General features: G+C 45.7%; 4 protein-coding genes across 5 annotated transcripts in view; 3 read left to right on the forward strand and 1 right to left on the reverse strand.

Annotated features, from left to right (window-relative positions):
- Positions 1-8,961: 8,961 nt before the first annotated feature.
- AKAP17A (A-kinase anchoring protein 17A) lies at positions 8,962-32,854 on the reverse strand. The gene is made up of 5 exons (XM_040423728.1): positions 32,788-32,854; positions 29,239-30,013; positions 20,791-20,939; positions 20,467-20,707; positions 8,962-11,759 (listed from the first exon to the last, which is right to left on the reverse strand). Exons 2-5 carry the CDS (start codon positions 29,998-30,000, stop codon positions 10,917-10,919), a joined length of 1,995 nt encoding a protein of 664 aa, XP_040279662.1. The 5' UTR covers positions 30,001-30,013; positions 32,788-32,854; the 3' UTR covers positions 8,962-10,916.
- Positions 32,855-34,929: 2,075 nt separating this feature from the next.
- On the forward strand, positions 34,930-107,758 carry LOC120993281 (acetylserotonin O-methyltransferase-like). The gene is made up of 8 exons (XM_040421826.1): positions 34,930-35,001; positions 37,037-37,211; positions 52,980-53,109; positions 82,068-82,136; positions 95,747-95,865; positions 96,479-96,619; positions 102,524-102,646; positions 107,547-107,758. Exons 1-8 carry the CDS (start codon positions 34,930-34,932, stop codon positions 107,756-107,758), a joined length of 1,041 nt encoding a protein of 346 aa, XP_040277760.1.
- An 86,416-nt stretch (positions 107,759-194,174) lies between these two features.
- Positions 194,175-443,134, forward strand: LOC120994863 (acetylserotonin O-methyltransferase-like). 2 transcript variants are annotated; one of them, XM_040423729.1, is made up of 8 exons: positions 194,175-194,359; positions 248,320-248,494; positions 266,739-266,868; positions 286,835-286,903; positions 299,780-299,898; positions 341,121-341,261; positions 343,035-343,157; positions 442,670-443,134. In XM_040423729.1, exons 1-8 carry the CDS (start codon positions 194,288-194,290, stop codon positions 442,879-442,881), a joined length of 1,041 nt encoding a protein of 346 aa, XP_040279663.1. In that variant the 5' UTR covers positions 194,175-194,287; the 3' UTR covers positions 442,882-443,134. The 2 variants fall into 2 exon arrangements, with proteins under 2 accessions (XP_040279663.1, XP_040279664.1); XM_040423730.1 differs by having other exon boundaries at positions 194,208-194,359; positions 248,306-248,494.
- A 78,649-nt stretch (positions 443,135-521,783) lies between these two features.
- The window catches only part of LOC120994867 (acetylserotonin O-methyltransferase-like), a 393,295-nt gene continuing 338,362 nt past the window's right edge, over positions 521,784-576,716 (forward strand). Inside the window, exon 1 of the mRNA XM_040423734.1 lies at positions 521,784-522,040. Within this exon, the coding sequence (XP_040279668.1) occupies positions 521,969-522,040 (72 nt within the window). The 5' untranslated portion in view covers positions 521,784-521,968. The remainder of the gene's footprint in view (positions 522,041-576,716) is intronic.

The following is a 576,716-nucleotide window of genomic DNA, read 5'->3' on the forward strand; positions in this document are numbered from 1 at the left end:
CTGCGCTACAGCGAAACTTCGGCCTTCCCGCTCACCGCCTAATATGCGACGTACCCACCAGGTGGAACTCCACCTTGCATATGCTGGACAGACTGTGCGAGCAGCAGCAGGCCATAGTGGAGTTTCAGCTGCAGCACGCACGGGTCAGTCGTACTGCGGATCAGACACACTTCACCACCAATGACTGGGCCTCCATGCGAGACCTGTGTGCCCTGTTGCGTTGTTTCGAGTACTCCACCAACATGGCCAGTGGCGATGATGCCGTTATCAGCGTTACAATACAACTTCTATGTCTCCTTGAGAAAACACTTCGGGCGATGATGGAAGAGGAGGTGGCCCAGGAGGAAGAGGGGTCATTTTTAGCACTTTCAGGCCAGTCTCTTCGAAGTGACTCAGAGGGAGGTTTTTTGCAACAGCAGAGGCCAGGTACAAATGTGGCCAAACAGGGCCCACTACTGGAGGATGAGGAGGAGGTGGAGGAGGATGAGGATGAAGCATGTTCACAGCGGGGTGGCACCCAAAGCAGCTCGGGCCCATCACTGGTGCGTGGCTGGGGGGAAACACAGGACGATGACGATACGCCTCCCACAGAGGACAGCTTGTCCTTACCTCTGGGCAGCCTGGCACACATGAGCGACTACATGCTGCAGTGCCTGCGCAACGACAGCAGAGTTGCCCACATTTTAACGTGTGCAGACTACTGGGTTGCCACCCTGCTGGATCCCCGGTACAAAGACAATGTGCCCACCTTACTTCCTACACTGGAGCGTGATAGGAAGATGCGCGAGTACAAGCGCACTTTGGTAGACGCGCTACTGAGAGCATTCCCAAATGTAACAGGGGAACCAGTGGAAGCCCAAGGCGAAGGCAGAGGAGGAGCAAGAGGTCGCCAACGCAGCTGTGTCACGGCCAGCTCCTCTGAGGGCAGGGTTAGCATGGCAGAGATGTGGAAAAGTTTTGTCAACACCCCACAGCTAACTGCACCACCACCTGATATGGAACGTGTTAGCAGGAGGCAACATTTCACTAACATGGTGGAACAGTACCTGTGCACACCCCTCCACGTACTGACTGATGGTTCGGCCCCATTCAACTTCTGGGTCTCCAAATTGTCCACGTGGCCAGAGATAGCCTATTATGCCTTGGAGGTGCTGGCCTGCCCGGCGGCCAGCGTTTTGTCTGAACGTGTATTCAGCACGGCAGGGGGCGTCATTACAGACAAACGCAGCCCCCTGTCTACAGCCAATGTGGACAAGCTAACGTTCATAAAAAAGAACCAGGCATGGATCCCACAGGACCTGTCCATCCCTTGTGCAGATTAGATATTAACTACCTCCCCTTAACAATATATTATTCTACTCCAGGGCACTTCCTCATTCAATCCTTTTTTTATTTTCATTTTACCATTATATTGCGGGGCAACCCAAAGTTGAATGAACCTCTCCTCTGTCTGGGTGCCGGGGCCTAAATGTGTGACAGTGGCCTGTTCCAGTGGTGGGTGACGTGAAGCCTGATTCTCTGCTATGACATGAAGACAGATTCTGTGCTGACATAAGGCCAGATTCTCTGTTACGGGACCTCTCTCCTCTGCCTGGGTGCCTGGGCCTAAATGTGTGACAGTGGCCTGTTCCAGTGGTGGTTGACGTGAAGCCTGATTCTCTGCTATGACATGAAGACAGATTCTGTGCTGACATAAGGCCAGATTCTCTGTTACGGGACCTCTCTCCTCTGCCTGGGTGCCTGGGCCTAAATGTTTGACAGTGGCCTGTTCCAGTGGTGGGTGACGTGAAGCCTGATTCTCTGCTATGACATGAAGACAGATTCTGCGCTGACATAAGGCCAGATTCTCTGTTACGGGACCTCTCTCCTCTGCCTGGGTGCCTGGGCCTAAATGTGTGACAGTGGCCTGTTCCAGTGGTGGGTGACGTGAAGCCTGATTCTCTGCTATGACATGAAGACAGATTCTGTGCTGACATAAGGCCAGATTCTCTGTTACGGGACCTCTCTCCTCTGCCTGGGTGCCTGGGCCTAAATGTGTGACAGTGGCCTGTTCCAGTGGTGGGTGACGTGAAGCCTGATTCTCTGCTATGACATTAAGACTGATTCTGCGCTGACATAAGGCCAGATTCTCTGTTACGGGACCTCTCTCCTCTGCCTGGGTGCCTGGGCCTAAATGTGTGACAGTGGCCTGTTCCAGTGGTGGGTGACGTGAAGCCTGATTCTCTGCTATGACATGAAGACAGATTCTGCGCTGACATAAGGCCAGATTCTCTGTAACGGGACCTCTCTCCTCTGCCTGGGTGCCTGGGCCTAAATGTGTGACAGTGGCCTGTTCCAGTGGTGGGTGACATGAAGACTGATTCTGCGCTGACATAAGGCCAGATTCTCTGTTACGGGACCTCTCTCCTCTGCCTGGGCCTAAATGTGTGACAGTGGCCTGTTCCAGTGGTGGGTGACGTGAAGCCTGATTCTCTGCTATGACATGAAGACAGATTCTGTGCTGACATAAGGCCAGATTCTCTGTTACGGGACCTCTCTCCTCTGCCTGGGTGCCTGGGCCTAAATGTGTGACAGTGGCCTGTTCCAGTGGTGGGTGACGTGAAGCCTGATTCTCTGCTATGACATGAAGACAGATTCTGCGCTGACATAAGGCCAGATTCTCTGTTACGGGACCTCTCTCCTCTGCCTGGGTGCCTGTTCCAGTGGTGGGTGACGTGAAGCCTGATTCTCTGCTATGACATGAAGACAGATTCTGTGCTGACATAAGGCCAGATTCTCTGTTACGGGACCTCTCTCCTCTGCCTGGGTGCCTGGGCCTAAATGTGTGACAGTGGCCTGTTCCAGTGGTGGGTGACGTGAAGCCTGATTCTCTGCTATGACATGAAGACAGATTCTGTGCTGACATAAGGCCAGATTCTCTGTTACGGGACCTCTCTCCTCTGTCTGGGTGCCGGGGCCTAAATATGTGACAGTGGCCTGTTCCAGTGGTGGGTGACATGAAGCCAGATTCTCTGCTATGGCATGAAGAGACTGATTCTCTGCTGACATGAAGCCAGATTCTTTGCTATGGCATGAAGAGACTGATTCTCTGCTGACGTGAAGCCAGATTTTCTGCTATGGGACCTCTGTCCAATTGATATTGGGTCATTTTTTATTTTAATTCATTTCCCTATCCACATTTGTTTGCAGGGGATTTACCTACATGTTGCTGCCTTTTGCAGCCCTCTAGCTCTTTCCTGGGCTGTTTTACAGCCTTTTTAGTGCCCAAAAGTTCGGGTCCCCATTGACTTCAATGGGGTTCGGGTTCGGGACGAAGTTCGGCCGAACTTCTCGAACCCGAACATCCAGGTGTTCGCTCAACTCTAATTGTGAGTAAATGTTTTCCACTGTGGAAGGAAGGTTTCCAGTCTTCCTCCCACTGGAAGAACGTCATTGTTTTTGTTGAGTAGTATTGGGATTAAGGAGGAACCCTCTACCCTTACCTCCCTTTTGGGTAATTCCACCTTCCTGATTTACCCTTGCTTCTGTAGGACTGAGATGTATATCGGGGTCCTGGCTTCCGAAAGGACTTGGACTTTTTATTTTTATCCTCTGGAAACCCGTTCTTTTTGTCTACCCTTTCTATATGTCTATAAGTACCAAAATGGGATAGTACAAAGCTTATTTCTTGACGTGATGTCCCCAGACCAAGTTTTAAGCCACAACGCACGTCTGGAGGCATTTGAAAGGGAACTGCCTCTAGCAGCGAATCTAATAGATTCCACCAGAGCATCAGAGACAAACGTAGTTGCCATTTTTAAGAGTGGAATGGACTCCAGAATTTCTTCTCAGGAGTTTTTCATCTTTAGATGGTTCTCTAGTTGGGAGAGGCATAAAAATAGCGATCGAGACACTAGCGGCAATATTTGTAGTGATCAATACAGAAGATACTTACCAGGATTTTTTTTAAAGACCATCTATTTTTCTATCCATAGCGTCCTTAAGTTGCGAGGAATCCTCCAAGGGCAAGAAGTTTTTTTTAAATTACTTTTGCAATGGGTATATCAATTTTCGGGGTATCCCCCCATATTTTGCATTAAAGGCTAGACGATTCTAAAGCTTACGAGATATGTAAAGCCTCTTTTCTTTTTTGCTTTTAGTCCGCCAAACATCTTGTCCTGTATAGAACGAGGTTGGGCTACTTCCTCTACGTCCATTGTCTAATGGACAGCAGAAATGAGAACGTCTAAATCCTTTTTTCCCTCTTCCGCAGGACAAGAAGCAATTTAATCTTCCTCAATATCATCTATTTCTCCCTCTGATCTAATGTTACTAGGGGATTCATCCTCTGAATCTGAGTCCATATCAACTCAAGGTCTTTAAACATGAGGCTGCGGAACAGATTTTGGCATTAATTTGACCACTGAGAAGTGTACTTCCTCCTTTATAATCTTCGTAATGTTAGCTAATAAAGATAGCTGTTCTTTTATCAACGCAGGAGCTGCAAAGTTGTTTAGAGTAAGACTCTGCCAGCTACTTAGCACAAGTAGCTATTCTTTTCACTTTCTTTTTAGGCTCAGAAGGATTTTTATGCAAATCATCTTTATCATATTGAAATTACAAAACAAACTGCTAGCTATGCAGAAATCCAAAGTATTATTACAGGGCCAATACAGCACTCCTGACTTACATGACCCTGGGCAGGAGGTTCTGAACCCGGCACAGACTGACCAGTCACCATGCTAGGCCATCCACACCACGCCAGGCATTCCAGCGTGACCTCTCGCGAGAGGATGTCACCCGGCTTGCAGAAGCGCTCCAAAGCAGCCGAAGTGACACTCCTGGGACCGCCTCCAACATGGCTGCGCCCTGCATGTGGAACGGCGACGGAGAAGGAGAGATGCAGTACGGAGCCGAGAGCTTCTCCAGAGAGGAAGCGGACACCACAACCAGACCCTGCGGCCTCAAAGGGTACTGGTAAGGCCAGGGGACTCCGCCATAAGGGGTGCTAGCCGAGCCCTCCGGTTGAGGGATGGAAGGAGAGGCATAAACCCCCCGATCCTATCCTGGGCTCCTATGCCAAAGCATAAACTTTTTCCCATAAGGCCTCATGCACACGACCATATGTATTTTGCGGTCAGCAAAAAATATGGATGACGTTCGTGTGCATTCCGTATTTTGCGGAACGGAACAGCTGGCCTCTAATAGAACAGTACAATCCTTGTCCGTAATGCGGACAATAATAGGACATGCTCTATTTTATTGCGGAACGGAAATACGAACATACAAGAATTAAAGGTTCCGTATACGGTCCGCAAAAAAAGCCGAGTGGACACGGAAGGAAAATATGTTAGTGTGCATGAGGCCTAACAGGGATCCTCTGTGTTGGCTGCTGACCTGTAAGGGACAGGAAGAACACTGGTGTTGGAGGGGCTTTTAACCTCTCTGTGCTTCCTGTCCCTTTAGAAGTATTTAAGGACATCCTCCATGTGTGCTGTCATGGAGGACGTCCTGGAAATCGGTTTTAGTTGCAAAGGAGTAACCAACTCGATATTAATTCCTGTGGATGTAGAATGGGATGTCATAAAAGCTCATACATCGTAGCTGTAATGTGTAGGGTTCCCAATACTTTTGTCCATATAGTGTATTTAGCATTGGAATGTTGTAAGTGGAGTCCACAACACAAGTGTGAACAAAGCCAAAGGTCACAGAAGAAAGGGAGCTGTATAGCTTAATATGTAATGTAGAGAGAAGGTTTATATTTAAAAGGGTTATCTAACATTATATCAGACATCAAAGAGGGGACAAAACACGGAGGTGACCCTACTTACCTGGTCCTCGCTGCTGGATTCAGGCTGGTGTCCTGATATTAACATCCTGTTGTCGGGGCTGACACACATGCCCTATGCAGCCAAAACGGTTACGTGACACAAGGAAAGCAGGTCACTGTTACGGCTAAAGATTGAATGCAGAGGGCACGTGCATCCCCCCTGTCTGCAGAATCAGAACATCAGGGAGAGCCGGCCAGAGACCAGTATGATCGCTGAGGGACAACTTGGTGAAGTCTGATATATTGGATAACCCTTTTAATGCATTTCTACAAAATATTATGAATCCAGTTGAAAAAGCGGCAGCACACTCTAGTGGCAGACTACAGGTACTGCAATAAATAAGTCAATCCCAACATTTAAGAGTATGGTTCTCTAGAAAGTGCCTATGATAAAGTATAAAACTACAGCAGAAAAAGGGTCATTAGGATGAGGCTTGTAGGGCCAACTGTTGAAGGTCAACTGAGAATTTAGCATGCCAATAAATTCAGTATCTCACAAAATAGTTAGAACATGTCCTATTCTTGTTAGTTTTGCGGACAAGAATAGGCATTGTTGTAATGGATTCACAAAGAAAAGGATACAACACAGACATCATCCGTATTTTTTGCAGATCATTGTTTTCTGGACTGCAAAATACATGCAGTTGTGTGAAGGCACCTAAAGAGATATAGTAGGTCTTTCTGAGAGCTGGTACCAAACAAAGCACACACAGGGCATGGGATTCAACAGACACTTAAAAGAGAATGCTTGTCGCTTAGACCAGTGTTTCCCAACCAGCGTGCCTCCAGCTGTTGCACAACTACAACTCCCAGCATGCCTGGACAGCCAAAGGCTGTCCGGGCATGCCGGGAGTTGTAGTTTTGCAACAGCTGGAGGCACGCTGGTTGGGAAACACTGGCTTAGACCTTGCATCAGGCTAAAGGGAGGTTATATACAGTCAGGCCCATAAATATTGGGATATCGACACAATTCTAACATTTGTGGCTCTATACACCACCACAATGGATTTGAAATGAAACAAACAAGATGTGCTTTAACTACAGACTGTCAGCTGTAATTTGAGGGTATTTACATCCAAATCTGGTGAACGGTGTAGGAATTACAACAGTTTGCATATGTGCCTCCCACTTGTTAAGGGACCTAAAGTAATGGGACAATTAGCTCCTCAGCTGTTCCATGGCCAGGTGTGTGTTATTCCCTCATTAACCCAATTACAATGAGCAGATAAAAGGTCCAGAGTTCATTCCAAGTGTGCTATTTGCATTTGGAATCTGTTGCTGTCAACTCTCAAGATGAGATCCAAAGAGCTGTCACTATCAGTGAAGCAAGCCATCATTAGGCTGAAAAAACCAAACAAACCCATCAGAGAGATAGCAAAAACATTAGGTGTGGCCAAAACAACTGTTTGGAACATTCTTAAAAAGAAGGAACGCACCGGTGAGCTCAGCAACACCAAAAGACCCGGAAGACCACGGAAAACAACTGTGGTGGATGACCGAAGAATTCTTTCCCTGGTGAAAAAAACACCTTCACAACAGTTGGCCAGATCAAGAACACTCTCCAGGAGGTAGGTGTATGTGTGTCAAAGTCATCAATCAAGAGAAGACTTCACCAGAGTGAATACAAAAGGGTTCACCACAAGATGTAAACCATTGGTGAGCCTCAAAAACAGGAAGGCCAGATTAGAGTTTGGCAAACGACATCTAAAACAGCCTTCACAGTTCTGGAACAACATCCTATGAACAGATGAGACCAAGATCCACTTGTAACAGAGTGATGGGAAGGGAAGAGTATGGAGAAGGAAAGGAACTGCTCATGATCCTAAGCATACCACCTCATCAGTGAAGCGTGGTGGTGGTAGTGTCATGGCGTGGGCATGTATGGCTGCCAATGGAACTGGTTCTCTTGTATTTATTGATGATGTGACTGCTGACAAAAGCAGCAGGATGAATTCTGAAGTGTTTCAGGCAATATTATCTGCTCATATTCAGCCAAATGTTTCAGAACTCATTGGATGGCGCTTCACAGTGCAGATGGACAATGACCCAAAGCATACTGCAAAAGCAACCAAAGAGATTTTTAAGGGAAAGAAGTGGAATGTTATGCAATGGCAGAGCATCACCAGAGATGAAACCCAGCGTCTGGTGAGGTCTATGCGTTCCAGACTTCAGGCTGTAATTGACTGCAAAGGATTTGCAACCAAGTATTAAAAAGTGTAAGTTTGATTTATGATTATTATTCTGTCCCATTACCAAGTTGGAGGCACATATGCAAACTGTTGTAATTCCTACACCATTCACCCGATTTGGATGTAAATACCCTCAAATTAAAGGTAACAGTCTGCAGTTAAAGCACATCTTGTTCGTTTCATTTCAAATCCATTGTGGTGATGTATAGAGCCAAAAATGTTAGAATTGTGTTGATGTCCCAATATTTATGGACATGACTGTATATACACGTGCTGGCAGCGCTTTAATCCCAGCGCTAATATTAAAGCTCCAGCAATCTAGCAGGAGCTGTTCAGGTCCCGGCTGACAGGCAGAGCGGGGACCCTGAGGAGAAGACAGGAGCGGTTTATTACTGCTTCTGTCTTCTCCTGTGCCGGCAGGAGGATACCGCTGTTAGTCCCGGTGGTCACGTGACCGCCAGGCGTGTCTAGAGCAGGGGCAAAGCTGTAGGGTCTAAGGAGACCCTGATCAGCTCTGCCTGTGTGTCATTCCCCCTCAGGGGGCTGTTTTCCCCTGTAACTAGGGCTCCTGTGGATGCCCCAGTTACAGTGGAAACAGTGAAAAAAAAAAAGTGAAAAAAAATAAGTTGGTGTCCTCCAGAGGTCTTTTAATGATTATGTGCAAAAAATAATTTTTATTAAAATTGTAAAAAAAAAATATTAAAAATGCCACCGTTAGCAGGAACCGTCACCATAGTTGCCTTGTTTTCTCAAACCTATACATGTTATATATGAAAATGATGGACACAAAATAGGTAACCCATTGCAATAATGAATTTGTGTCAGTTTTAATATTTAAGAAATAAAAAGCTATAAAAATAAAAAAACACTTTAATAATTAGCAGTTTCCCTCCTAAATTAAAATTAAGTCCTAGGTGTCAAGTAAAAAAAAAAAAAAAAAAAAACATACAACCCCTTTAACAGCAACTTTCCTGAGGACAGACTACCAAAAGGGCAAGCTATAGATAAGAAGTATTGCCTGAGTAATCTGAAGCTGGGGGTGTTTCCTCTGAAAACATATCAAAGAGCTCCAGATGATCTACAGTACTGCACAGAGAAATGAGTGTAGAATTATAAAATGTGTAATTATTAATACAAATAAAATAGACCAAGTCCAAGAGGTTTAACATAAAAGGTAAAATAAATATTTTATTATCCAGAACCAAAACCTTCTGTAATCCTATATGGTCCTTAAAAAGTTAAAAAAAATTGTGTCAGTCATTCATAGAAAAAAAATGTGCATGACATGTATTTATATTAACCTGAAAATGGACCTTTTAAAAAAAAAAGTTAAAACAAAACAAAAAAAAAAACTATGTACAGTTCTTGAGACCAGTCACAGCTACTTCAAGTTTCAAGACGTTCTCTAGATTGCAGAAAAATCTGACCAGTAGACGGAGAGCAGAGATTAATAATTGGGTTGACCTGGTTGCTAGAGATATCAGGAGATGTAACTAGAAAAGGCCGATAGCCACATTCCGAATGCTGCCCCCTAGGAGAATGAACATTTACTAGCTCCATGTGAAAAGTTGTAGCGGTTTTCTAGGGCTTTACTACCGATGGCCTATCTTTAGGATAGGTCATCAATACAGGATGGATGGTGGTTTAACTCCTGGCACCCCCACTGTTCAGCTGTTTGCAGGAGCTGCTGTGCACCAGAAGCAGTCACAGCGCCATATAAGGTGTAGTGGTCATGCCTGGTTACTGCAGCGCTGCTCCCATTCATTCTAAAGATAGGTCATCAATATAAAAGTCACAGAAAACCCCTTTAAAGTTAGTGGCACACCTGCCCGAAAAGTTGCACAAAACGAAATACAAGTAAACCATCAAGTGTGTCCTCACCCTTAGGCCTCTTTCACGTGTCTGCGTCCATGATGACACCTGTGACAAGATAGGAAGATGTCCAAGGAATTATCCGCGTGCCATTCTATTCTATGTACACTGCTAGGCTGAAAGTTTACTTCCAGAGCATATCCTAGCTACAATCTGTAAAAAACACATACCAAACACGGATGGCCTGTGTTGTGCCCATGGTTTTCGCAGACTCAGACTATAATGTGCATGAGGAATCGGTAATCACAGACAAAAACAGGGCCTGTCATGTCACCATGGCCCCACGTTCCGTGGACACCCCAGACAGCCCACATCTGCTACTAACTGATGTGTGATCGAGGACTTATATGCTGAGGAATAACATAAGCGGCAAAATACCAACATCACTCAGGAGCTTAAATGAATCATACCCCAGGCAACACCTCAGACCCTTTGAGATTGCGGGACCCACAGCAGCCGCCATGGTAGATACAGCAGTTTGTACATTCTGCTTTTATATGGGATTTCTCACTAGTCTTTTCCAGCTTTCCATATTTATGACCTATCCTTACAGGATCAGTGGTGGTTTGACCCCTCACTAGGCAGCCGCTAGTAAGAGTCACGGCCACCGGGGAAAACACAGTGTACGGAGCCAGAGGCTCTGCGTAGTATGTAGTGGCCATGCCAGGTTAGTGCAGCTCAACTCCCATTTTTGTCAGTGGAAGCTGAGCTCAGTGTTAAAACCCCTTTAAAAAGGAGCTGTGCACACTTACCTGCTTCCCAACGCTGGATCCCGCCTCCTGAGCTCTCCTTCCAGGTTGGACGCTGCTGCAGCCAATCGCTGTGACCTGTCAAATGGTTACATGATGCAAGAGGTGCTGGTCACCGATTGGCTGCAGCGGCGTCCAACTGGAAGTTTACATTCAGCGACCTGAGTGGAGCCCGAAGAGGGAAGGAGGTAAGTATGCCTCCCTTTGCAGGTCTGCCCCTCCCCAACTAAGCACAACCCCTTTAAGTGAGGACGCTTCCTGACCATGTGTGGAGAGCATGTTGAAGACCTAGCACATTCAACTACTCCAGGATCTCCTTTCTTTGCTGTAAGATCTTCGGTGATGCTTCTTCTCTTTATGATTATGCCTAGTCTTTTCCCTCCCTTTGTTTTTGCTACGTTCGGAGCTGACACTTCTTCTCCGCGGGCTATGATCCCTAGAGGAATGCTTTTTGTGCGACTTCTTCAACTTTCTGTGATCATCCTCCTCCTCTCCACTCAAGTCCCGTTTGTGTTTTGCCTTACACATGTGCACTGTATCCTGAGTGTGGCTATGCTTACTAGCTTTAGACTGTCTGTGAGTGTTGTCCATTTTACTAGGACGCGTTTCACTTTCCTTCAACAGTACATCTAGATCTTTATTTCCTGAATTTTCATGATGCATCTTATTGCCTAGAATGCTGGTGAGTGAATACAGAGGGCGGCCTGGATTCAGGATATTCATCGGTTTGTATTCCTGGAGTCGGGCGTCTTCTACACAGGCTCCATTTACTGCATGAAGAGTTGGAGTTGCATAGTGGCTATAAGGCCGGAGTGGCTCGTAGTCTGGTAGGGTTTGTGTTGAGGTAGATGTGACATAGTTCATAGAGTCAGGAGGGAGGTTTTCACTGGGGTTGAGAGGGTAAATCTGCTGGGGTTTAGGGTCTTCTTTCATTTGGGAAGCAGAGTACAAGTTCCTGTTGAGTAGACTGTTTAACAATTTTTCTCTCAACTCTCTTTCCTTCCGATGTAAGCTTAGGGTCCGCTGCTTCTCCTCCTCAACTCGCCTGAGTTCTGTCTCCTGTTGCCTTCTCCGTTCTTCCAGCTGCAAGAGACGAAGTCTCTCTGCTTCTTTCTCCTCCTGCTCACAAATCTTTGCAGCCTACGAAACAAGCCAAGATAAAGTCTATTCAATTCATCTGAATGGCTTTCCAGAGTACACAATGTAACTGAAGTGGGGATTATTTCACAGTAAAGGGGGTTGTCTCCCTTCAGCAAGTAGCATTTATTATGTAGGTACAGTTAATACAAGGCACTTACTAATGTATTGTGATTGTCCATATTGCTTCCTTGGCTGCCTGGATTCATTTTTTCCATTACATTATACACTGCTCGTTTCTATGGTCACTACCACCGTGCAATCCGTCAGCGGTGGCTGTGCTTGCACACTGTAGCAAAAAGGGACAGCCACTCTGGTGGCCGGGACTGGGTGAGCTCATATAGGCTGGTTCTTTTTTCTATAGTGTGCAAGCAAGACTACTGCTGCTGGATTGCAGGCTGGTCGTAACCATGGAAACAATAACTGTATAATGTGATGGAAAAACAACAAAGGAAGCAATATGGATAATCACAATACATTAGTAAGTGCCTTGTATTAACTTTCTCTACATAATAAATGCTATTCGCTGAAGTGAAACAGCCCCTTTACTGGACGATTCTTGCTAAATTAACTAGAAAACATGTTCAAATCTAATATATAAAGCTAAGTGTATGTGTGCGCGAGCATGTATGTCCCCTAAAGGAATCAGCACCGTCGCATTTACAATCACGGAATTTGGCACACAGGTACATCAGGTGTCCGGGAAAGTTCTAGACTGGGTCTCAGCTCTGTAGAAAGGTACCATTCCTGAGATATTCCCAAAAAATGCATTGGCCAATAGAAGCCTGGTCACAGGACCCTTATCAGCCAACTAGACATTAAGCCAGTTAAAATAACGGGCGCAAGAACAGTAGTGCATAAACATTAGTAGGAACAGTCTATACTAAATGGCAAGGGAACTTGACCACACTGACTGGTGGCTGTGGCTGGTTGCCGAGACTGGCAGCTGTGGCTGAGACTGCTGGCACTGACTGATGGCTGTGGCTATATGACTGGTACTGACTGCTGGTAGCGAATGGTGGGTCAGACTGCTGACAGGGGCTCCTCTCTATATGGCTGATAGTGCTGGGACTGACAAACAGAAATGGCGGCTGGGACTGAAACAGAAATGGCGGCTGGGATTGAAAAAAAATCATGTTTTTGTGTTCCCATTTTCTGAAAGCCATATTTTTTTTAATTTTTGGGCTACTGTCTTAGGTAGTGTCTCATTATTTGCTGGAAGAGATGATGGTTTGAATTGGTACCATTTTGGGGCACGTATAAATATTCGCTCGCTTGGTATTACACTTTTTGTGATTTAAGGTGATAAAAAAATGGCTTTTTTGCCACATTTCTTTTTTTTTTTACGGCGTTCACCAGACGGGTTGGATCACATACTATTTTTATAGAGCAGGTTGTTACGGACACAGCGATGCCTAATATGTGCATTTTTTTTAATTATAGTTTACACAATAAAAGCATTTTTGAAAAGAAAAATCATGTTTTTGCGTTTCCATTTTCTGAAAGCCATATTTTTTTATTTTTTGGGCGATTGTCTTAGGTAGGCTCATTTTTTGCGTGATGAGATGACGGTTTGATTGGTAACATTATGGGGCACATATGACTTTTTGATTGCTTGGTATTACACTTCTTGCGATGTAAGGTGATAAAAGAAATGGCTTTTTTGCCACATTTATTTATTTTTTTTTTTTTTACGGCGTTCACCAGACGGGTTGGATCACATACTATTTTTATAGAGCAGGTCGTTACGGACATGACAATACCTAATATGTGCATTTGTTTAACTTTATTTTATTCAATAAAAGCATGTTTGAAAAATATATATATCGTTTTTGTGTCTCCATTTTCCGAAAGCCATATTTTTTTATATTTTTGGACGATTGGCTTATGTAGGGGCTCATTTTTTGTGGAATGAGGTCACGGTTTAATTGGTGCTAATTTTGGATACATATGACTTTTTTTTATCACTTTTTATACCATCTCTTTTTTTTTTATGGTGTTCACCATGCGGTAAAAGTAACATGATCCTTTTATAGATCAGGTCCTTACAGACACGGTGATACCATGTTTAGTGATTTTTATTTTTTACATTTTTAACCAATTATGTGTGGATATAGTAATCAATGCGCGCTCTGCAACTTGAAAGGGGGGTGGGGGGTGTTGTGTGCAGGAGGCATTAACCCTTCAAGCATCGGGCCAATGGTTAGCCCCTTCCAGACCCGTGGCATGGAAGGGGTTAAACGTCTGTTTCATGCAGTGTGTTAGCTGGACATTACAGCTAACACTCTGCCCGCTGCCATCCTGAAAGGGGTGGGGGTAGGGGGTGCTGCGCGCTCTGCATCTTTTGAGCTGAGAGAGGAGTGGACGGCGGCGGGGGAACTGTGGCAGGAGCAGACGGCGGCGGTGGAGCTGTGGCCTCAGAGGTATCTATGGGCAGTCAGGCTGCAGGGAAACTTGTGTGTAGCGCTGTGTCCATGTGGAGCGCTGTGTCCTGATCGGACGCCGCGCATGCCCAGTGCAAAACAGGTGACACACACACAGACTATTATTATAGATAGAAGCTCGTAGGCCCTTAGTCTCCACATACACATCATTTTACACCAGGTTTCAATAACAACCCAGCCATTCCTCACTGCTGTAGGTCAGCTTTAAAGGAGTGCCTAATAGCACTTACAGTTGCAAGAAAAAGTATGTGAACCCTTTGGAATGATATGGATTTCTGCACAAATTGGTCATAAAATGTGATCTGATCTTCATCTAAGTCACAACAATAGACAATCACAGTCTGCTTATACTAATAACACAAAGAATTAAATGTTACCATGTTTTTATTGAACACACCATGTAAACATTCACAGTGCAGGTGGAAAAAGTATGTGAACCCCTAGACTAATGACATCTCCAAGAGCTAATTGGAGGGAGGTGTCAGCCAACTGGAGTCCAATCATTGAGATGAGATTGGAGGTGTTGGTTACAGCTGCCCTGCCCTATAAAAAACACACACCAGTTCTGGGTTTGCTTTTCGCAAGAAGCATTGCCTGATGTGAATGATGCCTCGCACAAAAGAGCTCTCAGAAGAACTACGATTTAGAATTGTTGACTTGCATAAAGCGGGAAAGGGTTATAAAAGTATCTCCAAAAGCCTTTCTGTTCATCAGTCCACATTATAGCGTTGTTGCGATACCAAATTTTTGATTCGGTTTCGATACCATGCGAAAAAATAAACCAAAAAAGCCACGTGCATTCCGCATTTTAAAAAATGCTGAATCGTGCAGTTTTTCGTTTTTTTTTCTGTTCCAGCGTTCACCGCATAGATTTTTTAAATATTTTAATAGTTTGGACTTTTCTGACGTGGCGATGTGTGATATGTTTATTTATTGTCTATACATTTTATATGTGAAATTGGGAAAAGGGGTGATTCATACTTAATATTTTGGTGTTTTTTTTTTACACTTTTTATTTAAACTATTTCCCCCCTTAGGGGCTAGAACCTGGGATTTTTTTTTCATCTTTTGTCCTATTCACCCTGATAGAGCTCTATCAGGGTTAATAGGACTTCACACTGTCCCTGCTGCTCTGTGCACACAGCATCAGGGAGGTTACCATGGCAGCCAGGGCTTCAGTAGCGTCCTGGCTGCCATGGTAACCGATCGGGGCCCCAGGCTTACACTGCTGGGGCTCAGATCAGAAGCTGCCACTGCACCACCAATGAGGGGGAGAGGACCCTGTGGCCACTGCCACCAATGATTTTAATACTGGGGGGGCACTGTGCCACCAATGATTTTAATGGGGTGGGGGCGCACTGCGCCACCAATGATAATTACCCCTTAATACAGGAGGCGGGTACTGGCAGATCAGTGGCAGTTAATCCCTCAGGTGCCGCACCTGAGGGGTTAACTGCCGCTGATCGCTGCTCCCTGTCAGGGGCAGGGTGCCGGCAATGCGATTCTGCTGGCGGCACCCGCCTCCTGTATTATGTGTTAAAGTCTGGACCCATAAAGAAGTGTTTAAGTATTAGGCTACACAGAGCGGCGCCCAGAGATGTCCCAGCACTTACTATTATTCCTGGGCGCCGCTCCGTTCGCCTGCTGTGCCCCATTACTGTCTCCTCTCCTGTTCCATATGCTAATTACTATCGGAGCAATGGGGAGGAGACATCAGCTTCTCTAGTGGGCGTTCCTTCTCCCTGGCTGTAGCGCAGGGAGAAGGAACGCCCACTAGAGAAGCTGATGTCTCCTCCCCATTGCTCCAATAGTAATTGGCATATGGAGCAGGAGAGGAGACAGTAATGCGGGTACAGCGGGCGAACGGAGCGGCGCCCAGGAATAATAGTAAGTGCTGGGACATCGCTGGGCGCCGCTATGTGTAGGAAAAGTCCTATCATTGGTGGCGCAGTGCGCCCGCCCCTCTCTCCGTTCATTGGTGGCAGCAGCAGCACAGGGGGAGGGAGACACTGCTTCCTTCTTCCCTGTGCTGCTGAGGGAACATGAGCGCGCTCACAGCAGCGCGCTCATGTTCAGAGATACTAGACTGCGCAGCAGCGCAGCCCAGTATCGAAAAAATGGAAATCCCGGTAAAGTATCGATTGGGTATCGAAATTTCGATACCCGCAACAACCCTACCACAGTAAGACAAATTGTCTATAAATGGAGAACGTTCAGCACTGCTGCTACTCTCCCTAGAGTGGCCGTCCTGTAAAGATGACTGCAAGAGCACAGCGCAGACTGCTCAATGAGGTGAAGAAGAATCCTAGAGTGTCAGCTAAAGACTTACAAAAGTCTCTGGCATATGCTAACATCCCTGTTAGCGAATCTACGATACGTAAAACACTAAACAAGAATGGATTTCATGGGAGGATACCACAGAGGAAGCCACTGCTGTCCAAAAAAAACATTGCTGCACGTTTACAGTTTGCACAAGAGCATCTGGATGTTCCACAGCAGTACTGGCAAAATATTCTGTGGTCAGATGAAACCAAAGTTGAGTTGTTTGGTAGAAACACACAATACTATGTGTGGAGAAAAAGAGGCACAGCACACCAACACCTCATCCCAACTGTGAAGTATGGTGGTGGGGGAATCATGGTTTGGGGCTGCTTTGCTGCGTCAGGGCCTGGACGGATTGCCATCATCAAAGGAAAAATGAATTCCCAAGTTTATCAAGACATTTTGCAGGAGAACTTGAGGGACATCTGTCCACCAGCTGAACCTCAACAGAAGATGGGTGTTGCAACAGGACAAAGCATAGAAGTAAATCAACAACAGAATGGCTTAAACGGAAGAAAATACGCCTTCTGGAGTGGCCCAGTCATAGTCCTGACCTCAACCCGATTGAGATGCTGTGGCATGACCTCAAGAAAGCGATTCACACCAGACATCCCAAGAATATTGCTGAACTGAAACAGTTCTGAAAAGAGGAATGGTCAAGAATTACTCCTGACCGTTGTGCACGTCTGATCTGAAACTACAGGAAACGTTTGGTTGAAGTTATTGCTGCCAAAGGAGATTCAACCAGTTATTAAGTCCAAGGGTTCACAAACTTTTTCCACCTGTACTGTGAATGTTTACATGGTGTGTTCAATAAAAACATGGTAACATTTAATTCTTTGTGTGTTATTAGTTTAAGCAGACTGTGATTGTCTATTGTTGTGACTTAGATGAAGATCAGATCACATTTTATGACCAATTTGTGCAGAAATCCATATCATTCCAAAGGGTTCACATACTTTTTCTTGCAACTGTAGTACCTTATTTCCAGATGTGCCTTTGTTCCAGCAATAGGTGTTTTTATCCCATGAAAATCCAGTTTATTGGGTATGCAAAGAGCCAGTAAGGTGCCCAGAGGGGCGTTACTCTTGCAGGAAGGAGCCCAGACACGCCTCCTACACATTGAAGCCATAACTCTGCCCCCCTTTTCCTGGGCTCCTTTCTGCAAGAGTGACGCCCCTCTGGGCACCTTACCGGCTCATTTGCATACCCAATAAACTGGATTTTCAGAAGATAGAAAACATCTATTGCTGGAACAAAGGCACATTTAGAAATAAAATACTAACTGCTATAAGGCTATGGCTTTACTTCAATAGCGATTATCCTGGTGACAGATTTCCTTTAAAGGGGCAGGGCGCTGTGGATGACACTGTTAAGGGAGCGGAGTGCTGTGGAGATCACAGTTCAGGGGGCAGGTAGGGTGGCCATTGAGGCCACCCCCAAAAGACAGACTTAAAAACCCCGCCCCAGGTCCCGCTAAGACAAGCCCTCTTCCCGGTTAGGGCCACACACACACACTCCGCAGCCGACAGGGATTGAAAAAATGAAGGTAAAAAATCAACTTCTGACAGCTGCAGGGGTGGGAGGGAGGGTGACTTTCTCCCTGCAGCTCACACAGCACAGTGCTGCTGTCTGAGAGTGAGCTGTTTAAAAGGACATCCCTGTGTTCGTCCAGGCCCTGCTCCAGACTGTCCTGCCTAAAACCGGACTTCTGGCCACCCTAGGGGCAGGCTGCTGTGGAGGTCCCTGTTAAGGGAGCGGGGCACTGTGGAGGTCCCTGTTAAGGGAGCGGGGCACTGTGGAGGTCCCTGTTAAGGGAGCGGGGCACTGTGGAGGTCCCTGTTAAGGGAGCGGGGCACTGTGGAGGTCCCTGTTAAGGGAGCGGGGCACTGTGGAGGTCCCTGTTAAGGGAGCGGGGCACTGTGGAGGTCCCTGTTAAGGGAGCGGGGCACTGTGGAGGTCCCTGTTAAGGGAGCGGGGCACTGTGGAGGTCCCTGTTAAGGGAGCGGGGCACTGTGGAGGTCCCTGTTAAGGGAGCGGGGCACTGTGGAGGTCCCTGTTAAGGGAGCGGGGCACTGTGGAGGTCCCTGTTAAGGGAGCGGGGCACTGTGGAGGTCCCTGTTAAGGGAGCGGGGCACTGTGGAGGTCCCTGTTAAGGGAGCGGGGCACTGTGGAGGTCCCTGTTAAGGGAGCGGGGCACTGTGGAGGTCCCTGTTAAGGGAGCGGGGCACTGTGGAGGTCCCTGTTAAGGGAGCGGGGCACTGTGGAGGTCCCTGTTAAGGGAGCGGTGCACTGTGGAGGTCCCTGTTAAGGGAGCGGAGCACTGTGGAGGTCCATGTTAAGGGAGCGGAGCACTGTGGAGGTCACTGTTAAGGGAGCGGGGCACTGTGGAGGTCCCTGTTAAGGGAGCGGGGCACTGTGGAGGTCCCTGTTAAGGGAGCGGGGCACTGTGGAGGTCCCTGTTAAGGGAGCGGGGCACTGTGGAGGTCCCTGTTAAGGGAGCGGGGCACTGTGGAGGTCCCTGTTAAGGGAGCGGGGCACTGTGGAGGTCCCTGTTAAGGGAGCGGGGCAATGTGGAGGTCCCTGTTACGGGAGCGGGGCAATGTGGAGGTCCCTGTTAAGGGAGCGGGGCAATGTGGAGGTCCCTGTTAAGGGAGCGGGGCACTGTGGAGGTCCCTGTTAAGGGAGTGGGGCACTGTGGAGGTCCCTGTTAAGGGAGCGGGGCAATGTGGAGGTCCCTGTTAAGGGAGCGGGGCACTGTGGAGGTCTATGTTAAGGGAGCGGAGCACTGTGGAGGTCTATGTTAAGGGAGCGGAGCACTGTGGAGGTCTATGTTAAGGGAGCGGAGCACTGTGGAGGTCTATGTTAAGGGGGCCGGGAATAATGGAGGTCACAGTTAAGGGAACTGTAATCTATGGTCAGTGTTAAGGGAGGTGGGACCTGCACCTATCAGTCATTAATCGCATATCCTAGCGACATGTCCCCATTGTCTGAGATGGCAAAACCCCTTTCAATTCAACTATAAAATGGTGGAATTAGAAAGGGCAACTTGTCCCACAAAACACAAGCCCCCATACAGCTATGTGAACTGAAAAATAAAAAAGTTATAGCCCCGGAAAGGCAGGGAGTGAAAAATGAATGCGCAAAAACAAAACCTCTGAGGCTGAAAATGATTAAAGTGACACAGTCATCTATAGATGGCTATTGGTTAAGACAACACCAGTTTATGTGCCTTATGAACCACAATGGAGAGCATCTGTAAAAAGGGGCTTCCATTCTCGTACACTGGAGCTGTACAATCAAGTGAATGGCCACCTTAAAGGAGCCGTTTGCCTTTGGAGGAGGGGGGGGGGGGGGTCCTTTCTACCAGACTAGACTTGTGAACGGAAGCATACTCACCTGCTCCCCGCTGCTGGGTTCGGACTCCTTCAGTTCCCTGACACTCCTGGCTCACTCTGGTCTCCGTGTGACAACATCTGGTTTGACACAAGCCACCTGGCCGCAGTGGTGACATGTATGCGACACTGGGTCACTCTCTAATGAGACCATCCTCCGTCGCTGACATTCCCTGCTGCTCCCCACTTCCTGTCCCGACTTGGCAGGTGGTAAATGCCAGGAGAGACCCTGCTCAGCCAATTACTGGCTGAGGTAGGTCTTCACTAAGGCCAGCAGTTGGCCGAGTGAGCCTTTCCTGGCATGTCAAGCCAAGACAACTGGAGATCAGTGAGCAACAAAGCAGCTAGAACATCAGCACTGGAGGACTGCTGAGGGCAAGTATGGGTTCTTTTATGTTTTTAAGTCCCTTTGAGCCCAATGCAACCCATTTGTGACGGTATAAACCCTGTAATGCTGTCTATATCTCATGTTGGTTTCTGCAGGAGAGATGAGTTTCTTATGGAAAAGTTGGTCACTAGAGAAAGCCCATTACATAAAGAGGTGCTCACCTTCACTCTGCTTAGAAGCTCCACAATTAACCTGATGGACTGCAAATTCCTCTGAGCCAGTAAAAGCTTTCTCTCCTCAAATCGGATTTTCTCCTGCAATCTCTTTTGTTCCTCTGCCTGCATTTTTTGTAGTTTTTTCTTAGTCTTGCGAGCTTCCCGCTCTCTCTGCTTCTCCTCCTTCTTTTTTATCTTATCCTTCCGTTTTCTCTCTTTCTCCAGCTCCTCCAGTTCTTTTTGCTTGCTTTAAGACAAACAGTGCATGTTAGCAAGACAATCTGTCCATTTACGGTGTAAATTCACACGAGTGATCCGAGGTGGTCTTACCGTTCCTCCTCCTTTTGTCTCTCTTCAGCTTCCTTCTCTTTTCTCTTCTGCTCCTCTCGCTTCTGCTCTAGCTCCTGTAATTTTTGTCGCTCAATTTGGCGCTTTTTTATAGATGCCTCACTCAGATGCTTGGTTGAGTCGAATGAAACCTTTCAAAGATAATAAATGCCATGACTTAGAAGAATTTTATCGGTTGTGATTTTTACCCTCTATGACAGGGGTCAGCTACCTCCAGCCGACGTGAAACTACAGCTCCCAGCATATTCCATTCACTTCTAATGGAGTTTCAAGAGCAGCCTAGTGAGTGGTCATCATGCTTGGAGGAGTAGTTTCACCTTAGGGCTCTTTCACACTTGCGTTGTTCTTTTCCGGCATAGAGTTCCATCGTAGGGGCTCTATGCCGGAAAAATCCTGATCAGGATTATCCCAATGCATTCTGAATGGAGAGAAATACGTTCAGGATGCATCAGGATGTCTTCAATTCCGGAACGGAACGTTTTTTGGCCGGAGAAAATACCGCAGCATGCTGCGCTTTTCGCTCCGGCCAAAAATCCTGAACACTTGCCGCAAGGCCGGATCCGGAATTAATGCCCATTGAAAGGCATGAACCCGGATCCGGCCTTAAGCTAAACGTCGTTTCTGACGTTTAGCTTTTTCTGAATGGTTACCATGGCTGCCAGGACGCTAAAGTCCTGGCAGCCATGGTAAAGTGTAGTGGGGAGCGGGGGAGCAGCATACTTACCGTCCGTGCAGCTCCCCGGGCGCTCCAGAGTGACGTCAGAGCGCCCCACGCGCATGGATGACGTGTCGCATTGATCACGTCATCCATGCGCATGGGGCGCTCTGACGTCATTCTGGAGCGTCCCGGGAGCCGCACGGACGGTAAGTATACTGCTCCCCCGCTCCCCACTACTACTATGGCAACCAGGACTTTAATAGCGTCCTGGCTGCCATAGTAACACTGAACGCATTTTGAAGACGGATCCGTCTTCAAATGCTTTCAGTTCACTTGCGGAGTTACGGATCCGGCGGGCTCTTCCGGCAAATGGTGTACACGACGGATCCGGACAACGCAAGTGTGAAAGAGGCCTTAGGTGTAACGCCAAAGGTTGCTGATCCTTGCTCTATAAGAATGCTGGAGAGTAGAAGGAAAATCAAGAAAAAGGGAGAAAATTGGGATTAAACTCGATAATTGCCCATAAAGGGGTTGTCCACTACTTTGCAAGTGGATAGGGAGTACTTCCCTCCCTTGCACAGTGAAAGAAGCTGGCTACTGCTCCCACAGACTTGAATGAGAGTGGACAACCCCTTTAAAGGGGATGTGTCATTACAAGAAATTATCCCCCATCCATAACATAGGCGATAAGAGTCAGATTGGAGTGGGTAGGGCGTGCCAACATGAAGAAAAATTCCTTCCTGGTGGCACGTGCAGCTGCTCCTCCCCTACAGACACAGAAACCAACATCTGGAGTGCAGTCATTGGGGTTGGTAGGTCACACTTTGTATCAGTCATACAATGGATCCCTCACACCATGATGTGGACACACCTTTAAAACACTTAAAAGGAGATTTTTGTGAAACTCACCTGTAAAATCTTTTTCTCGTCTTTTCCATTGGGGGACACAGACCATGGGTATAGCTTAGAGATATTACTAGGAGGGACACTATGCAAAAAAAGAAGCTCCTCCTCCTCGGGCTATACCCCCAGGCACCTCCAGGAGAACTTCAGTCGTTGCAAAAGCAGTAGGAGAAGGAGAACGGAAATAAAACACAATGGAAACCATCACACCGCACACCATAAGGCGAAAACCATAAAAAAAGGGGCGGGAGCTGTGTCCCCCAATGGAAAAGACGAGAAAAAGATTTTACAGGTGAGTTTCACAAAAATCTCCTTTTCTCGTTCATTCCATTGGGGGACACAGACCATGGGACGTCCCAAAGCAGTCCATGGGGTGGGAACAAGAAACAAACCCAACACCGCCTGGAATAAGTGTACCGCAGTTAAACAGGAACCACAGCCTGCAATACCCTGCGCCCAAAAACAGCATCAGCCGAGGCTAGAGAGTGTAGCTGATAAAACTTTGTGAAAGTATGTAAGGACGACCAAGTGGCCGCCTTACACAACTGGGAAACGGATGCGCGATTGCGTCTAGCCCAGGAAGCTCCCACTGCCCTTGTGGAGTGAGCAGTAATCCGTGACGGCGGAACCTGGCCACGAGCGCGATAGGCCGCAGCAATAGCGGAACGGATCCACCGCGCCACGGTGACCTTGGAAGCCGCCAGGCCCTTACGAGACCCTTCAGGAATCACAAAGAGAGAGTCTGAACGCCGGAAGGAGGCAGTAGCCCCCAGGTACACCTTCAGAGCCCTGACGACGTCCAGAGAGTGGAGAGCGCATTCCTTGGGGTTCGCCGGAGAAGGACAAAAAGAGGGCAGGACAAGATCTTCGTTAAGGTGGAAGGGAGAAACCACCTTGGGCAAAAAAGAAGGCACCGGTCTGAGCACCACCTTATCCTGGTGAAAGACCAGAAAAGGTTCTCGGCAGGAAAGTGCGGCCAGCTCCGAAACTCGCCTGATGGAGGTTATGGCCACCAGAAAAACCACCTTCCAGGTAAGTAAAACCAGAGAGATCTCCCTCAGAGGCTCAAAAGGCGCCGACTGAAGGGCGCGCAGAACCAAGTTGAGATCCCAGGGGGGCAAGGGAGGCACATACGGGGGAACAGAATGCGCCACCCCCTGCAGGAAGGTTTTCACAGGTCTCAAAAAGGCAATGGACTTCTGAAAAAAGATAGCCAAAGCAGAAACCTGACCCTTCAAAGAACTGAGCGACAGACCCATGTCAAGGCCGGATTGGAGAAAGGACAGCACCACTGGGACAGAAAAACGTAGGGGCGGGTAGCCCGACTTCTCACAAAAAACCAGGAAGGCCTTCCAGGTGCGATAATAGATCCGTGAAGAAGCCGGCTTCCGAGCCCTGATCATGGTTCTCACCACCGCCTCAGAGAAGCCTCTCTTCCTTAGGATGGAGGTCTCAACAGCCACGCCGTTAAACGCAGCTGCCGTGAATTCTGGTGGAAGAGTGGCCCCTGAGACAGGAGATCCTCTCTGTCGGGTAGCGGCCAAGGAACGTCGACCAACATACGAGCGACGCTGGAGAACCAGGCGCGACGAGGCCAATCCGGGGCGACGAGAATGGTTGGTATCCCCTCCGCCTCTATCTTGCGCAGCACCTTCGGCAACAGAGGAATCGGAGGGAAGACGTAAAGGAGGCCGAACCGCTGCCATGGAGCTACCAGCGCGTCTACCCCGTCCGCCCGCGGGTCTCGAGCGCGGGCTAGATACACCGGCACCTTGTGGTTGAGCCGGGAAGCCATCAAATCTACGTCCGGACGGCCCCATCGGTTGCAGATGTCCTCGAAAACCTCCGGATGGAGAGACCATTCTCCCGGATCCACCCTGGTGCGACTCAGAAAATCCGCCGTCCAATTGTCGACTCCCGGGATATACACCGCCGACAATACTGGGACATGCGACTCCGCCCATAAGAGGATCCTCGCTACTTCCTGCATTACTGCCCGACTGCGGGTCCCGCCCTGATGGTTGACATAAGCCACAGCCGTGGCATTGTCCGACTGAACACGCACCGGGCGAGTTGCAAGGAGAGGAGTCCAGTGGGAGAGGGAGTGGAAAATCGCCCTTAGTTCCAAGACGTTTATCGGGAGACGGGACTCCTCCGTCGACCAGACACCCTGAACTGTGAGGTTCCGGAGAACACCTCCCCAACCGATGAGGCTGGCGTCGGTGGTGACTACCGTCCAGGAGAACGGAAGGAAGGACCTTCCTGACGATAGGTTGAGGGAAGACTGCCACCAAGGGAGAGAAGCTCGAACTTGCCGGGACAGAAGAACAGGAGTGTCTAGACCCCGAGGGCTCTTGTTCCAGAGGGCAAGGATCATTTGCTGTAGCGGACGAGTGTGAAATTGGGCGTACGGAATTGCCTCGAAAGAGGAGACCATAAGGCCCAGCACCCGCATGCACTCCCGAATGGTGGGACGTGGAGAGCGTAGAAGAAACACCACTGCCAGTCGAATCTGGGAAACCTTGGAATCCGGAAGAAACACCCGAGAAATCGAGGTGTCCAAGATCATCCCCAGGAACGAGAGTCTCTGGGAGGGGTGAAGAGAGGACTTGGGAAGATTGATCAGCCACCCGAACCGTTCCAGGGATTGAACGGTGATTCGGACGCTGTCCTCGGCCTGTGGAAGAGACGGAGCTTTTATCAAGATGTCGTCTAGGTATGGTAACAAAGAGATGCCCCTGGTGCGAAGAAGCGCCATGAGAGGCGCCAGAATCTTCGTAAAAACCCGAGGGGCGGTCGCCAACCCAAAAGGTAGGGCGACGAACTGGTAATGACGCCCCCCTATGGCAAAGCGCAGAGAACGATGGTGGGACTCTGCAATAGGGACGTGCAAGTAGGCGTCTTGAATGTCCACAGACGCGAGGAATTCTCCTGGACTCAGAGAAGCAATAACGGAGCGAAGGGACTCCATGTGAAACTTCCGCACCCGTAGAAACTTGTTGAGAAGTTTTAGATCCAAGATCGGACGCACTGACCCCTCCTTCTTTGGAACAACGAACAGGTTTGAGTAAAAACCTGTCCCTTGCTCTTCTGGGGGAACGGGGGAAATGACACCACGGTCCAGAAGAGAGGAGACCGCAAAAAAGAGATCCGAGGCCTTGGCCGGATCCCCCGGAACGCGAGAAGGGAAAAAACGTTCTGGCGGACTGGACGCGAACTCCAACTTGTAACCGGACGTCACCACTTCCAGAGCCCAGGCGTCCAGAACGTGAGCCCTCCAAACTTGTTGAAAGGAGAGCAGACGTCCCCCCACCACGAGGGGTGGGGGCACCCCTTCATGCGGAGGGTTGCTTGGGAGCAGGAGGACGGGCTGACTGCGCCCGAGGCCGCCAAGAAGGCTGGGGCTTGAAGAAAGGCTTCTTGCGGGAGTCCTGGGACCCCCCTGCCGATGAGGACGACGGCGTCCTGGCAGTGGAGAAGCGACGAAAGGACTGGCCCCGGAAACCTGAAGGCCGAGACCGAAAGGGACGCTTGGTCCTGGGCTGAGGTAGATGAGTGCTCTTGCCCCCAGTTGCGGCCGAAATAAATTCATCTAGTTGAGCTCCAAAGAGCCTGGACCCTTCAAAGGGAAGATTAGCGAGTGAACGCTTAGATGAGACATCAGCATCCCACACCTTCAGCCAGACCTCCCTGCGCTGAATGACAGAGAGGGCCGAAATACGGGCAAAGAGGGAGCCGATGTCCATTGAAGCCTCACAGAGATATTTGGAAGCTTGAGACATCTGAATGATAAAATCCAGAGTATCTGCAGAGGCGTCCTGTTCTGACAGATCCTGGTGGTGGCGCTGCAACCACATTGTAAGGGCTCTGGCGACCCAAGCTGACGCGAAGGCCGGTCGCAGGGAAGCGCCCGCCAGGGAGAAGATAGACTTGGAAAGTGAGTCCAAACGTCTGTCCACCGCGTCCTGCAGAGAGGAACCGTCTAGGACGGGAAGGGCCGTGTTCTTGGCTAACCTGGCCACCGGAGGATCTACCTTAGGGGAAGAAGTCCACTTTTCCACTGTGTCAGCTGGAAAAGGATACAGTGTATCCATACGCTTGGTGGCTGAAAACTTTTGATTAGGACGATCCCAAGCTTTTGATAAGACCGCAGTGAATTCCTCATGAATAGGGAACACAGCGGACTCCTGCTTCTTAGGTGGAAAAAGGGAGAACTCCCGACTAGTGGAGGGAGGCGAATCCCCTTGTATATTAAAAGTGTCACGGACGGCTGCCACCAACTCTGTTACCATGGTGGAAAGCTTAGGCAGGGGTTCCCGCTCCGTGACTTCGTCCGATCCGGACAATTCCCCTTCGGATTTGCGCTCCCTGCGGGGGGGAGAGTCAACCGGGCATGCCTCAAGGCGAGGGGGAGAAGCGGAGTCATCCGAGGAGGAATGCTGCCGCTCACGCTGCCTTTTAGAAGTCAGACGCCCTCTGTGAGAGTCACTGAGAGGAGATGGAGTGGTGGCTGCCACAGGGGTAGTAGCCGCCATGCGCTCCATGAAGGACATGGCTGCCTTGGCAACTAAGGCCAGATCAGCTGCCGCATTAGACATGGCGGAGGCCCAGGCGGGTACCGCTGGTTCCGCAGGGGCAGAGGGAGGACCGGGCTGAGCAAGAGAAGGAGGCTGATCCTGTATAGGAGCAGGGCATGAGTCACAAGAACCAGTGACAGAAAAAGGCCTAAGGCATATTTTACATGACTCCAATGGAGCCTGAGAGGGAGCCTTGGAAGGCTTAGGGGCCCCAGGTTTAGGCATGATGGATTCCAATGTAAAAAGATTTCCTACCAGGTTGCCGCAATTCCTACCACCCAGGCAAACAGCAGAAGTCTCCGGTCACTGAGGAACTGCACGGCCACAAACCAGCAGAGTCTCCGGCGTAAGGAGATAACAGGCCGGACGCCGAAGCTCCGCCCCCTTGAGCGCTTCATTGCGGCGCGAAAAAAGCGCGCGCGATTCAAACTACACCCCATAGCCGTACGGCGCAGCAGGGGTTAATGAATGACGGAGCGGTCCGGCGGGGAGCTGCAGAGAGCGCAGCGGCCGCAGTCTAAAGGAACGGAAATAATCATATGCAGAGGCGTCCTGTCTCTGCCGATCTTAAGCTGCCGTTTGAGCTGTAGGCAGGTAGGAAAAATGAAGATAGGGAATCCTCAGCCCTACCCGGAAGGCCCCCTCCTCTAGGAAAAAATGCCCCCAGCAGGTCCTTTTCCAGCTCACCCAGGCGGCCTCAGAGTGCCAGACAAACGACATGAAGATAGGGGGGAGGGAAGAGAGAGAAGGGAGATTGAAGCAGGCAATACTTATCTGCTCAGCATGCTCCCTCGATGTCCAAACCAGCAGGGATTCACCTCTTCAGACATCTGACTCCAAAGGAGGGCAGTGCTCTGGGGAGGGTAGGCAGCAGGTGTCCCAGCAGCTGGTGGGATGCCAGAGCTTACATGTCGAGCCTGGATCCACTTTTCTTCTGTGGGGGAATGGGAGGTAGCCAGGAACCTTCAGAAGACCGTGGCAGACACTCCACAGGGGCCAGGAAAGCGCAATGCTGACCTGCGTCCCCATCTGAAAACAGAAAATAACAAACAGGAGAAGAGTAAGAGTCAACCTCCTTGGACGGACACTAAGCAAAGACTGAAGTTCTCCTGGAGGTGCCTGGGGGTATAGCCCGAGGAGGAGGAGCTTCTTTTTTTGCATAGTGTCCCTCCTAGTAATATCTCTAAGCTATACCCATGGTCTGTGTCCCCCAATGGAATGAACGAGAAAGGGGAATTCCCATTTCGGACACTGGGGGCATATTGCTAGAATGGAGCCCGCAAAGTGCCAGAGGGCGCACTGCGCATGAGAGCCGCCCTCCATTCATTCCTATGGGAGCAAGGAAAATAGCCGAGAAGTGAACGGAGCGGTGGCTGCGCGTGCGCGGTGAGCTTCCTATTCATTTCAATGGGACTTGTGAAAATAGCAGAGCGTGCTGCTCAGCTATTTTACACGCTGCCATAGGCATAAATGGAGGGCGGCCGTGCACGCATGGTGCGTCCTCCAACAGTTTGCGGGCTCCATTCTAATATAGTCAATAACACAATGAGTAATACTCAATTCCTTTTAAAATATTTTAAATTTTATTGAACATTTTTTTAATACTGATTACTTAATAATACTAACAGTAGGGAACCTACTCAATAGGGACAAATTGCAATCACCATTTACAGCTGTATAGTGAAAAAAGGTGCCAGAAATGATAGATAATCCACACCTATTTCATATACAAAGGATGGTATAATATACTAGGTACGTTTATAGATTTATCGGGCCATTACCCAGAATAGTAACAGATTTTACCTCGCTAGGGAATAAATTCTAAGTATAGGTGCAGGCGCCACCTCCTACCGAAATGCCCCCAATGTCCGAGATGGTAATACCCCTTTAATCAGCCTTGCTGATGCTTGTCTGGCTTATGTTAGGATTATGCTGCAGTGATTTATCATCCAAACTGCAGCAATAGGAACCTGAGACTTGACAGTGCCAGACTCTGTAAGGACGCCCCCTACTGACAAGGGGAGTGCTAACGCCTAGTTTTATTCATGTGCTTTCTGGAAAACCAGCTGGATAATGGCACGTAATGCAGAAATCGAAAAGAATCTTCAGATGAAATACAGTGTATTAAGAAGTGCATGTTCTGTCACTCCCTTGAGGAACAGTACGATAATTTTCAGATAACGAGTCAGCTTTGGTAATTGGCCCACTAGAGACCTTTGTGTATGAAACCTGTGCCAACGTCTGGGGAGATAGGAAGCATAACACTACAGATGGGACACCCAGGCCACCTACCTTTATATTACAAGCCACAGCCTTTCCATCTTCACCTTTATGCATAAGCTTCATACCACGCAAAGCATTCATTGACTTCACAAAGCCAACATACTCCTTGTATTGTATATAAGCTTCAAAGTTCAAGTGGCCACCAAAACTAAACGTATGGAAGTTCCTGCCAGTCATTTCTTCTCTATAGGGGTCAAGCATGGGGATATCCACGTTCCTAACCTCACCAAACACACTGAAAACCTTTACAAGGGCTCCTTCTGTAGGTTTCTCAGTGCCAGAATCTTTAGAAGAAAACCACTTGCAAGGAAGGCCTTCTAAATGAATGGTGTCTGGCCTTTCTCCGGGTAAATTTTCATTCATGTCTTCAGCGTCTCGGAAGAAAGAGTCCCAGTCGTGCCTTGTGGGGAAATCTATTTTATATTCGGCAGCTCTGACTTTTAGGATATCAGTGAAGCCACTTAGTTTTATACTTTTACCATCCAGAGCTGCTATGAAAGCTTTGACTAAGCTCTTGTTCTCCACTTCTCCCTCAAACCGTAGGAAGTCAATGGTGCTTTTGGAAATGCGCAATGTGGAGAACTGATGGCTATTCACCATGCCTTTAAGACGCTCCATTACTTCCCAGTTTGAGATGGATTTGCCAGGTTGCTTCAGTTGAGGGAGCGCCACGCTGATGATCAATTTTGAGATGGGCTTTAGATAAAGACCATGCAGTTGACATAGCTCCACAGCTTCGGATGTATCTCGCACTATGGTTGCGGCAGCCATAGTATAGACAGTCCTGTAGAAAATAAGAAACACATCAAGAACCGAGTAAAGGGGGGGGGGAAGCCGTGCTTTCAGATCCTTTGCGGCTGCTCCTTATTTAGTAGGATCAAATCAAGTGTTTATGAAAACACTAGAAAAATAATTCAGTCGTGAAATCCATTGCTAGAGCGTGTGAGGAATGCTGAAGCTGGTGATGTTGTCGGCCTCTGTAGGAGAGGTCACCACAGATCTGGAGGTTGTCTCAGATTCCCGCATGTCCAAAGAAGGCAAGTGGTAGTCTACAGTAATGGAGCCATCTGTCACATGAATAACGCTATGATTGTGCTTTTCAAAGAAATACAGCACCAACCAGATAAGAAACAAAAACCTTGCCCTAAAATCCAACCTTTATTCATAACCCCAAGAAACTAATCTGCCCCGTCCTTTTCCTACCTAAAGCGACATAGCCGCCTATAAAGTCCATTATAAAAGCCACATACCATGAGTACATGTCATGAAGAAGGACCAAAATTGTTACATGGTCTGAAACGCGTTGACGAAACTGTCCTGTATTTGAAGATTTGAACCGCATGAATAAAGTTTTTCCTGCAATGACGTGGAGCTGGATTGGTCTTCCATTAATTGTCTCAACCGCAACCAGGTGCGGTATCCTTGCTCGTCTAGTATTACTGTGAATACCACGAGTACCGTACCGCAGGATCTGTCCACACATTTCATGATTAAAGGGTCATGATTAAAAACGGTCAAGTTTGATATGTGTGGACCGATCCTGCGGTACGGTACTCATGGTATGTGGCTTTTATAATGGACTTTATAGGCGGCTATGTCGCTTTAGGTAGGAAAAGGAAGTGGTCCTGAGGGGATGAATAAAGGTTGGATTTTAGGGAAGGGTTTTTGTTGTTTCTTATCAGGTTGGTGCTGTATTTCATTGAAAACCTGTGGTCGGAGGATCCTGCTAAGGTCATTAATGTGCACCGTATATATTATATGAGACTAATAAGGACATTAATGTGCACTGTATATTATATGAGACTAATAATATAAGATAAAAAACTCCTGAGTTTTTTTTCCAAGATTACTGATCTTTACTTTACACATCCGGCTGTGGTTTGTGACGTTTCGGCCTGTATGGGCTCTTTCCAACTGCTGCGGTTGGTGACTGTGGGTATCATAAAGGGAACCTGTCACCGGGATTTTGTGTATAGAGCTGAGGACATGGGTTGCTAGATGGCCGCTAGCACATCCGCAATACCCAGTCCCCATAGCTCTGTGTGCTTTTATTGTGTAAAAAAAAACAGCATTTTATAGATATGTAAATTAAAGAGAACCTTTCACTGATCCTGACATTGTGAACTAAGTATCATGACATATACAGCGGCGCCCAGGGATCTCACTGCACTTACTATTATCCCTGGGAGCCGCTCCGTTCTCCTGTTATGTCCTCCGGTATGTTGGGGGACTTGGTTATAGTAGGCGGAGTCTGCCCTTGTCCTGTGGGCGTCTCCTTCTCCTAGGCTGCAGCGCTGGCCAATCGCAGCGCTCACAGCCTGGGAGAAAAAAAACTCCCAGGCTGTGAGCTGTGCGCTGCGATTGGCCAGCGCTGCAGCCTAGGAGAAGGAGACGCCCAGCAGAACAAGGGCAGACTCCGCCTACTATAACCAAGTCCCCCAACATACCGGAGGACATAACAGGAGAACGGAGCGGCTCCCAGGGATAATAGTAAGTGCAGTGAGATCCCTGGGCGCCGCTGTATATGTCATGATACTTAGTTCACAATGTCAGGATCGGTAAAAGGTCCTCTTTACCCTTAGAGGAGTCCAGCGTTCTCTGACTCTGAGCCCAGCCACGTTCACTGTGAAGGAGCCCAGCACCGCCCCGCATCCTCCAAATCTCCTCCTTGTTCCCCGACGTCAGAAAGCTAGAGCGCCGTAATCTCGCCATGCGTGAGCTAGCGCATGCGCAGTTCGTACCCCGAGGCTGATGCCAGCACAGGGAAGGAACACTATGCAGACACTGCGCATGCGCTAGCTCGTGCATCGCGAGTTTACGGCGCTCTAGCTTTGCAACGTCGGGGAGCAAGGAGGAGATTCGGAGGATGCGGGGCGGTGCTGGGCTCCTTCACAGTGGGCGTGGCTGGGCTGCGGAAACATTAGTAGCCTCATTTACATATATATAAAAACTTTTTTTTACACAATAAAAGCACACAGAGCTATAGGGATCGGGTATTGCGCATGCGCTAGCTCATGCAATGCGAGATTACGGCGCTCTGGCTTTCGGACGTTGGGGAGCAAGGAAGAGATTCTGAGGATGCAGGGCGGTGCTGGGCTCCTTCTTGCTGGACTCAACTCAGGGTAATTTGCATATGTATCAAATCTGTTTTTTTACACAGTAAAAGCACACAGAGCTATGGGGACTGGGTATTGCGGATCTGCTAGCGGCCATCTAGCAGCCCATTTCCTCAGCTCTATACATCAAATCCCGTGACAGGTTCCCTTTAAGAGTGCAGGTGGTGGAGATGCTCAGACCAATGGCCGCACATCGCTATCCTCTGAGCATCTCCACTCTGATACCCACAGTCACCAACCGCAGCCCATACAGCCGCGTTTGTAAAGATCAGTCATCTTGAAAAAAAAACTCTGGAGTTTTCTATCTTATATTCTCTGGGGCGGTAACCGGACTCCAAGAGATCAGGAGCGGAGTGCGACTAGGATGTGAGCCTAGTAATAACGTCCTGAACACACACATACAGCCCCGCACAGAGGTGACCGCTCCGGGCCCCGCACCTACCTCTGCAGCAGCCACCGCCCGCCGTTACCCGCACATTCAGCCAGGAAGTTCACCGAACCGCTAGGCAATCTGGGATGTGGGCGGAGTTAGGGCGCCGGGAACAGCTTCCGGTTCAGATGCTTGGGTTTCGCAGTGGTTACCATGGAGACACGTAAAGTAGACTGCTTTACCAGAAGTAGATAAGTCGCCATATTGTGTGAGGGCAAAGTTACTTTTCTCACTACCGTTTTTAATCGTTTTTCATTTCATAATCATTTTATCTCTCACCACAAACAATCCATTGTTAATATTATTATTAAAAAAAAAAAAAGTGTTCTGCAGAAAAGTTCCTTTCCGTGCCCTTTTAGCTACACTTCTGCCAAAAGAGCGTCTCCTTCAGTGGTAAACTTGGCAACTTTTGATTATGGCAGGGTGCCACCATTTTTCACAAAAAATGCCATGCAGGCTTTGGCTGTGATCACATCACATTAAAGAATCATTTTCCCTGTGCAAATTTGCATGTGGATTTTTCTGTGTTTGTGCAATGAATCCGTGGCAAAAATCCATATGTTATCCTCCATGTTACAGATTTTGTTGTAGATTTGCACCAAATTTCATCCTTTTCATTGCAAAGAGCGGCGAGAATAGCATAGTACCGTGTTAGCCAGAAAAAAAACGATGTAATGTTGAACACTTTTATGTTAATAAATACAAAAGTATCATGGGAGTGATAATACCTTTATTGGCTAGCCAGAAAAACCCTATTGCAAGCGTTCAGAACACAGGACTCCTTCTTCAGGCACATTACAAATGGACATTTACAGGACGTACAGTACAGGGGAGAGAAGGAGCCCTGTGCTCTGAAAGCTTGCAACATGACAGATTTCCCAACTGTCCCTCTTTTGGAGAGACAGTCCCTCTTTTTGACCCAAGTCCCCCTGTCCCTCTTTGGTCCTTAAAGGGTTTCTGTCACCAGATTTAACCCTATTAAGCTAGCTGACATCAGCGATGTGCTAATGTCAGCTGAACCTAACTAGCCTATTCCTACTTTTAACAAGTGGGAGGCACATATGCAAACTATTGTAATTCCTACACCGTTAACCTGATTTGGATGTAAATACCCTCAAAGTAAAGCAGACAGTCTGCAGGTAAAGCACATCTTGTTCGTTTCATTTCAAATCCATTGTGGTGGTGTATAGAGCCAAAAATGTTAGAATTGTGTCAATGTCCCAATATTTATGGACCTGACTGTATAGGTCATCAGTATCTGATCGGTGGGGGTCTGACACCTGGGACCCCCACCAATCAGCTTTTTGAGAAGACACCAGCACTCGCAGTAGCGCTGCGGCCTTCTTGCAGCTTAGTCTAGGTCGAGTGACCTTACATTCATTGGTCACATGGCCTATTCTCATCTCAGCCACACTGAAGTGAATGGGGATGAGCTGCAATACCAAGCAAAGCCGCTACAAAATGTATGGCACTGTGCTTGGTGAGCACGGAGAAGGCACCAACACTACTGCGAGTGCATTCTCAAACAGCTGATCGGGGGGTGGGGGTGTCCCGGGTGTCGGACCCCCACTGATCAGATACTAATGACCTATCAAGAGGATAAGTCATCAGTAAAAAAAAGTCTTGCAAAACCCCTTTAACTCCTTAATACATCTGAAAAAGACTAATGGTATGGCCGCAGATTCAGATTTCTTGTTGCACTTTTGGAAGCCAAGATCAGGAGTGGATCATAAAATAAAAGAAAGTATAAAGAACTGATTTTTTCCCGTTTTTTGCATTTATCCTGGTTTTGGCTCCCAAAAGTGTATTACGAAACCTGAACATGTGGTTGTACCTTTTTGAGGTAAACATGTTCTAAAGCAGAAATCGCAAAAATCACCTTAAAACTGACACGTGTAACAACACCTGAACGTGGTCAGTAATGCTTGACGTGTACAGTAGTTCTAATATGATGGAAATGAACTAATTTAAAAGTAATCAAGTAATTTATATATTCTATGTGGTAAAGGTTCTTATGGCTTTAAGTGCCTCATAAGTAGGTCAGACAAGAAAGTCATTGTCTAAGCCCTGCTAAGTCCTCTGTAGTAATACACCTTGAGTTGGAAAGCAGCTTATAAAGCCTGACTGAACTGCAGTCATTCTTATCTTGCCAACATGTGCTCCTCCGAAGAGCTTGAATTTCCCCAAAAGCTTCTTGACTATCAATATGGATTTTTAGTCTCAAAGGTAAGAACCCATTAGCTTTTTTTTGCAGATGTAAATTCTTGCAATTTCATGGAACATCGATGGTTTTGAAGGTCTGTCTGTGGAAGCTTAAATCTCTGGGAGTTTTTCAGTTTTGACTGTATGAAGACTCAGTTTGAACGTAACATAATGTGATTGCAAGAACCAGCCGGACAGTCCTTATGAACGCTTTAAGAAGTTCAGACTTGACAGTAATGGTTCACATCTAATGAGTTTTATTATGATGCCAAGTAATAGAAATATGATAAAAGTTGAAAAAATAGCATTTTTAAATGTAATTTTGAAAAACTCTAATTATAAATCTTCACTAGTCTTCCCATTTGTCAATGGTTTGTGTCCGGGGTAACTTTTTTTTTTTTAAACTTACCTTAAATTTGAATTTGTTGACAGAAAACAATTCAGACAGATCCCATAACCCCTTCCTGCTCTGCGTTGTACACCACAGTGAGAAGGTACTTGGTGCTCTTATGGAAGGGCTTCATAGAAACTTATTAAATGTCCCATAGGCTGCAATGGTAAAGGCACAAGAGATCTAACAATCGTGTTTTTAAGTCCCCTATGGGAACTTACTATGTGTGTAAAAAAAGCCCAAAATATTTTTAAAAATATAAATTAATAAATCAATATATAAAAGTTCAAATCAACTCCCTTTTCACCGTAATAAAAATAACCAATAAAAACAAACGATTATTTGCACTGCTGCATCTAAAAAAAAAAAAACACTGTTACTATTGAAATAGAAATGTATTTATCCCGTATGGTGAACAGAATATTTTTTTTTTAAAAGGCAAAAAAATCATAGACTCTCCAAAATGGTATCAATAGGCTACTTTCACACTTGCGTTGTTCTTTTCCGGCATAGAGTTCCGTCACAGGGGCTCTATACCGGAAAAGAACTGATCAGGTATGTCCCCATGCATTCTGAATGGAGAGTAATCCGTTCAGTTTGCATCAGGATGTCTTCAGTTCAGTCGTTTTGACTGATCAGGCAAAAGAGAAAACCGTAGCATGCTACGGTTTTATCTCCGGCTAAAAAAACTGAAGACTTGCCTGAATGCCGGATCAGGCATTTTTTCCCATAGGAATGTATTACTGCCGGATCCGGCATTCAAAATACCGGAATGCCGGATCCGTCCTTCCGGTATGCGCATGCGCAGACTGAAAAAAAGGTGAAAAAATAAATGCCGGATCCGTTTTTGCCGGATGACACCGGAAAGACGGATCCGGCATTTCAATGCATTTTTCTGACTGATCAGGCATTTTTAAGACTGATCAGGATCCTGATCAGTCTTACTAATGCCATCAGTTAGCATACATTTTGCCTGATCCGGCAGGCAGTTCCGGCGACGGAACTGCTTGCCGGATCTCTCTGCCGCAAGTGTGAAAGTAGCCTAAGACTACAGATTGCCCTGCAAAAGCTGAGCCCTCACAGGGGGTCAGAATAAATGGGGTATCTCTGTAATCATACTGATCTATAGAATGAAGGCGATAAGGTCACTTTTACTGCATAGGTAAAGCCTTAAAAATGAAACACATAAAACCAATTGGCCATGTCACCTCTGAAGCCTGTCATTGGCTGGAGCGGTGAATATGACCATGGTCATGGCCAGTCAGATGTAAACAGAGTGGAGACCGGAAGATGGAGGCAGCGGAGGATCGGAGCAGCATGGAGAAGGTAAGCATGAATCTTCTTTTTCAGAAGGCACGCAGGGGGTATTACATAAAACATAATTATTACCAGAAAAACCCCTTTAAGGGGGTAATAAAAGGTCTACATAGTACCACTAAGACCAGTTTGTGATGGCTGTAATACAGCTGCATTTTAACATCAGCTTTTGGACCCCCTTACTGTTCTTCTGAAACACACTGCTATGGTAGAGTGGGAGAGTCCGAGTGTTGTGGCTACAATGCAGCCAGGAAATTGTTTGCGCAATTTTTCCCCCTTATTTTTACATGAGAATAGTAGTACTGACGGGTAGTAAAGATTCTAAAGTAGCTGTCTGCTTTTACCTTGTAGACCATGTTTACAGCATGTGAACTGGGAGTTTTTGATCTCTTGCATGAAGTACAGGAACCCATTCCAGCAGCAACCATTGCTTCTCGCTTGAGCACCAGTGAAGATGGAATGGAGCGCTTGCTTGATGCCTGTGTTGGGCTGAAGCTTTTGAAAGTTGACTTGAGAAATAACAAAGGTAACGTAATGTTAAGAATGAAAAGTTTAACATTTCTACATGTATTTGAATTTGATATCATCACATGTAAAGTTGTTCTCATGGGTGATTTAATAATTACTCATGGTTACGGTAAAGCCAAACAGGCCGGCACTGACACATCTACAATGCAGGACCGCAGTGACACATGGCCGCTAAATGGATTTTTCCATTTGTTGGGAAACTGCCGGTTCATCCACAAAACTTCACTCGGCCCGTACAATGCCCCAGTGGTAGATGAGAGGCTTACATATACAATACTTATGCGGATAACCCTTAAGAAGCAGTAAATACAGCACCCCTTTTAATGAAGTTTTTCTTTAAACGTCCCAAATGTCCTAATAAACGGTTTTCTAATGTATTTTATTTATATATTTTGCATTTTTACTAGAGATACTCCTCCCTAAAGCGTAGATTTCCCTGTGTGCTTTAAATTCACTATTCTCCACATCAGCGGTGTACGCAGTACGGACTGTGCATTTTATGAATGGGGCGGCAGCGCAGGGAGCATGGGCAGGAGCACTCATTGCTGCTCCTACTCGTGCCCCCCGAGGTTTACTAAATGCTGGCATAGCACATGGGTACTTTGTAACCCCTATGCTATGCCAGGATTAGCTGAGCGCAGCGGGCTCCTGCTTCTGCCTGCTTCACTAAGCATGTCAGCTTTTAGCTTAGTGAAGGAGGCACAGGCAGGGGCTCGCTCCGCTCAGCTAATCCTGGCATAGCACAGGGTTACTATGCCCGTACCTCATGCGCTGCGGCCCCAGTCCGTACTTTGTACACTGCTAAAGTGGAGAATAGTAAATTTTAAGCGTACAGGTAAATCTGCGCTTTAGGGGGACTATCTCTACTAAAATACAAAATCCATTAATAAAATACATTAGAGAAATTATTATTACAGTATTTGGGACGTTTAAATAAAAATTTCATTAAAAGTGTAGTTACTCTTTAAAGGAGTATTACCTGCTTCTTAATGGTTATCCACATAAATATTGTTTTGCTATATACACTCACCTAAAGAATTATTAGGAACACCTGTTCTATTTCTCATTAATGCAATTATCTAGTCAACCAATCACATGGCAGTTGCTTCAATGCATTTAGGGTTGTGGTCCTGGTCAAGACAATCTCCTGAACTCCAAACTGAATGTCAGAATGGGAAAGAAAGGTGATTTAAGCAATTTTGAGCGTGGCATGGTTGTTGGTGCCAGACGGGCCGGTCTGAGTATTTCACAATCTGCTCAGTTACTGGGATTTTCACGCACAACCATTTATAGGGTTTATAAAGAATGGTGTGAAAAGGGAAAAACATCCAGTATGCGGCAGTCCTGTGGGCAAAAATGCCTTGTGGATGCTAGAGATAAGAGGAGAATGGGCCGACTGATTCAAGCTGATAGAAGAGCAACGTTGACTGAAATAACCACTCGTTACAACCAAGGTATGCAGCAAAGCATTTGTGAAGCCACAACACGCACAACCTTGAGGCGGATGGGCTACAACAGCAGAAGACCCCACCGGGTACCACTCATCTCCACTACAAATAGGAAAAAGAGGCTACAATTTGCACGAGCTCACCAAAATTGGACTGTTAAAGACTGGAAAAATGTTGCCTGGTCTGATGAGTCTCGATTTCTGGTTAGACATTCAAATGGTAGAGTCCGAATTTGGCGTAAACAGAATGAGAACATGTATCCATCCTCTGATGGCTACTTCCAGCAGGATAATGCACCATGTCACAAAGCTCGAATCATTTCAAATTGGTTTCTTGAACATGACAATGAGTTCACTGTACTAAAATGGCCCCCACAGTCACCAGATCTCAACCCAATAGAGCATCTTTGGGATGTGGTGGAACGGGAGCTTCGTGTCCTGGATGTGCATCCCTCAAATCTCCATCAACTGCAAGATGCTATCCTATCAATATGGGCCAACATTTCTAAAGAATGCTATCAGCACCTTGTTGAATCAATGCCACGTAGAATTAAGGCAGTTCTGAAGGCAAAAGGGGGTCCAACACCGTATTAGCATGGTGTTCCGAATAATTATTTAGGTGAGTGTATATAAGCCTCTCATCTACCACTGGGGCATTGTACTAAAAGTTTAGTTACTCTTTAACTACTCTATCTACCACCTCATCAAATTTCATTTTTATCAATAATCATTAAAATGAACCTTAGGAAGGTCAATGTTTAAAAACTAGTGCACTTTGTCTGGCAATTTAGTCCATTTACATTACAGTGTTCCCACTGTTCCCTCCACAGTTATAATTGTATCAGTTTTCTGTGGATTGATGTACAGATGTAGCACAGCTTAACCACCTCCGGACCGCCTAACGCAGGATCGCGTTCCGGAGGTGGCAGCGCTGCGCACAGTCACGCATATACGCGTCATCTCGCGAGACGCGAGATTTCCTGTGAACGCGCGCACACAGGCGCGCGCGCTCACAGGAACGGAAGGTAAGAGAGTTGATCTCCAGCCTGCCAGCGGCGATCGTTCGCTGGCAGGCTGGAGATGTGTTTTTTTTAACCCCTAACAGGTATATTAGACGCTGTTTTGATAACAGCGTCTAATATACCTGCTACCTGGTCCTCTGGTGGTCCCCTTTGTTTGGATCGACCACCAGAGGACACAGGTAGCTCAGTAAAGTAGCACCAAGCACCACTACACTACACTACACCCCCCCCCCATCACTTATTAACCCCTTATTAGCCCCTGATCACCCCTAATCACCCCTGATCACCCCATATAGACTCCCTGATCACCCCCCTGTCATTGATTACCCCCCTGTCATTGATCAACCCCCTGTAAAGCTCCATTCAGACGTCCGCATGATTTTTACGGATCCACTGATAGATGGATCGGATCCGCAAAACGCATCCGGACGTCTGAATGAAGCCTTACAGGGGCATGATCAATGACTGTGGTGATCACCCCATATAGACTCCCTGATCACCCCCCTGTCATTGATTACCCCCCTGTCATTGATTACCCCCCTGTAAAGCTCCATTCAGATGTCCGCATGATTTTTACGGATGCACTGATACATGGATCGGATCCGCAAAACGCATCCGGTCGTCTGAATGAAGCCTTACAGGGGCATGATCAATGACTGTGGTGATCACCCCCCTGTCATTGATTACCCCCCTGTAAAGCTCCATTCAGATGTCCGCATGATTTTTACGGATGCACTGATAGATGGATCGGATCCGCAAAACGCATCCGGACGTCTGAATGAAGCCTTACAGGGGCATGATCAATGACTGTGGTGATCACCCCATATAGACTCCCTGATCACCCCCCTGTCATTGATTACCCCCCTGTCATTGATTACCCCCCTGTAAAGCTCCATTCAGATGTCCGCATGATTTTTACGGATGCACTGATAGATGGATCGGATCCGCAAAACGCATCCGGACGTCTGAATGAAGCCTTACAGGGGCATGATCAATGACTGTGGTGATCACCCCATATAGACTCCCTGATCACCCCCCTGTAAAGCTCCATTCAGATGTCCGCATGATTTTTACGGATGCACTGATACATGGATCGGATCCGCAAAACGCATCCGGTCGTCTGAATGAAGCCTTACAGGGGCATGATCAATGACTGTGGTGATCACCCCCCTGTCATTGATTACCCCCCTGTAAAGCTCCATTCAGATGTCCGCATGATTTTTACGGATGCACTGATAGATGGATCCGATCCGCAAAACGCATCCGGACGTCTGAATGAAGCCTTACAGGGGCATGATCAATGACTGTGGTGATCACCCCATATAGACTCCCTGATCACCCCCCTGTCATTGATCACCCCCCTGTCATTGATTACCCCCCTGTAAAGCTCCATTCAGATGTCCGCATGATTTTTACGGATGCACTGATAGATGGATCCGATCCGCAAAACGCATCCGGACGTCTGAATGAAGCCTTACAGGGGCATGATCAATGACTGTGGTGATCACCCCATATAGACTCCCTGATCACCCCCCTGTCATTGATCACCCCCCTGTCATTGATTACCCCCCTGTAAAGCTCCATTCAGATGTCCGCATGATTTTTACGGATGCACTGATAGATGGATCGGATCCGCAAAACGCATCCGGACGTCTGAATGAAGCCTTACACGGGCGTGATCAATGACTGTGGTTATCACCCCATATAGACTCCCTGATCACCCCCCTGTCATTGATCACCCCCCTGTCATTGATCACCCCCCTGTCATTGATCACCCCCCTGTCATTGATCACCCCCCTGTCATTTAGCACCCCTCTGTAAGGCTCCATTCAGATATTTTTTTGGCCCAAGTTAGCAGAATTTTTTTTTTTTTTCTTACAAAGTCTCATATTCCACTAACTTGTGTCAAAAAATAAAATCTCACATGAACTCACCATACCCCTCACGGAATCCAAATGCGTAAAATTTTTTAGACATTTATATTCCAGACTTCTTCTCACGCTTTAGGGCCCCTAGAATGCCAGGGCAGTATAAATACCCCACATGTGACCCCATTTCGGAAAGAAGACACCCCCAGGTATTCCGTGAGGGGCATATTGAGTCCATGAAAGATTGAAATTTTTGTCCCAAGTTAGCGGAACGGGAGACTTTGTGAGAAAAAAATTAAAAATATCAATTTCCGCTAACTTGTGCCAAAAAAAAAAAATTTCTATGAACTCGCCATGCCCCTCATTGAATACCTTGGGGTGTCTTCTTTCCAAAATGGGGTCACATGTGGGGTATTTATACTGCCCTGGCATTCTAGGGGCCCCAAAGCGTGAGAAGAAGTCTGGTATCCAAATGTCTAAAAATGCCCTCCTAAAAGGAATTTGGGCACCTTTGCGCATCTAGGCTGCAAAAAAGTGTCACACATCTGGTATCGCCGTACTCAGGAGAAGTTGGGGAATGTGTTTTGGGGTGTCATTTTACATATACCCATGCTGGGTGAGAGAAATATCTTGGTCAAATGCCAACTTTGTATAAAAAAATGGGAAAAGTTGTCTTTTGCCAAGATATTTCTCTCACCCAGCATGGGTATATGTAAAATGACACCCCAAAACACATTCCCCAACTTCTCCTGAATACGGCGATACCACATGTGTGACACTTTTTTGCAGCCTAGGTGGGCAAAGGGGCCCATATTCCAAAGAGCACCTTTAGGATTTCACAGGTCATTTACCTACTTACCACACATTAGGGCCCCTGGAAAATGCCAGGGCAGTATAACTACCCCACAAGTGACCCCATTTTGGAAAGAAGACACCCCAAGGTATTCTGTGAGGGGCATGGCGAGTTCCTAGAATTTTTTATTTTTTGTCACAAGTTAGTGGAAAATGCTTATTTTTTTTTTTTATTTTTTTTTCATACAAAGTCTCATATTCCACTAACTTGTGACAAAAAATAAAAACTTCCATGAACTCACATTGCCCATCAGCGAATACCTTGGGGTCTCTTCTTTCCAAAATGGGGTCACTTGTGGGGTAGTTATACTGCCCTGGCATTCTAGGGGCCCAAATGTGTGGTAAGGAGTTTGAAATCAAATTCTGTAAAAAATGACCTGTGAAATCCGAAAGGTGCTCTTTTGAATATGGGCCCCTTTGCCCACCTCGGCTGCAAAAAAGTGTCACACATCTGGTATCTCCGTAATCGGGAGAAGTTGGGGAATGTGTTTTGGGGTGTCATTTTACATATACCCATGCTGGGTGAGAGAAATATCTTGGCAAAAGACAACTTTTCCCATTTTTTTATACAAAGTTGGCATTTGACCAAGATATTTATCTCACCCAGCATGGGTATATGTAAAAAGACACCCCAAAACACATTCCTCAACTTCTCCTGAATACAGAGATACCAGATGTGTGACACTTTTTTGCAGCCTAGGTGGGCAAAGGGGCCCACATTCCAAAGAGCACCTTTCGGATTTCACAGGTCATTTACCTACTTACCACACATTTGGGCCCCTAGAATGCCAGGGCAGTATAACTACCACACAAGTGACCCCATTTTGGAAAGAAGAGACCCCAAGGTATTCGCTGATGGGCATAGTGAGTTCATGGAAGTTTTTATTTTTTGTCACAAGTTTGTGGAATATGAGACTTTGTATGAAAAAAAAAAAAAAAAAAAAAAAATCATCATTTTCCACTAACTTGTGACAAAAAATAAAAAATTCTAGGAACTCGCCATGCCCCTCACGGAATACCTTGGGGTGTCTTCTTTCCAAAATGGGGTCACTTGTGGGGTAGTTATACTGCCCTGGTATTCTAGGGGCCCAAATGTGTGGTAAGGAGTTTGAAATCAAATTCAGGAAAAAATGAGGAGTGAAATCCGAAAGGTGCTCTTTGGAATATGGGCCCCTTTGCCCACCTAGGCTGCAAAAAAGTGTCACACATCTGGTATCCCCGTACTCAGGAGAAGTTGAGGAATGTGTTTTGGGGTGTCTTTTTACATATACCCATGCTGGGTGAGATAAATATCTTGGTCAAATGACAACTTTGTATAAAAAAATGGGAAAAGTTGTCTTTTGCCAAGATATTTCTCTCACCCAGCATGGGTATATATAAAATGACACCCCAAAACACATTCCCCACCTTCTCCTGAGTACGGAGATACCAGATGTGTGACACTTTTTTGCAGCCTAGGTGGGCAAAGGGGCCCATATTCCAAAGAGCACCTTTCGGATTTCACAGGTCATTTTTTACAGAATTTGATTTCAAACTCCTTACCACACATTTGGGCCCCTAGAATGCCAGGGCAGTATAACTACCCCACAAGTGACCCCATTTTGGAAAGAAGAGACCCCAAGGTATTCGCTGATGGGCATAGTGAGTTCATAGAAGTTTTTATTTTTTTTCACAAGTTAGTGGAATATGAGACTTTGTAAGGAAAAAAAAAAAAAAAAAAAAAAATCATCATTTTCCGCTAACTTGTGACAAAAAATAAAAAGTTCTATGAACTCACTATGCCCATCAGCGAATACCTTAGGGTGTGTACTTTCAGAAATGGGGTCATTTGTGGGGTGTTTGTACTGTCTGGGCATTGTAGAACCTCAGGAAACATGACAGGTGCTCAGAAAGTCAGAGCTGCTTCAAAAAGCGGAAATTCACATTTTTGTACCATAGTTTGTAAACGCTATAACTTTTACCCAAACCATTTTTTTTTTACCCAAACATTTTTTTTTTATCAAAGACATGTAGAACTATAAATTTAGAGCAAAATTTCTATATGGATGTCGTTTTTTTTGCAAAATTTTACAACTGAAAGTGAAAAATGTCATTTTTTTGCAAAAAAAATCGTTAAATTTCGATTAATAACAAAAAAAGTAAAAATGTCAGCAGCAATGAAATACCACCAAATGAAAGCTCTATTAGTGAGAAGAAAAGGAGGTAAAATTCATTTGGGTGGTAAGTTGCATGACCGAGCAATAAACGGTGAAAGTAGTGTAGGTCAGAAGTGTAAAAAGTGGCCTGGTCTTTCAGGGTGTTTAAGCACTGGGGGCTGAGGTGGTTAAAGGAATGGTTTACGCCACTTTCTGGCTTCTTGTGAACAATGTGTGCGTAAGAAGACATCATGGTTCTTACTAATATAACCTTTGTTGTTATTATGTGCCGTTTGCTATATTTCATAAGCCACGTGCTGTCGGCATAGAGGTCCTGTCTACAAAATGGCTGCCGATGGAGGGTCATGTGACCAGACACATCACTCAGCCTCTTCCACTCAAACACACTGCACCTGCACTAAGCTCTCAACAGTTCAAGAGAAAATGGCTTGTGCAGTGTATTTGAATGGAAGAGACTGAGTGATTTGCCTGGTCACATGACCCTCCATCAGGAGCCATTTTATGGACAAGACAGTGTGGACAGCACAAAAGACTAGGCAAACAAGGGGGCATAACTTAGGAAATATTGAAAACAGTGCAGAATATCAACAAAGACTATATTATACGTGCCATAATCTTCTTACAAACACATTGTCACGGATGTTCCCTCGACAGGTGGCAGGAGATCGGTGAGACTGGCAACGCGTGGTTTGATCTGACATGTTTTCCATTTGGATCAAATTACGTCTGTATTGTTTCTGGTGCTTGCCGCACCTTCTTTCCCCAGGGGTGGCTATTAGGGTCATTTAACCTTCTCTATTTATAGTTGCTTATCCCACAATGCTGTGCGGTTTATAGCTTCTGTTTTGACCTTTGGATAGATTGTGGTTGGATCTCGGCTGAGTTCCTGGTGCTTCCATTGCTCCTTTGAAGTTAAGTCTTTCCTTTTCCTTTTGTATTTTGTTTGGGCTCTGCGTGTTGCATTTCCCTATTGTTTGTATTAGGAGACTCCTGTTCATCCTTCCTTTTGGAGGAACAGGTAGTCTCGTCCCTGCCATTAGTACCAGGGTCCTATAGGGCTTGATAGGACTCTAGGTATTCCTGCATATGAAATCACCTATCTTTTGGGTCTCTTCATACTGGTAGTCATTTTTTTTTTTGAGTTTTCACTAGGAGGTGTCCATTTTCCTTCCCTAGTTCTCAGGTCTGATTTCCTGTTGCCCCCTTCCCTCCTATGCTCGGTGTGGTGTTTCCCTCCCACACCGAAGCGTGACACACATTGATCAACAGTAGTCAGAAAGTGGCCAACCCCTTTATTAAACAATGGCAAGAAAATGTTAACGGACTTTTTGCCTTTCATCAGGAGACAACACTGTTACTGTATCTTCACTCGGCAGCTTCTTCACTCGGTAGCTTGGTTGGCTGATCTGGTGGCCGGGTTTCACAGGAATAAGCATCCACATACTCTTGCACATGTGCAGTCTTTCCCGGCCACCTCGTCAGTGCCCAGCTCCTGCCCCAGCAAGCAGGAAATCGAGGCCCTGAGAGTCGCGATTGAGCTTGAAAATAGCCAGATGAGACAACCCCTTTAACCCCTTCAGGACCCTGCCATTTTTCACCTTAAGGACCAGGCCATTTTTTGCTAATCTGACATGTGTCACTTTATGTGGTGATAACTTTTAAATGCTTATACTTATCCAAGCCATTCTGAGATTGTTTTCTCATCACATATTGTACTTCATGACAGTGGTAAATTTGAGTCAAAATATTTCATTTTTATTTATAAAAAAAATACCAAATTTACCAAAAATTTAGAAAAATTATCAATTTTCAAAATTTCAACAGATAGGGATACCTCCTAAAATAGTTTTTACTTTACATTTCCCGTATGTCGGAAGTCACTTTGTGAGGCTTACATAATAGAAACCACCCATAAATGGCCCCATTTTAGAAATGACACCCCTCAAGGTATTCAAAACTGATTTTACTAACTTTGTTAACCCTTTAGGTGTTCCATAAGAATTAACCACCTCAGCTCCCCTAGCTTAAACACTCTTAATGACCAGACCACTTTTTACAATTCTGCACTACACTACTTTCATGGTTTATTGCTCGGTCATACAACTTACCACCCAAATGAATTTTACCTCCTTTTCTTCTCACTAATAGAGCTTTCATTTGGTGGTATTTCATTGCTGCTGACATTTTTACTTTTTTTGTTATTTATCGAAATTTACCTATATTTTTGCAAAAAAATGACATTTTTCACTTTCAGTTGTAATTTTTTTTAAAAAAATATTAATTTTTCTCTAAATTTATTGTTCTACATGTCTTTGATAAAAAAAAAAAATGCAATAAGTATATTTATTGGTTTGGGTAAAAGTTATAGCGTTTACAAACTATGGTACAAAAATGTCAATTTCCGCATTTTGAAGCAGCTCTGACTTTCTGAACACCTGTCATGTTTCCTGAGGTTCTACAATGCCCAGACAGTAAAAAAAAAACACAAATGACCCCATTTCGGAAAGTAGACACCCTAAAGGTATTCGCTGATGGGCATAGTGAGTTCATAGAACTTTTAATTTTTTGTCACAAGTTAGTGGAAAATGATGATTTTTTTATTTTTATTTTATTTTCTTACAAAGTCTCATATTCCACTAACTTGTGACAAAAAATAAAAACTTCCATGAACTCACTATGCCCATCACGAAATAACTTGGGGTGTCTTCTTTCCAAAATGGGGTCACTTGTTGGGTAGTTATACTGCCCTGGCATTTTAGGGGCCCTAATGCGTGAGAAGTAGTTTGAAATTCAAATGTGTAAAAAATGTCCTGTGAAATCCTAAAGGTGCTCTTTAGAATTTGGGCCCCTTTGCCCACCTAGACTGCAAGTGTCACACATGTGGTATTGCCGTACTCAGGAGAAGTTGGGCAATGTCTTTTGGGGTGTCTTTTTACATATACCCATGCTGGGTGAGAGAAATATCTCTCTAAAAGACAACTTTTCCCATTTTTTTTACAAAGTTGTCATTTGACAGAGATATTTATCTCACCCAGCATGGGTATATGTAAAAAGACACCCCAAAACATATAGCCCTACTTCTCCTGAGTACGGCGATACTACATGTGTGACACTTTTTTGCAGCCTAGGTGGGCAAAGGGGCCCAAATTCTAAAGAGCACCTTTAGGATTTCACAGGGCATTTTTAACACATTTGGATTTCAAACTACTTCTCACGCATTAGGGCCCCTAAAATGCCAGGGCAGTATAAATACCCCACAAGTGACCCCATTTTGGAAATAAGACACCCCAAGGTATTCCGTAAGGGGCATGGCGAGTTCCTAAAAAAAAAAAAAAATTTTGGCACAAGTTAGTGGAAAATTATGATTTTTTTTTTTTTTTTCTTACAAAGTCTCATATTCCACTAACTTGTGACAAAAAATAAAAACTTCCATGAACTCACTATGCCCATCACGAAATACCTTGGGGTGTCTTCTTTCCAAAATGGGGTCACTTGTGGGGTAGTTATACTGCCCTGGCATTTTAGGGGCCCTAATGCGTGAGAAGTAGTTTGAAATTCAAATGCCTAAAAAATGCCCTGTGAAATCCTAAAGGTGCTCTTTAGAATGTGGGCTCCTTTGCCCACCTAGGCTACAAAAAAGTGTCACACATGTGGTATCGCCGTACTCAGGAGAAGTAGGGCAATGTATTTTGGGGTGTATTTTTACATATACCCATGCTGGGTGAGAGAAATATCTCTGTAAAAGTAAACTTTTCCCATTTTTTTATACAAAGTTGTCATTTTAGAGAGATATTTCTCTCACCCAGCATGGGTATATGTAAAAAGACACCCCAAAACGCATTGCCCTACTTCTCCTGAGTACGGCGATACCACATGTGTGACACTTTTTTGCAGCCTAGGTGCGCAAAGGGGCCCAAATTCCTTTTAGGAGGGCATTTTTAGACATTTGGATTCCAGACTTATTCTCACGCTTTAGGGCCCCTAAAATGCCAGGGCAGTATAAATACCCCACATGTGACCCCATTTTAGAAAGAAGACACCCCAAGGTATTCCGTAAGGGGCATGGCGAGTTCCTAAAAAAAAAATTTTTGGGCACAAGTTAGTGGAAAATTATGATTTTTATTTTTTTTTTCTTACAAAGTCTCATATTCCAATAACTTGTGACAAAAAATAAAAACTTCCATGAACTCACTATGCCCATCACGAAATACCTTGGGGTGTCTTCTTTCCAAAATGGGGTCACTTGTGGGGTAGTTATACTGCCCTGGCATTTTAGGGGCCCTAATGCGTGAGAAGTAGTTTGAAATTCAAATGCCTAAAAAATGCCCTGTGAAATCCTAAAGGTGCTCTTTAGAATGTGGGCTCCTTTGCCCACCTAGGCTGCAAAAAAGTGTCACACATGTGGTATCGCCGTACTCAGGAGAAGTAGGGCAATGTATTTTGGGGTGTATTTTTACATATACCCATGCTGGGTGAGAGAAATATCTCTGTAAAAGTAAACTTTTCCCATTTTTTTTATACAAAGTTGTCATTTTAGAGAGATATTTCTCTCACCCAGCATGGGTATATGTAAAAAGACACCCCAAAACGCATTGCCCTACTTCTCCTGAGTACGGCGATACCACATGTGTGACACTTTTTTGCAGCCTAGGTGCGCAAAGGGGCCCAAATTCCTTTTAGGAGGGCATTTTTAGACCTTTGGATTCCAGACTTATTCTCACGCTTTAGGGCCCCTAAAATGCCAGGGCAGTATAAATACCCCACATGTGACCCCATTTTGGAAAGAAGACACCCCAAGGTATTCCATGAGGGGCATGGCGAGTTCATAGAAGTTTTTTTTTTTGGCACAAGTTAGCGGAAATTGATTTTTTTTTTTTTTTCTCACAAAGTCTCCCTTTCCGCTAACTTGTGACAAAAAGTTCAATCTTTCATGGGCTCAATATGCCCCTCAGCGAATACCTTGGGGTGTCTTCTTTCCGAAATGGGGTCATTTGTGGGGTGTGTTTACTGTTCTAAATTGTGAGCAACCCTGTAAAGCCTAAAGGTACTCGTTGGGCTTTTGGCCCCTTTACGCACCTAGGCTGCAAAAAAAGTGTCACACATGTGGTATCGCCATACTCAGGAGAAGTAGGGCAATGTGTTTTGGGGTGTATTTTTACATATACCCATGCTGGGTGAGAGAAATATCTCTGTAAATGACAACTTTTTTTTTTATTTTTATACAAAGTTGTCAATTTACAGAGATATTCCTCTCACCCAGCATGAGTATATGTAAAAAGACACCCCAAAACACATTGCCCTACTTCTCCTGAGTACGGCGATACCACATGTGTGACACTTTTTTTCAGCCTAGGTGCGCAAAGGGGCCCAAATTCCAATGAGAATCTTTATGATTTCACAGGGCATTTTTTACGCATTTGGATTCTAAACTACTTCTCACGCTTTAGGTCCCCTAAAGTGCCAGGGCAGTATAAATACTCCATAAATGACCCCATTTTGGAAAGAAGACACCCCAATGTATTCCGTGAGGGGCATGGCGAGTTCCTAGAATATTTTTTTTTTGGCACAAGTTAGCGGAAAATGTTATTTTTTTTTCTTTCTCTTTTTCTCTTACAAAGTCTCATATTCCACTGACTTGTGACAAAAAATAAAATTTTACATGAACTCGCCATGCCCCTCACGAAATACCTTGGGGTGTCTTCTTTCCGAAATGGGGTCACTTGTGGGGTATTTATACTGCCCTGGCATTTTAGGGGCCCTAAAGCGTGAGAAGAAGTCTGGAACATAAATGTCTAAAAATTTTTTACGCATTTGGAATCCGTGAGGGGTGTGGTGAGTTCATGTGAGATTTTATTTTTTGTCACAAGTTAGTGGAATATGAGACTTTGTAAGAAAAAACAAAAAAACAAAAAAATCTGTTTCCGCTAACTTGTGACAAAAAAAAATCTTCTATGAACTCGCCATGCCTCTCAAAAGTGATCTTTTTATAGCACCGCAGCGAACACTGCGTTTTTTGTAGAGCCTATAGAACATGTCCTATTCTTGTCCGCAATTGCGGACAAGAAAAGGCATTTTCTATATAGTTCTGGCAATGTGCGGATCCGCAAAATGCGGAAAGCACATTGCCGGTGTCCGTGTTTTGCGGATCCGCGGTATCCGTGTTTTGCAGATCCGCGGATCCGCAAAACACATACGGACGTCTGAATGGAGCCTTACAGGGGGGTGATCAGGGAGTCTATATGTGGTGATCACCTCCCTGTAAGGCTCCATTCAGATGTCCGTATGCGTTTTGCGGATCCGTGGGTCCGCGGATCCGCAAAACACATACTGACGTCTGAATGGAGCCTTACAGGGGGGTGATCAATGATAGGGGGGTGATCAGGGAGTCTATATGGGGTGATCACCCCCCTGTAAGGCTCCATTCAGACGTCCGTATGTGTTTTGTGGGTCCGCGGATCCGCAAAACACATACTGATGTCTGAATGGAGTCTTACAGGGGGGTGATCAATGACAGGGGGGTGATCAGGGAGTCTATATGGGGTGATCACCCCCCTGTAAGGCTCCATTCAGATGTCCGTATGTGTTTTGAGGATCCGCGGTGTTCATCTGAGGGGTTAAGTCATGTAATATTTTTATACAGAAGGTTCTTACGGACTCGGCGATACCTAATATGTATACTTTTTTTCATTTTTTTAAGTTTTACACAATAACAGAATTTTTGAAACCAAAAAAAAATCATGTTTTAGTGTCTCAATATTCTTAGAGCCATATTTTTTTTTTTTATGCAATTGTCTTAGGTAGGATCTCATTTTTTGTGGGATGAGATGACCGTTTGATTGGTATGATTTTGGGGTGCGTATGACTTTTTGATCGCTTGGTATTACACTTTCCAGGGGGCTGGATCTCACAGGCTCTCCCGGAAGGCAGCCACGTTGCCTAAGGAAGGCATTGGACTGCCTTCCCTGCCATCGAGTCCCCGTCACAGCAACGCGGGGACCCGATTGCCACCCCATACCCGGCAGGATCCCGCACGCGCTGACCGTGGCAGCGCAAGGGTTAATGCGCCGTCATAGGTGTTTATCAATGACTGCCGGACCCCTGCAGCTGATCAGGCGGGCGCAGCTCCTGCCCCTGCCCGATCAGCATGATGTTCATGTACGTCACTGGTCCTTAAGTCACGGCCAGATATGGCGTACATGTACGTCATGGGTCCTTATGGGGTTAATAACCAGACACTTTTCTGTTGTTGTAATTTAGTGTATATTTAATGGTTGTTACCTTTTATTTGGGGAAAAATGCAACAAAATGTTTTAAAATCTATAACCAAAATAAAGAATTAAAATGAGTTCCCTATTTTGTATCAGTCATTTTGATATATAATATAGTTTTCACATGAATGGGAAGATAATGACGATGGTTTTGATTGGAATGGGTATTTTTATTTTTTTGTATGGGACAGTGACACTTTCTTTTACATTTTTTATTTTTTTTTGCACTTTCCACTGTAGCTGGGGCATCCTAAGGAGCTCCCTGCGGGGCATTGCATACAGGCTCAGTAATTCAGGGTCTGCCGAGACCCAGCAGCTCCGCTGTCATTGAGACACTTGGGTATTAGGTGGTCACCTGGTCCAATCTATGCTTCCTCTATTCACTGCATACTGCCTATTGACCGTCATGCACCAAGGAGAGGTGAATGCATAAGCAGCAATAAACCACAATCAGTGACAGCTAGAATCCAAGTGCAGGAGCTTTCATCTTGCACTGTATAGCGCTAAAGTCACACAGCTGATCTCACAGGCAAACGATCAGCGGTGTTTCTGTCCAGCAGGCAAACCGTGGCAACCATGCTTCCACCCCCATGAAGCCTTGCCCCCTTTCTGGTAAACTATGCCCTTTGATGGGCTCTCTCTAAATCTAGATTTACCAAATTGTGCCATATTTTTTCAACATGTTTCCAAAATCTAGGTTCAATCACATTAGTAAGTGCATTGTTAAGGGCGAGTTCAGTTTGCACTAAAAGTAACAGATCTGTCTTTTCTTGAGCATCAGTAATGATCAATTTGCATCAGTTTGTTACAGATCAGTTATTGTTTACGGGAGAAAACATACTTTTTCTCCCATCAAAAATAGCTGATCTTTGATAGAAGTGACACAAACTGATGCAAACTGATCATAACTGATGCTCAAAAAAGACAGATCCATTTTTTTCCTTTATTTCTTTGTTCTTCCGATGGATAAGAAGAATGGAAAGCTAAACGGTGACGTGAACCCGGCCTTATCAGGTTCAGCATGTGAAGACGTCTTTATTTCATATAATATGATCACAGCTCCAGTATTAATTGATACAATTCATATATACATGGCACATACAATATTTATATGCAGTTGTGTGATAGGGATAATTGATATTTTCTTTTTAAGGTTATTATTCCAATACCGATGTTTCCACCACGTACTTGGTCAAATCCAGTCCCAGGACCATTTATCATATGATGATGTATTACTCTCAAACCATATATATGTGCTGGCACTTCTTACCGCAGGCTGTAAGGTAGGTCTGTTAGAATTTTGTAGAGATGACAATATTGTACATCAAGTCATAATGGTCCTCAGGATAAGCCATTGATATCAGATTGGCAGGAATCCAACACCTTGCACCCCCACTGATGAGATGTTCAATGTCAGGACTACACAGCTTGATCCTTTATGTAGTTGACGGAGCTGCTTACTTTGGCACTGGTCCCATTGAAGTGAATTGGAAAAACTGTCAAACCAGAGAATCATCTGCAGACAGCACTGTTTTGAGGTTCTTGTTCTTCTTCAGTTCTTGTCCCTCTTTGCAAAAACTATCTTCACTGAAAGAATTACTATAATGTTTGGATATGAGAAAGAGAAACGTTTGGATGTACTGTAATAGTGTACCACAAAAACCACATATCAATCAAAAAGCCTATAATCACTGCCACGGTACAAGGTTAAAACAATTAATTTGCTGCAGGACAAAGCCAGACAACAAACAACGTGTGTATTTTGTGGTCTGTAAAACGCATATCCGCAAAATATGGATGACGTCCGTGTGACATTTTTTGCAGACCTTTTGAATTCAGTGGGTCTGTGGCCCACGTTTGCAGCCAAGAATAGGACATGTTCTATCTTTTGCAGAACAGACATACGGATATATTGAAAGCACACAGAACATATCCATGTGCTTTCCACATCCATTGAAGTTGATGGGTCCACAAAATTTTTTGGACAGCACACAGATGGTGTCCGTATTTTGAGGATCCTCATTTTGCAGACCAAAAAATATACATGCGGTTGTGTGAATGTACCCTTACATGTAGTGGACCATGCTTGCCTACAGCCTATTATTCACATCCATGCTATTGGATTTATCAGGTTGTACACTATCTCTAAGTACACTCCACGAGTCTAATCAAAAGCAATTCACTGAGGAGGATATCATAATTACCATATATGACAGAAAAAGGCCATACTCGTTAGTACAAGGTTAGAACATTTTTTCTGCCTCTTCTTTTGTGGTACCTCATTTTGAAATATATTCAATAATCATATTGTAGACCTAAATGCCCCAGAAACTGTGCAATTGTAACTGAATATTTTGAGATACTGGGAATGAAAGTGTGATTGCATTTTGGGATAAAGTCAGGACAGGGTTTGTCAAAGTTGAATAAAAACTCAGGCAGCCCCTGTAACTGTTCTTTAAAACTCACCCGTTCATGCCATTGTAGCACATGAGAACACTGAGGCCAGTAATTGGCCGCAGTGCTCACAGAACCAGGGCACATCTGGTCCAGCAGAGACTGGAAGGAGACAGAAATGGGGCAGCAACGCGGGAACAGCGAGACCACAGACAGGTGAGTTGTTTTTTCTTTATTTACCACAGGTTATGACTAGAGAGGAGCTAATGTTACAAACAGGTAGACATAAGTGTGACCCTAACTCCACCCACACCTCTATCCCTACCTACTTGCACGGTCCGTCCTAACCGACAGGGCACAACTGGGTATCAGTCCCTAGCTTATGTACGTGCAGGGGCCTAAGGAAGGGGAGACACAACACAGGGAGGAAACTATACACAAAGACAGACAACACGGAAGCGAGAGCTTCCCAGGCCAGCCCTAAAATGGCAATAGAATCAATGGAGCAGAGATCAAGAGCCAGGAGATAATGCAGGCACAAAAGGGGTAATAGAAGATTAAAGTCAAAACAAGCCAAAGTCAGGACCCAAGATATTGCGTCAGTACAAGGGGTAACACAAGGTCGAAGTCAAATACAAGCCGAGGTCAAACAAACCGAAGTCACACATGCAGGATACACTAGTGAGGTGATAAGACCAATCACAGGCAACCTGTGGCCAGCAGTTTACCTGTTTAAATAGGTCCTCTTGATGGGTCACGTGACGTGGCCAGCGTCACATGACCCATGTCCAGCATCTCTGTACACCTGAGCGCCGACTCATTAGCACCGGCGCTCAGTTCCCCACCTGCTCGTTGTCTAGGAGATGGAGGACGCCAGCCACTCTGAGGAAGCGTGCGCACCTGGGTCCTCCCCACCCCCTTGTCATCTTGGAGATGAGGATGCCGGCCACGTCCTCGCTCCTCCTCACAAGTGGGATGCCGGCGGCGCTGCAGAGAGAGAGCGCATCGCCGGCTCCCCGTTACAGCTAAGTTTTGAAAAATTAGATTTGGCAGCTTTACAGAAGTTTGACAAAAATGTGATTTGTTACGAATTCATTCGTTGCAAATCGCTGTGTTAAAACCCCATTCAGCCTATTAATCAATGGGACTATTTTCAACAGCCACTTAGACAGCAGTGTACCCATCTAACAGTAATACGCTAGTGCAATATGGCCTTTTGGGTTTAAAAAAAAATAAAAATCACTCACCTCATCCACTTGCTCACGCAGAGGCAGTCTGCTCCTATCTTGATTGAAAAAGACCTGCCAAAGGACTTGCGCTGGCGCAGCGTGATAATGTGTTGATGTCACCACGTGTTCACTCTGGGAGCGCACAGTGACATCATCACGAACAGCGCAGGTCCTTAAGCAGGTCTTTTTCAATCAAGAGAGGAGAGAACTGCTTCTCCGTGAGCAAATGGATGAGGATTGTGATTTGTTTTTTTCTGTTCTTTCTAAGACAACTCCAGCGCGAGGAAATGCTGCTTAGTTTAGAATCAAAATTTCCTAAAATTCTGACCAAATTCCACTTTGGATGCTTCGCTTCGCTCAACTCTACTTGTGACTATTGCATTTGTCAGGTCCCGTAAGTTTGTGTGCAAGGATTTTTGTTAAAAAATAGTTGTCACGGGGTTTCGAAGGTGCACTCGGTCCCCCATTGCCCGCAGAACTGTTGCTTAGCTTTTGGAATGAGGTTCTGTGTTTGACCTCATTCCCAGGGCGGCTTTACTAGCTGGGTGGCTCCTTGCTCCTAAGTCTGCCTTGAGCGCCGAGCTGATCACTCGGTGCTCGACTGGTTGGTCTGTCGGTCATGTGACGCTGGCCACGTCACATGACCCTCACTCCCCACTATAAATACAGACAGCCTGCTGGCTACAGGTTGCCTGTTAATTTCTAGGTTCCTGGTATTTGTTGGACTGCTGAATAATTACCTGATCCTGTTCCTTGACCATCCTTTTGCCTGATCCTCCTGTACTGCGCATCCGTCCTGGTATTGTGACCTCGGCTCCCACCTGACTACTCTCTTAGGACTCCTCTTGTACTTCTCTGCTCTCCTGGTATTTATGACCCCGGCTTCTCCTGACAATTCTCTGCTTGCTCCATTTGTACTTTGCAGCTTTCCTGGTATTGACTCGGTCCGTTCACGTCCGGTTGTTTGTCTGTCTGTCATCCCTGCACTTACTCCAAGTTAGGGATTGCCGTCCAGTTGTCCCCTGTCATTAGGACTCGCGAGGCAAGTAGGCAGGGCCAGGGGTAGGGTGGAGCGCAGTGGTCACTTCCCTCCCCCCTGTGTGTGTGTGTACGCGACCGTTACAGATTAACAGGCCCAATAACCACTGTATTATGAATCCTCTGGTGACCCTGACTGACTATGTCTCTAATCTGACGCAGATGGTGCAGGAGTTAGGGGAAAAACTCAGCTCTTTTGAGTTAGGGCAAGGCTCTTCCACTCCTCAGGCCTCCAGTCCGCATTTTGAGCCCCAGATTAAGCTCCCAGAAACCTTTTCTGGAGACCGGAAGAAGTTTCTCTCTTTTAAGGAGAGTTGCAAACTTTACTTCCGTTTGCGCCCCGTGTCCTCTGGCCCCGAGAGTCAACGCGTGGGTATTATCATTTCCCGATTACAGGGTGATACCCTGGACTGGGCGTTCTCTTTACCTGCTGGCGCCAGTTGTTTATATTCTGTGGAGGGGTTCTTTCAGGCCCTAGGTACCCTCTATTATGAACCAGACAGGGCTCTAGTAGCCGAGACGGCTCTAAAGGCACTGGTTCAGGGCAATTTACCAGCGGAGGATTATTGCACCCAATTCAGAAGGTGGTGTGTCCCCTCAGGATGGAACGAACCAGCCCTGAAGAGTCAGTTCAGGTCAGGTCTGTCTGATAAATTAAAGGATCTTCTGGTCAGTTATCAACTTCCAGAGACCTTAGAGGAGATGATGAACCTTGTTGTCCGACTTGACCGACGGGTTAGAGAGAGACGACAGGAACAACAGTTCTCTTCCCAGATGGTGGTCCAGCCAGAGGCCTATCCCAGAGACAATGCTGAGGTCTCCACCGAGGAACCCATGCAGGTTGGCATGACCCGAGGGAATCTTCGCCGCAGACGTGGAGAATGCTTTTACTGTGGAGATTCTGACCATTGGATCAACCAGTGTCCTAAGAAGGTCCTCTCTGTCAAGTCTCCTAAGGCAAGGCAACCTAAAGACCAGGTACACCCTGAATTTTCTAAATGTAAGCTTTCGGTACCCATTACGATTTCTCTGGGAGTAAATAAATGGGCGGGTAAGGCCTTTATTGATTCTGGCTCAGCGGCTAGCTTTATTGACTCTGAGTATGCTGTTAGATTGGGTATTCCTATGTTTGCCTTACCAACTCCTATCCATGTTATGGCTATTGATGCTACTCCTCTTATTGGTGGTACGGTGAGCTTATGTACCTCGGAGATTTCTCTAACCGTGGGTGTGTGCCACTCAGAGAGATGTTCGCTTCTAGTCCTGGAGAACCTACCTGCTGAGGTGGTACTAGGGTTGCCCTGGCTCCGACTACATAACCCCACTATAGATTGGTCCAATGGGGAGTTGGTGAGATGGGGGCCTAAGTGTGACTCGTGCCTGTCCGTGGTACAGGCTGGGGTCTCAGTAAAGTCTGATACTTTACCCTCTGTTGTTAGAGAATATTCTGATGTATTCTCATCACCAACCCCAGAGGTTCTACCCCCCCATAGACCTTATGATTGTACCATAGAGCTAGTAGAGGGGGCCAAGTTTCCTAAAGGACGAATTTATAATCTTTCTATGCCCGAACGCAAGGCCATGGAAGATTATATTAAGGAGAGCCTTGGTAAAGGGCATATTAGACCTTCTGTCTCTCCTATGGGGGCGGGGTTTTTCTTCGTTAAGAAAAAAGATGGTGGTCTTAGGCCATGTATCGATTACCGGAGATTAAATAAAATCACTGTCCAGAATAGATACTCCCTCCCATTGATTCCGGATTTATTTAACCAGGTCCTGGGGGCAACCTGGTTTTCCAAAATTGACCTGAAAGGGGCATACAATCTAATCCGAATCAAGGAGGGAGACGAATGGAAGATGGCGTTCAATACTCCGGTAGGACACTTTGAATATCAGGTGATGCCTTTTGGACTCAGCAATGCCCCAGCTGTGTTCCAAAACTTCATGAATGACATTCTTAGGGAATTCTTAGGTAAATTTGTTATTGTCTATCTTGACGACATTTTGATATTCTCTCCTGACTTCGAATCCCATGTGTCTCATGTTAGACAAGTATTAGAGGTGTTGAGGGAGAATCAGCTATCCGCTAAACAAGAGAAATGTGTCTTTGGTGTGCAGGAGATTCTGTTTCTAGGGCATGTTCTGACTCCTCACGCCTTCAAGATGGATCCTGGTAAGGTACTAGCAATTAAGGAATGGGTAAGACCTTCATCCTTAAAGGCCTTACAACGGTTCTTAGGTTTCGCCAATTACTATCGTAAATTTATTATGAATTTTTCCGTAATTGCTAAACCGTTGACCGACCTTACTAAGAAAGGGGCGGATTTGGAGAATTGGTCTACTGAGGCCATTTCTTCATTTGAAAAATTAAAAAAGGCATTCAGTAGCGCTCCCATTCTGATCCAGCCTGATCAGGAGAAACCTTTTATTGTGGAGGTGGATGCGTCCGAGGACGGCGCAGGAGCAGTCCTTTCACAAGGTCCTGCCAGCCTCACTAATCTGAGACCATGTGCCTTCTTCTCCAGGAAATTCTCTCCCACGGAGAGAAACTACGACATAGGGAATAGGGAGCTGCTGGCCATTAAATGGGCATTTGAGGAGTGGAGGCATTTTCTGGAGGGGGCAAGGCATTGTGTAACTGTTGTCACTGACCATAAAAACCTTATGTTTCTCGAGTCTGCTAAGAGGTTGAATCCCCGTCAAGCCAGATGGGCTCTGTTTTTTACTCGTTTTGATTTTTCCATCACGTTCAGGCCGGGAAGTAAAGATTTGAAGGCGGACGCATTATCTCGGAGCTTCCAGGCTTTTCAACCTACTGAGGTACCACCTGAATCCATCCTACCAGCAAAAATCTTCTTAGCAGCTCTTACCCAGAATATCTCGGCTCGCATTAGGTCGGAACAACATCTGGCACCGGTATCCACCCCAACAGATAAGTTGTTTGTTCCCGTACAATTTCGTCTCCAGCTGTTGGGTGAGTGTCACGATTCTGCCTTTTGTGGACATCCGGGTGTTGAGGGCACTAAGGATCTGGTTTCTAGATCTTATTGGTGGCCCACTCTAACTAGGGATGTCAAGTCCTATGTGTCAGCCTGTGAGGTTTGTGCCAGGTCCAAGACACCTAGGACTCGCCCTGCTGGTAACCTACGACCCCTACCCATTCCCAGTAGACCCTGGTCCCATATCTCGATGGACTTTATAACTGACCTACCGCTGGCGGAGGGTAAGACTGTAGTGTGGGTAGTGGTGGATAGGTTTAGCAAGATGGTCCATTTCATTCCCCTGTCTAAACTCCCGAATGCCAAAACCCTGGCGTCTAATTTTGTGAAAGAAATTGTTCGATTGCATGGTATCCCGGAAAATATTGTTTCGGACAGGGGTGTGCAGTTTGTGTCCAAATTCTGGAGGGCCTTCTGTCAAAGATGTAAAATTTCGTTGTCTTTTTCTTCCGCCTACCATCCTGAGAGTAATGGGCAGACTGAACGCCTTAATCAGTCTGTGGAACAATTCCTGAGGTTGTATGTTGCTGATGACCAGCAATTATGGTTCAAATTCCTTCCGTTGGCTGAATTTGCTCTGAATAACCGTGTCAATTCTTCTGCTGGGGTCTCCCCTTTCTTTTGTAACCATGGTTTTCATCCCCGTTTTCATTCTGGGTCGTCCGTTTCCTCCTCTAACCCTGAAGCTGATAAACTCTCCTCCGAACTGTGCACAGTTTGGGCCCGGGTTCAATCGAACCTAGAAAAGGCTCAATGTTCTCAAAAACTCAAGGCCGATAGGAGACGTTCAAGGGGGGGTAAACTTTCAGGTTGGGGATAAAGTATGGTTGTCCTCCAAGAATCTATCTCTCAAGGTAACTTCTAAAAAATTTGCTCCTCGTTTTATTGGACCATATAAGATCACGGAAGTGAATAACCCGGTATCTTTTAGGTTGGAGCTGCCTGAGTCATTCCACATTCATAATGTGTTCCATAAATCTCTGCTTAAAAAATATTTTGAACCGGTAGTACCATCAAAAGCCTCGCCTCCGCCGGTTCTTGTTAATGATGCTGTCGAGTATGTGGTGTCTAAAATAGTGGATGTCAGGAAGGTGCGTAATTCCTTGCAGTACCTGATTCACTGGAAGGGGTATGGACCTGAAGAGAGATCTTGGGTACCTGCCAGGGAGGTTCATGCTCCTAGACTTGTTCGTAAATTTCATTTAGAACACCCTGAAAAGCCATCGCCTGAAGTCTTGGGTCCGGTGGCCCCTCGTAAAAGGGGGGGTACTGTCATGGGGTTCCGAACGTGCACTCGGTCCCCCATTGCCCGCAGAACTGTTGCTTAGCTTTTGGAATGAGGTTCTGTGTTTGACCTCATTCCCAGGGCGGCTTTACTAGCTGGTGGCTCCTTGCTCCTAAGTCTGCCTTGAGCGCCGATCTGATCACTCGGTGCTCGACTGGTTGGTCTGTCGGTCATGTGACGCTGGCCACGTCACATGACCCTCACTCCCCACTATAAATACAGGCAGCCTGCTGGCTACAGGTTGCTTGTTAATTTCTAGGTTCCTGGTATTTGTTGGACTGCTGAATACTTACCTGATCCTGTTCCTTGACCATCCTTTTGCCTGATCCTCCTGTACTGCGCATCCGTCCTGGTATTGTGACCTCGGCTCCCACCTGACTACTCTCTTTGGACTCCTCTTGTACTTCTCTGCTCTCCTGGTATTTATGACCCCGGCTTCTCCTGACAATTCTCTGCTTGCTCCATTTGTACTTTGCAGCTTTCCTGGTATTGACTCGGTCCGTTCACGTCCGGTTGTTTGTCTGTCTGTCATCCCTGCACTTACTCCAAGTTAGGGATTGCCGTCCAGTTGTCCCCTGTCATTAGGACTCGCGAGGCAAGTAGGCAGGGCCAGGGGTAGGGTGGAGCGCAGTGGTCACTTCCCTCCCCCCTGTGTGTGTGTGTACGCGACCGTTACAATAGTAATTGATATTGAGAATTGATATATGTCAATAAGAATCAAATTTGTCAGGGTGTTTGTTCAGTTTTAAGTTAGGTACCTTAATTTATTTCAGAAGAATAGAATTTGACTGCGTTAAATTGGTTTTAGACTTTGATGTGGTTTCTCAAGTAGAAGTTCAGAATGAAGAGACACATTGCAGGAGATGTAATACAGCATATATAGTGCTCTAGGCCACTCTGTATTCATTGGATGTCTTAAGAATTTGTGACTATGGGACAATATCTCCATAGTAGGGTGGGATATTGAGGCACTATACAGAGGTGCCTAAGGCTCTGTGCGTTCATACAGGCTGCGACTTTGGGTACACTACTGTACATACGGTAAGTGTTTTTCCCTTTTAAAACCCATTAGGATTTTGGCATTTCAATTAAAGGGGGTGTCCAGCCATTTATATTGATGGATAGGACATCAATATCTGATTGGCAGGGGTCCGAGACCCGGGAACCCCACTGATCAGCTGAAGAGGAGGTGGTACTCCATGTGAGAGCCGCTTCTTCCTTATTACACTGCACTTTGTCTCAGAAGTGAATGTAATGATAAGTACTCGCTCCATTCACTTATATTCAGACTACAGACTCCATAGGAGACGACGCGTAGTGTAAAGACCAGGAAGCTTCGCTCGCATGGAGAGCCACCTCCTCATCAAACATATGATCATTAGTGATGAGCGAGCATGTTCGGCCAAATACTTGTTCGGCTCGAGCATCGCTATGCTCGGCACATTGCGGTACTCGGCTGACTACCACATGTGCTCGAGCGGCATGCTCGATTCTCCTCTCCGCACGTTTCGCGGCTGCTAAGCAGCCAATAAACGTGCAGGTAAGTACTGCCATCATTGTAATGCCAGTAGCCATATATAGCACCCGATGACGCGGGTTCGGCTCATGGCGAGTCAGGGAGAGCTGCGCTTAGGAAGGGACAGATAGTGTAGAGAGTTTGTGATCGTATTTTATTCAAGTGAATGTTTCAAAGACCCAAAAGCCCTTTTAAGGACTATTGTGTGTGGTGGCAGCAATTTAATTTAGCAAAGTAGTACTCAATTTTTTTTTTACATACTTTGCAAAATAGCGATTCTTTTTCTATATAGAAGGGTGTCTGCAGTGACTTGTGACATCTGTGCAATACCTTCTGTGTGTCAAGGGCAGAGATAGGAAGAATAATAGTGAAAGCAAAAAGTTTTTTTCCCCTAATCTATCCACATTTTTGCTGTAAACTGTGTCATCCGTGAGTTGTCAGATCTGCGCTGCAATACCTTGTGTGGTTGTCAGGGCCAGATATAGGGAAAAAATTAGAATACAGAAAACACTATTTTTTCCACCCTAATATATCCACATTTTTGCTGTAAACAGTGTCATCCGTGAGTTGTCAGATCTGCGCTGCAATACCTTGTGTGCTTGTCAGGGCCAGATATAGGAAAAAAAAATTAGAATACAGAAAACACTATTTATTTTACCATAATCTATCCACATTGTTGCTGTCAACGATGCAATCAGTGATCTGCGCTTCAATACATTTTGTGGTTGTCAGGGACAGATATAGGGAAAAAATTTGAATACAGAATACACTATTTTTTTCCCCATAATCTATCCACATTTTTGCTGTCAACTGTGTCAATAAATTTTGTGGTTGTCAGGGCCAGATATAGTGAAAAATATAAATATAAACAACATCAGAAAAAAGTGTCTGTACCGCACATTCCAATAATCTGGCCCTAAAATAGTGTCCATATTCTGTGTGTTTCTGTGACATATACTGTCTTGCATCAGAAAACAGTGTCTTTAGAGCAAAATCCTAATATCTGGGCCTAATCTAGTGTCCATATTCTGTGTGTTACTGTGATATATACTGTCCTGCATCAGAAAACAGTGTCTTTAGAGCAAAATCCTAATATCTGTGCATAATCTAGTGTCCATATTCTGTGTCTTTCTGTGACATATACTGTCCTGCATCAGAAAACAGTGTCATTAGAGCAAAATCCTAATATCTGGGCCTAATATAGTGTCCATATTCTGTGTGTTTCTGTGAAATATACTGTCCTGCATCAGAAAACAGTGTCTTTAGGGCAAAATCCAAATATCTGGCCCTAATCTAGTGTCCATATTCTGTGTGTTTCTGTGACATATACTGTCCTATAAATCACTGAAGAAAATGCACCAAAAGGATATGTCACTGACTATACTAGCTGGTCATACAAGCAGATATTAAAAGCTGAGACTTTCGCCAATATGTTCCTGTCAGGAAGATATCGGAGCCCATCATTGCACCACGTCACGGTCACTCAGCATGGCAAAGGGTCCTACCACTACGCTAACTGTGGTGTGAACACGGTCTGAAGGTGATGTGATCCAGCTCACAGCCCAGCCTGCACACAAATGCCTAGCAGGACAGCCAGTGCAATGTGAACAAAGCAAGACTGTGAGCCCCACCCATATCAGACCATGTGATGGAGGATTCCAGGTGCAAAGGAATGTTCAATTGCCAGATGAAGGCACATTCAAGACGCGCTGGCGTCCTCCTTTGTACGCATTAATTGCTCGGGATGGTCGTTTGCTGCGGTCCACATGCGGTGGGACTGCTCCCCCAATGAGAAACACGCTACAGTGTTTGGGGTTCGAGCAGCTCCTCCATATCTGCCACGATATTTCTGTGGTTCACATGCGATGGGACTGCTCGCCCAATGAGAAACACGCTACAGTGTTTGGGGTCTGAGCAGTTCCGCCATATTGGCCACTGCAATTCTACAGTGATTTTGTTTTATATGTCTTGAATGTGCCTTCATCTGGCAATTGAACATTCCTTTGCACCTGGAATCCTCCATCACATGGTCTGATATGGGTGGGGCTCACAGTCTTGCTTTGTTCACATTGCACTGGCTGTCCTGCTAGGCATTTGTGTGCAGGCTGGGCTGTGAGCTGGATCACATCACCTTCAGACCGTGTTCACACCACAGTTAGCGTAGTGGTAGGACCCTTTGCCATGCTGAGTGACCGTGACGTGGTGCAATGATGGGCTCCGATATCTTCCTGACAGGAACATATTGGCGAAAGTCTCAGCTTTTAATATCTGCTTGTATGACCAGCTAGTATAGTCAGTGACATATCCTTTTGGTGCATTTTCTTCAGTGATTTATATAATTGTACTTTCATCCGCACAATGCTCTGGCCTGTGCAGGATGCTTTTGTGGTGCATGTGGACCGCGCTGGCGTCCTCCTTTGTACGCATTAATTGCTCGGGATGGTCGTTTGCTGCGGTCCACATGCGGTGGGACTGCTCCCCCAATGAGAAACACGCTACAGTGTTTGGGGTTCGAGCAGCTCCTCCATATCTGCCACGATATTTCTGTGGTTCACATGCGATGGGACTGCTCGTCCAATGAGAAACACGCTACAGTGTTTGGGGTCTGAGCAGTTCCGCCATATTGGCCACTGCAATTCTACAGTGATTTTGTTTTATATGTCTTGAATGTGCCTTCATCTGGCAATTGAACATTCCTTTGCACCTGGAATCCTTCATCACATGGTCTGATATGGGTGGGGCTCACAGTCTTGCTTTGTTCACATTGCACTGGCTGTCCTGCTAGGCATTTGTGTGCAGGCTGGGCTGTGAGCTGGATCACATCACCTTCAGACCGTGTTCACACCACAGTTAGCGTAGTGATAGGACCCTTTGCCATGCTGAGTGACCGTGACGTGGTGCAATGATGGGCTCCGATATCTTCCTGACAGGAACATATTGGCGAAAGTCTCAGCTTTTAATATCTGCTTGAATGACCAGCTAGTATAGTCAGTGACATATCCTTTTAGTGCATTTTCTTCAGTGATTTATATAATTGTACTTTCATCCGCACAATGCTCTGGCCTGTGCAGGATGCTTTTGTGGTGCATGTGGACCGCGCTGGCGTCCTCCTTTGTACGCATTAATTGCTCGGGATGGTCGTTTGCTGCGGTCCACATGCGGTGGGACTGCTCCCCCAATGAGAAACACGCTACAGTGTTTGGGGTTCGAGCAGCTCCTCCATATCTGCCACGATATTTCTGTGGTTCACATGCGATGGGACTGCTCGCCCAATGAGAAACACGCTACAGTGTTTGGGGTCTGAGCAGTTCCGCCATATTGGCCACTGCAATTCTACAGTGATTTTGACATATACTGTCCTGCATCAGAAAACAGTGTCATTAGAGCAAAATCCTAATATCTGGGCCTAATCTAGTGTCCATATTCTGTGTGTTTCTGTGACATATACTGTCTTGCATCAGAAAACTGTTTCTTTAGAGCAAAATCAAATACCTGTGCATAATCTAGTGTCCATATTCTGTGTGTTTCTGTGACATATACTGTCCTGCATCAGAAAACAGTGTCTTTAGCGCAAAATCCTAATATCGGGGCCTAATCAAGTGTCCATATTCTGTGTGTTTCTGTGACATATACTGTCCTGCATCAGAAAACAGTGTCTTTTGCGCAAAATCCTAATATCGGGGCCTAATCAAGTGTCAATATTCTGTGTGTTTCTGTGACATATACTAGAGGGACGGCCATACTGGACTTAGTATTAACCAATAGGCCTGACAGAACAACAGACGTGGAGGTTGGTAGACACCTGGGAAATAGTGACCATAAAGTAATAACCTTCCAATTATCATTCAAAAGAGTGTTTCTACAGGGAGGAACAAAAATACCAAACTTAAAAAAAGCTAAATTTAGCGAACTAAGAGAGGCCATAGCGAAGAAAGAGAAATGGAGCTCAAAGTACCGAAGAATAAATATTTTATTGAGTTAGATCAAAAACATTATTAAAAGTACATGCAAATATAGCCATGGACAAGGTAGATGGGAGCAGGGAAAGGGAGAGAAAGGCGCCACCCTGGGAGAACACACAGGTCACAATATCAGAAATACATATTGTATTGCATATTAAATAAAGATCATGGGAAAAAACTTGGTACAATGACCAGCCTATACACCAAATGTACTAAAAAATGTAAAATGAGAGAGAAGGGTCAGCTAGAGACCAACCACGGCAATGATACATAGTATGCTGAAGCAAAAGGCTGGGGGGTAAAGAATGGTGAATAAACAGCAACTAGAAGTAAGGACCGGGTGTGGAGTTCCAGCACCGGAAACAAGAAGCTGTGGAGGTAATGGCTGCGACCTATGCTCACCTGAAATGGACCATGTGTGGAAAATAACCCAGGATGGCGCTACCCCAATGGGGTAGCGCCATCCTGGTCCTGCTCCTGATGAAGGGGACCTATCTAGAGGCTCCGAAACACGTTGAGCTGTCCACTCCCCCCACCCTGGCTTCGGAATAAAAGGAAAGAAAAAGGATAAGACTCCTGAGTGTGTTTCTGTCTGATTCTGACGGTGTTAATGATAGAAAACAGAGGGTGGTTATTAACGGTACACACTCAGATTGGGTCACTGTCACTAGTGGGGTACCTCAGGGGTCAGTATTGGGCCCTATTCTCTTCAATATATTTATTAATGATCTTGTAGAAGGCGGAAAATAACCCAGAAAATAACCCAGGATGTGGAAAATAACCCAGGATGGCGCTACCCCAATGGGGTAGCGCCATCCTGGTCCTGCTCCTGATGAAGGGGACCTATCTAGAGGCTCCGAAACACGTTGAGCTGTCCACTCCCCCCACCCTGGCTTCGGAATAAAAGGAAAGAAAAAGGATAAGACTCCTGAGTGTGTTTCTGTCTGATTCTGACGGTGTTAATGATAGAAAACAGAGGGTGGTTATTAACGGTACACACTCAGATTGGGTCACTGTCACTAGTGGGGTACCTCAGGGGTCAGTATTGGGCCCTATTCTCTTCAATATATTTATTAATGATCTTGTAGAAGGCTTGCATAGTAAAGTATCAATTTTCGCAGATGACACTAAACTGTGTAAAGTAATTTACACTGAAGAGGACAGTATACTACTACAGAGGGATCTGGATAGATTGGATGCTTGGGCAGATAAGTGGCAGATGAGGTTTAACACTGACAAATGTAAAGTTATGCACATGGGAAGGAATAATGCAAGTCACCCGTACATACTAAATGATAAAACACTCGGTAACACTGACATGGAAAAGGATCTAGGAATTTTAATAAACATCAAACTAAGCTGCAAAAAACAGTATCAGGCAGCTGCTGCCAATGCCAATATGATAATGGGTTGCATCAGAAGGGGCATAGATGCCCGTGATAAGAACATAGTCCTACCACTTTACAAATTGCTAGTCAGACCACACATGGAGTACTGTGTACAGTTCTGGGCTCCTGTGAACAAGGCAGACATAGCAGAGCTGGAGAAGGTCCAGAGGAGGGCAACTCAAGTAATAACTGGAATGGGGCAACTACAGTACCCTGAAAGATTATCAAAATTAGGGTTATTCACTTTAGAAAAAAGACGACTGAGGGGAGATCTAATTAATATGTATAAATCTATCAGGGGTCAGTACAGAGATCTATCCCATCATCTATTTATCCCTAGGACTGTGACTGTGACGAGGGGACATCCTCTGCGTCTGGAGGAAAGAAGGTTTGTACACAAACATAGAAAAGGATTCTTTACGGTAAGAGCAGTGAGACTATGGAACTCTCTGCCTGAGGAGGTGGTGATGGTGAGTACAATAAAGGAATTCAAGAGGGGCCTGGATGTATTTCTGGAGTGTAATAATATTACAGGCTATAGCTACTAGAGAGGGGTCGTTGATCCAGGGAGTTATTCTGATTGCCTAATTGGAGTCGGGAAGGAATTTTTTATTCCCCTAAAGTGGGGAAAATTGGCTTCTACCTCACAGTTTTGTTTGTTTTTTGCCTTCCTCTGGATCAACTTGCAGGATAACAGGCTGAACTGGATGGACAAATGTCTTTCTTCGGCCTTATGTACTATGTTACTATGTTACTATGTTACTATATTACTGTCCTGCATCCCAAAACAGTTTCTTTAGAGCAAAATCCTAATATCTGGGCCCAATCAAGTGTCCATATTCTGTGTGTTTCTGTGACATATACTGTCCTGAATCAGAAAACAGTGTCTTTAGAGCAAAATCCTAATATCTGGGCCTAATCTAGTGTCCATATTCTGTGTGTTTCTGTGACATATACTGTCCTGCATCAGAAAACAGTGTCTTTAGGGCAAAATCCTAATATCTGGGCCTAATAATCTAGTGTCCATATTCTGTCTGTTTCTGTGACATATACTGTTCTGCATCAGAAAACAGTGTCTTTAGAGCAAAGTCCTAATATCTGGGCCTAATCTAGTGTCCATATTCTGTGTGTTTCTGCGACATATACTGTCCTGCATCTTAAAACTGTTTCTTTATGACAAAGTCCTAATATCTGGGCCTAATCTAGTGTCCATATTCTGTGTGTTTCTGTGACATGTATTTTCCTGCATCACAAAACTGTGTCTTTATGGCAAAATCCTAATATCTGGGCCTAATCTAGTATCCATATTCTGTGTGTTTCTGTGATATATAATGTCCTGCATCTTAAAACTGTTTCTTTAGCCGGCTGTAAAACAATCTGCGCCCCATCTAGTGACAAAACAATTAAAATGAAGAAGGCGAGCACTAAGGGACGGGGAAGTGGGCGTGATGCCGATGGTACACGCAGAGGCCGTTGCCCTGGGCTTAATGAAACTGTTCCTGCTGCCAGAGCACCAGAAATGCACTCTACCCAGCTTCATGTCCAACTTAGCTGGGCGGTGCAAGACAACACTGTCCAAGTCGGACCAGTGCGAACAGTTGGTCGGTTGGATTGCTGAAGATAATGCTTCCAGTCAGTTAAGCACCAGCCTCTCTTCCACCAAGTCCAGTCTCTGTAGCCAAGAGTCTGGTCAACTGAATACTCTCTCTGATCATCCTTCCTCACACCATGGAGAGGCTTGCCAAACGAGTGATCCCACACTCGAATATTCCGAGAAGCTCTATCCAGCGCCACTATTACATTTGGCCCTTGCGCCCAGCACGCTTGAAGAGGGAGCTGAGATATTGTGCCCTGTTTCCCAACCTCTTGAGCCTTCACAGTCTCAAGAAGATGACGGTGGTGAACGGCAATCATTCGTTCACAAGGTAGATGATGAGACACAGTTACCAATGACTGAGGTTGTGGTTAGATCAAGTCAGAAGGATGAGCAGAGTCAGGAAGTGGAAGAGGAGGTGGTTGACGATGAGGTCCCTGACCCAACATGGGAAGGTGAAAAGCAGAGAGAGGACAGCAGTACAGAGGGGGAAGGATCCGCAACAGGCTGGAAGAGGCAGTGGGGTTGCAAAAGGGAGATGTCGGCTCACACCAAACAGGCCCGCAACCGCTACACCGAGCACCCCCATGCGTAAATCTACCTTGCCAAGGGGTAGGTGTTCCGCAGTATGGCGCTTTTTTGAGGAAAGTGCAGACGACAAAAGAGTGGTAGTTTGCAACCTGTGCGGTACCAAATTAGCCGGGGCGGGAACACTAGCAACCTCCAAGCACCCTAACAAGTGGACCGAACACCTTGGTCAATCTGGGTCTGCGGGTCACACCACTGCCTCCTCTTCCCCTGTGTTACACACTGCTGGCCAATCCCCTGCCGAAGGTGCAAGCCTCGCACTTTACCTGGACCTTCGCATGAACCATGAGCAACAATATCCACCTCCGCAGAGCTGTGGCAGGTATAAGGGACCAAACCGAGCCGTGGCTCTCGCCACTCAACCTACAACCATGGTTGTGTCTGACAATGGCCGTAACTTGGCGGTGGCTTTAGGCAACCTGACACACATCCCATGCCTAGCCCACGTCTTAAACTTAGTGGTTCAGCAGTTCATAAAAACCTACCCCAATTTGCCAGAGCTACTAGCCGCGTGTGTGCCCATTTCCGCAAGTCGTCCATACCTTCAACCTGTCTGTCAACGCTGCAGCAGTGCTTGCTGCTTCCAGCTCACCGATTGTTGTACGACGTGAGCACCCGCTGGAACTCTACGTTCAACATGTTGGCCAGGCTTTGTGAGCAGCAGAGGGCAGTTGTGGAATACCAGCTGCAACATGGTCATCGCCTTTCGAGTCAACTGCCACTTTTCACAATCGAGGAGTGGGCATTGATGTCAGACCTCTGTGAGGTTTTAAAAAACTTTGATGAATCCACACAGAGGGGTAGTGGTGATAACGCTATTATCAGCGTAACCATCCCACTGCTGTGTTTACTCAAACGAACGCTGCTCAGAATTAAGGACGATGCTCTGAATGTGGCAGATGAGGAAATGGGGGAGGACATTACACAGGGTGATAGCCAGCCCACCCTCAGTTCTTCTTCTCAGTGCAAATTGGACCATGAAGAGGAGAAGGAGGAGCTGGTGTCACGGATGGTGTACAGGAAACAAGACAATACCATATAAACAATGTCTCTCTGGATCCACAACTAAGGAACAAAGGGAGACCCCTGCAATAGACCTGCCGCTCTCCTTCACTGCTCAGCCTATGCGAACACCCCAAAGGTGGATGGCCGCATATCCACGTTCCTCGGCTATCTATTACCTGAAGACCCTACAATAGTGAAGGGACACGACCACCGGCTCCCTACACTGACACGGAGGGAGTCAGGGTCACCTGGATCCAGAAAAGACAAAATCATAAATACATAAACAGCACTTATCTTGCAGACGACTGAGGACTGGGAACTGGGAACTGGGAACAGCATGCACACACACTCCAGGAAGTTGTATCAGCCGCACACTACTGCATTATGGGGAGGAACTTAAAGGGTAGCAATCAGTCCAACTGCATGACAGCTGAGATAGACTAACGAGATGAGAAACTAAACCAAAACAAAGAAATTCAAGGAGGAGGATCTGAGAAGCTCCTGTGAGCGCTTCTCAGCTGTCTGGCTGTGACAGTACCCCTCCCTCTAGGAGTGGACTCCGGACACTCAGAGCCCACCTTCTCAGGATGGGACCTATGGAAAGCCCTGATGAGACGAGAGGCCTTAATGTCCGTCACTGGGACCCACATCCTCTCCTCAGGACCATAACCCTCCCAATGAACGAGGTACTGGAGGGAACCGCGGACAAGACGAGAATCCACAATCCTAGAGACCTGAAATTCAAGATTTCCATCAACCATAATCGGAGGAGGAGGCAAAGGCGAGGGTACAATAGGTTGAACATAAGGTTTCAATAAGGACTTATGAAAAACATTATGGATCTTCCAAGTCTGAGGAAGATCAAGACGGTAGGCAACAGGATTGATGACAGACAGGATCTTGTAAGGCCCAATAAACCTAGGACCCAACTTCCAGGAGGGAACCTTCAATTTGATATTCTTGGTAGACAACCACACCAGATCACCAACATTCAGGTCCGGACCAGGCACACGTCTCTTATCCGCCACACGCTTATATCTCTCACTCATGCTCTTTAGATTATCCTGAATCTTTTGCCAAATAGATGACAAAGACGAGGAGAATCTGTCCTCATCAGGCAAACCAGAAGAGCCCTCTCCCGAGAAAGTCCCAAACTGCGGATGGAACCCATATGCACCAAAAAATGGTGACTTATCAGAGGACTCCTGACGACGGTTATTTAAAGCAAACTCAGCAAGGGACAAAAAAGAACACCAATCCTCCTGATTCTCCGCCACAAAACAGCGCAGATATGTCTCCAGATTCTGATTGACGCGCTCTGTCTGGCCATTCGACTGCGGATGGAAAGCAGAAGAGAATGACAACCGAACCCCCAAGCGAGAACAGAAAGCCTTCCAGAATCTGGAAACAAACTGCGTGCCCCTATCAGAGACTATGTCTGAAGGAATCCCATGCAATTTGACAATGTGGTCAATAAATGCCTGCGCCAGCGTCTTAGCATTGGGCAAACCAGGAAAAGGGATAAAATGCACCATTTTGCTAAAACGGTCCACCACCACCAGAATCACAGACTTCCCCGAGGAACGAGGCAAGTCCGTTATGAAGTCCATGGACAGATGTGTCCAAGGACGGGAAGGAATGGGCAAAGGAAGCCACAAAACCCTCAACCGACTTACGAAGCGCAGGCCACCAGAATCTCCGAGCGATGAGATCCAGTGTGGCTCTTGCCCCCGGGTGCCCAGCAAGGACCGTGTCGTGGTGTTCTTTAAAAATCTTGTGTCTCAAAGCGAGAGGCACAAACAACCTCCCAGGAGGACAAAGATCAGGAGCTTCTGACTGGGCTGCCTGCACCTCTGCCTCCAATTCAGGAAAAAGAGCAGAGACCACCACACCTTCAGCCAAAATGGGACCCGGGTCTTCAAAATTCCCTCCTCCCGGAAAACAACGTGACAGGGCATCTGCCTTCACATTCTTAACCCCAGGGCGGAACGTAACAACAAAATTAAACCTTGAAAAGAACAAAGACCATCTGGCCTGTCTCGGGTTCAGACGCTTGGCTGACTCCAAGTAGGCCAGATTTTTATGGTCAGTAAACACGGTAATAGGGTGTCTGGCTCCCTCTAGCCAATGGCGCCATTCCTCAAAAGCCAACTTGATGGCCAACTATTCCCTATCTCCCACATCATAATTTCTCTCTGCGGAGGAGAGTTTCTTTGAGAAAAAGGCACACGGTTGCCATTTGGCAGGAGAGGAACCCTGAGACAAGACCGCACCCAACCCTACCTCAGAAGCATCAACCTCAACTATGAAGGGTAACGAAATATCAGGTTGTACTAGGATGGGAGCGGTAGCAAAACTCTCCTTGATATTAGAAAAGGCCTTACGCGCCTCTACCGACCAGGAAGAAAAATCTACCCCCTTTCTGGTCATATCAGTGAGTGGTTTAACAACAGAGGAATAATTCAAAATAAATTTCCTGTAATAATTGGCAAAGCCCAAAAAACGCATCAGCGCCTTCTGATTCTCAGGAAGCTCCCACTCAAGCACAGCGCGGACCTTCTCGGGGTCCATGCGAAAACCAGAAGCGGAGACAAGAAACCCCAGAAATTGGATTTCTGGAACCGCAAACACACATTTTTCCAGTTTCGCGTATAATTTATTCTCCCGCAGGATGAGCAAGACCTGACGAAAGTGTTCCTTATGAGTCTTGAAATCAGGAGAAAAAAATCAAAATGTCATCCAAATACACTAATACAAATTTTCCCATTAAATGATAAAAAATGCTGTTGACGAAATGCTGAAAAACGGCTGGGGCATTCATCAAACCAAAAGGCATAACCAAATTCTCAAAATGGCCCTCAGGGGTATTGAAAGCCGTCTTCCATTCGTCTCCTTCTCTGACCCTAACCAGGTTGTATGCCCCTCTTAGGTCTAATTTGGAAAAGACTTTAGCCCCAACAACCTGGTTAAACAGGTCCGGGATCAGAGGAAGCGGATAAGGATCACGAATAGTGATACTGTTCAGCTCCCTGAAATCCAGACAAGGTCTTAAAGAACCATCTTTTTTCTTAACAAAGAAAAAACCAGCGGCAACAGGTGACTTCGGGGGTCGTATGTGTCCTTTTCTCAGACTCTCAGAGATATAAGCCCGCATAGCGACCCTCTCAGGTTGGGAGAGATTGTATAAACGAGATTTAGGCAGCTTGGCGCCTGGGATGAGATTAATAGGGCAATCATACTCCCTGTGCGGAGGTAAACCCTGAACTCCACTCTCAGAGAAGACATCCAAAAATTCAGAGAGGAAAGGTGGTACAGTCTTAGTAGAAACCTCAGAAACAGATGTTATGAGGCAATTCTCTCTGCAAAAGTTACTCCAACCATTTATTTGCCTCGCTTGCCAATCAATGGTGGGGTTATGTTTAGTGAGCCAGGGTAGCCCCAACACTAGAGGAGTAGGCAAACCGCTAAGGACGAAACATGACACATCCTCAACATGAGCATCACTCACAATTAAACGGATATTGTGAACTATGCCCTTTAATGATTTCTGAGAAAGTGGAGCTGAATCAATAGCAAAAACAGGAATATCCTTTCCCAAAGTGCATACCTGGAAACCATGAGTTATTGCAAATTGATTATCAATGAGGTTGACAGCTGCTCCACTATCCACAAAAATCTCACAAAAAATGCTCTTGCTCTCTAGCGCCACCCTAGCAGGCAGGACAAAACGGGAACTACAAGCAAACGGAAAACCTTCAATTTCCGCCTCAACCCTGCCAATAGTAACAGACGGAACATTTTTTAAAGATTTTTTCCTTTTTGTCTCTTTATTACTCCCAGAAAACTGCCTGAATCTCCTAGAGGGACAAACATTTGCCAAATGATTTATACCTCCACAACAAAAACAAACCCTCCCATGCGGGCTGAATCTTCTATTGTCAGAGGCAATCAACCCCAGCTGCATGGGCTCCTGCTCAGAAGGGGCTGACAGCGACTGAGACTCCTGCGCACAGAATGAGACCGCTGCACTGTTCCGGGACTGAGTAGGACAGGAAGGAGAGATCTCTCGTCTCTCTCTAAGACGCCTGTCAATACGAACGGCCTGAGACATAGCAGAGTCCAAGGAGATAGGCCTCTCATGAAAGGAAAATGCATCTTTCAATCCCTCTGAAAGACCATGGCAAAATTGACTTCGGAGTGCAGCATCATTCCAACCAGTATCAGCTGCCCATCTCCGAAATTCTGAGCAGTATATCTCTGCGGATTGTTTACCCTGGCATAACAGACGTAGTCTAGACTCAGCCAGAGCAATACGATCCGGATCATCATATACAGTGGGATGCGAAAGTTTGGGCAACCTTGTTAATCGTCATGATTTTCCTGTATAAATCGTTGGTTGTTACGATAAAAAATGTCAGCTAAATATATCATATAGGAGACACACTCAGTGATATTTGAGAAGTGAAATGAAGTTTATTGGATTTACAGAAAGTGTGCTATAATTGTTTAAACAAAATTAGGCAGGTGCATAAATTTGGGCACCACAAAAAAGAAATGCAATCAATATTTAGTAGATCCTCCTTTTGCAGAAATTACAGCCTCTAAACGCTTCCTGTAGGTTACAATGAGAGTCTGGATTCTGGTTGAAGGTATTTTGGACCATTCCTCTTTACAAAACATCTTTAGTTCATTCAGGTTTGATGGCTTCCCAGTATGGACAGCTCTCTTTATGTCACACCACAGATTTTCAATTATATTGAGGTCTGGGGACTGAGATGGCCATTCCAGAACGTTGTACTTGTTCCTCTGCATAAATGCCTTAGTGGATTTTGAGCAGTGTTTAGGGTCGTTGTCTTGTTGAAAGATCCAGCCCCGGCGCAGCTTCAGCTTTGTCACTGATTCCTGGACATTGGTCTCCAGAATCTGCTGATACTGAGTGGAATCCATGCGTCCCTCAACTTTGACAAGATTCCCAGTCCCTGCACTGGCCACACAGCCCCACAGCATGATGGAACCACCACCATATTTTACTGTAGGTAGCAGGTGTTTTTCTGGGAATGCTGTATTCTTTTTCCTCCATGCATAACGCCCCTTGTTATGGCCAAATAACTCAATTTTAGTTTCATCAGTCCACAGTACCTTATTCCAAAATGAAGCTGGCTTGTCCAAATGTGCTTTAGCCCACCTCAAGCGGCACTTTTCGTGCTGTGGGCGGAGAAAAGGCTTCCTCTGCATCACTCTCGCATACAGCATCTCCTTGTGTAAAGTGCGCCGAATGGTTGAACGATGCACAGTGACTCCATCTGCAGCAAGATGATGTTGTAGGTCTTTGGTGCTGGTCTGTGGGTTGACTCTGACTGTTCTCACCATTCGTCGCTTCTGTCTAGCCGAGATTTTTCTTGGTCTGCCACTTCGAGCTTTAATTTCAACTGAGCCTGTGGTCTTCCATTTCCTCAATATGTTCCTAACTGTGGAAACAGACAGCTGAAATCTCTGAGACAGCTTTCTGTATCCTTCCCCTAAACCATGATGGCGAACAATCTTTGTCTTCAGGTCATTTGAGAGTTGTTTTGAGACCCCCATGTTGCTACTCTTCAGAGAAAATTTAAAGAGCAGGGAAACTTACAATTGACCCCCTTAAATACTCTTTCTCATAATTGGATTCACCTATGTATGTAGGTCAGGGGTCACTGAGCTTACCAAGCCAATTTGAGTTCCAATAATTAGTTCTAAAGGTTTTGGAATTAATAAAATGACAACAGTGCCCAAATTTATGCACCTGCCTAATTTTGTTTAAACAATTATAGCACACTTTCTGTAAATCCAATAAACTTCATTTCACTTCTTAAATATCACTGTGTGTGTCTCCTCTATGATATATTTAACTGACATTTTTTATCGTAACAACAAACGATTTATACAGGAAAATCATGACGATTAACAAGGTTGCCCAAACTTTCGCATCCCACTGTATCTGACCCAGGGCTAAAAAGAATTCATCCACTGAGCGGAGGGGCCGTGCCCCCTCCGGTAGCGAAAAGGCCCAAGACTGAGCGTTACCCCTAAACAGCGATACAATGATCCCCACCCTCCGTTCTTCATCACCAGAAGAATGGGGAAGAAGGCAAAAATGGAGTTTGCAAGCCTCTTTAAAACGCACAAAATTCTCACTACCCCCAGAGAACGTATCCGGGAGCGAGATCTTGGGCTCAGCACAAACTCCATGAACGCAAGCTGAACCGGTCACTTGAAACTGAGAAAAAATCCTACGGAGATCAGCTACCTCCAATGAAAGACCCTGGAGGCGTTCAGCCAAAAGTGAAACCGGATCCATGCTTGAGACGGTTTTGGCGGCTGATAATGTCACGGATGGTGTACAGGAAACAAGACAATACCATATAAACAATGTCTCTCTGGATCCACAACTAAGGAACAAAGGGAGACCCCTGCAATAGACCTGCCGCTCTCCCTCACTGCTCAGCCTATGCGAACACCCCAAAGGTGGATGGCCGCATATCCACGTTCCTCGGCTATCTATTACCTGAAGACCCTACAATAGTGAAGGGACACGACCACCGGCTCCCTACACTGACACGGAGGGAGTCAGGGTCACCTGGATCCAGAAAAGACAAAATCATAAATACATAAACAGCACTTATCTTGCAGACGACTGAGGACTGGGAACTGGGAACTGGGAACAGCATGCACACACACTCCAGGAAGTTGTATCAGCCGCACACTACTGCATTATGGGGAGGAACTTAAAGGGTAGCAATCAGTCCAACTGCATGACAGCTGAGATAGACTAACGAGATGAGAAACTAAACCAAAACAAAGAAATTCAAGGAGGAGGATCTGAGAAGCTCCTGTGAGCGCTTCTCAGCTGTCTGGCTGTGACAGCTGGAGACAGTTGCCTCTGCTACAGAGGGTAGGACCCATGAAACTTTAATTCCATCTGTTTAGCGGGGATGGGCAGAAGAGGAGGAGGAGGAGATGGAGAGTCATCCTGATGTCGACATCGACGTCTTGCCTGTTTGTACTCTGGCACACATGGCTGACTTCATGTTAGGCTGCCTTTCCAGCGACCCTCGCGTTATACGCATTTTAGATAATACGGATTACTGGGTGTTCACCTTTCTTGACCCCCTCTACAAAGAGAACTTCTCATCTCTCATTCCTCTGATGGAGAGGACGAACAAAATGGTGCAATACCAGAAGATCCTTGTTGGAAAATTGCTCCAAAATTTTCCATCTGACAACGCTGGCAGCAGAGTCCTTACTTCCTTAGGCAACCGAGGAAGGGAGACAAGGGGAATACACAGCAGTTCCAACAAAGGAAGGGCAACACTCTCCAAGGCATGGGACACTTTCATGACCCCACCAGCAATCTCATCCTGAAGCACGGCCTAGTGGTACAAGAAGGGAAAAGTTTTGGAAGATGGTGAAGGAATACATAGCAGACCGTGTCAGCATCCTAAATGATCCCTCAGTGCCTTACAACTACTGGGTGTCCAAGCTGGAGACGTGGCACGAACTTGGGCTTTACGCTTTGGAGGTGCTGGCCTGCCCTGCCGCCAGCGTTTTGTCTGAGCGTGTATTTAGTGCTGCTGGTGGCATTATAACAGATAAGCGTATCTACTTGTCTACTAGCAATGAGGACAGGTTGACTCAGTCAAGAATTAACTAAGCCTGGATTGCCCCTGACTTCTCAACTCCTCCAGAGGAGAGCTGAGATGATGATGAACATAAAGGCAATTTCAATCTATCATTTATAATGTACTCAATCTACTCCCATGCACCAATGTATTCCCATAGCTTGTCTACTAGCAATGAGGACAGGTTGACTCAGTCAAGAATTAACTAAGCCTGGATTGCCCCTGACTTCTCAACTCCTCCAGAGGAGAGCTGAGATGATGATGAACATAAAGGCAATTTCAATCTATCATTTATAATGTACTCAATCTACTCCCATGCACCAATGTATTCCCATGCACCTTTTCCACCACTAAAAAAGAGTATATGGTTGAATCTTGTTTTCTCGTCCTCCTCCTCATCCAGATTGTCTGTCTATATTCCCTCCACTCTCTAATTTTTTTAATAGGGTCAGCTTAGCTGCAGGATCTCGCCCCTAATGTTTTGGAGGGTCAGCTCAGCAGCAGGCCCTCGCCCCTAATGTTTTAGAGGGTCAGCTCAGCAGCAGACCCTCACCCATAATGTTTTAGAGGGTCAGCTCAGCAGCAGGTCATTGCATATAATGTTTTAGAGCGTCAGCTTAGCAGCAAGCCCTCGCCCATAATGTTTTAGAGGTTCAGTTCAGCAGCAGGCCCTCGCCCATAATGTTTTAGAGGGTCAGTTCAGCAGCAGGCCCTCGCCCATAATGTTTTAGAGGTTCAGTTCAGCAGCAGGCCCTCGCCCATAATGTTTTAGAGGATCAGTTCAGCAGCAGGCCCTCGCCCATAATGTTTTAGAGGGTCAGCTCAGCAGCAGGCCCTCGCCCCTAATGTTTTAGAGGGTCAGCTCAGCAGCAGGCCCTCGCCCCTAATGTTTTAGAGGGTCAGCTCAGCAGCAGGCCCTCGCCTCTAATGTTTTAGAGGGCCAGTTCAGCAGCAGTCCCTCGCCCATAATGTTTTAAAGGGTCAGCTCAGCAGCAGGCCCACACCTAAAATCTTTTACTTGGTCAGCTCACCTGCAGGCCCGCAACTTAATGTAACTGAGGCCCTCCTTTATGTGATATGCAGGTTGTATGGGAATGCCTCTTCATTGTCATTTTTGGCAGGACTTGCACTTTATATCCAAGTAAATATACAGGAAAGAATGTTTTCAATCAATTTTTCTTATAAAATCGATTTTTTACTTTGGTTTTGTGCTTAAAACCTTAATTTAATTGTGGGCCTGGTGATCAGTTTAAGCCCTTTTAAGCAGCAGCAGCATGGTGATAAAAATGAGTGGCAAGGTTACATGGTGTGGAGATGGCAGCTTAAGGAGGCCACATAGTGGCACAATGACTGGGTCTGGATAAAAGACTAAGGCCACAGATTGCTTAGAAAGATGCAGATGGAAACAATCTGTGGAGCTGTATCACCGTCACATGCAGATTAATGCAGCCATCAAATTCAAGTTGGGTTTGTCGGTTCCACCTCAGCTCACCAGCAGGCCCGCACCTAAAATCTTTTACTGGTTCAGTTCACATGCAGGCCCGCAACTCATGCTGCCTTGCTTTGAAATAGTAGCTGTAGCAGTTTATCAGACTCCCTCTCCGAAATCGAATTATGATTCCCCGCTATCGATGATCACCATGGTAGGCGCATAAAAGAACATCGAAAGTTGATAGGGAAGATATCCAAATGGATCGTGGATGTCACGGGGACGTGTGATCAGGCAGAAGTTATCTAGAGTCAACAAAGCGGCAGCAGGGCCTCTCCTGTATAACGTTTCCTCATCCAAAATACCGCAGTGACATTCCCTGTAATTTTTTATTACTCATTCCAATAACAGGGCATCTTAAGAGTCCTGTATTGTTATTTATCATCACTCCTCCCCGAGTTGGGAGTGGGTAATTGCCGCGCGCCTGCTACCTTCCTTCGATGTTTCTTCTTTATTAACTTGACCCATCCTCTCCACCCAATCAGATTTCAGCCATTGACCTCCTTTGGATGTGGTATCCCTTTCTCAAGCTCCCTCTCCGGCATGGAACCCTGATTCCCCGTTACCCGTGATCACCATGGTAGGCCCAGAAAGGAACAACGAAAGTTGATAGGGCAGACATCCAAATGGATCTTCGCCATCACGGGGACGTGCAATCACCCAGAGGTTATCTAGAGTCACCAATGCGGCAGCAGGCCCTCGCCCCTAAGATTTTAGATGGTCAGATCAGCAGGCCCTTGCTCCAAATGTTTTTGAGAGTCACCCGCAGGCCATCAATCATAATTTTTCAAGGGTGTGCATGATGCCCTCCTTTATGTGTAACAAAGGGTGTATTGGAGTTCCGGTTCCTTGTAATTTTTGGCAGCCCTTTCACTAAGTGCATAGGCTTTATGAGTGTAGGAGTCCCACTACCTGAACAATTGTACCACAATGTGAATGAGGCCTTCCATTATGTGATATACAGGCTGTTTCGGCGTGTCTCTTGCTTGTAATTTTATTGCAGCACTTGCACTTTATATACAATTAAATATACAGGAAAGAATGTTTCCTAACAATTTTTCCTGTAAAATTGTTTTTTTTTTTGGGGGGGGGGTTTTGTGCGTATTTTTGTCAGTCTGTAAAAGTGGCGTACAACTCGGACAACATGTTTTCCAGCAGCGACCTGGGAGTCAAAGATGCATCCAAACATCGTCCCCATGGTGTTCCCGATCAAGTTCAGTGCTGTTTCTGTCACTTTCTGACCTTTTCCAATGGACCAGGCACCCTCCCCTCTTCAGAGCAGGGGGTGCCTGGTTTTCTCCCATTCACTTCCATTATATTCGGGTGCATAATGATCATCAATAGAAATGTCAGGACAACTCCTTTAAGGCTACTTTCACACTAGCGTTAATATTGTCAATGGGGACAAAACGTAACCGAACAGAACTGAATGCTCCAGCATGCATTCCGTTACGTTCTCATACCGGAGAGCAAACCGCAGCATGCTGCAGTTTGCTGTCTGTCCTGGAATGCGGAGCAAAACAGATCCGTCATGACCCACAATATAAGTCAATGGGGACGGATCCAGATTTTCTCTGACACAATCTGACACAATAGAAAACGGATCCGTCCCCCATTGACTTTCAGTGGAGTTCATGACGGATCCGTCTTGGCAATGTTAAATATAATACAACTGGATCCGTTCATAACGGATGCAGATGGTTGTATTATCAGTAACGGAAGCGTTTTTGCTGATCCCTGCCGGATCCAGCAAAAACGCTAGTGTGAAAGAAGCCTTAGTTGAATATGTTTACAACATTAATAACCCATGAACCCCAAAACTAAAATAGAGTACCCTAGGGACAAAATGGGTACAGACATTATCGTATTTGCCTGTAAGTGCCCTGAGATGTTAAAATATTAAAGCAAAAATGTTGATTTGCTAAAATCTCTTTTTAAGGTAAACTGATATAAATTTAGCATTTTCTTTTATGCCATGTCACAATGGTGTTTGTACCTGAATGGAGATACTAGATAATTGGTCCTAAAATGTGAGTCATTAAATGTTTTGTCTATTATATAATGTATCTAACCAAATAATGTTCTTTATTCAATTTCAGAGAAGGAAAAAGTCAGTATGAAAAAGCTTTTGGAATACCTTCAAAAGAATTATTTGAAGCCATTTACAGGTAGCTTGCCAATTCAACAATCACTGATTATAAATAATAGAGTCTTTCAAATAGATTGAAGTTTAAAGCCCATTTTATATGCCTCACATATTTTGTGGTGTGTAAACATTAAGTAAACATGATTCCATTATGTGAGCATTCTGCTATAACATATTAAAATATAACTGTGTATAGAATCATTTTAGGGAAGTTTTTCAAAACTTTCAAATAATCATTTTATCATAATTTTTAAAGGAATTGCTCACTTCCCCAGACCTCTCCATTATTATAATAGTAAAAATAAATAATAATAACTCATTATAGGAGTTTATTATGGTTCTTAATAGACATGCTTATGTAGTTGCGTACCTCATGCACATCTTCCTCATGTATTTTTATTTCAATGTGGCCTCTGGTTTGTTTACATCCTGTAGGTAGCACTTCCGGTTGATGTACCCAACTAAACCCATGATGCACTTCTCCTTTCTCTGCCACAGTTTTATCACCACCCCTAACAATGCCCAGCTAGTTTATAGCTCTTCCCACCCACATAGTTACATAGACACTCCCCTAACAATGCCCAGCTAGTGTATAGCTTCTCTCACCCAGTTAGTTACATAGACATCCTCTTATCATTTCTACTTCTGCTGTTTTGACATGCCCGTGGACATAACATCACAGGAAATAAAGAGCTGCTTGGACATGGTCATTTGACCACAGCCCAGAATGGAAAACAAAAAAATATATTACAAAATTACAGTGATTGTTTTGAAGGATGTTGATGCAAATCAGAAAAACGGAAAATGGAAAGGGTTCTTTTGGACTTTAACATGAACAACCTATCCTTAACCACCTCCCGACCGCCTAACGCAGGAATGCGTCCTGCGGGCGGGTTATTCCTCCTGGACGCATCGGCGCGTCCTCTCGCGAGACGCAAGATTTCCTGTGAACGCGTGCACACAGGAGCGTGCGTTCACAAGATCGGAAGGTAAACGAGTTCATCTACAGCCTGCCAGCGGCGATCATTCGCTGGCAGGCTGTAGATGCGATTTTTTTTTTAACCCCTGAAAGGTATATCAGACGCTGTTTTGTTAACAGCATCTGATATACCGACCACCAGAGGACACAGGCAGCTCTGTAAAGTAGCACCAATCACCACACTACACTACACCCCCCCCGTCACTTATTAACCCCTTATTAACCCCTGATCACCCCATATAGACTCTCTGATCCCCCCCCTGTCATTAATCACCCCCCTGTAAGGCTCCATTCAGACGTCCGTATGTGTCCGCAGAACATGGACACCGCGGATCCGCAAAACACAGACACCAGCAATGTGCTTTCCGCATTTTGCGGATCTGCACATTGCCAGAACTATATAGAAAATGCCTCGTTGGTATTCGTTGGACTTTCGGCCCCTTTGCGCACCTAGGCTGCAAAAAAGTGTCACACATGTGGTATCGCCGTACTCAGGAGAAGTAGGGCAATGTGTTTTGGGGTGTATTTTTTACATATACCCATGCTGGGTGAGAGAAATATCTCTGTAAAATGACAACTTTGTATAAAAAAAATGGGAAAAGTTGTCTTTTACAGAGATATTTATCACACACAGTATGGGTATATGTAAAAATACACCCTAAAACACATTGCCCTACTTCTCCTGAGTACGGCGATACCACATGTGTGACACTTATTTGCAGCCTAGGTGTGCAAAGGGGCCCAAATTCCAATGAGAATCTTTACGATTTCACAGGGCATTTTTTACGCATTTGGATTCCAAACTACTTCTCACGCTTTAGGTCCCCTATAGGGCAGTATAAATACCCCACAAGTGACCCCATTTTAGAAAGAAGACACCCCAAGGTATTTCATGAGGGGCATTACCGCATGGTGAACCCCATAAAAAATAAAAACCACTAACAGAATTGCAATTTTTACCTACCTCACCTTCCAAAAAATGTAATATAAAGACATCAGAATGTAGCAAGGTAACACACAAACTCTTAACTCAAATTTCTTAACTCATCTCGTTATCTTGAAACAAAAGCTATTGAAAAGCAATTGAAGGTGTTTGCTTAACGCATTTAGTTTAAATGAGCCCTCACACAGTTATAACAATGTTAAAAATTAACGTTTATTAAATACCCATAAAACATATAGCTAGAACTCACACATTAAAATTATCAGTGGTGCCTGCCCTAATGCACTAGTCTCTTGTATAATTATACTTATAGGCCACTGGGGGGCACTGGAGCTCTTTTCCTTAGTGATTTCTACTGTCTGAATTTAACAGTTGTCACAGTTATTTATATTGCGCACTGTTAGTCCCACAGTGCGCTCCTTTTAAATACGAGCGTCCTCCCTGTGCACTAAGTACTGACATCCATGTCATACACAATTGCACAGCATAGCACTCACTGCCTAAAATCACATATAGCACACTCTGCCCCCCGACATGTTTCGCCAAGCTCCACTGCCCATTCCCCTGAAGACGCCGAGGGAGCTTGGCGAAACATGTCGGGGGGCAGAGTGTGCTATATGTGATTTTAGGCAGTGAGTGCTATGCCGTGCAATTGTGTATGACATGGATGTCAGTACTTAGTGCACAGGGAGGACGCTCGTATTTAAAAGGAGCGCACTGTGGGACTAACAGTGCGCAATATAAATAACTGTGACAACTGTTAAATTCAGACAGTAGAAATCACTAAGGAAAAGAGCTCCAGTGCCCCCCAGTGGCCTATAAGTATAATTATACAAGAGACTAGTGCATTAGGGCAGGCACCACTGATAATTTTAATGTGTGAGTTCTAGCTATATGTTTTATGGGTATTTAATAAACGTTAATTTTTAACATTGTTAATCCAGTAGCACGTGTCAGCCTAGAGACAACCAGTGGTCAATGACCAATTGAAAAATTTAGCGCTTTGAGTCTCAACACGTGCGAGCGGGTCTAATGTAATCTTAGTACTCACACAGTTATGGCTCTTAAAAACCATTTCAGGAAATTCAGAAACCACTCCTTCGCTTCTGAGTGCTGCTTTTTCCCCAAACAGCAGTTTATGATCACATGATTTTTATACTCAGAATAAATGGCGTAACAGATTATTTGGTGCTTTTTCTCCTTTTAAGACTTCCAAAAATAAAAAAAACGAGCTAAAGCAAAGTACTATAGGAAAAAAAAAATGTTTTTTTTATATTCACGGGTCAATATTAAAGAAAAAATAGGAAAAACCTGGAAAAAAACCGATCACTACATGCCTAGCTGAATTCCTAGTAGGAGTAGTTTTAAAAATGGGTTAATTTATTGAGGTTTCCACTGTACTGGTACTTCAGGAATGTTGCAAGTTTGATAAGGCTCCCAAACCTATTCCAGTAAAATCTGTGTTTCAAAAGCAAAATAGTTCATTTTTTGAAAAACCTGAGGGCTCAAAATGTTCACTTCACCCCCCCCAGTATAATAATTCCTTTTCAAAATGGGGCCTTTGGTGAGTATTTCTTATTTTTTAGCACCTTAAAGGGGTATTCCCATTAAAATGAACACTGTTAAATCTCTTAATGATTTGACAGTGATCATTTTTGGAAATACATTTTATTACCCAATTCCCACCCTTTTTGAGAAAATAAGTCCCCTCTTACCTGATTGTTGTCTTTCGTGTCCCCTGGTTACGGCCACCTCTCACCTGTCGAATCCCGTGGCCGCGCTTGCGCAGAAAGACTGAAGAGTTTCTCCCGGCCAGGCCACGCAATTTCCTGAACGCGCACACTGCCGCTCATGCGCCATGATGACTTCTTCCTGGACAGTATAGTACAGAGCCGCGAACGCTGGCTCTGTACTATACAGGCCACGAATAAGTCACCATGGCACATGCGCGGTGGCGTGCGCATTGAAGACAGCGCGCGGCCCGGCCGGGAGAAGACGTCAATCAAGCTGACTGAGCCCGATACCAGCTGAATCCAGGAAGTGAATGTCGTGCTCGCCGCAGGTAAATATGAAATCGGTTGATGGGAATACCCCTTTAAGGCCTCTGCAACCTAAAATGGTGTCTGAAAAACTTCCTAACAAAATGGAAACCCAAAATTCACAAGGTGCTTCTCTAATTATGAGCTCAGTGTTTTAGTTAAGTAGCGGCCAAATATGGGATATTTAAAAATAAAATTACAAAATCAGGTTAAGGCCGAATGCACACGGCCGTGGAACACGGACGTGAGCGGTCCGTGGTATCCCGGCCTGGCATCCTGCTGACAGCAGGAGCGCACGGCCTCATTGATTGCTATGACGCCGTGCGCTTCATGCTACCGCTGCACTACAGTAATACACTTGTATGATCTATACGAGTGTATTACTGTAGTGCAGCGGCGGCATGAAGCGCACGGAGTCAGCAACCAATGACGCCGTGCGCTCCTGCTGTCAGCAGGATGCCAGGCCGGGATACCACGGACCGTTCACGTCCGTGTTCCTCGGCCGTGTGCATTCGGCCTAATACGTGTGGAACTTTAGTTCTATTTTATCACCTGCTGTGTTCTAAAAAATTTATTACATTTTTAAAATCTGAAAAAATAAAATACTTTTTTTAAATTTCACCTCCATTTTGCATTCATTCCTATGAAACACCTAAAGGGTTAACAAGCTTCCTAACTACCTTTTTGAATACTTTGAGGGTGCACTTTTTAAAATGTTAAAAATATATCCAGAAAGCCTGCAAACTCTCACAGGTGATTATCATAAAATGTAACTTTTATTGTGTCCTATTAAAAAATGTACAACTTGTGTCATATCAATTACTTTCGTAAAATACATACAATTAGTGATTGCAACCTCAGTAGTGCTCATATATAGAAAATGCAGCGGACTGGACTCAGCAGGATGAGATATCTGTGCCTGAACCTGCTAAGAGATGCCAGCACCTATGAAACTCTGGGAGGGGATCCAAATGAGAAGTATCTTGGGGAACTGTCAAAGATACTGGGACAAGCCAAGAAAGATTGCATAGTGGGAGAGGAGGAATACGACTTTTTATTTAATAAAAAGCCGACGTTAGACACTTTCTATAACCTACCAAAAGTCCACAAAGGACTAAGGCCTCATGCACACGACCGTTGTGTGTTTTGCGGTCCGCAAATTGCGGATCTGCAAAACACGGATGGCGTCCGCGTGCGTTCCGCAATTTGCGGAACGGCACGGACAGACATTGATATAACTGCCTATTCTTGTCCGCAAAACGGACAAGAATAGGACAGGTTATATTTTTTTTGCAGACTACGGAACGGGGCAACGGATGCGGACATCTTTTGCGGCCCCACTGATGAGAATGGGTCCGCATCCAAGCCGCAAAAACTGTGGCTCGGATGCGGACCAAGACAACGGTCGTGTGCATGAGGCCTTTGTCCAATAAAAGGCAGGCATGGTCTCAGGCCTTAATAACCCGAGTCAGAACCCAGGTATCTATATCGACAGGATCTTAGCTCCCATTGTAGCCAGCTTACCCTCGTACACAAGAAATACCAGAGACCTTCTAAATTGGAATGGGTGGCTCTGGGGGATAAATCATAGCTGGTATCCATTGACGTTGAGGCGCTACATTCTTCTATTCCACATGAGTGTAGCCCGAGATCAGCAGAGTTCCACAGAGTGTAGCCCATGGCAAGTTCGTCCTTGATCTTTTGGAGTATGTGTTATCTCACAATTACTTCATATTTAATGGTTGTTTCTTCCACCAGCTCAGGGGGACTGTAATGGGGAGCCCATGTGCCTTGTCGTATAAAAATCTCTTCCTGGGCTGGTGGGAGGAATGTTAGGTCTTTGTCAAGATACCAAAGGTGCGGACTACTGAAAGTGCCCTATGGGCAAAATATATTGACAATATTTTCATGATATGGGATTGTGACCATAATGATTTTGTTAACCAGCGCCTCAATGTCAATGATTTGGGTTTCAGATTCACCTACAAGATCGACAGGGATTAATAAGCATTCTTGGATGTGAGCATCAAAAGGGGCCCGAATGGGAAATTAATAACAGACACATCGACCAAACTCCCTGGTGACATGTGAGAGTCATAATTCTCTACCCATCAGAAGGGGAATCCCTGTTGGGCAATACATCCATCTCAGGAGGAATTGTTCAGATAGTCAAGAATTCATACAGGAGGCAAATGATCTGAGAACTACTGGCTACCTGGATGGGGTACTTAGAAAGGCCTTCCAGAGAGCTCTAAAGAGTGATCACACATAACTACTCAATCCTCAGAGAGACAACATCAGTTGGAAATCAAATCGGACTGATTGGCACCTTTGATGGAGCTGCACAAGAGGTGAGGAAAGTGATTTCCAAACACTGGGCGATCCTACAACTAGATCCAGACCTTAGAGATGCCATAGATTCCTTCCCTCAAATTACCTTTAGGAAGGGACACCGCCTCAGGGACAGACTAGTGTCCAGTCACTATGAGGAACCCTCCCAAATAAACGCCTGGAGGCAACAGCAGATACAGGGATGTTAGCGCTGCAGCAGATATGTAGCATGTAAATACGTACTACAGGGACGGGAGTTTGCCAGTAATGTTACAGGAAAGACCTATAAAATGAATGGTTTTATAAACTGCTGCTCCAAGGGAATCATGTATAAGGCCACTTGTATATGTGGTGTTCAGTACATAGGGAAGACCATGCGGTGCATGTGAACAATGTACACGGGGGCAATGTTGGATGCATGGGCTTTATGGGAATTGAATTGTAATACGTTTTGTATAATCTTTCCCTTTTTTCTTCTCTGGTATCAGCACTCCTCCCCATTCGGTCCAGGTGATTTTAATTAGCAGGAGTCTGCATAAGGGTTTATAAATCCCTACTACCTCTCAGTTGGAGTTCCTGAGAGCATGTGATAAGGTGAGCTTTGACAACTGTTCACATGGTGTGGTGCTGCGCGGCGGCCATTGTTGCTTTGGTGCTGTGCTGATGGGGCCCAGTGCCAGGGTGGCTTAGCAGGGCAGTGGGGGCGCTGTTTGGCTGCTGGGTCCCACTGCTTGCTGGTGCGGTGCTGCGGCGTTAGTGGTCGCCACGCAGAGCTGCGCCAAATGTAGAGTAGGTTCCCACTCGAGGAGGCAACCTTGTCGTGATGAGTGGGCCTATGCTATTTGATAAAAATTTATACTATGCCTCATGTACAGCATTTTACATAGGGGGCGGTATACTATTAATTGTGCTGAGAAATGATGTTAATTATGCTGAGAAGCAGTTATTAGATCAAATCATAGGATGAGGATGTGCGATCCAGATTCACTCTTAGATTTTGAATATGTTACAGGAAAGACCTATAAAATAAATGGTTTTATAAACTGCTGCTGCAAGGGAATCATGTATAAGGCCACCTGTATATGTGGTGTTCAGTACATAGGGAAGACCATATGCAAATTCCAGAGAAGGATAGGTGAACATATAAATTATATAAAGAACAAGAGAGACACTCCGCATGCGGTGCATGTGAACAATGCACACGGGGGCAATGTTGGATGCATGGGCTTTATTGGAATTGAATTGGTCCCATTATTAATCAGATGAGACAACTGGGACAAAAAAGAAATTCAAGGGAAAACTTGGTCAATTTTCCATCGTAAGACCACCCAACCGTGGGGTCTGAATGAACAATTGAACTATGCATGCTACATTTAAAACTCCGAACCACGTATGTACCTTCCCTCTCCTCTTGCCCTTCAACTATCTAAGAAACATGCTCATTAACAGCTTGTAGCATTGCAGATGCATACACCTCATTGGCATATGCAATCACTAAGTCAAAAAGACATCATTGTGTACCCTCTATTTTTGCTTTATTTTATTTATATAACCTGCACAAAAAATTCAAATCTGCTTTCAGGTTTACAATTTGCCTTGACAGCTTAAATGTGGAGTGAGCTGGGTGTGGATTGCTTGCCCACATGCCTCATGATGTCCTAGACCTTAGATTATGTGAGATGCATCTCGCAACGTCATCGTGAGGCGGGATTGTCCCTTCCTTCATATACCTCAACATAGATACATAATGCGAGACGCGAGATTAACTGCGTGTCATAACCCCGGGTGGAGGAGCCTTCTTGACATGCTGCCTGCATGCCCCCAATATAGAGTGACATTGGTACTAAGACATGTCGTCACCAGGAAGGGGCGTGGCTAGCATGCCATGCTGGGCCATTTAAACCGGCCAGCATGGGGAGACATCCAGGTTTGACATACACAACTTTAATTGTTTTCACTGCCATACACGGTTTTTAGCAACACCTAAAAGAAGTCCCCCGAGGAAACTGGGGGCTGAGGCCTTTGAAACATGTAGGGGCGTTGGCTTTGTGTACTCTGGGAACCTGACTATTTTCTTGACAGAAGGACTGGTACCACCTTTGTCAGGGTCGAACATAGGGCTCCCAGAACAATGAGGGATTGTCCAAAGGGGCTTAGCTGGACTAAATAGTTCAGGCTAAGCCAAGTAGGGTGAATGGAGGGACATCTGTTTATAATCATTGGTATTCATTACCACAATGTTCCCTCCTTTATCAGAGGGTTTAATTATGGTGGAGGGGTCCTTTTTTCTGCTCAGTTTTGGACAGATTGTCCCTGTGTCTTTTAAAGTTCAAACCTTTCAGATCTTTCGTTGTCTTTATCGCAAAGACATTGATGCAAGATATGTCCCTTAGGCCTCATGCACACGACCGTGGTGTGTTTTGCGGTCCGCAATTTGCGGATCCGCAAAACACAGATGGCGTCCGAGTGCGTTCCGCAGTTTGCGGAACAGCACGGACAGCCTTCAATATGAATGCCTATTCTTGTCCGCAAAGCGCGGACAAGAATAGGACATGGTATATTTTTTTAGCGGGGCCACGGAACGGAGCAATGGATGCGGACAGCACACGGAGTGTTGTCCGCATCTTTTGCGGCCCCACTGAAGTGAATGGGTTCGCATCCGAGCCACCAAAACGGCGGCTCGGATGCTGCCCAAAACAACGGCCGTGTGCATGAGGCCTTAATGGTGTAATTTTAGTGCTTTTGTTTTTCAGATTAGTGAAAGGCCCTAGCTGTTTAGTAAATTACTCAAACCATATAACAGGTTAAAGAGGAAGTTTCATGTTTTTTTATTAGTTGAGATAAATATCTTTACTTGCGGTACCCCCCGCTGATGCTGCCACCCTGCCTGATTTTTTAAAATATCGCTCCTACGCCCCGCTGTGCCCCCCTGTAGTTTTCCCACTCAGTATGCTAATACTGAGCATTGGTACAGGGAGGAGGAGACGGGCGGGTTTCTCAATGGGCGTCTCCTTCTCCCCTGGCTGTGCCGCGGTCCAATCACAGCGGAGAGCATCTCACAGCCAGGGAGAAGATGAGATTTTTTTTCTCCCTGGCTGTGACGCTCTCCGCTGTGATGGGATCACGGCACAGCCAGGGAGAAGGAGCTACACATTGAGAAACCCTGGCGTCTCCTCCTCCCTGTACCGATGCTCAGTATTAGCGATATTTAAAAAAATCAGGTAGGGTGGCTGCATCAGCGGGGGGTACCCTGCAAGTAAAGGTATTTATCTCAATTAATAAAATACCATGAAAGGTGCTCTTTAACATCCTTGAGAATGTCGACTGGTACACTGAATTCACTGCTCTCTCTCCTGTTTATAGTAACATAGTAAAATAGTTTAAGGCTGAAAAAGGACATCTGACCATCCTGTTTAGCCTGTTATCCTGCATGTTGATCCAGAGGAAGGCAAAACCGCTTGTGAGGTAGAAGCCAATTTTTCCCACTTTGCAGTCAGGAAGGAATTTTTTTCCCCTAATCAGGCAATCAGAATAACTTCCCTGGATCAACGACCCATCTCTAGTAGCTATAGCCTGTAATATTATTACACTCCAGAAATACATCCAGGCCCCTCTTGAACTCTTTTAGTGAACTCACCATTACGAACTCCTCAGGCAGAGAGTTCCATAGTCTCACTGCTCTTACAGTAAAGAATCCTCTTCTATGTTTGTGTACAAACCTTCTTTCCTCCAGACGCAGAGGATGTCCCCTCGTCACAGTAACAGTCCTGGGGATAAATAGATGATGGGATAGATCTCTATACTGACCCCTGATATATTTATACATAGTTATTAGATCTCCCCTCAGTCGTCTTTTTTCTAAAGTGAATAACCCTAATTTGGATAATCTTTCAGGGTACTGTAGTCCACCCATTCCAGTTATTACTTTAGTTACCCTCCTCTGAACCCTCTCCAGCTCTGCTATGTCTACCTTGTTCACAGGAGCCAAGAACTGTACACAGTACTCCATGTGTGGTCTGACTAGTGATTTGTAAAGTGTCAGGACTATGTTCTCATGACGGGCATCTGTGCCCCTTTTGATGCAACCCATTATCTTATTGGCCTTGGCAGCAGCTGCCTGACACTGGTTTTTGCAGCTTAGTTTGCTGTTCACTAACATTTTTAAGTCCTTTTCCATGTCAGTGTTACCCAGTGTTTTACCATTTAGTATGTACTGGTGACTTGCATTATTCCTTCCCATGTGCATAACCTTAAATTTGTCAGTGTTAAACCTCATCTGCCACTTATCTGCCCAAGCCTCCAATCTATCCAGATCCATATTTAGCAGTGCACTGTCCTCTTAGCCTTCTACAAGATCATTAATAAATATATTGAAGAAAATAGGGCCCAGTACTGACCCCTGTGGTACCCCACTAGTGACAGTGACCCAATCTGAGTGTGTACCATTAATAACCACCCTCTGTGAGCCAGTTACTTACCCACATATAGAAATTTTCCCCCAGTCCAAGCATTCTCATTTTATATATTAGCCTTTTATGTGGTACAGTGTCAAATGCTTTGGAGAAGTCCAGATATACGACATCCATTGATTCACCGCAGTCAAGTCTAGAACTTACCTCTTCATGGAAACTGACTAAATTAGTTTGACATGACCGATCCCTCATGAAGCCATGCTGATATGGCGTTATTTGCTTATTTTCATTGAGGTACTCCAAGATAGCATCTCTTAGAAAATAGTTTACCCACGACAGATGTTAAACTTACTGGCCTATAGTTTCTGGGCTTTTTTTTTTTTGGACCCTTTTTGGATAGTGCCACTACATTTGCTATGCGCCAATCCTGTGGATTACTCCCTATCAGTACAGAGTCCTTAAATATCAGAAATAAGGGTCTGGCTATGACATTACTTAATTCTCCTAGGATACGGGGGTGTATGCCATCTGGTCCTGGCAATTTGCCTATTTTAATCTTTTTAAGACGCCGCTGAACTTCTTTCTGTGTCAGACATGGCACTTTTAATGGGGAATTTACTTTTACTGAAATATCTGACAGTTTATTTTCCTCAGTGAATACAGTGGAGAAAAAAGTATTTAATAGCTTTGCTTTCTCCTCATCGCTCTCTGTAACTCCCCCCTCATTACTCTGTAAAGGGCCGACACCTTCAGATTTATACTTTTTGTCATATATATAACTGAAGAACATTTTAGGGTTAGTTTTGCTTACTTTGGCAATTAATCTCTCGATCTCTAGTTTGGCTGCTTTTATTTGTTTTTTACATATTCTATTTTTTCCCTTATAGTTTTTCAATGCTTCCTCGCTACCCTCCTGTTTTAGTGATATAAATGCTTTCTATTTGTCATTTATTGCTTTCTGTACATTTCTATTTATCCACATTTTTTTTTCTTGTTCCTTAACCTTTTATTCCTATAAGGTATGCACCTCTCACAATTAGATTTTAGGATGCTTTAAAAAATATCCCATTTTGTGGCTGTATTTTTATTTTTGAGGACTTTGTCCTAGTTAGTTAGGCCTATGGCCTCTCTTAGTTGTCTAAATTTCGCTTTTTTGAAGTTTGGTATTTTTGTTCCTCCTTGAAGAAACACTTTTGAATGACAATTTGAATGGTAATCTGGAAATATTTGTGCCAGTGTAATTTGCTGGCAAATAGTTGTATATATTGATGCAGTTGAAGAGAGATAATGTAGGACTGAATTAGAATTAAAAATTTTTTATTTTGCAAAATTGCTCCTAAACTTAGAAGCCCTTTAACATCTCTGAAAAGTAAAGACCGAACAATGATGCCAACATAAAATGGACATATGGTAAATATTAATTAAGTATTTTGTGAGCTATAACTGACTTAAAAGAGGAGAAATTCAATTTGGAAAATTGCTAATTTTTTGTTAAAATTTTCATTAAATTAAACAAAATATATCAACCAACAGTTATCACTAACATAAAGTACAATGTGTCACAAGAAAACAATCTCAGAATCACTTGGATACACTGATGGATGAGAAAAAGGGTAACAATGTTTTGAACTTTTGACTTTCAGGCTCCATATCTCACCATCTACTACATCTTTGAATGTGAGACTACCATCGTTTTATAGACAATCATCTCCGCTGTCTCATACATAAATTGGACTTGCAACAAATTACAACCTGTTCTCCCTAATAGCTCAGTGTGTTATTAGGTTGATTCCCAAGCGAATGGTCACTGGTTTGAATCTTGGAGCAGCCAAGATTTCCCAAGTAAAGAGAAACAGCATCATTCAGCTCATCGCTAGCGGTTTCTTGGAAAAGAAAATCACCAAACTGCATCATGTGAGTGCCATGACAGTTGGAAGAATATGGAATGAAGTTTATCCATCCATTCCAAAGCCAAGAGGTGGATGTCCAGGCAAAATATCGGAGTCAACAAGTCAGCTAATCACAAGGTGTATCAATTCTGGCGCGACAAACATGGCAGTGGAGGGGGCTTGTATGTTTTGTAATAGTTAACTCACAGACGTCCGTGCAAGCACCGTTTGACGCGCATTACACAAGTCTGGAATGGTGGCCCGAAAAACGGTGAAAAAGCCTCAACTTTAATATTGCCATAAGAAGTGTCAGCTCGAGTTTGCAAAAAAGTACAAACAGTGGACAGTAGAAGATTGGAAGCGGGTAATTTGAAGCGATTAGACAAAAGTCAATAGACTGGGCTCTGATGGGTGCAAATGGGTCTGGACAAAACAAGGGAAAAGGGGGCTAACGGATCAAGAAATTGAAGGAATTGCAGCAGCACTTGGATGCAGTCTTGATTACCACAGCCCCACATTACTAGAGTCTGTCCTGTCCGTCTTCTCTCTACTTCATGTCTCCTCATGAATTCCATTCCTACAGAGATTCGCTGAAGATCATATTAAACTGTATTCAGGATCATAATCCCTGACCGGCAGACCAGGGAGGAGGAGGAGGAGGAGGAGGAGGAGGAGGAAGTTATTTAGCTCATTGTTTTAAACTAACTCCTCCTGCTGTGTGATTAGGACAAGTTTTGTGTGTACTAATGATTGCTCCCTAGACAAAACAAGCCATTATAACTAATGAAAGGTATTTGGGAATATTGTTATAATAAAGTAACATTTAAGTATTTTTATTTTCTTAATTCTCAGAGAACCCCTTTAAGGAGTTACACTGGCCACACTGAATGCTGAATATTCGAATAATTTCTAGTGAGCTGATAGAATACTACAGCAGCTTGTAGGGCTGCACAGTTCATGGCCGCCCTATCTGAGGTATCCTAAAAGACTGTTCCTGTTTTTTTATGTAACTACTATATTTGTGATTGTGTCACATTAGATCAGAAGAGGAGATGATAAATTTTATGCATCATATGGACTCAACATGGAATCTTTGTGGAAAAGATGTTGTACAAGCTTTTGACTTTTCTGAGTTCCACACAGTCTATGATCTTGGAGGTAATAATTGTTACAATATTTTATTATAAGACAGGTACTTGACATGTCTGTAAATTATAATCTATAACCAACATTCCCAGAACTTGATGAGCCCAGAATCTGGTTTGAACCTTGTCTAAGGGAAACAAGTGATTGATCAGTGACATAGAACCTCTGTCCCCTAACTTACACAGAAGAGTCTCAGTTTATGCTATGTGAGGTACCTTCAGTCTGTCTCCCTTGTCTCCTGCTTCTGATAGGTTTCTTCCTGGTGCCTATTACAAGCAGAATGTAGGGAGAGCAGTGTGAAGCTGCATCTTCGAGTATCTCATGAAGAATCGGTAAACAGATAGCAAGGGGCAGGCAGTGGGAGTTGGGGGGGGGGGGGGGGGGGGGGTTATAGCTTTGCAGCTAATCATTGGACCTACCAGGACTTCTAGATTACGTAGGTCACATCTTTAAGAAATAGTATATTAAGCAATTTAACCTGTATGATAACAAATACATATATATATTGCATAACAAATACATATAAAAATACAAATACATATACATACATATATTAGATTTAACTGATTGCATACTTGATTTTGCCTGCAATTTTTAAAGAAAAACATATAATTTTCTCCCATAGGATGTTCAGGAGGTCTTGCAAAACAGTTTGTGTCCACCTACAATGAGTCAACAGTCACTATTATGGACCTGCCAAAGGTTGTCCAAACAGCAAAGAAATATTTTGTAACAGAGCAGGAGCAACAGATACATTTCATTGAAGGTGAATTTGTGTATTGTTTTCCTAACTGTACATTTCCTAACTGTACATCAAAGTGTCTAAGACATAGTATAAATCTCCACTTCCATAACTACATACTTTACTGCTGACTTTTGAATGTGTAAGGCTACTTTCACATTAGCGTTTTCAATTCCGCTATTGAGATCCATCATAGGATCTCAATAGCGGAAGAAGACGCTTCAGTTTTGTCCTCATTCATTGTCAATGGGGACAAAACTGAACTGAACGAAACAAAATGCACCAAAATGCATTCCATACCGTTTGATTGTGTCCCCACCGAGGATAGAAAAAACGCTGCAAGCAGCGTTTTTCTGTCCGCGATGTGGTGCGGAGCAAGTCAATGTTAGTCAATGGGGACGGATCCGTTTTCTCTGCCACAATCTTACACAATAGAAAACGGATCCGTCCCCCATTGACTTTCAATGGTACTCAAGACGGCTCTGTCATGGCTATAGAAGACATAATACAACCGGATCCGTTCATGATGGATACAGGCAGTTGTATTATTGTAACGTAAGCGTTTTTGCAGATCCATGACGGATCCGCAAAAAGCGCTAATGTGAAAGTAGTAGAGATGGCCTTGCGGTTCGACCGGCGGTCGTTTCGCGGCGAACTTTGCTCGTTTGCGGTTCGCCGAACAGGCGAACATATGGCGATGTCCGCCGGCGCCATATTCTTTTGCATTGTGCTGAACTTTGACCCATGACACATTCATCAGATGAGACAGGACAGCCAATTGAGACGTTTCAGCACATGGACACACCCCCTACCCTATAAATAAATGCGATCTGGCTGCCATTTTACATTCAGTTTTTTGCCAGTGTAGGGAGAGGTTGCTGTGTGGAGCAGGGACAGACTGTTAGAGACACCAAACGCTAGCTAATAGGGCTACAAAAGTCCTTTTAAAGACTGGTATAAGTGTGCTATCGATTGGTGTGACATACTGAGGGGTGTGATATACGTATAATATACTTTCTAAAATAGAAAGTATATTATAGTGCATTTGTATTGTGCAGCAGTTGTGTGCGGTTCTGTTGAGATACCGCAGCTATACAGAGGGACAAACACTACTGGAACAACTAATTTCAACTGGTGTGATATACCAGTTGCCCCCCCAAAAAAACTGATTGAGACAGGGGTGTGATATACCTAGAATATAATTTATATATAGTGCATTTGTATTGTGCAGCATATGTGTGTGTGGTTCTGCTGAGATACCGCAGCTATTCAGAGGGACAAACACTATTGGAACAACTAATTGCAACTGCTGTAATATACCAGTTGCCCCCCCAAAAAACTGATTGAGGCAGGGGTGGGATATACCTATAATATAATTTATATATAGTGCATTTGTATTGTGCAGCATTTGTGTGCGGTTCTGCTGAGATTCCGCAGCTATACAGAGGGACAAACGCTATTGGAACAACTAATTGCAACTGGTGTGATATACCTATTGTTGCCACCAAATAAACTGATTAAGGGGTTTGATATACCTTCTTCCAGCAAATACTCATTAAGGGGTTCTATATACCTGCTTCCACAAATACTGATCTTCTATAGGGACTTTGTCACAGGGTCCTTTTGAAAATGACAGGCAGAGGAAGAGGCAGGCCATTTTGCAGGCGTGGTAGGGGTCGGGCTGGTGCACCAGGCCGGAGCCTAAGTGGGAAGTTGGAGAAAGTGGGTGCGATTATGGCAAAGGAGGCACCAGAGTTGGTTGAGTGGCTCACTCAACCTTCCGCTTCTGCACCCTCCTCATCCTCTGTATCAGCACCCTCCCCACTCTCTGCTGTGTGTACCCTCAAAGACACCACCACCACCATAGCCCCTCCACTTCCCATTATTTCCCAGACCTTACCAATGCACAGCCATTCTTGGCATCGGATGAGTAAGAGGAGGTAGCAACGGCCACCACCCAGCGGTCGGACGACAGTGCCCAGATCAGCCCAAGGAGGGTGGTCCCCGCTGTTGCTGCCTACTCCGAGATTTCTAATGTCAGTGGTGGTGAAGGTGTCGATGGACGTCACATGGGTGCCCACAAGAGAGGAAGAGTAGTGGAGTTCAGAGGGAGAGACTGAGCAGCAGATAGGGAGGAGAAGCAGGCAGAACTTGCAATGCACAGGAGGCAAAAAGCAGACTGAAAATGTATCTGGAGCGAGCCATCCACCATGCATGGTCACATCTGGCGCTCCCAGGACGCCGGCACATGGCTCCGCAGTGTGGGCTTTTTTAATGTTTCAGCTGCTGACAATAGTGTTGCCATCTGCAGCCTGTGCTGTCAACGCATAAGTCGCGGTAAGCCCAACACTAACCTAGGGACAACCTCCTTAAGAAGGCACCAGGCCTCCCATCACCGAGCCCAGAGGGAGCAACGCCGTCAGAACCCACAAAGCCACACTCCCGGTGCTCCACGTCCTGCCTCTTCTCCTTCTCCTCTCTCCTCCCATTTGTCCTCCACTCCACCCTCCACCGTGCCGTCGTCACGTTCATCTGGCAAAAGGCAGGCTTCCGTGGCCCAAATGTTCGAATGTAAAAAGATGATGACGCCGGATAACCCTCTTGCCCAACGGCTGACCGCCGGCTTGTCGGAACTGCTAGCCCGCCAACTACTGCCATATAAACTGGTGCACTCGGAGACCTTTAGCAAATTTGTGACCATTGGCACTTTGCAATGGAATGTCCCCGGAAAAAAATATTTCTCCCAGGATGCCCAGAGCTATATGGCCATGTTCAGCGGCAAGTGAATGTATCTCTGGCACACAGTGTCGGTGCCAAGATACATCTGACCACAGACACGTGGTCTAGCAAACACGGGCAGGGAAGGTACATAACTTTTACTGCCCACTGGGTGAACTTTCTGACGGCTGTCAAGCATGCAACCCGTGGCACCCATGTGGATTTGGTGTTCCTGCCACGGATTGCATGCAGGCCTGCCTCTTCTCCTCCTACTCCATCCTCCTACTCCTCCTTTTCCACTGCTACTGCCTCTTCTGCTGCACCCCCCAGCTCCCCAGAATCTATTTGACGTGCCAGGTGAGGCGTTGCCATGCTGTTCTGCGGCTGTTGTGCCTGGAAGCCAAGAGCCACACCAGTCCTGCACTGCTTTCAGCTTTGCGGTAACAGGCCGATCAGTGGCTAACCCCACTAATTTTGACAGTTGGTAAACTGGTGTGCGACAACAGTGCCAATCTGCTGAGTGTAATGAAACAGAGCAAAATGACAAACATGCCGTGCATGGCACACGTCCTGAACTTAGTCGTGCAGCCATTCGTTGCAAAATAGCCTGGGGTCTCGGACGTCTTGCGGCAGGCCAGGAAAATCTCTGGTCATTTTAGAGGATCTTACACGGCCATGGCTCGCCTTGCTGAGACGTCTGATTTGTGACTGCCCGACGTGCTGGAACTCCACCTTGTATATGCTTGATAGGCTGCTCCAGCAAAAACGTGCCGTTTATGACTACCTTTATGAACTCTGCGGCAGGACAGGTTCTGGGAAGCTTGTTTTTTTTTTTCACCGCGCCAGTGGCTGCTCATGCACGATGCTTGCAGACTTCTGCAGCCATTTGATGAGATCACCAAACTGGTCAGTTACAGCCAGGGCGCCATCAGTGACATCTTACCTTACGCCTTCTTTCTGATTGTCCATTGCGTCATGTCATTGATCAAGCCGGAGCAGGAGCAGGAAGATGAGGAAGTCGCAATGCTGAATAAATTCCCATGGGGGGCTACTCCATCTGAGACAAGTCAGCAGGAGTTTTAAGAGGAGTCAGAGGAGGATGGTGCCTGGAGGGAGGAGGAGGAGCAAGAAGAGCAGGCTTTAAACTTTTCTGGGATCCCTGGTGTTGTCCGTGGATGAGGTAAAGAGACCGAGGATGACATTCTCCTGGGCGATGAGCAGGAGCCAGACCGCTCCACCGCTTCCAATTTAGTGCAAATGGGGGCCTTCATGCTCCAGTGTTTGAAGAGGGACTCCCGTATAAAAAGCATAAAGGGCAAGGACCAGTACTGGGTGGCAACGTACTTAGACCCCCGGTACAAACACAAAATGGCGGACATGTTACCAGCATCACAGAGGGCTGTCAGAATGCAGCATTTCCAGGCCTTGCTTCAAGAGATGCTGCATTCTGCTGTTGCGGGCGCTGGCAGAGGAATTTCCACCCACAGGGAAACATTTGCGAGTACCAATCCTACAGCGCATGCAAGAAGAGGATGGTTTAAAGATGTGTTGGTTACTTGGGATATGAGATCATTCTTGCAGCCAAAACATCAACAGCCTCAGGGAACGCCTAGACCGTCAGGTGTCGGACTACATTGGGTTAACGGCCGATATCGACGCTCTGAGAACCGAGGAACCCCTTGACTACTGGGTGTACAGGCTTGACCTGTGGCCAGATATGGCACAATTTGCCATGGAACTCTTGGATTGCCCCTCGTCGAGTGTCCTGTCCGAAAGGACGTTCAGCGCAGCAGGGGAGATCGTGACCTATAAGCGCACTCACCTAGCTCACGACAGTGTGGACTACCTCACATTTCTAGAAATGAATGAGGCATGGATCTCGGAGGAATTCAACACCTGTGACGACCACGTTTAATTGAATTTCCTCATGCCAGCCCACACATATCCGCCAGCACACAGAACAAATAATGGTCCCTGTCTTATGTAAATACAGCGGCATAAAAGGCCTTTTATGTCCGGTGAATTCCTAATGTTTGGGACCTTGGAGGAATTCAACACCTGTGACAACCACGTGTTATCGAATTTCAACTATTATCATTTGTTTGTTTTTTCAAGAGGGTGGATTTCGTTAGCCATGTTTTTAATCCAATTATTTTTTTTTGTTCTTTTAAACATATGTATTTGACATGTATTTGTACTGGCCTGCAGTAAAATTGATATCCAATGACCGTCTAATATACCTCCAGCCACATAATCACTTGATCTTTTATGTACAGTGAATGGCTAATGTTTAGGGCCTGTACTCCTGTGGCCTAAAATAACATATTTTTCTAGGCTCCAGCAGGCCACATTTTTGACACTTTCCCTTTAAGATGCATAAAAAAGGCCCCTGATTAAAATACATATTTTTTGTGGGAATTTTTGCCATTGATCCCCTTCTTGTATGTCACTGTCCATGTTGTGGGATGATTTGTGCACTTCTTGTAAGTATTTGGTGGCTCTAATAATGACCTGAAGGTTTTTCAGGTTCGCCTGCCATTAAAGTGAATGGGGCCCGCCTCGAACTTGCGGTTCGCGATCATTTGATCGCGTTCACGCTATCGCGTTTGTGAATCTTCTCGGGCCGATGTTCGTGCATCACTAGAAAGTAGCCTAATCTGCAAAGAAAGTTAGATACGCTGTGCATAAGACAGCTTTTCAGGTCATCCATCATGTAACAATAGTATAAACATGTAATAATTTTTATATACACTTTTAATACTGAGGCGGAACTACTGCCATAGCAGCCATAATCATTACTGTGTGTGTGTGTGTACTTGCAGGTGAGGCCTGGGCCATAATGGATGAGAGACACAGCAGTTGGACTCGGGCACTCTCTCCTCAATGTAGTGATCAGCAAATGTCTTACCACTCAGATCCCCACCAATCAAAATTTTTACTGTCACTGAAACAGTTATTACGTTTTTACGTAGTTCAGTGCCCCTATATAAAGACACTATAACCCTTTTTGGTGCAATGTTTTTATTATATTTGGGACCTGATAGGTCTAAGTTTATGTACAAAACTTATAAAATGTAGTGAAAACTAAACCATTAACTGTTTACTTGTAATTAATATGTTCATTTCAGACATTATTTCATGCTCACATTTATCATAATTTTTTGTCTATTTTATATGCATTTTGACAATTTATTTACTTCTCTACTAAAGGAGACTTATTTAATGACCCTATACCTGAAGCAGACCTATTTATTATGGCCAGGATCATTCATGACTGGACAGAAGAAAAATGCCTTGTACTGCTGAGGAAGATTTATCAGTCTTGTAGACCTGGTGAGCTCAAAGTCTTCAGGAAAATGATACAAAATAGTCACCCATAAGTAAGGAGAGGGTGTTCTCATCAAACTCAAAGTGACAGGTGGCCATGCCCCTTTTTCTGCCCTGGTCGCCTGTCACTTTTCCAGCCAGTCCTATTCAGGCTGCGACTTAAGTTTTAAAAATAGCTTGACTTTCTGCGACCTTAACAGACATGACCGGACACGTACCTATCTATCTTCTAATATCTATCTACGCCCTTATTTTTGCCCGCGGGGTCCATTTTGTGAACGGTCGCAGCATGTTGCATGTGTAGCCTATTTAATAAAATAATATCTATTTTATCTATTATCCATCTATCTATCTATTTATCTATCATCTACCTATCTATCAAAAATATAAAATATACATATAGAAATATATATAAATCAAAATATAAATTTCATAGCCGAACCTTTCACAGAAATTCAACATATCTATATGAACAGTTGTTCACAGACATGTCAGACATATCAGGACATGTTATAATATATTGATATAACTATCTATCTGTATATGAATAAATATATCAGGGAGCACCGCTGTAAATCAAGCAAATGCTGGAGTGCCAGCGGCTGAAGGGCGATCCCTCAAGCCCAAAAATACAAAAAATAAAGAAACTCTGTGGCACTCTTGAATGTGCGTTACAACTGCTTGAGAATAGTCCCAGTGAGAGGACTGAAACGTTGCATGATACCGGGTGAATAAACGCACATTTACAGGTGCTGCAGAGTTTCTTTATTTTTTATCTATCTGTATATCTATCTATCTTTCTATCTACCTATCAATGTATCTATCAGTTATCTATCTATTCTATTTATGTATCTATTAATTATCTAGCAATCTATCTATCAATTATCTATCTTTCTAGCTACCAATCTATCTATCTGGCGACCTATCTACATATGTTTCTATCTATCTTTCTATCTATCTACCAATTATCTATGTATCTATCTTTCTATTTACCTATTAATTTATCTATCTATTTATCTATTTTTCTATGTATCTATTTATATATCTATATAGCTATCTTTCTATGTATTTATTTATATCTCTATCATAGCTTTCTATCTATCAATTATCTATGTATCTATATTTCTATTTACCTATCAATTTATCTATCTATCTATCTATCTATCTATGAATTTATCTATCTATTCTATTTATCTATTTATTTATCTATCTATCTATCTATTTATCTTTCAATCTTTCTATCTATCAATTTATCTATCCATTATCTATGTTTCTATCTATCAATTTATCTATCTATTCTATTTATCTTTCAATCTATTTATCTATCTTTCTATCTATCTATCAATTTTTCTATGTATCTATCTATCAATTATCTATCTATCTATCAATTATCTATGTATCTATCTATCTTTCTATCTTTCTACCTATTATATATCTTTATATCTATTCTAGTAATATTTCTATCTATCTAGCTGTCTTTTTATCTTTCTATTCTATCTATTTATTCTATCTTATCTATCTTTGTGCCTCCTTTATGTGGCAATAAAAACAAGAATCACATCTACTTTTGTGAGTGCCGGTCTCTTTCCTTTGTATATTGACGGGACGCCAACCCTGGACACATGCACCGCGCAGCGGGAGTGAACAAAGTGCCGACTGTTACTCTGTGGACATGGATATTTATGTCAGCTGTTTGCCCCTACAATTACATATTTATAAATAACTAGACAGTATGCCAATTACAATAACGGGCGCTAGAATTGGTCGGCACGCAGAGCAATCATCACACCAAGCTACGGCCAATTAACGCCGCCCCACACGCCGCCCACGCCGTTCATGGAACGTGGTGTGCTGATTGCTCTGCACGCTGGCCAATTCTAGCGTCCCGTTATTGTAACGGGCATAATGTCTAGTTATTTATAAATATGCAATTGTAGGGACAAACAGCGGACATAAATATCCATGTGTCAGTTATTCATTTATATCTTAATTTCTAGGAAGAAATAACAGAGGAACAATATAGAGTTCTAAGAAAACATAAGGAATACAAGTATTCAGTAAAAAAGGCACTTCATGAGAGATAACAAGATCTCTTTAACACAAATTAGCATTTGCAGTCATTTTAGCAACGTTTTTAAGTACCTGCTATCACCGGTATGTCCTAGTGGTTTATGCAATTTTAACTAACCAAGATAGTGTATTTATTGTCAAAATAAAAAACAGCCTACATTTTTATATGTTTTACATATCGTTATTACAGAAAGTTTGGTTACCGTTGTAACTTTTACTTTGAATGTATGTAAAAATGTATTTGTATGTAAACAGTTAGATAGAAACATATATATATATATATATATATATATATAGAGAGAGATAGATAGCTAGATTGATAGAAAGATAGATAGAAAGATAAATATACTTTAAGAAGATGAGGATGCAGCACACTGTAGAATGCGGGTGCAAGTCAGGCCAGTGTGAACCGGCACCTGGGTTCAAATCGATAAAAATGAAAGAAGGCCAGCAGCACACCAAGGATTTCAACGAAAAACGTGTAGTTTAATCACCCAGTGTCAGCAGCGACGTTTCAACAGCTTGTTGCTGTCTTTCTCAAGCTATGTATGTTTTTTAGAAAGATAAATAGATAGATAAATTGATAGATGGATAGATAGAAAGTGTAAAGATAGACATTTAGATAAGATAGATAGATATATAATAGATAGATATGTGCTGGATAAATAGATAAATTGTTAGTTAGATTAATAGATAGAAAGATAGTGGAAAGATAGACAGTTAGATGTAAACATATATAGATAGCTCGATAGATAGAGAGATAGCTAAATAGCTAAATTGTTAGATAGATAGATAGAAAGATAGTGGAAATATAGACAGCTAGATAGAAAGATAAATAGATGTGTGATAGATAGAAAGATAGAAAGGTAAATAGATAGATAGAACACCCTCTCCTTACTACTCCCATACAATCAGCCAAGCCGAAAGAGTCCACATTTTCTGTTGTAGATTTTGTTTCAGTATTTCTTTGCTCAGCATTTTTGGGGTGAAAATGACAAATATATTTACCAGTCATAAAAAACAAAACAAAAACACTGGCAAACCCTGACAAAATGCCACATGTTAAAATACTCACATTTTAGTAGTTTGATTTTCTAAAAGACCTTATAACAACATTTGGTCACCTGTAAAAATTGTCCTATTATCATCTTCCTCTTCCAACTATCTGACTTTAGAAAACTAGATTATTGACCCCTGACGAAACTTGCAAGCTGCCACAGTGTCTGCTGTGTGGACAGGAGGTCATGAAATGGAGCTATGTAGTTCCGATGCCTATTTCCAGCACCAAAGCTACTACAGAACAGCTGATAGATATGTGGGGGTGCTAAATGTCAGGCCCACGTCAAACAGGTATTGATTACCTATCCTATAGATAGGCCATCAGTATTAAAATCCCACAAAAAACCTTTAATCTTGACAATAGAACTCTAAATTAAACCAGACCCCTACATTTATCAGACTACAGTCGAGACCCTTACATTAGTGCAGACTCAAGGCTAAACTCTTAAAGTAACTCTAGTCCAGACCTCCTAAATTAAAATTCACACTGCAGACCAGACCCTTAAATTAATCAGAACTTAGATCAGACAGACAAAATTAATTCAGGGTGGACAGCACAGTGGCTGAGTGGTTAGCGGTGGTGCCTATCAGTGCAGGGGTCTTAGGCTCAAATCTGAGCAAGGACCACATCTGCAAGGAGTTTGTATGTTCTCACTGTTGTCCTCTCGGTATCCCCTCCCACACTCCAAAGAAATACTGATAGGAAATTTAGATTGTGAGCTCCACTAGGGAAAGCAAGTGATGATAATGTCTGTAAAACGCTGCGGAAAATGGCTCTATACAAGTGAGTAAAATAAATAATAAATAAATCTGCGCTCCAAAGTTAATCAGACCCCAGAATAGACGCCTAAATTCAGACTTCTGGTCAGACAGAAAATAGACTGTCATGGTTTGGAAGCAGATTCCAACATCACATGTAACTCAGTGAGATGAGCTGCTAACTGGGACACATACAGGCGAACACAAGAAACTTTGTAACATATCTTATCAGAGAAAGCTGCTTGATTCTCCTCTTATCAGGCTCCTTTCCTGCCCCCACACCTCGTCTCTAAATGTAAATTAACTGCCTAGATACATCCTCAGTAAAGACCATTGAAGACAGGCTGCCTGCTCACTGAAGGATCAAATTATATAGACATCTATGAAGAGGAAAGGGAGAATGGAGGGGCTTCTGCACACAAGCACAAGCAGAAAGACTGAGTAGAGACTTATACATAATTTACTGTCTTATTTCACAACTAAACTGCTTAGTTCTGCTGTTTAATGTCCTCCATTACTTCTGCTTCTGAGCTTGTGTAAGAGTACAGCCACACGATTCTGGATGTAATTTTGGAAACCAAAATCAGGAGTGGATCAAAACTTCTCCTCTATTTTGTATTCGCTCCTTTTTTTTTTTGTTTCCAAAACTGCATCCGGAAACCTGATCATGTGGCCATACCCTTTAAACAGTTAGTGAGCAGGTTTTCCTATTCATCCATGTTCTTTGTTGTGGCAGATATGATGAACAGCTAGTCCTTAACCAACAGCTCTGAAAAAGTTAAGAATTACAGAATGCAGAAGGAAAAATGTCAGCAACATGTCATATAATGGCCAGAAATAGTGTCATTTCTCATATACATACAGTACACAAGGAATCTTATTCTGCGAAATTACCTGAAAGGACAGTTACACTTTAAAATAGGCTTATTCTCAGACGCACAGAAAATGAGAGCATGAACTGGCTCTTGCTTATAAATGTGACAAATAATTGCTATCTATTTTCTCTGTAAATATTAAGGAGGAGGAGTGCTGCTAGTGGAAGTCCTTCTAAATGAAGACAGAAGCGGCCCACTGATGTCCCAGCTGTTCTCACTAAACATGTTGGTCCAGACAGAAGGAAAAGAACGGACACCATCTGAATATACCAAGCTCCTTACAGACTCTGGCTTCAGGGACATTCAAGTCAAAGTAACTGGAAAGATGTATGATGCAATACTGGGAAGAAAGTAGATGAAAGTGTTATTTTTTATGGATCCAAGTCATCCAACTATAATTGATTCAAACAAGTCATTTATTGTTCTAATTTTGGATGTATATTACAAGTAATATTATATTCTTCTATGTGACTGAAACATATTTTAAACATTTTAATGTATTTTTATGATAATAAAATTAATTGACAGATATGTTTGAATCTAGATTTCTTCAGACGTCTCAAAGAAAATAACCAGTATATGTTAAGTGTTTCAAATTTTAGATTATAAGTAGCAGTTTTTTTATGATTAGTTAAATGTTCAGCGAGCTGCAGGGTAAATCAGAGGGGTGTGGTAGTAGCAATAATGGGAGTAGTAGTTACTTACGGTGGTAGCAGTCCTCTTGCTATGTTGCCTCCCTGGGGCTGTGCTGGGAAGGATGCACCTTTTCTTCCCTTTGGGACACACCCTGGTCTTGGGGTTCTCCTGTCTGTTGTTGGTTGGGGTAAACTTGGAGGTGACAAATTGTAAGGCAGTGTTTCCCAACCAGTGTAGGTTTAACAGTAGAATAGTTTTTACTGGCAGATAAGGTTCCATTAGGGTATTGTACTGCCAGATCTTTCGTAGTTTAGCAATTACAGGTTTCAATGGTGCAGAGGTAGTCAATAGGCTAAGATGTTTCTCTGAAGCAAAATGTCCTTTGCTCACTAACTTTAGCATCCAGAAATAGGTATGCAATATATCACTTCCTTTATGCAATATTTCACTTTATCTATGCAATGCAACCATGGGGAAGCCCCTCTACATGAGAGACTAGGTTCTGTTCAAAAATAGTCCCTTATCGGGGCAGATGGTGTTTTGGGAGAACGGTGTTATAGGGAAAAAAAACTGTGGCTTTTTGGGGAGCCAAGCATCCAAAATTTATACCTTAACGGGGGAAGAATGATTTCCCGTATTTATATACATACAAGAAATAATTGTCAGAAAAAAAGAGCGGCTCGTTCTGAATGAACCTAGAAAAGATCTCCCATTTAATTGCGAGCAGCAGTACATTGTGCATGTGGAAAGGCTAGGGTAATTGTGACATGTGGCCACAACTGTAGTGGCAGCAGTAGTAATACAGCATGGAACAGACAAGACAATATATAAGCTGTTTAGGGGCAAAACTCAGAATTAGGCCCCCTCACATCATTGGTAGTATATGTGTGTGTGTATATATATATATATATATATATATATATATATACACACTGTATATAACTAACTACCACAAACTGCAGTAATTTTTTCACACAAAAAAATGTGAAAAAACAAAACAAAAAAATTAGCACACTACTGATCGGTGCACAAATCGCATCCGTAAAAAAGGGATGGGGGTGACAGGGGTGGGAAGGGACAGAGATGGAGGGATCTGCAGGGAACAGCTGCAAATGAAAAAAAAATAAATCTGTGCAGCTATTCCAGATGTTCTTTTTCTTTCTTCTTACTTCTTTTCAGCAGCAAAAGGGTTAAATTCGCAGTGGTGGTACACCACAAGTCCCAGCAAGCCACAGCAGCCCAGAAAAGGCACAGAACCTCTCTGCATGCAGTCACAAGCTAGAATGGCTACATGCAGAAAAGTTCAGCCTCTTCCTGAGCTGCTATAGCGCTGCCATTGGCTGGAGCGTTGTTCCAGCCAATTGCAGCGCTGGCAGGGGACCCAAAACACTGGTGTCCCCTGCCTCACCTCGGATGTGACCGGTGCTGACCAATTCAGCACCGACCACCGTCTTCTGACCTCCTCCCGCCCCGCAGCTTCTGACAACTTCCTGTGATGCGATGTGCTGGTTTCATTGATCGGCCAATCGCAAAGCTTGAAGCTGCAGGGGGGGAGATCAGCACCATGCTGCCCTTAACTGGCATGGCTGCCTGCCAGTAAGAGCAGCCATGGTGCCGCGATTCCACCCGGATCTTCCCCCAGAGCCCCGCAGACCTCATGAAGTACATGTACGTCATTGATCTTTAAGTCCCGTCCAGATATGACGTACATATAGGTCATGGGTCCTTAAGGAGTTAAACAGTTCTGCAGCTCAATAAAAGAATTTAAAGTTTGCACTATATTAAAGCACATTGACAGTCTCTCAGGCAAACACGTGGGGCTTATTCTCATAAGGAAATGGCACAAAGGATTTTGTATCCTGTTCTTTATATACCGTATTTTTCTCCCTATAGGATGCACCGGCCCATAAGACGCACCTAGGTTTTAGAAGCGAACAATAAGAAAAAAATATTTTCCATTACACCTAAGGTCAGACCAGCAATCAGACCCCCAAAGTTAATCAGACCTCAGCTTACAGCCCCAATCAGACCCTCAATGTCAATCAGAACTCAGATCAGACCTCCAATGTCAATCAGACCTTAGATCAGACCCCCAATGCCTCAAATCAACCCCCCCAACCTTCAGCCATCTATCAGCCCCCATATGTCAGCCATCTATCAGCCCCCATATGTCAGCCATCAGCCCCCATATATCAGCCAGCAACCCCCATATGTCAACCAGCAGCCCCCATATGTCAACCAGCAGCCCCCATATGTCAGCCAGAAGCCCCTATATGTCAGCCAGAAGCCCCTATATGTCAGCCAGAAGCCCCACATATTCAGCCAGAAGCCCCATATATTCAGCAATCAGCCCCATATATTCAGCCATTATTATTATTATTATTTATTATTAAAGCGCCATTCATTCCATAGCGCTGTACATATGAAAAGGGGTATACATACATAATACAGACAATTCCACTAAGCATAAACAAGATGAGTTACAAACTGGTACAGAAGGAGAGAGGGCCCTGCCAGTGAGGGCTTACAATCTACATGGTATGAGAGAAGGACACAGTAGGTGAGGGTGAACTTGGTCATGGCGATATAGAGGCAGCAGGGTCACTGGTTGTAGGCTTGTCTGAAGATTGCAGTGGGTTTTGAAGGATTTCACTGTAGGTGAGAGTCTGATATGTTGGGGTAGTGAGTTCCAGAGTGTGGGGGATGCACGGGAGAAATCTTGGAGGCGATTGTGGGAAGTGGTGATAAGAGGAGAGGAGAGAAGGAGGTCTTGTGAGAATCGGAGATTGCGTGTGGGGATGTATAGGGAAAATAGCTCAGAAATGTAGGGAGGGGACAGGTTGTGGACGGCCTTGTATGTATTTGTTAGTATTTTGAACTGAATTCGCTGGGCAATGGGGAGCCAGTGAAGGCATTGGCAGAGGGGAGAGGCAGAGGAGTAACAGGGTGAGAGGTGTATTAGACGGGCAGCAGAGTTGAGGATAGATTGGAGGGGTGTGAGAGTGCTACATGGAAGGCCACAGAGGAGAGTGTTGCAGTAGTCTAGGCGGGAGATGATGAGGGCATGCACAAGCATTTTCGCAGATTCAAAGTTAAGGAAAGCGCGGATGTGGGAGATGTTTTTGAGTTGGAGGCGGCAGGTGGAGGAAAGGGCTTGGATGTGTGGTTGGAAGGAGAGGGCAGATTCCAAGGTCACTCTGAGGCAGCGGACTTGATTGACCGGGGAGAGTATGCAGCTATTGATCGTGATAGATAGGTCTGTTGGGGGGGGGGTTGAGCAAGATGGGGTAAAGATGATGAATTCTGTTTTATCCATGTTAAGTTTTAGAAAGCAAGAGGAGAAGAAGGATGATATAGTAGATAGACATTGAGGGATTCTGGATAAGGTGGTGATGTCTGGACCAGAGAGGTAGATTTTTGTGTCGTCAGCATAAGGCTCCATTCACACATTGGCAAATGGGTCCGCATCCGTTCTGCAATTTTGCGGAACGGGTGCAGACCCATTTATTCTCTATGGGGATGGAATGGATGCATTTGCGGAGCGCGGCCCCGATCTTCCGGTCCGCAGCTCCGCAAAAGATAAAACATGTTCTATTCTTGTCTGCAGCTGCGGACAAGAATAGGCATTTCTATAGGGGGTGCCGGCTGGGTGTGTTGCTGATCCGCAATTTGCGGGTCCGCAACACACGACGGATGTGTGAATGAACCCTAAGAGTGATACTGAAAGCCATGGGACTTTAAGAGATGTCTCAGGCCAAAAGTGTAAACAGAGAAGAGCAGGGGTCCTAGGACAGAACCTTGCGGGACACCAACAGAGAGGGAATGAGACGAGGTGATGTGAGAGCGGGAGATGCTAAACGTCCGGTTTGTGAGGTATTATGTGATCCAGGAGAGGGCCAGGTCAGTGATGCCAAGAGACGAGAGAGTTTGCAACAGAAGGGAGTGGTCGACAGTGTCAAAGGCAGATGTCAGGTCAAGGAGAAGGAGGACAGAGTAATGTTTTTTGGTTTTCGCTGTTAGTAGGTCATTGGTGACTTTGGTAAGGGCAGTCTCAGTCGAGTGGTGGGGTCGGAAGCCAGATTGTAGCTAGTCAAAGAGGGAGCAGGAGGAGAGGTGAGAGGACCGTTCCGAATGGACATGTTGTTCAAGTAGCTTTGAGGCATACGAAAGAAGTGATATGGGAGCAGGGGTCCTAGGACAGAACCTTGCGGGACACCAACAGAGAGGGAATGAGACGAGGTGATGTGAGAGCGGGAGATGCTAAACGTCCGGTTTGTGAGGTATTATGTGATCCAGGAGAGGGCCAGGTCAGTGATGCCAAGAGACGAGAGAGTTTGCAACAGAAGGGAGTGGTCGACAGTGTCAAAGGCAGATGACAGGTCAAGGAGAAGGAGGACAGAGTAATGTTTTTTGGTTTTCGCTGTTAGTAGGTCATTGGTGACTTTGGTAAGGGCAGTCTCAGTCGAGTGGTGGGGTCGGAAGCCAGATTGTAGCTAGTCAAAGAGGGAGCAGGAGGAGAGGTGAGAGGACAGTTCCGAATGGACATGTTGTTCAAGTAGCTTTGAGGCATACGGAAGAAGTGATATGGGGCGATAACTGGACAAATAGGATGGCTTTTTGGGGATGGGTGTAATGGTAGTATGTTTAAAAGCAGAGGGGAAGACACCAGAGGTTAGTGATAGGATGAAGAGATGAGTTAGGGCTGGGATAAACACTGTGGTGAGGTTAGGGATGAGGTGGGATGAGTTTGGGTCAATTGCACAGGTGAGATGGGATCTAGAGAGTAGAGTTGAGAGTTTTTCTTCTGTAATGGTGGAGAAGTGGGTTTTGGGAGAAGAGGACAGAGCAGTTGTGTAGAGGGTCAGTGGGGACTGTGTACTGAAGCTTCCTCTGATGTTGACTATCTTTTGTTTGAAGTATGTGGCAAAGTCCTCTGCTGAGATGAGAGAAGAGGGTGGGGGCGCTGGGGGACAGAAAAGGGAGTTAAAAGTGTTAAAAAAATGTTTAAGGCTGTGGGCCAGGGAAGATATGAGAGATGAGAAGTAGGCCTGTTTTGCATCAGTGAGTAAGGATTTGAATATGAGGAGGGATTGATTGTATGCGGTGTATTGATCTTTAGAATGGGATTTCTTCCATCGCTGCTCAGCAGCCCTGGAAACTTGTCTGAGTTTTTTGGTCAGGTTGGTGTGCCAGGGTTGTCTGTTGATTTTTTGGCTTTTATTGTGTTCGAGAGGGGCAACAGTGTCCAGAGCTGTACTTATTGTGGTGTTATATAGGGTGGTGGCAGCATCTGGGTCTTGGAGAGAACAGATGGCAGAGAGTGGGAGAAGAGAGTCAAAAAGCAAGCCAAAGTCCTGATTTTTAGGTTCCTGTGGGGGTGTGCTAGTGTGTGGACCGGGGGAGCAGCAGAAGAGACCAATTAAAAGAAGGTGAGTAGGTTGTGGTCGGATAGGGGGAGAGGTGAATTAGAAAGGTTAGATAGGGAGCAGAGGCGGGTAAAGATAAGATCCAGAGTGTGACCAAATCTGTGGGTAGGAGCTGAAGACCACTGTGAGGCCAAAGGAGGAAGAGAGTGATAGGAGTTTAGAGGAGGCTGAGTGGCAGGTGTCAATAGGGATGTTGAAGTCACCCATGATGATAGTGGGGATGTCGGCAGAAAGTGTAGTAGCCAGGTGTTAAAGTGGTCAAGAAAGATGGTGGCTGGGTCTGGGGGGCGTTAAATGACAGCTGCTTGAAAGTTGGAGGGAGAGTAGATGCGAACAGAGTGTACTTCAAATAATGTGAGCGTAATGGAGGGTGGCAGTGGAGTTGGGCTGTAGGAGCAGGTGTCTGATAGGAGTAGACAAACTCGTCCACCATGTTTGCAGCCGGGGCGGGGGATGTGAGTGAAATGAAGTCCACTATATGAGAGTGCAGCAGGGGAGGAGGTGTCAGAGGGTGTCAGCCATGTTTCTGTGAGACCCAGAAAGGAAAGTTTTTGAGAGATGAAAAGATCATGAATATAGGACAGTTTGTTACAGAGCGTGCATTCCATAATGCTCCTGCAAGGGAACCAAAGGAGCAGGGGTCAGAGGAATGGTTATTAGGTTTAAGGGAATGCAGAAATTTGTTGGACGTGTATGAGAGACTTTCTCGCGTGCACAAGTAGAACAAGTAGACACAAAATCCATTACATCCTGACGCAACCTTGGCCACCAAAAACGACGAGACAATAGCTCCAAGGTTGCTTTACTACCCGGGTGCCCAGCAAGTGCCGAATTATGATGTTCCTTCAATAATTCAAGTGGTTATCCGGTTTAGTTCGTGGAAATCTAGGCAAGGAGGTTTCTCTGAGACAGAGGAGCAGAATCAATAGCGAATATGGGAATAGGTCTCTGTAGCGTACAGAGAGACAAACCCATAGTGCGGGCAAAATGGGCATCTATCAAATTTACCCCTGCTCCACTGTCTAGAAAGAAAGAAATAGTCTCCGTCTTAACACCAAAAACAACAACCGCTGGCAACACAAATTGAGATGTTCGTATGGAGGAAACGTATACCCCCCGGCTGACATCCTCCACACAGCCTGGGGTTAGTAGTTCCGACGGTCTTTTGTTTTTGAGAAAGGAAGGACAGACATTAATGAAATGACCCCTCCCCCCACAGAAAAAACAAACCCCACGCCTATGGCGAGCCTCAGGAGCGCAGACCTGACGAGTAGTTCCTCCTAGCTGCATAGGCTCTTCTAGGTCCGTACAAACGAACTGCTGCTTCGGAGGGGTTACCAATTGCTCAGGATTTTTCAATCTGTCCCTAAGACGTCTATCTATTCTGATAGAAAGGGACATAACAGCATCAAGGGAAAGGGGGGTCTCATACAGCGCAAGCGCATCCTTAACCCTTTCGGATAACCCAGAGCAGAACCGACTCCTGAGAGCCGGGTCGTTCCACTGAGTATCCGTAGCCCACCTACGGAACTCTGAGCAATACTCCTCTGCTGGCCGATCTCCCTGTAGGAGTCTCCGTAACTTCGACTCAGCCAGGGCGACTCGGTCAGGGTCATCATATATGAGACCCAAGGCCCCAAAAAATTCATCCACTGACCGGAGAGCCTGGGAATCAGTCCCCCTGAAGCCTGGGAATCAGTCCCCCTGGATTGCGAGTCCCCCTGAAGCAGGGAAGTAACAATCCCCACCCGCTGTTCTTCATTACCAGAGGAGTAAGGGCGCAGCTTAAAATATAACTTACAGGCCTCATGTCCCTTCCCACAGAAAATCTGTCAGGAAGAACAACCTTGGGTTCCGCAGCAACCTGGTTACCCATAGCAACCGCTGGGCTTGCGGTCTGCTGCAATTGCTGCTGTTGCTGGAGGACCGACGCCTTCAATCCTGCCACCTCCAAAGACAGGCCTTGAAGTTGCTTTGTCAAAGCAGCAATAGGATCCATACTGGATTCTAAATAGGCAGAAAGAAAAAGTATTTATTTTTTTTTTTTTTCTTTCTACCTACACAAAATAAGGGCCAGATATAATATCACGACCGGCGTGCCGATCACATACGTGACGCAAAGGGAGGGAAAAGGGAAGGCCCTGTCCAAGGGAGAGGGAAAGGTGGTGACCCCTAACTCACCTTGAGGCTGGCACCTGACTGCCCTGACGTCCCTAGACGGGTTTCTCACCCGTACGCCGATCACGTGCCTAAAACCCTGGTTTTCCCTAAGATGAGCCCTAGGTAGTGAATAGGGCGGTGGGAACACTAGTCCGCACCACTAACACTAAAGGAAAACACCAAGGAGAGGACAGACAATACAGACAAAACATATAATCTCAGGTGGGCGACAACAGTGGACAACAAAAGCCCAACAGGGATCCGGAGGGTAACGCTCTGGAACAACAACCGGGAATCACAGCTACACAGCTCCAGTGGGTCAGTATAGAAGTCCAGGCAGGAAGCTCTATATCTGGCAACCAGAGAAGTGGGAGAGGGGAATATAAGGAGGTTGGGAGTGACAGACAAGAAACAGCTGAGGAGAAGAAGCTATGGATCCCTGAGTGAGACAAAAAGGATTGCAAAGCAAACACAGAAAGCTATCATTAAGAAGCAGCGTGATCTTTAGACATAGAGCGCGCAGCCACCCGCTGCGACTTCCTGACCCCGGGTATAACGGAGTCAGACGTGGCTCTTGACACCCTCTTGACACATTGATTGCATTAACTATTTCTGTAATTACCTGTTGTCCCCTTCTGGTCCAATTCTGGTATCATTTGGTATGTGCACTTAAAAAGATGCACTGAAAGATGTTGCATTTGGAAATACCAAGGTCTGAAAGACCTAAGGACTTAGATTTATACCACTCAGTGTTCAGTCAGGTGTGACCAAGAGGGGAGGGGGCTACATATGGGCTTATCAAGGGAGGACCAGATACAGGGTGAAATAGTCAATGTAAACAAATACTCAATAAATCCTTACTGCCGGTCTGCTTCATTAGTATTCGGCCCATAAGACGCAGGGGCAAAGTGCGTCTTATGGGGCGAAAAATACGGAAGTTCACATAAGGCGCAGAGGATTTTATATCCTGTTCGGGACGCCAATTCTTTTTGTAGCATACTAAATCACAGGGGAAACACGTGAGGCTTACCGTGGACCGATGGGTGCAATAGTTCATGTACTCACGGTTAGCAGATGCCTCCCTGGGCTGGCGTACAGTGGATGGGAAGACAGCACGAAATCCTCTAGGGCACTCTCGGTTACAGGGAACACCAGCCAGATGTTGGTTGAGGTGCCCTTGATGGTAATTGCTGTTAGGTGCTTTTGCGGCTGGGCCCCTGGTTCGTGACGCCAGAACCATAAGGTGCAAATGTTAAGAGTAGCAATAGTAAGAATGAGGAGTCGGTTGTTGTAAACCAGTTGAACATTTACTGCAAATCGATAGTCTCTGGACAGTTGGTACAGTTTGTCAACGGAAAGCTTTTTGTATAGCACAAATAATAAGTTCGCATGTAATCCTATTATCAGGTAGTGGCAGTTGTTAATGAAGGAGTTGTCCCTTTTAAAGTAGACACTTTACAGGCAAGGATCCTGGTGGTAATCCTAAATTCACTCTTTACAGCACTCTGGCACTAAAGATGCTATTAACTATTTATTTAGGAGTTATCCTTTAACCCCTTAAGGACGCATGACGTACCGGTACGGCATGTTTCCCGAGTCCTTAAGGACCCATGACGTACCGGTACGTCATGGCTTTAAATCGCGATTCCGGCGCCGCGGGGGTTAATCGGAACAGGATGCCGGCTGAAATCATTCAGCCGGCATCCTGTAACAATGCAGGGGGGGGTCATTTGACCCCCCCGTATCGGCGATCGCAGAAAACCGCAGGTCAATTCAGACCTGCGGTTTTCTGCGTTTCCGGTCCATTCGGGTCTCCGGTGACCCGATGAACCGGAAAAAGACTGCGATCGGTGGCGTGATTACACACCACCAATCACAGTCCGTGCATTTAGAGAGGCGGTGCTGGCCCTGGTGCTGAACGCTGCTGTCCAGGGTGCTGATTGGTGCAGGGGAGAGAGGCGCGAGATTCAAACTTCCTGCGCTCCTCTCTCCCCTCCTCTTCCTGTTCTGCACGAGCACCCGGCAGCATCGTCCAGCACCAGCTCCTGAGTCCCCCCTAATCGCCATCCATCACCCTCCTGCACCCATCGCCACCCAGGTAGGTTAGGGTCAGTGAGGGAGAGGCACCTTTAGGCAGGGATAGCAGGGAAAAGTTAGGAAAAAAACAAAAAACTTTTATTCTAAACTTTCTTTGTTCCATCTTTCAGACCCCAGACCCCCCCCGACACTTGCCCCTCACCACCAGCCCCGGTTTGAGGCCATCCGGAAATGTCTGCATTATTCCGATAATGCAGCATGTCCCCCCCCGAGGTGATCCTGCCTATGACCGGCTGTATAAGATACGGCCGGTCATCAATCACTTTGGGGCCACATTTCAGCAGGCCTACGTACCTGGAAGGGAGGTCGCGGTTGATGAGTCTCTCGTTGCGTTCAAGGGGAGATTCAGTTTCCGCCAATACATTCCCACAAAGCGGGCGAGGTATGGCATGAAGCTATACAAAATTTGTGAGAGTACCTCAGGGTACACTTACAAATTTCGTGTGTACGAGGGGCGAGATTCCCGTATTCAACCCCCAGAATGTCCCCCCACTCTGGGTGTTAGCGGGAAACTCGTGTGGGACCTTATGTACCCACTGCTGGATAAGGGTTACCACTTGTACGTGGATAACTTTTATACCAGCATTCCCTTGTTCAGGTCCCTTGCCGCCAGATCCACGTTCGCTTGTGGGACCGTGCGGAAAAATCAATGCGGCCTCCCTGCCCACCCCCTCCAGGTACCTATCCCCAGGGGTGAGACCCGTGCCTTTACCACTGGAAACCTGTTGCTAGTCAGGTATAAGGACAAGAGGGATGTCCTTATGCTGTCCACAATTCATGGTAACGGCATCACCCCTGTCCCTGTGCGAGGTACCACGGCAACGGTCCTCAAGCCCGATTGTATCGTCGACTACAATCGGTATATGGGAGGAGTTGATCTCTCTGATCAAGTCCTCACGCCATATAATGCCATGCGCAAAACCCGGGCATGGTACAAAAAAGTTGCGGTCTACTTGGTACAGGTTGCCATGTACAACTCTTTTGTACTATCCCGAAGCGCTGGCAGCACAGGGACATTCCTCCAGTTCTATGAGGCAGTCCTCAAGGACCTGATCTTTTCGGACCGGGAAAGAGCAGGCCGGAGTACCTCGGGAACTGGAGGCGCCCGGATCGTCCCTGGCCAACACTTTCCAGGTGTGGTCCCCCATACTGGAAAGAAGGGACGAACCCAAAAAAGATGCAGAGTGTGTCACAAGAGGAGGATACGGAAGGACACCACCACTCAATGTGACACTTGCCCCGATCATCCCGGCCTCTGCATTATCGATTGCTTCAGGGAGTATCACACTTCCATGGAGTACTAAATTTTTATAATCCCCAACAGTCCACTAGAGAACATAAAAAACTATGGCTCTCAGACTTTGGAGACACGGAAACAATTTTTTTCCCCCCAAAAAATATTAGTTTTAGTGCAGGCATCCTCAAACTGCGGCCCTCCAGATGTTGTAAAACTATAACTCCCAGCATGCCCAGACAACCTACAGCCATCTGCAGGGCATGGTGGGAATTGTAGTTTTGCAACATCTGGAGGGCCGCAGTTTTAGGATGCCTGCTTAGTGTCTCCAAAGTATGAGAACCATACATATTGGGCATCGTCGCGTGCGTAAAAGTCGTCGCTATAAAAATAACTTTTGACCAAACGCCTCGGATGAACGGTGTTAAAAATATTAAATAAAAACGGTGCCAAAACACCCATTTTTGGGCAAAATTTCCATTTGAATCCTTTTTGCCGGTAATAAAGCAAGGGTTAACAGCCAAACAAAACTAATTATTTATTTCCCCGATTCTGTAGTTTGCAGAAACACCCCATATGTGGTCGTAAATGGCTATATAGCCGCACGGCAGGGCATAGAACGAAGGGAACTCCATACGGTTTCTGGAAGGCAGATTTTGATGGACAGTTTTTTTTTGACACCATGTCCCATTAGAAGCCCCCCCTGATGTAGCCTAGACTAGAAACTCCAAAAAAGTGACCCCATCTAAGAAACTACACCCCTCAAGGTATTCAAAAGTTACTTTACAAACTATGTTAACCCTTTAGGTGTTCCACAAAACTAAATAGCGAATGTAGAAACAATTTTAGAATTAATTTTTTTTGTTACATTGCCTAAAAAAAGAGTAATATAGAGCAACCAAAAATCATATTTACCCCTAAAATAGTCCCAAAACAACAACCACCTTATCCCGTAGTTTCCTAGATGGGGTCACTTTTATGGAGTTTCTACTCTAGGGGTGCATCAGGGGGCTTGAAAGGGTACATGGTGTAAATAAACGAGTCCAGCAAAATCTGCCTTCCAAAAACCATATGACGTTCCCCTTCTTCTATGTCCTGCCGTTTAGCCAAATAGTAGTTTACGACCACATATGGGGTGTTTCTGCAAACTACAGAATCAGGGCAACCCATTTTGAGTTTTGTTTGGCAGTTAACCCTTGTTTTACTCCTGGAAAAAATTGATTATGTTGGAAAATTTTCCAAAAAATAGAAATTTCGAAATTGTTTCTCCATCTGCCATTAACTCTTGTGGAACACCTAAAGGGTTAACAAAGTTTGTAAACCCAGTTTTGAATACCTTGAGGGGTGTAATTTCTTAGATGGAGTCACTTTTTTGAAATTTCTATTCTAGGGGTGCAACAGGGGGCTTCAAATGGGACATGGTATAAACAAAACCAGTCCTGCAAAATCTGCCTTCCAAAACCCATATGGTGTTCCCCTCCTTCTATGTGCTCCCGTTCGGCCAAACAGTAGTTTACGACCACATATGGGGTGTTTCTGCAAACTACAGAATCAGGGCAACCCATTTTGAGTTTTGTTTGGCAGTTAACCCTTGTTTTACTCCTGGAAAAAATAGATTATATTGGAAAATTTTCCAAAAAATAGAAATTTTGAAATTGTTTCTCCATCTGCCATTAACTCTTGTGGAACACCTAAAGGGTTAACAAAGTTTGTAAACCCAGTTTTGAATACCTTGAGGGGTGTACTTTCTTAGATGGAGTCACTTTTTTGAAATGTCTATTCTAGGGGTGCAACAGGGGGCTTCAAATGGGACATGGTATAAACAAAACCAGTCCTGCAAAATCTGCCTTCCAAAACCCATATGGTGTTCCCCTCCTTCTATGTGCTCCCGTTCGGCCAAACAGTAGTTTACGACCACATATGGGGTGTTTCTGCAAACTACAGAATCAGGGCAACCCATTTTGAGTTTTGTTTGGCAGTTAACCCTTGTTTTACTCCTGGAAAAAATTGATTATATTGGAAAATTTTCCAAAAAATTGAAATTTCGAAATTGTTTCTCAATCTGCCATTAACTCTTGTGGAAGACCTAAAGGGTTAATAAAGTTTGAAAAAACAGTTTTGAATACCTTGAGGGGTGTAGTTTCTAGAATGGGGTCATTTTTGGGAGGTTTCTATTATCTAAGCCTCACAATATGACTTCAAACCTGAACTGGTCTATAAAAAGTGGGATTTTGAAGATTTCTGAAAATTTCTAAATTTGCTTCTAAACTTCTAAGCCTTGTAACATTCCCAAAAAATAAAATATCATTCCCAAAATGCTACAAACATGAAGTAGACATATGGGGAATGTAAAGTCATCACAATTTTTGGGGGTATTACTATGTATTACAGAAGTAGAGAAACTGAAACTTAGAAATTTGCTAATTTTAAAAAATTTTTGATAAAAATTGTATTTTTTTATGCAAAAAAATTAACTTTTTTGACCCAATTTTAGCAGTGTCATGAAGTACAATATGTGACGAAAAGACAATCTCAGAATGGCCTGGGTAAGTCAAAGCACACTGGTCAGATTTGCAAAAAATGGCCAAGTCCTTAAGGTGAAATAGGGCTGAGTCCTTAAGGGGTTAAAGGTCTTCTGTCACCCCACTAAACATTTTTTTTTTGTGTACTTATAATAATCCCTATACTGCGATTTATCCATACATAATGTGATTAATCATTTTAGTTCAGTAGATTCTGCTAAAAACGTACTTTTATAATATGTAAATTACCTGTCTACCTCTCAGACTCCCATGGAAGTGGCTGCACCAGTCGATAGACCTACCCCTTGTTCGGTGGGGTCATCTTCTGAGGAGGAAGAATTAACTTCTTGTTTTTTTCCTCCAGAGAAAACGCAGAAGTTGCTAAAGTCCATCAGGTCGGGGGACCAGGATGTTGACATGGGGGAGTCCTCCGATCCCGCCGGACGGACACAGCGTGTCTTTAGAGCGGATGAGACCCTTCTCTCTGTGATGCGCACAGAGTGGAGAAAGCCTGAGAAAGGTCCAGTTCTCACCAGGAAGTTCAAGCTGATGTACCCAATGGCTAAACCCTTGGTGGAATCGTGGGGTTCCGTTCCCAAGGTGGACATGGCAATAGCCAAGTTGTCCAGGCGCACTCTGGTCCCTGCAGACGATGGGTCTAGCCTGCAGGACCCTCTAGACCGGAGGGCAGAGTGCACCCTCAGAAGGGGTTACGCGGCGGCCGCTGCCTCCGCATCAACATCAATTGCGGCCACTGAAGTAGCCTCCTTTCTACGCTCCAAACTCAATCAGATCCAGACGGACGTGGACCAGAGCGTTTCCAGAGACGACATCTTGACAGCTTTTAAGTCAGTCAATCTGGCTATGGATTTCTTGTGTGATTCCACTCAGATGCAGTTGAAACTGGCCGCCAAAACTATGGCTCTAGTTTCAGCTGCCCGCAGACCCTATGGCTGAAGCCGTGGATCGCGGACAATGCGTCCAAATTTAATCTATGTGGGCTCCCCTTCGAGCCGGATAGGCTGTTCGGGTCCGAGTTGGACAAAATCATGGAGGGACTCTCCGACAAGAAAGGGAAGAGTCTCCCCCAGCAGCCCTTTCGGGGACGCCCCTGACAGGATAAAAAAGGCGGAGGCCGTTCAGGGCAGCAGGCTAGGCGCAGAGATGGGGGGGGGGGCCGTCTCGTAGATTCTTGAGACGCCCCCGCAAACCCACCAGGGAGGCGAAACCCTCCTGACTATGGGCCTCCCCGAGGCTCTTGGATAAGCCCTGTTGCCCCTGCAGTATCTCCTCTAGATTTTCCCGTACCCCTCCCCCAGATTCCCATGGGGGGCCGTCTCTCCCACTTCAAAAACTTTTGGGCCCAGCAGATTGCAGACCCCTGGGTTCAGGATATAATTTCTGCCGGTTACCGGGGAGATCTCATCTCCCCCCCCCCCCAGAGAGATTCATCGCCACGCGAAACTTCGGGTCTGCCAAACAAAAGAACCTAGAGTCTTATATTCAGGACTATATCTCCAAGAGAGCCCTGGAGGAGGTGCCGGCAGGGGAGAGAGGCCTAGGGATTTATTCTCCAGTGTTCCTGGTTCCCAAGAAGACGGGAGATCTCCGGATGATCATCGACTTGAGATTCCTCAATCGATTTATAAGGAAAACCAGGTTTCGAATGGAAACCACAAGGTCAGTCAGCCATATCCTCAACCCTGGGGACGTCATGGCTACTCTGGACCTCAAGGATGCGTACCTTCACATCCCGATCCATTCCGCTTCCTGGAAGTTCCTCAGGATCGCGGTCCAGATTTTAGGGGTTCGCAGGCACTTTCAGTTCGCTGCGCTTCCCTTCGGAATCTCTTCTGCCCCTCTTATCTTCACCAAGGTGGTGGTGTCGGTGGTGGCAGCTTTGAGACTTCAAGGACTGACTATTATTCCTTATCTGGACGATTGGCTTTTCATAGCCTCTTCAGTTCCGATCCTTACCCACCATCTTCAGATCGCAATCTTCTTTCTCCTCCGCCTGGGCTGGATTATCAACTGGCAGAAGTCGAATGTGAGCCCATCGACTTCAATCCATTATTTAGGATTCGTGGTCGACTCTGTGGAGATGTCCCTCCGGTTGACTTTAGAAAGGAGAGCGCGGATTCAGGACCTGGCATGGGTCCTTTATGTCCCTCGTTGAGTCTCCATTCGGACTCTCATGAAGATGCTGGGGCTCATTTCAGCAGCTGCGGACGCAGTCCCTTGGGCGCTATGGCACCTCCGTCCTCTTCAGTCGGAGGTCTTACACTTATGGAACGGCAGCCCTGCGGGGCTAGATTCCCTGTGCTCCCTGTCCGGTCAAACCCGGAATTCCCTCAGATGGTGGTTCCAGCTACCAGCAGGGAAGTCTATGACCCAACCAGTTTGGCTCATATTGACTACAGACACGTCCCTTGTAGGCTGGGGCGCTCACCTGGACGGATCCCCAATACAGGGATCTTGGTCTCCTCTGGAGCGGCGTCTCTCTTCCAATCTTCGCGAGATGCGAGCTATCCGGCTAGCCCTCCTTCACTTCGCCCCTCAGATCCGGGGCAAAGCAGTGAAAGTCCAGTCAGACAATATGACTGCAGTTCTCTACATAAACAAGCAGGGAGGCACAAGATCATTGCCCCTTCTTTCAGAGATCGGGGTAATTCTTCGGTGGGCAGAGACAAACCTTTCCCATCTATCTGCCACTCATATTCGAGTCTCCCTCAATATGATAGCGGACCGCTTAAGTCGAGGATTACCGACCATGGAGTGGTCTCTGCATCCGGAGATCTTCAGGCAGTTAGTTCACAGATGGGGTATGCCAGAGGTGGATCTCATGGCGACCAGGTTCAATGCCAAGGTGCTGAGGTTCTGTTCCCTGTACAGGGAAGACAACCCCCTGGCGATAGATGCTCTGTCGATACCGTGGAGGTTCAGGCTGGCTTACATCTTCCCTCCGTTTTCCATGATACCGAGGGTATTGACGAAAATCCGTCAGGATCAGGCCTCGGTAATAGCCATCATACCATTCTGGCCCAGGAGATCCTGGTTTACCCAGCTCATTCAGATGAGTCAGGGACAATACTGGAGACTCCCCCCGGAGCAGACCCTGGTGTCGTGGGACACTCACCTCTGCCCAGATCTGCACAGGTTCATCCTGACAGCCTGGAGGTTGATCAGTCCCTTCCCAACATAGAAGGGCTTTCCGAGTCGGTCCTGAGAACTTTGTCGCATTCCAGAGCAGAGTCTACGAAGAAGGCCTACTCCAGGATCATGAGAATCTTCATGTCATGGTGTGATTCCAAACAGGTGGCGTCTGCAGATCCGCCCCTTCCTGCGATATTACAATTCCTTCAAGATGGATTAGATAAAGGTCTTTCTCCAGCTACCTTGAAGGTACAGATTTGTGCCATCTCGGCCTGTCTTAACAGGCCACATTCTCGGGACCCACTCATCAAACGCTTCCTTAAGGGAGCTGAAAGACTAAAGCCTACTATACTGAAACCTATTCCCCAGTGGGATCTTTCAGTAGTGCTCAGGGGGCTAGCATCTCCCCCCTTTGAGCCATTGGAGGAGGTGGGATTCAGATTTTTGACTTTAAAGATGGTTTTTCTTCTGGCTGTAGCTTCAGCCAAAAGGATCTCTGAATTGCAGGCTTTTTCTGCAATTCACCCTTACATCATTATCCTGCAGGACAGAGTACTCCTGAAGTTTTTACCCTACTTCAGGCCTAAGGTTCCAACCTTCCAAAATATTAACCAGGTAATCAGTTTCGTTTTCAGCCTCCTCCTCTGATACTCCAGCTAGAGACCCGCTGGATATTTTTAGATGCCTCCAGGTCTATGTGGATAGATCCAGAGAGTTCAGGATAGATTAGAATCTCCTCATCCTGTTTACCGGTAAGTCTAAAGGCCGTAAAGCGTCTAAAGCTACCATTAGTCGCTGGATCAAGGAAGCCATTAGGGAGGCTTTCGTCTCCCAATCCATAGATCCTCCGGAGTTTGTGAGAGCCCATTCTACTAGGGCTGTCTCCACCTCTGTTGCGGAGAGAAGACTTCTCCCCTTAGAGTTGATCTGTAAGGCGGCTTCCTGGAGTTCTGAGTCAACCTTCATCTCCCATTATAGGATAGATGCTAGGATGGCAGAGTTTTCGGCCTTTGGGCAGACAGTTCTTAGTTCTGCCAGGCATGAGGACCCTCCCTAGGGGATTCTTCTTGCTATCTCCCCATCTGTGCTGCTGGTAGGATGTAAGGGAATCGTTAATTTCTAACGATAATTTGTTTTCCCTTAGTCCTAACAGCAGCACACAAATATCCCACCCTAAGTACATTATGCTTGTTAAAAACACGGTGGGCTGGGGGGCGATCTCCTCCCTTTCAGGGAGCTGAAGATCGTTTATTGGTTCTTGGGCTCATTAAAAATTCCGCCGGTCCTACCAGTCCACAGGGGCAGTTAACCCCCATCTGTGCTGCTGTTAGGACTAAGGGAAAACAAATTATCGTTAGAAATTAACGATTCGTACCCAAATCAATTCTACCAGAACCAAACTCATTCCAATTGCTCTCGAAATTGGTATATAACTCCATGGGCGAACTGGAAACTTAAAGTGGCCCTGGAAAAAATACTAAAAGTGGCCCTGTTTTGTAGTTGGCTCCAAATTCATGGAAGGCAGGGCCAGCAATTCCATATTGTGGCACATTATACCACCCCAACAGAGTCAAATACCAAAGTGCACCACTAAATACTGCCAGCAGTGAGGAGGTTCCAGGTGGCCCCCTGGGCATCAGCTCACTGGGAAATTTCCCTGTAAGGTCTATGGCCAATATGTCCCTGTATAACTCCTTCTAGTCTCCTATGGTTATGATTTTTAGGAAAAGATGCTATCTCTTTTAAATTTTTTATGACTTTTTGCATATTTTTTCCTTCTTCTTCCTTTTAGCTTTTGAACTCAAATACAGCAATGGCAATTAATGTCAGAGTTATACTGACATACATAGCTATTGTTAAACGCATGCTCACAGTGTTTAAAAATACACTGCACCATTGCATGTGTTATGCTTCGAAGTTTTACATGTGTTAAAGCTTCCAAAAATTGCCCTTATCTTGGGTAGATAGTATTTAAGCATACACGTGTTATAAGAAAAAGCTGTGGTTTGTTAGGGGAACAAATGTCCAAAAATGATGCCATAATGGGGCCAGAATGCCTGCCCACATGACATGCACATATGTTGTCAGAAAAAACTGTGACTTGTTGAGACCAAGCCTCCAAATATTATACGTTATTGGGGGTAGAATGGTTGCCTGTATTTATACATGCAAAAATGTCAGAAGAAACTGTGGTTTCTATACTATAAAACACGCTGCAATCCTGTAATGTAATCAACTCCCCCTTCCGCCAATAACACAATGCAGGAAAGGTCGGTAATATTTCTGTCTACTGTGTAATTTATGTTTAACAGCTCTGGGCCAAAAAATTTATTTCTATACTATAAAACACACATTGCAAACTTGTTATGCGATTATTCCTCACCTACCACCAACATAACAATGCAAGAAAGGTCAGTTATATTTCTGTCTACTGTATTATTGCATTTCATAATGCTGGGCAGAAAAAGATTTTTTGTTATAGTATAAAACAAACTTTACAAACTTGTAATGCAATTATTCCCTCTTTACCACCAATATAACGATGCAGGAAAGGTTGGTAATGTTTTTGTCTACTGTGTAATTTTGATTTCACAACGTTGGGTCGAAAAAGAGATTTCTATACTATAAAACATATGTTATAAATAGTTACAAGAATAGGTGCACTACTGTGGTGGATGCAAACAGTAATCGTATAAAACATATGTTGCAAACTTTGGTAAGGCACCATCCTACCACCAATATGATGATGCAGTAAAGATGTCAATATTTCTGTGCTTTCTTATAATGCAACGAGTTTAATAACACAGATTTAATGCACTGAAAAAAAATTGCTTAGGGTTTGCAGCAGAATTCAATTGGGGTGTTGTGCTTTCAATAAACCTATGTAGAAACTTGAGGTTTTGGAGAAAAAAAAAGTCTGTTTAAATAAAAAAAAAAAAAATAAATAAAAATATTTATAGACACAGAGAGAATAAAGAATATAAATAAATAATATAAAGAATTATACCCATCGATCATGTCCCAGAGAATACATACCACAGGTTTGAGGTCCTACAAAGAAGAGAGAAGTTTTTTGAATGTACAAATTGCGTATGATTAGCCCCTGTGGCCTTAATGAGATTGTGGAGACTATTGTGTGAAAAAGTAATGAAAGAAAAATGAGTACTCCAAGAGATCTTCAATAGAACGTACTGTATCTGAACACATTTTCATTTACTTTCCTTTTAGGGGAAACACTGCCCCCTCGTGGCTATTTCTAACAGCAGGTTTGTACCTTCCATCCTAGGGGCTCAAATCTGGAAAAGAACTGATCAGTTTTATCCCCATGCATTCTGAATGGAGAGTCCGTCCTTCAGGATGCATCAGGATTGCTCCGCTTTAGTCTTTTCGACGTTTCCGTCTAAATGAAAAACCGTAGCATGCATAATCTTCTTCTCCGTCTCAAAAGCCGTATCATTTGCCGTAACGCCGGATCCGTCCTTAATTCCCATTGAATTGTATTAAGGACGGATCCGACTTAAAATGTTCCGGGGAACGACGCAACGACTGATCCGGATATCCTGTCTGCGCCTGCGTCAGATAGAGGGGGAGCAAGTTTCGTGCCATCCTGTCTGGATCCTGCCTGCGAGGGAGTCGGGTGCAAGCCAGAGAAGGTGAGTATATGTGTTTTTTTTCTTATTTTCTGAGAGAAAAAACTGATATAAACAGCTCCTATGTACTTCTACATAGGAGCTATAAGTACATAGGAGCTGTCAGTACCCAGTGCATGTTAGGAGTAGTAGTCCTGTCTGCTGCTACTCCTAACATCCACTATGTACTTATATTAACTGCATACCCCTATGTACTGTAGCATAGGGGTTGCAGGTAATATAACTACACAGTGCATGTTAGGAGTAGTAGTCCTGTCTGCTGCTACTCGTAGCATCCACTATGTACTTATATTAACTGCATACCCCTGTGTACTGTAGCATAGGGGTTGCAGGGATTATAACTACACAGTGCATGTTAGGAGTAGTAGTCCTGTCTGCTGCTACTCCTAGCATCCACTATGTACTTATATTAACTGCATACCCCTATGTACTGTAGCATAGGGGTTGCAGGGATTATAACTACACAGTGCATGTTAGGAGTAGTAGTCCTGTCTGCTGCTACTCCTAGCATCCACTATGTACTTATATTAACTGCATACCCCTATGTACTGTAGCATAGGGGTTGCAGGTAATATAACTACACAGTGCATGTTAGGAGTAGTAGTCCTGTCTGCTGCTACTCGTAGCATCCACTATGTACTTATATTAACTGCATACCCCTATGTACTGTAGCATAGGGGTTGCAGGGATTATAACTACACAGTGCATGTTAGGAGTAGTAGTCCTGTCTGCTGCTACTCCTAGCTTCCACTATGTACTTATATTAACTGCATACCCCTGTGTACTGTAGCATAGGGGTTGCAGGGATTATAACTACACAGTGCATGTTAGGAGTAGTAGTCCTGTCTGCTGCTACTCCTAGCATCCACTATGTACTTATATTAACTGCATACCCCTATGTACTGTAGCATAGGGGTTGCAGGGATTATAACTACACAGTGCATGTTAGGAGTAGTAGTCCTGTCTGCTGCTACTCCTAGCATCCACTTTGTACTTATATTAACTGCATACCCCTATGTACTGTAGCATAGGGGTTGCAGGGATTATAACTACACAGTGCATGTTAGGAGTAGTAGTCCTGTCTGCTGCTACTCCTAGCTTCCACTATGTACTTATATTAACTGCATACCCCTATGTACTGTAGCATAGGGGTTGCAGGTAATATAACTACACAGTGCATGTTAGGAGTAGTATGTTTTCGTTCAACAATATGACCACCTGTCCAAATTTTTTTTTTTAGACTGATCAAAAATCAGCCAGCCAGCCAGCCAAAAAGCCAGCCAGCCAGCCAGCTAGCCAACAAGCCAGCCAGCTAGCCAACAAGCCAGCCAACAAGCAAGCCAGCCAGCCAGCAAAAAACGCAGCCAGGCAGCAAATTATTATGACCAGTACGTTTTTTTTTCGTCGGTATGTCTGTTATTTTATTCAAATATTCAAGTTTTTTTTTTTTTATAGGCACATCTTTATCTTCGAGCGAGGCCGGGAGCTCTCCTCCCCGATCACGACACCTCCAGGATGTGGTATGTAAAGTTCCTTAGCATTCCAAACTGTATATTGTGTTATTATTCTAATAATTAATTTTTTTTTTTGTTTATCAGTCAGACTCTATGGAGGAGAGTTCTCCCGGTCAACCCAGAGCCAGAGGAACAGGGGAGGAGGATGTTGGGGGTGGAGGAGAAACGGTTGGTTAATATTTTAAAGAAATTTATCGAATATTAAACCTCATTTTTATTCTATATTCTTTTCTTCTTTTAGGGCTCCCAAACCTCCACCAGAAGGCATGAGGAGGACGTTGAACGATTTTATATCGACAATGACCTCCTCATCCATAAGGTGGAGGAGCGTACACCGTTGTGGGACCACACCGACCGCCGCCATGCAGACAATCATCTAACACGGCTCCTCTGGAACGAGATATGTGCGGCCATTCTGCCCAACTGGGATGACCTCCGAGAAAGGCAACAGGGTCAATGCCGTAAGTATAAATTATTTGTAGAGAGCAGACATGTAAAAAAAATATTAATCAAAAGTGGTTTTACAGTCTAATTTTATTATAACCGCCACTTAAGTTTTTTAAAAAAAATATTTTTTTCTTATTGTGGCTGTTTCAAGTAAATTGTAAACCAACTTTGATTAAACCACTGATTTTAAATATACATCCTAATTTGATTTCTTTCTTTCTAGGAGATACGATCATGGTTCGGTGGCGCTCAATCAGGGACCGCTACAAGAAGGCCTTTAATGAGGAACTTCGGCGCCCGAGTGGGTCGGGAGGAACCTCAAGGCGTGAATACCGCTATTCTGCCACCTTGGGGTTCCTACGAAGGACCCTTGAGATGCGAAGGTAAGATATAAGGTGTCTCTAAAAAAAAAAATTTCAAACTAGGTGTATGGCACAGACAGTCATTTGGCACTTTGTCTTGGACATCCACATTGTATTTAGTGGAGTAGAGAGGAGCAATGTATGCTTCCGATTTTTCATTGGAAGTTTCTTTCCAAAAAAAAGGCTATACTGTACATAGAAACTTCCTTGAAAATTAATTTAATTCATGGCCTCTATCTATGTACAGTATGTTTCTCTATTTTTTGGAATGTAACCTCCTATGTAGCTTCTGAAGTCTCTTTGCTCACCTCTATCCCACTGTTTCTCCCATCCATAAAAAATGCGAAATATTTTTTTTTTCTTTGCTTCACAGAACATCAAGCAGCACTCTTGCGCCCGAAGTTCCTCAGGAGGCAGTCCCTGAAGAGCAAGCCACCGCGGGTCCCTCTCGTCCTGCTCCTACTGCTTTCCCAACCTGTCCCAACCTGTTCCCCTACTTGTGCCCTCTGGCGACGCAACAATGTCAACGATGGCTCCACTTTTTGAGGCCCTCATGCATCGCCAGAGGTCAGGTAGGAGCCGCCAGGCTGACTACGAAGACCTCACAAGGCTCATGTATGAGTCCTTGGTGGGGATCACAAATAAGGTTGCATCTGTGGAGGATCATTTGTGTCGTCTTCAGGAGGGGGCGGTGTTGACGACACAAATGAGCCCGATGCATTACTATATTGTGTCGTTGTTACCTGCGCTGGAACGCTTATCACCCGACCAGCAGTATGAGGCCAGAAGACAGATGGACAGCGTTTTGTGGCAACTGGCACACCACCCCACAACCATTCCCCCACCCCTGCCCTATCCCCCATCCTACACCTATCCCCCATCCTTCACCTATCCCCCATCTCACACCTATCCAAGTTTACAGCCACAACAGGCTCAGCATTCCCACCCTCCCCCTTCCCACAACCCACCCCCATCCCAAACCCCCGAGCTCTTTTCTCAACACTTTTCTTCTCCGTCTTACTATGCTCCTACCTCTTTCACCACTCCCTCTACTGTTGCTCGGGAAACTCCTTCTCCTGCCCAATCCACTCTTCATACTCCCTCTGTGCCACTTGCACCAACACGCACTTTATTGTCCACAGTGGCAGAAGAACAACAGGACAGAGTGGACCCAAACCAATCACTTCCCTCCACCCCCCACCATACCTTCCTTAATTTGTAATTATTTATTTTATTGTTATTTATAATAAATCTTATTTTTTTTGTTTAAAAATCCAAGGACTGTTTAATATTTTTTTAATAAAGATAGATATTTTTAATTTTAATAAAATTAAAATCTCCCAGCACTGGCGTAGCGACACAACTAATTGTCGCTCCTCCAGCGTTGGTAGATTGTGAGAAAGCTAGGTGTCTAATAGGCCAGACATAATCTCCCAGCACTGGTGGAGCGACACAACTAATTGTCGCTCCTCCAGCATGGGCAGATTTAACCTCAGTCTCCATAACAGGCCTGATTAAATCTACCAGCGCCAGTGGAGCGACACAAGTATGTGTCGCCATGGGTGTAGGAACCCCCAAAAATCGGGGACAGCATTTTTGCTCGCCGGGTATAAACTTACAGTTCTGAAGACTCAGGGGTGCTGGCTTGGCCGGGCAGAAGGAGTGTGGGAGACTGTGAGGCCTTTTTCTCCAAGCTGCTCCGGATCAGTGCTCTGGGCTCCGGGCTGGAAGTGGGCACAATAAGAAAAAAATATTTTACATTACACCTCAGGTCACACCACCAATCAGACCCCCAATGTTAATCAGACCTCAGCTAACAGCCCCAATAAGATTCCCAATGTTAATAAGACCTCAGATCACACCTCAGCTCAGACCCCAATATGAATGACCCCCAATCAGACCTCAGATAAGAGCCCCATGCCTCATAGCAGCCCCCAGTGCCTCTCCAGCAGCCCCCAGTGCCTCTCATCAGCCCCCCAGCGCCTCTCATCAGCCCCCCAGCGCCTCTCATCAGCCAGTAATAAAAGCCCCCCCTCAATCATGTGCCATTAATAACAGGGCCCCCCCAATCATGTGCCAGTAATAACAGCCCCCCCCCAATCATGTGCCAGTAATAACAGGGCCCCCCCCAATCATGTGCCAGTAATAACAGGGCCCCCCCAATCATGTGCCAGTAATAACAGGGCCCCCCAATCATGTGCCAGTAATAACAGGGCCCCCCCAATCATGTTCCAGTAATAACAGGCCCCCCCCAATCATGTGACAGTAATAACAGGCCCACCCCCAATCATGTGCCAGTAATAACAGGGCCCCCCAATCATGTGCCAGTAATAACAGGGCCCCCCCAATCATGTGCCAGTAATAACAGGCCCCCCCCCAATCATGTGCCAGTAATAACAGGCCCCCCCCAATCTTGTGCCAGCAATAACAGGGCCCCCCCATTATGTGCCAGTAATAACCAGGCCCCCCATTATGTGCCAGTAATTACCAGGCACCCCCATTATGTGCCAGTAATAACCAGGCCCCCCCATTATGTGCCAGTAATAACCAGGCCCCCCCATTATGTGCCAGCAATAACCAGGCCCCCCCATTATGTGCCAGTAATAGCCAGGCCCCCCCATTATGTGCCAGTAATAACAGGCCGCCCCCCCAATCATGTGCCAGTAATAGGGCCCCCCCATTATGTGGCAGTAAAAAAATTATTAACACTTATACTTACCTCTTTGGAGCGATGCGATGCAGGACTCTTCCGGCCTGTGTCCCGACTCCAGCGCTGTACGGCTCAGGCGGCGCGATGACGTCAGTGCGCCGCCTGCGCCGACCTCTGATAGGCTGCCGGCCTAGTAGTGCCGGCAGCCTATCAGAGGAACAGGAAAGGGACACACCTCCCTGCCCTGCTCCTCCACAGCCTTCTGTTTGTATCGCTGTCCAGTGGTTGAGGGAGAGGAAAATCGAATTGTCCGTTAGATAGACTACGGCCCATATTTGAATTTTTAAATACCATGGAATCGTTGGCGCCTCCATAGGCCCCTACGTCCACTGCAACAAAACGATATTGAGCATCTGCGATCAGGGGCGTACATAGAAATCACTGGGCCCCATAGCAAGCATCTGAATTGGGCCCCATAACCCCGCCCACTACCCACCCCTGGCCCATCCCACCTCCTGTCCTGACTCCTCCCATGCCACACCCCCATTAAAGAATCCCTAATGCCCCCCAAAATGCCCGGGGCGGAGGAGTAGGAGAGCACACTGTCCACTATGAGCCCCCCAAACCCTTAATGCCCACCAAAATGCTCAGGACAGTGTGCTTTCCTTCTACTCCTCTCCCCCTGGGCATTTTGGCGTAATGGGGGCATTAGAGGTTGGGAGGCAGGAGGCTCATAGAGGACTCAGGGGGGGGCGGAGAGACTCAGAACAGTGTGCTTGTCTCCTACTCCTCCTTCCCCCTGGGCATTTTGGGGTAATTGGGGGGCTCATAGAGGATTCAGGGGGGGGTGGGCTCATACAGGACAGAGTAGGAGGGAAGCAGACTGTCCTCTATGAGCCCCCCAAAATGCTCAGGACAGTGTGCTTTCCTTCTACTCCTCTCCCCCTGGCATTTTGGGAGGCATTAGGGGTTGGGGGCTCATAGAGGACTCGGGGGGGGGGGGGGGGGGGCTCATAGAGGACAGTGTGCTTTCCTCCTACTTCTCCCCCCCTGGACATTTTGGGGTAATGGGGGCATTAAGGGGGCTCATAGAGGATTCAGGGGGGGGGGAGGCTCATACAGGACAGAGTAGAAGGAAAGCAGACTGTTCTCTATGGGCCCCCCCTCCCTATGAGTTATCTTGCTGCTGCCTGGCAATGCTGCAGCCTGCATTAACCTATCTATCCATCCCATTCCTGGCTGGGGACCCTTCCCAATATAACAAACCACCGGCAGTCCGGCACCAACCGTGTCCAGTCAGGAGCGGGCAGGCAGTCCTTCAGTCTGGGGCTGGGATCGATGCAGGGTACAGCCAGGCAGCTGCCTACTTCACTCTTCGCTCAGGTCAGAGAGAGAATGAATGTGTACAGACAGTGTATGTCCGGCGCCCGTCTCTGCTACCCACAAACACTGGCCAATCAGCAGCTGCCTCTGTGTGCTGCTGACTTGCGCTGATTGGCCAGTGTGAAAATTAGAACACACCTGCAGGCTGGCCGGGCGGGAGAATCAAGTGAGGCAGCATGATGAGCAGGTTAATAGGGGAGGGAGGAGGGAGGAGGGGGCCCGCCGATCAAAGGCAAGTGCCGCGGTCCCTGCGCCGCCCAGTGTGTTCTTCATAATTGTACTAGTACTGCTTACTACTTAGCTAAAATAAACGGAGGGGGCGGGGCCTTCCGAGCGCTCCGGGCCCCCCGGTGCCGCGGGCCCCATAGCAGTGGCGTACCCTGCCTCTATTGGCGGTACTCCACTGTCTGCGATGGCCATTAGTATTATTGAAAAATATTTCTTGTAATTAAAAAACTCTGATCCGGTTCTGTGGGGCTTGATAATACGAATATGTTTCCCGTCTACTGCACCTATGCAGTTGGGAAACTGACAAACATCCCAAAATCTTTCAGATATTTCTGTCCAATGCTGTCGAGTTGGATGTGGGATGAATTCATCATGCAGTTGTTCCCACAAAACACGGCATGTCTCCTTGACAATTATTGAGACAGTTGATATCAAAAGGCGAAATTGAAAATGGAGTGAGCTGAAACTTTCTCCACTTTCCAAAAACCAAAATTTTAAAAGAAAAAAAAGGGTATTAAATTTTTTTCCAAACAACATAATATACAAGGTATATCAATCTGACGCAATTGTATTGCACCCCTACATATATTAGTTTGGTCAAGATTTTTTCTGTGGCCAATATAATTTTTTATAAAATTCAATGATAAATGTTTGTTCTCCATGGCGAACAATATTCATCACAGTTCATTCTACATCTTTAATGACGAGTATATTGATTCAAACTTTTCCAAACAAGATGTACAATTAAAAATAAGAATGATGAGCATCAATTGGGGCCAAAATTAGACACTTTGTACAGTGATCCCAGAAAAAGTAAGCAAATTTTGCTTAAAAAATGTAGGGCTTCACACTACCAAACAGCAGCTTTTAAAAATTTTGACCAAGTATTGGTACAATATGTAATAAAGTATGTACTTTACCTTATGGTCAACAATAGGCGTTCTGCTGGGGAAACACAGCGACGGAAAGTGGTGTCTTGTCTTTGAATGTGATGTGACACACGTTGTAAAAGATCATCAAAACTTTCTACCGTCATCCGTAAGTAGTTAAAGAATTTTTCAGGATAATCCCTCAATTCAGGAAACAGAGTTTCAAAAACTCCCCTTCTTACTCATGCAGAGGTTATTGGATGAACCCAATAGCGACGCTTTCGAAGCTGTCTGGCTCGAAGACGTCTTCTCCAGCGTGAAACCAGAATTAGAGCCTGAAATCCAAAATGAATATGGTCCGGCATCTTCTTTGCAATCTGCTGAAGGAACTTCTGAGTGGTAAGTGACCTTCGGTTTTCTTTTATAGCCAGTTGTAGTATTTGCTTTAACAGATTGCATCTTTTTGTGACCTTCTGTTATCTTTTATAGCCAGTTGTAGTATTTGCTTGAGGCCTCATGCACACGACCGTTGTGTGCATCCGTGGCCGTTGTGCCGTTTTCTGTTTTTTTTCGCGGACCCATTGACTTTCAATGGGTCAGTGGAAAAATCGGAAAATGCACCGTTTTGCAGCCGAGACCGTGATCCGTGTATCCTGTCCGTCAAAAAAATATGACCTGTCCTATTTTTTTGACGGACAACGGTTCACGGACCCATTCAAGTCAATGGGTCCGTGAAAGAACACGGATGCACACAAGATTGGCATCCGTGTCCGTGATCCGTGGCCGTAGTTTACTTTAATACAGACGGATCCGAAGATCCGTCTGCATAAAAGCTTTTTCAGAGCTGAGTTTTCATTTCGTGAAAACTCAGATCCGACAGTATATTCTAACACAGAGGCGTTCCCATGGTGATGGGGACGCTTCAGGTTAGACTATACTAAAAGAACTGTGTACATGACTGCCCCCAAGTTAACTCGTTGGTGGCCAGTGGGCCCCCCCCCTCCCTCCCCTGTAGTTAACTCGTTGGTGGCCAGTGCGGTTGGCCCCCTCCCTCCCCTGTAGTTAACTCGTTGGTGGCCAGTGCGGTTGGCCCCCTCCCTCCCCTGTAGTTAACTCGTTGGTGGCCAGTGGGCCCCCCCTCCCTCCCCTGTAGTTAACTCGTTGGTGGCCAGTGGGCCCTCTCCCCTCCCTCCCCCTCCTAATTAAAATCTCCCCCCCCTATCATTGGTGGCAGCGGAGAGTACCGATCGGAGTCCCAGTTTAATCGCTGGGGCTCCGATCGGTAACCATGGCAACCAGGACGCTACTGCAGTCCCGGTTGCCATGGTTACTTAGCAATTTGTAGAAGCATTATACTTACCTACTGGTAAGTGACAGGTCATTAAGCAATGCGCCGCACAGACCTGTCACTTACCAGTAGGAGGAGCTCCTGGCCGGACGCAGACATCGCAGCTCGCAGGTAAGTATAATGCTTCTACAAATTGCTAAGTAACCATGGCAACCGGGACTGCAGTAGCGTCCTGGTTGCCATGGTTACCGATCGGAGCCCCAGCGATTAAACTGGGACTCCGATCGGTACTCTCCGCTGCCACCAATGATAGGGGGGATATTTTAATTAGGAGGGGGAGGGAGGGGAGAGGGCCCACTGGCTACCAATGAGTTAACTACAGGGGAGGGAAGGGGGCCCACTGGCCACCTACGAGTTAACTACAGGGGAGGGAGGGGGGCCCACTGGCCACCAACGAGTTAACTACAGGGGAGGGAGGGGGGCCGGCCGCACTGGCCACCAACGAGTTAACTACAGGGGAGGGAGGGGGGGGCCCACTGGCCACCAATGAGTTAACTACAGGGGAGGGAGGGGGGCCCACTGGCCACCAATGAGTTAACTACAGGGGAGGGAGGGTGGGGCGGCCGCACTGGCCACCAATGTGTTAACTACAGGGGGGGGCTGCCCCCTGCTGCCTGGCAGCACCTGCCAGGCAGCAGGGTGCAGTCATGTACACAGTTCTTTTAGTATATTCTAACCTGAAGCGTCCCCATCACCATGGGAACGCCTCTGTGTTAGAATATACTGTCGGATTTGAGTTTCACGATCTAACTCATATCCGACAGTATATTCTAACATAGATGCGTTCCCATGGTGATGGGGACGCTTCAAGTTAAAATATACCATCGGATTGGAGAAAACTCTGATCCTATGGTATATTAACTCCTGACTTTACATTGAAAGTCAATGGTGGACGGATCCGTTTGAAATTGCACCATATTGTGTCAACGTCAAACGGATCCGTCCCCATTGACTTGCATTGTAATTCAGGACGGATTCGTTTGGCTCCGCACGGCCAGGCGGACACCAAAACGACTTTTTTTTCATGTCCGTGGATCCTCCAAAAATCAAGGAAGACCCACGGACGAAAAAACGGTCACGGATCACGCAAAAAAATACGGTCGTGTGCATGAGGCCTAACAGATAGCATCTTTTTATCTCTAAATTTGAACGCCGGATCCGTCTTTCTGTCTAAAAACGGAAGAAAACGGAATAGACGGATCCGCTTTTACGACGGATCCGGCGGGCGGATCTGGCAAAAATTGACAATGGAATGAAACTGAACGACGGATCCGGCTTTTATGGTCCTCGACGGAACGACAGATCAGTTACGTTAAAAATGTGCGGCGGTGTGCGTTTTGTCGGATCCGGCGGGCAATTGCGGCGGCGGAACTGCTTGCCGGATCAGTCTGCCACAAGTGTGAAAGTAGCCTTAAAAAAACAATGAATATTCGTCATTACAAATATATAGCACTATATTCTAAATATTCACGAATTCTCGAAGTGCCGATATTTGCAGAAAAAATGTGCTTTTTAAATGTTCGCGCTCAACACTATATGTTGCATGTATTAGTTCATTAGTAACCACTATATTATGAGAATCGTGTTAATTAATGTTAGTCATTTTTACAGATGAGGGAATAAAAAAAATTTGAATCGCCAAATTTTTGGGGAAAAATTTGGTTTGATCTGAATATATTCGCGGCGAATTACGTTTAAAAACGGCTATTTCCTGGCTGCAGACAGCCTTTATAGTGGTGTAGAACACTGTGCCTTGCAGTAACATGTATAGGAAGTCTCCTTTGAGTCAGTATGACATGCAGATGACAGGCGTCGCTCTTAGAATCACTGCACACTTCACTTATTTGGGCAGTCACGGGGCCAAAACTGACCATATAACTCAAGTATGAACTCCTTGGTGAGGTGGAATCAGCATCAGGAGGCCACAGAGTGGCACACTGACAGAGTCTGGAGTTGGCAGCATTAGGAGGTCACAGAGTGGCACAATGACCGAGTCTGGAGGTGGCGACAGAAACAGCATCAGGAGGATACCACAAGGTGACATAGTGTGGAGGTGGCAGCAGCATGAGAAGACCACAGAGTGGCAAGGTGACATAGTGTGGAGATGGCTGTAGCAGCAGCAGCATCAGGAGACCATAGGGTGTCAAGGTGACATAGTTTGGAGATGGCAGTAGCAGCAGCAGCAGCATCAGGAGACCACATAGTGGCAAGATGACATAATGTGTAGATGGCAGTAGCAGTAGCAGCAGCATCAGGAGGATACCACAGAGTGGAAAGGTGATATAGTGTGGAGTTGGCAGCATCAGGAAGATACCACAGAGTGGCAAGGTGACATAGTGTGGAGATGGCAGTAGCAGCAGCAGCATCAGGAGACCACATAGTAGCAAGATGACATAATGTGTAGATGGCAGTAGCAGCAGCACCATCATGTAATGTCTCTGACCGTAGTTACAGCTCCACACGTCGGTGCTGCCATGCACTTTGGCAAACACCAACAGGCTCAATGACTGGCCCTCTTTCTGTTCTACATATTTGTGCAGCGCTGGTACTGGCTTTTTTGCAAAGAAATTACGGCTTGGGACTCTCCACCTCGGCTCGCCACAAGCCATCAATTCTCTGAAAGGTGCAGAGTCCATCACTTGGAAACGGAGGTACTGCAGCACCAGCAACTTGGACTGAAATAGGCCACTATACGCTTTGACCAGAAAAAAATCAAAGAGTGAAGTGCGTATATATTTTTCTTGTAGTTCAGAAATACGCCCCTATACTGCTTGGGCCGAATAAATCGGGATGCTCAGGTGCTCTACTGAGCACCTCAGCAAAATGGAAGTCAATGGGAGAACCTGAGCATTAAACCAGGCACCCCTTGCTCTGAAGAGGGGAGGGTGCTTGGTTCGTAGGAAAAGGTCAGAAATTTATGGAAACACCACCGAAATAGTTCGGGAACAGCATGGGGAGGATGTCTGGATGCATCTTGGACTCTGAGGTCGCTGCTGGGAACGATCTTTTCCGAGTAGTATGCCACTTTAGAGACTGACAATAATACGCACAATAAAATAGATGATTAGAGGAAAAATTGTTAGGAAACATTCTTTCCTGTATACTTGTGGCAGGCGCAGCACTATGAAGTGCCATTTGCGCTGTAGCACTAGAAGAATTTTGGTATCTCTGACTTTTAGTCTAACCAGATTGTCTATTACTCTGTAATTCCTCTAGCGCCGTTCTATGGAAACAGTAGATTTAAAGAGCACACCAAAATGCTTCAAATAACTTCTTTATTAACTTCAACTTTTCTTCATATATAACACTGCCGCCTCCACAGCAGATAGTCCATGTACAAAACATGTGTTGTATAAAGAATCACAAATGGCGGTATGCATAAGATGGTGGTTCAACTGTCCAATCTTGTCATTCAACATAAAATGGTGGCTATATTTCTGTCTTGAGTATCTGTACTCTCACTTTAAGTTATTTAAGCACTTTATGATCTCTCTGAGAGGTATATCTGAGGTCTAACTAATAGTTCACTTGCAGTATGCAGTTAGCAGTGACTATTTGCAGATTGGTTGAGTATGATCTAGTATGGTTGTATGCAATTTGGATTGCAATATGGAATTTGAATTTGTATGCTTGCAATTTGTATTTGCAATTTGTATTTGCAATTGAATTTGCAATTGAATTTGATTGGGTGGAACTGTAAGTAAACACATATATATCTAGTTCAGTATACAGTTCTAAACACAATACTAACAATATGAACATTATATAACTGTTCTAAATACCAATTTTGGGCATTTTGTTCCCATAAAACTCAGATCTCAGTGGAGTGAATGTCTCTTCAGCTCCTGTCTCTGATGAATAATGATTCTAGCAGCAGAAGCTGGGGGAATTCCCAGACAGGCTGTCTGTGAGGCTGGCTGTGATTGGTGAAAACTCTTGCTGTGTGAGAACCTGGCTGTGATTGGTGTAGACTTCTGCCCAGCAACAACAAATTAACACTATGCTTTCTGTTGTTTCTGCTGTGTCACCTAGCTTACCTTACATTACAAAATGAATCTTAAAGGCATATTATCTTTTTCTGCTTCTGTGAACACAAAATAGAACAGTTATATGACATCCAAAACATGATGTCACAGTAATTAACTCTGCTTTTGTCTTTAACACATAAACATAGGAACTGTATTAAGGCTATTGGCAGGTCTATCTGTATATATAAGCTATACTAGCAACCTAGGACAGGTTCTAGCTGGCCAGCTACAATACTTACTTGCATATGAAGTGCAAGTGCTGCCACAAGGAAGAGGCACACCGATACAACCTGTATATTCACATTGTGGTACAATTGTTCAGGTAGTGGGACTCCTACACTCATAAAGCCTATGCACTAAGTGAAAGGGCTGCCAAAAATTACAAGGAATCTGCACTACAATACACCCTTTGTTGCACATAAAGGAGGGCATTATACACAGCCTTGAAAAATTATGATTGATGGCCTGCTGGTGACTCTCAAAAACATTTGGAGCAAGGGCCTGCTGATCTGACCATCTAAAACATTATGGGCCTGCTGCCGCTATGGTGACTCTAGATAACCTGGGCTCGATCGCACGTCCCCGTGATGGCGACGATCCATTTGGATGTCTGCCCTATCAACTTTTGATGTTATTTTCAGCCCGAACCACAGTGACCATGGGTAACGGGGAATCAGGGTTTGAGAGGGAGCCTGAGAAATAGCTACGCCTACCACTTCCAAGCAAGGCAGCATGCGTGCAAATTACCCATTAGGTATACTTAGGTGAAAGCCTGCAGGTGAGCTGACCCTGTAAAAGATTGTAGGTGAGGGCCTGCAGGTGATCTGACCCTCAAAAAAATTATATGCGAGGGCCTGCTGCTGAGCTGACCCTCTAAAACATTATGGTTGAGGACCCACTGCTGAGCTGACCATTTAAAATATTATGGGAGAGTTACTGCTGCTTAGCTGACCGTTTTTTTTTATTTTTACAGTGTTCAAATCAGGCTGGATCGCCTGAATACTTCAGCTAGGAACAATGGAATAGGACCGGTTCTATTTTGTTGGTTTTCGGAACTGGGGCCATGATTAAGAGGGATGGCTGGGGGCATCTGTTATGCGCCGCTAGAGGTGAAATTCTTGGACTGGCGCAAGACGAATGAAAGCGAAAGCATTTGCCAAGAATGTTTTCATTAATCAAAAACGAAAGACGGAGGTTTGAAGAGGATCATATACCGTCGTAGTTCCGACCATAAACGATGACGACCGGCGATCCGGCTGTGTTATTCCCATGACCCGCCGAGCAGCTTCCGGGTAACCAAAGTCTTTGTGTTCCAGGGGGAGTATGGTTGCAAAGCTGAAACTTAAAGGAATTGACAGAAGGGCACAACCAGGAGTGGAGCCTGTGGCTTAATTTGACTCAACACGGGAAACCTCACCCGTCCCAGACACAGAAAGGATTGACAGATTGATAGCTCTTTCTCGATTCTGTGGGTGGTGGTGCATGGACGTTCTTAGTTGGTGGAGCGATTTGTCTGGTTAATTCCGATAACGAACGAGACTCCTCCATGATAATTAGTTACATGACCCCCGGCAGTGAGGATTGTGTTGACCAGACTCTTGGATAGTGAGACTGGAATTGTAGGTGAGGGCCTGCTGGTGAGCTGACCCTCTAAAAAATTATATGCGAGGGCCTTCAGGTGAGCTGATCCTGTAAAACATTATATGCGTGGGCCTTCTGGTGAGTTGACCGTGTAAAAGATTGTAGGTGAAGGCCTGCTGGAGAGCTGACCCTGTAAAAAATTATATGCGTGGGCCTGTTGGTGATCTGACCCTATAAAACATTCTATGCGAAGGGCATATATGCGAGGGCATTATATGCGACAAATAAGCATGTTGATATGATGGAAGAGGAGAAGGAGAATGAGAAGAGGAAGATTCAACCCTATAGCCTTGTTTGTGGTGAAAGGGGTGCATGGGAATACAGTGTATTCAGTATATTATAAATAACACATTTAAAGTGCCTTTATGTTCATCAGCTTTCCTCTGGTGGAGTCGAGAAGTCATGGTCAATGCAGGCCTTGTTCATTTTTATAAGAGTCAACCTGTCAGCATTTTCAGTTGACACGCGGTTACACTTCTGTTATAATGCCACCGGCAGCACTAAATACCCGCAAATACGTTTGCGGCAGGGCAGGCCAGCACCTCCAAGGCGTAGAGCGCCAGCTCATGCCACGTGTTCAGCTTGGACACCCAGTAGTTGTAAGGCACTGAGGGATCATTGAGGAAGCTGATACGGTCTGCTATGTACTTCTTCACCATCTTCCAAAATTTTTCCCTTCTTGTGACAGTAGGCCGTGCATCAGGGTGAGGGTGCTGGTGGGGTTTAATGAAACTGTCCTAGGCTTTGGAGAGTGTTGCCCTGCCTCTATTGGACTGCTGTGGGTTCCCCTTGTCTCCCCTCCTCCATTGGCCAAGGAACTACGGACTCTGCCACCAGCGTTGTCAGGTGGAAATATTTGCTTGTACTCTCTACCAGAGGTATGAAGGAATGAGAAATGAGAAGTTATCTTTGTAGCAGGGGTCGAGAAGGGTGAACAACCAGTAATCCGTGTTGTCTAAAATGCGTATAACGCGCAGGTCGTGGGAAAGTCAGCCTAACATAAAGTCAGCTATGTGTGCCAGAGTACCAACAGGCAAGACTTCGCTGTCGTCATCAGGAGGATCACTCTCAATCTCTTCAACCTCTTCCTCCTCTTCTGCTCACCCATGCTGAACAGATGGAATTAAACTTCCACTACCCTCTGTAGCGGACGCAACAGTCTCCTCCTCCTCTTACTCCTCCTCCTCTTCAATTCGCGCTGAGAAGATGAACTGAGGGTGGTCTGGCTATCACCCTGTGTAATGTCTTCCACCATTTCCACCTCTTCCACATGCAAAGCGTCGTCCTTCATTGTGAGTAGTGAGCATTTGAGTAGACACAGAAGTGGGATGGTTACGCTGATAATAGCGTTATTGCCGCTCACCATCTGTGTTCATTCCTCCAAGTTTCTTAAAACCTCACAAAGGTCAGACATCCATGCTCACTCCTCGCTTGTGAATAGCGGAAGCTGACTGGAAAGGCGACGACCATATTGCAGCTGGTATTTCACTACTGCCCTCTGATTCTCACAAAGCATGGCCAACATGTGGAACTTTGATTTCCAGCGCGGGCTCACGTTGCACAACAGCCGGTGAGTTGGCAATTTCAAGCGCTGCTGCAGCGTTGACAGACCGGCTGAAGCTGTCGATGACTTGCCGAAATGTGCACGGGCGCGGCGCACCTTCACCAGTAGCTCAGGAAAATTAGGGTAGGTTTTGAGAAACCGCTGAACCACTGAGTTTAAGACATGGGCTAGGCATGGGATGTGTGTGAGCTTGCCGAGCTCCAAAGCCACCACCAAGTGATGGGCATTATCAGACACACCATGCGTGGTTCTAGGTTGAGTGGCGAGAGCCACAGCTCATTCTGGTCTCTTATCCCCTGCCACAGCTCTGTGGCGGTGTGCTGTTTGTCCCCTAAGCATATCAGCTTCAGCACAACCTGTTGTCGCTTCCCCATTGCAGTGGTACTCTGCTTCCAAGCAACCGACTGATGACTGACTGGTGCTGCACGTGGATAATTCGGAGGTGGAAGTGGAGGAGGAGGCGGAGGAGGAGAAGGAGAAGTGGGGGTTGGTGCCACTAATGTAGGTGCTGGCGGAAACCCGGATCGACGTAGGGCCCGCAATCCTTGGCGTCGGTAGTACCTGTGCCATCCCAGGGTACGACTCGCTCCTGGCCTCCACAACATTCACCCAGTGTGCCGTCAGGGAAATGTAGCGTCCCTGGCTGAATGCACTTGTTCATGTGTCCGTGGTTAAGTGGACCTTCCCAATAACTGCGTTGGTCTGGGCACATGTGATGTTACGGGACACATGTTGGTGTAAGGCGGGCACAGCACACCTTGAAAAATAGTGGCTGATGGTTACAGCGTAACGCGGGCCTGCCGCTGACATCAGGCTGCAGAAGGCCTCAGTGTCCACAAGCCTAAATGGCAACATTTCCAGGGACAGTAATTTGTAAAGCTGCACATTTAGTGCTATGGCCTGTGGGTGGGAGACTGGGAATTAGCGCTTGCGTTCATATGCCTGGGGCAAGGACATTTGTATGCTGCGCTGGGACACGGAAGTGGATTTGGTCACTGATGGTGCTTGCAAAGATCCAGGAGCAGGGAGGGAGACATCCGGGCCTACGCCTTCGACAGGTGATTGGCAGGTACGTAACACAGGGAAAGAGGAGGCAGTGGTGTGACACGCAGACACAGATTGTGCACCCAGGCGTTCGGCCCACCTATTACGGTGCTTTGATGCTATGTGGCGGATCATGCTGGTGGTAGTGACGCTGCTAGTGTTCATGCCCCTGCTCATTTTTGTATGGCACAGGTTGCAAATTACAATTCTTTTGTCATCCGCACTTTCATCAAAAAAGCGTAAGACTGCAGAACACCTACCCCTTGGCAAGGGGGATTGCCGCAAGGGGGTGCTCCGGGGAACAGTTGCGGGCCTGTTTGGTGTGGCCGCCTTCTCCCTTTTGCCACCCTACTGACTCTTCCAGCCTGTTGCGGTGCAGCAGATCCCTCCACCTCTGCTCTGCTGTCCTCGCTCGGCTTTACACCTTCCCAGGTTGGGTCAGTGACTTCATCGTCCACCACCTCCTCTTCCACTTCCTCACTCTGCTCATCCTTCTGACTTGTTGACCTAACCACTACCTCAGTGATTGACAACTGTGTCTCATTCTCTTTATCATCCTCTTGAGACAGTAATTGCCGTTGAGTTATTGGCAACTGTGTCTCATCATAATCCACCTCATTAAACAGTAATTGCCGTTCTCCACCGTCATCTTCTTGTGATTGTGGATGCTCAAGAGTTTGGGAATCAGGGCACAAGATCTGTCCCTCTTCAAGCATGGTTGGCGAGACGGCCAAATCAAGGAATGGTGCTGAAAAGAGCTTCTCGGAATATCCGAGTGTGGGATAACTTGTTTGCACAGACTCTCCATGGTGGGAGGAAGGAGGATCAGGGTGAGGATTGGGTTGACCAGACTCTTGGCTACTGAGACTGGACTTTGTGGAAGACAGGGTGGTGCTTACCGACTGGAAGCATTATCTGCTGCAATCCAACCGACCACCTGGTCGCACTGGTCTAACTTCAAGAGTGGTGTCCAGCGCCGCCCTGCAAACTGGGACATGTAGCTAGGTATCGTGGGTGATTGTTTTTCTTGTGCTCTGGCAGCAGGCACAGTTTCACTGTGCCCAGAGCCACGGCCTCTGCGTGCACCATCAGCATCACGGCCACTGCCCCATCACTTACTGCTCTCCTTCTTCATATAAAATGTTATATATGATTTTTTTGATGTGCACACTTTACACTGGAGATGTGGCGCAGCTAATGTCGCTGTCTGCAGCGGCCTAACTATTGTACTCTTTTTGAAGCAGGATGCGCTAAAAATAGATATTGCTGCTACACACAATAGTCCTTAGAAGGACTTTTGGGTCTGTAAAGTTTCAGCAATTTAGCGCAGGTTGCGCTAAAAATATAGATTTCTGCTGCCACACACAATAGTCCATAAAAGGACTTTTGGGTCTCTGAAAAGTTTTGATGGTAAAAAAATATTCTTAAATCACTCCCTACACTGTCTGTCTGTCCCTTCCTCAGCACAGCTCTCCCTGACTAAGAATGAGCCGAAAAGGCGTCATCGGGTTCTATCGCGTTCCGGCCAGCCAATCACTGTAATGCCAGCAGGTTGATGGGAATTTAGTTCAGTTTAGGAGTCCCTCTGATTCCATATACAGGTGAAACTCCAAAAATTTGAATATCGTGCAAAGTTCATTTATTTCAGTAATGCAACTTAAAAGAAACTAACATATGAGATAGACTCATTACATGCAAAGCAAGATATTTCAAGCCTTTATTTGTCATAATTTGGATGATTATGGCTTATAGCTTATGAAACCCCAAAGTCACCATTTTGAGGTACCCTTTGCTCAGGGGATATGGATTAATTAGCTGACTACTGTAGAGTGTGACACTTTGAGCCTAGAATATTGAACCTTTTCCCAAAATTCTAATTTTAAGCTGCAATTCCTTTTCATTTGCATTACTGAAATAAATGGACTTTTGGACTTTTGCACAATATTCAAATTTTCCGAGTTTCACCTGTATAGCTATGTACATATACACTCACCTAAAGAATTATTAGGAACACCTGTTCTATTTCTCATTAATGCAATTATCTAGTCAACCAATCACATGGCAGTTGCTTCAATGCATTTAGGGGTGTGGTCCTGGTCAAGACAATCTCCTGAACTCCAAACTGAATGTCAGAATGGGAAAGAAAGGTGATTTAAGCAATTTTGAGCGTGGCATGGTTGTTGGTGCCAGACGGGCCGGTCTGAGTATTTCACAATCTGCTCAGTTACTGGGATTTTCACGCACAACCATTTCTAGGGTTTACAAAGAATGGTGTGAAAAGGGAAAAACATCCAGTATGCGGCAGTCCTGTGGGCAAAAATGCCTTGTGGATGCTAGAGGTCAGAGGAGAATGGGCCGACTGATTCAAGCTGATAGAAGAGCAATGTTGTCTGAAATAACCACTCGTTACAACCGAGGTATGCAGCAAAGCATTTGTGAAGCCACAACACGCACAACCTTGAGGCGGAGGGGCTACAACAGCAGAAGACCCCACCGGGTACCACTCATCTCCACTACAAATAGGAAAAAGAGGCTACAATTTGCACGAGCTCACCAAAATTGGACTGTTGAAGACTGGAAAAATGTTGTCTGGTCTGATGAGTCTCGATTTCTGTTGAGACATTCAAATGGTAGAGTCCGAATTTGGCGTAAACAGAATGAGAACATGTATCCATCCTCTGATGGCTACTTTCAGCAGGATAATGCACCATATCACAAAGCTCGAATCATTTAAAATTGGTTTCTTGAACATGACAATGAGTTCACTGTACTAAAATGGCTCCCACAGTCACCAGATCTCAACCCAATAGAGCATCTTTGGGATGTGGTGGAACAGGAGCTTCGTGCCCTGGATGTGCATCCCTCAAATCTCCATCAACTGCAAGATGCTATCCTATCAATATGGGCCAACATTTCTAAAGAATGCTATCAGCACCTTGTTGAATCAATGCCACGTAGAATTAAGGCAGTTCTGAAGGCAGAACTTAGAATTTTTTCTACAATATAATGCAGACTTGGGATCCGTTCAGAACGGATCCGTCTGCATTATATTGTAGAAAAAATTCTAAGTGTGAAAGTACAGTCATGGCCAAAAGTTTTGAGAATGACACAAATATTAGTTTTCACAAAGTTTTCTGCTAAACTGCTTTTAGATCTTTGTTTCAGTTGTTTCTGTGATGTAGTGAAATATAATTACACGCACTTCATACGTTTCAAAGGCTTTTATCGACAATTACATGACATTTATGCAAAGAGTCAGTATTTGCAGTGTTGGCCCTTCTTTTTCAGGACCTCTGCAATTCGACTGGGCATGCTCTCAATCAACTTCTGGGCCAATTCCTGACTGATAGCAACACATTCTTTCATAATCACTTCTTGGAGTTTGTCAGAATTAGTGGGTTTTTGTTTGTCCACCCGCCTCTTGAGGATTGACCACAAGTTCTCAATGGGATTAAGATCTGGGGAGTTTCCAGGCCATGGACCCAAAATGTCAACGTTTTGGTCCCCGAGCCACTTAGTTATCACTTTTGCCTTATGGCACGGTGCTCCATCGTGCTGGAAAATGCATTGTTCTTCACCAAACTGTTGTTGGATTGTTGGAAGAAGTTGCTGTTGGAGGGTGTTTTGGTACCATTCTTTATTCATGGCTGTGTTTTTGGGCAAAATTGTGAGTGAGCCCACTCCCTTGGATGAGAAGCAACCCCACACATGAATGGTCTCAGGATGCTTTACTGTTGGCATGACACAGGACTGATGGTAGCGCTCACCTTTTCTTCTCCGGACAAGCCTTTTTCCAGATGCCCCAAACAATCGGAAAGAGGCTTCATCAGAGAATATGACTTTGCCCCAGTCCTCAGCAGTCCATTCACCATACTTTCTGCAGAAGATCAATCTGTCCCTGATGTTTTTTTTGGAGAGAAGTGGCTTCTTTGCTGGCCTTCTTGACACCAGGCCATCTTCCAAAAGTCTTCGCCTCACTGTGTGTGCAGATGCGCTCACACCTGCCTGCTGCCATTCCTGACCAAGCTCTGCACTGGTGGCACTCCGATCCCGCAGCTGAATCCTCTTTAGGAGACGATCCTAGTGCTTGCTGGACTTTCTGGGACGCCCTGAAGCCTTCTTAACAAGAATTGAACCTCTTTCCTTGAAGTTCATGATGATCCTATAAATTGTTGATTGAGGTGCAATCTTAGTAGCCACAATATCCTTGCCTGTGAAGCCATTTTTATGCAACTCAATGATGGCTGCACGCGTTTCTTTGCAGGTCACCATGGTTAACAATGGAAGAACAATGATTTGAAGCATCACCCTCCTTTTAACATGTCAAGTCTGCCATTTTAACCCAATCAGCCTGACATAATGATCTCCAGCCTTGTGCTCGTCAACATTCTCACCTGAGTTAACAAGACGATTACTGAAATGATCTCAGCAGGTCCTTTAATGACAGCAATGAAATGCAGTGGAAAGTTTTTTTGGGGATTAAGTAAATTTTCATGGCAAAGAAGGACTATGCAATTCATCTGATCACTCTTCATAACATTCTGGAGTATATGCAAATTTGCTATTATAAAAACTTAAGCAGCAACTTTTCCAATTTCCAATATTTATCTAATTCTCAAAACTTTTGGCCACGACTGTAGCTTCAGACGGATCCGTCCAGACTTTACATTGAAAGTCAATGGGGGACGGATCCGTTTGAAAATTGAGCCATATAGTGTCAAATTCAAATGGATCCGTCCCCATTGACTTACATTGTAAGTCTGGACGGATCCGTTTGCCTCCGCACGGCCAGGCGGACACCCGAACGCTGCAAGCAGAGTTCAGGTGTCCGCTTGCTGAGCGGAGCGGAGGCTGAACGCTGCCAGACTGATGCATTCTGAGCGGATCCGCGTCCACTCAGAATGCATTGGTAGCTGGACGGATGCGTTCGGGGCCGCTTGTGAGACTCTTCAAACGGAGCTCACAAGCGGAACCCTGACGCTAGTGTAAAAGTAGCCTAAGTTGTGCCCGCCAGTAGGCAAACTGTGCGATTCTGTCTGGTAGCCATTGCAGGGCACCGTGCTGTGCAACATGATGGTTTCAACCTGCAGGCTGAGTGTATGTAAATCCATTTTATGTTACCAGAGGTTGAGGTTTGCGTTCTGTGTCATATTGCAGTAAAAAGTCTGTTTTGCAAAAGCTGGTGTCAGAGTTGCTTTTCTGGTTCGTGACTCCACTGCATCCTGGGGAGCCTACCCCGGTACACACAGTGGCGTAGCTATCAGGGAAGCAGATGCTTCGAGGCCCGAGCTCAGACTGTACTTCTCACCCCGGGCCCCTGTCAGAGCAGCTGACTTCTCCTGCACTGGGTCCAGAGTCCTGCACTTGCACCTCTATCACTGACCTGACATCAGTGACATTGCTCCGCCTTTCCCCCTCATCAGTTCTGATGATGGACAGTGACCAGCATCAGGGCGGCCCAATGTGGGCGGGGCTATACTCTTACCCACGATTCCTGCAGCCTGAACCTTCCATGCTCAGCATGCTGAACATCAGTTGGATTGTCACAACTGCACAGTGATGTGAGTGGCAGGGGAACTGCAGTTATATTCAGCTTTCCCAGACTTTTCACATGTGACCTGCAGTACAGTAGGAAAGCTGGGTGAATTATATTATGAGATGTCATCCAGTTTCCCTGCTATCCTGCATGGTACAAGTGCAGAGGCTTTAGAGTATGGGGGAGAGGCACAGCAGGAAATCTGGGTGTCTATGTACAGTTGCAAGAACAAGTATGTGAACCCTTTGGAATGATATGGATTTCTGCACAAATTGGTCATAAAATGTGATCTGATCTTCATCTAAGTCACAACAATAGACAATCACAGATTGCTTCAAATAATAACACACAAAGAATTAAATGTTACCATGTTTTTATTGAACACACCATGTAAACATTCACAGTGCAGGTGGAAAAAGTATGTGAACCCCTAGACTAATGACATCTCCAAGAGCTAATTGGAGTGAGGTGTCAGTCAACTAGAGTCCAATCAATGAGATAAGATTGGAGGTGTTGGTTACAGTTGCCCTGCCTTATAAAAAACACAGACCAGTTCTGGGTTTGCTTTTTTACAAGAAGCATTGCCTGATGTGAATGATGCCTGGCACAAAAGAGCTCTCAGAAGACCTACGATTAAGAATTGTTGACTTGCATAAAGCTGGAAAGGGTTATAAAAGTATCTCAAAAAGCCTTGCTGTTCATCAGTCCACGGTAAGACAAATTGTCTATAAATGGAGAAAGTTCAGTACTGCTGCTACTCTCCCTAGGAGTGGCTGTCCTGTAAATATGACTGCAAGAGCACAGCGCAGACTTCTCAATGAGGTGAAGAAGAATCCTAGAGTGGTAGATAAAGACTTACAAAAGTCTCTGGCATATGCTAACATCCCTGTTAGCGAATCTACGATACGTAAAACACTAAACATGAATGGATTTCATGGGAGGATACCACAGAGGAAGCCACTGCTGTCCAAAAAAAACATTGCTGCACGTTTATAGTTTGCACAAGAGCACCTGGATGTTTCACAGCAGTACTGGCAAAATATTCTGAGGACAGATGAAACCAAAGTTGAGTTGTTTGGAAGAAACACACATCACTATGTGTGGAGAAAAAGAGGCACAGCACACCAACATCAAAACCTCATCCCAACTGTGAAGTATGGTGGTGTGGGCATCATGGTTTGGGGCTGCTTTGCTGCATCAGGGCCTGGACAGATTGCTATCATCAAAGGAAAAATGAATTCCCAAGTTTATCAAAACATTTTGCAGGAGAAATTAAGGCCATCTGTCCACCAGCTGAAGCTCAACAGAAGATGGGTGTTGCAACAGGACAACGACCCAAACCATAGAAGTAAATCAGAATGGCTTAAACAGAAGAAAATACGCCTTCTGGAGTGGCCCAGTCAGAGTCCTGACCTCAACCCGATTAAGATGCTGTGGCATGACCTCAAGAAAGTGATTCACACCAGACATCCCAAGAATATTGCTGAACTGAAACAGTTCTGTAAAGAGGAATGGTCAAGAATTACTCCTGACCGTTGTGCACATCTGATCTGCAACTACAGGAAATGTTTGGTTGAAGTTGCTGCTGCCAAAAGAGATTCAACTAGTTATTAAATCCAAGGGTTCACATACTTTTTCCACCTGCACTGTGAATGTTTACATATTGTGTTCAATAAAAACATGGTAACATTTAATTCTTTGTGTGTTATTAGTTTAAGCAGACTGTGATTGTCTATTGTTGTGACTTAGCTGAAGATCAGATCACATTTTATGACCAATTTGTGCAGAAATCCATATCATTCCAAAGAGTTCACATACTTTTTTTTGCAACTTTATGTGTATTGTATATATGTGTGTCCATGTATGTGGTGACTGTGTGTATGAGTGCGCCCATGTATGTGGTGAGTGTGTATATGAGTGCATTGATGTATATGGTGAGCACAAGTATGAGTGTGTCCATGTATGTGGAGAGTGCGTGTATGAGTGCATCTATATATATGTTGAGTGTGTGTATGAGTGTGTCCATGTTTGTGGAGAGTGTGTGTATGAGTGCGTCCATGTATGTGGAGAGTGCGTGTATGACTGCGTCCATGTATGTGGAGTGTGCGTCCATGTGTGTGGAGAGTGCGTGTATGACTGCGTCCATGTATGTGGACAGTGTGTGTATGACTGCGTCCATGTATGTGGAGAGTGCGCCCATGTATGTGGACAGTGTGTGTATTACTGCGTCCATGTATGTGGAGAGTGCGTGTATGACTGTGCTATGTATGTGGAGAGTGCGTCCATGTATGTGGAGAGTGCGTGTATGACTGCGTCCATGTATGTGGAGAGTGCGTGTATGACTGCGTCCATGTATGTGGAGTATGCGTCCATGTGTGTGGAGAGTGCGTGTATGACTGCGTCCATGTATGTGGACAGTGTGTGCATGACTGCGTCCATGTATGTGGAGAGTGCGTCCATGTATGTGGACAGTGTGTGTATTACTGCGTCCATGTATGTGGAGAGTGCGTGTATGACTGCGTCTATATATATGTAGAGAGTGCGTCCATGTATGTGGAGAGTGCGTGTATGACTGCGTCCATGTATGTGGAGTGTGCGTCCATGTGTGTGGAGAGTGCGTGTATGACTGCGTCCATGTATGTGGACAGTGTGTGTATGACTGCGTCCATGTATGTGGAGAGTGCGTCCATGTATGTGGACAGTGTGTGTATTACTGCGTCCATGTATGTGGAGAGTGTGTGTATGACTGCGTCTATGTATGTGGAGAGTGCGTCCATGTATGTGGAGAGTGAGTGTATGACTGCGTCCATGTATGTGGAGTGTGCGTCCATGTGTGTGGAGAGTGTGTGTATGACTGCGTCCATGTATGTGGAGAGTCCGTCCATGTATGTGGACAGTGTGTGTATTACTGCGTCCATGTATGTGGAGAGTGCGTCCATGTATGTGGAGAGTGCGTGTATGACTGCGTCTATGTATGTGGAGAGTGCGTCCATGTATGTGGAGAGTGCGTGTATGACTGCGTCCATGTATGTGGAGAGTGCATCCATGTATGTGGAGAGTGCGTGTATGACTGCGTCCATGTATGTGGAGAGTGCGTCCATGTATGTGGAGAGTGCGTGTATGACTGCGTCCATGTATGTGGAAAGTGCGTCCTTGTATGTGGAGAGTGCATGTATGACTGCGTCCATGTATGTGGAGAGTGCGTCCATGTATGTGGACAGTGTGTGTATTACTGCGTCCATGTATGTGGAGAGTGCGTGTAGGAATGCGTCCATGTATGTGGAGAGTGCGTGTATGAGTGCGTCTATGTATGTAGAGAGTGCGTCCATGTATGTAGAGAGTGCGTGTATGACTGCGTCCATGTACGTGGAGAGTGCATCCATGTATGTGGAGAGTGCGTGTATGAGTGCGTCCATGTATGTGAAGAGTGCGTCCATGTATGTAGAGAGTGCGTGTATGAGTGCGTCCATGTATGTGGAGAGTGCATCCATGTATGTGGAGAGTGCGTGTATGACTGCGTCTATGTATGTGAAGAGTGCGTCCTTGTATGACTATGTATGTGGAGAGTGCGTGTATGAGTGCGTCCATGTATGTGGAGAGTGTGTGTATGACTGTGTCCATGTATGTGAAGAGTGCGTCCTTGTATGTGGAGAGTGCGTGTATGAGTGCGTCCATGTATGTGGAGAGTGCATCCATGTATGTGGAGAGTGCGTGTATGAGTGCGTCCATGTATGTGGAGAGTGTGTGTATGACTGCGTCCATGGCTGCAGTATGAAAGATACAGAGGCTAAAATACTTGTGGATATGTAGAGGTAAATCAGACATGTCTATTACAATTGCAGGGCAGGTTTTAAAGGGGTTGAGTTGAATATAAACTCCATCAGCAACTGTAAATGCTAAAAAACAACAAAGTTGTGCTAAAAATGACAGGCAAACAAATACGGTAAATAAAAAGTCACAAAATAGCCATATGAGAGAGGTTTGCACAGGAGGAGGGGGTTTGTGAAGAAGTGTGTACGTGTGTGTGGGGGGCCCCGTACAAAAATTTGCTGTGGAGCCCAATCAGTTCTAGCTACGCCTCTGGGTACACGGCTTACATATCAAATCCTAAAATGTGTGATACTGTCTGCTAAATTTCCGTTTTTAATCCTGTAACTGTACTGGCTCACTGTAAATCGATACCAGGACAATGTGGGTGCTCTAGCTATCAACTGGCTATTCATCAAGTCAGTAAATAATGGATAGAAATACAAGAAAGATACAAAAAAACACTCACTACACTCACACTATTTAATTGTGTGTTTTAGTGTTAAGTAAATATGGGTTTGTGTAACAGACAGAGAAAGAACAGAAAAAAACATGTTAAAGGTGATATTTGCCCAGTTCACGTGATTGTGGTGTCATTTTTTTTACTGTTGAGCTCATGCACACGACCATTGGGTGTTTTTGCGAAAAATTGCGGATCCTCAAAATACGGATACCGACCATGTCCTTTCCGCATTTTGCGGAACGGAAGGGTCGCCCTCTAATCGAACAGTCCTATCCTTTTCTGTAATGTGGAAAATAATAGGAAGTTCTATTTTTTTTTGGGGGGGGGGGGGGGAACCGCCGGAATGCACACAGAGTCATTTCTGCTTTTTGTGGCCCCATTAAAGTGAATGGTTCCGCATATGAAATGGACAAGGAGAAAAATACATTTGTGTGCATGAGCTCTAACGGAGCGAGAAAGCTGAAACTCTTGTTCGATTAGTTTAGACTATTACAACATCTATACAAATATTAAAACAAGAATAAATATATGCATGCAATACAAACATCAATAACCTCTTATGATCCTAACCCGGGGGCCCTTGTCGTGTAATGTATGAGGACTTTATCAGGTGGTATCCTTTTGATTACAAATACAGTGATCCTGGTTATCCACATTGAGATTATGATAATTGAGATAATAATAAAGATTGCGTAAAAAAGCATGTATGATGGCAGCTGCATAGTCTATATATTGGATAAGAGCAATGAGTCCTGATGATGGCAGTGATCGGGACTTGACAGGTGACCCGTGCAGTGTATACCTTTAATCACCAGAGAATCACCATAGTGAAACATACATGCAGGCAACAGACCGTGAGCTTAAACTTTCCTGGGGCAGGAAGTATTCACAGTATAGTTTTCGGGTATGCGAACCAAACATCATTTTGCCCCACTAAAGTCAGTCAGTTATCTCATAAGCAGCTAGGTCCCTAGTTGTTATTGTAAGGGACTACATGTCAGAGAGAGAGAGAGAGAGACTCCCCTCACAGAAGTGTACGGCTGACGACAGGGTTAATCTCAGATCATTGGAAACCCTGAGAGACTATCTATGAGAGAGAGAGGGAGACTCCCCTCATACAGACATGTGGCTGAAGACAGAGTAAAACATAGATTGTTTGCTGAATTTTGCTTTCTGCTGTTCTAAGTTTTATTCACTGTTTACTGCCGGCTTCGCAGTAGAGTCTTCTCCCAAAGGCAGAAGCCGCCCATATTCTTCTGCACGCATCCTGCACTTTACATGACCACACATTACTATTGCATGTATAGACACAAGAATGTGCATATCTATAGAATGGAGAACACATTTTTGGTTCCAGATCCGTAATATACATATGGTATCGTACATATCTCACCTTTGGAGCCATTGTCCATTTGTAGGAAACCCACACATTTATTGCCCTGACTTATGTCAATTATGCATCTGCTACATCTAATACGACCCTACAATATGTGAATGATGAAATTGGCTTTTTACTCAGAATTTTTACCAAGAAATATAAATATGCAGATTAGCTACGTCTAAGTGACTGACTCGCCAAACTGGAGTATGAAGGGACCACAGTGTGCAAAGTTTTTCCTGCATTGTGGTACTCCCAGCAGAACAGAAATACCCCACTGAGCAGAAAGTAGCTTGCTAGCTTGCTGCTTTTTCCAAGTGCTGATTTTTATAAGTGCATTGGAGATATTCAGGAGACTAACTTAGACTAACTCAGAGCTTTTCCACTGTAGAAGAACTTCAGCTGTGTTTCTGGTGGATACTCAGACACTGTGTTCCACAACAGCAGAACTTCAGCGGTGTTTCAGGTGGATACTCAGACACTGTGTTTCAAAACAGCAGAACTTCAGCGGTGTTTCTGGTGGATACTCAGACACTGTGTTTCAAAACAGGTTATCACTATTGTCTGATTGCAAATGAACATAGGTGATTAAGTTGTTAAATTTGTTGTTGGGGGAGGAGCTTTTGTGGTAGTGTGTGTATATATAGCCACATAGTATTAGCTTGCCTAATTATAGCTTGCTGCTTTTTATAAGTGCATTGGAGATACTCAGGAGGTAATCTGGAGGTGGATACAATCTAAACAAGTAAGATTTGTTTGTTTATAATCTTTCCCCTCTTTAAAATGGCAGACCTGGTTCTGTGCAGGAATTGTGCTTTTTTTTCAGGTTCCACTCTTCAGAGGTTTGGATGCTGTCTGATCTGTAGACAGCTCTCCATAATGCAGCAGGAAAAATCATTTTTGAAATCTGAGATTTGTAAATTTACCGTTAAACAAACTCAGGCTGAGAACGTTGCAATGCCACTGCCACTGCCACAGAGGCCCCCTAGAAATGGAAGATGGGTTACTGCAGGTTCTGGTAGACTGAGAGTTGTTGATAGAAGACATGTCCCACAGTCTGTGTCTCTCCATAATTCATTTGCAGCACTTTCAGAGTGCAAGAGCAACATGGAGGATGGCTCAAGCACAGTGGGTGAGAAACAATCATCTCCCATGCCTAAAGTATGCAAGACTGCAGCCAAAGACAAAAAGGAGAAGGTGAGGACTGATAGTAAGCAGCTGTTGGTGGGCGATTCCATCATAAGAGATGTGAAGTTTGAGGAAAATGGTGTTGTGAGATGTCTCTCTGGTGCTACTGCTAGCAGGGATAGACGACGGATCCTTAATATTGTTAGGCAAGCAAAGCAGGAAAGGGAGGTGGATGTTATTGTCCATCTTGGGACAAATGATCTGGCTTGCAATGAGATTTCAAAGGTGAAGGAAGTTTTTCACACACTTGGAAATGATATACGGGAGGTTGCATCAACTGTTTCATTCTCTGCAGTTTTGCCTGTGCATAACCTTCAGCATGACAGGAAGATGTGCATTAAGGAATTCAATGTATGGCTTGGTGAATGGTGTCTGAACCAAGGGTTTCGCTTTGTGTCTCATGTTAGCTCTCGTTGGAATGGAAATGAACTGTACAAGAAAGATGGTTTGCATCTTTCTCTCAAGGGAACGAATGTCCTCAGTGAACAGTTCCAAGTATTTGCTAAGGAGCATTTAAACTAGGAAAGGGGGGCAAAAGAGTGATAATCCAGCAGTCCGACTGCCCCCACGGAACAATGCCTGAAGATGCCAGTAGCACAAAAGTTAGGAAATGACAAGCTCAGATTCTTGTCTACAAATGCTCGCAGTTTAGGGAATAAGATCAATGAACTTGAGGCTATAATGGCACCTGAGAATATAGATTTAGTGGCTGTTACTGAGACGTGGTTCAATGGGAGAAATGACTGGGATATAACAATACCAGGGTTCTCTCTATACAGGAAAGACAGAGAAGGCAAGAAGGGGGGAGGGGTTTGATACAAGTTAGCGAGACCAATTTAGAGTCAGTTTGGGTTACCCTGCAGCTTGATAATCATAAGGTAACTCGTGTAGGTGTGATATATAGACCACCTAGCCAAGTCAAAGAATTAGATGATCTACTAGTTGAGGAAATAGCTAAAATGACAATGAAGGGGGAAGTTATCATTATGGGAGACTTTAATCTTCCTGATGTAAACTGGAAAACCAAAATAGCTAGTTCTGCCAGGAGTACAGATTTTCTAAATTCCCTTCTGGGATTATCTCTACAGCAAGTAGTTGAGGAGCCAACCCGGAAGGAGGCCATTTTAGATTTAGTATTCTCAAATGGGAATTTGGTATCTGATATTACTGATATCTGATATTACTGTAGGGGAAAGCTTGGGATCTAGTGATCACCAGTCAGTGTGGTTTACTATAAGTACATAGAAGGAAAAAGAAAGAGAGGAGGCAGCGCCTCGTGTGTGGAACCTTACAGCACAGTATATAGGCACAAAAAAGCTACTGATTATGCTTACCAGAAGGGGTTGTGAAAGGTCACAACGCCTCCGAAATGCTTGTCTGGATTTATCCGTCCAGTTTACGGAGAAGAGAAGACTGCGTCTGCTGCCCCTGGTCTGTATCCCTTGCCGTGGTTGCGGTTGTCAGGATAAATTGTATGCAGAGAAGTGAAGAAAAAATCGGACCATTCTCGGTGGCGCTGGTGCAGTAAGGACTCGGTGCTCAGAAGGTACCAATAAAGGTAATCTTTTTATTAATAATAAAGTAAGTCTACGCGTTTCGGGGGCAAAACATCCCCCTTCCTCAGGACAATAAAACTTATTACCTTAGGTAATAAGTTTTATTGTCCTGAGGAAGGGGGATGTTTTGCCCCCGAAACGCGTAGACTTACTTTATTATTAATAAAAAGATTACCTTTATTGGTACCTTCTGAGCACCGAGTCCTTACTGCACCAGCGCCACCGAGAATGGTCCGATTTTTTCTTCACTTCTCTGCTTACTATAAGTACAGTGAGTCACACCACACAAAAACAAAAGTTTTAGATTTTAGAAAAACAGACTTTTCTAAAATTAGATTAGTGGTATACGAGTCCCTATCAGATTGGAACAGTTTCAATGGAGTCCAGGAGAAATGGGACTACTTAAAAGTGGCACTATTGAAGGTAACAGAAAATTGCATTAGGCTTGTCAGTAAAAGCAAAAAAAGGAAGAGACCACTGTGCTACTCAGCAGAAGTGGCCAAAATCATTAAAAACAAAAAGATAGCATTTAGTAATTCTAAAAAAAAAAAAACGAGGATGACAGGCAAATTTATAAGATTAAGCACAGAGAGGCCAAACAAGTTATAAAAGCTTCTAAAGCACAGGCATAAGAGAAATTAGCTCAGTCAGTAAAAAAAGGTGATAAGACATTCTTCAGATACATAAATGAAAAAAGGAAACTAAAACAAGGAATTACCAAATTAAAAACAAAAGAAGGAAGGTATATGGAAGAAGATAAAGAACTAGCTGACTGCCTCAATGAATACTTCTGTTCAGTTTTTACAAAGGAAAATGAAGGAAAAGGACCTCAGTTAGGAAAGAAGACTAATGAATCTTTTGATGCATGTGTCTTTACAGAGGAAGAGGTTGTAAGTCAGCTGTCTAAAATTAATACAAATAAGTCACAGGGGCCTGATGGGATACACCCAAAGCTATTAAAAGAGCTCAGCGGCGAACTAGCAATACCATTAACAGATGTATTTAACCAATCACTGGCAACAGGAGTCGTCCCAGAAGATTGGAACATGGTAAATAAATGCTGTGCCCATTCACAAGAAAGGTAGTAGGGAGGAATCGGGCAAATATAGGCCAGTAAGCCTGACATCAATAGTGGGGAAATGAATGGAAACCATACTTAAGGAGAGGATTGTGGAACATCTAAAATCCCATGGATTGAAAGATGAAAACCAGCATGGGTTTACTTCAGGGAGATCATGTCAAACTAATCTTATTGATTTTTTTGATTGGGTGACTAAAATAATAGATGGCGGAGGTGCAGTAGACATCGCTTATCTGGACTTTAGTAAGGCTTTTGATACTGTCCCACATAAAAGGCTTATCAATAAATTGCAGTCTTTGTGCGTGGACTCCCATATTGTTGAATGGAATAGGCAGTGGCTGAGGGATAGACAACAGAGGGTTGTAGTCAATGGAGTATATTCAGACCATGGTCTTGTTACCAGTGGGGTTCCTCAGGGATCTGTTTTGGGACCAATATTGTTTAATATCTTTATCAGCGAAATTGCAGAAGACCTCGATGGTAAGGTGTGTCTTTTTGCTGATGACACAAAGATTTGTAACAGGGTTGATGTTCCTGGAGGGATACACCAAATGGAAAAGGATTTAGGAAAACTAGAGGAATGGTCAAAAATCTGCCAACTAAAATTTAATGTTGATAAGTGCAAGATAATGCACCTGGGGCGTAAAAACCCAAGAGCAGAATATAAAATCAGTGATACAGTCCTAACCTCAGTATCTGAGGAAAGGGATTTAGGGGTCATTATTATTTCAGAAGACTTAAAGGTAGGCAGACAATGTCATAGAGCAGCAGGAAATACTAGCAGAATGCTTGGGTGTATAGGGAGAGGCATTACCAGTAGAAAGAGGGAAGTGCTCATGCCGCTCTACAGAGCACTAGTGAGACCTCATTTGGAGTATTGTGCGCAGTACTGGAGACCATATCTCCAGAAGGATATTAATACTTTGGAGAGATTTCAGAGAAGAGCTACTAAACTGGTACATGGATTGCTGGATAAAACTTACCAGGAAACATTAAAGGACCTTAACATGTATAGCTTGGAAGAAAGACGAGACAGAGGGGATATGATAGAAACTTTTAAATACATAAAGGGAATCAACAAGGTAAAAGAGGAGAGAATATTTAAAAGAAGAAAAACTGCTACAAGAGGACATAGTTTTAAATTAGAGGGGCAAAGGTTTAAAAGTGATATCAGGAAGTATTACTTTACTGAGAGAGTAGTGGATGCATGGAATAGCCTTCCTGCAGTAGTGGTATCTGCAAATACAGTGAAGGAGTTTAAGCATGCATGGGATAGGCATAAGGCCATCCTTCATATAAGATAGGACCAGGGGCTATCCATAGTATTCAGTATATTGGGCAGACTAGATGGGCCAAATGGTTCTTATCTGCCGACACATTCTATGTTTCTATGTTTCTAAGTAAAAACCATCAAGTAACATGCCTCCCAAGTGTCCCTCTTTTGGAGGGACTGTCCCTCTTTTTGACCCAAGTCTCTGTGTCACTGTTTGATCCTTAAATGTCCCTCATTTTGACCTGGAGAATTAATGCACAAATTTACTAAATTGCTCCTTTTTAAACTATCTGTCTGGTTTCTACCTGTATATTAGACCATAACTTCATTATTTTGTGCAATTTAGACCTTAAATATGTATAATCTCATGATGTATGTGCTAATTTTTAAATGGATATTGAAGTGCAAGAAAAAAAAGGAATTTCTAATCACCAAACCGACTCCCAGGTGCTACAGCTACAGTCAGTAATTATGCTTTGGTGGAGTTAGAGATGTGGCCAGGCATAAAAAAAACCTGCTTTGATGCTCTCCGCACATACTGTCCCTCTTTGCAACTTTCAAAAGTTGTCAGGTATGAAGTAACTCCAACCCAGGTTCATACAAGGTCATATTAAGGGAGTGTGTCAGTAGGTTTCAACCTGTGAGAACTAGATAGGAGCCCAGGAGGCCTGTTTAAATATATCAACATGGGCATCATTACTTTGTAAGATACATTTTAATATGAGGTGTGCCGCTCTCGACTCCCAGAAAGCTTGCAAAATGAAGCTATGTGTTTCCTGAGGCGATCTGAGGTAATCCAACAAAACTTTATTCAGACACAAACAATATAACAAAGGTTATAAACTGTCATATCTATATAGCCTACAGGTGGCAGTAAACATGTTAACATGTATAACTTCTAACACTATGTTCTGTATGAAGATTATCAATTTCTCAAAAAAAAATTGCTTCTTTCTTCCATAAACAATACTATAACAGCTTTGCTCCATTGAAGGTAATGAATGTGAACTGCCATACCAAACAACTTGAGGACAGATCTGTCTGTTTCTGGAAGAAACCCTCTGCTGCCAAACCTGTCTCAAATAGTTAACCCACCTAATGCCAAGCCTCTGACAGTTAAACCCTTCAATTGACAAACCTTAACTCCAAGCAATTTAACAACTATCTTGCTAGACCACTAGGAGGTCTAATTACCCCTCTACCTGCTGTATGTGATCTGTCAGAAGACTGCGTCCATGTATGTGGAGAGTGTGTCCATGTATGTGAAGAATACGTGTATGACTGCGTCCATGTATGTGGAGAGTGTGTCCATGTATGTGTGTAGTGTCCCACTAGGTAAAGGTGGGCGCTACACAAGGGTTAACATGTCTTTTGCATTAGTGTGATGTTTAATATGCATTTCCCTGTGTTATCTGGGTGTCAGGCCTGTTAGGGTGTAGTTTAGCCTCCTAGACGTTAGAGGGAGCTAGAGAGCCCTAAGTATATATAGGTAGGCCCAGACAGGGGAGAGTAGTTCATTCCAGGTGGCTAGAAGAGTAACCTAGTCAGCCTGAAGCTCCTGAGGCTAAACTTAGCTCAATAGAGTCACCCCAGTAGTAGGAAGGAACCTCCTGGGAGAAACCTGCAGCTTCCCTCACAACAGGAACAATACAACCAGCTCAGATAAGTAACCTGATGGTCAGAAGTACTATAAAGATAAAAGCAAGGGTCAATACGGGAGGAAGAATTTCTACCAAGGATTAAAGCCAGCATTTAGTCATCCGGGCCTTGGGATCCAGCCAGCTAGAATAGCTGAAGGGGATAGTGCAGCATAGTTCTGCTAAGCATTAACTGTTTACCCTCCAAGTTTCTTGCATGATTAATACCTGCCATTATTGAAAGTAAACCTGCTGTTGACAACTGTGCTATAAGGGACTGCATAATTATCATCTCTGTACAAAGTTGGACTGTTCAAAGTAGAACAACGTTTGGTTCACTATACCACCTGTGTACCTCACTTATTGCTCCTACAAACCGGTGTGCCACCGTTACAGGCACTGGCGTCACGATCCTTAAAGGGACCTTGCCTCAGGCACTTAAAATACCTGCAACATCCAGGGCACCTCATCCACCATCAGGTCTGGTTCCTACATCCAGAGTGTGCCCCAGAGGAACTTGTGTCTACCTCTCCTTCACTGCCGCATGCCTGCCCAGGGTTCTCCTCTAAAAAGTGAGTAAGGCTACTTTCACACCTGCGTTTAGGTGCGGATCCGTCTGGTATCTGCACAGACGGATTCGCACCTATATGCAAACGCTTAGATCCGTTCAGAACGGATCCGTTTGCATCACCATGAACAAAAAACAAAAACAAAAAAATTTTTTTGTTTTTTTTTTTGTTCATGATAATGCAAACGGATCCGTTTTGACTTTACATTGAAAGTCAATGGGGGACGGATCCGTTTGAAAATTGAGCCATATTGTGTCAACTTCAAACGGATCCGTCTCCATTGACTTACATTGTAAGTCTGGACGGATCCGTTTGCCTCCGCACGGCCAGGCGGACACCCGAATGCTGCAAGCTGCGTTCGGGTGTCCGCCTGCTGAGCGGAGCGGAAGACAAACGGTGCCAAACTGATGCATTCTGAGCGGATCCGCATCCACTCAGAATGCATTAGGGCTGGACGGATCCGTTCAGGGCCGCTTGTGAGAGCCTTCAAACGGAACTCACAAGCGGAGCCCCGAACACTAGTGTGAAAGTAGCCTAACCCTCGATTGCCCATAACCGTGACCTCACTATCGCAATACTCTGCAGGTCTGGCATGCTGCATGTGGACAGTGTGTGTATGACTGCGTCCATGTATGTGGAGAGTGCATGTATGACTGCGCCTATGTATGCGGAGAGTGTGTGTATGGCTGCGCCCATGTATGTGGATAGTGCATCCATGTATGTGGAGAGTGCGTGTATGACTGCGTCCATGTATGTGGAGAGTGCGTGTATGACTGCGTCCATGTATGTGGAGAGTCCGTCTATGTATGTGGAGAGTGCGTGTATGACTGTGTCCATGTATGTGGAGAGTGTGTGTATGAGTGCGTCCATGTATGTGGAGAGTGTGTGTATGACTGTGTCCATGTATGTGGAGAGTGCGTGTATGACTGTGTCCATGTATGTGGAGAGTGCGTGTATGACTGTGTCCATGTATGTGGAGAGTGCGTGTATGACTGTGTCCATGTATGTGGAGAGTGCGTGTATGACTGTGTCCATGTATGTGGAGAGTGCGTGTATGACTGTGTCCATGTATGTGGAGAGTGCGTGTATGACTGTGTCCATGTATGTGGAGAGTGCGTCCATGTATGTGGAGAGTGCGTGTATGACTGCGTCCATGTATGTGGAGAGTCCGTCTATGTATGTGGAGAGTGCGTGTATGACTGCGTCCATGGCTGCAGTATGAAAGGTACAGAGGTTAAAATACTTGTGGATATGTAGAGGTAAGGGTACTTTCACACTAGCGTTTTTCTTTTCCGGCGCTGAGTTCCGTCCTAGGGGCTCAATACCGGAAAAGAACTGATCAGTTTTATCCCAATGCATTCTGAATGGACAGTAATCCGTTCAGGATGCATCAGGATGTCTTCAGTTCAGTCATTTTGACTGATCAGGCAAAAGATAAAACCGTAGCATGCTACGGTTTTATCTCCGGCGAAAAAACTGAAGACTTGCCGGAATGCCGGATTCAGCATTTTTTCCCATAGGAATGTATTAGTGCATTCAAAATACCGGAATGCCGGATCAGTCCTTCTGTGAAAAAAGATACAAGACGGATCTGTCTGCCCGCATGACAAGCGGAGAGACGGATCCGTTCTTGCAATGCATTTCTAAGACTGATCCGCATCCGGATGCGTCTCACAAATGCTTTCAGTCACATGCAGATCGGCGGATCCGTTGTTGGAACTGCCCGCCGGATTACACTGCCGCAAGTGTGAAAGTAGCCTAAATCAGACATGTCTATTACAATTGCAGAGCAGGTTTTAAAGGGGTTGAGTTGAATATAAACTCCATCAGCAACTGTAAATGTTAAAAAACAATAAAGTTGTGCTAAAAATGACAGGCAAATAAATACGGTAAATAAAAAGTCACAAAATAGCCATATGAGAGAGGTTTGCACAGGAGGAGGGGGTTTGTGAAGAAGTGTGTACATGTGTGTGTGGAGCCGAGTCAGTTCTAGCTACGCCTCTGGATACACGGCTTACATATCAAATCCTAAAATGTGTAACAGTAGTGGCTCACTGTAAATCGATACCAGGACAACGTGGGTGCTCTAGCTATCAACTGGCTATTCATCAAGACAGTAAATAATGGATAGAAATACAAGGAAGATACAAAAAAACACTCACTACACTCACTCAGCTGAAACTCTTGTTCGAGTAGTTTAGTCTGTTACATCTATACAAATATTAAAACAAGAATAAATATATGCATGCAATACATGAATAACCTCTTATTAAGTTTGATCTTTTGCGTTTGTGGTCCCTTTTCTCGGCCCTGATAACGGTGTGGTCAGATATTGTGCTGAGGAAGTCATGGCGGGAGGCGAGATCGATGGAGCGAGTGAATAAGGCTAGGATTAAGTTGAATAGGGCGATAGGGCAGTTCTGTGCAAGAAACGGTGCAGTGGCGGTGCGACATCCCGAATTGGAGGCTGGCAGCGGTGGTTTCTGGCGGATGGATGGGGTACACCTTAACGCAGTTGGTATATATTTATGGTCACTAGGTTTACAGGGAGGTATTGAGAGGGCGTTGAGGATGTGGAGGAACTCACAAGCTTGAGGATTGTAAAGTCAAGCTGCACGTTGTTGGCGGTGGGAGGTCCTAGAAGCTGGTGGTACAGGATGGTATAGGTGAATGGGAGGGCCTCAATGGGGGCTGGACTCTCATAGGTTGAGCACCTGGTTAGTTCGTAGAGGCGTCCATCAGTTGGTGTCTCCGAGCTGGTGTTACACGGCTGGAGGCAAGATGGAATCGCCATGGTGGTTGTTTATGGAGGCTTAATTTTTGGGGCTACTACGACCTCCCTTGTCAGGTTTATTGTTAATACTAATGTTATTTATGTTAGATATTTTATTTATTAATAAAACGGCTGCTGTGGCCCATTTAATCTGAACAGTGGCTGTGTGTTTCTTTTGGGGGAAAAAGGGGAGCTGAGAGAATACACAGTAGGGGTGGGGGGCCCGTAGAATAACCAATAACCTATTTAAATGAGGACTGACGGGCCGAAGTTGCAGGGAGGACGACATGAGAGGTGTTGGTAAGTAGGGCCCGGGTAGGTAAGGGTTAAGGCTGATAGAGCAGGGGATGGGGGGAGTGGTCAGTGGGGGGTTGGACGGAGGAGTTAAATAGGAAAGTGTGTGGGGAGCGGGTGCCATTTTGAGGGAGTAGAGCAGGTGAAACTCCCTCCCTCCCTAGGTATTTGCAGAGGTTTTGGGTTGAATGTATTTAATAAAAAATAAAATGTAATTCAATCACGAGATGGTTTGGTGGGCTGGGTGTGTGAGGTTTTTTGTGGCAATTATTGTCGCGGCAGTTGTGGTGGTGGGAGGTCCTAGAAGCTGGTGGTACAGGATGATATAGGTGAATGGGAGGGCCTCAATGGGGGCTGGACTCTCATAGGTTGAGCACCTGGTTGGTTCGGAGAGGCGTCCATCAGTTGGTGTCTCCGAGCTGGTGTTACACGGCTGGAGGCAAGATGGAATCGCCATGGTGGTTGTTTATGGAGGCTTCATTTTTGGGGCTTCTACGACCTCCCTCGTCAGGTTTATTGTTAATACTAATGTTATTTATGTTATATATTTTATTTATTAATAAAACGGCTGCTGTGGCCCATTTAATCCGAACAGTGGCTGTGTGTTTCTTTTGGGGGAAAAAGGGGAGCTGAGGGAATACACAGTAGGGGTGGGGGGCCCATAGAATAACCAATAACCTATTTAAATGAGGACGGACGGGACAAAGTTGTAGGGAGGACGACATGAGAGGTGTTGGTAAGTAGGGCCCGGGTAGGTAAGGGTTAAGGCTGATAGTGCAGGGGATGGGGGGAGTGGTCAGTGGGGGGTTGGACGGAGGAGTTAAATAGGAAAGTGTGTGGGGAGCGGGCGCCATTTTGATGGAGTAGAGCAGGTGAAACTCCCTCCCTCCCTAGGTATTTGCAGAGGTTTTGGGCTGAATGTATTTAATAAAAAATTAAAAATAAAATGTAGTTCAATCACGAGATGGTTTGGTGGGCTGGGTGTGTGAGGTTTTTTGTGGCAATTATTGTCGCGGCAGTTGTGGTGGTGGGAGGTCCTAGAAGCTGGTGGTACAGGATGGTATAGGTGAATGGGAGGGCCTCAATGGGGGCTGGACTCTCATAGGTTGAGCACCTGGTTGGTTCGGAGAGGCGTCCATCAGTTGGCGTCTCCGAGCTGGTGTTACACGGCTGGAGGCAAGATGGAATCGCCATGGTGGTTGCTTATGGAGGTTTAATTTTTGGGGCTTCTACGACCTCCCTCGTCAGGTTTATTGTTAATACTAATGTTATTTATGTTAGATATTTTATTTATTAATAAAACGGCTGCTGTGGCCGATTTAATCCGAACAGTGGCTGTGTGTTTCTTTCGGGGGGAAAGGAGAGCTGAGGGAATACACAGTAGGGGTGGGGGGCCCATAGAATAACCAATAACCTACTCATGCACTTTACATGACCACACATTACTATTGCATGTACAGGCACAAGGATGTGCATTTCTATAGAATGGAGAACACATTTTTGGTATCAGATCCTTAATATACATACCGTACATATCTATCATCATTGGAGCCATTATCCATTTGTAGGAAAGCCACACTTTTATTGCCCTGTCTTATCTCAATTATGCATCTGCTACATCTAATACGACCCTACAATATGTGATACTGTCTGCTGAACTGTGTATCTAACCTAATCATATGTGATACTGCCCTGTTTAGTTCCTGTATCTAATCAAATCACTTCTCCACGGCTTGAAGTGGCTGATTACAGGGGGCAATAGATTGTATTCACCTGTCCTACAGCCATCCTGCCCCTGACCTAAAATTGCTGATAACAGAGAGCAATAGATTGTATTTCCATGTCCTACAGACTGTCTCTTCCTGGATTGAAATGGCTGATAACAGGGAATATTAGTTTTTATTCACCTGTCCTTCAGACTGTTTTCCCTGGCTTGAAATGACTGATAACAGGAGCAATAGATTATATTCAACAGTCCTAAAATGGCTGATAACAGAGAATAATAGTTTTCCCTGGTCTATAGCCAGTGTTTCTAAGGACAGTCAGTGAGAGAAAATGCATATAAAAAAAAAACTATCACTGTGAAGACCCCCACCTGTTCTCCAAACAAACATACAGCCGGATGAATAACAGCTAAATGTGGTTCTCTCGACAGCCTGTGGTCTGAGTTGCAGCCTCTCCAGAGGTTAGATGACATCTTGTGATATTGTACTGCAGGGCTTTCATGACAAATTGCATTCCTTGGAAATGGGTCACCTTTCACAGTAGTAATGTCCACATGTCCCCCTTTCACAGTAGTAATGCCCACACTGTGCCTCTTTCACAGTAGTAATGTACACATGTGCCCCTTTCATAGTAATGCCCATATGTGCCCATCATAGTTGCTATGCCCAGATATGCCCCCTCACAGCAGTTATAACCAGATGTGCCACCCTCACAGTAGATATGCCTAGATATATCCCCTCAAAGTAGTTATGTCAAGATATGTGCCCCCTTCATACTAGTTATGCCCAGATTGCAGAGTTGTGCCCCCTTCACAGTAGATATATCACTATGTGCCCCCTCAGAGTAGTTATGCCACATGTGCCTCCTTCACAGGAAGTAGAAGAAGCAAACAGTAAATACTTACCTGGTTCCTCCAATGATTACAGCTCAGCTGCCGGGCTCCCCAACAGCAGGATGCTGTCATACATCTCACTTGCTCTGTAGAAGGAGCCGAGGCGGATTCCTCCATTCCTCCTACAAGGCCAGCAGCACGATGTGTGACCATAGCATTCTGCTGCTGTGGGGTGCCAGCAGCTCAGAGGAATGGTAAAGTAGGGATCGGACGGCTCCCTGTTTCACCATTGCAATCAGCTGAGAGCGAGACATACCTCAGTCATTCCGGGACCGCGGGACAGCCACCAAAGTCTGGGACTATCCTTCTATGGATCCAGAAGAGTTGGAAGGTATGCATGAGCTGTGAAATATTGTTCAATATACAGCAGCTCAATTTTACCAAATTGGCTTTTTACTCGGAATTTTTCTTACCAAGAAATATAAATATGCAGATTAGCTACGTCTAAGTGACTCGCCAAACTGGAGTATGAAGGGGCCACAGTGTGCAAAGTTTTTCCTGCATTGTGGGACTTCCAGCTAAACAGAAATACCCCACTAAGCAGAAAGTAAAAACCATCAAGTAACATGCCTCCCAAGTGTCCCTCTTTTGGGGGGACAGTCCCTCTTTTTGACCCAAGTCCCTGTGTCCCTGTTTGATCCTTAAATGTCCCTCTTTTTGAACTGGAGAATTAATGCATAAATTTACTAGGTTGCTCCTTACTAAACTATCTGTCTGGTTTCTACCTGTATATTAGACCATAACTTCATTATTTTGTGCAATTTAGACCTTAAATATGTATAATCTCATGATTTATGTGCTAATTTTTAAATGGATATTGAAGTGCAAGAAAAAAAAAGGAATTTATAATCACCAAACTGACTCCCAGGTGCTACAGCTACAGTCAGTAATTATGCTTTGGCGGAGTTAGAGATGTGGCCAGGTTTTAAAAAAAAACTGCTTTAATGCTCTCCGGAGGAAGAATAAGGATGCAAACATCCTGTGAGAGGAAGTTGGAGGGGCTTGTCCTGATTGGCTCACAGGCTGACAGACAGCCTGAATGAGCCAATCAGTGCTGCACCAGGCAGAGAGATGCCCTTCCAGAACAAGCCGAATATCATTCTGTGTTGGGCTATGAATGAGGGTGTATAGCAGTCTGCCAAAAAAAACTTTGGGATCTTAGGGACAGTGTACAGTTCTATTCTCAGGGACATTGAAGGGAAAGGCTAGAAAGAAGAATAATTGTCGACAATAGGGAAAGGCAGGGAAGATTGTCAGCCAGGGATTGAGAAGTGAGGAGCTGAGGCTGGGTGTGCCTGGCAGTGCCTTTTGGCTGCAATCACTGTCTTATAACACAGCAGCAGCAGCTGCTTTAGGACATCAAAAGCAGATACCTGCAAGGGCATTTTTTTTTGTCATAATTTTAACAGAATTTTTATTTTAATTTTATTTTTTTTGGGGGGGCGGGGGAATAAGCTCAAAACTGTACAACACGCATTTTACAATCCAGAGATGGACAGATAGATAGATAGATCATTTGGAATCTCAGTGAAAACACCTGAAATACTAGTCTAAACTCCAAACTCCACACATCTCCACAGTTTATTTATTTATTTTTGGTTGAAGTTTTGTGAAAATAGAATATTAGTGTCCTACAATACGCAGGGTAGCGGATGATCATATCTCTGAGTGATATTGGGAAATACTAGGCAGAAATCTGTGTCTGTGCATCTCCACACAGTCCCAATTTTTATTTTTTTGGTAGAAGTTTTGGAAAATAGCACATACGTGCCTTACAATATGCAGGGTAGTGGACGATTATATCTCTGAGTAATAATTTGAAATACTAGGGGTCACAGCATTCCTCCTGCTCCTCCTCCTTGCAACCCCAAAGAAGGCTTTTAGTGGATTCCATTGTCTTCACTGCCCTTTCATAGTGGGGTGCCTTCTTTTTACTAAGAAGTGTCAAGAAAACCCTGTCACGCCCTACGGCAGACAGTCAAGAGTGTCTCCCTGTTGACGACTTGTGTAAGAGCAGTCACCATTTGGACTGCCCTAAGGATGAGGTTCAGGAGGAGGCTGGGGATCCCATGCATAGCTGTGCTGAAAGTGGTGGTAATAGTGGCACCCAAAGCCACAATATTGGCTGTGCGATAGTGGCAGTCGGGGCAAATGCAGAGCAGGGTCTGCAGTCTGATAAAGGTAACAGGAAGGTTAAGGAGCCCGAAGATGATTGTGTTGGAACAGGATTTGGGAGCCGGATCAGGGTGCTGAGGAGAAGGAGGCAACATCAGAGGAGGAATGTGGTGGTGGCAGCATCAGCAGCAATAAAGAGCAGTGGTGACACATCTCCCAAAAAACAGCCAGGACCATGTCTGCTTCAGTATCTGGTAATGCTGCTGACACTGTGGGTGGGTTAGGCCCAAAACATGCCAGAGTTAAGCGAAGCTCAGCTGCCTCTAGCAATATGCAAGCAACTCTTGTGTAACACCCCAGAGTTGTGTTACTACATGCCTCTACCCCGCTACTATCTTCTAAGAGCCTGTATATTGTCATCTGATGTAATTCATATTATGTCTTCACAATGTGCATCTAAAACCATGTTAAATACTATTGTTCTGTAATTTTCCAGGTTCACCAGCAGATGGCTGCAACTCTATTGGCAAGGTACTAGTTTCAGTTTAGTGTATCTAGGCTGGAATAGATTATTCCAGCTTAGCTCCCCCTCTGTGGAGGTGTGGACTGTTCCCACATCCTCCAGCATGGGTGGAGAAGGAAGTTAGGGTCAGTGTAGCCCAACCCATGCTAGGGGTAGGATGTGTGTGTGAGGAGATCCCCTGCATAGGGAAGACAGCAAGGATCTTGTCTCTGCTGAGCCCTGATCACCAGTGATGGCCAGTTCGCAGTGTTCGCCAGCAACACATGAGGGCTGCCATCTTAACTCACAAGTCCGGCGATGCACAGGTAAGCCCTTAGGTCTGAAACAAATGCGGTCAACGGGAGCAGGCAGTTCTGAGAACAGCCCGATGAAGGCCCCCGGCTGCTGTTCTCGGAACTGCCTGCTCCCGGTGACCGCTTTTATTTCAGACTGGCTCGCGGCACAGGTAAGGGCTTACCTGTGCATCGCCGGACTTGTGAGTTAAGATGGCAGCCCGCATGTGTTCGCTGGCGAACACTGCGAACTGGCCATCACTGCTCATCACATCCCCAGTCTGAGCATGATCAGCCTCAGCTGAATGAAGAAGCAGAAAACTACAACCTCCAGAGTTCCAGGAAGAAAGCATCCCCTGAGAAACCATCTGAGAGATAAGTCTAGAGACCTAGGAAAAGCCATTCCCTCCTCAGCTAGTCTGTCCCCACAAAGCAGAAGGTGCAGAAAAGTGCAGAAGATTAATTCCTGCCACAATTACAGAGCTACCAAGCAGACGTCCTATCCTGCAAGCTCCCCACAAATCAGGCAGAAGCATTTATTCCTGCCAATGATTGCCAAAACCTGCTGGGACCAGAGACCAAAGCTGTATTCTGCTTGGATGAAAGTTATCTTCAGTAAAGAAACGTTTGAACTGCATCTAAAGGTCTGGACATCATTTCTGCTGCAAAATTCCTCTATTACTCCTACTATCACTACACTGAAATTTTTTTGCAAGTGAGCCAGCCGTACCCAGGTAGGAGACACAATTGACACAACTACTGTATCACCACCCTATAGAGACATTATAGGTTATTACTAGAGTTGAGCGAACACCTGGATGTTCGGGTTCGAGAAGTTCGGCCGAACTTCCCGGAAATGTTCGGGTTCGGGATCCGAACTCGACCCGAACTTCGCCCCGAACCCGAACCCCATTGAAGTCAATAGGGACCCGAACTTTTCCGCACTAAAAAGGCTGTAAAATAGCCCAGGAAAGGGCTAGAGGGCTGCAAAAGGCAGCAAAATGTAGGTAAATCCCCTGCAAACAAACGTGGATAGGGAAATAAATAAAAATAAAATGAATTAAAATTAACCAATATCAATTGAAGAGAGGTCTCATGGCAGAGAATCAGGCTTCATGTCATAGCAGAGAATCAGTGTTGAGTTTTGGAGTACCGCACTCCGTTTTGGTTCACTGGTGCCTGCAAGGACTTGTTCAGTCACACTCCAATAGTAGAAAGATTGCAGCACACAGTTTTTTTGTTGCTTATTAAATTTTAATAATTTTTTATCATCACATAATCAAAGTTCCAGTGCAAGTTTCACAGCTTTAATGTAGAAGAAAATGACCAGATGTTTCTGCCTGTCACGGCCTTCTTCAGTGGTCTTAAATCTTAGGTGCTGTGTTTCAGGGGTATTGCGCTGGATGCAGATTTAAGACCACTGAAGAAGGCCGTGACAGGCCGAAACGTCTGGTCATTTTCTTCTACATTAAAGCTGTGAAACTTGCACTGGAACTTTGATCATGTGATGATAAAAAATTATTAAAATTTAATAAGCAACAAAAAAACTGTGTGCTGCAATCTTTCTACTATAGCAGAGAATCAGGCTTCACGTCACCCACCACTGGAACAGGCCATTGTCAGATATTTAGGCCCCATCACCCAGTCAGAGGAGAGAGGTCCCATAGCAGAGAATCAGGCTTCATGTCATAGCAGAGAATCAGGCTTCAAGTCATAGCAGAGAATCAGGCTTCAAGTCATAGCAGAGAATCAGGCTTCATGTCATAGCAGAGAATCAGGCTTCACGTCACCCACCACTGGAACAGGTCATTGTCAGATATTTTTAGGCCCCGACACCCAGAGAGAGGAGAGAGGTCCCATAGCAGAGAATAAGGCTTCATGTCATAGCAGAGAATCAGGCTTCAAGTCATAGCAGAGAATCAGGCTTAATGTCATAGCAGAGAATCAGGCTTCACGTCACCCACCACTGGAACAGGCCATTGTCAGATATTTAGGCCCCGGCACCCAGACAGAGGAGAGAGGTCCCATAGCAGAGAATCAGGCTTCATGGCATAGCAGAGAATCAGGCTTCACGTCACCCATCACTGGAACAGGCTATTGTCAGATATTTAGGCCCCGGCACCCAGACAGAGGAGAGAGGTCCCATAGCAGAGAATCAGGCTTCATGTCATAGCAGAGAATCAGGCTTCATGTCACCCACCACTGGATCAGGCCATTGTCAGATATTTTTAGGCCCCGGCACCCAGACAGAGGAGAGAGGTCCCATAGCAGAGAATCAGGCTTCATGTCATAGCAGAGAATCAGGCTTCATGTCACCCAACACTGGAACAGGCCATTGTCAGATATTTTTAGGCCCCGGAACCCAGACAGAGGAGAGAGGTCTCATAGCAGAGATTCAGGCTTCATGTCATAGCAGAGAATCAGGCTTCATGTCACCCAACACTGGAACAGGCCACTGTCAGATATTTTTAGGCCCCGACACCCAGACAGAGGAGAGGTTCATTCAACTTTGGGTTGCCCCGCAAAATAATGGTAAAATGAAAATAAAAAAAGGATTGAATGAGGAAGTGCCCTTGAGTACAATAATATATGGTTAAGGGGAGGTAGTTATAAATGTCTAATCTGCACAAGGGATGGACAGGTCCTGTGGGATCCATGCCTGGTTAATTTTTATGAACGTCAGCTTGTCCACATTGGCTGTAGACAGGCGGCTGCGTTTGTCTGTAATGACGCCCCCTGCCGTGCTGAATACACGTTCAGACAAAACGCTGGCCGCCGGGCAGGCGAGCACCTCCAAGGCTTAAAAGGCTAGCTCTGGCCACGTGGACAATTTGGAGACCCAGAAGTTGAATGGGGCCGAACCATCAGTCAGTACGTAGAGGGCTGTGCACACGTACTGTTCCACCATGTTAGTGAAATGTTGCCTCCTGCTAACACGTTCCGTATCAGGTGGTGGTGCAGTTAGCTGTGGCGTGGTGACAAAACTTTTCCACATCTCTGCCATGCTAACCCTGCCCTCAGAGGAGCTGGCCGTGACACAGCTGCATTGGCGACCTCTTGCTCCTCCTCTGCCTTCGCCTTGGGCTTCCACTTGTTCCCCTGTGACATTTGGGAATGCTCTCAGTAGCGCGTCTACCAACGTGCGCTTGTACTCGCGCATCTTCCTATCACGCTCCAGTGCAGGAAATAAGGTGGGCACATTGTCTTTGTACCGGGGATCCAGCAGGGTGGCAACCCAGTAGTCCGCACACGTTAAAATGTGGGCAACTCTGCTGTCGTTGCGCAGGCACTGCAGCATGTAGTCGCTCATGTGTGCCAGGCTGCCCAGAGGTAAGGACAAGCTGTCCTCTGTGGGAGGCGTATCGTCATCGTCCTGCGTTTCCCCACAGCCACGCACCAGTGATGGGCCCGAGCTGCGTTGGGTGCCACCCCGCTGTGAACATGCTTCATCCTCAGCCTCCTCCACCTCCTCCTCATCCTCGTCCTCCTCGTCCTCCAGTAGAGGGCCCTGTTTGGCCACATTTGTACCTGGCCTCTGCTGTTGCAAAAAACCTCCCTCTGAGTCACTTCTAAGAGACTGGCCTGAAAGTGCTAAAAATGACCCCTCTTTCTCCTCCTCCTGGGCCACATCCTCTTCCATCATCATCCTAAGTGTTTTCTCAAGGAGACATAGAAGTGGTATTGTAACGCTGATAACGGTGTCATCGCCACTGGCCATGTTGGTGGAGTACTCGAAACAGCGCAACAGGGCACACAGGTCTCGCATGGAGGCCCAGTCATTGGTGGTGAAGTGGTGCTGTTCCGCAGTGCGACTGACCCGTGCATGCTGCAGCTGAAACTCCACTATGGCCTGCTGCTGCTCGCACAGTCTGTCCAGCATGTGCAAGGTGGAGTTCCACCTGGTGGGCACGTCGCATATGAGGTGGTGAGCGGGAAGGCCGAAGTTACGCTGTAGCGCAGACAGGCGAGCAGCGGCAGGATGTGAACGCCGGAAGCGCGCACAGACGGCCCACACTTTATGCAGCAGCTCTGACATGTCGGGGTAGTTGTGAATGAACTTCTGCACCACCAAATTCAGCACATGCGCCAGGCAAGGGATGTGCGTCAAACCGGCTAGTCCCAGAGCTGCAACGAGATTTCGCCCATTATCGCACATTACCTGGCCGGGCTTGAGGCTCACCGGCAGCAACCACTCGTCGGTCTGTTGTTCTATACCCCGCCACAACTCCTGTGCGGTGTGGGGCCTGTCCCCCAAACATATGAGTTTCAGAATGGCCTGCTGACGTTTACCCCGGGCTGTGCTGAAGTTGGTGGTGAAGGTGTGTGGCTGACTGGATGAGCAGGTGGAAGAAGAGGAGGAGGAAACCGAGTAGGAGGAGGAGGCAACAGGAGGCAAAGAATGTTGCCCTGCGATCCTTGGTGGCGGAAGGACGTGCGCCAAACAGCTCTTCGCCTGGGGCCCAGCCGCCACTACATTTACCCAGTGTGCAGTTAGGGAGATATAGCGTCCCTGGCCGTGCTTACTGGTCCACGCATCTGTGGTTAGGTGGACCTTGCCACAGATGGCGTTGCGCAGTGCACACTTAATTTTATCGGATACTTGGTTGTGCAGGGAGGGCACGGCTCTCTTGGAGAAGTAGTGGCGGCTGGGAACAACATACTGTGGGACAGCAAGCGACATGAGCTGTTTGAAGCTGTCTGTGTCCACCAGCCTGAATGACAGCATTTCATAGGCCAGTAGTTTAGAAATGCTGGCATTCAGGGCCAGGGATCGAGGGTGGCTAGGTGGGAATTTACGCTTTCTCTCAAATGTTTGTGAGATGGAGAGCTGAACGCTGACATGGTTGAGATGCTTGTTGACGGAGGTGGTGGTGTTGGTGGTACATCCTCTGTTTGCTGGGCGGCAGGTGCCAACGTTCCTCCAGAGGCGGAGGAAGAGGCCGAGGCGGCGGCAGCAGCAGAAGAGGTAGCAGGGGGAGCCTGAGTGAGTTCCTTGTTTTTAAGGTGTTTACTCCACTGCAGTTCATGCTTTGCATGCAGGTGCCTGGTCATGCAGGTTGTGCTAAGGTTCAGAACGTTAATGCCTCGCTTCAGGCTCTGATGGCACAGCGTGCAAACACTCGGGTCTTGTCGTCAGCACATTGTTTGAAGAACTGCCACGCCAGGGAACTCCTTGAAGCTGCCTTTGGGGTGCTCGGTCCCAGATGGCGGTGGCCAGTAGCAGACAGACTCCCTTGGCGGCGGGTGTTCTGCTTTTGCCCACTGCTCCCTCTTTTGCTACGCTGCCTCTTCCTCCGAATTCTGAAAGTCAGTGGCACGACCTTCATTCCATGTGGGGTCTAGGACCTCATCGTCCCCTGCATCGTCTTCCACCCAGTCTTCCTCCCTGACCTCCTGTTCAGTCTGCACACTGCAGAAAGACGCAGCAGTTGGCACCTGTGTTTCGTCATCATCAGAGACGTGCTGAGGTGGTATTCCCATGTCCTCATCAGGAAACATAAGTGGTTGTGCGTTAGTGCATTCTATCTCTTCCACCCCTAGGGAAGGGCTAGGTGGATGCCCTTGGGAAACCCTGCCAGCAGAGTCTTCAAACAGCATAAGAGACTGCTGCATAACTTGAGGCTCAGACAGTTTCCCTGATATGCATGGGGGTGATGTGACAGACTGATGGGCTTGGTTTTCAGGCGCCATCTGTGCGCTTTCTGCAGAAGACTGGGTGGGAGATAATGTGAACATGCTGGATCCACTGTCGGACACCCAATTGACTAATGCCTGTCATACCTGCTCAGGCCTTACCATCCTTAGAACGGCATTGGGCCCCACCAAATATCGCTGTAAATTCTGGCGGCTACTGGGACCTGAGGTAGTTGGTTCACTAGGACGTGTGGCTGTGGCAGAACGGCCACGTCCTCTCCCAGCACCAGAGGGTCCACTAACACCACCACGACCATGTCCGCGTCCCTTACTAGATGTTTTCCTCATTGTTACCGTTCACCACAATAAGAAAAAAATTATTTGGCCCAATGTATTGAATTCAAATTCAGGCCTTTTTTTACAGGCACCTAACACTATCTGGCTATCTATTTATGTACCGTATTACACTAATACAGGCACAGCAGTAACCACAGATTTAGGGGAATATCAATTGTAGGCCTAGTATTTAGGCCCTGGATGAAAGGTATCCTTTTACGGACAGAATTACACTTGGAGATTTACAGAAGCGTGTGAAAAAATATATAGGATTATGCTTTGAGCACTTGTATTTTAACACTTAGTGTAATATACCCTTTAACGGAAAGAAATACACTTGGAGATGTACGGTAGCGTGTGAAGTTATTGAGGATGACCCTATCAGCACTTGTATTTACACCTTGAGTGTAATATACCCTTTGACGGACAGAAATACACTATGAGATGCACAATAGTGCGTGCAAATTTAAAGGATTATGCTTTCAGCAATTGTAATTTAACACTTTGTGTAATATACCCTTTTACGGAAAGAAATACACTTGGAGATGCACGCTGAGTGTAATATACCCTTTTATGGACAGATTTACACTTGGCCTGCAACAGCAGAAACCACTGATTTAGGGTATTGCTATTTTGGCAATTGAATTTCAACCCAGAACAAAAGCTATGCTTTGACGGACACTATAAAACTTGTCCTGCCACAGCTGGAACACCAGATTTAGGGTATTGCTATTTTGGCAATTGAATTTCACCCCAGAAAAAAATATATCCTTTGCCAGACAGCAGACAGTATTACCCTAGCTAGCCACAGCTGGAACACCAGATTTAGGGGATTGCAATTTTTGCAAGTGAATTTCACCCCTTAATAAAATATTGAAAATTCTATCCTGAGTTTCTAGGGGTGACAATAAGCACAGCCAAGCCCCTGATGTAGGATATTGCAAAAAAAAAAAAAAAAAAAAATACTATTGATGGTTAAATGGACTTGGTGGCAGCTTGTGCTGGCGCCACAAAACACAAAATGGCCGCCGATCACCCCAGAAAAAAGTGACAGAAAAACGCTCTGGGCAGCCTAAAAACAGTGAGCAATTAACTAGCAGAAGTTGAATGATTCACAGCTGTAGATCGATCACTTCATTAAGTGTTTTTGCTGAGTTAATCCCTGCCTAATCTCGCCCTAACAGCAGCTACATCCTCTCCCTACACTAATCAGAGCAGAGTGACATGCGGCGCTACGTGACTCCAGCTTAAATAGAGGCTGGGTCACATGCTGCACTGGCGAATCACAGCCATGCCAATAGTAGGCATGGCTGTGATAGCCTCTTATAGTAGTCTTATAATAGTATGACGCTTGTTGATTGGCTGCTTTGCAGGCTTTCAAAATGTGCCATAGAAATCGCCAAACAACGAACCCAAACCCAAATTTTTACGTAAATGTTTGGGTTCGGGTCCGTGTCACGAACACCCCAAAATTCGGTACGAACCCGAACTATACAGTTTGGGTTCGATCATCCCTAACTCTGATATATGGGTGGCACTTCTGAAAGCGAAGGAAGTCACACTTGAGATTGTGGTACCACCTAAGGACCTAGCATAGTCTCTCATAAAAAGCTCATTCATTCTACTTCTTGCTTTAACTTCATCATAGTTTTCTGCAGATGATTGTTCTCTCATGAGCTTTACCAAATCTTTAGTGACCGCAGTACGTGTTCATGTTCCTTACAATATCCTGGGAAGGTGTTGTAAATGACCGCAGGTTGACATATGCTGCCATAAGCTCTCATTCAGATTCTTCTACCATCTCTACCATATCACTCAAGTTCCCTTTTATACTTCCTTGCTTTAGCTTTTTACGAATGTCTTTAATGTATAATTTCCATTTATCATACATTCTGGCAAACTTTTTTCCTTTCAGTGCTGCTTCTGCAGCACGCCAGACCTGCAGGGTATAGCGAAGCGAGGTCACGGTTATGGGCAATCGAGGGTTGCTCACTGTATTGGAGAACCCTGGGCAGGCATGCGGCAGTGAATGAGAGGTAGACACAGTTCCTCTGGGGCACACTCGGTATGTAGGGACCAGGCCTGATGGTGGATGAAGTGCCCTGGATGTTACAGGTATTTTGAGTGCCTGGGGCAAGGTCCCTGTTGGATTCATGACGCCAGTGCCTGTAACGGTGGCACACCGATTTATAGTTGGAATAATTGAGGTACACAGGTGGTATAATGAACCAAACGTTGCTTTACTGAACAGTCCAACTTTGTACATACAGATTTTAACACAGTCCTTTAGATCACAGCTTTACAAGCAGGCTTTATTCCACACGATGGCAGGTAGTAATTATGCAAGATACTCAGAGGGTAATTCCACAATGCACTCAGAATCAGGTTGTACCTTTCCTCAGAAATGGCGTACACTGTCCTTTCTAGAACTCCTGTCTGGCTTCAATCCCAAGGCCCGGATGCCTAAATGGTGGCTTATATCCTTGGTAAATATATATATCTTCCTCTCGTATTAAATCCTTGCTTTTCTTTCTAAAGCATCTGCCCATCAATGTTACCTATCTTTGCTTGGATGATGAAGGACTGTGGGTTTCTCCCAGGAGGTGCTGTCCTGCAACTGGGGTGTCTCTACTGAGCTAATCCTAGCCTCAGGAGCTTCAGGTGGACGAAGTAACTCCTCTAGTCCCCTGGAATGAACTAACTCTCCCCTGTCTGGGCCTTCCTATATATAACTAGGGCTCTCTAGCTCCCTCTAACGTCTGGGAGGCTAAACTACACCCTGACAGGCCTGACACCCAGCTAACACAGGGAAATGCATACACATAACATTACAGGTAATTAAAACACATTAACCCCTTCTGTGCAGTGCCCACCTTTACCTAGTGGGACACTACATACCACCACGCTATAATGTTGCCCGTCCTCGGCGCAACATGGAGGGGCCCTGCCCGGCTGGATACTGCAGCCTGAAAGACAAAATGAGAACCGGCATACATGGCAAATATCACAGCAACAATACAAACATTAACAAACATTGTAACTGCAGGAATGGTGAAAAGGGGCGTCGTTCTCTTCTCTCAGGATAATGGAAGGGAACAGGGGCGCTGACCTGGTGCAGCGTATTAATAAACCAGGATAGTTCATGAAAACATAAATAAACATAAGTCCTTGGAGGCTCAAAGGAACACATGAGTCCGTACCCAGGCTTGTAACAAGGGTTAAACAGGGGTTTCCCGTGAGGGGCTACCTGGGCCCATGATGTAGTCCTCAAACCTCACAGGTGGGTGTCCCCTGGTAGAACGTGTAGACCTCCTTGGTGGCAGAGATTCTTCCTGCCTGGACTCAGGAAGGTCAAGGGAGCTCACCGCCTCTGGAGCTTCTTCAGGAACTCTCTGAGGTAAGGTCTCCTGAGACGGGAGACCAACAGGAACAGGAGCAGGAACCAACAAATTCAGCCAAGGCGTGAGGGCCCAGTGGAGTGGCTCTTTATCGTGGATCAAGTTCTCCACAGCCTGCATAGGGTCCATAGGTGGAGCCGGCAATTCTTCCTCAGAAGGCTCAGGCTCCATCTCCTCCGCCGCTGGTTCTCCTTCTATAAAGGGCTTGAGGCGGTTCCTGTGAACGACTTGGGGACCTTTTCCTTCTCTGGAGACCTGGTAAATGTGGGCTGCAGCATTGGGTATGGCAGTAATAAGGTAGGGAATCCTTTCCCATTTGCTGTCCAACTTGCTGGTCCGGTGGTTGTTTTTCAACCATACCTTGTCTCCCAGAGCCAGGGGTCCCGCTGGGCAGTCTGGTCATAGTCCTTCTGCTGCCTCTCACGAACAATCTCCATCCGTTCCTGGACAATCTCCTTAGCATTGAGGAGACGCCTTTGATGCTCCACTACCCAATCGGTCCTGGGCAGTGGGTTGATTACATTCGGTACTTGGACACCCAGGGAGTGGTCCGCAGGCAATCTCCCTTGTCGGCCAAACATCAAATAGAATGGGGTGTAACCGGTGGAACAATGGATGGTGTTGTTGTAAGTGTACATGAGCTGCGGCAACAGAGTAGGCCAATCACCCCTCGTCTCAGGGGGTACTGCTCTCAATATTTCAATGAGAGTCTTATTCATTTTTTCGCAGAGTCTGTTACCTTGCGGATGATAAGCGGTGGTCCGGACTTCCTGGCAGTTGTGCAGCAGACACATCTCCTGGAACAGCTGTGACTCAAACGCAGACCCTTGGTCCGTGAGGATCCTCTCTGGGCAGCCGTAGGGCAACAGGAAATGCTTCCAGAACGCCTCCGCTGTGGTCTTGGCTGTCAGGTCTTTCACAGGCACTGCTACGACAAACTTGGTGAAGTGATCAATTATAGTCATGGCATAAGTATACCCAGAGCGACTCGGCTCCAACTTCACATGATCAATCGCGACAAGTTCTAGAGGAGCTGTACCTACAATAGGATGGAGAGGCGCCCTCTGGTCATGGCGTTCAGTCCGCCCCACAGCACAGGCAGTGCATTCTCGACACCATTTCTCGATATCCTCTCTCATCCCAATCCAATAGAATCTCCTCCGTATGGTAGCCTCAGTCTTTTGCACACCCAAGTGTCCGGACTGGTTGTGGTACATGTCCAGTACCAGGCTGGCATCCCGACGTGGCAGGAGAATTTGGTAAACTCTATCACAGGACACTGGATCCAGACTCCTTCTGAGCAACAGACCTCTTTGAAGGAATAATTGGTGGCGATGTCTCCACAGTCTCACTAGTTCTGGGTCTGCACTCTTCCTGCGGATTCTCTCAGGGATTTTCCCACTGGTAAGGAAGTCGAGCAGTTCACCGAGGACTCTACTTTCGGACTGGAGCTTAATCCATCTTTCTTGATCGCCTCTGGACTCAGGATCATCTGATGAGGGAGGATCAGCAGCAGGGAGATTTTCAGTACGGATATTATCCTGCTGGGCGAATTTATTGTAGAACGCAGGCATTTCCACTTCTTCCCAGGCATCTTTTAGCTCATCTGGGGCCTCTGTAGTGGGAAGCCGCGACAGGGCATCAGCATTATCATTGGAGCGGCCTGCCCGGTACTTCACAGTAAAGTCATAGTTGGCAAGGCGGGAGGCCCATCTTTGCTCCAGTGCCCCTAACTTGGCCGTGTTCAGATGCGCCAGGGGATTATTGTCCGTGAAGGCAACAAACGGTGTGGCAGCGAGATAGTCTTTGAACTTTTCAGTCACAGCCCACACTAAGGCAAGAAACTCCAGCTTGAAAGAACTGTAATTCTGGTCATTCTTTTCAGCTCCCTTCAGGGATCTGCTGGCGTAGGCAATTACCCTTTCTTTGTTGTCTTGCACTTGAGCCAACACGGCCCCCAGGCCTCTTTTACTGACATCCGTGTAGAGGAGGAACGGCTTCTGATAATCTTCTTCTTTAGGAGTTGAAAGGCAATTTCTCATTCTTCGTTCCATTCAACAGGAATAGGGGTTTTCGGGCTCTTCTTTGGATGCCCCCTCAACAGTTCCTGGATGGGATCCGCAATTTGTGCGAAATGCGGGATGAAACGCCTGTAGTACCCTGCAAAACTGAGAAAGCTTCTCACCTCTTTCACGGTCGTTGGAGTAGGCCAGTTGCGGACAGCAGCAAGTTTATCAGGATCAGGCTGTATTCCTTCGGCACTGACCACGTGCCCAAGGTATTTGACCGCTGGTTTCAGTAGGTGGCACTTGGATGGCTTGATTTTGAGGCCATATTTAGCAAGAATTTGAAACACCTCACCCAGGTGCTTTAAATGGTCCTCATACGTCTTGGAGTATACAATGACGTCATCCAGATATAAGAGTACAGTCTCAAAATTCCTATGGCCTAAACAACGTTCCATCAGCCTCTGGAACGTTCCTGGAGCGTTACACAGTCCAAACGGCATATAATTGAATTCAAACAGGCCCATAGGTGTAGTGAAAGCAGTCTTTTCTCGATCTTCTGGGGCCATAGGTACTTGCCAGTACCCACTGGTTAAGTCCAAGGTAGAGAAATAGGCTGATGACCCCAGGGCAGTCAAGGACTCTTCAATGCGTGGCAGTGGATTTGCATCTTTGTGGGTGATTTGATTAATTTTTCTGTAATCCACGCAGAACCTTATGCTGCCATCTTTTTTTCGGACAAGAACTAGAGGCGCAGCCCAGGGACTATGGCTGTCCCGGATTATATTAGAGTCTTTCATCTCTTTTATCATCTCTTTCACAGACTGAGAGGTAGTAGGTGGTATGGGTCTGTGCCTCTCCTTAATAGGAGGATGAGAGCCAGTGGGTATGGTGTGTTTGATTACACTGACCTCTCCGTAGTCCGTGGAGTGCTTGCTAAAAGCCTGGTGGTGCTCCTTCACCAGCTTCAGGACTCCCTCTACCTGCTCCTTTGGGGTGGATTTGTCCCCCACATGTAGTTCTTCCCACCAGGATGTTAAAAGGGCGCTGCTGCTCTGTGTGGTCTGGAACGCCTCCGTGGCAGGCAGACGAATCACATCCTGGAAAGACACTTGAAAAAGCTGAGCAACGGGGCAGTGTTTAAGGAGAGTAACGGGATGATCACCAAAGTTAATTAAGCGGACAGGCACTTTACCTTGAGACACAGTCACCATGCTCTTGGCTGTCCGTACGAAGGGATGATTTTCAAAGGGAATAGGTTCCACTAGGGCTTGATAGTCCTGGCCCTGGATCCCTAACACCGCACGGCACCACAGGATGATCTGGGAATTTGGAGGCAGAATTACCGGTCGGTTATCCCGGATCCGGACAGTGCAAATTTCTCCTTTCTTGTTGGCAAACTTTTGTTGAGCACACAGCACACTAATAGTCTTTTGGATAACTCTTCTGGAAGCAGGTGAGGCTGAAGATATAGTTTGATTCAATGCTTCAAGCACTTCGGAGTAGCAATTTTTTAGAACGTTAGTCCCTAAGATCACAGGGTGTCCTCCTTTATCTCCTGCTTGCACCACAATCACGCCTTGCTGTGGTAAGGTGGCTTCTCCCACCTGACGGGTAGGTTCCCAATACCCATGCACTTTCACTGGCTTACCGTTGCTGGCAATGATATCTAGCCAGGACTCTGGTGGCTGGGTGAGGAGACTTGGATCCCAGAATTTGTCAAAGGCAGGCCGTTGAATGGTGGTGACCTGTGACCCAGTGTCCAACAGGGCTTCAAAGGGTATCCCGTTGATACATATATTAATTTTTGGACGGGATCCTACATACTTAGGCATCCAGCTTGGATCCTTTGGACCTACTGTTCTACCTCCCGAGGGGCAGTCCTCTGCCTCAGGGGTTGCCCGGTTTAACTGCCAGCACATGGATTCAGTATGTCCATATTTCTTACAATGATGGCAGACAGGCTGCTTTCTACTTCTGGACCGGTAACTCGGTCGCCCATCAGGTTCTTTTGGATATACATCCCTATAGGCAGGTGGGAGCCTTGGAGGAAAAGGGCCTTCATCCTCCAGTAACAATGGTCTCTCCCACTCCTCTATCTTCTTACACACCTTCTCTAAGCTTAGAGTAAGATGGTTCACTTGCTCCATTAATGCTGCCACTACATCTGTGACTGGAGCTTGGGTGGCCTGACTGACTCCTGCAGGTCCCACATTAACAGTCTTTGGCTGGCAAGCCTGAGGTTCTGGGAAGGCTGCTGGCCCTGGAGCAGGGTTCTGGCCTAGTATGCTGATGGCCAATTCCTTAAAATCCAAAAATGTACAGTGGGGGTGTTGAGCTGACAACATCCGTAGCTGGCCCTTTAAGTGCTCAGTACCTATACCCGCAATGAATTGCTCCCTAAGAGTCCGGTCCTGGTCCTCAGCTTCTTTAGGATCCACTTGGACTACAGCTCTCAGTGTCTCTTGTAAGGACAGGGCAAAATCGCGGAGCGACTCTCCAGGCTGCTGCTTTCTGCTGAAGAAGCGCATTTTAACTTCTGATACCGTTCTTGCCTCAAACGTGGTGCCCAAGCGATCAAAAATCTGTTCCAGGCTACTTTTCTCAGAGCGGGGCCACGACATGACTTCCCTGCGGGCGGCCCCTTCCAACTGAGCTAGGAGGATCTCCATTTGCTGTTCGGCATTTATGGGATAAAGCCGGAACAAGGCCAGTATCTGCTCCATAAAGTCCTTTAACTTGTGGGCTTCCCCGGAATAACGTGGGAACCAGGGGGCCCCAAAATAATACGGCATAGTTAGCGGCATCAGGCTTGGCGGTGCCGCGGCGGCAGGGGCTCTAGGGTCGGCTGGGGCTACTCCAGAAGGCACGACTGGGGCCACCTGTCCGATTTCCTCAGGTGTAGACATGGCGTTGCTAGGTGGGTATGGCCCTTTAAATATAGCAGAGCGGACCGGAGCGGCAATGATAATAATTTTTTTTTTTTCAGAAAAGTCTTTGGCTACTAACGGGAGTCCCTCCGGTACCCTGGCAGGGGTCGGGAAGATTCCGGTAAGGTGATCGGGGGAGCCAGCAAAAGTTTTAAGTCGGTACTCACTCCGGTGGTGCTCGCTCCAAGTCTCGCGAGATGCGTGGCTACGGGCGTCGGACGTCCTGCGTACAGCGTCAGCAGGTGGGCGCGGCCTCTCGTAGCTCCGGGACTCAGGTAGGCGGCACCTTTTCCTCCTCACAGGGCGGCGTTCTTCCTCCTCGCCGGCTGGGTGATGACTCCGCCTGGTTCTTTTCGCGCCAAAGTCCTCTTTTTCGCGCCAAACAGTTCACCGGGCGCACTTGCAATCCACCTCAGGTTTAAGTGGCAAAATGGCTGTCTATTCACTGACAGCAAGCGGTGGCTCAAATAAGCAGCAAACAGTCCAGAAAATATTATCTTCACACCGCTAATTAACACTTTTTAATAAAACAATAGGGCTTAGTCACTTTAAGGCAATTTTCAGCACACAGTTTTATATCCGCAATGGCGCAGGAATGTTCCGTAAATCCTGTTTGTGACGCCAATTTATGCAGCACGCCAGACCTGCAGGGTATAGCGAAGCGAGGTCACGGTTATGGGCAATCGAGGGTTGCTCACTGTATTGGAGAACCCTGGGCAGGCATGCGGCAGTGAATGAGAGGTAGACACAGTTCCTCTGGGGCACACTCGGTATGTAGGGACCATGCATGATGGTGGATGAGGTGCCCTGGATGTTACAGGTATTTTGAGTGCCTGGGGCAAGGTCCCTGTTGGATTCGTGACGCCAGTGCCTGTAACGGTGGCACACCGATTTATAGTTGGAATAATTGAGGTACACAGGTGGTATAATGAACCAAACGTTGCTTTACTGAACAGTCCAACTTTGTACATACAGATGTTAACACAGTCCTTTAGATCACAGCTTTACAAGCAGGCTTTATTCCACACGATGGCAGGTAGTAATTATGCAAGATACTCAGAGGGTAATTCCACAATGCACTCAGAATCAGGTTGTACCTTTCTTCAGAAATGGCGTACACTGTCCTTTCTAGAACTCCTGTCTGGCTTCAATCCCAAGGCCCGGATGCCTAAATGGTGGCTTATATCCTTGGTAAATATATATATCTTCCTCTCGTATTAAATCCTTGCTTTTCTTTCTAAAGCATCTGCCCATCAATGTTACCTATCTTTGCTTGGATGATGAAGGACTGTGGGTTTCTCCCAGGAGGTGCTGTCCTGCAACTGGGGTGTCTCTACTGAGCTAATCCTAGCCTCAGGAGCTTCAGGTGGACGAAGTAACTCCTCTAGTCCCCTGGAATGAACTAACTCTCCCCTGTCTGGGCCTTCCTATATATAACTAGGGCTCTCTAGCTCCCTCTAACGTCTGGGAGGCTAAACTACACCCTGACAGGCCTGACACCCAGCTAACACAGGGAAATGAATACACATAACATTACAGGTAATAAAAACACATTAACCCCTTCTGTGCAGTGCCCACCTTTACCTAGTGGGACACTACACTTCTTGCTCCTCTCGCTCTCCCTCCCCCTCCTCCCGCTGGAAGATCTCGCGCGTGCGCACAGGGCTCTGCCTGATGCGCCCGTGCGGACTTCTCGATTTGGCTTCTTAAAGCAAAGTGCGCATGCGCCGGCACTTCGCTCAACCCAGGTATGACCTGAACTCTGGCGCCAGCCTCTCAGAGCCCTGTGCGCACGCGCAAAATCTTACAGCAGGAGGAGGGGGGAGGGAGGGAGAGCGAGAGGCGGCACAGAGGATTAGGAGGCAGTGCAGAAGTCTGGAAAGGCGGCGCTGGGCACGAACTGCGGTGGGTGCGGCCGGCACCTTGCATCCCTTGACATCCCCTTGGGCACCTTATTTCTTTGAGTGACAGGTTAGTAAAACCTGTTTTTTAGCAAAATAAGGCTACGGATCACATTTAGAAGCCCACATTAGGAATCCTGATGAGGCCCTGAACATCAGCATATGTTTAGCTGACAGGGGTGAAACCTGGTGACAGAATCCCTTTAAAGTCTCTTATTTCTGAACACAAAAAAAATTCTTTTTATGCCAAAGCCTATATGCAATGATAAGTAATAAAACGAAAGCTCTGACCTTATTCTGAAGAGCAGGAACAAATGTCAATCTTAAGGGAGACTCGTCTTTTCTTGCTATGATGCGATGCTTGCGCTGACTTGCGATGCTCTGTGCAGACTTGCAATGCTCTGTGATGACTTGCGATACTCTGTGCAGACTTGCGATGCTTTGTGCAGACTTGCGATGCGCTGGCTTGGATACGCTGTTGCAGGCTTTGGGCCTAGTGGCGGGAAACTAGCTGGCTGCAGTAGGTGGTCTGGACTTTGGCCTCCCACCATGCGTCTCTTTCTCTCTCTAGGAATCACAGGAGGGTTGGCACTTTTTCTCTGACTATCCTGCCTTTACCGTTCTGCCACTTTAAGAGTCAGCTGCAGTTTGACTAATGCACACGTTCTATGGCCTTTATGCTAGCTCCACTGGAGTGTTTTTTCTTGCTCACTCAGGGAACAGTTGCTGCGCGGCAGTATATGCTGGCGCTCCGCAGCTCTAATGCGCTCTTTACTGTGCAATTTGAGCAGCGCTATCACTTCACCCTCTGAGGGTAATAGTTCCACTGTGGCAGACGCAGCACTATGAAGTGCCTTTTGCACTGTGGCACTAGAAGAATTTTGTATCTCTGACTTTTAGTCTAACAAGACTGTCTATTAATGATAAGATATATATATCGTGGCTCACCCGTATCTGTTAATATGGTTAAGGTGATCTGTTTTTTGGATGATTCACCTGTTCATCCTATGTAACAAATATAATCAAGTAATTAAATAAAAACAGGCACTCACCAGCTGGTATGTCTATAGTTGATATCTTTATATGATGGTAAAATCACACATAAAATATACATAAAATACAATAGATTGTAATATAAAAAATCAATATGCACTGAGATCTCTAGTATTGGTACATATAGGCCGATTCCCATTCACTATAGATATAGCTATCAGGATGGATATAGTGCTCTTTACAATATATGATTATATAAATGAGTATCCTATCCGGAAAGAAATACGTGTTATAATGTGCATACAAATAACTTGTGATAAAATGAAGTCCAATATCCTATAAATGAAATCAAGTAAAACAATACAGATAACAAAATAAGTGTCCTGTGAGAAAAATAAAATAAATATCCTGTGCAAAAGTGTCCTGTAAAAGGAATCTTGTAGAAACCTTATAACAACTTCTTGTATAAGAATATTGAAACTGTGTCCGTCCAATGTAGCACTATTATAGCAATATAGAGTGCTTCCTGGACGGTGACACGCAAAGAGGAAACCACGTGGAACGCCGAGACCAGGGAGCAGCAAGCAGGAAAAATTAAAGTATCGGATCCCGTGTGCTACTTCGGGAGATACGAAGGACCCAGCAATCACTGGAGCAGTAACCTTATAAAGGACAGTCACCTTAAAGGGCAAGGTAAGAGGGTTTGTAAATAGGGGGACGCCCCAATTACAAAACCCGACCACCTTTTACATCTTACCTTATATATCTTACCTAACCCTGATTGCGGACTCTGTGTGGTATTGAAACACAGAATATCAACTGAGGAATTGCTTTGATCTATATTGCTATAATAGTGCTACATTGGATGGACACAGTTTCAATATTCTTATACAAGAAGTTGTAATAAGGTTTCTACAAGATTCCTTTTACAGGACACTTTTGCACAGGATATTTATTTTATTTTTCTCACAGGACACTTATTTTGTTATCTGTATTGTTTTACTTGATTTCATTTATAGGATATTGGACTTCATTTTATCACAAGTTATTTGTATGCACATTATAACACGTATTTCTTTCCGGATAGGATATTCATTTATATAATTATATATTGTAAAGAGCACTATATCCATCCTGATAGCTATATCTATAGTGAATGGGAATCGGCCTATATGTACCAATACTAGAGATCTCAGTGCATATTGATTTTTTATATTACAATCTATTGTATTTTATGTATATTTTATGTGTGATTTTACCATCATATAAAGATATCAACTATAGACATACCAGCTGGTGAGTGCCTGTTTTTATTTAATTACAAGACTGTCTATTACTCTGTAATTCCTCTAGTGCCGTTATATGGAAACAGTAGGTTTAAAGAGCACACCAAATGCTTGAAATAACTTCTTTATTAACTTCAACTTTTCTTCATATAACACTGCCACCTCCGCAGCAGATAGTCCATGTACATAACACGTGTGGAAAAGATATCACAAAATGGGGGTGTGATAAAGATAGTGGTTCAACTGTTCAATCTTGTCATTCAACATAAAATGGTGGATATATTTCTCTTGAGTATCTGTACTCTCACTTTAAGTTATTTAAGCACTTTGTGATCTATCTGAGACGTATATCTAAGGTCAAACTAATAGTCCACTTGCAGTATGCAGTTAGCAGTGACTATTTGCAGATGGTATGGTTGTATGCAATTTGGATTGCAATATGGAATCTGAATGCTTGCAATTTGTATTTGCAATTGTATGGTTGCAATTGGTGGAACTGTAAGTAAACACATATATATCTAGTTCAGTATACAGTTCTAAACTCAATACTAACAATATGAACATTATTGTTTTAACTACCTATTTTGGCCTATTGTTCCCATAAAACTCAACTCTCAGTGGAGTGAATGTCTCTTCAGCTCCTGTCTCTGTAGAATAATGATTCTAGCAGCAGGAGCTGGGGAATTCCCAGACAGGCTGTGTGTGAGGCTGGCTGTGATTGGTGAAAACTCTTGCTGTGTGAGAAGCTGGCTGTGATTGGTCTAGACTTGTGCCCAGCAGCAACAGATTAACACTATGCTTTCTGTTGTTTCTGCTGTGTCACTGAGCTTACCTTACATTACAAAATGAATCTTAAAGGCATATTATCTTTTTCTGCTTCTGTGAACACAAAATATAACAGTTATATGACATACAAAACATTATGTCACAATAAATTACTCTGATTTTGTTTTTAACGCATAAACATAGGAACTATATTAAGGCTATAAGCAGGTTTAGGCCTCATGCACACGACCGTTGTGTGCATCCGCATCCGTTCCGTCATTTTTCACAGTTTAGCGGAGGTCCCATTAATTTCTATGGAGCTGTGAAAAAAAACTGATAGTCTTTCATTTTTTCTCCGCGTCCGTGATCCGTGATTCTAGTCCGTCAAAAAAATATAACCTGTCCTATTCTTGTCAGTGGAAAACGGAAGACGGACCCATTTAAGTCAATGAGTCCGTCAAAAAAAACGGATGCACAACTGGTATGTCATCCGTGTCCATGTCTGTTTTTTTCTACAAGACCTTGGTGCAATAAAATTACACTTTTCATTAACCTTCCTTTTTTTCCCCCTGTCAGACAAAAAAAAAAGGAAGACACAAGGAAACACAACTGAAGCAAAATTGGACACGGACCACTGAAGCCAAATCACTGACGGTGAAAAAACACTGACGTGTGCATGAGGCCTTAGCTGTATACAAATATAAGGCTATACTAGCAACCTAGGACAGGTTCTAGCTGGCCAGCTACACCAATCAAGGCCACTTCTCTGGTAAAATAACTGTTTTAGTTGCTGGTTAGCAGCTATTCCTGACTGTTATATGTAAGGACTTGTTTTATCTGTCCTAGGGTACTTTCACACTTGCGGCAGGACGGATCCGACAGGCTGTTCACCCTGTCGGATCCGTCCTTCCGCTATTTCGCCGGACCGCCGCTCCGTCCCCATTGACTATAATGGGGACGGGGCGGAGCTCCGGCGCAGCACGGCAGTGCGCGGCGAAAGGCCGCCGGACTAAAAGTCCTGCATGTCCGACTTTTTAGTCCGGCGGCCTCTGACCGCGAACTGCCATACTGCGCCGGAGCTCCGCCCCGTCCCCATTATAGTCAATGGGGACGGAGCGGCGGTCCGGCGGCATGGCGAAATAGCGGAAGGACGGAGCGGAAAGGGTGAACAGCCTGTCAGATCCGTCCTGCCGCAAGTGTGAAAGTACCCTTAGTTATCTGCTTATTTTTTTAAATCTTCATTTTCTCTTATCTTGGATGACATTTTAGGACTTTGGAACCGATTACTCAACTTACAATGGTTTCAACATAAAATGGTCACCCTGGGACCGATTAATATTGTATCTTGAGGGACTACTGTAATGTTATAGATGTCACCTGCAGTCCTATGTAACACCCCAGATAAAAGTGATAACTTTCTGTGGGCAGATAATGTAGTAGATGGTACCTGCAGTCCTATGTAACACTACATAATGTAAAAGGGGTTCTCTGAGATTTACATATTGATGGCTTATCCTCAGGGTAGGTCATCAATATGAGATTGGCTGGGGTCCAAATTTAGGCATATTTCTGTTTAATAAATGACCCCCTAAGTCTCTTTTTTTTTAATGATACTTCTATCCTTTATTTGTATATTAAATATGTATATTGATTCCAATATGTTATTGTCTGGAGCACCAAGTTCTATTATCTATAATAATACTTATTTCTCTATTATTTCTATTTATTTAGCTCATGGATGCACCCTGCTGCTAACCGAATACCATGGAAGACATGAGGGTAGATTTATCAAAACTGGTGTAAAGTAGAACTGACTTAGTTGCCCACAGCAACCAGTCAGATTCTACCTTAAATTTTTCAGAGCTCGTTTGGAAAATGAATGGTGGAATCTGATTGGTTACTATGGACAACTAAGCCAGTTTTGCTTTACACCGATTTTAATAAATCTCCCCCATGATGTTTGTGTGTAGGGGGAGGGGGCTACTCCTATTCAGTTAGCCCATGGAATACTATATCTCTTTATGGAGATCATCTAAGTGGCTGCTTGATTCAAAAGGTTGAACACTGACTTATAGGATAGCTGCCTTACATCTGGTGGCATCGCTTGTTATCAGTTCATTTGCATTCCCTCTGCACATGGATGTCGTACACAGGTCTTATACTGAACATGGGTCAGCAACCTCCGGCACTCCAGCCGTTGTGAAACCACAACTCCCAACATGCATACTTGCTCTGCTTTCCTCAGAATTGTACATTCAGGGATTTGTAGTTTCACAACAGCTGGGTGCCAAAGACTTCTGACCCCTGGGCTATACCATTGTGCTGTGCAGACAGGGGCCACTGCACAACAGTATGGGAAATATATTATCATATATTACAGTTCTTTTCTATAAACAACTAAATTCTAAAAATATAAAGCAGAAATCCTCTTTAATTCATGTAAAAGTAATCAAGTTCTTTCTATATTCCATATGTTATATGTTCTTATGGCTTTGAGCTCTTCATACTGAGCCTCGTTAAGATCTCTGAAGGGACACGCCCCTTGTTAGACTAGAGTCTATAAATGCTGACTCAGCTACACCGTGTATTACATCAACATGTCTTCTGCTGAAGAACTTGAATTCCCTCAAAAACTTTTTGAGTATCAATGTGGATTTGCAGCCTCAAAGGTAAGAAATGAATTTCATTCTGCAGATAGAACTTCTCCAGTTACAGTAGATGGAACATTGCTGGTCTTAGAGATGGTGATGGAGCTACACCGCGACTTGGATGGAATTTTTGTGACTGTCGCAGTGTGTTGCATTGTGACACCATTGAAATACAGTACATGACATGTCACTGTGTAGCCCAAGCTTAACCGGTAGAGGTTTTTTCCGATTTAGTCTTGACTATAAGTAGAGTCGTGCTTATTTTTATAACATAAAGTATTAGTATGACTCTGCTTAGCCGTCATTATGAAACTGTTAACCCCTTCCCGACTGCCCACTGGGTATATACACGTCCTATCTGCACATGCCCCGTGCAGATAGCACGTATATACATGTGCAGGCAGCGCTTTAATCCCAGCGGATTAAGGCTAGGCCGACAGTCGCAGAAAAGTCCAATTCGGATGGTTTTTTTGTGACTGTCGTGTCACTGTCGCAGCATGTCGCAGTACAACACCATAGACTATCACTATAAAAATTGTCGCGCAACAAATGTCGTCGTGTAGTCCTAGCTAATAGCTCCTGCAATCTAGCAGGAGCAGGTCGGGTCCCGGCTGACAGACACAGCGGGGACCCTGAGGAGAAGACAGGAGCGCTTTATTACCACTTCTGCCTTCTCCTGTGCCAGCAGAAGATCCATGTAGGAGTGCAGTGCCAGTGCAAGGATTTTTGCCGCCCTAGGCAAAGATCCATTTTGCCACCCCCTCATGTCACTCACTCACTGACAGGCACACGCACACACACACTGACAGACAGACACACACACACACTCAGACACTCACTGACAGACAGACATGCACTCAGACACTCACTGAATGACGTACACAGAAACTCACTGACAGACACACATACACTCACTGACAGACATACACTCACTAACAGATAGAGACACACTCAGACACTTACTGAATGACGTACACAGAAACTCACTAAAACATACTCACTGACAGACACACATACACACACACTCACTCACTGACAGACATACTCACTGACACACACACATACACTCACTCACTGGCAGACACTCACTGACACACACACACACACACACACTGACAGACACTCACTCACTGGCAGACAAACACACATATACTCACTGACAAACACACAGATACTTACTGACATACACTCATTCACTGACATACACACACACACACACACAGACACACACAGACACACACAGACACTCAATGACAGACACACATACATTTACTGACAGAAAGACAGACATACATACACACACTCACTCACTCACTGACATAAATACACAGGCAGACACTCACTCAGTCAAACACTTAAACACTCACCTCCCTGGGGTCCAGTGTGGTGCAGCTCCTCAGTCCTCCAGCGCGCCGTTTAGTATGCCGGCGCCGGAATGACGTCATATTCCGGCATCACAGAGGGCGCATGAGAGAGGAGTGGGGAGCTGCTAGAACAGCCTCCCTTGCCGTCCACCTCCTCTCCTTCGGTAATTTACTGGCAGAGCAGGCACCTGCCATCAGGGTAAGCAGATGCCTGCTCTGCCATATTTAAGAAGGTCCTCCACCTCCTGGCCCCCCTGTAATGGCGCTGGGGGGGCTCATGAGCCTCTCGCCCAGGGCTGCAGCCCCAGTCAGGGAGAGCCCACCAGGGCGCCCCCAGCAGGCTGGCGCCCTAGGCGAACGCCTAGTTAGCCTATATGGTTGCGCCGGCCCTGCAGAAGTGAAGGGGTAGAGGGGGAAGCGGGTGAGCCGCTTCCTCTGTTAGTCCTGATGGTCACATTACTGCCGGGGGTGTCAGGAGCAGAGTTGAAGGGTCTAAGGAGACCCTGAGCAGCTCTGCCTGTGTGTAATGCCCCCACAGGAAGCTGTTTTCCCTTGTTACTGTTTCTCCTGCGGATGCCCCAGTTTCAGTGGAAACCTCCTGCAGAGGTCTTTTATTGACCTCCTGGGGGACATATTATGTGCCAAAAATAAATAAAAATTTAAGTAAAAAAAAAAAATACAAATAAAAAAAATATAAAAAATGCAGTCGCCAAAGGAAAGCGGCACCACGTAGAATCAAGTCCATACATGTTATATATTAAAATGATCATCACAAAGTAGGGAACCCATTAATTTTTGTGTCAGTTTTAAGAAATAAAAAGCAATAATTAAAAATAATTACTAGCATTAGCAGTTTTCCTCCAAACTAAACCTAAAAAAAAGAAAAAAAATCTCTAAAAAAACCCATTCTAATAAAACTCCTAAGTGTCAAGTAAAAAAAAATTGCAAAAATCATTTTGTTAGTCAAACAAATAAAAAAGTTAGGGTCTCTAAACCACCACGTGCACAAATTCACAAAAAGTTGCCTGGGCATTCGGGCTTTTTTTTTGGCCCGGTTAAAGGGTTGTCTCACTTCAGGCTCATGCACACGAACATATTTTTTGTCTGTGCCCGTTCTGGGTTTTTTGTAGCCCGTATGCGGAACCATTCACTTAAATGGGATCGCAAAAGAAAATAAATTACTCCATGTCCATATGTCCGTATGTTCTGCAAAAAATACATAGACAAGAATAGGACTGTTCTATTATAGACTGCCTGTTCGATTCTGTGGAATGCACTCGCCCTGTATCTGTGTTTTGTGGATCCGCAATTTGCCGGCCGCAAAACAACAATGTTCGTGTGCATGAACCCTTCAGCAAATGGCATTTATCATGTAGACAAAGTAAAAGGCTCTTACTAATGTATTGTGAATGTCCATATTGCTTCCTTTGCTGGCTTGATTAAATTTTTCATTACATTATACACTGCTTGTATCCAGGGGTTATAACCACCCTGTAATACCACAGTGCTGGTTGTGCTTGCACACTACAGGAAAAAGCATCAGCCTCTCTGTTGGTCAGGACTAGTGTAATACCCCAGAGTGGTATAAACCACCTTTTTGTGCACCCAAACTATCTTTTATGGTTGATCCTGTGTCATCTTTATTGCTATGTCCTACACAATGTACATTTATTTCCATTTCGTCCACCATGACGGCTCTACTATGAGATTGACCCTTGACCTCTGTAGGGGCAGGAACACACAGAGTTTAAAAGGCCACCACCCACACTCACCCGCAGTGTTTCCTGTCCCTACGGGGTCAACCACACAGAGAGCCCTCCTGGTGGAGGTGAAGAAAAAGTTTATTATTTTATAAAATACCTGAGGATTCCGTCCTCGTCCCCTGCCCTCCTACGGTCTGGTCCAAAGCTGGGCAGGGAATTCATATGGAGCCGATCTCGCTTCTGTACCAGGAGCCTGTGTCCCTCCCCACAGTGCGGTCCCCCTTCCCTATGTTGAGGAAGCTGACCGCAGGGAAGCAGCATGCTGAACGCCGACAGGAAGCCTCAGCATTACTCTCTGCTCCCGGCGGCTGGAGGCGAAAGGGGCGGAGCTTAGGCCGGAAGGGGCGGTGCTTAGATCGGCCGCACGGCGGTGACGTCAGACGCCGGACTGACTACTCGTGGCGGCAGATTCAAACAGGCAGTGGCACCGATCTTCCTCCTGGCGCATACAGCACTAATGTCTGCTCCTGAAGCCCCGGACGCCTCTACAGCCCAGATGGACTCTGAAACTCCCTCGGCTACTCCAACAGTGAGTTCCCCTGTGGGGAAAGACAAAATGATGTATCTTTTTTTGACTTACTTGCTGTTTTGTCTATTGATACCTGGCTGCTCCTCTCTTTCATAGGGAGTTAAAGAGCCCAGAACAAGGTCTAAAGTTCAAAGATGTGCAACTTGTAATAAGAAGCTTCCCGAGAATTATAAAAAGAAGCTCTGCCAGAGCTGCATAAAAGACCTTATAAAAGAGGAGCAGCCGTCAATTTTGTCCGAGGTCAAAACGCTTATTCAGAACGAAATTAAGTCCTCTTTGGCCTCCCTCAGATCAGCCCCGTCTACACCTCCTGCTGCAAAAAAACCTAGATTATCCGCCCCATCCTCCTCTGTTTCGGAGATTATGGACGAGGGGGCCTCCACCTCTGGACAGAATGTGGACTTTGACGTTCTATCAGAGGGGGAGATAATGGAAGATAATAAAAAATATTTCTTTTCTTCCGAGGATATGGAGGAGCTATTGGGAGCTGTCAGAGCAACCATGGGGATTGAGGAGGTGAAAAAACCAAGGTCCGTCTTAGATGAGATGTTCGGGGGACTCAGAGCAAAAAAGTTAAAAGTTTTCCCAATGAATGAAAATTTAAAGGACATGATCTTAGACGAGTGGACTGACCCCGAGAGGAGACTAGGGGTATCTCGGGAATTCAGAAACCGGTTGTTGTTTGATCCAGCGGACGTCAAATTATTTAACGAGACCCCCAAAATTGACATCCAAGTGGCGAAAGTAGTTAAGAAGACTTCCCTCCCATTTGAGGACTCTTCACAACTACAGGACCCAATGGAAAGGAAAGCTGACTCTCTCCTAAAGAAATCCTGGGAGACAGCTATGTTTGGGGTCAAAACCAACATAGCCGCAACATCGGTCGCAAGATCTATGTGTTTTTGGCTTAATGAACTAGAAGAACATATCAAAAACAAGACTTCTAGGGAGGAAATATTGAGCTCTATCCCACTCCTCAAATCTGCCACGGCCTTCTTGGCAGATGCCTCGGCGGAATCGGTGAGGTTCGCCGCTAAGGATGCGGCCCTCACCAATTCCGCAAGGAGAGCTTTGTGGATGAAAGCCTGGGGAGGGGATAGAGCATCAAAAGCAAAACTATGCTCCATAGCGTTTTCTGGGGAATACGTTTTTGGACCCGTATTAGACTCTATCCTGGAAAAGGCTGCAGACAAAAAAAAGGGGTTCCCGGAAGAGACCAAAAAGAAGCCCTTTCGTTCCTCCAACTCCCAAACTAGACCCTATAGGGGCAAAGGAAAGGGGGGTAAGTGGAGTTACCAGAAGGGGGGAAAAGGCAGAGGTTTCCTTCTTAACCCCCAAAATAAAGATAAACAATGACGCCAGAGTAGGGGGAAGACTGCAGAATTTTCTGTCCCAGTGGGAGTCCATTACAAAAAATCCATGGGCCCTAAATATAATTCGGGATGGCTACCAGATAGAATTTTCCTCAGTCCCTCCAAAGAGGTTCAAAATAACCTCTCACAGCCCAAAAATAATAGAAAAAATCTGGCAGGGTATCCTGCAACTTATAGACTCAGGCGTTGTGACAGAAGTCCCAAGTTCAGAAAGAGGAAGGGGTTATTATTCCAGTCTATTTCTGGTACAAAAACCAGATGGTACCTTCCGCACTATTATAAATCTAAAAGGATTAAACAAAGTGGTTGCATACAGGAAATTCAGGATGGAATCTGTAACATCCATCATTCCCCTGATCAGAACAGGAGACTTCATGACATCCATAGATTTAAAAGACGCGTACTATCACGTCCCCATAAACAGATCATCGAAAAAATTCCTCAGGTTTGCCCTAGTGGACAGCTCAGGAGTTGTAAGACACTTCCAGTTCACTGTGTTACCCTTTGGAATCTCATCTGCTCCAAGGGTATTCACAAAACTAGTAGTAGAAATGATATCCCCTCTGAGAGCAGAAGGGATAAAAATTTTCCCATACTTGGATGACTTTCTGGTCCTGGGACCCTCGGAGCAGGAGACAACCAGCATTACCAGAGACCTGATGCACAGGTTTTCAGACCTGGGGTGGGTAATAAACCTGAAAAAATCAAGTTTAATCCCCTCAACCAAAATGAAATTTCTGGGAGTAATACTGGACTCGGTCTCCCAGGTGACATCCCTCCCTCGGGAAAAGTTACGTCGTTTATAGAAAAAACACAAAAATTCCGAAGTCAATCCCAGTGCTCCATTCGCAATGCCATGAGCCTCCTATGCACAATGACCTCCTGCATAACAGCGGTGTCTTGGTCTCAGGCCCACACCAGGATTCTCCAATCTTGGATCCTGAGAATTTGGGACAAGAGACAGTGCTCTCTAGAGAAAAAATTCCACATCCCGAGTCAGGTAAAATCAGATTTGGTGGATGAAAGAGGAAAACCTGCAAAAGGGTGTACCCTGGGTAAAAGATCCGGAGATTCAAATAAACACGGATGCAAGTGGTACAGGATGGGGAGCAAAAATAGGCTCGATAAATTACCAGGGCACTTGGTCGGACGCCATGAGAAAATGTTCCTCAAATCACAGAGAATTGAGGGCAATCTGGGAGGTGCTGAAGGTGTCACAGGACAGGGTCTCCGGAAAACACCTAAAAATCCTCTCGGACAACGTAACAGCCGTAGCATACCTGAAACATCAGGGGGGCACACGATCATCAGGCTTAAAGGAATTGGCAGAAAAAATATTCTCCTGGGCGGAAAAGAACGTTCTATCCATCACTGCTATCCATCTAAAGGGTACAGAAAACATACAGGCGGATTTTCTCAGCAGAGTAACCATAGATCCGGGGGAATGGGCCCTAAACTCAATCGTATTCGAGCAGATTACCAGGAGGTGGGGGACCCCCAAGATAGACCTGTTTGCTTCAAAAAAGAACGCAAAGGTCCATCCCTTTTGTTCCCTAAACCCAAGAGACAACCCTTGGGCGACAGACGCATTTTCAGTCAGGTGGTCTTGGGATCTAGCCTATGCCTTCCCCCCTTGGCCATTAATACCCAGGGTGCTGCAGAAAATAAGATCGGACCCAGTAACAGTAATACTGGTTGTCCCGTACTGGACAAAAAGGAATTGGTTCCCAGTGTTAAAAGAACTAGCTCTGGAAGAACCCTGGATAATCCCCCCCATGGGAGGACATTATCTCTCAGGGTCCAATTCTTCACCAGAATCCAGGTCTTTTCAGACTATCGGTCTGGATCCTGAACGCGAAATCCTAAAAAGCAGAGGGATATCAGAGAAAGTCATAAACACCCTTAAGTCCAGCAGGAAAGAAGTTACTTCTGCAATATATCTTAAGATATGGAAAAAATATTGTAGTTGGCTTGGCCAGACTCCTCCCGTAAACTCTTCTCCCAATATTAAAAAAGTGCTAGACTTCCTCCAACGAGGGTTAGATCTGGGCCTTAGACCAAGTACTCTCAAAGTACAGATCTCTGCTTTGGGGGCTTGTTATGATACGGACCTGGCCAGTCACAGGTTGATAAGGAGATTCATAAAAGCTGCCTCAAGATTGAGACCTTCCCTAACCCTTAGGACGCCTCAATGGGATCTAAACTTGGTCCTAAAAAACCTTACAAATTCGCCTTTTTCTCCTACGCAGGATATATCTCTCAAACACCTATCTTTAAAAGCAGCCTTCCTAGTGGCAATCACTTCAGCCAGACGTCTGGGTGAAATCCAAGCGCTGTCCTGCAGGGAACCATACCTCACGATCTTCCCGGACAGAATAGTTTTACGTTTAGATCCAGGTTTTCTCCCAAAAGTGGTGTCGGACTTTCACAGAGACCAAGAGATCATCCTTCCATCTTTTCCCAAAGACGACCCATCACAGGATCAGTTCCAGCTCCTGGACGTCCGGGATACCATCATACAATACCTGGACTTAACAAAAGAATTTAGGAAAGATGATAACCTTTTCGTTCAGTATGGGGGTCCAAACAGGGGGAAAAAGGCATCCAAAGCCACGATCGGAAGATGGATCAGATCAACTATTATTTGCTGCTACCAGAAGTCTGGTCTAGATAGCCCCACGAATATAAAAGCTCACTCTACAAGAGCTATGGCGTCTTCATGGGCAGAAAGAGGAGGTGTCTCCCTTGACAGGATTTGTAAAGCAGCCACCTGGTCGAATATAAGTACTTTTATCAAACATTACCGGATTAATGTGTCAGCTTCTGCGGATTTAACCTTCGGTCAGAAGGTTCTACAAGCAGTTACCCACCCTGTTTAATAATCTGGTAGTTCTCATAGTAGAGCCGTCATGGTGGACGAAATGGAAAGACCGTAATTAGACTTACCGGTAATTCTGTTTCCTTGAGTCCACCATGACGGCCCAGATTTCCCCCCCTGAGATTTAAGGAGGGGTTGAGTATGAATTAATACTCAAAAAAAAATAAAAAATGTATATATTCATATACTTGCCTAGGTTAAGGCTACACCCACTTGGTAATTTGGAAAGCACTGAGGGTGAGTGTGGGTGGTGGCCTTTTAAACTCTGTGTGTTCCTGCCCCTACAGAGATCAAGGGTCAATCTCATAGTAGAGCCGTCATGGTGGACTCAAGGAAACAGAATTACCGGTAAGTTTAATTACGGTCTTTTCCTTGCAAATGACTGTTTAAGTGTAATGTGCCTGGTTCACCAGCAGATGGCCGCAACATTGGCAGAACTAGTTTTCCTAAAATGGAACCTGCTTTTCATTCTAGCCCACTCTAGAGAGGGAGGAGTTTAGTTAGTGTGAGGCAGTCTAACCTACCCCATCTTGGGGAGAGGTTGAGTCTAGCTTATCCCCTGTAAGGGGAGGCTGTGTGTTGACCAGCAGAGCACTGCTCTACTGGGCCTAAGGGCTCATGCTACAAGTTTCAGAGCCATGAGGAAAGATTCCCTGGATAAGATAAAGACAAGCAGAAAGATACAGATGAGGGTACTTTCACACTTGCGGCAAAATGATCCGGCAAGCAGTTCCATCGCATGCAAACGGACAGCATTTGTAGATGGATCCGGATGCGGATCCCTCTCACAAATGCATTGCAAGAATGGATCCGTCTGTCCGTTTGTCATATTCATGGGAGCCAAACGTCTGTCCGTTTGTCATACTCATCGGAGCCAATTCATTCTAATCATGTACGGAGCTCCTGCTCCATACAGTATTAGAACAAAGTTTTATGCAAATCGACTTCAGATGTTTGATCCAAAGTCAATTCGCTCATCCCTAGTCAGGACTAGAGATGTCACGAACATAAAATTTTCCGTTCGCGAACGTGAATTTCCGCAAATGTTCGCGAACGGGCGGACCGGGCGAACCACCATAGACTTCAATAGGCAGGAGAATTTTAAAACCCACAGGGACTCTTTCTGGCCACAATAGTGATGGAAAAGTTGTTTCAAGGGGACTAACACCTGGACTGTGGCATGCCGGAGGGGGATCCATGGCAAAACTCCCATTGAAAATTGCGTAGTTGACGCAGAGTCGGGTTTTAATCCATAAAGGGCATAAATCACCTAACATTCCTAAATTGTTTGGAATAACGTGCTTTAAAACATCCAGTGTGTATATACGATCAGGTATGATGTTGTATCGATCAGGTAGTGTAAGGGTTACGCACGCTTCACAGTGACAGACCAAACTCCCCGTTTAACGCACCGCAAACAACCGCAAACAGTCCATTTGCACAACCGCAAACTCCCCATTTGCACAAGGTTGGATACCAAGCTAGCCATGTCCCGTTCCTTGTCCTCACTGACGTCATTGAAGGTCTCTTCCTCCACCCAGCCACGTACAACACCAAGGGTCCCTGAAAGGTGACAAGCCCCCTGGGACACCTGCTGTGGTTGGTCTTCCACCTCCTCAAAGCCACCTTCCTCCTCTGACTCCTCTTCTTCAGACTCCTCTCTCTGCGTTGCCGCAGGTCCAGCAATTGACGACGACAAGGCTGCTTCTGGTAATGATGGTGACTACAACTCTTCCCCCTTCCTCTTCATGCTCATCTACGGCCTGATCCAGCACTCTTCGCAGGGCACGCTCCAGGAAGAAAACAAATGGGATGATGTCGCTGATGGTGCCTTCGGTGCGACTGACTAGGTTTGTCACCTCCTCAAAAGGACGCATGAGCGTCCAGTAACGTGGCAAAAAAATACCCAGCTCTGCAGAGGGTGTCCTAGCACCCCGGTCATACAAATACTCGTTGACGGCTTTTTCTTGTTGGAGCAGGCGGTCGAACATTAGGAGTGTTGAATTCCAACGTGTCGGGCTGTCGCAAATCAAGCGCCTCACTGGCATGTTGTTTCGCCGCTGGATATCTGAGAAGTGCGCCATGGCCGTGTAGGAATGCCTGAAATGGCCACAAACTATCCTGGCCTGCTTGAGGACGTCCTGTAAGCCTGGGAACTTATGCATAAAGCGTTGTACGATCAGATTCAACACATGTGCCTTTCACGGCACATGTGTCAACTTGCCCAAATTCAATGCCGCCAACAAATTGCTTCCGTTGTCACACACCACTTTGCCGATCTCCAGTTGGTGCGGGGTCAGCCACTGATCCACCTGTACGTTCAGGGCAGACAGGAGTGCTGGTCCGGTGTGACTCTCTGCTTTCAGGCAAGTCAACCCCAAGACGGCGTGACACTGTCGTATCCGGGATGTGGAATAGCCCCTGGGGAGCTGGGGGGGGGGGGGTGCAGTTGATGTGGAGCAAGACGCAGCAGCAGAAGAGGACTCAGCCGAGGAGGTTAGCGAAGAGGATGGAGTAGGAGGAGTAGAGGAGGTGGCAGCAGGCCTGCCTGCAAGTCGTGGCAGAATTTTTTTCCCGGCCGGGTACCTTCCACTGCGGTGTCCGAATAGCTAAAAATTTTTTGAAGGCCTCAGACTCCACCAGCTTGTATGGTAAAAGCTGGCGGGCTAAGAGTTCCGTCAAGCCAGCTGTCAGACGCCGGGCAAGGGGGTGACTCTGTGACATTGGCTTCTTACGCTCAAACATTTCCTTGACAGACACCTGTCTGTGGGCAGATGAGCACGAACTGCTAAAGGTGAGAGGCGGAGTGGCGGGTGGTTGAGAGGGGGCAAGGAGGACAGCAGTGGTTGACGTGGCTGAAGATGCTGGACCAGGAGGAGGATGGTGGCTTTGAGTTTCTGTGCTGCTTGTACTCATTATGTGTTGATCCCATAGGAGTTTGTGATGTGAGATCATGTGCCTTCGCAAAGCAGTTGAACCTAGGTGGGTGTTGGACTTCCCACGGCTCAGTTTCTTTTGGCACAGGTTGCAAATGGCATTGTTGTTATCAGAGGCAGACACACAAAAAAAAATGCCACACTGCTGAGCTTTGCAATGATGGCATTCTGGTGGTGGCAACAGCATGTGTTGATTGGCGTGCTGTCTGGCTGACCCTGGGTGCCGATACATGCTGTCTGACTTTGCCACTAGCTCCTTGCGACGACCCCCCCCTGCTTCCAACATGTCTCCTCCTCCTCTCTGTCTCCCCATTTGAACTTTCCCCCTGTTCTTCTTCTCTTTGAGCGGGCACCCACGTGACATCCACAGACACATTGTCATCATCAACTGCTTCACTTGTATCTGACAACTCAGCAAAGGAAGCAGCTGTTTGCTGGTGCAGATGATGCAGAGAATAATCAGACATATATGGATGCCTGTAGTTTACTAGGATTCATTTGTATTGAAGAGACATACAGCAGAGAGCATGGTGCTCATGTTAGCACAGGAGATATAGAAGAACAACAACCATAGATACCAGGAAAATGCAATAACAGATAGTCAACACATCGGACATTATGATAGAGTATTTGTGTATAGTGACATCTAGTGGTCAGACTCAATACTTCAAATACATAGGCATACAGGGAAGTAAACCAAGCAATGTATAACATAGCATGAAACAATGTTCAGTCTCCAACACCCCTTTTTATTGTGAAGTGCTTAATTAGACAAACCGATTCTTGTTAGATCCATATGTCTCTTTACAGGCAAAGGCTTAGTAAGGATGTCTGCTAACATTTCCTCAGTGGGACAGTATCGTAGATCCATCTGTCCTTGCTCTTGCAAGTCTCTTAAGAAGTGATATCTCACGTCTATGTGTTTAGTTCTCGGGTTTATCCGCTCTGTCTGTGCGAGTGCTATACATCCTTGATTGTCCTCATAGATTGGCGTGGACTCTGTCTGGTTCTGATCTAGATCTTCCAGCAATTGTCTCAACCAGATTACCTCTTGCCCTGCTTGTAATGCGGCCACATATTCTGCTTCGGTGGAGGACAGTGTCACTGTGGACTGTTTTCTGGTGGTCCAGCTCATCAGACCGTCTTTGAATAGAAACAGGTGTCCACTGGTGGATTTCCGATCACTGGGGTCACCTGCCCAGTCTGCATCCACATATCCAGTCAGACCACTTTTCCCTGTTGATGAAAGTTTTAGTTTAAAGTCTATTGTTCCCTTCAAATAGCGTATGATCCTTTTTGCTGTGTTCCAGTCCATCTGGGTTGGCTGGGATACCCACTGCTGTGGCTATGTCAGGCCTTGCCACTGTAGCAATGTATAGTAACTTCCCCATTGCCCTTCTGAATTGTGAGTCATTTTGCAAGGGGTTAATTGAGTTGTTTAATTCTTTAAGATAATTTGTCTCCATAGGCGAGTTGACTGGTTTGGCATCATTGCGCCCAAAAGTTTCAATTACTTCCTGTATTTTGGGACTCTGGTTAATAAGAAAACTGCCATCTTCTTCTCTTTCTATCTGCATGCCTAGGAAGTGTTTGACATCAACTAGATCTTTTGTTTCAAAGTCCATGTTTAAGACCTCCAGCAGTCTGGAACAATCCCCTTCTTGCTCATAACATACTAACAGATCATCTACATAAATGAGTACAAAGATCCACCTACCATTTAGTTTCTTGGTGTATAGGCAGGGATCGGCCTTGCTCCTCTGAAAGGATTCTCTCAAAAGCGCTTCATTAATCTTCATGTTCCATGCTCTGGCTGCTTGTTTGAGCCCGTAGATCCCCTTCTTAAGTTTACACACCTGTTCTGGCTTTTGTGGGTCTACAAAGCCCTCTGGTTGCTCCATGTAGATGTCTTCTGTTAAGTCACTGTGTAGGAAAGCTGTTTTTACACCAAAGTGCTTTACTAGCATTTGTTTTGTAGTTGCAACTGTGAGTAGAGCTCTGATTGTGGTATGTTTGACGACTGGGGCAAATGTCTCATCGTAGTCTTCTCCATATTTTTGGGAGTATCCTTTGGCTACGAGTCTCTCTTTATATCTCTCAACTGTACTATCAGTGTTGTACTTGACCTTGAAAGTCCATTTACAGCCAATTGCCCTCTTTTTGGCTGGCAGTTGCGTTAGCACCCAAGCCTGTGTGTCCTGTAGTGAGATGATTTCTTCCTCAGCTGCCTTTATCCATCTCTTGGCTTCCCTCTCCGGGAGTTGTGTTATGTCTTTCCAACAAGTAGGTTCTCTTACACAGGATGTTTCTACTTTGTACGAGAGTCTGTTGGGGGGTTTACCTTTGTTTTCCCTCAATGAGCGTCTTGGTTCAGCGTCATTAGCTGGTTCAGTTTGTTCCAGTCTCTTCTGTGACACAGTATCACTCTCGGGGGTTTGTTCCATAGGAAAAAAAACCTGCTCAGCGTTGTTATTTGGTTCTTCTGCTCTTGGCATGGCTGGCTCCGTTACTTCATTTCTCGGGTCCTCGATAAATGTTACGCTGCTGCTGATTGTCACTTTATCGGTCGATGGGTCTAGGATTCTGTATCCTTTGGTGTTGTCGGCATAACCAACAAAGACACCTTCAATTGCTCGATTTTGGAGCTTGCTGCGCTTTTCTCCCGGAATGTAAGCAAAAGCTTTGCTTCCAAATATCTTGAGGTGTCCTATGGTTGGTTTTCGACTGTGCCATAGCTCGTTTGGAGTTTTGGTTGTTGACTTGGAGTGTAATCTGTTTTGTAAGTAAGTGGCCGTTTGTGCTGCTTCTCCCCAATATTTTTCAGGGAGTCCAGAATCAGTCAACATGCATCTGATCATTTCAGTCAGAGATCTGTTTTTCCTCTCTGCTACCCCGTTCTGCTCTGGAGTATATGGGACAGTCTTTTGATGTTCTATTCCTAGTTCCCTGAGTGTATTCTCTACTTGAAACCCGGTGTACTCGCCACCATTATCACTTCTGAGTACTAATGGTTTTCTGTGAAATTTATTGCTTACTTTGGTAACCTAGTCCTTCAGCTTGTCGAATACTTCTGACTTATTCTTCATTAGGTATGTCACTGTAAACCTTGAGTAGTCGTCTATAAAAGTTAATATGTATTTATTTCCTCCTGGGGTGGTTGTTCTCATAGGCCCGCATACATCTCTGTGTATTAGGTCGATCGTCTTGTTGCTCTGCTTTCACTTGCCTTTGGTGGGGTTACTCTGGTGGCTTTGGCCTTGATGCAGCATTCACACCTTAGCGTGTTTGGGCAGCCTGTTAACTTGAAGCCTTTCGTTAAATCCCGTCTGGCCAGCTCCTGTATGCTGTCAGGGTTCCTGTGGCCCAGATGTCTGTGCCATAAATGAATACAGTTCCTGTGCTTATGTGTGCAGAGCTTTGTTTCTTGCTCAACAACATCAAGTTCATAAAGGTGCTTACCCGCTTTAGCTGTTGCTATCACTCTTTCCCCATCTTGGATAGTGCATTGGTCACCTTTAAACGTTGTGGTTAGTCCTTTGCTTGCCAGTCGCCTGACTGATATAAGGCCGCCATTGAGTCCGGGAACATGCAATACATCCGTCATTGGTATTTTTAACACTTGTCCATCCTCATTTTTACAAGTGACTATTCCATATCCTGTTCCTTCAGCAGTTGTGCAACTCCCGTCTGCAAGATATATGGTTTCTTTCTTGTCTGGATTGAGCTCTACGAAGAATTCTCTATCATTAGTCATGTGACTTGTTGCTCCAGAATCTATATCCCATTTATGGTTGGTGACAGCATCTGTCACTTTAAAAGTTCCGTGCCGCGCTGCTTGGTCGTTGTTTGAGTTATGAGTGCCTGATTGGGATCTTTTTCCCTCTGCTCATTCCTCCACAATGGACAGTCTCGCTTGAAATGCCCAGCCCTGTTACACCGGAAACCTAGTTTGGCCTTCCAGTTTGGCATCTTAGTGTCTGTTGCTTTAAGTGCTGCTCCTGTATCGCTCTCTTGCCTGTGAGAAGTTTGCTCCTTTCTGCGCTTGTATTCATCTGAAAGTCGAGATTTCACCAACTGTAATGTGAGTTCTGCTTCAGATCTTGTCTCTAATGCATTAATCAGAGGGTTGTATGACTCTGGCAGGCTGCATAAAAGTATTGCTGTCACATGGTTATCTTTGATCTCCTCTCCGAGGTCCCTGAGTTGTTCAACAATCTCCAGCACGCTTCTTATATGTTCTTACATATCCCCTTCTGGAGTCAGTTTTGACTGATACAGCTTCCTTAGTAAATATAACTTGTTGTTTAAGCTAGAGCTCTCATGTAATCTACGGAGTGCATTCCACATACCTTTGGCAGTATCTTCCCCTTTTATGTGGATAAGCTGTTCATCTTCTACCAGTAGGGCTATTGTGGCTCTTGTCTGTCTTTTTTTCTTATCCCACTCCTGGTTGTCTACATCCGGCCTGTCTGTGGTGAGGACATCCCATGTGTCATCTTTGCTCAGCAACATCTCCATCTTGAACTTCCACATCTGGTAGTTGTCACTATTTAGCTTAGTGATCCCCAGTTTAAGATCCCTGCTGCTAGCCATGATTAATGTACCTTACTCGTATTCTAAGCACCTGGATACCTCAGAGCAGATTTCCTCCGCAGCTTGATCAAAGATGGTGTGCAGATGAAGACTAGGCCTCTGTTCTGACTGTCTGATGATTCACGTTGTCTGGGCCCATAACCTTTGTTGGCTGGTGCAGATGATGCAGAGAATAATCAGACATATATGGATGGCTGTAGTTTACTAGGATTCATTTGTATTGAATAGACATACAGCAGAGAGCATGGTGCTCATGTTAGCACAGGAGATATAGAACAACAACCATAGATACCAGAAAAATGCAATAACAGATAGTCAACACATAGAACATTATGATAGAGTATTTGTGTATAGTGACATCTAGTGGTCAGACTCAATACTTCAAATACATAGGCATACAGGGAAATAAACCAAGCAATGTATAACATAGCATGAAACAATGTTCAGTCTCCAACAGCAGCAGCGGGTACAACATCATCACACCGTACGTCCATGTGTGTAATGCTGCCTGACTGAGACATATCCCTGTTATCTATATCCTCTGGCAATAATGGTTGCACATCACTCATTTCTTCCAACTGCTGTGTAAATAACTCCTCTGACAGATCAAGTGAAGCGGCTGTGGTGCTAGTGGTGGTGGTGGCGGCGGGCAGGCGAGTGGTAACTTGAGAGGTGCCCGAAGCTGAGCTGGGGGAGGATGGTGCGTCAAGGTTCCGAGCGGAAGCTGTAGAAGATTGGGTGTCCTGTGTAAGCCAGTCAACTATGTCCTCAGAACTTTTTGAGTTCAGGGTACGTGGCCTCTGAACACAGGGCATTATTCTAGGGCCAAAGGAAATCACAGCACCACGACCACGACGGCCCCTGCGGGGTGGCCTGCCTCTGCCTGTCATTTGTTGTTAGATTAGTGGTACTATGCGTGCAAAGTACTGTGCCACCCGATATGAGTAGTGGGCACAGTACAGTCTGTGGGCCTGACACTTACTGGCAGGCAACTGCAATTATATTACAGAGAAAAAATTAAATGACTTTTTTATCTGCAAGGTACTGTGCCACCCGATATGAGTGGTGGGCAGTGGGCACAGTACAGTCTGTGGGCCTGACACTCACTGGCAGGCAACTGCAATTATATTACAGAGAAAAAATTAAATTACTTTTTTATCTGCAAGGTACTGTGCTACCCGATATGAGTGGTGGGCAGTGGGCACTTTATTTACAGATGAAAAATGCAAATGTGATCGCACTCTGCATCCAACATTCTGCCCTGCCTCCATGCTGGATGAGACATTAGTGTACATTTTGGCCAAAGCGTAATAAGCCACTCACCACGTCAAGGTCGCCTCATTTGAATGGTCCCTAACACTAGTTCCTACCTGTTTATGGGCCATGACAGCCACACAAAGTCCAGGGAATGCAGGTCAGCATGCAAGCCAAGCACACTCTGCTTTTAACCCCGTCCGGTGCCATTACAGCTTTCATCGGATCCAGGGATGCAAGTACCAACATGCACGCTGAGCCCACCATATACTTCTCCTGGAGCCAAATGGCTACTGGTAGGTTCTATATAAGCAGACTCAGTTTTATACTGACTTTAAAACCAGCCTCCAGGACAGATTGACTGGTCAGGTGTACATGACTCAAAGGAGATCGCCACGCCTCCAATATATACTACAAAGAAAAAATGTGGGGGATTGGGTCAGCACAACCTGTATGTAGGTGCACATCACTATGGCGAAATACATATACAAACGAAAAATGCAAATGTGATCGCACTCTGCATCCAACATTCTGCCCTGCCTCCATGCTGGATGAGACATTGGTGTACATTTTGGCCAAAGCGTAATAAGCCATTCACCACGTCAAGGTCGCCTCATTTGAGTGGTCCCTAACACTAGTTCCTACCTGTTTATGGGCCATGACAGCCACACAAAGTCCAGGGAATGCAGGCCAGCATGCAAGCCAAGCACACTCTGCTTTTAACCCCGTCCGGTGCCATTACAGCTTTCATCGGATCCAGGGATGCAAGTACCATCATGCACGCTGAGCCCACCATATACTTCTCCTGGAGCCAAATGGCTACTGGTAGGTTCTATATAAGCAGATTCAGTTTTATACTGACTTTAAAACTTTATTTACAGATGCCTATGCAGGCGTTGAACCTGTCTTGCCCCAGGTGAAAATTTTAATACTTCACTTTTATTTTAATTGGGTTAAAATATGTGCTTTAAACCTTTTATTATATTTAATTTTAATTAACGAACCAAAAGAAAGACTAAGGTTAAAAATACAGTGACCACTCCTCTGTACAGTCAAATATTGCTCATTGATCAAGAGGGAGAGCACGTGCACTCACGCTCACCCCTGTCACTTACAGGCAGTTTGCTGCCTTCATACCGCTAGCAGTTACACCTACAGTTAGGCTAAATTGGGGGAACTGAAATCCTTCATCTCACTATATGTGTAGTGTACGGGGACTGTAATACCCGTCACTACCAAAGGTCACTTGGTGTGCTGTCGTCCCTCCTTAGTTATGGGGAGGTTGGTATGTGTCATCTTTATAGAGTGTCATGTAATGTAATGCTATGTATTTCCCTGTTACTGTGACACTTGCATGTACAGGCCTGCTAGGGGTGTCATTCCAGCTTCTAGTCACTAGAGGGAGCTAGGGAGCCCTAGTTTATATAAGGCCCAGACAGGGAAAGGAAAGTCAGTCTAAGGAAGTAGTCTAGTCTAACCAGTTGGAGATTAGACCATGTCAGAGACCAGTCCAGGCCTGAAACCTGCGGACCAGGAGAGGGTGTTTCAGTCCCTGTAACCGGGTTCCAACTCCAAGGAGAAGGTTCCCCTCCTGAAGATATATATGCAGAAGCAGGAAGACCACAGTGCAGAAGTTTCTAGAACCTGAGGAAGCTGGGAGAGAGACAGAGGCAAAGCTCAGGAAAGCAAGAGGTACTCAAGATAACAGAGGAGGTACTTTATAAAGAGAAAACCAAGGATATACGCCAGAGTTAAGGTATTGGGCCTTGGAGAAGATTTTCTATGTCCCAGGATCAGTCAGAGATAGAGTGCAAGCTCCTGTACTGCAAGTCCTGTGTGTTTCACACTCTGAATTAACCTTGCTCAATCTGTATTGCCTGCATCGACCGCATTGAAAAATCAACTGTATGCAAAGGAACTGCGCTTCCGTGAATGTCTCTGCATGATAACTACTAAAGTTGGAGTTCTGCTTTAACCTCACGTGTTCCTCATTTATTCCTGCTATCCGCAAACGGCGCGCCACCGTTTAATTGGCACTGGCGTCACGAACTTTCTATCATCACCTGCCCTTGCAGAGAGCCAGCCGTACCAGGTTAGTGTCTATTGCACTACATCACCCAGAAACACTTCTTAACACAACTTGAGTACGCTGCACCGCTCTCTTTTGGCGTCACGAACAGGTTTCGCACGCTTTCTAGTGCAAGAAGCGTGAACTTTGTGCCTTATACCGTTGCCCTGTGACCAAAGTGACAAATTTCCTGTTTATTTAAAGTGGACTTTGTGGACTGAAAATCATACCCAAAGTGTACCAAAAACCCCTAAAAAGCGCTGTGCAGTGTTGCGCTATACAGAGGAAGAAAATCGCCGCATTGGAGTGTGGTTTTGTGGACTTTTCATCATCCTGCTTGCTGTCAGTGAATAGACAGCGGATTTGGCTAAAGATGGCCACCGGCCGCCTGGAGTGAAAGTTTCCCGCGCTGCTGAGGACCTTCGTGGGCGGATCCCTGCAAAGACACAGAGAATCCCGCCCCTCGTCATCATCGCACCGCCGCGGCCCTGCTTCTCCTACGTCACCGCGTTCTCAGGACGTCCGGGATCTCGCGAGACTTGGCCTGCGCAAGCCCGGCGATACCGGTAAGCACCTGTAACCGGAGGGAAGGGGAGTGTTCCGGCCCCTTTAGTCGCCAGCGGCCACCTCTCAATAGACTACCATGTCAGAGCCGGGAGTGCCTGAGCAGCCGGCCCCGGGAGAGCTTGCGGCTCCTAATCATCCTACAGCCCCCAGCATGATGCCCTTTACCATGCCGTACTATTTCGGGGCCCCATGGTTCCCCCGCTACAGGGGAGAGACCCATACCCTAAGGGACTTTAAAGAAAAGTTGCTGGCACTATTCCGACTGTACCCTATAAATGCCGACCAGCAAATGGAAATCCTGCTGGCGCAACTGGAGGGAGCTGCCCGCAGGGAAGTGTTATCCTGGCCTGCTACTGAGCGGAGTACTCTAGAACAGATCTTCACCCGCCTCAGAGCCACTTTTGAAACTAGGACTGCCTCAGAGATAAAGATGCACTTCTTTGGCAAGAAACAGAAGTCCGGTGAGTCCCTCCGTGATTATGCCCTATCACTTCAGGAGGCTTTAGGGGCTGTAATTCAGATAGATCCCAAAGAGGCTGATAACCGGGACCAGACCCTAAGGGAACAGTTTATAACCGGGGCGTCTAGTGAGCAAATAAGGACCCAGTTAAAGATGCTGTCCGCCCAGCACCCTAACAGTGCCTTTCTAGACTTTAAAGAACTGGCTATAAAAATTCTGGGGTCAGCAGTATCTACGGAGTTAAGCACCCCACCTGAGTCATCAGCCTGCAAGCCAAAACCGCTGATCACTAACCAAGCTCAGGCCGGTCAAGCTGTTCAAGCTTCAGCTACCGATACTATTGCCATGCTGACAGAGCAAGTAAATCACCTCACTAAAAGTTTAGAGAAAGTGTGCAGAAAAATAGAGGAATGGGAAAAACCCATAATGACAGAAGAAGAATTCCTGTCACCTCCTAGGCCGTTCCCACCTCCTTACCAAGAGACTCACCCCAGGGATCCTGGGAGGCGTAATAGAGATCGTAAGCGGCCCGTGTGCACATACTGCAAAAAGCTGGGACACACAGAATCCACGTGCTGGCAGTTAAACGGGCAACCCCTGAGGCTGAGGACCACCCCTCGGGAGGTAGAACACTAGGTCCAGAGGATCCAAATTGGATGCCACGGTATGTAGGATCCCATCCTAAAATCAATATAGAGATCAACGGGGTCCCCTTTGAAGCCCTATTAGATACTGGGTCTCAAGTCACTACCATTCAGCTGCCTGCATTTGAAAAGTTCTGGGACACCAACCAGTTAACCCAGCCGCCTGAATCCTGGGTGGAGATTATCGCCAGCAATGGTAAACCAGTAAAGATTCACGGATACTGGGAACCCACCCTGCAGGTGGGAGAAGTAACCTTACCACAACAGGGGGTGATAGTAGTGCAGGCCGGCGACAGAGGAGGACATCCTGTCATCCTAGGCACCAATGTCTTCAGAAACTGTTATTCAGAAGTACTCGCCGTATTACATCAGACTTTGCCCACTGCTTCCTCTGCTTCCAGGAGGGTGATTCAAAAGACTATTACTTTACTAAGTGCCCAGCAGAGGTTTGCTAATGGGAAAGGAGAAATTTGTACTGCCAGGATTAGTGATATTAAGCCTGTGACTTTGCCTCCTAATTCTCAAACTCTTTTATGGTGTCGTGCTGTCCTGGGAGTCCAAGGCCGAGATTATCCAGCCCTGGTGGAACCAATCCAGATGGAGGATTACCCTTATGTGAGAGCTGCCAAGTCCCTGGTGAACGTCTCCCAAGGTAAAGTACCTGTCCGTCTGATTAACCTGAGTGATCATCCTGTGGCGCTTAGTAAGCATTGCCGTGTTGCCCAGCTTTCTCAGGTATCCTTCCAAGACATCATTCGTCTTCCAGTGACAGAAAAGCCGCCAGCTACAGTCAGCGGATGCTCGCCGGTGACCCAGCCACAGGTGCCCTGGTGGGAAGAGCTCCATGTAGGGGACGAGACTACCCCCCAACAACAACAAGAAGGGATTATACAGCTTGTCAAGGAGCACCACCAGGCCTTCAGTAAGCATGCCACTGATTATGGAGAGGTGAGTGCCATACAACACACCATACCTACTGGCTCTCATCCTCCTATCAAGGAGAGATACAGACCCTTACCGCCTACTTCATATCAGACTGTAAAGGAAATGATCCAAGAGATGAAAGACTCTAATGTAATCCGGGACAGCCGTAGTCCGTGGGCTGCACCCCTGGTCCTTGTAAAGAAGAAGGACGGTGGTATCCGTTTTTGTGTGGATTATAGGAAAATTAATCAAATAACCCACAAAGATGCATACCCACTGCCCCGCATTGAGGAGTCACTAACTGCTTTGGGTTCTTCTGCCTATTTCTCCACGTTGGACTTGACCAGTGGCTACTGGCAGGTACCCATGGCCCCTGCAGATAGGGAAAAGACTGCTTTCACTACTCCCATGGGCCTGTTCGAGTTCAATTGTATGCCATTCGGGCTATGTAATGCCCCAGGAACTTTCCAGAGACTAATGGAGCGGTGTTTGGGTCACAAAAACTTCGAAACAGTGCTGCTATATCTAGATGATGTCATTGTGTACTCAAAAACATATGAAGACCATCTGAAACATTTGGCAGAAGTATTTGAAATCCTTATCAAATATGGCTTGAAGGTAAAGCCATCCAAGTGTCACCTGCTCAAACCTGCAGTAAGATACCTGGGGCATGTGGTAAGCGGAGAGGGAGTGCAACCTGACCCTGATAAGTTAGCAGCTGTCCGTAATTGGCCGGTTCCTACTACCGTCAAAGAGGTGAGGAGTTTCCTTGGTTTTGCCGGCTACTATAGACGTTTTATCCCCCATTTTGCTCAAATAGCTGATCCTATCCAGGAACTCTTGAGGGGGCAACCCAAAAAGAGTCCTAGAACTCCTGTGCCCATTGAGTGGAATGAGGAAAGAGAGATAGCGTTCCAATTGCTAAAAAAGAAACTGACCGAGCCTCCTGTGTTAGGTTACCCAGATTATAGCAAGCCTTTCCATCTTTATACCGATGCTAGCAAGCGAGGCCTGGGAGCTGTGTTAGCCCAAATCCAAGAGGGAAAAGAGAGAGTGATAGCATATGCAAGCCGCTCCCTGAAAGGAGCTGAGAAAAATGACCAGAATTATAGTTCCTTCAAACTAGAGTTCCTGGCATTAGTGTGGGCGGTGACAGAAAAATTCAAGGATTATCTAGCCGCCACCCCGTTCATTGCATTCACCGACAATAACCCTCTGGCGCATCTAAATACAGCTAAATTGGGGGCCTTGGAGCAGAGGTGGGCCTCTCGCCTTGCCAACTATGATTTCTCTGTAAAATATCGTGCTGGACGTACTAATGATAATGCTGATGCTTTATCCAGGCTTCCCACGTGAGCCCTTGCCTGTGCTACACCCACAGGAAACCCATGGGTAGTTTCGTTATTATGCTGTTTTATCTGTTTTACTGTTCTATTATGGACTTTTTCATTGTCATGGACTATCCTGGTTATGTTACGCTGTGCCAGGTCAGCGCCCCAGTTCCATTCCTTATCCTGAGAAGAAGAGAACGACGCCCCTTGTCACTACCCTGCACCTTTATCAATTGGACCTGATCTGAATGTAAATGCAGATGAATTGCATATATGTATGCCTGCATGTGTCTCTTTCTGTTTCAGGTAGAGATTCCAGTTGGGCGAGCCCTGATGGAGTACGAGGGCGTACTCAGCTTAAAGCAGTGGGGTATGTAGTGTACGGGGACTGTAATACCCGTCACTACCAAAGGTCACTTGGTGTGCTGTCGTCCCTCCTTAGTTATGGGGAGGTTGGTATGTGTCATCTTTATAGAGTGTCATGTAATGTAATGCTATGTATTTCCCTGTTACTGTGACACTTGCATGTACAGGCCTGCTAGGGGTGTCATTCCAGCTTCTAGTCACTAGAGGGAGCTAGGGAGCCCTAGTTTATATAAGGCCCAGACAGGGAAAGGAAAGTCAGTCTAAGGAAGTAGTCTAGTCTAACCAGTTGGAGATTAGACCATGTCAGAGACCAGTCCAGGCCTGAAACCTGCGGACCAGGAGAGGGTGTTTCAGTCCCTGTAACCGGGTTCCAACTCCAAGGAGAAGGTTCCCCTCCTGAAGATATATATGCAGAAGCAGGAAGACCACAGTGCAGAAGTTTCTAGAACCTGAGGAAGCTGGGAGAGAGACAGAGGCAAAGCTCAGGAAAGCAAGAGGTACTCAAGATAACAGAGGAGGTACTTTATAAAGAGAAAACCAAGGATATACGCCAGAGTTAAGGTATTGGGCCTTGGAGAAGATTTTCTATGTCCCAGGATCAGTCAGAGATAGAGTGCAAGCTCCTGTACTGCAAGTCCTGTGTGTTTCACACTCTGAATTAACCTTGCTCAATCTGTATTGCCTGCATCGACTGCATTGAAAAATCAACTGTATGCAAAGGAACTGCGCTTCCGTGAATGTCTCTGCATGATAACTACTAAAGTTGGAGTTCTGCTTTAACCTCACGTGTTCCTCATTTATTCCTGCTATCCGCAAACGGCGTGCCACCGTTTAATTGGCACTGGCGTCACGAACTTTCTATCATCACCTGCCCTTGCAGAGAGCCAGCCGTACCAGGTTAGTGTCTATTGCACTACATCACCCAGAAACACTTCTTAACACAACTTGAGTACGCTGCATATGTACCGCGCATAGGTGATACCATGCGTTAACTGATTAATGCCTATCCCTTTGATGGTGCACACTGCATGCGGTGGGTTCACGGTTTTGATGCCGTGTTGCTCTGCTAAACTACTCTAGCTTTGGTAAGTAGGCCGGCCGGACTACTACTAGCTAATTGACAGTGGAGTGAATCACTGAACTTAAAAACTAAATCTGCCCCCCCGACATGTTTCACCAGATTACTGGCTTCTTCAGGGGATTGGGCAGCAATGAGTAACCCTATCAAACTGGAGGAATATATACGTCATCTTTTGATTGGCAGGCTGTGCGTCCTATAATCTAAGTGACACAGTACCTGGCAGCAGGTTGCGTCAGTAATCTCTCCCACCCAATATGAGTGGTGGGCAGTGGGCACAGTACAGTCTGTGGGCCTGTGGCCTCTCACACACGGGCAGGCAACTGCAATATATATATATTAAAAAAAGCAGACTGATGTACCAGCCCTAAAAAGGGCTTTTTGGGGTGCTGTCAGGACGCTGTCCTTACAGCAGATGAGTCTTTGAGGACTGGATTGGACACAGAACACTGGCCTAGCTAACGATTTCCCTATTAATTCAGCAGCAGCAGCACTCTCCCTGCCCTAACTAACACTGCAGCTTCAGAATAAATCTAAGATGGATGCTGTCCTTGCTTTTTGATAGGAGGTGGGAGGGAGGGTATGCTGATTGGCTGGAATGTGTCTGCTGACTGTGAGGTACAGGGTCAAAGTTTGCTCAATGATGACGTATAGGGGGCGGACCGAACATCGCCGGGAACTGTTTGCCGGCGAATAGTTCCGGACATCTCTAGTCATGACTATGGGGGCACACATAGGCACGCATGCGCACCAGCTCCTGTCCTAGCCACCTGATATATGCGCTGCAGTAGTGGTTGTAACCCCTGGAAACAAGCAGTGTATATTGTGAAGGAAAAATTATATGGCGCTCTGCTAAGACACTGCAAGATTTCCAGGACCTGTGATGATGTAAAGAGGGGCCAGAGCGCAGGAGTGAAGAGGTGAAGTGGTGGTGAAGGACCAGGGATGACAACAATGTCATGTCCTCACTGCAGTAAGGCCTCTTTCACACAAGTGTGCGCAGGGTACTATCCCAGGGCCCTTCCAAGGTGTTATATAACGCACGTCTCAGGTTAGGACTTCCAGAGTGGTGTAATTGCCTATAGTGTCTCAAGTTTTGTGGGAGTTGTGTCACGGTGTCTCCTACCTGGGTACGGCCAGACTCCTGGCTCACTTGTAATAAATTTGAGTGTAGTGATAGTAGGAGTAATAGAGGAACTTTGCAGAATAAATGATGTCCAGACCTTTAGATGAAGTTCAAACGTTGCTTTAACTTGCATCCAAACTGTATACAGCTTTGGTCTCTTGGTCCCAGCAGGTTTTGGCAATATTTGGCAGGAATGAGTACTTCTGCTTTAAATGTGGAGCTTGCAGGATAAAAGTCTGCTTGGTAGCTCTGTAGCTGTGACAGGATTAGCTTCTGCACTTATCTGTAACTTCTGCTGTGTGGGGACAGACTAGCTAAAGAGGAATAGGCTTCTCCTAGGACTCTGGACTTACCGTATTTTTCGCCCCATAAGACGCACTTTTTCTCCCCCCAAAATGGGGGGAAAATGCCCCTGCGTCTTATGGGGCGAATGCTGACAGTTTTACATCGCTGGCTGCGATGTACGAGTGAGCGGGGAGGGACTGGGAGGAGGAGCTGGGAGCCGGCAATAGCGGCGGGGCGGTGCAGTCAGTGTACTATAGCCCCGCCGCTCCACTATACAAATATAAAATGTCTTATTCAATTAATAGTTATTAAACATGCCCCCTCACTCCTAATAGTACTGTACATCCTAACCGCTTCAGTAGAATGCAGGCAGGCAGGCCGGGCTGGAGCGTAACTCCCTGATGTCACGTGCCTGCGCCGCCTACTTTATGAATGAAGCAGGCGGCGCAGGCAAGTGGCGGGGGGGGGGGGGGGGATCTGTGGATGACAGTTTCATGGGGAATATACGTGGATGGCACAGTTAAGGGGTGGGGGGTCTGTGGATGGCACTGTTATGGGCTGGGGGGGTCTGTGGATGGCACTGTTATGGGGTGGGGGGTCTGTGGATGGCACATATATAACAGTGCCACCCACAGATCCCCCCCTGTAACAGTGCCACCCACAGATCATCCCCCCTGTAACAGTGCCACCCACAGATCCCCCCCCATGTAACAGTGCCACCCACAGATCATCCCCCCTGTAACAGTGCCACCAACAGATCATCCCCCCTGTAACAGTGCCACCAACAGATGATCCCCCCTGTAACAGTGCCACCCACAGATCCCCCCTGTAACAGTGCCACCCACAGATCCCCCCTGTAACAGTGCCACCCACAGATCCCCCCTGTAACAGTGCCACCCACAGATCCCCCCTGTAACAGTGCCACCCACAGATCCCCCCTGTAACAGTGCCACCCACAGATCCCCCCTGTAACAGTGCCACCCACAGATCCCCCCCTGTAACAGTGCCACCCACAGATCCCCCCTGTAACAGTGCCACCCACAGATCCCCCTTGTAACAGTGCCACCCACAGATCCCCCCTGTAACAGTGCCACCTACAGATCCCCCCTGTAACAGTGCCACCCACAGATCCCCCTGTAACAGTGCCACCCACAAATCCCCCCTGTAACAGTGCCACCCACAGATCCCCCCTGTAACAGTGCCACCCACAGATCCCCCCTGTAACAGTGCCACCCACAGATCCCCCCTGTAACAGTGCCACCCACAGATCCCCCCTGTAACAGTGCCACCCACAGATCCCCCCTGTAACAGTGCCACCCACAGATCCCCCCTGTAACAGTGCCACCCACAGATCCCCCCTGTAACAGTGCCAACCACAGATCCCCCCTGTAACAGTGCCAACCACAGATCCCCCCCCCTGTAACAGTGCCACCCACAGATCATCCCCCCTGTAACAGTGCCACCCACAGATCCCCCCCCCTGTAACAGTGCCACCCACAGATCCCCCCCCCTGTAACAGTGCCACCCACAGATCATCCCCCCTGTAACAGTGCCACCCACAGATCCCCCCCCTGTAACAGTGCCACCCACCGATCCCCCCCGTAACAGTGCCACCCAAAGACCCCCCCCTGTAACAGTGCCACCCACAGATCCCCCCTGTAACAGTGCCACCCACAGATCCCCCCTGTAACAGTGCCACCCACAGATCCCCCCTGTAACAGTGCCACCCACAGATCCCCCCTGTAACAGTGCCACCCACAGATCCCCCCTGTAACAGTGCCACCCACAGATCCCCCCTGTAACAGTGCCACCCACAGATCCCCCCTGTAACAGTGCCACCCACAGATCCCCCCTGTAACAGTGCCACCCACAGATCCCCCCTGTAACAGTGCCACCCACAGATCCCCCCTGTAACAGTGCCACCCACAGATCCCCCCCTGTAACAGTGCCACCCACAGATCCCCCCCTGTAACAGTGCCACCCACAGATCCCCCCCTGTAACAGTGCCACCCACAGATCCCCCCTGTAACAGTGCCACCCACAGATCCCCCCTGTAACAGTGCCACCCACAGATCCCCCCTGTAACAGTGCCACCCACAGATCCCCCTGTAACAGTGCCACCCACAGATCCCCCTGTAACAGTGCCACCCACAGATCCCCCCTGTAACAGTGCCACCCACAGATCCCCCCTGTAACAGTGCCACCCACAGATCCCCCCTGTAACAGTGCCACCCACAGATCCCCCCTGTAACAGTGCCACCCACAGATCCCCCCTGTAACAGTGCCACCCACAGATCCCCCCTGTAACAGTGCCACCCACAGATCCCCCCTGTAACAGTGCCACCCACAGATCCCCCCTGTAACAGTGCCACCCACAGATCCCCCCCTGTAACAGTGCCAACCACAGATCCCCCCTGTAACAGTGCCAACCACAGATCCCCCCCCTGTAACAGTGCCACCCACAGATCATCCCCCCTGTAACAGTGCCACCCACAGATCCCCCCCCTGTAACAGTGCCACCCACAGATCCCCCCCCGTAACAGTGCCACCCAAAGACCCCCCCCCGTAACAGTGCCACCCACAGATCCCCCCTGTAACAGTGCCACCCACAGATCCCCCCCTGTAACAGTGCCACCCACAGATCCCCCCTGTAACAGTGCCACCCACAGATCCCCCCTGTAACAGTGCCACCCACAGATCCCCCCTGTAACAGTGCCACCCACAGATCCCCCCTGTAACAGTGCCACCCACAGATCCCCCCTGTAACAGTGCCACCCACAGATCCCCCCTGTAACAGTGCCACCCACAGATCCCCCCTGTAACAGTGCCACCCACAGACCCCCCCTGTAACAGTGCCACCCACAGATCCCCCCTGTAACAGTGCCACCCACAGATCCCCCCTGTAACAGTGCCACCCACAGATCCCCCCTGTAACAGTGCCACCCACAGATCCCCCCTGTAACAGTGCCACCCACAGATCCCCCCTGTAACAGTGCCACCCACAGATCCCCCCCCTGTAACAGTGCCACCCACAGATCCCCCCCTGTAACAGTGCCACCCACAGATCCCCCCCTGTAACAGTGCCACCCACAGATCCCCCCCTGTAACAGTGCCACCCACAGATCCCCCCCTGTAACAGTGCCACCCACAGATCCCCCCCTGTAACAGTGCCACCCACAGATCCCCCCTGTAACAGTGCCACCCACAGATCCCCCCTGTAACAGTGCCACCCACAGATCCCCCCCCCCGTAACAGTGCCACCCACAGATCCCCCCCCCTGTAACAGTGCCACCCACAGATCCCCCCCCCCTGTAACAGTGCCACCCACAGATCCCCCCCCTGTAACAGTGCCACCCACAGATCCCCCCCCCCCCTGTAACAGTGCCACCCACAGATCCCCCCCCCTGTAACAGTGCCACCCACAGATCCCCCCCCCTGTAACAGTGCCACCCACAGATCCCCCCCCCCTGTAACAGTGCCACCCACAGATCCCCCCCCTGTAACAGTGCCACCCACAGATCCCCCCCTGTAACAGTGCCACCCACAGATCCCCCCCGTAACAGTGCCTGTCATTCTCAGATCCCCCCCGTAACAGTGCCTGTCATTCTCAGATCCCCCCCGTAACAGTGTCTGTCATCCACAGATCCCCCCCGTAACAGTGTCTGTCATCCACAGATCCCCAGTAATAGTGCCATCCACAGACCACCATTAGTTCCAAACCCACCAAAAGCACACCTTTTGGTTAAAAATATTTTTTTTCTTATTTTCCTCCCCAAAAACCTAGGTGCGTCTTATGGGCCGGTGTGTCTTATAGGGCGAAAAATACAGTATCTCACAGATGGATTCTCAGGGGATGCTTTCTTCCTGTAACTTTGGAGTTTGCCTGTAGTTTCTGCTTTCCTCATCCAGCAGAACTGAAGGTGCTCAGACTGGGTATATGGCCAAGTCTCAGCCGAGACTAGGTCCTTGCTGTCTTCCCTATGCAGGGGCTAAACTATATCTGGCTCTAACTGTTTTTTCCCTCCCTTGCTGCAGGAAGAGGGACTAGCCCCCTCAGTCTAGAAAGGGGGGGGGGGCAGAATAGAACAGGATTGTTCCTCTCTGAACTGCCATAACATTAAGACTATCTCTGCCAATGATGCTGCCACCTGCTGGTAACCAGGCTAATTACATGGAACATTGTATTTAACATAGGTTTATATGCACATTTATGGAGGACATGAGCAAAATCATATCTGATGACAGTATAAAGGCTCTTAGGAGATACTAGCGGGGTAGACGTGTAGTAACACAACTCTGGGATGTTACCAGTGGCGGATTACAATAGGGACGTTCGGGTCGACAGCCCCGGGCCCAGCACCGCTGGGAGGCCCAATGTCGACCCAAACGCCCACATACTGCGTCGGGGCACGGGAGCGCATAGCTCCCTGTCCCGTCGCCGATCACCGCCATAGGCTTCAGGCCTAGTAGGCCTGAGGCCTATGCGGTAGTGAAATCCCGGCGCAGGCGGGCATGATGACGTCATTGCGCACCTGTGCCAGGACGCAGCACTGTGACGTGTGCATGCCTGCCTCATCCCGCCTTCCTCTGCGAGTAAGTGCCTGGCCCTGGACATAGGTGAGTATTTAGCTTTAAAAATATTTTCATTTTTTATTTCTTTTATTTCACGTGCCTACTTTGGGGGACATATGGGGGGGACACACAGGAGGACATATTAGTGAAGAGACATCGAGTACATCGGGGGGGGAATGTGGGGCCAAATTATTATGGGAGGGACTACTTCGTGGGGGCAAATTACTATATAGGGCAGTGTGGGGGCAAATTATTATTGGAGAGACTACTATGTGGGGGCAAATTACTATATGGGACAGTGTGGGGGAAAAGTATTATGGGAGGGACTACTGTGTGGGGGAAACTATTGTGTGGGGGCAGTGTGGGGGAAATTGCTATGTGGGGCAGTGTGGGGAAAACTATTGTGTGGGGACAGTGTTGTGAAATTGCTATGTGGGGACAGTGTGGGGAAATTGCTATGTGGGGGCAAAATATTATATTGGGCAGTGTGGGGGAAATTACTATGTGGGGGCAGTGTGGTGGAAATTACTATATGGGGGCAGTGTGGGGGAAATTATTATGTAGGGGCAGTGTGGGGCAAATTACTATGTAGGGGAAATTACTGTGTGGGGGCAAACTTCTATATGGGGGCAGTTTGGGGGAAATTACTGTGTGGGGGCAAATTTCTATGGGAGGATTACTATGTGGGGGCAGTGTGATGGAAATTGCTATATGGGGGTGTTGCTATTGGGGAGGCACTGTAGGGGCATTTCTATTATTTTTGGGGACACTATACTGGGATTATTACCTGGAGCACAATATAGGGTGTTATTATTACTGGGGGTCTCTAGGGGACATTATAGCTGCTGTGGACACTATAGGGACATTTGGGTAAATTTATCAAACTGGTGTAAAGTAGGACTGGCTTAGTTCCCCATAGCAGCCAATCAGATTCCACTTTTTCATATTTGACAGCTCTTTTGGAAATCCAGTTCTACTTTACACCAGTCTGATAAATGACTCCAATTATGTCTCCTGGGGTCACAATTTTTTCAGCAGTATAGTACCTGGGGCATTGTGGGGCACAACGGGCACAGTATTGAGAGTGGCAGCAGGATGACACTGTAGGGACACCAGGATGGGGAGGTTGAGGGAAAAATTTAGAAATCTAACGTGTCTGTGTTACAAACTGTAAAGACGAGATGTGTCTAAAAGAATTTGCCATGGTGGTCTGGGTCAAATGGAGAAGAGGAAAGAGAAGGTCTACATGACAGGAGATGTCACTGGATGTAAGAAGTATGTGGTGCTGTATTCTCCTCCAAGTCTTTTTAATTATAATTATAGGTATTTTAAATTTGGCGACCAAATTTTTTAGTTTAGGACCCAATTTGGGTTAGTTTGGGGTATTTTTTTTAGTCTGAAGATGTCATATGGCCTAGGAATAGACTGTGGCGCTCATGAAGCACCGCAGCCTCTTCATACAGAAAAAAACTAAACTAAAATGGAGGGAGGGGCCCAAGTTGGGTAGACAGCCCCGGGCCTATCATGCACTTAATCCGCCCCTGGATGTTACACATCTGCACTTGCTTCCGGATGCAATGCGTTTTTCACTGAAGCTCCATTCACTTCTATGGGGCCAGGGCTGCTTTAAAAACGCAGAATATGGAACATGCTGCATTTTTCACTCAACGCAGAACAGATTCGTGAAAAACAACGATCATGTACACAGACCTATTGAAATGAATGGGTCAGAATTCAGTGCGGGTGCTATGCGTTCACGTCAGGCATTGCACCCGCGCAGAAAACTCGCTCGTGTGAAACGCAGCATGTTCTATATTCAGCGTTTTTCACGTAGCCCTGGCCCCATAGAAGTGAATGGGTCTGCGTGAAAAACACTTTGCATCCGCGCATGAAAAACACACCAAAACACATTGCACCTTTGGGAGACCATATGCTGGTGCGGTTAGCCCTGGGTTCCTCCTAATGCAAGACAATGCTAGACCTCATGTGGCTGAAGTGTGTCAGCAGTTCCTTCAAGACGAAGGCATTGATGCTATGGACTGGCCCGCCCGTTCCCCAGACCTGAATCCAATTGAGCACATCTGGGACATCATGTCTCGCTCTATCCACCAACGTCACGTTGCACCACAGACTGTCCAGGAGTTGGCAGATGCTTTAGTCCAGGTCTGGGAGGAGATCCCTCAGGAGACCGTCCGCCACCTCATCAGGAGCATGCACAGGCATTGTAGAGGCCACACACACTACTGAGCCTCATTTTGACTTGTTTTAAGGACATTACATCAAAGTTGGATCAGCCTGTAGTGTGTTTTTCCACTTTAATTTTGAGTGTGACTCCAAATCCAGACCTCCATGGGTTGAAAAATTTGATTTCCATTTTTAATTTTTGTGTAATTTTGTTGTCAGCACATTCAACTATGTAAAGAACAAAGTATTTCAGAAGAATATTTATTTAATTAATTCAAATCTAGGATGTGTTATTTTTGTGTTCCCTTTATTTTTTTGAGCAGTGTATATATGTGTGTGTATGTATGTATGTGTGTATATATATATATATATATATATATATAATATATATATTTTTTTTTCATAGGGAGGGAATTTTGGAGGGTGCCGTCATGGGTATCGAGAAAAACTATTACCGGTAAGCAATGTTGTTTTCCCCTCACCCATGACGGCACCCTATGTGAGAGACTATAAATCGGAACCTAAGGAGCGACTACAGCCTGAAGAACCCTCTCCGAAGGATGCATCAGAATGAAGCTGCAGTCTTTAATGCTTAAGGAAGGTATGTGGAAAACTCCAGGTGGCTGCCCTACAAATTTGAGCTAAAGAAACATCTGCTCTCTCTGTCCAGGAGGTCGAGACCGCTCTTGTAGAGTGGGCCCCGAATCCTGATGAAGGAGGAAGCCCTAGGGAAACATAAGCCTTAATTATGGCCTTTTTAACCCATCCTGCAATGACCCCGGAAGACACCTTGCACCCTTTGTTTTTGCCTAGAAACTGGACCAGGAGATTTTCGTCCTTTCTCCAAGGGGAAGTGGCGTTTAAATATGCCAGCAGGCATCTTCTAACATCTAAGCAATGGAATTTCTGTTCTGAACTGTTAGAAGGGTTAGGAAAAGAAAGACGGCAATACAATATCTTGGTTCCTGTCAGAGACTACTTTGGGTAAAAAGGTAGGAAGGGGTCTGATGACTACTTGGTTTTCCTGAATAGTAGTGTAAGGAGGATAAGCCGAAAAGGCTTGGATTTCTGAGATCCTTCTAGCGGAGGTGATGGCTAAGAGGAAAGCCATTTTTATGGACAGGATGTTAATCCGAATTTTAGACAGAGGTTCAAAGGGCTCCTGGGCAAGTGCTGTCAATACCCTGTTTAGATCCCAGGGAGGGGAGAGGGGTCTTAGGGAAGGATGGAGTCTAGCTGCTGCAGATAAAAAACGCTTAACCCAAGGGTGGACAGCTAGTTGGAAGTCGAAAAAGTAGCTCAAAGCCGCCACCTGCACCTTTAAGGTGGAGGCCCTGAGCCCCTTATCCAGACCCGCTTGCAGGAAATCCAGGATCTTAAGGACTTCTGGTGGACTAAACGGATCCGGACTGGATCCCAAAAAGGAAGAGAAGATTTTCCAGACTCTATTATACTTTCTAGCCTTAGTAACTTTCCTGCTGCCTAAAAGGGTGGAAACCACTCTGTCGGAAAGGCCTTTTTCTAACCAGATATCCCTGTCAGCTTCCATACTGATAACTGCAGAATCTCTGGATTGGGATGTAGGACGGGGCCCTGGGAGATAGGTTTATCAGGGTTGAATACCACACTCTTTGGCCATTTTGGGGCTACCAATATTATGGAGGCTCTTTCCCTCTGAACTTTCTTCAGGACTTGCGGAATTTGGAAAAAGTGAGGGAAGGCGTATCCGAATTCCTGATTCCAGACCTGAGCTAGACAGTCTATTGCTGTAAGATTTTCTGACCGATTTAGGGAGAAGAATCTTTCCACCTTCCTGTTTTTCCGGGAGGCAAAGAGGTCTATTGTCGGAGACCCAAATTTTGACACAATCTGAGAGAATACTTCCTCGTTCAGACTCCATTCTGCTTGACTGAGCTTGATTCGACTTAGAAAGTCAGCTAGAATATTTTCTTTCCCCCTTAGATGGATTGCAGATAGAAAAAGGCTCCTCTCTTCTGCTACCTGAAAAATTTCCTGGCAGAGGGAGAGAAGGGATGGTACTCTTTTTCCGCCCTGGCGATTAATATAAGCCACTGTTGTTGAGTTGTCTGAGTAGAAGACCAGTCTTCTGTTTGAGACTTCTGGAATTGAAATCTTTAGGGCCATCACTACGGCTTTGAGCTCTTTGAATCTTGAAGTGCATTTTCTTGTTTTTAAATCCCACCTTCCTTGCCAGTATATTTTTCTGGAGTGTACACCCCAGCCCCAGGGACTGGCGTCCGTAGTTATCATAATGGGATCTGCAAAAGACCAAGGCATTCCCACAGAGAGGTTTCTTTGGGATGTCCACCACAGAAGGGACGATCTTGCTCTGGAGGAGAGATGGAACCTTTTCTCCAGTGTTTGTGGAAGTCCATTCCAAGCCTGCAATATATCCACCTGCAGTGGTCTTGTGTGAATCTGCGCGAAGGGTACAGCTGGAATTGTAGCAGTCAAATGTCCCAGTACCATCATTGCTTGTCTGAAAGAACACTGGAAGGAACGAAACAGGGCCCAAACATGCTCTATGGTGGACGAGACTTTCCTCTGTGGGAGGATTGTCTTCTGGGACCTGGAATCTAACTGCATTCCTAAAAAGGTGCAATTCTAAGACGGGGTTAGACAAGATTTTCCCTGATTTATCTTCCACCCAAGGTCCTTTAACAGAGAGCATACCAGAACTAGATCTTTTTGTAATTGGTCCTTTGTGTGGGCAATGAACAAGAAGTCATCCAGATAAGGTATCAACACTACCCTGGACAGTCGGAGAAAGGCCACCATCTCTGCCACTACCTTTGTGAAGATTCTTGGGGCCTGTGAGACACCGAAGGGGAGTGCCCTGTATTGTAGATGCAGAAGCTGACCATGCATGTAAACCACTGTTTTTGGGAGGAAGCATGAATTGGGATATGATAATAAGCATCTTCTAGATCTATGCTCGCCATCCAGCAGTCCCTGAATAACAGATCTAGGGTTGTTTTTATTGTCTCCATACGAAACCTTTTGTATTTTAAGAACTTGTTTAGCTTTTTTAAGTTCAGTATCATGTGAAAGGATCCGTTGGGTTTTTTGACCAAAAATAGAGGGGAGTAAAATCCCTTGCCTTCCTCCCTCTTGGGTACCTGGCAGAGTACTCCTTTGTCTAATAATAAACAGACTTCCGATTCTAGCACCTTGGACTTTTGGAAGTCTCTCGGAAGGGGAGTGCAGATGAAAGATTCTTGAGGATAAGAGAGGAACTCCAACCGGAATCCCTTCCTTATCCCTCCAGGACCCACTTGTTCTGGGTAATCCCTGTCCAAGCCTGGAAAAAGTAAGCTAACCTTCCCCCAACCTGGAGTCTGGCGTCATTGTTGCTTTTCTTTTGGTGTATTTTCCTGGGTCTTAAAGAGGAATCCAGCTGATCTTTTCTGAAACCTGTCTCTCTCTCTTTTTTGTCATATGGTTTGCCCCTCTGTCTTCTAAAACCCTGCTGGGGTTGACAAAAAAGGGATTCCTCTGAGGTGTAGGAAACCCTCTCTTCTTGTCCGAGGCCTTCTCCAGTATTTCATCCAGACAAGATCCAAAAAGTCTGTTCCCTTCACATGGAAGGGCGCAGAGTCTGGCCTTAGAACCTTGATCTTCTTTCCATGATTTAAGCCAAATAGCTCTTCTAGCGGCATTAGTCATGGCCGAGGATTTGGCAGTAAAACGGATAACATCCGTAGATGCATCAGTTAAAAAATCCGCAGCCTTAGAGAATGTAGGTAAGGATGCTAGGATTTCCTCCCTGGGTTTCTTTCTGAATCTGAATCTCTAGCTGGTCCAACCAAAGACGGAGAGACCTAGATACCCAGGTAGCTGCGATAGCAGGTCTGAGACAAGTGGCTGATGTCTCCCAGGCACGTTTTAAATAAATATCGACTTTCTTATCTAGTGGATCGGAAAGACAACCTAGATCATCAAAGGGAAGTGCTGCTTTTTTGGCTATTTTGGCGACCGGGGCGTCCACTGTAGGAGCCTTATCCCATATTGAGGATACTTCTTCATCATACGGATATTTTTTCTTTACTGAGGTAGGAATAAAAAACTTCCTATTAGGATTTTTCACTCTTTTTTGATTAGAGCTTGTAAGTTTTCGTGCATAGTAAAAACCCTATGTTTCTTAGGGCCTGGAGCTTGGAAGGCTTGGTCCGCAGCAGATCTAGTTTGTTTAACATCTTCTAGCTGCATAGTGGATCTTACAGCTTTCAGTAATGGCTGTGTATCCTCAGGGGGAAAAATGGATCTTCCTGAATATTCATCATCAGAGGAATCAGAGTCGCTGGAAAACAACTGTCCTGATTCTTTATCTTCATTATCAGAAGAGTAAATATCCACGATTTCATATACCGTAGATCTATCCGGGGACTTGGTACGACCTTTACTGAATGCTTTAAGCGAAGCCTTCACTTCTGACCTAATTAAACATCTCATGGACCTGGTCAAACTCTGGGACTCTTCCGCCACAAGCTTATCTATGCATACTGAACACAGTGGTTTAAGATAGGGCCGTTTTACATCCTGCACATTCCTTATGTTTGGTCTTGCTAGAAGATTTTTTAGGCGGCTTTGAGGTCTACAACAATCAAATAATATACCATTAGTAAGGAAAGAATGTTCTCACCCATAGCGAAGAAACTTTCCTTCCCCACTCCTTAGGACTGGTACCGGGCTTGTGGGCCTCAAGGGTTCCAGGGGTTCAGCGCGTCCATCCGAGGGATCCGTCATACTGCTCAAGCTGGGAACCTCTTCCACGCTGGCTGCCTGCTCCTGCAGCCGCTTTTATACTTTAAAAGACGCGCCTCGGCTTCTACTTCCGGTTCCGCGGTCCGAGAGAAGGCCCCGCCCCCCGCTGACGTCATCAGATGCGCCAACCTGTGTGAGGCCGCGCGCATGTGCACAAGCGCTTAATGCACGCGGCCGCCATCTTTGGTACTGGCGGCGGCCCTCACGCCGGCACAAGAGAGGGGAGCCGCCTGAACACTGCCACAGCGGCTCCCCGCAGGAGCGGAAAGTAGCGCAAAAGGAGGCAGACTTGCGGGGAGCGACTTCCGGCACGGCCACAGAACTACTGCTCCCCAGGGAAAAGGTCTCCTACGGCAACCGGCCACAGACCCTCCCCCAGCGGCAGGTGCTGACTATGATGGTATGAGGTATGTCTTCTGCAGCGGATCCCCGCTGCCCTGCTTCTCAGGATCTCCCATCCGGAGGACAGGAAACCTGAACTGGTGCTTGGTGGGGGTGTGTCCATTTTATCTTCTCAGGTTTCCTGTCCAGATAGGAGGTCCTGAGTCGCATAGGGTGCCATCATGGGTAAGCGAAAAATACTGAACAACTGAACGCAATCGCAGACAAAACTGACTGAACTTGCTTGCAAAATGGTGCGAGTTTCACTGAACGCACCCTGAATGCATCCGGACCGAATCCATCACGCTCATGTGAAAGAGGCCTAAGGCCCCTTTTACACGAGCGAGATTTCCACGTGGGTGCAATGCGTGACGTGAACACATAGCACCCGCACTGAATCCTGACCCATTAATTTTAATATGTCTGTGTACATGAGTGTTTTTTTTTTTTCATGCATCAGTTAGGCCTCTTTCACACGGGCGTTCCGGATTTGCTCCGGATGCGTCACGTGTGCATTGCGGGAAAACCGCGTGAGTAGGCACGAAATTGCAGTCAGTTTTGACTGCGATTGCGTTCCGATGTTCAGTTTTTTCAGTGCGTTTTGCACGCGCGTGAGAAAAAACTGAATGTGGTACCCAGACCCAAACCCGGACTTCTTCACTGAAGTTCGGGTTTGGTGTTCTATTCATTTTATTATTATCTCTTATAACATGGTTATAAAGGAAAATAATAGCATTCTTAATACAGAATGCTTACTAAAATGTTGCTTGAGGGGTTATATAATAAATAAAAATAACTCATCCCATCCACTTGTTCGCACGACCGAGTTTTCCGCACAGGTGCAATGCGTGACGTGAACGCATACCACCCACACTGAATCCTGACCCATTCATTTCAATGGGTCTGTGTACATGAGTAGAGTTGAGCGAACACCTGGATGTTCGGGTTCGAGAAGTTCGGCCGAACTTCCCGGAAATGTTCGGGTTCGGGATCCGAACCCGACCCGAACTTCGTCCCGAACCCCATTGAAGTCAATGGGGACCCGAACTTTTGGGCACTAAAAAGGCTGTAAAACAGCCCAGGAAAGAGCTAGAGGGCTGCAAAAGACAGCAACATGTAGGTAAATCCCCTGCAAACAAATGTGGATAGGGAAATGAATTAAAATAAAAATAAAAAAAATAAAAATGAACCAATATCAATTGGACAGAGGTCCCATAGCAGAGAATCTGGCTTCACATCAGCAGAGAATCAGTCTCTTCATGCCATAGCAGAGAATCTGGCTTCATGTCAGCGCAGAATCAGTCTTCATGTCATAGCAGAGAATCAGGCTTCACGTCACCCACCACTGGAACAGGCCACTGTCACACATTTAGGCCCCGGCACCCAGACAGAGGAGAGGTTCATTCAACTTTGGGTTGCCCCGCAATATAATGGTAAAATGAAATTAAAAATAGTATTGAATGAGGAAGTGCCCTGGAGTAGAATAATATATTGTTAAGGAGAGGTAGTTAATATCTAATCTGCACAAGGGATGGACAGGTCCTGTGGGATCCATGCCTGGTTCATTTTTATGAACGTCAGCTTGTCCACATTGGCTGTAGACAGGCGGCTGCGTTTGTCTGTAATGACGCCCCCTGCCGTGCTGAATACACGTTCAGACAAAACGCTGGCCGCCGGGCAGGCCAGCACCTCCAAGGCATAAAAGGCTAGCTCTGGCCACGTGGACAATTTGGAGACCCAGAAGTTGAATGGGGCCGAACCATCAGTCAGTACGTGGAGGGGTGTGCACAGATACTGTTCCACCATGTTAGTGAAATGTTGCCTCCTGCTAACACGTTCCGTATCAGGTGGTGGTGCAGTTAGCTGTGGCGTGGTGACAAAACTTTTCCACATCTCTGCCATGCTAACCCTGCCCTCAGAGGAGCTGGCCGTGACACAGCTGCGTTGGCGACCTCTTGCTCCTCCTCTGCCTTCGCCTTGGGCTTCCACTGGTTCCCCTGTGACATTTGGGAATGCTCTCAGTAGCGCGTCTACCAACGTGCGCTTGTAGTCGCGCATCTTCCTATCACGCTCCAGTGTGGGAAGTAAGGTGGGCACATTGTCTTTGTACCAGGGATCCAGCAGGGTGGCAACCCAGTAGTCCGCACACGTTAAAATGTGGGCAACTCTGCTGTCGTTGCGCAGGCACTGCAGCATGTAGTCGCTCATGTGTGCCAGGCTGCCCAGAGGTAAGGACAAGCTGTCCTCTGTGGGAGGCGTATCGTCATCGTCCTGTGTTTCCCCCCAGCCACGCACCAGTGATGGGCCCGAGCTGCTTTGGGTGCCACCCCGCTGTGAACATGCTTCATCCTCATCCTCCTCCACCTCCTCCTCATCCTCGTCCTCCAGTAGTGGGCCCTGTCTGGCCACATTTGTACCTGGCCTCTGGTGTTGCAAAAAACCTCCCTCTGAGTCACTTCGAAGAGACTGGCCTGAAAGTGCTAAAAATGACCCCTCTTCCTCCTCTTCCTCCTGGGCCACCTCCTCTTCCATCATCGCCCTAAGTGTTTTCTCAAGGAGACATAGAAGTGGTATTGTAACGCTGATAACGGCGTCATCGCCACTGGCCATGTTGGTGGAGTACTCGAAACAGTGAAACAGGGCACACAGGTCTCGCATGGAGGCCTAGTCATTGGTGGTGAAGTGGTGCTGTTCCGCAGTGCGACTGACCCGTGCGTGCTGCAGCTGAAACTCCACTATGGCCTGCTGCTGCTCGCACAGTCTGTCCAGCATATGCAAGGTGGAGTTCCACCTGGTGGGTACGTCGCATATGAGGCGGTGAGCGGGAAGGCCGAAGTTACGCTGTAGCGCAGACAGGCGAGCGGCGGCAGGGTGTGAACGCCGGAAGCGCGAACAGACGCCCCACCCTTTATGCAGCAGCTCTGACATGTCGGGGTAGTTGCGAATGAACTTCTGCACCACCAAATTCAGCACATGCGCCAGGCAAGGGATGTGCGTCAAACCGGCTAGTCCCAGAGGTGCAACGAGATTTCGCCCATTATCGCACACCACCAGGCCGGGCTTGAGGCTCACCGGCAGCAACCACTCGTCGGTCTGTTGTTCTATACCTCGCCACAACTCCTGTGCGGTGTGGTGCCTGTCCCCCAAACATATGAGTTTCAGAATGGCCTGCTGACGTTTACCCCGTGCTGTGCTGAAGTTGGTGGTGAAGGTGTGTGGCTGACTGGATAAGCAGGTGGAAGAAGAGGAGGAGGAAGCTGAGTAGGAGGAGGAGGAGACAGGAGGCAAAGAATGTTGCCCTGCGATCCTTGGCGGCAGAAGGACGTGCGCCAAACAGCTCTCCGCCTGGGGCCCAGCCGCCACTACATTTACCCAGTGTGCAGTTAGGGAGATATAGCGTCCCTGGCCGTGCTTACTGGTCCACGTATCTGTGGTTAGGTGGACCTTGCCACAGATGGCGTTGCGCAGTGCACACTTGATTTTATCGGACACTTGTTTGTGCAGGGAAGGCACGGCTCTCTTGGAGAAGTAGTGGCGGCTGGGAACAACATACTGTGGGACAGCAAGTGACATGAGCTGTTTGAAGCTGTGTGTGTCCACCAGCCTAAATGACAGCATTTCATAGGCCCGTAGTTTAGAAATGCTGGCATTCAGGGCCAGGGATCGAGGGTGGCTAGGTGGGAATTTACGCTTTCTCTCAAATGTTTGTGAGATGGAGAGCTGAACGCTGCCGTGTGACATGGTTGAGATGCTTGGTGACGCAGGTGGTGGTGTTGGTGGTACATCCCATGTTTGCTGGGCGGCAGGTGCCAACGTTCCTCCAGAGGCAGAGGAAGAGGCCGAGGCGGCAGCAGCAGAAGAGGCAGCAGGGGGAGCCTGAGTGACTTCCTTGTTTTTAAGGTGTTTACTCCACTGCAGTTCATGCTTTGCATGCAGGTGCCTGGTCATGCAGGTTGTGCTAAGGTTCAGAATGTTAATGCCTCGCTTCAGGCTCTGATGGCACAGCGTGCAAACCACTCGGGTCTTGTCGTCAGCACATTGTTTGAAGAAGTGCCATGCCAGGGAACTCCTTGAAGCTGCCTTTTTCTGGTGCTCGGTCCCAGATGGCGGTGGTCAATAGCAGGCGGAGTCTCTTGGCGGCGGGTGTTCTGATTTTGCCCACTGCTCCCTCTTTTGCTACGCTGTTGGCTCGGTCTCACCACTGCCTCTTCCTCCGAACTCTGAAAGTCAGTGGCACGACCTTCATTCCATGTGGGGTCTAGGACCTCATCGTCCCCTGCATCGTCTTCCACCCAGTCTTGACCCCTGACCTCCTGTTCAGTCTGCACACTGCAGAAAGACGCAGCAGTTGGCACCTGTGTTTCGTCATCATCAGAGACGTGCTGAGGTGGTATTCCCATGTCCTCATCATCAGGAAACATAAGTGGTTGTGCGTTAGTGCATTCTATCTCTTCCACCCCTGGGGAAGGGCTAGGTGGATGCCCTTGGGAAACCCTGGCAGCAGAGTCTTCAAACAGCATAAGAGACTGCTGCATAACTTGAGGCTCAGACAGTTTCCCTGATATGCATGGGGGTGATGTGACAGACCGATGGGCTTGGTTTTCATGCGCCATCTGTGCGCTTTCTGCAGAAGACTGGGTGGGAGATAATGTGAACGTGCTGGATCCACTGTCGGCCACCCAATTGACTAATGCCTGTACCTGCTCAGGCCTTACCATCCTTAGAACGGCATTGGGCCCCACCAAATATCGCTGTAAATTCTGCTGGCTACTGGGACCTGAGGTAGTTGGTTCACTAGGACGTGTGGCTGTGGCAGAACGGCCACGTCCTCTCCCAGCACCAGAGGGTCCACTAACACCACCACGACCATGTCCGCGTCCCTTATTAGATGTTTTCCTCATTTTTCCCGTTCACCACAATTTTGAGAATGGCAAATTTTGGGAATAGTTTTTCAACCCAGAAAAAAAAGTGTCACTACAAATACTTTGACCAGCTAAAACAGTACAGATTTGGTTAAATAGAGATGTGAGGCCTTTTTTTTTTTGCGCTGTGTGACAGGTATAGGTTTAATCACAGAATCAGACTTCTATCAGCACGCTAGCATGTGTCTTAGGTTTTTCTGAATGACACTATCAGTACCTTCAATGTAAGATATTCTTTTTGGGATAGATTTCAAGTAGGCCTCAAATACCAGAAACTAGTTATTTTGAGAATGGCAAATTTGGGAATGGTTTTTCAACCCAGAAAAAAGTGTGCTTTTACGGTCACTACAAATAACTTGACCAGCTAAAACAGTACAGATTTGGTTGAATAGAAATGTCAGGTCTATTTTTTAGGCGCTGGGTGACAGGCTCAACTTGCCCCTGATGTAATATATGGCCAAAAAATAACCACACTGTTGATGGTTAAATGCACTTGGGTGACACAGGCTCAGCCTGCAGCTGATGTAGTATATGGCCAAAAAATAACCAGACTGTTGATGGTTAAATGCACTTCGGTGACACAGGCTCAGCCTGCAGCTGATGTAGGATATAGCACAAAATAACCACACTATCGATGGTTAAATCCACTTGGTGATAGCTTGTGCTGGCGCACCACAAGTCAAAAAAATGGCCGCCGATCACCCCAGAAAAAAAGTGATCTAAAAACGCTCTGGGCAGCCTCAAAAAAGCCGACAGCCGAGGACCAGAAAGTGGTAAGTACAGAGCGTTTACCGCTTCCTGATCCTTCAGTACTAATGAGCGCCTCCATAATGTAAGCGCTCATTAGTATTCTGCTGCTTTGGGGGGAATCAGCGGGGGGCCACCTGGGGGGGCAAAGAATAACATAGGGGGGGGCAATGCCCCCCCTCGCTCCCCTGTAGCGACGCCACTACCGATAGCATCCACTTTCACAACATGTACAATCATCATATGGGCCAGACTCGTTTACACGAGACCTTTTTGATCTGTAGTGTCATATGTTCTTGAAATGTTTTTTTGTTTTGATTATTGTTGTTTGTGTATCCTTTATTTAATGACATGTTTCAAAAAGAAAATTTTGATCAGAAAATTTAAATTGACTTGTGTGAATTTTATTCAAAAAAACAACTTTTACAGTTCTTCAACACATTTCCTAAACACATATAGACACACACCAGTTCACAATGTACCTAAATTTTTATTTTGAGGAACATAATGTGTATTTTGCTAGAATGAGAACATGAGGTATTAGAATATTTTTTGGCCCATTACACTAAATACTAATGATGTTAATGCCGGTGACATTTTGTGGAAAACATCATTAGTATTGATTTTTACTTTTAACTATGTTCTGGCCAAAAAACCTCAGCCCGCAAGCCCACGTCAAGGGTCCTCATTCTCTTGCGAGTCCCTACACTGCGAGCCCAGAAGATTTCAAAAACTGCCACGAAAAGCGTCCCTCTGCCATGGCAAGGACCCCTCTGGGCTGTAAAAGTAGTCTGCATGGAGTTCCCGAACTGCAATGCCTGCAGTCCCAGGTCGTCTATGCAGGGTCCTTTCCAAACCCAAACCTGATGACGTCGGAAAATCTTCCATGTCAACAGAAGAGAAAACCTCATTAATCCTGGTGAAGTTGTGTAGAACAACACAAGCTTGAATCACCAGGGTAGCATTCTCCAGATCCATTTGTATGGATGACAAAAACACCCTCCACTTGCTAGAGAGTATCCCAAAAGCAAACTCAGCATACCGACGGACACGAGTCAACTGGTAGTTAAAAATACGCCTCCTGACATCCAAACCACGCTTTGGGAAGGGCCGCATAACATGGGGAGTCAATGCAAACCCTTTATCCGCCACGATGACAAATGGAGCCGGCGGACCTGCATATCCGGGCAGTCTTCTGTACTCGGGCAGGGCAAGCTGGTTGGTACGAAGCCGCTCACCCATTCTAGAAGCACTAAAGATGCGCGCATCCGCAGTGCTTCCATAGGCCCCGATATCAACCATTATAAACCGGTAGTTACTGTCAGCAACAGCCATCAGCACTACCGAAAAATAATGTTTATAATTGAAGAATCGGGACCCTGAGTGAGGAGGCTTCTTCTCACGGATGTGCTTGCCATTAATTGCCCCGATGCAGTCTGGAAACTGCGCAGAAATATTGAAGCCCTCAGTGATCCGAACCCAATCGTCCGCCTTGGGCTGTGACATCACTGTCTCTCGGAGTTGCTGCCAGATGACATGGCAAGTGTGACGTACAATCCGAGAAATTGTTGAGGTTCCTAAAAGAAACTAAAAATGCAGGGAGGAAAAAATAAATAAATAAATCAGTAAGCAGCAAATCAAAGGGAACATCAGATACATGATTCGCCTATAATGTTGTATACAAGTCAGGATTTTAATTTATTTTGTGTGTATGAAACAAACACTACCAGCGATTGGGGTGTGGGCAGTACTACCACAACTAAGTTACAACTGTGTTTAGACCCTTTACATGCAGAAGGTTATGGGCGACTTAAGAATGATGTGAACATTATGAATGATGATGACGTTAGCTGAACACAAATTGGAAACCTGCTTAAAAGAATCAACGACCTTTAATATTGCCATGTTATGTTTCAGGGATTCAAGTAAAAAATAAAAATGACATAACAATGTTCGCAAAACATTATGGGCAAAGAAAGGTTACGTCAGCAAACAGTAGCACATGTCTAACAGCAGCCATTTTCAGAAACATGTTCCTCCTGACAGAAGCAGTGCACATTACTGTTGAAACTATAAACGTAAAATATTGCTTACCTCAACGTGACGATGAGCCTTTCCTCAGGAGAAATGCTGCGCCTCATATTGGTGTCCATGAAGGTAAGGACAGTATGTAGAGACGACAGCAAGCAATCAAATGTAGTCACTGACATCCGACAGAAGGAAAAAAACTTCTCAGGATGCAGGCGAAGATCTTGGTAGAGGGTATGAAAGTGTCCTTTCCTGTAGCGTTGTGAAACAATCGATGGACCCAAAATCACTGCCTTCTACTAGGTTCCTCGTCCAACAAGAGTGTGCTGTCTCCATCGCCGAGAAATAAGCCAATGCAGTACGACCTCTTCCTCGGAGTCATCCGCCATGGTGAAACAGCAAAGACAAGCAACCAAAAGAACCTCTGTACCCTGTAAAGACTACAGAAAATGGCCACCAAAGCAAACTCAGGTGACCTGCATATATACCAGTATCCTGGGTGGAGATATTTAAATTACATTTTTTTCACCCTTCCTTGTTTTCTGACTGTCCGCAAAAAAAAACGGAAGACAACGAAAGCAAAAACGGACACGGATCATGGAACAACGGAACCCCATTTTGCGGACCGATAAAAACAACTGTCGTGTGCATGAGGCCTTAGGGGAATAAAAAAAAAAATTCCCGACTCCAATCAGGCAATCAGAATAACTAAAGAATCCTCTTCTATGTTTGTGTACAAACCTTCTTTCCTCCAGATGCAGAGGATGTCCCCTCGTCACAGTCCTGGGGATAAATAGATGATGGGATAGATCTCTGTACTGACCCCTGATATATTTATACATAGTAATTTGATCTCCCCTCAGTCGTTTTTTTTTCTAAAGTGAATAACCCTAATTTTGATACTCTTTCTGGGTACTGTAGTTGCCCCATTCCGGTTATTACTTTAGTTGCCCTCGGCTCTGCTATATCTGCCTTGTTCACAGGAGCCCAGAACTGTACACAGTACTCCATGTGTGGTCTGACTAGCGATTTGTAAAGTGGTAGGACTATGTTCTTACCACGGGCATCTATGCCCCTTTTGATGCAACCCATTATCTTATTTGCCTTGGCAGCAGCTGCCTGACACTGGTTTTTGCAGCTTAGTTTGCTGTTTATAAAAATTCCTAGATCCTTTTCCATGTCAGTGTTACCGAGCGTTTTATCATTTAGTATGTACGGGTGACTTGCATTATTCCTTCCCATGTGCATAACTTTACATTTGTCAGTGTTAAACCTCATCTGCCACTTATCTGCCTAAGCCCCCAAACTATCCAGATCCCTCTGTAGTAGTATACTGTCCTCTTCAGTGTTAATTACTTTACACAGTTTAGTGTCATCTGCGAAAATTTATATTTTACTATGCAAGCCTTCTACAAGATTATTAATAAATGTATTGAAGAGAATAGGGCCCAATACTGACCCCTGATGGACCATGTGATGAGAGGAGTGACGTCACCACAGTTCCTTTTCCTCAAAGAAGAAAAGAAGCCGGGCTTCGGGAACAAGTGGATGAGGTGAGTTAAATTATTTTTTTATCTATTTTTAACCCCTCCAGTCCTATTTTTCTAAGCATTCTGTATTAGGAATGCTATTATTTTCCCTTATAGCTAGGGTTGAGCGAACCCAAACTGTAAGGTTCAGGTTCGTACCGAACTTTAGGATTTTTGGACTCTGGACCCGAACCCGAACATTTCAGTAAAAGTTCGGGTTCGGCGATTTCTTGGCGCTTTTTGAAAGGCTGCAGAACAGCCAATCAACAAGCGTTTAACTGTGTGACCTTAGAAGCCATCACAGCCATGCCTACTAATGGCATGGTGGTGATTGGCCAGTGCAGCATGTGACCCAGCCTCTATATAAGCTGGAGTCACGTAGCGCTGCACGTCACTCTGCTGTGCTTAGTGTAGGGAGAGGATGCTGCTGCTGTGAGGGAGAGAATAGGACAGAATCTTTATTCAGAACTCCAATGGAACTTAGCGATCTACATAGATTTAGTTGTGTGGGTGCAGTGCACAATCTTTTTACCCAGGCCTAAACCCAGTGACAGAGAAAAATAACTTTTATCTGTCTGTTAGTTAGGTGGGCGGCGGCGGCCATTTTATGCAAGCTCAGCGCACCAGCACTGCATCTGTGCTTTTGTGACATTCAAATCCAAAGTTAGTCAGTGTGCAATTTAAGGTAGAAATACAGCTATAATTTTCTGGGTTTTAAAAAAACACCCTTTTTGGGCAAAATACACAATTTTACAACCCTTGCTGCATCTGCACGTGTGAAATTCAAGCGTTATACACAGCTGTCATATTCTGTTGTTAAAAAAACACCCATTTTTGGCAATAACGTTCTGTCACGGTAGGTAGGTAAGCGGGGAAATAACCAAACACAGGAAAACAAACAGAACAAACGACTAGGCCCAAAAGCTAGGGAGATAGGGGTCACCACCTAGCGATCCCTAAAAGCTTTCCCCTAACTGCTGTTCCCATGTGCATACCCTTAGGGTGGACATGCACATGCCCTCGTGCCTAAACCTAAACACCCTGGGCAGACCCTAAGCAGCAGGGAAAAGGGAAGAGGCAACCTGCTTCTTCAAACCAGGAAGAAGCAAGCGTCTCCCTAGAGGCCTAGAAAAACACACAAAGGGAAATGTAGGAGAGGATTTATCTGAGCAGAGCTGGAGCAGACGATCCACCACAAATCAAGAGCTCCCAGGTAAGAACTATTACCCGCACAGGCCACTGGGGGAAGGAGGGATAAATAGCCTCACTAACAATGAAACCCAGTACACCTGAGGGAAGGGGGATCCAGCTCAAACCCAAATCAAAACAAAAAAGTCAGACATGTGCAGCCAGTCTGACAGATCTCCGCACATTCACAGGGCAAGGCGTGACACCTTAATTTTAGTCCTCTGCCGCATTAATCAGTGTGCAATTTAAGCTAGAAATACAGCTATAATTTTCTGGGTTTTTAAAAACACCCTTTTTGGGCAAAATACAAAATGTTACAGCCCTTGCTGCATCTGCACATGTGAAATTCAAGCATTGTATACTGCTGTCAAATTCTGTTATTAAAAAAACACCCATTTTGGGCAAAAATAATAATTTTGCAGCCTTTGCTGCATATGCCATTGTGAGATACACCCTTTAGATACTGTGGTTCTATTCTGCTATTAATAAAACACCCATAAGGGCAAGATCCTAAATTTGAGAAATAGAAGGAGAGCGTCAAATAAGGGAAATGGCCTCGGTCGTGGTGCTGCTGGTGGAGCTCCTGTTGCAGGAAGAGGATGTGGTCGGTCTGTGCCAGCTACATGCACAAGTGAAACCCCTTCCTCAGGTGCGAGTAGGCGACAGAACCTGCAGCTATATTTGGTCGGGCCTAATGCGGCTCTACGAAGGGTGAGGCCAGAACAAGTACAGGCGATGATAGATTGGGTTGCTGACAGTGCCTCCAGTTCCTTCACATTGTCTCCCAACCAGTCTCCTGATAAAAGATCAGAGTTGGCACCTGCAGCTGATGTCTATCAGTCTTTCACCTCACCCCTTGCAAATCAGCCAAGCAGTCTGAGCCCCAAGTCATGCAGCAGTCTCTTCTGCTTTTTAATGACTCTGTTAGCAGGGTTTCCCCAGGGCCATCCACCTAGCCCTGCCCCAGAAGTGGAAGAGATTGAGTGAATCAATGCCCAACCACTTATGTTTCAAGATGAGTACATGGGAGGACCATCGCAGCACATCTCGGATGATGACGAAACACAGGTGCCAACTGCTGGGGCTTTCGAAAGTGTGCAAACCGACAAGAAGGGCAGGGGTGAAGACTGGGTGGAAGATGATGTGGAGGACGATGAGGTCCTCAACCCCACATGGAATCAAGGTCATGCGAGTGACCTGCCTAGTTCGGAGGAAGAGACGGTGGTCGCACAGAGCCACCAGCACAGCAGAAGAGGGAGCAGTGTGCAAAAGCGGAGCGGCTGTCCCCTAGACAGTACGCCTGCTACTGCCCACGGACCGAGCACACCAAAGCCAGCTCCAAGGAGTTCCCTGGCGTGGCAGTTCTTCAGACAATGTGCTGACGACAAGAAACAAGTGGTTTGCACGCTGTGCAATCAGAGCCTGAAGCGAGGCATAAACGTTCTCAACCTGAGGAAAACCTGCATGACCAGACATCCAAGTGCAAAGCACAAGCTGCAGTGGAGTAGACACCTCAAAAACCAAGAAAGGTCTCGGGCTCCTCCTGCTTCCTCTTCTGCTGCAGTCTTCAGTTCTTCATCTACCAAACATTGGAGCAGAAGAGGAAGTACCCCCCCACCCTCGATCGCTGGTCCTGAATGCCAGCATTTCAAAATTACTGTCCTTTGAAATGCTGTCATTCCATCTCGTGGAGACAGAGAGAGTTTTAAAGGCCTTATGGCACAGTATGTCGTGCCCGGCCGCCACTACTTTTCCAGGCAAGCCATCCCTTCCCTGCACAACCAAGTGGGGGAAAAATCAGGTGTGCACTGCGCAAAGTAATCTGTAGCAAGGTGCACCTCACTACGGATACGTGGACCAGTAAGCACGGTGAGGGACGTTATATCTCTATAACAGTACACTGGGTAAATGCAGTGGCGGCTGGGCCTGAGGTGGATAGCAGTTTGGCGCATGTCCTTCCACCACCGAGCATTGCAGGGCGCTTCAGTTTGCCTCCTGTTGCTTCCTTCTCCTCCTACTCCGCTTCCTCATCCTCTACCGCCTCCTCATACGGTCAGCGTAACACCTTCACCACCAACTTCAGCACAGCCAGGGGTAAACGACAGCAGGCAGTTTTAAAACTTATCTGTTTGGGGGACAAACCCCACACCACGCAGGAGCTGTGGACGGGCCTTGAACAACAGACCGATGAGTGGTTGGTGCCAGTGAGCCTCAAGCCCGGCCTGGTGGTGTGCGATAATGGGCAAAATCTCATAGCATCTCTGGGACTAGCCAGTTTGACGCACATCCCTTGCCTGGCACATGTGCTGAATTTGTTGCTGCAGAGGTTACTTAAAAATTACCCCGATATGTCAGAGCTGCTGCATAAAGTGCGGGCCGTCTGTGCACGCTTTCGGCATTCTCACCCTGCTGCTGCTCGCCTGTCAGCGCTGCAGCGTAACTTCAGCCTTCCCGCTCACCGCCTCATATGCGACGTGCCCACAAGGTGGAACTCCACCTTGCACATGCTGGCCAGACTGTGTGAGCAGCAGCAGGCGATAGTGGAGTTTCAGCTGCAGCATGCACAGGTGAGTCGCTCTGTGGAACAGCACCACTTCCCCACCAATGACTGGGCCTCCATGCGAAACCTGTGTTCCTTGTTGTGCTGTTTTGAGTACTTCACCAACATGGCCATTGCCGATAACGTTGTTCTCAGCATAACTATCTAACTTCTATGCCTCCTTGAAAAAACGCTGCTGGCGATGATGGAAGAGTATGTGGCACATAGGGTTTCCGGCCAGTCATTCACAAGTGGCTCAGAGGGTGGGTTCCTGCACCTACAAACGCCAGGTACACAATTGTCCAGGGAGGGCACAGTTCTGGATCCCCATGACAAGGACAACGTACCGTCCTTAATTCCGTCACTGGAGCCTGATCGTAAGATGCGCGAGTGCAAGCGTACGCTGGTAGACGCGCTGCTGGTGGAATTCCCACCTGACAGCAGGGGCACAGTTGAAGCACAAGTCGAAGGCAGAGTAGGAGGAAAAGGTCGCCAACGCAGCTGGGGCACCACCAGCACCTCAGAAGGCAGGGTTAGCATGGCCGAAATGTGGAAAAGCTTTGTCAGCACGCCACAACAACCAGCACCACCAGCTGATGTGGAACGTCTTAGCAGGAGGAAGCATTTCAGCAACATGGTGTAGCAGTATTTGTGCACACGCCTACACGTACTGAATGACTTGTCTGCGCCCTTTAACGTCTCAAAATTGGGCACATGGCCTGAGCTTGCCCTTTATGCCTTGGAGGTGCTGGCCTGCCCTGCAGCCAGTGTATTGTCTGAACGTGTGTTAAACACGGCAGGAGGGCGTTATCACAGACAAGCGCAGCCGCCTGTCCACAGCCAATGTGGACAAGCTCACGTTCATTAAAATGAACCAGGCATGGATCCCACCGGCCTTAACCAGCCTTTGTTATACTATAGTGCAATAGCTCATTGTTGTATTTTGGATATTTCACATTCTTTTGGAGTGTGCCCTAATAATATAAAAAAATTTAATAAATTAAAACAAAAAACCAGTGTTGGCTACCTCTTCCTCCTCCACCACCGCTTCCACCTACACTGCTACGTCCACCGCCTCCTCAAACTCCTACTCCATATGGATCTCCACCTCATAAATCAAGTTTATGTTTGTTTTATTTGTACGTATTTTATTTCATTTTATGTCATTTCACTAATTTGTCTGTTACATTTTATGGTGAAATTCACCAATTTTTGGGTGTGATATACCCCTGCTCTACCTAGTAGACAGGTAACATTTCACTAATTTGTCTGTTACATATTAGGGTGAAATTCACAATTTTTTGGTGTGATATACTCCGGCTGTACCTAGTAGACAGGTAAAAACATTTCACTAATTTGTCTGTTAAATTTTCTGGTGTAATTCACCAATTTTTGGGTGTGATATACCCCTGCTCTACCTAGTAGACAGGTAATTTTTCACTAATTTGTCTGTTACATATTCGAGTGTAATTAACCAATTTTTGGGTGTGATATACCACTGCTATACCTAGTAGACAGGTAAAAAAAATTCATTACTTTTTCTGTTGCATTCTTGGGTGACATTTTACCTTTTTTGCCTTGAATAAACCCCTGCTCTGCATAGGTGACAGGGACCGAATTTTTTAAAAATCATCTGTACCATTGGTGGGTGACTTTAACCCATTTCTGGCGATGAAAAACCCCTGCTCTGCATAGGTGACAGGGAATTAAATTTGTACCTTTCGTCTTTAACCTGTTAAGTACCAGGACATACGGGCGTACCTGTACGCCCTATGTGCCTAAGGACACAGGGCTTACCTGTACGTCCTGTGTATTTCCGATCGGAACAAAGTGCCTGCTCAAATAAGTAAAAGCGTTTTAAAGTTATTCACACATAAATTGACACAAATTGCAAAAAATGGCTTGGTCCTTAAGGTGAAAATCAGCCCTGTCTATAAAGGGTTAATTGGCCCTTTCATTTGATCCTTCTGCTTTAAAAATTTGTCCCACATTTCAGCTCTATCACATTGCAGCCATTGACCTCCCTTGGATGTGGTCTCCCTTTCTCATGCTCCCTCTCCGGCGTGGAACCCTGATTCGCCGATGACCATGATCAACATGGTAGGCTCAGAAAAGAACATCGAAAGTTGATAGAGAAGATATCCAAATGGATCGTGGACGTCACAGGGACGTGCGTTCAGGCAGAAGTTATCTAGAGACAACAAAGCAGCAGCAGGGCCTCTCCTGTCTAACGTTTCCAAATCCAAAATACCCTAGTGACATTCCCTATAATTTTTTTATTAATCATTCTAATAACAGGGCATCTTAAGAGTCCTGTATTATTATTTATCGTCACTACCTCCCCGAGTCAACATGCTGTGATCAACATGGTAGGCGCAGAAAAGAACATCGAAAGATGATAGAGAAGATATCCAATTGGATCTTGAACATCACGGGGATGTGCAACATGGTGGGGCAGTATGTTTGCACACGCCTACACGAACTAACTGATGGGTCTGCCCCCTGCAACTTCTGGGTCTCCAAATTGGGCACATGGCCTGAGCTTGCCCTTTACGCCTTGGAGGTGCTGGCCTGCCCTGCAACCAGTGTATTGTCTGAACGTGTGTTTAGCACGACTGGAGGGGGTTATCACAGGTTATATTTCCCAATGTTTTGGGGTGTATCCTAATTTAAAAAATATAAATAAATTTAAAACCAAAAAGCAGTGTAGGCTACCTCCTCCTCCTCCATCGCCGCTTCCACCTACACCGCCACATCCACTGCCTCCTCAACCTCCTACTCCATATGGATCTCGTCCTCCTAGATGAAGATTATTATTTTTTGTTTTTACGTATTTTATGTTATTTAAAAGTCATTTCCCTATCCACATTTATTTGCAGAACACTTGCCATGCTCTTAACCACATTTTGCTGGCATTTGCAGCCCTCTAGCCCTTTCCATGACATTTTTACAGCCATTTTAGTGCTCAAAAGTTCGAGTCCCCATTGATTTCAATGGGGTTCGGGTTTGGGTTCGTGGTTAAGTTCGGGTCCCGAACTCAACTCAAACTTTTTTGTGAAGTTCGGCTGAACCCGTCAAACACGAACATCCAGGTGTCCGCTCAAGTCTACTTAAAACGCAACGCAGTGCATCTCGATACAATGCATATTTCACGCAGCCCCATTCACTTCTATGGGGCCAGCATTGTGTGAAAAATTCAGAATATAGAACATGCTGCGATTTTCACACAACACACAAGTGATGCGCGAAAAACAATGCTCATGTACACAGACCCATTTAAATGAATAGGTCCGGATTCAGTGCGGGTGCAATGCTTTCACGTCACGCATTGCACCCGCGTGAATAACTCGCTCGTGTGAAATGGGGCTAAAAGTCACCCTTTTTTTATTTGGTGTACAGCATCGATTCTAAGCCAAGAATTTATACTATGATGGTATTGAAGAGTCCAAGTGTTGCACCATGATACAGTCATTACAGTCTTTGTGCAAACATTGCAGTGTATAGCGTGTTTGTTTTTAATTTTTTCTGCTTTTTATTAAAAATTATATTGTTGCTTTTTTCCTGAAGACCTTATTTACAGCATGTGAACTGGGAGTTTTTGATTTACTACATGAAGTACAAGAACCACTTTCAGCAGCAACCACTGCTACTCGCTTGAGCACCACTGAAGATGGAATGGAGCGCTTGCTTGATGCCTGTGTTGGACTGAAGCTTTTGAAAGTTGACTTAAGAAATAATGAAGGTAACTTAATTTCAAGAGTCTGTTTCTAACTGGTGGTACCAGTTTTTCACTTTGATATCATCAGAAGTTTTCTTAATGGGTGTGAACAGCTGACCTTATTGCACATGGTAAAGCAACTAGATGATAATTAGAGATGAGCAAATGTTAAAAAAAATTTGATTTGCCGGATCGCCACATTTTTTGGGAAAAATTTTGTTTGATTTGAATTTATTTGCGGCAAATTACGTTAAAAATGGCTATTTCCTGGCTGCACAGAGCCTTTATAGTGGTGTAGAATACTGTGCCTTGCAGTAACATGCATAGGGAGTCTGCTTTAGTAGTAAAAAAATACAGTAAATCCGTATGATATGCCGATGACAGGCGTCGCTCTTAGAATCACAGCACACTTCACTTATTTGGGCAGTCACGGGGCCAAAACTGACCAAATAACACAAGTATTAACTCAGCCTTACAGGACAGGTCGATGTTAGCACCAAGAAGTAGCGCACTCCTTTTACACTGTCTGCAGCTGATTCCACATAGATGTCTACAGAGCCTGTTCTAGTAAACGCTTATACAAGTAGGTCCCCCCCCAACAAAGTGGAGACGGTGTCAGCAGTAACTTTGTGTTGACATCACTGATTATTTTTCCCTTCCTCTGATCCGTCAGAACAATAACCCACAACAAACGGATTCTGTTTGTGGAGCATCCACCTTCACTCGGTCAGCATTTTGTCACTAATCCATCAGTATTGCTAATGTAAAAAAAAAACAGGAGTAGATCCAAAACAGAGATGTCACGTGAACAGAAAATTTGCATGTCTTCTGTGTTTTGTACCCACTCCTGTTTTTCGCTACCAAATCATAAGCCAAGTCTGACGGAACCATACAGGCCTTACAGCTGCTATACAGAGAGGATGTGCTGTGCGTCCCATTTTTCCTTCCTTCTGACAGATCAGAAGAAGGGTCAAATAAATGATGTTGTCAGCCAGGCCGAAAGGCAAAATAGTGGCCCAGTCATGAATTGGGGAGGGTGGAAACAGCATGAGAAGTCCACAGAGTGGCCACCTGACATACACTCACCTAAAGAATTATTAGGAACACCATACTAATACGGTGTTGGACCCCCTTTTGCCTTCAGAACTGCCTTAATTCTACGTGGCATTGATTCCACAAGGTGCTGATAGCATTCTTTAGAAATGTTGGCCCATATTGATAGGATAGCTTCTTGCAGTTGATGGAGATTTGAGGGATGCACATCCAGGGCACGAAGCTCCCGTTCCACCACATCCCAAAGATGCTCTATTGGGTTGAGATCTGGTGACTGTGGGGGCCATTTTAGTACAGTGAACTCATTGTCATGTTCAAGAAACCAATTTGAAATGATTTCGAGCTTTGTGATATGGTGCATTATCCTGCTGGAAGTAGCCATCAGAGGATGGACACATGTTCTCATTCTGTTTACGCCAAATTCGGACTCTACCATTTGAATGTCTCAACAGAAATCGAGACTCATCAGACCAGGCAACATTTTTCCAGTCTTCAACAGTCCAATTTTGGTGAGCTCGTGCAAATTGTAGCCTCTTTTTCCTATTTGTAGTGGAGATGAGTGGTACCCGGTGGGGTCTTCTGCTGTTGTAGCCCATCCGCCTCAAGGTTGTGCGTGTTGTGGCTTCACAAATGCTTTGCTGCATACCTCAGTTGTAACGAGTGGTTATTTCAGCCAACGTTGCTCTTATATCAGCTTGAATCAGTCGGCCCATTCTCCTCTAGCATCCACAAGGCATTTTTGCCCACAGGACTGCCGCATACTGGATGTTTTTCCCTTTTCACCCCATTCTTTGTAAACCCTAGAAATGGTTGTGTGTGAAAATCCCAGTAACTGGGCAGATTGTGAAATCCTTAGAACGGCCCGTCTGGCATCAACGACCATGCCACGCTCAAAATTGCTTAAATCACCATTCTTTCCCATTCTGACATTCAGTTTGGAGTAAAGGAGATTGTCTTGACCAGGACCACCCCCCTAAATGCATCGAAGCAACTGCCATGTGATTGGTTGACTAGATAATTGCATCAATGAGAAATAGAACAGGTGTTCCTAATAATTCTTTAGGTGAGTGTAGTGGTGAAGTGGAAGTAGCATAAGAAGACCACAGAGTGGCCCAATGACAGAGTGTGGAGGTGGTGGCAGCATCAGCATAAGGAGGAGGCCACAGAATGGCAAGGTAACATAGTGTGGAGGTGGCAGCAGCATGAGGTGACCACAGAGTGGCAAGGTGACATAGTGTGGAGGTGGTGGCAGAATCAGGAGGCCATAGAGTGGCAATGTGACATAGTGTGAAGGTGAAAGCAGCATGAGGTGACCACAGAGTGGCAAGGTGACATAGTGTGGAGGTGGTGGCAGAATCAGGAGGCCATAGAGTGGCAATGTGACAGTGTGAAGGTGAAAGCAGCATGAGGTGACCACAGAGTGGCAAGGTGACATAGTGTGGAGGTGGTGGCAGAATCAGGAGGCCATAGAGTGGCAATGTGACATAGTGTGAAGGTGGAAGCAGCATCAGAAGAACACAGAGTGGCAAGGTGACATAGTGTGGAGGTTGGTGGCAATACCAGTAGCAGCTGAAGATGGTGGGTGAAAGAAGGAGCATGGCTGATCCACGCCTGATTCATCTTGACAAAGGTCAGTCTCTCCAGATTTTGGACAGGCAAGTTCTTCTTGGGGTAACTATGGCCCCCGCAGCACTAAACACCTGTTCTGATGCCACACTACTGGCCGGGCAGGACAGCTTTTCCAGGTAAAACTCTGCCTGTTGTTGCCACAAATCCAGTTTGGCTGCCCAGTTGTACAGCGGATATTCAATGACGGATGGCAGGGTGCACTGCAAGTTTGCCACCACCTGCTGGTTCAGGTTCTGCTCCAGGTTTAGATGCTGCTGCTGGTGAGTAGTTTCTTCACTATGTGGGTGAAGAAAGCTGCTCATTAGCGACTCTAGACTCAGGCTGCTGCTGATGGACCTGGTACTGCTCCTGCCACCCCACCCCTCCCCAGCAGCCATGGCAGTGGAACGTGAATGTAGAGGCCCCCCCCCCCCCGTAAGACCTGCGAGAGGATGGATGAAGGCGCAGATAGGCAGCTACCAACTGACTACATAGGATGTCTCTATAGTAGTTCAGTTTGTCCTCCCTCTCAGCGGGTGTAAAAAAGGCCCTCATTTTGGGCCGGTAGCGAGGGTCTAACAAGGTGGAGAGCCAGAAGTCATCCCTCTGCTGAATGGTGACAATTCGGCTGTCACTACCCAAGCAAGTGAGCATGCAGCAGGCCATTTGTGCAAGTGACTCGGAGGGACTCCTTGCCTTTATCTCCACTGCGTAGCTCCTCTGGCTGGTTCTGCTCCTCCTGCTCCTCCTCTCCTGTCACCTGAGTAGAAAAACCACCCATTTCGCTACACATTGCTTGTGCTCCCATGTCCTCCTGCTCCTCCAGTTCAGCCCCCACATGGCTCATGTGGTCGTGAGATCTAGGGGCCATGTCTCCAGTATCCTGACCAGCCATATTTACCAGCATCTGTTCCAGGACATGAAGCAGTGAAATAACATTGTTCATCCCGTAGACTGACAAATAACGTGACCTGCTCAAATGGTCTGAACAAATGGCAGGTGTCACGCATGAGCTGCCACTGGCTGACATCAAAGTTACACAGGGAGTACTCCTGTCCGCTTGGGTCATCAGGAAATTGTTTATGGCCTTTCTATGTTCTTACAGTCAGTCCAACATATGGAGGGTGGAATTCTAATGGGTGGAAATGTCGCATATCAGCCTATGTTGGGGAATGTCGTTCTGCCGCTGTAGCTCAAGGAGTGTGTGCTTTGCAGTGTACGAGTGGCTGAAGTGCATTCAAAGTTTCCTGGACATCTTTAGGATGTCTTGCAGATGGGTGGAAGACTTCAGGAACCACTTTACAACCAGATTGAACACGTGTGCCATGCAGGGCGCATGGCTCAGTTCTCCTTGATGCAGGGCCGACTCAATGTTCTTCCAGTTGTCAGTCACCATGGTTCCAATTTTGAGTTGTCATGGAGAAAGCCAGGATTCCATTTCTTGATGAAGAACACGGAGCAGTTTCTCTCCTGAGTGACTCCGTTTGCCCAGGCAAACGAGGTGCAGAACAGCGTGACACTGCCATGCCCTGCACATGTGGTATGCTGGAGGGGCACTGTGAATTGTCCCTGCAGTGGAGGCTGAGGACACGGAGGAGGATGAGGAGGCAAAGGCGGACATTGTCACAGGACCAACGGCGTGACAACGTGGAGGTGGAAGCGGCGTCACCTGGCCAAGTTGCTGGTATGGCTGTGCAGGAACCACATTCACCCAGTGGGCCGTAAAGGACATGTATTGTCACTAACCGTAGTTACAGCTCCACGCATCGGCGCTGCTGTGCACTTTGGCAGACACCCACAGGCTCAAGGAGTGGCCCACCTTCTATTCTACATGTGTGTGTAGGGCTGGTACTGCCTTTTTAGCAAAGAAATGACGGCTTGCAAATCTCCACCTCGGCTCGGCACAAGCCATTACTTCGATTAAAGGTGCAGAGTCCACCACTTGGAAAGGAAGGGACTGGAGCACGTTCAGCTTCTGCGCTGTTGGATGAGTGCAAGCATACTTTTTTCTCTTGGCAATCGCTTCGGTGATCGATTGATGACGAGTGACCAGTAGATGATGGGAAGGACAGACAGCTCCTTTCAGCTGAGGTGGTGGAGCCTTGACGCAGGGCCGTGGTGCCAACATTGGTACCCTGGCCACGCTTTACCTTCTGCCCACAGATTCTACATATGTCCATGTTCACCTCCTCCGGCAGCTTAACAAAAAGCTGCCACACTGCCGAGTAGGTGATTTTACCCCCAACACTACGTTCTGACTGCTACTGCTGCTGCCTCCGTGAACCCGTGCACCGCTACTTTCCGGGCAGGTAGGCTCCTGAGAAGCGGATGGTCTACCCCGGGCATGTTTGGCTTCTGACCTCCCACTAATGCCACCCTGCTGATTCCCGGCCACGCTAGCGACTTGCTGGCTCCACCACTGCCTCACTGGCAAGCTGCCACCCTCTTCTCCCGATGATGAAGCTCCTTCGTCACCCGACTCCCAAGTGCGATCAGCTACATCATCATCATTGAGTACTGTCCTAGATGGAGTAGCCCCCACTGGGAATTCATTAAGCATTGCGACTTCCTCATCTTTCTGCTTCTGCTCCTTGACGGCTTGATCAATGACACAACGCAATGCACGCTCTAGAAAAAAGGCGCAAGGTACGATGTCACTGATAGCGCCCTGGCTGCGACTAACCAGTTTGGTGATCTCATCAAACGGCCGCAGAAGTCTGCATGCATCGCGCATGAGCAGCCAATGGCTCGGTGAAAAGAAACCAAGCTCCCCAGAACCTGTCCTGCTGCAAAGTTCATACAGGTAGTCGTTAACGGCACGTTGCTGCTGTAGCAGACTATCAAGCATATACAAAGTGGAGTTCTAGCTCGTCGGGCTGTCACAAACCAGACGTCTGTCGGGCAAGTGGTGTCGCCACTGAACGTCATCAAGGTGAGCCATGGCCATGTAAGATGTTCTAAAATGGCCATAGATTTTCCTGGCCTGCCAGAGGATGACCTGAACCCCAGGGTATTTGGCAACGAATCACTGCAAGACTAAGTTTAGGACGTGTGCCATGCACGGCACGTGTGTTATTTTGCCTTGTTTCAGCGCGCACAGCATTTTGACACTGTTGTCGCACACCACTTTACCAACTGTCAAATTGAGCGGGGTTAGCCAATAATCGGCCTGAGACAGCAGAGCTGAAAGCAGTGCAGGGCCGGTGTGGCTCTTGGCTTCCAGGCACAACATCCGCAGCACAGCATGGCAACGTCTCACCTTGGACATCGAATAGGTTCTGGGGAGCTTGTGAGGTGCAGCGTAAGAGGCAGTAGCAGTGGAAAAGGAGGAGTCAGCCGAGGAGGAGACAGAAAATGGAGTAGGAGGAGGAGGCGAAGAGGCAGGCCTGCATGCAATCCGTGGCGGTAACACCAAATCCACACTGGAGCCACAGGTTACATGCTTGACGGCCGTCAGAAGGCTCACCCAGTGGGCAGTAAAAGTTATGTACCTTCCCTGCCCGTGTTTGCTAGACCACATGTCTGTGGTCAGATGTATCTTGGCACCGACACTGTGTGCCAGAGATATATTCACTTGCCGCTGAACGTGGCCATATTGCTCTGGGATGCCCTTCTGGGAGAAATATTTCCTTTCGGGGACCTCCCATTGCGGTGTGTCAATGGCCACAAATTTTCTAAATGCCTCGAGTCCACCAGTTTATATGGCAGTGGTTGGCGGGCTAGCAGTTCCGACAAGGCAGCAGTCAGCCGTTGGGCAAGAGGGTTATCTGGTGTCATCATCTATTTGCGCTCGAACATTTAGGCGATGGAAGCTTGCCTTATGCCAGATGAACGTGACGATGACATGGTGGAAAGTGGAGTGGATGACAAATGGGAGAAGGAGAAGTAGAAGAGGCAGGACGTGGAGCGCCGGGAGTGTGGCTTTGTGGGTTCTGACTGCGTTTCTCCCACTGTGCTCAGTGATGGGAGGCCATGTGCCTTCTTAAGGCGGTCGTCCCTAAGTGAGTATTGGGCTTACCGCGACTTATGCGTTGACAGCACAGGCTGCAGATGGCAACACTATTGTCAGCAGCTGACACGTAAAAAAAAGCCCTCACTGCTGAGCCATGTGCCAGCATCCTAAGAACGTCAGAAGTGACCGTGCATGGTGGATGGCTAGCTCTAGATAAATTTGCAGTCTGCTTTTTGCCTCCTGTGCCCTGCGAGCTCTGCCTGCTTCTCCTCCCTCTCTGCTGCTTCGTCTTTCCCTCTGAACTCCCCTCCTTTTCCTCTCTTGTGGGCACCCATGTGATGTCCATCGACTCGTCATCATCGTCACCTTTACCACCACTGAAATTTGAGATCTCGGAGTAGGCAGCAACAGTGGGGACCTTCATCCTTGGGCTGATCTGGTTACTGTCGTCAGACCGCTGGGTGGCGGCCGTTGCTGCCTCCTCTTCCTCATCCGATGTCAAGAATGGCTCCGCATCGGTAAGGTCTGGGAATGGATGGGAAAATATTTCCTCTGACTCATGTGGAGGGGATATGGTGGTGTGGGATTTGGGGGTGCACATAGCTAATAGTGAGGAGGGTGCAAATACAGAGGATGAGGAGGGTGCAGAAGAGGAAGGGTGAGTGAGCCACTCAACCAACTCTGGTGCATCCTTTGAAGTAATCGCACCCGCCTTCTTCAACTTCCCACATAGGCTCCGGCCTGGTGCACCTGCCCGACCCCTACCACCCTTTCCGAACGGCCTGCCTCTTGCTCTGCCTGTCATTTTCAAAATGACCCTGTGCCTAAGTCCCTAGAGAAGAGCAGTATTTGTGGAAGCAGGTATATTGCAGGCCTCAATCAATATTTAGTGGAAGCAGGTATATCTAACCCCTTTATCAGTCTTTTGTGGAAGCAGGTATAACACACTCCTCAATCAGTTTTTTGGGGGGGCAACTAGTATATCACACCCGTTGCAATTAGTTGTTCTAATAGCATTTGTCCCTCTATATAGCTGCGGTATTGCAGCAGAACTGCACACAACTGCTGCAAAGTTCAAATGCACTATATAGAAAGTATATTATAGGTATATCACACCCTTGCCTCAATCAGTTTTTTTGGGGGCAACTAGAATATCAGACCCGTTGCAATTAATTGTTCCAATAGCTTTTGTCCCTCTATATAGCTGCGGTATCGCAGCCAAACCGCACGCAACTGCTGCTCAGTTCAAATGCACTATATAGAAAGTATATTATAAGTATATCACACCCCTGCCTCAATAATGTTTTTGGGGGGGCAACTGGTATATCACACCTGTTGCAATTAGTTGTTCCAATAGCGTTTGTCCCTCTATATAGCTGTGGTATCGCCGCAGAACCGCACAGAACTGCTGCACAGTACAAATGCACTATAATATACTTTCTATGTTATAAAGTATATTATAAGTATATCACACCTATCGATAGCACACCTATGCCAGTCCTTAAAAGGACTTTTGTGGCACTATTAGCTAGCGTTTGGTGTCCCTAACAGCCTGTCCCTGCTCCACAAAGCAACCTCTCCCTACACTGACAAAATACAGAATGGAAAATAGCAGCCAGATCGGGTTCTGTTATAGGGTGGGGGTGTGTCCATGTGCTCAAACATCTTATTTGGCTGTCCTGTCCCACCTGATGGATGTGTCATGGAACAAAGTTCTGCGCAATGCAAAAGAATATGGCCGCGCGAAAACATCTCCGCGTGTTCGGCAGATCGCGAACGCTTAGAGTTCGCCGCGAACTGTCCACCGGGTGAACCGCAAGGCCATCACTATTCCCCGCTGTATATATGAAGTTTCCATATACGTATGACAATGTAAAATCACATACATATGTAAGACATGCCTATATCTATGGTATACAGTATATGACTGACAGAGATACGGGGAGGGGGAGTCTTCTTACTCTCACTCTATTGGGGGTTGAAGCTTAAGGAAGAAGATGGAAGACACATATAAAGCCTGAGAAGGAAGTTCTACCCTTCAGAAATGATATTTTAGGGACATACATACTCCCATATGGACAATAGACTGCAAGATTTTATCTAAATTAGTCTTGTAACCAATCAACTTTTATGAAGACTAAAAATAGATCACATTATTCATTTTTATACAAATTTTGTTGAATCCTGGTAAATGAGTCTTCCTAGTATTCTTTACTCAAAATAACACATACACTAAATTTACAAAGGATATCCAATTTTTTTTATTTTACCACATTTTTTACAGTCGGGAAGGGATTTAAAGGGACTCTGTCACCACTTTCTAACCCCCCCTTTTAAAAGTATTGTTCTCTCCATGGCGCCCTTGTGATTACAAAGGTGTTGTTATAACATAAATTCGCCGTCTCGTTTTGATAAAAATACCTTTTATCTAACCTGTCAATCTTGTGGATAAGGTGCCCAGGGCGTTTCTGAAGGTCTGAAGCTGCCGCCCGCCACCACCGCCGTTGGTGCCCAGCTCCTCCCCTGATCCTTTCAGCGCCGCCTGAATGTAAAGTAATCCGCCTCCGGCTCTCGCTCAGTGCCCCCTCCTCCTTTTCAAAGATCCCGCGCGTGCGCACAGGCCTGTGCCTGATGCGCCCGTGCGGACATTTAGAATCAGCCTCATTGAGCGAAGTGCGCATGTGCGCACTTCGCTCAACCTCCTCATTATGGGAGAGGCTTAACTGTGATGAGAGGGTGAAGCGCTTCCCCTGACCTAGCTGGCTGTGTTGTGCCGGAAGCCAGGAGCGAGGGTAAGCCTAGTAGTGGGCATACCCTAAAAGGGAGTGTTTGAGAACAGGGGGGGTGGGTGGGTGTGAACAGAAGCGCCCTGAGGAGCTGGGGGCTGGAGCTTAAAAAGGTAATATGCCCCTCCCACAAATTCAGGCTGACTTTTCAGCCTTCCACTTATGGGAGAGGCTTAACTGTGATGAGAGGGTGAAGCGCTTCCCCTGACCTAGCTGGCTGTGTTGTGCCGGAAGCCAGGAGCGAGGGTAAGCCTAGTAGTGGGCAAAAATAAACGAGGAGAGCAGGGTAGTGACCAAAAGCCTTTAACACCACCCAGAGAGCAAGATTACAAAATGCCTGGGAAATCTCAAAATGCGGGTTCGGGGTGTATCTCGTGAAGCAAGAAGAGCGCCACCTACCCATGCATTTAATCACGTGCGCCGGCCCCCGTTTTTGATGCTGAGGACGCGGCTCTGGTTCGGAGCGAGTGTCCTGTGATGGCCAGCGGGTTATAACCGAGACCTGAGGCCAGCGTTCTGATGTGGGACACAAACTGGATTGACGACAGGGGCCCCCCCACGCCAAGGAAGCAGCGGGGCCTCTGGGAAGGCATCTTGCAACAGGGCCAGCAATTGACGGGGGACCATGACTGGCCACCAATCGTTGGAGGTTTTAAAACCTGGCCTCCGAGGGAGGTCCATGCTGATTGGCCTTCGTGGAAGGGAGCCAGAGGACGAAATGGACATGGGCCCAGGACAACTGTCGCACCTGCGACCCCTAACGTTTAGGGGAGGTGCTGGTGAACTCACCTGGCCTGAGGAACCCGTAAAACCCGAGATACATGGCTGCCTTAATAATCAAACTAGGAGAGTGGCCAAAAAGGAAATCCATCCAGCGCGGACGAGAGTCGCCTAAACATCTCGCCGGAGACAGGCTGCCTACGGGCGGGAGGGACGTCCCCGCACTTCTGGATCCCCCTAAGGGCAGCTTTTACCGCCTGCGCTGAAAAAATGGAACCTCCATTCGGGTTATGAAGCATTGCGCAGTGCTGTCTCCCCGCTAGGTACAGCTTGATGGAGTTGAATGACAGCCTGAGATTGCGGTGACAGTGGGCTATAACCGCCAGGGTGTAGGAGACATCGTCCAAGCCACCTGCGGATGGGACCTGGCGAACCTTCGTAAACCCTGACACCGGCTTGGTAGTTCCTGATAGTATTGGGGGAGAGGGAGTGCTGAACCAGGTTCCTGGCGTGAGCAAGGAGGAATATGAGATCGGAACGTAGTACGACTGGTGCTTACGAGAAGGCTTGAGTCGGTCCGGGCAACGTACCTGGCTTAGAGGTTACTACCTGTATCGATGTGTTGGGTCACCTGACCTTGATCCAAATGTCGCATAAATGAACGATCAGGACACGTTCCTGAGAGGGCAAATCATAAGGTTCGGAAGGAAAAAGAGAACATAACTGAGGAGGGTGACGGGACTGGGTGAACCAGGAGATAGAGGTGGGTATGAGCCTGGGCGATCCAGGAGACAGAAGTAGGTGTGAGCCTGGGTGATCCAGGAGACAGAAGTAGGTGTGAGCCTGGGTGATCCAGGAGACAGAAGTAGGTGTGAGCCTGGGTGATCCAGGAGACAGAAGTAGGTGTGAGCCTGGGTGAAACCAGGAGACAGAAGAAGGTGCGTGCCTGGGCGATCCAGGAGACAGAAGTAGGTGTGAGCCTGGGTGAACCAGGAGACAGAAGAAGGTGCGTGCCTGGGCGATCCAGGAGGCAGAAGAAGGTGCGTGCCTGGGCGATCCAGGAGGCAGAGGTAGGTGCGTGCCTGGGCGATCCAGGAGGCAGAGGTAGGTGCGTGCCTGGGCGATCCAGGAGGCAGAGGTAGGTGCGTGCCTGGGCGATCCAGGAGGCAGAGGTAGGTGCGTGCCTGGGCGATCCAGGAGGCAGAGGTAGGTGCGTGCCTGGGCGATCCAGGAGGCAGAGGTAGGTGCGTGCCTGGGCGATCCAGGAGGCAGAGGTAGGTGCGTGCCTGGGCGATCCAGGAGGCAGAGGTAGGTGCGTGCCTGGGCGATCCAGGAGGCAGAGGTAGGTGCGTGCCTGGGCGATCCAGGAGGCAGAAGCAGGTATGAGCCTGGGCGAACCAGGAGACAGAGGCAGGTATGAGCCTGGGCGAACCAGGAGACAGCGGCAGGTATTAGCCTGGGCGAACCAGAGACAGAGTAGGTATGAGCCTGGGCGAACCAGGAGACAGAGGCAGGTATGAGCCTGGGCGAACCAGGAGACAGAGGCAGGTATGAGCCTGGGCGAACCAGGAGACAGAGGCAGGTATGAGCCTGGGCGAACCAGGAGACAGCGGCAGGTATGAGCCTGGGCGAACCAGGAGACAGAGGCAGGTATGAGCCTGGGCGAACCAGGAGACAGAGGCAGGTATGAGCCTGGGCGAACCAGGATACAGAGGCAGGTATGAGCCTGGGCGAACCAGGAGACAGAGGCAGGTATGAGCCTGGGCGAACCAGGAGACAGAGGCAGGTATGAGCCTGGGCGAACCAGGAGACAGAGGCAGGTATGAGCCTGGGCGAACCAGGAGACAGAGGCAGGTATGAGCCTGGGCGAACCAGGAGACAGAGGCAGGTATGAGCCTGGGCGAACCAGGAGACAGAGGCAGGTATGAGCCTGGGCGAACCAGGAGACAGCGGCAGGTATGAGCCTGGGCGAACCAGGAGACAGCGGCAGGTATGAGCCTGGGCGAACCAGGAGACAGCGGCAGGTATTAGCCTGGGCGAACCAGAAGACAGAGGCAGGTATGAGCCTGGGCGAACCAGGAGACAGAGGCAGGTATGAGCCTGGGCGAACCAGGCGACAGAGGCAGGTATGAACCTGGGCGAACCAGGAGACAGAGGCAGGTATGAGCCTGGGCGAACCAGGCGACAGAGGCAGGTATGAGCCTGGGCGAACCAGGAGACAGAGGCAGGTATGAGCCTGGGCGAACCAGGAGACAGAGGCAGGTATGAGCCTGGGCGAACCAGGAGACAGAGGCAGGTATGAGCCTGGGCGAACCAGGAGACAGAGGCAGGTATGAGCCTGGGCGAACCAGGAGACAGCGGCAGGTATGAGCCTGGGCGAACCAGGAGACAGCGGCAGGTATGAGCCTGGGCGAACCAGGAGACAGCGGCAGGTATGAGCCTGGGCGAACCAGAGACAGAGGCAGGTATGAGCCTGGGCGAACCAGGAGACAGAGGCAGGTATGAGCCTGGGCGAACCAGGAGACAGAGGCAGGTATGAGCCTGGGCGAACCAGGAGACAGAGGCAGGTATGAGCCTGGGCGAACCAGGAGACAGAGGCAGGTATGAGCCTGGGCGAACCAGGAGACAGAGGCAGGTATGAGCCTGGGCGAACCAGGAGACAGAGGCAGGTATGAGCCTGGGCGAACCAGGAGACAGAGGCAGGTATGAGCCTGGGCGAACCAGGAGACAGAGGCAGGTATGAGCCTGGGCGAACCAGGAGACAGAGGCAGGTATGAGCCTGGGCGAACCAGGAGACAGAGGCAGGTATGAGCCTGGGCGAACCAGGAGACAGAGGCAGGTATGAGCCTGGGTGAACCAGGAGACAGGCCCAGGTATGAGCCTGGGCGATCCAGCGGAAAACAGCGGCACATGAATAAAAGCACATACACATACCGCACGGTCCTGCCGCCCCTACAAATCGGTACAAGTAACGGCAGGCAAATGATCAGTGAGCAATGACCGCGTATGGAGTTAGGTCCAAAGCTGCGAGTTTCCAACTCGGTGGGTCGAGCTCATGGCAATTGGACTTTCTAACGATCTGCTGCGTCCGTGTATGCAAGCTAAACAGAGTAAACCTGTGCTGAGAAGCTATATCTAAGCCCTGAGTGGTATTGTCTGCGTCAACCAAACCTAACGGGTTTGGTCCCGTCGGCTAATCTGTAGTATCTAACCAACCATGTGAGACAATTTCCCTGAGCAGTGTGACTAACCATATAACGTTAATGAGGTTAAGCCCTAATCTACATCTGGCGAGACCCCCAGATCTCCCCTTGTTGCAAGACAGCAGCATATAACGTGAAGTACATACATATAACACATGGCACTGTCGCCACCATAGAATAGATGACTGCAGTGAGCGTTTAGTGACCGCTGAATGGGTATGGCGTGCAATGATGACCTGGCCTACTCGTGGTGAGACCCCGGTTTCTTTAAACACCGTGCTGAAACAAGCGACCCTTCCAGCCCAGCAGGGCCCCCGGGGCCCTCTCCCTAAGGCTATCATTCACATGTCCGAAATTTGGGTCCGCATTCGTTCCGCAATTTGCGGACCCATTCACTTTCAATGGGGCTGGAACGGATGCAAATCCACATTTCCTGGATCCGCATCCATTTTTTCGGGATCCGCATCCATTTTTTTGGGATCCATTTTTTCGGGATCCATTTTTTCGGGATCCGCAATTTCGTTCCTGGAAAAATAGAACATGTCCTATTCTTGTCCGCGATTGCAGACCAGAAAAGGCATTTTCTATTATAGTGTTTGTGATGTGCGGATCCGCAAATTGCGGATCGCACATTGCAGGTGTCCGTGTTTTGCGGATCCGCAAAACACTTACGCACATGTGAATGGACCCTTAAGAGGAAATGAGGATAACTTTGTCTTCCTCTCGCCTAACGCTGCGTGGCACGGCGGGAGTGCGTATGAGATGGCTTGTGGTTGGGACCTACCGAGGGTTTTTTTTTTTTTTTTTGCGGCTGTTTGTGGACGTGGGCCGTTGTTGCCCAGGGGCTAGATACCCCTACTACGTATAGCCTGTTTTGACAGGGGTGCCAGGCTTGCCTGGTTCGAAATGGAATGGCAGGGGGGGTGACCATGCGGACCAGCAGACTGGGGGACGGGGACCACTCGTCCTAAGTAGTACGTAGGGCGGGAGACCTGGTTGTGGGGCCAGAATCAAGGTGTGTTTCGAGAGGGGGAGGGCCCCGTGGGTACAGGATTAACCCAGGCTGGAGCCACCGCACTGGAGCCGCCACGTCGCATGGATCTGCCGGGCCTAAATGAAGATTCCGGCGTGCGCTCCACTCTGGAACGCACGCCGAACACGTGACCAGGCCCAGGCCCGGCGGAGGGATTCCGGCGTGCGCTCCAAGCTGGAACGCACGCCGACCACGCGACCTGGAGCTCATGCCTGGTGGCGGATTTCCGGCGTGCGCTCCACGCTGGAATGCACGCCGGGCTGCAGCGGAGCCCTAAGTAAAGACGGGACGGGGGAGGCCGTGTGGAGGGGGGGGACCCGCGGGCCGAACCCTGCCCCCCCCTGCTGCCTCGGGAGGGAGTTGGATGGGGAAAAGAAAGGAGACAGACAAGACAAGAAACAACTTGGGGCAGGAATGTGTATAGGCATGCGTTCCACGCTGGAACGCACGCCGACTCAGGGAGCCGGAAGTATGGCACAGAATTTACCTCTCCTGAAGACGTGAACGGCAATGTATGAAAATGAAACGAAGTAGATGAAAGCAACTCACAACGTGCACGGATGCAGTACCAGAGCAAGCGACTCCCTAACCAGCTGTGAACAGAAGCGCCCTGAGGAGCTGGGGGCTGGAGCTTAAAAAGGTAATATGCCCCTCCCACAAATTCAGGCTGACTTTTCAGCCTTCCACTAAGACGAGCACTGCAGCCAGCCACTCAGAGCCTGCCAAGCGCTGTATGGAGCCGCAGGCTCTGAGTGGCTGGCTGCAGTGCTCGTCTTATGAGGAGGTTGAGCGAAGTGCGCGCATGCGCACTTCGCTCAATGAGGCTGATTCTAAATGTCCGCACGGGCGCATCAGGCACAGGCCTGTGCGCACGCGCGGGATCTTTGAAAAGGAGGAGGGGGCACTGAGCGAGAGCCGGAGGCGGATTTCTTTACATTCAGGCGGCGCTGAAAGGATCAGGGGAGGAGCTGGGCACCAACGGCGGCGGCGGGCGGCAGCTTCAGACCTTCAGAAACGCCCTGGGCACCTTATCCACAAGATTGACAGGTTAGATAAAAGGTATTTTTATCAAAACGAGACGGCGAATTTATGTTATAACAACACCTTTATAATCACAAGGGCGCCATGGAGAGAACAATACTTTTAAAAGGGGGGGTTAGAAAGTGGTGACAGAGTCCCTTTAAAACTCTGTCTATGTGTCTATTATGTATGATTCATAGTAAATCTTGGTTATTGTGTACTGTACTTCAGGTTATACATTATAATACTTATTTTTTCATATAATACGATCATGGCTGCAATATTTATACAATTGGTATTTACATGACACATGCAATGTTTACATGCAGGTGTGTGATAAGGATGCAGTGGCTGGGTTTGGGGTGGCTCCAAATCTACGTATTGTCCCCCAGGCACCGTCGAGGTGTCACCACGTGTTGCTGCCCTCCGGAAGGTTGAGGCGTGGTGCACCCAATGGGAAATAAGTCCAGAGAGTCAGGGTCTGCCATAAACCAGTGTGGTTCTTTACTGGAGGAATTCAGCACCCTGGCCAAATACGGGAGGCCCACAGTCTGGAGTCCAGGTGGCTCCTTGGTTACAGGGCTGATGACCCATGGTTTGTGGCTTAGCTTCCCCATATCTGTGTCTTCTTCTTGTCACTCATGCAGACTAGTAGAGTCTCCTCTTCTAAGCAGTGAGAACACACTGCTCTTCTAAGCACTGCAGATTCCTAGGGGCTCTGACTGCTCTCCTTATATACATTTTCTGACTAAACTAGAACCTTTTAAGTGGGAGGGTTGGAGTGAGACTTTCCGTCTCTCATAGACTTACATTAGAGCTTCAATGATACTCAGTGGCAATGACACAGCAAACAGGTTTTCAGACATAGCTAAACCAGACATTTAAAAGGTCAGTCTGTCTGGTTTTGGTGGTAACCAAGTCTGGCTTTTTCCCTCCAAAACATCATGGTAGCTATGGAAAATTACCAGCTTCTGATTCAAAGTCCCAAAAGTCTCTCAGTATTCATTAACCCTTTCAACAGAGCCTCGCAAATACAGTATAAATGAACAGGATATACAGTCAGGTCCATAAATATTGGGACACTGACACAATTCTAACATTTTTGGCTCTATACACCACCACAATGGATTTGAAATGAAACAAACAAGATGTGCTTTAACTGCAGACTGTCAGCTTTAATTTGAGGGCATTTACATCCAAATCAGGTGAACGGTGTAGGAATGACAACAGTTTGCATATGTGCCTCCCACTTGTTAAGGAACCAAAAGTAATGGGACAGAATACTAATCATAAATCAAACTTTCACTTTTTAATACTTGGTTGCAAATCCTTTGCAGTCAATTACAGCCTGAAGTCTGGAACACATAGACATCACCAGACGCTGGGTTTCATCCCTGGTGATGCTCTGCCAGGCCTCTACTGCAACTGTCTTCAGTTCCTGCTTGTTCTTGGGGCATTTTCCCTTCAGTTTTGTCTTCAGCAAGTGAAATGCATGCTCAATCGGATTCAGGTCAGGTGATTGACTTGGCCATTGCATAACATTCCACTTCTTTCCCTTAAAAAACTCTTTGGTTGCTTTTGCAGTATGCTTTGGGTCATTGTCCATCTGCACTGTGAAGCGCCGTCCAATGAGTTCTGAAGCATTTGGCTAAATAAGAGCAGATAATATTGCCCGAAACACTTCAGAATTCATTCTGCTGCTTTTCTCAGCAGTCACATCATCAATAAATACAAGAGAACCAGTTCCATTGGCAGCCATACATGCCCACGCCATGACACTACCACCACCATGCTTCACTAATGAGGTGGTATGCTTAGGATCATGAGCAGTTCCTTTCCTTCTCCCTACTCTTCTCTTCCCATCACTCTGGTACAAGTTGATCTTGGTCTCATCTGTCCATAGGATGTTGTTCCAGAACTGTGAAGGCTTTTTTAGATGTCGTTTGGCAAACTCTAATCTGGCCTTCCTGTTTTTGAGGCTCACCAATGGTTTACATCTTGTGGTGAACCCTCTGTAGTCACTCTAGTGAAGTCTTCTCTTGATTGTTGACTTTGTCTCACATACACCTACCTCCTGGAGAGTGTTCTTGATCTGGACAACTGTCGTGAAGGGTCTTTTCTTCACCAGGGAAAGAATTCTTCGGTCATCCTCCACAGTTGTTTTCTGTGGTCTTCCCGGTCTTTTGGTGTTGCTGAGCTCACTGGTGTGTTCCTTCTTTTTAAGAATGTTCCAAACAGTTGTTTTGGCCATGCCTAATGTTTTTGCTATCTCTCTGATGAGTTTGTTGTGTTTTTTCAGCCAAATGATGGCTTGCTTCACTGATAGTGACAGCTCTTTGGATCTCATCTTGAGAATTGTCAGCAACAGATTCCAAATGCAAATAGCACACTTGGAATGAACTCTGGACCTTTTATCTGCTCATTGTCATTGGGATAATGAGGGAATAACATACACCCGGCCATGGAACAGCTGAGAAGCCACTTGTCCCATTACTTTTGGTCCCTTTACAAGTGGGAGGCACATATGCAAACTGTTGTAATTCCTACACCGTTCACCTGATTTGGATGTAAATACCCTCAAATTAAAGCTGACAGTCTGCCGTTAAAGCACATCTTGTTTGTTTTAATTTCAAATTCATTGTGGTGGTGTATAGAGCCAAAAATGTTAGAATTGTGTCGATGTCCCAATATTTATGGACCTGACTGTATATCACAACATATAAAATGCAGTTACACAGTATTATACAGTGCAAGTTAACCCTTTCAAGTGAAATAAAGTAAGAAGCTTACAACTTTGCATAGGGGAAATAGGCAAATGTCCACAAATATCCTGACTTCAAAGTACCCCTGCTGCAGCACTACAAGGATAATTAATATTATTTTTTCTTTTAAGGTTTTTATTCCAATACTGATGTTTCTTCGATGTACTTGGTCAAGTCCAGTCCTAGGACCCTTTATTACATGATAATGTTTTATTCTAAAACCCTATATAAGTACTATAATTTCTTACCACAAGCTGTAAGGTAAGGTCTGTTCAAATATACTACAGATTATAGATAGTATTGCATATTTAAAGGTTAGTCTGGGTTCTAGATATTGATGACCTGCTTGACCGGATTGATCATCAATATCCGATCATGGAGGTCATCTGTCATCCCCCACTGGTCAGCTTTTCTTAGCAGATACTTGTGTTGGACACTTTAATCCACTGTGTAGTGGCCATGCTAAGTTCCTGCAACTCAGCTTCTGCTCTCTGTCCTCCCTCCTCTGTGTTTATTTCTAGTGTCAGCAGCTGCTCAGTACAGCTGCTCAATGTCAGACCCCCTTCATAATCATATTGATCACTTATCCTGAGGATACCTCATCAATATCTAGAACCTGGACAACCTATATTGTATGTCATGTTACTCACTTGCTGGAATCAAACTACTGCCCTCTGGCTCTCTTCTTTCTCCATCATGTTGGATTGCCACGCTGATGACATAATCCTGTCTGGATATTTGAGCTTGGTTCTTGCAGCAGGACACAGCCTATTGACTCAGGAAGTCCAAGTCATCCCTGTCCATCAGAATGTCTAGCACTCCAACTAGAACAACATCTTAACTATGTTATTGCACTCTGCACAATCCACTCTGCTATATCTACTGAACTTCCACAACTCTGGTATTCTCCTCTGTTATATCGGCTATGCCCATATCTACTATGGCACCCTGCTGCATGAACTCTGCTTTTCCAGTCCTCTGTTCAGCTACTGTATCAGCTCTACAGTTGCGCTTCTTCAGCTCTCCAGGTCTGCTGCATCTTCCTCTCTACTCTGCTGCACCAGTACCACCTATAAGTGATGCTTATGATCTCTTTTTTTCACACAAGAGGATCCATCTCATCAGGTGAAAAACTTAACAGAATCAGGAGTCCATGGATACCAAAGATGCAGCGTCATCTATGCCATTACTGTTTGACCGCAACAAATTGGCTTAATTGCTGTCTTGACTTGATTTAAGTCAAAGAGTGGTATTCCAGGCTTTACATAATCTCTTGGAGCATATTGATATCCAGGGTTCTGCTACAGCAGGATGTCCCACTGGGTAGTCATTCCCATGTAGACTACCTCAAACTCAAATTGAAGCTGGGAAACTCCAGGCTAAGATGAGCGAACCAGTTCATAACCAACTGGGTTAATTATGAAATTTTGGACAGCAGAAGAACCCAAACTTTTTCAGGTTCATTTTGGACAAATCCATTAAAACGGCACATAGCGACATTTTACTGCACATGTTGGTGGGAAAAATACAGTCCTGATCAAAAGTTTAAGACCACTTGAAAAATGGCAAAAAATCATATTTAGCATGGCTTGATCTTAACAAGGTTCCAAGTAGAGCTTCAACATGCAACAAGAAGAAATGGGAGTGAGACAAAACATTTTTTGAGCATTCAATTTAATGAAAACAATGAATAAACTGAAACAGGCTGTTTTTCAGCTGATCAAAATTTTAGGACCACACCTCCAAAAAAAAACTAAACCCCCCCAAAACAGAAATCCAACTTCCAAACATGAACTCAGTAATGAGTAGTTCCGCCGTTATTTTTTATCACTTCAAAAATTTGTTTTGGCATGCTTGATGCAAGCGTTTCCATGAGGTGAGTGGGAACATTTCTCCAAGTGGTGAAGACAGCCGCACAAAGGCCATCTACTGTCTGGAACTGTTGTCCATTTTTGTAAACTTCCCTTGCCATCCTTTCCCAAAGGTTCTCAATTGGATTTAGATCAGGGGAACACGCAGGATGCGCCAAAAGAGTGATGCTATTCTCCTGGAAGAAGTCCCTTGTCCTGCGGGCATTGTGTACTGTAGCGTTGTCCTGTTGAAAAACCCAGTCGTTACCACACAGACGAGGGCCCTCAGTCATGAGGAATGCTCTCTGCAACATCTGGACATAGCCAGCGGCCGTTTGACGCCCCTGCACTTCCTGAAGCTCCATTGTTCCACTGAAGGAAAAAGCACCCCAGACCATTATGGCGCCTCCTCCACTGTGGCGCGTAGAAAACATCTCAGGTGGGATCTGCTTGTCATGCCAGTAACGTTGGAAACCATCAGGACCATCAAGGTTAAATTTTTTTCTCATCAGAGAATAAAACTTTCTTCCACCTTTGAATGTCCCATGTTTGGTGCTCTCTTGCAAAGTCCAAACGAGCAGTTCTGTGGCGTTCAGACGAGGTCTTTGAAGACGTTTTTTGTTTTTGAAGCCCTTCAGTCTCAGATGCCGTCTGATGCTTATGGGGCTGCAGTCAGTAAGGGCCATATTTGGGTCGAGGATCGTCCAGTGCTGATAAAAAATTTTTGGGTCTTCCACTTGACTTTTTTGTTCCATAACCCTCAGGATCATTTAAGAAATTCCAAATGACTGTCTTACTGCGTCCCACCTCAGCAGCGATGGCGCGCTGTGAGAGACCCTGCTTATGCAGTTCAACATCCCGACCACGTTCAAATAGGAAGAGTTTTTTTGCCTTTGCCATCACAACATGTGACTACCTGACAGAAAATGACAATGAATCCACATCTTTGCACAGATTTGGCCTTTTAAAGGCTTGGGGTCCTAAAATTTTGATCAGCTGAAAAACAGCCTGTTTCAGTTTATTCGTTGTTTTCATTAAATTGAATGCTCAAAAAATGTTTTGTCTCACGCTCATTTCTTCTTGTTACATGTTGAAGCTCTACTTGGAACCTTGTTAAGATCCAGCCATGCTAAATATGATTTTTTGCTATTTTTTAAGTGGTCTTAAACTTTTGATCAGGACTGTACTAGGGAGGAAGGATGCTCAAATGACCCTGAGAGGAAGTGAGGGAAGGGCTTGCCCTGATTTGCTCCCAGGCTGACAGACAGTGAGGTGCCCTAGTAGAACAAGCAGATCTACTAAGCAATTTAGACAGCACTCCAAAATTTGCTTAGTTGATTTTTATTTGTTTAGCCGGACATGGTGGTTCATTAAACAACGTTTCGGGCAGAGAGAATGCCTTTCATCAGGCTAGTTGGTACACATGGGGGTGCGGCCGGCCGTCCGCACCCCCATGTGTACCAACTAGCCTGATGAAGGGCATTCTCTCTGCCCGAAACGTTTAATGAACCACCATGTCCGGCTAAACAAATAAAAATCAACTAAGCACATTTTGGAGTGCTGTCTAAATTGCTTAATACTTATTATAGTTCCAAGAGGTGGAGCTAGGAACATACCACGACGTGCACCCAAACCAGTCAGAATAGATAGAGTGCTGTGATCACTGCAAAATTCCAGTGGAAAACGTACGCCATGCAGGGCACATGGGTCAACCCTCCCTGATACAGCGTATACAAAATATTCTTCCCATTATCAGTAAGCATGGTTCCTATCTCCAGTTAACAAGGAGACAGCCAATGTTTGATTTCTTTATTAATGACTCCACGCATTTCCTCCCTGGTGTGGCTCAGTTCACCATGGCTGACAAGGTGCAGAACTGCGTGACAATGCTTTGCTTTGCATAGGTGATATGATGGAGGATCACTGTGAACTGTACCTAGATGAGAGGATGAGGACAAGGTGGAGGATGAGGAGGCATGACATTGGCAAAGAAATCCCATGATTGCAATGTGGAGATGGTACTACCATCACCTGCCCAAGTTACTGGTGTGCCTGGCCCAGAACAACATTTACCAAGTGGGTTGTGAACAACATATATTGTCCTTGACCATAGTTGCAACTCCATACTTTAGCACTGGCGTGAACTCAGACACTGAGAGGGCCAAGGACTGTGCCACCCTCTCCTCAACTTATGTGTGCAGGGCTGGTACACCCTTTTGGAAAAGGTCGCCCTTGGAACTCTCCACATTGGGTGGGCATCAGTTCTCTGAGGGACTATAGTAGCAGCAAATTAGCCAGGTGCATATTCAGCTTCTGTGCCATTGGATAAGTACATGCATACTGTTGTCTTTTTGCAATCGATTCGGTGATTGATTGCTGTTGAAACAACTGATGAGGAATAGGATGAGCATCAGGAGCAATAGACTATATCGAAGTTGATGGGAAGGAACGTCAGCTTCCTTCTGCTGACATTATCGAGCCTTAACTGCTGAAAAAGGGGTGTTGGACAGTTGGAGATGTAGCTGCATCAGCGGGAACACTAAATTAGTGGCACGGTTTTCCCACGCCACTTTACGTGATGCTCCATGTGTTGACACAGGGACGTCATGCCAACATTGTCACCCTGGCCGCACCTCACCTTCTGCCCACACATCCTACATATCACCATATCAAAATTCTCACACTGACGGGTATGGCTTTTCCCCTCTACCAATGCGTGATGCCTGCCACTGCTTTTTTGAACCCATGCACTGCTAGTGTGCTTGTCACATGTAGTCTCCCGAGTAGCAGATGTTGTGCCCCTTCCACGTTTAATCCCCTACTGTCAACAATATTAACGCAAAGCATCTACCACCACCACTACTACCACTACTACTACCACTACTACTACTATTACTCCTAGTACCTATAGACAGACAACCTATTGCCTTGTACGTTCCATGCTATACTACTACTGCTGCCGTTAATATTGAAGCCATGTGCATCTCATTACCCTATCCTTTCCACATCCACACTGCACTTCTGCTACTCTCAATTAAAAAGCAGAATGTTTTTAGGCTCATTCACGACAAGCCACTTTTTCTTCTGACAATCAACACCTGTGTGTTTTGTGTGGGCAGGCATTATGACCCTGTCAAGGCATAATTATTGGACGTTTGGTCCCCCAAGCCACATTTTTTTTTGTCTTATCCCATAACACCGTGTATGTTTGAACATCATCTGCCCTCGATAAGTGACAATTCTGGAAGCTTTGGAATATGAAAAAGCATAACACATGTGATGATGCAGAGTATTTTTAAACACGTTGTTTAACGCCGTGCATTTACACATAGCTATGTATGTCAGTATCACTCAGACATGATTTACTATTGCTGTCCTTGTGTTCAAGAGTTTAAGGGAGGGAAAAAGACAAAATTAATAAAAAAATTACAAAAAGAAATAACAAGTGTCCTAGGACACTAGAGGGTGTTATATACCAATTTTCAGAGCAATTAAAGCCACTTTGGTTCGGTCCAAATAGATTTGGGCCTGAACTGAACTTTTTGAAAAAATTCTGTGAACCTGAACCAAACCGAATCTTAAGTAGTTCACTCATCTCTGCTCCGGACCCTAAGTCAAAATGAGGATCACCTTGGGTCTTGCGCTACCCTCCACCAATTATATACTTTTGCCAATGTTACAATTGCACACAAATTTTTCTCTTCTTCGAGTCGTTCCATTGTTAGACTTTTTTCTGGCCAGTAGGTTAAATATTCCATTGTGTCCTCTTTAGACACCATTAATACTTACCTCCACAATTACATGGTCTTATTCGACTCCGTTCTAATAAGTTCTTACTCCAAGTGGGAGCTGTTCATTTTGATGAAATTTTTTGGGGGTTCTTCCTAATTTTAGCACTAAGGTGCTCCTGGGACTGACATGGCTCAGAATGCATTCACCAGTCAACAAATCAAATTACCTGATGAGATCCAGGTTGTTTTCAATGCTGTATCAAAAGCATTCCTCAACCTTCTACCCTGTCTCTCAGTTCTGTCTCCATGAATTCTGACATTCCTCCTAAAGGCCCTGTTCAATTGAGCAGATGTCACAGATGGTGTTACAGAAAACTAGAAGACACAAATGAAGATCAGACTGACTTGATCCAAAACTAAGGAACAGAAGGGTAAGCCCTGTAACAAGCCTAGCTCTCTCCCTAACTGCTCAGCATATGCAAAAATCTCAATGGTAGAAAATTGCATACCCTCGTTCCTCGACTGTATGACACCTGAACACCCTATAATAGTGAGGGGACACGACCACCGGCTCCCTACACTTAATACGGAGGGAGTCAGGGTCACCTAGAATCAAGCCCACAGGAAAACAGGAATAAAGAAACAGACTTATCTTGTGGGTGCAGCAGAAACAGCTTCTTACATCAGCACACTCCAGGAAGTTGTATAAACCGCAAAGTGATGCAGTATGGGAGGGGATTTAAAGGGATGCAATCAGTGCAACTAGATGACAGCTGAGAGAGGGAAACGAGATGACAAAATGAAAGCAAAACAAAAGAACCTCAAGCAGGAGGTTCTGAAGGATGTCTGTCAGAGCTTCTCAGATGTCTGGCGGTGACAGTACCCCTCCTTCTATGAGTGGACTCCGGACACTCAGAGACCACCTTCTCAGGATGGGACCTATGGAAAGCCCTGATGAGACGAGTGGCCTTAATGTCCGTCACTGGGACCCACATCCTCTCCTCAGGACCATAACCCTCCCAATGAACGAGGTACTGGAGAGAACCACGGACAACACGAGAATCCACAATCCTAGAGACCTGAAATTCAAGATTACCATCAACCACAAGCGGAGGAGGAGGCAAAGAGGAGGGTACAATGGGTTGGACATAAGGTTTTAATAGGGACTTATGAAAAACATTATGGATCTTCCAAGTCTGAGGAAGATCAAGACTGTAGGCAACAGGATTGATGACGGACAAGATTTTGTAAGGCCCAATAAACTTAGGACCTAACTTCCAGGAGGGAACCTTCAATTTGATATTCTTAGTAGACAACCACACCAGATCACCAACATTCAGGTCCGGACCAGGCACACGTCTCTTATCCGCCACACGCTTATATCTCTCACTCATGCTCTTTAGATTATCCTGAATCTTTTGCCAAATAGATGACAAAGACGAGGAAAATCTCTCCTCATCAGGTAAACCAGAAGACCCCTCTCCAGAGAATGTCCCAAACTGCAGATGAAACCCATATGCACCAAAAAATGGTGACTTATCAGAGGACTCCTGACGACGGTTATTTAAAGCAAACTCAGCAAGGGAGAGAAAAGAAAACCAATCCTCCTGATTCTCCGCCACAAAACAGCGCAGATATGTCTCCAGATTCTGATTGACGCGCTCCGTCTGGCCATTCGACTGTGGGTGGAAAGCAGAAGAGAATGACAACCGAACCCCCAAGCGAGAACAGAAAGCCTTCCAGAATCTGGAAACGAACTGCGTGCCCCTATGTCTGAAGGAATACCATGCAATTTGACAATGTGATCAATAAATACCTGCGCCAGGTCTTAGCATTGGGCAACCCAGGAAAAGGAATGAAATGCGCCATTTTGCTAAAACGGTCCACCACCACCAGAATCACAGTCTTACCCGAGGAACGAGGCAGGTCCGTAATGAAGTCCATGGACAGATGTGTCCAAGGACGGGAAGGAATGGGTAACGGGAGGAGAGGACCTGATGGACGTGAATGAGGGACTTTGGCACGAGCGCAGGTCTCGCAGGCTGCCACAAAACCCTCGACCGACTTACGAAGCGTTGGCCACCAGAATCTCCGAGCGATGAGATCCACTGTGGCTCTACCCCCCGGGTGCCCAGCAAGGACTGTATCGTGGTGCTCCTTAAAAACCTTGTGTCTTGAAGCGAGAGGCACAAACAACCTCCCAGGAGGAAAAAGATCAGGAGCCTCTGCCTGGGCTGCCTGAACCTCTGCCTCCAATTCAGGATAAAGAGCAGAGACCACCACACCTTCAGCCAAAATGGGACCCGGGTCTTCAAAATTCCCACCTCCCGGAAAACAACGTGACAGGGCATCTGCTTTCACATTCTTAACCCCAGGGCGGAACGTGACAACAAAATTAAACCTTGAAAAGAACAAAGACCATCTGGCCTGTCTCGGGTTCAGACGCTTGGCTGACTCCAAGTAGGCCAGATTCTTATGGTTGGTAAACACGGTAATAGGGTGTCTGGCTCCCTCTAGCCAATGGCGCCATTCCTCAAAAGCTAACTTGATGGCCAACAACTCCCTATCTCCCACATTGTAATTTCTCTCTGCGGAGGAGAGTTTCTTCGAGAAAAAGGCACACTGTCGCCATTTGGCAGGAGAGGGACCCTGAGACAAGACCGCACCCACACCCACCTCAGAAGCGTCCACCTCAACTATGAAGGGCAGAGAGATATCAGGTTGTACCAAGATGGGAGCGGAAGCAAAACTCTCCTTGATACTAGAAAAGGCCTTACGCGCCTCTACCGTCCAGGAGGAAAAACTTGCCCCCTTTCTAGTCATATCAGTGAGTGGTTTAACAACAGAGGAATAATTCAAAATAAACTTCCTGTAATAACTAGCAAAACCCAAAAAACGCATCAGCGCCTTCTGATTCTCAGGAAGCTCCCACTCAAGCACAGCGCGGACCTTCTCGGGGTCCATGCGAAAACCAGAAGCGGAGAGAAGAAACCCCAGAAATTGAATTTCTGGAACCGCAAACACACATTTTTCCAGTTTAGCGTACAATTTATTCTCCCACAGGATGAGCAAGACCTGACGTAGGTGGTCCTTATGAGTTTTGAAATCAGGAGAAAAAATCAAAATGTCATCTAGATACACTAGTACAAATTTCCCCATTAAATGATAAAAAATGCTGTTCACAAAATGCTGAAAAACGGCTGGAGCATTCATCAAACCAAAAGGCATAACCAAATTCTCAAAATGGCCCTCAGGGGTATTGAAGTCCGTCTTCCATTCGTCTCCTTCTCTGACCCTGACCAGGTTGTATGCCCCTCTTAGATCCAACTTGGAAAAAACTTTAGCCCCAACAATCTGGTTAAACAGGTCTGGGATCAGAGGAAGCGGATAAGGGTCACGAATTGTGATACAGTTCAGCTCCCTGAAATCCAGATCCATCTTTTTTCTTAACAAAGAAAAAACCAGCGGCAACAGGTGACTTCGAGGGTCATATGTGTCCCTTTCTCAGGCTCTCAGAGATATAAGCACGCATAGCGGCCCTTTCAGGTTGGGAGAGATTGTATAAACAAGATTTAGACAGCTTGGCGCCTGGGATGAGATTAATAGGGCAATCGTACTCCCTGTGAGGGGGCAGCTCCTGAACACCACTCTCAGAAAACACATCCGAAAATTCAGAGAGAAAAGATGGTACAGTCTTAGTAGAAACCTCTGAAACAGATGTTGTGAGGCAATTCTCTCTGCAAAAGTCACTCGAACCATTTATTTGCCTCGCTTGCCAATCAATGGTGGGGTTATGTTTAGTGAGCCAGGGTAGCCCCAACACTTGAGGAGTAGGCAACCCGCTTAGGAGGAAACATGACACATCCTCAACATGAGTATCACTCACAATCAAACGGATATTGTGAACTATGCCCTTTAACGATTTCTGAGAAAGTCGAGAGGAATCAATAGAAAAAACTGGTATATCCTTTCCCAAAGTGCATACCTGGAAACCATGTGTTATAGCAAATTGATTATCAATGAGATTGACAGCTGCTCCACTATCTACAAAAATCTCACAAAAAATCTTGCTCTCTAGGCAGGACAAAACGGGAACTACAAGCAAACGGAAAACCTTCAATTTCCGCATCAACCTTGCCAATAGTAACAGATGGAACGTTCTTAGAGGATTTTTTTCTTTTTGTTTCTTTATTACTCTCAAAAAACTGCCTGAATCTTGCCAAATGATTTATACCTCCACAACAGAAACAAACCCTCCTCTGAGAGCTGAAACTTCTATTGTCAGAGGACAGCAAACCCAGCTGCATGGGCTCCTGCTCAGAGGGGATTGAGAGAGACTGAGACCCCAGCGCACTGAAAGAGACCGCCGCACTGTCCTTGGAGTGAGTATGACAGGAAGGAGTAATCTCTCCTCTCTCTCTAAGACGCCTGTCAATACGAACGGCCCGAGACATGGCAGAGTCCAAGGAGGTAGGTCTCTAATGAAAGGCAAATGTATCTTTCAATCCCTCTGAAAGACCATGGCAAAATTGACTTCGGAGTGCAGCATCAGCTGCCTATCTCCGAAATTCTGAACAGTATATCTCTGCGGACTGTTTACCCTGGCATAAAAGACGTAGTCTAGACTCAGCCAGAGCAATACGATCCGGATCATCATATATCTGACCCAGGGCTAAAAAAAATTTATCCACTGAACCAAGGGGCCGTGCCCCCACCGGCAGCGAGAAGGCCCAAGACTGAGCGTTATCCCTGAGCAGCGAGATGATGATCCCCACCCTCCGCTCCTCATCACCAGAGGAATGGGGAAGTAGGCGAAAATGGAGTTTGCAAGCCTCTCTAAAACGAACAAAATTCTCACTACCCCGGAGAACGTATCCGGAAGGGAGATTTTAGGCTCAGAACAAATTCCATGAACGCAAGCAGAAACGGTCACCTCATACAGTCTATTCAGCTCATCAAGAGAATGCCAAGAGTGTCCAAAGCAGTAATCAAAGCAAAAGGTGGCTACTTTGAAGAACCTAGAATATGACATATTTTCAGTTGTTTCACACTTGTTAGTTATGTATATAATTCCACGTGTTAATTCATAGTTTTGATGCCTTCATAGTCATGAAAATAAAGAAAACTCTTTGAATGAGAAGGTGTGTCCAAACCTTTGGTCTGTACTGTACATATAGATAAAACGTAACCTTTAATAATGTTACCATGAGGGTCCATTCACACGTCCGTAAGTGTTTTGCAGATCCGCAAAACACGGACACCGGCAATGTGCATTCCGCAAATGGCGGACCGCACATCGCCAGCACTATAATAGAAATGTTCTATTTTCTTGCTGAAACGGAAGCACGGATGTGGAAGTGCAGATCCGCAAATGCGGACAGCACATTCTGGCCCCTTTTAAAATGAATGGGTCTGCACCCGTTCAGCAAAATTGCATAACGGTTGCTGACCCATTTTGCGGACGTGTGAATGGAAAAGATATCCCTCAAAATGAAAATAAATTAAATTATTAAAGTTAACCAAAAAGCATAGATGTGGTAGTCAATAACAAGTGCTCGGCGGCACTAAATCAGGTGCTCGGCGGCACCAAATGAGAAACCATATGTCCTACTACAATCAGGGGGGTTCCAGTGCACATCCATGAATCAAAAAACATCTATCCCTGGGCTAGATGATGATGATGTGGTATTGAAGGACAGGGTGGGCAAAGAACTGTCCCTGATATTGCCCTACAGGGACATGCTTTTCTGGCCCTGATAGCCTAACCACAGACCACCCGTCCTGATAAGAGCGACCACGTCCGGAAGCTTACCCTATATAAAAATGGCCCTAGTAAGCCCCTAGACCGTTGACTTCCACGTGATCACTATATAGATCTATGTGTTTTTGACTCATTATAAAAGTATATTATAAGTATATTGCACCCCTCTGTGTATCACACCTATCGATAGCACACCTATACCAGTCCTTAAAAAGACTTTTGTGGCCCTATAAGCTAGCGTTTGGTGTCCCTAACAGCCTGTCCCTGCTCCACACAGCAACCTCTTCCTACACTGGCAAAACACTGAATGTAAAATGGTGGCCAGATCAGGTTTATTTATAAGGTAGAGGGTATGTCCATGTGATGAAACATCTCAATTGGCTGTCCTATACCACCTGATGGATGTGTCATGGGTCAAAGTTCTTCACAATGTAAAAAATTATGGCAGGCGCGAATATCTCCATATGTTCGGCGAATCGTGAATACGCAAAGTTCGCCGCAAAACGACCGCCGGGCGAAACGCAATGCAATCTCTATTTACTAATCTGTGTGGTCATGTCCCAAAAGAAGCTGGAAGGAGACGAAACCCTGGGTTAGTGTAGATGGTCAGCGTGCAGCATGCTATCTTATTGAAGCACTTTGTAATGCTCTTTTGTGAGTATATGATCAATGATATATCTTTCAAACATTTCCATGCGGTCTGCACAGTGGCATAGCTATAGGGGTTGCAGTGGTCATCCTTGCCAGAAGTGCACTGCCAATTACGGTATCTTTCAATTTATAAGACGTAGTCACAGTGTGTCTTATAAAGCGAATACTAGGGAGCGCTTTCATTAGCTATGCCCCTGGGTCAGCACAATGTCCTCTCTTTCTCTTCAAGCTTGATTAGCTGACAGAGTCTGCCATCTGGAGTCAGCTGAAGAAAAGTCAATTTGGATGGTCTGGATATTGGCTGCACTCTGAATTGGGACATAGCAGAATAATTTTTTATGTGTATGTTGGGTAGTGATGAGTCAATATTGGCTACTCTGTGTCTCATTTTTTTCCAAATGTGGCATCCCTGGAGTACATGTGGTTTTAATACATTTTTGGGATATATCATGTCCTCTGAAGAATTACAGATGGATCACAGCAATCCTGAACTGACCACCAGCTGTAGGCCTTAACACTCTGCAGAGGTTTCTTGGCTTCACCTGTTATTGCTGGCAGTTCATCTAAATCACTCTCAACTGGTGACAAACCTAACGGCTCTCACCCGTAAAGGGGCATTTTTTCGCAATTGGCCAGATTCCACAGTGTAAACCTTTTAACCTTCTTAAACATCTTCCAGGTTGGAGTATCTTGCTTTCACAACAATCAAAGTTAAGAACTATCTTTGTAGCTTCTCTTCCAAAAAATCTACTGCTGCAGAGAAGAATTATTCCATCAGTAACCGAGAATTCGTTTCTGTTAAACACGGCTAAGGGCTCATGCAGACAAACGGACACTGGCCGTGTGTGTTCCGCATTTTGAGGAACAGAACAGCCAGCCCTTTGATAAAAATGCCTATTCTTGTACAATTGTGGACATTAATAGAACATGTTCTATTGTTTTCTTATTTTGTGGGGCTACAGAATGAGCTGTCCGCATTTTTTGCAGCAACATTTAAAAGAATTGCGGAACGGATGAAGACACAAATATACAGTCGTCCGAATGAGCCCTTAGAGAAATAGTCATGTCCTGGAAGGAGCTAAACTTCCAATCATAATCTATACCTTCAATCAACTCATGGACTGAATCCTAAGTGTGATGTGCACTCTTCTGTCATTTTGACTTAATTCTCATCTACCATTGTGCTAGAAAAAACTGCTGATGCTGTTTCTAAATCCTTTGATTCTACTGATATCTATGAGGAGCTGCCGAATCAGATCATTGATCCTCATCACATAAACGTACACACCCTAATCCTAAAATCTCTCTCCGAGATAAAGTTAGTCTCTTTACAAAAAATTACACCTGGAAGAAACTTTTTCCACAATTTAGAAGTCCCTTCAAATTGACTAAATGAATTGTCCAGGCAGCCCCTCTGAGATGAGCATCAGAGCTTTTCATGCTCCTATGCTCTCCCTTGCCCTGCGCTGAATAGTACAGGGCAAGGGCTTTTTGGTTTACAAACTTACACTGCTAGGCAGAGGCTTGAGGCTTCCGCCTAGCAGTGTTCCTGATGTTGTCACCGGCACTAATGGGCCACCAACTGGGTTTTACCTTTCATTTTCCAAAGGAGCTCTGAAAGATGAAAGGTGGAATCTGATGTTTTTTAAAGGCCACTAAGCCAGTTTTCCTTTACAACAGTTTTGATAAATGAGAAGAAGTCACTTGTCCTCAAGAAAAATATCAAGGACAGGCTGAGATTCTACAGGAAGTACAGTGATTGGACTGAACAGGACTGATTAACATGAATGGTTTGCCTCATTAATTTAATACTTAACTTTTAATAAACCACTTAAAAATAAGCCCAAAAATAATGAAAGAATATATACAACCAAAGGGGGATTCTTGTGCGCTTATTAAAAAGTAATGGTCTTACCACTACTGTAGAGAGGTTTTTGGACAGGAGTGGGTGGATGGTCAGAGGGGTCCCCCACAGAGCCAGGTCACTTACCCTAGTGTGCCACTACTTGGCCTGAACTGCTCTGTACTAGTGTTGATCATGAATATTCTAATCGCAAATTTTTATCGCGAATATCAGCACTTAGAGAATTTGCAAAGATGTAGACTATAGTGCTATATATTCGTATTTGCGAATATTCTAGATTTTTTTTCATCAGTAACCTCCCTTCTTGGTTGTGGGCCAATGAGAAGGCTGCAATGTCTTTGTTTGAGATTAGCAACATCCCTAGCAACCAATAGAAAATTTGCCTACCCCTTTACTATACACTCACCTAAAGAATTATTAGGAACACCATACTAATACGGTGTTGGACCCCCTTTTCCCTTTATAACTGCCTTAATTCTACGTGGCATTGATTCAACAAGGTGCTGATAGCAATCTTTAGAAATGTTGGCCCATATTGATAGGATAGCTTCTTGCAGTTGATGGAGATTTGAGGGATGCACATCCAGGGCACGAAGCTCCCGTTCCACCACATCCCAAAGATGCTCTATTGGGTTGAGGTCTGGTGACTGTGGGGGCCATTTTAGTACAGTGAACTCATTGTCATGTTCAAGAAACCAATTTGAAATGATTCGAGCTTTGTGACATGTTGCATTATCCTGCTGGAAGTAGCCATCAGAGGATGGATACATGTTCTCATTCTGTTTACGCCAAATTTGGACTCTACCATTTGAATGTCTCAACAGAAATCGAGACTCATCAGACCAGGCAACATTTTTCCATTCTTCAACAGTCCAATTTTGGTGAGCTTGTGCAAATTGTAGCATCTTTTTCCTATTTGTAGTAGAGATGAGTGGTACCCGGTGGGGTCTTCTGCTGTTGTAGCCCATCCGCCTCAAGGTTGTGCGTGTTGTGGCTTCATAAATGCTTTGCTGCATACCTCGGTTGTAACGAGTGGTTATTTCAGTCAACGTTGCTCTTCTATCAGCTTGAATCAGTCGGCCCATTCTCCTCTGAATTCTAGCATCGACAAGGCATTTTTGCCCACAGGACTGCCGCATACTGGATGTTTTTCCCTTTTCACACCATTCTTTGTAAACCATAGAAATGGTTGTGCGTGAAAATCCCAGTAACTGAGCAGATTGTGAAATCTTCAGACCGACCGGTCTGGCACCAACAACCATACCACGCTCAAAATTGCTTAAATCGCCTTTCTTTCCCATTCTGACATTCAGTTTGGAGTTCAGGAGATTATCTTGACCAGGACCACCCCCCTAAATGCATTGAAGCAACTGCCATGTGATTGGTTGACTAGATATTTGCATTAATGAGAAATAGAACAGGTGTTCCTAATAATTCTTTAGGTGAGTGTATAAGAGACTCCCCAGCAGCCATTTTCTGCTGTTGTTTTTGCAGTTCTGAGAGAGAGAGAAGGAACATTGCTGTGCTAGTGCTTTCATCTAGATCCTATACCTTATCCAATTACATTAGATAGTTACTTAGCTAATATACACTGCTCAAAAAAATAAAGGGAACACTTAAACAACACAATGTAACTCCAAGTCAATCACACTTCTGTGAAATCAAACTGTCCACTTAGGAAGCAACACTGAGTGACAATCAATTTCACATGCTGTTGGGAAAATGGGATAGACAACAGGTGGAAATTATAGGCAATTAGCAAGACACCCCCAATAAAGAAGTGGTTCTGCAGGTGGTGATCACAGACCACTTCTCAGTTCCTATGCTTCCAGGCTGATGTTTTGGTCACTTTTGAATGCTGGCGGTACTTTCACTCTAGTGGTAGCATGAGACGGAGTCTACAACCCACACAAGTGGCTCAGGTAGTGCAGCTTATCCAGGATGGCACATCAATGCGAGCTGTGGCAAGAAGGTTTGCTGTGTCTGTCAGCGTAGTGTCCAGAGCATGGAGGCACTATCAGGAGACAGGCCAGTACATCAGGAGATGTGGAGGAGGCCGTAGGAGGGCAACAACCCAGCAGCAGGACCGCTACCTCTGCCTTTGTGCAAGGAGAAACAGGAGGAGCACTGCCAGAGCCCTGCAAAATGACCTCCAGCAGGCCACAAATGTGCATGTGTCTGCTCAAACGGTCAAAAACAGACTCCATGAGGGTGATATGAGGGCCCGACGTCCACAGGTGGGGGTTGTGCTTACAGCCCAACACCGTGCAGGACGTTTGGCATTTACCAGAGAACACCAAGATTGGCAAATTCGCCACTGGCGCCCTGTGCTCTTCACAGATGAAAGCAGGTTCACACTGAGCACATGTGACAGACGTGACAGAGTCTGGAGACGCCGTGGAGAACGTTCTGTTGCCTGCAATATCCTCCAGCATGACCGGTTTGGCATTGGGTCAGTAATGGTGTGGGGTGGCATTTCTTTGGAGGGCCGCACAGCCCTCCATGTGCTCGCCAGAGGTAGCCTGACTGCCATTAGGTACCGAGATGAGATCCTCAGACCCCTTGTGAGACCATATGCTGGTGCGGTTGGCTCTGGGTTCCTCCTAATGCAAGACAATGCTAGACCTCATGTGGCTGAAGTGTGTCAGCAGTTCCTGCAAGACGAAGGCATTGATGCTATGGACTGGTCCGCCCGTTGCCCAGACCTGAATCCAATTGAGCACATCTGGGACATCATGTCTCGCTCTATTGCACCACAGACTGTCCAGGAGTTGGCAGATGCTTTAGTCCAGGTCTGGGAGGAGATCCCTCAGGAGACCGTCCGCCACCTCATCAGGAGCATGCACAGGCGTTGTAGGGAGGTCATACAGGCAAGTGGAGGCTGCACACACTACTGAGCCTCATTTTGACTTGTTTTAAGGACATTACATCAAAGTTGGATCAGCCTGTAGTGTGTCTTTCCACTTTAATTTTGAGTGTGACTCCAAATCCAGACCTCCATGGGTTGAAAAATTTGATTTCCATTTTAAATTTTTGTGTGATTTTGTTGTCAGCACATTCAACTATGTAAAGAACAAAGTATTTCAGAAGAATATTTATTTAATTAATTCATATCTAGGATGTGTTATTTTTGTGTTCCCTTTATTTTTTTGAGCAGTGTATATAATACAGATAGTGGGAGATAGTCAGTGTAGGTTAGATAGTGATAGAATGTAGGTTCCAGTGCAGGGTGTTAGGTAGTGTGATAGGAATTACTGTTTCTCTGCTGTCCATACATACATGCTACAGACATAGTGCTGTGATGTCACAAAAATACTTAGTGTACCAATCAGTAATATCTACTCAGACCTGATAAAATGTGAAGTTGCATGTATTGCGCAAAAAATATGAGCATCATTAGTGCCGATTTGCGCAATTGCGAAAATAATGACTGGTTAATTGCGAATATTATGCAAAAATTAGCGAAATATCGCTAAAACGAATATTGCCTATGCCGCTCATCACTACTCTGTACACCCAGGTAGCGATCCCTAGTCACTTCCTAGGACTCCCTGTGTATGCCCTGGTGTGGTAAATCCCAGCTCTGTAAGGGGGTCACCAAGGATGCACATTAGGGAAAGAAGTATTATTCTCCAGCTGTGTTCCGATGAATTTCAATGGGTGGTATAGCCCAAAACATCAGGGGGCGATTGGTAATATGAGTACAACCCTGGTATGCTATCCCATAGGGCTTTAAGAGTGGTGCCTCCCAGAGCGTATGGCTGCTAAACCATAGGAATAGGGGCTGCAGTGCGTATGGCATGTACAGTCCTTGCATCTGATGTGGAATATTTAACCATGTGAGATCGACTATGCCCTTTCAGGTAGGATAACAATATAGGTGTGGCATTTTGTATGTCAGGCAACAGATTCCGTTAACGGTCCAGATGGTGCCGATCCTTAATTACGTCATCAGATCCTGCAGAATGTTGGGGGTGGGTGAAGGTCTTCCTGGCAGATACAGGCTAAACACACCGAGGTATTCCCCATTGCATGCATAACAATGACTTAATCAAGATTTATGCTTGGAGCACCTGTATTCAGCGCAATGGAGATAATAAAATGCAGTCACAGGAGCCTTTTCGGCAGGATGGATATTAAAGAATAAAAGTGGCCATCATTGTCCAAACTATCACAAAGAAGAGGACTGATGAATAATTTGATCAGATAGTGACCGGATATCATTACAATTCGATGGTATACCTCATAGTGCATGATACCCATATACTGGACTGGATACAATTATTTTCTCTGAGGCTCCCTTCACACTGTTTGGGATATTGTCCTTAGAAGAAAAGATGAGGGCTACCATGAGTCATGTGTCATGTCCCCACATTCATGTGTGGTTCTGCTTTTTATCCAAGTGAGTGGATCCACTGACAATTTTGAAGACCACTGCCATGAATAAAAAATGGTATCAGAACATCCTCCAAGAGCAACTTGGAATATACACGTTACAAGGAGGACATTAACATAATGTGAATAGTTCCTAAAGAAAGCAATTTTTAAAATATATTTTCTAAAATTCCTTGATAAGGAAAATGTAATGTAAGGGTCCATTCACATGTCCACAAAATGGGTCCGCATCCGTTCCGCAATTTTGTGGAACGGGTGCAGAAACCATTTATTTTCAATGGGGCCGGAATGTGCTGTCCGCATCTGCATTTGCAGATCCGCATTTCCGCATCCGTGCTTCGGTTTCCGCAAAAAAATAGAACATGTCCTATTCTTGTATATATAAATATATAGATTTCCCTTCAAAATAGATAAATGTATATATAAATATATAGAGGGTGAGCCGTCCTACTACCAAATTCCATATCCTATTCTTGTCCGCAATTGCAGACAAGATTAGGCATTTTCTATTATAGTGCCGGCGATGTGCGGTCCGCAAATTGCAGAATGCACATTGCCGGTGTCCGTGTTTTGCAGATCCGCAAAACACTTACGGATATGTGAATGGACCCTAAATGTAATGTTATATGTAAATGTAATATTTTTGAATTTTAAAGGGCTTCTGTCACCCCACTAAACCTTTTTTTTTTGCTTACTTATAATCCCCACACTGCGATTTATGCCTACATAATCAAATTAATAATTTTGGTCCTGTAGATTTTGTTTAAAACATGCTTTACCTTGCTACCAGCAAGTAGGGCGGCTACTTGCTGGTAGCAGCCGCATCCTCCGATCCTAAAGACGCCCCCTCCGCATTGTGATTGACAGGGCCAGGGAACGGAATCGTTCTCTGCTGGCCCTGCCTGTTAGCATTCAAAATCTGGCGCCTGCGCCGCGGCCGTACCTGTCTTCAATCGGCGCAGGCACACTGAGAGGCGGCCCTCGCTCGGCCGCTCCATCCTCAATGCGCCTGCACCGGGTGTAGATGTGACGTCATGGGCGCAGGCGCATTGAGGATGGAGCGGCCGAGCGAGGGCCACCTCTCAGTGCGCCTGCACCGATTGAAGACAGGTACGGCCGCGGCGCAGGCGCCAGATTTTGAATGCTAACAGGCAGGGCCAGCAGAGAACGATTCCGTTCCCTGGCCCTGTCAATCAAAATGCGGAGGGGGCGTCTTTAGGATCGGAGGATGCGGCTGCTACCAGCAAGTAGCCGCCCTACTTGCTGGTAGCAAGGTAATTTGCATATTTTAAAAGCATGTTTTGAACAAAATCTACAGGACCAAAATGATTAATTTGATTATGTAGGCATAAATCGCAGTGTGGGGATTATAAGTAAGCAAAAAAAAAAAAAAAAGGTTTAGTGGGGTGACAGAAGCCCTTTAAGGTCATCAATACCAGATTGGCAGGGGTCTGACACCTAGCACCTCTGTCAAACAGCTGTTTGAAGAGTACCTTGGCTCCTCACAGCTTACCAATCACAGTGCCTTCCATTGCATAATAGCTCAGTCCCATTCACTTGAATGGGGCTGAGCTGTGCCTAGGTCATGTGACTGATGAACGTGACATTTACTTTCACACAAGTATTCTGTGGACCTGTGTATTCCACAGACTGTGGTCAGTGGCATACACGTTTAAAAGTGCAAGTTTAATAGGCATCCGGTGGAGCTGTGGTGTATAAAGAACTTGCCACACTTTCTATTTTTTGGATAATGAATGTGACATCACAGGCCTAGGAAGAGGCAGCGGTGCTCATGGAGCACTGCAGCTTCTTCAAACAGCTGATCAGTGGAGGTGCCGGGTGTCAGACCCCAACGGATCAGATATTCATGATTTATCCTGAAGACAGGTCATCAGTATTAAACCCCTTCAAACATGAAAAAGAGAAATGTTTTGTGTACTTTAAATCTAAGAAAATAATGTTCTTTATATTTTAGAGAAGGACAATTTCAGCATGAAAGGGCTTTCGGAATATCTTCAAAAGACCTTTTTAAAGCAATTTACAGGTAACTTGCCTATGTAGCAATCACTGTTCATAATAAGGCTTGATTGAAATTCTAATTCCATTTTATATGCATCACATATTTCCTGAGTAAACACTGAATTAACATAGTTCTTGTTACAGCTGTGGGTGTGTTACAGCTGTGGGTGAAGCACCTAGGGATCAGGCAATACTCATGGTCTAGAAACAGGCAGAGGTCAGGGCAGGCAGCAGTGACATAGCGTGTGTTGCCATCACCCGGGGCAAACCTAGTTTTGCGCCCCCTAACTTTTGGACACGCGCCTTTTTGTAGAACGACGCCGCACAGAATACCAAGACCAATATTACCAATAATACTATACAAGAGACAAATACTGCAAATATCATTAACATGTATTAGCAGTTCTTAACCCCTTAGTGACCATGCACATTTTTTCAAAATTGCATTCTAAGAGCTATAACTTATGTTTTTTCATCAATATACCTTTATGAGGCCTTATTTTTTGCAGGACAAGTTATAGTTGAAGTGAGACAACCTTTTAAAACATGGCATCCTAACTAGGACACATTGCAGGATCTCATAACATACAGGGTTCCATATTGCTTTACATACCTTGTCATTGCTAATTCCCATTTTGGCTCCATGCATGCCTCAACCTAACCAGCACTACTGAAAGTAATACAATTAAATTGCCATCTGATATTCTCAGTGAGGCCTGGCTGGGGCATGGGGCCTAATGAGGACTAACTATGGATTAAAGCCTCATGCACACGACCATTATTTTGGTCCGAATGTGAGCTGCAGTTTTTGAGACTTGGATGCGGACCCATTCACTTCCATTTCATGTGCTGTCCATATCCATTGCTCCGTTCCGTGGTCTGCAAAAAAATATATAACCTGTCCTATTCTTGTCTGTTTTGCGGACAAGAATAGGCAGTTATATCAATGACTGTCCGTGCCTTTCGGCAAATTGTGGAACGCACACGGACGTCATCCGTGTTTTGCGGATCTGCAATTTGCGGACCGTAAAACACATAACGGTCGTGTGCATGAGGCCTAATACAAAGGATTATTACTGTGGGGGCCTAAGTGGAATTTGCCTTGATATTAATTTATAATCAAATAACAATATATAAGCAGTTGGTTCTACAATAAATCTATAAACTCCCAATAACAAATAAAACATCTAAAATATTCAACAATATTGGATAAAAACCATATATATCATATGCAATAAATCTAATTTATGAGTATAAATCTCATGTACACATAATTCTGGATCAAATGTCCACCGCAGGGTACTCATGGCTGAAACAACAACACCAAAGTACTGTTCTCTCTAGATATATTCGTTACAATAAATGCTTGTGTGAAAGGTAAAACATGCATATGATGAGAAGTAGCACATTAGAAACATTAAAAGTAAATAGTGGGGCACCCGCTGTAGAAACACTGAATGTAAATATCTGGGCCAGTCCAATCCTGGTGCTCTAGGGTTCCACTGACCCACCAGAGTACCAGAGCATCTACTGGTTGGCCTAGGCTCTAATGCCATAGTGGGCCCCAAAAAGGATTTGGAGCTTTGGAGCTAATCGCTTGCCAGCAGGGTCTTTTTCTTTAATTTAAAACTTATTAGACCAGGGTCCAGCAATGCCAGCTGCTATGAAGCTACAACTCCAAATCCCACAACATGCACACTTGCTCCGCTGTTCTTGTAACTTTATAAAAGTGAAAGGAGGATTTTGGGAGTTGTCGTTTTAGAACAGTGTAAGTGCTGGAGGTTGCTGATCCCTCTATTAGACTATATTGATGAAATAACTAGAGATGAGCGAATTAAAAAAAAAATTATTATTCGGCCGGTTCGGCAAATTTTTTGAAAAAATTTGCTTCGATCCGAATTTATTCGTGGCGAATCTAGTAAAAAATCTGCTATTTCCTTACTGCAGAGAGCCTTTATAGTGGTATGGAACACTGTGCCTTGCAGTAGCACGCATAGGAAGTCTCCTCTGGCAGTGAAATAATACTGTGAGTCAGTATGACATGCAGATGACAGGCGTCACTCTTAGAATCACTGCACACTTCACTTATTTGGGCAGGCACAGGTCCAAAACTGACCAAATAACTCAAGTATGAACTGAGCCTTACAGGTTGATGTTAGTGCCAAAAAGAAGCGCGCTCCTTTTACAACATCGTCAGCTAATTCCACATAGATGTCTACAGAACCTATTCTATTAAACGCTTATACAAGTAGAGCCCCCCGACAGAGTGGAGTGGGTGTCAACAGTAAGTTTGTGATGACGTCACTGAATATTTGGCCCTTCCACTGATCCGTCAGAACAATAACCCACAAAAAACGGATCCTGTCTGTGGAGCATCCACCTTCACTCGGTCAGCATTTGGTCAGTAATCCATCAGTATTGCTAATGCCAAAAAAAACAGATCCAAAACAGAGATGACACGTGAACGGAATATTTGCATGTCTTTTGTGTTTTGTACCCACTCCTGTTTTTGGCGACCAAATTTATAAGCCAATTCTGATAGGATACATACATACAGGTCATACACAGACAAGATCCGTTGTGTGTCTCATTTTTCCTTCCTTCTGACAGATCAGAAGAAGGGTCAAACAAATGATGATGTCAGCCAGGCCGAAAGGCAAAATAGTCATGAAGTGGGCTCAGTCATGAAGTTGGAAGGGTGGGAACAGCATGAGAAGCCCACAGAGTGGCCCTATTACATAGTGGTGAGGTGGAAGCAGTATGAGGAGGCCACAGAGCGGCCCAATGACAGTGTATGGAGGTGGCGGCAGCAGCATCAGGAGGTGGCCAGAGAGTGGCACAATGACAGTGTGGAGGTGGCGGCAGCATCAGGAGGCCACAGAGTGGCAAGGTGACATAGTGTGGAGGAGGCAGCAGCATGAGGAGACCACAGAGTGACCCAGTGACAGAGTGGGGAGGTGGGTGGCAATAACCCGCTGATGATGGTGGGTGTAAGAAGGAACACTTGGCATCAGATGTGTGGCATCAGGCGGGTGGCAGCATCAGAATAGCAGCTGAGGCAGGTAGCCAGAATAAACCGGTCTCCTTTGTCAAAGTGTTGGTGCGGCACAATGGATGATCTAGTCTGATGCATCAGGCATTGGTGGGTGGAAATCCTGGCTGACCCACGCCTGATTCATCTTGTCAAAGGTCAGTCTCTCCACATTTTGGGTGGACAGGCAAGTTCTTCTTGGGGTAACTATGGCCCCTGCTGCACTAAACACCCGCTTTGATGCCACACTACTGGTCGGGCAGGACAGCTTTTCCAAGGTAAACTCCACCAGTTGATGCCACAAATCCAGTTTGGCTGCCCAGTAGTTCAGCAGATCTTCAATGTGGAGTGGCAGGGTGCTGTAGAAGTATTCTACCACCTACTGGTTCAGGTCCTGCTCCAGGTCTAGCTGCTGCTGATGCTGCTGGTGAGTAGTTTCTTCACTAGGTGGATGAAGAAAGCTGCTCATCACTGACTCTAGACTCAAGTTGCTGCTGATGGAGCTGGAACTGCTCCTCTTCCCCCCGCCACAGCAGCCATGGCAGAGGAACGTGAGTGCAGAGGGCCCCCCGGTCAGGCCTGTGAGAGGATGGACGATGGTGCAGATAGGCAGCGGACAACTGACTACATAGGATGTCTCTATAGTAGTTCAGTTTGTCATCCCTCTCAGCGGGTGTAAAAAAGGCCCCCATTTTGGACTGGTAGCGAAGGTCCAACAAGGTGAAGAGCCAGAAGTCAATCCTCTCCCGAATGGTGACAATTCGGCTGTCACTATGCAAGCAAGTGCGCATGCATCGGGCCATTTGTGCAAGTGACTCGGTCCCTCCATCTCCACTGCATACTGCCACGGTGTGTCTGGGTCCTCTGCCTCCTGTTCCTCCTCGCCCTGTAGCTCCTCTGGCTGCTACTGCTCCTCCTTTCCTGTCACCTATGTATAAAAAACACCCTTTTCGCTAAACATTGCTTGTGCTACAATGTCCTCCTCCTCCTCCAGTTCAGCCCCCACAGGGCTCATGTGGCCTTGAGATCTAGGCACCACATCTCCAGTTCCCTGACCAGCCAGATTTACCAGCATCTGTTCCAGGACATGAAGCAGTGGAATGACATCCTTCCTCCCATAGTCCACTGACAAATAACGTAGCCTCCTCAAAGGGCCTGAGCAAATGGCAGGTGCCACTGGCTGGGATCGAAGTTACACAGGGGAGTACTGTTGTACGCTTGGATCATCAATAAATCGTTTATGGCCTTTCTCTGTTTGTATAGTCGGTCCAACATATGGTGGAATTCCAACGGTGGAAACGCTGCATATCAGCCTATGTTGGGGGATGCCGTTCTGCCATTGCAGCTCAGAGGGTGTGCTTTGAGGTGTACGAGTGGCTGAGGTGCATGGAAAGTTTCCTGGCCATTTTTAGGATGTCTTGCAGATGGGTGGAAGACTTCAGGAACCGCTCAGCCCTCCTTGACGCAGCGCCGACACCATGTCCTTCCCATTGTCTGTCACCATAGTTATGATTTTGAGTTGTCGTGGAGAAAGGATTCGATTTAGTCATAAAGGACATGGAGCAGTTCTTCTCCTGTGTGACTCCGTTCACCCAGGCAAACGAGGTGCAGAACAGTGTGACACCGCTGTGCCCTGCACGTTTGGTAAGCTGGAGGGGCACTGTGAATAGTCCCTGCAGTGGAGGCTGAGGACACGGTGGAGGATGAGGAGGCAGAGGCGGACTTTGTCGCAGGACCAATGGTGTGAGAACGTGGAGGCGGAAGCGGCATCACCTGGCCAAGTTGCTGGTGTGGCTGTGCAGGAACCACATTCACCCAGTGGGCCATAAAGGACATGTATTGTCCCTGACCATAGTCACAGCTCCACACATCGGCGCTGCCGTGCACTTTGGCAGACACCCACAGGCTCAAGCACTGGCCCACCTTCTGTTCTACATGTGTGTGCAGGACTGATTCTGCCTTATTGGCAAAGAAATGACAGCTTAGGACTCCCCACCTCAGCTCGGCACAAGCCATCAGTTCTGTGAAAGGTGCAGAGTCCACCACTTGGAAAGGGAGGGACTGCAGCACCAGCAACTTGGACAGGAGCATGTTCAGCTTCTGCGCCGTTGGATGAGTGCACGCATACTGTTGTTTCTTGGCAATCGCTTTGGTGATCGATTGCTGATGGAATGACTGAGGAGGAGTAGGAGGGCAAGGAGCAGGAGCATCAGGACCAGCAGATCATGGGAAGGACAGAAAGCTCCCAACAGCTGAGGCGGTGGAGCCTCGACTGCCTGAAACCGGTTGCATGCCACTGGGTGATGCAGCGGTTGCTGCTGCAAGCTGGACCATCACATTGGAGCCACGGTTCTCCCAGGCCACTTTATCGTGATGCTGTATATGTTGACACAGGGCCGTGGTGCCAACATTGACACCCTGGACACGTTTCACCTTCTTCCCAAAGATTCTACAGGTGGCTATGTTCACCATCTCTGGCGGCTTAACAAATAAACTGCCACACCGCCGAGTTGGTGATTTTACCCCCAACACTACGCACTGACTTACTGCTACCGCCACTGCCTCCGTGAACCCATGCACTGCTACTTCCTGGGCAGGTAGGCTCATGCAAACCAGGTAGACTTCCCCGGGCACGTTTGGCTCCCGACCTCCCACTGCTGCCACCCTGCTGACTCCCGGCCACACTAGCAACTTACTGGCTCCACTGCTGCCTCACTGGCAAGCTGCCACCTTCTTTTCCCGATGATGAATACACTTAGTCACCCGGCTCCCAAGTGCGATCAGCTACATAATCATCATCGAGTACTGTCTGCAAGCCACTGATGTCCTCCTCAACCGTCTCTGGGTCAGGAGCCTGACCACTCGCAACACCAGCTCCCACACCACTCTCCTCATCACTACTTGTCCGCCTAGTGGAGAAAGCGGTGGATGTCTCCTCTACATCTTGGCTTGCAAGTTGCTGCTAAATGTCTTCCAGTAGCTTTTCCTGACTATATAGTGGATATGAGTCCACAGCATACAATACTTCTCTGACTGAGGGAACAGAAAAGGACAGAGGCAGGTATAGGACAGGTCCGGGCATGGGTCCTCCTTCCGAGCCATGCCAACTAAGCAAACCCACTGACTCTTGGCTGGTGGTGTCTGATGTAACTTGCAACAAAGTCGAAGATCGAGTCAACCATTCAAGAACGCTGTGTTGCTGGTCAAGACACGACCACTAGCTTACACTGGGAGCTCAGGCCTCTCGAAGTGACCCCTTCTGCCACGGCCCCTTACTCTGCTGTGACCTCTGCCTGTGCCAGAATCATTTAGGCCTCTGCCACTGCATTGTGCAGGGCTTGGCACTTCTCTGTCTGACATACTGTTAGATCAAATAAATAAATAAAAAGCTAATAAAAACACTCTAAAAAAGTCTGTAATTTTCTCACTTCACCACACAATGGCTAATAAGTCCTTTTTTTCACACTAATACACACAAAAAAGAGCTTTAGAACATATAACTGCACTGCTGAACGGCAAATATACTTTTATTTTGCCACTAATACACGGCAAAAAGGGCTTTAGAAAATATACTGTAACTGCACCGCTGATTGGCAAATATACGAGTGTAGCAGGGTTAACACACATGCTTTAAGACATGTTATCTAAACTAAATGCAACTAAATGCCTTAAGCAATTGATTTTCAATAGCTTTTGTTTCAAGATAACGCGATGAGTTAAGAAATTTGAGATAAGAGTGTATGTGTTACCCCTACTACATCTGTATTTTTATTTTGCCACTAATACACAGCAAAAGAGCTTTATAACATATAATTGCACAGCTGAACGGCAATTATATTTTTATTTTGTTACCAATACACAGCAAAATGGGCTTTAGAACATATAACTGCACCGCTGAACGGCAAAAATATATATTTTTTGCCACTATTACACAACAAAAAGGCCTTTAGAACATATAACTGCACTGCTGAACAGCAAATATATTTTTCTTTTGCCACTAATACCGTACACGCCACAAAAGGCTTAAGAACATATAATTGCACCATTAACGGCAAAGATTTTTTTATTTTGCCACTAATACACGGCAAAAAGGGCTTTAGAACATATACTGTAACTGCACCGCTGATTGGCAAATATACGAGTGTAGCAGGGTTAACACACATGCTTTAAGACATGTTATCTAAACTAAATGCATTGAGCAATTGATTTTCAATAGCTTTTGTTTCAAGATAACGCGATGAGTTAAGAAATTTGAGATAAGAGTGTATGTGTTACCCCTACTACATCAGTATTTTTATTTTTCCACTAATACACAGCAAAAGAGCTTTAGAACATATAACTGCACAGCTGAACGGCAATTATATTTTTATTTTGTTACCAATACACAGCAAAAAGGGCTTTAGAACATATAACTGAACGGCAAATATATTTTTCTTTTGCCACTAATACATGACAAAAAGTGCTGTCATTTTTAGCACTTCACCACACAACAGCTAATACGCCCTTTTTCCCACTAATACAAGCCCAAAAATGCTTAAGAACATATAACTGCACGGCACAAGGGCAAATAAGACAGAAATATTAATTTGTAATAAACCCTGTTAATGGCTGTAACACCCCAATAACAAGAACGGTTTGCTGGAATTACAGAGCTCCATAATGGCAATTTGGGTGCCCAGTCAGTGCAGAAAGGTGTAATAGGATTGTTCCTATTACCCAGGCTGTAACCTCCCCTACTGAACCCTGTTTAACATAAATGCTGTGGAATGATTCCTCACTATCCATTTCCTACACCTTAAATAATCTTTCTCTGCACTTGTAAATCATTTTTTTAGCACAATGACGTTTTTTCTAGCACTGTTCCTAGCGCCTGCTGACGTCTCTCCCTGCACTTAGTACACTATAAAATTACAGAATCAAAGATGGCTGAAGCTATTTATAGGGCCGTGACATCACAGGGCTGGCTGCTGATTGGCTGCATGCACAACATTATGGGTGATCCCACCTTCCTAGAGTTCCTTGCTCCATGTCCTCCATGTCCTCACACGTGAAGCAGCCACGAAGCGTGAGGAATTTCGGATTCGGTGCGAATCTAATTTTTCCTAAAATTCGGATCGAATTCCACTTCATCAACTTCGATTCGCTCATCTCTAGGAATAATGGTTGGCCCCAATAATAATTTCTCCTAATGGGCCCAAGCAACCCCAGTTTGACACTGGGTGCTACGCAGACTTTTAAAAAGTCCCCTCATATTAAATTTCCCCAACAGAATGCAATAAAACTCTTTTCTGTTTTAATTTTTAAATGAGTAATATTAGAACAAAAAAAAAATGATAAAGTATTGAAGGCAGCAATAGTTTTACCTTGGCCTTCATGAGTAATTGGTTCTTTTTTCACCAGAAAAATTACAATCTTTTCTGATATAAAGCAAAACTAAAGTGGAAGCCACTAAACTAATATAGTAGATCTAAGCAAGCTTACATGCCTCCCTTTCAACTAGTAGCACCCCACTGTTATTCAATTAAGTTGGATATCAATGAGCTCATATACACGGGAACATTTTTGTTGGTGTTCTCCCCAGGTTAAGATGCTGTGACATCACATGAGTGTTTGTCTTGTAAGCTACTCTGATGTCACAATGGGGTTTGTGCAAGCTCTAGTTACATAGTTACATAGTTAATACGGTTGAAAAAAGACATTATGTCCATCAAGTTCAACCAAGGGATAGGTGGGGATGCGAATCCCAAAAGGAATTGAGACTCTGATTTCTACACGTTTTTATAAGCATTAATGCTTTTTTACTTTTAAGAATTACAGGTCCTTCTCAAAAAATTAGCATATTGTGATAAAGTTCATTATTTTCTGTAATGTACTGATAAACATTAGACTTTCATATATTTTAGATTCATTACACACAACTGAAGTAGTTCAAGCCTTTTCTTGTTTTAATATTGATGATTTTGGCATACAGCTCATGAAAACCCAAAATTCCTATCTCAAAAAATTAGCATATCATGAAAAGGTTCTCTAAACGAGCTATTAACCTAATCATCTGAATCAACTAATTAACTCTAAACACCTGCAAAAGATTCCTGAGGCTTTTAAAAACTCCCAGCCTGGTTCATTACTCAAAACCGCAATCATGGGTACGACTGCCGACCTGACTGCTGTCCAGAAGGCCATCATTGACACCCTCAAGCAAGAGGGTAAGACACAGAAAGAAATTTCTGAACGAATAGGCTGTTCCCAGAGTGCTGTATCAAGGCACCTCAGTGGGAAGTCTGTGGGAAGGAAAAAGTGTGGCAGAAAACCCTGCACAACGAGAAAAGGTGACCGGACCCTGAGGAAGATTGTGGAGAAGGACCGATTCCAGACCTTGGAGACCTGCGGAAGCAGTGGACTGAGTCTGGAGTATAAACATTCAGAGCCACCGTGTACAGGCATGTGCAGGAAATGGGCTACAGGTGCCGCATTCCCCAGGTCAAGCCACTTTTGAACCAGAAACAGCGGCAGAAGCGCCTGACCTGGGCTTACAGAGAAGAAGCACTGGACTGTTGCTCAGTGGTCCAAAGTACTTTTTTCGGATGAAAGCAAATTTTGCATGTCATTCGGAAATCAAGGTGCCAGAGTCTGGAGGAAGACTGGGGGAGAGGGAAATGCCAAAATGCCTGAAGTCCAGTGTCAAGTACCCACAGTCAGTGATGGTCTGGGGTGCCATGTCAGCTGCTGGTGTTGGTCCACTGTGTTTTATCAAGGGCAGGGTCAATGCAGCTAGCTATCAGGAGATTTTGAAGCACTCATGCTTCCATCTGCTGAAAAGCTTTATGGAGATGAAGATTTTATTTTTCAGCACGACCTGGCACCTGCTCACAGTGCCAAAACCACTGGTAAATGGTTTACTGACCATGGTATTACTGTGCTCAATTGGCCTGCCAACTCTCATGACCTGAACCCCATAAAGAATCTGTGGGATATTGGGAAGATAAAGTTAAGAGACGCAAGACCCAACACTCTGGATGAGCTTAAGGCTGCTATCGAAGCATCCTGGGCCTCCATAACACCTCAGCAGTGCCACAGGCTGATTGCCTCCATGCCACGCCGCATGGAAGCAGTCATTTCTGCAAAAGGATTCCCGACCAAGTATTGAGTGCGTAACTGAACTTAATTATTTGAAGGTTGACTTTTTTTGTATTGAAAACACTTTTCTTTTATTGGTCGGATGAAATATGCTAATTTTTTGAGATAGGAATTTTGGGTTTTCATGAGCTGTATCCCAAAATCATCAATATTAAAACAAGAAAAGGCTTGAACTACTTCAGTTGTGTGTAATGAATCTAAAATATATGAAAGTCTAATGTTTATCAGTACATTACAGAAAATAATGAACTTTATCACAATATAACATAGTAACATAGTAACATAGTACATAAGGCCGAAAAAAGACATTTGTCCATCCAGTTCGGCCTGTCATCCTACAAGTTGATTTTTTTTTAGAAGGACCTGTAGTCTGAACCCTTTTTGAAACTGTCTACTGTTCCTGCTGTGACCACGTCCTGAGGAAGTCTATTCCACAGCTTCACAGTTCTTATAGTAAAGAAGCTTTGACGCTTCCGGAGACTGAACTTTTTCCTCTCCAATCGGAGGCAGTGCCCCTTGTCTTTTGAGCGCATTTTACATGGAACAGCTTTTCCCCATATTTTTTGTATGGCCCATTTATATATTTGTATAGGTTAATCATGTCCCCCCTTAGACGTCTCTTCTCAAGACTAAATAAATTCAATTATTTAATCTTTCTCCATAACTAAGACCCTCCATTCCCCTTATTAGTTTAGTCGCTCTCCTCTGTACTTTCAGCTGCAGTGCGTCCTTCCTATGTCCTGGTGCCCACAACTCTCTGGACATGGTCCTTCAGCCAGTTTTCAATCCAAATACAAACTATACTTTCAATGCCTATAGATGTGTGGCATGTGCAGGGCGAGCTAGGCATTAGTGGAACTTCTACAGTTATGCTGGGGTATAGGCACTGTAGGGATGTGTAACCTGCATTCTGGTTTGCAATTTATTGTGGTTTCTCTCTCCTGCACGGCTTGTATATTAGGGACAAGCTGAGCATTGTATGCTGACATTGTCTCCCACATGCACAGGTCTGGTGTTTCAACAGGCTTTGGGTGTTTGATCAGCTGCTGAGACAGCTGCACGCCCAAACCCTAAGTTTGATGCACGGTCCACTGTCTATTCCAACTGTGCGATACCGCCTGATGGGGTTAATTTATTACGGGACTCCAATATAGGTTTATTGAGATCCCAGTTGGTAACTTGTACCTTGGCTTTTAACCTTGGATTTTAATTCACCTGCTTTTCTACGGTATGTACACTAATAAACTTTTTTCGTTTTTTGATTTTAGCGCCCCACTTATTTCATTAGTGCATTTGAGCTACCAGGGGTTGCGTACCTAAATCTTTGCTAAATTGAGTGAGCTAGGTTAAAAAACACTTCAAATACAAATTTATTAATGATAGCTTAAAAACCTTTCTAATAAAAATGTATTAATGATAGGTTAAAAAACACTTCTAATAAAAATGTATTAAACAAAATGTATTGATGATAAAAATAAAGTAAGTAAAATAATAATAAAAGATATGGAAGATAGCATAATAAGGATAAAAAAAATATAGAATATTTGCAATTACGAAGATATAGCATTATGTTCTAGATCTTCGCAATAAAAATTTGCAATTAGAATATTCACGCTCAACACTACTCATCTCTTGAGTGGAAAAGACCTGCTGAAGGACCTGCGCTGAGCGTGATGACTAGTGATGAGTGAAGTGAGCTTCGGATCCTAGAACCGAAGTCGTTTTGGTCAAAACTTTTCTTGAAAACTGTATGGAGATTCGTCTCGCTACAGTATTCAAATGTATGGGCTTCGGTGAGTTGGAATGAGACTTCAGTGAATAGCTGTGGCATTCAATTTTTCTAATTGAAAACCATTTTAAAACAGGAATAGGAAGTCGGTTCCGGTACCGAAGACAACTTTGGAAGTTTTAAAATGGTTCTTGCTGGAGCCCATACATTTTAATGCTGTACGGAGACTGATCTCTGTGCAGCATTAGAACGAAGTTTTGAGTAAATCGACTTTGGATCTTGAATCCGAAGCTCGATTTGCTCATCCCTAGGGATGACGTCAGCACGGAGTGATGACATCACCACTTGAGAAGAGCAGACTGCCTCTGCGTGAGCAAGTGGATGAGATTGGCTATCAGATAAACATAAGCTGTGTGACCATGTAAGGCTAAAGGGAAGGGGAGGGGACCATTTAAACCAAGATTAGGCTACTTTCACACTAGCGTCTCTATTTTCCAGTATTGAGATCCATCGTAGGGTATCAATACCAGAAAAAAAACGCTTCCGTTTTGTCCCCATTCATTGTCAATGGGGACAAAACGTAACTGAACAGAATGAAATGCTCCAAAATGCATTACATTCCATTCTCATACCGGAGAGAAAACCGCAACATGCTGTGGTTTGCTTTCCTGGGATGCGGAGCCACAATGCAAGTCAATGGGGACGGATCCATTTTTTCTGACACAGTCTGACACAATAGAAAACTTATCCATCCCCCATTGACTTTCAATGGAGTTCATGACGGATCCGTCTTGGCTATGTTAAAGATAATACAACCAGATCCGTTCATAATAGATGCAGATGGTTGTATTATCGGTAACGGAAACGTTTTTGCTGAACCCTGCCGGATCCAGCAAAAACGCTAGTGTGAAAGTAGCCTAAGACATCTGCACTCTTACCTATTTCCTAAATGTTTTAAGACTGTTCCTATTTTTCATGTAATCCATTTATTTGTGATTGTATAGATCAGAAGAGGACATGTTAGGTTTTATGTATTTCATGAACTCAACATGGAGTATCTGTGGAAAATATGTTGTACAAGCTTTTGACCTTTCGGAGTTCAACACAATCTATGATCTTGGAGGTAATAATCTTTATAATGTTTTATTTTACTATAATACAGGTCAATGTCAATAAATAATAATTCTGTAACTATCACATTCTTATTACCTGATCAATATACAGAGTTGAGAGGTGCAACATAGACACGGATTTTGCAGGAAGTACAGATGCTACAGACCATATTAATTAATTAATGTTGAACAGGGATCTCCCCCTAAGGGTGCTGCCATACATTCAGGCTTTTTTATGCCGTTTTGAAGCCAAAATCAATTGAGGATAGAAAGTACAGTATAAATGACAGATACAAATTCTCCACTTATATCAATCCATTCTTGGTTTTGGCTTCAAAAGCTGTATCAAAAAACCTGTGCATGTGTCAGCACGCTCAAAAAAGTTTCTGCAGCAGTTGAGGTATTATCAGGATTCAAAAATAATATATCTTCTACTGTAAAATGTTTTTTTGCCTTGTTTTGTTATTTTACATGAATACTTTGCAAAACATGTTAAAACATAAGAAAATAAAACCCTTTTATAATGCATAACAATTGCAGAAATTACATGTAACAACTTGTATTGTTTATTTTTCATTATATTTATAAAGGGATCTGCACGTCCAGGGTTAAACTGGTAGGCACCAACAAAATTCACTCCAACATAGAGGATTTTCATCTCAAAAGGCTTTAAACAACTTTATTAGGCCTCTTTCACACTTGCGTTGTCCGGATCCGGCGTGTACTCCACTTGCCGGAATTACACGCCGGATCCGGAAAAACGCAAGTGTACTGAAAGCATTTGAAGACGGAACCGTCTTCCAAATGCGTTCAGTGTTACTATGGCAGCCAGGACGCTATTAAAGTCCTGGTTGCCATAGTAGGAGCGGGGAGCGGGGGAGCGGTATACTTACAGTCCGTGCGGCTCCCGGGGCGCTCCAGAATGACGTCAGAGCGCCCCATGCGCATGGATGACGTGATCCATGTGATCACATGATCCATGCGCTTGGGGCGCCCTGACGTCACCCTGGAGCGCCCGGGGAGCCGCACGGACGGTAAGTATACTGCTCCCCCGCTCCCCACTATGCTTTACCATGGCTGCCAGGACTTTAGCGTCCCGGCAGCCATGGTAACCATTCAGAAAAAGCTAAATGTCGGGTCCAGCAATGCGCCGAAACGACGTTTAGCTTAAGGCCGGATCCGGATCAATGCCTTTCAATGGGCATTAATTCCGGATTCGGCCTTGCGGCAAGTGTTCCGGATTTTTGGCCGGAGCAAAAAGCGAAGCATGCTGCGGTATTTTCTCCGGCCAAAAAACGTTCCGTTCCGGAACTGAAGACATCCTGATGCATCCTGAACGGATTTCTCTCCATTCAGAATGCATTAGGATAATCCTGATCAGGATTCTTCCGGCATAGAGCCCCGACGACGGAACTCTATGCCGGAAGACAAGAACGCAAGTGTGAAAGAGCCCTTACCCTGTTTCTCACAAAGTTAAAGCAGTTTTCATATCTGTTTCTAAACTAATCCTAGGCTATGTGCCTGAGAAGACAGCCTAAACCATGGAATGTGCTCATTATGGACAAGAGTCTTCTATTTCTACAGTATTTCCGCCCCACGAACCTGGCCCTTGTTCCAGGTTCTTCATACACAAAAGAAGGTTAAATAACACATTTATGCTGTCATGAGAAAACCATAGTACACCCTCTTTCTATTGTTTTACATATAAGGACATCATTAAGAAAAAAATCCAGTTCTTAGAAGGTCTTAAAATTAGATAACAACAACCTCCGATAAACACCATATGGCAAATTACACTGGGTCATTATTGTGAAGTAAAGGAAAGGATGTCACAGCAGTACAGCACTGGAGGAAGGGATATACCCCCTGCTTGTGAGAGAAATGCATCTAGCTGTGCATCGGAAACGGGGAATACCATGGGTAAAAAAAAAAAGGGAAGCTTAAACATAACTGCTTCTTCACAGTTATCATTGTACAAAGAAGCACAGTCATTATGCAAACTTTTTTGAGAACTCAGGTATGCTTTAACCCCTTCCTGACCAGTGTAGTACATGTATGGCTCAAGGGTTCTCTGGTCACCATGGCTAATCTCATGGTAACTGCTGTGCAGAACAGCCATCTTAACTAAGGGTTCCAGGACTTATTTACGTCCCCTGCAGTCCTGATCACGTTGATTGGCCGGTCAGTGCAGACCGGCCCATTGAATCGTTGGCACTACTTTTATCCATTTATGGTCTTACTGGGGGGGGATCAGACAGGGGTCATTGGTGCTTAATGAGTTGGTACCAGTCTCCCCCGAGGTCAGGCAGAGGAAATTAGTGTTTGGGGTCCCCTGCCAGCTCTGCGATTGGCTGCAACAATGCTCCAACCAATGGCAGCGCTATTGCACAGGGGGACATGGAACCCCTCTGCAGGCAGCCATTTTAGCTGGTAACTAATTGCAGAGAGTTTTTTGTCACTTTTTTTTTTTTTTTTTCCAGTTCTGCACCACTTTTTCTGCATGTGAGCTGTGACTGCCAAGCACTGGTCAGTGCATATGTGCCTAATCAGTAACCAGGGATAATTTTTTTGTGCAGATTTATTAAACATAGGTAAAGGTTTATATATATATATATATATATATATATATATATATATATACACACTGTATATTTTAATATATATATATATATATATATATATATGGAAGAAAATGTACCAGCAGCACCACCAGGCCAAAGGACAAGTAGAGAGGGTGCACTGTCCGAGTATGGTAACTGGTGCTTACCCACTAATACGAAAATAAAGAAATCGGACTGCACTCCAGTTTGATTCTTCAGTGAAAAAAAAGGTTTATTCACCCATAGGTGGCACAAGCGACGTTTCGGCTCGCATATGAGCCTTTCTCAAGCCATATATATATATATATAGAGAGAGAGAGATCTCAATATTGAGATATATATATATATACACACACACACACAGTGGAAATAAAAAGTCTACACACCCCTGCTAAAATGTCAGGTTTCTGTGCTGTAAAAAAAAAGAGACAAAGATAAATCATTTCAGAACGTTTTCCACCTTGAATGTGACCTATAAACTGTACCACTCAATTGAAAAACAAACTGAAATCTTTTAGGTGGAGGGAAGAACACAAAGAAAATTGAAATAATGTGGTTGCAGAAGTTTGCACACCCTCTTATAACTTTGGATGTAGCTGTGTTCAGAATTAAGCAATCACATTCAAAATCATGTTAAATAGGAGTCAGCATACACCTGCCATCATTACAAGTTCCTCTGATTAACCCCAAATAAAGTTCTGCTGCTCTAGTTGGTCTTTCCTGAAATTTTCTTAGTCGCATCCCACAGCAAAAGCCATGGTCCACAGACAGCTTCCAAAGCATCAGAGGGATCTCATTGTTAAAAGGTATCAGTCAGGAGACTAGTACAAAAGAATTTACAAGGCATTAGATATACCATGGAACACAGTGAAGACAGTCATCATCAAGTGGAGAAAATATGGCACAACAGTGACATTACCAAGAACTGGATGTCCCTGCAAAATTGATGAAAAGATGAGAAAAAAACTGGTCTGGGAGGCTACAAAGAGGCCTACAGCAACATTAAAGGAGCTGCAGGAATATCTGGCAAGTATTGGCTGTGTGGTCCATATGACAACAATCTCCCATATTCTTCATAAGTCTGGGCTATGGGGTAGAGTGGAAAGACGAAAGCCTTTTCTTACGAAGAAAAACTTCCAATCCAGGCTACATTTTGCAAAAAGCATGTGGGAAAAGGTGTTATGGTCTGATGAAACCAAGGTTGAACTTTGTGGCCATAATTCCAAAAGATATGTTTGGCTCAAAAACAACACAGCACATCACCAAAAGAACACCATACCCACAGTGAAAGATGGTGGTGGCAGCATCATGCATTGGGGCTGTTTTTCTTCAGCTGGAACTGGGGCCTTAGTTAAGCTAGAGGGAATTATGAACAGTTCCAAATACCAGTAAATATTGGCACAAAACCTTAAGGCTTCTGCTAGAAAGCTGAACATGAAGAGGAACTTCATCTTTCAGCATGACAACGACCTAAAGCATACATCCAAATAAACAAAGGAATAGCTTCACCAGAAGAAGATAAAAGTTTTGGAATGGCCCAGCCAAAGCCCAGACCTGAATCCGATTGAAAATCTGTGGGATGATATGAAGAGGGCTGTGCACAGGAGATCTCCTCGCAATCTGACAGATTTGGAGTGTTTTTGCAAAGAAGAGTGGGCAAATCTTGCCAAGTCAAAATGTGCCATGCTAATAGACTCATACCCAAAAAGACTGAGTGCTGTAATAAAATCAAAAGGTGCTTCAACAAAGTATTAGTTTAAGGGTGTGCACACCATATTATTTTATTTTTATATTTTTTCTTCCCTCTACCTAAAAGATTTCAGTTCGTTTTTTAATTGATTTGTATACTTTATAGGTCACATTAAAGGTGGAAAAAGTTCTGAAATGATTTATCTTTGTCTCATTTTTTTACATCACAGAACACTGAAATTTTAACAGGGGTGTGTAGACTTTTTATATCCACTGAAAATGTCAATGTTTCAAAATATTGTCATGTGGCCTTGAGCATCAATTTACAGCTTGACAACAACATCTCATGCTGTTCACAAGTTGACTTATTGTCTGCTGAGGCATGGCATCCTACTGTTCTTGAAGGGCGCCCTCAGGTCATTGAGGTTCTGAGGTACAGAGTTAAAAGCCTCTATACGGCGACTCAGCTGATCCCATAGGTTTTCAATGTGATTCAGGTCTGGAGAAAGTGCAGGCCACTCCATTTGAGGTACCCTAGTCTCCAGCAGGCGTTCCCTAATGATGCAACCTTGATGAGCTGGTGCATTGTCATCCATGACGATGAAATTAGGCCTGTGTTGGTCATGCAGAGGCATAATGACTGGATTAATTATGTTATTCAAGTAATATGGACTTGTCACTGTACCATTCACAAAGTTTAGGGCAGTTCTGTATGGACTAGACACACCTGCCCACACTGTAACACCACCACCACCAAAGGCACATCTGGTAACAACAGTTAACGCTCTCCTTGATGTCTCCAACATTGTTGATGGCCATCATTTCTACTCAGCGTTAATCGACTTTCATCAGTGAACAGCACTGAGGCCCACTGGTCCCTCGTCCAATGTAGATGCTCCCTGGCCCATGCAAGATGACACCTGTGCCTGGTGGTGTGGTCATGTATCCTTGCAAGTCGTCTAGCAGGCAAACCATGCTGATGTAAACGGTTTCAAATGGTCTGCCGTGACAATTGGGTGCATCTCACCTCCCATAAATGTGCATGGAGTTGTGTGGCAATCACTATTAGGTTCTGCAGGGCATTGATCACAGTAAAGCCACTGTGGGATGCCTTTCTGTGACTCTTCCAGTCTCTCTGTATCTCTGTTGCAACCTGCTGATGACACGCTGTGACACTTTAAGCTCAGTGGCCACTAGTGATGAGCGGCATAGGCAATATTTTAATTCGCGATATTTAGCTATTTTATTTTGGGCGAATATTCGCCATAAATTTGCAAATTCGACAATTCATGATCTCCAGTCATTGTTTACTTGATTATGAAAATCAGCAATGTAATATATTCGTGATAAATTTGCGATAAATTTGTGATTAGAATATTCAACACTATTCATGAATACGAATGTATAGCACTATATTCTAAATATTTGTGAATTCTCGTATTGGCGCTATATCCGCGATTTAAAATTCGCGATTAGAATATTCGCGCTCAACACTAGTGGCCACTTCTGAGAACATCCTGTTTGAAGCCTCTCAATGGTGAGGTACTGTTGATCAATTGTTAGGTGTCGTCTTAGTCTCATGATGTCAAAATGTGAACAGCATGATGAGGAGTACTATTTCAAATTGAACCAGGACATTTATTGGGTAGTTTATGGATCAAACACCTGTTGTGAATTTTGCTATAAACCACCTCCCGACCGCCTAACGCAGGATTGCGTCCTGCGGGCGGCCGGGTTATTCCTCCTGGATGCATCGGCGCGTCCTCTTGCGAGACGGGAGGTAAACACAGGAGCGCGCGTTCACAGGATCGGGAGGTAAGCGAGTGGATCTACAGCCTGCCAGCTGTAGGCTGTAGATGCGATTTTTTTTTTTAACCCCAAAAAGGTATATTAGACGCTGTTTTGTTAACAGGGTCTAATATACCTGCTACCTGGTCCTCTGGTGGTCCCTTTTGCTTGGATCGACCACCAGAGGACACAGGCAACTCTGTAAGTAGCACCAAACACCACTACACTACAGCCCCCCCCTGTCACTTATTAACCCCTTATTAACCCCTGATCACCCCCCTGTCATTGATCACCCCCCTGTAAGGCTCCATTCAGACGTCCGTATGTGTTTTGCGGATCCACAAAACACATACGGACGTCTGAATGGAGCCTTACAGGGAGGTGATCACCCCATATAGACTCCCTGATCACCCCCCTGTCATTGATCACCACCCTGTAAGGCTCCATTCAGACGTCCGTATGTGTTTTGCGGATCCGCGGATCCGCAAAACACGGACACCGCGGATCCGCAAAACACGGACACCGGCAATGTGCTTTCCGCATTTTGCGGATCCGCACTTGGCCAGAACTATATAGAAAATTAATTTTCTTGTCCGCAATTGCGGACAAGAATAGGACATGTTCTATAGGCTCTACAAAAAACGCAGTGTTCGCCCGATCAGGCCTGATCTTGTGCGCACACTTGCGTTCAGTCCGCCCCACCGCAGTGACAGAAATATTTATTTTTTTCTGATCACTGCAAAAACACTGTAAAATCGCTGCGGCGCTATAAAGATCACTTTTGAGGGGCATGGTGAGAATTTTTTTTTGGCACAAGTTAGCGTTGTTTTTTCTTACAAAGTCTCATATTCCACTAACTTGTGACAAAAAATAAAATCTCACATGAACTCACCATACCCCTCACGGAATCCAAATGCGTAAAATTTTTTAGACATTTATATTCCAGACTTCTTCTCACGCTTTAGGGCCCCTAAAATGCCAGGGCAGTATAAATACCCCACATGTGACCCCAATTTGGAAAGAAGACACCCCAAGGTATTTTGTGAGGGGCATGGCAAGTTCATGTAAAATTTTATTTTTTGTCACAAGTTAGTGGAATATGAGACTTTGTAAGAGAAAAAAAAATATCATTTTCCGCTAACTTGTGCCCAAAAAAAATTTATTCTAGGAACTCGCCATGCCCCTCACGGAATACCTTGGGGTGTCTTCTTTCCAAAATGGGGTCACTTGTGGGGTATTTATACTGCCCTGTAAAGCCTAAAGGTACTCATTGGAATTTGGGCCCCTTTGCGCACCTAGGCTGCAAAAAAGTGTCACACATGTGGTATCGCCGTACTCAGGAGAAGTAGGGCAATGTGTTTTGGGGTGTCTTTTTACACATACCCTTGCTGGGTGAGAGAAATATCTCTGTAAAATGACAACTTTGTATAAAAAAATGGGAAAAGTTGTCTTTTACAGAGATATTTATCTCACCCAGCATGGGTATATGTAAAAATACACCCCAAAACACATTGCCCTACTTCTCCTGAGTACGGCAATACCACGTGTGACACTTTTTTGCAGCCTAGGTGCGCAAAGGGGCCCAAATTCCAAAGAGTATCTTTACGATTTCACAAGGCATTTTTTACGCATTTGGATTTCAAACTACTTCTCACGCTTTAGGACCCCTAAAATTCCAGGGCAGTATAAATACCCCACAAGTGACCCCATTTTGGAAAGAAGACACCCCAAGGTATTCCGTGAGGGGTATGGTGAGTTCATGTAAAATTTTATTTTTTGTCACAAGTTAGTGGAATATGACACTTTGTAAGAAAAAAAATATATATATCATTTTCCGCTAACTTGTGGCAAAAAATAAAAGCTTCCATGAACTCACTATGCCCATCAGCGAATACCTTAGGGTGTCTACTTTCTGAAATGGGGTCATTTGTGGGGTGTTTCTACTGTCTGGGCAATGTAGAACCTCAGGAACCATGACAGGTGCTCAGAAAGTCAAAGCTGCTTCAAAATGTGGAAATTCACATTTTTGCACCATAGTTTGTAAACGCTATAACTTTTGCGCAAACCAATAAATATACACTTATTGCATTCTTTTTTTATCAAAGACATGTAGAACAATAAATTTAGAGAACATTTTATATAGAAATGTAGTTTTGTTTGAAAAACAGAAAGTGAAAAATGTCATTTTTTTGCAAATATTTCGGTCAATTTTGATTAATAACAAAAAATGTAAAAATGTCAGCAGCAATGAAATACCACCAAATGAAAGCTCTATTAGTGAGAAGAAAAGGAGTTAAAATTCATTTGGGTGGTAAGTTGTAGGACCGAGCAATAAACCGTGAAAGTAGTGTAGTGCGGAATTGTAAAAAGTGGTCTGGTCATTAAGGGGGTTTAAGCTAGGGGGGCTGAGGTGGTTTAGCTCCTTGTTAGAGAACAGCAACTTATGCAAAAAGTAAAGTTTCACCCACAAGCCAAATATCCCTAACTTTTTGTGAGTAGTGTATTTCAATTTCAGATACTGTTATATTTGATTTTTGTATGCACGCACCATCTGCAACTCTCGAGCACTGATCAGTATCATCATTTTTACTGATAGCATCTGTGCTCAGTTTTCACTGCAGACTTTCAGGTTTTTTTCTTCTTCTTTTTTTTTTTTTTTACTGTAGGTAGCCTTTTTTTTCTAAATGTTTATCTTATTCTCGTTTCCTTTTTTGTTAACTTTTTTCTTTCTCCTAAATTTTATTGGAAGTTTTTTAAAACCCTTTTCACGTGTGAAATCACTACATACACCCTCCTGTCAATAAATAAAGTCTACACACACCACAATGGGAAAAAAAAATGGCCCATTCATCCCAGAGAATGTATTCAGATGAAAAGGCATATGTCATCATTGCCACTGAAACTGAGTCTGTCAGCGAGGGAGACGAGAATGCCACATTCCTCTACTGCTCTTCCTCATCATGATCATCCAGTGATTATGGACCCTCTAAAAGGCGCCCTAAAGTAAGCAGCTGAGGCAGCTCCCCAGAGTGAGCACGTATGGACCGCATCCCCTAAAGAATATCAGACCCAAATTCCAGAGTTTGTGGGCAACTCCGGAATGCAGATTGACTGCAGAGGCTTCACAGAAATAGATCTTTTCAAAATCTTTCAATTAAGGTTTAGTAAATTTTATGGTGGCCCAAACAAAATCATATGCAATGCATATGTGTAACCGTCACTTACACACACACACACACAGGGGGGAGGGAAGTGACCACTGCGCTCCACCCTCACCCCTGGCCCTGCCTACTTGCCTTGCACAGCAAATGATTGATAATAGTGCTGTATAGCCATGTTTTATCCAAAGAAATGCTGAAAATTGAAAACAGTTGTTATATCAGAAGCATAGGAATGAGGATGTGCGATTTAGATTTTCTCTAAATATCTATACAATTTATATGCTTTACCTTCTTCCCCCCCCCCCCTCTGAATCAGCACTCCTCCCCATTTGGCTCAGGTGCTTTTAATTAGCAGAAGTTTGCAAAGGGTCTATAAATTCCTACCACATCTCAGTTGGAGTTCCTGTGAGGCTGTGAACAGGTGAGCTCTTTGCACCAGTTCACATGCGGCGCTGGACGGTGGCCGTCGCTGCTTCTGTGCCGTGCTGGTGGAGTGATGGGACCCGGGGCCCAGGTGGCCTCACTGTACAGTGGGGCCGCTGTGTGGCTGCTGGATCCCATTGCCTGCTGGAGCGGTGTGGAGGCGCGGTGGTCGCCGCACGGCGCCGCGCCATGGTTAGAGTAGGTTCCCACTTAAAAAAGAGGCAACCTTGTCGCGGTAAGTGGGCCAATGCTCTTTGATCAAACTGTATACTAATGCCTCCTAATAGTGCACAGCAAATGATTGATAATAGTGCTGTATAGCCATGTTTTATTCAAAGAAATGCAGAAAATTTAAAACAGTTGTTATATCAGAAGCATAGGAATGAGGATGTGCGATTTTAGATTTTCTCTACATATCAATACTTGCCTTGCAAGTCCTAATGACAGGGGACAACTGGACGGCAATCTATAGCTTGGAATAAGTGCAGGGAGGACAGACCAGATAAATAACAGAACGTGAACGGACTGAGTCAATACCAGGAGAGCAACGAAGTACAAATGGAGCAAGAAAAGAATAGTCAGGAGAAGCCGGGGTCATGAATACCAGGAGAGTCGTGAAGTACCAAAGGAGTCAGCAGAGGATCGTCAGGAGGAAGCCGGGTCAGAATACCAGGAGAGCAGCAAAGTACACAAGGAGCAGGCAGAGGATCGTCAGGAAATCAGCACAAGGTAAGTACGCCAGGTCATACAAAATCATAGATGGAACCTAAATAACAGGCAACCTCTGGCCAGCAGACTGCCTGTTTATATGCTGACTAGCAGGGGTCATGTGACGTGGCCAGCGTCACATGACTCACCCTGCTGCAAATGGCTGAGCACCGAGTGCCCAGCTTGGTGCTCAGACTTAATCTGGTTGCTGGGGGAACCGAGGATGCCGGCCGCGCTGGGGAGACATGCGCAGCCGGGTCCGTGCCGCCCCACATCACCTAGGAGACGAGGACGCTGCACACGTCCTCGCTCCTGTACAGAGGCGGGGCGCCATCGGCGTTGCGGAGAGTAAGCGCATCGCCGGCGCCCCGTGACAATATGCATATGCATATGCATATGCTAGACCTCTTGGTTGGACTCCTGTAAATGCAGCAGAGATGAAAATCTTTTGGGGCTTGTGCTGCATATAGGCTTTGTTAAAAAGTCAGAAATTAGACAGAATTGGAATGTGGATGTCTTGTACCACACTCCAATTTACAGTAATGCAATGATGCAGAATAGAATTGAGTTTTTTCTGAAATGTTTGCATTATAATGATAATTTACAATGCCACCCCAGAATGATCCAACATTTGACCATCTGTTTAAAATTAGGCCCATCTTTGACCGCTTCAGCACCTAGTTTTTTGAAGTGTACACCCGAGAACAAAATATCTGAATAGACAAGTCACTGATACATTTCAAGGAGGAAATGGGGAGAAGGGGGGGGTAAAATTCCGCCAGTACCTTCTCAGCAAGCGGGCAAGGTATGCCATAACAATCTGGGTATAGGTTTAGGGTTTATGAAGGAAAAGACTCCCAGATTGAACCCCCAGAATGCCCCCCCCTTCTTCCTAGGAGTTAGCGGAAAAATAGTGTGGGACTTATTGCACACACTGCTGGATAAGGGTTACCACCTCTCTGTGGATAACTAATTTTCAATAGAGCCGGATTGGGGTATGCACTCTGACGCCAATAATATGCAATGGGTGGGTCAGGTGTAGGTGATAGTCTATAGTTTGTTCGTGACGCCAATTGCAGCGTGTGCAGGGTACTAACACAGGGCCCTTTAAGGTGTTGTAACTCACGTACCAGGTTAGGAATGCCAGAGTGGAGTAATGTCTCTGTATGGTGGTAGTAATTGTGTCAACGGTGTCTCCTACCTGGGTACGGCTGGGCTCCTGGATCCTGGCTCACTTGCAATAAAATGAGTGTGGTGCTAGAATGTAGCGAGTAATTGAGGAACTTGCAGCAGTAATTGAGATCCAGACTTTGGGTAAAGTTCAAACTTGTCTTTACTAGTTGCAGCTTTCATCCAAGCAAGATACAGCATTAGTCTTTGGTCCCAGCAGGTATTGGCAATGTGTGGCAGGAATATATCTTCTGCTCTATCATGTGCCTGGAGCTTTTGCAGGAAAAGGACATCTGCTTAGTAGCTTTGTAATGTGACAGGAATTTATCTTGTGCACTATCTTCTGTTGTCTTGGGGTCTGATTTGCTGAGGAGGAATTTAGCTTCTCCTGGGGTCTCTGGACGGTACTCACAGTTATTGTCTCAGGGTATGTTTCTTCCTGTAACTGGAGGTGGCTGCTTGCTTTCTTCCAGCTGAGGCTGCAAGGCTCAGGCTGGGGATGATGATCAATTGTCTCAGCCGAGACAAGATCCTGGCTTTGTATCCCTATATCTGGGAGCTCCTACACGCACAGCCTTCCCCTAGCAGGGGTGGCTGGCACACTAACTTAAACTTCCTTTCCTCCCCATGAGGCATGATATGGACCAATCCACTTTGCTCACGGGGGGGGAGGGCGGGGAGCTAAACTGGAATGAACTATTCCAATTCAGAAACACTTAACTGGCTTAGTCCTTGCTGAACACATTGCTGCCACCTGCTGGTGAACATAGAAATTACAGCAATATATATTTACAAGGCCTTACAATGCACATTTGTGAGAATATGATGTGAAATTACATTAAATAACCAGGTAAATACACTTAACAGGTTGTAGCGGGGTAAAAGAGCTTTATAACACAACTCTGGGGTGTTACATTCCCCCTTACTTCGAGTTAAGCCGTCCTATGCTTAGGAGGGAGAAGAAGAACCAGCTCTGGGGTACCCAATTAAGTACAAAGTGCTGCATGTATTACACATAAAGACATACATAGACAAAACATATAACGGCTATCCCAAGGTTCCTGCCCGCATGAGTAGGGTGTCCTAATTAACAGTTTCCCTCTCTCGGTATAACCAGTGAACCAAGTACTGCACTAAGCAAACATTACTGACTAACTTTGAAGGGTTCTGGATCCTTTAAATACCAAAGACAGCATGGGGGTGTCTTTACTCTGTAGTCCCACCATTATGTGATGAGATGCCCGCAAATGGAAGGGTGGATTTATCCTGTATTCCCTTCCCTGCACCAAAGTCTGAAAAATATGGCTTATAGCACGATCACTATGGTGACTATGGGTAGCTAAATGTGGCTCTAAGGTTTGAGGCGCCATACCTTAGGCAAAGGCTCAGAAGGGGAGGTATTTAGCGTCTCCATGCACTTCTGGCAATGTCATAGGAGGAGGGTATTAAAATCCTATGAAACTCCTGGAAGTAACACCTCAGGATGGGAGCAATCCTGAACATATAACAAGCGGGAAGGAGGGGTCTATGACTTCTAACCATTCCCGAAGCAGCGGGGTTACCCGTGTAGTTACTAGATCTGCCAGGACTTACCACTTGGTCCTACATGGATACCCGGGATATATGACTCCAGATGTAGGCCATTAGTATTAAGCGTCCGCAGAGGCAGTCCGTATAAAGAAGGTGAGAGAATAAGAGCTGTAAAATAAGGCATACTGGAGTAAGTTGATACATTTCTGGTTAAGTGCAATGTTAAGTGCAATCATCACAAATAGTGCAGGAAGTTCACATTGCGGCACCTAAAAGAGAATAGACACAATGGGCATATTATTCTTAAACGTTACATACCTTGTAAACCATGGTAAGATTAGTGCAATTGAAATCACTATGAAAATCACAAAGAGCTCAGGTATACGGTTGAGACTTTTCTTTGGGTGCAAGCTTTTTAAGTTGCAATAAACATTTTTTAGAAAATAGTGCAAATTTTATTAATGCAAGAGTATGCTCAAATAAGGCTTGAGTCCTTCTTTTTCTTGAAGTAGAATCCTCTGGAAACAGGTAAAAAGTCAATTGTAATCCACAGGAATACTAAAAGTTAATTGTAATCCAAGGAAAGTATAAAATGTCATAAAAGCAGCATATTTTAGAACCGTAGTTCCATAAGGTTATCAAGTAACCTGAGAAAGGGGGTAAAACAATGAAAACTTGGATGCAAGGGGTTAAATGATGATGGGGGGAGTCCTTACAGTACATGACCATCTGGGTGAGGATGAAATAGGGCAACCTGGAAAAGAAAATATTAAAAACACTGTCAATGGGTCCTCACCCGTCAGGAACAGTCCATGACTTGGCTCCCAATAATCCTTTATTTTTTATTTTTTTAAGGATGCATTTAGAGAAGGACGTCCAGGTCCTCCTCACTGCTAGAGCTGCTGAAGCGCATCAGGGGGCGCTCTTGTCTCTGGTAGCTCAAAGTCGCAGCTGTAGTAGTATGCCACTTCCCTCTAGTGGTGTCTTTAGGTGGTGGCTGAGCAGACAGCCTGGAGAATGCAGCTGTGACATGCTGCAAACCGGGATGCCTAGCCGGTGCACAGGCGGTTAATACGCCAGCTGAAAGGGTTCTGGAAGGCAATTTGAGGGTGCCTGGGGCTGCTTCCATGGTAACACATATGGTTGTACCCTGTGGTTAAATGTGAAAACAGAGTTGTTTATCTGGCCCACCCGCAGTGTTGGTGGGGCAGCCAGGTCAAGGGATGAGTGGCTCCGGTTCAGGCTGAGGCTGTTCCCTGAAACGTTCTGGAGGAATGCCACTCCTCTTTCAACAGAGAACCAGAGCACAGTCCCAGTGCATCTGGTTAGCTTAGGGTCTTCTGGTTGGGGATCATCTATTACTTGTTTAACCCATTCTTCCACGGCTGATTTATATTCCCAGGCCGTCTGGGCATGGGTAGTGATCTCTGTGGAGACCTCTGGATTTAAACGTCCCGCTCTGGCAGTATTAGCTTTGGGCGGCGGAGTTGAAGTTCCGGCCGCCTCCACCGCACCAGTAGGTGTCCTTAGCGGAGAAGGCTTAGGCCCACTAGGGGTATCAGGACCCACAGGGAGCGGTGTAGGGGCTGTTTCGGACTGGGCCTGGGCCTCAGGGAGTGCGTCTGCTCCTACCTGGTGTCACGGCCGGGCGGCCGGTTCCGATGCCTCCTGGTGATGCACGGGGGCCTCCGCGGTGAATGACGTCATCAGGGCTGTCTCCGAAGCTGAAGTCCGCTCGGCAGGTATCGCGGCTTGCTTCTGGTCCGGGACTTCAGTCGCTGGGTCAGCTGGTGAGATGTTTGGCGCAGTCATCTCCTCCTGTGTCTTGAGGGGGTTGACATCTGCTTCCGTGGGAGCGGGCTAGAGTGCGGTGGCCATCTTTTCTTCGGTGCTGGCAGCAATCTGGGTTGCAGGCTCCGTAGCCGCAGAGGGATCCACTGCCTCCGGGCTTGCGGCAAAGACGGAGGGACCACTTCTCTTCACCAGTTGAGAGACTTGAATCTCTGGCGGGTGATCTTCATAAACAGGCTCTCCTCCGATAACCATTTGGTTCCATTTCGGGAGCGCCATCTTCCTTGGCTCCTCTGTCGGGGTGCGTTCAGGAAGTGAGGGTGGAGCCCAGAGGGAGTAGACTGCACTCCCTTGGCTCGCATAACAAAGTTCTTGGTGGGCAGGCTTTAGATTTCCCACTTTTAGGGGGGCGTATTCGGCATCTTTGCCCTTTTGAGAGGGCGTTCTTGAGTTTTTCCGCTTCTGAAGGGCATGAAGAAGCGGTGCCATTATGCAAGTATGGCAAATTAACCCTTTGAGTGCTGGTGCACACTTTGTAGCGCTTTCTGGCACAGCAACAAAGTAATAAAGTCAATTTTCAGGGTTTTGGCACAATTCTTAGATCTTGCAGTACTGTAAAACATGCAATTCGATCCTGTTGAAGCACACAATTGGATCCGCTTCTGTTGGTACACAGTTGGATCCGGTTATGCAGGGATAGGCACACAATTCAATCCGATCCTGTTCGTGACGCCAAAAATGCAATAGAGCCGGATTGGGGTATGCACTCTGACGCCAATAATATGCAATGGCTGGGTCAGGTGTAGGTGATAGTCTATAGTTTGTTTGTGACGCCAATTGCAGCATGTGCAGGGTACTAACACAGGGCCCTTTAATGTGTTGTAACTCACGCACCAGTTTAGGAATGCCAGAGTGGAGTAATGTCTCTGTATGGTGGTAGTAATTGTGTCAACGATGTCTCCTACCTGGGTATGGCTGGACTCCTGGATCCTGTCTCACTTGCAATAAAATAAGTGTGGTGCTAGTAGGAATAATTGAGGAACTTGCAGCAGTAATTGAGATCCAGACTTTGGGTAAAGTTCAAACTTGTCTTTACTAGTTGCAGCTTTCATCCAAGCCAGATACAGCATTAGTCTTTGGTCCCAGCAGGTATTGGCAATGTGTGGCAGGAATATATCTTCTGCTCTATTTGCAGGAAAAGGACGTCTGCTTAGTAGCTCTGTAATGTGGCAGGAATTTATTTTCTGCACTATCTATCTTCTGCTGTCTTGGGGACTGACTTGCTGAGGAGGAATTTGGCTTCTCCTGGGGTCTCTGGACGGTACTCACAGTTATTGTCTCAGGGTATGCTTTTTCCTGTAACTGGAGGTGGCTGCTTGCTTTCTTCCAGCTGAAGCTGCAAGGCTCAGGCTGGGGATGATGATCAATTGTCTCAGCCGAGACAAGATCCTGGCTTTGGATCCCTATATCTGGGAGCTCCTACATGTACAGCCTTACCATAGCAGGGGTGGCTGGCACACTAACTTAAACTTCCTTTCCTCCCCATGAGGCAGGATATGGACCAATCCACTCTGCTCACAGAGGGGGATCTAAACTGGTATGAACTATTCCAGTTCATAAACACTAAACTGGCTAAGTCCTTGCTGAACACATTGCTGCAACCTGCTGGTAAATATAGAAATTACAGCAATATACAGTATATTTACAAGGCTTTACAATGCACATTTGTGAGAATATGATGTAAAATTGCATTAAATGACCAGGTAAATACACTTAACAGGTTGTAGCGGGGTAAAAGAGTTTTGTAACACAACTCTGGGGTGTTACAAATACACCAGCATAACCCTCTTTGAAGGAAATCTGTAACCTACATCATTGCTATTTAGGTAGCACCTGTCACCTTATTCACAAATGTACCTTTCTTTTAGCCATTGGTGGTTGTTTGAAATGAAAATGAGCCTGCAAAGTGCTGTTACACTCACCAGAAGCAGTGGCGTACCTCTAATATAGGCAGACCACGCAGCTGCTACGGGCCCGTGGGAGGAGGGGGCCCGGAGAAGATGTAAAGCCCCGCCCCCTGATTATACTACAATAACAATAGAAACTGCTTGAGTCCCTATCTGGGGTTCTGGTGGGCCCTGCTTTCCCTGATCCCAGGGCCCCTACCCCCTTACAAACTTTGGGTATGTTTCTGTGGCTGTCGTAGTTACAGACTGTCCCCGCTGTAAGCCGAGCTCACTCTCCTCTGTCAGCTGAGCGCTGAACTGGCCACTCAGCGCAGCCGACAGATAGAGAAGCCAGAGAGAGTGAGGCCTGCTGCTCCCATGTGAGACACCACGCTGGCCCTGCCTGTCTCAGTGAAGGCTGACTGCCGGACAGGACCCTGTGAGTGACAAGAAGTTCATGACCTGGTTGTTGGAGGGGGCAGTGATTCTGCCTTCCTAAGCAGCAGAGACCAGAGTTGCTTGTTTTTTTGGGAGGGAAACACTTCTCTATATAAGCATCAGTAGCAGAGTTCATGGCAGGGGTCAACCCCTTGGAACTCTGCTTGCTGCTGTTTATATACAGGACATTGTGCCCTAGACAGAACCCCCTCCCCATGTACTCTGCCTGGTGCACACTAAGCATCACAAGCAAGCAGAGTTAATGGCAGGGAGGGAGGTCTGCTTGGGTAAAAAAATATATATATAATTTCTTAATTGAATAAAAAAAAAATGTTCAAGGCATTTCTATACTACCGGTACTTCATTCCTTAACATATAAGGATTTGTGTGTTGTTTTTAAATATTTAAAATTTAAGAATAGGGATGACCGAACTTCTGTTTTCAAGTTTGGTGTACAAGGTTCGGATTATCTAAGAATTCTGTTATGGATTCCGCTAACACAGACCATTAGTTATGGTAGCGGAATCCATGACGGAATTCTTAGATAACCCGAACCTTGTACACCAAACTTGAAGACACAAGTAGTTCACTCATCCCTATTTAGGAATTAATTGTAACCAGTTGGGAATAAAAAAAGAATATGCATATATACACATATATACACACACACACTAGTTGAACCTGAACAATATACACGCACACACTGTCCTCAATATACAGTAATTATAATATATATATGTATAGCGCCAATACAGAGAGGGGCATTATATGTACTGCACTGGGAGCCATTGTATTTATATATATATATATATATATATACACTGCTCAAAAAAATAAAGGGAACACAAAAATAACACATCCTAGATCTGAATTAATTAAATATTCTTCTGAAATACTTTGTTCTTTACATAGTTGAATGTGCTGACAACAAATTCACACAAAAAAAAATATGGAAATCAAATTTTTTAACCCATGGAGGTCTGGATTTGGAGTCACCCTCAAAATTAAAGTGGAAAAACACACTACAGGCTGATCCAACTTTGATGTAATGTCCTTAAAACAAGTCAAAATGAGGCTCAGTAGTGTGTGTGGCCTCCAAGTGCCTGTATGACCTCCCTACAATGCTTGTGCATGCTCCTGATGAGGTGGCGGACGGTCTCCTGAGGGATCTCCTCCCAGACCTGGACTAAAGCATCTGCCAACTCCTGGACAGTCTGTGGTGCAACGTGACGTTGGTGGATAGAGCGAGACGTGATGTCCCAGATGTGCTCAATTGGATTCAGGTCTGGGGAACGGGCGGGCCAGTCCATAGCATCAATGCCTTCGTCTTGCAGGAACTGCTGACACACTCCAGCCACATGAGGTCTAGCATTGTCTTGCATTAGGAGGAACCCAGGGCCAACCGCACCAGCATCTGGTCTCACAAGGGGTCTGAGGATCTCATCTCGGTACCTAATGGCAGTCAGGCTACCTCTGGCGAGCACATGGAGGGCTGTGCGGCCCTCCAAAGAAATGCCACCCCACACCATTACTGACCCAATGCCAAACCGGTCATGCTGGAGGATGTTGCAGGCAGCAGAACGTTCTCCATGGCGTCTCCAGACTCTGTCACATCTGTCACATGTGCTCAGTGTGAACCTGCTTTCATCTGTGAAGAGCACAGGGCGCCAGTGGCGAATTTGCCAATCTTGGTGTTTTCTGGCAAATGCCAAACGTCCTGCACGGTGTTGGGCTGTAAGCACAACCCCCACCTGTGGACGTCGGGCCCTCATATCACCATCATGCAGTCTGTTTCTGACCGTTTGAGCAGACACATGCACATTTGTGGCCTGCTGGAGGTCATTTTGCAGCGCTCTGGCAGTGCTCCTCCTGTTCCTCCTTGCACAAAGGCGGAGGTAGCGGTCCTGCTGCTGGGTTGTTGCCCTCCTACGGCCTCCTCCACGTCTCCTGATGTACTGGCCTGTCTTCTGGTAGCGTCTCCATGCTCTGGACACTACGCTGACAGAACAGCAAACTTTCTTGCCACAGCTTTCATTGATGTGCCATCCTGGATAAGCTGCACTACCTGAGCTACTTGTGTGGGTTGTAGACTCCGTCTCATGCTACCACTAGAGTGAAAGCACCGGCAGCATTCAAAAGTGACCAAAACATCAGCCAGGAAGCATAGGAACTGAGAAGTGGTCAGGTCACCACCTGCAGAACCACTCCTTTATTGGGGGTGTCTTGCTAATTGCCTATAATTTCCACCTGTTGTCTATCCCATTTGCACAACAGCATGTGAAATTGATTGTCACTTAGTGTTGCTTCCTAAGTGGACAGTTTGATTTCACAGAAGTGTGATTGACTTGGAGTTACATTGTGTTGTTTAAGTGTTCCCTTTATTTTTTTGAGCAGTGTATATACTTCAGGGGCATTATATATATTATACAAGGGGGCACTGCAACGGGGTTTTATAAATTACTGGGGCCACTATAACTTATTACCACTAGGGGCTTTAAAGGGGAGCCTTCTTACTGCTGGGGGCACTATAGGGGGGTATTATTATTAAGTACAATTAGAGATGAGTGAATTTCCGCTTATGAAATTCGTTCACTCTTTGTTTTGTGGTAAAAGCAGAATTGCGTTATGGATTCCGTTACCACAGACCGTAACGCAATTCTATGACGGAATGCATAACGGAATGCCTTTAGAGGCATTCCATTATTCATTCCATCATAATAGAAGTTTATGGGCTGCAAAACGGATCCGTCCCGATTCCGTTATGCAGGAGACGACTCTACCTCCACACTCTGTCATTGTGCCGCTCTGTGGCCTCCTGATGCTGCTGCCACTTCCACTCATAATGGAAACGAAACGGATCTATTTTGCAGCCCATAGACTTCTATTATGATGGAATTAATAACGGAATGCCTCTAAAGGCATTCCGTTATGCATTCCGTCATAGAATTGTGTTATGGTCCATGGTAATGGAATCCATAATGCAATTCACCTTTCACCACAAAACAAAGTGTGAACGAATTTCATAAGCGGAAATTCGCTCATCTCTAAGCACAATATAGAGGACATTACAAATAAAGTGGTTGTTTTGTGGGGTACTGTCAGGGCCACTATTAATATTCAGGGCAATCTAAGAGCACTATTATTATGGGGGGGACTATCTTTATGGCAGTGTAATTTGTATAGTATTTGGGGGCACTGGGGAGCACATAGTCCACAATATTGGGGATGGCAGCAGGATGACAATGTTCGGGCACAAGAAGGGGAAGGATGATAAGAAAAGTGAGGAACCTAAGATGTCTGTGTGCTTTACTCTGCAGAGACAGCAAGAACCATTATATATATAAATATATATATATATATATATATATATATATGTATGTATATTTTACATAAATTGTTCTTTATATTTGTGGAGGGAGGGAGGGGCCCAATGCCAAGTTTTGCTATGGGGCCCCATGATTTCAATGTACGCCTCTGACCAGAAGGATCCCAGGCACACCTTCTTACCAGTGCTCAAGGCCGCCTTCAATTACAGCCCGCCTTCTCTCAGCTTTAACATAACTCCCCCTGCTTCAATATGTACACCCCCTCCGCCGCCATGTGACATTCCAGCCCTATCGCCAACCGCCTGTTTTGCACTGCACATGCAGATTTAGGCCTCTTTCACACTTGCGTTGTCCGGATCCGGCGTGTACTCCACTTGCCGGAATTACACTCCGGATCCGGAAAAACGCAAGTGTACTGAAAGCATTTGAAGACGGAACCGTCTTCCAAATGCGTTCAGTGTTACTATGGCAGCCAGGACGCTATTAAAGTCCTGGTTGCCATAGTAGGAGCGGGGATCGGGGGAGCGGTATACTTACAGTCCGTGCGGCTCCCGGGGCGCTCCAGAGTGACGTCAGAACGCCCCATGCGCATGGATGACGTGATCCATGCGATCACATGATCCATGCGCTTGGGGCGCCCTGACGTCACTCTGTAGCGCCCGGGGAGCCGCACGGACGGTAAGTATGCTGCTCCCCCGCTCCCCGCTACACTTTACCATGGCTGTCAGGACTTTAGCGTCCCGGCAGCCATGGTAACCATTCAGAAAAAGCTAAATGTCGGGTCCGGCAATGCGCCGAAACGACGTTTAGCTTAAGGCCGGATCCGGATCAATGCCTTTCAATGGGCATTAATTCCGGATCCGGCCTTGCGGCAAGTGTTCTGGATTTTTGGCCGGAGCAAAAAGCGCAGCATGCTGCGGTATTTTCTCCGGCCAAAAAACGTTCCGTTCCGGAACTGAAGACATCCTGATGCATCCTGAACGGATTTCTCTCCATTCAGAATGCATTAGGATAATCCTGATCAGGATTCTTCCGGCATAGAGCCCCGACGACGGAACTCTATGCCGGAAGACAAGAACGCAAGTGTGAAAGAGCCCTTAGACGAGATGCAGCAACAAACAAGCTGTTGGAGATAGGGCTCCAATGTGACGTGGCATGGAGGGGTTGTACATATTGAAGCAGGGGAATCAAGTTCTGAAGCCATAATGTGCCACACGAAAAACTAAAGTGTGGTACAAAAAGCTGGCCGTGCACATTGTACAGACGACACTGTACAATGCGTACATGTTATTTAGATCTAAATGCCTGACAGGAACATTTCTTAACTTTCAAGAAGTAATGATCAAGGCCCTGAGTTTTCAAAACCAGCAAAGGGATGGACCCAGTTATGGTGCCAGTGTTTTACCAGGGCAATATTTCCCAGGTGAAGTTCCCCAGACAAAAAGGAAGGGAAGGAGCCAAAAATGATGCAGGGTGTGTTACAAAAGGGAAAAATAAAGAAGGGCACCATTTACCACTGTGAAACCTGCCTAGAAAAACCTGGCCTCTACCACTCATCCATGGATTATTAAAGGGAACCTGTCACCTTCTGAAGATACTTTTCTTCCTGAAGGCAGATGCAGCAAAAGTACTGATAATGTTGTTTTATCACCTACCCGCGCTTCTCCACACATGCTTGAAGTCAAGGGGGCAGCGGCCTCCTTGATTCAAGTCACGGTAACCATGCCCCCTATCCTGCCCCTTGCACGGGCACCGACCGTGGCCCAGCCGCATGGGGATCGCAGACCCATTCACTTGAATGGGTCCGTGATCCCTCCGTTCCGCAAAAATATAGAGCAAGTTTTATCTTTTTGCGGTGTAGAGGCGCGGAACCCTAGGAAGCACTCCCTAGTGCTTCCGTAGTGTTCCGTTCCGTGCTTCCGTTCCGCACCGCTCCGCATCTCAGGATTGCACACGGAGCGGTGCCCGTGTATTGTGGATCTGCAAATGTGGTCCGCAATACGGCAATGGGCAGCACACGTTCTCGTGAATGAGTCCTTAGTTAGGGGCTCATTTTTTGCGGGATGAGGTGACTGTTAGATTGGTACAATTTTGGGGGGCATACGCTTTTTTGATCGCTTGGTGTTGCACTTTTAGTAATGTAAGGTGACAAAAAAAGTGGGGTGGTGATATTTTATAGAGCCGGTCGTTACGGATGTGGCAATACCTAGGCCTTAGGCTACTTTCACACTTGCGTTAGGAGCGGATCCGTCTGGTGTCGGCACAGACGGATCCGCTCCTATAATGCAAACGCTTGCATCCGTTCAGAACGGATCCGTTTGCATAACCATGAACAAAAAAAAAAAAAATTTTTTTTTTTTGTTCATGATGATGCAAACGGATCCGTTTTGACTTTACATTGAAAGTCAATGGGGGACAGATCCGTTTGAAAATTGAGCCATAGGCTACTTTCACACTAGCGTTCGGAGCGGATCCGTCTGATGTTTCATCAGACGGATCCGCTCCGATAATGCAGACGTTTGCATCCGTTCAGAACGGATCTGTCTGCATTATAACTTAGAAAATTTTCTAAGTCAGAAAGTAGCCTGAGCGGATCCGTTCAGACTTTACATTGAAAGTCAATGGGGAACGGATCCGCTTGAAGATTGAGCCATATAGTGTCATCTTCAAGCGGATCCATCCCCATTGACTTCCATTATAAGTCTGGACGGATCCGCTCGCCTCCGCTGCAAGCAGCGTTCAGGTGTCCGCTCACTGAGCGGAGCGGAGGCTGAGCGCTGGCAGGCGGATGCATTCTCAGTGGATCCGCCTCCACTGAGAATGCATTGGGGCCAGACGGATGCGTTCGGGGCCGCTCGTGAGCCCCTTCAAACGGAGCTCACAAGCGGACACCCGAACGCTCGTGTGAAAGTAGCCATACTGTGTCATCTTCAAACGGATCCGTCCCCATTGACTTACATTGTAAGTCTGGACGGATCCGTTTGCCTCCGCACGGCCAGGCGGACACCCGAACGCTGCAAGCTGCGTTCAGGTGTCCGCCTGCTGAGCGGAGCGGAGGCTGAACGCTGCCAGACTGATACATTCTGAGCGGATCCGCATCCACTCAGAATGCATTAGGGCTGGACGGATCCGTTCGGGGCCGCTTGTGAGAGCCTTCAAACGGAACTCACAAGCGGAGCCCCGAACGCTAGTGTGAAAGTAATATGTATACTTTCTTTTATTTATTTAAGTTTTACATAATAAGATCTTTTTTTAAACAAAAAAAATATCATGTTTTAGTGTCTCCATAGTCTGAGAGTGATAGTTTTATTTATTTTGTGGGGTGATTTGTCTTAGGTAGGATATAATTTTTTGCAGGATGAGATGACGGTTTTATTGACACTATTTTGGGGTACATATTACACTTTTTGTGATGTAAGGTGACAAAAAATGGCGTTTTTAGTGGCACTGTTTCTATTTTATTTTTTACAGCGTTTACCTTTGGGTTGGGTCATGTGATATTTTTATAGAGCTGGTTGTTACGGATGCGGCGATACCTAATATGTCTACTCTTTTTTATTTATTTAATTTTAACACAATAATAGCATTTTTTAAACAAAAAATTATGTTTTAATGTCTCTATGTTCTGAGAGCTATAGTTTTTTATATTTTAAGCAATTTTCTTATGTAGGGGCTAATTTTTTGGGGTGACTGTTTTATTGGTACCATTTTGTGGGACATATGCCTTTTTGATTACTTGGTGTTGCACTTTTTGTGATGTAAGGTGACAAAAATGGCTTTTTTTGACACAGTTTTTATTTTTCATGGTGTTTATTGGACAGGGTGGATCAAGTGATATATATTTATATATATATATATATATATATATATATATATATATATTATAGAGAGCCAGCCATCACAGACTTAATTGGGGAATTTTTATTTCACATGTGAAACCTTTTTTTAATTTTAAATTTTTTTTTTAAAAACACTTTTATTTTTTATTCTACACTTTGTGTCCCCCATAAGGTCATACAAGACCTCTGGGGGACATTTGACTTCATTTTTTTTTCACTATTGATTTCTCCTGTAACTAGGGCTGACATAGTAGCCCCAGTTACAGAGGAAATACACCCCCCAGAGAGGCTGTACAGCAGAATACAGTGAAACACCAGACAGCTCCTGCATTCTCCTGGTCCCGGCGATCACAAAGAAAGAAATTGAAAATCAATAAGATTAATCCCTGCGCCACTGTCAACAAATACCTGCAACTCAAAATTTCCAGAGTCTAGCGCCACCATGGCAGGCAGGAGGAATCGGGTACTGCAGGTAGGATATGAATAGGCCTGCTCTAACTCCCTATTCACACTACCAAGACTAAGGGAGTTTTTTTTTTCCTTTGAAGGAATCCCCTATTTGTTTTTCATTACCACTTCGAGGTTTAATAAAAGAGCACACATTAACGAAATGACCTTCTGTACCACAGAAGTAACACAGTCTTTTCAGCTTCCTAAAATTCCTATTACCAGAGCAAGAAGTAACCTGACGCAATTGCATAGGCTCCTCTCCAGCCCCTAATTCAAGTGTCATAGTACCCCGAAGGACAGGAGGGACTGATTCTCCACCAGACAGCACCCCCTGCCCGAGGGGAACCTTGCACCTCTCCCTAAGACGTCTGTCAATCCGTACGGCCAAAGACATGGCCGCCTCCAAAGAATCAGTTTTTTCATGAAATGCAAGGGCATCTTTTAATCTCTCAGATAGTCCCTGACCGAACTGACTACCGAGTGCAGGATCATTCCACTCTGAGTCAATCGCCCATCTTCTAAATTCAGCACAATACGACTCAGCAGTTGGTTCTCCCTGGTACAAGCTGCGCAACTTAGATTCAGCCATAGAGACCCGGTCTGGGTCATCATAAATCAGGCCCAGGGCTCCGAAAAATTCATCCACCGACCGGAGGAATTGTGAACCGATTGGCAGAGAAAAAGCCCAAAGCCCAAAGTCCAAAAGTCTCCAGATGAAATCGGACGCAGACGAAAATACTATTTACACGACTCCCTGAACCCAACACTTATCACTTCCCCAGGAAAACCTATCAGGAAGAGCGACCTTATGTTCCAGGCAGACCTGGTTTCCCCCGGCGGCGCCAGATGCCAAAGTACTCTGACACCGTGCAACCGAATTGCGTAGGTCAGCTACCTCCAAAGACAATCCCTGCATGCGATCAACCAAAGCATTAATAGTTTCCATTTTGTTAAACAGCAAGGGAAAAAATGACGGTGGGGGGGGTTATAATGTCACGGTAAGTAAGATAAGGGAAAGAAACAGAACACGACAAGGCAAACAAAACAACTGACTAGGTCCCAAATGCTAGGGAACAAAGGGGTCACCTCCTAGCAATTCCTAAAACACTTTCCCTAAGCTGCTATGCCCATGTGCATATCTCAATGGTAGATATGCACATGCCCACATGCCTAGGACTATAACACACTGAACCAAACCCTCAGCTGTAGGGAAGAGGGAAAGAGACACCCAGCTCCTTCAGAGACTGAAGGAGCTAGCGTCACCCTAGAGGCCTAGTAAAAAACAGACACAGAAGGAAAAAGGGAAAAGGACTTATCAAGAGATGTGTTGGAGCAGACGATCCACCAAACTACCAGAGATCACTCAAGGCAGAACTATAACCCGCAAAGGCCCTTAACAGTGACTTTCACAGCACCCTGCACCCTATCAGAGACCTATAACAGTGAAAAAAAATTGCTAAGTTGTTATGGAAACCTGATGTAAAACTGTGTGTATGTCAAGACTGAAGGACCTGCTAGCTTCTATTGGATAAAACATTTCTTGTAAGTACCTCAAGAACGTTGTGTTCTAGAGAGCTGAGACCTTTACGAAAACCTTCTGAGATACCCGATGCATTTATGTGCCAAATTTAGTGTCCATCGGTTCAAGCATCTGGTGTCATGAGGGTGTCAAGAGCCACGCCTGACTCCGTCATACCCGGGGTCAGGAAGTCGCAGCGGGTGGCTGCGCGCTCTATGTAGAAAGATAGTGCTGTTTCTTTATGGTAGCTTTCTGGGTTTGCCTTGCAACCCTTTTTGGCTCACTCAGGGATCCGTAGCTCCTTCTCATCAGCTGTTTCTTGTCCAGCACTCCCAACCTCCTTATATTCCCCTCTCCCACTTCTCTGGTTGCCAGATATAGAGCTTCCTGCCTGGACTTCTATACTGACCCACTGGAGCTGTGTAGCTGTGTTCCCTGGTTGTTGTTCCAGAACGTTACCCTCCGGATCCCTGTTGAGCCTTTGTGGTCTGTTGTTGTCGCCCACCTGGGATTATATGTTTGTCTGTATTGTCTGTCCTCTCCTTGGTGTTTTCCTCTTAGTGTCAGTGGTGCGGACTAGTGATCCCACCGCCCCGTTCACTACAAAGGGCTCATCTTAGGGAAAGCCAGGGTTTAGGCACGTGATCGGCGTACGGGTGAGGAACCTGTCTAGGGACGTCAGGGCAGTCAGGTGCCAGCCGCAAGGTGAGTCAGGGGTCACCACCTTTCCCTCTCCCTTGGACAGGGCCTTCCCATTTCCCTCCCTTTGCGTGACGCCGGTCATTACATCTGGATAGAAGACTGACAGACAAACATAGATTTTATTATATACTAGCTGAATGACCCGGGTTTATTTCGACTATTTCATTTAATGTTTGTGTGTGATTAAAATATATCCACAGTGTCGCCCATAACAGTGACCTCCAAAGTGCCCTGACCCCTTAACAGTAACCTTTACAGCGGCCCATCCCCTTATTACTGACCTCTACAGTGTGCCACCCCCTTAACAGTGACCTCTTCAGCATCCTGCCCCCTTAACACTGACATCCACAGTGGCCTGCCCCCTTAACCTGCACAGTGGCCAGCCCCCTTAACTGTGACCTCCACAGAGCTCTGTCCCCTTAAAAATGACATTCACAGTGGTCCGCCCTTTCAACAGTGACCTCCACAGCATCCTGCCCCCTTAACAGTGATCTCCACAGCGGCATGCCCCTTTAACAGTGACAGCCCCCAAGCACCTTGCCTCATCAACAGTGATGTGCACAGAGGTCCACCCCCTTAACACTGACCTCTAGAGCAGCTCTCCCCCTTAAAATGTGACCTCCATTGCACCCTGTCCCCTTAACAGTAACCCCCACAATGGCCTGCCCCTTAACAGTGACACCCCCAAAGCACCCTGCCCCTTAACAGTAACCTCCACAGTGCCCTATCCTCTTAAAATGTGGCCTTCACAGCATCCACCCCATGACAGTGACTTCCATAGTGGCCTGCCCTCTCAACTGTGATCTCCACAACATCCCACCCCCTCAACAGAACCAAGCACCCTTAAACATGACCTATAGCAGTGAAGAAAAATGGCTAGGTTGTTATGAAATTCTTTTGTAAAACTGTGTGTATTTCAGGATTGAAACATCTGCGAGCTTCTATTGCCTAGCACAGGTTATGTGATAGTGCTATATTTTCATTTTTTGGAAATATCTGGATTATCTTAAGAACGGTACGTCCTTGAGAGTAGAGACCTGGTCTAAAACCATTGGGACAAGCCATACTTTTTATTGGCATCAGGGGTACATTTGACTTTTTGATCGCTTTTTAGTTCAATTTCTGTGAGATGAGCAAAAATTGCAATTCTGTCAGTGTTTTTATTTTTTATGGAGTTCACCATTCATGGTATATATCATATGGTAACTTTACTCTGCAGGTTGATACCATTTTGACAATATCAAATTTATATGTTTTTTTTTTTATGTTTTACTACTTTTGCATCACAAAATCACTTTTTTAAATTTTTTACATTTTTATATTTCGCAGTGTCTTATATAGAGATGTTGCGAACATAAAATTTTCAATTCACGAATGGCGAACGCGAACTTCCGCGAATGTTCGCTAACGGGCGAACCGGGCGAACCGCCATAGACTTCAATAGACAAGCGAATTTTAAAACCCACAGGGACTCTTTCTGGCCACAATAGTGATGGAAAAGTTGTTTCAAGGGGACTAACACCTGGAATGTGGCATGCCGGAGGGGGATCCATGGCAAAACTCCCATGGAAAATTCTGTAGTTGACGCAGAGTGTGGTAAGTTGAATTCGCAATGCGATTAATATAACCTGCATTAATCGCATTGCGAATTCAACTTAGAGCTAAGTTCCTAATGGTTGTATTGCTAGAATTAACAAATATAAGGTATATAGCACTATATTCTCAATCTTTGTTATATTCTAGCAATACAACCATTAGGAACCCAGCTCTAAGTTGAATTCGCAATGCGATTAATATAACCTGTATTAATCGCATTGCGATTACAACTTAGATCTGAGTTCCCAATGGTTGTATTGCTAGAATTGACGAATATAACGAATATAGCACTATATTCTCTATCTTCGTTATATTCTAGCAATACAACCATTAGGAACCCAGCTCTAAGTTGAATTCGCAATGCGATTAATATAACCTGTATTAATCGCATTGCGATTACAACTTAGTCAAATTTGTGACTCAGAATGAATCTAAGATGGATGCTGTCCTTGCTTTTTGATAGGAGGTGGGAGGGTCTGGGAGAGAGGGTATGCTGATTGGCTGGAATGTGTCTGCTGACTGTGAGGTACAGGGTCAAAGTTTGCTCAATGATGATGTATAGGGGCGGACCGAACATCGCATATGTTCGCCCGCCGCCGCGAACGCGAACAAGCTATGTTTGCCGGCGAATAGTTCAGGACATCACTAGTCATATACTAACATCCATCAAATTAAAAATTTTCTGCCAACGTAGGTGCCTGAGAGCTTGGATTTTGTGGGACAGACTGTAGTTTTTATTGGAAATTTTTTTGGGTACATATGACTTTTTGACTGCTTGATTATATGTTTTTTAGGAGGCAAGGTGATCAAAAAATAGTGGTTCTCACATGCCTTTCAGGACGCCGGGCTTTCTATTTGCTTTACTTTTAATCTAATGTTGGTGATCAATGCAGTTGCTGCACCTTTGCAGTTAGGCGAATTCGGGACTGAGGCCTCATTCACACAAATTAATTTTTTTCCTGTTTCCGTTCCGTTATTTTTAAAGGTCCGTATGCGGAACCATTCCCTTCAATGGGGCTTGAAAACAAATGGAAATGACTCCATGTGCATTCTGTGTCCGCATGTCCTTTCCGCAGAAAAATAGAACATGTTTTGCAGACAAGAACAGGCATTGTTACAATGGATCGACAAAAAAAAAACGCATACAACACAGACGTCACAAGAAAGTAATCCTTTTTTTTTTTTTTTTGCGGACCACAAAATACATGCGGTCGTGTGCATGAGCCCTTAGTGGAAGATTTTGCAGTGGCCGTGTTTGGGGTTGTCCCAATACAAAGCTGGGTCCCCCGGACATCGCCAAGGTGTCACTATGTGTTGCTGCTCTCCAGAAGGGATGGTAAGGCGTGGTGCACCCAAATAGGAATTATGTCCAGAGAGTCAGGGTCTGCAGTTAACCAGTGTGCTTCTTTACTGAAGGTGAGCAATATAGGCGAGGCATAGGGCTGGCTTCTCCAGTCTCCTCCCTGGCAGAAGAAGGGTTTGATGCTGAGGAAAGGACAGAGCTAGCTGTCCCTCTATTTCTCTTCAGAAGACTGGTACCCTGGTCGAAGCTGGTGATCCAGGGTCTGTGGCAGCGTATCCCCGTTTCAGCATCTTCTGGTCACTCAGTAGTCTGGCAGAGTCTCCTCTTCCAATCACTGGTCCCTAACTGCAGAACACTAGGGGCTCTGACTGTTCTCCTTATATACCACTTCTAGCTAGACTGGGACCTTCTAGTGCAAGGGGTGGAGTGGAGAAACTCATCCCAAACTATTACAAAGTTATGCCTCATTCACACGTCAGTGTTTTGGTCAGTGATTTCCATCAGTGACTGTGAGCAAAAACCAGGTGTGGCTCTAAACACAGAACAACTGCAAATCTTTCCCTTATACCTTATGTCTATGGAGGCTCCAATCCTGGTTTTGGCTCAAAATCACTGATGGAAATCACTGATGTGTGAATGAAGCTTTATCACTCCCGTCTGTCATAAACTTACATTAGAGCTTCTATGCTACTTAATGGCTCTGACTGCTCTACTTATATACAGTTTCTAACTAAACTAGAACCTTCTAGTGGGAGCGGTGAAGTTAGACTTTCCATCTCGCATAGACTTACATTAGAGCTTCAATGATACTCATTGGCAATGACAGAGCAAACAGGTTTTCAGACATAGCTAAACCAGACATTCAAAAGGTCAGTATGTCTGATTTTGATGGAAAAAAGTCAGGCTCTTTCCCTCCAAAACATGCTCTTCTTTAAACCCTATGGCAGCAGTGGAAAATTACCAGCTTCTCCTTCAAAGTCCCAAAAAGTCTCTCAGTATTTATTAAACCTTTCCACAGTCCCTCACAAATAAAATGAAAATAAACAGGAAATATATCACAACATACATATAAAATGCAGTTAAACAGCTACCCCGGGCCAGTTTTCACCCTCCTGCCCAGGCCATTTTTTGCAAATCTGACATGTGTCACTTTATGTGGTAATAACTTTGGAACACTTTTACTTATCCGAGCCATTCTGAGATTGTTTTCTCGTGACATATTGTACTTCATGACAGTCATAAATTTGAGTCAATATATTTCCCCATAATTAGGAAAAAATCCCAAATTTAACTTTTACTATTAGAACTTTTAAGAAAATAAGCGCCACAAACAGATGATTGAGGTATGGCTTAAAAAGTATGGAACAGTCTTACCATTCCGACGCACCATGATGGGGATCAGCCTAGCGTGGTGGAAAAAATACCGCGTCTGGGCCAGTGATTAGATGTGGTCGTAGGTTGTTTGAAAATGTAGACTGGTGCAGGGAACCAATATCCCTAGTAAGCCCTGGATGGGGAGTGGGGCATTGCTGATGTTCACCTGCCTGTCTATACAGAGTTCCTACTCTGCAAGGGGCGGCCCTGTCCGGATACCTTACCCTAAGATAGGGAGGTATCCCAATTTATGCCCTATAGGATAGTTCCCGACGTGTCACGTTTCAAGTGGTCTATCATCAGGGGGAAAATCCAAAATATGCAAAAGGTAAGCCTGCAGGAAGAATATACTTAACATGAGGATCTAGACAACAAAGAAAAAGGTTGTGTAACGGTCGCGTACACACACACACATGGGGAGGGAAGTGACCACTGCGCTCCACCCTTACCCCTGGCCCTGCCTACTTGCCTCGCGAGTCCTAATGACAGGGGACAACTGGACGGCAATCCCTAACTTGGAGTAAGTGCAGGGATGACAGACAGACAAACAGGACGTGAACGGACCGAGTCAATACCAGGAAAGCTGCAAAGTACAAATGGAGCAAGCAGAGAATTGTCAGGAGAAGCCGGGGTCATAAATACCAGGAGAGCAGAGAAGTACAAGAGGAGTCCTAAGAGAGTAGTCAGGTGGGAGCCGAGGTCACAATACCAGGACGGATGCGCAGTACAGGAGGATCAGGCAAAAGGATGGTCAAGGAACAGGATCAGGTAAGTATTCAGCAGTCCAACAAATACCAGGAACCTAGAAATTAACAGGCAACCTGTAGCCAGCAGGCTGCCTGTATTTATAGTGGGGAGTGAGGGTCATGTGACGTGGCCAGCGTCACATGACCGACAGACCGACCAGTCGAGCACCGAGTGATCAGCTCGGCGCTCAAGGCAGACTTAGGAGCAAGGAGCCACACAGCTAGTAAAGCCGCCCTGGGAATGAGGTCAAACACAGAACCTCATTCCAAAAGCTAAGCAACAGTTCTGCGGGCAATGGGGGACCGAGTGCACCTTCGGAACCCCATGACAGTACCCCCCCTTTTACGAGGGGCCACCGGACCCAAGACTTCAGGCGATGGCTTTTCAGGGTGTTCTAAATGAAATTTACGAACAAGTCTAGGAGCATGAACCTCCCTGGCAGGTACCCAAGATCTCTCTTCAGGTCCATACCCCTTCCAGTGAATCAGGTACTGCAAGGAATTACGCACCTTCCTGACATCCACTATTTTAGACACCACATACTCGACAGCATCATTAACAAGAACTGGCGGAGGCGAGGCTTTTGATGGTACTACCGGTTCAAAATATTTTTTAAGCAGAGATTTATGGAACACATTATGAATGTGGAATGACTCAGGCAGCTCCAACCTAAAAGATACCGGGTTAATCACTTCCGTGATCTTATATGGTCCAATAAAACGAGGAGCAAATTTTTTAGAAGTTACCTTGAGAGATAGATTCTTGGAGGACATCCATACTTTATCCCCAACCTGAAAGTTTACCCCCCTTGAACGTCTCCTATTGGCCTTGAGTTTTTGAGAACATTGAGCCTTTTCTAGGTTCGATTGAACCCGGGCCCAAACTGTGCACAGTTCGGAGGAGAGTTTATCAGCTTCAGGGTTAGAGGAGGAAACAGACGACCCAGAATGAAAACGGGGATGAAAACCATGGTTACAAAAGAAAGGGGAGACCCCAGCAGAAGAATTGACACGGTTATTCAGAGCAAATTCAGCCAACGGAAGGAATTTGACCCATAATTGCTGGTCATCAGCAACATACAACCTCAGGAATTGTTCCACAGACTGATTAAGGCGTTCAGTCTGCCCATTACTCTCTGGATGGCAGGCGGAAGAAAAAGACAACGAAATTTTACATCTTTGACAGAAGGCCCTCCAGAATTTGGACACAAACTGCACACCCCTGTCCGAAACAATATTTTCCGGGATACCATGCAATCGAACAATTTCTTTCACAAAAATGGACGCCAGGGTTTTGGCATTCGGGAGTTTAGACAGGGGAATGAAATGGACCATCTTGCTAAACCTATCCACCACTACCCACACTACAGTCTTACCCTCCGCCAGCGGTAGGTCAGTTATAAAGTCCATCGAGATATGGGACCAGGGTCTACTGGGAATGGGTAGGGGTCGTAGGTTACCAGCAGGGCGAGTCCTAGGTGTCTTGGACCTGGCACAAACTTCACAGGCTGACACATAGGACTTGACATCCCTAGTTAGAGTGGGCCACCAATAAGATCTAGAAACCAGATCCTTAGTGCCCTCAACACCCGGATGTCCACAAAAGGCAGAATCGTGACACTCACCCAACAGCTGGAGACAAAATTGTACGGGAACAAACAACTTATCTGTTGGGGTGGATACCGGTGCCAGATGTTGTTCCGACCTAATGCGAGCCGAGATATCCTGGGTAAGAGCTGCTAAGAAGATTTTTGCTGGTAGGATGGATTCAGGTGGTACCTCAGTAGGTTGAAAAGCCTGGAAGCTCCGAGATAATGCGTCCGCCTTCACATTTTTACTTCCCGGCCTGAACGTGATGGAAAAATCAAAACGAGTAAAAAACAGAGCCCATCTGGCTTGACGGGGATTCAACCTCTTAGCAGACTCGAGAAACATAAGGTTTTTATGGTCAGTGACAACAGTTACACAATGCCTTGCCCCCTCCAGAAAATGCCTCCACTCCTCAAATGCCCATTTAATGGCCAGCAGCTCCCTATTCCCTATGTCGTAGTTTCTCTCCGTGGGAGAGAATTTCCTGGAGAAGAAGGCACATGGTCTCAGATTAGTGAGGCTGGCAGGACCTTGTGAAAGGACTGCTCCTGCGCCGTCCTCGGACGCATCCACCTCCACAATAAAAGGTTTCTCCTGATCAGGCTGGATCAGAATGGGAGCGCTACTGAATGCCTTTTTTAATTTTTCAAATGAAGAAATGGCCTCAGTAGACCAATTCTCCAAATCCGCCCCTTTCTTAGTAAGGTCGGTCAACGGTTTAGCAATTACGGAAAAATTCATAATAAATTTACGATAGTAATTGGCGAAACCTAAGAACCGTTGTAAGGCCTTTAAGGATGAAGGTCTTACCCATTCCTTAATTGCTAGTACCTTACCAGGATCCATCTTGAAGGCGTGAGGAGTCAGAACATGCCCTAGAAACAGAATCTCCTGCACACCAAAGACACATTTCTCTTGTTTAGCGGATAGCTGATTCTCCCTCAACACCTCTAATACTTGTCTAACATGAGACACATGGGATTCGAAGTCAGGAGAGAATATCAAAATGTCGTCAAGATAGACAATAACAAATTTACCTAAGAATTCCCTAAGAATGTCATTCATGAAGTTTTGGAACACAGCTGGGGCATTGCTGAGTCCAAAAGGCATCACTTGATTTTCAAAGTGTCCTACCGGAGTATTGAACGCCGTCTTCCATTCGTCTCCCTCCTTGATTCGGATTAGATTGTATGCCCCTTTCAGGTCAATTTTGGAAAACCAGGTTGCCCCCAGGACCTGGTTAAATAAATCCGGAATCAATGGGAGGGAGTATCTATTCTGGACAGTGATTTTATTTAATCTCCGGTAATCGATACATGGCCTAAGACCACCATCTTTTTTCTTAACGAAGAAAAACCCCGCCCCCATAGGAGAGACAGAAGGTCTAATATGCCCTTTACCAAGGCTCTCCTTAATATAATCTTCCATGGCCTTGCGTTCGGGCATAGAAAGATTATAAATTCGTCCTTTAGGAAACTTGGCCCCCTCTACTAGCTCTATGGTACAATCATAAGGTCTATGGGGGGGTAGAACCTCTGGGGTTGGTGATGAGAATACATCAGAATATTCTCTAACAACAGAGGGTAAAGTATCAGACTTTACTGAGACCCCAGCCTGTACCACGGACAGGCACGAGTCACACTTAGGCCCCCATCTCACCAACTCCCCATTGGACCAATCTATAGTGGGGTTATGTAGTCGGAGCCAAGGCAACCCTAGTACCACCTCAGCAGGTAGGTTCTCCAGGACTAGAAGCGAACATCTCTCTGAGTGGCACACACCCACGGTTAGAGAAATCTCCGAGGTACATAAGCTCACCGTACCACCAATAAGAGGAGTAGCATCAATAGCCATGACATGGATAGGAGTTGGTAAGGCAAACATAGGAATACCCAATCTAACAGCATACTAAGTGTCAATAAAGCTGGCCCAATAAAGCTGGCCGCTGAGCCAGAATCAATAAAGGCCTTACCCGCCCATTTAGTTACTCCCAGAGAAATCGTAATGGGTACCGAAAGCTTACATTTAGAAAATTCAGGGTGTACCTGGTCTTTAGGTTGCCTTGCCTTAGGAGACTTGACAGAGAGGACCTTCTTAGGACACTATTTGATCCAATGGTCAGAATCTCCACAGTAAAAGCATTCTCCACGTCTGCGGCGAAGATTCCCTCGGGTCATGCCAACCTGCATGGGTTCCTCGGTGGAGACCTCAGCATTGTCTCTGGGATAGGCCTCTGGCTGGACCACCATCTGGGAAGAGAACTGTTGTTCCTGTCGTCTCTCTCTAACCCGTCGGTCAAGTCGGACAACAAGGGTCATCATCTCCTCTAAGGTCTCTGGAAGTTGATAACTGACCAGAAGATCCTTTAATTTATCAGACAGACCTGACCTGAACTGACTCTTCAGGGCTGGTTCGTTCCATCCTGAGGGGACACACCACCTTCTGAATTGGGTGCAATAATCCTCCGCTGGTAAATTGCCCTGAACCAGTGCCTTTAGAGCCGTCTCGGCTACTAGAGCCCTGTCTATTTCATCATAGAGGGTACCTAGGGCCTGAAAGAACCCCTCCACAGAATATAAACAACTGGCGCCAGCAGGTAAAGAGAACGCCCAGTCCTGGGGATCACCCTGTAATCGGGAAATGATAATGCCCACGCGTTGACTCTCGGGGCCAGAGGACACGGGGCGCAAATGGAAGTAAAGTTTGCAACTCTCCTTAAAAGAGAGAAACTTCTTCCGGTCTCCAGAAAAGGTTTCTGGGAGCTTAATCTGGGGCTCAAAATGCGGACTGGAGGCCTGAGGAGTGGAAGAGCCTTGCCCTAACTCAAAAGAGCTGAGTTTTTCCCCTAACTCCTGCACCATCTGCGTCAGATTAGAGACATAGTCAGTCAGGGTCACCAGAGGATTCATAATACAGTGGTTATTGGGCCTGTTAATCTGTAACGGTCGCGTACACACACACACAGGGGGAAGGGAAGTGACCACTGCGCTCCACCCTTACCCCTGGCCCTGCCTACTTGCCTCGCGAGTCCTAATGACAGGGGACAACTGGACGGCAATCCCTAACTTGGAGTAAGTGCAGGGATGACAGACAGACAAACAACAGGACGTGAACGGACCGAGTCAATACCAGGAAAGCTGCAAAGTACAAATGGAGCAAGCAGAGAATTGTCAGGAGAAGCCGGGGTCATAAATACCAGGAGAGCAGAGAAGTACAAGAGGAGTCCTAAGAGAGTAGTCAGGTGGGAGCCGAGGTCACAATACCAGGACGGATGCGCAGTACAGGAGGATCAGGCAAAAGGATGGTCAAGGAACAGGATCAGGTAAGTATTCAGCAGTCCAACAAATACCAGGAACCTAGAAATTAACAGGCAACCTGTAGCCAGCAGGCTGCCTGTATTTATAGTGGGGAGTGAGGGTCATGTGACGTGGCCAGCGTCACATGACCGACAGACCAACCAGTCGAGCACCGAGTGATCAGCTCGGCGCTCAAGGCAGACTTAGGAGCAAGGAGCCACACAGCTAGTAAAGCCGCCCTGGGAATGAGGTCAAACACAGAACCTCATTCCAAAAGCTAAGCAACAGTTCTGCGGGCAATGGGGGACCGAGTGCACCTTCGGAACCCCGTGACAGGTTGTAAGACCCGGGGGGTTATTTACCGGATTGTCTGCCAGTGTGGAAAATAATATATAGGCAAGACAATCCGGGAATTTCGCAGGCGAGTAGGGGAACACCTAAAGGATGTGGCCAAATTCAAGGACACTCCTGTGGCAAAACACGCCCACAACTCTCATAATGGCCATGGACGTCTTTCTTTCATGGCCATTGACAAAGTAAATTCACCAACAAGAGGTGGTGACTGGGACAGAATTATTTTACAAAGGGAGGCCAGATGGATATATGATCTTAAGACCATGGCCCCCTCAGGTCTCAGCTAAATTTTGTCTGTTTTTTGTAATTGGCAACTTTCCCATTGACTTCTCTAGTCGCCTCATCATTCGAACACATTACACACCCCGATCCATCAGGGGGAATAATAGGGCGTACATTTCCACCCTAAACACCCTTAAGTATCTAATGAAAGAATCTTGCCTAGTGCTTCCCCTCCTTACCCTCCCCTCCCCCCCTTTCCATCCACCCTATTATCTATTAATGTTCTATTAATGCTCATATTTATGAATATATTGCTCTTTGGCTTGCTATTATAGGAGCATTTATGCCTCTTAAACTGTCAGCCTGCACAAAATGCTATCTTAACACTTACAAGAGCGCTGGCTATCATGCCCGCTCTGTAGCAGCTGATATTTGACGTCCGAGCATTTCCCGGCGTCACTCAGCTGCCAAGCAACAAGAGCTGTGTTCTCCCCACGTGACCGGATGCTGCGCTCCACTGCCTGGTGCGTTGCGGTCCATGCGATGGCCGCGCCCGCTGGTGGAGCGTGGCGTCCCGGTCATGTGATTGGATCATCTGGATCGTCCTTATGGCGATTCGGCGTGCAACTGTAGACATCAATTCAGCTGCCCCAGAGGTGCCCCCCAAACAATTTGTGGGGTCCTCCTCTTCATAGGACCATCAATGTCCTGCTCTTTATAATCCTAGAGATCCACTGATCTAAGGTATGTCCCTGTTTAGTCTTTTTCATAGTTCTCAGTATGTGAACCTTTTTCTTTGTTGTCTAGATCCTCATGTTAAGTATATTCTTCTTGCAGGATTAGCTTTTGCATATTTTGGATTTTTCCCCTGATGATAGACCACTTGAAATGTGACACGTCGGGAACTATCCTATAGGGCATAAATAGGGATACCTCCCTATCTTAGGGTAAGGTATCAGGACAGGGCCGCCCCTTGCGGGGTAGGAACTCTGTATAGACAGGCAGGTGAACATCAGCAATGCGCCACTCCCCATCCAGGGCTTACTAGGGATATTGGTTCCCTGCACCAGTCTACATCTTCAAACAACCTAAGACCACATGTAATCACTGGCCCAGACACTGTATTTTTTCCACCACGCTAGGCTGATCCCTATCAGGGTGCGTCGGAATGGTAAGACTGTTCCATACTTTTTAAGCCATACCTCAATCATCTGTTTGTGGTGCTTATTTTCTTAAAAGGTCTAATAGTAAAAGTTATATTTTAAGCTCCCTCATATCCTGTATTGTTCTCTAAATTGTTAGTGGGAGCGCCCCTATTTAAACATCCACTACCCTACACATGGTTTCTTAAAAAATCCCAAATTTACCAAAAATTTTGAAAATTTGCTAATTTCGAAATTTCAATGTATCTGCTTTTAAAACAGAATGTGATACCTCATAAAATATTTATTACTTAACATTCCCCATATGTCTACTTTATGTTGGCATCATTTTGTAAATGTAATTACATTTTTTAGGACGTTAGAAGGCTTAGAGTTTTAGAAGCAATTGTTAAAATGTTTAAGAAAATTTCAAAAACCCACTTTTTAAGGACCAGTTCAATTCTGGAGTCACTTTGTGGGGCTTAAATAGTAGAAACCCCCCATAAATTACCCCATTGCAGAAAGTACACCCCTCAAGTTATTCAAAACTGATTTTAAAAACTTTGTTAACCCTTTAAGTGTTCCACAAGAATTAAAGGAAAATGGAGAAAAAAAATTATAAGTTTCACTTTTTGGGCAAATTTTCCAGTTATATGGGCACTATTTTGGTTTACATCTGATTTTTTGTCACTCTATATTACGTTTTTTGTGAGGGGAAAAAAAATGGCTGTTTTGGCACAGTTTTTATTTTTAGTTTTTTACAACGTTCATCTGACAGGTTAGATCATGTACTATTTTTATACAGCTGGTTGTTACAGACGCAAGGTTATCAAATATGTCTATTTTCTTTGTTTCTTTGTTTCAGTTTTACATAATAAAGCATTTTTGAAAAAAAAGGATGTTTTTCTGTCTTCATTTTCTGAACGCCATATTTTTTTAATTTTTACGCCTATCATAAAAATGTTTTTTTGCAGGAAGAGTTGACGTTTTTATTGGTACCATTTTTGGGTACATAAGATTTTTTTGATCATTCATTATTACACTTTTTTGGACAAGGTGACCAAAAATGGGTTGTTTTGGAAGTTTTTATTTATTTATTTTTACAGTGTTCACCTGAGAAGTTCGGTCATGTGATATTTTTATAGTGCAGTTCGTTATAGACGTGGCAATACCTAGTATGTATACTTTTTCTTATATTTTGAAGTTTTACACAATAATATCATTTTTTAAAACACAAAAATTATGTTTTAGTGTCTCCATAGTCTGAGAGCTATAGCTTTTTCATTTTTTGGCTGATTGTCTTAGGTAGCGACAATTTTTTTATTTATTTCACCTTAATACAATAATAGCATTTTTGAAACAAAAAAATTATGTTTTAGTCTCTCCATATTCTGAGAGCTATAGTTTTTCATTTTTTGGGCAATTGTCTTATGTAGGGGCTAATTTATTGCGGGATGAGGTGACGATTTTAATGGTAACATATGCTTTTTTTATCGCTTGGCGTTGCACTTGTGACAATTTTTTTTTTTACGGTGTTAATAGTATGGGGTGGATCATGTGATATATTTATAGAGCCAGTCATTACAGATGTGGCGTACCTAATATGTGTGTTTTTAAATTTTTTATTCAAATTTTTATTATAAAATCTGGGGAAAGGGGCATTTTTTTCTTTTTTTACTTGAAACTTTTTATTTTTATTAAAAACTTTTTTTTTTTTAAACTTTATTTCTGTTCCACTTTGGGACTTCAACTTTTGAGGTCTAATCCCCTCTGCAATGCATTAGAATTCATCTGTATTTTAATGCATTGCCTGTTTTTGTATTACACAGAGTAATACACTAACAGGTTGAGGTTACCTAGGAGACCCAGCCTGGGGCTTGATCTCCTCAGCCCCCATAGAAGGCATTTGGCAGCCTCAGCATCGGGCTGCCTTGTCACCCATCGGGTCACCGCCACAGCAGCGCAGGGACCCGATGGGCTCCCTCACCCACTGCAAACCCTTTTTATGCTGCGGTCAGCGGGGTAATCCACCAGCTTTGGCTTTTACAGCGATGCCGGCGGATACAGCAGTGATCTGGTGGGCACCTGATCACCATGATGTAATAGTACGTCCAAATGCGGGAAGTCACTTGCCGCCATGACGTACTATTGCATCATGTGTTGGGAAGGGGTTAAACAGTGCAAGTTAAGCTAAATAAAGTAAGAAGTTTAGAACATTGCTTTGGGGAAATAGGCAAATGTCCACAAATGTCCAGACTTCACAGTACCCCTGTTCCAGGGCACTGCAATTTATCAAAACTAGTGCAAATAAATACTTGCTTTGTTGCCCATAGCAACCGAACAGATTGATCCTTTCATTTTCCAAAGGAGCTTTGAAAAATAAGTGGAATCTGATTGCTTGATAGACAACGAAGTCAATTTTCATTAGGACTAGTTTTGATGCGTGTTTTCCACAGCAGATCAAATGATAATAATTTTTAAATGACCGCCTTTAATGGATATATATTCTTTCTCATATTTTCTCTTATAGGATGTACAGGAAGTCTTGCAAAACAACTTGTATCTACATATAATGAGTCAACAGTCACCATTATGGACCTGCCAAATATTGTGCAAGCAGCTAAGAAGCATTTTGTAACAGACGAGCAACAACAGATACATTTCCTTGAAGGTGCAGTATATAAGACACTACTAGGTATAGAAGAAAGGAAATGGCAGCAATGGATGACATTTTAATTTGTGTATTGTTTTCCTAATTCTACATTTAAATTGTGTGCATAAACAATACAGAATTGCTGTTAACCCCTTAGTGACCATCAAACTACTTTTTACGGCAGTCACTAAGGGACCTTAGGCTGGGCTGCCGCCTTTTTACAGTGGCCGAGTCTAAGTGCTGCATGGAACAGCTCTTACATGAGAGCTGCGCTCCTGCTCTAACGGCCTGGACAGGCAGATCTGTAGATCCAGGCTATTTAACCTCTTAGATGGCAGGGTCAATAGGACCAGCCGCATCAAAGTGATTTAGAGGGAGGGGAGCTCACTTTACCTCCGATCGGCACCCCACAAATGAATTCATGTGATGCTAATGTCTGTGTATGCAAGCTCTGGCCTAATGAAGGCCCCAGGCCTGCCTTCAGTGTGTCTTAACAGGCTGCACCTCTCTGATCAGCCGGACAGTAAAATACATTGCACTGCATGAATAGTGCAATGTATTTTAGAAGGATCAAAAGATCGACTATTATAGTCCCCTTGTGGGACTAATAAATAGTTGAAAAAGTTTTAAAAAATCCAGGTATAAAAGAAACACATTTTTCCATTGAAAAAACGCCTTTCAATGGAAAAATTGAAAAAATAAAATCTCACATATTTGGTATTGTCACATCTGGACCCGCACTACACAATTATCATATAATTTATCCCGTACAGTGAACTCCTTGCAAAAAAATACAAAAATGACAGGATTGCTGGAATAAAAAGTTATCAAAAGTGTTATGTTCTACAAAATGATAGTCGTCCCACAAAATCAAACCCTCACAGCTCCGTAGAATGAAAAATATAAAAGTTATGGGTCTTGGATGTGGTGATGCATAGACATGTTCATTTAAAAAAAATGGGTTTTATTGTGCAAAAGTAGTAAAACTTAAAAAAGCGATATGTATCTGATATAGCTGTAATTATACTGACCCAGAAAGAAAAGTGATCGTGTGATTTATGCCAAAACATCACCACAAAAAAATTAAAAACATGGATTACAAGTGTCTACAGCTCCTGCCTACTGTAGTCAGCAGTTTTGCAGGGTCAAAACTGCTGACAGACTCCTTTTGAAACAGCTTTTTGAATGAAATGGATGTCACCCTTCCCAACTCTGGTGCTATAAATGGAATATTTTATGAGTTATTAAATGGACATTCAGAAAGGGTTCTTTTTTATTTCGATATTTGTGGGAGTGTTATCCCATTCAAATTTAAATGAAAGATACTGTCCCTCTGTAGCAGTTAGCACAGAGAGATAAAACTGCTATATAGATATTTAATCCATTGTCAGTTTATTGCTGCTTTGAGGGGAAGATGTTATAATTTGTATTATAGATACTAGCTGTAGAATTGGGATAACAGTATTACAGCTCTTTTGATATGCCTAGATAGAGATGCCCACAGAACAGCATTGCACATATAAGTGTGATGCTCTAATAGAATCATAGTGAATAGTCTGACTGAGAAAGTCAAGTGAGACTGTTTGCCATGCCAAAATCCAAACAGAGGAAGTTAAAGAGACAGGAAGAAAAATACAGAAAGTGACTTCAAAAACGTACTGTATATCAAGAAAACCATTGACTTAAAAAAAAACAAATCCTATAGAATCTTCATACTTTTAACATTTATTGTTAATTTATCTCTGTTTTCTGCATTTAATTATATTGATATCTTTTGCTTTTTTACCTCAGGAGACTTCTTTAATGATCCTTTACCTGAGGCAGACCTGTTTATTTTGGCCAGGATTATTCATGACTGGACAGAAGATAAATGCCTTAAACTACTGAAGAAGATTTACCAGTCTTGTAAACCTGGTGAGCTGCAATTATCAAAGTTGTATGTCAGTTTTGTGGCCTAAAAAAAGTCATGAGTCATTGTGGAGATGGCACAAAAAATTCTGACTTTTTTTTATAGATTTTCTGACACTCTTGTCACACTCTAAAGTTGGGTGAACATAGTAGAAGGCGCTTAGGTACTTGAGTCCAATACTTTTACAATGATCTACACCAATAGAAAAAGGTTCCTTTAGACAGGACGATACAGCGTTCCTTCCCGACAAGTGCCTGCTTCTCATTGGTGGAGAGCATTGCATTTACATAGGAGAAGAGTGATCGCTAATGCCATCGCTCTTCCTCATACTGATTAGTTGTTTGCCGGCAGCAGAACGTGTTTACACAGCACGATATGTTGCCGGCAAACAACGATTTTTGTGTTCACATGAATGATCTATTACTCGCTGAACAAGCATTTTGCAAGCAAAACGCTGTTTATCGAGTGATTTTTTTTTTTTTTCATGCAGCTCATTAATTCATCTTTTCTAGGCTGCAGATGGTGCTGTGTAAACCGTGATTTGTTGCACGGAAACAATCTGTATGAGGACAAGCGATTGCAGTAGCCATCGCGTGTCCCCATACAGTGATCACTGCATGTAAATGCAGCTCTTCATATCCACTGATGAGCAGGAAGTTATCGAGAGAATAATCCTTTCCTGATAATTGCCTGCTCAGACAGGCAGTATAAATATGCCTTTAGATTTCAGTTTGTGGTGCACAGACAGCACAAGATGCAAGAAATTTGCACCTCATAATAGGTTTGGTACATTTTATTCTGGTGAACCTTTTGCCTATTAAACATCACTTTTTAGTAAATGTGATCCATGATCTGTAGGCACATTACACTTTGTAGAAAGGCAAGCAAATCTTAATGGATTTGTGGATTTTTTCAGTAATTTTCGTAAAATGAAAAAATATTTACCGTACCATTCAATTTAAAATACAAAAAAGTGACAAAATTGCAAACTCCACAAAAACACTACGTATGAACATACTGTAGGAAGGCGCTAGGGTCTGTCGTTGACGGAAGGTATGTGTCACCGAGGTTCCTGGCCTCGGTGAAGTAGGAGCCGGTATTTTCAAGTGTCTCCAGGCTGGCACTTACTGGGTGTAGCCAAAGTGCTGGGTGGGTGGCTTCTCCCCACGCTCCAGGCCGAGTCTTTACTGGCCTATATCAAATTCAGCCAGCAGTCTAAAGTGCAGAGGGATTAAGATAGAAACATTTCCCACTCTGATTTCTGACAGGCAACGATGTACATAAGAAGTCATCAAGGAAAAGAAATGAGGGGCTTCATAGACTTTGATATGTAGAAGGTACTTCTAAACATTTGTGCCCTACTGTATACATACAAATGTTTTTATCTGGTAACCTACAAAGTACCGTACTAAGAAATATCCGCCTTGTTTTTAAGAAACTCTAATTTGAATGTGTTTCCCAGAAACCCAAGTATATGTAAATTAGTTTCCATAACAAAACAGAAAAGAGAGGCTATTGTGTGTAATGGCCAAGGCTATTCACCACAACTAGGCAACTTTGAGGCTTCCAGGCTCTCAGGTTCTTCTGGGTAGACAGATGGTCTTGTATTTCTCATTGTATAACCTTGTGGGTAGGGTTGAGCGAACCCTAACTGTAAAGTTCGGGTTTGTACCGAACTTTAGGATTTTTGGACCCCGGACACGAACCCAAACTTGTCAGTAGAGTTGAGCGAACACCTGGATGTTCGGGTTCGACGAGTTCGGCCGAACTTTCGAAAAATGTTCGGGTTCGGGATCCGAACTCGACCCGAACTTCATCCCGAACCCGAACCCCATAGAAGTCAATGGGGACCCGAACTTTTGGGCACTAAAAAGGCTGTAAAACACACCCGGAAAGGGCTAGAGGGCTGCAAAAGGCAGCAAAATGTAGTTAAATCCCCTGCAAACAAATGTAGATAGGGAAATGATGAGTTAACATAAAATAAATAAAAATTAAACAATATTAATTGGAGTGAGGTCCCATAGCACAGAATCAGGCTTCAAGTCACCCACCAATGGAGAAGGTCACTTACTATTATTTTGACCACAGCACCCAGACAAAGGAGAGAGGTCCCACAGCAGAGAACCAGGCATCATATCACCCACCACAGGAGTAGGCCACCATTTAGTTACTTTGACCCCTACACCCAGACGGAGGAGAGAGGTTACACAGCAGAGAATCAGGCATTTAGATCACCCACCACAGGAGTAGGCCCCCATTGAATCAGACCCTGGCAACCATGTCAGATGGCACAACCATCAGCTTTATATCAATCAGCACAGGAGAAGGCGACTTTGAAAGACTTTGACCCCTACACCCAGATGGAGGAGAGAGGTTTCACAGCAGAGAATCAGGCATCATATCAACCCCCACAGGAGAAGCCACCATTTAGTTACTTTGACCCCTGCACCCAGGAAGAGGAGAGAGGCACCACAGCACATATTCTGGCATCATATCAGCCACCACAGGAGAAGCCACCATTCAGTTACTTTGACCCCCGCACCCAGGAAGAGGAGAGAGGCACCACAGCACATATTCTGGCATCATATCAGCCACCACAGGAGAAGCCACCATTGAGTTACTTTGACCCCTGCACCCAGGAAGAGGAGAGAGGCCCCACAGCACATATTCTGGCATCATATCAGCCACCACAGGAGAAGCCACCATTTAGTTACTTTGACCCCTGCACCCAGGAAGAGGAGAGAGGCCCCACAGCACATATTCTGGCATCATACTAACCACCACAGCAGAAGCCACCATTGAGTTACTTTGACCCCTGCACCCAGGAAGAGGAGAGAGGCCCCACAGCACATATTCTGGCATCATATCAGCCACCACAGGAGAAGCCACCATTGAGTTACTTTGACCCCCGCACCCAGGAAGAGGAGAGAGGCACCACAGCACATATTCTGGCATCATACTAACCACCACAGGAGAAGCCACCATTGAGTTACTTTGACCCCCGCACCCAGGAAGAGGAGAGAGGCACCACAGCACATATTCTGGCATCATACTAACCACCACAGGAGAAGCCACCATTGAGTTACTTTGACCCCTGCACCCAGGAAGAGGAGAGAGGCCCCACAGCACATATTCTGGCATCATATCAGCCACCACAGGAGAAGCCACCATTGAGTTACTTTGACCCCCGCACCCAGGAAGAGGAGAGAGGCACCACAGCACATATTCTGGCATCATATCAGCCACCACAGGAGAAGCCACCATTGAGTTACTTTGACCCCTGCACCCAGGAAGAGGAGAGAGGCCCCACAGCACATATTCTGGCATCATATCAGCCACCACAGGAGAAGCCACCATTTAGTTACTTTGACCCCTGCACCCAGGAAGAGGAGAGAGGCCCCACAGCACATATTCTGGCATCATACTAACCACCACAGGAGAAGCCACCATTGAGTTACTTTGACCCCTGCACCCAGGAAGAGGAGAGAGGCCCCACAGCACATATTCTGGCATCATATCAGCCACCACAGGAGAAGCCACCATTGAGTTACTTTGACCCCCGCACCCAGGAAGAGGAGAGAGGCACCACAGCACATATTCTGGTATCATACTAACCACCACAGGAGAAGCCACCATTGAGTTACTTTGACCCCTGCACCCAGGAAGAGGAGAGAGGCCCCACAGCACATATTCTGGCATCATATCAGCCACCACAGGAGAAGACACCATTGAGTTACTTTGACCCCTGCACCCAGGAAGAGGAGAGAGGCCCCACAGCACATATTCTGGCATCATATCAGCCACCACAGGAGAAGCCACCATTTAGTTACTTTGACCCCTTCACCCAAACAGAGGAGAGAGGTTCCACATCAGAGAATCAGGCATCATATCAACCACCACAGGAGTAGGCCCCAATTTAATGGGACCCCGGCAACCATGTCAGATGGCACAACCATCAGCTTCATATCAATCAGCACAGGAGAAGGCGACTTTGAAAGACTTTGACCCCTACACCCAGACGGAGGAGAGAGGTTTCACAGCAGAGAATCAGGCATTTAGATCACCCACCACAGGAGTAGGCCCCCATTGAATCAGACCCTGGCAACCATGTCAGATGGCACAACCATCAGCTTTATATCAATCAGCACAGGAGAAGCCACCATTGAGTTACTTTGACCCCTGCACCCAGGAAGAGGAGAGAGGCCCCACAGCACATATTCTGGCATCATACTAACCACCACAGGAGAAGCCACCATTGAGTTACTTTGACCCCTGCACCCAGGAAGAGGAGAGAGGCCCCACAGCACATATTCTGGCATCATACTAACCACCACAGGAGAAGCCACCATTGAGTTACTTTGACCCCTGCACCCAGGAAGAGGAGAGAGGCACCACAGCACATATTCTGGCATCATATCAGCCACCACAGGAGAAGCCACCATTTAGTTACTTTGACCCCTGCACCCAGGAAGAGGAGAGAGGCACCACAGCACATATTCTGGCATCATATCAGCCACCACAGGAGAAGCCACCATTTAGTTACTTTGACCCCTGCACCCAGGAAGAGGAGAGAGGCACCACAGCACATATTCTGGCATCATATCAGCCACCACAGGAGAAGCCACGATTGAGTTACTTTGACCCCTGCACACAGGAAGAGGAGAGAGGCCCCACAGCACATATTCTGGCATCATATCAGCCACCACAGGAGAAGCCACCATTTAGTTACTTTGACCCCTTCACCCAAACAGAGGAGAGAGGTTCCACATCAGAGAATCAGGCATCATATCAACCACCACAGGAGTAGGCCACAATTTAGTTTATTTGACCCCTGCACCCAGGAAGAGGAGAGAGGCCCCACAGCACATATTCTGGCATCATATCACACACCACAGGAGAAGGCCTCTTTCAGTGATTTAGGCCTTTGGACCCAGACAGAGGAGAGAGGTCAGAGATTAGCTTCATATCCCCCAGCACAGCAGAAGACCGCTTTATTTGACTTAGGCCTCAGCACCCAGACAGAAGACAGAGGTAGCATGGCAGAGGTTATGGCTTCATGTCACCCGTTAGTTTAACCGGCCACTTTCATCTGGTTAGGCCCCGGCGCCCAGACAGAGAAGAGTTTCATTCAACTGTGGGTTTCATAAAATTTGTATCAAATAAAGAAGTGGCCCGTAGCACAACAAGACATGTTTTAGGCAGTTAATAAGGACTACTCTGCACAAGGGAGGGACAGGTCCTGTGGGATCCATGCCTGGTTCATCTTTATGAAGGTCAGCTTGTCCACGTTGGCTGTGGACAGGCGGCTGCGCTTGTCAGTAATGACGCCCCCTGCCGTGCTGAATACGCGTTCAGATAAAACGCTGGCCGCCGGGCAGGAAAGCACCTCCAAGGCATAACATGCTAACTCTGGCCACGTGGACAATTTCGAAACCCAGTAGTTGAATGGGGCCGAACCATCCGTCAGGATGTGGAGGGGTGTGCAGACATACTGTTCAACCATGTTAGTGAAATGCTGCCTCCTGCTAACACGTTCCGTATCAGGTGTCGGTGCAGATAGCTGTGGCGTGGAGACAAAACTTTTCCACATTTCTGCCATGCTAACCCTGCCCTCAGATGAGCTGGCCGTGACACAGCTGCGTTGGCGACCTCTTGCCACTCCTCTGCCTTCACCTTCCACCTGTTCCCCTGTGACATGTGGGAATGCTCTCAAGAGCGCCTCTATCAGCGTGCGCTTGTACTCTCGCATCTTACGGTCGCGCTCCAGTTCAGGAATTAAAGTGGGCACATTGTCTTTATACCGGGGATCCAGCAGGGTGGCCACCCAGTAGTCTGCACACGTTAAAACGTGGGCAACTCTGCTGTCGTTGCGCAGGCATTGGAGCATATATTCGCTCATGTGGGCCAGGCTACCCATGGGTAAGGACAAGCTGTCCTCTGTGGGAGGCGTATCGTCATCGTCCACCGTATCCCCCCAGCCACGCACCAGTGATGGGCCTGGGCTGCCACCCCGCTGTGAACTTGCGTCATCCTCGTCCCCCTCCACCTCCTCCTCCTCATCCTCCTCGTCCTCCAGTACAGTGCCTTGGCTGGCGACTTGTGAACCTGTCCTCTGCTGCTTAAACAAACCTCCCTCTGAGCCACTTCGAACAGACTGGCCCGAAAGTGTTAGAAACGAGCCCTCATCCTCCTCCTCCACCTGGGCCACCTCGTCTAACATCATTGCCCTAAGTGTTTTCTCAAGGAGACATAGAAGTGGTATTGTAACGCTGATAACAGTGTCATCGCCACTGGCCATGTTGGTGGAGTACTCGAAACAGCGCAGCAGGGCACACAGGTCTCGCATGGAGGCCCAATCATTGGTGGTGAAGTGGTGCTGTTCGGCAGTACGACTGACGCGAGCGTGCTGCAGCTGAAACTCCACTATGGCCTGCTGCTGCTCGCACAGTCTCTCCAGCATGTGCAAGGTGGAGTTCCACCGGGTGGGCACGTCGCATATGAGGCGGTGAGCGGGAAGGCCGAAGTTCCGCTGTAGCGCAGACAGGCGAGCAGCGGCAGGATGTGAACGGCGGAAGCGCGCACAGACGGCCCGCACTTTATGCAGCAGCTCTGACATGTTGGGGTAGTGGTGAATGAACCTCTGCACCACCAAGTTCAGCACATGCGCCAGGCAAGGGATGTGCGTCAAACCGGCTAGTCCCAGAGCTGCCACGAGATTTCGCCCATTATCGCATACCACCAGGCCTGGCTTGAGGCCCACCGGCAGAAACCACTCGTCGGTCTGTTGTTCAATACCCCGCCACAACTCCTGTGCGGTGTGTGGCCTGTCCCCCAAACATATGAGTTTCAGAATGGCCTGCTGACGTTTACCCCGGGCTGTGCTGAAGTTGGTGGTGAAGGTGTGTGGCTGACCGGATGAGCTGGTGGAAGCAGTGGAGGAGGAAGCCGAGTAGGAGGAGGAGGCTACAGGAGGCAGAGAATGATGCCCTGCGATCCTAGGGGGCGGAAGGACGTGCGCCAAGGAACTGTCCGCCGGGGGCCCAGCCGCCACTACATTCATCCAGTGTGCAGTTAGTGAGATATAGCGTCCCTGGCCGTGCTTACTGGTCCACGTATCTGTGGTTAGGTGGACCTTGCCACAAATGGCGTTGCGCAGTGCACACTTGATTTTATCGGACACTTGCATGTGCAGGGAAGGCACGGCTGTCTTGGAGAAGTAGTGGCGGCTGGGAACCACATACTGCGGGACAGCCATGGCCATCAGCTTTTTGAAGCTGTCTGTGTCCACCAGCCGGAATGACAGCATTTCAAAGGCCAGCAGTTTAGAAATGCTGGCGTTCAGGCCAAGGGCTCGAGGGTGACTCGGGGGGAATTTGCGCTTCCTCTCTAAGGTTTGAGATATTGAGAGCTGAACGCTGCTGTGTGATATAGTGGAGACACTAGTTGACGGTGGCGGTGGTGGTGGTGTCGGTGGCACATCCTCTGTTTGCTGCTCGGCAGGTGGCAACATTCCTCTCGAGGCGGAAGCCGAGGCAGCAGCGGTAGAGGGAGCAGGGGGAGCCTCAGCGAGTGCCTGGTTTTTAAGGTGTGTACCCCACTGCAGTTCATGCTTTGCATGTAGATGCCTGGTCATGCAGGTTGTGCTGAGGTTCAGAACGTTAATGCCTCGCCTCAGGCTCTGATGGCAGAGCGTGCAAGTCACTCGGGTCTTGTCGGTAGGACATTGTTTAAAGAAGTGCCATGCCAGGGAACTCTTTGAAGCTGCCTTTGTGGGGCTGGGTCCCTGTTGGCGATGTCCAGTAGCAGGCGAACTCTGGGGGCGGCGGCTCGTCTGCTTTGGCCCCCTGCTCCCTCTTTGGCTTCGCTGTTGTCTCGGTCTCACCACTACCTCTTCCTCTGAACTGTGAAAGTCATCGCCACGACCTTCAGTCCATGTGGGGTCTAAGACCTCATCGTCCTCTGCATCGTCTTCCACCCAGTCTCCCTCCCTGACCTCCTCCTGTTCAGTCTGCACACTGCAAAAAGACGCGGCAGTGGGCACCTGTGTTTCGTCATCATCAGAGAGTCGGTGACTCTGCTGTGGTGGTATTCCCATGTCCTCTTCATCTGGAGACATAAGTGGTTGTGCGTCAGTGCATGGTATGTCTTCCTCCACTGGGGAAGGGCTAGGTGGACGCCCCTGGGAAACCCTGGAAGCAGAGTCTTCAAACAGAAGAAGAGACTGCTGCATAACTTGTGGCTCAGACCGTTTCCCTGATATGCTTGGGGGTGATGTGACAGACTGATGGGCTTGGTTTTCAGGTGCCACCTGTGCGCTTTCCGCAGAAGACTGGGTGGAAGACCATGTGGTGAACGTGCTGGAAGCACTGTCGGCCACCCAATCGATTAATGCCTGTACCTGCTCAGGCCTTACCATCCTAAGAGCGGCATTGTGCCCCACGAGATATTGCGGTACATTCTGCCGGCTAGTTGAGGGAGTTCGTTCCCTACTGTGTGCGCCTGGGGCCGAACGGCCACGTCCTCTACCAGCAACAGAGGCTCCACGGACACCACCACGACCGCGTCCTCGTCCCTTAATAGTATTTTTCTTCATTGTTGCGATTCAACTCGCACCACAATGAAATATATTATTTTTTATAAGCAAAATCCCCTCACTGGAATACTTTCAGTCTTTTGACTGTATGGATTACAGATGGAATGACTGTTATATGTGAGTACCGCTTTCTTTGACAGATTCTAGTATGGGTACATATATGTTTTCCCAACCCCAGCACATTAGTTTGCTAATTCCAGATGTATGAAACGCAGGCCTAACTGTATATAGTATATTGAACGCCAGATAAACTAACTTGGCCTTTTTTAAATAAAAAAAATTCCCTCACTGGAATACTTTCAGTCTTTTGACTGTATGGATTACAGATGGAATGACTGTTATATGTGAGTACCGCTTTCTTTGACAGATTCTAGTATGGGTACATATATGTTTTCCCAACCCCAGCAAATTAGTTTGCTAATTCCAGATGTATGAAACGCAGGCCTAACTGTATCTAGTATATTGAACGCCAGATAAACTAACTTGGCCTTTTTTAAATAAAAAAAATTCCCTCACTGGAATACTTTCAGTCTTTTGACTGTATGGATTACAGATGGAATGACTGTTATATGTGAGTACCGCTTTCTTTGACAGATTCTAGTATGGGTACATATATGTTTTCCCAACCCCAGCACATTAGTTTGCTAATTCCAGACGTATGAAACGCAGGCCTAACTGTATCTAGTATATTGAACGCCAGATAAACTAACTTGGCCTTTTTTAAATAAAAAAAAAATTCCCTCACTGGAATACTTTATGGCTTTTCACTGTATGGATTACAGGTGGACTGGTATTAGTAGGGGTGACACAAGCACACCCAAGTCCCTGATGTAGGATTTCTATGGCACAGACCACTATTACAAGTGATTAATGGACGTTGGGAGAGATTGTGCTGCAGCACTAGTCCCAAGATGGCCGCCGCCTATCAGCCCAGTAACATGTGCCACAAAATGGTCTGCACAACCTTTAAAAAAAATAGCCTTGGACTGTGCTGCTAAATCGCTATTGGTCTGAATCCCAGGTGTAGATGTCTGACTTGTTTGGAGCTTTGGAATGCACACTGTGGCAGCTTCTGCTGCAGCACTACAAGTCGCAAAATGGCGGCCGGCGGTCAGCCCGGGTACATGTGGATGGAAAAATCACTCTGGCCACTCTAAAAATAGCCAATCCCTATCAAAAAAGCAGCTCAGCTGCAGTTGTTCAGATGAATCACAGGTGGAGGAGAGAAATTTGCTTCCAGTTATTCAATTATCCCTGCCTATTCTCGCCCTAGCATCAGCTGCGTCTAACCCTGTTCTATTCACATCGGGAGTGAGCACGTCCCGACGTGCGCACAAGCTTATAAGAGGCTGAGTCACATGCTGCACTTGGCCAATCACAGCCTTGCCAATAGTAGGCATGGCTGCGATGGCATCTTAGGGCAAGTAGTATGATGCATGTTGATTGGCTGCTTTGCAGCCTTTCAAAATGCGCCAAAATACATGCCGAACGACGAACCCGAACCCGAACTTTTACGAAAAAGTTCGGGTTCGGGTCCGTGTCACGAACACCCCAAAATTCGGTACGGACCCGAACTATGCTCGAACTGTTCGCTCAACACTACTTGTCAGTAAAAGTTCGAGTTCGGTGTTTGGCGAGTTAATGGCGCTTTTTGAAAAGCTGCAGAGCAGCCAATCAACAAGCATTTGACTCGTGTGCCTTTAAAAGCCATCACAGCCATGCCTACTAATGGCATGGCTTTGATTGGCCAGTGCAGCATGTGACCCAGCATCTATATAAGCTGGAGTCACGTAGCGCTGCACGTCACTCTGCTCTTACTAGTGTAGGGATTAGGATGCTGCTGCTGTGAGGGAGAGAATAGGAAAAAATCTGTTATCAGAAGTGCTTGTTATATCAGCGATCTACAGCGATTTTGTTTTGTGGGTGCAGTGCACCATTTTTTTTACCCTGCCCTGAGCCCAGTGACACAGAAAAATAACTTTTATCCGTCTGTTAGTTAGGTGGACGTCGGCGGCCATTTTGTGCAAGTTCAGTGCAGCATATTTGCATTTGTGACAGTCAAATGCAAGGTTTAAATACTGCAGTTATATTCTTGGGACACCACCAAACATTAGGATTTTTAACTTAGCTACTCTGTCACATTAATTTCAAAGGGAATTTCATCAACTAAAGAACGTGACTTTTAAAACTTACCTTTATTATATTAGAAAGGGTATAGGTATATATATACCATTTAAATTGTGCACTGCAAATACTTGAATTTCTTTACAGGGGAGTCGTAACCTCTATGAAGACATTCGTAGTGAAAGGATAGAAAAACAAGTTCAGAGGAAGGGACCAAGGTCTTATCAAGAGGGCACGGCTGACCAAACTTACCCTAGTTGCCCTACAGACTGCTCAGCCCAGGGCAACCCCCTGATGGTGGAGGTTCCCTGTCCCCGAACCTAGTACTATCCGGTCCCTAATAGACCCTAACAAGGGAAGGATAATTACATACAGAGTGTCAATGGTTATCCCAGTAAATGGATGCCACTGCCACTCTCTATAAAGAGAAACAAAACCCTGAAGCGTTTCACCTAGAACTTTTTAGGCTCATCAGGGGGTGATCTCAATACAGAAATAGATAAACCAATTATGATACTAGGTGTGATCCTTAGCTCCAAGCAGAATGCAAAAAAGGTTTGTGGACCACCAGGAATAGGGCTGTCCCGCTAAAGATACCTAAAGGGAATGTATACAAACAATCAGTATAGAGCCCATGTCCTTCAGAGAAAGTATCTATTTATATCACAAGGTACATCCAAACAAGAAGACCGGGTCCTACTTACATGTGGACAAGTGATGAAGTCCCCACACAAACCAAAATGCTTGAGCCATGGTATATCTGGCCATTGTAGCGCTATTTATTCAAGTCCGTGCGCTTCCCCAGGGATGACATCCGGACGCCGGAGGCTTACTTCCGGCGTCCGGACCGCACTCTGCAGTGCATACCTTCCTATCTACGTCACTTCCGGTGACGTGACACGCATCGTGAACCGCATATGGTTCAATGCCGAAACCGGAAGTTCTTATACGTCACCTCCGGATTCGTAATTGAACGCATACTGGGAAGCAAATTGTCTATAGGAGTGTCGGAGATAGCGTAACTAAAAATTAATAATCGGTTAAACATGGGACTATTGATCAGATAGAAATTGCCAATAGACTCGATGTTTTTTATGAAAAAAATGGCACTCACAAAAAGGCCAGAAAAGTGATGGGACCGTCACAAACAAATGTCTCCCATAGTAGTCATAGGTATACAAAGGAAAGGATAACAATCACTTGGGTCATCTTCCTAGTAAAAATATGGGAAGGGGGAGGACACCAAGTTAGGAACAATATGGTGAACTGATATTCGCTCACCAATTACAGGATGCTTCTCGCATCAATCGGGCCAGTTAAAGGGCCATATAAAAAGTTTTTTTGATTATTACTGAGGAAAGATATATATTAGCGGAACAGGAGAATCAGATAAAGCATGTAGTTTAATCTTTCATTAAGCCCAAGGGGGGACTGGGACTGAAATCGATCCATGCTGTTTCTTTTTTGAGGATCTTCTTGTCCCAATCACCTCTCCTTTCAGGAAGGGGGACCACCTCAAGAACAGAAAAACGAGAAGAGCCTACATCACTCATATGATAGTTATTAAAATGATGAGCTACAGGCGTGTCTTTTAATTTTTTTATTTCATTAATGTGTTCGCAGATCCTTCTTCGAAATTCTCTTTTAGTTTTGCCTATATAGTCCATAGGACATGTACATTGGCAGATGTATACAACGCCTTTCGTTTTACAGTTCGCCAAGTCCCGGATAGTGAAGGGACGTTGTGTGACAGAGCAAATTACTGTCTTTAAGGTGTTGATAAAATTACAGGCTTTACAAGATCCGCATTTAAAGACGCCCAGGGGCTTACGGTCTAGCCAAGTACCCTCTCTTTTGGGACCCTCATAGTGACTATGAACTAGTCGATCCCATAAGCTCCTGCCTTTCCGGTAAGTAACTTGTGGATATTCCTTAATCACCTGTACTAGATCCGGGTCCATCGTGAGTATTGGCCAGTATGTTCTCAAAATGGATACCACCTCCTTGTTACCAGAGTCAAAGGTGGAAATCAGACGTATCAGACCCTTCGTCTGACTTGTCCCTGGGCTTTGGCATCAGAAGGTCCTCCCTTTTCCTAGACTCTGCAAATTGAAAGGACTCCTTTAGGAGACTCAGTGGATAGCCTCTCTGTGTCAATCTGTTTTTTTATTTTTTGGATTCAGAGTAGAAATTACCTCCCGAGGATTTCTTCGATTCTGAGGGCATAGGTATCCCTAAAACCAGAGGAACAATTAGAGGAGGCAGATAATCAAGAGGACGTAGAGCGGGGATGGAGGGGACAGAGAGGCAACTATTGGGGGGGACAAGGGGGCGGACAGTTAGGCCCTATGCCGTCTGGGCCCCAGGGTCGTACCCCAACAGACAGCACACTACAAAAATCCCCCCCCCTACCATTAGCCACCGCTGTGTCTTTGCCTGCCTCAACCTCCACTTCATCTTCCTCTTTTTTAGCCAAAGGCCCGGTCTCCTACCAGTTAAGGGATCGCAGCAGGAACAACTGACAGACCAATTGCAGGTAATCAACCTTTCAGACTACAGCCTGACGGTAGCTGAGATGAGCCTTCTACAGAGGGGACTGTCCTTTGTCCCCACGACAAAATATGACACCTTTACGTGGGTCAAGGATCTTAGTCTATTCGGGAGAAAGTTAAAATGACATAAATTCTTTAGAAATAACAATAAAAAAACGTGTCTGGATCTGGGAATCAACCCAGAGGATTACGCTGATTTGCAAAATCTTATGGAACTATGGGAAGAGGGTACAAGAACACCAGGAAAAGGCCCATTCACGGAATTACGCCCCCTGAGTACCAAACTGCCACCACTGGTCAATACTGAACACATTGATATCTTTTTACGTTTGGTAATTTCAGACATAGAACAGTTACAAACAAATGAATTGCATCATTCGAATCTGTCTGCATCTGAGTTCCAAGCTCTAAGAAATTTAGAGAAGAATAAAAATCTAATTATTAAACAATCTGACAAGGGTGGCAATTTGGTACTCTTGGATCACCCCAAGTATCAACAAATGTGTTTGACATTATTAAATGATAAAAACAGCTATAAAAAAATCCCCTCAGATCCCACTGATATTTTCCTTGCAGACCTGACCAAAATTTTGGTTCAGGGCTTACAACAGGGAATCATCAACAAAACTGAATTTGAGTACTTACTTCCAAAAGCCCCTCAAACCGCAACCTTTTATTGCCTACCCAAGATACATAAAGGGGTACATCCCCTTAGGGGTCGTCCAATCGTATCCGGTATTGATTCCCTGACACATCATAGTGGAATCTATCTTGACAAGGTATTTCGAGACTTTGTCTGGACATTACCATCTTTTACTAGGGATACGATGGACTTCCTTCGTAAAATAGAAACCTTAACCATTAACCCCAACAGTGTCTTGGCTGGCATTGACGTAGAATCGCTCTATACGTCTATTCCGCATGATCGAGGAATTATAGCTACTACTTATTTTTTAAATACCAGAGGGACTCAGTTTTTCCAACATAACGAATACATCTTACGTCTCCTGGAATATACTTTAACCCATAACTTTTTCCTATTTAATGGCTCTTTCTACAACCAGCTCAGGGGGACGGCGATGGGGAATTCATGTGCCCCTACTTACGCTAACCTCCTCCTGGGCTTGTGGGAGGATAAATACGTCTTCCCAGATCAGCACCAATGGTGAAATGACAACATCGCCTTTTGGACTCGTTATATTGACAACGTTTTTCTGATCTGGGAGGGCAGTATACCTGCCTTTCATAAGTTCATTAATATCTTAAACCAAAATGATATTGGTCTGAGCTTCACCTTTGAAACTCAGACTGATCAAATCACTTTCCTCGATGTGGTTGTGAGAAAAACCGAGGGGACCCTCAGCACGTCCGTACATCGAAAACCGACAGCTACTAACAGCATCCTTCACTGGGATAGTCACCATCCTTCTGCCGTGAAGAGGGGTATCCCTAGGGGACAGTATCTGCGGGTTCGCAGGAACTGCTCCTCGGCAGGTAATTTCTACTCTGAATCCAAAAAATAAAAAAACAGATTGACACAGAGAGGCTATCCACTGAGTCTCCTAAGGGAGTCATTTCAATTTGCAGAGTCTAGGAAAAGGGAGGACCTTCTGATGCCAAAGCCCAGGGACAAGTCAGATGAGGGTCTGATACGTCTGATTTCCACCTTTGACTCTGGTAACAAGGAGGTGGTATCCATTTTGAGAACATACTGGCCAATACTCACGATGGACCCGGATCTAGTATAGGTGATTAATTAAGGAATATCCCCAAGTTACTTACCGGAAAGGCAGGAGCTTACGGGATCGACTAGTTCATAGTCACTATGAGGGTCCCAAAAGAGAGGGTACTTGGCTAGACCGTAAGCCCCTGGGCGTCTTTAAATGCGGATCTTGTAAAGCCTGTAATTTTATCAACACCTTAAAGACAGTAATTTGCTCTGTCACACAACGTCCCTTCACTATCCGGGACTTGGCGAACTGTAAAACGAAAGGCGTTGTATACATCTGCCAATGTACATGTCCTATGGACTATATAGGCAAAACTAAAAGAGAATTTCGAAGAAGGATCTGCGAACACATTAATGACATAAAAAAATTAAAAGACACGCCTGTAGCTCATCATTTTAATAACTATCATATGGGTGATGTAGGCTCTGCTCGTTTTTCTGTTCTTGAGGTGGTCCCCCTTCCTGAAAGGAGAGGTGATTGGGACAAGAAGATCCTCAAAAAAGAAACAGCATGGATCGATTTCAGTCCCAGTCCCCCCTTGGGCTTAATGAAAGATTAAACTACATGCTTTATCTGATTCTCCTGTTCCGCTAATATATATCTTTCCTCAGTAATAATCAAAAAAACTTTTTATATGGCCCTTTAACTGGCCCGATTGATGCGAGAAGCATCCTGTAATTGGTGAACGAATATCAGTTCACCATATCGTTCCTAACTTGGTGTCCTCCCCCTTCCCATATTGTTACTAGAGAGATGACCCAAGTGATTGTTATCCTTTCCTTTGTATACCTATGACCACTATGGGAGACATTTGTTTGCGACGGTCCCATCACTTTTCTGGCCTTTTTGTGGGTGCCATTTTTTTCATAAAAAACATTGTGTCTATTGGCAATTTCTATCTGATCAATAGTCCCATGTTTAACTAATTATAAATTTTTTGTTACACTATCTCCGGCACTCCTATAGACAATTTGCGTCCCAGTATGCGTTCTATTACGAATCCGGAGGTGACACATAAGAACTTCCGGTTTTGGCATTGAACCATATGCGGTTCACGATGCGTGTCAAGTCACCGGAAGTGATGTAGATAGTAAGGTATGCGGTTCAGAGTGCGGTCCAGAAGCCGGAATTAAGCCTCCGGCGTCTGGATGTCATCCCTGGGGAAGCGCACGGACTTGAATAAATAGCGCTACAATGGCCAGATATACCATGGCTCAAGCATTTTGGTTTGTGTGGGGACTTCATCACTTGTCCACATGTAAGTAGGACCCGGTCTTCTTGTTTGGATGTACCTTGTGATATAAATAGATACTTTCTCTGAAGGACATGGGCTCTATACTGATTGTTTGTATACATTCCCTTTAGGTATCTTTAGCGGGACAGCCCTATTCCTGGTGGTCCACAAACCTTTTTTGCATCCTGCTTGGAGCTAAGTATCACACCTAGTATCATAATTAGTTTATCTATTTCTGTATTGAGATCACCCCCTGATGAGCCTAGAAAGTTCTAAGTGAAACTCGTCAGGGTTTTGTTTCTCTTTTTAGAGAGTGGCAGTGGCATCCATTTACTGGGATAACCATTGACACTCTGTATGTATGTAATTATCCTTCCCTTGTTAGGGTCTATTTGGGACCGGATAGTACTAGGTTCGGGGAATCAGGTGGTTGCCCTGGGCTAATCAGTCTGTAGGGCAACTAGGGTATGTTTGGTCTGTCCTCCCCTCTTGATAAGACCTTGGTCCCTTCCTCTGAACCTGTTTTTCTATCCTGTCACTACGAATGTCTTCATAGGGGTTACGACTCCCCTGTAAAGAAATTCAAGTATTTGCAGTGCACAATTTAATGGTATATATATACCTAACACAAAATCACAGAATTGCAGTGGCCAATATGGGGGAACTGCTCAAACCCCAAACACTGTAGCGTGTTTCTCATTGGGCGAGCAGTCCCACCACATGTGAACCGCAGAAATATCGTGGCAGATATGGGGGAGCTGCTCAAACCCCAAACACTGTAGCGTGTTTCTCATTGGAAGAGCAGTCCCACCGCATGTGGACCGCAGCAAACGACCATCCTGAGCAATTAATGCGTACAAAGGAGGACGCCAGTGCGGTCCACATGCACCACAAAAGCATCCTACACACAGACCAGAGCATTGTGCGGATGAAAATACAATTATATAAATCACTGAAGAAAATGCACCAAAAGGATATGCCACTGACTATACTAGCTGGTCATACAAGCAGATATTAAAAGCTGAGACTTTTGCCAATATATTCCTGTCAGGAAAATATCGGAGCCCATCATGCACCATGTCACGGTCACTCAGCATGGCACGGGGTCCTACCACTACGCTAACTGTGGTGTGAACACGGTCTGAAGGTGATGTAATCCAGCTCACAGCCAAGCTTCCACACAAACGCCTAGCAGGACAGCCAGTGCAATGTGAACAAAGCAAGACTGTAAGCCACACCCATATCAGACCATGTGATGGAGGTTTCCAGGTGCAAAGGAATGTTCAATTGCCAGATGAAGGCACATTCAATACATATAAAACAAAATCACAGAATTGCAGTGGCCAATATGGGGGAACTGCTCAAACCCAAACACTGTAGCTTGTTTCTCATTGGGGGAGCAGTCCCACCATATTGGCCACTGCAATGCGGTGGGACTGCTCGCCCAATGCGGTGGGACTGCTCGCCCAATGAGAAACACGCTACAGTGTTTGGGGTTTGAGCAGTTCCCCCATATTGGCCACTGCAATTCTGTGATTTTGTTTTATATGTATTGAATGTGCCTTCATCTGGCAATTGAACATTCCTTTGCACCTGGAAACCTCCATCACATGGTCTGATATGGGTGTGGCTTACAGTCTTGCTTTTTTCACATTGCACTGGCTGTCCTGCTAGGCGTTTGTGTGGAAGCTTGGCTGTGAGCTGGATTACATCACCTTCAGACCGTGTTCACACCACAGTTAGCGTAGTGGTAGGACCCCGTGCCATGCTGAGTGACCGTGACGTGGTGCATGATGGGCTCCGATATTTTCCTGACAGGAATATATTGGCAAAAGTCTCAGCTTTTAATATCTGCTTGTATGACCAGCTAGTATAGTCAGTGGCATATCCTTTTGGTGCATTTTCTTCAGTGATTTGTGTATATATATATAATATATATATATATATATATATATATATATATATATCTACAATTATATTCTTGGTTTAAATAAACACCCATTTTTGGCAAGACCCTACATCTGGGGTCTTTGCTGCATTTGTCACAGTGAAATACAAGCTTTAAATACTGCAATTATATACTGGGTTTAAAAAAAACACCCATTTTTTGCAAGATAATACATTTTGGGTCCTTTGCTGAATTTATGACAGTCAAATACAAACTTTTTTTTATTTTTATTAAATATTTATTTTCTTTTTTTTAAAAACACAGTGAAAAACAGCACATTATAGTAAACAAGACAACCAACACAGGATAGCCATTATAGGCAACAATAAACTACCCTATAATGAGAGGCAGGATCCTGCCTAAATTATAAATATCACTATAGATTCAAAATTAATATACAGAGAGTACAACTATAACCTCCCCCCCTTCCAAATTGGCTGTCGTCACAAGAGCTCTATCAAATATACCCATAATTACAGTATTAATTATAGCTAAACAGTCATACGTGCCGCTCTCCGTTTCCTTTCCATATGCTCAAACATTCTAATTTGTTGAAGGTAGAGGATCCATTCATTTAGCGAGGACGGGGAGACAGAGCCCCAGTGTTTAATTAGAAGAACTTTTGCCGCCATCAAACCCCTCATCCAGATCTGTCTGACCCGGACCGGGATTACCATTTCTGGAGCAAAGTATCCCAATATCACAGTCAACATCCCAGGATTATATGACATAGAGGACTCCTTTTGTAGGGTTACAAAGACCTGTTCCCAGTACTTTTTTAGTTTACTACAATACCAAAGTAAGTGGTCCTAATCCGCATTCACATATCCACATTTAGGGCAGCAGCAGTCTCGGCCTTTATTTTGGGGGAATTTCGCTTGCATTTTTAGCGTATAATACAATCGGTGCAAGATCTTAAATTGAATTAATCTGTGAGCATTGGAAATTGTAGCCTTTCTTACATTTCTGTAAATGCTGGTCCACTGTAGTGGAGGGCAATGCAACTCTTGTTCCCACTTACCTGGGCTTTTAAAAAGTGTTACAGTTGCCAATGCCATTCGGAGTTTGCAATATAATCTAGCTATCTTAACCTTCTCATCTTTCTGGGCATAACAATAATCAAAAAATAAATTCTCTCGTGGAAAAATGTAGCCTTTATTCCTAGAGCCCTCATATACGTGATTTAAACGTGAATACATAAACAAATCTAATGATGAACTATCAGTGAAATTAAATTCCAAAAACGATTTAAAATGTCCCGAAGAGAAAAGGTGACACACATTGACAACCCCCTTACGTAACCACTAAACAAAATCTGTGATTTTGAAGAATTCCACCAGACTCCTGTTCTCCAACAGAGGGGTGACAGCAAAAGGACAGGAAACTTTTAGAATCTCCTTAAGCTTATTCCAAATTCTCTGTAGGGTCTAAGGGATCAGTATGGACTTCCTCAATCCCATATACCCAGACTTCAAACATGTGAAGATATTCTCTATTGGTTTATCCATGACCTTAGTCAAATATCGTGAAAGTGAACTCTCTTTAAAGTTACAACATGGCTGAATCTGTGCACATAAATAATATCCTTGAAAAAAAGGAAATGATAACCCGCCCTCTGACTCCGACAGCCATAAATATCTTTGTTTTATACGCACCCTCTTCCTTCCCCAAATTAGATCGTTAATAAGAGTCTCCAATCTATGGAAAAAGATATCATCGTTCCAAACAGGGGAAGCACACATCGGGTACATCACAATAGGCAAGATAATCAGTTTAACCAATGCTATTCGATCAGTCTGTGCCAATATCAATTTCTGCTAAGCGCATATTTTAGACTTAACTTTATTCAAAACCGGGGCCAAATTAAGCTCATAAAACCTATTTATGGGAACCCCAATCTTAACCCCCAAATAGTCCAAAGTATCATTAGGAGCAAGAACCCAGACTCCACTCCCCTCATCTATGGCCTTACGATTCAGCGGGAGGAGCGATGACTTAGTCCAGTTAATCAGATAACTCGATAATTTACCAAAATCCTCTATTGCTTCTATCACATAAGGAAGGATTTTCCATCCCTGATCCAGGAACAGAATCACATCATCAGCATAGAGGCTTATTTTATCGCTCACTCACGCCACCCCGAAGCAGTCTATACGGTTATCTAAACGGATCTTACAGGCCAACGGTTCAATAAATAGGGCAAAAAGAAGAGGAGAAAGGGGGCATCCCTGTCTCATCCCTCGCCGCATCATAATGGGAGAAGAACTAATACCTTAGATATTAATACATGCTAACTGCTGTTCATATAGCATTTGAGTCATTTCCATAAATATGTTCCCCAAACCAAATTGAGACATAGTAGCCCACAAAAAAGACCACTCCATCATGTCAAACGCCTTTGCGGCATCTAAGGACAGGATGGAGTGGTCTATACTACCCCCAACAGAGAGATTCAAATACACCCTATAAAGACTCTTCTGTATTTTCCGGCCCAGAATAAAACCCGTCTGATTGGGATGTACCAGAGAGGCTATAACCCTCTTCAAGCGATTAGCCAGAATTTTAGCAAAAATTTTGTAGTCTGTATTTAAAAGCGATATGGGTCTATATGACCCCATCTAGCATATATCTTTATCCTTTTTCAACACCAAGATGATTACTGCCTCTCTAAATGATGGAGGTAAAGAGCCAAATAAACAGGATTCATTCAAGACCCGCACAATAATAGGAAGGAGCGATTTAGTGTGGTACCTATAAAGTTCAAACGGCAAGCCATCGGGACCAGGGGATGAATTATACTTTAGGGATGGGAGTATCACTTGCAACTCCTCCAAAAGAATAGGGTGATCCAGCATTTCCCTGTCCTGTGAATCTAACTGGGGAAGCTCCAATTGTTGTAAATATTGATCCATATCATTCCGACTAAACATAGAATCAGACTGATAAAGAGTAGAATAGTATTTCACAAATTCCTCCCTAATCTCCTCTGAGGACCTCACCCTATTACCTTTTGAGTTCCTAATCTCCCTTATACTAGTAGCCTCTCTCTGATTAGCCACTAATCGTGCAAGAAACTTGCCCGTTTTACCCGATTCACAGAAGCGATTTTGACCTTGGAAAAGAAGCTTATGCTGTGCTTTACTGTACAGAAGTGTCTTAAGCTGTAGGTTGGCCTCCTTTAACTGAGTTATATATTGCTCATTATAATGAGCAATTAATAAAGCCCGTAGGCTCCTAATTGCCTCTGTCATCTGTTGTTCCCTTCGACGAAGTTCAGATCTATTCCTATTGATTTTAGTAAAGTATAAGCCCCTTATATGGGCCTTCAATGCATCCCACGCATAGTGTATATGTGTTAAGCCTACATTAAAGCCCCAGAATTCCTGTATATCCAGATCAATTCGGCATTGCTCCCCTATCACATCAAACCAATGCGAATTCAGTTTAAAAGTTCTATCTGAGGCTGGAGCATCCGCCTCTCTGAACATAATCAGAACTGGGGAGTGATCTGAAATTCCATGAGTTTCATACTTCATTTTCACAATTCGATGACTGAAATCACGACTTGCGAAAGCCAGATCAATACGGGACATTGACCCATAGGACTGGCTGAAGCAAGAGAAGATTTTCTTATTGCCATAGAGGTGGCGCCAGATATAAACCAGTGCCAGCTCCTGGCAAATAGTACTCAGAGGCGATCCAGTCCGACCTTGCCCAGAAGAGGTGGAGAAACGTTCCAACTCAGGATCAAGAACTGAGTTGAAATCTCCAGCTACTAATAATGCACATTGATTTTTTGTGGCTATGTAATTAGCTAATAGAGAAAAGACAGTTGATTTGTATGGTGGAAGAATATAAATAAACGCCAATATAATCTCCTGCCCTTTCCAAAAGCCATGTAGGAATACAAATCTCCCTTCTTTATCTATCATATTATCTACAGGTTGAAACTCCATCCCGCAGTAAATATATATGCTGACCCCTCTTGCATACGAAGAAAGTAAGCGTGATATTCAAAAGAAGCCCATTTCCTTTTCAATGTATAAAGCCCATCTACTGTTGCATGTGTTTCTAATAATACCACAATAGCCGGCAGATGACGTGCCACAAGATCAAATACCACCGTCCTCTTAGTTCTGTCTCCCAACCTTCTCACATTCCAGAATAGAATATTACATGGCATAGACAATATATAAATCAGAATTCCAGTCCCCTATCTAGGAGAGAGACACGTAGACCAAAAGCTAGTGATGACAGCCAATCCCGCCCTCAGACCCACCCCCAAAGAACCCGCTACATGGTTAATAAGGTATATAACCTTACCCATCAACCTCTTCCAATCCACCAAACCTCCCCCCCGCCCATTTCCGCCCTTTGACCTCCCTCCTCCCCACATTTATATTATAACCCCTTCGAGTCCAACCATTGAACCGCATCCACCTGTGTAGAGAAAAACCGGACAGCATCATTGTGTACCACTAGAGTTGAGCGAACACCTGGATGTTCGGGTTCGAGAAGTTCGGCCGAACTTCCCGGAAATGTTCGGGATCCGAACCCGACCCGAACTTCGTCCCGAACCCGAACCCCATTGAAGTCAATGGGGACCCGAACTTTTGGGCACTAAAAAGGCTGTAAAACAGCCCAGGAAAGAGCTAGAGGGCTGCAAAAGGCAGCAACATGTATCCCCTGCAAACAAATGTGGATAGGGAAATGAATTAAAATAAAAAATAAAAAAATAAAAATGACCCAATATCAATTGGACAGAGGTCCCATAGCAGAGAATCTGGCTTCACGTCAGCAGAGAATCAGTCTCTTCATGCCATAGTAGTTGTCCAGCTTAATCAATATAAATCAATAAAGAAGCGTCATAGAATCAAAATATAATGTCCAGCAGTATTGATCCCTTTAAAACATAACTTTTACTTTGCAATTTATAAAATAATACCACCGTAGTGGTTCACCAGTGAATAGTGATAGAACAAACAACAATAATCGAAGATAGGCAATGTTCCTGGGAGCTGGTCGTAGATATACCTATAGAGGGGTGAGTGAACACAAGGCAGCTGAGGGGAGCGGTGGGCAAATCTATACTCTCCCTATGCTCTCCCTGGCTAAAACCTCAGCCCAGGGACGTCCCCTAGTGGTGGAGACTCCCTGTCCTCGTTCCTGGGCTGACTGCTCTGCGTTTACCCTCCTCTCCAAAAATAACAAAAATGTGCTCCCCAGGAAGCTGACGGGTGTAGTAATGCGTCCCTGGTAAATGAATACTCTCAGGGATGCTCATAGATAAAGACCAGTTCAATGTATAGGTGAATTAGATAGATATCACCTCTAGACAAAAGGAACCAAACACAGGGGCATCAGAACGGTGCGTTCCCAGGTTGGTTCCACAAAAAGCCCCTACGCATTTCCCCTATTACTAGGTTCATCAGGGGGCATACATGATCAAAGATACAACCATCAATCAAGTGATAAATCAAAGATACTTAAAATATAGTTGAGGGAACAGGACCAGAGACGCAGATGATAACAAGCATAGGACCAAGGGACCCGTTTGATATGTCCCACCTGTAAGAGATAAACATGTTCTCAGTTCAGGTGTTGGATATAGTATACATATCCCCTATATCTCCTTTTCAATCGGCACTTACTTAATATCCTGTGCAGTCAGGAGGCTAAAGGGCCCACAAGATAAGGGCCAGTACTTCACCCAGGAAGCTGTGAGCAGAAAATAATATATAATATGAAACCCACTACATGCTAAGATGGTATCAACTCCCTGTAAATGGTCCTTACTTACATTTAAGCTGCGTCCTGATGGCGTCCTGTTCCTCCTCTCAATCACTCTCTCTCATTCCCCTAAATACCCACTTACCCGCTGTACAGCATTAGCACTAATTGGCATGCAAAGTCAGCTTATGCCAAACAGTGAGGCACCACAGCCGGCCTCGCTTCCAGCCTGAGAGCCGCATGTATGTGTAGTAGTTCATCCCTCCCAAGGCCAGGTGCGTACCTCCCATCACTAAGAACCGGCCGGACAGAGTGGAACGCACTCTGCGACAACATCCGGTCGCGTGGAACGCACGATCGCGTCACTTCCAGTCTGTGCGATACCTATCCCAGGTGGAACGCACAGAGCGGCCACATCCTGTTCTGTGAAACACAAAATCGCGTCACATCCGGTCTATGGGCCGCATCGTTTTAGCAATACATAGAATTCCCATTTCAAAGGAGGCAGCACGGTAGGCAAGGCGACGCTAAATAACTATATATAGATCCGACCAGCCTCATCTGGCATGATAGTGTATGTTATGGCATATCAATAATGGGGGACGAGGGATGGAGTTTGAGGGGTGCTAGTAGGTCACTATCATACTTTTCACTATGGTGTATACCCTAAGATAAAGGTGACACCTGTGGCACATTAGATGGCTAATGTGCAGTCTGGATACAAAGTGTATCCAAGTTCTTTCATATTGGCCATCAATATAGTTACCGACGTGGCGTAATTTGTTAGACAGAGAGAAAGAGGAGAGACGTACATATATATATAGAGATCCACCCCCCGAGTAGATCACAGGTAACAAGAGAAAGTGAGTCTCTCATTGATCCCTAGTGGTGCCTGGGATCTAAAGCGGTGAATCCAGACGCACTCTTTCTGGAGGATTTTACGGTCCCAGTCTCCACCCCTTGGTGACAATGGGATGGTTTCCAGGACCGAAAATCGCAGACATCTGGGATCACCGCCATGAACATCAATTACATGTGACGCGACGGGTGTGATCTTTTTCTTCACCACGTCGTTCACATGCTCACAGATACGACGCCTGACCTCTCGAATGGTCTTGCCTATGTAGTCCATGGGGCAAGGGCACTGGCATATATATACCGCACCCTTGCTCCTACAGTTATAGAAATCCCTGACTACATAGGCATGACCAGTGACTGAGCAAACAATAGACTTTTCGGTGGAAATAAAGGCACATGCTTTTCAGGAGCCACATTTAAACATCCCGCAAGGTTTCCGGTCCAGCCAAGTCCCCACTCCAATTGGTGTGGTATAATGGCTATGGACTAGACCAGTGGTGGCGAACCTATGGCACGGGTGCCAGAGGCGGCACTCAGAGCCCTCTCTGTGGGCACCCGCACCCTGGAAAAAGTCTATGGTGTACCAATATGCCTTAGACTTTACCTGACATTCATCAGCGCAGGACATGCTATGAACAGCACTGGCAGTACATTGAATGCAGGCAGGCTATTATAGCTAAATGATAAACTTCATGGAAGATATACTATATTGCATGATAGTATTCAGGATAAATTGCCGTGTTGGCACTATGCGATAAATAAGTGGGTTTTGGGTTGCCGTTTGGGCACTCAGTCTCTAAAAGGTTCGCCATCACTGGACTAGACGATCTCTTATATTCCTCCCCCGCCTGTAGGTGACACTCGGTTGCTTCGTCAGCACATCCTTCAGGTCAGGGTCCATGTGAAGAATTGGCCAGTACCTTTTCAGGACTGACATTACTTCCACGTTTGCGCAGTCAAATACAGATATCAGGCGTATTGGTTGTTGTCCACTCTGTACCTTTGGTTTGGGAACAAGGAGTTCAACACGTTCCCTGCTTGCGGCGTACTGAAACGCTCCTCCAAGGACCGTTTGAGGATAGCCCCTCTCCCTGAATCTCATCTGCAGCTTCTTAGCCTCAGTATGGAAGGCCTCACCCTCAGAGCAGTTTCTGCGGGTCCTCAGGTACTGGCCCCTTGGTATACCGCGTTTGAGCGGTGGCGGGTGATGGCTCTCCCAATGCAGCAACGAGTTGGTCGCGGTATCCTTCCTGAACATGTTGGCAGTGAGTTTTTCTCCCTCCCTGGTTATACGTACATCAAGGAAAGAAATAGAGTGATAGTCGAACTCAAAGGTGAACCGCAATCCAACATCGTTGCAGTTAAGGGACCCCACAAACTCCCGGAGTTCCTCTGACCCACCCTTCCAAATCACGAAAATGTCATCTATATAACGTGTCCAGAAGGTGATCTTGTCAGACCACCAGGTCACAGCATCTGGAAACACGCAGGTGTCCTCCCACCAGCCCAGGAAGAGAGTGGCATATGTGGGGGCACAAGGTCTCCCCATTGCCGTCCCCCTGAGCTGGTGGTAGAACCGTGAATTAAAAAGGAAAAAAAAAAAAAAAAGGAAAAAATTGTGGGTCAGAGTGAACTCCAGGAGTCTGAGAACAAAGCTGTTATGTGCTCTGCAGTGGATATCCCTCGTCCTCAGGTAATGCTCTGTGGCAAATATCCCTTTGGTGTGTGGGATTGAGCTATACAAGGACTCGACATCTATACTGGCCAGTATACAGTCCTTGTCCACATTGATCGCGTCATGCCATAGCAAAGAATCTGGCTTCATGTCAGCACAGAATCAGTCTCTTCATGCCATAGCAGAGAATCTGGCTTCATGTCAGCACAGAATCAGTCTTCATGTCATAGCAGAGAATCAGGCTTCACGTCACCCACCACTGGAACAGGCCACTGTCACACATTTAGGCCCAGGCACCCAGGCAGAGGAGAGAGGTCCCGTAACAGAGAATCTATCCTTATGTCAGTACAGAATAAGTCTTCATGTCATAGCAGAGAATCAGGCTTCACATCACCCACCACTGGAACAGGCCACTGTCACACATTTAGGCCCAGGCACCCAGGCAGAGGAGAGAGGTCCCGTAACAGAGAATCTGGCCTTATGTCAGCACAGAATCTGTCTTCATGTCATAGCAGAGAATCAGGCTTCACGTCACCCAACACTGGAACAGGCCACTGTCACACATTTAGGCCCCGGCACCCAGACAGAGGAGAGGTTCATTCAACTTTGGGTTGCCCCGCAATATAATGGTAAAATGAAATTAAAAATAGTATTGAATGAGGAAGTGCCCTGGAGTAGAATAATATATTGTTAAGGGGAGGTAGTTAATATCTAATCTGCACAAGGGATGGACAGGTCCTGTGGGATCCATGCCTGGTTCATTTTTATGAACGTCAGCTTGTCCACATTGGCTGTAGACAGGCGGCTGCGTTTGTCTGTAATGACGCCCCCTGCCGTGCTGAATACACGTTCAGACAAAACGCTGGCCGCCGGGCAGGCCAGCACCTCCAAGGCATAAAAGGCTAGCTCTGGCCACGTGGACAATTTGGAGACCCAGAAGTTGAATGGGGCCGAACCATCAGTCAGTACGTGGAGGGGTGTGCACAGGTACTGTTCCACCATGTTAGTGAAATGTTGCCTCCTGCTAACACGTTCCGTATCAGGTGGTGGTGCAGTTAGCTGTGGCGTGTTGACAAAACTTTTCCACATCTCTGCCATGCTAACCCTGCCCTCAGAGGAGCTGGGCGTGACACAGCTGCGTTGGCGACCTCTTGCTCCTCCTCTGCCTTCGCCTTGGGCTTCCACTGGTTCCCCTGTGACATTTGGGAATGCTCTCAGTAGCGCGTCTACCAACGTGCGCTTGTACTCGTGCATCTTCCTATCACGCTCCAGTGTAGGAAGTAAGGTGGGCACATTGTCTTTGTACCGGGGATCCAGCAGGGTGGCAACCCAGTAGTCCGCACACGTTAAAATGTGGGCAACTCTGCTGTCGTTGCGCAGGCACTGCAGCATGTAGTCGCTCATGTGTGCCAGGCTGCCCACAAGCTGTCCTCTGTGGGAGGCGTATCGTCATCGTCCTGTGTTTCCCCCCAGCCACGCACCAGTGATGGGCCCGAGCTGCTTTGGGTGCCACCCCGCTGTGAACATGCTTCATCCTCATCCTCCTCCACCTCCTCCTCATCCTCGTCCTCCTCGTCCTCCAGTAGTGGGCCCTGTCTGGCCACATTTGTACCTGGCCTCTGGTGTTGCAAAAAACCTCCCTCTGAGTCACTTCGAAGAGACTGGCCTGAAAGTGCTAAAAATGACCCCTCTTCCTCTTCTTCCTCCTGGGCCACCTCCTCTTCCATCATCGCCCTAAGTGTTTTCTCAAGGAGACATAGAAGTGGTATTGTAACGCTGATAACGGCGTCATCGCCACTGGCCATGTTGGTGGAGTACTCGAAACAGCACAACAGGGCACACAGGTCTCGCATGGAGGCCCAGTCATTGGTGGTAAAGTGTGTCTGATCCACAGTGCGACTGACCCGTGCGTGCTGCAGCTGAAACTCCACTATGGCCTGCTGCTGCTCGCACAGTCTGTCCAGCATATGCATGGAGGAGTTCCACCTGGTGGGTACGTCGCATATGAGGCGGTAAGCGGGAAGGCGGAAGTTATGCTGTAGCGCAGACAGGCGAGCAGCGGCAGGGTGTGAACGCCGGAAGCGCGAACAGACGGCCCGCACTTTATGCAGCAGCTCTGACATGTCGGGGTAGTTGCGAATGAACTTCTGCACCACCAAATTCAGCACATGCGCCAGGCAAGGGATGTGCGTTAAACCAGCTAGTCCCAGAGCTGCAACGAGATTTCGCCCATTATCGCACACCACCAGGCCGGGCTTGAGGCTCACCGGCAGCAACCACTCGTCGGTCTGTTGTTCTATACCCCGCCACAACTCCTGTGCGGTGTGGGGCCTGTCCCCCAAACATATGAGTTTCAGAATGGCCTGCTGACGTTTACCCCGTGCTGTGCTGAAGTTGGTGGTGAAGGTGTGTGGCTGTCTGGATGAGCAGGTGGAAGAAGAGGAGGAGGAAGCTGAGTAGGAGGAGGAGGAGACAGGAGGCAAAGAATGTTGCCCTGCGATCCTTGGCGGCGGAAGGACGTGCGCCAAACAGCTCTCCGCCTGGGGCCCAGCCACCACTACATTTACCCAGTGTGCAGTTAGGGAGATATAGCGTCCCTGGCCGTGCTTACTGGTCCACGTATCTGTGGTTAGGTGGACCTTGCCACAGATGGCGTTGCGCAGTGCACACTTGATTTTATCGGACACTTGTTTGTGCAGGGAAGGCACGGCTCTCTTGGAGAAGTAGTGGCGGCTGGGAACAACATACTGTGGGACAGCAAGTGACATGAGCTGTTTGAAGCTGTGTGTGTCCACCAGCCTAAATGACAGCATTTCATAGGCCAGTAGTTTAGAAATGCTGGCATTGAGGGCCAGGGATCGAGGGTGGCTAGGTGGGAATTTACGCTTTCTCTCAAATGTTTGTGAGATGGAGAGCTGAACGCTGCCGTGTGACATGGTTGAGATGCTTGGTGACGCAGGTGGTGGTGTTGGTGGTACATCCCATGTTTGCTGGGCGGCAGGTGGCAACGTTCCTCCAGAGGCAGAGGAAGAGGCCGAGGCGGCAGCAGCAGCGGCAGCAGCAGAAGAGGCCGAGGCGGCGGCAGCAGCAGAAGAGGCCGAGGCGGCAGCAGCAGAAGAGGCAGCAGGGGGAGCCTGAGTGACTTCCTTGTTTTTAAGGTGTTTACTCCACTGCAGTTCATGCTTTGCATGCAGGTGCCTGGTCATGCAGGTTGTGCTAAGGTTCAGAACGTTAATGCCTCGCTTCAGGCTCTGATGGCACAGCGTGCAAACCACTCGGGTCTTGTCGTCAGCACATTGTTTGAAGAAGTGCCATGCCAGGGAACTCCTTGAAGCTGCCTTTGGGGTGCTCGGTCCCAGATGGCGGCGGTCAGTAGCAGGCGGAGTCTCTTGGCGGCGGGTGTTCTGATTTTGCCCACTGCTCCCTCTTTTGCTACGCTGTTGGCTCGGTCTCACCACTGCCTCTTCCTCCGAACTGTGAAAGTCAGTGGCACGACCTTCATTCCATGTGGGGTCTAGGACCTCATCATCCCCTGCATCGTCTTCCACCCAGTCTTGACCCCTGACCTCCTGTTCAGTCTGCACACTGCAGAAAGACGCAGCAGTTGTCACCTGTGTTTCGTCATCATCAGAGACGTGCTGAGGTGGTATTCCCATGTCCTCATCATCAGGAAACATAAGTGGTTGTGCGTTAGTGCATTCTATCTCTTCCACCCCTGGGGAAGAGCTAGGTGGATGCCCTTGGGAAACCCTGGCAGCAGAGTCTTCAAACAGCATAAGAGACTGCTGCATTACTTGAGGCTCAGACAGTTTCCCTGATATGCATGGGGGTGATGTGACAGACTGATGGGCTTGGTTTTCATGCGCCATCTGTGTGCTTTCTGCAGAAGACTGGGTGGGAGATAATGTGAACTTGCTGGATGCACTGTCGGCCACCCAATTGACTAATGCCTGTACCTGCTCAGGCCTTACCATCCTTAGAACGGCATTGGGCCCCACCAAATATCGCTGTAAATTCTGGCGGCTACTGGGACCTGAGGTAGTTGGTTCACTAGGACGTGTGGCTGTGGCAGAACGGCCACGTCCTCTCCCAGCACCAGAGGGTCCACTAACACCACCACGACTATGTCCACGTCCGCGTCCCTTATTAGATGTTTTCCTCATTGTTCCCGTTCACCACAATTTTGAGAATGGCAAATTTGGGAATAGTTTTTCAACCCAGAAAAAAAAGTGTGCTTTTACGGTCGCTACAAATAACTTGACCAGCTAAAACAGTACAGATTTGCTTGAATAGAAATGTGAGACCTGTTTTTTTTTGCACTGTGTGACAGGTTAAGGTTTAATCTCAGAATCAGACTTCTATCTGCACGGTAGCGTGTGTCTTAGGTTTTTCTGAATGACACTATCAATACCTTCAATGTAAGATATCCTTTTTGGGATAGATTTCAAGTAGGCCTCAAATACCAGAAACTAGTTATTTTGAGAATGGCAAATTTGGGAATAGTTTTTCAACCCAGAAAAAAATGTGTGCTTTTACGGTCACTACAAATAACTTGACCAGCTAAAACAGTACAGATTTGCTTGAATAGAAATGTGAGACCTGTTTTTTTTTGCACTGTGTGACAGGTTAAGGTTTAATCTCAGAATCAGACTTCTATCTGCACGGTAGCGTGTGTCTTAGGTTTTTCTGAATGACACTATCAATACCTTCAATGTAAGATATCCTTTTTGGGATAGATTTCAAGTAAGCCTCAAATACCAGAAACTAGTTATTTTGAGAATGGCAAATTTGGGAATAGTTTTTCAACCCAGAAAAAAAAGTGTGCTTTTACGGTCACTACAAATAACTTGAGCAGCTAAAACAGTACAGATTTGATTGAATAGAAATGTGAGACCTGTTTTTTTTTGCACTGTGTGACAGGTTAAGGTTTAATCTCAGAATCAGACTTCTATCTGCACGGTAGCGTGTGTCTTAGGTTTTTCTGAATGACACTATCAATACCTTCAATGTAAGATATCCTTTTTGGGATAGATTTCCAGTCGGCCTCAAATACCAGAAACTAGTTATTTTGAGAATGGCAAATTTGGGAATAGTTTTTCAACCCAGAAAAAAAAGTGTACTTTTACGGTCACTACAAATAACTTGAGCAGCTAAAACAGTACAGATTTGCTTGAATAGAAATGTGAGACCTGTTTTTTTTTGCACTGTGTGACAGGTTAAGGTTTAATCTCAGAATCAGACTTCTATCTGCACGGTAGCGTGTGTCTTAGGTTTTTCTGAATGACTCTATCAATACCTTCAATGTAAGATATCCTTTTTGGGATAGATTTCAAGTAGGCCTCAAATACCAGAAACTAGTTATTTTGAGAATGGCAAATTTGGGAATAGTTTTTCAACCCAGAAAAAAAAGTGTGCTTTTACGGTTACTACAAATAACTTGAGCAGCTAAAACAGTACAGATTTGCTTGAATAGAAATGTGAGACCTGTTTTTTTTTTGCACTGTGTGACAGGTTAAGGTTTAATCTCAGAATCAGACTTCTATCTGCACGGTAGCGTGTGTCTTAGGTTTTTCTGAATGACACTATCAATACCTTCAATGTAAGATATCCTTTTTGGGATAGATTTCAAGTAAGCCTCAAATACCAGAAACTAGTTATTTGGAGAATGGCAAATTTGGGAATAGTTTTTCAACCCAGAAAAAAAAGTGTGCTTTTACGGTCACTACAAATAACTTGACCAGCTAAAACAGTACAGATTTGGTTGAATAGAAATGTCAGGTCTATTTTTTAGGCACTGGGTGACAGGCTCAACTTGCCCCTGATGTAGTATATGGCCAAAAAATAATCAGACTGTTGATGGTTAAATGCACTTGGGTGACACAGGCTCAGCCTGCACCAGATGTAGTATATGGCCAAAAAATAATCAGACTGTTGATGGTTAAATGCACTTCGGTGACACAGGCTCAGCCTGCAGCTGATGTAGTATATGGCCAAAAAATAACCAGACTGTTGATGGTTAAATGCACTTCGGTGACACAGGCTCAGCCTGCAGCTGATGTAGGATATAGCACAAAATAACCACACTATTGATGGTTAAATACACTTGGTGATAGCTTGTGCTGGCGCACCACAAGTCACAAAATGGCCGCCGATCACCCCAGAAAAAAAGTGATCTAAAAACGCTCTGGGCAGCCTCAAAAAAGTGAGCAAGTCAATACTAGCACTTCAATGATCCACAGCTGCAGATCGATCACAGAATGAAGTCTTTTGGAGGAGTTAATCACTGCCTAATCTCGCCCTAACGTCGCAGCTGCAACCTCTCCCTATGCTTGAATCAGCAGAGTGACGTGCAGCGCAACGTGACCCAAGCTTATATAGAGGCTGGGTCACATGCTGCACTGGCCAATCACAGCCATGCCAATAGTAGGCAAGGCTGTGATGGCCTCTTGGGGCAAGTAGTATGACGCTTGTTGATTGGCTGCTTTGCAGCCTTTCAAAAAGCGCCAAGAAAACACCGAACCCGAACACGGACTTTTACGAAAATGTTCGGGTCCGTGTCACGGACACCCCAAAATTCGGTACGAACCCGAACTATACAGTTCGGGTTCGCTCATCCCTATGTACCACCCTTAATTTCGCTGGGAATGACATCGAGTACTTAATATTGGCTGCAGCCAATCTTTTTTTAACATCAACGATCTTCTTTTAATTTGGGTCTCTCGTGAAAAATCTGGGTATATAGATATCAGGTTTCCATCAAAATTTGTGTCTAGTACTTCTCTTTTACGTCTGAGTACCCAATCCCGATCCTTCGAACAAACCAGTTTCGCCAAAATTGACCTAGGGGAAGCCCCTGGAGGAGGTTTTTTAAAGGGAATTCTGTGGGCCCTTTCCACACAAAAGGTAGATGCATCCTGGTCTGGCCCTAAATTTTCGATCAGCCATTTTTTTTATAAATTTGGCAGGATTTTCCTGTTCTACCCCTTCTGGGAAACCCACCAGTCGCAAGTTGTATCTACGGGACCTATCCTCCAGGTCTATCACTTTCCTTCTGAGCCAAAAACGATCTTGATCTACCTCTTCTAGTCTCTTTTTTAATACGGTGTTCTCTGAGGTGACAGAGAACTGCTAATTCCAATTCCTTCACCTTCAGTCTCAGTTTTGTCATTTCATCTCTAATTATCGTAACATCTCCTTGTACTACTGAGAGGGAAGAGGCCAACTCTGCAACGGAGGTGCTGGTGGAATTTACTACTCCCAATATGCCCGAGAGATTTTTATTAATACTATAAAACCCTTCGCTCTGGGGCGTACTAGATTTTGTAGTGGCCAATTCTAGTCGATCCGTATTAACCTCTCCCAACTCAGCCTGTTGAACAGATCTTTGAACACCCCCCTAGGTGGTGGGAATTTCAAAAATTTGTCTAGTCGAGCCTGGGGGCTCCCCCCCGAACCGCCTTTCGGCAAGGGGACCCCTCCAGATTTACGATACTTAGGCAACATGTCTAGAAGACCTAATAGGTAATCTCTAAAGAAAGGACTAATGTAGGGTCCAGACAATATGAAATAAAGAGGAACTTCCAACAACAGATCCACTATAAATCCGGACCGGCTTGAAAAATGCCCCGTATTGACTATAGGACCTAGACAATCTATTCCGTGCTCACAAAGCCATAAGCATCCAATACAGAGATATAGCACATGTACATACACAGCGCAAAAAATAGAAAAGCTAGATACATGTAAAAAAAAATAATAATAAAAGAGCATAAATACTGGATACATATAGGCTGAGAACATAAATCAAAGCATATTCAGCTGGATACATAAACAATCCGACGACAATACAAGTTACAGTTTGCAGAATCAAGGCGGAAGTCTCTGAATACGCAGCGGAGCAGCCGGAAGGGTCAAATTTTTAATTAATTATCCCCTCTCAAACAACCCTGGAGTAGAACTAACATCAGGATCCAATTTTACAAAGAAAGAAGATCTGATTCTATCAGAGGCCAGAATCTAGGATAGGGCTTGCCCTTTATCCCCACTTGGAAATGACGATCAGATTCGGCTTAGATACAAGAATCATATAACCAGAAGACGCTGTATGTCCAGGTGACTTGCTAGATGAGATTTTAACCTATGATTCACATACAGTACAATAGGGTACAAGCCTCCCTCAAAGGTCACGGTCTTGGCCTCAAAAAAAAAATCCCACAGACGCCCTTTCCACCCAGGGATAGGAATAGATTTATCAAAGCACCCAGCTGTATGCCCCCAGCGCAATATATTTTCCTGGGCACAGAACCGACCAGCTCAACGAATAGAGCAGGCACCCGGCAATCAGCGGCCGGCAATAGAGGCCTCAGCAAACGATCAGCTACGGTCTCACCACCTCTCAGGCGTTAAACAGAAGTCGGCAGGACCAGGACACCAGATCACCTCCACGACCTCCACATCCGGGATCCACACCAGGCGCCACCAAGATCCACAGCTATACCCCGCGGTCCCAGGGAGAAAGGCACAGCGTCACCTGAGTCTCCTGCCGCGCACCGGAGGTGAGTATCCGTACCAAGCCACGAGCTCTGTCGCACACAAGACTCAGGCTCGCATCACGATCCAGCCAGACGGAATACACGCCGTAATGGTGAGGGCAGCATCACAGGGCGTCAGGGCCAACTACTCCGGACATCAGATCAGCGCTTCTGCACTCCACAAATCAACATCAAACCTGGCGGCAAGTAGAGAGGAGGGAGGGAAGGACGGCAGGAGGAGAAACGCGGCACGCACCCCTACGTCATGCCGCCTAGCCAAAATACAAACTTTAAATACTGCAGTTATATTCTTGTTTTAAAAAAACACCCATTTTGGGCAAGATAATACATTTGCGGCCTTTGCTGCATTTCTGGCAGTCCAATACTTGTGTAAGATACTGCTGTTATATTCTGGGTTTAAAAAAACACCCATTTTTGGCAAGACCCTACATTTGGGGCCTTTGCTACATTTCTGACAGTGAAATACAAGCTTTAAATACTGCAATTATATACTGGGTTTAAAAAACACCTGTCACGGATGTTGTAGGGGAGAACACCAAAAGACAACAAGAAGGAAGGGAAAAGACACTAGGCCTCACCGCTAGGGAAGGAAAAGGGTCACCACCTATAAAACTCTGCTCCTGGCCCTAACTCCTATCCGTATGGGCACCTCTCGATGGTAGAGATGCTCATACACAGGAACCTAGAAAATCCTGGTGGCCCTCAGATGCCCTAATAGTAATGACAGGGCAGAGACAACCCGCTCCTTCACTGGTGAAGGAACCAGCGCCTCGCTGAGGCCTAGTAAACAACAAAGGTGGGGGAGAATACAAAACACAACAAGCGGAACACTTAACTTCTGAGGCTGATGGATGATGGACGAACAGGACTTCACCACGAACCACACTCCAGCTCTTCCAAAAACCAAATGAAGCTATCCAGAGCAAGGAGTGATAGGTAAAGTCAGACTAAAAAGGGGGAGGTGAAGGTCACACCTGAACAGGGGGTGTGGACAGACCAGCAACACACAGACAAAGTGAAACCAAAAGAGGCTGTCAGATAACTAATGTGCAGATAATCTTTCAGACCTTCTCAAACCTGTCACCGGCGTAACAACACCCATTTTGGGCAAGATAATACATTTGCGGCCTTTGCTGCATTGTGACAGTCCAATACAAGCGGTACATACTGCTGTTATATTCTGGTATTAAAAAAACACCCATTTTGGGCAAGATAATACATTTGGGGCCTTTGTTGCATTTGTGACAGTCACATACAAACTTTAAATACTGCTATTATATTCAGTTTTTTAAAAAACATCCATTTTGGGCAAGATAATACATTTATGGCCTTTGCTGCATTTCTGGCAGTCCAATACAAGTGTTAGTTACTGCTGTTATATTCTGGGTTTAAAAAAAACACCCATTTTTTGCAATACCCTACATCTGGGGCCTTTGCTGCATTTGTCACAGTCAAATACTAGTGTTAGATACTGCTGGTTTTAAAAAAAAACACCCATTTTGGGCAAGATAGTACATGTGCGGCCTTTGTTGCATTTGTGACAGTCAAATACAAACTTTAAATACTGCTGTTATATTCTGGGTTTAAAAAAACATAAATTTTTTGCAAGACCCTACATCTGGGGACTTTGCTGCATTTGGCACAGTCAAATACTAGCGTTAGATACTGCTGTTATATTCTGGTTTTTAAAAAAAACACCCATTTTGGGCAAGATAGTACATGTGCGGCCGTTGTTGCATTTGTGACAGTCAAATACAAACTTTAAATACTGCTGTTATATTCTGGGTTTAAAAAAACACCCATTTTTTGAAAGACCCTACATGTAAGGCCTTTGCTGCATTTTTCACAGGGAAATACAAGCTTTAAATACTGCAATTATATACTGGGTTTAAAAAAAAAAAACATTTTGGGCAAGACCCTACATTTGGGGCCTTTGCTGCATTTGTCACAGTCAAATACAACCAGTCAATACTGCAGTTACATTGTTGGTTGACAATTTAACATATTTTGGGACCGTGAAGTAATTGTATAAAATTCACCTGTCACACTATTGTTTGACCTCAAGAAATTTCTCCTCTTTATGACACCGGCACTGCTTTACTCTCAGTGAACTTAATTGTTGACTATTGGCGGTTACATTGTCACCTGACATAAACCATCTGTTAGTTTGGTGGGTGAATGCAAAGAATGAAAAGAGCGTCAAATAAGGGATGTGGCCCTGGTCGTGGTGCTGCTGGTGGAGCTCCTGTTGCAGGGAGCCAGCTACATCCACAAGTGAAACACCTTCCTCAGGTGCGAGTAGGCGACAGAACCTTCAGCGTTATTTGGTAGGGCCGAATGCGGCTCTACGAATGGTGAGGCCAGAACAAGTACAGTTGATAGTAAATTGGGTGGCTGACAGTGCCTCCAGTTCCTTCACATTGTCTCCCATCCAGTCTCCTGCTGAAAGATCAGAGTTGGCACCTGCAGCCCATGTCCATCAGTCCTTCACCTCACCCCCTTGCAAATCAGCCAAGCAGTCTGAGCCCCAAGTCATGGAGCAGTCTCTTCTGCTTTTTGATGACTCTGCTAGCAGGGTTTCCCAGGGCCATCCACATAGCCCTGCCCCAGAAGTGGAAGAGATTGAGTGCACTGATGCCCAACCACTAATGTTTCAGGATGAGTACATGGGAGGACCACCGCAGCACGTCTCGGATGATGACGAAACACAGGTGCCAACTGCTGTGGCTTTCTGCAGTGTGCAGAATGACAAGGAGGGCAGGGGTGAAGACTAGGTGGAAGATGATGTGGAGGACGATGAGGTCCTCAACCTCACATGAAATCAAGGTCATGCGAGTGACCTGTGTAGTTCGGAGGAAGAGGTGGTGGTTGCACAGAGTCACCAGCACAGCAGAAGAGGGAGCAGGGTGAAAAGCGGTGTTATATTCTTGGGTGACTTTTTACAATTTTTTTCCGTATACAAACCCCTGCTCTGAATAGGTGACAGGGACCTAATTTTTGTAAAATCGTCTGTTCAATTAGTGGGTGACATGAACGCAGTTTTGCTGTGAATAAACCCCTGCTCTGCATAGTTGACAGGGTCCAAAATTTTTAAAAATAATCTGTTCCATTGGTGGGTGACATTAACCCATTTTTGCATATGAAAAGCCCCTGCTCTGCATAGGTGACAGGGACTTAAATTTCTAAAATTCGAATGTGGTATCCCTTTCTCACGCTCCCTCTACGGCAAAGAATTCTGATTCGCCGCTAACCGTGATCAACATGGTAGGCGCAGAAAAGAACATTGAAATTTGATAGAGAAGATATCCAATTGGATCATGGACATCACGGGGACGTGCGATCAGGCAGAAGTTATCTAGAGTCAGCAATGCGGCAGCAGGGCCTCTCCTGTCTAACGTTTCCAAATCCAAAATACCCCAGTGACATTCCCTATAATTTTCTATTAATCATTCCAATAACAGGGCATCTTAAGTGTCCTGTATTGTTATTTATCGTCACTACCTCCCCGAGACGGGAGTGCGTAATTGCCACGCTTCGGCTTCTATAATTTGTCCCACATTTCCGCTCGATCACATTTAATTTCATACATTGACCTTCCTTGGATGTGGTATCCCTTTCTCACGCTCCCTATCCTGCGTGGAACCCTGATTCGCCGCTAACCGTGATCAACATGGTAGGCGTAGAAAAGAACATCGAAAGTTGATAGAGCAGATATCCAATTGGTTTGTGGACATCACGGGTCGTGCGACATAGTGGAGCAGTATGTGTGCACACGCCTACACGTACTGACTGATGGGTCTGCTCCCTTTAATTTCTGGGTCTCCAAATTGGGCACATTGCCTGAGCTTGCCTTTTACGCCTTGGAGGTGCTGGCCTGCCGTGCAGCTAGTGTATTGTCTGAACGTTTGTTTAGCACGGCTGGAGGGGGTTATAACAGGTTATATTTCCCAATGTTTTGGGGTGTACCCTAATATAAACAAAAAATAATAATTAAAACCAAAAACCAGTGTTGGCTACCTCCTCCTCGTCTTCCTCCACCGCCGCTTCCATCTACACCGCCACATCCACCGCCTGTCACGACTGTGACTGATCCAGACAGGTCTGGGAGGAGAAGGTCGCAGCGACTTGCTACTCGCGATAGCTTGTGAGTTTGCTCCGTGGTTCAGGGTATGTCATCTGGGTTTTGCCTTGTGAACCTTTTTGTCCTGACTGGGAGTTTGTAGGCATCCTTCTCAGGTGAGTCCTGTCTGCCACTCCCAGCTACTATATTAGTTTCACTTTGACTTGCAGTCATTGCCAGATATAGTCCTTACTTCCAGTTCTATTCTGACCTTTGAAGGAGATCGTTTGATGGTGTTGCTGTGGAGCTCTTGTCCGGCGTGGACTGTCGTGATTGGGATCGCCTTCTCTGCTCGTGACTGGATAAGTCTATCTCTGATATAGTTTGTTTGTTGCTGTCTTCCCCTGCTGTTCTCCTAGACATGAGTGATGGTGACTAGTGCTCCCATCGGCCTTTCCCCACTCTAGGCTTTTTAGGGTGACTGAGGGTTTAGGCATCCTGCTCGCCGCACGGGTTCACACCCCGTCTAGGGTATCAGGGCAGACAGGTGCCAGCTTAGGGTTAGTCAGGGGTGGCCATACTATTCCCATCCGTAGATAAGGGTCCCCCTTCCCCTCCGTCTGGTGCGACACGACTGCTGCTGGGGTAGCGGTCGTGACACCGCCTCCTCAACCTTCTACTCCATATGGACCTCGTCCTCCTAGATCAAGATTATTATTTTTTATTTTTATGTATTTTATGTAATTTTAAGTCATTTCCCTATCCACATTTGTTTGCAGAGCACTTTCCATGCTCTTAACCACATTTTGCTGCCATTTGCAGCCCTCTAGTTCAGATTGCAAAAAAAATTCAACTATTGAAAAAAAAAGATTATAGCACTATATTAGCTAAATTGCTCTATATTCGTTTTTTTTAGAATATTCACTATATTTCTATATATTCTTTTAGAATATTCAGAATATTCGAAAAAACAAATATATTAGTTTTTTCGAATATTCGTAATATTCTAAAGCAAGAATATATAGCAATATAGCGAATATTAAAAAAAAAACGAATATAGAGCAATTTAGCTAATATAGTGCTATAATGTTCTTTGTCTAACAGTTGTAATTTTTTTCTCATCTGAAGTTGAGATTGGAAAAAAATTACAACTATTAAAAAAAAGATTATAGAACTATATTAGCTAAATTGCTCTTCATTAGTTTTTTTCGAATATTCGCTGTATTGCTATATATTCTTGTTTTAGAATATTACGAATATTTGAAAAAAGAATATATTCGATATAGTGCTATAACTCATTGGCCTACAAGCAAGAAATAGGGAGGAATCATGTTTTTGCTCGGCAATTGAAAAATTTGCGATAAAAATTTGCATTATGAAAATTCGCATATTACGCGATCATTACCTTTTTGATTTTTCGAGTAAAAAAAATCATAGAATTAAATGAATATTCGAATTTGCGAATATTCGTCGAATATTCTACAAAATATTCGCGAAATATCGCGAATTCGAATATGACCCCTGACGCTCATCACTACCCCCAATGTTAATAAGACCTCAATAAAACCTCAGCTGACCCCTCAATCAGATCTCAGCTCAGACCCCAAAGTGTACGACCCCCAATCAGACCTCAGATAAGAGCCTCAATATAAATGAGACCCCCATTCAGACCTCAGATCACCCCCATGCCTCTTATCATCAGCCCCCATGCCTCTTATCAGCCCCCATGCCTCTCATCAGCCCCCATGCCTCTCATCAGCCCCCATGCCTCTCATCAGCCCTCATGCCTCTCATCAGCCTCCAGCCTCTCATCAGTCCCCTAGCCTCTTATCAGCCCCCTAGCCTCTTCTAAGCCCCCTAGCCTTTCATCAGCCACCCAGCCTCTCATCCGCCCTCATACCTTGTGCACAGGAGCAGGCAGTGTGAAGACTTAGAGGCAGAGCAGGCATGTGTGGCAGGAAAGCCTGCTCTGCCCCTCAGCTGCCTGCTCCCACACTCCCACCAACATCTCCCTGCAAATATGCCGGCCGGTCCCTGTCAACCAGCCCCAGACAGGGCCGGCCAGTCTCTATCAGCGTACACCAGCTGCCCTACACCCTACCACTCAGCGCACGCTGCGGCCGGTCCAGGTAACTGTCTGGTACATCGCAGGCTGCTGTTCCTATGCAGCGCAGCCTGCGATGTATCGAGCAGAATCAACGAGCCACACATTTTATATTTTTTTCTGCCCTGTATTCACCCCATAAGTCGCACTAGCGTTTTCCCCCTATTTTAGGGGGGGGGGAGTGCGTATTATGGGGCGAAAAATACAGTAATATAAAGAGGGGGTGGTTTAATTTGACACTAATTTTGATAGAGATAAGATCACTAGCTTGTTAGTTTTAGATGAATTAGGTGTGCTTTGTGAAGTATGGAGCTCTTGTGAATAGAACAATAGGAGTAATTGATACAAATTAACCCTTTCTTGTTTTATTTGTAAACAAGGGTCCTTCTTATGAGACAAAAAATATGGTACTATTTTATAATGTAATTTAACCTGTGGTGTACGGCACTGCGGGGCGTGTCCCAGCGCCAAACATGTATGGTGCTCTAATCGGGCAGGTGCAGGAGCTGTGCCCGCTCGATCAGCAGCCGGGATGCGGCTATTCCTGACAGCCAAGTGTGTTAATGTGTCAGCATCCATGAATACACCAATGCTGGCCCATTAGCCCCTTGTACGCTGCCATCAATAGAGATGGCCTTGCAGTTCGCCCGGTGGTTGTTTTGTGGTGAACTTTGCTCGTTCGCGGTTCGCTGAACGTGCGAACATATGGCGATATCCGCCGGCGCCATATTCTTTTACATTGTGAAGAACTTTGACGCATGACACATCCATCAGGTGGGACAGGACAGTCAATTGAGACGTTTCAGCACAAGGACATACCCCCTACCTAATAAATAAACCAGATCTGGCCACCATTTTATATTCAGTCTTTTGCCAGTGTAGGGAGAGGTTGCTGTGTGGAGCAGGGACAGACTGTTAGGGATACCAAACGCTAGCTAATAGGGCCACAAAAGTCCTTTTAAGAACTGGTATAGGTGTACTATTGATAGGTGTGATATACTGAGTGGTGTAATATACTTATAATATACTTTCTAACATAGAAAGTATATTATAGTGCATTTGTATTGTGCAGCAGTTGTTTGCGGTTCTGCTGCGATACTGCAGCTACACAGAGTGACAAACGCTATTGTAACAAATAATTTCTACTGGTGTGATATACCAGTTGCCCCCCAAAAAAACTTATTGAAGCAGGGGTGTTTTATACCAATAACATACTTTCTATATAGTGCATTTGGGTAGTGCAGCATTTGTTTGCGGTTTTGCTGTGTTACCGCAGCTACACAAAGTGACAAATACTATTGGAACAAATAATTTCTACTGGTGTGATATACCAGTTGCCCCCCAAAAAAACTGATTGAGGCAGGGGTGTGATATACCTTCTTCCACAAATACTGCTCTTCTATAGGGACTTTTGTCATAGGGTCATTTTGAAAATGACATGCAGAGGAAGAGGCAGGCCATTCTGCAGGGGTGGTAGGGGTCGTGCAGGTGCACCAGGCCGGAGCGTAAGTGGGAAACTACAGAAGGTGCGTGCATGCAAAGGACGCACCAGACTTGGTTGAGTTGCTCACTCAGCCTTCCGCTTCTGCAGGCTCCTCATCCTCTCTATCTGCACCCTCTTCACTCTCTGCTGTCTGCACCCCCAAAGACACCACCACCATATCCCCTCCGTTCGAGTCAGAGGAATTATTTTCCCATTCATTCCAAGACCTTACCGATGCGCAGCCATTATTGGCATCGTATCTGGAAGAGGAGGTATCAACGGTCGCCACCCAGCAGTCTGATGACAGTACCCAGATCAGCCCAAGGAGGGTGGTCCCCGCTGTTGCTGCCTACTCCGAGATCTCTAATGTCAGTGGTGGTGAAAGTGACGATGATGACGTGTCGATGGACGTCACGTGGGTGCCCACAAGAGAGGAAGAGGAGGGGAGTTCAGAGAGAGAGATGGGGCAGCAGATAGGGAGGTGAAGCAGGCAGAACTTACAGTGTACAGGAGGCAAAAAGCAGACTGCTAATGTACTGGATCGAGCCATCCACCATGCACGATCACATCTGGAGCTCCCAGGATGCCGGCACATGGCTCCGCAGTGTGGGCTTTTTTTAACATGTCCACTGCTGACAATAGTGTTGCCATCTGCAGCCTGTGCTGTCAACACATAAATCGCAGTAAGCCCTACACTCACCTAGGGACAGCTGCCTTAAGATGGCACCTGGCCTCCCATTACCAAGCCCAGTGGGAGCAACACCGTCAGAACCCACAAAGCAGGGGCGGACATACCGCCTGTGCAGCTGGTTCAGCTGCACAGGGGCCCAGCAAGGGAGGGGGCCCATCCCAGTGCCAGCAGAGGCGTTTATTTTTTTATCTCATCATATTTTTCATTCCCTACCTCTGCCAACAGTGTAACCTGGGCACCTTGGTGTGGAAGTCGGGAGGGGGCGGAGTTTTGGGTGGGGCCTGATTAGCACTTACTGCGAATCTGCTGCCGTTTTGTGTCTAGACTCCATAGCTGAAGTACCTCTCCATAGCTGAAGTACCTTCGATGACATCATAGTTATGTGATCTTTTCAGCAGTGGAGGTAGGACCTGTGATGAGGTCACCATCATGTGACCAATGCTGAAAGAGGCAGCGCTCAGCAGTTGAGACCTGTGATGCCATGGAATGTATGTAAATGTCAGAGAAATGCTGGGAGATATGGTTCTTCCCATTATACCTCCTCCCTGCTTAGTGGGAGGTAAATATGTTATTTAACTGGGACTGTATATTAGAGGGGCTGAAGGGAGGGGAGGGGTGTCAGTTATATAGGACTGTATGTTATAGAAGACTATAAGAAATGTTTTTTACATGGGATATAAATAACATCACTCCTTACCCTTCAGTCTTCTAAAATATCCAGTCCCATCTAAATAACACCAGTCATCTCCCTCCAATCTTCTATAACATACAATACGATATTTTAGAAGACTGGAGGGTAAGGAGTGATGTTATTTATATGGGACTATGTGTTGGAGGGGGGTAAAGGAGTGAATTTAAGTTATTTAAATGGGACTGTATGTTATAGAGAACTGTACGGAAGAGAAGTTATTTACATGGGACTGGAGGGAGAGGACTGGTGTTATTTACATGGGACTGCATGGTATAGAAGACTGAAGAGAGAGGAGGGAAGTTATTTACCTGGAACTGCATGGTATAGAAGACTGTAAGGAAGATAGGTTATTTACATGGGACTGTATTATATAGAAGACTGGTGGGAGACGACTGGTGTTATTTACATGGGACTACATGGTATAGAAGACTGGAGGGAGAGGACGGGCATTATAATTTTCGGGGGCACTACAGAGATGATTATAACTCTGGGGGGTACGACAGGAGGTATTATAATTACAGGGGGCACTGCAGGGAACATTATAAATACTGTGGGCAGTGGTGGAGGGCATTACTACTACTGAGGGCTCTATAGAAGTGCCTTATAGATTATAAGAGGTGCCCTATACGGAGGCCTTATTAGTACTGAGGGCACTGTAGGGAGCCTTATTACCACTGGGGATACTATTTGGGGGTGGCTTCCGCCTGGCAGTGAGCCCGGTAATGTCACTGGCACTAATGGACATGCTTAGCGCTGCCTTAGCTTGTAAAATGGCTAGGGCAGCGCTAAAGTCACCCATCAGTGCCGGTCTGTGTCGGGCCCATGTTCATATATGCCTGTGTTATTGAGAAAAAAAATGAATATTTGAATACATGCAAACGATCCTCTAGGAGCAACAGGGGCGTTACCATTACACTTAGAAGCTGTGCTGTCTCTGCAACTGCCGCTCACTGTCTTCTTTGGCAGGGCCTGGCAGTGAAAATGTCATTCCACCGAGAAATGTTAAAGTGCAGAGGGCGCGGCAGTTACAGAGAGAGCGGAGCCTCTAGGTGTAATGGTAACGCCCCGTTTGTATATAATAAAACATCATTTTTCTCAGCAATGCAGGCACATAAGAACATGGTACCAACACAGATGCCTTCAGCTGCCAAGCGCACACGTAACAGGTCAGTCCTTTAATTGTCCAAATGTATGAGGGAGTCCTGAGGGATAGCTGAAGGCCTAGGGAGCATTTTACCATCAGCTATGGACTTCATTGGGGGGAGAAAGCTGGCACTAAAGTGCCTAGGGCAGCATCAAATCTAAATATGGACCAGGCTCCACAGCAGTAGCAGGATGTAGTGTCACACATCACACTGCTGGTTAGTGTATGAGGAGGAGCGGTGTGGCCGGGAATCTGCTGTGCTCCTCCTCCTACACAGACCAGCAGAGCAATGTGTGACACTACATCCTTCTACTGCTGTGGAGCGTCAGCGGCTGAACTGTGATCATGGTGAGTAAATTTTTTTAACTTCCTGTGAAGATGGCACATATCTGACCATTACTAGTGTGAAGGGGCACATATCTGGACATAACTACTATGTAATGGCACAAAGAGTGAATAATTACTATGTGGGGGCATTAAGGGGACTGGGTGTGTATAGTTATGCTTTGGGCAGAGTTAGAGGCGTGACCTAGTATGAAAAGAATATATATACAGTACAGACCAAAAGTTTGGACACACCTTCTCATTCAAAGAGTTTTCTTTATTTTCATGACTATGAAGGCATCAAAACTATGAATTAACACATGTGGAATTATATACATAACAAACAAGTGTGAAATAACTGAAAATATGTCATATTCTAGGTTCTTCAAAGTAGCCACCTTTTGCTTTGATTACTGCTTTGCACACTCTTGGCATTCTCTTGATGAGCTTCAAGAGGTAGTCCCCTGAAATGGTTTTTACTTCACAGGTGTGCCCTGTCAGGTTTAATAAGTGGGATTTCTTGCCTTATAAATGGGGTTGGGACCATCAGTTGCGTTGAGGAGAAGTCAAGTGGATACACAGCTGATAGTCCTACTGAATAGACTGTTAGAATTTGTATTATGGCAAGAAAAAAGCAGCTAAGTAAAGAAAAACGAGTGGCCATCATTACTTTAAGAAATGAAGGTCAGTCAGCCGAAAAATTGGGAAAACTTTGAAAGTAAGGGCTATTTGATCATGAAGGAGAGTGATGGGATGCTGCGCCAGATGACCTGGCCTCCACAGTCACCAGACCTGAACCCAATCGAGATGGTTTGGGGTGAGCTGGACCGCAGAGTGAAGGCAAAAGGGCCAACAAGTGCTAAGCATCTCTGGGAACTCCTTCAAGACTGTTGGAAGACCATTTCAGGGGACTACCTCTTGAAGCTCATCAAGAGAATGCCAAGAGTGTGCAAAGCAGTAATCAAAGCAAAAGGTGGCTACTTTGAAGAACCTAGAATATTACATATTTTCAGTTGTTTCACACTTGTTTGTTATGTATATAATTCCACATGTGTTAATTCATAGTTTTGATGCCTTCATAGTCATAAAAATAAAGAAAACTCTTTGAATGAGAAGGTGTGTCCAAACTTTTGGTCTGTACTGTACATATTGTAAACATATTCACAAGATGTTTTTTATTTGCACATAAATGTTTATATTTGTATGTGTAGTTTGGGTGGGGGGTTGGCCCAGGTACATCCTTTGCACAGGGGCCCTTTGCTGCCTGTGACTGCCCCTGCCACAAAGCCACACTCCCGGGCTCCTGCCTCTTCTCCTTCTCCTCTCTCCTCCCATTTGTCCTCCACTCCACCTTCCACCGTGCCGTCGTCACATTCATCTGGCAAAAGACAGGTTTCCATGGCCCAAATGTTTGATCGAAAAAAGAAGATGACGCCGAATAACCCTCTTACTGACCGCTGGCTTGTCGGAACTGCTAGCCCACCAACTACTGCCATATAAACTGGTGGACTCGGAGGCCTTTAGAAAATTTGTGGCCATTGGCACACCGCAATGGAAGGTCCCTGAAAGGAAATATTTATCCCAGAAGGGCATCCCGGAGCTATATGGCCACGTTCAGTGGCAAGTGAATGTATCTCTGGCACACAGTGTCAGTGCCAAGATACATCTGACCACAGACAGATGGTCTAGCAAACACGGGCGGGGAAGGTACATAACTTTTACTGCCCACTGGGTGAACCTTCTGACAGCCGTCAAGCATGCAACCTGTGGCTCCCATGTGGATTTATTTTTACCGCCACAGATTGCATGCAGACCTGCCTCTTCTTCTCTTCCTCCTCCTACTTCATCCTCCATCTCCTCCTCGGCTGACTCCTCCTTTTCCACTGCTACCGCATCTTCTGCTGCGCCCCCCAAGCTCCGCAGGACCTATTCAACCTGCCAGGTGAGACATTGCCAGGCTGTGCTGCGGCTGTTGTGCCTGGAAGCCAAGAGCCACACCGGTCCTGCACTCCTTTCAGCTTTGCGGTCACAGGCCGATCAGTGGCTAACCCCACTCAATTTGACAGTTGGTAAAGTGGTGTGCGACAACAGTGCCAATCTGCTTGAGTGCGCTGAAACAGGGCAAAATGACACACGTGCCGTGAATAGCACCCATCCTGAACTTAGTCGTGGAGCGATTCGTTGCCAAATACCCTGGGGTCCAGGACATCTTGTGGCAGGCCAGGAAAATCTCTGGCCATTTTAGAAGATCTTACACGGCCATGGCTTGCCTTGCTGACGTTCAGCGGCGACACCACCTGCCCGTCAGGCGTCTGATTTGTGACTGCCAAACGCATTGGTACTCCACTTTGTATATGCTTGATAGGCTGCTCCAGCAGAAACGTGCCATTAAAGACTACGAACTCTGCAGCAGGACAAGTTCTGTGGAGCTTGTTTTTTTTTTTCACTGCGCCAGTGGCTGCTCATGCGCTACACATGCAGACTTCTGCGGCCATTTAATGAGATCACCAAACTAGTCAGTCTCAGCCAGGACGCCATCAGTGACATCGTACCTTACGCCTTCTTTCTGGAGCGTGCATTGCATCGTGTCATTGATCAAGCCGTCAAGGAGCAGGAGCAGAAAGATGAGGAAGTCGCAATGCTGGATGAGTTCCCAGGGAGGGCTACTCCATCTGAGACAAGTCAACAAAAGTCTTAAGAGGAGTCAGAGGAGGATGGTGCCGTGGCGGAGGAGGAGCAAGAAGAGCATGCTTTAAACTTTTCTAGGATCCCTGGTGTTGTCCGTGGCTGGGGGGAGGAGACCGAGGATGACATTATCCTGGACGATGAGCAGGAGCCAGGCCACTCCACCGCTTCCAGTTTAGTGCAAATGGGGGCCTTCATGCTCCAGTGTTTGAAGAGGGACCCCCGTATAAAAATCATAAAGGGCAAGGACCAGTACTGGGTGACAACGTACTTAGACCCCCGGTACAAACACAAAATGGCGGACATCACAGAGGGCTGTCAGAATGCAGCACTTCCAGGCCTTGCTTCGAGAAGTGCTGCATTTTGCTTTTGTGGCCACTGGCATAGGAATTTCCACTCACAGAGAAACTGTTGTGGGTACCAATCCAACAGCGCATGCAAGAAGAGGGCGGTGTGAAGATGTGTTGGTGACTTCGGATATGAGATCACTCTTGCAGCCAACCCATCGATAGCCGCCTTCCGGATCCAGCCCCAGGAAACGCCTAGACCGACAGGTGTCTGACTACATCGGGTTAACGTCCGATGTGGACGCTCTGAGAAGCGAGGAACCCCTGAACTACTAAGTGTGCAGGCTTGACCTGTGGCCAGAGCTGGTACAATTTGTCATGGAACTCTTGGCTTGCCCCTCGTCCAGTGTCCGGTCTGAAAGGACGTTCAGCGCAGCAGGGGGGGATCGTGACGGATAAGCGCACTCGTCTAGCTCACGACAGTGTGGACTTCCTCACATTTCTAAAAAATTAATGAGGCATGATGTGTTTGGGGGACAGGCCCCACACTGTGCAGGAGTTGTGGTGGGGTATTGAACAACAGACCGACGGGTGGTTGCTGCCAGTTGGCTTCAAGCCCGGTCAGGTGGTGTGCGATAATGGGCGAAATCTCGTTGCAGCTCTGGGACTAGCCGGTTTGACACACATCCCTTGCCTGGCGCATGTGCTGAATTTGGTGGTGCAGAAATTCATTCACAACTACCCCGACATGTCTGAGCTGCTGCATAAAATGCGGGTCGTCTGTGCGCGCTTTCAGCGTTCTCACCCTGCTGCTGCTCGCCTGTCAGCGCTGCAGCGTAACTTCGGCCTTCCCGCCCACCGCCTCATATGCGACGTGCCCACCTTGCACATGCTGGAGAGGCTGTGCGAGCAGCAGCAGCAGACCATAGTGGAGTTTCAACTGCAGCACGCACGGGTGAGTCGCACTGCGGAACAGCACCACTTTACCACCAATGACTGGGCCTCCATGCGAGACCTGTGTGCCCTGTTGCGCTGTTTCGAGTACTGCACCAACATGGCCAGTGGCGATGACGCTGTTATCAGCGTTACAATACCACTTCTATGTCTCCTTGAAAAAACACTTAGGGTGATGATGGAAGAGGATGTGGCCCAGGACGAGGAGGAGGAAGAGGGGTCATCTCTAACACTTTCAGGCCAGTCTTTTAGAAGTGGCTCAAAAAGAGGATTTTTGCAACAGCAGAGGCCAGGTACAAATTTGGCCAGCCAGGGCCCACTACTGGAGGACGAGGAGGAGGAGGATAAGGAGGAGGATGGGAATGAAGCATGTACACAGCGGGGTGGCATCCAACGCAGCTCGGGCCCATCACTGGTGCGTGGCTGGGGGGATACGGAGGACGCAGACGATACGCCTCCCACAGAGGACAGCTTGTCCTTACCTCTGGGCAGCCTGGCACACATGAGCGACTACATGCTGCAGTGCCTGCGTAACGACAGCAGAGTTGCCCACATTTTAACGTGTATTGACTACTGGGTGGCCACCCTGCTGGATCCCCGTTACAAAGACAATGTGCCGTCCTTAATTCCCTCACTGGAGCGTGATCGGAAGATGCGCGACTACAGGCGCACGCTGGTAGACGCGCTCCTGAGAGCATTCCCGACTGACGCCGGGGACAAGTGGAAGCACAAGGCGAAGTCAAGGGAGGAGGAAGAGGTCGCCAATGCAGCTGTGGTAGCGCCAGCACCTCATAAGGCAGGGTTAGCATGGCCGACATGTGGAAAAGCTTTGTCACCTCGCCGCAACAACCAGCCCCAACTGCTGATATGGAGCGTGTTAGCAGGAGGCAGCATTTGAACAACATGGTGGAACAGTACCTGTGCACACGACTACACGTACTGACTGATGGTTCTGCCCCATTCAACTTCTGGGTCTCCAAATTGTCCACATGGCCAGAGCTTGCCCTGTATGCCTTGGAGGTGCTGGCCTACCCTGCAGCCAGTGTACTCTCTGAACGTGTATTTAGCACGGCAGGAGGCATCATTACAGACAGACGCAGCTGCCTGTTTACAGCCAACGTGGACAAGCTCACGTTCATTAAAATGAACCAGGCTTGGATCCCACAAGACTTGTCTGTACCTTGTACAGAATAGACATTTATACCACCATCAAACATACATTCTTGTACTCAAGTCAAGTGCAATGATTCTTTGTTTTCTTTTTTTTTATTTGTCCAAATATTTTGGGGGCTACCTACCCAATAAAAAAAAAAAAAAAAACATTGTTGGCTACCTGTTCCTCCTCCATTGCTGCCTCCACCTACAACACCACATTCACCGCCTCAACCTCCGACTCCATATCCACCTCCTTCTCTGAGTTGCAGGTTAATAATTTGTAATTTTCTGTTATTTTATTTCATTTTAAGTTATTTCCCTATCCACCTTTGTTTGCAGAGCAGTTGCCATGCTCTTAAGCACATTTTACTGCCTTTTACATCCCTCTAGCCTTTTCAAGGACTATTTTAGAGCCCTAAATTGAAAAAATTCTTATTTTCAATTGTCAGGTGACATTTTACCATTTTTGGCGTATACAAACCCCTGCTGTGCCTGGGTGACAGGGCCTAAATCTTTCAAAATCCTCTGTTGTATTGCTGGTTGACATAAACCCCCTTTTGCCGTGAATGAGCCCCTGCTGTGCCTTTGTGACAGGGGCCTAAATCTCTCAAAATCCTCTGTTGTATTGCTGGGTGACATGAACCCCCTTTTGCCGTGAATGAACCCCTGCTGTGCCTGGGTGACAGGGGCCTAAATCTCTCAAAATCATCTGTTGTATTGCTGTGTGACATGAACCCCCTTTTGCCGTGAATGAACCCCTGCTTGCCTGGTTGACAGGGGCCTAAATCTCTCAAAATCCTCTGTTCTATTGCTTGGTGACATGAACCCCCTTTTGCCGTGAATGAACCCCTGCTGTGCCTGGGTGACAGGGGCCTAAATCTCTCAAAATCCTCTGTTGTATTGCTTGGTGACATGAACCCCCTTTTGCCGTGAATGAACCCCTGCTCTGCATTGCTGACAGGGGCCTAAATCTCTCAAAATCCTCTGTTCTATTGCTGGATGACATGTACCCCCTTTTGCCGTGAATGAACCCCTGCTGTGCCTGGGTGACAGGGGCCTAAATCTCTCAAAATCCTCTGTTCTATTGCTGGGTGACATGTACCCCCTTTTGCCGTGAATGAACCCCTGCTGTGCCTGGGTGACAGGGGCCTAAATCTCTCAAAATCCTCTGTTGTATTGCTGGGTGACATGAACCCCCTTTTGCTGTGAATGAACCCCTGCTGTGCCTGGGTGACAGGGGCCTAAATCTCTCAAAATCCTCTGTTGTATTGCTGGGTGACATGAACCCCCTTTTGCCGTGAATGAACCCCTGCTGTGCCTGGGTGACAGGGGCCCAAATCTCTCCAAATCCTCTGTTGTATTGCTGGGTGACATGTAACCCCTTTTGCCATGAATGAACCCCTGCTCTGCATTGCTGACAGGGAACTAAATTTAGTGAAAACATCTGTTACTGATCGGAAGATGTGCGACTACAAGCGCACGCTGATGATAACATTCCCACCTGACAGCGGGGGCACAGTGGAAGCACAAGGCGAAGACAGAGGAGGAGGAATAGGTCGCCAACGCAGCTGGAGCACCGCCAGTACCTGAGATGGCAGGGTTAGCATGGCCAAAATGTGGAAAAGCTTTGTCAGCCTTGGAGGTGCTGACCTGCCCTGCAGCCAGTGTATAGTGTGAACGTGTGTTTAGCACGGCAGAGAGCATTATCACTGGCCACAGCCAATGTGGACAAGCTTACGTTTATTAAAATGAACCAGGCATGGATCCCACAGGACTTGTCCATACCTTGTGCAGAATAGACATTTATACCAGCCTCAACCATCCATTCTTGTAGTCAAGTGCACTCATTCTTAGTTTTATTTTGTTATATGTCCCAATATTTTAGGGGATACCCCAATTTAAAAATAAAAAATAACACAAATCAGTGTTGGCTACCTATTCCTCCTTCACCGCCGCTTCCACCTACACCGCCACGTCAACCTTCACTGCCAAATCCACCCATCCACTGCCTCCTCAACCTCCTACTCCTAGATCCAGATTGTTATTTTTAATTTTTCTGTATTTTATGTTATTTTAAGTCATTTCCCTATCCACATTTGTTTGCAGAACAGTTGCCATGCTCTTAAGAACATTTTGATGCCTTTTGCAGCCCTCTAGCCCTTTCCAGGACTATTTTAGAGCCATTTTAGTGCCCAAAAGTTCGGGTCCCCATTGACTTCAATGAGGTCCGGGGTCAAGTTCGGGTCCCGAACCCGAACTTTTTTTTCAAGTTCGGCTGAATCTGAACATCCAGGTGTCCGCTCAACTTTACTCACAAGTAGATACATGCCACATACAGCTTACTCAGTGGATACATGTTACATGCATGCACACCAGCCGCCCAAAATTAATCTAGACCCAAGATCAGACTGCTAAATTAATCAGACTCCTGACCAGATTTTTAAATTAATTAGACTCTAGACCAGACCCCTAAATAAATTCAGTCCTTAAACCTGATTCAGTCATCAGACCATAGACCAGGCCCTAAAATTAATCAAGGCAAAATATCAGAGATCAGACAACTAAATAAATTAAACCTGAGACTAGACCCCAAATTAATCATAATTAGACCAAACCCCTAATTTCAGATCTTAGATAAAAGAATAAAAAACTCCAACCTCAGACCATATGCCTACTTATATTCACTGCTCATCTCTCCCTGGTTCTCTTCTGATCCAGGGGCAACTTTACACTGGTTCCTCAAACCAGCAAGTATTATGATGTTGTGTGTCTGAGCACAACAGAACCAGATGCTGGAAGGCATCAAAACCCATTGTATGGCCCAAATCAAAAGCAGACAAAGAAGCTAAGGGCAGATATGGATTCTATATCACTATTTTTTATTTTTCTACTGCCCCTCATTCCCCAGCTGTCAGCTTTCAGAGGTGCCTTAAAATACACTGTCAGGACTGCCATGTATGCACACTCAAGTAGGGTTGCACAGGGTATCGAACTTTCGATACCCAATCGATACTTTTGCACCCAGATAGATACAATACCGGGGTTTGCTATCTAGTGATTTCCTGGGACGGTTCGCGAACGTAAATGCGCGTTTGCGATCAAATGTTCGTGAACCGCGCGTTCGCATCGCGCCCATTGACTTTAATAGCAGGCGAACCTGAAAAACCTTCAGGTCGTATTTGCAGCCACCTAATGCAAACTGAGTGCACAAATAGTCCCACAACATGGACAGTGACATACCAAAAGGGGGATCATTGGCAAAAATTCCCACAAAAAATATGTATTTTAAACAGGGGCCATTTTTATGCTTCTTAAAGGGAAACTCTTAAAAATGTGCCCTGCTGGAGCATAGAATTTTTTTTATTTCCTATCTGTTTAATATATACAAATGTGCAGCACCCCACGTTTTTGTATCCTGCAGAGTCCATTAAAAAAATGCATACATTAATGTAATTTTGTTTTCTACCATGAAACTGTATGGTGAACAGACACCACTGTATGGCATCAGTCTGAGACATCTGTTAACGCATAGATTTTTGGTATGATTAAATGGATGACAAAAATAGGATGTCCGAATAAGCACACGTACACAGCGGAGCAGCGTGGTAGAGAGGGGAGGCTGCCATGTACTGACAGAGCGCTACCTGATCCTGGTGGTCAGGGATAAGGACTGTGTTTCCCAAGGATCATTTTCTGCAGGGAATTGGAGGGCACTGTATAATACACTAGAATCTATATAATATAAAGATATTAGCCCTACCCCCGAATAATAATACAATTAGGTGGTCATTTATTATATAGAAATACGTCTGTTAGGCGTATTTCTGACACAGATTGTGGCACAAAGGTCCTTAGCATCGCAATCTGCATATTTTTCCCACTCATGCCAGGTCTAAAAAAGGATTGCGTGGGCAGGGAAAGGGATTCAGTTATGGCCATCCAGCTATTGGATACCACCGCCATACATTGACCGGATAACACCTCTGCACAGTGACTGGATAACACTGCCATACCGTGACTGGATAAAAGGGTATAAGAGGGCACTGCACAGGGTGTGTTAAGAGGGCACAATGAAGGGTAAAAGGGGGCACAGTACAGGGTTAGGGGCACAGTACGGGACAGGGGGCACAGTCACATGACCCTGTGACATTAGAAGGTCCTTATGGTGAATGTGGTTCATACGGCACCATAATGAGAGGCAGAGGAGTGAGACTTGGGTGTGATTATGTGAATAGAGATAAAAAAATTTAACTGTCGGCCAGTACAGGCCCCAAAAATTAGGCAATAGGCATTCACCTGACAGCAAAGAACTTTTAATTCTGTGGCTGGAGGTACATTAGGTGGTCACAGGATAAATATGTAACTGTCGGCCAGTACAGGCCCCAAAAATTAGCCAATAGACATTCACCTGACAGCAAAGAACTTTGGATTCTGTGGCTGGAGGTACATTAGGCGGTCACAGGATAAAAATGTAACTGTCGTCCAGTACAGGCCCCAAAAATTAGGCATTTACCTGACATAAAAGGCCTTTTATGCCACTGTATATACATAGGGCAAAGACCATTCTGGGTGATGGCGGATATGTGTGGGCTGGCATGAGAAAATTCAATTACACGTGGTCATCACAGGTGTTGAATTCCTGCGAGATCCATGCTTCATTCATTTTTAAAAATGTGAGGTAGTCCACACTGTCGTGAGCTAGGCAAGTGCGCTTATCGGTCACGATCCCCCCTGCTGCACTGAACGTTCTTTCAGACAGACACTCGACGAGGGGCAAGCCAAGAGTTCCATGGCAAATTGTGCCAGCTCTGGCCACAGGCAAGCTTGCACACCCAGTAGTCCAGGGGTTCCTCGCTTCTCAGAGCGTCCACATCGGCTGATAACCCGATGTAGTCGGACACCTGTCGGTCTAGGCATTACCTGAGGCTGGATCCGGAGGGCGGCTGTTGATGGGTTGGCTGAAAGAATGATCTCATATCCGTAGTGACCAACACATCTTCAAATCGCCCTCTTATTGCAGTCGCGATAGGATTGCTACCCGCACCTGTTTTGCTGTGGGTAAAAATTCCTCTGCCAGCACCCGCAACAGCAGAATGCAGCATCTCTCGCAGCAAGTCCTGGAAATGCTGCATTCTGACAGCCCTTTGTAATGCTGGTAACATGTCCACCATTTTGTGTTTGTAACGGGGGTCTAAGTAGGTTGCCACCCAGTACTGGTCCTTGCCCTTTATGCTTATTATACTGGGGTCCCTCTTCAAACACTGGAGCATGAAGGCCCCCATTTGCACTAAAATAGAAGTGTTGACGCTCCCTGGCTCCTGCTCATAGCCCAGGAGAATGTCGTCCTCGGTCTCCTCCCCCCAGCCACGGACAACACCAGGGATCCCCGAAAAGTTTAAAGTTACCCTCAAAGCCTGCTCTTATTGCTCCTCCTCCTTCTCCCCCCAGCCACCATCCTCCTCTGACTCCTCTTTAAACTCCTGCTGACTTGTCTCAGATGGATGAAAAAAAAATGGCTGCACAACTTTACACATACAAATAATAGAGCTGAGAAATGGGGATCATTCTAAATTAAAGTGGCATTATACCTCCTATAAATGGAAGCGTCAAGGTGGCTTTCGCAGACTCAAATGTAGTACCCCCGCCTGGGAAATCATTCAGCATTGCGACTTCCTCATCTTCCAGCTCCTGCTCCTCGACGGCTTGATAAATGACATGACGCAATGCACGCTCCAGAAAGAAGGCGTAAGGTATGATGTCACTGATGGGCCCTGGCTGCAACTGACCAGTTTGGTGATCTCATCAAATGGCCGCAGAAGTCTGCATGCGTCACGCATGAGCAGCCACTGGCGCAGTGAAAAAAAAACAAGCTCCACAGAACCTGTCCTGCTGCGTTCGTACAGGTAGTAGTTAATGGCACGTTTCTGCTGGAGCAGCCTATCAAGCATATACAAGGTGGAGTTCCAGCGCCCCGGACAGTCACAAATCAGACGTCTGACGGGCAAGTGGTGTCGCCGCTGAACATCAGCAAGGTGAGCCATGGCCATGTTAGATCAGCCGCAGCACAGTATGGCAACGTCTCACCTGGCAGGTCGAATATGTTCTGGGGAGCTTAGGGGGTGCAGTGGAATAGCCGGTAGCAGTGGAAAAGGAGGAGTCAGCCAAGGAGGAGACGGAGGATGGAGTAGGAGGAGCAGAAGAATAGGCAGGCCTGCATGCAATCCGTGGAGGTAACACAAAATACACACAGGTGCCACGGGTTACATGCTTGACAGCCAACAGAAGGTTCACCCAGTGTGCAGTAAAAATTATGTACCTTCCCTGCCCGTGTTAGCTAGACCACGTGTCTGTGGTCAGATGTATCTTGGCACCGACACTGTGTGCCAGAGATATATTAACTTGCCGCTGAACATGGCCATATAATTCAGGGATGCCCTTCTGGGAGAAATATTTCCTTCCGGGGACCTTCCATTGTGGTGTGCCAATGGACACACATTTTCTAAAGGCCTCCGAGTCCACCAATTTATATGGCAGTAGTTGGCGGGCTAGCAGTTCCGACAAGCCAGCGGTCAGCCGTTGGGCAAGAGGATTATCCGGCGTCATCATTTTTTTAAGCTCGAACATTTGGGCCACGGAAGCCTGCCTTGTGCCAGATGAACGTGACGACGGCACGGTGGAAGGTGGAGTGAAGAACAAATGGGAGGAGAGAGGAGAAGGAGAAGAGGCAGGACGTGGAGCGCTGGGAATGTGGCTTTTTGGGTTCTGACGGCGTTGCTCCCACTGCATTCGGTGATGGGAGGCCAGGTGCCTTCTTAAGGCAGTCGTCACTAGGTGAGTGTTGGGCTTACCGCGACTTATGCGTTGACAGCACAGGCTGCAGATGGCAACACTATTGTCAGCAGCTGACACGTTAAAAAAAGCCCACACTGGGGAGCCATGTGCCGGCGTCCTGGGAGCGCAAGATGTGACATGGTGGATGGTTCGCTCCAGATACATTTTTAGTCTGCTTTTTGGCTCCTGTGCACTGCCAGTTCTGCCTGTTTCTCCTCCTTCTCCTCTTATCTGCTGCTCCGTCTCTCCCTCTGAACTCCCCTCCTCTTTCTCTCTCCATTGACTCGTCATCATCATCACCTTCACCACCACTGACATTAGAGATCTCGGAGTAGGTAGCAACAGCGGGAACCACCCTCCTTGGGCTGACCTGGGCACTGTCGTCAGACCGGAGGGCGGCTGCCGTTGCTACCTCCTCTTCCTCATCCCATGCCAAGAATGGCTGCGCATCGGTAAGGTCTGGGAATGGATTGGAAAATAATTCTTCTGACTCGAGTATAGGGGCTATGGTGGTGGTGGTGTCTTTGGGGGTGCACACAGCAGAGAGTTAGGAGGGTGCAGATACAGAGGATGAGGAGGGTGCAGAAGCGGAAGGCTGAGTGAGCCACTAAACCAACTCTGGTGCGTCCTTTGACATAATCGCGTGCACCTTCTCCAACTTCCCACTTTGGCTCCGACTTGGTGCACCTGGCCGACCCCTACCACCCCTGTGGAATGACCTGCCTCTTCCTCTGCTTGTCATTTTCAAAATGACCCTGTGCAAAACTCCTTAGAGAAGAGCAGTATTTGTGGAAGCAGGTATATTGCGGGCCTCAATCAGTATTAGGTGGAAGCTGGTATATTGCACCCCTCAATCAGTATTTTGTGTAAGCAGGTATATAGAACCCCTTAATCAGTATTTTTTAGAAGCAGGTATATCGCACCCCTCAATTAGTATTTTGTGGAAACAGGTAAATGGAACCCTTTAATCAATATTTAGTGGAAGCAGTTATATCACACCCCTCAATCAGTATTTTGTGGAAGCAGATATATCAAACCCCTCTATCAGTATTTTGTGAAAGCTGATATATAGCAGGCCTCAATCAGTTGTTAGTTGAAGAAGGTATATCAAAACCCTCAATCTGTATTTTGTGAACGCAGGTATATTGAAAATCTCTATCACTATTTTGTGGAAGCTAATATATAGAAGGCCTCAATCAGTTGTTAGTTAAAGCTGGTATATCACCGTCAAGCAGTAATTTTGTGGACGCAGATATATGGAAAACCTCTATAACTATTTTGTGGAAGCTGATATATGGCATGCCTCAATCAATTGTTAGTTGAAGCGGGTATATCTCCCTCAAGCAGTAATTTTGTGGATGCAGGTATATGGAAAACCTCTATCACTATTTTCTGGATGCTGATATATGGAAGGCCTCAATCAGTTGTTAGTTGAATCTAGTATTTCACCCTCAAGCAGTAATTTTGTGGACGTAGGTATATGGAAAACCTCAAGCAGTAATTTTGTGGAAGCTGATATATGGCAGGCCTCAATCAGTTGTTAGTTGAAGCTTGTATATCACCCCCAAGCAGTAATTTTGTGGACGCAGGTATATGGAAAACCTCAATCACTATTTTGTGGAAGCTGATAGATCGCAGCCCTCAATCAGTATTTTCTGGAAGCATACAAATGCACTCTAATATACTTTCTATGTTAGAAAGTATAGTATAAGTATATAACACCTCTCTGTGTATCACATCTATTGATAGCACAATGTTACCAGTCCTTAAAATGACTTTTGTGGCCCTATTAGCTAGCGTTTGGTGTACCTAATTTCCTAACAGCCTGTCCCTGCTCCAAAATGCAACCTCTCCCTACACTGGCAAAACGCATAATGTAAAATGGCTGCCAGATCAGGTTCTGTTATAGGGTTGGGGGTGTGTCCATTTGCTGAAACGTCTCAATTGGCTGTCCTGTCCCACCTGATGGATGTGTCATGGGTCAAAGTTCGGCACAATGCAAATGAATATGGCGTCCGCGAACATTGCCATATGTTCGCATGTTCGGTGGATCACGAATGCGCAAAGATCTCCGAGAACCGACTGCTGGGCGAACCGAAAGTTTATTACTATTGCTATCTTCCGATACTAGGCTGCGCTACTGTGCAGCCTAGTATCTTTATCTTTTATCGAACATAGTGCATGGTGCCTTTGGCATGCACCATTTTCTCATCAGCTGAAACAGTGAGAAGGAGGGAGTCCCCCCCCCCCCCACTGTTATGCGGACGTCACTGCCACCAATTAAAAGAGTAAGGGGAAGGAACTGTGAAACTGCCGCTGACCACCAATGAATATAATACTGGGGAGGAGGGGGGCTGTTGGCCACTGTGCCACCAATGAACATAAATAACTCCTTAATACACATGCAGGCGGCGGGTTCGGCAGCAATCCTGCCGAACCCCATCAATTAAATTGATGCGGTTCCGTGGGATCCCTGTAATTGATGTCAGCACCCACTACATACATTTGTATTAAGGTATTAATTATATTAATTAGTGGCGCAGTGGCCAACAATCCCCCTTCACCCCACCTTCCTCAGCGTTATATTTATTGGTGGTACAGTGGCCACAAGCACAACTTCCTCAGTATTAGCATTGGTGGCAGTGGCAGCTTTTGATCTGAGCCCCAGCAGTGAAATCGCAGGGCTCCGATCAGTTACATGGCATCCAGGATGCTACTAAAGCCATCCATGGCTGTCATGGTAAGCTCCCTGCTGCCGTGTGCACAAAGCACAGGGCAGCAGGCACAGCGCAAAATCCTCTATTAGGCCCCTTTCCCACGAGTGAGTTTTCCGTGCGAGTGCAATGCGTGAAGTGAACGCATAGCACCCACACTGAATCCTGACCCATTCATTTCAATTGGTCTGTGTACATGAGAGTTTTTTTCACGCATCATTTCTGCATTGGGTGAAAAATTTAGCTTGTTCTATATTCTGCATTTTTCACGCCAACCCTGGCCCCATAGAAGTGAATGGGGCTTCAGTGAAAAACGCATTGCATCTAGAAGCAAGTGCGGATGCAATGTGTTTTTCACTGATGGTTGCTAGGAGATGTTATTTGTAAACCTTCAGTTCTTTATCATGCGCGTGAAAAACGCATCAAAACGCATCAAAACGCATTGCACTCGCGGAAAAAACTTAACGCAATTTAGGAAAAAACTGACTGATCTTGCTTGCAAAATAGTGTGAGTTTCACTGAGCGCATCCTGAGCGCATTCGTACTTAATCCGTCACGCTCATGTGAAAGAGGCCTTAGGCCCCTTTCACACGAGTGAGTTTTTTGCGCGGGTGCAATGCGTGACGTGAACGCATAGCACCCGCACTAAATCCTGACCCATTCATTTCAATGGGTCTGTGAGTTTTTTTTTTTCACGCATCAGTTCTGCGTTGAGTCAAAAACGCAGCATGTTCTATATTCTGCGTTTTTCACGCAGCCTTGGCCCCATAGAAGTGAATTGGTCTTCAGTGAAAAACGAATTGCATGCTGCAAGCAGGTGCGGATGCAATGCATTTTTCACTCATGGTTGCTAAGAGATGTTGTTTGACCCGCTACCTCTCTGATCACTCTCTCCTCAATCCATTACATTCTGGTTTCCATCCCCTGCATTCGACATGATTAAGGTATTGGTTGATACTCCGGGTCTTTACCAACACTTAGCCCCCACCATTCCCATACCCGTCTACCCACCAATATCCCCCCAAAATAACCACACCACTCATCAAATGGATTTAATTGGCCACAGCAGCCATTTATTATTAATATAAATACATAACATATATATAACATAACCGCAGACGAAGGAGGTCCTGGAAGCCCCAAATTGTCCACTTACAAACCACACGGCAAATCCACCTTGCCTCCAGCCGCAGTATACAAGCTCGGAGACACCCGGTGGTGGACGCCTCGCCAAACCGAACAGGTAAGCCCCACCATGAGAGTCCAGCCCCCACCATAAGGGGCCCTCTCAACCTCAAATCCCGATCCGTAGTCCCAGCTTCCAGTACCTCCTACCGCCTCGACTGCCATGACATACTTTTTTCCCCACCACAACAAACAACCCACATAACCGCCTCTTATTGCCTTATATCCAATAAAATTAATATCCCCGTTATCAAACCAACACGCCTTTTTCCATCCACGAACCTGGCTCGTTGACTCCCTTATCTCACCCTCTCACTACTTCCAAATATATGGGAGGGTGGGTGGGAGTTTTCTTTTTCCACAAAATGGCACCCCTCACCTCAGTACACCCCCATAAATAGCCCCCAAACTCCTCCCACTATAGCAACGCCCCCCACCCCACCATTCAATTCAAATCCCTTAACCCCTTAACCCCCCTGACCCTACAACCAAACCTAATCATGCTGGCCTACCCTTAGCTGCGCCCTAGTCCGGCCAAACTTGATTAAGGTATTGGTTGATACTCCGGGTCTTTACCAACACTTAGCCCCCACCATTCCCATACCCGTCTACCCACCATTATCCCCCCAAAATAACCACACCACTCATCAAATGGATTTAATTGGCCACAGCATCCATTTATTATTAATATAAATACATAACATATATATAACATAACCGCAGACGAAGGAGGTCCTGGAAGCCCCAAATTGTCCACTTACAAACCACACGGCAAATCCACCTTGCCTCCAGCCGCAGTATACAAGCTCGGAGAAACCCGGTGGTGGACGCCTCGCCAAACTGAACAGGTAAGCCCCACCATGAGAGTCCAGCCCCCACTATAAGGGGCCCTCTCAACCTCAAATCCCGATCCGTAGTCCCAGCTTCCAGTACCTCCTACCGCCAACAACGCGCAACTTGACCCCCCGCACCCCTCAAGCTTGCGCGTTCCGCCACACCCCCAACGCTCTCTCAATGCCATCCTGCAACCCTAGTGACCACAAATCAATGCCCACCGCATTTAAATGCACTCCATCCCTTCTTCAGAACTCCCCCACACCATTTTCTAACTCCCTATGCCTCACAGCCACTGCACCATGCTTCGCCACAAACTTCCCTATCGCTCTATTCACTTTAATCCTCGCCTTATTTATCCTCTCGACCGACCGTGCATCCCGCCATCTCTTACGAGGCACAATGTCAGACCATACCACCACTATCCCTGGAAACATCGACCACATCCTCAACAAATCAAATTTCACATCCCGAATCAAGTTACGCACCGGCGTAACCCCCAAATCATTCCCCCCACAATGCACCACCAACACATCTGGAGCACGATCCAAACGCGCAAATTTATGCACCTCTCGTAACACCCCCCCCCCCATAACATGCCCCTAAACCCCAACCACCTCACTACCGCAACCTCCTCCGACAACCCCAACTGCCGACCCTGCTTCCTGACGTCCGCCCTAAGCGCTCCCCACCAAACAAAGGAGTGGCCCAGGATCCAGACGAGAGCCGTCGAATAACCTGAAACAACAAAAAACACATTAAGCATCAAAAATCCACCCACCCCACTCACATCAAACTATCCAGCCTGACATACGACCTGAACCTAACAGATTCCCATCTCCCCAATCTCATAATCTGCTCATCGCTCAACCCCAGCCTAGCTGCCTCAGTAGCCGCCCCAATCCTAAATGAATGACCAGAATACCTTGCCGACTCCAAACCCAAAGCTGACAGACACTTTTTCAACACTGCCACAAATTGGTACCTCGACAAAAACGAGCCATCCTCGTGCCTGAGCAACGGTCCCTCCACAAAGTCTGCATACCTTCTAAAATCCCCCAGGGTGTAGACCGGACACAACCCGCACCCAGGAACCGGAAATAAAGTAATCCTACAACCCCTGCCTTCCAAATCCGTCTTGGACCCCCGCAACCTGATCCAGACCCTGTCACCACCCAACTCTACGTCCTCCGCAGACAAACCCCCCGAACACCTCACACTCCTGCCTACCAATTCGCCCACCCTAAACGCACCAAAAAATGCGAACGAGAAGGCCAACTTAAACAAACGCCGTTCCCATGCCGAAGAACACACAACCTCCACCTGCCTCCCAATGCCCAGCAATAACTCGAACGATATTGGCTTCCTGCCGTCCTGGTACCGCCTACCCCGCCTCCAACCCCTCAAAACCCGCTTAACCAAAAAAGTCTTAGTCACATCCGCTAAACCTCGGAACTGGAACCCAAAAGCCAAACCAGCCATACACCTGTTAACCTGAGCAACCGACCACCCTTCCTCCTTCATCTGCCCCAAAAATAACAACAAAGGAACTTCACCCCCGTCGACTCCCAACCCCAAGCCTGCACACCAACGCTCCCAACCAGCCCAAGCCCTCCCATAAGCCGCCCATGTTCCATCACTGAGAGATGCCCTAAACAGTCCCGCTACAGTACCTCCAAGATCTCCCACATTGACGCCGGACAAACCAAACCTTCCCGATCCGCCTCCGGTGCCAACTGCCGGAACCGCTCCCACTGCAAACGAGAAAGAGCATCGGCAATGGAATTAGACACCCCCGGGACATGACACGCAACCACCCAAACATTCCTAGACAAACATTGTAACACCATGTGCTGCAACAAACGCACTACAGGAGGGGATGAGGCGGTCAAGGAATTGATCGCCTGCACCACCCCCAAATTGTCACAATGAAAACAAATTTTCTTATCCCGAAAAACCTCGCCCCACAACACCACTGCTAACACTATCGGGAAAAGCTCCAATAACGCCAAGTTCCGCACCCAGCCCTTGCTTACCCATGACTCAGGCCACCTACCCGCACACCAACTCCCCTGACAATACACCCCGAAACCCACCCCCCCCAGCGGCATCCGAAAAAAGCTCAAAATCAAACGTATCAATCACCTCCTGCATGACTAACGTCCTCCCATTAAAATGCTGCAAAAACCCATCCCACACCTCTAAATCCGTCTTCAGCTCTCTCCCTAACCTAATAAAATGATGCGGAGCCGTCACCCCCACCGTCGCCGCTGCCAACCGTCTACAAAATATTCTGCCCATCGGCATAATGCGACAGGCAAAATTCAACTTCCCCAACAGCGATTGAAGGTCCTTCAACCTTATCTTCTTAGCCCTCCCCGCCCTAGCCACCGTCTCCCGCAAATCCTGAACTTTTTCCACAGGGAGTCTACACTCCATCCTAACCGTATCAATGATGATCCCCAAAAAACTCAGTTCGGTCGTCGGACCAACAGTCTTTTCTTCCGCTAACGGAACCCCAAACGATGCAAAAACTGCCTGCAACGAACCTAACAACGCACACACCCGTGAGTTCGCCGGACCCAAACATAAAAAATCAACCAAATAGTGTATGATGGACGAACAACCCGCCACGTCCATCACTACCCATTCCAAAAATGAGCTAAACCTCTCAAAAAACGCGCAAGAAACCGAACACCCCATAGGTAAACACCGATCCACGAAAAACTTCCCTTCCCAACAGCATCCCAACAAATGCAAGCTATCTGGATTAACCGGCATCAGGCGAAACGCAGCCTCAATGTCCGTTTTTGCCAATAGCGTCCCGGGCCCCAACTTCCTCACCCAACCCACAGCCGCATCAAATGATGTACAGTCATGTGAAAAAATTAGGACACCCTTTGAAAGCATGTGGTTTTTTGTAACATTTTTAATAAAAGGTTATTTCATCTCCGTTTCAACAATACAGAGAGATTAAAGTAATCCAACTAAACAAAGAAAACTGAAGAAAAGTCTTTTCAAGATCTTCTGTAAATGTCATTCTACAAAAATGCCTATTCTAACTGAGGAAAAAGATAGGACACCCTTGCCCCTAATAGCGAGTGTTACCTCCTTTGGCTGAAATAACTGCAGTGAGACGGTTCTTGTAGCCATCTACCAGTCTTCGACATCGGTCTGAGGAAATTTTACCCCACTCCTCAATGCAGAACTTTTTCAGCTGTGAGATGTTTGAGGGGTTTCTTGCACGTACAGCCCTTTTCAAGTCACCCCACAGCATCTCAATGGGATTCAAATCTGGACTTTGACTTGGCCATTCCAGGACTCTCCATTTCTTCTTTTTCAGCCAATCTTTGGTTGATTTACTAGTATGTTTTGGGTCATTGTCATGTTGCATGGTCCAGTTCCGCTTCAGCTTTAATTTTCTAACTGATGGTCTCACATGTTCTTCAAGCACCTTCTGATACACAGTAGAATTCATCGTGGATTCTATGATGGTGAGCTGACCAGGTCCTGCTGCAGCAAAGCAGCCCCAAACCATGACACTTCCACCTCCATGCTTCACAGTTGGTATGAGGTTCTTTTCTTGGAATGCTGTGTTTGGTTTACGCCAAACATGTCCTCTGCTGTTGTGTCCAAATAATTCAATTTTGGACTCATCTGTCCAAAGAACATTATTCCAGAAGTCCTGGTCTTTGTCAACTTTATCTCTGGCAAATGTCAGTCTGGCCTCGATGTTTCTCTTGGAAAGCAAAGGTTTCCTCCTTGCACACCTCCCATGCAAGTTAAACTTGTACAGTCTCTTTCTGATTGTAGAGGCATGTACTTCTACATCAACAGTAGCCAGAGCCTGCTGTAGTTCTCGAGATGACACTTTAGGGTTTTTGGAGACCTCTTTTAGCATCTTGCGGTCTGCTCTTGGGGTGAACTTGCTGGGGCGACCAGTCCTGGGCATGTTGGCAGTTGTTTTGAAAGCCCTCCACTTGGAGACTATCTTCCGGACAGTGGAATGGCTGATTTCAAAATCTTTTGAGATCTTTTTAAATCCCTTCCCAGACTCATAGGCTGCTACAATCTTTTTTCTGAAGTCCTCTGACAGCTCTTTTGCTCTCACCATGGTGCTCACTCTCACTTCAACAGTCAGGAGCACACCAAACTAAATGTCTGAGGTTTAAATAGGGCAAGCCTCATTCAACATGCAGAGTAACGATCTACTAATTATGTGCACCTGGTGTGATATACCTGTGTGAGATCTGAGCCAATTTAAGAGGGAATACATGTGAGGGTGTCCTATCTTTTTCCTCAGTTAGAATAGGCATTTTTGTAGAATGACATTTACAGAAGATCTTGAAAAGACTTTTCTTCAGTTTTCTTTGTTTAGTTGGATTACTTTAATCTCTCTGTATTGTTGAAACGGAGATGAAATAACCTTTTATTAAAAATGTTACAAAAAACCACATGCTTTCAAAGGGTGTCCGAATTTTTTCACATGACTGTATATACCACCGAACAAATATCGGGGTCAATACCATCATTGACCGACGCCCCTTTCGGAAAGGAAAGATGGTGTATCAACCGAAATTTATTCGGCTCTTTTTTAGGCACCACCCCCAAGGGCGAAATTCTCAACTTCGCCAACGGGGGTGTATCAAACGGCCCATCCATCCTCCCCAACCGAACCTCACCTGCCAATTTATCCGCCACCACGCGACCATGCTCAAATGCCGATCGCAAATTCTTACCCCCCCCAAACCGCCGGCAGAGGATCTGACGGAATCACAAACCCAACAGTAAAACCCTCTTTCAACCATTCCGCCACCTCCCTATTAGGATATCTATCTAGGAACGGGCCCATCTTTTCCACCCGCACCGGCGTCCGACCCTTTTCCAGCCCCATCTGCACCCCCCCTGTGCTTTGACCCCTTAAAACATCTGTTCGCCCCGTGATTCCCCCCGCAACTGGCACATTCATGTTTGAATCTTCACTTCGGGCCAAACTTACATCCCCCCTCATTAAACAAAAAACACTGTCCCTTTGCGGATGCGGACGCCAAGGTAAACTGCCCAGCCCCCCCTGCCTCACTCCGAAAGGGCTGCCCCTGTCTCCCTGGCGCCGTCACCCTCATCCATAAACCTATATCCTTATGGTCCCACCGCATATTAGGGCGGACTGCTTTTCTCTGCCTAAACTGTTCATCATACCTTAACCAACCAACACCCCCGTACACACGGTAAGCCTCCCCTATCGCATCCATATAACAGAATAACGGCGAGCAACACTCCGGATTCTTCTCCCCTATAACACTTGCCAAGATTGCAAACGCCTGCAACCAATTCCCGAACGTACGCGGTATCAATCTGTACCGCCGTTTCTCATCCTCATCTTTCCTCTTCTCATCCTTCCTCTCCCTATCCAGATTAAAACGCTCCAGCGGGAGAAGCGAAAAAATCTCCACGTATTCCCCTTTCCAAATCCTATCCCGCACCACCTGCCTCAAATGCGCCCCCAACGGCCCTTCAAAACAAACGTATACCTCCCCTTGAGCCGCATCACCCACCTTATCCCCTACCGCTTCCCCCCCCCGCCTGCGTCTGCACAGAAACCGACCCGCCATCCTGCGTCACCGCCTCACCATTCCCCCCGACGTTCCCCGCCCGGACTCCCCCAGCCTGCATCGGAACCCTGCCCGCACTCCCCAACCCCGCTACCAATCCCGCCAGACTACTCAACAACTGACCTAAACCCCCGGCTAACTCCCCCTGACCACCCCCCAGCCCGCTCCCCCCTTGGGCACTCAACATAGAATTAAGGGATCCCCACGGGTTCTCACCTTGCTGCCAGGGGGCTGTGAACCCTGCAGCGGAAAATCCTGCATCCTGACGAACATCTTCCCTCTGGACCACCACGCTCCTTCTTGGGACTTCATTGCTGCAACTCTGCACCCCAGCAGAATCCATCCTCTGAGGCCACCAGAGGGCGCTGAAGCGACACCGATCTTCCCGGCACATCTTCTTCCTGAGGCCTGCGCTCCCCACCATCTTGCAGCTGCGCAGCCTCGTGTGCCCCATTGCTCCTGCCATTCCCACGCTGAGCAGGCCTCCCAACCAGCGTACCAGTAAGGGATACCGCCGCACCTGTTCCCGCTCCACCGCCGCTTGCAGGAGAGGGCAGAGGGAGGGACCTCCTGCCCTGCGCTGGGTTCCGCCTTGTTCTCGGATTCCTCCCACGCCGGGAGGACACAGAAGCAGGCTGCCCTGATGACTCCCGGGGTGAAGGGTCCCTGGAGGGGCTCCTAAGGCGGCGCCGAACCCGGGGGGTCTCTGTGGGACTCAGGCGCGCCGGCGGCCGTACCCGCCGCGTCCGTCTGCCTTCCGGCGGTGAGCTGACAGTACTCACCGCCTCCCCCCTCAACATGCCAGCCATCTGCTCGCTCAGCCATTCGTGTCCCCGCTCCGCCGCCGCCTCCCGCAGCCTGGACAGCATATCTTCCACGGTAAGTGTCTGTGACATCATCAGTTTTCTTTTTCCACAAAATGGCACCCCTCACCTCAGTACACCCCCATAAATAGCCCCCCAAACTCCTCCCACTATAGCAACGCCCCCCACCCCACCATTCAATTCAAATCCCTTAACCCCTTAACCCCCCTGACCTTACAACCAAACCTAATCATGCTGGCCTACCCTTAGCTGCGCCCTAGTCCGGCCAAACTGAAACTGCCCTCAAAGTGACAAATGACCTTCTGACAGCAAAATGCAACGGTAACTACTCTCTGCTCATTCTCCTTGACCTCTCTGCAGCTTTTGACACTGTAGACCACCATCTCCTACTCGCCATGCTCCAATACATCGGCCTAAAGGACACCACCCTCTCCTGGTGTTCTTCCTATCCCTCTGGTCGCTCTTTCAGTGTATCATTTGCTGGCTCCACTTCCTTACCTCTCCCCCTCGCTGTTGGAGTTCCTCAGGGTTCAGTCCTAGGCCCTTTCCTCTTCTCCCTGTTCACAGCACCAATTGGACAGACAATCAGCAGATTTGGTTTCCAGTACCATCTCTATGCTGATGACACACAACTATACACTTCATCCCCTGACATCACACCTGCTGTATTACAGAACACCAGTGACTGTCTCTCTGCCATCTCTAACATTATGTCCTCTATCTGAAACTAAATCTTTCAAAAACGGAAATTCTTGTGTTCTCTCCATCTACTAACCTACTTAAACCCGATGTCTGCCTCTCGGTGTGCAACACCGTCATCACTCCTAGGCAGCATGCCCGCTGTCTCGGGGTGACTTTTGATACTGATCTTTCTTTCACCCCCTATATTCAATCTCTCTCCCGCTCATGTCGCCTGCACCTCAAAAACATCTCTAGTATCTGCCCCTTTCTCACTATGGAAACAACAAAAACTCTCATTATTGCCCTGATCAACTCCCGCCTTGATTACTGCAACACACTATTAATTGGCCTCCCACTCACCAGACTCTCCCCTCTCCAATCTATTCTTAATGCAGCAGCCAGGGTCACCTATCTGTCCAACCGCTACTCTGATGCCTCCGCCCTGTGTCATTCATTGCATTGGCTACCAATACATAGGGTTGAGCGAACCCGAACTTTAGGATTTTTGGACCCCGAACGTAAAAGTTTGGGTTCGGGTTCGGTGTTCAGCGCTTTCTTGGTGCTTTTTGAAAGGCTGCAGAGCAGCCAATCAACAAGCGTTTAATTGTGTGCCCTTAGAAGCCATCACAGCCATGCCTACTAATGGCATTGCTGTGATTGGCCAGTGTAGCATGTGACCCAGCCTCTATATAAGCTGGAGTCACATAGCACTGCACGTCACTCTGCTGTGCTTAGTGTAGGGAGAGGATGCAGCTGGTGATTTCAGGGAGAGAATAGGAGAGAATCTTTGTTCAAAACGTGAATCTAACTCAGCGATCTACATACATTTTGTTGTGTGGGTGCAGGGCACAATTTTTTTATCCTGCCCTGAGCCCAGTGACCAAAAGAAATAACTCCTATAAGTCAGTTAGGTGGGCGGCGGCCATTTTATGCAAGCTCAGTGCACCAGCACTGCATCAGAGCTTTTGTGACATTGAAATCCAAGCTTGAAAAAAAGCATTAATAATCTGGTTATAAAAAATCACCCTTTTTTGGCAATACACAACATCTGGTGCATTTGCAGGATTAGTCAGTGTGCAATTTAAGCTAGAAATACAGCCATAATTTTCTGGGTTTTTTAAAACACCCTTTTTGTGCAAAATACACTTTTTTACATCCGTAGCTGCATCTGGACGTGTGAAATTCAAACGTTATATACAGCTTTCATATTCTGTTAGTAAAAAAAACTACTTTATTAGCAATATACAACATCAACATCTGGATTAGTCAGTGTGCAATTTAAGGTAGAAATACAGCCATAATTTTCAGTTTTTTTTTTAAACACCCTTTTGGTGCAAAATTCTATATTTTACATCCCTAGCTGCATCTGGACGTGTGAAATTCAAACGTTATATACAGCTTTCATATTCTGTTAGTAAAAAAACACACTTTTTTGGCAATATACAACATCTGGATTAGGCCTCATGCACACGACCGTATTTTTTTGCGGTCCGCAAAACGGGGTTCAGTTTTTCCGTGATCCGTGACCGTTTTTTCGTCCGTGGGTCTTCCTTGATTTTTGGAGGATCCACGGACATGAAAAAAAAGTCGTTTTGGTGTTTTGGCCGTGCGGAGCCAAACGGATCCGTCCTGAATTACAATGCAAGTCAATGGGGATGGATCCGTTTGACGTTGACACAATATGGTGCAATTTCAAACGGATCCGTCCCCCATTGACTTTCAATGTAAAGTCAGGAGTTAATATACCATCAGATCAGAGTTTTCTCCAATCCGATGGTATATTTTAACTTGAAGCGTCCCCATCACCATGGGAACGCCTCTATGTTAGAATATACCGTCGGATTTGAGTTACATCGTGAAACTAAAAATCCGACAGTATATTCTAACACAGAGGCGTTCCCATGGTGATGGGGACGCTTCAGGTTAGAATATACTAAAATAACTGTGTACATGACTGCCCCCTGCTGCCTGGCAGGTGCTGCAAGGCAGCAAGGGGCAGGCCCACCCCCTGTAGTTAACACATTGGTGGCCAGTGTGGCCGGCCCCCCCTCCCTCCCCTGTAGTTAACTCATTGGTGGCCAGTGGGCCCCCCCTCCCCTGTAGTTAACTCATTGGTGGCCAGTGGGCCCCCCCTCCCCTGTAGTTAACTCATTGGTGGCCAGTGTGGCCGGCCCCCCTCCCTGTCACTTACCAGTAGGAGGAGCTCCCGGCTGGACCTGTCACTTACCAGTAGGAGGAGCTCCCGACTGGACGCAGACCATCGCAGCTCGCAGGTAAGTATAATGGTTCTACAAATTGCTAAGTAACCATGGCAACCGGGACTGCAGTAGCGTCCTGGTTGCCATGGTTACCGATCGGAGCCCCAGTGATTAAACTGGGACTCCGATCGGTACACTCCGCTGCCACCAATGATAGGGGGGAGATTTTAATTAGGAGGGGGAGGGAGGGGAGAGGGCCCACTGGCCACCAACGAGTTAACTACAGGGGAGGGAGGGGGGGCCCACTGGCCACCAACGAGTTAACTACAGGGGAGGGAGGGGGGCCGGCCGCACTGGCCACCAATGAGTTAACTACAGGGGAGGGGGGGGCCCACTGGCCACCAATGAGTTAACTACAGGGGAGGGGGGGGGGCCGGCCACCAATGAGTTAACTACAGGGGAGGGAGGGGGGGGGCCGGCCACACTGGCCACCAATGTGTTAACTACAGGGGGGGGGGCAGCACCTTCCAGGCAGCAGGGGGCAGTCATGTACACAGTTCTGTTAGTATATTCTAACCTGAAGCGTCCCCATCACCATGGGAACGCCTCTGTGTTAGAATATACTGTCGGTTCTGAGTTTTCACGAAGTGAAAACTCAGCTATGAAAAAGCTTTTATGCAGACGGATCTTCGGATCCGTCTGTATAAAAACTAACCTACGGCCACGGATCACGGACACGGATGCCAATCTTGTGTGCATCCGTGTTCTTTCACGGACCCATTGACTTGAATGGGTCCGTGAACCGTTGGCCGTGAAAAAAATAGGACAGGTCATATTTTTTTCACGGCCAGGAAACACGGATCACGGATGCGGCTGCAAAACGGTGCATTTTCCGATTTTTTCACGGACCCATTGAAAGTCAATGGGTCAGCGGAAAAAAACGGAAAACGGCACAACGGCCACGGGTGCACACAACGGTCGTGTGCATGAGGCCTTAGTCAGTGTGCAATTTAAGCTAGAAATACAGCCATAATTTTCTGGGTTTTTAAAAACACACTTTTTAGCCAAAATACACCATTTTACACAAATCTGTGCACAAATCTTTAATTGTGGCCTAGCGTGGGTCAGGGCGTGTGAGATACACTCTTTAAATACAGGGGTTTTATTCAGGTATTTGAAATACAGCAATTCAGTGCAAAAATCTTTAATTGCGGCATAGTTTGGTTCAGGGCGTGTGAGATACACCCTGTATATACAGGGCTTATATTCTTCTATTAATAAAACACCCTTTTTTGGGCAAAATACACATTTGTTGCGCCCTTGCAGCATCAGCACGTTTGAAATTCCAGGGTTATATACTGCTGTCATATTCAGTTATTAAATAAACACACGTTTGGGCAAAAAAGGTTTATTTGGCAGCCTTTGCTGCATATGTCATTGTGAGATACACCCTTTATATATTTGGGTTATATGCAGATATTTGAAATACCGCCATTTTGTGCACAAATCTTTAATTGTGGCCTACCGTGGGTCAGGGCGTGTGAGATACACCCTTTAAATACAGGGGTTTTATTCAGGAATTTAAAATACAGCCAATTTGGGGCACAAATCTTGAATTGAGGCCTAGTCTTGGTCAGGACGTGTGAGATACACCCTTTAAATATAGGGATTCTATCAAGGTATTTAAAATACAGCCATTTTGGGCACAAATCTTTAATTGAGGCCTAGTCTTGATCAGGACGTGTGAGATACACCCTTTATATACAGGGTTTCTATTAAGGTATTTGAAATACAGCCATTTTGGGCACAAATCTTTAATTGAGGCCTAGTCTGGGTCAGGGCGTGTTAGATACACCCTGTACATACTGTCGTTCTATTCTATTATTAATTAAACACCCATTTAGGGCAAGATCCTAAATTCGAGAAATATGAGGAGAGCGTCAAATAAGTGCCGTGGCCCAGGTCGTGGTGCTGCTGGTGGAGCTCCTGTTGCAGGGAGAGGACGTGGTGGATTTGTGCCAGCTACACGCACAAGTGAAACCCCTTCCTCAGGTGCGAGTAGGCGACAGAACCTGTAGCGGTATTTGGTCGGGCTTAATGCGGCTTAACGAATGTTGAGGCCTGAACAAGTACATGCAATAGTAGATTGGGTTGCTGACAGTGGCTCCAGTTCCTTCACATTGTCTCCCACCCAGTCTCCTGCTGAAAGACCACAGTTGGCACCTGCAGTCGATGTCCTTCAGTCTTTCACCTCACCCCCTTGCAAATCAGCCAAGCAGTCTGAGCCCCAAGTCATGCAGCAGTCTCTTCTGCTTTTTGATGACTCTGCTAGCAGGGTTTCCCAGGGCCATCCACCTAGCCCTGCCCCAGAAGTGTAAGAGATTGAGTGCACCGATGCCCAACCACTTATGTTTCAAGATGACTACATGGGAGGACCATCGCAGCCCGTCTCGGATGATGACGAAACACAGGTGCCAACTGCTGGGGCATTCCAAAGTGTTCAGACCGACAAGGAGGGCAAGGGTGAAGACTGGGTGGAAGATGATGTAGAGGACGATGAGGTCCTCGACCCCATATGGAATCAAGGTCATGCGACTGACCTATGTAGTTCGGAGGAAAAGGCGGTGGTCGCACAGAGCCACCAGCACAGCAGAAGAGGGAGCAGGGTGCAAAAGCAGAGCGGCCGTCCTCTAGACAGTACTCCTGCTACTGCCCACTGCAGCAAGGGACCGAGCACAGCAAAGCCAGCTCCAAGGAGTTCCCTGGTGTGGCAGTTCTTCAGACAATGTGCTGATGACAAGACACGAGTAGTTTTCATGCTGTGCAATCAGAGCCTGAAGCGAGGCATAAACGTTCTCAACCAGAGCACAACCTGCATGACCAGGCATTTAAGTGCAAAGCACAAGCTGCAGTGAAGTAGACACCCTTAAAAACCAAGAAAGGTCTCTGGCTCCTCTTGCTTCCTCTTCTGCTGCAGTCTTGGCCTCTTCATCCACCGCTGGAGTGACAGTGCCACCTGCCACCCCGCAAACAGAGGATCTGCCAGCAACACCACACCTGGGTCACCAAGCATCTCCACAATGTCCCACGGAAGCGTTCAGCTCTCCATCTCCTAAATGCTGGAGAGAAAGAGGAAGTACCACCCTACCCACCCGCGATCCCTAGCCCTGAATGCCAGCATTTCTAAATTACTGGCATTTGAAATTCTGTCATTCCGTCTGGTAGAGACGGATAGTTTTAAAGGCCTTATGGCGGTGGCTGTCCCACAGTATGTCTTGCCCAGCCGCCACTACTTTTCCAGGCGAGCAATCCCTTCCCTGCACAATCAAGTAGGGGACAAAATCAGGTGTGCACTGCGCAACGCCATCTGTGGCAAGTTGCACCTCACTACGGATACGTGGACCAGAAAGCACGGTCAGGGACGTTATATCTCCATAACAGCACACTGGGTAAATGCAGTGGCGGCTGGGCCTGAGGCGGATAGCAGTTTGGTGCATGTCCTTCCACCACCGAGGATTGCAGGGAGCTTCAGTTTGCCTCCTGTTGCTTCCTCCTCCTACTCTGCTTCCTCATCCTCTACCGACTCCTCATCCGGTCAGTGTAACACCTTCACCACCAACTTCAGCACAGCCAGGGGCAGGGCCGCTGATAGGCCAGTACAGCTGGCCCAGTTGTACCGGGCCCGGCTGGCAGGGGGGCCCGGGCTGCCGACTCCCGAGCCATTTTAATTTTTTTGCTGTCAGTGGGCTGGCTCCAGTAACAGCAGGCAGTGTGGGGGCGGCGCTCACTCACTGACGTCACACGCCTGCTCCTCCCACTAGGCGGCGCAGGCGCGTGACGTCAGTGAGTGAGCGCTGCCGCCCGCACTTGTTACTGGAGGCTGGAGGGTGGAGGGAGGAGGCAGGAGCTGAATGTAAGGTAGTATTTTAGTAAAGAGATGAGCGCTGTGCCTGTGCTAAAATTAAAGTTACTGTCTGCAGCCTGCACGGCTGCACCGATTTATTAATGTATACTACTGTGAGTGGCGGGGGGGGATCTATATGGATGACGTCATGACGGCACTGTTATAGGGAGGGCGGGGAATCCGTGGATGGCACTGTTATGGGGGGGGGGTCTGTCATGTGGATGACACTTATGGGGGGGGGCCGGGGGGTCTGTGGATGACACTTATGGGGGGGATCTGTGGATGGCACCATTATGGAGGGGGATCTGTGGATGACACTGTTATGGGGGGGATCTGTGGATGACACTGTTATGGGGGATCTGTGGATGACACTGTTATGGGGGGATCTGTGGATGACTGTTATGGGGGGGATCTGTGGATGGCACTGTTATGGAGGGTATCTGTGAATGGCACTGTTATGGAGGGGTATCTGTGGATGACACATAGCATAAGATGCTATATACGGTATGTGTCATCCACAGATCCCCCTCTATAACAGTGCCATCCACAGATCCCCCCATAACAGTGCCATCCACAGATCCCCTCCATAACAGTGCCATCCACAGATCCTCTCCATAACAGTGCCATCCACAGATCCCCTCCATAACAGTGCCATCCACAGATCCCCTCCATAACAGTGCCATCCACAGATCCCCTCCATAACAGTGCCATCCACAGATCCCCTCCATAACAGTGCCATCCACAGATCCCCTCCATAACAGTGCCATCCACAGATCCCCTCCATAACAGTGCCATCCACAGATCCCCTCCATAACAGTGCCATCCACAGATCCCCTCCATAAAAGTGCCATTCACAGATCCCCTCCATAACAGCGCCATTCACAGACGACCCCCCAGCGCCATAAATATCACTTGTAGACAAATCTGCATGTTGTTTCAAGGCGGCGTCTGGGGAGGGGCCAAGGGCGGGGCCAGGGGTGTGGCTGAAGGAGGGATCAGGGGGTGGAGCTGAAGGGGGCCCCGTCATGTATGCTGTACGGGGCCCCATGATTTCTATCAGCGGCCCTGGCCAGGGGTAAACAACAGCAGGCAGTTTTAAAGCTTATCTGTTTGAGGGACAAACCCCACACCGCGCAGGAGCTGTGGATGGGCATGGAATAACGGACCGATGAGTGGTGGGTGCCAGTGAGGCTCAAGCCCGGCCTGGTGGTGTGCGATAATGGGCAAAATCTCGTAGAAGCTCTGGGCCTAGCCGGTTTGACGCACATCCCTTGCCTGGTGCATGTGCTGAATTTGGTGGTGCACAAATCCTGAAAAATGACCCCGATATGTCAGAGCTGCTGCAGAATGTGCGGGCCGTCTGTGCGCACTTTCGACGTTCTCAACCTGCTGCTGCTCGCCTGTCAGCACTGCAGCGTAACTTTGAGCTTCCCGCTCACCGCCTCATATGTGACGTGCCCACAAGGTGGAACTCCACCTTGCACATGCTTGCCAGACTGTGCGAGCAGCAGCAGGCGATAGTGGAGTTTCAGCTGCAGCACGCACTGGTGAGTTCGCTCTGCGGAACAGCACCACTTCATCACCAATGACTGGGCCTCCATGCGAGACCTGTGTTCGCTGTTTCGAGTACTCCACCAACATGGCCAGTGCCGATAACGCCGTTCTCAGCGTAACTATCCCACTTCTATGCCTCCTTGAAAAAACGCTACTGGCGATGATGTGGATGTGGCACAGGAGGAGGAGGAGGAAGAGGGATAATTTCGTAGGGTTTCCGGCCAGTCATTCCCAAGTAGCTCCGAGGGTAGGTTCCTGCACCCACAAACGCCAGGTACACAATTGTCCAGCCAGGGCACAGTTCTGGAGGATTACGAGGTGGAGGATGAGAAGGAGAAGATGGAGGAGGAGGAACCATGTTCACAGCAGGGTGGCACCCAGACCAGCTCATGGCCATCACTGGTGCGTGGCTGGGGGGATACAGAGGACACAGACGATACAACTCCCACAGAGGACAGCTTTTCGTTGCCTCTGGGCAGCCTGGCACACATGAGCGATTACATGCTGCAGTGTCTCAGCAACAACCGCCAAGTTGCCCACATTCTAACTTGTGCTGATTACTGGGTGGCCACGCTGCTGGATCCCCGTTACAAGGACAACGTATCGTCCTTAATTCCGTCACTGGAGCATGATCGTAAGATGCGCGAGTACAAGCACACGCTGGTAGACGCACTGCTGGTGGCATTCCCACCTGATAGCGGGGGCACAGTGGAAGCACAAGGCGAAGGCAGAGGATGAGGAAGAGGTCGCCAATGCGGCTGGGGCACAGCCAGCACCTCAGAAGGCAGGGTTAGCATGGCTGAAATGTGGAAAAGCTTTATCAGCACGCCACAACAACCAGCACCACCAGCTGATATGGAACGCCTTAGCAGGAGGCAGCATTTCACCAACATGGTGGAGCAGTATGTGTGCACACGCCTACACGTACTGAATGACGGGTCTGCCCCCTTCAACTTCTGGGTCTCCAAATTGGGCACATGGCCTGAGCTTGCCCTTTTCGCCTTGGAGGTGCTGGCCTGCCCTGCAGCCAGTGTATTATCTGAACGTGTGTTTAGCACGGCAGGGGGCGTCATCACATACAAGCGCAGCCGCCTGTCCACAGCCAATCTGGACAAGCTCACGTTCATTAAAATGAACCAGGCATGGATCCCACAGGACTTGTCCGTACCTTGTGCAGAATAGACATGTATACCGGCACTAACCAGCCATTGTTATACTGCAGCGCAATTGCTCATTCTTGTATTTTGGATATTTCACACTCTTTTGGAGTGTACCCTAATTTAAAAAAATTAAATTAAAACCAAAAACCTGTGTTGGCTGCCTCGTCCTTCTCCACCACCGCTTCCACAGCCTCCTCAAACTCCTACTCCATATGGAACTCCACCTCATAAATAAAATATTTTCTTTTTTATTTGTACGTATTTTATTTTGTCATTTCACTACTTTGTCAGTTACATTTTCTGGTGAAATTCACCAATTTTTGGGTGTGATGTACCACTGCTATACCTAGTAGACAGGTAAAAAATAAATAAAAATTGTTTGTTATATTTCTGGGTAAAATTCACAAATTTTTGGGTGTAATATACCTCTCCTCTACCTAGTTGACAGCTTAATAAATTTCAATAATTATTTATTTAAATTTTAGGGTGACAATAAACAATTTTTTTCTGTCATAGACCCCTGCTCTACCAAGTAGACAGGTTAATAAATTTCTGTCATTTTTCTGTTACATTCTTGGGTTGACATTATACAATTTTAGACGTGAATAAACCCCTGCTCTGCATAGGTGACAGGGAATAAAATTTCTGAAATGCTTCTTTAATTGATGCGCGCCACCTCCTTTGATTCAATGCTTAAACTTAAACAAGTTGTACCACATTTGCGCTTCAATAATTTGTCCCACATTTCCGCTTTACTCTTTTGGCCAACATTTGCGCCTCAATAACTTTTCCCACATTTCCGCTTTACTCTTTTGGCCCACATTTGTGCTTCTGTAATTTGTCCCACATTTGCACCTCAATAGCTTTTCCCACATTTCCGCTCGATCCCAATTTTTTTAAATAACTTTATCTCCCTTAAATTTGATCTCTTTTTCTCACACTCCCTCTTCGGCGTGGAACCCTGATTCGCCGATAACCGTGATCAGCATGGTAGGCTCAGAAAAGAACATCGAAAGTTGATAGAGAAGATATTCAAATGGGTGGTGGATGTCACTGGGGCACCTCTACATAGGTGACAGGAACATAAATAAATAAAAATTGTCAATTACATTGTCAGGTTACATTTTTCTAATTTTGCCGGATAGAAACCCCTGCTCTGCATAGTTGACAGGGAATAACATTTAAGAAATTCTTCATTAATTGATGCGCGACATCCTTTCATTCAATGCTTAAACTTTAAAAAATTGTTCCACTATTACACTTTAATAATTTTTCTATATTTCCGCTCTATAATTTTAAATTTGAAAAAATTAAGCCTCCCTTGGATGTGGTCTCTCTTTCTCCCGCTCCAGCTCCGGCCTGGAACCCTGATTCCCCGCCACCCGTGATCACCATGGTAGGCGCATAAAAGAACATCGAAAGTTGATAGAGCAGATATCAAATTGGATCGTGAATATCACGGGGACATGCGACATGGAGGGGCAGTAAGTATACACACGCGTACACGAACTGACTGACAGGGGTCAGCCCCTGCAACTTCTGGGTCTCCAAATTGGGCACATGGCCTGGAGCTTGCCCTTTACCCCTTGGAGGTGTTGGCCTGCCCTGCAGCCACTGTTTTGTCTGAACGTGTGCTTAGCACGACTGGAGGGGGTTATCACAGGTTATATTTCCCAATGTTTTGGGGTGTACCCTAATTAAAACCAAAAATTAAAAAAAAATTAAAACCAAAAAGCAGTGTAGGCTACCTCCTCCTCCTCCACCACTGCTTCCACCTACACCGCCATATCCACCGCCTCCTTAACCTCCTACTCCATATGGACCTCGTCCTCTTAGATCAAGATTTTATTTTTACGTATTTTATGTTATTTAAAGTCATTTACCTATCCACATTTGTTTGCAGAGCACGTGCTATGCTCTTAACCACATTTTGTTGCCATTTGCAGCCCTCTAGCCCTTTCCATGACATTTTTGCAGCCATTTTAGTGCTCTAAAGTTCGGGTTCCCATTGACTTAAATTGTCAAGTTTGGGTCCCGAACTTTTTTCTGAAGTTTGGCCGAACCCGTCGAACCCGAACATCCAGGTGTCCGCTCAACTTTACCCATACACTATAGAATCCAATTCAAACTCCTCGTCCTCACCCACAAAGCCCTCCACAGTGCTGCACCACCCTACATCTCTTTCCTCATCTCTGTCTACCACCCTACCCGTGCTCTCCGCTCAGCCAGTGACTTACGACTGACTGCCACAAAAATCCGAACCTCTCTCTCCAGGCTCCAAGATTTCTCCTGAGCTGCATCTGTTCTCTGGAATGCCCTACCCCAAGTAATCAGGCTTAATCACATCATGCACAGTTTTAAGCGTTTGCTAAAAACACATATTTTCAGGGTGGCCTATCACCTCACTTAATCTAACCTCGCATAGCCCATTTATCATTCCCTGAAGCTGAGCCTCCCACTGCACCCAGAAGCACTTCGTATATTGGCTGCTGACCGGCTCATGTGGCTTTATATCTGCTCCCCTATTCTCCCAAGATGGCTGGACTATCGTACATAACAAGCACTTTTACCTTTTGTGTCACCCCTATCCCCTCATAGATTGTAAGCTCTTGCGAGCAGGGCCCTCATTCCTCTTGTTGTAATAATCGACTTGTCTGTTGCTATGTTATTTATGACTGTTTGTACATGAACCCCTGAATTGTAAGGCGCTGCAGAATATGTTGACGCTATATAAATAAAGATTATTATTATTATTATTATTATGTTTTTTATCACGCGAGTGAATAACGCATCAAAACACATTGCACTCGAGCGGAAAAAACTGAACAACTGAACGCAATTGCAGACAAAACTGACTGAACTTGCTTGCAAAATGGTGCGAGTTTCACTGAACGCACCCTGAACGCATCCTGAACGCATCCGGACCTAATCCGTCACGCTCGTGTGAAAGAGGCCTTGACGTCACCAAAGGTCCTTTTCCTCCCAGGTCCTCAAAGAAGAAGAAAGAAGACGAACCGGGCAGCGCGAACAAGTGAATGAGGTGAGTTTAATTTTTATTTAATTTTTTTAACCCCTCCATCCCTAATTTACTTAGCATTCTGTATTAAGAATGCTATTATTTTCCCTTATAGCCATGTTATAAGGGAAAATATTAAAATCTACAGAATACCTAACCCAAACCCGAACTTCAGTGAAGAAGTCCGGGTTTGGGTCTGGGTACCACATTCAGTTTTTTCTCACGTGCATGCAAAATGCATTGCACTCGCGCGGAAAAAACTGAAGAACGCAATCGCATACAAAACTCACCCCACTCGCAGGCAAAATCGCACGATTTTCCTGCGATGCACCCGCATCCTATCCGGCCCTCACACACGACGCCCGTGTGAAAGATGCCTTAGGGTGAATAGGACAAAGTTTCAAGCCCCCTAAGGTGATGAATAGTTATTAAATAAAGGAGCACACAAAATGACACGGAGCACAACTAACACCTGGAATGGCAAATAGATACAGACAATGAGTATATAAATATAGCACTAATGTGCATGTGGGCCAAACAGGATATCAGAAATACATATAGTCAGGCAAAACTATAGAGGCTAAGTAAAGGTATCATATATAGTAACCAAAGTATACATATAAAGTGCAGAGTGCAAATACATCAAAGTACATGGATAGCAGAAGCTAAATAGTTCACTGTAAAGCCATAGACAAAGTACCTGTGTAGTGCTCCAGCAACCCCAACGTACGTTTCACGCAAGGCTTCTTCAGGGGGAGGTGTGTGACACTATAGTTTTGCCTCTATAGTTTTGCCTGACTATATGTATTTCTGATTTCCTGTTTGGCCCACATGCACATTAGTGCTATATTTATATACTCATTGTCTGTATCTATTTGCCATTCCAGGTGTTAGTTGGAGCTCCGTGTCATTTTGTGTGCTCATTTTCCACCATCTACTGTTTTCTATGTGTTTTTATTGTGATTTGTCTCATATGGAGACGCTAATAAAATTTATATATTTATAATATTATTGAGTGCGAGCCCTATTTCTCTCTCTTTGGCGTACTACCATACGTGCTGGCTCTGCACGGGTACTCACTTCTGTGAGTCATTTATTATTGGTGCTTATAGTTATTAAATAAAGTTAAATAACTCCAAAATATTAAAAGCTTAAATACCCCCAAATCTAAACTATTAAAATATAAAAAAATATATCTCCTATGCAGTGAACGCTGTAATAGGAAAAAAAAAACACGTGATTTGCCATTTTTTATTCACCTTTTACCCCCCAAAAAATAGGATAGGACTGTTCTTATTTGGACTGGACGTTCCATAAAATGCAGAATGCACACTGCTTTTTTGGTGTTTTATTTTACTTTCGCGAGGCAGGGTATCAAATGATATTGAGTATCACAATTCTTTTTATGGTATCGAAATCAAATTTAAAAAATTGTATCGTGACAACCCTACAATCAAGTCCTCTCCATTATATTAGAACAGCACAACAGTCCGGACTGTGCATTTCAATGCAGCTTTGAATACTGACAGCCAGGGAACCAGGGGCAATAGGAAAATAAAAAAAATTGTGATTTAGACTCCTTATATGCAGTATTACACATGTATTACGGTAGATGATAGTCCAAACTCTGGGTGACTTATTCCCTTTAAGCAGTGGCGTAGCTAGAAATGACTGGGCCCCACAGCAAATTTTTTAATGCCCCCCCCCCACCAGTAATTTTTTCACAACCCCTTCCTTTCATGCCATTCCTGTGGCTAGTAAAGATCGCTCTCTCAGACCAGGCCCGACAGCTGTTCCATCCGTTTTCTACACTGTCTATACTGTCACTGTATATCATTTCATTGTGTAATACTGTTGAGGGGGTCCTTTAGTCCTCCTCCTCCTGGATGGGCCCCCTTCTGGGTCAAGGCCCCAAAGCAGCCGCTTCCCCTATAGCTACGCCCCTGCCTTTAAGCTAACCACCATGCTTACAGCATCCTGAGCCTCCCAAATCACAAGGTGACAGTTTTAACCTAGTAAACACCCACCCCTCTTGTTACCATATTGTCATAGTGAATATTTGTAAATGCACACTACCAAATACATTGATGTGCCCTCATATACATACATAAGTGCGAGTAGGAGGTTGACAATGGTGCATTTGGAATGTAATAGAGTTTTGTGTGACAGGTATACTGTAACATCGTTTACATTTTTTTGAGGACCCACATTTTTTGGTACTCTGTATGATATTATGTATTTGGTATTGCATTGTGATATATTCCTGTGCGTAAATGGTCATTAACTTTTCACACAACATTGCATAAATCAATAGTGCAAGTGGTTGTAAAAAACTTTTGAAATATACAACCCCAATTCTAAATATGTTGGGCACTGTATAAAATGTAAATAAATGTCAATAAAAATAGAATTCAATGTTCTGAAAATAGAACATATGTTAGATGTTGAAAGTGAAACATTTTACCATTTCATGAAAAAACTAATTTAGAACTATATGGCAGCAACACATCTCAAAAAAGTTGAGACATTGGCATGTCTACCATTATGTAGCATCCCCTCTTCTTTTACATCAGTCTGTAAATGTCTGGAAAGTGAAGTGTCACGGATGCGGTGTGGGTGGGAAACTCCACACTGGGGACAGGAACTAGGCCTGGAAACTAGGGTAAAGGAGAAGGTAACCTCCTAGAACAACCCTAATCCAAGTCCTGACTACCTATCAGTATAAACTGACCTCAATGGTAGAAAAGTTTATACACAGGAACCTAGAGCCCTAACACACCCTGTAGGGCCCTGGTATAGTGACAGGACTTGAGGCAACTTATTGCTCCACCAGAAGGATGAACAGGAGTCTCCCTCAGGCTTAGATACAAAAGACAGGGAAAGACAACAAACAAAATACAAATAGGGAAGACAACACTTAACTTCACGTGGAGCAGAGGCAGCGCCAGGAGCTCAACCGAGATCCAACAACCAGCAGGCCATAGTCCAGAAACTGAAGCTATAAACCGCACCCCAGAAGGGTTAAGCAATAATAAATAGGGAAAGTTAAATGACCAAACCAACAACACCTGCCAGAGGTGTGGTCACTACCAAAATAACACAGACAAAAATGATCCACAAGGAACCATTTAGATTAACCCACGTGTTGCCAGCCTCTCTGATCTCCTGGCACCTGTCATGGGAGTGTCCGTGACAGTACCCCCCTTATACGGGTGACCTCCAGGCACCCCGGACCGACCGTATCCGGGTGAGACTTGTGAAAGGCTTTCACCAAGCGACTGGTATTCATGTCAGATGCTGGTACCCACATCTTCTCTTCTGGTCCATAACCCTTCCAGTGGACAAGATACAGAAGAGATCCACGGAGAACTCGAGATCTGAAAGTCCAAACTACCGTCCACCAAAGATGTTTGAAACACATTATGAACTTTCAGAGCCCTAGGAAGTTCAAGACGAAAAGCTACAGGATTAATGATGGCAGTAATCTTATATGGACCAATAAATCTTGGTCCCAACTTCCAAGAAGATACCTTCAACTTAATGTTTCTTGTGGACAGCCACACAGAATCACCCACTCTTAGGTTCAGACCATTCATACGTTTCCTGTCAGCCACACGTTTATACTTGTTGCCCATATTCTTCAAATTATTCAAAAATTTTTGCCATATCGATGACAATCATGACGAAAAGTGTTCTTTCTCAGAGAGGGAGGAGAAGCAGGCAGATCTTGCAGGGCACAGTAGGCAAAAAGCAGACTGCAAATTTATCTGGAGCGAGCCATCCACCATGCATGGTCACTTCTGGTGCTCCCAGTACGCCGGCACATGGCTCCACAGTGTTTGATTTTTTTTAACATGTCAGCTACTGACAATAGAGTTGCCATCTGCAGCCGGTGCTGTCAACGCAGTCGCAGTAAGCCCAACACTCACCTAGAAAATTTGTGGCCATTGGCACTCCGCAATGGAAGGTCCCCAGAAGGAAATATTTCTCCCTGAAGGGCATCCCAGAGCTATATGGCTACGTTCAGCGGCAAGTGAATATATCTCTGGCACACAGTGTCTGTGTAAAGATACATCTGACAAAAGACACGTGGTCTAGTAAACACGGTCAGGAAGGTACATAACTTTTACTGCCCACTGGGTGAACCTTCTGACGGCCGTCAAGCATGTAACCCGTGGCTCCCGTGTGAATTTGGTGTTACCGCCAAGGATTGCATGCAGGCCTGCCTCTTCTTCTCCTCCTCCTCCTACTCCATCCTCTGTCTCCTCCTCGACTGACTCCTCCTTTTCCACTGCTACCGCTTCTTCTCTGGCCATTTCAGAAGATCTTACACGGCCATGGCTCGCCTTGCTGACGTTAAGCGGTAACACCACTTGCCCGTCAGACGTCTGATTTGTGACAGCCCGACGCGCTGGAACTCCACCTTGTATATGCTTGATAGGCTGCTCCAGCAGCCACGTGCTGTTAACGTCTACCTGTATGAACTCTGCAGCAGGACAGCTTCTGTGGAGCTTGGTTTCTTTTCACCGCGCCAGTGGCTGCTCATGCGCGACGCATGCAGACTTCTGCGGCCATTTGATGAGATCTCCAAACTGGTCAGTCGCAGCCAGGGCGCCATCAGTGACATCGTACCATACGCTTTCTTTCTGGAGCGTGCATTGCGTTGTGTCATTGATCAAGCCATCGAAGAGCAGGAGCTGGAAGATGAGGAAGTCGCAATGCTTAATGAATTCCATGGGGGGGATACTCCATCTGAGACAAGTCAGCAAGAGACTGAAGAGCAGTCAGAGGAGTAAGGTTGCTGGGGGGAGGAGGAGCAAGAAGAGCAGGCTTTGATGGGAACTTTAAACTTTTTGGGGATCCCTGGTGTTGTCCGCGGCTGGGGGGAGGAGACTGAGGATGACATTCTCCTGGGCAATGAGCAGGAGCCAGGGGGCTCCACCACTTCCATTTTAGTGCAAATGGGGGCCTTCATGCTCAAGTGTTTGAAGAGGGACCCCCATTTAAAAAGCATAAAGGGCAAGGACCAGTACTGGATGGCAATGTACTTAGACCCCCGGTACAAACACAAAATGGTGGACATGTTACCAGCATTACAGAGGGCTGCATACTGCTGTTGCGGGTGCTGGCAGAGGAATTTCCACCCACAGCAAAACTGGTGCGTGTAACAATCCTACCGCGCCTGCAAGATGAGGGCAGTTTGAAGATGTGTTGGTCACTTCGGATATGAGATCATTCTTTCAGCCAATCCATCGATAGCAGCCCTCCGGATCCAGCCTCAGGTAACGCCTAGACCGACTAGTGTCCGACTACATCGGGTTAACAGCCGATGTGGACGCTCTGAGAAGCGATGAACCCATGGACTACTGTGTGTGCAGGCTTGACCTGTGGCCAGAGCTGGCACAATTTGCCATGGAACTCTTGGCTTGCCCCTCGTCAAGTGTCCTGTCGGAAAGGACGTTCAGCTCAGCAGGGGGGGATCGTGGCCGATAAGCGCACTCGCCTAGCTCACGACAGTGTGGACTACCTCACATTTCTAAAAATGAATGAGGCATGGATCTCGGAGGAATTGTCACGGAGGTGTCAAGAGCCACGTCTGACTCTGTTATACCCGGGGTCAGGAAGTCGCAGCGGGTGGCTGCGCGTTTTATGGACAAAGACAGTGCTGTTTCATAATGGTAGCTTTCTGGGTTTGCCTTGCAATCCTTTTTGGCTCACTCAGGGATCCGTAGCTTCTCCTCCTCAGCTGTTTCTTGTCCAGCAATCCCAACCTCCTTATATTCCCATCTCCCACTTCTCTGGTTGCCAGATGGACTTCTATACTGACCCACTGGAGCTGAGTAGCTGAGATCCCTGGTTGTTGTTCCAGAGTGTTACCCTCCGGATCCCTGTTGGGCCTTGGTGGTCTGCTGTTGTCGCCCACCTGGGATTATATGTTTGTCTGTATTGTCTGTCCTCTCCTTGGTGTTTTCCTCTTAGTGTCAGTGGTGCGGACTAGTGATCCCACCGCCCTGTTCACTACACAGGGCTCATCTAAGGGAAAGCCAGGGTTTAGGCACGTGATCGGCGTACGGGTGAGGAACCCGTCTAGGGACGTCAGGGCAGTCAGGTGCCAGCCGCAAGGTGAGTCAGGGGTCACCACCTGTCCCTCTCCCTTGGATAGGGCCTTCCCATTTCCCTCCCTTTGCGTGACGCCGGTCATTACATTATATCTGGCCCTTATTTTGTGTAGGTAAAATAAAAATAATAATAATTCTTTCTGCCTACTTAGAATCCAGTATGGATCCAATTGCTGCTTTGTCAAAGCAACTTTAAGGCCTGTCTTTGGAGGTGGCAGGATTGAAGGCGTCGGTCCTCCAGCAACAGCAGCAATTGCAACAGACCGCAAGCCCAGCGGTTGCTACAGGTAACCAGGTTGTTGCGGAACCCAAGGTTGTTCTTCCTGACAGATTTTCTGGGGAAGGGACAAATTTGTGACGTTCCGTGAGGCCTATAAATTATATTTTAAACTGCGCCCTTACTCCTCTGGTAATGAAGAACAGTGGGTGGGGGTTGTTATTTCCCTGCTGCAGGGGGACCCGCAATCCTGGGCGTTCTCTTTACCCACTGATTCCCAGGCTCTCCGTTCAGTGGATGAATTTTTTGGGGCCTTGGGTCTCATATATGACGACCCTGACCGAGTCGCACTGGCTGAATCAAAATTACGGAGACTCCTACAGGGAGAGTGGCCAGTAGAGGAGTATTGCGCAGAGTTCCGTAGGTGGGCTACGGATACCCAGTGGAACGACCTGGCTCTCAGGAGTCAGTTCTGCTCGGGGTTATCCGAAGGGATTAAGGATGCGCTTGCGCTGTATGAGACTCCCTTTTCCCTTGATGCGGTGATGTCCCTTTCTATCAGAATAGATAGACGTCTTAGGGACAGATTGAAAAATCCGGAGCAATTGGTAACCCCTCTTAAGCAGCAGTTAGTCTGTACGGACTTAGACGAGCCTATGCAGCTAGGAGGAACTACTCGTCAGGTCCATCCTCCTGAGGCTCGCCGTAGGCGTGGGGTTTGTTTTTTCTGTGGGGAGAGGGGTCATTTTATTAATGTCTGTCCTTCATTCCTCAAAAACAAAAGACCGTCGGAAAACTACTAACCCCAGGCTGTGTGGAGGATGTCAGCCGGGGGGTATACGTTTCCTCCATACGAACATCGCAATTTGTGTTGCCAGCGGTTGTTGTTTTTGGCGTTAAGACGGAGACTATTTCTTTTTTTCTAGACAGTGGAGCAGGAGGAAATTTGATAGATGCCCATTTTGCCCACACTATGGGTTTGTCTCTCTTTACGCTATAGAGACCTATTCCCATATTCGCTATTGATTCTGCTCCTCTGTCTCAGAGAAACCTCACTCACATTGTCCATAACTTACACCTTCAGTTAGGGGACCACCATAACGAGTTGCTTTCATGTTATGTTCTGGAGGGGCATCCCACTCCGGTGGTGTTGGGTCTTCCCTGGTTGGTAGCGCACAATCCAGTGGTGGATTGGCAGGCCAGGGAGATATTGGAGTGGAGTGAGCAGTGCAGAGAAAATTGCAATTCCTTAGTCGCCTCCATAGCTACCCTACCCACATTTGTTTCGGACTTTGAGGACGTTTTTTTCTGAAAAGAGTTGTCAGAAGTTACCACCTCACCGTCCTTATGATTGCCCGGTTAACCTGATTCCCGGTGCAAAATTACCCAAGACCAGGTTATATAATCTTTCGGGTCCAGAGAGACAAGCCATGAAAGATTATATCTCCGAGAGCTTGGCTAAGGGACACATCAGACCCTCTTCTTCACCCGTGGCTGCAGGGTTTTTCTTCGTTAAAAAGAAAGATGGGGGCCTGCGTCCTTGCCTAGATTTTCGCGAATTAAACCAGATAACCATCCGAGACCCATACCCTCTTCATCTCATTCCTGACCTGTTTAATCAGATTGCGGGTGCTAGGTGGTTCTCAAAACTTGATCTTAGGGGGGCCTACAATCTGATTCGTATCAAGGAAGGGGATGAGTGGAAGACAGCCTTTAACACCCCTGAGGGGCATTATGAAAATCTAGTCATGCCTTTCGGTCTGACCAATGCTCCTGCTGTCTTCCAACATTTCGTTAATGACATTTTTAGTCATCTTATCGGCAGGTTTGTGGTGATATACCTAGATGATATTTTAATTTATTCGTCGGATCTGAAAACACATGAGGTGCATGTCCGACAGGTACTGCAGGTCTTACGGACGAATAAATTATATGCTAAAATTGAAAAGTGTGTTTTCGCCGATCAGGAAATACAGTTCCTAGGGTATTTATTATCTGCTTCAGGTTTCCGTATGGATCCTAGGAAGGTCCAGGCAATTTTAGATTGGGATCTTCCTGAGAACCTCAAAGCACTGCAACGGTTCTTGGGCTTCGCAAATTTCTATAGAAAATTCATTAAAAATTATTCGGTGATTGTAAAACCCCTTACTGACATGACTAGGAAGGGGACTGATTTTTCTAAATGGTCTGACGCCGCTAAAATTGCTTTTTCCTCTCTAAAAGAGAGGTTTACCTCGGCACCTGTACTAATCCAACCTGATGTCTCCCAGCCTTTTAATGTTGAAGTAGATGCGTCAGAGGTGGGAGTGGGGGCTGTGCTGTCTCAGGATCAGTCTCCTGGCAAATGGCGTCCTTGTGCTTTCTTTTCTAAAAAACTATCTGCAGCAGAGAAGAACTATGATATTGGCAATAGGGAACTATTAGCTATTAAACTAGCGTTTGAAGAATGGTGTCACTTTTTAGAGGGGGCAATCCACCCCTTCACTGTGATTACGGACCACCAAAACCTTGAGACATATCTAAGATGTTTTGTGTCTGAAAACCAAGAGGTGTGGTCATCATATTTACCGTTAGCTGAGTTTGCCATAAATAATCACCGTCAGGAATCTACTGGCAAGTCACCATTTCTTGGTGCATATGGTTTTCATCCCCAATTCTGTACTTTCCCGAAGAGGAACGGTTTTCGTCGTCTCTTTCATCTGTATGGCAGAAAGTGCAAGCTAATTTGAAAAATATGGGAGGTAAATATAAATGCATGGCTGATAAGAAACGGTCGCCAGGTCCGGACCTAGGAGTGAATGACTATGTGTGGTTATCTACTAGGAATATTAAATTAAAGGTTCCCTCTTGGAAACTGGGTCCTAGGTTTATTGGTCCTTACAAAATAGTAGCCATCATTAACCCCATGGCTTTTCGCCTGGAGCTGCCTCAGACTTTTAAAATTCATAACGTCTTCCATAAATCGTTACTCAAAAAGTATGTTCCACCTCTAGAACCATCACCGCTGCCACCCCTCCTGTTATTGTGGATGGTAATCTAGAGTTTCAAATATCCAAAATTGTTGATTCTTGTCGGGTCCGCCGTTCTCTTCAATATCTGGTGCATTGGGGGGGTTACGGTCCCGAGGAAAGAATGTGGGTTCCAGCGTCTGAGGTAAACGCCGACAGGTTAGTTGGGGTTTTTCATGCCTCTCATCCTGAGAGACCTAGTCCTGAGTGTCCGGAGGCCCCTCGTGGAAGGGGGGGTACTGTCATGAGGGTGTCAAGAGCCACGTCTGACTCCGTTATACCCGGGGTCAGGAAGTCGCAGCGGGTGGCTGCGCGTTCGATGTACAAAGACAGTGCTGTTTCGTAATGGTAGCTTTCTGGGTTTGCCTTGCAATCCTTTTTGGCTCACTCAGGGATCCGTAGCTTCTCCTCCTCAGCTGTTTCTTGTCCAGCAATCCCAACCTCCTTATATTCCCATCTCCCACTTCTCTGGTTGCCAGATATAGAGCTTCCTGCCTGGACTTCTATACTGACCCACTGGAGCTGAGTAGCTGAGATCCCTGGTTGTTGTTCCAGAGTGTTACCCTCCGGATCCCTGTTGGGCCTTGGTGGTCTGCTGTTGTCGCCCACCTGGGATTATATGTTTGTCTGTATTGTCTGTCCTCTCCTTGGTGTTTTCCTCTTAGTGTCAGTGGTGCGGACTAGTGATCCCACCGACTTGTTCACTACACAGTGCTCATCTTAGGGAAAGCCAGGGTTTAGGCACGTGATCGGCATACGGGTGAGGAACCCGTCTAGGGACGTCAGGGCAATCAGGTGCCAGCCGCAAGGTGAGTCAGGGGTCACCACCTTTCCCTCTCCCTTGGACAGGGCCTTCCCATTTCCCTCCCTTTGCGTGACGCCGGTCATTACAGGAAATCAACACCTGTGACGACCACGTGTAATTGAATTTCCTCATGCCAGCTCACACATATCCGCCACCAACCAGGACACAGAATGGTCCTTGACGTATGTATATACAGCAGCATAAAAGGCATTTTCTGTCAGGTGAATGCCAAATTTTTAAGGCCTCTACTCCAGTGGCCTACAGTAAAATTTTTATCCAGTGACCGCCTAATGTACCTCCAGCCATATAATCACAAGTTCTTTTCTGTCAGGTGAATGCCTAATTTTTGGGGCCTGTACTCCAGTGGTCTACAGTAAAATTTGTATCCAGTTACAGCCAATGCACTTCCAGTCACATCATCACAAGTTCTTTTCTATCGGGTGAATGGCTAATTTTTGGGGCCTATACTGGCCTACAGTAAAATATTTAGCCAGTGACCGCCTAATGTACCTCCAGTCACATAATCACAAGTTATTTTCTGTTAGATGAATGGCTAATTTTTGGGGCCTGTATTTCAGTGGCCTACAGTAAAATTTTTATCCAGTGACCGCCTAATGTACCTCCAGCCACATAATCACAAGTTCTTTTTTGTCAGGTGACTGCCTAATTTTTGGGGCCTGTACTGACCTACAGTAACATTTTTAGCCAATGACCGCCTAATGTACCTCCAGCCACATAATCACAAGTTATTTTATGTCAGGTTAATGCCTAATTTTTGGGACCTGTACTCCCATGGCCTAAAACAACATTTCTCTAGGCTCCAGCACATTTTTGAGAGTTTCCCTTTAAGACGCATTAAAATGTCCCCTGATTAAAATACATTTTTTTTGTGTGAATTTTTGCCAATGACCCCCCTCTGGTATGTCACTGTCCATGTTGTGGGCTATTTGTGCACTTCTAGTAAGTATTTGGTGGCTGCAAATATGACCTGAAGGTTTTTCAGGTTCGCCTGCCATTAAAGTCAATGGGGCCCGTCGCAAACGCGCAGTTTGCGAACATTTGATCATGAATACGCGTTCACAAACCGTCCCGGATGATTTTCGTGCATCACTACCAAACTGTTGGTGAAACCCATATGCCCCAAAAAATGGCGACTCACCAGTAGACTCCTGACTACGATTATTTATGGAAAACTCTGCCGAAGACAAAAAGGTTCTCCTGGTTCTCAGATACAAAACATCTAAAGTAAGTCTCCTGGTTCTCAGATACAAAACATCTGAAGTAAGTCTCCAGACTCTGATTATTGCGCTCCTTCTGTTCGTTCGACTGAGGATGAAAAGCCGAAGAAAAGGACAGTTGTATCCCCAGTCGAGTACAGAACGCTTTCCAGAATCTGGAAACAAACTGAGTCCCACGATCTGAGACCACGTCAGAGGGAATGCCATGGAATTTCACAATGTTGTCAACAAATACTTGTGCAAGTGTTTTAGCATTAGGTAGGCCGAGTAAAGCAATAAAGTGTACAATTTTACTAAAGCGATCAACTACCACCAGAATAATTGTCTTTCCTGAAGATTTAGGAAGATCAGTTATAAAATCCATGGATACATGAGTCCATGGTCTGGACGGGATAGGTAACGGAAAGTAAAGATCCGGAAGGCCAAGTATGTGTCACCTTAGCACGTGCACTGGTGGTACAGGTTGACACATAGTCCTTAACACACTTACGCCACCCCGTCCACCAGAATCTATAAGAGATGAGGTCGGCAGTGGGTCTAATCCCATGGTGTCCCGTAAGAACCGTACAATGATGTTCCTCAAACACCTTGTGACGCAATTCCGGAGGCACAAATAGTTATCCAGAGGGACACAAATCCGGTGCGTCTCCCTGAGCCTCTAACACCTTCACCTCAACGTCAGGGTAAAGAGCGGATATCACCACCTCTTTAGACAGTATGGGACTTGGATTTTGAAAATCACCACCTCCAGGAAAACTACGTGACAAGGCATCCGCCTTGACGTTCTTCACCCCAGGACGATAGGTGACAGTGAAATTGAATCTGGTGAAAAATAATGACCATCTGGCTTGTCTCGGGTTCAGTCGTTTTGCCGACTCCAGGCAAGCCAGATTTTTGTGATCAGTGAACACCGTGATCGGATGAATTGCCCCTTCCAACCAATGACACCACTCCTCAAAAGCCAACGTAATAGTCAGTAACTCTCTGTTACCCATATCGTAATTTCTCTCAGCGGGAGAGAGTTTTTTTTAGAGTAAAATGCACATGGTCACCATTTACCAGGTGACAAGTCTTGCGATAAAATAGCTCCTACCCCCACCTCGGACGCGGCCACTTCCACAATGAAAGGTTGTGATACATCCGACTGCACCAATATGGGGCAGAAGAGAAGCATTCTTTAATCACAGAAAAGGCTCGTAACGCCGAATCAGACCACACTGAGACATCCGTCCCTTTCTTAGTCATGTCAGTTAAAGGGGTTGTCCGGGTTCAGAGCTGAACCCGGACATACAGTACAGACCAAAAGTTTGGACACACCTTCTCATTCAAAGAGTTTTCTTTATTTTCATGACTATGAAGGCATCAAAACTATGAATTAACACATGTGGAATTATATACATAACAAACAAGTGTGAAACAACTGAAAATATGTCATATTCTAGGTTCTTCAAAGTAGCCACCTTTTGCTTTGATTACTGCTTTGCACACTCTTGTCATTCTCTTGATGAGCTTCAAGAGGTAGTCCCCTGAAATGGTCTTCCAACAGTCTTGAAGGAGTTCCCAGAGATGCTTAGCGCTTGTTGGCCCTTTTGCCTTCACTCTGCGGTCCAGCTCACCCCAAACCATCTCGATTGGGTTCAGGTCCGGTGACTGTGGAGGCCAGGTCATCTGGCGCAGCACCGCATCACTCTCCTTCATGGTCAAATAGCCCTTACTTTCAAAGTTTTCCCAATTTTTAGGCTGACTGACTGACCTTCATTTCTTAAAGTAATGATGGCCACTCGTTTTTCTTTACTTAGCTGCTTTTTTCTTGCCATAATACAAATTCTAACAGTCTATTCAGTAGGACTATCAGCTGTGTATCCACCTGACTTCTCCTCAACGCAACTGATGGTCCCAACCCCATTTATAAGGCAAGAAATCCCACTTATTAAACCTGACAGGGCACACCTGTGAAGTGAAAACCATTTCAGGGGACTACCTCTTGAAGCTCATCAAGAGAATGCCAAGAGTGTGCAAAGCAGTAATCAAAGCAAAAGGTGGCTACTTTGAAGGACCTAGAATATGACATATTTTCAGTTGTTTCACACTTGTTTGTTATGTATATAATTCCACATGTGTTAATTCATAGTTTTGATGCCTTCAGTGTGAATCTACAATTTTCATAGTCATGAAAATAAAGAAAACTCTTTGAATGAGAAGGTGTGTCCAAACTTTTGGTCTGTACTGTACCTCTATTTTCACACAGGCAGCCCCCCTGACATGCATTTCATGCCCCGATGCCCTCCTTTGCCCTGCGCTAAATAACGCAGGGCAAAGGCATTTTTAGGAGTTCCGGTGATGTACCGGGTTCTCCATGGGGCTGCCAGGAAGCCCGGTGATGTCCCCGGCACTGATGGGTGGGCTTTAGCGCGGCCCTAACCAGTAAACTAGCTAGGGAAGTGCTAAAGCCTTCCAATCAGAGCCGGTGACGTCACCGAACACACTGCCGGGCAGAAGTTACCGCCCGGCAGTGTGTTATGATAAACAAAAGAGCCCATGCCCTGCACGATCTAACGCAGGGCAAGGAAGCACATCGTAGCATGAGATGCTCCGATGCTAGCCTCAGGGATGCTGCCGGAGTGAAACAAAGGGTATGTCAGGGTTCAGCTCTGAACCCGGATAACCCCTTTAAGGGTTTTACTATTGTCTAATAATTCTGAATACATTTTCGGTAATAGTTGGTGAACCCTAAAAACCACATAAGAGCCTTTAGATTTTCGGGACGATTCCAGCCCAATACAGCACGAACTTTCTCTGGATCCATTCGAAAACTCAAAGATGACAACAGGTAGCCCAAAAACTGCACCTCGTGTACAGCAAAAACACAATTCTCTAATTTTGCGTACAATTTATTGTCCCTTAGGATCTGTAACACCTGTCTCACATGATCCTGATGTGTTTCCACGACTGGAAAATAAATTAGAATGTCATCTAAATACACTACAAACCTCCCCACCAGGTGATGAAAATTGTCATTCACAAAGTGTTGGAACACCGCAGGAGCATTGGTCAACCCGAAAGACATGACCAGGTTCTCAAAGTGCCCCTCAGGATTATTAAAATCTGTCTTCCAGTCATACCCTTCCTTGATACTAACAAGATTATATGCTCCCCTTAGGTCCAAATTGGAGAACACCTTAGCGCCAATAATCTGGTTAAGCAAATCGGGAATCAAAGGAAGAGGGTAGGGATCATGGACAGTAATCCGATTAGGTTCACGGAAATCCAAGCATGGCCGAAGACCTCCATCTTTCTTTTTAACAAAAAAGAACCCTGCTGCCACTAAAGACTTGGAAGGTCTTATATGTCCTTTGGCCAAACTCTCGGTAATATACTCTCTCATGGCCTTTCTTTCAGGTTCAGAAAAGTTAAACAACCTAGATTTAGACAATATAGCTCCGTGAATATGATTGATAGTACAATCATATTCCCGATGTGGAGGTAAATCCTGGCATCCACTCTTGAAAACACGTCGGCAAACTCAGATATAAAAGAGGGTAAACTCTTGGTAGTTACAACAGAAAAAGATGTATTAAGACAATTGTCAATGCAATAATCACCCCAAGCCAGAATCTGCCTAGCTTGCCAATTGATAGTTGGATTGTGTTTGCTAAGCCACTGCAAACCCAGAACCACCGGCGCAGGGAGACCTTCCAACACAAAACACAAGATAAATTCTTGATGAAAGTCACCCATTCGTAATCTGATATCATGCACCACTTAAGACAAACACTTCTGAGCAAGAGGTGCAGAATCAATAGCGAATACAGGAATGTTTTTTTCTAATACACTTAGTGATAACCCATGCATACAGACATACTGAGCATCAATCAGGTTCACCCTTGCCCCAATGTCAATAAACACCTCAATCCCCACAGTCTTGGACTCTAGCGCCACCTTGGCAGTCAGGAGAAATCCGGTACTTCCAGTAAAAGACAAATGCACATTTTCTGACACTCCACCAAGATTTAATTAAATGTCTTTTTTCTCTCTTTTTGCCTTGTATGTCTGGACATACATTGATAAAATGTCCCCTTTTTCCACAGAAAAAACAAACTCCCTTCCTATTACCAGTGGATCCAGGGGTAGCTCCCCCTAACTGTATGGGTTCGTCTCCCGACCTAAACCCAGTAGTAGCTTCACCCAAATTGTCAGAGGAAGATGATACGTTATGTAATAGAACGTCCTGAGAGAGTGGGCCCTTCAATCTCTCTCAGGCATCTATTAATACCTACAGCCCACCTCGTAAACTCAGAGCAATAGATCTCCGCAGAACGCTCTACCTGATGCAGGCAGCGTAACTTGGTCTCGGCCAGGGAGGTCCGATCCGGGTCATCATAAATGAGACCTAGAGCTCTGAAAAATTAATCCACCAATCGGAGGTACTGTGATCCGGTCGGCAAAGCAAAAGCCCAAGACTGGGCTTCCATTTTAAGCAACTAAATAATCACACCCACTCTCTAACTCTCATCCCCAGATGAGTGTGGATGTAGCTTAAAATACAATTTGCACGCTTCCCTGAACTGAATGAAATTATCACTTCCCCCTGAGAATCTATCCAGGAGGGCAACTTTAGGTTCAGAAAGGCCTGATAACCACCACTAGGATCAGTCGCTTGTGGTCTCTGAATCTGTGAGACAGTCGTGCGGAGGTCAGCTACCTCCAGAGACCGCCCCTGCAGCTGTCCGGCCAGTACAGCGATATCATGCATGGCTGAACTGATACAGACAAACAAAATGACGGTTATTCGGCGGTTTATAATGTCACGGATGCGGTGTGGGTGGGAAACTCCACACCGAGCATAGGAGGAAAGGGGACAGGAACTAGGCCTGGAAACTAGGGTAAAGGAGAAGGTTACCTCCTAGAACAACCCTAATCCAAGTCCTGACTACCTATCAGTATGAACTGACCTTGATGGTAGGAAAGTTCATACACAGGAACCTAGAGCCCTAACACACCCTGTAGAGCCCTGGGATAGTGACAGGACTTGAGACAACCTATTGCTCCACCAGAAGGATGAACAGAAGTCTCCCTCAGGCCTAGATACAAAAGACAGGGAAAGACAACAAACAAAATACAAATAGGGAAGACGACACTTAACTTCACGTGGAGCAAAGGCAGCACCAGGAGCTCAACCGAGATCCAACAACCAGCAGGCCATAGTCCAGAAACTGAAGCTATTAACTACACCCCCAGAAGGGGTAAGCAGTAATAAATAGGGAAAGTTAAATGACCAAACCAACAACACCTGCCAGAGGTGTGGTCATTACCAAGACAACACAAATACAAATGATCCACAAGGAACCATTCAGATTAACCCACGTGTTGCCAGCCTCTCTGATCTCCTGGCACTTGTCACGGGAGTGTCCGTGACATGAAGAGACCAATTGCTGGAGTTTTTTTTGGGGAATGTTTTCCCATTCTCGTATCATGTAAAATTCTAGCTGCTCAACAGTCCTGGGTCTTCTTTGTTGGATTTTTTGTTTTATGATGTGTCAAATGTTTTCTATTGGTGAAAGGTCTGGAATGCAGGCAGGGCAGTTCAGCACCTGTATTCTTCTGTTAAGCCATGCTGTTGTGATGGATGCAGTATGTGGTTTAGCATCAACTTGCTGAACTACACAAAGCCTTCTCTGAAGGAGGAGATGTCTGCTTTTCCAGATGTGTAAGCTATCCACTCCATAGGCACTAATGCATCCCCTTTACCATCAGAGATGTGGGCTTTTGGCCACTGCAGAACACAGTGTCTGTGTTTTCCAAAAATAATTTCAAATTTTGATTCACAAAACAGTTTTCCATTTTGCCTCAGTCTATTTTAAATGAGCTTTAGCCCAGAGAAGGCTCCAATGTTTCTGGATTGTGTTGACACATGGATTTCTCCAGGTTCTCTGAATATTTTTATGATATTATGTATTGTATATGGAGGATATTATATGTCCTTGCAGTTTTACTTTTTCAGGAACCAATTCATGTGACTTAGTTGCAAATTGGTCTTCCAATTGTTCTTTTTATTAGTACCACTTACTTTTCCAGCCTTTTGTTGCCCGTGTCCCAACTTTTTAGAAAATTGTTGCTGACATCAATTTCTTAAGTTTTTTTCTTTCATGTAATGCTAAACTCTCACTTTTAACATCTGATATGTGTTATATATGTTATTGTGGAAAAAATATGGGTCTATGAGGTTTACAAATTGTTGCATTCAGTTTTTATTATAATTTTTACAGCTTTGGGGTTGTAGCTTATCAGAGAAAAATGCCACGTTTTAGCGTTATCAGCTGTTTCTTCCTATCCCTGTAATGATCTAATCTGAATGGGCAGATTCCATCATCACATTCAAGTCTCTGGAGAGGGGAGGAGGAAGGAGTTAGAAATTGCTGAGTATGACAGAACTCCATGAGAGACACCAAAGAGACTGCTGCAGCTAAATAGGACATTTTATCTCAGCCCAAGTGCTTTACTCCCATCAGCACAGGTCAGTACTACTCTGCAGTGTTCTCCAAGAGCATAGGGATGCTTCTGAGTGACAGAAAGTTAGGAAGAAGATTCTCCTCTAATTTCTGTGTGCAGTGGATGGAAGCTAATCTCCAACGACCAGATCTAGAACTGCAAACCAAAGATCTAGCATATAGAGGAGAAAACTACTGAAACATACCAGATACAAATCATATTATAGCCAGACATGTGTTATTCCAAATGTACAAACATACAGTACTACTGATTAATGTAAAGTGTGTTGAAAGGTTAGGTATGCTGTAATAGCAATACAGAAGATGATTATAGGTCACAACTATTATCTTTAAACACCTACATAATGTCCATATGGGCCAATACTTTTAACAATTTTAAAATATATAGATTTTATAAAGAATACAAGCATTCTTAGTTTTATACATTAAAATGGGCTTATTATCAGTACTAGAGAATAAAAATCAGAACATAAAATGGGTCTTGCTTATAAATGTGACAAATAATTGCTACTGTTTTTTTCTCTAAATATTAAGGAGGAGGAGTGCTGCTAGTGGAAGTCGTTCTAAATGACGACAGAAGTGGCCCACTGATTGGCCAGCTGTTCTCACTAAACATGTTGCTCCAGACAGAAGGAAAAGAACGGACATCATCTGAATATATCAAGCTCCTTACAGAATCTGGCTTCAGGGACATTGAAGTCAAAGTAACTGGAAAACTATATGATGCAATACTGGGAAGAAAGTAGATCCAAGTGTCATTTTTCTTATGTAGCTGACTGCATTTCATAACAAATTATAACAAAAAGTCATTTATTGTGTTATTGAAGCATGGATATTACAAATAATATTGTAATTTTTCATATATGTTTTCTTGGACTTGGAAACATATTGTAAACATTCCAATGTCAATAATAAAATTAACTGATATGTTTTCAGCTGAATTTCTTGAGATACTTTAATAAAGATAGTTTCATGGCGTGATCCTTTCTATTACTTTGTATTCTTATGACAAACACCCCTTTCATATAGATTATCAATTAGCAGTAGTGTGTCTGGCTGCTGTCAACCTCAGCAGCTGATTTTGCCAGGTAATCTGCTGTAGGCAAAATAAACAATTACACTGTGCCATTTAAATGGATTGAAGGTTTGACAGAGCATGAGCCACTCTTACAGAGCAACCATTTTCCCTGGCTTATAATGCGAGGTCCTGAGTGGGGGACACCTCTCTATGATTCCTCGGTAGCCTGAGACAACATATTTAAAGGAAATAATACACACACTTATCACTTTTTCAGGGCTGAACAGTTATCGTCAACCCAGACACTTCTATAGGATTGTGTTTGTGACAGGGCGTCACAATGTTTGGCAGAGAAAGTGCTGGATGGTGTTTACATTGCACCAAGTTTCCGTCACTTCATGTGTGTAAAGGCTCCAGGAAGGTTTGGTTTTCTTTGTTTCTAGAAGCTTCCTGGGGAAAAGAAAGCCAGTTTAGGGTCCTGGAGCTGGTCTGGGAAGAGTTGGGTGGGTTCCCTGACCACCCGGAGCCAGTCTGGGTTTTACCTGCCTGGGGGGACTGCTCACACAGATGTACTAATTAGGTCAGCAGGCCTGACACAGGAGCTCTCTCTCAGGGAGTGTTGGCAGTCTGTTTGAGAAGCTGCAAGCCTAGGAGCTCTGAGAGCTGTCGTTTTTCTAACTACTGAACTGTAATTGCTCTGTTTTCCCCTTGAAAATGCTCTTTGTGTTTTGTGTTATAAGTTTAGCTAGTGCTGCCGAGTGAGATAGGCAGGAGCCAGACAGCGATTGTTTGTTTTGGTTTTGTTTGTTATTTTGAGCAACTTACAAAATAAACTAGCAACAGCCTGACGCACAAGCTACAAAGGTGTCAGTATTCCTGTTTCTGCCCAAAACAACCCCGCAGGAGGGTGTAACAGTTCACATGTTACTGACTAATGTCACCAGTACATTCCTAGTGGTTATCATGGTGATGGGGGTCTCCATGGCTTATACTGTAGACAAAGCAGTCATTTCAAATGATGTGATAAAATGAAGCGGGTTGGAGGAACTAGTACCCCCTCTCAGCAACTTCTGCCGAATTACTGTCAATTTTTAAAATAAATATATCTTGTCTGGCATTATATATATCTATATATATATATTAGATTTGACAGTGGAACTTCCATACACAAACCTGGGATTACTACCATATGTGCCATGCCAAGCTACAGAGGTGGAAAACAAAACACCATCACCTTCGTGACCAGACAGATTTTTGCAAATCTGACGTGTCACTTTATGTGGTAATAACTTTGGAATGCTTTTAATTATCCAAACCATTCTGAGATTGTTTTCTCGTGACATATTGTACTTTATGGTAGTGGTAAATTTAAGTCAATATATGTTTCATCTTTATTTATAAAAAAAATTTAAAATTTACAGAAATTTGGAAAAATGTATAATTTTTAAAATTTGAATTTCTTTGCTTTTAAGGCAGATAGTGATCACTAGTTATTACTTTACATTTCCCATATTGCTACTTTACGTTGGCATCATTTTGAAAATGTCATTTTATTGTTTTAGGACATTAGAAGGCTTAGAATTTTAGAAGCAATTCTTAAATTTTTTAAGAATATTTCTAAAACCCACTTTTATAAGGAGCAGTTCAGTTATGATGTCACTTTGTGGGCTTTACATAGTAGAAACCACCCAAAAATGGCCCCATTTTAGAAAATACACCCCTCAAGTTATTCAAAACTGATGTTAAAAACAATGTTAACCCTTTAGGTGCTCCACAAGAATTAACAGAAAATGGAGATGAAATTTCAAAATTTCACAGATTTTCCATTCTAATCAATTTTTTCACTGTAACACTACAAGGGTTAACTGCCAAACTAAGCTCAATATCTATTATTGTAATGCATTGTAAAGGGGATCAGACCCCCAAAAGTTGAAGTCCCAGAGTGGGACAAAAAAGTATAGTAAAAAAAAAAAGTTTTACAAAAAAAAAAGTTTCAAGTAAAAAAATTTAAAAAAAGCATCCTTTTCCCAAAACAAAGTAAAAAGAAAAAGTAGACATATTAGGTATCGCTGCGTCCATATTGACCGGCTATATAATAATTTCACATGACCTAACCCCTCAGGTGAACTCCATCAAAAAAATCTAATAAAAATGGTTCTAAAAAAACATTTTTGTCACCTTACATCACTAAAAGTGCAAAACCAAGCGATCAAAAAGGCGTTTACCCCCAAAAATAGTAGCAATGTAACCGTCACCTCATTCTGCAAAAAATGAGCCCCTACCTAAGACAATCGCCCAAAAATTTAAAAAACTATGGCTCTCGGACTATGGAGACACTAAAACATGATTTTTTTGTTTGTTTCAAAAATTTTATTACTGTGTAAAACTTAAATAAATAAAAAAGTTGACATATTAGGTATGGCCACGTCCGTAACAACCTTCTCTAAAAAAAATACCACATGACCTAACCCCTCAGGTGAACACGGTAAAAAAAGATAAAATAAGAACGTGTCAAAAAGCCATATTTTGTCACTTTACATTACAAAAAGTGGAATACCAATCGATCAAAAAGTCATACGCACCCCAACATAGTACCAATCAAACCGTCATCTCATCCCACAAAAAATTAGCCCCTCCCTAAGACAATCGCCCAAAAAATAAAAAACTAGGGCTCTCAAAATATGGAGACACTAAAACATGATTTTTTTTAATAAAAAAATGCTGTTATTGTGTAAAACTTAAATAAATAAAAAAATTGATACATGTTAGTTATCGCCGCTTCCGTAAGAGACTGCTGTATAAAAATATCACATGACCTAATCCCTCAGGTGAACACCGTAAAAAAAATAAAAAGCGTGTCAAAAAACATTTTTTGTGACTTTACATCACAAAAAGTGTAATACCAAGCGATCAAAAAGTTATACGCACCCTAAAATAGTACCAATCAAATCGTCATCTCATACTAAACAAAATAAGCCCTACATAAGACAGTCGCTCAAAAAAAAAAAAAAAAACTATGGTTTTCAGAGTATGTAGACACAAAAAAATATTTTTTGTCAAAAATGCTTTATTATGTAAAACTGAAACAAACAACAAAAAACTTCATATTAGGTATTGTCGCGTCCGTAACAACCTGCTCTATAAAAATTCCACATGATCTAACCTGTTAGATGAACAGTGTAAATAACAAAAAATAATGATGGTGCCAAAACAGCTATATTTTGTTACCTTGCCTCACAAAAAGTGTAATATAGAGCAACCAAAAATCATATGTACCCTAAAATAGTACTAACAAAACTGCCACCTTATCCCGTAGTTTCCAAAATGGGATAATTTTTTTGAGTTTCTACTCTAGGGGTGCATCAGTGGGTCTTCAAATGTGACATGGCAGCTTAAAATTATCTAAGTGAAATCTGCTTTCCAAAAACCATATGGCGTTCCTTTCCTTCTGCGCAATGCCGTGTGCCCGTACAGCAGTTTATGACCACATATGGGGTGTTTCTGTAAACTACAGAATCAGGGCAATAAATATTGAGTTTTGTTTGGCTGTTAACCCTTGCTTTGTTAGTGTAAAAAAAATTATTAAAATGGAAAATCTGCCAAAAAAGTGAAATTCTGAAATTTCATCTCAATTTTCCATAAATTTTTGTGGAACACCTAAATGGTTAAAGTTTGTAAAATCAGTTTTGAATACCTTGAGGGGTGTTGTTTCTAAAATGGGGTCACGTTTTTTGGAGTTTCTACTCTAGGGGTGCATCAGTGGGTCTTCAAATGTGACATGGCAGCTTAAAATTATCCCAGTGAAATCACATATGGGGTGTTTCTGTAAACTACAGAATCAGTGCAATAAATATAGAGTTTTATTTGGCTGTTAACCCTTGCTTTGTTAGTGGAAAAAAATTTATTAAAAAGTGAAATTCTGAAATTTCATCTCAATTTTCCATTAACTCTTGTGGAACACCTAAAGGGTTAACAAAGTTTGTAAAAAATCAGCTCTGAATACCTTAAGGGGTGTAGTTTCTAAAATGGGGTCATTTTTGGATGGTTTCTTTTATGTAAGCCTCACAAAGTGACTTCAGACCTGAACTGATCCTCAAAAAGTGGGTTTTGGAAATTTTAAGAAAATTTTTAAGATTTGCTTCTAAACTTCTAAGCCTTCTAATATCCCAAAAAAATAAAATGGTATTCACAAAATGATCCAAACATGAAGTAGACATATGGGGAATGTAAAGTAGTAACTCTTTTTGGAGTTATTACTATCTATTATAAAAGTAGAGAAATGGAAATTTGTGACTCAATTTTACCACTGTCATGAAGTACAATATGTGACAAGAAAACAATCTCAGAATGGCCTGGATAAGTAAATGCGTTTTAAAGTTATTACCACATAAAGTGACACGTCAGATTTGCTAAAAATGGCTTGGGCAGAAAGGTGAAAAATGGCTTGGTCTTGAAAGGGTTAAGAGAACTTAGAAAAGGCAAGTACAAATGTCTCAACATCATAATAAAACATGTCAATCAATCAAAAGGCCTAACTGTGTAGGTCAGTACAATAAAGAATAGCAATTCCAAGGATGTCTAAGCGAAAAGATCCTAAGGATGTTCATGTGTGACCGGATAAGAACAATCATTATAAAAACACATATATTTTAAGTGCAACTTATCATAAACAAAGGAAAATCTGAGTATCATTAGGGGAGAGATGGACTGTAGCACGAAAGAAGGAACATGGAAGGACAAGAAAATAAATAGATAAATAAGCCATTAAGTATCTACAAGGGAGAGAAGAAAAAGAAAAAAAATTGAATGAAATGATAAAGGAGTCAGGGGCGTAACTACCAAAGCGGCAGACCATGTGACTGCTATGGGGCCCAGGACAAGAGGGAGCCCAGTTGGCATCATCTCCTCTTCTACTGGGAGTGAAAACTTGGTCCGGACTCTACCCTCTAAAGAAACAACATTTAACAAACGAGGCAGTAATAAAAATGGCCCAAGGTGCATTGAAAAGGGTTTAGGTAAAAACCCTTCTGTCCTGTGTTGGGGGCCTGTTTCATCCTTGCTATGGGGCCCTTACTTCTCTATTCTCCATTAGGCAAAAAGAGCTTGGTATTTCGGTGTGTTCTGGAATACAAACCATGGGGTCCATGCCGATATACATGCCTCGTGGGAGTTTTTAAGGAGAGCAGTCAGTTCCTCCATTCTCCAGATGTCTTCCACCTTGTTGATTCAAAGGTCCATGTAGAGTGGGGAAGGTGATTTCCGTCTGGCTGGGATGCAGGCTCTAGCTGCATTGACTAGGTGACGCAAGATTGATTTAATAAGCAAGCGGCTGGGTAGGTTCGAGAGGAGTAACAAAAAGAAGTCCGGGGCATTCTGTATGGGAAAGGAGAAGATTGAGGCTATGGTCTTATGTACTGACTCCCAGAAATGTCTGATTTTACTACAGTGCCAAAGAATATGGATTAAGGTGCCCTGCGCTGTCTCACATCTCCAACACAATGGAGATACTGAGAAAAACATTTTCTGAAGACGAGTCGGAACATAGTACCATCTAGAGAGTATTTAGTAACTTGCTTCCTGGAGTTTACTGGCAATGAATGATTTATGTGTAAAATGATATATTTTTGGCCATTGGTTGGGGGAATGTCTACTCCAAGATTAAAGCTCCATTTGTCAATATATGGGTGGCGGAAGTCCGGATGGAGCATTACCAACGCCTTATAGAACTCGGACAAAGAGTGTCGGTATACACCTGAGCCGACACACACCTTTTCGAAATGAGAAAGTGGCCTGTCGAAACCCAGGGACAAAGGGACAGAGGAGAGGAAATTAGATATTTGTCTAGCTCTCCATTGTATCAGGGCACAAAAAGCCGACAGATTCTGTAGTTCGGAGTATGTGAGCTATCTCCCTGTAGTTCAAAAGAAGGGAGCCCGACATTTACCACTCAAACGCCATTGCATGAAGGGGCCTGAAGATCAACTGACTAGGAATTCTGGGCGTCCCAGGACAGGAAATAATGGGGAAGGTGTGGGTGATCACATCAGTGTATTTGTGGAATTGGAGTAGGGTAGGGCCTATAGTGGGGTGGGCAGAGAGTGCATTCGGAGTCCGCACCATTGCCCAGGTCAATGGAGTTCGATGGTCAGCCATTGCTTAAAAGGAGCGTGGTGACACCAGTCCATTACACACTGAAGCATGGTAGCGGCATGATATTTTCGGGGATATGGAATCCCTACGCCCCCTCGCTCCTTTGGGAAGCAGAGATCGGGCCAGCCTCGGGCTTCTATCAAATCGCTGTCTTGTCATTACATGGGGGTATCGTACAACACATCAAATGACGAATAAGATCTCATAGTGTTTTTTTTATGAGAACCATATTTAAAAGGAGGCCCCAAAATTTTAAAATGTCCACCACGACAACAGGGCACCATACGCCATTCTTGGCATAAAATGAGGTGGGGTGACTAGTTATTAATTGAGCAGTGTATAAATTGGTCTGGTGGGGGATCATACTAATAAGGGGGTAGATAGAAAGTGGGATATAGAAGGGGACAGCGGGGATTTAGTGGGGACTGGGGTTAGCGAGAAAAGTAGGGAGAAGACTGGGCATAACAATACACTTATGAAAAATAGAACTGCTGGTAACAAGAACCTGTTACATACAAACATCAACCAAGGTAACCCAAAAATCCTGGATATTCACTTTACAGTTAATAGTAATTTAAAATGTATTTTCACAAATGCCTTAAGTATAGCTAGCAAAATGGGGGAGCTGGAGGCTATGGTACTAGAAGAACACATAGATATAGTTGGTGTGGCTGAGACATGGTTGGATTCTTCGCATGACTGGGCTGTAAATATTAAGGGTTTTACACTATTTAGGAAAGATAGGGTCAATAGAAAAGGAGGTAGCATGTGCCTGTATGTGAGGAGTGATCTGAAGACAAGTGTGAAAGAGGCAATTGTGGGTGAGGATGGTGAGGAGTTTACTGTTTACTGGCAATGGATGATTTATGTGTAAAATGATATATTTTTGGCCATTGGTTGGGGGAATGTCTACTCCAAGATTAAAGCTCCATTTGTCAATATATGGGGGGCGGAAGTCCGGATGGAGCATTACCAACGCCTTATAGAACTCGGACAAAGAGTGTCGGTATACACCTGAGCCGACACACACCTGAGACATGGTTGTGGTGGAAGTTCAAAGGGATATAAACACTGAAAAAATTATACTTGGTGTAATCTATAGACTCCCTAACATCACAGAGGAGATAAAAATGCAACAGTATAACCAAATAGAGCGGGCTGCACAGGCTGGTACAGTGGTCATAATGGGAGATTTTTACTTCCCAGACATTGACTGGGGACATGATTCTGCCTCAACCGCAAAGGGGAGAAGATTCCTTAACTTGCTGCAGGACCACTTTTTGGGCCAGTTTGTAGAAGCTCCCACTAGGGGCGATGCTCTGTTGGATCTGGTAATCTCTAATGATGCAGAGCTTGTTGGAAATGTTACTGTTCGAGAAACACAAGGTAATAGTGACCACAATATAATTATTTTCCGTTAAACTATAAGAAGAAAACTCTATCAGGCAGAGCAAAGACAGTAAATTTCAAAAAGACTAATTTCCCTGGGTTGAGGACAGCATTTCAAGGCAAAGACTGGGCGCAGCTACTGTCACATAATAATACTGAAGATAAATAGGAGAGCTTTAAATCCACATTGAGTAATTGCACTAAAAAGTTTATTCCTTTAGGTAACAAGTATAAACTGCTAAAATTTAACTTCCCATGGCTTACAGCTACTGTCAAGAGGGCAATAAAAGACAAAAAAAGGCATTTAAAAATGACAAATTTGAGGGGTCAGCTGGAGCGTTTGAAGATTACAAAGGGCTTAATAAAATCTGTAAAAAGGAGATAAAATTAGCAAAAATACAAAATGAACAGCAGGTAGCAAAAGAGAGCAAAACAAATCCCAAAAAATTATTTAAATATATAAATGCTAAAAAACCAACGGGTGGCGCGGCGGCATGACGTAGGAAGCGTGCGTGCAGCGGTCCTCCCCGCCCCCAACGCCGGCCCCGGCTCCAGCCCTGGACGCAGCACAGGGAATGCCGCTTTTGAGCCTCCTGTGACGCTGATCCGGCACCGACATACTCACCGCCTATGTCCGCTGGGCTTCTTGGATTAGCCCTCTGTTATTTTTTGGGTACCGCCGCTCCGCCTGAGACGCTGACCCAGATGCCGACGCACCTGCTGCCTGTCTCCGCCCGGCTTTCCGGATCAGCCTTTGGTTATCTAGGGCACTGTTGCTCTGCCTGAAGTAGGAAGCTGGGTGTCTATGAGCCTGTTTTAGGTTGTTCCAGGCTGGGGCTCCACTCGTCCTATACTAACTTTGGAACTGCATGGTGAGCGGACTCTGTGTGCCCCCTCTGTCCTCCCTTTTTGCTTTGTTTACTGGGCCTTTCTGAAGAGGCCGTCCTGAAGAGGGGGGGGGCTGACTGATCAGGGAAGCGGCACCTCGCCTCCACCACCGTCTCCACTCTACCTGCCTGCTGTCCCACCCTAGGTCTCCCCATTTGCCAGCGGTTCCATCTGATTAATACGTGGAGTCGCTCTGAGTGTTGTGCAGCTGTGGGGGTTCAGCCTTGGGTGCTGTTCCAGCAGTGTCGACCAGAATTGGCACTGCCTTTGTTTTTTTTGTTTTTTGCTGGACATTATGCTCTCGTTTAAATGCTAAAATCTGTCTCTTTGTCCTTCTGGGCTCTGGATCCCTGAGTCTGTAAGCTCCAGGCAGCCGTGGTTGTCCACTTCCAAGTGAGCGGGTGAACGCCGTTGAACAACGCCGGCGTGGGGGAGTGCCGCTGAGTGGTGAAGGTGGACTGTGCCGAGGACATCAAGAGAACCCCACTACGAGCCTCTTCAACATCCAGGAAATCTGGGATTTAAGAACGAAGAAGAAGAGCGAGGATACGTAAGACTCTCTGACTCTCTCTCTGTGTTACAGGAAATTTATGACATTTTAGTTAGAAATACATAGATCTTAATAATAGTATCACCTTCTAAAGTAGCCCCGTACGAAGAAGGAAAAGAGGGGAATAAAAAAAAAAAAAGAAGAAAAAGAAAATGGCCCCTAAACTACCTAACAGAAAGTCCATTGGAACATCCTCACCCAAAGGGGGCACCGCAAGGACACAGTTAGACAAATATCTTAAATCCCCACCTCCATTAGTCAAAATATGGAGTAACCAGAAACCAACATCACAAACGGAGGATTGTGAAGAGAATGAAAACCTTGTAAATAGGGCAAGAGAGAACCCGGTATCAGAAGCAGATAACCAGATGAGTAATATTGATCGCAAATTAGCAGGTATACTGGAGGCAGTCGGAACAACCAATCAATCATTAAGCACACTGACAACTACGGTGGCTGCAGTGCAGACTGATATCTCATTAATCCGAGACGATCTAAATAAAATGAGGCAACGTGTCAAAAGAGTATGAAACTCTAACCACAGAACTGCAAAAAGAATCTAGGCAGATTAAAAAAAGAAATAACAGATATTTAGAAAAGGCTCCACCAGCAAACTACTGGAGCACATCCTTTCAGTTACCAGCTGAAAGAAAGGAATAAATCAATGAAAATATAGGCTGGCTCACAGTATTTTTGCTTAAAATTTATTGATACATTAGATCAAAACAGACTGACTTGTGTCAGTATCAGCATACATATATAAACAAAATGTGTAAATAGGTATATAAGTGCGGAGCTCACGCACAAACCTAAATGACCGGAGTACTCCTAGGAATGAGACCTAATGGCTAGAATTGGGCTGCAAGGAATATTCTATTGAACCGCTCATATGTCCATACTTTCAGATGTCAATTTGCCAAATAATTGGAACTGGAGGTTCTAATTTGTCCCGGTTATACTTCCCACAGAGGGACTCTGTGTTTGAATGTCGTCTGACAAATAGAAACCGCACTTTCTCCGATCTGTAGGGCTCCACTTACTTGTTATTAGCGGAGCAAACCATCAGACCCGCTCTCTCAGCGTCCCACGTGTCCAGCCAGATAGACGATCGCTGGTTTGTGACGCAGGAGTCTGAACCGTCAGACCAACGGAAGCTGGTACAGCTGAGTTGAACCGGTATTGCCTGAACTTGTCAGACCAGGGAGAGTGAACAGGGTTTACCTTGTATTTGCGGCAATGTCAGATATAGCAACACAGTATCAGTCCACTTAGTGAATCCTTGGTAGATGGAATCTTTGCAGCGGTATAGGACGTCTTCTGATGCTTTAGAAAAGGATTGCAGAAACAATAATTGAAGAAAGTCCTCTTGCGTTTTTTGAAAAACCGCACTGGTAGCCTGGTCTTAATACACACTAGACGCGTTTCGGAAACAAGTTCCTTCCTCAATAGATAGTTGTATAATGCTGAATACAGACACAAGTTGTTACTTAATATACCCTGTTTGGGTTTGTTAAAAAATGTGGATCGGATGACGGACTGGGCTAGACTGCACAGCCGCAATCTTCACCTTTAATGACAAAAACAGTAACTAACCGCATATATATTACTATATGCATCCTACTATCATATTATATTTATATATGTGTATGATACATGTTGAAAATAAGAAATAAAACAATTAGAACAATTAGAATGCAACATATGCTGGAATGACTGGACTTTGATATTGAAAGGTTTGATAGAAAATATGGGTCGGCTTTTGGACTGGGCCAATCACACAGTCTCAATTCTTACCCTACAATATATAAATTCCAGTACATTACTGCATATATTTTACAATGTTACATTGTAAGAGTACATATTTGATTCACATTATACATATAATTAAAATACAAATATAGATAATAAAAGATAAAATAAAATAATAAAAAATACAAATAAAAATAATAATACTAAAAAATAAAAAAAGGAAAATAGAAACATAGAACGGGGATAAAAATGAGAATTAGTATAATAGTAATAAATTACATGCTGGGATGTCTGATATGTGGCTTTAGGGGGAGAGGGGAAGGGATGCAGGAGGGGTCAATGCACTGAAAAACAGCCCAGCATAGACTCATCGTGTAAACCAACCCGTCTCACCTATAGGTAGAGTTGAGCGAACACCTGGATGTTCGGGTTCGAGAAGTTCGGCCGAACTTCCCGTAAATGTTCGGGTTCGGGATCCGAACCCGAACCGAACTTCGTCCCGAACCCAAACCCCATTGAAGTCAATGGGGACCCGAACTTTTGGGCACTAAAAAGGCTGTAAAACAGCCCAGGAAAGAGCTAGAGGGCTGCAAAAGGCAGCAACATGTAGGTAAATCCCCTGCAAACAAATGTGGATAGGGAAATGAATTAAAATTAAAATAATAAAAATGAACCAATATCAATTGGACAGAGGTCCCATAGCAGAGAATCTGGCTTCACGTCAGCAGAGAATCAGTCTCTTCATGCCATAGCAAAGAATCTGGCTTCATGTCAGCAGAGAATCAGTCTCTTCATGCCATAGCAGAGAATCTGGCTTCATGTCAGCGCAGAATCAGTCTTCATGTCATAGCAGAGAATCAGGCTTCACGTCACCCACCACTGGAACAGGCCACTGTCACACATTTAGGCCCAGGCACCCAGGCAGAGGAGAGAGGTCCCGTAACAGAGAATCTGGCCTTATGTCAGCGCAGAATCAGTCTTCATGTCATAGCAGAGAATCAGGCATCACGTCACCCACCACTGGAACAAGCCACTGTCACACATTTAGGCCCAGGCACCCAGGCTGAGGAGAGAGGTCCCGTAACAGAGAATCTGGCCTTATGTCAGCGCAAAATCAGTCTTCATGTCATAGCAGAGAATCAGGCATCACGTCATCCACCACTGGAACAGGCCACTGTCACATATTTAGGTCCAGGCACCAAGTCAGTGGTGTAGTACAGTCGATATGAACCACATGAAGTTTCACCAAATATCCAGTCTGCAGGTTTGCAATAGGGTCATACCAATATACAGGAGCTGCAGCAATGATCACTTGTTAAATATAGTTCCATATATTCATAAGCTGTTAGGAGAGAGTCAGGACATGCTAAATAAACCTCTTCAAATGTGCTATTAGATAACTGAGGAAAGTTTTAACAGACAGAGTCTTTACAGTGGACTCTTCCAGAAAGCCCCCTGTGTATTCTGCTACTTGGTTTGGTCTCCTCAGTGCAGACAATTACTGTGAAGTAGGTAGGATCTCTGTCTAAGTTCTCTAAAGCTAAAGTTCATTTATCTATTGTAAAAAGTTATAATATATACCCATAATAGTTCTGTAGAATGTAAAGAGGTGACTGTATGTTTTTTAGCAGCCTTTAAACCCTGCAGCACATGCTAGGCTGAGTAGATGATGTACAGTTAAAGAGACATGTGTTCTTCCTAAAATGGCTGCAAGACATGCTGTATTCCAGGTCACCCTGCTGCAATATCTTTGTAAATGATTTTCTCTTGTTCATTTTTCTGTATGCTTTGTTATATCCTTTAACATGTATGTGGGAATGTAATATAATGAATGCCTGTTATGATATAGGTGGGCTGGTGACCTGGCTGTATACCACATAGTGGCAGTTTTTCCCTGTTGTATTACAGGCTCCAGCCAAGTGCACTACACCTCAATAAAGCTTTAAACCACAGAAGACCTGAGTGTCGTCCCTTAGAGTCCACTTAGAGTTTATGCCTGGAGGAGCTGGTGACCGAGTGAGTGTGAAAGCTGGAGGTGTCGCAGATGGTGCAAGGAAAAGAGGGTTACATTTGGTGCCGTGACTCGGATGTCATCATCCTGCTCAAAGTGACCAGTGAAGATACCTAAAGTCACCAGTGTGCGAGTTCTGAGGTGATTGTGCCATGGCGGAGCTGCTAGGCGGCAGATTGAACTTATTAGCGGTTTATATCCTCTCAGGAATAGAAGATGAGTGGACGAGCCAGAGCCCGCGGAAGAGCACGTGCCAGGGGGCAGCCCAGCCAAGGACAGCCTGGACAGGAGCAAGAGGCTCAAGAACCTAGACGCATTGAAAGACCCCAGCAGCCACCAGCCGAGCCTTTGCTTGTGGGAAGAGGGCGCCAGAGAGGCCCGCCAGTAGTGGAGAGACCTCCGACTGATGTTCTGCAGCTTTCAGCTGGATTTCAGGACATATCCCTCGGAGAACGGGGTGGCCGCAGGCGTGACTTCCATGACCTTGGAGTGAACACCCGGCAGACCATTGAATAGAAATGTGAGACCTGTTTTTTTTTTGCACTGTGTGACAGGTTAAGGTTTAATCACAGAATCAGACTTCTATCTGCACGGTAGCATGTGTCTTAGGTTTTTCTGAATGACACTATCAGTACCTTCAATGTAAGATATCCTTTTTGGGATAGATTTCAAGTAGGCCTCAAATACCAGAAACTAGTTATTTTGAGAATGGCAAATTTGGGAATAGTTTTTCAACCCAGAAAAAAAATAGGGCTTTTACAGTCGCTACAAATAACTTGACCAGATTAAACACTACAGATTTGCTTGAATACAACAGAGGGTTGTAGTCAATGGAGAACATTCAAAACAAGGTCATGTTACCAGTGGGGTTCCACAGGGATCTGTACTGGGACCGATTTTGTTTAATATCTTCATAAGTGATATTGCAAAAGGCCTCGCTGGTAAGGTTTGTCTTTTTGCTGATGACACAAAGATATGTAACAGGGTTGATGTTCCTGGAGGGAAACGCCAAATGGAAAAGGATTTAGGAAAACTAGAAGAATGGTCAGAACTCTGGAAACTGAAATTTAATGTGGATAAGTGCAAGATAATGCACCTGGGGCGTAAAAACCCAAGGGCATAATATAGAATATTTGACACAGTCCTGACCTCAGTATCTGAGGAAAGGGATTTAGGAGTAATTATTTCAGAAGACTTAAAGGTGGGAAGACAATGTAATAGAGCAGCACGAAATGCCAGCAGAATGCTTGGATGTATAGGGAGAGGTATAAGCAGTAGAAAGAGTGAAGTGCTTATGCCGCTGTACAGAACACTGGTGAGACCTCACTTGGAGTATTGTGCGCAGTACTGGAGGCCATATCTCCAGAAGGATATAGATACTCTAGAGAGAGTTCAGAGAAGAGCTACTAAACTAGTACATGGATTGCAGGATAAAACTTACCAGGAAAGGTTAAAGGACCTTAATATGTATAGCTTGGAAGAAAGAAGAGACAGAGGGGATATGATAGAAACTTTTAAATACATAAAGGGAATCAACTCGGTAAAGGAAGAGAGCATATTTAAAAGAAGAAAAACTACCACAAGAGGACACAGTTTTAAATTAGAGGGGCAAAGGTTTAAAAGTAATATAAGGAAGTATTACTTTACTGAGAGAGTAGTGGATGCATGGAATAGCCTTCCTGCAGAAGTGGTAGCTGCAAATACAGTGAAGGGGTTTAAGCATGCATGGGATAGGCATAAGGCCATCCTTCATATAAGATAGGGCCGGGGGCTATCCATAGTATTCAGTATATTGGGCAGACTAGATGGGCCAAATGGTTCTTATCTGCCGACACATTCTATGTTTCTATGAATAGAAATGGGAGACCTGTTTTTTTTTGCACTGTGTGACAGGTTAAGGTTTATTCTCAGAATCAGACTTCTATCTGCACGGTAGCGTGTGTCTTAGGTTTTTCTGAATGACACTATCAATACCTTCAATGTAAGATTTTCTTTTTGGGATAGATTTCAAGTAGGCCTCAAATACCAGAAACTAGTTATTTTGAGAATGGGAAATTTGGGAATGCTTTTTCAACCCAGAACAAAAAGTCTGCTTTTACGGTCACTACAAATAACTTGACCAGCAAAAACAGTGCAGATTTGGTTGAATAGAGATGTGAGACCTGTTTTTTTTTGCACTGTGTGACAGGTATAGGTTTAATCACAGAATGACACTTCTATCAGCACGCTAGCGTGTGTCTTAGGTTTTTCTGAATGACACTATCAATACCTTCAATGTAAGATTTTCTTTTTGGGATAGATTTCAAGTAGGCCTCAAATACCACAAACTAGTTATTTTGAGAATGGCAAATTTGGGAATGCTTTTTCAACCCAGAACAAAAAGTCTGCTTTTACGGTCACTACAAATAACTTGACCAGCAAAAACAGTGCAGATTTGGTTGAATAGAGATGTGAGACCTGTTTTTTTTTGCGCTGTGTGACAGGTATAGGTTTAATCACAGAATGACACTTCTATCAGCACGCTAGCGTGTGTCTTAGGTTTTTCTGAATGACACTATCAATACCTTCAATGTAAGATTTTCTTTTTGGGATAGATTTCAAGTAGGCCTCAAATACCAGAAACTAGTTATTTTGAGAATGGCAAATTTGGGAATGCTTTTTCAACCCAGAACAAAAAGTCTGCTTTTACGGTCACTACAAATAACTTGACCAGCAAAAACAGTGCAGATTTGGTTGAATAGAGATGTGAGACCTGTTTTTTTTTGCGCTGTGTGACAGGTATAGGTTTAATCACAGAATGACACTTCTATCAGCACGCTAGCGTGTGTCTTAGGTTTTTCTGAATGACACTATCAATACCTTCAATGTAAGATTTTCTTTTTGGGATAGATTTCAAGTAGGCCTCAAATACCAGAAACTAGTTATTTTGAGAATGGCAAATTTGGGAATGCTTTTTCAACCCAGAACAAAAAGTCTGCTTTTACGGTCACTACAAATAACTTGACCAGCAAAAACAGTGCAGATTTGGTTGAATAGAGATGTGAGACCTGTTTTTTTTGCGCTGTGTGACAGGTATAGGTTTAATCACAGAATGACACTTCTATCAGCACGCTAGCGTGTGTCTTAGGTTTTTCTGAATGACACTATCAATACCTTCAATGTAAGATTTTCTTTTTGGGATACATTTCAAGTAGGCCTCAAATACCACAAACTAGTTATTTTGAGAATGGCAAATTTGGGAATGCTTTTTCAACCCAGAACAAAAAGTCTGCTTTTACGGTCACTACAAATAACTTGACCAGCTAAAACTGTGCAGATTTGGTTGAATAGAAATGTCAGGTCTATTTTTTAGGCGCTGGGTGACAGGCTCAACTTGCCCCTGATGTAATATATGGCCAAAAAATAACCACACTGTTGATGGTTAAATGCACTTGGGTGACACAGGCTCAGCCTGCACCAGATGTAGTATACGGCCAAAAAATAACCAGACTGTTGATGGTTAAATGCACTTCTTTGACACAGGCTCAGCCTGCAGCTAATGTAGTATATGGCCAAAAAATAACCAGACTGTTGATGGTTAAATGCACTTCGGTGACACAGGCTCAGCCTGCAGCTGATGTAGGATATAGCACAAAATAACCACACTATCGATGGTTAAATACACTTGGTGATAGCTCGTGCTGGCGCACCACAAGTCACAAAATGGCCGCCGATCACCCCAGAAAAAAAGTGATCTAAAAACGCTCTGGGCAGCCTCAAAAAAGTGAGCAAGTCAATAATAGCACTTCAATGATCCACAGCTGCAGATCGATCACAGAATGAAGTCTTTTGGAGGAGTTAATCTGCCTAATCTCGCCCTAACGTCGCAGCTGCAACCTCTCCCTATACTGATCATAGCAGAGTGACGTGCGGCGCTACGTGACTCCAGCTTAAATAGAGGCTGGGTCACATGGTGCACTGGCCAATCACAGCCATGCCAATAGTAGGCATGGCTGTGATGGCCTCTTGGGACAAGTAGTATGACGCTTGTTGATTGGCTGCTTTGCAGCCTTTCAAAAAGCGCCAAGAAAGCGCCGAACACCGAACCCGAACTTTTACGAAAATGTTCGGGTTCGGGTCCGTGTCACGGACACCCCAAAATTCGGTACGAACCCGAACTATACAGTTCGGGTTTGCTCATCCCTACCTATAGGAACCCAAAAATTTCGATCTCTGAGTTGAGACCTTGAGGCATCAAGGACCCAAACTCGAATATTTTCTTTGACTCCTGTCTAGACATTTTGGCCACAAAGTCGCCTCCTCTCCAGTCCTGTTTAACTGATTGGATAGCCACATAACTCATTTTACTTGGATCACCTGCATGGTATAATTTAAAATGCTTGGATAGAGGATGCGTTTCAGATTGTTTCTTGATATTATTAATATGTTCAGATATTCTGGTCTTGAACACTCTTTTTGTACGGCCGATGTACTGCTTTGGGCATGGGCACTGGACAATATAGATCACTGCCCTACTGTTGCATGACAAAATTTCTTTGATTTCCCATTTGAAATTGTTGGACGTTGATGTTATCTGTTTAATGTTTCTATCAAAGTGTGTCTGTCTACAGTTTTGACAGCACCCACACCTGTAGAAACCTTTTAAATTAGCCCATGGGGTTATCAATGATTTAGTTTGACATTTTCTTATAGTGGGAGCCACTTGTAATCCCAAATCAGGGGCCCGGGTATAGACTATTGGCGGATGTACCGAGAGTATAGGACCCAACAGTTTATCATCCTTTAATAGGTGCCAGTGATTGTGGACAATACTACTCACCATCTTGTAATCTTTGTTGTATGGTAAGATTATTTTGGCTGTGATATCTGGTCCTTGAATAGTGGTAGATACTTTTTTGGGTTTAAAGAATAGGGCTCTGTCAAGTTGTCTTACCCTTTGTATTGAGTTCTTCAATAATTTATTGGGGTACTCTTTTAGTAGGAACTGCGTTTTCATGCTCAGTGCCTCTGCCTCAAACTGCCCATCTTCCGTACAATTTCTTCTTAATCGCCTGAATTGGCTGTAGGGGACATTCAAGAGCCATCTCGGAAGATGGCAACTTGTATTCAGAATGAAGCTGTTTTTGGCCACATCTTTATGATAAGTGCTACAGGCAAAGGTTTCCTCTTTCTTTTCAATGCGCAAATCCAGAAAGTTTACTGTATGTGGATCAATGTTGGCTGTAAATTTCAAATTTAGTTTGTTAGTGTTTATATTACTTATAAACTCCAACAGTGATGAATGGGATCCCTTCCAGATTAACAAAATATCATCCATATAGTGCCGCCATAGGACCAGGTCCGCTCCAAGCTTGGGAGTGATGGTATCTTGTTCCCAAGCTGCCATAAATTGATTGGCATAGCTCGGAGCGAACCTGGTACCCATGGCGGTGCCAGTAGTCTGTAAATAATAATCAGACCCAAATTGAAAATAATTATGGTTCAGCACAAAATTGATCCCATCTAGTATGAACTGGAGTTGCTCGATCGCCAAATTCCCTTTTTGTGACAGGATTTTGGACACTGCCTGTATACCCTGATTGTGATTGATGCTTGTATACAGAGAACTCACGTCCAATGTTGCAAGCATCCAATCTGGGTGACAGTACACTCTCCCTGGTCTGACAAGTTCAGGCAATACCGGTTTAACTCAGCTGTACCAGCTTCCGTTGGTCTGACGGTTCAGACTCCTGCGTCACAAACCAGCGATCGTCTATCTGGCTGGACACGTGGGACGCTGAGAGAGCGGGTCTGATGGTTTGCTCCGCTAACAACAAGTAAATGGAGCCCTACAGATCGGAGAAAGTGCGGTTTCTATTTGTCAGACGACATTCAAACACAGAGTCCCTCTGTGGGAAGTATAACCGGGACAAATTAGAACCTCCGGTTCCAATTATTTGGCAAATTGACATCTGAAAGTATGGACATATGAGCGGTTCAATAGAATATTCCTTGCAGCCCAATTCTAGCCATTAGGTCTCATTTCTAGGAGTACTCCGGTCATTTAGGTTTGTGCGTGAGCTCCGCACTTATATACCTATTTACACATTTTGTTTATATATGTATGCTGATACTGACACAAGTCAGTCTGTTTTGATCTAATGTATCAATAAATTTTAAGCAAAAATACTGTGAGCCAGCCTATATTTTCATAGATTAAAAAAAGGTTAGAAACAGTAGAAAGTGATAATAAAGCACTAAAGGAAAAAATGGCAGACCTGGAAGACAGATCCCGGAGGGATAATCTCAAATTAGTGGGCTTCCCGGAAGGAGCAGAAAAAGATGACCCCACAGGTTTTATCCAAAAATGGTTGTCAAACAACGTAAAAACCGCAGAGGTATCCATAACACCCATAGGGGAGAGAGCACATCGTATTCCAACAAGAAAACTCCCACCAGGGTCAGCACCAAGGCCATTGTTAATTAAAATGACCTCCTCAAGAGATTGGGACTATATCCTTAAGTGGAAAAGAGAGATACAAACGGTGAAATACAATGACGTTAATATAGAGATATTCCCGGACTTTTCTAAAGTTACGCAAGATAAAAGAAGAGAATATAAGGATGTAAAAAAGAGATTGATACAAGCGCAACTAAAATACTCTATGATGTACCCTGCGAAACTACGGGTCATCTATAAAGAAAATGTTCAATTCTTCTCTAACCCAAATGATGCAGTTGAATGGATGGACTCTAAGGGCATTAAATAATCTGCCCGTGGTGCTGCGAGGGGGAGCTGGGGGGGTCGACGGCAGGGGGGGAAGGGGGGGATAGTCTATAGTTAGAGACCTATGAGTCACAGTTTGTGACTCGCAGGTCATGAGGGGAGTGGGGGTTTTGGGAGGGTGGGAGGGAGGGCTCTTTTCCGCGGGGAACTGTCGAGGTATGGAGGGTACATCGTTGGGGGTACCCCTGCCCCTCCGCCCAGTGCTGCCTTAAAGTTAGGGGGGACCAATTATAAAAAAAAAAAAAGGGATGTCTAGAATATTGACCTGGAATATCCGCGGTTTTGCGGACAAAATCAAAAGGTGTGTAGTGTTTGATCTGGTCTCTAGACATTTACCAGCAATAGTGGCCCTGTTAGAAACACACCTTACAGGTGAAAAAGTGGCAGCGCTCGGCGGAAGGAGATGGGCCTCCCACGAATATCATTCTTGTTATTCCACATACTCTTGTGGAATCAGTGTTTATGTGCATAGACAGGTAGATTATGATCCAATAGAACAGCTAATCGACCAAGAGGGTCGGTATATTTTTCTTCACTGTTGTTGGCAGGGGCAAAGGAGAATTATTGCCTTTATATATATCCCACCGCTCTTTACGACAACGGTACTATGTAGATTGATGAATTTTATCTCGGCACGAGAGATCAGTGCCCGGTGCTGGTGATGGGCGACTTCAACTCGGTCATGGATTTTTGAAAAGATAGGACCTCCACCATAATTAATTATGAATTAAGTTCTGGCTCAAGTACCTAACTTTCCAGAATGTGTAAAGAAATGGCATTGGTCGATATATGGCGGTCTCTTTATGGAGATAAGCAAGCATTTTCATGTTTCAGTAATACATATAGGTCCATGTCGCGAGTTGATCTGGCCCTCGCCAGCCCCGGGCTCATTAATAAGGTTAAAAAAATGATCTATGAACGTCATGGCGTTTCTGATCACAGTCCCGTCATGGTAATATTGCAGAACCAGAATAAAGTAAACCAAAATAAAAATTTTAAACTCAATCCCCATTGGATGACATTAATAAAGGACCTGGACAAGATTAATGAAGAAATAAAGCTCTTTTGGAGCGATAACATTAACTCAACCCATATCCATATGGTCTGGGACTCGCTCAAGGCATTCCTTCGAGGTATATATTCATATCAAATTAGAAAACAGAAAAATGCCTTTACAGAAACTCAAAAAGAAATAGAAGGCCTGCTTGACCAGGCAATGAAAGAGATCACCCGTGTAAATACCCCAGAAAAACAACATCAATTAAAAAAAGTACAAGATGAATACAAACAATATCTATATAAAAAAAGCGCAGAATAAAATGTTCTTCTCGGGGTTGAGAACTTTTAGCGAGTCCGGCAAACCAAGTAGACTGGTATCTATGATAGTAGAAAATCAAAGGGGGAGTAATAATATAACCAGAATTAGGACTGAGGCGGGAAAAATTTTACGAGACCCCGATGATATTCTAAGGGAGTTTACCCAATATTTTTCGATGTTATATCAAGCTGGGCCTAAAAATCAGGGAGGAAAAATAGATCAATATCTAGATAACATCAAGATCCCTGAATTTGATCAACAAGATATCGATTGGTTGAATAGACCTATTCAACTGATTGAGCTACAAACCACATTGCAATCTATTAAGGGCAATACCTCCCCAGGGATGGATGGCTTTCCATTCGAAATATACCGAAAACATGAGGGAATGATCCTTCCTCAAATGTTGGAGGTATTAAATCAATCTTGGATAATGGGTTCCCTTCCCCCCTCATGGATGGAAGCAACCATCACATTAATTCCTAAAAAAGGGAAAGATCCGCTGTCAGTCACATCTTATCGCCCCATTTCTCTGTTGAACACAGATTATAAAATCTTGGCCAAACTGCTAGCCAATAGATTAAAAACAGTTATCCACAAAGTCGTCCACGCGGACCAAACTGGGTTTATTCCGAAAAGGAATATACAGGACAATGTAAGGAGGGCCTTTTTGAATGTCCAGATGGGGGATGGGGAGGACTGCTCCATCCTGTCCTTAGATGCCGCTAAGGCCTTCGACAGGGTGGAGTAGTCCTTCCTTTGGAGAGTAATGTCTCGGGTTAAAATAGGTGAATACTTCTCCAAATGGGTTCGTATCTTGTATCAAAATCCAGTTTCTAGGGTCCGAATCAATGGTGTATGCTCTGCCCCTTTCCCCTTGACAAGTGGAACACGCCAGGGTTGTCCCCTTTCCCCCTTGCTCTTCTTGCTGTTCTTGGAGCCAATGGCATGTAAAATTTGAGCAGATGGGGAAATATCGGGTTTTGGGTGCGAGGGAGAGGATGACAAAATTAGTCTCTATGCGGACGATATGTTACTATTCCTGGGGAGAGGCTATAAGAACTTGCCCAGGGTTATGGATAGTCTGGATGAATTTGGGTGCCTATCTGGATATGAGATAAACTGGGAGAAATCAAAATTCCTCCCACTAAAACGTCCGGTTCCGCCCGGTCATAATCTCCGAGTTAGTATACTGACCCCAGCAGACTCTTTATTATATCTGGGTATCCAGATAGGGACCAAATTGGAATACTATACGAAATTGAACATACTTCCAATAATAGATAGAGTTAAGGAAAAAAATAGAACATGGCTTAAATTTCCCTGGTCACAAATCAATCGCATAGCACTTATAAAAATGACGTTACTTCCAATGTTACTATATGTATTTAATGCTAGCCCAATAACGATAGAAGACAAATTTTTTAATAAGCTAGAGTCCCTCTTCAATGAACTAATATGAGGGCGCAAACGAGTCAGAATTAAGATACAATATCTGTATAAAGAAGAGGGCGGACTTTCCGTCACGTTTCTAAAAGGATATTATATAGCTGCCCAATTGAGATGGTGTGTGAGGAATCGAAAGAATAAATGCATTCGGCTTATTTATGGGGAGTACTGTAGACCCTGGGAGGATCTCTTTCACATTCTTGAAACAGGTACCATGGAGAAGAGAATAATAATGAACCCGTTCGGTAGGATGCTTGGGTATATTTGGCAACAAGTTAGATATATGGTCGGAGTAACCCAGGCAGTTCAGTACACCCCACTGTGGGGGAATGCACACTTACCACAAGTTATGTTATTGGGGGATGTTGAATATTGGGAAATATGGGATATGCCTAATTGCACAAGTTTTTCATAAAGGACAGCTTAAGCCTTTAAATGAAATCCTACCAGATATTACTCTAGGATTTATTGATAAATTTAGATATGAACAATTACGACATGCTATTCACTACACGGAGAATAAGAATTATTAAAATATTGTAAGGAACACCTTTTTAGATTTTTGTCAAGATATGACTCTTAATACTTCTATATCACACATCTATGCAAAGTTAAAATATGAATACACTAAAACAATCACATTTAGAAGTGAGGCTAAATGGGAAAAGGACCTGCAGAATGGGGAACCTATCCCATGGAATGCTGTGTACAGAAATATTAAAAGATCGACGGTCTCCCCTGCCCATGCATGGATTCTTTTGAAAATTATACTCTGTCTCTATTATACACCAGCCTTTTTGCATTCTATTTATAACGATAGGAAACAGAACCGTTATAAATGCAGCAAAGATAGAGGAGACTATATATATCTACTGTGGGAATGCCCAGGGATAAAAGAGTATTGGATCAAAATATTCCGGAAATTGCGGGATAGTTCCCCTATGAAATACGAAGCTTGCATTAGTTATGTTATCCTGGGCGCTTTCCCAGAGATAGATAAAAATAAAACTGAACAGATACTCTGGCTTCGGGGTATAGCACTGGCTAAAATATTAATTGTTAAATATTGGGGTACTACGGAATAACCTAAGTTTCAGGAGTGGATGGAACGGCTGAACAGGGTTAAGCAATATGAATACATCCTCGCCCAAACAGTAGGAAAAAAGACAGCCTGGATGCAGATATGGGGTAATTTGAAATGATAATATTAGGCGTAATGACAGTAGCTCCGCGGAAAAGAAAAGGGGGTTGGAGGGAGGGAAGGGGGGGTTAAAAAATAAGAGGGAAATTTAGTATATGATGAGACTATGTACTACTGTATTATTGTTTTGTGATACCAAAATGGAATACTGTAGATTTTTACTATTTGAAAATAATAAAGTGTTAAAAAAAAATTAAAAAAAAACCTAGGTCTGAGCAGGTATGTCCCCTAAATAATGGTAAAGAGGGGATAGTCACTGAAGAAAAGGAAAAGGCAGAGTTACTAAATGGAATTTTTAGCTCTATATATACAAAAGAAGAGAAAGGAGCTGATATCTCTGGTGCTGGGGCTGTTAGTTCATCCAGTAATATACTCAATTGGATAACTGTAGATATGGTCCAAGACAAGTTAAATAGGGTAAATGTGAACAAGGCTCTGGGTTCAGATGGATTAAACCCAAGAGTGCTTAAAGAGCTCAGTTCAGTCATTGCTGTGCCCCTGTTTATAATTTTTTAAGATTCTCTAGATACTGGCACAGTGCCAAGTGATTGGCGCAAGGCAAATGTTGTGCTTATATTCAAAAAAGGATCAAGGTCCTTCACAGGTAATTATAGACCTATAGGGTTGCAAAATATAGTCTGAAATTGGATTGAAAACTGGCTGAAGGACCGTGTCCAGAGAGTTGTGGTCAATGATTCCTATTCAGAATGGTCCCAGGTTAGAAGTGGTGTACCCCAAGGTTCAGTGCTGGGCCCTTTATTATTAAATTAATTTATTAATGATATCGAGGACGAGATTAATAGCACCATTTCTATTTTTGCAGATGACACTAAGCTGTGTAGAACTGTACAGTCTATGGAAGATGTCCATATACTACAAGCTGACTTGAACACTCTGAGTGATTGGGCATCAATAGGGTTGAGAGAACCCGAACTGTAAAGTTCGAGTTCGTACCAAACTTTAAGATTTTTTTTGTCCCCGGACCCGAACCCGAACAATTCAGTAAAAGTTCGGGTTCGATGTTCGGCGATTTAATGGCGCTTTTTGAATTATAGACTTTTTGACCCTCATTACAATCGTACCTTTCTCTTCTGTGTCCCTCGTCCAGATCATAAAAATAACACTTTTTAAACTTATGCAAATGATCTTCTGAAGGTGCCCAGGGGCGGCGGTACTGGGCGATGTGCCCAGAAAAACACACCTCCAGCCGGCGGACGTCACGAGCGTCACCAGAGGACGGTGGGCTGGGAACTGGCCCGCACCTGCGCACTGCTCTGCCCATTATGGGCAGAGGAACAGCTTTTCATATTGCGCATGTGCCGGCCAACTAAAGACAGCCGGCCGGGCGCATGCGCAATATGAAAGGCTGATCCTCTGCCATAATGGCAGAAGATCATTTGCATAAGTTTAAAAGTGTTATTTTTATGATCTGGACGAGGGACACAGAAGAGAAAGGTACGATTGTAATGAGGGTCAAAAAGTCTATAACCTGATCTGAGCGGTCTAAAACGCTCAGATTAGGTGAAAGACTCCCTTTAGAGTTCGGGTTTGCTCAAACCTAGTTGCCATGCTGAAAGATTAAGTTACTCTTCATGTTCAGCTTTCTACTAGAAGCCTGAAGGTTTTGTGCCAATATTGACTGGTATTTGTTCATAATTCCCTCTAGCTTAACTAAGGCCCCAGTTCCAGCTGAAGAAAAACAGCCCCAAAGCATGATGCTGCCACAACCATGCTTCACTGTGGGTATGGTGTTCTTTTGGTTATGTGCAGTGTTGTTTTTGCACCAAACATATCTTTTGGAATTATGGCCTAAAAGTTCAACCTTGGTTTCATCAGACCATAACACCATATTACTGCAGCTCCTTTAATGTGGCTGTAGGCTGTAGGCCTCTTTGTAGCCTCCCAGTCGATGCCGGTATACATGTCTATTCTGCACAAGGTACGGACAAGTCCCGTGGGATCCCTGCCTGGTTCATTTTAATGAACGTGAGCTTGTCCACATTGGCTGTGAACAGGCGGCTGCGCTTCTCTTTGATAACCCCCTCCTGCCATGCTAAACAAACGTTCAGACAATACACTGGCTTCAGGGCAGGCCAGCACCTCCAAGGCGCAAAGGGCAAGCTCAGGCCATGTGCCCAATTTGGAGACCCAGAAGTTGAACTGGGCAGAACCATCAGTCAGTACGTGTAGGCGTGTGCAGACATACTGCTCCTCCATGTCGCACGTCCCTGTGATGTCCACGATCCTATTGGATATCTTCACTATCAACTTTTGATGTTCTTTTATGCGCCTACCATGGTGATCACAGGTAACGGTGAATCAGGGTTCCATACTGGAGAGGGAGCCTGAGAAAGGGATACCACATCCAAGGGAGGTCAATGGCTGAAATGTGATCAAGCGAAAATGTGGGACAAGTTATTGAAGCAGAAGCATCTAAGTAAAGGAGGGGGCGCGCGGCAATTACCCACTCCCGACTCGAGGAGGTAGTGACGATAAATAACAATACAGCACTCTTAAGATGCCCTGTTATTGAAATGATTAATAAAAGATAACAGGGAATGTCACAGCGGAATTTTGGATTAGGAAACGTTAGACAGGAGAGGCCCTGCTGCCGCAATGTTGACTCTAGATAACTTCTGCCTGATCGCACGTCCCCGTGACGGCCGTAATCCAATTGGATATCTTCCCTATCAACTTTCCATGTTCTTTCATGCGCCTACCATGGTGATCACGGGTAACGGGGAATCAGGGTTCCATGCCGTAGAGGGAGCCTGAGAAACGGATACCACATGCAAGGGAGGTCAATGGCAGAAATGTCATCGGGTGGAAATGTGGGACAAGTTATTAAAGCGGAAGGATCGAATGAAAGAAGGGGGCATGTGTCAATTAAAGACGAATTAATTAAACCTACAGTCAGGTCCATAAATATTGGGACATCAACACAATTCTAACATTTTTGGCTCTATACACCACCACAGTGGATTTAAAATGAAACTAACAATATGTGCTTTAACTGCAGACTGTCAGCTTTAATTTGAGGGTATTTACATCCAAATCAGGTGAACGGTGTAGGAATTACAACAGTTTGCATATGTGCCTCCCACTTGTTAAGGAACCAAAAGTAATGGGACATAATAATAATAATCATAAATCAAACTTTCACTTTTTAATACTTGGTTGCAAATCCTTTGCAGTCAATTACAGTCTGAAGTCTGGAACGCATAAACATCACCAGACGCTGGGTTTCATCCCTGGTGATGCTCTGCCAGGCCTCTACTGCAACTGTCTTCTGTCCCTGCTTGTTCTTGTGGCATTTTCCCTTCAGTTTTGTCTTCAGCAACTGAAATGCATGCTCAATCGGATTCAGGTCAGGTGATTGACTTGGTCATTGCATAACATTCCACTTCTTTCCCTTAAAAAACAATATGGTTGCTTTTGCAGTATGCTTTGGGTTATTGTCCATCTGCACTGTGAAGCGCCGTCCAATGAGTTCTGAAGCATTTGGCTGAATATGAACAGATTATATTGCCTGAAACCCTTCAGAATTCATCCTGATGCTTTTGTCAGCAGTCAAATCATCAATAAATACAAGAGAACCAGTTCCATTGGCAGCCATACATGCCCACGCCATGACACTACCACCACCATGCTTCGCTGATGGGGTGGTATGCTTAGGATCATGAGCAGTTCCTTTCCTTCTCCATACTCTTCTCTTCCCATCACTCTGGTACAAGTTGATCTTGGTCTCATCTGTCCATAGGATGTTGTTCCAGAACTGTGAAGGCTTTTTTAAATGTCGTTTGGCAAACTCTAATCTGGCCTTCCTGTTTTTGAGGCTCACCAATGGTTTACATCTTGTGGTGAACCCTCTGTATTCACTCTGGGGAAGTCTTCTCTTGATTGTTGACTTTGACACACATACACTTACCTACTGGAGAGTGTTCTTGATCTGGCCAACTGTTGTGAAGGGTGTTTTCTTCACCAGGGAAAGAATTCTTCGGTCAACCACCACAGTTGTTTTCCGTGGTCTTCCGGGTCTTTTGGTGTTGCTGATCTCACCGGTGCGTTCCTTCTTTTTAAGAATGTTCCAAACAGTTGTTTTGGCCACGCCTAATGTTTGCTATCTCTCTGATGGGTTTGTTTTGTTTTTTTTATGCCTAATGATGGCTTGTTTCACTGATAGTGACAGCTCTTTGTATCTCATCTTGAGAGTTGACAGCAACAGATTCCAAATGAAAATAGCACATTTGAAATGAACTCTGGACCTTTTATCTGCTCATTGTAATTGGGATAATGAGCGAATAACACACACCTGGCCATGGAACAGTTGAGAAGCCAATTGTCCCATTACTTTTGGTTCCTTAACAAGAGGGAGGCACATATGCAAACTGTTGTAATTCCTACACCGTTCACCTGATTTGGATGTAAATACCCTCAAATGAAAGCTAACAGTCTGCAGTTAAAGCACATCTTGTTTGTTTAATTTTAAATCCATTGTGGTGGTGTATAGAGCCAAAAATTTTAGAATTGTGTCAATGTCCCAATATTTATGGACCTGACTGTATGCAGAGCAGAGGTTTTTCAACTGCAAAAATGGGTTCATGTCACCCACCAATTGAACAGACGATTTTACAAAAATTAGGTCCCTGTCAAATATGCAGAGCAGGGTTTTGTATACGGCAAAAATTGTAAAATGTCACCTGAGAATGTAACAGACAATTTTTAGAAATTTAGGTCCCTGTCACTTAAAGGGAATCTGTCATCTGCTTTTACCATTTTAAGCTGGCACCATCGCTATGTTGACTAAAGTACCTTATTTCCAGCAGTTCTCTTTTTACTTTATTTCGTTTTGTAGTTTTGATATAAAAGCGCTTTTTATGTTATGCTAATTAGGGTCCAAGGAGCCCAGAGGGGCATTTTTTTCACTCTCCGGAGCCCAGTGACGCCCCCCTGCAGTGCACAGCCCGCCTTAATTTGAATTCCAAGGACGCCTCCTGATCATCAAATAACCTCCCACAGCCCCGGCAAACGGTTCCGCCCCCTCCCCACCTCATAGTCTACCTTATAGAAATGCCCCGTCCTTCTTCCTGTCTGCGGTTAGAAAACTCGCGCAGGCGCAGTGCTGCCAGCGGCCTGCGCCTGCACGATCATCAACCTCCTGAGGGCAACAGCCTCAAAAGTCTCACTGGGCATGCGCCGAGCCCAGTGATGTGACCTGAGCGCTGTTGCCCTCAGGACGTTGATGATCGCGCAGGCCGCTGGCAGTACTGTGCCTGCGCGAGTTTTCTGGCCGCAGACAGGAAGAAGGACGGGGCATTTCTATAAGGTAGACTATGAGGTGGGGAGGGGGCGGATAAGGGTACAAAAGAACTTTTTCCACCTTTTAATGTGAGCTATAAACTGTACCACTCATTTGAAAAACAAACTGAAATATTTTAAGTGGAGGGAAGAAAACAAAAAATAATAATAATAATGTGGTTGCATAAGTGTGCACACCCTCTTATAACTGGGGATGTAGCTGTGTTCATAATTAAGCAATCACATTCAAAATCATGTTAAATAGGAGTCAGCACTCACCTGCCATGCCTTTGATTAACCCCAAATAAAGTTCAGCTGCTCTAGTTGGTCTTTCCTGAAATTTTCTTAGTCGCATCCCACAGCAAAAGCCATGGTCCACAGAGAGCTTCCAAAGCATCAGAGGGATCTCATTGTTAAAAGGTATCAGTCAGGATAAGGGTATAAAAGAATTTCCAAGGCATTAGATATACCATGGAACACAGTGAAGACAGTCATCATCAAGTGGAGAAAATATGGCACAACAGTGACATTACCAAGAACTGGACATCCCTCCAAAATTTATGAAAAGACGAGAAGAAAACTGGTCTGGGAGGCTACCAAGAGGCCTACAGCCACATTAAAGGAGCTGCAGGAATATCTGGCAAGTACTGGATGTGTTGTACATGTGACAACAATCTCCCGTATTCTTCATATGTCTGGGCTATGGGGCAGAGTGGCAAGACAAAAGCCTTTTCTTATAAGAAAAACATCCAAGCCATGCTACAATTTGCAAAAACACATCTGAAGTCTCCCAAAAGCATGTTAGAAAAGGTGTTATGGTCTGATGAATCCAAGGTTGAACTTTTAGGCCATAATTCCAAAAACAACACAGCATATCACCAAAAGAACACCATACCCACAGTGAAGCATGGTGGTGGCAGCATCATGCTTTAGGGCTGTTTTTCTTCACCTGGAACTGGGGCCTTAGGTAAGCTAGAGGGAATTATGAACAGTTCCAAATACCATTCAATATTGGCACAAAATCTTCAGGCTTCTAGTAGAAAGCTGAACATGAAGAGGAACTTAATCTTTCAGCATACAACTAGGGTTGAGCAAACCCGAACTGTAAAGTTCGGGTTCGTACTGAACTTTAGGATTTTTGGACCCCGGAACTAAACCCAAACTTTTCAGTAAAAGTTCGGGTTCGGTGTTCGGCAAGTTAATGTCGCTTTTTAAAAGGCTGCAGAGCAGCCAATCAACAAGCGTTTAACTCGTGTGCCCTTAGAAGCCATCATAGCCATGCCTACTAATGGCATGGCTGTGATTGGCCAGTGCTGCCTGTGACCCAGCCTCTATATAAGCTGCAGTCATGTAGCGCTGCACGTCACTCTGCTCTGATTAGTGTAGGGATAGAATACTGCTGCTGTGAGGGAGAGAATAGGACAGAATCTTTAATCAGAAGGGCTTGTTAACTCAGCGATCTACCTAGATTTTGTTTTGTGGGTGCAGTGCACAATCTTTTTACCCTGCCCTGAGCCCAGTGACCCAGAATAAGTTTTATCCGTCTGTTAGTTAGGTGGGCGGCGGCCATTTTATGCAAGTTCTGTGCACCAGCACAGCATATGTGCATTTGTGACAGTCAAATAGAAGCTTGAAATACTGCAATTATATTCCGGGTTAAAAAAAAATCACCCATTTTTGGCAAGACCCTACATCTGGGGCCTTTGCAGCATTTGTCTGTGTGCAATTTAAGCTTGAAATACTGCAATAATTTCCTGGGTTTTAAAAAACACCCATTTTTGACAATACCCCCCATCTGGGGCCTATGCCGCATTAGCCATTATGCAATTTAAGCTAAAAATACAGCAATAATTTTCTGGGTTTTAAAAAACACCCTTTTTGGGCAAAATACTAAATTTTACAGCCCTTGCTGCATCTGTCAGTGTGAAATTCAAGCGTTATTTACTGCTGTCATATTCTGTTATTAAAAAAACACCCATTTAGGGCAAAATCCTAATTTTGCAGCATTTGCTGCATCTGTCATTGTTAAATACAAGCTTGCAATATAGCAATAATTTTCTGGTTTTAAAACACACCCATTGTTGGCAATACACTCCATCTGGGGCCTATGCCGCATTAGTCAGTGGGCAATTTAAGCTAGAAATACAGCAATAATTGTACAGCCCTTGCAGCATCTGTCAGTGTGAAATTCAAGTGTTATATACTGCTGTCATATTCTGTTATTAAAAAAACACCCATTTTCGCAAAGTACTTAATATTGCAGCCTTTGCTGCATCTGTCATTGTGAGATACACCCGTTAGATACTGTTGTTCTATTTTGTTCTGTGCGAGTAGGCGACAGAAGCTTCAGCGGTATTTGGTCGGGCCTAGTGCGGCTCTACGAATGGTGAGGCCAGAACAAGTACAGGCGATAGTAGATTGGGTTGCTGACAGTGCCTCCAGTTCCTTCACATTGTCTCCCACCCAGTCTCCTGCTGAAAGACCACAGTTGGCACCTGCAGCCGATGTCCATCAGTCTTTCACCTCACCCCCTTGCAAATCAGCTAAGCAGTCTGAGCCCCAATTTATGCAGCAGTCTTTTCTGCTTTTTGATGACTCTGTTAGAAGGGTTTCCCAGGGCCATCCACCTAGCCCTGCCCCAGAAGTGAAAGAGATTGAGTGCACCGATGCCCAACCAGTTTTGTTTCAAGATGAGTACATGGGAGGACCATCGCAGCACGTCTCGGATGATGACAAAACACAGGTGCCAACTGCTGTGGCTTTCGAAAGTATGCCGACTGACAAGGAGGGCAGGGGTGAAGACTGGGTGAAAGATGATGTGGAGGACGATGAGATCCTCAACCCCACATGGAATCAAGGTCATGCGAGTGACCTGTGTAGTTCAGAGGAAGAGTCGGTGGTCGCACAGAGCCACCAGAACAGTAGAAGAGGGAGCAAGGTGCAAAAGTGGAGCGGCCATCCCCTAGACAGTACGCCTGCTACTGTCCACCGCAGCAAGGGACCGAGCACACCAAAGTCAGCTCCAAGGAATTCCCTGGCGTGGCAGTTCTTCAGACAATGTGCTGACGACAAGACACGAGTGGTTTGCACGCTGTGCAATCAGAGTCTGAAGCGAGGCATAAACGTTCTCAACCAGAGCACAACCTGCATGACCAGGCATCTAAGTGCAAAGCATGAGCTGCAGTGGAGTAGACACCTCAAAAAACAAGAAATGTCTCTGCCCCCTCCTGCTTCCTCTTCTGCTGCAGTGTAAGCCTCTTCATCCGCCTCTGGAGTGACAGTGAAACCTGGCACCCCCCAAACAGAGGATCTGCCAGCAAAACCACCATCTGGGTCACCAAGCATCTTCACAATGTCCCACGGAAGCGTTCAGATCTCCATCTCCCAAACACTGGAGCAGAAGAAGAAGTACCCCTCTACCCACCCTTGATCCCTGGCCATGAATGCCAGCATTTCAAAATGACTGGCCTTTGAAATGCTGTCATTCCGTCTGGTGGAGATGGAGAGTTTTAAAAGCCTTATGGCGGTGGCTGTCCTACAGTACGTCATGCCCAGCCGCAACTACTTTTCCAGGAGTGCCATCCCTTCCCTGCACAACCAAGTGGGGGACAAAATCAGGTGTGCTCTGCGCAAAGCAATCTGTGGCAAGGTGCACCTCACTAAGGATACATGGACCAGTAAGCAAGGTCAGGGACGTTATATCTCCATAACAGCACACTGGGTAAATGCAGTGACGGCTGGGCCTGAGGAGGATAGCAGTTTTGCGCATGTCCTTCCAACACCGAGAATTGCAGGGAGCTTCAGTTTGCCTCCTGTTGCTTCCTCGTCCTCTACCGGCTCCTCATCTGTTCAGCGTAACAACTTCACGACCAACTTCAGCACAGCCGGGGGTAAATGACAGCAGGCAGTTTTAAAACTTATCTGTTTGGGGGACAAACCCCACACCGTGCAGGAGCTGTGGATAGGCCTTGAACAACAGATGAGTGGTTGGTGCCAGTGAGCCCCAAGCCCAGCCTGGTTGTGAAGCGATAATGTGCGAAATATCGTAGCAGCTCTGGGACTAGCCGGTTTGATGCACATCCCTTGCCTGGCGCATGTGCTGAATTTGGTGGTGTAGAGATTCCTTAAAAATTACCCCAATATGTCAGAGCTGCTGCATAAAGTGCGGGCCGTTTGTGCGCGCTTTTGGCGTTCTCACCCTGCTGCTGCTCGCCTGTCAGCGCTGCAGCGTAACTTTGGCCTTCCCGCTCACCGCCTCATATGCAACGTGCCCACAAGGTGGAACTCCACCTTGCACATGCTGGCCAGACTGTGCGAGCAGCAGCAGACGATAGTGGAGTTTTATCTGCAGCATGCACGGGTGAGTCGCTCTACAGAACAGCACCACTTCACCACCAATGACTGGGCCTCAATGCGAGACCTGTGTTCCTTGTTGCGCTGTTTAGAGTACTCCACCAACATGGCCAGTGCCGATAATGCCGTTCTCAACGTTACTATCCCACTTCTACGCCTCCTTGAAAAATCGCTGCTGGCGATGATGGAAGAGGATGTGGCACAGGAGGAGGAGGAAGAGGGATCATTTCATAGGGTTTCCGGCCAGTCATTCACAAGTATCTCCGAGGGTGGGTTCCTGCACCCACAAACGCCAGGTACACAATTGTCCAGCCAGGGCACAGTTCTGGAGGATGACGAGGTGGAGGATGAGGATGAGGAACCATGTTCACAGCAGTGGAAGCACAAGGCGAAGGCAGAGGAGGAGGAAGAGGTGGGCAACACAGCTGGGGCACCACTAGCACCTCAGAAGGCAGGGTTAGCATGGCCGAAATGTGGAAAAGCTTTGTCAGCACGCCACAACAACCAGCACCACCAGCTGATATGGAACGTCTTAGCAGGAGGCAGCATTTCAGCAACATGGTGGAGCAGTATGTGCACACGCCTACACGTACTGAATTAATATATACTGAATGGCACTACCGCCAAAATAACTTAGTCCAATTAGGGGTGCTTCGTGAAGGGGCTGTCAGGCCACTATATAGAGAAATAATATTCCACTGCACACACACGTAGTTTACACGATATTTGTATTTAATATTAGCCACCACCAACTTTTACAATGAATCGTCACTTGAATTCAGGGCCAACGTTTCGGTCCACCCGGGACCTTGATCACAGCCTTGTGCTAGAAGAGAAGTGTTTGTTCATTGGTGGCACCGAAACGTTGACCCTGCCAATGCCACCAACGAACAAACACTTCTCTTCTAGCACAAGGCCGTGATCAAGTGACGATTCATTGTAAAAGTTGGTGGTGGCTAATATTAAATAAAAATATCGTGTAAACTACGTGTGTGTGCCGTGGAATATTCTTTCTCTACACGTACTGAATGACGGGTCTGCCCCCTTCAACTTCTGGGTCTCCAAATTGGGCACATGGCCTGAGCTTGCCCTTTACTCCTTGGAGGTGCTGTCCTGCCCTGCAGCCAGCATATTATCTGAACGTGTGTTTAGCACGGCAGGGGGCGTTATCACAGACAAGCGCAGCTGCCTGTCCACAGCCAATGTGGACAAGCTCACGTTCATTAAAATGAACCAGGCATGGATCCCACAGGACTTGTCCATACCTTGTGCAGAATAGACATGTATACCAGCCTTAACCAGCCATTGTTATACTACAGCGCAATTGCTCATTCTTGTATTTTGGATATTTCACACTCTATTGAAGTGTACCCTAATTAAAAAAAAAAAATAATTCTAACCAAAAACCAGTGTTGGCTACCTCGTCCTCCTCCACCGCTGCTTCCACCTACACCGCTACGTCCACAGCCTCCTCAAACTCCTACTCCATATGGACCTCCACCTCATAAATCCAAGTTTTTTTTATATTTTTATTTGTTTGTATTTTATTTTATTTTATTTTATGTCATTTAACTAATTTGTCTGTTACATTTTTGGGTGAAATTCACAAATTTTTGGCTGTGATATACCCCTGCTCTACCTAGTTGACGGCTTAATAAATTTCACAAATTTTTCAGTAACATTTTCGGGTGACATTCAACAATTTTTGGCTGTAATAGACCCCTGCTCTACCTAGTAGACAGGTTAATACATTTCACAAATTTTTCTGCTACATTCTTGTGTTGACTTTTTACAATTTTTGCTGTGAATAAACCTCTGCTCTGCATAAGTGACAGGGATTGACATTTTTTAAAATAATCTATTCCATTGGTGGGGGCCATTAACCCATTTCTGGCGATGAACAACCCCTGCACTGCATACGTGACACGGACTTAAATTTCTAAAATTTGTCTTTAATTGGCCCTTTCATTCGATCCTTCTGCTTAAATAACTTGTCCTACATTTCCGCTTCATCCCTGTAACGGTCGCGTACACACACACACAGGGGGGAGGGAAGTGACCACTGCGCTCCACCCTTACCCCTGGCCCTGCCTACTTGCCTCGCGAGTCCTAATGACAGGGGACAACTGGACGGCAATCCCTAACTTGGAGTAAGTGCAGGGATGACAGACAGACAAACAACAGGACGTTAACGGACCGAGTCAATACCAGGAAAGCTGCAAAGTACAAATGGAGCAAGCAGAGAATTGTCAGGAGAAGCCGGGGTCATAAATACCAGGAGAGCAGAGAAGTACAAGAGGAGTCCAAAGAGAGTAGTCAGGTGGGAGCCGAGGTCACAATACCAGGACGGATGCGCAGTACAGGAGGATCAGGCAAAAGGATGGTCAAGGAACAGGATCAGGTAAGTATTCAGCAGTCCAACAAATACCAGGAACCTAGAAATTAACAGGCAACCTGTAGCCAGCAGGCTGCCTGTATTTATAGTGGGGAGTGAGGGTCATGTGACGTGGCCAGCGTCACATGACCGACAGACCAACCAGTCGAGCACCGAGTGATCAGCTCGGCGCTCAATGCAGACTTAGGAGCAAGGAGCCACCCAGCTAGTAAAGCCGCCCTGGGAATGAGGTCAAACACAGAACCTCATTCCAAAAGCTAAGCAACAGTTCTGCGGGCAATGGGGGACCGAGTGCACCTTCGGAACCCCATGACAGTACCCCCCCTTTTACGAGGGGCCACCGGACCCAAGACTTCAGGCGATGACTTTTCAGGGTGTTCTAAATGAAATTTACGAACAAGTCTAGGAGCATGAACCTCCCTGGCAGGTACCCAAGATCTCTCTTCAGGTCCATACCCCTTCCAGTGAATCAGGTACTGCAAGGAATTACGCACCTTCCTGACATCCACTATTTTAGACACCACATACTCGACAGCATCATTAACAAGAACTGGTGGAGGCGAGGCTTTTGATGGTACTACCGGTTCAAAATATTTTTTAAGCAGAGATTTATGGAACACATTATGAATGTGGAATGACTCAGGCAGCTCCAACCTAAAAGATACCGGGTTAATCACTTCCGTGATCTTATATGGTCCAATAAAACGAGGAGCAAATTTTTTAGAAGTTACCTTGAGAGATAGATTCTTGGAGGACAACCATACTTTATCCCCAACCTGAAAGTTTACCCCCCTTGAACGTCTCCTATCGGCCTTGAGTTTTTGAGAACATTGAGCCTTTTCTAGGTTCGATTGAACCCGGGCCCAAACTGTGCACAGTTCGGAGGAGAGTTTATCAGCTTCAGGGTTAGAGGAGGAGACGGACGACCCAGAATGAAAACGGGGATGAAAACCATGGTTACAAAAGAAAGGGGAGACCCCAGCAGAAGAATTGACACGGTTATTCAGAGCAAATTCAGCCAACGGAAGGAATTTGACCCATAATTGCTGGTCATCAGCAACATACAACCTCAGGAATTGTTCCACAGACTGATTAAGGCGTTCAGTCTGCCCATTACTCTCAGGATGGTAGGCGGAAGAAAAAGATAACGAAATTTTACATCTTTGACAGAAGGCCTTCCAGAATTTGGACACAAACTGCACACCCCTGTCCGAAACAATATTTTCCGGGATACCATGCAATCGAACAATTTCTTTCACAAAAATAGACGCCAGGGTTTTGGCATTCGGGAGTTTAGACAGGGGAATGAAATGGACCATCTTGCTAAACCTATCCACCACTACCCACACTACAGTCTTACCCTCCGCCAGCGGTAGGTCAGTTATAAAGTCCATCGAGATATGGGACCAGGGTCTACTGGGAATGGGTAGGGGTCGTAGGTTACCAGCAGGGCGAGTCCTAGGTGTCTTGGACCTGGCACAAACCTCACAGGCTGACACATAGGACTTGACATCCCTAGTTAGAGTGGGCCACCAATAAGATCTAGAAACCAGATCCTTAGTGCCCTCAACACCCGGATGTCCACAAAAGGCAGAATCGTGACACTCACCCAACAGCTGGAGACGAAATTGTACGGGAACAAACAACTTATCTGTTGGGGTGGATACCGGTGCCAGATGTTGTTCCGACCTAATGCGAGCCGAGATATCCTGGGTAAGAGCTGCTAAGAAGATTTTTGCTGGTAGGATGGATTCAGGTGGTACCTCAGTAGGTTGAAAAGCCTGGAAGCTCCGAGATAATGCGTCCGCCTTCACATTTTTACTTCCCGGCCTGAACGTGATGGAAAAATCAAAACGAGTAAAAAACAGAGCCCATCTGGCTTGACGGGGATTCAACCTCTTAGCAGACTCGAGAAACATAAGGTTTTTATGGTCAGTGACAACAGTTACACAATGCCTTGCCCACTCCTCAAATGCCCTTGGACCACTCCTCAAATGCCCATTTAATGGCCAGCAGCTCCCTATTCCCTATGTCGTAGTTTCTCTCCGTGGGAGAGAATTTCCTGGAGAAGAAGGCACATGGTCTCAGATTAGTGAGGCTGGCAGGACCTTGTGAAAGGACTGCTCCTGCGCCGTCCTCGGACGCATCCACCTCCACAATAAAAGGTTTCTCCTGATCAGGCTGGATCAGAATGGGAGCGCTACTGAATGCCTTTTTTAATTTTTCAAATGAAGAAATGGCCTCAGTAGACCAATTCTCCAAATCCGCCCCTTTCTTAGTAAGGTCGGTCAACGGTTTAGCAATTACGGAAAAATTCATAATAAATTTACGATAGTAATTGGCGAAACCTAAGAACCGTTGTAAGGCCTTTAAGGATGAAGGTCTTACCCATTCCTTAATTGCTAGTACCATACCAGGATCCATCTTGAAGGCGTGAGGAGTCAGAACATGCCCTAGAAACAGAATCTCCTGCACACCAAAGACACATTTCTCTTGTTTAGCGGATAGCTGATTCTCCCTCAACACCTCTAATACTTGTCTAACATGAGACACATGGGATTCGAAGTCAGGAGAGAATATCAAAATGTCGTCAAGATAGACAATAACAAATTTACCTAAGAATTCCCTAAGAATGTCATTCATGAAGTTTTGGAACACAGCTGGGGCATTGCTGAGTCCAAAAGGCATCACCTGATATTCAAAGTGTCCTACTGGAGTATTGAACGCCGTCTTCCATTCGTCTCCCTCCTTGATTCGGATTAGATTGTATGCCCCTTTCAGGTCAATTTTGGAAAACCAGGTTGCCCCCAGGACCTGGTTAAATAAATCCGGAATCAATGGGAGGGAGTATCTGATCTGGACAGTGATTTTATTTAATCTCCGGTAATCGATACATGGCCTAAGACCACCATCTTTTTTCTTAACGAAGAAAAACCCCGCCCCCATAGGAGATGCAGAAGGTCTAATATGCCCTTTACCAAGGCTCTCCTTAATATAATCTTCCATGGCCTTGCGTTCGGGCATAGAAAGATTATAAATTCGTCCTTTAGGAAACTTGGCCCCCTCTACTAGCTCTATGGTACAATCATAAGGTCTATGGGGGGGTAGAACCTCTGGGGTTGGTGATGAGAATACATCAGAATATTCTCTAACAACAGAGGGTAAAGTATCAGACTTTACTGAGACCCCAGCCTGTACCACAGACAGGCACGAGTCACACTTAGGCCCCCATCTCACCAACTCCCCATTGGACCAATCTATAGTGGGGTTATGTAGTCGGAGCCAAGGCAACCCTAGTACCACCTCAGCAGGTAGGTTCTCCAGGACTAGAAGCGAACATCTCTCTGAGTGGCACACACCCACGGTTAGAGAAATCTCCGAGGTACATAAGCTCACCGTACCACCAATAAGAGGAGTAGCATCAATAGCCATGACATGGATAGGAGTTGGTAAGGCAAACATAGGAATACCCAATCTAACAGCATACTCAGAGTCAATAAAGCTAGCCGCTGAGCCAGAATCAATAAAGGCCTTACCCGCCCATTTATTTACTCCCAGAGAAATCGTAATGGGTACCGAAAGCTTACATTTAGAAAATTCAGGGTGTACCTGGTCTTTAGGTTGCCTTGCCTTAGGAGACTTGACAGAGAGGACCTTCTTAGGACACTGGTTGATCCAATGGTCAGAATCTCCACAGTAAAAGCATTCTCCACGTCTGCGGCGAAGATTCCCTCGGGTCATGCCAACCTGCATGGGTTCCTCGGTGGAGACCTCAGCATTGTCTCTGGGATAGGCCTCTGGCTGGACCACCATCTGGGAAGAGAACTGTTGTTCCTGTCGTCTCTCTCTAACCCGTCGGTCAAGTCGGACAACAAGGGTCATCATCTCCTCTAAGGTCTCTGGAAGTTGATAACTGACCAGAATATCCTTTAATTTATCAGACAGACCTGACCTGAACTGACTCTTCAGGGCTGGTTCGTTCCATCCTGAGGGGACACACCACCTTCTGAATTGGGTGCAATAATCCTCCGCTGGTAAATTGCCCTGAACCAGTGCCTTTAGAGCCGTCTCGGCTACTAGAGCCCTGTCTGGTTCATCATAGAGGGTACCTAGGGCCTGAAAGAACCCCTCCACAGAATATAAACAACTGGCGCCAGCAGGTAAAGAGAACGCCCAGTCCTGGGGATCACCCTGTAATCGGGAAATGATAATGCCCACGCGTTGACTCTCGGGGCCAGAGGACACGGGGCGCAAACGGAAGTAAAGTTTGCAACTCTCCTTAAAAGAGAGAAACTTCTTCCGGTCTCCAGAAAAGGTTTCTGGGAGCTTAATCTGGGGCTCAAAATGCGGACTGGAGGCCTGAGGAGTGGAAGAGCCTTGCCCTAACTCAACAGAGCTGAGTTTTTCCCCTAACTCCTGCACCATCTGCATCAGATTAGAGACATAGTCAGTCAGGGTCACCAGAGGATTCATAATACAGTGGTTATTGGGCCTGTTAATCTGTAATGGTCGCGTACACACACACACAGGGGGGAGGGAAGTGACCACTGCGCTCCACCCTTACCCCTGGCCCTGCCTACTTGCCTCGCGAGTCCTAATGACAGGGGACAACTGGACGGCAATCCCTAACTTGGAGTAAGTGCAGGGATGACAGACAGACAAACAACAGAACGTGAACGGACCGAGTCAATACCAGGAAAGCTGCAAAGTACAAATGGAGCAAGCAGAGAATTGTCAGGAGAAGCCGGGGTCATAAATACCAGGAGAGCAGAGAAGTACAAGAGGAGTCCTAAGAGAGTAGTCAGGTGGGAGCCGAGGTCACAATACCAGGACGGATGCGCAGTACAGGAGGATCAGGCAAAAGGATGGTCAAGGAACAGGATCAGGTAAGTATTCAGCAGTCCAACAAATACCAGGAACCTAGAAATTAACAGGCAACCTGTAGCCAGCAGGCTGCCTGTATTTATAGTGGGGAGTGAGGGTCATGTGACGTGGCCAGCGTCACATGACCGACAGACCAACCAGTCGAGCGCCGAGTGATCAGCTCGGCGCTCAAGGCAGACTTAGGAGCAAGGAGCCACCCAGCTAGTAAAGCCGCCCTGGGAATGAGGTCAAACACAGAACCTCATTCCAAAAGCTAAGCAACAGTTCTGCGGGCAATGGGGGACCGAGTGCACCTTCGGAACCCCGTGACAATCCCATTGTAGCCATTGACCTCCCTTGCGTGAGGTCTCCCTTTCTCACGCTCCCTCTCCGGCGTGGAACCCTGATGTGCCGATAACCGTGATCAATATGGTAGGCTCAGAAAAGAACATCGAAAGTTGATAAAGAAGATATCCAAATGGATATAGATGTCACGTGCGATCAGGCAGAAGTTATCTAGAGTCAACAAAGCGGCAGCAGGGCCTCTCCTGGCTAACGTTTCTAGATCCAAAATACCTCAGTGACATTCCCTATAACTTTTTATTAATCATTCCAATAACAGGGCATCTTAAGAGTCCTGTATTGTTATTTATCGTCACTACCTCCCCGAGTCGGGAGTGGGTAATTTCCGCACCCCCTCCTTTACTCGGAAGCTTATGCTTCAATACTTTGTCCCACATTTCCCCCCGATTACATTTAATTTCCTCCATTGACCTCCCTTGGATGTGTTATCCCTTTCTCAGTCTCCCTCTCCGGCCTGGAACCCTGATACCCCGCCACCCGTAATCACCATGGTAGGCACATAAAAGAACATCGAAAGTTGATAGAGAATATATCCAATTGGATCGTGGACATCACGGGGACGTGCGACATGGTGGAGCAGTATGTGTGCACACGCCTACACGTACTGAATGATGGGTCTGCCACCTTCAACTTCTGAGTCTGCATATTGGGCACATGGCCTGAGCTTGCCCTTTACGCCTTGGAGGTGCTGGCCTGCCCTGCAGTCAATGTATTCTCTGAACATGTGTTTAGCATGACTGGAGGGGATTATCTTAGGTTATATTTCCCAATGTTTTGGGGTGTACCCTAATAAAAAAAAATAAAAAAAGCAGTGTAGGCTACCTTCACCGCCGCTTCCACCTACACTGCCACATTCACCACCTCCTTAACCTCCTACTCCATATGGACCTCGTCCTCTTGGATCAAGATACTTTTTTATTTTTACGTATTTTATGTTTTTTAAAGTTATTTCCCTATCCACATTTGTTTGCAGAGCACGTGCTATGCTCTTAACCACATTTTGATGCCATTTGCAACCCTCTATCCCTTTCCACAAGTTCGGGTCCCCATTGACTTCAATGGGGTTCGTGTTCGGGTCAAGTTCAGGTCCCGAACTTGAACTTTTTTGTGAAGTTCGGCCGAACCCGTCGAACCCGAACATCCAGGTGTCCGCTCAACTCTAGTAATAATGAATGATCAAAAAATCATATGTACCCGTAATTGGTACCAATAAAAACGTTAAAAAAAGAGCCCCTGCACAAGACCATCGCCAGAAAAATAAAAAAAATAGGGCGTTCAAAAAATGGAGATACAAAAACCTAATTTTTGTTTTCAAAAATGCTTTATTATGTAAAACTGAAACAAACATCATAGAAAGTAGACATATTTGATATCATTGTGTCCGTAACAACCTACTCTATAAAAATAGCACATGATGTAACCTGACAGATGAATGTTGTTAAAAATAAAAAATAAAAACGGTTCCAAAACATACATTTTTTTGGTTACCTTGCCTCACAAAAACGTAATATAGAGAAATTAAAAATCATATTTACCCCAAAATACTACTAATAAAACTGGCACCTTATCCTGTAGTTTCCAAAATGTGGTCACTTTTTTGAGTTTTTACTGTAGGGGTGCATCAGGGGGGCTTCAAATGGTACATGGCATCTAAAAACCAGTTCAGCTAAATCTGCCTTACAAAAACCATATGGCGTTCCTTTCCTACTGAGCCCTGCCGTGTGCCCGTACAGCAGTTTACGATCACATGTGGGGTGTTTCTGTAAACCGCAGAGTCAGGGTAATAAATATTGAGTTTTATTTGGATGTTAACCCTTGCTTTGCTACTGGAAAAAATGGAATAAAATGTAAAATCTGCCAAAAAAGTGAAATTCTGAAATTTCATCTCCATTTTCCATTAATTCTTGTGGAACACCTAAAGGGTTAACAAAGTTTGCTAAATCAGTTTTGTATACCTTAAGGGGTGTAATTTCTAAAGTGATTCATTTTTGGGTGGTTTTTATTATGTAAACCTCACAAAGTGACTTAAGACCTGAACTGGTCCTTAAAAAGTGGGTCTTGGAAACTTTCCGAAAAATGTTAAAATTTGCTTCCAAACTTCTAGGCCTTCTAAAGTCCCCAAAAAATAAAATGCTATTTTCAAAATGATCCAAACATGAAGTAGACATATGGGGAATGTTAAAGGGTTTCTATCACTTGGTATGACATAATTAGCTGTCAGACACTAGCGATCCGCTAGTGTCTGCTCTGGCCAACCATCCTAATATAACAGCTTTTGGGGCAGCCGTTTTGCTAAAAAAATAACTTTTATAAATATGCTAATGAGCCTCTAGGTGCTATGTGGGCGTCATTAGCACCTAGAGGCTCCGTCTACCTTCATACACAGCCGCCGCCCAGCGCGTCCCTCCAGCCCGCCCATCTCCCAGCGCGTCCCTCCAGCCCGCCCATCTCCTGCTGAATGCGATCCTCTGTGTGACGCAGCGGACGAATTCTCGCGCATGCGCCGTGCGCGGCTGTATTCGGCGCATGCGCAGTGAATGTCTGACCGCTTCCCTGCCCAGACATCTCCACTGCGCCTGCGCCGATGACGTCACAGTGCTCCAAGGAACAGGCGCAGTGGAGATGTCTGAGCAGGGAAGCGGTCAGACATTCACTGCGCATGCGCCGAATACAGCCGCGCACGGCGCATGAGCGAGAATTCGTCCGCTGCGTCACACGGAGGATCGCATTCAGCAGGAGATGGGCGGGCTGGAGGGACGCGCTGGGCGGTGGCTGTGTATGAAGGTAGACGGAGCCTCTAGGTGCTAATGACGCCCACATAGCACCTAGAGGCTCATTAGCATATTTATAAAAGTTATTTTTTTAGCAAAACGGCTGCCCCAAAAGCTGTTATATTAGGATGGTTGGCCAGAGCAGACACTAGCGGATCGCTAGTGTCTGACAGCTAATTATGTCATACCAAGTGATAGAAACCCTTTAAGTAATTACTATTTTTGGAGATATTACTATCTATTACAAAAGTAGATAAATTGAAATTTGCTACTTTTCCTAACTTTTGGTAAATTTGGTTTTTTGTTATGAATTTTTACCACTGTCATGAAGTACATTATGTGACGAGAAAACAATCTCAGAATGGCCTGTATAAGTAAAAGTGTTTTAAAGTTATTACCACATAAAGTGAGACATGTCAGATTTGCAAAAAAATGGCCTGGGCAGGAAGGTGAAAACAGGCCCGGGGTTGATGGGGTTAGGGAAACCCAGTGATCAATGAAGATGGGCTCTTAAGAGTAGGTGGATGCCTTATGGAAGCCAATGTAGGTCTGGCAGAGAAACATCCTGTGATAGTGCCTGGACAGCATCATATAGCTACTCTGCTCGTGCAACATTACCATGAACAGACAAAGCACCAAGGTTGTCTGTTTACTGAAGGAGCTCTAAGAGCAGCTGGACTGTGGATAGTTGGAGCTAACAGATGTGTATGCAGATTCATATTTAAATGTGTTACCTGTCGGATACTTCGTGGTATGTCACAGGCACCGAAGATGGCAAACCTCCCGTATGACTGACTAAGTATGGATCCACCCTTCACCAATGTTGGTCTAAACGTGTTCGGTCCTTGGCCTGTGGTTGTCCGGCAAACCAAAGGAGGCCGTGCGTATGGGAAACGTTGGGCGATTATGTTCACTTTTCTTTCCATCAGAGCTGTCCATATTGAAGTAATTGAATCTATGGATACTTCCTGTTTCATTAATGCTTTCCGACGTTTTATTGCCATTAGAGGACCTGTGAAACACATTCGTTCTGACCGAGGCACAAACTTCGTCAGAGCAGCGAGAGAACTACAACTCTCTTCCAACTTGGACGTTAACAATATAGAAAGATACCTCAGTGAACAAGGAGGCACTTGGACCTTCAACCCACCACACTCTTCACACATGGGAGGTGCTTGGGAGAGGATGATGGGCATCGCACAGAGAATCCTCGACTCAATCTTCTTACAAGAAGGATCTTCAAAGCTGACTCATGAAAGCTTGACTACCTTCATGGCGGAAGTATCGGCTATCATAAATGCCAGACCGCTAACTCCGATTTCAAGCGATCCTGATGACCCAACAGTTCTCACACCTGCCACACTGCTTACCCAAAAGACTGAACAAATTTGTGCTCCACCTGGAGAATTTAATTTCAAAGATCTTTACAGGAATCGATGGAGACAAGTACAGAGTCTCTCAAACTCATTCTGGGACAAGTGGAAAAAGCAATACATTCCGACTCTGCAACCGAGGAGAAAGTGTCAAACCAACAAGCTTAACCTCTAGACCGGTGATGTAGTCCTAATGAAAGACTGCCAGTCACGAAGAAACGAGTGGCCGTTAGGTCTTGTTACTAAGACATTCCCAAGTAAAGACGGAATTATACGCAAGGTAGAATTGAAAATACAGAGACAGAGAGAGACTAAATTGTTCCTCAGACCAGTAGGGGAACTCTTTCTACTGTTTGCACCCAACAAATACAATAGTGATGTCGGCTGATGTCAAGTGGGGAGTGTTCTGTCCTCAGTTGCATATCCAGTTGTTTTCTGTGTGTTTAACAGATTTTTACATTGCAATCTACCTGTTGCATTTCATCTACATTATATTGAGCACCATCTACTGATGAGTTCATGTATTTCATCCAGCCTGTTTTTCCTATGCATTATGGGAGTCTCAGGGCATTGTGGGTAGTTCCTGGTTATTTGTAGTCTTGTGCTTGTATTAGAAGAAGTAGCCATCTTATGTCTCAGGAGCCACACTCTCACTGGTTTTCCTGCCCCATGATCTGTTATTCAGCCTGTTTTCAAGCATAGTCGGTAAGGACACTATCTGTGTGACATTTACTGTAGTTCATTATATGTTTCTTGTATTGATAGCTCATTATCCTTGTATTATCTCATCTACTGCATGTATAGAAGATATTCTATATTCATGCCATGTACCATTGATATTTATGTTCTAAAATACTACTGTTTTATTCAGTAGTTTCACCTTTCCTGTCTATCTACTATTAATAAAGAGAAGGTTAAAGCAGTACAGTTTTCTCTTCTTATCAAGACAGAGGGTTTAGCTACATGTCAGATTACACACCGTGTTAACAAGTATGAGGACCGTATACACAGTATGGCACTTTTTTGACAAAAGAATAGTAGTTTGCAACCTGTGCCATATGAAAATGAGCCAGGGCGTGAACACTAGCAACCCCACCACCACCAGCATGATCTGCTACATGGCATCCAAGCACCATAATAAGTAGGACAAACACCTGGGTCCACAATCTGTGTATGCGGTTCACACCACTGCCTCCTCTTCCCCTATGTTATGTGATGGCCAATCCCCTGTCGATGGCGCAGGCCCAGATGCATCCCGCCATGCACTTGGACCTTCGCAAGCACCATCAGCGACAACATCCACTTCCGTGTCCCAGCGCAGCATCCAAATGTCCTTACCCCAGGCCTTTAAACGCAAGCGAAAATATCCAGCCACCCACCCACAGGCCATAGCACTAAATGTGCAGCTTTCCAAATTACTGGTCCTGGAAATGTTGCTATTTAGGCTTGTGGACACTGAGGCCTTCCGCAGCCTGATGTCGGTGGCGGCCGTCCCGCGTTACGTAGTCCCCAGCCTCCACTATTTTTCAAGGTGTGCCGTGCTCGCCTTACACCAACATGTGTCCCGTAACATCACAGGTGCCCTGACCAACGTAGTTACTTGGAAGGTCTACTTCTTTCTTTTTAAAATCTGTTTATTGATTTTAAACATATAAATGAGGAATTACAGACATGGAATACAAGACCAAATTTGGACAATGCACAATTAATGTTACATTACTATGTATCAGGTTTTTACATGCATGTGAGACCAAGCCTAAAACAGAGCTTGACATAACATACCAAGACAGGTGATATTAAAGGCAGTAGATGTAAGCCTCACCTATGGGTGTACGGGTGAAGGAACTGGAATCTCAAACAGAGAAAAACTATAAGAGTTACAGTTCATACCCAATATATAATTCAGGAGGTAACTAACTTGCGCTTAAAAAGAGAATAGTGCTTACTATAAGAATTTGACGCCTATTTAGGAGGTATTCCAGACTTAGACTGGTGAACAAAAAACGTCAAGAGAATAAAGGACAACGGGGAGGGGGATGAGTAAGGAAGGGGGGCGGAAGGAAGGTGGGAAGGGAGAAAAAGGAGCAAATGAACCAGATTGTAAATAGGGTTCAAAAAACCTGCTATCCAGTGAGAGGTAAATTAGATACTTGGGTTGAGGAAGTATGAATCGGACGAAAAACATAAATAGGGGTATATCGGTGTGACCAGTTGTAGTGCGGAAATCTTGATATGAGATTAAATATCAACTCAATGAAAGAGGTGAAGTGTGAAATAACACTTATGCGTTCAAGGAGTTAAGGAGTTAATTTCCCTAAGCTGGTGGGGAGTAATGATATTTTTCCTAGCTGTCCATGGAAGCCATATTTTAGTATATTTATGGTGGGAGCGGAGTTCCCAATGTGATAGTTCCTCCAGTCTTGCGAGAGCTTCTACTTTACCTCTCCATTGAGAGATTGATGGGGGAACTGATGATTTCCAATTAGATGCAATCAGTATTCTCGCTGCAGCCAACAAAATTCTCAGTAGAGATATCTTTGGAGCTGATATAGGGTTAGGTAATAAAGTCAACAGAGCTATTTCTGGACAGCAAGGAAGCACATCTTCTTTTAAATCAAGAATATCTCTCACCAGCTCAAAGACTAGGTCCCAAAAGGTTTTCATTTTGGGGCATAACCACCATATATGTAAGAAAGAACCTTTTTCGGACAGACATCTCCAACAACTGTTAGATGTGTCACTGTACATCAGGCTTAACCTTACGGGGGTTAAATACCAGCTTGTGAGGACTTTGTATGCATTCTCTTGTATGGTTACACATCTTGAAATACTTTTAGGAGCGCATAGAATAATCTGAGTCTCTTTTTCTGAAAATTTCTTGTCTAAGTCTTTCTCCCATTCCCTTATGAAGTACAGGGAGGGAGGAATTTCTAAACGCAAAAGGTTTCTGATCACCAAAGATATGATCTTCGATGGGTATTGTGTCTGAGAGGCTAGTTTCTCGAACCAGTTTAATGGTTAATTTGCTTGATTCTTTTTAAGAATAGGACTGGTTAAAGTTTTTAGGCATACAAATTGCATCTGGCTGAGGTTAGGAAGTTTAAACTTACTTATTAGGGAGGCAGAGTCAAGAAAGGTGCCTTCATTGTCCAGTAACTCATGAATAGGCAAGGTAGAATTTCGTAATCGGGCGGGTAAGATATTAAAACTATCTGTATTGAGGCTAATGCAGTCACTGATATTTATAAGTGCCGATGGGTATGTCAGACAGGTTCCTCTCACATCTGGGTTTTTCCATAGTGATAATGAAACTGACGTCAATGGGTCTCCTGTAGTAGAATGCAGGGGCTTCTCAAGATCAGATAATAACAAGGGTCTGATAGGACAGCCAACCAGCTTTTCTTCTAGAGGAATCCATAGTTTATGAGCAGGTCTCCTAATCAAATCAATGATTCTATTAAGATGGACAGCTCTATGATATCTTTTAATGGACGGAAACCCAATTCCACCTTTTATAAAAGGAAGGAGCAGGATCTTTTTGGAAATTTTAGGTTTTATGTTACCCCAGATGTAAGCGGAACTCAACTTCCTAAAGGACTCAAAAAAGCTGCTTGGCAATTTTACTGGGAGGACTTGCAGTAGGTAGGTAAACTTGGGGACTATTAGAGAATTGAAAATGTTACGCCTACCTAACCATGAGATAAAGGAGGGAGACCACGAGTTTAAAGTTGCCGGAATGGATTTTAGTAGGGGGTGGGGGGAATTAGCTTCGTATAGTCTGTTTAAGTCTGGTGTAATGTTTATTCCCCGGAATTTAATAATTGAGTGGGTCCATTCGAATGGGGAATTTTCTTTAAGTTTCTGAAGGAGTTTGGATGGGAGATTTATATTCATCGCTACTGATTTAGCCAAATTTATTTTAAAATTTGAGATGAAGCCAAAGGTATCAAAGGTCTTGATTATAGCAGGGAAAGCTTGAGTTGGGTTAGATATCATTAAGAGTAAATCATCGGCATATGCCGCTTGTTTAATCTCCAATGTACCGCATGTCAAGCCTTTTATTTCTTTAGACTGTCTAATGTATTGTAAAAGAGGTTCAATCGTGAGGATGAAGAGTATAGGTGATAGGGAACATCCTTGTCTGGTCCCATTATTAATCAACACAGGCTGAGAGAGAATATCATTGACTTTAATATTGGCGCTGGGAGATATGGACATAGAGAAGATAGCCTCTATAAAGGGGGTAGGGAAGCCTAGTTTGGACAAGGTATTTTTAACAAAGGCCCATGCCACTCTGTCAAAGGCTTTTTCAGCATCCGTCCCCAATACCACAAAAGGAGTCCTAGTCTTTTTTGCGTAGGCTATAGCATTTATAACTTTATACGTATTGTCTTTGCCTTCGCGTCCAGGAACAAATCCTGTCTGGTCAGGGTGTATGAGATCTTTTAGTAGAGGTTTTATTCTATTAGCTAATATTTTAGCATATATTTTAATATCTAAGTTCAGCAAAGATATAGGTCTATAACTGGAGCATAAGGTAGGGTCCTTTTGTGGCTTGGGGATCAGAGTGATGTGCGCGTTAGCAGATTGTGGTGGGAAAGCTTTCCCAGCAAATGCTTCGTTAAAGGAGTTAAGTAAGTGGAGCAATAAAGTCTCTTTGAAAGAGAGATAGTACAACATTGGGAGACCATCAGGCCCTGGGGACTTCCCTTTAGCCATCTTTTTTTAAGGTATCCGATAATTCTGAGAGTTTAATTGGAGAGCATAAATTAATGGCTTGGTTAGATGTCAGAGTTGGGAGATGAATATTACTAAGGAACTCTTCCGTTGTAGCCATTTTTTCCTCCTTTCCATTTTTTCCTATTTCTAAGTCTTTATTAACTAAAGTATTCCCGTCCGTTCGAATGGCTAAAATTCTGGATTTCCGTTTACGTTGTTTTATTAGTGCCATCGTGAACTTAGTGGGTTTATTTCCATGGGCATAGAATTTATGATTGGTGGCTAAGTATAACTTGGCCGTTTGTTTATTCAGAAGTTCTTTAACCACTTACCGTCACGCTAACGCCGAAAGGCGTCATTTCTGCGGCGCTCCCAGGTCACACTAACGCCAATAGGCGTCATCTCGCGTGAGCCGAGATTTCCTGTGAACGCGCGCACACAGGCGCGCGCGCTCACAGGAACGGAAGGTAAGAGAGTGGATCTCCAGCCTGCCAGCGGCGATCGTTCGCTGGCAGGCTGGAGATGTGTTTTTTTTAACCCCTAACAGGTATATTAGACGCTGTTTTGATAACAGCGTCTAATATACCTGCTACCTGGTCCTCTGGTGGTCCCCTTTGTTTGGATCGACCACCAGAGGACACAGGAAGCTCAGTAAAGTAGCACCAAGCACCACTACACTACACTACACCCCCCCCGTCACTTATTAACCCCTTATTAGCCCCTGATCACCCCATATAGACTCCCTGATCACCCCCCTGTCATTGATTACCCCCCTGTCATTGATTACCCCCCTGTAAAGCTCCATTCAGACGTCCGCATGATTTTTACGGATCCACTGATAGATGGATCGGATCCGCAAAACGCATCCGGACGTCTGAATGAAGCCTTACAGGGGCATGATCAATGACTGTGGTGATCACCCCATATAGACTCCCTGATCACCCCCTGTAAAGCTCCATTCAGATGTCCGCATGATTTTTACGGATGCACTGATAGATGGATCGGATCCGCAAAACGCATCCGGACGTCTGAATGAAGCCTTACAGGGGCGTGATCAATGACTGTGGTGATCACCCCATATAGACTCCCTGATCACCCCCCTGTAAAGCTCCATTCAGATGTCCGCATGATTTTTACGGATGCACTGATAGATGGATCGGATCCGCAAAACGCATCCGGACGTCTGAATGAAGCCTTACAGGGGCGTGATCAATGACTGTGGTGATCACCCCATATAGACTCCCTGATCACCCCCCTGTAAAGCTCCATTCAGATGTCCGCATGATTTTTACGGATGCACTGATAGATGGATCCGATCCGCAAAACGCATCCGGACGTCTGAATGAAGCCTTACAGGGGCATGATCAATGACTGTGGTGATCACCCCATATAGACTCCCTGATCACCCCCCTGTAAAGCTCCATTCAGATGTCCGCATGATTTTTACGGATGCACTGATAGATGGATCCGATCCGCAAAACGCATCCGGACGTCTGAATGAAGCCTTACAGGGGCATGATCAATGACTGTGGTGATCACCCCATATAGACTCCCTGATCACCCCCCTGTAAAGCTCCATTCAGATGTCCGCATGATTTTTACGGATGCACTGATAGATGGATCGGATCCGCAAAACGCATCCGGACGTCTGAATGAAGCCTTACAGGGGCATGATCAATGACTGTGGTGATCACCCCCCTGTCATTGATTACCCCCCTGTAAAGCTCCATTCAGATGTCCGCATGATTTTTACGGATGCACTGATAGATGGATCGGATCCGCAAAACGCATCCGGACGTCTGAATGAAGCCTTACAGGGGCGTGATCAATGACTGTGGTGATCACCCCATATAGACTCCCTGATCACCCCCCTGTCATTGATTACCCCCCTGTCATTGATTACCCCCCTGTAAAGCTCCATTCAGACGTCCGCATGATTTTTACGGATCCACTGATAGATGGATCGGATCCGCAAAACGCATCCGGACGTCTGAATGAAGCCTTACAGGGGCATGATCAATGACTGTGGTGATCACCCCCCTGTCATTGATTACCCCCCTGTAAAGCTCCATTCAGATGTCCGCATGATTTTTACGGATGCACTGATAGATGGATCGGATCCGCAAAACGCATCCGGACGTCTGAATGAAACCTTACAGGCGCGTGATCAATGACTGTGGTGATCACCCCATATAGACTCCCTGATCACCCCCCTGTCATTGATTACCCCCCTGTAAAGCTCCATTCAGACGTCCGCATGATTTTTACGGATCCACTGATAGATGGATCGGATCCGCAAAACGCATCCGGACGTCAGAATGAAGCCTTACAGGGGCATGATCAATGACTGTGGTGATCACCCCATATAGACTCCCTGATCACCCCCCTGTCATTGATTACACCCCTGTAAAGCTCCATTCAGATGTCCGCATGATTTTTACGGATGCACTGATAGATGGATCGGATCCGCAAAACGCATACGGACGTCTGAATGAAGCCTTACACGGGCGTGATCAATGACTGTGGTGATCACCCCATATAGACTCCCTGATCACCCCCCTGTCATTGATCACCCCCCTGTCATTGATCACCCCACCTGTCATTGATCACCCCCCTGTCATTGATCACCCTCTGTAAGGCTCCATTCAGACATTTTTTTGGCCCAAGTTAGCGGAATTATTATTTTTTTTTTCTTACAAAGTCTCATATTCCACTAACTTGTGTCAAAAAATAAAATCTCACATGAACTCACCATACCCCTCACGGAAACCAAATGCGTAAAATTTTTTAGACATTTATATTCCAGACTTCTTCTCACGCTTTAGGGCCCCTAGAATGCCAGGGCAGTATAAATACCCCACATGTGACCCCATTTCGGAAAGAAGACACCCCCAGGTATTCCGTGAGGGGCATATTGAGTCCATGAAAGATTGAAATTTTTGTCCCAAGTTAGCGAAACGGGAGACTTTGTGAGAAAAAAATTAAAAATATCAATTTCCGCTAACTTGTGCCAAAAAAAAAAAATTTCTATGAACTCGCCATGCCCCTCATTGAATACCTTGGGGTGTCTTCTTTCCAAAATGGGGTCACATGTGGGGTATTTATACTGCCCTGGCATTCTAGGGGCCCCAAAGCGTGAGAAGAAGTCTGGTATCCAAATGTCTAAAAATGCCCTCCTAAAAGGAATTTGGGCACCTTTGCGCATCTAGGCTGCAAAAAAGTGTCACACATCTGGCATCGCCGTACTCAGGAGAAGTTGGGGAATGTGTTTTGGGGTGTCATTTTACATATACCCATGCTGGGTGAGAGAAATATCTTGGTCAAATGCCAACTTTGTATAAAAAAATGGGAAAAGTTGTCTTTTGCCAAGATATTTCTCTCACCCAGCATGGGTATATGTAAAATGACACCCCAAAACACATTCCCCAACTTCTCCTGAATACGGCGATACCACATGTGTGACACTTTTTTGCAGCCTAGGTGGGCAAAGGGGCCCACATTCCAAAGAGCACCTTTAGGATTTCACAGGTCATTTACCTACTTACCACACATTAGGGCCCCTGGAAAATGCCAGGGCAGTATAACTACCCAACAAGTGACCCCATTTTGGAAAGAAGACACCCCAAGGTATTCCGTGAGGGGCATGGTGAGTTCCTAGAATTTTTTATTTTTTGTCACAAGTTAGTGGAAAATGCAGATTTTTTTTTTTTTCATACAAAGTCTCATATTCCACTAACTTGTGACAAAAAATAAAAACTTCCATGAACTCACTATGCCCATCAGCGAATACCTTGGGGTCTCTTCTTTCCAAAATGGGGTCACTTGTGGGGTAGTTATACTGCCCTGGCATTCTAGGGGCCCAAATGTGTGGTAAGGAGTTTGAAATCAAATTCTGTAAAAAATGACCTGTGAAATCCGAAAGGTGCTCTTTGGAATATGGGCCCCTTTGCCCACCTAGGCTGCAAAAACGTGTCACACATCTGGTATCCCCGTACTCAGGAGAAGGTGGGGAATGTGTTTTGGGGTGTCATTTTACATATACCCATGCTGGGTGAGAGAAATATCTTGGCAAAAGACAACTTTTCCCATTTTTTTATACAAAGTTGGCATTTGACCAAGATATTTATCTCACCCAGCATGGGTATACAGTATGTAAAAAGACACCCCAAAACACATTCCTCAACTTCTCCTGAATACAGAGATACCAGATGTGTGACACGTTTTTGCAGCCTAGGTGGGCAAAGGGCCCATATTCCAAAGAGCACCTTTCGGATTTCACAGGTCATTTTTTGCAGAATTTGATTTCAAACTCCTTACCACACATTCGGGCCCCTAGAATGCCAGGGCAGTATAACTTCCCCACAAGTGACCCCATTTTGGAAAGAAGAGACCCCAAGGTATTCGCTGATGGGCATAGTGAGTTCATGGAAGTTTTTATTTTTTGTCACAAGTTAGTGGAATATGAGACTTTGTATGAAAAAAAAATCAAAAAAAAAAATCATCATTTTCCACTAACTTGTGACAAAAAATAAAAAATTCTAGGAACTTGCCATGCCCCTCACGGAATACCTTGGGGTGTCTTCTTTCCAAAATGGGGTCACTTGTGGGGTAGTTATACTGCCCTGGCATTCTAGGGGCCCGAATGTGTGGTAAGGAGTTTGAAATCAAATTCTGTAAAAAATGACCTGTGAAATCCGAAAGGTGCTCTTTCGAATATGGGCCCCTTTGCCCACCTAGGCTGCAAAAAAGTGTCACACATCTGGTATTGCCGTACTCAGGAGAAGGTGGGGAATGTGTTTTGGGGTGTCATTTTACATATACCCATGCTGGGTGAGAGAAATATCTTGGCAAAAGACAACTTTTCCCATTTTTTTATACAAAGTTGGCATTTGACCAAGATATTTATCCCACCCAGCATGGGTATATGTAAAAAGACACCCCAAAACACATTCCTCAACTTCTCCTGAATACAGAGATACCAGATGTGTGACACTTTTTTGCAGCCTAGGTGGGCAAAGGGGCCCATATTCCAAAGAGCACTTTTCGGATTTCACAGGTCATTTTTTACAGAATTTGATTTCAAACTCCTTACCACACATTTGGGCCCCTAGAATGCCAGGGCAGTATAACTACCCCACAAGTGACCCCATTTTGGAAAGAAGAGACCCCAAGGTATTTCGTGATGGGCATAGTGAGTTCATAGAAGTTTTTATTTTTTGTCACAAGTTAGTGGAATATGAGACTTTGTAAGAAAAAAAAAAAAATCATCATTTTCCGCTAACTTGTGACAAAAAATAAAAAGTTCTATGTACTCACTATGCCCATCAGCGAATACCTTAGGGTGTGTACTTTGCGAAATGGGGTCATTTGTGGGGTGTTTGTACTGTCTGGCCATTGTAGAACCTCAGGAAACATGACAGGTGCTCAGAAAGTCAGAGCTGCTTCAAAAAGCGGAAATTCACATTTTTGTACCATAGTTTGTAAACGCTATAACTTTTACCCAAACCATTTTTTTTTTACCCAAACATTTTTTTTTTATCAAAGACATGTAGAACTATAAATTTAGAGCAAAATTTCTATATGGATCTTGTTTTTTTTGCAAAATTTTACAACTGAAAGTGAAAAATGTCATTTTTTTGCAAAAAAATCGTTAAATTTCGATTAATAACAAAAAAAGTAAAACTGTCAGCAGCAATGAAATACCACCAAATGAAAGCTCTATTAGTGAGAAGAAAAGGAGGTAAAATTCATTTGGGTGGTAAGTTGCATGACCGAGCAATAAACGGTGAAAGTAGTGTAGTGCCGATTTGTAAAAAAGGGCCTGGTCTTTAGGGGGGTATAAACCTGTGGTCCTTAAGTGGTTAAGCTCATCTCTAGTAGAGGAAAGTTCTAGTAGTTGTTGTTTGTTTTGGGAGCTTTTGTTCGAGGCTTCCAATGTGCAGATTTTTTTGTATAGATCAGCCGTTTTAGATCTTCTTTGTTTGTTTACATGCGATTCAATTGAGATATTTTCACCTCTGATCACTGATTTGTGAGCTTCCCATAGCATGAGTGGGGACACTGTTCCTGAATTATTCAGTAAGAAATATTCCTTGAGCTTAGCCTCAATTTTATCTTTAGCTTGTGAGTTATCTAGCAGCATCTCATTCAGTCTCCAAATGTATGTTCTGGGAGGCGTATCAGGTATTTTAAATGTGAGAAATACCGGGGTGTGATCTGAATGTACTATATTCCCAATATGAGTCTCTGTAAAACAGTGGATCTGGGCTATAGGAATTAAGATATAGTCTATCCTATGATACGTATTGTGCGGGTGGGAATAAAAGGAGAAATCTCTCTCATTTGGGTTATTGGCTCTCCAAGCATCAATGAGGCTACTATTATGAACTAACCTTTTAATGGCATTAAGCGTTTTAAATGGGACTGAGGATTTACCTGAGGAAGTGTCTAAGTGAGGGTTAAGTGCGATATTAAGGTCCCCTGCTACTACGGCTACTCACTCTCTAAATTCCTCAAACAACTGTCAAATGTTTTTGAACCAGGTTTTTTTTTTAAAAAATGTATTTAAATATTTTTTATTTGAAGTATTCAAAATTGTACAATCATGAGAGAAGCAGCAATCGTACATAGTCAATACTAAATTGTACAAGGTTAATGTTTGATATAAACAGTAACAGAGAAGTGAAACTGTAACTTGGACACATGTGTTAGTTATTAGATGAAAACTGATACACAAGTTTCTCTTGGAATCTGGCATCAGAACATAAGAACATATTTGTATACCTTTACTTCTTTCACATACTGAATAGATGACAATTAGGTAGGTGTATAAAATACTGCTCTTTACTGACTGGAGATTACTGTGTGTATTCCTGTTGGCAGAAGTCGGCTATTTGGCAGAGGTAGCTTGTCCGTGTTTGGAGTGACTGTATTTCACCCAGTTATCCCATCTACCACAAAAAATTTTGTAATTGCGTGCTTCAGCCGCCGCCAGTTCCTCTAATCTGTATATTGTATCAATCTTTTCCCTCCATAAATCAGGGGACGGGAGATCAGCTGTGAGCCAAAAACGTGGTAATAGGAGGCGTGCGGCCATGAGCAGGGTGTGGAATAATGGAGGAATCATTGATGTAGAATCAGACGGTGGGAGACTTAATAAGGCTAACTGGGGATTTGATGGTATTGAGGTTTTGCATATTTTGTTACTCCTGTCAAATATATCTTTCCACCAAATTAATACACGAGGGCATAGCCACCAAATGTGGAGAAAAGTTCCCCTTGAATCATTGCACCTCCAACATTTATCTGATCTTGAGCTACTGTATTTGGATGTGATGTCAGGGGTTTTGTACCACCTTGTGAGTAGTTTATAGCTATTTTCCTGGATGAGGACACATCTTGAAGATTTGTGTGGGGTAATAAATAGTTTGTTTAAAACTTGTGGTGAGAATGATATTTCTAAGTCTCTTTCCCATAAGCCAACAAAAGCTGGTTTTGGCATGTTAATAGGGGTATTCAATTTTTTGTATATTTGAGAGATTGGTTTATTAATTGTAGTTTGGCTGTATATCCATCCTTCAAACCAGGTGATTGGTCTGAGAAGTGTTTGAAGGGGGATGTGTTTAGTAATATAGGTGTGCAGGAAAGATATTGGAGAAGGAATTGAGTCCGAAGTGGAGAGTATTGAGGCGATTTCTTTTTTATTTATTAACTTCCCTTCTTCATTGAACAGTGAAATAATAGGGATTTGGGATGCTTTAAGTGAATTGGGAAGACATTGTTTTAATTCTAGTGGGGCCAATTCTAGCACATCTCTCACTTGAATCAAGGGGGAGGGTAGAGGAAAACCCCAACTGGATTCTTGAAACCATTTCCATACTGTGAGCGAGGAATTAATGATCTGGTTGGTATTTGAAAGGGATGTAATTTTTTCTGTATTACCCGTCAGTAGTGGCCTTAGTGAGAATTTGGTTGTGGAGGACTCCATTTCCACCCAGGACTTATGAGGTGGTTTGCGAAACCAGTCTAGAACTCTGGTTAGATGGATCGCTTTGTTGTAGAGTTGGGGGTTGGGAAGACCTATACCCCCCAAGTCCCTGGGTTTTTGTAGAGTAGTTGTCGCCAATCTCGGGCTTTTTTGTTTCCATATAAATCTACGGATCAAAGTCAATAGAGTCGTGAAATATTTATTTTTAATTGGGATAGGGAGTACTTGCTGCAGGTAGTTAAGTATTGGGATGATCAGAGAAGTGACTAACTTTTTCCTACCGAACCACGACAGCGTCTGGAGATCTAAATATTTTAGTTGGTCAGAAATAGACTGAAGTAATGGGGTATAGTAAAGATTGTTGGGATCAGGGCCTATTTTTATTCCTAAATAGGTGATATAAGGGTTATCCCAATTAAAGGGAGATTTAGTTTTTAGCGAATTTTTCATAGATATGGGGACGCCTATGCCCATGGCCTGAGATTTGTTCATATTAATTTTAAAATTGGACAGAGGACTGAACCGTTCTAGTAAATTGTAGATGAAAGTTAAGGAAGTTTGTGGGTTTGTGGTGAGGATTAAAAGGTCATCCGCAAATGCAGCGGTTTTATGTTCTTGTTTACCCATTTTTATCCCCGCTATTTTTATATCTTGTCTGATGGTCTGTAGAAGTGGTTCCATCGATAATACAAATAAAAGGGGGGATAGGGGACAGCCTTGCCTCGTGCCATTTTTAATAGCAAACGGGGGAGATATTGTGTCATTTACCAGCACTGATGCGGAGGCATTAGAATACATAGCAAAAGTGCCTTCTATAAATGGGGTAGGGAAGTCAAACTTGTTCATTGCACAGCGCATGAAATTCCAGTTGACCCTGTCAAATTCTTTCTCTGCATCAGTGCTTAGCAATGTCAGAGGGATACCTTTCTTTTTTGCGTGGTAGATGGCATTGAGGATTCTTGCAGTGTTGTCTTTCCCCTCTCGGCCTCTCACAAACCCTGTTTGATCTCTATGGATCAAGTCTGGAAGAAATGGGGCAAGACGATTAGCTAACATTTTAGCAAGAAGTTTTAAATCAAGATTTAGCAGGGATATGGGGCGGTAACTTGAGCACTGAGATGGGTCTTTACCCTCCTTGGGAAGAATGGTAATATGGGCTTTAGTCATGTCTGTTGTGAGGGGTAGACCTAGAAGGGAATTATTACAGATCTGTAGCAAATGTGGAATGAGGGTATTACTAAAGGAGCGATAGTAAAGAGCCGGGAGACCATCTGGGCCCGGGGCTTTACCATTTGGGAGATTTTTTTTATAGTTTTATTTATTTCTTCCGATTTGAATGGAGCAATGAGGGCTGATTTTTGCATTTCAGTCAGTCTGGGAAGGGTGATAGCATTAAGGAAGGAGTCAATGGAGACTGGGATTGGAGAGTTTTGGTCTTTTAACCTACTTTGTGGGATGTTGTACAGAGATTGGTAGTACTCTTGAAACTGAAGAGAAATGTCTTTGGAAGATATGGCCGTACCTCCTTCTTTTTTATTAATTTTGCTAATATGGTTTTGGACTTTCCTCTTTTTTATGAGGCCCATCATTAGCTTGGAAGCTTTGTTGCCATGAGCGAAGTATTTAAATTGGGAGTGTAAGTAAAGTCTGTCTGATTTGGTATTGAGGAGGTTTTTTAGTTCTGATCTAAGATCGTTAAGTTGGGAGAGGTTTGAGACTAGTAGGGATTTTTTGTGTATCTCCTCTATTTTCTGGATTTCCGAGAGAAGTTGTTCTATCCTTGCATTTCTCATTTTTTTTAGTTGAGTTCCAAGTTTAATAAACTGTCCTCTTATATAGGCTTTATGAGCATCCCACACTACATGAGGGGAGGTTTCGGGAATAGCATTTAGGAGAAAATATTCCTCTAGGTAGTTTTGTACTTGTTTTTTAAGATCGGGGATAGTAATTAGTTGCTCGTTTAATCTCCATTTGAATGTTTTTGGCGTGTTTTGGGGGATGGAGATCTTTAGGTAAATGGGGGAGTGGTCTGACAAGTGTATTGATCCAATTTTAGTATTGGTGCAATACTGGAGGTGTTCTTTAGAGATAAATAAATAGTCTAATTTATGGTATGAATGATGCATATTGGAGTAGAAAGTATAATCTCTAAAATTCTCCATGCATCCACCAATTGGAGTGAATGGAATTGTTTGCGGATAATCCTGAGATTTTTTTGGGATAGAGCGGATTTTTGTGAGGTGGAGTCCAGAGTGGGGTCCAGTGAAATGTTAAAGTCCACGCCCATAACGACTATCCCTTCTTTAAATTTTTCCACAATTGGGGAGAGGGAAGAATACCATTTGTGTTGATGAGTATTAGGGGCATAAATGTTGATGAATGTATATAACTGATTAGCAAGAGTACCTTTCACCATTATGTAACGGCCATCGGGATCCTGAATGTGTGAGCTATATTGGAATGGATTACCTTTTTTGAATCCTATGCTTACTCCCCTGGAGGCTGAAGACTCAGACCCACTGTGATACCACACTGGGAAACTAGAAAAAGAAAGGTTAGGGTAATGTTCAGATTTGTAATGTGTTTCTTGAAGTAAAATGATGGAGCAATTCTCCTTTTTTAGTAAAGAGAAAATTTGGGCTCTTTTGGAAGGAGACTTGAAGCCTTTGACATTGTATGAGGAAATTTGGAGATCTGTCATGGCAAAAGTAAGAAGAAATGTCTCATACGTGCTACTGATGTTTGGGTGTGGGTGGATTCCAAGTCTCCAGCCTCCAGAGGAGCCACAGACCCATCTATATGACTTAAGTCGTCCTCGTTACACAGATTCTGTCTAGAGTTGCGGTGTCCCTTTAAACCAATAATAACATTAACAAGAAATGAGCAATATGCCCGGGTTAGTGTACGAGCCATTGCTGGGTAATGCAGCAACATAACTTTTGGAAGTAAATTAAGTAGTAGTAGGAAGTGGGTTTAGAACCCTGGAGTACCAGGTAGGGAGAATAGGGGGGAAGGAGGGGGGGGATGGATTAGGTATCAATAGGATCACCCTATGAAGAGGTTAGTAACCATCTGGGAAACAATAGGTGTGTGACTATAGAGAGTATACCATATCCCTAAAGAAGCAAATTGACAGGAGAGGGAGTTGGGATAGATAGAAGAGCAGTTAAAGCAAAATGCAGAAAAGTTGAATCAATATACTTTTAGCAGTGTATACTTAGTGGTGATTAATTGGATATCAATCGTCCACTTGTAGACGTCTTGGAGATGGACCTCGGGTGTTTTTCCTGTGTCTTTGAGACTTCGGTGTTCGCTGTTTTTCCCAAGGATCCAAATTGGGTATTTCTGGAAGTTCTAGGAGGTCCTGAACAGGGTCCCAATTTTGGATGTTTAGAGGACCGCAGCCTAGCAGATCATATAGTGACTCTAAGTCCCGATGTGAGGTGATAGACAGTCTGCGTCCTTCAAACATAAAGGAGATCCCAAAAGAAAAGGACCAACGGTAGAGAATCTTCTTGGACCTAAGCCAGTCTGTAAGAGGTTTAAGTGCTCTCCCATTCCTCAGGGTAGACTGGGCCAGGTCTTGGAAAATGAGGATGTATTTTCCTTCCCATTGTATGGTGCCTCCGGATCTTGCTTTATACATGATCGCTTCCTTCACTGGGAATTCCAGAAACTTGCAGATCACATCCCTGGGGGGTTCAGACGGTGCAGGTCTTGGTTTCAAAGCCCTATGGGCCCTCTCCAGGATAACTTTGTGGGCTGTGTCAGGTCCCAGAAGCATGAGGCATATCTGTACTACTGTGTAAGGGAGGTCTCCTGTGGTTACAGATTCGGGGATGCCATGGAAGCAAAGGTTGTTACGTCTTCCTCTGTTCTCCTGGTCTTCAATTGCGCTGTATAAGCTATTGAGATTTTTCTGAACCAGGGAGATGCTATTTGTAACCGCTTTCTGATGTTGAATGACGCATGTCTGGTTTTCTTCCAGGGTCTCTACTCTTCTCCCTATCTGCCTCACATCAAGTTTAATGGATGATAGGTCAGAGCTGATAGGCTCTAGTGCAGAGGATAGCGAAGACGCCAGGGCTTCTTTCAGGAAAGATCTGGAGATGGGGAGGTTGTCTATTTCTTCTCCACTTTCCCATTCTTGGGCCGGGATTTCCGCCTGTTTGCAGCTTGAGGCGTTCGGGGTGTCTGGCGCCATTTTATGTTCTTTGGCTGCGACAGTTGCAGTTGCTTTTTTCAAAAATTTATCCATCTCTCCATTCGTTGGATTTGATTTTTGCTGACCAGCTGCTTCCCCAGCTTTGGAGCCACCTATTTTTACCATCTTGGTTAAATCAGGCTGATATGCCACGCTATTAGGGTGAATATTGGTTAGGGCAGCGAAGTCAGACCATCTCGCTTTGTATTTATCTTTTCCATTTTTTCTTTTTTATGTTTTAAGGCTTAAATTGTTGCAGCTAGAAAACTTCTGTCATTTTGTGTTATTATTCCAAATATGACACTGTCTCTTTAAATCGGGATCCAGGTTTGACACTGTCTCTTTAAATCTGAAAGCCTCCGCACCCACCACTCCTTCCCAATTTAAACCTTTAGGTATTTGTAGGGGGTTATGTGCCCTGTCACTATTGCACTGCTGTGCCTTCAATTTATTTTACATTCGTCAGTCTTTATTACTAAGCAGAGTCAATGCTATGGTAGCTATGTATGTGGAGTCATTTGAATTTCGCGCCTATTTCAGGCCGGCGGATGGATCTGCTTGTTAGAATGACTGCCGGGTCCCTTCTGCCTAATGCTGGTGGCGTTTGCTGGGGTAAGCAATAGTCCCTTGATTTCTTCTATTTAGCTGCTGCTTTGAGGGGAATGGCCTAGGGCACTTACCGCTCCAGCGATTACTTGTAGAGAGGCATCAAAAGGGGGGAAACTTGATGATCTATGCTTTTCAGACCCGCCGCGATTCGCGGCCGGATCTACATTCGCCGGTCTCTAGTGCAGCTGAACCCACAGTCAGCGTTGCTGTTAAATCGCAGGTTATCCGGCTTTCTTCTTTCACTCCTTCAGATAATCCAGTTGCATAATAAGGATCTCTGTTAGCTTCGGCGGCGGGAGGCACATAAGCCGCGGGGCACCGCTCCTGCTACCCTTATGGGCGCACTAATATAGTCCGGTGCTTACCAGGGTGCGGTAGGCCGCGATTTTTCGCCGTCACGATTTCCAGAAATAAAGATGTCCTGGTGTTCCAGGCAATGTCCTGTGTCAGGAACTATGATTTTCGGGCCGAATATATCAGTTTTCACCGAATTTTAGCTTTATATAGCAACTTTTTCACCAGAGCTCACATAAGCTGCTTCTGAACAGCTCTGCAGCTAGCTCCGCCCCCCTTGAACCAGGTTTTTTGACCTACATTAGGAGCATAAAGGTTAGCGAATGTATAAATTTGGGAATTTATCGTCCCCTTAACAAAGAGGTATCTTCCTTTAGGGTCTGATTTTAATCCTTTCATGTTGAAGTCAGTATGTTTGTGGAAGCCAATACTCACACCGAGTTTATTAGAATGCTCAGAGGAGCTGTGGTACCAGAGGTTAAAATATGATGTTGACATATTAGGGATCTTGTTATTTTTAAAGTGTGTTTCCTGTAGAAAGATCAAGTTAGTTTTTTCTTTGTGCAGGAAATGAAGGATCTGGCTCCTTTTTGCAGGGGATTTTAAACCTCTGACGTTGTATGTAGCTAAATGTATTTCTGTCATGGTGTAATTTGAGGTTGAAAAGCACTGTACTTACATAACCCTGAGCACATGAGTATGTTGTAAAGATTACTGGACACAGAATAAGCCAAAGGCATCACTGGTTCACGAAGTTTGTGGATGAGGAGGGGTGGGGAGGGGCTAGAAGGTAAGAGAAATAACATTAACATCAAAAAAGGATAAAACAGTAACATTCCTCTGAAGATGTTCAAGACCAGGGATAATATAACCCCTACAAGGGACTTTATCATGTCAGAACCTCTAGCTGAGGTTAGAGGAAGCATAGGAGTCAAGCCCCTTAAACTGACTAGGGCTGACATATACAGTACAGACCAAAAGTTTGGACACACCTTCTCATTCAAAGAGTTTTCTTTATTTTCATGACTATGAAAATTGTAGATTCACACTAAAGGCATCAAAACTATGAATTAACACATGTGGAATTATATACATAACAAACAAGTGTGAAACAACTGAAAATATGTCATATTCTAGGTTCTTCAAAGTAGCCACCTTTTGCTTTGATTACTGCTTTGCACACTCTTGGCATTCTCTTGATGAGCTTCAAGAGGTAGTCCCCTGAAATGGTTTTCACTTCACAGGTGTGCCCTGTCAGGTTTAATAAGTGGGGTTTCTTGCCTTATAAATGGGGTTGGGACCATCAGTTGCGTTGAGGAGAAGTCAGGTGGATACACAGCTGATAGTCATACTGAATAGACTGTTAGAATTTGTATTATGGCAAGAAAAAAGCAGCTAAGTAAAGAAAAACGAGTGGCCATCATTACTTTAAGAAATGAAGGTCAGTCAGTCAGCCTAAAAATTGGGAAAACTTTGAAAGTAAGGGCTATTTGACCATGAAGGAGAGTGATAGGTGCAGTGTCAGATGACCTGGCCTCCACAGTCACCGGACCTGAACCCAATCGAGATGGTTTGGGGTGAGCTGGACTGCAGAGTGAAGGCAAAAGGGCCGACAAGTGCTAAGCATCTCTGGGAACTCCTTCAAGACTGTTGGAAGACCATTTCAGGGGACTACCTCTTGAAGCTCATCAAGAGAATGCCAAGAGTGTGCAAAGTAGTAATCAAAGCAAAAAGTGGCTACTTTGAAGAACCTAGAATATGACATATTTTCAGTTGTTTCACACTTGTTTGTTATGTATATAATTCCATATGTGTTAATTCATAGTTTTGATGCCTTCATAGTCATGAAAATAAAGAAAACTCTTTGAATGAGAAGGTGTGTCCAAACTTTTGGTCTGTACTGTATATGTAGAAATCTTGTAACTTAACTAGGAGTAATAGATTAAAGATTAAAGAAGTGAGTAATACAAGTAGCAATAGATACTAATAACTACTCTCACTGACACTTGCAAATATTTTAGCACGCAAATAGTTATAGCATATCATAAAGAGCAACTAGGGTGTTTGTCGCTGACCACATGATCCCTCCGACCAGATCACAAATGGGGTCGAGAATAGCTCCTTGAGGTTAATAAAAGCATAATAAGGTGACTAGAGGGATCACATAATCAGCAGCCACATCGCCAAGCTCGTCGTACTAGCATATTGACCTATCTGACAAAAAACAGTAAAAGAGAGTATAGAAGTGATCAGTCCTCTTCTGTAATAATACGTCTTGGGGTGAGTTTACCCTGGTTTTTTCTTAGACTTTTGCGGCTTGCCACCCCCAGCAGTTTCCCAAGAGGTGGTAGGTAAGATGTCTTGTGGGATTAGAATGTCATTGGTGGCTGACCAGTCCGGGATGTCCACGTCTTGTATTTCTAAAGCAGCGAGGATAACCGGGAGATCTTTGTGAGACCTCAAGACATATTTCTTCTCCATGTAGTTGATCAGCATCCCGAATGGAAACAACCACCTGAAAGCAATGCGTTAGGTGGTCTGTTAGAGGTTTTAGGGCACGTCTCTTGTTGAGAGTAGCAGGGGCCAGATACTGAAACAGGAGGATTTGAGAGCCTTCATATTCAATGCTCCCACTTTCTTTGGCTCTCTTCATCACTAGGTCTTTCTGTGCGAAATTTAAGAGCTTGAAAATAATGTCCCTTGGGGGTTCTCCTGGTTTAGGTTTTGGACGAAGGGCGCGATGTGCTCTCTATATTATGATGGGGTCTGTGTATTCCTCCCCTAACAATGATAAGCATATTTCTTTTGTTGCAGAGGGAATTGCTTCCATAGCGACAGCCTCTGGGACTCCTCTGATGCGAATATTGTTTCTCCTGCCCCTATTATCCTGGTCCTCCATATAGTCATAGAGATAGTTGATGTGCTGTTGGTAGACGGATAGAGCAGTAGAGTTCTTGCTTGTGTATTCAGCCACTGCAGATTGGTTGGACTCCAAGGCTTCGACTCTAAGACCTATTTGTCTCACTTCTCTTTTTATTTCAGAAAGTTCCTCTAATACAGAGTTTAATGCTTTGGATAAAGCTTGCGAGATGAAGGATCTGGAAATTGGGAGGTCAGAGGCGACATCCATTTGTTCTTCATCCTCACTTTCTCTGTCTTGTTGTGACAATGGTTGCCGTTGTGAGTTGCTATTGGGGGTGGTCTGGGGAGCCCCCTGGGTGTTCAAATTTTTCTTCATCATAAACCTATCAAGGTCAGATTGTGCAAAAGAAGGTCCCTTTAATTGCTTGTGAGAGTCTTGGTCGGCTCCCCTATATCTTCCAACATTCACCACTCTTGAGACAGTCGGTCTCTTATGATAGAGGTCTCACACTGGCTAGCAGGTACAATATATAAGCAGAACTGAGTGATCCAGCTGTCACCAGCAATAGTTCGTGCAGGCGCTATGGCCTAATGACAAGATGGCGGCCGCTCAGCAAAACCGACTCCAGTATGGCGCAATATCTCTGAATGATGTTGGATTAAGGTAGGGACAATTGTGTGTATGTTTACCTTGCACCAAGTTATCGGTGTTCATAACTTTTTCCGACCAGAGCAGCTGAGAATCTCTGTAACGGCCCCGCTCTGCTGCCAATCCGGACCGAGGCTTCTTACACCGCCAGGCCCCTCTCGGAGCTCCGAGGCTGTGCGGACCTTTGATCTGTGAAAAATCACAATAAAGGGGCAGGTATTGTTCAGCGACGTTCGGGAACTTGCACCGGGCTGGCGGCAGTGATATTCTTGCTGGCCGGAGTTACAGGGAAGCTCTGTGGTAGGTCCCACTTTTCCTCAAATCTGGGGCGGGGATTCCTTCACCGCTAGGCCTCACTCAAAGCTCCGGGACAGAGCGATCTTTCAGCCCCAGAGAGGTCTTAAAATGGGGCAGGTGTTATTCAGCGTCACCTAGGCTCAATGATGAAGTTCAAAAACTTTATATTAAGGGCGGATTAGGATAGATTAGGTCTACCCAGTCAGAGCTGCTGAGATAGATCTGGAAGGTCTACTTAACCACGGACACATGGACAAGTGCATTCGGCCAGGGACGCTACATTTCCCTGACGGTACACTGGGTAAATGTTGTGGAGGCCGGGAGCGAGTCGTACCTTGGGATGGCATAGGTGCTACCGACGCCAAGGATTGCGAGCCCTACGTCGATCAGGGTTTCCGCCAGCTCCTACGTTAGTGGCTACAACCCCCACTCCTCCTCCTTCGCCTCCTCCTCCATTTCTACCTACGAATTATCCGCGTTCAGCACCAGTCAGCCATCAGTCGGTAGTTGGAAGCAGTGCAGTGAGGGAGTGGCAACAGGCCGTGATGAAGCTAATATGCTTAGGGGACAAACAGCACATCGCTGCAGAGCTGTGGCAGTAGATAAGAGACCAGACTGAGCTGTGGCTTTCGCCACTCAACCTAGAACCAGTCATGGTTGTGTCTGATAATGGCAGTAACTTGGTGGCGGCTTTGGAGCTCGGCAAGCTCACACACATTCCATGCCTAGCCCACATCTTAAATTTAGTGGTTCAGCGGTTCCTCAAAACCTACCCCAATTTGACTGAACTACTGGTGAAGGTGCGCCGCGTGTGTACGCATTTCCGCAAGTAATCGACAGCTTCAGCAGGACTGTCTTCGTCTTCTCAGCGCGAATTGGACGATGAAGAAGAGGAGGAGGAGGAGGATCAGGAGATGGTTGCCTCCCCTGCAGAGGATAGTACCCATTGAAGTTTAATTCCATCTGTTCAGTGTGGGTGGGCAGAAGAGGAGGAAGAAGATAAGGAGATTGAGAGTGATCCTCCTAATGATGACAGTGAACTCTTGCCTGTTGGGACTCTGGCACACATGGTTGACTTCATGTTAGGCTGCCTTTCCCGCGACCCGCGCGTTATACGCATTTTAGACAACACAGATTACTGGTTGTTCACCCTTCTCGACCGCCGCTACAAAAAGAACTTCTCATCTCTCATTCCTCTGGTGGAGAGACGAGCATAACGCTGCAATACCAGAAGATCCTTGTTGAAAAATTGCTCCAAAAATTTAAATCTGACAACGCTGGCGGCAGAGTCCATAGTTCCTTGGCCAACCAAGGAGGGGAGACAAGGGGAAGACACAGCAGTTCCAACAGAGGCAGGGCAACACTCTCCAAAGCCTGGGACAGATTCATGACACCCCGCCAGTAGTGTTGATCACGAATATTCGAATTTCGAATTTTTATCGTGAATATAGGTATTTCGAAAATTCGCGAATATTTCAAATATAGTTATATATATTCGTAATTTCGAATATTCCAATTTTTTTTCCCTTTTTTTTTTTTATTTGATTTTTTTTTTTTAATCAGTACACATGATCCCTCCCTGCTTCTAGCTTGTGGGACAATAAGAAGGCTGCAATATACTTGACTTTAGGAGTAGTAGTGTTTGCGAATTTTTTCGAATATTCGCTATATTGCTATATATTCTTGTTTTAGAATATTACGAATATTCGAAAAAACTAAGTTATAGCAATATAGCGAATATTTGAAAAAAACGAATATAGAGCAATTTAGCTAATATAGTGCTATAATCTTTTTTTTATAGTTGTCATTTTTTTCCAATCTATACTTCAGATGAGAAAAAAATGACAACTATTAGACAAAGAAGATTATAGCACTATATTAGCTAAATTGCTCTATATTTTTATTTTTTTTGAATATTCGCTATATTGCTATATATTCTTGTTTTAGAATATTACGAATATTCGAAAAACGAAGTTATAGCAATATAGCGAATATTAAAAAAAAAATCGAATATAGAGCAATTTAGCTAATATAGTGCTATAATCTTTTGTCTACTAGTTGTAAGTTGAAAAATTTGCAATGAAAAATTTGAATCCGAAAATTCGAATTACGAAAATTTGCATATTACACAATCATTACCTTGCCGATTTTTGCGAGTAAAAAAAAATCGGGAATTTTTGAATATTCGACAAATTTTCTACAAAATATTTGCGAAATATCGCGAATTCGAATATGACCCCTGCCGCTCATCACTACCCGCCAGCACACTCACCCTGATGCATGGCCTAGTGTCACAAGGAGGGAAACAAAATTGGAAGATAGTGAAGGAGCATATAGCAGACCATGTAAGCGTCCTCAATGATCCCTCAGTGCCTTACAACTACTGGGTGCCCAAGCTGGACACGTGGCATGAACTGGCGCTCTACGCCTTGGAGGTGCTGGCCTGCCCTGCCGCCAGCGTTTTGTCTGAACAGGTATTTAGTGCTGATGGTAGCATTATAACAGATAAGTTTATCCGCCTGTCAACTGAAAATGCTGACAGGTTTTACAGGGTCAGCTCACCAGCAGGCCCTTGCATATAATTTTTTAGAGGGTCAGCTCACCAGCAGTCCCTCACAAATAATGTTTTACAAGGTTAGCTCACTAGCAGGCCTTCACCTACAATCTTTTACAGGGTCAGCTCACCTGAAGGCAGTCGCATATAATTTTTTAGAGGGTAAGCTCACCAGCAGGCCCTCGCATATAATGTTTTACAGGGTCATCTCACCAGCAGGCCCTCGCATATAATTTTTTAGAGGGTCAGCTCACCAGCAAGCCCTCGCATATAATTTTTTAGAGGGTCAGCTCACAGCAGGCCCTCGCATATAATGTTTTACAGGGTCAGCTCACCAGCAGGCCTTCACCTACAATCTTTTACAGGGTCAGCTCACTTGAAGGCCCTCACCTACAACCTTTTAGAGAATCAGCTCACCAGCAGGCCCGCACCTAAAATATTTTACAGAGTCAGCTCATCATCAGGCCCTCACCTAATTATACCTAATAGGTAATATGCGCGTATGCTGCCTTGCTTGGATTTGGTAGCCGTAGCTGTTTCTCAGGCTCCCTCTCCGGAATCGAACCCTTATTTCCCGTTTCCCATAGTCACCATGGTTTGCGCTGACAATAACATCGAAAGTTGATAGGCCAGACATCCGAATGGATCGTCGTCGTCACGGGGACGTGCGATTGTCCCCAGGTTATCTAGAGTAACCAAAGCAGCAGCAGGCCCTCACCCATAATGTTTTAGATGGTCAGATCAGCAGGCCCTCGCTCCAAATGTTTTTGAGGGTCACCAGCAGGCCATCAATCATAGTTTTTCAAGGCTGTGTATGATGCCCTCCTTTATGTGTAACAAAGGGTGTATTGTACTGCCGGTTCTTTGTAATTTTTGGCAGCCCTTTCACTTAGAGCATAGGCTTTATGAGTGTAAGAGTCCCACTACATGAACAATTGTACCACAATGTGAATAAGGCGCTCCTTTATGTGATATACAGATTGTATCGGAGTGCCTCTTCCTTGTAATTTTTGGCAGCACTTGCACTTTATATACAAGTAAATATACAGGAAAGAATGTTTCCTAACAATTTTTCCTCTAAAATCGATTTTTTTTTCGGTTTTGTGTGTATTATTGTCAGTCTGTAAAAGTGATGTACTACTCGGACAACATTGTTCCCAGCAGCGACCTGGGATTCCAAAATGCATCCATGCATCCTCCTAAGCCATTTCAGTGGTGTTTTCATCGATTTCTGACCTTTTCCTATGAACCAGAGCATTGGGTGCCTGGTTTAATGCTCGGGTTCTCCCATTGACTTCCATTATACTCAGGTGCTCGGTAGAGCACCCTGGCATCCCGATGTGTTCGACCTGAGCACAATGGTGCTCGATCAACACTAGCCGCCACCTACAGACTTTGTGACTGGGCCACTCTGTGGTCTCCTCATGCAGCCGCCACCTCCACACTATGCCTCACAGGTTAAGGGGAAGGGAAAACACCAAATACACACAACAACAAATAGACAACAATCTAGGCCTCAAAAGCTAAGGAAGAGGGTCTTTCCATAACTCCTGCCAGTATGAGAAGATCCTGATGGTGGAAAAACTCATACACCGGATAGCTAAATCCCTGCTAAAACTGACGAGCCCTAGGATAGGTAGCAGGGGATGAGACAGCTGGATCCTTCCAGAATGAAGGAACCTGCGTCTCCCTGAGGCCTAGAAACAACACACACAAGATAATAAGAAACAGCGAAGGCAACAAGTACTTAGCTTAGAGATGTATGGAGAAGCAGAAGATCTAAGACAGACCAGTACTAGCAACTCCAAGCAGAAACTATCAACTGCATGGTCAGCAGTGTGAGGCGGATCTAAATAGAATCTCATCACTAATAACGAGCGGCACCTGAGGAGAGGTGAGATCCTGCCAAACAACAACATACATAGAGGAAAAACAGAGAGACCTGTCAGATAGCCTCACGTGCAGCAAGTCTATCCGATCCTCTCACCTCTCTCACAGGAGGGACCGTGACACTATGTCATTGTGCCACTCCGTGGCCTCCTGATGCTGCCACCACCAATAAACTTTGTGATTGGGTCATTCTGTGGTCTCCTCATGCTTCTTCCACCTCACTACAATGTCATCTTGCCACTCTGTGGTCTCCTCATGTGGCTACCACCTCCACACTATGTCACCTTGCCACTCTGTGGCCTCCTAATGCTGCCGCCACCTCCACACTGTCATTGTGCCCCTCTTTGGCCTCATGATGCTGCTGCCACCTACAGACTCTGTCATTGGGCCACTCTGTGGTCTCCTCATGCTGCTTCCACCTCACTACTATGTTATAGGGCCACTCTGTGGACTTCTCATGCTGTTCCCACCCTCCCCACTTTATGACTGGGCCACTATTTAGCCTTTTTGGCTAGGCTTACAATAGTCATTTATTTGACCCTTCTTCTGATCTGTCAGAAGGAAGGTAAAATGAGACGCACAACAGATCCTGTCCATGTAGCAGTTTTAAGGCCTGTTTGGTCCCATCAGAATTGGCTTGTGATTTGGTAGCCAAAAGCAAGAGTGGGTACAAAACACAGAAGACTTCCAAATATTCCGTTCACGTGTCATCTCTAGAGTTGAGCGAACACCTGGATGTTCGGGTTCGAGAAGTTCGGCCGAACTTCCCGTAAATGTTCGGGTTCGGGATCCGAACCCGAACCGAACTTCGTCCCGAACCCGAACCCGAACCCCATTGAAGTCAATGGGGACCCGAACTTTTGGGCACTAAAAAGGCTGTAAAACAGCCCAGGAAAGAGCTAGAGGGCTGCAAAAGGCAGCAACATGTAGGTAAATCCCCTGCAAACAAATGTGGATAGGGAAATGAATTAAAATTAAAATTAAAAAAATAAAAATGAACCAATATCAATTGGACAGAGGTCCCATAGCAGAGAATCTGGCTTCACGTCAGCAGAGAATCAGTCTCTTCATGCCATAGCAAAGAATCTGGCTTCATGTCAGCAGAGAATCAGTCTCTTCATGCCATAGCAGAGAATCTGGCTTCATGTCAGCGCAGAATCAGTCTTCATGTCATAGCAGAGAATCAGGCTTCACGTCACCCACCACTGGAACAGGCCACTGTCACACATTTAGGCCCAGGCACCCAGGCAGAGGAGAGGTCCCGTAACAGAGAATCTGGCCTTATGTCAGCGCAGAATCTGTCTTCATGTCATAGCAGAGAATCAGGCTTCACGTCACCCACCACTGGAACAAGCCACTGTCACACATTTAGGCCCCGGCACCCAGACAGAGGAGAGCGGTCCCGTAACAGAGAATCTGGCCTTATGTCAGCGCAGAATCTGTCTTCATGTCATAGCAGAGAATCAGGCTTCACGTCACCCACCACTGGAACAGGCCACTGTCACACATTTAGGCCCAGGCACCCAGGCAGAGGAGAGAGGTCCCGTAACAGAGAATCTGGCCTTATGTCAGCGCAGAATCTGTCTTCATGTCATAGCAGAGAATCAGGCTTCACGTCACCCACCACTGGAACAGGCCACTGTCACACATTTAGGCCCCGGCACCCAGACAGAGGAGAGCGGTCCCGTAACAGAGAATCTGGCTTTATGTAAGCGCAGAATCTGTATTCATGTCATAGCAGAGAATCAGGCTTCACGTCACCCACCACTGGAACAGGCCACTGTCACACATTTAGGCCCCGGCACCCAGACAGAGGAGAGCGGTCCCGTAACAGAGAATCTGGCCTTATGTCAGCGCAGAATCTGTCTTCATGTCATAGCAGAGAATCAGGCTTCACGTCACCCACCACTGGAACAGGCCACTGTCACACATTTAGGCCCAGGCACCCAGGCAGAGGAGAGAGGTCCCGTAACAGAGAATCTGGCCTTATGTCAGCGCAGAATCTGTCTTCATGTCATAGCAGAGAATCAGGCTTCACGTCACCCACCACTGGAACAGGCCACTGTCACACATTTAGGCCCAGGCACCCAGGCAGAGGAGAGAGGTCCCGTAACAGAGAATCTGGCCTTATGTCAGCACAGAATCTGTCTTCATGTCATAGCAGAGAATCAGGCTTCACGTCACCCACCACTGGAACAGGCCACTGTCACACATTTAGGCCCAGGCACCCAGGCAGAGGAGAGAGGTCCCGTAACAGAGAATCTGGCCTTATGTCAGCGCAGAATCAGTCTTCATGTCATAGCAGAGAATCAGGCTTCACGTCACCCACCACTGGAACAGGCCACTGTCACACATTTAGGCCCAGGCACCCAGGCAGAGGAGAGAGGTCCCGTAACAGAGAATCTGGCCTTATGTCAGCACAGAATCTTTCTTCATGTCATAGCAGAGAATCAGGCATCACGTCACCCACCACTGGAACAGGCCACTGTCACACATTTAGGCCCAGGCACCCAGGCTGAGGAGAGAGGTCCCGTAACAGAGAATCTGGCCTTATGTCAGCGCAGAATCAGTCTTCATGTCATAGCAGAGAATCAGGCATCACGTCATCCACCACTGGAACAGGCCACTGTCACATATTTAGGCCCAGGCAGCAAGTCAGTGGTGTAGTACAGTCGATATGAACCACATGAAGTTTCACCAAATATCCAGTCTGCAGGTTTGCAATAGGGTCATACCAATATACAGGAGCTGCAGCAATGATCACTTGTTAAATATAGTTCCATATATTCATAAGCTGTTAGCAGAGAGTCAGGACATGCTAAATAAACCTCTTCAAATGTGCTATTAGATAACTGAGGAAAGTTTTAATAGACAGAGTCTTTACAGTGGACTTTTCCAGAAAGCCCCCTGTGTATTCTGCTACTTGGTTTGGTCTCCTCAGTGCAGACATTTACTGTGAAGTAGGTAGGATCTCTGTCTAAGTTCTCTAAAGCTAAAGTTCATTTATCTATTGTAAAAAGTTATAATATATACCCATAATAGTTCTGTAGTATGTAAAGAGGTGACTGTATGTTTTTTAGCAGCCTTTAAACCCTGCAGCACATGCTAGGCTGAGTAGATGATGTACAGTTAAAGAGACATGTGTTCTTCCTAAAATGGCTGCAAGACATGCTGTATTCCAGGTCACCCTGCTGCAATATCTTTGTAAATGATTTTCTCTTGTTCATTTTTCTGTATGCTTTGTTATATCCTGTAACATGTATGTGGGAATGTAATATAATGAATGCCTGTTATGATATAGGTGGGCTGGTGACCTGGCTGTATACCACATAGTGGCAGTTTTTCCCTGTTGTATTACAGGCTCCAGCCAAGTGCACTACACCTCAATAAAGCTTTAAACCACAGAAGACCTGAGTGTCGTCCCTTAGAGTCCACTTAGAGTTTATGCCTGGAGGAGCTGGTGACCGAGTGAGTGTGAAAGCTGGAGGTGTCGCAGATGGTGCAAGGAAAAGAGGGTTACATTTGGTGCCGTGACTCGGATGTCATCATTCTGCTCAAAGTGACCAGTGAAGATACCTAAAGTCACCAGTGTGCGAGTTCTGAGGTGATTGTGCCATGGCGGAGCTGCTAGGCGGCAGATTGACCTTATTAGCGGTTTATATCCTCTCAGGAATAGAAGATGAGTGGACGAGCCAGAGCCCACGGAAGAGCACGTGCCAGGGGGCAGCCCAGCCAAGGACAGCCTGGACAGGAGCAAGAGGCTCAAGAACCTAGACGCATTGAAAGACCCCAGCAGCCACCAGCCGAGCCTTTGCTTGTGGGAAGAGGGCGCCAGAGAGGCCCGCCAGTAGTGGAGAGAACTCCGACTGATGTTCTGCAGCTTTCAGCTGGATTTCAGGACATATCCCTCGGAGAACGGGGTGGCCGCAGGCGTGACTTCCATGACCTTGGAGTGAACACCCGGCAGACCATTGAATAGAAATGTGAGACCTGTTTTTTTTTTGCACTGTGTGACAGGTTAAGGTTTAATCACAGAATCAGGCTTCTATCTGCACGGTAGCATGTGTCTTAGGTTTTTCTGAATGACACTATCAGTACCTTCAATGTAAGATATCCTTTTTGGGATAGATTTCAAGTAGGCCTCAAATACCAGAAACTAGTTATTTTGAGAATGGCAAATTTGGGAATAGTTTTTCAACCCAGAAAAAAAATAGGGCTTTTACAGTCACTACAAATAACTTGACCAGATTAAACAGTACAGATTTGCTTGAATAGAAATGGGAGACCTGTTTTTTTTTGCACTGTGTGACAGGTTAAGGTTTAATCTCAGAATCAGACTTCTATCTGCACGGTAGCGTGTGTCTTAGGTTTTTCTGAATGACACTATCAGTACCTTCAATGTAAGATATCATTTTTTGGGATAGATTTCAAGTAGGCCTCAAATACCAGAAACTAGTTATTTTGAGAATGGCAAATTTGGGAATGTTTTTTCAACCCAGAACAAAAAGTGTGCTTTTACGGTCACTACAAATAACTTGACCAGCTAAAACAGTACAGATTTGGTTAAATAGAGATGTGAGGCCTGTTTTTTTTTGCGCTGTGTGACAGGTATAGGTTTAATCACAGAATGACACTTCTATCAGCACGCTAGCGTGTGTCTTAGGTTTTTCTGAATGACACTATCAATACCTTCAATGTAAGATTTTCTTTTTGGGATAGATTTCAAGTAGGCCTCAAATACCACAAACTAGTTATTTTCAGAATGGCAAATTTGGGAATAGTTTTTCAACCCAGAACAAAAAGTCTGCTTTTACGGTCACTACAAATAACTTGACCAGCTAAAACTGTGCAGATTTGGTTGAATAGAAATGTCAGGTCTATTTTTTAGGCGCTGGTTGACAGGCTCAACTTGCCCCTGATGTAGTATATGGCCAAAAAATAACCACACTGTTGATGGTTAAATGCACTTGGGTGACACAGGCTCAGCCTGCACCAGATGTAGTATACGGCCAAAAAATAACCAGACTGTTGATGGTTAAATGCACTTCTTTGACACAGGCTCAGCCTGCAGCTAATGTAGTATATGGCCAAAAAATAACCAGACTGTTGATGGTTAAATGCACTTCGGTGACACAGGCTCAGCCTGCAGCTGATGTAGGATATAGCACAAAATAACCACACTATCGATGGTTAAATACACTTGGTGATAGCTCGTGCTGGCGCACCACAAGTCACAAAATGGCCGCCGATCACCCCAGAAAAAAAGTGATCTAAAAACGCTCTGGGCAGCCTCAAAAAAGTGAGCAAGTCAATAATAGCACTTCAATGATCCACAGCTGAAGATCGATCACAGAATGAAGTCTTTTGGAGGAGTTAATCTGCCTAATCTCGCCCTAACGTCGCAGCTGCAACCTCTCCCTATACTGATCATAGCAGAGTGACGTGCGGCGCTACGTGACTCCAGCTTAAATAGAGGCTGGGTCACATGGTGCACTGGCCAATCACAGCCATGCCAATAGTAGGCATGGCTGTGATGGCCTCTTGGGACAAGTAGTATGACGCTTGTTGATTGGCTGCTTTGCAGCCTTTCAAAAAGCGCCAAGAAAGCGCCGAACACCGAACCCGAACCCGGACTTTTACGAAAATGTTCGGGTTCGGGTCCGTGTCACGGACACCCCAAAATTCGGTACGAACCCGAACTATACAGTTCGGGTTCGCTCATCCCTAGTCATCTCTATTTTGGATCCACTCCTGTGTTTTTTGGCATTAGCAATACTGATGAATTACTGACCAAATGCTGACCAAGTGAAGGCGGATGCTCCATAAACAGGATCAGTTTTTTTGTGGGTTATTGTTTTGATGAATCAGAGGAAGGGCAAAGTAATCAGTGACGTCAACACAAACTTACTGCTGACACCCTCTCCACTCTGTAAAGGAGGGATCGGCCCTCGTGCTTGATTTTTGATGCAGAATTTAATTTCAGTCACATATTAATTCATAGTGACGCGTTTCAGCACTCGAACGTGCTTTCATCAGACTACACGTGCACCGCCGAACTACTAGGAGCAGTGCCGGCCATCTAATCTTACACCCTCTCCACTCTATCGAGAGGCTCTACTTGTATAAGCGTTTAATAGAACAGGTTCTGTAGACATCTACGTGGAACAGCTGACAACGGTGTAAAAGGAGTGCGCTTCTTCTTGCCACTAACATCGGCCTGTAAGGCTGAGTTCATACTTGAGTTATTTGGTCAGTTTTGGCCCCGTGACTGCCCAAATCAGTGAAGTGTGCAGTGATTCTAAGAGCGACGCCTATCATCTGCATTTTCATATGGACTCACAGTATTCTTTCACTACCAAAGCAGACTCCATATGTGTGTTACTGCAAGGCCACTATAAAGGCTCTCTGCAGCCAGGAAATAGGCATTTTTTAATGCAATACGCCGCGAATAAATTCGGATCGATCCAAATTTTTCGACAAAAAATCGGCGATCCGGCAAATTTAATTTTTTAAAAGTTTGTTCATCTCCATTTATAATTTCAGGGAGTAGAGATAAGGATCCCCTCAGCTCCCTCGCTAATAGAAAAGAGATTAAATCTAAAGGTTGCTACTAGAGCATCTCAGCTATGTACAGAAAAAAAGGCTCCATATTTTTTTTATTAAAGACTAATTGAAAAAATGATTTTTAGCTTAAAATAAGTATAATGCAATAATAAAAAAAAACTGGCCCCAAAGGTGTACATAGCATTTAATGAGGATGAGGTTAGACACAATGGTGTCTAATGGTAATGGTGGAGGCACAGGCAAAGCAGACATTCTGGGAACTCAATAGAAGCACAGACTGGGCAGGCACACTGGGTACTGAACTGAAACACATACAGAACCAAACTGAACTGGAAGGAGCACACAGTCAGGACTGGAACACAGGCAGGGATAGCGCAGAATAAATGCAGGCAAATCACTGAATCTCAAAACTAACGAACATGTTTTTTAATCACCAGGGAACCTAAGCTCTGGCACCCTCTGCCTGGGGAGAGTCCCTTAAATACCAAAGGCCCTCCAGCCATTGGCTGGCAAAGAATCTGGAAGTGCATGCACTGGCACTTTAAGGGGCACATTTATTAAGACCAGAGTTTTAGACGCCGATCTTACTAAGCCCCTGCACTAGCGGTGGATTGCTGAAGTTATGTAGAGGCACACTATTTTGTTGGTAAGGGTACAGTTTACTGCATAGCTCCAGAGAAAAACATTTCTAACTGTACCCCCTGTACAGTTAGAAATGTTTTTCTCTGCAGCTATTCCGTGTACTGTACCCTTACCAACAAAATTGTGTGCTCTTAAAAGCACTAATTTTCCTGGTTGATTGCCAATGTACAATATGTAAAGACACGTCTGTTATTGTGTATGTCTTGTCAGCCACCACCCTGCTGTTCCTTGAGGGTTTGGATGCGCATCACTAACTATGTCATCAAGTGTCCTGTTAACCAGAATCCTCCGCAAGTTGCGGCCTGTATACTCCTGCCTAGCCTTTACATGTACAATATGTAAAGACACATCTGCAATTGTGTATGTCTCGTCAGTCACCACCCTGCAGTTCCCTGAGGGTTTGGATGCACATCACTTACTATGTCATCAAGTGTCCTGTTAACCAGAATCCTCCGCCAGTTGCAGCCTGTATGCTCCTGCGTAGCCCTCCAGCAACTGTCTCCTTAGGAATTGTTCATACAGAACCAAACTGAACTGGAAGTGCAGGAGCACACAGTCAGGACTGGAACACAGCGGGAACACAGGCAGGGATAGCGCAGAATAAATACAAATCGCTGAATCTCAAAACTGAACTACAATATAGCTTATCCCATCAACATGTGCTCCTCGAAAGAACTTGAATTTCCACAAATACTTCTTGAATATTGTCATGGATTTTTCAATTCAAAGGTAAGTACATAAATGCATTTTTGCAGATATAAATTCTCCAATGTTATGGAACATAAATGTTTTTTAAGAATGTGGAAAGTTAAAATGGAATCTGTCACCACAGTTTTGGACTATTATCTGCTGTAATACATGAGTAGCACTGCAGATAAAAAATCTGGATTGATTGCAACTTTTTTATTTTTCTATTGCCCCATTCCCCCGCTGTCATCATTAAAAGCTGTACTGAAATACATTTCTCAGGATTGTTGTGAATACCCACAGGTCTACATTGTGTTAGCGCTGAACAAAAGTCTGAACGTGTATTTCATTGCAACTTTGAGTGCTAATAGCGGGGGAATGTAAGCTGTAGGAAAATAATAACTCTTCACTGCTTATGTATTACTGCAGATAATAGTCTAAAATCATGGTGAGAGACTTAATTTACTTCATTTGTGATTGCCAGTGTACCTTTTTACTGACCTGCTGTTTAAGCCTGGTTCTGGTTTTCAGTGTTTGGTGTAGCAGGTGCTTGGAGGTAATAGCAGCCAGGCTCTTTCTCTAACAGCTGGAATCTGAGAAACCTCCAGTTCCGGCCGTTTAACCCATTAGATGCCATTATCAATAGCAACAGCTGCATCTAAATGTTTTCAGAGGCAGGGTCTCTTTCACCTGCATTGACTGATGGTTGGTATGATAGCCAGAGTACTAACAATGGTTCCTGTTTCTGCCAAGTTTGATAGTTTATTAGACCCTGTCAGGGGTGAGGTCTAATAGGCTGAATATTAGTCCAAAATGACAGGTATGGTAAACCAGCATCTGCAGACAGCTGTTTTGGGGTGATTTCCCCTCATCAGTGCAGAGCAGAGAGTACTGGCTTAACTTAGAGGCCTAAGTCAGAAACAGCTATCCGCAGATGAGAAGCTGGGTTATTTATTATCTAAGTCATGTCTCAAGCCCTAGTTGAATGGTCGAACATTGACTCATAGGATAGCTGCCTTAGGCCTCTTTCACACAAAAGATACACATTGTGTCAGGATGCGTTCAGAGACATTCGCACCATTTCGCAAGCAAGTTCGGTTCAATTTACAAACATCTCCTAGCAACCATCAGTAAAAAACACATTGCACCAGGATTGCATCTGGATGCAATGCATTTTTCACTGAAGCCCCATTCACTTCTATGGGTTCAGGGCTGCATGAAAAATGCTGAATATAGAACATTCTGCTATTCTCACGCAACACAGAAATGATGCATAAAAATAACTAATGTGCACAGACCCATTGAAAGGAATGGGTCAGGATTCAGTGCGGGTGCTATGCGTTTATTTTGTTAGGGCAAAAACCCAATGCCGGATAAGCGGTGGACTCCGAATTAGAAGTTATGGAAATCCATAGAGAAAAACCAACACAGGCATAGAGCTGTGTTTCAAGAGTTTCTAGACTTTTTTGAAAGAAAGCAGAGTTATAAAGCAAATTTTTTGATCATTTCCAACTGAAGACATAGTCAAACATTTACGTCATTAACTCATTAAAAACACAATCTGAAATGAGCATCTTCTTGGCTATACACCTAGACCGTCTCCTTAATCTTAACTGTGGGTGCTAGCCACATACTAGTACTCCTTAATGCTTGTTAAGATTCCTTTCTAACAAGCGTTGGAGGGGGCAAGGAGTGACCTTGAAGTTGCAGTAACTTTACACAAGAAGTTCACAGTTCATTAATGTAAAATGGCAGTATGAAATACAAACATGGAGGCTGAGGACACAACATGGAGTCTTAACCCTCACAATTCCCCCATTTTGAGATATTCACTCACCACAGGTGTCAGATACACATACTTCAGCCAGACATTCCCCTTGCTGCTCGTTTCCCACATTCTGTTTATCTGCACCTGTGTGAGGGATCATCTCAACATGTCTCATAGTCTTTTCTACCTTTGTTCCAGTTACATACTCTGTTCAAGCACATCAATTTGAGCTTAATTACAATGTAAATGAGTGCAACAATCAACAAAATCTGTATTATTCCCTGTACTATACCCATAAGCCACCCACCAACATTTATAAACCAGTTTGCCGGATTAAAGAAAGAGAATGTATCTGACCACCAAGAGTCCTAGTCAGCACTATGTGCATCCAGCCATTTATCTCTCATTTCTTTCATCTATTTGATACCTGCTCTTACTTGATGGTTACCTTATGGATCTATATAATGACAACAACCAGATCCTATTATTTGACGCATTCCTCCTTCCTTAGCAGTAAGATAGTCTAAAACTAGAGTATGCTGGTTAGTAACTATGATTAACTGAGATTGTACATCATTAGTTTGGTTTACAAGGCCTAACACATCCCATATTTAGTCTTCTAGGTAGTCAGTGGAGTTAAACTCAAAACTTTCATTTTCTGGTATTCAGATAGATAAGAATTCTCTACAATTTATGTCAGCAAGTTCTAACCATGGTACCGGAATCGCTAAATAAGGCATAGTCTTTGAACTCACAGGACTGTGAGTACAGATCCAACAGTTTTTATAATTGTCCGCATCTGTCATATATTTTTTTTAACATGACCCGATGATGCCTAATAAGGGCATTGTCCCAGTCACTTTTTAGGTTCACATGTAGAGCTTGAATGCTCAGACACAGGAGGACAAGTGCAAGGATCTCCATCCTCAGGGTTGGGCACCTTTTTTGCAATGTAAGGTGTGAATCCAGTTAGGCTTTCCTTACACCTTTACAGAGGTTGCAGTTTTCAACAGGACTTGGAAGGGACCATCAAATCTGTGCTCAAAGGTTTTCCTCACGTGCCTCTTATCACTACCCAATCTCCAGGCTCAAGAATGTGTGTGCCTTCTACTGAATCAGGGTCTGGAATGGAAGCAAACACTTGTTTATGAGTGTGATCTAACCTTTCAGTAAGGACCTTCATGTGACTGACCAGTGTTTAGCGCGAATATTCAAATCACAAATTTTAATTGTGAATACATTACATTGCCGATTTTCGTAATCAAGTAGTCAAATAATGACTGGAGACCACAAATTCTTAAATTTGCAAATTAACGGCGAGTATTCAGCCAAAAATGTGTGAAATATTGCGAATTTGAATATTGTCTATGCCGCTCATCACTATAACTGACCATACTATCAGTCTGCAATAGAGATGTCGCGAACATAAAATTTTCCGTTTGCGAACGTCGAAAGCGAATTTCCGCAATTGTTCGCGAACAGGCGAACCGCCATAGACTTCAATAGGCAGGCGAATTTTAAAACCCACAGGGACTCTTTCTGGCCACAATAGTGATGGAAAAGTTGTTTCAAGGGGACTAACACCTGGACTGTGGCATGCCGGAGGGGGATCCATGGAAAAACTCCCATGGAAAATTACGTAGTTGACGCAGAGTAGGGTTTTAATCCATAAAGGGCATAAATCACCTAACATTCCTAAATTGTTTGGAATAACGTGCTTTAAAACATCCAGTGTGTGTATACGATCAGGTATGATGTTGTATCGATCAGGTAGTGTAAGGGTTACGCCCGCTTCACAGTGACAGACCAAACTCTCCGTTTAACGCCCTGCAAACAACCGCAAACAGTCCATTTGCACAACCGCAAACTACCCATTTGCACAAGGTTGGATACCAAGCTAGCCATGTCCCGTTCCTTGTCCTCACTGACGTCATTGAAGGTCTCTTCATCCACCCAGCCACGTACAACACCAAGGGTCCCCGAAAGGTGACAACAAGCCCCCTGGGACGCCTGCTGTGGTTGGTCTTCCACCGCCTCAAAGCCACCTTCCTCCTCTGACTCCTCTTCTTCAGACTCCTCTCTCTGCGTTGCTGCAGGTCCAGCAATCGACGACAACAAGGCTGCTTCTGGTGGTGATGGTGACCACAACTCTTCCTCTTCATGCTCATCTACGGTCTGATCCAGCACTCTTCGCAGGCACGCTCCAGAAAAAACGCATATGGGATGAGGTCGATGATGTTGCCTTGGGTTTGACTGACCAGGTTTGTCACCTCCGCAAAAGGACGCATGAGCCTACAGCCATTGTGCATGAGCGTTCAGTAACGCGGCCAAAAAATACCCAGCTCCCCAGAGGCTGTCCTCTTTTTTTTTTTATTATTAAAAAAATCAGTTCTTACCAGTTTAATCTCTGTTTTGTCCCCTATCAGGGGCCGGTGTATGGAATAGATTTTAGGAACCGGGAGATGGAAAAAAGATGCTTGGTCGGTCCTCTTACTTCCAATTTGGGGCACTGCGCATGGGCCGTGCAATGTACTGTGTCACCCTATATGAGTGGTGTGTTAAGTAGTACTATTCCTATCAGTTTAATCCCTGTTACGTCCCCTATCAGGGGCCGTTGTATGGAATAGATTTTAGGAAGCGGGAGATGGAAAAAGATGGTTGGTCGGTCCTCTTACTTCCAGTTTGGGGCACTGTGCGTGCCTATATGAGTGGAGTGTTAAGTAGTACTATTCTTATCAGTTTAATCACTGTTACGTCCCCTATCAGGGAACGTGTATCGAATAGATTTTAGACAACCGCAAAGATTTGTCAATAGTTGACACACTCATGACATAAATTTTATTCATCTATGCGTCAATCTTGGTGTAGTGATGACTGTGCTCGTGCGCACGTTTGGGAGATTGCAGGCGATGGTGGTTTTTCAAAGCCTATGGTCGTGCTGAGGTAGTTCAGTGACAGTTAAGTGACCCGGAAAACAATGATTCTGCAGTGTGGGCCCATTGTTGGCCTAGTAGGCTTTAATGATCACCTTAGATGATCACAAAGAAAATTCATGTTTTTTCTATGAAAAATTAGCCAGCCGATCGCTTTTGGTCTGTTCACAATGAAGCAATGACCTTATCATCTGGGGTGTGGCAACACACTCATAGAGGTGATCGCTTCATTGTGATACGCAAGCCCCTTCACCATAACAAGGTAACGATCACGAAGGGAAATTGACACATGTATGTGATTTTTTTTTTTTTTGCAGCCACAGTGCAGCACCAGAGGCCAGAATAATTTGGCATGTACACATGCCTGACAAATAGGTATTGTTGCAGCCGCTGATGTTTTCCAGGCAGAAAGTGCACTAAAACATTGCGGCTTGAACTCTAGTTGGTGGCGGAGAAGTCACGCAAGTCATCCGGCATGCAAAGATTAAATACAGCAGCGTGGGGACCATTTTTAGCCCAAGGCATCTCATCAGGCCTTTTTTAGTCAAATGCATCCCCCACTGTCAGTCCCTTCGGTATCCACGCCTTAATAAAGGTGAGGTAATGTAGACTTTTTTGACCTAGGCGACTTCTCTTGTCCGTGACAATACCTCCTGCTGCGCTGAAGGTCCTTTCTGACAGGACACTTGAAGCGGGGCAGGCCAGAAGTTCTATCGCAAATTGGGATTGCTCAGGCCACAGGTCAAGCCTGCACACCCAGTAGTCAAGGGGTTCATCGCTCCTCAGAGTGTCGATATCTGCAGTTAAGGCGAGGTAGTCTGCTACCTGTCGGTCGAGTCGTTCTCTGAGGGTGGACCCCGAAGGTGTGTGGCAATGCGTAGGACTTATAAAGCTCCGCATGTCCTCCATCAACAACACGTCTGTAAAGCGTCCTGTCCTTGTGGTTGTGGTAGGAGGAGGATTACTTTCACCTCTTCCCTGTTAGATTCCCGTTGTGCTGTGACATCACCCTTATACGCTGTGTAAAGCATTTTTTGTGTTTTGGAACTGCTGCATCCTTTCAGCCACTCTCTGTTTATACCGGGGGTCTAGTAGCGTGGCCACCCAGTACAGGTCGTTCTCCTTCAGCCTTTTTATATGAGGGTCCCTCAACAGGCATGACAGCATGAAAGACCCCATTTGCACAAGGTTGGATGCCGAGCTACTCATCTGCCGTTCCTCGTCCTCACTGATCTCATTAAAGGTCTGTTCTTCCCCGCAGCCACATACAACACCACGGGTCCCAGATAGGTGACAACGAGCACCCTGGGATGCCTGCTGTGGTTGGTCTTCCTTCTCCTCAAAGCCACATTCCTCCTCTGACTCCTCTTCCTCAGACTCCTCTTTCAGCGTTGCCGCAGGTCCAGCAAGCGATGATGATTAGGCTGTTTCTGGTGGTGATGGTGACCACAACTCTTCCTCTTCACGCTTATCTACGGCCTGATCCAGCACTCTTCACAGGGCACGCTCCAGGAAGAAAACAAATGGGATGATGTCGCTGATGGTGCCTTCGGTGCGACTGACTAGGTTTGTCACCTCATCAAAAGGACGCATGAGCCTACAGGCATTGCGCTTGTTGGAGCAGGCGGTCGAACATTAGGAGTGTTGAATTCCAATGTGTCGGGCTGTCGCAAATCAAGCGCCTCACTGGCATGTTGTTTCGCCACTGAATATCGGAAAAGTGCGCCATGGCCGTGTAGGAACGCCTGAAATGGCCACACACCTTCTTGGCCTGCTTGAGGACGTCCTGTAAGCCTGGGTACTTATGCACAAAGCATTGTACAATCAGAATAAACATATGTGCCATGCACGGCACATGTGTCAACTTGCCCAAATTCAATGCCGCCAACAAATTGCTTCCGCTGTCACACACCACTTTGCCAATCTCCAGTTGGTGCGGGGTCAGCCACAGATCTACCTGTGCGTTCAGGGCGGACAGGAGTACTGGTCCGGTGTGACTCTCTGCTTTCAGACAAGTCAACCCCAAGACTGCGTGACACTGTCGTATCCGGGATGTGGAATAGCCCCTGGGGAGCTGGGGGGGTGCAGTTGATGTGGAGCAAGACACAGCAGCAGAAGAGGACTCAGCCGAGGAGGTTAGCGAAGAGGATGGAGTAGGAGGAGTAGAGGAGGTGGAAGCAGGTCTGCCTGCAAGTCATGGTGGTGTCACCAACTCCGCTGCAGAGCGACGCATTCCATGCTTGGCAGCCGTCAGCAGGGTTACTTAATGCGCAGTGTACGTGATATACCTGCCCTGACAGTGCTTTGCAGACCAGGTATCAGTGGTCAGATGGACCCTTGCCCCAACACTGTGTGCCAGACATGCCATGACTTCTTTTTCCACAATAGAGTACAGGTTGGGGATTGCCTTTTGTGAAAAAAAAAATTCGGCTGGGTACCTTCCACTGCGGTGTCCCAATAGCTACAAATTTTTTGAAGGCCTCAGACTCCACTAGCTTGTATGATAAAAGCTGGCGGGCTAAGAGTTCCGACAAGCCAGCTGTCAGACACCGGGCAAGGGGGTGACTCTGTGACATTGGCTTCTTACGCTCAAACATTTCCTTGACAGACACCTGACTGTGGGCAGATGAGCAGGAACTGCTGAAGGTGAGAGGCGGAGTGGCGGATGGTTGAGAGGGGGCAAGGAGGACAGAAGTGGTTGACGTGGCTGAAGATGCTGGACCAGGAGGAGGATGGTGGCTTTCAGTTTGTGTGCTGCTTGTACTCATCATGTGTTGATCCCATAGGCATTTGTGATGTGAGATCATGTGCCTTCGCAAAGCAGTTGTACCTAGGTGGGTGTTGGACTTCCCACGACTCAGTTTCTTTTGGCACAGTTTGCAAATGGCATCGCTGTTACCAGATGCAGACACACAAAAAAAATGCCACACTGCTGAGCTTTGCAATGACGGCATTCTGGTGGTGGCAACAGCATGCATTGATTGGCGTGCTGTATGGCTGACCCAGGGTGCCAATGCATGCTGTCTGACTGTGCCACTAGCTCCTTGCGACGACCTCCCCCTGCTTCCAACTCGTCTCCTCCTCCTCTCTGTCTCCCCATCTGAACTTTCCCCCTGTTCTTCTTCTCTTCGAGCGGGCACCCACGTGACATCCACGGACACATCGTCATCATCAACCGCTTCACTTGTATCTGACAACTCAGCAAAGGAAGCAGCAGCGGGAACAACATCATCATCATCATCACACCGAACGTCCATGTGTGTAATGCTGCCTGACTGAGACATATCCCTGTTATCTACATCCTCTGGGAATAATGGTTGCGCATCACTAATTTTTTCCAACTGATGTATAAATATCTCCTCTTAAAGATCAAGTGAAGCAGCTGTGGTGCTCGTGTTGGTGGTGGCGGCAGGCGGGCGAGTGGTAACTTGAGAGCTGCCCAACGCTGAGCTGGAGGAGGATGGTGCATCAAGGTTACGAGCGGAATCTGTAGAAGATTGGATGTCCTGTTTTAGCCAGTCAACTATGTCCTCAGAACTTTTCAAGTTCAGAGTACGTGGCCTCTGAACACTGGGCATTATTCTAGGGCCAAAGGAAATCACAGCACCACGACCACGACGGCCCCTGTGGTACTATGCGTGCAAGCTACTGTGACACCACATATGAATGGTGGGCACTGACAGTAGTGGGCACAGTACACGCTGTGGACCTGACACACACGCTGGCAGGCAACTGCAATTATATTACAGTGAAAAAATTGTTTTTCTGTTATAAATGCAAGCTACTGTGACACCAGATACGAGTAGTGGGCACAGTACACGCTGTGGGCCTGACACGCACGCTGGCAGGCAACTGCAATTATATTACAGTGAAATATTTTTTTTCCTGTTTTAAATGCAAGCTACTGTGACACCAGATATGAGTAGTGGGCACAGTACATGCTGTGGGCCTGACACACACGCTGGCAGGAAACTGCAATTATATTACTGTGAAAAAATTGTTTTACTATTTTAAATGCAAGCTACTGTGACACCAGATATGAGTGGTGGGCACTGGCAGTAGTGGGCACAGTACATGCTGTGGGCCTGACACACACGCTGGCAGGCAACTGCAATTATATTGCAGTGAAAAAATTGTTTTACTGTTTTAAATGCAAGCTACTGTTACACCAGATATGAGTTGTGGGCACTGGCAGTAGTGGGCACAGTACACGCTGTGGGCCTGACAAACACGCTGGCAGGCAACTGCAATTATATTACAGTGAAAAAATTGTTTTACTGTTTTAAATGCAAGCTACTGTGACACCAGATATGAGTGGTGGGCACTGGCAGTAGTGGGCACAGTACACGCTGTGGGCCTGACACACACGCTGGCAGGCAACTGCAATTATATTACAGTGAATTTTGTTTTTACTGTTTTAAATGCCAGCTACTGTGACACCAGATATGAGTGGTGGGCACTGACAGTAGTGGGCACAGTACACGCTGTGGGCCTGACAAACACGCTGGCAGGCAACTGCAATTATATTACAGTGAAAAAATTGTTTTACTGTTTTAAATGCAAGCTACTGTGACACCAGAATTGAGTGGTGGGCACTGGCAGTAGTGGGCACAGTACACGCTGTGGGCCTGACACACACGCTGGCAGGCAACTGCAATTATGTTACAGAGAAAAAAAAAGCACCCTGATGTACTAGCCCTAAAAAGGGCTTTTTGGGGTGCTGTCAGGACACTGTGCTTTCAGCAGATCAGATGAGTCTTTGAGGACTGGAGTGGACACAGAACACTGGCCTAGCTAACAATTTCCCTATTAAAACAGCAGTAGCTGTACTGTCCCTGCTCTCACTAACACTGCAGCTTCCGAATGGATCTAAGATGGATGCTGTCCTTGATTTTTGATAGGAGGTGGGAGGGTCTGGGAGGGAGGGTATGCTGCTGATTGGCTGGAATGTGTCTGCTGACTGTGAGTTACAGGGTCAAAGTTTTCTCAATGATGACGTATAGGGGGCGGACCGAACATCGAATATGTTCGCCCTCCGCGGCGAACGTGAACAAGCGATGTTCGCCGGCGAATAGTTCGGGACATTTCTATTCTGCAGCCTTTCAAAAAGCGCCAAGAAAGCGCCGAGCACTGAACCCGAACTTTTACTGAAATGTTCGGGTTCGGGCCGGGGTCCAAAAATCCTAAAGTTCGGTACGAACCCGAACTTTACAGTTTGGGTTCGCTCAACTCAGTTACCACCATCACAGAGGGCTGTCAGAATGCAGCACTTCCAGGCCTTGCTTCGAGAAATGCAGCATTCTGCTTTTGCGGGCGCTGGCAGAGGAATTTCAACTCACAGAGAAACAGTTGCGAGTACCAATCCAACAGCGCATGCAAGAAGAGGACGGTTTGAAGATGTGTTGGTCACTTCTGATATGAGATTATTCTTTCAGCCGACCCATCGACAGCTGTCCTCCAGATCCAGCCTCAGGGAACGCCTAGACCGACAGGTGTCTGACTACATCGAGTTAACGGTCGATGTGGACGCTCTGAAAAGCGATGAACCCCACGACTATTGGGTGGGCAGGCTTGACCTCTGGCCAGAGCTGGCACAATTTGCCATGGAACTGTTCGCTTGCCACTCTTCTAGTGTCCTGTCCGAAAGGACGTTCAGCGCAGCAGGGGGGATTGTGACCGAAAAGCGCACTCGCCTAGCCCACGACGAGTGTTGACTACCTCACATTTCTAAAAATAAATGAGGCATGGATCTCAAAGGAATTCAACACATGTGACCAGTAGACCATGTTTGATTCAAATTCCTCATGACAGCCCACAAATATCCGCCACCACCCATAACAATTCAATTGTCACCGCCAGATCTCTGAGAAGTTCTGACAGACGTTTTTCAGTACCTCCTGCATGATGTTCTTCTGTTTTGGTTTCGCTTTGACATCTCTTCTCCCTCTCCCAGCTGTCATCTATTAGCAGTGATTGCCTCCTTTTATATCCCCTCCTATACTGCCTCACTTTGCGGTTTATACTACTTCCTGGATTGTGCTCACTGCTAGAAGTTGTTACTGCTGGTTCCTCAGATAAGTCTATTCCTTTATTTGTGTTTTCTTGTTGGCTTGATCCTAGGTGACCCTGACTCCCTCCGTATTCAGTGCAGGGAGCCGGTGGTCGTGTCCCCTCATTATTATAGGGTTTTCAGGTGTCACTCAGTCTAGGTACGTGGACATGCCATTTTCTATCATACAGATCTTTGCATGGGCTGAGCAGTCAAGGAGAGCTCTAGGGTTTTTATAGGGCTCACCCATATTTTCCTTAGTTTGGGATCAAGTCAGTCGGATCTTTATTTGTTACTTCTTGTTTTTTGCAACACCATCCGTGACATTTGGTTGGTAGATGCACGTAAGGCCTTTTCTAGTATCAAAGAGAGTTTTCCTTCCGCTCCCATCTTGGTACAACCTCTCTACCTTTCATTGTTGAGGTGGACGCTTCTGAGGTGGGTGTGGGTGCGGTCTTGTCTCAGGGTCCCTCTCCTGCCAAATGGCGACCGTGTGCCTTTTTCTCAAAGAAGCTCTCCTCCGCAGAAAGAAATTACGATGTGGGAGATAGAGAGTTATTGGCCATCCAATTAGCTTTTGAGGAATGGCGCCATTGGCTAGAGGGAGCCAGACACCCTATTACCGTGTTTACCGACCATAAGAATCTGGCCTACTTGGAGTCAGCCAAGCGTCTGAACCCGAGACAGGCCAGATGGTCTTTGTTCTTTTCAAGGTTTAATTTTGTTGTCACGCTCCGCCCTGGGGTTAAGAATGTGAAGGCGGATGCCCTGTAACATTGTTTTCCGGGAGGGGGGAACTTTGAAGACCCGGGTCCCATTTTGGCTAAAGGGGTGGTTGTCTCTGCTTTTTATCCTGAATTGGAGGCAGAGGTTCAGGCAGCCCAGGCAGAGGCTCCTGATCTTTGTCCTCCTGGGAGGCTGTTTGTGCCTCTCGCTTTAAGACACAAGGTTTTTAAGGAGCACCACGATACTGTCCTTGCTGGGCACCCGGGGGGTAGAGCCACAGTGGATCTCATTGCTCGGAGATTCTGGTGGCCGGCTCTTCGTAAGTCGGTTGAGGGCTTTGTGGCAGCCTGCGAGACCAGCGCTCGCGCCAAAGTCCCTCATTCATGGCCATCAGGTCCTCTCCTCCCGTTACCCATTCCTTCCCGTCCTTGGACACATCTGTCCATGGACTTCATTACGGACCTGCCTCGTTCCTCGGGGAAGACTGTGATTCTGGTGGTGGTGGACCGTTTTAGCAAAATGGTGCATTTCATTTCTTTCCCTGGGTTGCCCAATGCTAAAACGCTGGGCGCAAGCATTTGTTGATCACATTGTCAAATTGCATGGCATTCCATCAGACATAGTCTCTGATAGGGGCACGCAGTTTGTTTCCAGATTCTGGAAGGCTTTCTGTTCTCGCTTGGGGGTTCGGTTGTCATTCTCTTCTGCTTTCCACCCGCAGTCGAATGACCAGACAGAGCGCGTCAATCAGAATCTGGAGACATATCTGCGCTGTTTTGTGGCGGAGAATCAGGAGGATTGGTATTCTTTTTTGTCCCTTGCTGAGTTTGCTTTAAATAACCGTCGTCAGGAGTCCTCTGATAAGTCGCCATTTTTTGGTGCATATGGGTTTCATCCGCAGTTTGGGACATTCTCTGGAGAGGGGTCTTCTGGTTTACCTGATGAGGAGAGATTCTCCTCGTCTTTGTCATCTATTTGGCAAAAGATTCAGGATAATCTAAAGAGCAAGAGTGAGATATATAAGCGTGTGGCGGATAAGAGACAAGTGACTGGTCCGGACCTGAATGTTGGTGATCTGGTGTGGTTGTCTGCTAAGAATATCAAATTGAAGGTTCCCTCCTGGAAGTTGGGTCCTAAGTTTATTGGGCCTTACAAGATCTTGTCCGTCATCAATCCCGTTGCCTTCCGTCTTGATCTTCCTCAAACTTGGAAGATCCATAATGTTTTTCACAAGTCCCTATTAAAACCTTATGTCCAACCCACTTTACCCTCCTCTTTGCCTCCTCCTCCAATTGTGGTTGATGGTAATCTCGAATTTCCGGTCTCTAGGATTGTGGATTCTCGTATTATCAGCGGTTCTCTCCAGTACCTCGTTCATTGGGAGGGTTATGGTCCTGAGGAGAGGATGTGGGTCCCAGTGGTGGACATTAAGGCCACTCGTCTTATCAGGGCATTCCATAGGTCCCATCCTGAGAAGGTGGGCTCTGAGTGTCCGGAGTCCACTCGTAGAGGGAGGGGTACTGTCACCGCCAGAGCTCTGAGAAGTTCTGACAGACGTTCTTCAGTACCTCCTGCATGATGTTCTTTTGTTTTGGTTTTGCTTTGACATCTCTTCTCCCTCTCCCAGCTGTCATCTATTAGCAGTGATTGCTTCCCTTTATATCCCCTCCCATACTGCCTCACTTTGCAGTTTATACTACTTCCTGGATTGTGCTCACTGCTAGAAGTTGCTACTGCTGGTTCCTCAGATAAGTCTATTCCTTTATTTGTGTTTTCCTGTTGGCTTGATCCTAGGTGACCCTGACTCCCTCCGTATTCAGTGCAGGGAGCCGGTGGTCGTGTCCCCTCACTATTATAGGGTTTTCAGGTGTCACTCAGTCTAGGTACGTGGACATGCCATTTTCTATCATACAGATATTTGCATGGGCTGAGCAGTCAGGGAGAGCTCTAGGGTTTTTATAGGGCTCACCCATATTTTCCTTAGTTTGGGATCAAGTCAGTCGGATCTTTATTTGTTACTTCTTGTTTTCTGCAACACCATCCGTGACATCAATGTTCCCTGTCTTAGTTAAATACAGTGGCATAAAAGGCCTTTTATGTCCGTTGAATGCCTCATTTTTGGGGCCTGTGTAATGTACCTCCAGCCACAGAATACAAAGTTCTTTGCTGTCTGGTGATCGCCTGTTGGCTAATTTTTGGGGCCTGTACTGGCCAACACTTACTTATTTATCCTGTGAATGCCTAATTTTGCTGACTGGAATTGAAAATCAATGGGTCTGTAACCGATCCGCTAAATTGCGGAACGGATGCGGACCCATTTTACAGACGTGTGAATGTACCCTATATGTATTTGACATGTATTTACCGGCTGCTGTCAGTTCTGGCTGATTTAGGCCGAGCTATTACAATAAAACAGAGCAATATTACAAAAACCAAAATACATGTTATAACTGTATAAACGAATTATATAACTTATTGTAAAAAATATATAAAATGAAGGCAACTTTTCCAATAGCAGGAACATCTCCTGCACCCCCTTCATGGCCTGGTGGTGCCTCTCCTCCATGGCCTTCATCCGCTCCTGAATGGCCCGCATATCCTGTCGGTGCTCCTTCTGCATTTTTGCCACTTTGGCCTTCAATGTCTTCAGTACTGTTGGAAAAAAATATATATGAACATTATTTGCAATTCTTATTAAACCTTTAAACCTTTATTTTGTTGCTTGCTATTACATCTTTTTGTGATAAAAGTTGTCCCAAAAATGCCTTTTTGGAGAGTTTTTATTTTTTGTTTTAAAAAGGTGTCCATCTGAGGGGTTACTTCGTATGATAATTTTATACAGCTGGTAGTTACACAAGCGGCAGGACCTATGTTTCCTTAATTTTTAGTTATTTCTGTTTTACACAATAAAAGCATTGTTGAACCAAAATAACAATTCATGTTTTAATGTCTCCATAGTTTGAGAGGCATATTATTATTTTTATTCGGCGATTGTCTAATGGTAGGGTCTCATTTTTGGCCGAATGAAATGACAGATTGGTTACTATTTTGGGGGGCATATGTCTTTTTTGATAGCTTAATGTTGCGCTTTTAGTGTTGTTAGGTGAAATTTTTTTTTTTTTTTTTATTGTTTCTATTTTTTTTTTTTTTTACAGTGTTCACCTGAGGGGTTAGGTCATAGGAGCTCTGTTTCTCCACCCCTGTGATGATGTCACTACCAGAGCTTGGAGGAGTTCTCACTGCTCTGTTTCTCCGCCCCTGGGATGAGGTCATTACTTTCTGTTTCCTTCCTTCCAGCTGTTCCTCCTATGTTTGATTTCTCTGTCTTTAAATCACCCCTCCTCCTTTTGTAGAGTGTGGATTATATTTCTCATTTGAGTTGTAGATCTTGCTTGAGTATCTTCACTTGTATGCTATCTTTTCACTGGACCTTTGTTCTGCTGCAGCAAGTACTCCGGATATTGCCACCTGTCTTTGGATCCGTCTTCTCTGCTGCCGCAGCACCTTCAGCTAAGTGTGCAGACATTGTAGTGTATCTGTTTGTTTTCTGACCGGATCCGAGGCGACCACGGTTCCCTCCATATACTGAGCAGGGCACCGGTGGCCGTGCCCCTTCCACTATTGTAGGGGTTACAGTGGTCATCAGTCTTAGGTACGCGGGCATGCCTCGTTCCACCATTAGGATCCGGGTATGTGCTTAGCAGCATAGGGAAAGCTTTGAGGGTCTGACAGGGGTCACCCTTTATCCTCCCTAGTTTGGGTCCGGTCAGTGGCTCTATTTTCTGTGTATGCTCTAGTTGCTCACTTACAGCCGTGACAGTTAATGGTTTTAATGTAGATTAAATAGTTATTGTCCAGTGTTCTTTTTTTGTATTACTATAGTGTATGTTGTCCCCTCATTGTTGGCCCTTTTAATGTTTATGTACAGTACAGACCAAAAGTTTGGACACACCTTCTCATTCAAAGAGTTTTCTTTATTTTCATGACTATGAAGGCATCAAAACTATGAATTAACACATGTGGAATTATATACATAACAAACAAGTGTGAAACAACTGAAAATATGTCATTTTAGGTTCTTCAAAGTAGCCACCTTTTGCTTTGATTACTGCTTTGCACACTCTTGGCATTCTCTTGATGAGCATCAAGAGGTAGTCCCCTGAAATGGTCTTCCAACAGTCTTGAAGGAGTTCCCAGAGATGTTTAGCACTTGTTGGCCCTTTTGCCTTCACTCTGCGGTCCAGCTCACCCCAAACCATCTCGATTGGGTTCAGGTCCGGTGATTGTGGAGGCCAGGTCATCTGGCTCAGCACCCCATCACTCTCCTTCATGGTCAAATAGCCCTTACTTTCAAAGTTTTCCCAATTTTTCGCCTGACTGACTGACCTTCATTTCTTAAAGTAATGATGGCCACTCGTTTTTCTTTACTTAGCTGCTTTTTTCTTGCCATAATACAAATTCTAACAGTCTATTCAGTAGGACTATCAGCTGTGTATCCACCTGACTTCTCCTCAACGCAACTGATGGTCATAACCCCATTTATAAGGCAAGAAATCCCACTTATTAAACCTGACAGGGCACACCTGTGAAGTGAAAACCATTTCAGGGGACTACCTCTTGAAGCTCATCAAGAGAATGCCAAGAGTGTGCAAAGCAGTAATCAAAGCAAAAGGTGGCTACTTTGAAGAACCTAGAATATGACATATTTCCAGTTGTTTCACACTTGTTTGTTACGTATATAATTCCACATGTGTTAATTCATAGTTTTGATGCCTTCAGTGTGAATCTACAATTTTCATAGTCATGAAAATAAAGAAAACTCTTTGAATGAGAAGGCGTGTCCAAACTTTTGGTCTGTACTGTACATGTTATATATAGATAATCTTATTGCTATGTGCACATATTTACCCTCCTGGTGGGGGCTGGTGATCGCCTCCTCTTCCTTTGAGTCCTGAGTAGAGATGTCCCAAACTATTCGCCGGCGAACATCGCTTGTTCGCATTCGCCGCGGCGGGCGAACATATGCAATGTTCGGTCCGCCCCTATACGTCATCATTGAGCAAACTTTGACCCTGTACCTCACAGTCAGCATACACATTCCAGCCAATCAGCAGCATAGCCTCCCTCCCAGACCCTCCCACCTCCTATCAAAAAGCAAAGACAGCATCCATCTTAGATTCATTCGGAAGCTGCAGTGTTAGTGAGAGCTGGGACAGTGCTGCTGCTGCTGCTGCTGCTGATTTAATAGGGAAATCGTTAGCTAGGCCAGTGTTCTGTGTCCACTCCAGTCCTCAAAGACTTATCTGATCTGCTGTAAGGACAGCGTCCTGACAGCACCCGAAAAAGCCCTTTTCAGGGCTAGTTCATCAGTCTGCTCTTTTTTTTTCACTCTGTAATATAATTGCAGTTGCCTGCCAGCGTGTGTGTCAGGCCCACAGCATGTATTGTGCCCACTACTCATATCTGGTGTCACAGTAGCTTGCATTTAAAACAGTAAAACAATTTTTTTCACTGTAATATAATTGCAGTTGCCTGCCAGCGTGCGTGTCAGGCCCACAGCGTGTACTGTGCCCACTACTGCCAGTGCCCAGTGCCACCACTCATATCTGGTGTCACAGTAGCTTGCATTTAAAACAGTAAAACAATTTTTACACTGTAATATAATTGCAGTTGCCTTCAAGCGTGTGTGTCAGGCCCACAGCATGTACTGTGCCCACTACTGCCAGTGCCCAGTGCCACCACTCATATCTGGTGTCACAGTAGCTTGCATTTAAAACAGTAAAAAAAAAAATCACTGTAATATAATTGCAGTTGCCTGCCAGCGTGTGTGTCAGGCCCACAGCATGTACTGTGCCCACTACTCATATCTGGTGTCACAGTAGCTTGCATTTAAAACAGTAAAACAAATTTTTCACTGTAATATAATTGCAGTTGCCTGCCAGCGTGTGTGTCAGGCCCACAGCGTGTACTGTGCCCACTACTCATATCTGGTGTCACAGTAGCTTGTATCTAAAACAGTAAAACAATTTTTTCACTGCAATATAATTGCAGTTTCCTGCCAGCGTGTGTGTCAGGCCCACAGCGTGTACTGTGCTCACTACTCATATCTGGTGTCACTGTAGCTTGCATTTAAAACAATTTTTTACACTGTAATATAATTGCAGTTGCCTGCAAGCATGTGTGTCAGGCCCACAGCGTGTACTGTGCCCACTACTGCCAGTGCCCACCACTCATATCTGGTGTCACAGTAGCTTGCACGCATAGTACCACTAATCGAAAAAAAAATGACAGGCAGAGGCAGGCCACCCCGCTGGCCATCGTGGTCGTGGTGCTGTGATTTCCTTTGGCCATAGAATAATGCCCAGTGTTCAGAGGCTACGTACCCTGAAGTCTAAAAGTTCTGAGGACATAGTTGACTGGCTAACACAGGATACCCAATCTTCTACAGCTACCGCTCGGAACCTTTACGCACCATCCTCCTCCAGCTCAGCTTCCGGCACCTCTCAAGTTACCACTCGCCCGCCTGCCGCCACCACCAACACTAGCACCACAGCTGCTTCACTTGATCTGTCAGAGGAGATATTTACACATCAGTTGGAAGAAATGAGTGATGCGCAACCATTATTGCCAGAGGATGTAGATAAAAGGGATATGTCTCAGTCAGGCAGCATTACACACATGGACGTACTTTGTGATGATAATGATGTTGTACCCGCTGCTGCTTCCTTTGCCGAGATGTCAGATATAAGTGAAGCAAGTGATGATGACGATGTGTCCGTGGATGTCACGTGGGTGCCCGCTCGAAGAGAAGAAGAACAGGGGGAAAGTTCAGATGGGGAGACAGAGAGGAGGAGGAGACGAGTTGGAAGCAGGGGGAGGTCGTCGCAAGGAGCTAGTGGCACAGTCAGACAGCATGCATCCGCACCCGGGGTCAGCCAGACAGCACGCCAATCAACGCATGCTGTTGCCACCACCAGAATGCCGTCATTGCAAAGCTCAGCAGTGTGGCATTTTTTTGTGTGTCTGCATCTGATAACAGCGATGGCATTTGCAACCTGTGCCAAAAGAAACTGAGTCGTGGGAAGTCCAACACCCACCTAGGTACAACTGCTTTGCGAAGGCACATAATCTCACATCACAAATGCCTATGGGATCAACACATGATGAGTACAAGCAGCACACAAACTCAAAGCCGCCATCCTCCTCCTGGTCCAGCATCTTCAGCCACGTCAACCACTGCTGTCCTCTTTGCCCCCTCTCAACCATCCGCCACTCCGCCTCTCACCTTCAGCAGTTCCTGCTCATCTGCCCACAGTCAGGTGTCTGTCAAGGAAATGTTTGAGCGTAAGAAGCCAATGTCACAGAGTCACCCCCTTGCCCGGTGTCTGACAGCTGGCTTGTCGGAACTCTTAGCCCGCCAGCTTTTATCATACAAGCTAGTGGAGTCTGAGGCCTTCAAAAAATTTGTAGCTATTGGGACACCGCAGTGGAAGGTAACCAGCCGAATTTTTTTTTTCACAAAAGGCAATCCCCAACCTGTACTCTATTGTGGAAAAAGAAGTCATGGCATGTCTGGCACACAGTGTTGGGGCAAGGGTCCATCTGACCACTGATACCTGGTCTGCAAAGCATGGTCAGGGCAGGTATATCACGTACACTGCGCATTGGGTAAACCTGCTGACGGCTGCCAAGCATGGAATGCGTGGCTCTGCAGAGTAGTTGGTGACACCACCACGACTTGCAGGCAGGCCTGCTGCCACCTCCTCTACTCCTCCTACTCCATCCTCTACGCTAACCTCCTCGGCTGAGTCCTCTTCTGCTGCTGCGTCTTGCTCCACATCAACTGCACCCCCCCAGCTCCCCAGGGGCTATTCCACATCCCGGATACGACAGTGTCACACCGTCTTGGGGTTGACTTGCCTGAAAGCAGAGAGTCACACTGGACAAGCACTCCTGTCCGCCCTGAACGCACAGGTGGATCAGTGGCTGACTCCGCACCAACTGGAGATCGGCAAAGTGGTGTGTGACAACGGAAGCAATTTGTTGGTGGCATTGAATTTGGGCAAGTTGACACATGTGCCGTGCATGGCACATGTGTTGAATCTGATCGTACAATGCTTTGTGCATAAGTACCCAGGCTTACAGGTCGTCCTCAAGCAGGCCAGGAAGGTGTGTGGCCATTTCAGGCGTTCCTACACGGCCATGGCGCACTTTTCCGATATTCAGCGGTGAAACAACATGCCAGTGAGGCGCTTGATTTGCGACAGCCCGACACGTTGGAATTCAACAATCCTAATGTTCGACCGCTGCTCCAACAAGAAAAATCCGTCAACGAGTATTTGTATGACCGGGGTGCTAGGACAGCCTCTGCAGAGCTGGGTATTTTTTTTTGCCACGTTACTGGACGCTCATGCGCAATGCCTGTAGGCTCATGCGTCCTTTTAAAGAGGTGACAAACCTACTCAGTCGCACCGAAGGCACCATCAGCGACATCATCCCATTTGTTTTCTTCCTGGAGCGTGCCCTGCCAAGAGTGCTGGATCAGGCCGTAGATGAGCGTGAAGAGGAAGAGTTGTGGTCACCATCACCAACAGAAACAGCCTTATCACCATCGCTCGCTGGACCTGCGGCAACGCTGGAAGAGGAGTCTGAAGAAGAGGAGTCAGAGGAGGAATGTGGCTTTGAGGAGGAGGAAGACCAACCACAGCAGGCATCCCAGGGTGCTCGTTGTCACCTATCTGGTACCCGTGGTGTTGTACGTGGCTGGGGGGGAAGAACAGACCTTCAAAGAGATCAGTGAGGACGAGGAACGGGACATGAGTAGCTCGGCATCCAACCTTGTGCAAATGGGGTCTTTCATGCTGTCATGCCTGTTGAGGGACCCTCATATAAAAAGGCTGAAGGAGAACGACCTGTACTGGGTGGCCACGCTACTAGACCCCCGGTATAAGCAGAAAGTGGCTGAAATGTTACCGAATTACCGGAAGTCGGAAAGGATGCAGCAGTTCCAAAACAAGTTAAAAAGTATGCTTTACACAGCGTATAAGGGTGATGTCACAGCACAACGGGAATCTAACAGAGGAAGAGGTGAAAGTAATCCTCCTCCTACCACAACCACGCCGGCAAGGACAGGACGCTTTACAGACGTGTTGTTGATGGAGGACATGCGTAGCTTTATAAGTCCTACACATCGCCACAGCCCTTCGGGGTCCACCCTCAGAGAACGACTCGACCGACAGGTAGCAGACTACCTCGCCTTAACTGCAGATATCGACGCTCTGAGGAGCGATGCACCCCTTGACTACTGGGTGTGCAGGCTTGACCTGTGGCCTGAGCTATCCCAATTTGCGATAGAACTTCTGGCTTGCCCCGCTTCAAGTGTCCTGTCAGAAAGGACCTTCAGCGCAGCAGGAGGTATTGTCACTGAGAAGAGAAGTCGCCTAGGTCAAAAAAGTCTAGATTACCTCACCTTTATTAAGATGAATGAGGCATGGATCCTGAAAGGACTGACAGTGGGGGATGCATTTGACTACACGCTGCTGTATTTAATCTCTGCATGCCGGATGACTTGCGTGACTTCTCCGCCACCAACTAGGTTCAAGCCGCAATGTTTTGGTGCACTTTCTGCCTGGAAAACATCAATTTTGTACATGCCTAATTTTTCTGGCCTCTGGTGCTGCACTGTGGCTGCAAAAACAAAACAAAAAAAAATGCACATACATGTGTCAATTCCCTTTCGTAATCGTTACCTTGTTGTGGTGAAGGGGCTTGCGTATCACAATGAAGCGATCACCTCTACGAGTGTGTTGGCAATGGCAATGTTGGCACACCCCAGATGATAAGGTCGTTGCTTCATTGTGAACAGACCAAAAGCGATTGGCTGGATAATTTTGCATAGAAAAAACATTAATTTTCTTTGTGATCATCTAATGTGATCATTAAAGCCTACTAGGCCAACAATGGGCCCACACTGCAGAATCATTGTTTTCTGGGTCACTTAACTGTCACTGATCTACCTCAGCACAACCATAGGCTTTGAAAAACCATCATCGCCTGCAATCTCCCAAATGTGCGCACGAGCACAGTCATCACTACACCAATATTGACGCATAGAGGAATAAAATTTATGTCATGAGTGTGTCAACTATTGACAACTCTTTGCGGTTGTCTAAACTCTGATAGGGGACGTAACAGGGATTAAACTGATAGGAATAGTACTACTTAACATACCACTCATATAGGGTGGCACAGTACATTGCACGGCGCACGCGCAGTGCCCCAAACTGGAAGTAAGAGGACTAACCAAGCATATTTTTCCATCTCCCGATTCCTAAAATCTATTCCATACACCACATCGGGGACAAAACAGAGATTAAACTGGTAAGAACAGATTAAAAAAAAAAAAAAAAGGAGCTGGGTATTTTTTTGCCGCGGTACTGAACGCTCATGCACAATGGCTGTAGGCTCATGCGTCCTTTTGCGGAGGTGACAAACCTGGTCAGTCAAACCCAAGGCAACATCATCGACCTCATCCCTTATGCGTTTTTTCTGGAGCGTGCCCTGCGAAGAGTGCTGGATCAGGCCGTAGATGAGCATGAAGAGGAAGAGTTGTGGTCACCATCACCACCAGAAGCAGCCTTGTCGTCGTCGATTGCTGGACCTGCGGCAACGCAGAGAGAGGAGTCTGAAGAAGAAGAGTCAGAGGAGGAAGGTGGCTTTGAGGAGGTGGAAGACCAACCACAGCAGGCGTCCCAGGGGGCTTGTTGTCACATTTCGGGGACCCTTGGTGTTGTACGTGGCTGGGTGGAGGAAGAGACCTTCAATGACGTCAGTGAGGACAAGGAACGGGACATGGCTAGCTTGGTATCCAACCTTGTGCAAATGGGTGTTTGCGGTTGTGCAAATGGACTGTTTGCGGTGCGTTAAACGGGGAGTTTGGTCTGTCATAGTTTGGTCTGTCACTGTGAAGCGGGCGTAACCCTTACACTACCTGATCGATACAACATCATACCTGATGTTTTAAAGCACGTTATTCCAAACAATTTAGGAATGTTAGGTGATTTATGCCCTTTATGGATTAAAACCCGATTCTGCGTCAACTATGTAATTTTCCATGGGAGTTTTGCCATAGATCCCCCTCCGGCATGCCACAGTCCAGGTGTTAGTCCCCTTGAAACAACTTTTCCATCACTATTGTGGCCAGAAAGAGTCCCTGTGGGTTTTAAAATTTGCCTGCCTATTGAAGTTTATGGCGGTTCACCCGGTTCGCCCGTTCGCGAACATTTGCGGAAACTCGCGTTCACCGTTCGCGAACGGAAAATTTTATGTTCGCGACATCTCTAGTCCTGAGATGGGGTGGTGCTGGAGGGTCAAGCACTTTCCACCTCCACCTCTTTCACTTCTCCCACATCTGGTGGGTGTGGCTCAAGAGGCTGGGAGGGTCCGGCCTCCTCCTCCTCTTTCTCCTCTTCCTCCTCAACCTCCACGGCCTCCGCCGATCGCCTTCTCCGAATGGAGGGAATAGGAACTTCTGTAATCACAGACTGTTCAGATTTTAGAGAAACAACTCAGAAATCTTAACAACATTAGATATAAAGAAATTACAATATGGAGGGATCTATAACTCAATCAAAACTGAACAGTATGCAAACAGACATCCCCTCCACAGTGTCTTGATGAAACAATAGGGGGAGAGGAGACCCATGGGATAATCTCCTGAGTGTATCATAGGATGATCTACTTCTCTACACCATAGTAGGCTACTTCTTAATCCCATCCCTAACACAATAAAACAAAGGGACAAATAAACTAACACATTCATTGGGAGTCTTAGAGCAAAGTTAACCCTTATTGCGTTTATGGATTCACACCATGCAACTTTAATGGGGAATAGGAAAGATGTGGCCTATAAACTCAACCAATAAATCATGGTTTATAGTTCACTCTAACCCAAATAGGTCAGAGTGGGGGTCTCCATAGTCCTGGGTCCATAGCCCATAGGAAGGAGGCTAGCCCTCAGGCTTCTACTGCAGACCCAGTGATGGTTCAGTCCGTCACTTGTCTGGCACAAAGCCAACACATCACATCACCCAAAGAACACCATCCCCACAATGAAACATGGTGGTGGCAGCATCATGCTTTGGGGATGTTTTTCAGCAGCCGGGACTGGGAAACTGGTCAGAGTTGAGGGAAAGATGGACAGAGATATTCTTGAGCAAAACATGTACCACTCTGTGCATGATTTGATGCTAGGACGGAGGTTCACCTTCCAGCAGGACAATGCCCCCAAACACACTTCTAAAGCAACACTTGAGTGGTTTAAGGGGAAACATGTAAATGTGTTGGAATGGCCTAGTCAAAGCCCAGATCTCAATCCAATAAAAAAATCTGTGGTCAGTCTTAAAGATTGCTGTTACCAAGCGCAATCCATCCAACCGGAAGGAGCTGGATCAGTTTTGCAAGGAGGAATGGGCAAAAATCCCAGTGGTAGGATGTGGCAAGCTCATAGAGACTTATTCAAAGCGAGCTGTGATTGCCGCAAAAGGTGGCTCTACAAAGTATTGACTTTAGGGGTGAATAGTTATGCACATTGACCTGTTCTGTTATTTTGTCCTATTTGTTGTATGCTTTATAATTAACCAATTTAAAAAAAAGTTCTAAGTTGTGGGCATGTTCTACAAATTAAATGATGCAAATCTTTAAACAATCCTTGTTAATTCCAGGATGTGAGACAACTAAAAAAAGAACGAAGTCAAGGGGGGTGAATATTTTTGCTTAGCACTGTATACATTACAGAGTGTTGGCAGTGGACGAGCGCATGGCATCCTTGGTTGCTATGACGCCGTGTGCGCTTCCGGCCACCACCGTTGTACTGTGATACACTTGTATGATCTATTACTGTACAGCGGTGGCGGCAAGAAGCACACGGCATCATAGCGAGTTAGCAACCAATGACGCCGTGCGCTCGTCCACTCTGCAGGACAGCAGCCCAGGTTTTTACGGTCCGTAGTTGTGAAAAAATACGTGCGTGTGCATGCGGCCTTACTGTTACGATTAGAAGATGGGATTGTATTACGACTGTATGTGGGTGGGGTCTGAGCTATCAGATGTTGTTGAGCTAAACAGAGATGTACCTGTCTAGTGAAGTGACAGTATGGTATGGGTGTACAGCTGGTTCGCCTCCCCGTGGTGCACCTAGGTAACTCTAAATGAACCAGCAAATACTGGCGGTCTGACAAAGAAAGCTTCTCCTGAGTCCTGACCAAAAGGACACAAATTATAATCTATAGACTCTGTGTGTGTGTGCGGTATATAGTGTGTGTCTGTGTGTGTGCGGTATATAGTGTGTGTCTGTGTGTGTGCGGTATATAGTGTGTGTCTGTGTGTGTGCGGTATATAGTATGTGTCTGTGTGTGTGCAGTAAATAGTGTGTGTGTGTGTGGTATATAGTGTGCGGCATGACAATGGATGTGCAATGTGCATGTGAAATATATTTCTGTGCTTTCCATACAAATATGCTACTAACATAGTGGGTGTAATGTCACAGGAATACTTAGTGCAACGATCACTAATATCTATTCATAAAATGTGAAGTTGAGTACACTTAAGAAAAATTTGAATAGCAGAAGTTCGCACTGGCGATTTTTTTTATAACACTCTTTATGCATATAAAGCGATTGTTCAGACATGCAGGTGAAATGTAATCAAATTCACTACTTTAGTGTAAGATTACTTAGTCACCAGGAATTCTTCCTCTTCGTCGCTGAACTTGATTCCAACTATCGCATCCATTTTATTTCTAGTCGGTGCAAATCAGTTGCTGTAGGTCACTCCTTTCTAGCGCATGTGCTCTTGCAATTAATACTTTGCAGAAATTTAGCATATAAAAAAATAATGATTGTAGATCGCAGATTCGCTTAATACTTCTGGTATGTCAGTGTCCATGTTGTGGGACTATGTGTGCACATCTAGTAAGTATTTGTGGCTGCAAATATGACCTGGAGGTTTTTCAGGTTTGCATGCCATTAAAATGAATGAGACCCGCGATCGCGTTCACGAACCATCCCAGCAGATGTTCGTCCATCACTACTCTTGAAGTCAGATCAGTGCGGCAGGTGGTCGGTTGAATTGCAGCAGATAGTGCTTCCAGTCGGTTAAGCACCACCCTGTCTTCTACCAAGTCCAGTCTCAGTAGCCCGGAGTCTGGTTCACACAATCCTCACCCTGATCCTCCTTCCTCCCACCATTTACAGTCTGGCCAAACAAGTGACCCCCACACTCGGATATTTCGAGGACCTCTTTTCTTCGCCATTAATTGATTTCGTCCTCTCGCCAAGCACGCTTGAAGAGGGACCTGAGATCTTATGCCCCGATTCCCAACCTCTTGAGCATCCAGAGTCTCAAGAACATGACGCTAGGGAACGGCAATTAGTCTTTAATGAGGTGGCTGATGATGAGACACAGTTGCCAATGACTCAACCGCAATTACTGTCTCAAGAGGTTGAGGAAGAGGATGACACACAGTTGTCAATCACTGAGATTGTGGTTAGGTCAACAAATCAGGAGGATGATCAGAGTGAGGAAGTGGAAGAGGATGTGTTGGACGACGAGATCACTGACCCAACCTGGGAAGATGGCAACAAGCCGAGCGAGTAGAGCAGTACAGAGGGGGAGGGATCTGCAGCACTGCAACAGGACGGAAGTGGCAGTGGGGTGGCAAGAGGTAGAAGGCGGGCACCGCTGAACAGGCCCGCAACTGTTCCACAGAGCACCCCCTTGCGTAAATCTCCCTTGCCAAGGGATAGGTTTTCGGCAGTATGGTGCATCAAAGCACCCTAATAGGTGTGCCGAATGCCTGGGTCCACAATCTGTGTCTGTGGATCACACCACTGCCTCCTCTTCCCCTGTGTTACGTGTTAGCCAATCCCCTGTCTAAGACGCAGGCCCGGATGCCTTTCACCCTGCACCTGGACCTTCGCAAGCACCATCAGCGACCACATTCACCCACCCACAGGCCATAGCACTAAATGCACAGCTTTCCAAATTACTGGCCCTGGAAATGTTGCCATTTAGGCTTGTGGACACTGAAGCCTTCCGCAGCCTGATGTCGGCGGGCGTCCCTCATTATGCGGTCCCCAGCTGCCACTATTTTTCAAGGTGTGCCATGCCAGCCTTACACCAACATGTGTCCCTTAACATCACACGTGCCATGACCAACGCAGTTTCTGGGAAGGTCCACTTAACCACGGACACATGGACAAGTGCTTTCGGCCAGGGATGCTACATTTCCCTGATGGCACACTGGGATGGCACAGGTGCTACCGACGCCAAGAATTGTGGGCCACAATTCCATCAGGGTTTCCGCCACCACATACATTAGTGGCTCCAACCGCCACTTCTCCTCCTCCGCCTCCTTCTCCTCAACTTACACCTCCGAATTATCCGCGTACAGCACCAGTCAGTCATCAGTCAGTAGCTGGAGGCAGTGTAGCACTGCCGTGGGGAAGCGGCAACAGGCCGTGCTGAAGATGATCTGCCTAGGTGACAAACAGCACACCACCGCAGAGCTGTGGCAGGGAATAAGAGACCAGATTGAGCTGTGGTTCTCGCCACTCAACCTACAACCAGGCATGGTTGTGTCTGATAATGGTCGTAACTTGTTGGCGGCTTTGGAGCTGGGAAACCTTAGACACATCCCATGCCTTGCCCACGTATTCAACCTTGTGGTTCAGCGGTTTCTAAAAAAATACCCCAATTTTCCTGGTAACGGTGAGCCGTGTGTGTGCACATTTCAGCAAGTCACCGACAGCTTCAGCCGGTCGGTCAACGCTGCAGCAGCGCTTGAAATTGCCAGTTCACCGGCTGTAGTGCGACGTGAGCACGTGCTGGAACTCCACGTTCCACATGTTGGCCAGGCTTTGTGAGCAGCAGAGGGCAGTTGTGGAATACCAGCTGCAACATGGTCGTCACCTTTCCAGTCAGCTTCTGCTATTCATAAGCGAGGAGTGGGCATGGATGTCTGACCTCTGTGAGGTTTTACGCAACTTTGAGGAATCAACACAGATGGTGAGCGGTGATAACGCTATTATCAGCGTCACTATCCCACTTCTGTGTCTTCTCAAATGCTCGCTGCTCACAATTAAGGGTGACACTTTGCATGTGGAAGAGGTGAAAATGGTGGAAGACATTACACAGGTTGATGATAATCAGACCACCCTCAGTTCATCTTCTGAGCGCGAATTGGAGGCTAAAGAGGAGGAGGAGCAGGAGACGGTTGCCTCAGCTACAGAGGGTAGTACCCATGGAAGTTTAATTCCATCTGATCTGCGTGGGTGGGTAGAAGAGGAGGAAGAGTATGAGGAGATTGGAAGTGATCCTCCTGATGACGACAGCGAAGTCTCTCCTGTTGGTACTCTGGCACACATGGCTGACTTCATGTTAGGCTGCCTTTCCCGTGACCCGCGCGTTATACGCATTGTAAACACAGATTACTGGTTGTTCACCCTTCTCGACCTCTGCTACAAAGAGAACTTCTCATCTCTCATTCCTCTGGTGGAGAGGACGAGCAAAATGGTGCAATACCAGAAGATCCTTGTTGAAAAATTGCTCAAAAATTTTCCATCTGACAACGCTGGCGCAGAGTCCGTAGTTCCTTGGCCAACCGAGGAGGGGAGACAAGGGGAACACACAGCAGTTCCAACAGAGGCAGGGCAACACTCTCCAAAGCATGGGACAGTTTCATGACACCCCGCCAGCAACCTCACCCTGATCTGCAGCCTACTGCCACAAGGAGAGAAAAATTTTGGAAGATGGTGAAGGAGTACATAGCAGACCGTGTCAGCGTCCTCAATGAATCCTCAGTGCCTTACAACTACTGGGTGTCCAAGCTGGACACGTGGCACAAACTGGTGCTCTACGCTTTGGAGGTGCTGGCCTGCTCTGCCGCCAGCATTTTGTCTGAGCGTGTATTTAGTGCTGCTGGTGGCATTATAACAGATAAGCGTATCTGCCTGTCAATTGAAATGCTGACAGGTTGACTCATATAAAAATGAACAAGGCCTGGATTGACCATGACTTCTCGACTCCACCATAGGAATGCTGATGAACATAAAGGCACTTTTCATGTCTTGTTTTTAATGTAGTTAATAGACTGTATTCCCATGCACCCCTTCTACCACAAACAAGGGTATATGGTACAACCTTTTCTCATCCTCCTCCTCCTTTTCCTTCATATCAACATTCATTGCTTATTCGTCAAATATAATGCCCTCGCATATATGGCCTTCGAATATTATTTTTTAGAGGGTCCGCTCACCAGCAGGCCCTCACATATAATTTTGTAGAGGGTCCGCTCACCAGCAGGCCCTCACATATCATTTTTTAGAGGGTTCGCTCACCAGCAGGCCCTCACATATAATTTTTTAGAGGGTCAGCTCACCTGCAGGCCCAAACCTAAAATCTTTTACAGGGTCAGCTCACCCGCAGGTCCGCAACTCAAATCTTTTATAGGGTCAGTTCACCTGCAGGCCCAAATCTAAAATCTTTTACAGGGCCAGCTCACCTGCAGGCCCACAACTCAAATCTTTTACAGGGTCAGCTCACTTGCAGGCCCGCAAATCAATGTGAATGAGGCCATCCTTTATGTGATATACAGGTTGTATGAGCGTGTCTCTTCCTTGTAATTTTTGGCAGCACTTGCACTTTATATACAAGTACATATACAGGAAAGAATGTTTTCAAACAATTTATCCTATAAAAATCGTTTTTTTTGTTTTCTTTGGTTTTGTGCGTAAAACCTTAATTAGATTGTGAGCCTGGTGATCAGTTTAAGGCCTTTTAAGCAGCATCAGCAGCAGCATGGTGATAAAAATGAGTGGCAAGGTGACATACTGTGGCGATGGCAGCATGAGGAGGCCACATAGTGGGACAATGACTGAGTCTGGATAAAAGACTAAGGCCACAGATTGTTTAGAAAGATGCAGATGGAAACAAATCTGTGGAGCTGTATGATGGTCACCTGCAGATTAATGCAGACCAAGGACGTAGCTATAGGGGAAGCAGGGGAAGATGCAGCTTTGCGGCTCTGACCCAGAAGGGGCCCATCCAGGAGGAGGACTAAAGGATTTTGTCAGGGCCCCCTCAACAGTATTACACAATGAAATTATATACAGTGACAGTATAGACAGTGTATAAAACGGATGTAAAACCTGCCGGCACTGGTCTGAGAGAGCGATCTTTACTAGCCACAGGAATGGGGGCGGCATGAAAGGAAGGGGTCGCTAAAAAATTACTCTGGGATGGAGCCCCATTCAAAAATTTGCTGTGGGGCCCAGTCATTTCTAGCTACGCCACTGATGCAGCCCACAAAAGTAAGTTGGATTTATATATACCAAAACCTTAATTAAATTGTGGGCCTGGTGATCAGTTTAAGGCCTTTTAATCAGCAGCAGCAGGTTGATAAAAATGACTGGCAAGGTGACATACTGTGGAGATGGCAGCAAGAGGAGGCCACATAGTGGCACAGTGACTGAGTCTGGATAAAAGACTAAGGCCACAAAATGTTGAGAAAGATGCAGATGGAAACAAATCTGTAGAACTGTATGATGGTCAACTGCAGATTAATGCAGCTATCAAAATCAAGTTGGGTTTGTCGGTTCCACCTCAGCTCACCAGCAGGCCTGCAACTCAAATCTTTTAAAGGGTCAGCTCACCTGCAGGCCCTCAGCTAATTATACCTAATAGGTAACTTGCGCGCATGCTGCCCTGCTTGGATGTGGTAGCCGTAGCCGTTTCTCAGGTTTCCTCTCCGGAATCAAACACTGATTCCCCATTACCCGTAGTTACAATGGTTTGGAGCTGATGTTAGGGGGTCACAGTCTGGGGCCCCCAAGATGAAACATATGATACTCCAATTGGATACATCTGTGACTACATTGAATAAGCTATAGTGATATAACATGCAGTTTGTGTGACTGGCCACTAGAGGCCTTTAGTCGGACAGCCCCCTTAGAACTAATGGAGCGAGATGTTGACAATTAATATATAAAAAGAAAAGTAATCTTATAGCTGCACCTGATTGGCTTTCTTATTGAAATAGACTGTAAAAAATAGCTTCTTATTTATTTTGTGCATTTTGTTATTTTGTTGCCATGTCCTAACTTCCTGGGAAAAGCTACAGGGGCTGGAGAAAAGAAGTGGCAGGAGGACAGAAAGTCGGCAGTTGGAGAGCAACGGAGTCAGACGTGTCTGCTAAATTGTTTACCTGAGGTGTCCTGTGATCAGCCATAGATTGAAGGCTTTATCCACAGCAAGCAAGGGACGATTGGTGAATATCTGCTGCCTGCTAAAGAGGATCTGTAGTCTTCATTTATAATCAGGAGCTGAGGAGACCAGAGGCCTGCCTGCCCTGAGGCCAGCGGTGAATCATCATCAAGAAAACCAAGCTGCCATTCAAGCCTGCACTGGAGATTTCAGGCTGAAGCATTTTACACTCGGTTAGTGCGCACTTTTAATGGGACTTAAATCCTGAGCTCAGGTCCCTCCCTGCAATCAGGGTGAGGACAAGTTTTGGCACTGCTGCAGCTATTAAAGCTTTACTGCGACAGCAAGTGGATCCACATCCCGGCTCTGCAGTTACAAATAGCCACGTGGAAGTTCAAGGGAGTCTAGCTGAGGTGGGGGAGTGGGTATTACCGGCATTTGGGGGGATAGTGTTTGATTTTTCTGTATTTGGCCTCTGTGAGCCACAGTGTCCCTCAGCCGAGATCCCAGGTACACAGACTCCAAATTTAGTGTTGATTCCTAGTGGCTTCGGTTTGCTGTGTTTGGTTAGGAGATCCTGCCATATTTAGTGGCATTTAGGCAAAATATGAATATTTAAAGGTACAGTACTTAAATTAGGGAATTCCTGGCTGGGGTCCCACTGTGGACAATCTTGGGTTGCTAACAACCCAGAGAGGTTATATCACCACTTCAGTACACCAGAGCATACCTCACTCCGTGTGGTCCGGCTGGATCACGGTGTACATTATATTGTATATAGTTTTCTCTTCTAAAGTCAGTAAAATTATTTTGGTTCACACAGCTCACTGTCCGTGCATTCATTCTTGTGTGGTTCACTGTATCCCAACGGACTCCCTCGGGTCCACCTCTTACACTGACTGTTACATCGAAAGTTGATAGGGAAGATATTCAAATGGATCGTGGACATCACGGGGACGTGCAATCAGGCAGAAGTTATCTAGAGTTAACAAAGCACCAGGAGGGCCTCTCCTGTATAACGTTTCCTCATCCAAAATACCGCAGTGACATTCCCTGTAATTTTGTATTACTCATTCCAATAACAGGGCATCTTAAGAGTCCTGCATTGTTATTTATCGTCACTACCTCCACGAGTCGGGAGTGTGTGATTTGCGCGCTACCTGCTTGCCTTCCTTGGATGTGGTAGCCGTTTGTCAGGCTCCCTCTCCGGATTCAAACACTGATTACCCGTTACCAGTAGTTTACAATGGTTTTGAGCTGACAATTACATCAAAAGTTGATAGGCCAGACATCCAAATGGATCGTCGCCGTAACGGGGACGTGCCATCGGCTCCAGGTTAACTAGAGTCACCAAAGCGGCAGCAGGCCACCGCCCATAATGTTTTAGATGGTCAGATCAACAGGCCCTTGCTCCTAATGTTTTTGAGGGTCACCAGCAGCCCATCAATGATAATTTTTAAAGAGTGTGTATGAAGCCCTCCTTTATGTGTAACTAAGGGTGTATCGGAGTGCCTCTTCCTTGTAATATTTGGCAGAACTTGCACTTTATATACAAGTAAATATTTAGGAAAGAATGTTTTCTATCAATTTTTCCTCTAAAATCAATTTTTTTCTCCTTGGTTTTGTGTGTATTATTGTCATTATGTAAAAGTGGCGTACTATTCGGACAACATCGTTCCAAGCAGCGAGCAGCGAGTCCAAGATGCATCCATACATCTTCCCCATGCTGTTACAGAACCATTTTGGTGGTGTTACCAACAATTTTTGACATTTTCTTATGAACCAGGCACCTTCCCCTCTTCAGAGCAGGGGGTACCTGGTTTAAAGCTTGGGTTCTCGCATCGACTTACATTATACTCGGGTGCTCGGTCGAGCACCCAAATATCACAATGTGTTCGGCCCGAGCACCCGAGCACTACGGTGCTCGATCAACACTAGGAGACACTTAAGCGGAGGCGCTGCTGGACTCAGGTAGCTTGGTGACCCTGGTAAGGGCTACCCTGGTACGGTCCGCTGATTATACTGGCTGGAAAGTTGGGGTGAAGTGCATTCATGGAGACTTGAAGGACTACATTACACTGTGTATCAGTGTACAGGTATAACACATTACTATGTGATACAGAACATAAAAAAACATAATAAAACAAGAACAAAGAAAAAACACAGCTTGTATACCTCCATGAGCTTAGGATAAAACAGTTCATCAGCAGCGATCTGATACAGAACATAAAAAAACATAATAAAACAAGAACAAAGAAAAAACACAGCTTGTATACCTCCATGAGCTTAGGATAAAACAGTTCATCAGCAGCGATCTGATTATTCAGTATATATATAATTGATGATTGGCCATTAAGAATCAGGCACTCCTGAGGAAGCCAGCAAGTCTGGCGATACGCGTTGGGCTTTTCTTCTGACCGCCACAGATACCCCCCATCATGCCATTTTTATGATAAGTATTTGACTCTTATTCATTGTTGATGGATTTCATGCACTTTATATTATTACATGCTGATGGATGTGGGGGTTTATACATGAATTTGTGGTGACTCAGATGGGCATGCGCCGATACACGGCTTACATGGCCCAGATCTGTTGTATACAACGATTTTAATTCTTTTTATGTTGTGTCTGTTGCCTCAATAAATTTGTAATTTTGTAGATGTGCCGCTCCTGTTTCGGTATTCTTTTTCTTCTTTGATATATTGTGCACTATATACCGTGGGCCGGCACTCTCCCCTTTTTTATTTTTGGATGTGCCCCTATCTTCTTTGATTGAATGCTGCAACTAGACGTCATCGAGGAGTCTAGAAGTGAGTGGGCCAGCCCTAAAGTACTGATACCCAAACCGGACAGGACGTTGTGGTTTTGTAACGATTTTCAAAAATTAAACGAGATATCTAAGTTCGACGGGTATCCCATGCCCGGTATTTTTCTGTTTTGAACCTCAACAAAGGATACTGGCAGGTACCCTTAATGGAGGCTGCCAAAGAGAAAACGGCCTTCATCACACCAGAGGGGCTGTACCAGTATAAAGTGTTACCCTTTGGTCTGCATGGCGCCCCCGCCACTTTCCAAAGGCTAATGGACATTGTGCCGTGGCCATATCGTCAGTAGGCTTTGGCTTACCTGGACGATATTGTCATCCACAGTACCGACTGGGAAAGTCACCTGCCCAAAGTGCAGGCTGTAGTAGACTCCCTTCGAAAAGCTGGACTAACCGCTAACCCAAAAAAATGAACGATAGGGTTAGAGGAGACAAAATATCTGGGGTATGTCATTGGGCGCAGAGTGATCAAACCCCAAGTAAACAAAATAGAGGCGATGAGAAATTGGTTCCGACCTGTCACCACTAAAAAAAGTTAAGTCATTCCTAGGAATGATAGGCTATTACAAGAGATTTGTTCCCCACTTTGCCACTATAGCCGCGCCCTTGACAGAGCTCTTGAAGGGACGAAAATCAGTGATGGTTCGCTGGGATGAGCGGGCGGAAGAGGCTTTTTCCACTTTGAAGTCTGCCCTCTGCGGGTCACTGGTTTTAGTGATGCCCAACTTCAATAGGGAGTTCGTGGTACAGACAGATGCCTCTGAAGTAGGCCTCGGTGCTGTACTCTCTCAGGAAGTCAACGGGGAGGAGCATCCCGTTGTCTTTTTAAGCCGCAAGCTCACCCCAGCCGAAACCAGGTATAGTATAGTGGAGAGAGAGTGCCTGGCTATCAAGTGGGCACTCGAGTCTCTCCGCTACTATTTGTTGGGGAGAAAGTTCTGCCTGGTGACTGACCACTCCTTTCTCAAGTGGCTGAGCCAGGCCAAAGAGAGAAATGCCTGAGTCACCAGGTGGTTCCTGTCCTTACAAAACTTTAAGTTCTCCTTAGTACACAGGGCAGGCCGGTTGCAGAGAAACACGAATGCCCTGTCCCAACTATACTGTATGGCATGTGTTCCCCCCCTCAGGATTGAACAAAGGGGGGAGGTATGTGAGAAGGTACAAGGAATCATCGTGGATGATAGGTACTTGTCTCCAAGGTTCCTGGCCTCGGTGGAGTAAGAGCCTGTTTTTATGTGTCAGCAGCAGTTGCAGGTCCAGTAGTTGGTTAAGAGGAGGAGAAATGGGTTTTTGAAAGTTTGGTGCCAGTTAAAATAAATATTCTCTCTCTCGACCAACCTCCTTGGCACATTTATGAAAAGACAAGTTAATCCAGGAGGCCAAGGTTATCAGGCCACCCAGAATGGTAGGAAGATCCTGACCTGCCAACTCATCTTTAATTCGGCCAAGGATCACCTCCCAGAAAGCCGCCCTATTATTACAGGTCAGCTCAGTTATATTCAGTTATTTTGGCGCTACCCTGGTATTTAACCCCGATCTCTAACTCCTGGATAGTCTCTGTTTAGTTGGCAGCTGACCCACTAGAGTCAGGGACTCAGTTGAAAGCATCAGGAGCTCAGTATTAGTGTTGGGTGCGAATATTCGAATCTCAAATATTAATCGCGAATATCGGCACTTCGAGAATTTGCGAATATTTAGAATATAGTGATATATATTCGTAATTTTGAATATTCTATTTTTTTTTCATCAGTAACCTCCCTTCTTGCTTGTGGGCCAATGAGAAAGCTGCAATATCTTTGTCTGAGGGAACCTAAGCTCAGACACCCTCTGCCTGTGGCAGGTGCCTTCAATATCTAAGGACCCCATTGGCTAGAGAAGGATTTGGCAGTGCATGCACTGGTCCTTTAAGAGGCCAGATGTTAGCGTGTGCACTTCTTAAGGAGAGAGATGCTGGAGGGCTAAGTAAGAGCAAACAGTCTGCAATTTCCAGAGGATGCTGGCGACCAGGATGTCCGATGGCATGGTAAATGATGTGTCATCCAAACCCACAGGGAACAGTTGGGCTCACAAAGTAGGCATAACACACACAATTACAGACATGTCTATACACATTGTACTTCTCCAATCAGATAAAAAAAACTGAGTGCTTTTAAAGGCACACTGTTTTGTTTGGAAGGCTACTGTATACTGCATAGCTCCAGAATAGGGATGAGCGAACCCGAACTGTATAGTTCGGGTTCGTACCGAATTTTGGGGTGTCCGTGACACGGACCCGAACCCGAACATTTTCGTAAAAGTCCGGGTTCGGGTTCGGTGCTTTCTTGGCGCTGTTTGAAAGGCTGCAAAGCAGCCAATCAACAAGCGTCATACTACTTGCCCCAAGAGGCCGTCACAGCCATGACTACTATTGGCATGGCTGTGATTGGCCAGTGCAGGATGTGACCCAGCCTCTATATAAGCTTGGGTCACATAGCGCTGCACGTCACTCTGCTGTTACAAGTGTAGGGAGAGGTTGCAGCTGCGACGTTAGGGCGAGATTAGGCAGTGATTAACTCCTCCAAAAGACGTCATTCAGTGATCGATCTACAGCTGTGGATCATTGAACTGCTGCTATTCAATTGCTCACTGTTTTTAGGCTGATTAGAGCGTTTTTCATTCACTTTTTTCTCGGTTGATCGGCGGCCATTTTGTGTCTTGTGGTGCGCCAGCACAAGCTGCCACCAAGTACATTTAACCATCAATAGTGTGGTTATTTTTTGGCTATATCCTACATCAGGGTCAAGCTGTCATCAAGTGCATTTAACCATCAATAGTGTGGTTATTTTTTGGCCATATACTACATCAGGGGCAAGCTGAGCCTGTCACCAAGTGCATTTAACCATCAATAGTGTGGTTATTTTTTGGCCACATACTACATCAGGGGCAAGCTGAGCCTGTCACCAAGTACATTTAACCATCAATAGTGTGGTTATTTTTTGGCTATATCCTACATCAGGGTCAAGCTGTCATCAAGTGCATTTAACCATCAATAGTGTGGTTATTTTTTGGCCATATACTACATCAGGGGCAAACTGAGCCTGTCACGAAGTGCATTTAACCATCAATAGTGTGGTTGTTTTTTGGCTATATCCTACATATGGGGCAAGCTGTCACACCAAGTGCATTTAACCATCAATAGTGTGGTTATTTTTTGGCTATATCCTACATATGAGGCTTGGCTGTGCTTGCTATTTTATTGAGGGGTGAAATACAATTGCCAAAATAGCAGTACCCTAAATCTGGTGTTTCAGCTGTGGCCAGCCAATTGTAATACTGTCTGCTGTCTGGCAAAGGATATATTTTTGTTCAGGGTTGAAATACAATTCCCAATTTTGCAATTCTCTAAATTAGTGGTTTCTGCTGTATCAGGCCTACTTTAAATCTATCCCTAAAAGGGTATATTAGATTCAAGGTGCTGATAGGGTTATTCTCAATAACTTCACACACACGCTACTGTGCAATTCCAAGTCTAATTCTGTGTGTAAACGTATACCTGTCACCCAGCGCCTAAAAAATAGGCCTCCAATTTATATTCATCCAAATCTGTCATTATTGCTTTAGCTGGTCAAGTTATTTAGTGTCCATCAAAGCACAGTTTTTGTTCTGGGTTGAAATACAATTCCCAATTTTGCAATTCTCTAAATTAGTTGTTTCTGCTGTATCAGGCCTACTTTAAATCTATCCCTAAAAGGGTATATTAGATTCAAGGTGCTGATAGGGTTATTCTCAATAACTTCACACACACGCTACTGTGCAATTCCAAGTCTAATTCTGTGTGTAAACGTATACCTGTCACCCAGCGCCTAAATAATAGGCCTCAAATTTATATTCATCCAAATCTGTCATTATTGCTTTAGCTGGTCAAGTTATTTACTGTCCGTCAAAGCACAGTTTTTGTTCTGGGTTGAAATACAATTCCCAATTTTGCAATTCTCTAAATTAGTGGTTTCTGCTGTATCAGGCCTACTTTAAATCTATCCCTAAAAGGGTATATTAGATTCAAGGTGCTGATAGGGTAATTCTCAATAACTTCACACACACGCTACTGTGCAGATCCAAGTCTAATTCTGTCCGTAAACGTATACCTGTCACCCAGCACCTAAATAATAGGCCTCAAATTTATATTCAGCTAAATCTGTCATTAATGCTGTTCCTGTATTAGTGTAATACGGTACCTAAATAGATAGCCAGATAGTGTTAGGTGTCTGTAAAAAAAGGCCTGAATTTGAATTCAATACATTGGACCAAATAATATTTTTCTTATTGTGGTGAACAGTAACAATGAGGAAAACATCTAGTAAGGGACGCGGACATGGTCGTGGTGGTGTTAGTGGACCCTCTGGTGCTGGGAGAGGACGTGGCCGTTCTGCCACAGCCACACTTCCTAGTGTACCAACTACCTCAGGTCCCAGTATTTACAGCCATATTTGGTGGGGCCCAATGCCGTTCTAAGGATGGTAAGGCCTGAGCAGGTACAGGCATTAGTCAATTGGGTGGCCGACAGTGGATCCAGCACGTTCACATTATCTCCCACCCAGTCTTCTGCAGAAAGCGCACAGATGGCGCATGAAAACCAAGCCCATCAGTCTGTCACATCACCCCCATGCATATCAGGGAAACTGTCTGAGCCTCAAGTTATGCAGCAGTCTATTATGCTGTTTGAAGACTCTGCTGGCAGGGTTTCCCAAGGGCATCCACCTAGCCCTTCCCCAGGGGTGGAAGAGATAGAATGCACTAACGCACAACCACTTATGTTTCCTGATGATGAGGACATGGGAATACCACCTCAGCACGTCTCTGATGATGACGAAACACAGGTGCTAACTGCTGCGTTTTTCTGCAGTGTGCAGACTGAACAGGAGGTCCTAGACCCCACATGGAATGAAGGTCGTGCCACTGACTTTCACAGTTCGGAGGAAGAGGCAGTGGTGAGACCGAGCCAACAGCGTAGCAAAAGACAAAGAGTGAGCAGTGGGCAAAAGCAGAACACCCGCCGCCAAGAGACTCCGCCTGCTACTGACCGCCGCCATCTGGGACCGAGCACCCCAAAGGCAGCTTCAAGGAGTTCCCTGGCATGGCACTTCTTCAAACAATGTGCTGACGACAAGACCCGAGTGGTTTGCACACTGTGCCATCAGAGCCTGAAGCGAGGCATTAACGTTCTGAACCTTAGCACAACCTGCATGACCAGGCACCTGCATGCAAAGCATGAACTGCAGTGGAGTAAACACCTTTAAAACAAGGAAGTCACTCAGGCTCCGCCTGCTACCTCATCTGCTGCTGCCGCCTCGGGGTCTTCCTCCGCCTCTGGAGGAACGTTGGCACCTGCCGCCCAGCAAACATGGGATGTACCACCAACACCACCACCTGCGTCACCAAGCATCTGAACCATGTCACACGGCAGCGTTCAGCTCTCCATCTCACAAACATTTGAGAGAAAGCGTAAATTCCCACCTAGCCACCCTCGATCCCTGGCCCTGAATGCCAGCATTTCTAAACTACTGGCCTATGAAATGCTGTCATTTAGGCTGGTGGACACAGACAGCTTCAAACAGCTCATGTCGCTTGCTGTCCCACAGTATGTTGATCCCAGCCGGCACTACTTCTCCAAGAGAGCCGTGCCTTCCCTGCACAACCAAGTATCCGATAAAATCAAGTGTGCACTGCGCAACGCCATCTGTGGCAAGGTCCACCTAACCACAGATACGTGGACCAGTAAGCACGGCCAGGGACGCTATATCTCCCTAACTGCACACTGGGTAAATGTAGTGGCGGCTGGGCCCCAGGCGAAGAGCTGTTTGGCGCACGTCCTTCCGCCGCCAAGGATCGCAGGGCAACATTCTTTGCCTCCTGTCTCCTCCTCCTCCTACTCAGCTTCCTCCTCCTCTTCTTCCACCTGCTCATCCAGTCAGCCACACACCTTCACCACCAACTCCAGCACAGCCCGGGGTAAACGTCAGCAGGCCATTCTGAAACTCATATGTTTGGGGGACAGGCCCCACACCGCACAGGAGTTGTGGGGGGTATAGAACAACAGACCGACGAGTGGTTGCTGCCAGTGAGCCTCAAGCCCGGCCTGGTGGTGTGCGATAATGGGCGAAATCTCGTTGCAGCTCTGGGACTAGCCGGTTTGACACACATCCCTTGCCTGGCGCATGTGCTGAATTTGGTGGTGCAGAAGTTCATTCACAACTACCCCGACATGTCAGAGCTGCTGCATAAAGTGCGGGCCGTCTGTTCGCGCTTCCGGCGTTCACATCCTGCCGCTGCTCGCCTGTCTGTGCTACAGCGTAACTTCGACCTTCCCGCTCACCGCCTCATATGCGACGTGCCCACCAGGTGGAACTCCACCTTGCACATGCTGGACAGACTGTGCGAGCAGCAGCAGGCCATAGTGGAGTTTCAGCTGCAACACGCACGGGTCAGTCGCACTGCGGAACAGCACCACTTCACCACCAATGACTGGGCCTCCATGCAAGACCTGTGTGCCCTGTTGCGCTGTTTTGAGTACTCCACCAACATGGCCAGTGGCGATGACGCCGTTATCAGCGTTACAATACCACTTCTATGTCTCCTTGAGAAAACACTTAGGGCGATGATGGAAGAGGAGGTGGCCCAGGAGGAGGGGTCATTTTTAGCACTTTCAGGCCAGTCTCTTCGAAGTGACTCAGAGGGAGGTTTTTTGCAACAGCAGAGGCCAGGTACAAATGTGGCCAGACAGGGCCCACTACTGGAGGATGAGGAGGACGAGGATGAGGAGGAGGTGGAGGTGGATGAGGATGAAGCATGTTCACAGCGGTGTGGCACCCAACGCAGCTCGGGCCCATCAGTGGTGCGTGGCTGGGGGGAAACGCAGGACAATGGCGATACGCCTCCAACAGAGGACAGCTTGTCCTTAACTCTGGGCAGCCTGGCACACATGAGCGACTACATGCTGCAGTGCCTGCGCAACGACAGCAGAGTTGCCCACATTTTAACGTGTGCGGACTACTGGGTTGCCACCCTGCTGGATCCACGGTACAAAGACAATGTGCCCACCTTACTTCCTGCACTGGAGCGTGATAGTAAGATGCGCGAGTACAAGCGCACGTTGGTAGACGCGCTACTGAGAGCATTCCCAAATGTCACAGGGGAACAAGTGGAAGCCCAAGGCGAAGGCAGAGGAGGAGCAAGAGGTCGCCAACGCAGCTGTGTCACGGCCAGCTCCTCTGAGGGCAGGGTTAGCATGGCAGAGATGTGGAAAAGTTTTGTCAACACGCCACAGCTAACTGCACCACCACCTGATACGGAACGTGTTAGCAGGAGGCAACATTTCACTAACATGGTGGAACAGTACCTGTACACACCCCTCCACGTACTGACTGATGGTTCGGCCCCATTCAACTTCTGGGTCTCCAAATTGTCCACGTGTCCAGAGCTAGCCTTTTATGCCTTGGAGGTGCTGGCCTGCCCGGCGGCCAGCGTTTTGTCTGAACGTGTATTCAGCACGGCAGGGGGCGTCATTACAGACAAACGCAGCCGCCTGTCTACAGCCAATGTGGACAAGCTGACGTTCATAAAAATGAACCAGGCATGGATCCCACAGGACCTGTCCATCCCTTGTGCAGATTAGACATTAACTACCTCCCCTTAACCATATATTATTGTACTCCAGGGCACTTCCTCATTCAATCCTATTTTTATTTTCATTTTACCATTATATTGCGGGGCAACCCAAAGTTGAATGAACCTCTCCTCTGTCTGGGTGCCGGGGCCTAAAAATATCTGACAGTGGCCTGTTCCAGTGGTGGGTGACATGAAGACTGATTCTCTGCTGACATGAAGCCAGATTCTCTGCTATGGGACCTCTCTCCTCTGCCTGGGTGCCTGGGCCTAAATATGTGACAATGGACTGTTCCAGTGGTGGGTGACATGAAGCCTGATTCTCTGCTATGACATGAAGACTGATTCTCTGCTGACATGAAGCCAGATTCTCTGCTATGGGACCTCTCTCCTCTGTCTGGGTGCCGGGGCCTAAAAATATCTGACAGTGGCCTGTTCCAGTGGTGGGTGACATGAAGCCTTATTCTCTGCTATGACATGAAGACTGATTCTCTGCTGAGTCGCTGACATGAAGCCAGATTCTATGTTATGTGACCTCTCTCCTCTGTCTGGGTGCCGGGGCCTAAATTATATGACAATGGAATGTTCCAATGTTGGGTGACGTGAAGCATGATTCTCTGCTATGACATGAAGACTGATTCTCTGCTGACATGAAGCCAGATTCTATGTTATGTGACCTCTCTCCTCTGTCTGGGTGCCGGGGCCTAAATTATATGACAATGGAATGTTCCAATGTTGGGTGACGTGAAGCATGATTCTCTGCTATGACATGAAGCCTGATTCTCTGCTATGGGACCTCTCTCCAATTGATATTGGTTAATTTTTATTTATTTTATTTTTATTTTTATTCATTTCCCTATCCACATTTGTTTGCAGGTGATTTAGCTACATTTTGCTGCCTTTTGCAGCCCTCTAGCCCTTTCCTGGGCTGTTTTACAGCCTTTTTAGTGCCGAAAAGTTAGGGTCCACATTGACTTCAATGAGGTTCGGGACGAAGTTCGGGTCGGGTTCGGATCCCGAACCCGAACATTTCCGGGAAGTTCGGCCGAACTTCTCGAACCCGAACATCCAGGTGTTCGCTCAACTCTACTCCAGAAGAAAACATCTCTAACTTTACAGGGGCAGCTCAACTACAGTATAGCTCATCCCATCAACATGTACTCCCTTTAAAGAACTTGAATTTCCACATATACTTAATTACTATCAACATGGATTTTTCGTTTCAAAGGTAAGTACATAAATGCATTTTTGCATATGTAAATTCTCCAATGTCATGGAACATAATAAGTTTTTAAGATTGTGGAAACTTTAAAGGTAATCTGTCACTACATGGATATAATTCTAGAGAAGCTCAACCAGCAAGCTACTGAAGCCCAGCCTATCAGTTACCAGCTGATCAAAAAGGAAAATAAATAATGAATTAGGCTGTCTCACAGTATAAATATACTGTGAGCCAGCCTAATACACAAAATGTATTTTCCCAATAAGGCCTCATGCACATGACAGTTTTTTTTTACGGTCCGCAAAAATGGGGTCCGTAGGTCCGTGATCCGTGACCGTTTTTTCGTCCGTGGGTCTTCCTTGATTTTTGAAGGATCCACGGACATGAAAAAAAAGTTTTTTGGTGTCCGCCTGGCCGTGCGGAGCCAAACGGATCCGTCCTGAATTACAATGCAAGTCAATGGGGACGGATCCGTTTGACGTTGACACAATATGGTGCAATTGCAAATGGATCCGTCCCCCATTGACTTTCAATGTAAAGTCAGGAGTCCCTTTTATACCATCGGATCGGAGTTTTCTCCAATCAGATGGTATATTTTAACTTGAAGCGTCCCCATCACCATGGGAACGCCTCTATATTAGAATATACTGTCGGATATGAGTTAGATCGTGAAACTCAAATCCGACAGTATATTCTAACACAGAGGCGTTCCCATGGTGATGGGGACGCTTCAGGTTAGAATATACTAAAAGAACTGTGTACATGACTGCCCCCTGCTGCCTGCCCCCGGTTGCCATGGTTACTTAGCAATTTGTAGAAGCATTATACTTACCTGTGAGCTGCGATGTCTGTGTCCGGCCGGGCGCTCCTCCTACTGGTAAGTGACAGGTCTGTGCGGCGCATTGCTTAATGACCTGTCACTTACCAGTAGGAGGAGCTCCCGGCCGGACACAGACATCGCAGCTCGCAGGTAAGTATAATGCTTCTACAAATTGCTAAGTAACCATCGCAACCAGGACTGCAGTAGTGTCCTGGTTGCCATGGTTACCGATCGGAGCCCCAGCGATTAAACTGGGACTCCGATCGGTACTCTCCGCTGCCACCAATGATAGGGGGGGAGATTTTAATTAGGAGGGGGAGGGAGGGGAGAGGGCCCACTGGCCACCAACGAGTTAACTACAGGGGAAGGGGGGGGGGGCCGGCCGCACTGGACAACAAAGAGTTAACTACAGGGGAGGGAGGGGGGGCCAGCCGCACTGGACATCAAAGAGTTAACTACAGGGGAGGGAGGGGGGCCCACTGGCCACCAACGAGTTAACTACAGGGGAGGGAGGGGGGGCCGGCTGCACTGGACAACAAAGAGTTAACTACAGGGGAGGGAGGGGGGCCCACTGGCCACCAATGAGTTAACTACAGGGGAGGGAGGGGGGGACGGGCGCACTGGCCACCAATGTGTTAACTACAGGGGGGGGCCTGCCCCCTGATGCCCCCTGCTGCCTGGCAGCACCTTCCAGGCAGCAGGGGGCAGTCATGTACACAGTTCTTTTAGTATACACTGCTTGCAGAATTATTAGGCAAATGAGTATTTTGACCACATCATCCTCTTTATGCATGTTGTCTTACTCCAAGCTGTATAGGCTCGAAAGCCTACTACCAATTAAGCATATTAGGTGATGTGCATCTCTGTAATGAGAAGGGGTGTGGTCTAATGACATCAACACCCTATATTAGGTGTGCATTTTCCTTTGGCAAAATGGGTCAAAAGAAGGACTTGACAGGCTCAGAAAAGTCAAAAATAGTGAGATATCTTGCAGAGGGATGCAGCACTCTTAAAATTGCAAAGCTTCTGAAGCGTGATCATCGAACAATCAAGCGTTTCATTCAAAATAGTCAACAGGGTCGCAAGAAGCGTGTGGAAAAACCAAGGCGCAAAATAACTGCCCATGAACTGAGAAAAGTCAAGCGTGCAGCTGCCAAGATGCCACTTGCCACCAGTTTGGCCATATTTCAGAGCTGCAACATCACTGGAGTGCCCAAAAGCACAAGGTGTGCAATACTCAGAGACATGGCCAAGGTAAGAAAGGCTGAAAGACGACCACCACTGAACAAGACACACAAGCTGAAACGTCAAGACTGGGCCAAGAAATATCTCAAGACTGATTTTTCTAAGGTTTTATGGACTGATGAAATGAGAGTGAGTCTTGATGGGCCAGATGGATAGGCCCGTGGCTGGATTGGTAAAGGGCAGAGAGCTCCAGTCCGACTCAGACGCCAGCAAGGTGGAGGTGGAGTACTGGTTTGGGCTGGTATCATCAAAGATGAGCTTGTGGGGCCTTTTCGGGTTGAGGATGGAGTCAAGCTCAACTCCCAGTCCTACTGCCAGTTTCTGGAAGACACCTTCTTCAAGCAGTGGTACAGGAAGAAGTCTGCATCCTTCAAGAAAAACATGATTTTCATGCAGGACAATGCTCCATCACACGCGTCCAAGTACTCCACAGCGTGGCTGGCAAGAAAGGGTATAAAAGAAGAAAATCTAATGACATGGCCTCCTTGTTCACCTGATCTGAACCACATTGAGAACCTGTGGTCCATCATCAAATGTGAGATTTACAAGGAGGGAAAACAGTACACCTCTCTGAACAGTGTCTGGGAGGCTGTGGTTGCTGCTGCACGCAATGTTGATGGTGAACAGATCAAAACACTGACAGAATCCATGGATGGCAGGCTTTTGAGTGTCCTTGCAAAGAAAGGTGGCTATATTGGTCACTGATTTGTTTTTTGTTTTTTTTGAATGTCAGAAATGTATATTTGTGAATGTTGAGATGTTATATTGGTTTCACTGGTAAAAATAAATAATTGAAATGGGTATATATTTGTTTTTTGTTAAGTTGCCTAATAATTATGCACAGTAATAGTCACCTGCACACACAGATATCCCCCTAAAATAGCTAAAACTAAAAACAAACTAAAAACTACTTCCAAAAATATTCAGCTTTGATATTAATGAGTTTTTTGGGTTCATTGAGAACATGGTTGTTGTTCAATAATAAAATTAATCCTCAAAAATTCAACTTGCCTAATAACTCTGCACTCCCTGTATTCTAACCTGAAGCGTCCCCATCACCATGGGAACGTCTCTGTGTTAGAATATACTGTCGGATCTGAGTTTTCACGAAGTGAAAACTCAGCTCTGAAAAAGCTTTTATGCAGACGGATCTTCGGATCCGTCTGTATGAAAGTAACCTACGGCCACGGATCACGGACACGGATGCCAATCTTGTGTGCATCCGTGTTCTTTCACGGACCCATTGACTTGAATGGGTCCATGAACCGTTGTCCGTCAAAAAAATAGGACAGGTCATATTTTTTTGACGGACAGGATACACGGATCACGGTCTCGGCTGCAAAACGGTGCATTTTCCGATTTTTCCACGGACCCATTGAAAGTCAATGGATCAGCGAAAAAAAAAACGGAAATCGGCACAACGGCCACGGATGCACACAACGGTTGTGTGCATGAGGCCTTAATGTATTATAAAAGTATTAAAATATTAAAGCATGACCTTATTCCATATCAGCATATACATATGTAGATAAATATAATGCGGAGCTCCCGCTTGTATCTATAAAACTGGAGTACTCAAATAAATGTGACCTCTTTGCTTTCAGATGTTATCGATTTTCTCCCATATACAGAGTAATTCGACAACTTAAGATTATAACAAGCGTATTTTACCGGTAGTTGGACCCTTTGTGTTTCGAAGGAAAATGTCCTTGTTGCGATTTTCAAATGGAAAATGGCACTCAAACAGCGCATGCAGATGGTGGATGCCTTGCTTTCAGCCTGTGCTTGTCCGCTACCGTCTCGTTCCCAGTGATCACTCGTGTCGGTCTACGTGGCGTCCCACTTGATAAACCAGCCGAAGGATTCGCTGACCCAGATAGGTGTAATAGAATATGCGACTCACTGTTGTCTGATGTAGCCGGTATAGCAAAATCTGATTGGTGTCCTATGGCAGCGCTATATTGATGATATTTTGTTAATTTGGGGGGGACCACATCAATCTCTATTACAATTTATAGATGAGCTAAATACTAATAGGTTTAATTTGAAATTTACACGCAATATTAACTTACAAACAGTGGAGTTTCTAGATTTAAAGATAGAAAAGAGACAAGAAACCTTTATATGTAGTACATATCATAAGGATGTAGCTAAAAATAGCTTCATCCTCAACACAAGTTGTCACCTTCCGAGGTGGCTCCTAAATGTTCCTTTTAGCCTGTTTAGGCGTCTAAGAAGAAATTGTACCAAACAAGATCAATTTTAAGTAGAGGCACAACATATGAAAATACAATTCCTGACGAAACATTACCCAAATGAGCTACTTGAAGATTCCATACAAAAGGTGATAAAATTAGACTATTTTATTTTATTTTATTTTATATTATATTTTTTATTTTTACATACCTAAAGTATTGACTGTGTGTGTGCAATTTGCAATTAGTTTGCCATTGTGCGATCCAGAATCCAGTCCATGTATTGCAATATGCCCAAATAGGGTATTTATAGGCATGACCAGCAGGTTCCCATTTTAGCATTTATATTTCACTACTGAGGAAGGAACTTGTGTTCCGAAACGCGTCTAGTGTGAATGTGACCCAGCTTTCTGTGCGTTTCTCCCAATTATCGCTAAAGGACTTTGCGATTATTTTTATTCTATCTAATTTATATACATCGAGGGTGGTGAGTCCAATACCGTCACCAAGGGATATCAGGCTAAAATACCATCTCAGCCGATCCGCCTGTGTCGGTATGTTTTATGTAGCGATTTTACTCTGCTACATCGAATCGAATTGTATACCAAATCAAACTCTGCTACATCGGCCTTTGCTATATCGATCACACCAATCGGATTTTGCTATACCGGCTACGTCAGACAACAGTGAGTCGCATATTCTATTACACCTATCTGGGTCAGCGAATCCTTTCCCTGCTTCGTCACGTGGGACGCCACGTAGACAGACACGAGTGATCACTGGGAACGAGGCGGCAGCGGACAAGCACGGGCTGAAAGCGAGGTATCCACCATTTGCATGCGCTGTTTGAGCGCAAATTTTCCACCACTTGAAAATCGCAACAAGGACATTTTCCTTCGAACCACAAAGGATCCAACTACCGGTAAAATCGCACATAGCTATACGATTTTTATAATCTTAAGTTGTCGAATTACTCTGTATATGGGAGAAAATCGATAACATCTGAAAGCAAAGAGGTCACATTTATTGGAGTACTCCAGTTTTATAGATACATGCATGAGCTCCGCATTATATTTATCTATATATTGTAAGAAGGAACAAGGAGCCGTCATAGACGGAAGATACATGTCACCGAGGTTCCTGGCCTCGGTGAGGTATGAACCAGATTTTTTCCTGAAGTGTCAGATCTGTAGTGCAGCCTGACACTTCAGCTGTTAGAATGGCTGTAAAGCCAATCTGGGCCAGTTCTTATTGGGAGCAGCCAAAGAGCAGGGTGGGTGGCTGTTCCCCACGGTTCTAGGCCGGGTTTTGGCTGGGATATAAAAACCCAGCCAGCATGTTAATTTTTTTCTTGAAACTGTTATTTTGTCACTTTACATCTGTATGAATAAAACACTGCACTGTTTAAGTTAAAGACGTTGTCCTCAAGCCTGTCTACCAGAGCAAATCCCCACAAATGCTGTCAGATGCGGGCAAACGCAGTGAGGCAGGCGTGAAGGCCGAAAAGTTTTTGTTTTTCCCTGGCACAAGTGCATGTCCTACATTAAGCCAGCAAGGTTACGACCAGTGTCCCCTGACAAAATGGAGGCGGTCGTGAAGGCACTCGTGGAGGCTAACTTTCAGCAGCGGGAGGCTAACAAGCAGCAACAAGAAACTAACCAGCTGCTATTGCAACATGTGATGGCGTTGCAGGCGGCAGGAGCGTCCCAGAATGTCCATGATGCCAGGAAAGTTGTCTGCGCGGCGATTCCAAAGAAGACCCCCTCGGATGACGTGGAGACCTATCTGGCGGTTTTCGAAAAAGTGGCCGTGAGGGAAAAGTTATCCCGAGACCAGTGGGCTGAAGTCGTTGCTCCGTTCCTGGCATCTGGTCCCCAGCAAGTATTTTTTGATCTCCCCGATAATCAGGCGGCCGACGACACAACAGTAAAAGGTGAGATCCTGGTGAGACTCGGGGTGAATGTGTTGGTCCGGGCCCAGAGGATGCATCAGTGGGAATTTAACCCGACTAAACCCGCCAGACCACAATATTATGATCTGCTGCACCGTTTGCAAAAATGGCTGCAGCCTGACATGTTGACTCCCACTGCTATGTTGGATCGGCTGTTGGCGGATGTGTTTTGGAGGGCTTTGCCGTACCCTCTCCAGCACTGGATCGGCCAGGTGTCTCCGAATAATGCCCTGGAGATGGTGACCTGGTGGAGCACTACGAGGCCACCAGAAATCTGCAGGGGGGTGTCACGGCGGGCGTGCACTCAGTGTAACAGATAACGCACCAACCAGGCTCTGGGCGAGAGACAGGGGAAGGGTCACCTCCTAGCTAATCCCTGACCACTTTCCCTGCACTGCTCAGCCCACCTACAGACCTTTAAGGTAGGTATGAGGTGTCCCCGTGCCTGGGCTGACAAAACCCTGAATTCCCTGAGATGGTGAAGTGGGGAAATAGCAGCAGCCTGCTCGCACAGAACCTGGACGGGATAGATGACACAAAACAACCAAACTTGAAATAACACTTATCTTCCTGAGCTGGAACAGACAGCCAACCTTCCTTCCTAGCTTCCAAGACCACAATGATGAGTATAATCCGCTCAGAGCACTGGGCTGGTAAACTATTTAAACTAATGACCCCACCCAGTGCACTTGATGAGAGGCGGATCCAGCACGGCTCCAAAACAAACACTAAACTCGTGCTGCTATCCTGGCCGACCTCTGCACATCGTCAGAGTGGGGCATGACAGGGGGTTCTTTTGGGAGGGGGCCAGTTAAACCCCGGAAATCTCCACTCCAAACCCGGCGGCTGGTGCCAGCCAAACCCGCCCCGGGACATATTCCCTGCAGACTCAGCCCCGGTGGTCTGCTGGCGGTGTCACGAACATGGACATATAAGAACTGACTGTCCCCATCGGGGGGGAACCCATGGATACCAACTATGGCTACCGTCACTCATTGTATGCCAGGAAGCTATTTGCCACAGGTACCTCTAAGACTGTAGACAATAGTCACCTGTGCCAGGTGGAAGTGGGGTACACTCTAGCAGTGGTACTGTTGGATTCAGGGAGCCTGGTGTCCCTGGTAAGAGCTGCCCTGGTGCGGCCGGCTGAGTATACTGGCCGAAGAGTCGGCGTTGTCTGCATACATATGGACTTAATGGAGTATCCCACTGCCCTGGTCTCTCTGTCAATGGTGGCCGGCAGGTGGACGCATGAGGTGGCCGTCGCCACAAAGTTACCATATGAATTGATAATTGGGAGAGACTTCCCTGGGTTCCCGGCACTCTGGCCGGATACGAAAGTTACCGAAACCCGGGAGATAGATGTAACCCTAGCAGAGTGGCCTGGCTTAGGGGGGAGGCCAGAACCTTGGGAACCTGAGTCAGAAGGGCCAGCAGTAGGGGTGACCGCCACTTCGGTGGAAGAGGGGGAGACAACCCCGTTAAGTGTAATGGTGGGACACGTAGATGACTTGCCGCTGGGTCCTGAGCTGGCAGACCTCAATGTCTCTGGGGATAATTTCGGTACAGCACAACACCAGGATCCGACTCTATCCTGAGCTTGGGAACATGTGGTAGTAGTTGAGGGTGAGCCACAACAATTGGGGGCCAAATCTATGTTCCCCCATTTTGTGGTTCAACAGGAGATGCTGTACTGAGTAAATAAACTACGGGGTGAGCATATTGAACAGTTGGTGGTGCCCAAGGCATATCGCAAGCTCGTGTTGGAGTTAGCCAACCAACATGTTCTTGGGGGACACCTGGGCCAGCAGAAAACCCAGGACCGGATTTTACAGCGGTTCTACTGGCCCAGTGTGTTCAGAGAGGTAGAAGAGTTTTGCAAGTCTTGCCCAACCTGCCAGATAACCAGCCCCTAGCCACATTTCCGTAGTCCTCTGGTCCCTCTCCAAATTATTGAGGTTCCATTCAAGCGGATCGCTATGGATCTCATAGGCCCAGTACCGGTCAGCCAGAGGGCACCAGCACATCCTGGTCATCCTCGACTACGCCACGCCGTACCCGGAGGAGGTGCCACTGCGTCATATGTCGGCCAAACTCATAGCTTAAGGAGTTAATGGAAATGTTTTCTAGAGTGGGTCTGCCTAAGGAGGTTCTAATTGACCAAGGGACCCCATTTATGTCCTAGGTCATGAGGATACTCTGTAAGTTGCTCCACATAAAACAGTTAAGGACATCCGTGTATCATCCGCAAACGGATGGCCCGGTAGAGAGGTTTAACCAGACGTTAAAAAATATGTTGAAAAGAGTGGTGTCTAAGGATAGGAGGGACTGGGACCTTCTTCTGCCCTATCTCATGTTCGCAGTGCGAGAAGTGCCCCAGGCCTCTACCGGGTTCTCGCCCTTCAAACTGCTATATGACAGAAACCCACGTGGTTTATTGGACGTTGCCAAAGAGGCGTGATAACAACAAACCAAACCACACAAAAGTGTTGTTGAGTACGTCACCCAGATGCAGGGACGGATGGAAATAGTGTTACTTCTGGTTAGGGAGCATATGGAGGCAGCGCAGCGAGCCCAGAGTAGGGTCTATAATCGTCAGGCTCGGGTCCGAAACCTTTACCCGGTTGATCGGGTGTTGATTCTGGTACCGACTGTAGACAGTAAGTTCCTAGCTAGGTGGCAGGGGCCCTACGAGGTACTGGAAAAAATTGGAGAGGTAGATTACAAAGTACACCAGCCAGGGAGGTGAAAGCCGCAGCAGGTGTACCATGTGAATCTGCTCAAGCCATGGAAGGAAAGGGAAACCTGTACGGAAGACAGCCCACGACCAGGGTTCCTAGGGGAAACGGTTTCGGCTCCTCAGTCTGAAGCAGGGGAAGTGGCTGCCACACGAGGCGTGCAGGCCGGAAGCACCGGAGACGCCGGCGAGATGACGGGAGCGAGCCTGATGGTTCAGACGCGCTCTCAGGTAAGAGCCCGTCTCTTGTAATTAATCTGTCCTCTAAAAGTCTTGATATTGAACAAATGACTGCGCAGCAGAAAGGACTTTCGTTTAGTCCATCCACTCCATTTGATTCCTTTCAGTTTGACATTGATTTGAATCAATTTTTTCTCAAACTGAGACTTAAGCGCATTTCTTGGAATCTTCAGAAAAAACGCATGGGGTGCATGGGGTTGAGGAGGGACATTCAGGTTTACGTCTTGCTGATTTGGGTCTCAAGATCAAGAGCCGCTTCATGCCCCCTAAGGTGTACCATCCTATAGAGACTTATATTAATTTAGTTAACAGAGACATTCAGAGCCAGTTGGATTCGATAAAGAGGGGTGAATTGCGTTTTTCACATAATGTGACATTACAGGAAAATATGGCCATTAGGTCATTGATGGAGGATAAAGGTCTTATTTTGAAGCCTGCGGATAAAGGCGGGGCTATTGTACTAATGGATCGGGCAAAATATGTTGCAGAAATAATGCGTCCACTTTCGGATGAAGAGACTTATATGAAATTATCAGGGGATCCGGTGTTTCGTATCAAAGACAAAATTATGCAATTAGTTAACCAATATTTATCCTTAGGGGTTATTGATGGCAAATTACACACATTTTTGATTAATCACACACCGATTACCCCAGTTTTCTATGTTTTGCCCAAGGTACATAAGACCTTAATTGACCCCCCAGGACGACCAATTGTGGCTTCTGTAGGCTCTATATTATCACCATTGGCTATTGTGTTGGAAAAAACTTTGACTCCTTTAATTAAGGATACAAAATCTTTTTTGTCTGACACACAGCATTTTCTCAACACAATAGCCAATTTAGAAACAGTTCCACCTGACAGTCTATTAGTAACTATAGACGTGGTAAGTCTCTACACCTCCATAGACCATACTACTGGTGTTGAAGCAGTCAAATCATTATTAGGTAGGAGTCAGTATACTCAGGATGAACAGGAATTTTTGTTGCAACTATTGAAATTAGTATTATATGAAAACTATTTTATGTTTGAAGATGACTTTTACCTACAAAGGCGGGGTACCGCGATGGGGTCGAATGTGGCCCCGCCCTATGCAAATGCATATATGTCACAATTTGAGGAATTGAAAGTATATAACACCGTATGGTATTCAAATAATGTCCTTATCTGGAAAGATTTATTGATGACATCTTTTGCATATGGGCGGGGCCACATGAGACCCTTTTAACCTTCCTTGACCATCTTAACCATGCATACGAGGGTTTAAAATTTACATTGGTTCAAGATAGTGAAAGAGTTAGCTTTTTAGATACAATGGTGATAAAGGATCAACATGGCAGGTTATCTACAGATCTATTTAGGAAGGATACGGATAGGAACAGCATTCTTCACTTCACAAGCTCTCATCCACCAGCATTGAAAAGAGCAATCCCTAAATCTCAGTATCAACGAGTGCGGCGCATTGTATCTGACCCTGACACGCAATTTGTCAGGATGAATGAAATGACTCAACGATTAGAACAAAGGGGTTATCCCCGTTCCATCCTGAGTCAAACAAAAACAACACTCATGGAATCTGGTAAATCATCTAGAGATACATCTTCTAGGGTAGCATTAGTACACAAATTTCATCCCTATAACCAGAAATTAGATAATATTATCCGGAAACATTGGCCTCTGTTGCAGAAGGCTTACCCTATCATTGAGGAGTTTAAAAATCCACCTCTGATATGCAACAAGAAGAATTCTAGTTATAGGGATAAATTGGTACATTCAGACATTGGAAGTACAAAGAAGACCCTGAAACAATCTGTATTAGCGACGCAACGCAAGGGCACGTTCCCATGTTTGCACTGTTCCCAATGTTCCCATATAATCAGAGGTTCTACATTTTTTCATCCCCATAGTGGGGATGGTATTGAAGGTTTTTTCACATGCAAATCTACTAATGTGATATACTTAATAAAGTGCCCGTGTGGCTTATTATATATTGGGGAGACTACACAAACGATTAGGGATCGCATTGGGAAACATAAATCGACCATTCGTACAAAAAATTTATTGTTACCTATTCCATCTCATTTTGAACAGTGCAAACATGGGATAGCTCAGTTGAGATTCCAAGTTTTGAAACAGGTCAAAAGACCTAGGAGAGGAGGTGATTTAAAGAAGCTGTTAATGCGCAGAGAGGCGTATTGGATCCACACGTTGGATACTTTACATCCCAGAGGCCTTAATAGGGATTATGAGATTATGCATATCTAATAAGCTAATACTATGCTTATGTTCTATTTTTCAGACATCTAATATTCGGTGAGGGGCCTTATATACCTGCCAATGTATGAGATATATATATATAAATGTGTATATGATTTTGAATCATTTTTTTGCATACATGTGATTGTGAAGTATAATCTGAGACACAGACCCATTTTTTGTGATTTACTAATGGGCGTATCTTCTTTGTTAATTATACACCCCTCCCATCACCTGTGTAGGTAATGGGAGTGGGAGATGTTGTCATGAGGGGAGGAGTATATCCCTTTATATAAACTAGGTCATTTTGTATACCTGTATCTGCTGATGAAGGCATGCTAGCCGCAACACGTCCAGGATTGTGGACATTTCTAATTTGATGAAATAAATATCCTATTGATTGAAGACACGACTGCTGGGATTTTCCTTGAATATATGTGGATTTCATTCCTATCCCGTGCAACGTGCAAACAGAGTGAGTGCCGACTATTTTTCTTGTGAACAGTGAAAATTGCTGACAGCCTCTCCTCTAAACAGGCTCAGGAAGCCACAGAGTTCATTAGTCGGAACACAGATTTGTTCTCAGACCTCCCAGGACGCACGTCCGTAATCCGGCATTACATTGTCACTGAGTCTCAGGAGAAAGTCCGGTTAAAACCGTACTGGGTACCCGAGGCTCGGCGACAAGCCATCACGGAGGAAGTGCAGCTAATGCTACGGCTGAGTGTCATCGAGGAGTCAAAAAGTGAGTGGGCCAGTCGGATAGTATTAATACCCAAGCCAGACGGGACATTGCGGTTCTGTAATGACTTCCGCAAACTTAATGAGGTGTCCAAGTTTGACACGTA

The sequence above is a fragment of the Bufo bufo genome, chromosome 3 (genome assembly GCF_905171765.1).
Source record: "Bufo bufo chromosome 3, aBufBuf1.1, whole genome shotgun sequence".
Taxonomy (NCBI): Eukaryota; Metazoa; Chordata; class Amphibia; order Anura; family Bufonidae; genus Bufo; species Bufo bufo.

Bases quoted from the DNA above. Each gene is read 5' to 3' on its own strand.
- AKAP17A (XM_040423728.1), bottom strand. From the start codon at position 30,000: ATGGCTGCCGCAACCATAGTGCGAGATACATCCGAAGCTGTGGAGCTA. The intron at 20,940-29,238 runs GTAGGTGGCCTG...TATCTTTGAAAG, and splicing joins CTGTGGCTTGTAATATAAAG to GTTTCATTCGACTCAACCAA. The intron at 20,708-20,790 runs GTAAGACCACCT...TTTGTCTTAAAG, and splicing joins AGACAAAAGGAGGAGGAACG to CAAGCAAAAAGAACTGGAGG.
- LOC120993281 (XM_040421826.1), top strand. From the start codon at position 34,930: ATGTGCTCCTCCGAAGAGCTTGAATTTCCCCAAAAGCTTCTTGACTAT. The intron at 37,212-52,979 runs GTAACGTAATGT...TTTCTTTTTAAG, and splicing joins TGACTTGAGAAATAACAAAG to GTTATTATTCCAATACCGAT. The intron at 102,647-107,546 runs GTGAGCTCAAAG...GTAAATATTAAG, and splicing joins TTATCAGTCTTGTAGACCTG to GAGGAGGAGTGCTGCTAGTG.
- LOC120994863 (XM_040423729.1), top strand. From the start codon at position 194,288: ATGTCTTCTGCTGAAGAACTTGAATTCCCTCAAAAACTTTTTGAGTAT. The intron at 248,495-266,738 runs GTAACTTAATTT...TTTTCTTTTAAG, and splicing joins TGACTTAAGAAATAATGAAG to GTTTTTATTCCAATACTGAT. The intron at 266,869-286,834 runs GTAAGGTCTGTT...TTTATATTTTAG, and splicing joins TTCTTACCACAAGCTGTAAG to AGAAGGACAATTTCAGCATG.